Source organism: Hemiscyllium ocellatum, chromosome 7 (assembly GCF_020745735.1).
Source record: "Hemiscyllium ocellatum isolate sHemOce1 chromosome 7, sHemOce1.pat.X.cur, whole genome shotgun sequence".
NCBI classification, from domain to species: Eukaryota; Metazoa; Chordata; class Chondrichthyes; order Orectolobiformes; family Hemiscylliidae; genus Hemiscyllium; species Hemiscyllium ocellatum.
The window spans coordinates 59,935,387-60,508,052 of NC_083407.1; the positions used below are offsets into that span (position 1 = coordinate 59,935,387).

At 40.9% G+C, this 572,666-nt stretch overlaps 2 protein-coding genes across 4 annotated transcripts; one reads left to right on the top strand and one right to left on the bottom strand.

The window, feature by feature from the left end:
• Window positions 1-52,428: 52,428 nt before the first annotated feature.
• Window positions 52,429-481,790, bottom strand: LOC132817098 (myosin light chain kinase, smooth muscle-like). Of its 3 annotated transcripts, none has more exons than XM_060827248.1 (33): window positions 481,338-481,790; window positions 410,002-410,147; window positions 333,496-333,675; window positions 304,633-304,840; window positions 295,910-295,958; window positions 277,210-277,372; window positions 267,518-267,683; window positions 261,909-261,930; window positions 260,161-261,749; window positions 257,396-257,599; window positions 249,336-249,470; window positions 215,445-215,597; window positions 181,738-181,875; window positions 178,612-178,809; window positions 171,117-171,363; window positions 164,571-164,651; window positions 163,433-164,229; window positions 162,767-162,883; window positions 162,070-162,153; window positions 142,864-142,914; window positions 140,710-140,837; window positions 138,606-138,759; window positions 113,113-113,412; window positions 109,294-109,326; window positions 109,116-109,209; window positions 108,807-109,010; window positions 91,815-92,032; window positions 89,549-89,672; window positions 67,846-67,998; window positions 67,603-67,726; window positions 58,534-58,669; window positions 56,996-57,127; window positions 52,429-53,068 (listed from the first exon to the last, which is right to left on the bottom strand). In XM_060827248.1, the coding sequence occupies exons 3-33, from the start codon at window positions 333,658-333,660 to the stop codon at window positions 52,827-52,829; spliced, it is 6,609 nt and encodes a 2,202-aa protein (XP_060683231.1). In that variant the 5' UTR covers window positions 333,661-333,675; window positions 410,002-410,147; window positions 481,338-481,790; the 3' UTR covers window positions 52,429-52,826. The 3 variants fall into 3 exon arrangements, with proteins under 3 accessions (XP_060683231.1, XP_060683233.1, XP_060683230.1); XM_060827250.1 differs by lacking the exon at window positions 481,338-481,790 and adding an exon at window positions 415,050-415,122; XM_060827247.1 differs by lacking the exon at window positions 410,002-410,147.
• Window positions 481,791-520,995: 39,205 nt separating this feature from the next.
• Window positions 520,996-546,861, top strand: LOC132817459 (CD63 antigen-like). Its single transcript, XM_060827906.1, has 7 exons — window positions 520,996-521,065; window positions 521,936-522,115; window positions 535,050-535,124; window positions 535,261-535,374; window positions 543,867-544,016; window positions 544,151-544,234; window positions 546,516-546,861. Exons 1-7 carry the CDS (start codon window positions 521,015-521,017, stop codon window positions 546,582-546,584), a joined length of 723 nt encoding a protein of 240 aa, XP_060683889.1. The 5' UTR covers window positions 520,996-521,014; the 3' UTR covers window positions 546,585-546,861.
• Window positions 546,862-572,666: the final 25,805 nt, after the last annotated feature.

The window sequence follows — 572,666 nt, forward strand, 5'->3', positions numbered from 1 at the left end:
AATAGCATGGGTAGTGGTGAATAGCATGCACAGTGGTAAATAGCATGTGCAATGGTGAATAACTTGTGCAGAAGTGAATAGCATGGGTGGTAGTGAATAGCATGGGCAGCGGTGAATAGCATGGGCAGTGGAGATTAGCATGGGCAGTGGAGAATAGCATGGGTGGTGATGAATACTATGGGTAGTGGTGAATAGCATGTGCAGTGGTGAATAGCATGGGCAATGGTGAATAACATGGAAAGTGGTGAATAGCATGGGTGGTGGTGTATATCATAGGAAGTACTGAATAGCATGGGCAGTGTTGTATAGCATGGGCAGTAGTGAATAACATGGGCAATGGTGAATAGCATGGGCAGTGGTGAATACCATGGATATGGTGAATAGCATGGTTGTGGTGAATAACTTGGGCAGTGGAGAAAATCTTGGGCAGTTATGAATAACATGGGCAATGGTGAATAGCATGGGCAGTTGTGAGTAGCATGGGCAGTGATGAATAACATGGTTAGAGGTGAATAGCATGGGCAGTGGAGAATAGCATGGGAAGTGCTGAATAGCGTGGGCAGTGATGAATAACATGGGCAATGGTGAATAGCTTGGGCAGTGGTGAATAGCATGGGGAGTGGTGAATTGCATGGTTGTGGTGAATAGCTTGGGCAGGGGTGAATAGCATGGGGAGTGGTGAATAGCATGGGTGTGGTGAATAGTTTGGGCAGTGGGGAATAGCTTGGGCAATGGTGAATAGCATGGGTAGTGGGGAATAGCATGGGTAGTGGGGAATAGCATGGGTAGTGGCGAATAGCATGGGAAGTAGTGAATAGCATGGGCAATGGTGAATAGCATGGGCAGTGGTGAATAGCATGTGTGGTTATGAATCACTTGTGCAGTGGTGTATGGCATGGGTAGTGGTGAATAGCATGGGCAGTGCTGTATAGCATGGGCAGTGGTGAATAGCATGGGCAGTGGTGAATAGCATGGGTAGTGGGAAATAGCATGTGCAGTGATGAATAACATGGGCCGTGGTGAATAGCATGGGCAGTGGTGAATAGCATGGGCAGTGGTGAATAACATGGGCAGTGGTGAATAGCATGGTTACTAGTGAATAGCATGGGCAGTGGTGATTAGCATGTGCAGTGGTGAATAACATGGACAGTGGTGAACAGCATGGGCAGTGGTGTATAGCGTGGGTTGTAGTGAATAGCATGGGGAGTGTGGAATAGCATGTGCTCTGGTGAATAGCATATACAGTGGTGAATAGCTTGTGCAGTGGTGAATAGCATGGATGGTGGTGAATAGCATGGGTAGTGGTGAGTAGCTTGTGCAGTGGTGAATAGCAAGGGCAGTGGTGAATAGCATGGACAGTGGTGAATAGCAGGGCCAGTGATGAATAGCTTGGATAGTGGTGAATAGCTTGGATAGTGTTGAATAGCATGTGCATTGGTAAATTGCTTGTGTGGTGGTGAATAGCATGTGTAGTGCTAAATAGCATGAGCAGTGGTGAATAGCATGGGTAGTGGTAAATAGCATGGGAAGTGGTGAATAGCATGGGCAGTGGTGAATAGCATGGGCAGTGGTAAATAGCATGGGAAGTGGTGAATAGCATGGGCAGTGGTGAATAGCTTGGGTAGTGGTAAATAGCATGGGAAGTGGTGAATAGCATGGGCAGTGGTGAATCGCATGGGAACTGGTGAATAATATGGGCAGCAGTGAATAGCATGGGAAGTAGTGAATAGCATGGGTAGTGGGGAATAGCAGGGGCAGTGGGGAATAGCATGGGTGGTTATGAATCTCTTGTGCAGTGTTGTATGGCATGGGTAGTGGTGAATAGCATGGGTGGTGCTGAATAGCATGGGAAGTGATGAATAGCTTGGGCAGTGGTGAATAGCTTGGGCAGTGGTGAATAGCATGGGCAGTGTTGTATAGCATGGGCAGTGGCGAATAGCTTGGGCAGTGGTGAATAGCTTGGGCAGTGGTGAATAGCATGGGCAGTGGTGAATAGCATGAGATGTGGTAAATAGCATGGGTAGTGGTGAATCGCATGGGAAATGGTGAATAGCATGGGTGGTGGTGAATCGCTTGTGCAGTGGTATATGCCATGGGTAGTTGTGAATAGCGTGGGCAGTGGTGAATAGCATGGGTATTAGGGAATAACGTGTGCAGTGGTGAATAGCATGGGTAGTGGTGAATAGCATGCACAGTGGTAAATAGCATGTGCAATGGTGAATAACTTGTGCAGAAGTGAATAGCATGGGTGGTAGTGAATAGCATGGGCAGCGGTGAATAGCATGGGCAGTGGAGATTAGCATGGGCAGTGGAGAATAGCATGGGTGGTGATGAATACTATGGGTAGTGGTGAATAGCATGTGCAGTGGTGAATAGCATGGGCAATGGTGAATAACATGGAAAGTGGTGAATAGCATGGGTGGTGGTGTATATCATAGGAAGTACTGAATAGCATGGGCAGTGTTGTATAGCATGGGCAGTAGTGAATAACATGGGCAATGGTGAATAGCATGGGCAGTGGTGAATACCATGGATATGGTGAATAGCATGGTTGTGGTGAATAACTTGGGCAGTGGAGAAAATCTTGGGCAGTTATGAATAACATGGGCAATGGTGAATAGCATGCGCAGTTGTGAGTAGCATGGGCAGTGATGAATAACATGGTTAGAGGTGAATAGCATGGGCAGTGGAGAATAGCATGGGAAGTGCTGAATAGCGTGGGCAGTGATGAATAGCATGTATGGTGGTGAATAGCTGGGGCAGTGGTGAAAAGCTTGGGCAGTGGTGAATAGCTTGGGTAGTGGTGAATAGCATGGGCAGTGGGGAATAACATGGGCAGTGGTGAGTAGCTTGTGCAGTGGCGAATAGAATGGGCAATGGTGGATAGCATGGGTAGTGGTGAATAGCTTGTGCGGTGGTGAACAGAATGGGCAGTGGTGAATAGCATGGGCAGTGGTGAATAGCTTGTGGGGTGGTGAATAGCATGGGCAGTGGTGAATAGCATGGGTAGTGGTGAATAGCTTGTGCAGTGGTGAATAGAATGGGTAGTGGTGAATAACATGGGCAGCGATGAATAGCATGGATAGTGGTGAATAGCATGGACAGCGGCGAATAACATGGGCAGTGGTGACTACCTTGTGCAGTGGTGAATAGCTTGGGCAGCGGTGAATTGCTTGGGCAGTGGTGAATAGCTTGGGCAGTGGTGGCTACATGCAGAAATCATTGTAATTAGCGTGCAGCAAGAAGTTGGCCTGCATGCACCTGAAAGAGAGTGAGATAATCATACTTTGTGATTTGTCACTATTCAGATCTAATCAATTTAATCCCCTCTTCTCTGTTTGCTTTATAGATTCATTGCACATCCTGCCCACAGGCCACTAGAAACAGCTTATGAAGGGCACACTGTATTACAAAATGACAGGATTCCTGAAATTGTAAAAGTATATAGATTATACCAATGAACCACCAAATATTCCATTGGTATTCCGTACAAATTCAAAAAGGAGTCCGCTCTGATCCTTCAGCTTATTTGCAGCATCATTAGTGGGGTAGACAGGTCAATGAACCCTTTCCAGCTGTCATAAAGCCTTCACTTTAATATCCTTATTACTCTCTATTACTTTATTGTTATTTAATCCACAAAGACAAGGCTGAATATAGCTTCCACACAGTCAGACAATGTGAATTCAGTGATAAAAAGGCACTGGCATCCATCAGAGTAGTCCCTCAATTTACCATTTATGTTGAAGCCTTATTCTAAATATCTGGATAACTCTCAGAGCATTCTGTAAATATTTCATGGTAATATCTTTCCTAAGAGGAATGTGAATGGTATCTAGTTGTTTGTTGGTATGTAAAATTGTCTTGGGATTGAGGAGGTCCTGTTGTCTGACAGTTAAAGCTGTCAACTATGCAGTTTCTTCAAATGAATGGACAGCATGGATTATACACTTTCTACTGCTGCACAATAATTTGAGGACAGGTATGTCAAACAGAACCACCATCCACACATACATCTAACATCTATTACTTTATCGAGACTTGTTTCATAATGACATGCAAATTCTTTGTGCTTAAATTTGATTATGTTCTCTTCCTGCACCATGTCATTTCCAAATGGGCTTATATCCAATCAGAAGATTCATTTTACAGGTACAGAATTTATTTTTATGAATATGAAAGGGAATTGGTAACAAGTGATTTAAATGTCCTTATAACACTCTGGATACAGGAAGATACACTATTAAAAGGTTTTGCTCATTAGATAGTATTGGTATGTAAGATGTTCAGAATGTCAAATATAGGGTTTAACCATAACTTCCAAGATCGTGGCCTTGGGTTTGTGATTACAATTACAGTGAAACCATCAGCATTCACCATCAGTTCAAATGTGAAACTGACAGCAACTTCTTTTGTTCACACATGTGCCATTAAACATAGAAATCTTGTGTTGTCAGTGAAACATTTTTCCTTCACTGTTAAAATAAATTGCAAAATACATTGGTAGAACTCTTCACTCAACCATTTACATTGACATGTACTTCATCTTTTACCCTAGTCTCACTGTAAAAATCCTTGAAAATGTTAAACTTTGTTGAATGAGGTACGATCGGTCTTTAATGGCCTGTTAAGTTTATAATTGTCACTAAACTTCTCCTGAATAAAATCATTTTATATTGGTAGTGTGATTAAAGACAACAGATGTTTTGTGCAATGAAGGCTTCTCCATGATATTTCAGCTTCCATCTTAATTCCCTATGCTTGTCCTTTTCTTTAAATTTGCCCTTGTTAAAATTATTAAAATGTGATGGATAATTGCTGTTTTTACTTCCTGGGTTTTTGCTTGACATTTCTGGAAAGTCTTTTAGGCACCTTGGTAACAACTTTATCGATGGATGTTGGAGAGGCATTTGATCTGTCACAGGAATAAGAAAACATTTTGAGAAAGCAGAAATGCACATCACAAAGATGCTTCGTAAGAGCTCAATGGTAAGTGTCATCACTTCACTGCTGTACAAAATCCAGATCATTGTAAAAATAGGCAAAAAATTACATAAAAGAGTGTGAAAAGCAAAGGCCAACATACTTGTGTGGCATTAACTGACTGACACATAAAGTGCTTTTGGAATTCTTTATGCATATGGTTTCTATGGTGTTGTTATGAAATTCAATTAATAGCAAACTAGAGACTTTAAACTTTAATGTATTTTTGAACTTACTGTGACTAAAGCAAGAGTTAAGACACTCATACTGCTCCACTTTCATCATTTGTTAGCTGGACAGTGAAGTGCACCCGAACTGGGGAGGACTGGACTTCAGTGAATTTGATTATTTTCATAGACCCTTCTGGAAAGCCAAGCAAATCCCAAAGCAATACTAAAAGGGTGTGCAAGGTGAGGCAGAAACCAGGCAGATGGGAGCACCACTTGCCCTACATGGTGGGTAGAAACCTGGTCATCAGGTGTGACGTACTCTCAGTGTTTTTGTACATGGTTCAGGTTTGGCCTATTCCCTGAGCCTACACCACTGCAGTCATCCAGGTCATCTTTCATTTCATGTGGAGATCAAAGATGGACCATGTCCAAAGGGACACCAGATACAAAGATATGGACAAAGGGGGAAAAAACACACCCAATGTTACCTTCATCCTGATGGCCACTTTCATGTGTGGCTGCATCAAGCTGTGTGTGGATCCCTAGTACGCAAACACCTAGTGTCACTATGTACTGAGACTCTACCTGTCCCTGGTATTGGGAAGGGTGGACCTGGCCTTCCTGCCACGGAATGCTCCAAGTAGTTGGACCATTCTGTATCACCCGTCCTTCGCAGAGAAATTTGTGAAGGAAAACACATTTGACTACAAGTCCATCAAGAAGTGGTCAGCATTTAGCGTCCTTGACATCCTTCGGGAAAAGGAGAGGGTGGATCCTGTTAAGCTGTTCCCTGTGCAGACTGTCAAAGTCATTTATCAAAATGGCTCATCATTAGAACTTTCAAACAAGCACCAGGACATGGCTTGGCTGATGGTGCTCTGCCTGTGAAATCTTTTATGCTTGCCTGGATTCTCTATGTCATTGCACACTGCCCTTGAAGCAGCTCTGGAGGGGATGGGACAGTCACACACCTCCTTCTGGTGTATACCTATGCAAAGGAAGTCTGGAGAGGAGCTCAGAGGTGTTTGTTGAGGTTTGTCCCGAGCAGCTCTGTGATGTGGGACTCCGTGCTGTTTGTTCTGTTCCCTGGAATGCACACCGAGACGACCATCACCTGTGCCTGGAGGGCTATCAACTTGGTGAGAGATGCCCTTTGGTCTGCTTGAAACCTGCTGGTCTTCCAACTGAAGGAGTTGACCCCAACTGGGTGTTGCAAACTGGCACATTCCAAGGTCTTGGACCACATGCTGAGTGACATGCTGAAGCTTGGGGTAACTGCCGCCATGGCGGAGTGGGGAAAACCCATAATGTAAAGTCCTTTTGCCAAAGGATAACAGGGGTCCATTCAGTAACCGATTAGATTAGATTGGAAACAGGTTCTACGGCCCAACAATTCCTTACTGACCCTTTGAAGAGTAACCCATTTCCCTCTGACTAATGCACCTCACACTGTGGGCAATTTAGCGTGGCCAATTCACCCAAGCTGCACATCTTTGGACTGTGGGAGGAAACCGGAGTACCTGGAGGAAACCCACATAGACATGGAGAAAATGTGCAAACTTCACACAGACAGTTGCCCAAGGTTGGAATTGAACCCAGGTCCCTGATACGGTGGGGCAGCAGTGCTAACCACTGAGCCACCATGCCGCCAGGGCCCTGAAGTTGCCTCAGCAAAGTGCCAAGAAGTTGACTGTAAATATAGAGAATAGTGACCTTCAAGGTTTAATTTGTTCTCTGTAAGTAAAGAGATATAGATTTGAACAGCTTTATTAATAATGCATGTAGCAAAGATTTCCTTCAATGAGTAAAGGATATTTTTGCAATAAAAAATACTAAGAGAATTCAGATAGGTCTCTGCCCTCCTTTCTTCTCTTCCCAGGTCAATCGGACAGTCTGCATACATTAGTAAGAGCAATATTGGGGTTTGGTTGTAGTAAACTGATCCTAGTTACCAACTGTGGAAATATTTCCAGCTCAGATGATGTTTCAGTTAGCTTCTTACACGGAACTATGGGCACAAAAGTATCACTCATTCCTTCTAAATGCAGTCCCACTCTCAGCTATTATGTCTGACTATATATTACTCATTTACTGTTTTTCTTTATTAAGTAAATGTTGCCCTTTACCTTTTGTTTTTATTCATTCATGGAATATAAGCATTGCTGGCTAGTCTGGTGTTTATTGCCTATCCCTAATTGCCCAGAGAGCAGTTAGGAATCAACTACGTTGCTGTGGGTCTGGAGTCACATGAAGGCCAGACCAAGTAAGGACACAGATTTTCTTCCCTGAAGAGTGGTAGTGAAAAGATAGGGCCAACCAACCTGTTGGCTGAACTGTGCCAATGTTCCTTTCTATAAGACTATCAAACTATAAAGTTCTTTTCTTGTAGAATGCCTGTAAAGCTTTTCCTTTATGTCACTCGCATCCCTCAGTTTCTGCAGCTGGTTTGCTATTGGATAGAGTGTCTTGGTTCATCTTCTAAATTGTCTTTGAACTAGTGAGTTGTTCAGGACTTCACTTGGTGTTTTGTAAATCAGTCAAGCCATTTGACTGTGAATGTCTTGTCAAATTGGTGATATGCTTGAAATCATATCATGATGCAGATTGTAGGACTTGCCTTGAGTTAACTGGCAATGCCACATAATAACCTCATTCGTAACACCATGATGGACAAAATCAGGTTATGATTTCCTGTATTTTCTGTTTTTATTGTACTCTGTGTATTTTCAAAAAGTCAGAGTAATAGCTGGACTATATGAGCTAATTGATTTTGTTTGCTTAAACCAGATCACATTTTAGTTTCCTCCTGTGGGCTTGCTAGTATTTCATGGTACGAAGGTGAAGAAATGATCTTGAAGTTATTTAACCAATGTCAGGTTCAAAAGTGCCATGTGTTTCATCTGTCTGAAACATTAGTCAGGATATAGAAATGTATGGACTAATTAGAACTGTCAGCATGGATTCCTTAAAGATATGCTAACTTTGGCATTTTCACACTTCTTGAAGAGGTTACTCATTTTCAAATGAGCTTGTTATAATGAGCTCAATTTGGTGCAGGTGGCAGAAGCCTCGCCTCCAAAGTGCAGTGGGCATTGACCTCACTTTGGCCAGTGGCAATTATTTCTCTGCCACCAGGGCCACCATCCAATTGAGTCCCACTGTTGGTAGCCAATACCAAGGCAGCTGAATGGAGGGTTCACCTCAAAGATAGAGCTCCTTGAAAAGTAGTAAGAGTATGGTTCAGCCAGGCACTCAGGTTATCTAGCAGGCTGGCAGTTCCTGGTGGACAGCTGTTGCCGTGGTCATGCTGCCAAGTGTTTGAGTGGTGGGTGGTTCTTTCGTAGACCAAGGAGTCCTCAACAAGGAGACTACTTGAAGGCTGACAGAATTTATTAGATGGTCTTCAGTTCTCTCCTACAACTTAGGCAAAATACGTGCAGGCGCAAGAAATGGTTCTAGTGGACCACTTCAGGAGCTTAGATAGTTGCTGATTGGACATTGATATGCCCACTTACTCACCAGTGGCAAAATAGCATCAAAGGAAGAGGACATCAGTCAGTTCTCCTCCACCCATCTCTGTTCTTTTTAAAATTTATTCATGGTATGTAGGTTTCTCTGGGTAGGCCAGCACTTTTTACTCAAACCAAATTTAGCTAAGGAAAGAGAAGACCCACTCAAGGATAAAGGAGGAAGCTTATGTATGGAGCCAGAGGAAATGCATGAGATCCTTAATGAGCACTTTACATCAATATTCACCAAGGAATGTCGAGATTAGGGAAAAATGTGTGAATACACATTTTGGAATGGAGTTCAGGAACTAGTAGTGTTCTGCAGGGATTAGTGCTGGGACCTTAATTGTAATATATGTAAATGATCTGGAGGAAAATGTAGGTGGTCTGATTAGTAAATTTGTGGATGACATCAAAGTTGGTGGAGTTGCAGATGGTGAAAAGGTTGTCAAAGGTTACAGTGGGATATAGATAGATTGCAGATTTGGGCAGAGAAATGGCAGGTGGAACTTAACCCAGACAAATGTGAGATGATGCACTTTAGAAAAGCGAATTTAGGTTTGAATTGTCCAATAAATGGCAGAACCCTTCAAGAGCACTGACACACAGAGGGATCTGGGCATTCAGGTCCACAGATCCCTGAAAGTGGCAACACAGGTGAATAAGGTGGTCAAGGTGGCATACAGCACGCTTACCTTCACCAGTTGGGACATCAAATATAAAAGTTGGCAAATTATGTTACAGTTGTCTGGTCTGGAATGTTTGTTATGAGGAAAAGGTTGGATAACTCAGCTTGTTTTCACTTTAAATACGGCAGCTGAGGGGTGATCTGATAGAGGTCTACTAAATTATGAGATGCATAGATGGTGAGGATAGTCAGAGGCTTTTTCCCATGAAAGGTTAACTACAAGAGCACACAGATTCATGGTGAAAGGGGATTTTTGGAGAAGTGCGGGGTAAGTTTTTCACTCAGAGGGTGCTGAGTGCCTGGAAAGCCCAGCCAGAGAAGTTGGTGGAAGCAAGCATATTAGTAACATTTAAAGAGTATCTACATGAACACATGAATGGGAGACGTACAAAGGATTGAAACCACGTCTAGCAATAAGTAGTAGGTCTAAGTAAGGGTTAAGAATTGGCACAGGCTTGATAGGCCAAAGGTCCTTTTCCTGTGCTGTATTGAATTGTATAAATGTATTGAATTGCTCCTGAAAAGTTGGTTGGAAGCTGTCTTCTTGAAACATTCTAGTTTTTAGAGTCTACATACATCCAACTTGCTACAGTGAAGGGAATTCCAAGAGTTTGAACCAGGTAAATTAAAGGAAAGGCAATATATTTATCATTAGGATAGTGAATGGTTTGGAGGAGAACTTGCAGGTGATGATGCTTTCATGTATTTGCTGCACTTGCCTTTCTAAGTGGTAGAGGTCATGAAGTTGGAAAGTGGTGTTGACCAAGCCAAGGTGAGTTGTTGTAATTCATCTTATAGACTGAGTTAAAAATCACACAACACCAAGTTATAGTCCAACAGGTTTAACTGGAAGCACACTAACTTTCGGAGCGCCACTCATTCATCAGGTGCATAACAGTATGGTGTTGAGTGATTTTTACTTCGGCATCTCCAAATCATCTTATCAATAGTACACACTGCTGTTTTTGTGTCAATGGTGAGGGGAGTACTTCTGTGTCAATCTTATCTTCATCAATCTCACACTGAAGATCTGGAAACATCTTTAAGTACTTCTCTGCCCATAGAAATAGTTAATGTAATACTGATTGTTTGGTGAACAATCTCTTAATTTTATTATATTTTGCTACTGGAGTATTTTCCATAACTAGCTAATGGACAATGGTAGATTTTGTCAGGTTTCACAATTTAATAATAGCTGAATCTCGAGCACATAACATTTTAATTTGCTAAGATGATCTTTGGTTGTTATATCCATATATGCTACGTACTGTACTGTTACGCAAAAAAGTATAATCTCTAGATTTTATTCACTGAAGACATATTTAAACTGCTTAGCTGAAAAAGCTTGAATCTGTAGGATCTTACATGCCCAGTTTCAGGTACTATCATTTTTTTTATATCTCTTAAGACATTTATTGGGGCACATCTGGTGACAATGTTGTTTAAAGCAGATTCTTTCTTTAACTCTAACTAAGAACTCAAACCACTAATCATAAACTTAACTTCTAGTCCTACCTCTAATCATTAATTCTAACACCCTGTGGCTACTCTGGTAAATTCAGTTTTTTTTCATTCTGGAACCATGTAGTGTTTGTTATTAAATTCAGTGAGTAACATACTCAAAATCTGAAAAACATGTGGTATGTATTCATTAGGCATTTCAGTGGAAATGTCAATCACACAAATAAATCCCAATCAGAGAGAAAATCTGCGAATTTCGAGTACCTAGATCAGATACAAAATTATGTCAGTATTGAGGTTCAATCCTCAAATTTGTGCATAACCCTTCTAAAAACCTTGCGGGAGGAAAAGAAATAGGACGTGTGATCTCTATTCTCCTCCAATCTCTTCACTACGTTACATAATTAAGTTTATTTATCACAGTCTGTTCTTTCCTACATTGCTCCATAATGAAACAGTCTGGATATTGTGGTGAATAGATGGCACGTGGCCTGCCCAGCAAAATTGGTTTTGGATGATCATGACCTCAATGTTGGTGCTACCAGCTGCTTCAAGGACATTAACATTAGTACTATGTCTCTCAGCTGATGTGGAGAAGCTGTCTTCAATAGTATTGATGGTACTTCTCAGTAGTCTTAAGGTGGCGTCTAAATATAGTCCAAGTTTTGGAGTCGTAAAGAAGAGTCTGAAGGAGGACTGCCTTATACACAGCACAGATAACATGGACATTAAAGACTGTCATCCTTAGGTGCCCAGTGGTGGTGCTCACAGATTGGATGTGATGTTGAGTCTCTGCATTAATGTCAGCCTTAGATAAGGGGTAGTTTCCTAGTTATGCTTCTATTCAGATTCTGTGTGAATGACCTTTCAACCAGAGATACATTCACACACATATTTTGTTCTAAAATATTTTGTCTGTGGCTTGACATATGATAGTTAAGCACATTTCTTGATACAGTGGTACATGGAGGAGCCCCTATTGAAGCTTCTACATTGATCTTTGATATAAGGAACTTATTCTGATTAATGCCACATCATGCAAATACAATAGAAGATTCTAAGTGTGGTAGCATTACTTAGACATCACTTCCTCCAGTGTACCTCCACCCGATATCACTCAAAAAGGCAGCAATGCGTATAAAAGCATGTTGGGAGATCAGTCCTTGTGCAGCTTATGCAACTTAGATTGTCTTTATGGACTGGCCTGCAAGTTACCTGCGATTACCTCTGCTTCACAGTTATAACTGTATTTAATCTGTAAGAACCAGCGACATAGGCAAGACTACTTATATCCCGCTTTTGTAACCTACATAGTTAACATGGTTGGTCACTGTATGCATTTCACATTCCAGATATTTTAAACCTGTACCATGAAAGTGCCTGATTAATGTAATTTCTCCTTGAAAGTCATCACATTTCTCATAAGCAAAGCCCAGATCCACTGACTGAAAAAAATACACCTTCACCATCCTCACTTGGTGTGGTGGCAGCCATTTCTCATTTCCACCACGCACTTATGATTCAGATGAAGTTGGAATGCAGCAGACGTCAGGTTTCGCAGAGCGAGTCACAGCCTCAGCGTGTTAGTCCAGTTGACACTAAATCTTCATTATCCTTTCATCACTGTTGACCCCATCAGTTCTGAACTTCCCCATGGACTCATCCAACAATTGTCTCTCAACCTTACATATTGAGTTGCACTACAACCCACACATCACAATTATTATCTTCTCTGTACTCCAGTGTTCTGCCTCCAATCTCCTCAATTTGCCCAGCACAACACTGGATCCTAATAACCTTTCTTGACTTTCAGTGAATGGAAACCTTGAACTTTGTGACTGACTTGGGAGGACAGTTGTGAATGACCAGACTTAGGTCCCAACTGAGCTACCATTAATCTCCTGCCTGGGTGCAGCAGACCTGCAGAACTGGTCAGGGCCCACTTCCTGGACTGTATTGATGTGGAACCTTTGGCTGTGAATGCCTCAAGTGACTGACTGGTCATATCCAAGGCTCTGATGTGAGATTGGACACTGTCCTCTGACTGTGTTGGGACCCCCGACTAAGAACAATCCGTCTTGACTTGACTGAGGATTATTCCCAATAAACATTGAATCATGATCATTTTACTGAAAATATGCAGTACATTTGCTATTTGAGCTTCTGACACATGCTATAGTTGTGAGATTGACTTAGCATAATGCACTAAAGCAAATGTCCACCCACTTGACAGATCAATGTTGACAATCATGACAAGCTGTTGAGCTATGGTGTGACAAGATTGAAGTACTGTGAGGCTATAAATTCTGAACGTTATGACAATATGCAAAAAGTCAAAGCAAGGCCGACATGAAGTGAGCATCCAAGTAAATACAAAGCAAATGAACACAAAGGGAGCGTACTTTGAGCCCTGAAATGCATCTTGTTCCAATGCATGAGCTGTGTGAATGGTGGTGATGGTGCACTCCAAAGTGCAGTATTAAAATGGTGAACTTATTCTAAGTGAGTCAGGGATGTACCATGATAAAGTGGTGAGACTGGGACATGACTGATGTCAACCTCTGTGGACAGGGGTGTGTCCTTGGAGTGTGTCCTGAGGTGTCAGTCACTGCTGGTCAAAAATGGAGGTCCAGAGGAGGAAGTGGTGAGGTGGAGTTGCTAGATTCCTGCTATGACTTTCATGCCACAATTATTGGTGTTTCATTTTTAAATACATATAAAGAAAGTGAAAATAGGTAATAATGAGATGGAAAAGCATGTAAATTAGACACTCGCTGCTCGCTAGCGAGATTCCTGTTTCACTGTTGAAATCTTGAGTGGAAATTGGAGTATGTTTTGAAGAATCTCGTCATATTTTCCCAACTGACTCATCATTAGCCATTTTCATCAGTGGCTGGAAACATTGCACCTCAGCTTTTTATATTTATTGAGAAAGTTAAGAAGTATCATGAGGACCTCTAGTGGATTTTAACTGCACAGACAAGCTTAATCCAGACAGATTATCTGTCTGGATAATTTGTAATTATTTACCAGTGTGCACTATGAACAGAAGAAAGTTCAATGATTTTATGACTTTCCATTTGTCTTTCATTCTTTCTTCTAGCACTGATCTCTTTAACTAGGTAATATTCATGGATAGTCAGCCAAAAGTGTTATCATGTAACATACTAACTCTGGAAGACATGAACAATATCCCACCTTGGAAGCTGCCTGACTGGCTGTGCTTTTCCAGCTCCACACTTTTTGACTCTGATCTCCAGCATCTGCAGTCTTCACTTTCTCCTCCATGAGTAACATCCCAAAAATTTAAGAGAGTGAGGGGCAGAACTGAGTATGGTGGCCATCACCGAGGAGAAAGTGCTAGAAAAACTGCAAGCTCTGCAAGTCGATAAATCACCTGGACAAGATGGACTACATCCTAGAGTTCTGAAGGAGATATTTGAATAGATCATGGAGGCTTTAGCATTGATTTCTTAGGTACCATGGGAGTCAGGGATGTCCGAGAAGACTGGAAAATTGCTCATGTAACCCCCCTGGTTAAAAAGGGAGTGAGACAAAAGATGGGAAATTACAGGCCAATTAGCCTTACCTCATTTGTTTGTAAGATTTTGGACTCCATTGTGAAGGATGAGATTTTTGAATATTTTGAAGTGTATGTTAGGGCAAGGTCAGCATGGTTTCATCAAGGGAATGTCATGCCTGTCAAATCTGTTAGAATTATTTGAGGAGTTAACAAACAGATTAGACCAAGGAGAGCCAATGCATGTTATCTATCTGGACCTCCAGAAGGCCATTGATATGGTGCCGCAAACGAGGCTGTTGAGTAAGATAAGGGCCCATGGTGTTAGAAGCATGGATAGATGTTTGGCTGTCTGGCAGAAAGCCGAGAGTGGGGATAAAAGAGTCCTTCTCAAGATGGCAGCCGGTGACAAAGTAGTGTTCTACAATGGTCGGTATTGGGACCACAACATTTCACTTTATACATCAAAGATCTGGATGAATGAACTGAGGGCATTCTGGCTAAGTTTTCATATGATACAAAAATAGGTGGAGGGACAGATAATATTAAGAAAGCAGGGAGGCTGCAGAAGGATTTGCACAGGTTAAGAGAGAGGACAGAGAAGTGACAGATGAAATACAGTGTGGGAAAGTGTGAGGTCATACACTTTGGTAGGAAGAATTGAGGCATGGACTATTTTCTAAATCGGGAAAAAATTCAGAAATCTGAAGTGCAAAGGGACTTGGGAGTTCTAGTCAGGTTTCTCTTAAGGTAAACCTACAGGTTGAGTTGGTAGTTAGGAAGGCAAATACAATGTCATTCATCGCGAGAGGACTAGAATATAAAAGCAGGGGATGTACTTCTGAGGCTTTTTAAGGCTCTGGTCAGACCACATTTAGAATATTGTGAGCAATTTTGGGACCCATACCTCAGGAAGGATGTACTAGCCCTGAAGTGGGTCTAGAGAAGATTCACGAGAATGAACCCAGGAATGAAAGGCTTAACATCTGAGGAGCATTTGAGGACTTTGGGACTATGTTTGATAGAGTTAAGAAGAATGAGGGGGGAACTAATTGAAACTTACAAAATACTGAATGGCCTGGCCAGAGTGGATGCTGAGAAGATGTTTCCATTGGCAGGAGGGATGAGGACCCAATGACTAAGCTTTCGAGTAAAGGGAAAACCCTTTAAGAACAGAGATAAGGAGAAATGTCTTCAGCCAGAGAAGGGTGAATCTATGGAATTTATTGCCACAGAAGGCTGCGGAGGCCAGGTCATTGAGTATATTGAAAACAGAGATAGATAAGTTCTTGATTGTCAAGGTGATCAAGGGTTATGGTGAAAAAGTGGGCACAGCAGGAGTTGTAAATCCTATCAGACATGATTGAATGGTGGAACAGACTCGATGGGCTGAATGGCCTAATTTCTGCTCCTATATCTTACTGTCTTATCGTCTTAATGCTAATTTACTGGAATTGTACCAAAGTGTAAAGAGTTAAATCACAGCAGGGGCGAAAAAAATGTTTGTTTGGCCTTGAGTTTGGAAGATGGGATGGGGGAGGGTGGGCTGATTTCATTAAAGCTTTTTGCTATGGCAAAGTGATTTTGTAAAGAACATGGGAAGAATACATTTCCTCTGATGGGAAGGTTCAGAGAATCCCAGGTGTGAAAGCAAGCCATTCAACTCATCGAGTCCACGTCAACCCTCCGAAGAGCATTTCACCCTATCCCTATAACCCTGCGTTTCCCCTTGCTAATGCACCCAAACTACACATCCATGGACACTCTGGGCAATTTAACACGTCCAGTCCACCTAGCCTGCACATCTTTGGAATTTGGGAGGAAATTGGAGTACTCCGAGGAAACGCACAAAGACACATTAGTTGAAAGTTAGTTCAAAAGGTCATAAATTTAAAATTAGGACTAGATCTGTAATTTGGAAGTGAGGTTGTAGTCTCGATTTTAATAGTCAGCCCTCATTAGTGTGTTGTTTGCTGACTTACTGACCACAGTGCAGAAGGTTGGTGGGTAACAGATGCCGACCCAATAAAATTGGCCAGCAGGAAGTTATTCTTTGGTGCTTTATGTTGACAAGGAATAAGGGATGGAGGAGATCAGTTAGAACATCCTATGCTCAACTACCCTGCTCAATCATCCAGACTCTTTTCCCAGCTCCCATTTTAAAACAAAATTCCAACATGAAACTGTGCAAAATAAATAACATTTTTGTCTTGTTGATGCTGCTGTTATTTTCTCGCATGTAGCTTGTGGCTATGCCCTAGATCTTTAATCCAAAGTGATTCCTGGTGCATCCAGGTACATGCTGCCAATCTACTAACTTACTCAGGCCTCAGGCTAAAATGGACGATTAGACTTCGATGACATCAGATGTCTGCACATTGAGAAGAACTCTGCAAGTTTAATATGAGTGTCCTTGCCACCTGTAATTTAAACCGAAAAATAATATAGGTGTAGTGAACTCTTTCAGTGAAGAAGAATGAAGCCTGATGATAGTCCCAATAATTTCTGTCTTTGCACCTTATGGTAGTCTAAATCATTTCTCAAAGCTTCCACACCACTGAGCTTAAACTAACTGGCTTGTAGTTGCTGATCTTAGAATCCCTACAGTGTGGAAGCAGGCCATTCTGCACAATTAGTCCACACAACCCTCCAAAAGCATCCCACCAGAACCACCCCCTACTCTATCCCTGAATGCTTGCATTTCCCATGGCTAATCCACCCAGCTTGGACATTATGATGGATTTTAACTTCCCCAACATTGACTGGAAATGCAATAACTCTAGGATGTCGGATAGATCAGTTTTTGTCCAATGTGTACAGAAGGGTTTCCTGACACAGTATGTCAGAGGGCTGACAAGAGGGGAGGCCACATTGGATCTGGTGCTTGGTAATGAACCAGACCAGATGTTTGATTTAGTTGTCGATGAGCACTTTGGAGAGAGTGACTATAATTCAGTTATGTTTAGTTTAGCGATGGAAAGGGATAGGTACATATCACAGGACAAGAATTATTAATGGTAAAAACAATGACTGCAGATGCTGGAAACCAGATTCTGGATTAGTGGTGCTGGAAGAGCACAGCAGTTCAGGCAGCATCCGAGGAGCAGTAAAATCGAATTTCGGGCAAAAGCCCTTCATCTCTACAAATCCTCTTGTAAAGATGCCGCCTTGAAGAAGTTTTCCTCCTCTCTCTACAAGGCCCCTATTCCTGATGAAGGGCTTTTGCCTGAAACATCGATTTTACTGTTCTTCGGATGCTGCCTGAACTGCTGTGCTCTTCCAGCACCACTAACCAAGAATTATTAACGGGGCAAGGGCAATTATAATGCAATTAGGCAAGACTTAGGATGCATAGAATGGGCTAGCAAAATGCAGGGGACAATCGAAATGTGGAGCTGGTTTAAGGAACAGATATTGCATGTCCTTGATAAGTATGTCCCTGTCAGGCAGGGAGGAAGCAATAAGGTAAGGGAACCGTGGTTTACTACAGAAATTGCATCTCTTGTTAAACAGAAGAAGATGGTGTATGTGACGATGAGACGAGATGGCTCAGATGAGGTGATGGAGGGTTACAGATTAGCTAGGAAGGATTTAAAGAGAATTAAGAAGAACAAAGAGAGGACATGAGCAATCTTCCTTAGGTATGTGAGGAATAAAAGGATGACTGGGGTAGGATTAGGACCATTCAAAGATAGAAGTACGAAGTTGTATGTGGAGATCGGAGAGATGCTAAATGAATATTTCTCATTGGTTTTCATTCAGGAAAAGGATAATATTGTAGAGGAGAAGAATGAGATATGAGATATTAGACTAGAAAAGATCAAGGTTAGTAAGGAATAGGTGTTATCAATGCGAGAAGGAGTGAAGGTAGACAAGTCCCCTGGGCCGGATGGGATTTCTCCGAGGATCCTCTGGGAAGCTAGGAAGGAGATGGTGGAGCTTTTGGCTTTGATCTTTGAATCGTCATTGTCTACAGGTTTAATACCAGAGGACTGGAGGATTGTAAACGTTGTGCCCTTGTTCAAGAAGGACAGTAGAGATGACCCAGGTAATTATAAACCAGTGACCTTCATGTGTGTCATAGGAAAAGCTTTGGAAAGGATTATAAGAGATAGGATGTATAATGATCTCGCAAGCAACAATTTGATTTCAGATACAATTTGATTTCATGGCTTTGTTAAGGACAGGTCATGTCTCACAAATCTCATTGAGTTTTTTGAGAAGGTAACCAAGCATGTGGATGAGGTAGAGCAGTTGACGTGGTGTACATGGACTTCAGTAAAGTCTTTGATAAGGTTCCACATGGTAGGCTGTTGGAGAAAATGCAGAGGCATGGGATTGAGGGTGATTTAGCAGTTTGGTTTAAAAACTGGCTTTCTGTAAGAAGGTAGCGAGTGGTGGTTGATGGAAAATATTCAGCCTGGAGTCCGGTTACTAGTGGTGTGCCACAAGGATCTATTTTGGGACCACTGATATTTGTCATTTTTATAAATGACTTAGATGCTGGATTAGTAAGTTTGCAGACGACATTAAAGTTGGTGGAGTAGTGGACAGTGTAGGAGAATGTTGCAAGTTGCGGGGGACTTGGATAAACTCCAGAATTGGGCTGAGTGGTGGCAAATGGAGTTCAATGCAGATAAATGTGAGGTGATGCACTTTGGGAAGAAAAACAGGAAGGCAGAGTACTGGGTCAATGGAAAGATTCTTGGTAGTATGGAGGTGCAGTGGGATCTTATAGTCCATGTACATAGATCCCTGAAAGTTACCACCCAGGTTGATAGTGCTGTTTAGAATACATATAATGTGTTGGTTTTTATTGTTAGAGGGATTGAGTTCCGGAGCTGTAATGTCGTGCCATCACTGTACAAAACGCTAGTGTGGCCGCAGTTGGAATATTGTATACAGTTCTGGTCGCCTTATTTCGGGAAGGATGTGGAAGCATTGGAAAAGGTGCAGAGGAGATTGATCAGGATGTTGCCTGGACTAGAGGGAAGGTCTTATGATGAAAGGCTGAGAGACTTGGGTGTGTTCTCATTGGAAAGAAGAAGGCTAGCAGGGGATTTGATAGAGACATACAAGATGATCAGAGGATTAGATAGGATAGACATTGAAAGTCTTTTTCCGAGGATGATGACGTCAGCTTGTACAAGACGGCATAACTACAAACTGAGGGGAGATAGATTTAAGCCAGATGTCAGAGGTAGGTTCTTTACTCAGAGAGTGGTAAGGGCGTGGAATGCCCTACCTGCCAATGTAGTTAACAAAGCCACATTTGAGAGATTTAGCAATCATTGGATAAGCACATGGATGATGATTGGATAGTGTAGGGGGATAAGCTTAGACTAGTTCACAGGTCGGCACAACATCAAGGGCCAAAGGGCCTGTTCTGCGCTGCATTGTTCTATGTTCTATGAGCAATTTAGTGTGGCCAATCCACCTAACTTGCACATCTTTGTTCTATGGAAGGAAATGGGAGCATCTGGAGGGAACCCACGCAGACCTAAGGAGAATGTGCAAACTCCACACAGACAGTCGCCTGAGGCTGGAATCGAACCCAGGCTCTTGGCACTGTAAGGCAGCAGTGCTAACCACTGAGCCATCATTATGCTTATACAATTTTTTGAACACGTTTGTAACATTTTCAATTCTCCAGTCTTCTGTAAAATTATGACTGTGCATCCAAAACTTTCATCTTCCACCGCTATCTTCAGATACAACTTATCTGGTCCTGGTGATTTATCACCTTAAACAGTCTCTCCAATGTCTCCTCTTCATTGAGTAATTTTATTTCTTTACTTTTTTTTCTAATTCATTCCCATATTTTGTACTTTCGTACTTAATAATGGACTTTTTATTTTTATTTTCTAATTTAAAAATCTGTACCGGGGTACCTTACTACCAAGATGGCATCGTAAGTGGCGACTTGTAAACTTTTTACTATACTCATGTGAGTAAATTTGACAATAAATTAATTCTAATTTTTAAGCCACTTACAATGTTTAAAAGACATTTACATAAGTACGTAAATAGGAAAGGTTTGGAGGGATGTGGACCAGGAGCAGGCAGGTTGGATTAGTTTAGTTTGGGATTATGTTTTGAATGGACTAGTTGGACCAAACGGTCTATTTCCTTACTGTATGACTCTATAACTCTCCAAGTGTGTCAACTATCTTTGTTTAGCCATGACCTGGTCAGCAATTTCTTCCTTGGTAAAGACAAATGCAAAATGTTTAGCGGAACATGGAAACATAGAACGTAGGAGCACCAACAAGTAATTGGGCCCTTTGAGATTACTCCACCATTCAATAAAATCATGGCTGGTCATTCTGTTTGTTCCTGTTTTTTCCTCATACCCTTTGATCCCTTTAGTCCTAAGAGCTATATCTGATTTTTCCTTGAAACCATTCAATGATTTGGCCTTAACCATTTTCTGTGGCAGAGATTTTCACAGACCCACGACTCTCTGGATGAAGAAATTTTGCCTCATCTCAGTATTAAATGGCCTACTCTATATCCTGGAACTGTAACCCCTAATGCTGGACTCTGCAGTCATTGGAAACATTCTTCCTGCATTTACCTATCCAGTGTGGTTAGAATGTTATAGGTTTCTATGACATTTCTCTCATTCTTCTAACCTCCAGTGAATAAATCCTAAGTGATCCAGTCTCCCTCCTCATTTCAGTGCTGTCATCCCAGGAATCAGTTCAGTATACTTTTGTTACACTCCTTCCATTGCCAGAAGATCCTTCCTTAGATACTGAAACCAAAACTGCACAGAGTAGAATTTATTTAATATTATAGACTAGTGGGCCTGATGTCAGTAGTGGGGAAGCTGCTGGAGAAGATACTGAGGGATAGGATCTATTTACATTTGAAAGAAAATGGGCTTATCAGTGATAGGCAGCATGGTTTTGTGCAGGGAAGGTCATGTCTTACCAACATAATAGAATTCTTTGAGAAAGTGACAAAGTTGATTGATGAGGGAAAGGTTGTAGATATCATATACATCGACATCAGTAAGGCATTTGATAATGTTTCCCATGGTAGACTAATGGAGAAAGTGAAGTTGCATGGGATCCAGGGTGTATTAACTAGATAGATAGAGAACTGGCTGGGCAACAGGAGACAGAGAGTAAGTGGTGGAAGGGAGTTTCTCAAAATGGAGACCTGTGACCAGTGGTGTTCCACAGGGATCTGTGCTGGGACCACTATTTGTTTGAGATATGTTTGTGATATACATGAATGATTTGGAGGAATGTATAGGTGGTCTGATTAGCAAGTTTGCAGATGACAGTAAGATTAATGGGATAACAGATAGTGAAAAGGACTGTCAGAGAATGCAGCAGAATATAAATAGATTGGAGATTTGGGCAGAGATATGGCAGATGGAGTTCAATTCAGGCAAATGTGAGGTGATGCATTTTGGAAGATCTATTTCTAGAGCGAACTATATGGTAAATAGTTGGTGGGTGGCACGGTGGCACAGTGGTTAGCACTGCTGCCTCACAGCGCCTGAGATTCAGGTTCAATTCCCGACTCAGGCGACTGACTGTGTGGAGTTTGCACGTTCTCCCCGTGTCTGCGTGGGTTTCCTCCGGGTGCTTCGGTTTCCTCCCACAGTCCAAAGATGTGCGGGTCAGGTGAATTGGCCATGCTAAATTGCCCATAGTGTTAGGTAAGGGGTAAATATAGGGGTATGGGTGGGTTGCGCTTCGGCGGGTTGGTGAGGACTTGTTGGGCCAAAGGGCCTGTTTCCACACCTTAAGTAATCTAATCTAATCTAAATGGAAAAGCCCTGGGAAAAATTGATGTACAGAGAGATTTGGGTGTTCAGTCCATTCTACTCTGAAGGCCAATAGAGTGGTCAAGAAGGCATACAGCATGCTTTCCTTCATCGAGCAGGGTATTGAGTACAAGAGTTGGCAGGTCATGTTACAGTTGCATAGGACTTTGGTTCAGCCACATTTGGAATACTGCGTACAGTTCTGGTCAGCACTAGAAGGATGTGGATGCTTTGGAGAGGCTGCAGAGGAGGTTCACCAGGATGTTGTCTCGTGTGGAGATCTGAAGAGAGGTTGAGTAGATTAAGATTATTTTCGTTAGTTGAGGGGGCTTTGATTTCGGTCTATAAAATCATGAGAGGTATAGACAGGATGGATAGCAAGAAGTTTTTTTGCCAGAGTGGGGGACTAAATTACTAGTGGTCAAGAGGTCAAGGTGAGAAGGGAAAAGTTTAGGGGAGATATGTGTGGAAGGTTCTTTACACAGAAGGTGTTGCGTACCTGGAACGTATTGCCAGAGGCTGTGGTAGAGGTGGGCTCAATAATGTCATTTAAAATGTATCTCGACAGATACATGAATGGGGAGGGAGCAGTGGGATTCAGATCCTTACAAAATAGTTAACAGGTTTTGATAAAGTCATAGAGTCATAGAGATGTATAGCATGGAAACAGACTCTTCGGTCCAACCCGTCCATGCGAACCACATATCCCAACCCAATCTAGTCCCACCTGCCAGCACTTGGCCCATATCCCTCCAAACCTTTCCTATTCATATACCCATCCAAATGCCCTTCAAATGTTGCAATTGTACCAGCCTCCACCACATCCTCTGGCAGCTCATTCCATATCACCCTCTGTGTGAAAAAGTTGACCCTCACATCTCTTTTATATCTTTCCCCTCTCACCCTAAACCTATGCCCTCTAGTTCTGGACTCCACGACCCCAGGGAAAAGACTTTGTCTATTTATCCAAACCATGCCCCTCATAATTTTGTAAACCTCTATAAGGTCACCCCTTAGCCTCCAACACTCCAAGGAAAACAGCCCCAGCCTGTTCAACCTCTCCCTTTAGCTCAAATCGTCCAACCCTGGCAACATCCTTGTAAGTCTTTTCTGAACCCTTTCAAGTTTCACAACATCTTTCCGATAGGAAGGAGACCAGAATTGCACGCAATATTCCCAACAGCGGCCTAACCAATTACCTGTACAGCCGCAACATGACCTCCCAACTCCTGTACTCAATACTCTGCCCAATAAAGGAAAGCATACCAAATGCCTTCTTCACTATCCTATCTACCTGCCTCTCCACTTTCAAGGAATTATGAACCTGCACTCCAAGGTCTCTCTGTTCAGCAACACTCCCTCGGACCTTACCATTAAGTGTATGAGTTCTGCTAAGATTTGCTTTCCCAAAATGCGGCTCCTCACATTTATCTGAATTAAACTCCATCTGCCACTTTTCAGCCCATTGGCCCATCTGGTCAAGTTCCTGTTGTAATCTGAGATAACCCTAGTCACTGTCCACTACACCTTCAATTTTGGTGTCATCTGCAAACTTATTAACTGTACCTCTTATGCTCACATCCAAATCATTTATGTAAATGACAAAAAGTGGATCTGGATCAGCGCAGGCTTGGAGGGCCAAAGGGCCTGTTCCTGTGCTGTAACTTACTTTGTTCTTTTTAATTTGTATCTTGGATTGATTTCATGTCTTGGCTGTGTTCTCTGCCTTAATGCATAAATTCCCTTTTAAGTCCATATTTAACTCTCCGCTTTCCTTTGCCACCCATTTACAATTTATAGCTGAGTGAAGACTTTTGGATTTCATTTTTAAGTTAGCTGCCAGTCTTTTAGATTAGATTCCTACAGTATGGAAACAGGCCCTTCGGCTATCCGAACAGTAACCCATCCAGACCGATTCCCCTATCTTACCCCTTACCCCTTACCAATGCACCTAACACTATGGGCAATTTTGTTAGGCCAATCCAACTAACCTGGACATCTTTGGATTGTGGGAGGAAACTGGAGCACCCGGAGAAAACCCATGCAGACAAGGGGAGGATGTGCAAACTCCACACAGACAGTCTCCTGAGGCAGGAATTGAACCCGGGTCCATGGTGCTGTGAGGCAGCAGTGCTAACCACTGAGCCACCGTGCCATCCCTCACATTATGTTTTTCAGCTTTAATAACCTTTTAAAAAAAATTTTAAATTGAGCCTGATTCTCAATTGTATTATCCACTCTACCCTTATCATCTGCCTGTTTCTGACTCATTTTTAATCTCTTGACACTCATGGAACTCTGGACTTGATCTCCATGTGCTAACATACATTGACTATACCCCAACCATCACTTCTTTAAAGGCAGCCCAAATGTTAATTTACCATTTTGCCTGCCAAGCCATGATCAAATTTACCTAAACCTGATCCATTCTCACCACATTGAGATTTGCCTTTCCCCAATTAATTAACTTTACTCTGGATTACTCCTTGTGCTTTTCCATTGCCAACCTAAACCTTATACAATGTCACTGCCTTAGTGGCATGACAATGTTCCCTGATACTTAATTCACTTGGCACATCTCATTCCCAAGTGCCTCCTTTCTTGTTGGACTGGAACCATCCTGATGTGAAAAATTCTCCTGAGTTCCCCCTCAGAACTTCTGCCCCCTCTGGCAATTTTTTTCCAATAACATCACAGTGTAAATTAGGATAATTAAAGTCTTTCCATTACAATTACTCCATAATTCTTACATTTCTCTAAAATTAGCTTGCAAATTTATTCTGCTTCATCGCTTCCCCTTAATTGTTAGACTGTAATGTACAGCAAGTACATGGTACCTCTGTGGTTTCTTAGCTCTAACTAAACAGATTCTGTCTTTGATCAATCTGAGAGCTGCTTCTGCTTCGGCTCTACTCTCATTTGCGTAGCTCATAGATGGCCTCCAGTGGTTAATACTTGGTACTGCAACATCACAGCATACAAGAGGCTATGGTAAATAAGCATGCAATATTTTCATAGTAATTTATTGGCAAAAGTAACTTGACAATTAATTTAGAAACGTGATGCTTTATTGTTATCAATTTTATCCTCCTTTCTGAATACTGTCTTGGAGTGAATCTGACTGTTATCAAATTCAGTGATTTCGTTGACCAGAATGAACTTTTTTCTTTATTCATTTGTTGCATGTGAGCATTGCCGGCTGAACAGCGTTTACTGCCTGCCTGTAGTTGCTCCTGAGAAGGTGGTGGTGGGCTGCCTTCTTGAACCATTGCAGTCCATGTACTGTAGGTAGACCCGCAATGCCGTTAAGGATGGAATTCCAGGATTTTAACCCACCATGCCCTCCTGAATTCTTCATTGAATTGTTGATCCCTTGGCTTGTTGGTAATGGTTGAATGGGGCATATGCTGGGCCATGAGGTAACACATTGTGCTGGAGTACAATTCTGCTGCTGTTGCTGCCCACAGCGCTTCATGGACGCCCAGTCTTGAGTTGTTAAATGTGTTCGAAGTCTGTGCAACACGGGTGAAAGTGCCACACAACACGATTGTGGTTATTCTCATTGTGAAAGTGGGACTTTGTCTCCACGAGGACTGTGTGGTGGTCGCTCTTACTGATACTGTCATGGACTGTTGCATCTGTTGCCGACAGATTGGCAAAGATGAGGTCAAGTATGTTTTTCCCTCTTGTTGGTTCCCTCACCACCTGCTGCAGACTCAGTCTAGCAGCTATGCCCTTATGGACACGACCAACTCAATCGGTAATATTGCTGCCAATCCACTCTTGGTATTGATATCCCCCAGTAAGGTACATTCTGCACCCTTGCCCCTCCTCAGAGCTTCCTCCAAGAGTTATTCATCATGGAGGAGTACTGATTCTTTAGCCGAGGGGGGCGGTAAATGGAAATTAGCAGGAGGTCGCCTTCGCCATGTTTAACCTGAAGCCCTGAGACTTCATGGAGTCCGGAGTCAATGTTGAGGACTTGCAGAGCAACTCTCTCCCGACTGTATGCCACTGTGCTGCCACCTCTGCCCAGTCCATCCTGATGGTGGGACAGAACATATCCTGGGATATGATGGGTGGTGTTTGAGACATTGTTTATAAGGTATGATTCCATGAGAATAACTATATCAAGCTGTTGTTTGACTAGTCCATAAGACAACTCTCCAAGTTTTGGCACTAGCTCCCAGAGGTCAGTAAGGAAGAATTTACATGTTGATTGGGCTGTTTTTGCCATTGTTTTTTCCAGGGGCTAGGTCACTGCCAGGTGTCTAGTTTAATTTCTTTGTTGAGACTTTGTAGCAATTGATATAAATGAGTACTTTGCCGCGGCCAATTCAACGGGCAGTTGAGAGTCAACCACATTGCTGAGGGTCTGGAGTCACATGTAGGCCAGACTAGGTGAGGATGGCAGATTTCATTCCCTGAAGGACATTTGTGAACCAGATGGATTTTCCCCCAGAATCAGTAGTGGTTTCTTGGTCATTATTAGATTCTTATTTCCAGATATCTATTGAATTCATGGCATGACAGGATTCGAACCTCTGTGACCATAACATTCACTGGGTGTTTGGATTAATAGCCCAGTGACAATGCAAGTAAGTCATCACTTCCATCCCCTCTAAATTAAATTTCTATTCACCACCAAGATGTCCTCCATAATAACACCAGTGTCTTCTCCATCTGCAGTCTGCCACAGAAAAGTGAATTTTGGAACCACAAATTGATACAATTGGTAGAGGGAATTTCCAGATTAACAAGTATTGTTTTCAGGAGAATAAAAGAGGAACCTCAAGTCACACCAGCTCCTTCATCTCCTAGACTCTTGGAAACCAAGAAATTTAAGATAAAAATGATGAGTTGTTTTATTTTCAAACAAGAATCACCATGGATTGACAACTGATGTAAATTCCTCATGAGAAGATTATGTATTTAAAAATCCTGAAAAAAATCTGCTTATTCTATCAGGTCAGCTTTACTATAATCAAAAAGGATTCTCTAAGAATAGCACTGGTCAGAAATGTGGAACATGTTCAGATGCAAAACTTCAAATCTGTCATTATATTTAAAATTCTACAATTTATAGATGCATACGTATCGCCTGATTCGTTGCCTCTAACAAGTGTTTGGGAAAATAGTCAAAAAACACATATGTCTGGTTTCCCCAGTCCTGTGGAATGCTGGGAGGCAGATTGACTAATTTCTGAAAAATATTCATTAGAAACAGCCTCACCTCATAAATATTAGCTTCTTTTAAGTTAAATGCATTCTTGCTGAAGGACTGGCCACAAGACTCAACCACCAAATAACTGATGGCTGGCTCATCAGATTATCTGTCACTTTTTGCCACTTCTCCTGCTTCTTTCTGCACCATGACCTGTAACATTAACTCTCACTGTCTGTTTTTAAAGTTGAATATATTTTGACTGAAGGACTGGCTGCAGAAGATGGTTATGATGTTCTGGGGGCAGTGATTCCATAATTACTACAGGGTAGTGTCTATGGTCCAACCAGCTCCTTCAGCCCCTTCATTAATGATCTTCCCACCATCTTAAATTCAGAAACAGATGTTCATTGAGAATTGTATGGAGTTTAGTTCCATTTGTAAAAAGACCACAGATCCTGAAGCAGTCAATGTCTGATGAAAGATGATGGATAATTTGGGCTGACTAGTGTCAAGTAACATTAGCATTGCACAAATGTCAGCAATGACCATCTCCCAAAAAAAAGAGTCCAAGTTCTTCCCACGAAACTCAATGGCCACCCGTAATACAATAGTTCCCTCAGCTTCTCCCCATCAGCTAATACATCTCTTGACAAATCCCGGGGTTCTCAGTCCCAACTTCAACTGCACACAGTCAATGAATCTCTCTTTTCTTTCAGGTGCAGCTTCAGTAATGGCCACCATTAGTGATGGCACTACTAAGGCTTGCTGAGCTGCTGGCCTTCGTATTAAAGCCTACTGCCCACTCAGATGGGATTGACCCTTGCTGATTTAAGCCATAGTGTCATAAACACCTCCCCTCACCCAATTCTTTGCATTCACAAAATACAACTAGTTCTAGTTTCCTCAACCACTGTAAATCATTTTGATTTACTCATACTGCTCCTGATTGTATCTGGGAACCTTCAATCAACTCACTAGTGAAGCTTTGGAATTCCAGGCAATGCCATTCTCATTTATGTAATTTCTCCATCTAAGTTAACCATTGAAGTCATTCTTCTTTAAATCTACACTGCACTCTCTCCAAGGTCAACAGGCTGAACAACTCACAGTGTCCCAGGTTTGGTCAACTCAGGATTTGCGTAGCTGCAGCATGACTTCTGCCCCTGAGTACTCAGCTATGAATCTCCCTTAGCTATAAAGGCAAGCATTCTATTAGCTTTTTTGATTTTGTAACTCTGTAAATGTTATGATATTTTAATGATCAATATACTGTGAAACACAAGTTTCTTAGGAAGTCCACTGTTTTGAGATTTTGACATTTTGAAGGAACAAATCTGATCAAAGCTGATGACTTCACATTTTCACAAAACTTCACTTGGCATTTGTGTAACTACCAATATGGCTTCGTACCATTACATTTCCATCTGCACTGCTTCTAATACCACCTTACTTTATGTCATGAACAAACCCAGATATGTTATTTATTTTTTCATAGAATGTGATCATCACTGACTAGACCGGCATTTATTGGCTATCCCTAATTACCCAAAGAGCAGTTTAGAGACAATTCCATTGCTGTGGGTCAGGAGTGATATGTGGGCCAGATCAAGATGACATATTTCCTACCCCTAAAGGTAATTAATAAACCAGATATCTTTTTTACAACAATTGTCAATGGTTACATGAAGCTAACATTTTTTAAATTCCGAATTTTTAATTAATTTTAAACTTCACTAATTGCCACGGTGGGATTTGAACCCATATCCCCAGAATATTATGCTAAGGGTCTGGCTTATTAGTCCAGCAACTCTACCACTGTATCACCACCACCCCATGTTTAAAGATGTGACTCTCTAATTAAGAAACAGGCCCAGAAGCAATGCAATTGCATAGATATATTCCTGATTAACCTGTTCAGAGATGTTATTACAGAAGTCCAGAAGGGGTGGGACTTGAATCCAGGCCTGTTGGCTCAGGGTTACTGGCACTACCAGCACTACCACTGCATGACAAGATCCCTAATGCAATTGCATTTTCGATGTTGCCTAAAGAGGTTGAGTTTGTGAACCAGCTGATTTGGAGTAAGAGGTGAATTATGTGATAAAACTTAAGTCTTTTGCTGCACATAGTCTTTGAGAGAATCTGCCTCTGAATCTCTCTCCATTCTTCCTTTGTTGTATGGCAGCCTGGGTTCCATTCCCAGGGATCTCCAAGGCTTTTTGGTTGTCTTCTGACTTGGAGACAAACAGAGCCCAGAGATGGGAGATCCTTCTATGGCAGTGTGCTATGGAATGACACTGTTACAAAGATTCATATAGATTTTTGAGAATAGCTGCATTTGCTTCATCGCCCAAATTTAGAAGCTTAGTGATATGTTAAGGTTCATCAGGAAATTGTCAATTCATGGACAATACGGAGGACATATTATGGGATGTTTTATTATGTCATTGGTCAGCTGCCAGAACCCATAGGTGAACTGCCTGGGATCATTTTGAGAGCTTGGCGAATGGACCCATCTTAATACAGTTTCTAGCATTTGACCTGATACAATATTAAGCTTTGATAAGTCACTGGGTGATAACCATTGGGGAATTTGCAATTCGTGATTGGAGAGGTTGCGTAGGCTAGGAGAAACAATCCTATCACTCAGCATCACAATAGTATACTGATTCATGCAGTGTGAGGTCCCTGTTTTCCTTAGTGACACATTCTATTGAGTAGAGTCTTCTCCCAGTAAGTCAGCTTTGGACCCCTATTGACATGATATTTTAAATTCATTCAGAATGCTCCTCCCTGAGCCAGGCAGGCAGCCTGCCACCTTGAAACGAACCTATCCAAGTCTGGTTACTGTCAGAGAGAGGGAGTTAAAAAGTCTCCCTTTAAATGCAATACTATACATCACAGAAAGAAATGACTGAAGCAGGAATTCACAACATATTCTGCTTCTTACCAGAGATCGAATAATTCAACTCAAGTCCAAAATAGTTTTATAACCTCCTACAGAGTGGTTACTGCCAGCAGAAGGACCTAGCCAAATTTGGCTGTGTTTAAATGGCACTAGCAAATGTGACGCCATGTCTGTGCTGTTCTGCAGCCATTTGTTCAAGAAGGATGTGGGAAATCATCTGACTCCTATGTTGGACTGGTTTGAGTGGGATCTGCGGGAGGAGATGATTCCAGTGGGAGGGGCCTTAAACCTGCTGGAAATGGTCTGGAGGGTTTCTTGTCTGCGGCCACAAGCAGGACATCTCCTTACAAAGCACAGCATGTGTGGCACAAGCAGATCAAAAGAACACAATCTCAATTGACAAATTTTAAAAGTAATTGCATGTTTCAAGTGAGAGCACTTGAGGAAGAAAAACTATCAGAGTCAATATGCAGCCTGCTGTATGTCTGATAATGTTTGATGCAAAAAATTGTCAGATGCAATTCAAAGGCCCATGTAATGTTTAGAATGAGGTCAGCCAGGTGGAGCTCTCAGAACATGAGCTTCCTGATTGGGTCAGTTAACCTGGTGCAATCAGGGAGCCCTGGCTGACAGATATAAACAGGAGTGTCAGACACCCTGTTCACTCCGAGAGCTGGCTCTGAGGGAGCTAGCTCAGTGTCAAGCACTTTCTGCATGGAAGTAAAAGGTTAATTGGTGATAGGAGACTGGCCTTTGTGGAGTTATTTCAGGGACGATGAGAGTGAGATTAATGATGTAAGCATGCAAAGATGCCTACTCACTGAAGCCCAACTGGGCTTCAAACAGGCCCTTCAATTGGCTTTATCATTGGATAATGCAGTAAATGGAGCATGAATTGCAGGGAATTCCAATGGAAATGGATACCTTTGCCAGTCCGATGGTGCTTGGGGAACACCACTTGAGTGAAGGCAATTGCAAAGCCTCATTCAGGACATATCCTGAACAGAGCGACTCTAGGCCAGCTCACAGGGCTATGAAGACATTGGTCAGGTCTTTTCTTTGTAGGTCCTCTTGGAGCATTTCAGTACCAGGTTAGGTTCCTCTAACTCTGCCTCTGACACAGGCGGTGTGTAATGCAGAATAGCTAACGTTTTGTGCCTGGAGCATCTCAAGAAATTCATTCTCCTCTCTACAAAGGCATCAAGATGACGATATCCACCGTGTCCATCTCAGATTTGGAGGTATTTTCAATGCTTGATGGAGGGAGAGAACACCTGGGTTCCAGAGCAGTCGCAAAGACAGTCGAGGAGCTAGGCACATTTTGCTCTCACACCGTTTGTGAGTTTGTAGCTTTCCTATGGTCCACGTGCTCATTCAGGACTGTCATACCTACCCGAACTTCATACATCACTGGACCTTGTATCAACCATGCCTCTTACCCATGCTGGGCTATTCCAATGGTTTCTACACCAAACTTTCATCCTCTGAAGTAGCAGAATCTTGTGTCCAACATTGCCATTCCTGATGATGTTTCATCCTCCCCTCTGGGTTCCGGAAGATCAAATTTAACCTGGTGCAGTGTCTTCTCCCCATTAGCAACTCTGGTGGGTACTGGCCTATGAGTTTTCTTAATTAGTTTGGGTATAATGGGACTATTTTGCTGTCATGAGTCCGCATGCTGGCGGCAAGTACAATGGCTTGCTAGCCCAGATTCTTAAGGCAATGGTAACACTTTGGCTGAAGCTTGGCTTTGATTTGGTATTTTGCTGTAGGCTGACCTAGAGTCTCTCTGTTCAGGATATGTCCTGAGTGAGGCAATGCAGTTGCCTTCACTCAGCTGGTGTTCCCAAGTTCAGTTGGACTGGCAAAAGTATCAATTTCCATCAGAATACCCTATGTCTTCAGACTCAGAGGTGGATGAGTGTATGATTGAAATGAGGTCAGCTAGGAGTTTCCTGATTGCGACTGTTAATCTGGTCCAATCAGAGAGCCCTGGCTGACAGGTAAGAACAGGTCCCTTCCCCCTCTAACTCTATTTTGATTGAGTCCCTGCCCTCCCCTTCACTGTTTGATCACACAGCATTTGCCCTTTGATGTGAAGGGCACTGCTTGTCACTGGCCACCCGAGTGTTTTCCTATCTTCCTAGTGGTGGAAATTGAATAAAGATTCGTGCACTTTGTGTCTCTCACTGCATCTCACACTTGCGCACACACACACACCATGGGTGCTGGGGAAAAAATAAGCACTACCGCAGTTAGGCGGTAGTGTGGGGGTTAAAAAAAAGAAAAAAAGAAGAAAAAAAATAAAAAAAAATAAACAGGAGTGTTCACACAGCATTGCCCTTTGATGTGAAGGGCACTGCTTGTCACTGGACCAAAAAAAAAAGAAAAAGAACAGGTCCCTTCCCCCTCTAACTCTATTTTGATTGTGTCCCTGCCCTCCCCTTCACTGTTTGATCACACAGCATTTGCCCTTTGATGTGAAGGACACTGCTTGTCACTGGCCACCTGGGTGTTTTCCTATCTTCCTGGTGGTGGAAATTGAATAAAGATTCGTGCACTTTGTGTCTCTCACTGTATCTCACACCTGCACACACACACCATGGGTGCTGGGGAAAAATTAAGCACTACCGCAGTTAGGCGGTAGTGTGGGGGTTAATTTATAAAGAGAGAAAAAAAGAAAAAGAGAAAAAGAAAAAGAAAAAAAGAAAAAAGAAGAAAAAACAGGTCCCTTCTCCCTCCAACTCTATTTTGATTTAATCCCTGCCCTCCCCTTCACTTTTTTTAATGTATAGCTATTTTTATTGGAAATTTAACATTTTTACAAGTTTACAAAAATAAAAAAACTCTCAAGTACAAACATTGATATACAATTAAATCTTAAATAAATAATAACAAAATTTAACAAAAGAAAAATACCGAGAGAAAAAAAAACAAAAATCAACTAACTGCTGATCTAACCTACAACTAACCAGAGTGTATAATTAAGTCTCTTACATTATTCAAATAAGAGAAAGAAATAAAACCAACTGATAACACAGAAATTGGATAGTGAGATACATGCTCTGAATGTGTTAACATCAAATGTAACAAAACCTGCATTCGTGCGGGCTTCCTCTCCCAAGGGGACCTGGACCAGCCAGGTTCGCAATCTCAATTAAATAAAGTTAAAAATCACCCAACACCAGGTTATAGTCCAACAAGATTAATTGGAAGCACACTATCTTTCGGGGTTGCTCCAAAAACTACTGTGCTTCCAATTCAACCTGTTGGACTATAACCTGGTGTTGTGTGATTTTTAACTTTGTACACCCCAGTCCAACACCGGCATCTCCAAATCAATTAAATAAAAGCCCTTGTTAGTATAGCTGAAATATCTGTATTTATATAATTCAAGAAGGGCTGCCATATTTTATGAAATAATTCGGTCTTTCAGTGCACCATATTTGTAAGGAAGTAAAAGGGAATACATTCCATAATTAATCTGTGCCAATTTGAAAGTCCAGGGGGGCCCTCAGCCACCCAATTTACCAAAATATTTTTCCTTGCACAGAAAGAGAGAATAGAAAATAATCCCTTCCCATGCATATCCAGGGAGGGTAAGTTCGAAAAGCCCAAAAGGAGAGATACAGGGTTCACTTTAATTTCCTTTCCTAAAATTTCTGTCAGGGTACTTGCTGCTTTAGTCCAGTATCTATGGATCTTATGACAGGTCCATAGGCAATGTACAAGAGTGCCCATCTCTATTTTACATTTGGGACACATTGGAGATGCTCCTGCCTTAAATTTTGCCAATCGATCTGAGGAATAGGGTAATTTTATGTTTACCTGTACCAATCCTCAGGGCTGTTATATTAGGATCAGCCCATATAGCTTCTGCTAGTGGTTCAATTATTAGCATAAATAACAATGGCGAGCGAGGACATCCCTAACGGCAGCCCCTATCCACACTGAAGCTATCCGAGCCTAATCCATTGGTAACCACAACTGCTATGGGATCACTATACAATGTTGAGACCCATTTGGTAAACACCTTTCCAACGCGAAACCTTTCCAATGTGTAAAACAAATATGACCATTCAACCCTATTGAATGCCTTTTCCACGTCTAATGCGACTACTACTCCTGGTATCTTTCCCTGATGACAGGCTTGAATCATATTCAAAACCCTTCTAATATTATTGGATGATCTACGGCCCTTAATAAACCCCGTTTGATCCTCCTTTATATTATGAGGCAATACCCTTTTTAGTCTCAATGCTAACATTTTAGAAAGGATTTTAAAATCTACATTTAGCAAGGATATTGGTCTGTATGACACGCAATCTTCTGGGTCCTTTCCTTTTTTAAGGATAAGAGAGATATTTGCCTCTTTCAATGAAGGCGGGAGACAGCCCTGACTGTATGAATAGTTATACATGTCCATAAGTGGACCAGCCAATATTCCTGTAAATTCTTTATAGAAATTAGCTTGAAAACTATCTGGGCCCAGTGCCTTACCGCTCTGAAGTTGCCTGATTGCATCAAGTATTTCTTGGACTGTTAGGGGAGCATTTAAGACCGATACCTGTTCCGGAGTTAGGTCCGGAAAGGTCCAATTTTTAAAAAATAACTGCATCCTTCTAGTCCTGTCTTCACAATCCTGCGATTTATATAAATCAGAATAAAATGTTCTAAAGATTGCGTTAATCCTTTTATGATCATGAGTCAAAATACCCGTACTTTCCTTGATAGACATGATAGTTTGAGGGGCCTTTTCTTTCTTTGCAAGAAATGCTAAGTATCTACCAGGTTTATCGCCAAATTCATATAATCTTTGTTTTACAAATAATATTTCCCTCTTAGCTGTTTGGGTAAGCGTGGTGTTTAGAGCTGTCCTAAGGGCCGTAATCCTTTGCAATTTGATAATAGAAGATCTGTCAGCATATGCTGCTTCAGCCTCTTTTAAGCAAGCTTCGAGCAGACGCTGTTGTTCTCCCTTTAATTTTTTCTGGGTCATTGAGTATGAGATGATCAAACTTCGCGTGTAAGCTTTGATGGTCTCCCACATCATTGATGGGTTGTTAACCGTACCTAAATTAATTTCTAAAAAAGTTTTAAATTCTTGAGAGAAGGACTTTACAAATTTGCTATCTTTCATCAGGAAGGGGTCCACATGCCAATGCCGAGGGGATGTCCCATTGTTCCTCGCCTTGATTTCCATATATACAGCAGCATGATCAGAAATTGTTATACTACCTATTTTACAGGATGATATGGAATTTAAAAAAATCGAGGGGGCAAAAAACATATCAATTCTGGTATGACATTTATGTGGATTGGAGTAAAAAGAAAAATCTCTAACCTATGGATGAAGACAGCTCCATACATCTACTAATCCTAATTCTTTGTTCAAATCCATCAATTGTCTAGATCTGGGAGATACTCCTGCAATGCTCTTGGGAATCCGATCTATTTCTGGATCCATAATACAATAATTTTATGACGAGCACCGATAGCCATCAATTTTGAGAAGGCTTCCGTTATAAACTTAAAAGGATATGCTGGGGAGCAATACAAATTTAAAATCCCATATTCCTCTCCATTTATAAGGGCTTTAATCAGAATATATCGTCCAGATTCGTCTTTTATCTGACTAGGATTTTGAAAGGGAAATTCTTCTGAGTAAGAATAACAACTCCCTGCTTTTTGAGCTAAAAGAAGAAAAAAAGGCCTGATCAAATCCACCCTGTTGTAATTTCAAGTGTTCTTTATTGAACAGATGTGTCTCCTATAGGAGAGCTATATCAACCCTTTCTTCCTTGAGATTTGATAATATTTTCTTCCTTTTGACTGGCAAAATACTCCCCTTGACATTCCAGGTGCACCACTTATCTGACTGATCAACCATAATTGTCCGGGCAAATCCGAGACCCCTCAGGAGGGGAAACCCTATCCAGAACATCCCAAGCATAGAGCATATAAAATTCACAAAAATAAAGGCTCTCTAATACACTCACAACAGTATAATAAAAAACTATTTCTAAATAAAAAAAATATAAAACGTATTTAAATGGAGATTTTGTCCCTTGTTCCCAGGGGGTATCACTTCCTTTCCAAAGGTCCATCGTATCCTCTCCCAACCAATGCCCCACCCTTGACCCAGGCGCTCTTCAATATGATGAGGAAAATTCAAATATACTACAGAGCTTGAGTTAACAGTGGGCACCCTACCCCCACCCCCACCCCCACCCCCACCCCCACCCCCACCCCCACCCCCACCAACACCTGGATATATTTGGTAATGTTAATACCATGTGTAAACATATATAACTATAAAATTACAACCTCAACAAGTAATAATTAAATATAATAATACAAAATAACAAGGGAAAACAACCCCGCTCCTAGAGACAGAGGTAAAATAGAATAAGGTAACCACCTCCCCCCCACCAACATTAATTAGACCCCCCGGCCCATATATATATAGAATAACAAAAAAAAACCAAGGTGGGGGAGAAAATCGTTAATTAGAGAACAAATAAATAAATCCCTCTCCCCACCCCCCAAGATAATATTAAACAGTAAGATAAAAAATAGAGGGGATATAAACTGGAGTGGGGGGAAGGCAAGCCAACATCAATTATCTCTTACAATTTACCTAAGAGAGTCCAAAAATTCCTTGGCCTTTTCCAGAGATCCGAAGTTATACACGGATCCTTCATGGTTAAAGCGTAGTGTCGCTGGGTAGCGTAAGGAGTACTGAATATTTAAGTCCCTTAAACACTTCTTTGTCTCAGCGAATGCCTTCGTCTTTCAGACCAGAGCTGGGGAAAATAGAATAACATGATCTTGGATCCTTTATAGATCATGGCTTGGGGATCTTTTCCAAGATTACTAGAGGCTTCTAGGAGTATCTGCCTCTCCCTATAGCTCTTCCGCCGGAACAGGACCGGATGGGGGCTCTGGTTCGAGTCGAGCCCACATATTGCAACCCGGTAGGCCCATTCCACCCTTACCTGACCTGATCCAGCCTCCAGATTTAAAAGCTGTGGAAGCCACTGTTCAAGGAACACTGTAAGCTGGCCTTCCTCTTCCCGTTCAGGAAGACGCAGCAAACGAATATTTTTTCAACGACCTCGATTCTTTGAGGTTGTCAGTGTGGTTCTCTAAAGTCCGGACTCGTTGTTCAAGAGTCCGGACCCGATCCACGGCCGATTGTGCTGTAGTTTCAGAGGTCATGGCCTTTAGCTCTGCCCTCCGACTCGGTGCTCAATTTCCTTAATGTCTCGGTCGTGCTTTTGCAGCACGGCCGAGAGTGAGTCCCATTGACTTCGGGATTCTTCAATAAAAGCGTTGATCTTCGCATCCAGTTTGGAGATAATTTCCACAAGGCTTGCCACCATACTTAAGTCCCCCGGGGTGGCTGTGTTCACCTCTGCTGCAGCTGGAGAGGGTGGGGGAGGGGTTCCTGCTTGCTGAGAGATGTGGGCTCCCTCCCCTTTAGTCATTTTAACTGAAGATTAAATTGTTTAAATTCAATACTAAACAACTAATTAAATTAAACAGCTATTTTAAATGATTTGGTGAGTGTGGTGGGGGTGGGTGACCCACATTGCCCAAGTCTTGGGAGGAGCACTGTAGATTCAGACTTGCTGGGTCGCCGCCATCTTGGATCCCCCCCGCCATCACTGTTTGATCACACAGATTGCCTTTTGTGTAGGGCACTGCTTGTCACTGGTCACGCGGGTGTTTCCTTTCTTCCTGGTGGTGGAAATTGAATAAAGATTCATACCTTGTGTCTCTCACTGTGTCTCACACCTGCACACACACAACATGGGTGCTGGGGAAAAAACTAAATGCTACCACAGTTAGGTGGTAGTGTGGGGGTAAGAAAAGAATAAAAAACAGGAGTGTTAGAGGTTCTGTTGACTCTGAGAGCTGGCTCTTAAGGGAGCTGGATCAGTGTGTGCCAAAAAAAAGAGAACAGGTCCCTGAGGCCTAGACCTGGGACTGGGCCTCTGAAGATTGAATGTCTGTGTGTGTGCTGGGAGGTGAGCACTTGCTGCATCCTGGAGTTTGGGTGAAGACCTCTCTTTCAGCAGTGGACCAAACCCCTGTGAGTTAACAGCACCTGTACAATATACTATATTCCTGTGAGTGGACCTGGTTTTCCAAGGCTGGGCCAGGACTCCATGGAGACTGAATACCCGTGTGCTGTGGGGTGTGCATTTGCTGCCTTCAGAAGTGGACTCTGAGGTTCGGAGTTGACTCCATTTTGGACAATGCACCTCAAAAACTGGAGTGGACTCCATTTCAAGGAATGGACTCTGTATTCTGAAGACTCTATATCTGGACTCTGTGCACCAGAAAGGACTTTTTTTGTGTGGCAGTTAACTGTATTGTGGTGTTTGTTGGGTTATCACCTGCACTGTCTTGTTTGTCCCTGGGTCTGGCAGTCCTTACTGTGAGCTGAGAGGCTCATGGGTCGTCCTGAAAGCTGTCACCCTGAGAGTCAGAGGTTGGATAGGCCATCCTCTGAACCTGAAGGTTGGTTGGCTGTCCTGAAAGCTGGAGGGTGGGTAGGCCACCCTGATGCCAGTTGCCCCAAGAGCCAGATGGTGGGTAGGCCGATTTGAGCGCTGTTGTCCTGAGAAGGGGTGATCGGGACGGGCTGTCCTAGAGGTGGTCGAAAGGTGTGTCAGAGCAGCCGAGAGCCAGAAGGCGCGTAGGGCAGGCTGAGATCTGGAAGGCTTGTGGGCTACCCTACACGCTGTCGTCCCAAGGAAGGGGACGGGCTGTCCTAGAGGTGGCCGGAAGGTGTGCCAGGATAGCCCACTGGCCGGACGGTGCATCGGTGTGGGTGAGAGCCCAATGGTACGTAGCGGCAGACCGAGAGTCAGAAGGTGGGTACCTGTCCTCAGCGCTGTCACCCCGGGCAGGTACCGGGGCGGGCTGCCCCAGAGGTGGCCGAAAGGTGCTGAGGGTGGTTAGTGAAGCCGGAAGATGGGTAGGCCGTCCTGACCATTGTGGGTATCGGGGCAGGCTGCCCTGGATGTGGTTGAAAGGTGTGTCAGGGCGGACCGAGAACTGGAAGAGGCATGGGGTGGACCGAGAGCCGGAAGGTGTGTAGGGGCGGGCTGTCTTAGAATGGCTGGAAGGTGGGAGGGGCAGGGACTTGCTGGGTTTGTATTGTATGCACTTTTTTATGTAACTGGATTGTCCTTTTATGTACAAATGTCATTGTCACTGTCTTTTATATGTGAAACTGGGATTTGAGGTTTGTCCTCATCTCCCTGTAAAATAGTTGAACGGTAGGGGTTGGGGCCTGGCTTTGCTGCTCCTCTCCCTTGTAAAATTGTGTTGTATACAGCTGTAAATGTTAACTGTTTTATGTAAACTGATTTGTAATTTGTTTAATAAAATAAAAAAAAGAACAGGTACCTGATGTGAAGGGCACCGTTTGTCACTGGCCACTCGGGTGTTTCCTGGTGGTGGAAACTGAATAAAGATTTGTGCACCTTGTGTCTCTCACTGTGTCTCACACCTGATTTAATCCCTGCCCTCCCCTTCACTGTTTGATCACTCAGCATTGCCCTTTAATGTGAAGGGCACTGCTTGTCACTGGCCACTTGGGTGTCTCCTTTCTTCCTGGTATGGAAACTGCATATAGATTTGTGCACCTTGTTCTTTCACTGTGTCCCACAGCTGCACACACACAACATGGGTGCTGTGGGAGTTGGGGGGTGGGGGGGGGGGGGGGGTGGAAGGCGGTGGGAAATAAGCAAAAAAATACAAAAAGAAAAAGAACAAGTGAGTCAGAGGTTCTGTTCACTCTGTGAGCTGGCTCTGATGAAGCTGGACCAGTGTCAAGGATTCTCCATGTGGAAATAACGGGTGACTTGGTGATGGGATACCAGCCTCTGTGGAGCTATTTCAGTCCAAATCCCTTCTTTAATTGAGAAATGCCAGAAGGCATTAAATTCTTCCCTCAAAAAATGTTGTTTTCCATAAGCAAGAGCAAGAAAATTGGTGGATAAACACACTTGAGACTATGGGGTAAAAACAATGACGGCAGATGCTGGAAACCAGATTCTGGACTAGTGGTGCTGGAAGAGCACAGCAGTTCAGGCAGCATCCAAAGTGCAGCGAAATCAACGTTTCGGGCAAAAGCCCTTCATCAGGAATAAAGGCAGTGAGCCTGAAGCGTGGAGAGAAAAGCTAGAGGATGGTTGGGGTGGGGAGAAAGTAGCATAGAATACAACGGGTGAGTGGGGGATGGGATGAAGGTGATAGGTCATGGAGGAGTGGGTGGAGTGGATAGGTGGAAAAGGAGATAAGCAGGTAGGACAAGTCGTGGGGATAGTGCTGAGCTGGAACTTTGGAACTCGGTGAGGTGGGGGAAGGGGAAATGAGGAAACTGTTGAAGTCCACATTGATGCCCTGGGGTTGAAGTGTTCCAAGGCAGAAGATGAGGCGTTCTTCCTCCAGGCGTGTGGTGGTGAGGGAGCGGTGGTGAAGGCGGCCCAGGACCTCCAGGTCCTCGGCAGAGTGGGAGGGGAAGTTAAAATGTTGGGCCATGGGGCGGTGTGGTTGATTGGTGCAGGTGTCCCAGAGATGTTCCCTAAAGCTCTCTGCTAGGAGGCGCCTAGTCTCCCCAATGTAGAGGAGACCGCATCGGGAGCAACGGATACAATAAATGATATTAGTGGATGTGCAGGTAAAACTTTGATGGATGTGGAAGGCTCCTTTAGGGCCTTGGATAGAGGTGAGGGAGGAGGTGTGGGCACAGATTTTACAGTTTCTGTGGTTCCTCAGTGCCAGGATGGGAGGGTGGGTTGTAGGGGGGCATGGACCTGACCAGGTATTCACGGAAGGAACGTTCTTTGCAGAAGGCGGAAAGGGGTGGGGAGGGAAATATATCCCTGCTGTTGGGGTCTTTTTGGAGGTGGTGGAAATGTCGGCGGATGATTTGGTTTATGCAAAGGTTTGTAGGGTGGAAGGTGAGCACCAGGGGCTTTATGTCCTTGTTATGGTTGGAGGGGTGGGGTCTGAGGGCGGAGGTGCGGGATATGGATGAGATGTGTTGGAGGGCATCTTTAACCACGTGGGAAGGGAAATTGCGGTCTCTAAAGAAGGAAGCCACCTGGTGTGTTCTATGGTGGAACTGGTCCTCCTGGGAGCAGATACGGTGGAGGCGGAGGAATTGGGAATACGGGATGGCATTTTTGCAAGAGGTAGGGTGGGAAGAGGTGTAATCCAGGCAGCTGTGAGAGTCGTTGGGTTTGTAAAAAATCTCAGTGTCAAGTCGGTCGTCATTAATGGAGATGGAGAGGTCCAGGAAGCGGACGGAGGTGTCAGAGATGGTCCAGGTAAATTTAGGGTCAGGGTGGAATGTGTTGGTGAAGTTGATGAATTGCTCAACCTCCTCGCGGGAGCATTCTATGTTTACACAAGCCTGGTGAATACATCATTAGTAGCACTGGCGTATGATTAGCAATAGCCACTTTTCTATCTCCGTGACCAGATAATGCAATGCAATTGTTGAGAAGAAAATCAAACCATGAAAATGGAATGTCTTGGTGACTGGGTAAGTGTGTATACCTCATTGTGCAGTTTTGCAAAATTCGAGTCAATCCTTAGAAGAGTATAAAGGAAGTAGATGTATACTTAAGAGGGAAATCAGAAGGGCAAAAAAGGGACATGCGATAGCGTTGGCAAATAGAATGACAGAGAATCCAAAGGGTTTTACAAATATATTAAGGACAAAAGGGTAACTAGGGAGTGAATAGGGCCCCTCGAAGATCAGCAAGGCTGCCTTTGTGTGGGGCCACAGAAAATGGGGGAGACACTAAATGAATATTTTGCATCAGTGTTTACTGTGAAAAAGGATATGGAAGATATAGACTGAATGGAAATAGATGGTGATTTCTTGCAAAATGACCAGATTACAGAGGAGGAAGTGCTGGATGTCTTGAAATGGTTAAAGGTGGATAAATCCCCAGGACCTGATCAGGTGTACCCGAGAACTCTGTGGGAAGCTAGAGAAGTCATTGCTGGGCCTTTTGCTGAGATATTTGTATCATCGATAGTCACAAGGGAGATGCCTGAAGACTGGAGGTTGGCAAACATGGTGCCACTGTTTAAGAATGGCAGTAAAGACAAGCCAGGGAACTATAGACCAGTGAGCCTGACCTCAGTGGTGGGCAAGTTGTTGGAGGGAATCCTGAGGGACAAGATGAACATATATTTGGAAAAGCAAGGACTGATTAGGAATAGTCAACATGGCTTTGTGCGTGGGAAATCATGTCTCACAAACTTGATTGAGTTTTTTGAAGCAGTAACAAAGAAGATTGATGAGGGCAGAGTAGTAGATGTGATCTATATAGACTTCAGTAAGGCATTTGACAAGGTTTCCCATGGGAGACTGATTAGCAAGGTCAGATCTCATGGAATAAAGGGAGAACTAGCCATTTGGATACAGAACTGGCTCAAAGGTAGAAGACAGAGGGTGGTGGTGAAGGGTTGTTTTTCAGACTGGAGGCCTGTGACCAATGGAGTGCCACAAGGATCGGTGCTGGGCCCTCTACTTTTTGTCATTTACATAAATGATTTGGATGCAAGCATAAGAGGTACAGTTAGTAAGTTTACAGATGACATCAAAATTGGAGGTGTAGTGGAAGTGAAGAGGGTTACCTCAGATTACAACAGGATCTGGACCAGATGGGCCAATGGGCTGAGAAGTGGCAGATGGAGTTTAACTCAGATAAATGCGAGGTGCTGCATTTTGGGAAAGCAAATCTTAGCAGGACTTATACACTTAATGGTAAAGTCCTAGGGAGTGTTGCTGAACAAAGTGACCTTGGAGTGCAGGTTCATAGTTCCTTGAAAGTGGAGTCGCAGGTAGATAGGATAGTGAAGAAGGTGTTTGGTATGCTTTCCTTTATTGGGCAGAGTACTGAGTACAGGAGTTGGGAGGTCATGTTGCGGCTGCACAGGACATTGGTTCAGCCACTGTTGGAATATTGCGTGCAATTCTGGTCTCCTTTCTATTGGAAAGATGTTGTGAAATTTGAAAGAGTTCAGAAAAGATTTACAAGGATGTTGCAAGGGTTGGAGGATTTGAGCTATAAGGAGAGGCTGAACAGGCTAGGGCTGTTTTCCCCGGAGGCTGAGGGGTGACCTTTTGGAGGTTTACAAAATTATGAGGGGCATGGATAGGATAAATAGACAAAGTCTTTTCCCTGGGATCGGGGAGTCCAGAACTTAAGGGCATAGGTTTAAGGTGAGAGAGGAAAGATATAAAAGAGACCTAAGGGGCAAGTTTTTCACGCAGAGGGTGGTATGTTTATGGAATGAGCTGCCAGAGGATGTGGTGGAGGCTGGTACAATTGCAACACTTAGAGGCATTTGAAAGGGTATATGAATAGGAAGGGTTTGGAGGGATATGGGCCTGGTGCTGGCAGTTGGGACTAGATTGGGTTGGGATATCTGGTCGGCATGGACAGGTTGGACCAAAGGGTCTGTTTCCGTGCTGTACATCTCTATGACTCTATTGAATCTGGTGATCCCAGAATTGACCACTGGCATATGCTGAGTTAGCTGACCTCAGATGGCACAGTAGTGTAGATTGGGAGCCCTGAGGGCAGGAAGGGATTAGTCAAGATCCTGGCAAGGATTGAAAACCAGCGGCAAGTGTGTAGACATTGGTAAAGTGTTGGATCAAGGTTTTCTCTGACAGCTTTTTACTTCAAATAACTCACTGATGCCCACTGTCTACATTTGCACCTGAAGAAAGGTCATACATGAATGAGATATCAAGGACTTCACACTTGATTGTAAACTGTAGCCTATTCTGAGGTGACACCTTCAGGAGGAGACAAAATGGTATAAAAAGTTTTTTTAAAAAAAAGAATGAAGTGTTATCCATTTCTTTAATTACTGCTTTCCAAAATACAAAGATTTGGTAGTTGCTAACATCATAAATGTTATAAAAATTGTCTATACCTGTTTCACCAGCTATTATTACGGAAAAGCTATTACCAAATCAAAAATGTGGTTCTTTCTTGCTTATAGTTGAAATAATTTGTTGGCATTTGGCTGAATTGAATTTATTTTGATAGAATAGCATGTATGTTTTAAAATCCATAATTGCATTCATTTATCAATATGACAGCAGTGGGAATTTAAAGTTGCTATTAAATTGATCATTTGTTGAAACCTAAAACCTGGTATATTTTATGATGGCTTGGAGAATGTTCTGGCCTCATGAACCACAGTACACTTCAGTTAAATCTGAAACAAAGGCCTTTTAACTCACATCTCCAAATGGCTCAAATTAACCTATAATATTTAAGATAATGCCACACTACGGTGCAGTATTGTTGGATTAGAGTGCATGAGATCTATTAAAACCTAACCAATTCTTAAACAAAAAAAAATTCACTATAAAAACTGGCTAAAGTTGAAAGAGACACACACACTAACGTCACAGAATTGGTGCGTTACTGAATATAGTGGAGGTAATATTGGATCATAAAATATTTGCACACATAAAAGCCCGTGTTTAATAACAGCCATCCCTGTCTCTCCAACTGTCACAACCATTCATGCTTCTTATGGAGGTCTTCAAATTCTGCATTCACTTTCAATTTCAGTACAAAAATATCAACACTTTGTGACTTAATTAATATAAATTGTGTGCACATACATTGACATACTCATGGATGTATGCATAGGAGCGTGCATTTAGTTTAAGCCAGATGCCTGCTATATGTGGAACCTACTACTTTGATAGAGTATTACAATTCTTTTACACTTATTCAGCAGAAGCATTGCTTTTAAGGTTACCATTTTTTGCCCATCCCTTATTGCTCTTAAGAAAATGGTGGTGAATTGCCTTTGTGAAGCTGGAGTCCATATGGTGTATAGGTATATGCACAGTATTGTTTGACAGGGAGTTCCAGATGTTTAACTCAGCAACAACGAAGGAACAGTGATACATTTTCATGTCAGGATAATGTGTGACTTGGAGGGAACTTGCAAGTGGGAGTGTTTACATGTGTCTGTTGCCCTTGTCCTTCTAAGTGTTAGAGTTTATGGGTGTGGATGGTTGTGTTGAAGGAACCTTTTGAGTTTCTGCAGTGCATGGTACACACCAATATTTTTGTGTGCTTGTGGTGAGGGGAGTGCAAGTTTGAGATGGGTAATATGGGATGATCAGCCGGCTGCTTGTCCTAGATGGTCTCCTGAATAATGCTAGAGCTGTTCTCATTCATACAAGTGCAAAATATTCTTTCATACTTCTAGCTCGTGGACAGATTTTGTGGAATCATGTGGTGAATTACATGCTGCAGATTTCTCTGTTGATGACCTACTTTTGTAGCCACAGTATTTAGGTCCAGTTCAGTTTCTGGTCGATGGAAACCCTCAGAATGTTGATGGTATGATGTTCAGCAATAGTAATTTCATTGATCATCTGTGGAGATTTGTTAATGTTCTTTTGCTGGAGATGGTCACTTACATGGCATGAGTATTGCTTGCCACTTATCAGCTCAATCCTGAGCATTGTCTAGACCCTACTGCATATCGACACAGACTGCTATGCTATTTGAGGAATTGTGAATGGCAATGAATGCTGTGCAGTCATTTTTGAAACTTCTCTACTTCCTAGTTTGGAAAGAGAGATCATTGACAAAGCAGCTAAAAATGGTTGGTCATTGGTGAGCAGGTTATTTCAAGAATACCAAATTTCAACAGGAAAAACGATTCATATTGCATGAGAAATATACCAGAGTGCAGTTATCCCAAAGCCTTTGTTTAAATTTAAGAAAAGCTAAGTTTGAGATTCTGGTTGAGATATTGCCATGAGATCTGCAACAGAGGATGGTCATAACCCAAGCTTTTGTTTTGTTGAAAAGGTGCAATGCCTGAACAAATTCCTTTTGCCTGAGGAGAACTGGGTTCCTCTGTAGTTTACAAGTGCAAGTGAATCAGATTTCGAGCCTGACTGAATATATTGGATAAACAGAAATCAGATGAAGCGTGCATACTTTTTCATAGGGATGCAGTATATTTATTCAGATGCAGAAAGCTTAATCACAAATTGGAAAAAATTTAGAACCAACTGTGCACACAAGTGTTCCTGAAACTTAGCCAATGAAAACATTTCATACTAGTATACAGCACTGGTAAGACTCCCATATTTGGTGTGCTAGAATCACTAGACCCATTACAGCATTAGAACAATAGACTTGGTGTCTTTTCAAACTACAGAGGAACCTTGATTATCCAAAGGACACAGATGGGGAGTATTTCATTCCGTTAATTGAATGCCAGATAACATAGTTTAGCCAAGCGTCTTGCGATCTTGCCAGATAATCCAAAATTCCAATAATTAAATTCCAGATAATCGTGGTTCCTCTGTATATTACTGAACTATGTTGGCTAGTCAATCATTTAGATGCCATGAAGTATTCTGGATGGCTCAGGTATTCTATTATGGGTTTACTTGGTTCATCAGGCCTCATATCATGGAGCCAGTTCAAACACAATGAGATCGCACTTACCTCTCCCTGTCTTTCAATTTGGATAGCAACTAGTCAGTTACACTCACAGAAATGCAATTGACAATGTTAGGGTAAGGATGTTCAAAATTGGAAACAATCAAAGCTTCTTGATTTTGTAGAAGTTGCTACTTGAGGCCGCAAGGGTCAACATTATTATCATTTCAATGTGTATCGCTAAATAATTGCTTTGAATCACCTTAAAAAATGAAACTGGTAAGGATACAAATATACAGTTCCAGCTTCAAAGTGAAAATTTCAGTGGAGGTTAGTGTTTTTTTTAGCAAAACAAGAAAAAAAATTATGATTCTTGAAGATATCTGAATAAATATATATTACAGGGTGAAATAAGTCAGTTGAATAATTCAGCCATTTTCTGAAAAAAAAATAACTTAGTGAAGTCAGGATAACTTATGGTGTGCAGGGTTTCAAGATTAGTTTAGGCATCTGAAACAGGGACCCAACCGTATTCATACAATAGAAGATGTTTTAAAAAATGCTGTTCTTTGGAATATAGCAAGGATAATCTGCAAATATATCAACGAAAGATGTAACTGAATTATGATTTCATAAGCACAGTGAAATTTGTAATAATTAGTATAGATATTAATTATATCAATTTTCATGCTACAATTTGGAACAGGTTCTTAATTTTACAATACATTATTGGAAATTAGGATGATTACCAAATTAAAATTTGGTTGCCAATCCAACTCACTTAAAATTTAAAAATGTTCAACTATTTCTCTATAGAGGGAAGCAGTGAGATGTGACTGAGGAGAATTCTGGGAGAAATCGGCTGGTCAACCACAATTGAGATGGGGATCGTGGAGGACCCGGTGTCAAAGATCAATGAAGGCCCAAACATTGCATTAATGTTTCTCTCCCTCATTGAAGCAAAAAAGAGGGGGTGGGGCTGTTAGAAAATTTAGTTGCTGCTTAGAAACAGCAAATCCTCAGCAGTAAGGTCAAAGTATTGCTGCTGATGTCAATGTACAGGCTTTGGTGAGTGTCAGATGTCACTGAGGAGCTGAGTGACATTAAGGGACTGCAAGATAAGGTTTTTACTTTTCTTTTAATCCAGTAGTTCCTAGAGGGGCAGTAAGGGCAGTTAATGGAGCAGTATACTCCTCCTGTGTGATGTGGGAAGTCAGGGAGAAATCAAATGTTCCTGACAACTATATCCACCTACAGCTCCTCTCAGACTACATGAATCAGTTGGAGTGGCAGGTGACTCACCGAGGAGCATACTGGAGGCACCGATTTTATAGATAAGAGTTTCAGGGATGTGGTCAGATCAAAGGTTCAGCCAGACAGATGGGTGACCACCAGGAACGGCAGGCAGTACAGGAGTTCCCTGTGGCTATTCCACTCTCCAACAGATATATGGTTTTGGGAGGTGAGGATGATGACCTCTCAGGGGAAAGTAGCAGCAGCATCCAGGTCAGCAGCACAAGACTAGTGTGGTTGTGTAGCAGGGAAGGTCGAGGTGTAGGTGAATGGTAGTGATGGGGAATTCTATAATCAAGGGCATAGATGGGCATTTCTGTTGCTGCAAGCATGACTGCAGAATCATGTGCCTCCCTGGTGCCAGGCTCAATGATATCTCTGAGTGGCACAGAAGGGGAGGAGTAGCAGCCAAGAGGTCCTGGTCCATATTTGGTGTGAATGACATGGGTAGAAAGAGAGATGAAGTCATGCAAAAGGAAATTACAGAGTTAGGTAGAAACTTGAAAAGCATGACCTTTAGGATTGTAATCTGTTGCCATGCACTAATGGGACCAGAAATAGGAAGGTAGTACAGTAGAATGTATGGCTAAAGAGTTGATGTAGGAAGGAGGGCTTCAGATATCTAGAATATCTTCCAGGGCAGGAGGGACTTGTACAAGAAAGATGGATTATACCTAACTGTAGGGGCACCAATATCCTTGCAGAGAAGCTTTCTAGTTTAAACTCTCCCAAGTGGCACTAGATTTTGTCAGCATGGGAGGATTCAGAGCAGTAGGTCAGCATGTAGAGTAATTGAAGATAAGACAAGTCAAGTAAGTCTAAAAAGAAGAACAAGTAGGGTCAGATTAATGAACAAGGCAGGTCTGGGGTCTGAAATGTATTTATTTTAAAACACAGTGTGTAACAGGAAAGACAAATGAGATTAGAGCCTAAATTAGTACATGGGACCATGATATTGTAGTTATTACAGAAACTTAGTTCAGAGGAAGGCAGGACTAGCTGGTCAACATTTTAGGCATGTTCAATGTTTCAGGACTGATTGAGAGAGATGCAAAAGGGATGGGGAGTTGCATTACCAATTAAGGAGAATGTCATAGCTGCATTAAGGGAGGACATTATGGAGGGCTCATCTAGTGAGGCCTTATGGGTAGAATTTAGGAATAAGAAAGATGCAATCACTATAGGCCTCTCAATAGGCAGCAGGAGATAAAGGACCAGATACGTAAGCAGACATGGAAAGATCTAAAAACACCAACATTCTGAAAGGGAGGGTGAGCCAAAGGTTGTGGTCCAGGTTTGTTGTAGTGGGTTATTTTAACTTGCCCAATGTTGACTGGGACTCCCTTAGTGCCAAGGGCTTAGATGGGGCAGAATTTGTTAGATGCATCCAGGAGGGTTTCTTTAAACAATACATAGATAGCCCAACGAGGGAAGGGGATTTACTAAGATTGGAGAATGAGCCTGGTCAAGTAATCAAAGATTCAGTGAGGAGCATTTTAGGAACAGTGATCATTAGTCTATACATTTTAAGATAGTTACAGATAAGGTTAAGATTGGTCCTTGATTGATGCTAGTCACAGCACAGAAACAGGCCCTTTGGGCCAACTTGCTTATTTTGAAATCTTGCTGACAAGGTTTCCTAAACTGAACTAATCCCATGGCTAATTACAAATACATTAGGCAGGAACTGGAGAAATTAGATTGGAGGCATAGGTCTGAGGCTAAATCCACATCTGCCGCGTGGGAAGCTTTTAAAGGCCAGTTGATCAGAGCTCAGGATCAGCATGTTCTCAGAAGGATGAAACATAAGGATGGCAAAATTCAGGAACCCTGGAGGACAGGAACTAATGAAAGTTAATAAAAAAGAAAATGGAAGCATATGAAATGTTTTGGAAACTGAAAGTAAAGGAAACAGGATACTTAAGCAAGAAGTTAACCAAAAAATTATGAAGACTAAAAGGCACCATGCAAAGTCCTTGGCACATGGTATTAAGGAGAAACCCAAGGCACATATGTCTATTAGGAGCAGGAGTGTACCTAGGAAAATGGTATGTCCACTAAAGGACAAAGGAGGGAATTTATGACTAAAGCCAGCGAAAGTGTGTGAGGTTTTTAATGAGTACTCACATCGGTATTAATTAGGATATGAATGATGATAAAATTAGGGAGGGTTATATTGATATTCAAAAGGAGGTGGCATTGAATATGATGATAAACATTAAGGTAAGTAAATCCCAGGGCCTGTTGAGATCTATCGTAAGATATTGAGGGAGACAAAGGACGAGACTGTCACTATAACAACTCAAGGAGATTCTGTCATTCAGTAAAGAGTATATCTCTTTTCCACTGAAAAAGTGATTCATTGTCCTTGTTCTGATGCAGGAGAAGCTCACTGGGATAGATTAGAAACCTGAAAACAATAACACAAAATTTAACTGAAAATACAAAAAAGAAATTGAAATAAATAATTTGGATGTGAGCATAAGATGTATAGTTAATAAGTTTGCAGATGACACTAAGATTGGAGGTATAGTGGACAGCAAAGGAGGTTACCTCATATTACAGTGGGATTTTGATCAGATGAACCAATGGGCTTAAGAGTGGCAGGTGGAGTTTAATTTAGATAAATGCGAGGTGCTGCATTTTGGGAAAGCAAATCTTAGCAGGACTTATACACTTAATGGGAAGGTCCTAGGTAGTGTTGCTGAACAAAGAGACCTTGGAGTGCGGATTCATAGCTCCATGAAAGTAGAGTCACAAATCGATAGGATAGTGAAGAAAGCATTTGGTATGCTTTCCTTTATTGGTCAGAGTGTTGAGTATAGGTGTTGGGAGGTCATTTTGCAGCTGTACAAGATATTGGTTAGGCCACTGTTGGGAGATTGCGTGCAATTCTGGTCTCCTTCCTATCAGAAGGATGTTGTGAAACTTGAAAGGGTTCAGAAAAGATTTACAAGCATGTTGCCAGGGTTGGAAGATTTGAGCTATGGGGAGAAGCTGAACAGGCTGAGGCTGTTTTCCCTGGAGCGTTGGAGGCTGAGGGGTGACCTTATAGAGGTTTACAAAATTATGAGGGGCACGGATAGGATAAATAGATAAAGTATTAACTAGAGGGCATAGATTTAGGGTGAGGGGGCAAGATATAAAAGAAATCTATAGAGCAACATTTTCACACAGAGGGCGGTATGTGTATGGAATGAACTGCCAGAGGAAGTGGTGGAGGCTGGTACAATTGCAACATTTAAAAGGCATCTGGATGGGTATAAGAATAGGAAGGGTTTGGAGGGAAATGGGCTGGGTGCTGGCAAGTGTGACTAGATTGGGTTGAGATAGTTGTTTGGCATGTATGAGTTGGACCGAAGGGTCTGTTTCCATGCTACACATCTCTATGACTCTAAATGAGACCCAAATTGCTCATTGAAATGTTCAGCACAATTAGCATAAAGCGATAAGGCAAGGGCTGGTATTTCCAATCTTGCTCATTGTCAGTTAACATTCATGCCATGAGGTTACTCAGAGGTTCTGGGCTTTTGAGTTAAGTGCAGGATCTTTCTAATGTATCATAAACAAATAGACAATTCATATGTCTATGAATTTGTTGTGTAGTTAAATTTTTAAAAAAGTTCACCAATGTATTTTCTCAACTTGAATTTTTAGTTTAGTACTATGTAACAATCCACTTTGCAATGTCCACATGTCATATATCATATTATCCTTACTTTCAGATTGTATGAAGTGAATTATTTTTGAGTTCCAATCTCAATCTTGGGTTTAGATTCAAAGCGCACATTGTAATGTGAGACAGCACATTAAAAATAATTTTAATTCTCAAACAGCAGGATTTGGTAACCAATATTACTTTTCTGTGATGTTTATATTCTTAGAGTTTTATTTTAAATCAGAAATCAAGCTGTATTTTTGTGTAAGTAATAACAATTAATAGATATTTGGTGAGAAGAGGTTGGGTGCTGAACTCCTGTCTGAGATCACATAACAAAACAAGGAAAAGCATCAACTGTATTATTGACAACACCATAAACTTAAGTGACACATGAAAAGCACTGTGAAAACATTTTTAAAAAGGTGCAGTGTAATGTAAACAAAATATGTGTTTAAAATATTTTAGATCACAGAAGGTTCCATACAGCTGCAAATGAGACAGGCAGATGAGATCCATAAACAAAGATTCATCAGCCTCTCATACATGCAAACAGAGATGCACAAAGGACTGGGTCAATGAACCAATGGTTAAATGGCAGGTTTCAAAATAACTGGTTTAGAAGCATTGAGCTGAAAATGTGTTACTGGAAAAGCGCAGCAGGTCAGGCAGCATCCAAGGAGCAGGAGAATCGACGTTTCGGGCATGAACCCTTCTTCAGGAAGCCATTCCTGAAGAAGGGCTCATGCCCGAAACGTCAATTCTCCTGCTCCTTGGATACTACTTGACCTGCTGCGCTTTTCCAGCAACTCACTTTCAGCACTGATCTCCAGCATCTGCAGTCCTCACTTTCTCTTAGAAGCACTGAGTCCAAGGAATTTGAAAATCCTCTGAGAAAGGAAGTGATTATTGCTCTAAATTGGTAAATGTGGGTGAAGTTGAACCATTAAAATATAGTACATATGCTGTGGTGTTCACATGGAAATATATCATCGTTAGGTAAGTGTGTGGATTCTAATCTTAAATTTCTGCACACAACTGCAATATTCTACGGTGATTTCATAGGTATAGAATACATATATCCATAAACACCTTCCATTCCTTGGAAATTAACAAAGAACTTTGAGTAGTCAACTCATTTCACATGAGTTCTAGCAGTATAGAATCTAACAACAGACAAATGCACCTCCTAACAAGTAACACTTTTAATTTGATTCAGTGTTACTCATCCCGCCTTCTTCCATTGTTTCCACAATGAGCTCGGATGTCCAGGTTGCCTCTCCTAGGCTGTTGATGGCCTTGCAAGTATATTTGCCATCATCATGTGCAGATACATCAGAAATAATCAATGAACAGTTTCCGTCTTCATCATATTCAATTTGATAGTGGCGAGACTCCTTGATGGGCTGTTCACCCTTGAACCACATAACTTCAGGATCTGGGTAGCCTATGAAAAATACACAATTATGCTGTTAGAAATATTCATAGATATTAAATAATTACCTGTTGTGAGTGATGGATTGATACTCCAATTTACAATAATTCTTATCTGAAAATGATTGAACTTTTGGCTATAATGTTCTATTTTAGCATCTCTGTTCTGTGATGAAAATGCATTCCAGAATCCAGCACCCTCACCCTTGAGGCTTGGAGCAATACTTCTATTGGTCAGAAATTTGGCCTGCTGTCTTAATGAAATGAATTAATCTTTTTTTAAATTCACGGTTACCCTAAGAGATTTTATATACTCTAATCAAGTATTTACAGATATGAACGGCAAGATTAAGCATTTAATGCTCCAGTCACTTTTGCTCAGAGTTCAACACTTTCACCTGCTGGTTGTTCATTTTGGTTGAAATACAAATTGGAAAAGAATAATATTTGTCAGAAGAATACTTGTTTGAATATAGGTAGACAGATCATGGAATGATGTAAAAACATTAGGGTTGTTGCTTTGAGCAATTTCAACTTCACCAATGTTGACTAGGACTCCCTTAGTACCAGGAGCAGAATATGTTAGGTGTATCCAGGAGGGATTCTTGAAACAGTACGTAGGTTGTCCAATGAGATAATAGACTTTGTATTGAAGAAAAAGCTTGGCAAGGTGATTGAAGATTCGGGGGGGCTCAATTTAAGAACAGTGATCAAAATTCCGCTAGTTTTAAGATAGTTACGGATAAGAATTAGACTGGTCCACAGATGAAAGTGCTAGATTAGGGGAAGGCTAATTACGGCAGTATTAGGCAGGAACTGGAGAAGTTAAATGGGGATGGTACATCAACATACACCATTTGGAATCTTTTAAAGGCCAATTGTTTATACTTCAGAACCAGCATGTTCCTTTGAAAATGAAAGATTAGGATGGGCAAGTTCAGGAATCCCCTGAATGATATGATTGTAAGATTAGTCAAATAGGAGAAAAGGAAGCAGATGTAAGGTTTAAAAAAATGATATCAGACAAGGTCCTTGAGGAACACAAAGGAAGAAGGTAAGAATTTAAACAAGGAATTAGGAGGGCTAAAAGGGGTCATTAAAGTCCTTGGTGAGTAGGATTAAGGTGAATCCCAAAGCATTTTATGGATATTAGGTGCAGAAATGTAGCTAGGAAAAAGGTAGGTCCATTTAAAGACAACAAGTGAATTTATGCATGGAACCAGCAAATGTGAGTGGGGTCCTTAATGAGTAGTTTGCATTGGCATTCACCAAGGAAAAGGATGTGGATGATGGTAAGATTAGGGAGGGGTATGTTGATATTCCAGGGCATGCTGATATTAAGGAGGAGGAAATTTTGGTTGTTGTGAAAAATGTTAGGGTAGATAACTACCCAGGACCTGATGGGACCTATCCCAGGATACTGAGGTAGGCAAGGGAGCAAATTGCTGGGGCCTTGACCGAGATCTTTGTATCCTCTTTAGCCACATGCAAAGACCCGAGAGATTGGAGAATAGCCAATGTACCTTTGTTTAAGAAAGGCAACGGAATGATTCAAGAAATTATAGACCGGTAGGCCTTACATCAGGGGTGGCAAATTAGTGGATAAGATTCTGAGGAACAGGGTTTATTTACATTTGGAAAATAATAGACTTATTAAAGGTAGTCAGCATGACTTTGTGGGGGCAGGTCGTGTCTCACAAATTTGATTCAGTTTTTTGAGGAAATAACAAAGATGATTGATGATAGTAGGACAGTGGTTGTTGTTTACATGGACTTTACTAAAGATTTGACAAGGTCCTTCACGATAGGCTGGCCAGAAGATTAAATCACATAGGATTCAGAGTGAGTTGGATTTGTCATAGAAGACAGAGGGTAGTTGTGGAGGCTATTTTTCTGTCTGGCTATTCCCCAAAGATCAGAGCTAGGACCTCTGTTGCTTGAAATATGTATATAAATGATTTGGGTGAAAATGTAGGTGGTCTGATCAGTAAGATTCCAGACAACACGAAAATTGATAGAGTTTTGGATAGGAAGATGGATTGTCAAAGGATACAGCAGCATACAGATCAATTGAAAACTTGGATGGAGAAATGGCAGATGGAGTTTAATTTGGACAAATGTGAGCTGATGCATTTTGGGAGATCAGATGCTAAAGGAAAGTATACAGGAAATGGCAGGACCCTTCGGAGCACTGATGTACAGAGGGGAATTGGGGTGCAAATCCATAGCTTACTGAAGGTGTTAACACAAATGGATAAAGTAGTAAAGATGGCATAAACCATGCTTACCTTCGTCAGTTGGTGACCTGAGTATAAAAGTTAACAAGTTATGTTGAAGTTGTATAAACTTCAGTTATGCCACAATTAGAGAATTGTGCGCAGGTCCTGTCACTACATTATAGAAAGGATGTGGAGACTTGGGAGAAGATGCAACAGAGATTTACTAGGATGTTGCCTGGATTGGAATGTATTAGCTCCAAAGAGAAGCTTGGATTGTTCTTGCTAAAGGTGAAGGGTGACCTGATAGAACTACATAAAATTATGAGAGGCATGGATAGGGTGGATAGTTGGATTCTTTTTCCCAGGGCAGAAATGCCAAATACTAGTGGAGCATAGGCTTTAGGTGAGAAAGGGCAAGTTTAAAGGAGATGTACGAGGCATTTTTTTTGTCACAGAGTAGTAGGTATTTGAAACATCCTGCTGGAGAGGTGGTAGAAGTGGATAAAACAGCCACATTTACGAGGCATTTAGACAGACACATGAACAGGCAGAGAGTAGAGGAGTACAGACCATGTACAGTCAGATGAGATTAGTTTAGATGGCATCTTGGTTGGCGCAGATAAGGTGGGCTGAAGGGCAAGCTGTTGTGCTATACCGTTCTATGTTCTATCAGGAAATATAGCAAGTTAGCAGAAGTGGCACATCAACATTGCAATAGAGAGTTAGATCCAGACTAGAAATGGTTAGTTTTCATGATGTAATTGCAAGGGAGGAGTTCCCGAATATTAACTTCCTCAAAGTTCATAAAGTAGATAGTTAAGTGGGACATTCAGCACTACTGAGCAGCATAACAGGCACGAGGCACCAAATGATCTACTCCTGTGCCTCGTTCTTACATACAATAAACTAAGAGAGCAAACAAACATTTTTCAGATTGAAGAAATTATTTTCTATTCAGCAGGCTGACACAAGGGATGGAAAACTGTAGTTCTAAAGTAAGGCAAGAGCGAGTGCAACCATTTTCACTCAAGCAGTGTTTAAAATTACAGATGTTTTATTTAGTATGAATAAGAGAACTATTTCCTCTGTTTAGCCTTCTGTGCCAATGGTATAAAGGTAAAATTGTCACTAAGAGATGGGGGATGAAGTTGAGAAGTTTCTTTTTACAATTGTCTGTGAGATTACTGAACACATTGCTGCAGAGAGTGACTATGGAAGAGATTGCAAAACCTTTTCAGAGGAAACTGAATAAAAATGTAAACCGTGGATGATGTATTGTTATGGGGTGTCAGTAGGGTGTAGGGATTAGTTTTGGCTTGCTTGGGTAATGGATCATATGGTCTCTTCTGCATAAGCTTCTCAGGTTAAATTGCATTATATTATTCATCAATTAAAAAAAACACAAGTAGAGCTTTATAACAGGAATGGTAATTTAACATTTTTATATGACAATGTACTTTGCATTGTGTATTTCAAATTTGTCGCCAACAAAATTCATTGCATTCACTAATCTGGATAAAGGTTCCATGATACAGAACGGCTTTGATCTCAGTGTATGGATTTGAGAATGCAATTGTTCCTCTTAAAAAGTTTCACTTATTCACCAAAGTTGATCCAAATAGAGTAGTTTTACATTAACAATGTACTCTTCTGCTTCTTAATGTAAGATAATACAAACTTCTACTGATGTATTCTGAATCTCAATCAGAAACTGAATTTACCCTCAATCTTGCAGTCAAAGCGAGCAGCACTCCCTTCAACAACTTCAGTGTCTTCAAAAGTCTTGGAGAAATAAGGCTTAAAACTTTGCCGTTCTTCGGAAACTGCCTCAAGAAGCATCTTGGCTTCATCAGCTGAGATAAGGAAAGACAAAACATTGAAATAGAATGTCCATTTTAGGTCACTATGTGAAACCATAATACCCGCACATACTGGGCAAATGCCAATGTTGAAGTAGCTGAGATATGTGTTACACTTTATACTAGTTGTCAAGAGACTGACCTAAAAACAAAGATTGTCACTGTTAATGCATGCTTATTGAAACACAATGTCCTTACACTAATTTGTATTGAGGCTTGTTTGGTAAGTTCTCCCATTTTCCACTGGTTGAAGATTAAATATCAGCTAAATGGTAACATTAAATGTACAGTAGTCCCAAGCCTTTGAAAATTACAAACTGAATCTCCAAACGGTGCTATCTCCGAACCTGTTGATACAATTATGTTGCGCATAAAACTGTTTAAACTGTTGGCAATTGAGCAAAAGGGGGATTACAGGGATTAACACTCATCCCAGTTTAATGTGTCACTGCTAACAAGGAAATCTATGCATGTATCATTTATGCCATTTATTGATGGAAGTACAAATGTCCATACATACACTTGTCACATTCTTCACGAACAAGAAGTTGTAAAGAACATGTAACAACATAATAGTCTTCATTAATACTGCAGATTGATCAGAAGTAGGGTTGCTTGTATGATTTAAGTAGTGACATGATCATTATTCTGTTATTTGTATAACCATATGAAAATAAAAGTGCAGAAGATATGTTTTATGATACTGCAATACAATGTCAGGAGTAAGGTGTATTTCAGGGGCAAGGTGTATTTCAGCATCACAGTTGACAAAACTGTTTTATCAAACTGACAGACAGTAGAAATCCTGTAGCATTTTCTGTTCTGGATCAACATCTGTAGCTATGTCCCCATTTAGCCTTGTGCTGTGCTCCAAATGAATTCTGGTATTTCTATTCAGACTAATTTTCAGAAATTTTCCTCAGTATTTAAATATGAAGTGCAAATGCCATTATACTTCATTCTGAAACACTGTCACTGGAAATTAGGGGAAGGCATGTCAAGGTAGGCTTCCCGTCCATATCCTGCCACTGGGGAATTTTATTGACAGCAAACTTAAATCTTGAAAAACCCTTTTAAGGGTCATTTTCTCAGGCTGCCAGCAAAATGTTGGATTATGAATCAAATTCTTCACTGGGTTGGGAGGCCACAGCTGTATGCAGGAATTCTGTGTTTTAAGAACAGGCAAGATTCTTGGATCATCATGCCAGATTTATTATTTTACAGCAACATTTTAGTTCTAATGAGCTTATTGCTCAAACTACATTGTGTATTTTTGGGAGGTATGTAATAATTGAAACATAAAGAAGTAACAAATGTGTTAATTGCCTGGCTGCAGTACTGATTTATATTCTTCATGTAAACATGACTGAAAAATGTCAAAAAGCCCTAATTTTTATTACCTTCGGCTTCTGGCTTTTCAGCAGAATCTGGAGGACTGGTGGGCGCATTTCCCAGTGAAGTCTTCCTCCCACTCAGACCAGCTAACATTGCCATAGAAGACAGCCGTCCTATTGCTCTGACTGCATGTCCTGTTTTCTATAAATCACAAAAGAACTTAATGATTTGAAATTTTGTCTGACAAAGTGTGATATAGACTATGAGATACATGTATATTTTTAATATGTTATGTGTTAAGTTTGGAATTTTGTAATTTGAACTGGTGGCAAGAAAGGAAAGCTAGATTTGTTAACACTAGATTATCTTCAAGTAAGGAGTTAGTGATAGTCCCAGACGAGAAGTGTTTGGATAACATCCTGAAGAGGTTGTTTGAACCAAGAACATCTACGGTCAGGAGTATGATAGCTCTTGGGATAGGCAATCAGAATTTCCAGACTGGGAGTTAAAGCAAAATTAAATTCATGGATGTGCTGGAGAGTGATTTTCTGGTGTGGGTCCTGTACAAGGGCTGCTTTTGGATACTGTACAGGAGTGTTTTTTGGTAATGATTAGGTTATATTGTGTGTTTCAACATCTTTATATTTTGTTACAAGTAAATAGTCTGGTTTATTCTATTTTTTTCATTACTTTTACTTAATAAACTTCTGTTTTATTGCGAAAAGCAAACCTGCAATATTGTCTGCTTATGTTTCAGTAAGGCACCACCTCATTAAAAACAAACCAAAACAAAATATGATCTATCAAGCTAGATTTCAGTCTGCGATCTGACATGACTCCTTCACTAACTTGATAGAAATTTCAGGCAGATCTGTAAATGGGAAATCTGCCTGCAACAGGCAGGAGGAAGCTTAGCTATGCAAATCAGAGAAATACACTAGTTGTAGAACTAAAGCCAAAGATGATTTTGGCCGTAAAATATCAATTGGTTTTATTGAAACTCTAGTGATTCTGTATCGATTACAGGCAGAAGCTAGAGAGCAATCTCATGAGTATCTTTAAAAAATAAATATGTTTTAAAATCTGTGGGGAGAGAAACAGAGTTATGGACTGGGATTTAAATTCCTGCTGGGACTGGTGTTGAAGAAATGGAAAATAAAAATAAGAGTTCCCTTCACAGAGTGCAAGCAGCAAGAGAGTGCAATCACTGGGAGTTGAGCTAAGTGTGGGAGTTTCAGCAAGTGAGGGAGGGAGGCATTGCTGTGTTTTGTTCCGGCCACTTTTGGAAGGCGCTGCTGGTTAGATCTAAGGTGAATACCAGGCTTTGTTGAAGAGAATGAGCATCAACAAGGTAAGGCTAAGACCTTCCTCCCCCAACAAAGTCCACTAGCTGTGAAAGAGGCAGAGATGGCACTCAGTGCAGTGATATGCTCCTGCTGTGAGATATGGGAAGTCAGGGAGCAGTTGAGTGTCCCCCAGACTATGTCTACAAAAGTGTGTCTGGCTGCAGCTCCTCTCAGATCACATGGATCAGTCGGAATTGCCGTTGGAAGCACTGAGGAACATACAGGAGGCAGAGAGTGTGTTAGCAGGTGGTCACACTGCAGGTACAGTCAGCTAAATGGGTGACCGCCAGGCAGGTAGTGCAGGAGTCTCCTGTGGCTAATGCTCTCTCATATGAGTTTACTGTTTGAATATTATTGGGGGTAACCTTTCATGTGAAACTAGCAGCAGCAACTAGGCCTTTGGCACCATAAAGGAGAGTATGGCAAAGTCCAAATGAGCAATTGTGATAGGGACTATCTAGTCAGGGCACAGGCAAGCATTCCTGCGGCCACAGGCAAAACTCCAGAATGGTGTGTTGTCCCCCAATTTTGGGACCAATCACCATCATTCTATTATTCTTTTAAATTAAAAGAAAGAGGCTATGTTATATATAGACATAGACAGCTGGGATCAAGTGAATTCCTTGAGGAATATTGGTGTCAGAGTATAATTATAAGGAAAATCAGGAGGGCAAAAAAGGGAAATGAGATAGCTTTGGTAGATAAGATTAAGAAAAATTAAAAGAGATTCTACAAGTATATTATGGCCAAAATGAAGCAGAGAATAGGGCCCCTTAAGAGCAATGGGGCTGTCTATGTTTGGAAACACAGGAGATGGTGAGGTTCTAAACAACTATTTCGCTTCAGTATTTACTGTGGAGAAAGATATGGAAGGTAGGGGACTCAGAGAAATAAATGGTGATTACTTGAAAAGAGTTCACATTACAAAAGAGGGAGTAGTGGAGGTTTTAATATACATAAAGATAGAGAAATACCCAAGACCTGAGCAAGTCAATCCAAGGTCATTGTGGGAAGCTAGGGAAGAACTTGTGGGTTCCTAACAGAGCTATGTGTATCACTGACCCCCATGGGTGACTGGAGGGTAGCTAATGTTGTGCCTTTGTTTAGGAAAGCTGCAAGGAAAAGCTAGGGAACTACATATCAGTGAGCTTAATGTCAGTAATGGTGAAGTTGTTGGAGGGGATTCTGAGAGACAGGATCTACATACATTTAGAAAGGGGAGAGGACTCATTAGGGATTGTCAGCATGGTTTTGTGCATGGGAGATCATGTCTCACAGACTTGATTAAGGTTTTTAAAGAGGTGACCATTCAGACTGATGATGCAGAGAGGTAGACATGGACTTTAGCAAGGCTTTCAAAAATGGTAAACTGGTTAGTAAGGTTAGATCACATTGGATCAGGGAGAGCAAACAACTTGACGGTAGGAGTCAGAGGCTAGTAGTAGAGCCTTGTTGTTCAGACCGGAGGCCTGTGACCAGTGATGTACTCCAAGGATTAGTGCTGGGTCCATTTTTGTTCATCATTTATGTAAGTGATTTGGATGAGAATATTGGAAGCATGGTTCATAACTTTGCAGATGACACCAACATTGATGGTACATGGACAGTGAAGTAGGGTATCTAGTGTACAATGGGATCTTGATCAACTTGGCCAGTGGGCTGAGGAATGGAAGATGGAGCTTAATTTGGTAAATGTGAACTGTTGCATTTTGGCAAGACAGACAATGGCAGAACTTATATTGTTAATCATAGCATCATAGAATCCTGACAATTTTCCACGGCTTCTCCACCTGGCCTGACATTTCTGGACACTGTGACAAAGCTGCTCCTTTAACAAGGTTGTAAACAATACAGACTCTGAAAAGTCTGGAGGTTGAAGAGTTTTAGGGCCAATTTGATAGTACACAACTCAGACTGCCTCCGGCAGAAGGCTTTTAAGTTTTAAAAAACTGGTACAATGAATGGGGTGTGGTCAGTTCTCCCAGCTCAGATTTTCTCTGGTTTGGTTTTTTTTAAAGCAATAGTGAAAAGAAAGGCTGCTGGACCCAGAAGCAGGTCCAGGCTGGTACCCTCTCTCTGACTTCTATCCAGGCTGGTACCCAACCACTATCCTGTGGTTGAAAAGCCAGTGGAAACTCAGGCAACTAAACTGTTGCAGGACACATATTCTGATATTTTTCTTGACTATGTGGTAATGAGTTCACAAAGTCACCAATTGGAACAGGAGAGATCAAAGAGTACAGATAAGAAATTCAAAGTGAAATTAGCAGAGACCCTGTTTGATTAGATGGTTGAGACAAACCAGGAACAGATAGGTGTCATTGTAGACACCTTTAGCTCAGATAAGTTAACTGATTTACAGCAGAAAGATGAAAACCTAAAGCAATTGTACCAAAAGGCATACATAGAAAACAAATCCAAATGTGTCCCTGAATGCTATTTCTTAAAAATGATGTCTTAATGAAGAAATGGAGACCATCATACATTCAGGCAAATGAGAAATGGGCAGAAGTTCATCATATTATATTGCCAATAGGGTATAGGAAGGAAATGTTGCAAGTGGTGCATGAACTAACACTTGGGGGTCATTTAGGAGTGAGGAAAACACAAGCTAAAATACAAAAACACTTTTACTGGCCTGGACTACATATAGCTGAATTTTGCCAGACATAGCTGAATTTTGTCATACATGTCAGGTAATTGGTAATTGGCAGTAATAAATCCTGAACCTTTAGTACCAATTCCTGCATTTGAGAAACCTTTTACAAGGGTCTTAATTGATTGTGTAGATCCCCTACTTCAAACAAAATTTGGGAATCAATATTTGTTCACAATAATGGATGTGTTGACTAGATTTTCAGAGCTGTCCCATTATGCAATGTCACAGCTAAAAGGATTGTCAAGGAATACTCAAATTTTTCACTAGATATGGCTACCGACAGAGACATAATCAGATCAAGGTTCAAACTTCACATCAACATTATTCAAGTAAGTTATGGACATCTTAGGAATAAAACAATTCAAATCAACTGCATCTGATCCAGAATCACAGGGAGCGCGAGAAAGGTGGCATCAGACATTAAAGACCCTGTTGAGGACTTCTAGTCAGGACCATCCAGATGACCGGGATAAGGGGATTCCATTTGTGCTTCTTGCGATCAGAGATGGATCAAATGAATCAACCAAATTCAGTCCATTTGAATTAGTTTTTGGGCATGAAGTAAGAGGACCATTAAAATTGATTAAAGAGAAATTGGTAAGTCAGTATTCACAGACCACATTATTGGACTATGTGATCAAATTTTAAGGAATGATTAAATAGGGCTGGGGATTTGGCTGGACAGCATTTAGAAGTATCACAGCATAGAATGAAATAGGAAGCAGGCAAGAAATCAAAAATTGCCAATTTTGCTGTTGGGGATAAGGTATTAGTGTTACTTCCAGTGATAGGTGAACCTTTAAAAGCAAGACGAAAGGAAATTGAGTGAGGTGGACTACTTGATAGGACTACTCCAGACAGAAAGAAATCTCACAGAGTATGTTGTGTGAATACGCTCAAAAAGTATTTTGATAGGGAAGGAAAGCAAGAGGAGAAGGTGTTAATGATTCCAACACAGAGGGAAGAACCAGATTCAGAGGCATCTGAATTGGACATTCCTTAAATTAAATTGGACAATGAGGAAGTTGTCAAAAATTGGGATAAATTATTGGGATAAATTATTGAGTTACCTTCCAAAGAAAAATCAAAATGACCTGACAGAGTTATTACTCTCATATGGGGAGATAAGTGTAAATAAGCTGGGAAATATTAACCTAATTATGCAGGACGTAGATATAGGAGATGCTGTTCTGATCAAGCAACATCCTTATAAGCATGGCCCTCTAAAGTTGGCACAGGTTCAGATGGAGATTAAACGCATGCTCCAAGACAATGTAATCAAAGTGAGTAACAATGACTGGAGTTCACCCATCGTAATGGTGCCAAAACTAAACTGTACCCAATGGTTATGTGTGGACTATTGCAAAGTCAGTGAGTTACAAGGACTGATGCATATCCAATTCTGCATCTGGAAGACTGTATTGAGAAGGTGGGACAAGCAACTTATATTTCTAAATTGAAGTTGCTCAGAGGATATTGGCAGGTATCTTTGTCAAAAGACTATTTTGGTTTTTGTAATGCTGATTGGACTGTATCAGTTTAAAGTCACGCCATTTGGCATGAAAGATGTTTCAGCCACATTTCAGAGACTAATCAATGATGTTATTGCCCAATTACCCAACCGTGTCATGTATATAGATAACCTGGTGATTTTTAGTCAGACATGGAAGGAACATTTACAGCATTTATCAGATTTGTTTAATCGATTTTGGAAGGCAGGCTTGGTGATAAACCTGGCTAAAAGTGAATTTGCCAAAGCCCAAGTCACCTTCCTGGACTATGTTACTGGACACGGACAAATGGCCCCATGGTTTGCAAAAACAAAGTTAATTGGGGAGTTTCCCATACCATTATCAAAAAGAGCAGTTCTTGGGATTGAGTGGATTTTATTGAAAATTTGTACCAAATTTCAGCAGAATGGCTACTCCACTCACTGAATTGCTAAAGAAAGGCAAGAGGTTTCAGTGGACAGCGGACTGTCTGAAGGCATTTGACAGCCTGAAATCTGTGTTAACCAGTGCCCCAGGATTGGCCAGATCTAATTACGCAAAACCATTCAAGGTGGCTATCAATGCAAGTGAAGTGGGTGTTGGTACTGTGCTCTTGCAAGAAAATTATAAGAAGTTAGAAAGACCTATTGAGTATTTCTCCAGGAAGTTGAACATTCATCAGCAGAAATATTTGACCGTTGAGGAGGAGACTTTGAGCTTGGTGTTGGCATTACAACATTTCAGTGCTTATGTGACCAGTAATGCATCTGAATCAATCATATATACTGATCATAACCTATTGAAGTTTGTGCAGAAATTTAAGGACAAAATTTCCAGCCTGTTTAGATGTAGCTTGTTGTTACAGCCATTCAATTTGAAAATTGTGCATGTGGCAGGACGCATTGTCGAGACTCGAAAGAGAAATGGAGGCATTGGCGAACAGGAGTACACCAGACTGAAGCAGAATGTAGTTGTGCATGTTTGCACGTTTATAGTCAATGTAATGTATATATGTGTTTTAGAGTATTAACAAAATTTCAAGGATTTTAAAATTAAGGCACCTTTGAAAATTGATGGTTCATTTGTTTTTAAGTGGGGGCGGGGGGGGGGGGGGGGGGGGGGGGGCAGGTGTGACAAAGCTGCTCCTTTAACAAGGTTATGTGAATCCTTGCTTTTTTCAGAGAGGTTGTAAATGACACAGACTCTGAAAAGCCTGGAGGTTGAAGGGTTTTAGGGCCAATTTGATAACAGCTAACACAGATTGCCTCAGGCAGAAGGCTTTTAAGTTTTTATAAAAAGACACTCATACAATGAAAGGGGTGTGGTCAGTTCTCCCAGCTCAGCTTTTCTCTTTTTTTTTAGCAGAGTGGTGTAAAAGCTGTTGGACCCAGAAGCAGGTCCAGGCTGGTACTCTCTCTCTCTCTGTCTTCTACCCCGTAAGAACCTGTGTTTGATAATACCTTTTGTGCCAAGGGGTGTTTGCGGGGCTTGTTGTAAGTATTTGGACCAGCATCATTATGTTGGAATGATCTGTTGGGCTTTCGGATAGGTTAAAGTTATTCAGTATTCAGTATTCTGTTGTTTGTGTTTCATTTAGTACCTCTTGTAAATAAATTCTGTTTTGTTTAAAGCTAAGTGGTTTGACTAGTTGATTCTCTCCTGAAATATCTACTTTACGCCTGCTTAAAATAACCTGCAAAGTTGGGGTCTGAGCTACTTTCTTGCAATGTTTTGAGGGGTTCTGGCCTGGTCCATAACAACACTACAGGGCAAATTAGCATGGCCAATCCATCTAATGGAAGGGTCCTGGGCAGTGTTATCTAACAGAGAGACCTTGGCTTGCAGGTATATAGCTCTTTGAAAGTGGCATCACAGATAGACACAGTGGTGAAGAAGGTCTTTGGTATGCTTGCCTCATTAGTCAGAGCACTTAGTACAGGAATAGGGACGTCATGTTCCTTCTGTACCAGACATTGGTCAAGCCACATTTTGAGTATTGCGTACAACTCTGCTCGCCCTACTGTAGGATGGATGTTATTAACCTGGATAGGATGCAAAAAAGATTAACAAGGATGTTCCGAGACCGCAGGGTCTGAGTTATAAGGAGAGGCAATGACTTGTTTCCACTGGATCACAGGAGGTTGAGGGCTCACCTTATAGATATCTATAAAATCATGAGGGGAATAGATAAGGTGACCAGCCAAGGTCTTTTCCCCAGGGTAGAGGAGTCCAAAACTAGAGAGCGAGAGGATAGGTTTAAAAGGGTTCTGGGGGGCAACTTTCTCATACAGAAGGTGGTGTGTTTATGAAATGAGCTGCCAGTGCAAGTGGTAGAGGTGAGTACAATTACAACATTTAAAAGACATTTGGACAGGTACATGGATAGGAAAGATTTAGAGGGATATAGGCCAAATGCAGGCAAATGGAACTCGTTTAGGAAACCTGGCCAGCATGGACGAGTTGGGCGGAAGGGTCTGTTTTCGTGCTGTATGACCTTGTGACTCTCTTCATTCAATTCAGAAGGCAATACTGAAAGAAATAGGGAAATCTTTGCAAAAAAATCAGCAGACGATGGACAAATCATGAGAAAATAATCCAACTTATGATGGATAGCAATGTCTTTCCACTGTGCATAACATAGGACACATGACTTTCAAAAGGGAAATGGTGGATTAATGGGGAAGAAGAGCAATTTGTTGCTGATGACTGGAAAAGAAAAATAATTGTATTCTAAGTGTGGTGTACATTGAAATAAGTTTTCAATCTCAGCCACTATATAGTAAAATGAATGGTACTTTGTTGTTTCATTGTTAGGATCGGGCATTGTATCATCTCTATTATAATTATTTGAAAAAAGACTATTCTAAATGCATTTCAGCAGTTTCGACACCACTTGTAGTACAGTCCATCTCCTAAAATATGAAATTACAAAGAAAGTACCCATTGTAAACACCACAGTGATGTGCTATGGTGGTTAAGAAATACATTCCTGATGAAGGGCTTATGCCCGAAACGTCGATTCTCCTGCTCCTTGGATGCTGCCTGACCTGTTGTGTTTTTCCAGTGCCACACCTTTTGATTGGGTAAGAAACATTCCATGGATAGACTGAAATCAACCTTTTCATGCACCTCACTAGCTAATGCTTGAGTTGACTGCTAACACTGCATGCTAACATGGATGTTAAAAAATGGAAGTGCTTTGTTCAGCAACAGTAACGTTTCTTGCCATAAAGGTCAATACGTTCTCTGCTTCAAATTTTTGGTTTGATTTGGCAACAAATGCTGATCCAAGGTAGGGAGGGGGAAAACATAAACAAACCCAAGTGAGTGTATCTAGTGAAAATATCAGGTGAGGGTAGTTCTTATGCCAACCCTATGTACAAAAACAGTTCAGGGGCCTCTGTGAATACTGGTCACAAGAGTGATGGCTGCAATACTCCACTGCATTACTTTGTTTAGATGAACACCTGGAAGCAGCATCTTACGGAAGGAAGGAGAAAAGAAGGATTCAAATAAAAAGAATAAAAATGCTACTTTACTGAATTTTATTTAATACTTTGTGAGATATTTCAGATGGGTAGGTATGTCTCAGTGTCATTGTAATTACAGTTATCTCTGTCTGTGTTTGGTTAATTGTACCTGCCATTTCCTCCTGGCCATGTACTTCTTCATTCTTTCCTTTGAAAGTTTTTTCACTGCCATGTTGTTAACATCTTTTTTCAGCCACTTATGCTCAAGGCACTGATCACAGTTCATACGATGTCTGGTGATGTAGGAACATAATATTAAGACATGATTACCTTTTGCAATGTGATATTGATATCTCAATTGGCATTTGATCAGCAATGTAGTAACGAAAAGAAAATATTGTAAAATCTTTACTTCATGTCTTTTTTCAGAAGGTGATTGATGAAGTCTTTGGCATCATCAGAAATTTCATCAAAAGCATCATCATCAAAGTCCCAGGTAGCAGATGTTACATTGGCAAGAGTTTCATTGTCATTATCACCCATGAATGGAGACAGTCCACTGACCCTAATGTACAAAATGAATATCAGACTATGTAGCATGTTTAAAATAGAAACTTAGCAAGATTAGTCCTTTATAAAGACTTGTTACCTTGCTGGCAGCTTTGCAAAACTTCTCATTATTTCTAGAAAATGACATAATCAAATGAAATTCCAAATGCTGTTCTGAGATGATTAGCACAATATATATACGTTGCTACACAAACTATAGTATTTATGTTCCAATAATTTACACTGTTTCACTTACAAACAGAATCATCATTACAAACATTTTTTTAACAAGAAACAAATTGCTGTATGAGAAAATGTGTTGTTGACGATTTTTTAGGCAAGTCAATATTTTCACCACAGAATTGGAGACTGAGCAGCATTAAAATTGATAGAATATCATTATTTTGTTTTACTAAATAAATGATTAATACTTTCTTATTTTGCCATAGGTCTTTTCAAAGCATATTATTGCAGTGAGAAATGATAATCATGAGCAGACATAGAGTACTTCTTCATAAGGTTCCTGCCTATTTTTCACCAAAAAAAGCCTTGGATGTTGACTGATACAAATGTGGCCAAAGCTCAGATTATTAGTCAGAATTGTTCATCCCATATTTACCTGGGTAGGTTTCCTTTGTGCATACTGTCAATATCTACCAAATATTGAGGAGGATAAGATTTCAAATTAATGAGGAAAAATTAAAATTCTAAATGTGGAATCTATACTTTTCTGCCTATATTTTCTTGTCCTTTGTCCACCATGTTTTGCTTGGGGTCATTGTCCATGATGGATCTCCCAGAGAATAGGCAAAGTTTCAAAAGTGATTCAATGATGATAGTGGAGGCAAATAGAATGATACAGACATTTAAAGAGCTTTCTATTTAAGAGCAAACCATAAGAAAATTGAGACTGAGAAACAGTGTAAAACTGTGCATCGTTTGATTCAGATGTCAGCATTGTGTCTTGGAATTTTAGCATGCTTGAAGACACATTGGCTCAGTGGTTAGCACTACTACCTCACAGCGTCAGGGACCTGTGTACGATGCCAACCTTGGCTGACTGTCTGCTTGGAGTTTGCATGTTTTCCTCCTGTCTGTGTGGATTTTTTCCAAGTGTTCTGCTTTCCTCCCAAAGTTCAAAGATTTGCAGATTAGATGGATTGGTCATTCTAAATTGTCTGTTGTGTCAGGGATGTGTAGGTTAATTGAATTAGCCATGGTAAATGTGAGGTTATGGGATGGATCTGTGTGAGATGCTCTTCAGAGACTCAACGGGCCGAATGGCTTTTTCCAGTACTGTAGGGATTCTCTGACTTCCATAACAATAATAAAGAAATTGACAATAGTCTTAACCAATACTGCCCTGAGAAAAACCTCTGGTCTAATCCCACTTTTAATAATTCCATAATTTTGTAACTACATTTTTACAGTAGCAAATTTGACATTCTAACCATACTTTTCATAAAGGTCTTTTTTGTGAACTTCCTGTTAGTTGATTTTATGAAATTCTGAAATTTGTTTTAATTTATTTCTGTCCCATTGATCAATCTGAGTGATCTATCACCATTTATCCCATCTCAGATCTACATTAGCTTGAAAATCTCTGTCATATCAACCCTTAGTCTTTTTGGTTCTGATGAAAAAGTACCAATATGAAATTTGGGAGCTATACAGCAAACACAATGGCTGTCACAATATGTTATGCCACTTCTAAACCTGGAAAGTACATTAAATCTGTGACCATGTCAATGTTTGGTGTTATATTATTTAATCACAACCACCAAGTTATATTTGTGCAACTTAAATCAGGTTCTTTTAAAACAAAACCATCAACTGAAAGTATAATATGTGTGCGTAATCACAGAACATAGATTTATAAAATGCTCCTTGCATAACTAATTTATTAGGTGGACTTATTCTGATATAAAAAGTATTATTTTACTTATAAATCATTCAATATATAGATTTATACCATTAGTTGCATGTACATTTTTCAGTTGCTTTATTTTTCTTTTTGCAGTCTGAAAAATGACCTAAAACACATTGAGAGAAGATTTGACATTAAGTTATTTAACATGTAAAAGACCACTCTAATGATTATTTGCAGCTTGCTACCTAATCAGATCTTGGAAACCCTTTGTAATTGGAAGTGGTTCAAAAAGGGATAGATTTTAGGAAATAGCTTGATGACAACTCAGTTTATTACAATTCAGGATTCTATGCTGTCTTCCTGGATTCAGCTTAAAACAAAATTGATAAAACACTATTAACTGGAAACTTTTCTAACAATGTCACATTGCCTTATCAAGGCTGTAAGTGTCCCTTTACTCCAAAGACTGCAGCAATTCAGGAAGGCAGGTCACCACCATCACCCTAACCACAATCTGGGATGAATAGTGAACGTTGGCAGCCTTGTCATCCTGTGATTTTAAAAAGTTGTTATCACAAGCTGGAGAAACAAGTCAAATTAGGATGATTTTATAACTCAAACATCCAGAAAGAGCCCATGGTTCTTTCATCATGGCACTTAATTCCTTGCTGAATGTTTCTATGGATTGGCGTTTTCCAACCCCGCAATGATGACTCAATTGGGACAACATGGTGAGATTCAGAAAATGAAATTCTTAATGTCAAGAATTTTCCACACACAAAGTTTGAATGGCAAGATGAGAATATCACCAGTGAGAGGCCTATTTCCATGCACTCACATCTCATTATTACCTATTCTTACCACATTTATATGTAATTTACTATTCGTCCGTGTGGTAGACAGAAATTAGATAGAGACAATTCCCAACATTAAACTATAAGCAGGTATTCAACAGCTAAAGCTTGCCCTCTATTCCTCCAGGCCTCCATCTTGGCCAGCAGTGCTGAATATTTCAGGCAGAAGCCACAGAATCCTTCTTTCACAGAGGTTAGCATCAGCCACTCACCAACCTCACTACACCAACTATGGCAAGACATCGACTCACTTATACAGTTATCCACTTCAATACTGCACCTTGGAATGTAATGACACCTTATATTGCAATGTTGCTTTCGCGCCACTTTGTGTATAAGGAAAGCACCTATCTCACGTATTGAGGCAGTTCAGCTCTCAGCTCGCTCTTTTTGTGTTCACTTTCTTTGTGCCTACATGGATGAGCACAGCATTTCTGCCTTGCCTCACCATCGCATTCAGAACGTATAGTCTCACAGTAATTCTGCCTTGCCTGCTAATGCAAACACAAATCCAGGCAGCCTGTGATAGACATCGACGTACAGTATCAAGTTATGTCTATATCACAATTGCCAGCATGCATTAACAGATTACATGGCAAATGTACTACATGTTCTTCAACCAAATAGACATGTCTCAAAAGGCAATGGGAAGTAGACCTCAGTCAATTTACTGTGGGGAGAGGGGTGGAGGTGGTTGTCGTTAGCATAGAGATACCTAGTGCATTATGTCAAGGTTACCACTCAATCTCAGTCTAGGGACATGGACACAGTCAATCAGTTTGGGCTCAGAATCAGACAGTCCACATCATTACTGTCCTAGGATTGAGCCATGACCAATCCTGCAGGTGCAGTACAAGCAATCCAGGGATTAGTGCTAATCAGTTCGGGAGCTGAACAAAGATCAGCCAGGGGTTGGATTACTCATCAGTTAGTGCTTTCTTTCAAGTCAGTCAGGGGAGTGGGCCATGTCAATCCAGGGGCTCGTTTATTGAAAGTCAAGGGGTGTTATCATGGACCAGTGCAGTGGTGGGGAAACTGGGGAAGTTAGTGCTGGAGAAACTCAGCATGTTAGGCAGCATTTACTGAGATTCGTATTTCCAGTATTAACAGTATTTTATTTTTATTATGTTGGCGACGTGGATTGAAGGCATCGTACTGATATGCAGAGGAGGACAATAATTGTGAATCGGGCAAGTTCAACATACAAGGCTATGAGATGGGACAGTACGCAAGGATAAGGGGTACTGAAGAAGGGGCTTACTGACAATCACCACCATCCCAACTTCAATAAGGGTGTGGAGTCATTGAATAACTATATATGGCAGACAATGCTATATACCTGAGGTTTGGTTGAAGTATGAAGAAGCATCAAACGATTAATATGGAAGAGAAGAGGCTGGTTGGCCTATCATGCCTGCACTGATACTATTACCTTGTGTCAAAGTCCTGCCTTTTCCTCATATCCCTGCACACCATTTCTATCTAAATAATTATCCAATTCCCTCTTGAATGCCTCTACTGAACCTGCCTCCAAAACATTTCCAGGCATTGCATTCCACACCCTATTTTCTCACATCACCCTTGCTTCATTTGCATGTCACTTGAAATCCATGCCCTCTCACTGCTTTTTCCTTTTATGAATAGGAACAGTTTCTCCATATCTACATTATCCAGCTATGCTAATGATTTGTAAATCTTTATCAGATTCCCTCAGCCTTGATACTCTCCAAAGCGAATAGTGTTGACTTCTTCAATCTATTCTTGCAACTGATATCTCTCATCCTGGAACCATTTTATAAATCGCTTCTGCACTCTCGCCAATGCATTCATGAATTTTCTGTGACGTGGAGCCACAGCTGAATACAACACCCCAGCTAAGGTCTAACAAGTGTTTTATACAATTTCAAAATCACCACCTAGCTCTTGAATTCCGCGCCCTTATTCATAAAGCTAAGGATACTGTCTGCTTTACTTACTGCTCTCTCTGATTCTAGAGTTGAGGACGTTGGCTAATGAGGTGAGACTGAGTAGACTGGAATTATGTTCATTGGAATTTAGAAGAATGAGGGGGGATCTTATGGAAACATATAAAATTATTAAGGGAATAGATAAGATAGAAGTACAGAGGATGTTTCTACTGGGAGATGAAACCAGGACAAGACGGCATAGCCTCAAAATTAGGGGAATCAGATTTAAGACTGAACTGAGAAGGAACTTATCCACCCAGAGGATTGTGAATCTCTGGAATCCCTTTCCCAGTGAAGTAATTGACGCTTCCTCAGTAAATGTTTTTAAAGCTAAGATAGATTTTTTTTTGAACAGTAAAAGAAATAAGGGTTACAGTGAGAGGATGGGTAAGTGGAGCTGAGGCCACGAAAAGATCAGCCATGATATTATTGAATGGCGGAGCAGGCTCGAAGGGCCAGATGGCCTACTCCGGCTCCTGGTTTTCATGTTGTTATGTACTTGTCCTGCCACTTTCAATGATCTGTGTACATATACTCTGCTCTCTGCTCCTGCACACCCTACTTTTAATTGTCTTTCAATGTCCTTTTCATAAAAATGCTCTGCCTCACACTTCACTGCATTGAACCTCATCTGCTAACTATCCATCTGCTCCACCGATTTGTCCATGTCCTTTTGGAGTTGCGCACAATTCGCCTCACAGTTCACAATTTTTCCAAGTTTTGTGTCATACCTCCTGCACACGAAAGCTGGATCATTAATGTAGATCAGGAAAAGTAAGGGTTCAACACCGACCCCTGGAAAACTCCAATATAATGCTTTCTCTAATGAGAAAAGTATCAATTGAACATTGCCCCATTTCCTATCACTCAACTAATTTTGTATTCTTGCTGCTATGGTCTCTTTGAAATCATGACCAACAACTTACTTCACAGGTCTGCTGTGTGCCACTGTATCAAACCCCTTCTGGAAATCCATGTACGCCGCAGCAATAGTGTTCCTTTGTTGTTTGATTAGTGGTCCCTGCTGGCCTTGGGGTTTTGGGGCAGGCATCACCGGGGGGTGGGGGTGAGAAGGAGGGGTAGAGGCCCCAGACATGCTGCGTGTGTCCTGGCCAGATGAATTTTCACCTAGGCTTGAACTTGAACTTTGGTTTGCAGGTGGGGGTGGAGGGGTGTCCTGAGAGGAGACTCTGGGAGAAGGGGGAGAGGACGCGGGAGGGGTTTTCTCTTCTGGCTATCTTTTTAGTGGTACCACCCTGCCTCCATGCTCGAAAGAGGCAGCTGGAGTATGAACATGCCTGGAATAAAGTGCATGCCACCATCAGGATGTTCTGGGAATCATGCTGCTGATGTCATGTTAAAATCCAAGCAGTGCATCAGCTCAAACACTGCCAGCCAGGAACTGTGCTGTTCTAAAGGACACATCTGCCAAAGGGAAATCGGCACCCGCTTTGACAACAAGGACCTGGAAATCAGAGTGGTGGAGACTGGGGCCATTCTTTCATCTTAGGACTGCCAGACGAGAGATCAGCAACTACCTCGTCCATAGCTGTCATGAGTCAGTGCAATGTCCATGGTCTGGAGGAACACCCAACATGAAGGAGGTTAATGACTCTCTGTGCTCCACAAGTGTAAGTGCGACCCTCTTCATTCTGTTACTTCATAATTATGCTAACTCTGCCATTGCACCCCCCTCCAATCAAAGCTCATGGTCCTCCATTGTTATAATTTCAAACAACATCTACCTTCAGTCACTCTCACCCCTAACCCAATCCCCTTGACTATTAATGCTGCATGCCCTCTGCAGTGCTTCGTTACTTAGTGGAGACACTTCACTATCTTTCAACTCTTGCACCAACATTAACAGCTGTGCAGAGCACATTCATGTTTTTCTGTGTCTCATTCCAGCAGAAAATAGCCCAACAACAGGACACAGAAAGGCAACACAGGTGTCCACCATCCAGCTCCAAACCCGCACAAACAAAAAGGAGACCCTTACTCGAGCAGGAGAGGACAAAGGCCACTCAATATGGTGACATCGAGACCTCCAAGACACAGTTATTATCATATGCGATACAGTTTTCCTATCACTGCCACCGTGAACATGTATGTGACATTCTCAAATGTCAACCGCTAATTTACAACTCATTCCTGCTCTTGTCTCCTACAATCTCCAGCTGTCTCAGTCCTGTAGAGAACAGTCCCTCAGGACACCATCTCCACCTCCACCTCTGAACAAGAACTCACAAGTCTCAGGGAAAGCACCCTCCTGTCTCCAGCACCCGCCAACAGCCCAGATCCTGCCAGATCAATAGTTACATTAGTTAGATTAGAGGTGAGAACATGTTCTGGTGAGCACAGCACTGTCATGTCTCTTCAGCTGCCAAAGGAGAAACATTTCAGGTCATTGGCATTCAGATCAGGCAACTGGCTAGCTCCAGACAGGAGAGAACTCCCATGGTTTTGACCATTAATAACTTTATTCAAATTCACAATCAATACAGCAGCAGCATGCAGGATTATCAGAAGTACTGTACTCGATAAACTGATTCAGGTCAGAGGAGTCTACCAACACAACTGTACTTGGCTGCCTCCATTGACAGGTTGGCAGTTGCCATGCTGACCCAGGTCAATACTTACTGGATGTGTGTACAGATCTGCAGACAGCTGCATTAGCCATTGGTACTCAGCGTGAACAGGTGACAGAGGGACTAGGTATCTTGGCATCATTCTGGGTGCCTCCTCCTCACAGGGAGGCAGGATGGTGCCAGTAGACTTCCATCTGGGACCTGTTCCAGAGGTACCAGGTCCTCCAGCTCTACACTGACTGTGACCCTCAATCCTCTGGAAGAGTGAATCTGGCCAGCACACTCAGCGTGTCTGAGTCCTGTAGCTACTAAGACTCAGGGATTGCTCATCCAAAACTCCAAGGCTAACAGTTTACGGCAAGGTCCACACCCCAGGACTGAACCTAAAGCTTGTAGGAGGGAAAAGAGAAAGAAAAGAGTATGATGGCACATAGATTGTATGGGTTAAATCTGATTGTAAATACATCGTCACATTTGTAAATTGATGTTCACTTTTTATCATCAGCTGTGTGAGTGAATGCCACTTTAGCTGCAACTACAAGAGTAGAGAGTAGAGAAGCAGTCATTCTTTGTGCAAAATTCATACTTTCACTTGGTATTGTGTCCTCCAGTTGTCAGGAGATGACAATCTAAGAATTAAGCAGTATCCTCTACCTGTACCGTATTACAACAAAATCCTAGAAATGGAATCTGATTAGATTAGATTAGACTTACAGTGTGGAAACAGGCCCTTCGGCCCAACAAGTCCACACCGACCCGCCGAACCGCAACCCACCCATACCCCTACATTTACCCCTTACCTAACACTACGGGCAATTTAGCTTGGCCAATTCACCTGACCCGCACATCTTTGGATTGTGGGAGGAAACCGGAGCACCCGGAGGAAACCCACGCAGACACGGGGAGAACGTGCAAACTCCACACAGTCAGTCGCCTGAGTCGGGAATTGAACCCGGGTCTACAGGCGCTGTGAGGCAGCAGTGCTAACCACTGTGCCACCGTGCCACCCTAAACATTTTCATTTTCCCCACATTGACAGGAGACATCTTATGGCCCTTGTTGACTTCACACTGGGTACGTCTAATAATGAATGGACACCACTTCCAGGCAGTGTAGTGTCACGGACCTTCTCTCAATCCTTCACGAGGCCAGCTTTGGCAGGAACCTCTGCAATAGGAGGCTGCTCCTCATCCACTGGAGGTCGATGCTGATCTTGGGCTTCCATATGCATCTGCTTCTCATTTATACTTGAGGACACGCTTACAGCAGCGGCTGCAACTGCTTCTGTATTTGGATCCACTAGGGATGGTTCCAAAGAGCCTACGTGGGCATTATCAGAAACAGAGAGTGGCTCCTTGGCAATGGGATTATTTAGCAGTTGCAGCATTCATGAGTAACTTGTGTCCTCACAACATTGTGATATAGAGTTCTCCAACAAGGAAGATTAATGGGTTCCCCTACAAGGACCTTGCGCATTGATGATCTGACTCAGACCTAAGTTCCTTTAAACCATTTGGCACAGATACATTGTACATGCAGAAATTTTAGGAACTTTTCCCTTCACCCCAACTCCTACATTATCCAAAGGCAGAATTGCATATAGAATAATGATACTTAGGGAAGGAAATCTGTCATCCTTATCTGGTCTGATCTACACGAGACTCCACACTCACAGCAATGTGGATGACTGTTAACTGCCATCTGGACAATAAATGCTGGTCTAACCAGTGACACCACATCTCAAGAAGATACATTTTTTAAAAAGTTGGATTTTTGTATGCCAGGTATGAAGTGGACAGTACTTGTATCTGATACAAGCTAGGAAAGTTTGGAAGGTGATTGCAAATAAGATAAATCTTTACAGCTTGCCTGACATTACTCGTGTTTTAGAGACATTACTGAGACCAATTTGCAGTGTTAAATAATACAAACAAGATTGCTTGTGACCAGGTGTTTCAGTTGACAAAGTTGGTCAATGCATAAAGTCCACATACAGGATTATGTGATAACACGTATCCATAACCCGTACTGTGTAAGTGTCAGTAAGTGTTAATGTCATTCCCCTTGAAAGGTCTCACTTTACTCACATTTAGAGCCTGTGCTCTCAAAGGGGAGCAGAAATAAACACTTTCTGTATTCACTCTGCCTGTGGTGGTGGCCATTTCTCATCCTGACTGCACATTTATGCTTTGGATGAGGCTGGAAGGCAACACAGATACATGCTTCATCGAGTGTTTCTCAGGCTCATTCTACCTAAGTAACCCTCTCCACCCTAGAAAAATGTTCCTTTCTGCCTTACTCTTCCATTGGATTGGTCTTATCCATGTTCCTACCCAACTACTTTATTTAATTGCTCATCACTCCACTTTACTCCTTGAGCCCCAGGCAAACAGCTGAGTCATTTAAACATGGTTATGCGCTGACCCTCATTGGTGTCAGATTAGTGATGATTGTTGATGATCCCGTCTTTTCTACTGTACCGCTTATCCTCCCATGCTCTACCATCTCCCAGGCAAAAACAATGACTGCAGATGCTAGAAACCAGATTCTAGATTAGAGTGGTGCTAGAAAAGCACAGCAGTTCAGGCAGCATCTGAGGAGCAGGAAACTTGACGTTTCAGGCAAAAACCCTTCATCAGTAATAGAGGAATATTCCTGATGAAGGGCTTTTGCCCGAAACGTCGATTTTCCTGCTCCTCGGATGCTGCCTGAACTGCTGTGCTTTTCCAGCAACACTCTAATCTAGAATCTACCATCTCCCACCCTTATATGCTGAGCTTCCCCGATTCACGACCTGTGTATTCCACTGTACAGCCTTTGATCTCCACAACTGACTTCCCCAGAGTCCCCATCATAATACAACATCCTAATAATCCACCTTGACTGACTTGGAAAGACAACCCTGACTAATGTGTGACCAGACCCTTGGTTGACTTCTGTGCACCACTCAGACTCATGTCTTCTGAATCCCCAGATTGACTGCATTGGCTCTGCAGGACTGGCTGTTGCCCACTGCCCGGATTGTACGGGCATGGACCCCCTTAGCTGTTTGGTCCAAATGATGAACTTACTGCAGCAAGTTCCTGGACTGAGATTGGATGATGACCTTGACTTACTGTGATGGTAGCCCCTGGCTGATGACTGTGACCCTGGACTTGACAAATGACTACTGTCCTTAGATTTTGAGATATCATCCACTCCTCAACAGCTCTCATGGAAGAATGATCTGCATTTTATGTACACGTAACCTGAGTCAAGAGATTCTACAATGGAATTACCAACCATGATTGCAAGGTAGTCCCATGTCATCTAGTAACCACCCTTGGAAGGTAGCCGGCTCTTGAAAAGAAGGAACATGGGAGTTCTCAAGGATATAGGCAATAGGAAAGCTCCCACGTTCCTTGGCTTAGGCTCCTAAAACTGATGATTACAGATGATTTGTACTTGTTCACTGATGCAATAGAACTTTTCTCTATTAAAGACATCTGCTGCAATTATGATACGGCTCACTCAAGGTGTGTGCGTGTGCATGTGTGTGCGTGTGCGTGTGTGGACTAAACAGTGTCCTGCACATGGTGGAAGCTGGCTACATTGAAAAATCTGACAAGCCAGCGCTGCAGCACTGACCTCATCATAGGGAAAAAAGATGAAGCACAGCTGTGACTGACACAAACTGCATCAGTAACTTCCTTGGTACACTTGTGGGTTATGCGATTGCATACAGGTCTACACTGGGTCCTTGGAAGCAATCCCCAGTGGATTCATGGATTCAGCCATTTGCATATAAATTTAAATGTCTTGTTAAATGGGATAGGTTGCAGGTCCCAGTCCAGTAGGTGGTACAGTTCTGTGATGGCATCCTGGGACATCTGCAGTCTGTGGTATCAATGCACCTTACCCATCTGGAGGAAATGGCATCAAAATGGTAGACTCTGGGTCTCCAGTAGGTCCTCCTCCTGACTGTCCTTCATCGGTGACTTCTTTATGCAAAGGCTGTTTAGCAGCTGCTGGAGATTGCTGAGGGTCCTGGGAAAGGTTGGCTCATTTGTTCCTCCTCAATTTTTCTGCACCTTTGTTACACTGCACCCAAACTGACAACAACTTCTGCTGTCACTGTATCTATTAGTTATGCTTCCAATGAACCTGTGTGGGGAGTTATCAGGAATAAGATGCATTCTTCGTAATTTGAGCAATCAGCATTTTGACAAATGATGGTTTATCAATGTTGTCCATAATACAGTGGGATATGGAATACCCTGACAATGACAGCCAAGGAATTATGCAACATGAACCTTTGACATAGTGCAACTTATTCTGATGTATAAAGCAAAAACCATGTCATGCAAATATAGGAGAAGAGTGTAAGTGTGATAGGTTTATTGAAACCTTGCCTCTCATTTTCACCCAACCAAGGAAGGCAGCACTGCATCTCAGTACATATTGATGAGTTCAAGGTGAGAGGAAACCAGCTCCATGCCCTTTTGCAGCCTATGAGATCTTGGATTATCTTTGCACATTGTGGACTGCAGAAGACACTTTCAAGGGCATCCATGATTTCTTCTGGTTAACAGCTATATATAATCCATTTATTATGATCAATAACATGGTAAAGATTGTTTGTGCCCAGGATTTGTATTCCACACAGTATCTCATGCACCTCATTTGCAAGTTGTTGTGGTCACAGATATCTTCAACCTGTACTGTGAAATTGTCTGATTAACACAGTTGCCCCTTGAGGGTCCCCACATCACTCATAAGCAGAATGCTCAGGTAAAATAAAACACTGACTCTGCTCATTCTGATTTGGAGGAGCCGATGCTGGACTGGGGTGGATAAAGTTAAAAATCAAACAACACCAAGTTATACTCTAACAGGTTTATTTGGAAGCACTAGCTTTCGAAACGCTGGTTCTTTATCAGGTGGTGAAGAACCACCTGATGAAGAGGCAGTGCCTCAAAAGCTAGTATTTCCAAATAAACCTGTTGAAGTATAACCTGGTGTGTGCGATGTTTAACTCTGCTCACTCTGGATGTGGTTGCAATGATTTTTGATTGGAAAGCAACGCAGGTCATAATTGCCTCGTTTCTGTCTGGCACATAGGATGTTAAGTAAGTGCATGTTAATGAGGTGCAATTAGGCAGTAATGAAATGCAAATGCATGCAATAAACCTCTCGCTGCTCTCTAGCAAGATTAACATCTTACTGTTCAAAACTTAGTTACAAAATTGGACTTCTTTCTTCTTTGGCGTCTGATTTTTCAAGCATGCTATATGTTTTCAATTGACACACCATTGCTCATAATGTTCAAAGTTGGAAAAACGTATCCACTAATTTTACTTTTGCTTCACATTAGTCATTTTGTGCTGCATTGTTGCAGAGTTGCCTTGCATATATAGAAATTGTAAAGTTGTCCCGAAAATGATTGCAATAGTTTGCTTTCAGTTACATACTATATACACATGAAAATTTAATATAATTCTTTTTCAAATTTATAAGGGTGGATCCAAATTTAGATTCCACAGGAAGTCTCTCTGGAGGGGGCGTTCATGTGTGCAACACTGAATGAAAAAGCTACCATGCAACAGACTTTCCCATCTAATTCAAGAATTCAGTTGACTCGAAAACACTTGAAATATAGTATTCAGGCGGCACGGTGGCACAGTGGTTAGCACTGCTGCCTCACAGCGCCAGACACCCGGGTTCAATTCCTGACTCGGGCGACTGACTGTGTGGAGTTTGCACATTCTCCCCGTGTCTGCGTGGGTTTCCTCCGGGTGCTCCGGTTTCCTCCCACAGTCCAAAGATGTGCGGGTCAGGTGAATTGGCCATGCTAAATTGACTGTATGTTAGGTAAAGGGGTAAATGTAGGGGTATGGGTAGGTTGTGCTTCGGCGGGTCGGTGTGGACTTGTTGGGCCGAAGGGCCTGTTTCCACACTGTAAGTAATCTAATCTAATTAAAACAGGGGAAAAGCTGCAAAATATTTATGGCATTAAAATTGATTTTCCATTTAACAAGTAGAGTTAACCTTCATTTACTTTATCAGGTTCGTTAAATTTGCTTCAGCATGGAGTGTATAAATTTGGAATGGGTACTATGCTCCTTTTTATATCCTTTTAAAGTTAATAACTGGTAAGAGTGGATACTTACTATGGAAACAATTTTCCATCCGGAATGCAAAAATAAACTGATTTATCTTCAGACAGTCAAAGGAGCAGCTGGCACTGGGTGCAAGCCAATGGCTCCTTACTAAAACACTCTGAATTCTTTATGGTTTCAGCTTGTTTTAGAATAATCTTAAGTTTATTATCATCTTCAGTTGTATTTACATGATTTCCCTTTATCTGAGCTCTTACACCCACTTAATTAAGTTTGGATCTTTTTCAGACACAAAATCGTAAACACTGTTTTTTGGGGGATTAAAAATATATCAGATGCACTCATAAACATCATTTCCTTTTGGATAAAGTGTGCCAAGATTTTTAAACTCATCTGTCAAAGCCAAAAAAAATGTTTTATATGTAAACTACTTTTTGCTTAATATTTGAGGCACACAGTATAACATTCATTCCCCATATTTTAACATTCTTTGTCTTGCACTAACATTAATTTTATTATATTATTCATATCCAATAATTTTCATATCATTCATATTATTACATAATAATATTCATATTCATATACCTGATGATAAATAAAAGGCTGGTTTTCTTCTACCTAATTCTTCCAAAAATAATATTGGACACAATGTTCAAGTTATGACTGAAATAGTTAAAAAAAATCATTGATATTTCAAAATCTAATCGTTGTAAAATAGTGGCTACTACTGAGCTGTTATGAGCCCAACTGATGTTATTACTGGACAAGTCAGATTTCAGGTTTTAACAAGGTGGTCTCTTACTGAAACAAAAGCGTGCAATGTTGGAGACTTGCTTTTAACAACAAAATATAAGCTTATTGTGCACAAGATAAATATGATAAAATAGCATGAAACAAACAACTTGCACATAAAACACAAACATTGCAACAAACATAATCACACCAATCTTAATAGCATCCCATTACAGTACTCAAACAGTAGATAGAAATCCCTCGTTTATCTTACATAAACTTTGACTTAGCTGTGGCTTCAATTATTGGCCATGAGAAACCGATTGTCTCTTCCTTGATTTATCAGAAATGGAATTAAAATTTTCTTAGCTTTAAATATCTCCTTCATGTTTTAAACCAAACACTTTTGGTCTGGAACTTCAACTTACACGAAGGTAACCTATTCTTAACAATTCTAAACTATCTTTTCTCTTCCTCAGAGATACTGCTTAAACATTTGGTTCCAGCCATAACTTCTGTAGAACAGCAGTTAAATGAAACCAAAAAAAGCTTCTTATTCTAAGCTATGGGTATTTTTCCAAGCCCTGCAAAAAGTCTCAACTCTGAAAATTTAAAGCTCTACCCTGTTTGTTCACTCAAATTCTCCTAAAGGAAATCAATTCTTATTAACCCCTAAAACTACTTTTCTCAAACCTTTTTTGGAAGAAAAACATAATGGCTATAAAAATGCTTACAAGTTAATCATTAAACCCCTTTAGGGATACAGAAAACACAAATGTTTTGAGTTCAAATTTAAAAAGCCAAACACAAAAATAAACAAAATGAAAATATTAAGAAATCTCACACTTTACATCACTATGTTTACTTTTCCACACAATATGCTTCGTAGCATGAATAAAGTTAATAACATCTAGTTGTATGAACTAACTGCTACTTACTAAATTATTTTGCTCAAAATAAATGGAGGAAGAATTTATTCTCTCTTCAGTTCAACAAACAGATCAAAGATGCATGGATAATCAATTCAAAAGCTATGAAGGTATTGCATTCAATCGAACCAGCTGGGTTTGAGCTTTCCTAATTGAAAATCACTGCCTGCCTCCGTTCCTTTAACAGAAAAGTAAGAGTCATAGAGATGCACAGCATGGAACAAACCCTTGAATCCAACTCATTCATGCTGATCTAATATTTTAAGTTGATCTAGTCCCATTTGCCAGCATTTAGCCATTATGCATCTAAACCCTTCCTGTTCACAAACCCATCCAGATGCCTTTTAAATGTTGTAGTTGTACCATCCTCCACCATTTCCTCTAGCAGCTCATTTCACACATGCACCATCCCCTGTGTTAAAAAGTTATCCCTTAGGTTCCTCTTATTTCTTTCCTCTCTCACCCTCAACCTTTGCCCTCTAGTTTTGGACTCCCCCAACCATGGGGAAAAGATTTCAACTATTCATTCTATCCATGCCCTCCATAAGGTCACCCCTCAGCCTCCGACGGTGGAGGGAAATAGCCCCAGCCTATTCAGCCTCTATAACTCAAAACCTCCAGTCGCAGCAGCATCCTTGTAAAATCTTTTTTGAACACTTTAATGTTTCACAACATCTTTCCTTTAGTGAGGAGACCAGAATTGAACTCAGTATTCCAAAAGTGGTTTAACCAATGTCCTATACAACTGCAACACGACCTCCTACCCCTGTATTTAAAGCACTGACCAATAAAGGCAAGTGCACCAAATACATTCTTTACTATCATGTCTAACTGTGTCTGCAAAAATCTAGGTCGTTGTCACTCAACTGAGATACTCCATTGCATGTAAATCAGAGGATGATAACTCAGAGACATGAATTGCTGAGAGACTAGGCACCAGAGGGGTGGAAGAATAATTTAGGTGTCAGCTTCCTGGATAGTGAAGTCAAACTCAAATCCGAGTGCAAAAGACTCATACGAGCACTTTGATGAGCAGTCTTCAGAGGAAAATGAATGCACATATACTCCAGAAAATGAATGCAATGAAAATGGGAGCTGGCATTTGAAGTAAGGCAGCTTCAGCTCTGGACATTGAAGCTTGAGCGGTAACTAGAGTAACTGAGGAGCATCTGCAATGCTGAGACCTTAGCAGCTGGGAAAAAAGTCACTATTTAAGGCCTTTTAGCCTAACACACTCAGGAGCTGAAACTGTAGAACCCCTCAGGAAGTGTACCTTTCAAAGAATGTACATGGGAAATTACAAGTATTAAAAATGCATCAAGGCACCTCAGGCACGTTATATAATTTCCAACTTGAAATGTTTTGCTAATCAGCTGTATACCTGACATTAAAAGTATTTTGAAAATATTAAGACTATCACAATCACATTGCAAAGGACATGGTGTGTGGAGACAGGTTAAAATTTATTGCAATTTCTGTAATATTCAACTTGAAATGTTTTCTGATTTTTAAAAAAATTGTGAAGAAAGTATACTTTTGGCAAAAAAAATAGTATTTTTCTGAATGTGGTTACCCTGCAAGTTAAGACTGTTGTTTCCTGAACAAGTACGAGGCTACCAAAAAGAGTGGGATTTACAAATCTAGTAACTACTCAACATCTCTCTAGCACTCTGAGATGCCAAGTAACATACCATATAAAGTAAGGCAAAAAAAAAGCTCATGTTAGATGCCAAGAATTCAAAATTGCAGGAAGATTAGAGTAGTATAGAAATTGCAGGATGAAATTAATAAGGAAATTAGTAAAACAAAGAGGTCATGAAAAGATATTGGGAAGCAATTCAGTAAAGGCTTCAAATATAAAGATTGATAAGAAAAGGTTGGGACAATAAGAGTCCAAAGGTATTGTGTGATTCTTGATGAATGTTATCCACCCATTTTCATTAAAAAAAAGGGATGAAGCTATCTTTGCAGTTCAGGAGTGAACCATTGGTTGGGATATTAATAGTGAAAGCAAAATATTAAGATGTCTAGCATCATTAAATAAAAGTCAGGTCTGGATGAAATGTATCCTGGGTTGCTAAGGGAAAGAAGAGGAGAAATAATGAAGGCTTTGACTATTGTTTTGCAATTCTCTCTATCTATGGATTTGGAGTGGGAAGACCACTACAGTCATACTGTTGTGTAAAAACAGAAGATGGCATAGACTTAGTAATTTCAGACCACTCAATATAACCTCAATGGTTGCCAAATTTATTAAAGTATTCTGAAGCACAATATCATTTAGAAAGGAATACAAGGCAAAGTTCTATCTGATGAACCTGAAATGATTTTTTTGACAAAGTATAGAGGAGAGTCAATGAGCATAGAAACTTGTAAATACTTTATGGGAATTTTAACAAAAGTCCTGACAAGGTTTTGTATGGCAAATTTATGGTAAACTAAATGCCCATGGGATCCAAGTGAAGTTGGCAAGTTGGAGATAAAATGTCAGGAAGTAAAGGGTCATGACCGACAAGCTAGAAGGCATTCAGTGTGGTTTCACAGAACTCAATTCGATTCATCTTGTGTGATATCAAAAAACAGCTGAAGGCACAGGATACTGAAAAGACCATGGGATCTGATAATGTTCTGCTTGAGGTCTTGGGATCCAGAACTAGCTGTAGTCCTAGCCAATCTGCTCCAATCCAGCTACAACATGGCAGCTTCCTGACAATATAAAAATTACACAGGTATGGCCTGGACATAAGCAAACAAACTCAACCACGTCAATTACTGTCCCATCAGTTTACCCTCATCAAAGTGATGGAAGGAGTCATCAATAGTGCTATGGCAGAGGCTGCAAAGAAGGAGGTGCCATCTTTTAATGAAAAGCATAGCAGTTACTCATTGTTTCTTAGTGAGTTTCAGGTAGGAAATTTTCTCCTTGGAAATTGTGCACAGAAATTACTTTCTCCTGAGAACCCATTTCTACCACTGCATCTTCCCTTGTCAAACAACTTGCTCATTCTCCAAGTTTTGACATATCACAAAGGAATACCTCTTTCAATTCATGGCACAGAATTCCATGTAGATTTTTACACCTTTAAACTCGTACAGACAGCACCAAGCACTTCAGATTTATACCATCAGCCAAGAGAATCAACTAGTAACTAATGTGAAAGTAGTTGACAAGTTCTTTAAATATTGCTGATGTGGATCTTTAGGTTGCTCAGTTGTGTGAGGCTAAGAATAAGGATCTAGCTTCAGGGTTGAGCTTCATATGACACTGCTGATCTCAAATCAGCATTGCATACTAATCTGCTTGCTGTGTGTAACTACAAAAGTTGTACAATGTGCATTGATTAATGCTGAAAATGTGTTGCTGGAAAAGCGCAGCAGGTCAGGCAGCATCCAAGGAACAGGAAATTCGATGTTTCGGGCATAAGCCCTTCATCAGGAATGCTTGATGAAGGGCTTATGCCCGAAACGTCGAATTTCCTGTTCCATGGATGCTGCCTGACCTGCTGCGCTTTTCCAGCAACACATTTTCAGCACTGATACTCCAGCATCTGCAGACCTCACTTTCTCCTCGCATGCATTAATGCACTGACCGATATGGCATCTCACGCAGTTTATACCAAAATGTACGTGCACATTGAGAACACTGTTTTGGAGGACTGAAGGACCATAAATTAACAAATGCAAAAAATTCCAATTTCTTGTCCCATAATTTCTAAAACTAATTCACCCAGCTAACATGAACAGTTCAAGACAGGTTAACAACATTAGTTTTCTTTGTGATGGATTCCACATCAGAATTAATCTTAAAATGGCCAAACACGGTGATTTTAAATTAGCTGGGAAAGTGATAGTGAATTTTATGTACTCAGTGTCATTAGTTTGTAAATAGCTAGGAACTTCTGCTGAGAGAAAAAAAGGCCCATGAGTTGTAAGTCACCACAAGTTGGTGGATGATTTCCACCAATTTGCCTTTAGCATCCCATTTATGGGAGCTGACGATTAATGCCCAAAACGACTTCAAACAAAATTACGACATTTGATCTATTAAAATTAATTAAACATAAAAAAAAGTTCTGGTAACTGTATAAGTCAAGATCTCTTTACGATAAGATTTATATACCTTCTGTGCTGAGTAACCTCTCTGCCTCAAAAAATGAATAACTGAAGTTATAGAGATATATTCCTGACAGCAGCACGTCATTCCTAAAGATATTAAAAAATAAGCAATGAAAACTTTAACTTTAAAACAAAATTTTTCTGTATTTTCTGACTCTATTAATTAATTATTTATTTCCTTCTTCTTAGTTTCCCTTTCTGCTTCCAATATTACCCAGATTCACTGAGTTTGTTTCTCTACCATGCCTTTATTTCTCTATTCTTATATCTCATAGGTCAGGGAGAAGAATTTTTGACTTTACCATTCATCAAGACTTCAGGGACACTGTTGATCTCACCATGCCATTTTTAGTAACATCTCCAGCAATATACAGTCCAAATTGGTTATGAGCTGAAGATAAGGAAAATAATCTAACAAGTAGAGCATGCCAGATAATGTCCTACTCTTATAAATTCTTGGCCATTAAGGTCTTATACATACATGTAGTTAACTAGAAATAATGCATTGACAGCTGGAATGTGAACTTCAACAACAGAAAAAATATATCCTAAGCTCTAATTAAATTTATAAAATGCAACTTATTTACACCATTAGTACAGCAAGCACTTTATCCAAAAGTGAGACAAATACAGGTATTTTTAGACAGTTTTCTTCTCAAACTGATGCAACAGAAGTTCTTGTAGCTAATTAGCTAATGGAGAGAAAGAGGAAGAGAGGAGACCTGATCGAGTTGTACAAAATAATGAAGGGAATAGATAGAGTGAATAGCCAGAGACTTTTCCCAAGGGCAGGATTGACTGGTATGAGAAGTCATAGTTTGAAGATATTAGGAGGAAGGTATAAAAGAGACATCAGAGGTAGGTTCTTTACACAGAGAGTTGTGAATGTATGGAATGCGTTGCCAGCTGTGGTGGTGGAAGCAGAGTCATTGGAGACATTTGAGCGACTGCTAGACATGCACATGGATAGCTGTGAGTTGAGGGGTGTGTAGGTTAAGTTACTATGTTTTACATTAGGATTAAATCTCAGCACAACATAGTGGGCTAAAGGACCTGTTCTGTGCTGTATTTTTCTATGTTCTATATTAGCTACATCTTCTCAGAAAGGTATAATTGTAATTTTGTATGATGCAATATCAAACAATTTTGCCTCTTAAGTGAATTTTCTTTTGCTCGAAACCAAAGTTTTGCAGTAAACATGTCCTATGCAATTGCAGATATTTAACTTTGATGAGATTGCACAGGCCACAGAACTAATTTTACTTACAATAAAAGAAAGCATGACACAAAATATTCACAGATATTAATAGTATAAACTATACATCAATATGTTCAAGAAAAGTTCATCATTGTTTAATATCCTTAAAAATATTTCCTGAAGATGTTGTTTGGTACTGAAAGCTATTCAACGATAAAGCTCTGATAACTTTAAAGGACTTCAAAATAAGACTTCTTTCCAATAAAGTTGCACATTTTTGGATTAACTGAGAAGAATATACTTAAATCTTTTGCAGTCATATTCTCTAATTAGATTTACAGTAAAAAGTGAGGTCTGCAGATGCTGGAGATCAGAGCTGAAAATGTGTTGCTGGTTAAAACGCAGCAGGTCAGGCAGCATCCAAGGAACAGGAGATTCGACGTTTCGGGCACAAGCCTGATGAAGGGCTTTCTCAGGCAGTTCATTCCACACATGAACAATGTTCTGCGTGAAAACATTGTCCCTCAGGTCCCTTTTAAATCTTTCTCCTTTCACCTTAAAATATGCACTCCAGTTTTGAACTTTCTAACCCTAGGGAAAAGACTTTTGCTCTTCACCTCATCTGTGCTCCTCATGATTTTAGAAACCTTTGTAAGGTCACCCCTCAGACTCCAATGCTCCAGTGAAGAGGTGCCAGCCTATCCAGCCTCTTCCTGTGTTTATAAGGTTCAGCAAGTTCCCAGAAAAATGTGCCTATTAATATACAACCAGAAATCAAATATAGATCCCGAATTGGGTTGTTAGTATTAAGGTATCTACTCCTATTTTCATCAATGCATTAATTAGTAATTTAAATAAACCTACTAATCTACTCTAAATTCAAAAACACCAGAAAAATTTCCACTTTTATCATCTGCCTCTTGTAAAACACATCAGGTTTTCATTCCACTTATTTTGATATAATAAAGATTACATGTGGTTTCTGCAAAGATATGGGATCTGTTGGATTATTGCTCAGCACTATTTCCTTTGGTTACAAAATATAAAGAAATGTATCTGCATTAGTGATAAACATTTAATTAAAGATATGTGAGACGATCCATTGAAAAATGGATATTTACTTTGGCAAAAATATAAGTGTTATATCTCTGCGAGTTTTCACATATTCATGATATAATTAAGTTCACGTCACAGTTGCAATTGACTTTACTTACAAGATATAGCAGATGACTCCTATGCTCCACATATCTGTTGCATACCCAATTGGTTCATAGTTGATAACTTCAGGAGCCACAAATTCAGGTGTACCAAATAGAACCTTTAATGATGTTGCACTTTCTGGAAGAAACAGCATAAAAAACCCAAGTTATGCTCCAATCCTACTTCTGCTGAAACAATTGAGCTCAGCAAATTAGTACCTCATTGCAAAAGCAAGCTAGTTAATTTTCAGCCTTAACAGAAGATTACAGCTAGCTATCTAGATTGGGCATTTGCCAAAGAGTTGTTCCATTTCGTGAGGATGGGCTGAGATCAAAGGAAGGGGAAAAGTACTCACAGAACAATGAGAGAAATGAGATCTCAGTTTGGAGCATAAATGGGAAGGTGAAGCACTCATGAAGCAATTTATCAATTCATAAGTGAAGTCAAAAGAAAATGTGTTAGAAAGCCTAACAAATATCAATGAAATTACATTGGCAGCAATTTACAACTGCTGCCTGCCTACTTGATTAATGCACATGAATATTAATATGGGGAGCACCTTAGCTCTTCCTTGACTCCCCAAATCCCATTTGACATTTTTCTCAGGTGGGTTTTTAAGTAAGCACACAGAAATTCCACCCCAAAATAAATAGACTCGCATTTATATCATACCTCTTATGACCTCAGAACTTCACTAATCACTTGGTGCAGTGAAGTACTTTTGAGACAGTGTTGTAAAGTAGGAAATGTAGTACAGCAAAATCCTGGAAACAGCTATGTGACAATGAACTGTTCACTTGTTGCGGAGTAATTTATTTGTTCATGAGATGCGGGCATCACTGCAAATGCAAACATCTGCTGACCATACTGAATTGCCCTTTAAAGGCAGTTGAGAGTCAACAGCATTGCCGTGGATCTGGAGTTGCATGCACACCAGACTGAGAAAGCCTTGCATATTTTCTTCCCTAAAGGACATAACTGATTAGTTGGGTTTTTTGAACAATGCTTGTTTCAAAGTTACTATTTATGGGACCAACTGTCATTTCAAGATTTTATAAATTTAACTTAAATGCCACTAGAGACATTGGTTCAGAGATAAATATAGACTGGGACACCAAAGGTACCTCTCTTGCTCTTCTTTTTAATCGTGTGTTGGGATTAAATGCATTTGTTTGGGAGATAAGATGGAAGCCTGCCATTATTTGTGCTGCAAACATACTTGACATCAGTAGGAGTTACACTGTAGACTGAAGCTCAGCTTAATCAGTCATTCTTTGAATATGCTAATGAGGCCTTGAGGACCCACTTGACAAACATTAAATGCTGTCATTAAAAGAGCCATTCCTGCCCATTGCCTGTAGCTGCAAGTCCCTTCTAACTGTCAGTTGCAAACATGCACAATTCTGCTGTTCCCTTTCCCAGTTACCCTGAGGTGCTGGTATGGAGCAAGCCTGAACCTCATGGCAGTGATAATGAAGATCAACATCATCTGCCATTCTGCGTATTAGCTGGAAAGTGACCCAGTCTTCTTCTGGTGAGCGCTCACCTTGAGCAGATGCTGCTATAGATAGGAATAAGCAGGAGGCTACTTACAGACACAAGTTGGGGTATCACCTGGTCAGAGAAGCCAAGTTACAATTTTTAAATACAAATGGGCATGATGTGTACTGTGCATGCTCTATCCATTTCTACAAAGCAACAAGTAGCAATAATCAACAGTTTTTAAAGACATGTCAATCTAACCTTGTTTTGACAGAACTCTTGTGATGGCAGGAGTGCAGGTCCTTGTGGACCATCAAAAACAATACAGGTCCATACCAGCCATTGGTTCAATATTTTCCTTCCTTTTTTATTTTCATTTAATGGCTCAAATTTCCCCAGGAGCCATAGATTTGTCATTTTAATTTATATAAATGCAAGTGTTTTGTTTGTTTTACTACTAAAAGTCAAGGAAAAGTTTGTGAATAACTTATTCACGCATGTAGAATGTCTGTTTATGTTAATTGTGAGGGACTAGGAGAAGGATGGGCAGTGGGAACGGGGAAGATCCTGAACAGATGAGAAGGGGAAGCCTAAGACTTTTGCATCATGGCACATTCTTTCTAGTTACCTGAAAACTGAATTGGCAGTCCCTGGAAGCCTATTGTGTAAAAGAGCTATCATAAATCACTTTGACTAACAAGGATTTAAAAAAAACTGTTTCAGCCATATGGATCCAGTGGGGTGACTAATTCATACAAAACAAAATATGACAAAGTGGTATTCTCGTAAAGTCATTACCTAATCTTCTTGCAAGTCCAAAATCAATAAGTTTTATCCTTGCTCCTGTTTTGTTGACACACATGATGTTTTCTGGCTTTAAGTCCAGATGTACAATCCCCTGTTTGTGGATGAACTGCACACCTTCATTAATTTGTAGCATATATTTGATGCATTCTCTCTCAGTCAACTCAAAGTCCTCATCGATTATTCTCTCAAATAACTCCCCACCTGAAACTCTGAGAGACACAAAGTTACGTTGGATAAAACAATGAGAAAAAGCACAGACATTTAACAGCATACTAATAAATAGATGCATATTTAACGTGTGGGTTTAGACTTTAGCTCCTGTCTTTCTGATCAAGCAGACTCTTGTTATATACATCCCCATTAGGGTTCTCATGTAACTTCTGCTGTTCCTATATCCTGTGTTGGGGGATAAGATTTTCTATCGTCCTTTTTGACATCTTACTTTCCTTTACTCCATCCAAGTTGTTGCTTCTTCTTCCCATTATGATCATAGACACACAAGGATATCCCCATATGACATACCTACTGTTGAGAGGCCTTCAATGAATGGACCTGCGTTGAAAATTTCCTATTGGCATCACACTGTCAGAAGAAGTAAGAATATGTCTGGGTAGGGAAAATGCCTTCCAAAGCCATTGAAAGAAAGTCAAGCAAACTGCAGAAACAGCTACTGAAACTCTTCAGACCGACCAGCACCTCCCCGGAACAGTTGTGGATGACCTTGCTCCTATTCATTCTCAATCTAATTTAACCTTAATGTACTGTTGAACTGCATGATACTCAGAAGTATAATGCTACAAGCCATAACTTGTTATGTATAATTAGGTTACTTGGAACTGTGCACGTTGATCACAAGAAAGGTGATGTGAAAGTGAATAAATCATCAAGCTTAGATGAAATGTATCTCAGGCAGCTAAGGGAACTAATACTGGAGTTTCTGACTATTGTTTTCCAATCCTCTTAATCTACAAACCTGGTACTAGAAGATGGCTAATACTGGGCTATTATTTAAAAAGGGAGAACACAAGAACAAAGTAATTGCTAGTCAGTCAATTTAACCTTGGGTGGGCATGTAATTAAAAAAAACCTTGAGAGGCAGAACATTATCATCTAAAGAGCATTTGTTTATTAAAGACAGCATGGATTGATTAAAGGAAGGTCATATACAAAAAACTTGATTGAATATTTTGTGGAGGTTACAGGGAAGATCAATGAAGGTAGTATGTTTGACATAGTTTAAATTGACTTTAGCAAAGTACTTACAAGGTCCTATTTACAACAAGGAGAAAGTGAGGACTGCAGATGCTGGAGACCAGAGTTGAAACGTGTGGTGCTGGAAAAACACAGCAGGCCAGGCAGCATCCGAGGAGCAGGAGAATCGATGTTTCGGGCAAAGGTCCTTCCTGAAGAAGGGCTTATGCCTGAAACGTCGATTCTCCTGCTCCTCGGAAGCTGCCTCGCCTGCTGTGTTTTGCCAGTACCTCTCTATTTACAACAAGTCAGCAAGTGAAAAGCTCATATGATCTAAGACAAAGCTATAGGAAGAATGTTGTGAAACCTGAGAGGGTTCAGAAAAGACTTGCAAGGATGTTGCCAGGGTTGGATGGTTTGAGCTATAGGCAGAGGCTGAACTGACTGGGGCTAGTTTCCCTGGAGCATCAGAGGCCGAGGGGTGACCATACAGAAGTTTATAAAATCATGTGGGGCATGGGTACAGTAAATAGAAAAGGTCTTTTCTCTGGAGTGGGGGAATCCAAATCTGAAGGGCATAGGTTTAAGGTGAAAGGGGAAAGATTTAAGGGGACCTTAAGGGACAGCTTTGTCACACAAAGGGTGAAACGTGTATGGAATAAGCTGCCAGGTGGAGGCTGGTACAATTATAGCATTTAAAAGACATCTGGATGGGTATATGAATAGGAAGGGTTTAGAGGGAAATGAGTTTAATGCTGACAAATGGGACTTGATTTATTTAGGATATCCGGTCGGCACGGGCAAGTTGGACCAAAGGACCTGTTTCCGTGCTGAACCACTCTGACTACAATTATATGACAAAGTGGCAAATTGAAATGAAATGTTGCTTGGGGGGGGAGAAGCAAAGGGTTATGGCTGCAGGATGTTATGATAACAGGAATGATATAATTGCAAATTGAAAGAATGGGTAAATATACCCTGACAAAACTTGACCAGTATGAAGTAACCCTTTTTAACCCAGGTGCACTACATGATGAGATAGACAAAGGGGACAAGAGTCAGGTAAAGGCCCAACACAACTTTATTGAATACTTTATCAAGGGAAAAGAATATTTATCAAATTCTACTATTACATTTTAATTAAACTCTATCAATCTCTTTACAGGAGACTTCAGTAAACAATCTCAAATCTACACTAGCTTCTGAGGATTTGCTCTACCCTATTTACAGGTCCCTACTGATTTTTTTGAACAGGTTGTCTTTAAAGATTGGTAATACCTGTCCAATAAGGCTAGGTTTGGCCATTCCTCAGTCTTTGAGGGTTGGCTGATGTTTCAGGATCTACAGTGATTGATTTGGGTGTCCCCTCTCATCTAGTGTGTGATTCTGGTCTTTGGGTCATCTCAACAAGATGGTCTTCTGGGCCTGGTCAGTCTGATGATCCTCACCACGAGATGCAAGAAGCTGGAGATACTGTGTTGTTCAGTTGCCAATATAAGATGCTCTCTGGGGATACCATTAAAGTGCAAAAAGCAAAATAGCTGGGGCTCTAGAATGCCCCTTTTATCCCTTTCTTTGTGCCCTTCTCAAAGATTCTGTGGTTTGTGTCCAATACTAGCATTGGACGACAGCAGGAAGACCCAATGTGGTGGTGACTTTCAATAACTGGAGGTCACAGAATGTAGTTTTTAAACCTTTGGCTGTTAAGTGTTGTCCTTTTCATTCTCTGGCTCTGGCCTCCAATTGAGTTGGGTACCACAAGTCTATGTAGCATTCTTCTAACAAAGCAGATTCACTGGAGGTAGAAACAATGGTTCATTCTGAAACAATGTGGTTGTTAGCACCTGACCAGGCCTGTCTGGTTTCTACAGGAAGTTGATTGTTTAAGGAGAAAGTGAGGTCTGCAGATGCTGGAGTATCAGAGCTGAAAATGCGTTGCTGGAAAAGCGCAGCAGGTCAGGCAGCATCCAAGGAACAGGAAATTCAATGTTTCAGGCATAAGCCTGATGAAGGGCTTATGCCCGAAACGTCGAATTTCCTGTTCCTTGGATGCTGCCTGACCTGCTGCGCTTTTCCAGCAACACATTTTCAGTTGATTGTTTAAGGCCTGGCTGCGTGAATACTGTGTGTTCCAGCTCTGCAGTTTGCAAAGTTCAGAATCTGGAAAGATTTTATCCATGCTCATGTAAAAATGTCAATATTTCTGTTACAACCCTGGAGGTCATGGGTCATCTGAACGCATTGTTTGCATTATGAGACATTCATGTACAGGTGCATGATGAAGCAGTTTGCAGATGATACGAAAAAAGTCTTTGAGATTGATGGTAAGATCGAAAAATGTAGCATTGGATAAGTCATATAGACATAAACATAGCAGAAGCCATTCTCTCCAGAGAAGTGTGAGCCAATGGGATTTGTGAAGGGCAAACAAAGCACAGGAATGTCATCATACCAAATGATGGCAGATTGCTCACCACTATTGTCTCAAGGCCAATCAAGGATTAAGAATAAATCTGGTCTCTCTAGCAAAGCTTACATCCCATGGAACAGTGGGAAAAAATAAACAGTAGGATGCTGACGAGTGTTGATGAACAAAGGGACTTTGGACTTTGTGCTGCATATCCCTGAAGATAACTCAAAAGATAGATAATGTATCAAGAAGGCAGACAGCATACTTTAGTTTGTTTGGTGGGGCCTAGAGTATAAGAGAAGGGAAGCTCTGTTGGAATTGTATAAACATATAAAACATATAGTCAGCTGTTTCAGTACTGTGCCCTGTTCCAGTCCCTGCATCACAGGATGTGATTTCACTCGACAGGGTGCAACAAAAGATTTACAATGGCATTGCTAGGAATGGAGACTTTTAGCCATGAGGAAATACTTCACGGGCTGGAGCTGTTTTCTTTGAAACAGAGAAAATTGAAGGAAGATTGAATTCAGCTGTATAAATAGTCAATATGAAGGACCGATTTCCCTTCAGAGATATCAATAAGCATGAAGCATAGATTTAAAGTAAATTTTAGAAGGATTAGAGAGGAGGTGAGGGTTAATTGTTTTCATCCAGTGGATGGTGATCATCAGGAACTCACCGCCTGAAAAGGTGTCAGGGACAGCAACTTTACTGCATTTGGATATGCATGTGCGATTTGTCACCGACAGGGCTCTGGACCAAGAGATAAACAGACTTTTTTGGCTGGTTATGCTTCTGTCATTAATCTTTCTACATTTCACAGGGGAGGATGTGGCATAGTAGTGTCATTGCTGAACTAGTAATCCAGAGACCCAGGCAATGTTCTAGAGGTCTGAGTTTGAATCCCACCACAATAGGGGATGGAATATTAATTCAAAGAATTTGAAAGGATGACCATGAAGCCATTGTTGATAATTAAAGAAACACACGACAGAAGGAAATCTGCTGTCCTTGCCTGGTCTGCCCTCTATGTGCCATTATGCCCAACACTGCTGGAATTTTTTCGCTAGAAATTTACTCTGATCTCACAATTGGAAGAAGTGAAGTTCCACGAAGAGGTGAAAGAGATTATAAAAATGGACAAACCACATGTACTTGTTCTTCTATATGTACATTGGAAATCAACTGACAATGCACATAAGAGAATGTGATTGCACTTGTAAAGCGTTGGTACATTGATGCACTCAGCATGGTCAGGTGCAAGAGCAGGTTTCTCATAGTCTAATTGAAATTTAACAGTTCAGTAATGTAAACTTTGATTACTAAGAGGAAATAACTCACAAGAATTTCAGTGTAGAGTTCTGGCAGTGTCATTTAAAGGGATGAAACATCTAAGAATTATACCTTCTCTACTAAATAAACCGTTTTCTGCTTCTGAAGAAAATAAGAATGAACATTTTTGTATCAATGATATTACGAAAGCATTGCAGATCAAAAGCAGTTTTTTTAAAAAAATTGTTCAGATGATATGGGTATTGGTGGCTAGGACAATATTTATTGTGGGCGGCACGGTGGCACAGTGGTTAGCACTGCTGACTCACAGCGCCTGAGACCCAGGTTCAATTCCCGACTCAGGCGACTGACTGTGTGGAGTTTGCACATTCTCCCCGTGTCTGCGTGGGTTTCCTCCGGGTGCTCCGGTTTCCTCCCACAGTCCAAAGCTGTGCAGGCTAGGTGAATTGGCCATGCTAAATTGCCCATAGTGTTAGGTAAAGGGGTAAATGTAGGGGAATGGGTCTGGGTGGGTTGCGCTTCGGCGGGTCAGTGTGGACTTGTTGGGCCGAAGGGCCTGTTTCCACACTGTAAGCAATCTAATCTAATTGCTTGGAGAGTCATTGAGATCCAACCACATTAATGAAGACTGAAATTGAATTTGGCTGACTCATACCAACAATACAAATCAGCACAAGGTAAAGTAAGAAAGAAGGAATTTGGTTGGATCACTTGTCAACTAGTTTAACATTTACAAATCAACATTGATACTGTATATTCCAAAAGATGTTGCATCTAAGGAAAGGTAATTTAACTGCAACTCAACAAGTGAAGCTTCGTGCACTTTTTGTTGTATTGTGGATATTGTAGACTTATAGATAATAGCATTAGGAAATGGAACAAATTGCTTGCAGTCAATGCTGGTACTACATCAAACATTCCTCTATTTGATATTGAATAACCCAGATACTTCGCAGAGCCAATCTTCCATTATCCTGACAGAATGCATAAATACCATCCCCCGAAGATCATTCCACTTTCAAACTGTGTGACTTCATCAGCTTACAGCATGGCTGCCAAATTAGTGCCAAAATTGGGATGGCCTCATGGATTCTGGGTAATCCAAGATGGAGGACGGGAAAAATTTCTGGCTGTAAGAGCTGCTCCTTTGTTTGAGGTATTTTAGGTGTTGGAGGTGATTTCCTCAAAATCCAGGAGCCGCAATTACTGTTTTATATGCTGTCGCATTGTTTTGGAACTTTGGAAAAATAAAGTCAAAACAACAGTAGTTTAAAACGGAGAAGAGCAGACAAAGGAAGCACATGGTGTGGACAGTGCAGGAGGGAGAGAGAGAGAGAGAGAGAGAGAGAGAACCTGCACAGTTACCACCTTTGCTGTTTGAATTCATGTATCGCTCGACATCGGAGTGCATCTGGGAAAATTAACAAACAGTGAAATTCACAATTAATCTTAGAGGAACTGTTGGGCGAAGTTCACAGCACAGAATCAGATAAGTTAATTGTTGTTTTAAGTCTGTCCAAGAGAAAGGCTGTAGTGAGTATAGTGGATTCTTTCTTGATTATATGTTTTTGAAGATAAGTCTCTTGATTAGACTGAAAATATAAGCCATAGCTATTAACTTAACCTGGGGCAGTGTATGTAGAGGAATAAGATGGTGTTATTTTCTGGGTTTATAGATTGTGAAGGAGCAAAAATGGCCTTTTCAGTGATATGTACTTCTTGTCAGATATGGGAGTTTAAAGAGAGTTTAAGGGTTACTGCAGATTATATCTGCCATAAATGCTGTCGGATGCGAATCTTGTCAGATCGAGTGGATCAATTGGAGAGGCAGATAGAAGCGATGAGGAGCTTGCAACAGCAACAGTATGTGATGGATGGCAGTTATAGGAAGGGGGGAGGTCTCAGATATAGTCACATGGATGAGTTAACTCCAGGAAGAGTAATAGAGGTAGGTACCTAGGGCAGGAGTCTTTTGTGGATATACCCATTTCAAACAGGTATGCTGTTTTGGAAAATGTAGGGGGTGATGGATTCTCAGGGGAACGTAGCACGAACAGCCAAGTTTCTGGTATTGAGACTGGCTCTAATGCAACAAGGGGTACGTTGGTTTCCAAGAGATCAATTGTGTTCGGTGATTCTGTAGTCTGAGGTACAGACGGACGTTTCTGTGGCCAGCAGAGAAAAAGCAGAATGGTGTGTTGTTTCCTTGGTGCCAGGATCAAGGATGTCTCAGAGAGGGTGCAGAATGTTCTCACGGGGAAAATGGGACAGCAGGAAGTCATGCCCACATTGGAACCAACGACATTGGAAGGGAAAAGGTTGAGACTCTGAAGGGAGATTACAGAGAATTAGGCAGAAATTTAAAAAGGAGGTCCTCAAGGGTAGTAATATCTGGATTACTCCCAGTGCTATGAGCTAGTGAGGGCAGGAATAGGAGGATAGAGCAGATGAATGCATGGCTGAGGAGCTGATGTATGGGAGAAGGATTCACATTTTTGGATCACTGGAATCTCTTTTGGGGTAGAAGTGACCTGTACAAGAAGGACGGATTGCACCTAAATTGGAAGGGGTCTAATATACTGGCAGGGAAATTTGCTAAAACTGCTTGGGAGGATTTAAACCAGTAAGGTGGGGGTGGGACTCAAGGAGATAGTGAGGAAAGAGATTGATCTGAGACAGCTGAAAACAGAAGTGAGTCAAACAGTCAGGGCAGGCAGGGACAAGGTAGGGCTAATAAATTAAACTGCATTTATTTCAATGCAAGGGGCCTAACAGGGAAGGCAGATAAACTCAGGGCATGGTTAAGAACATGGGACTGGGATATCATAACAAATACAGAAACATGGTTCAGGGATGGGCAGGACTGGCAGCTTAATGTTCCAGGATACAAATGACACAGGAAGGATAAAAAGGGAGGCAAGAGAGGAGGGGGAGTGGCATTTTTGATAAGGGATAGTATTACAGCTGTGCTGAGGGAAGATATTCCCGGATATACATCCAGGGAAGTTATTTGGGTGGAATTGAGAAATAAGAAAGGGATGATCACCTTATTGGGACTGTATTATAGACCTCCCAATAGTCAGAGGGAAATTGAGAAACAAACTTGTAAGGAGATCTCAGCTATCTGTAAGAATAATAGGGTAGTTATGGTAGGGGATTTTAACTTTCCAAACATCGACTGGGACTGCCATAGTGTTAAAGGTTTAGATGGAGAGGAATGAGAGAAGTGATTGCTGGGCCTCTTGCTGAGATATTTGTATCATCGATAGTCCCAGGTGAGGTGGCGGAAGACCGGAGGTTGGCAAACATGGTGCCATTGTTTAAGAAGGGCGGTAAAGACAAGCCAGGGAACTATAGACCAATGAGCCTGACCTTGGTGGTGGGCAAGTTGTTGAAGAGAATCCTGAGGGACAGGATGTATATATATTTGGAAAGGCAAGGACTGATTCAGGATAGCCAACAAGGCTTTGTGCGTGGGAAATCATGTCTCACAAATTTGATTGAGTTTTTTGAAGCAACAAAGAAAATTGATGAGGGCAGATCAGTAGATGTGATCTATTTGGACTTCAGTAAGGCGTTCGACAAGGTTTCCTATGGGAGACTGATTAGCAAGGTTAAATCTTATGGAATACAGGGAGAACTAGCCATTTGTATACAGAACTGGCTCAAAGGTAGAAGACAGAGGGTGGTGGTGGAGGGTTGTTTTTCAGACTGGAGGCCTGTGACCAGTGAAGTGCCACAAGGATCGGTGCTGGGTCCTTTACTTTTTATCATTTACATAAATGATTTGGATACGAGCATAAGAGGTACAGTTAGTAAGTTTGCAGATGACACCAAAATTGGAGGTGTAGTGGACAGTGAAGAGGGTTTCCTCAGATTACAACAGGATCTGGATCAGATGAGCCAATGGGCTGAGCAGTGGCAGATGGAGCTTAATTCAGATAAATGCGAGGTGCTGTATTTTGGGAAAGCAAATCTTAGCAGGACTTATACACTTAATGGTAAGGTCCTTAGGGAGTGTTGCTGAACAAAGAGACCTTGGAGTGCAGGTTCATAACTCATTGGAAGTGGAGTCGCAAGTAGATAGGATAATGAAGAAGGCGTTTGGTATGCTTTCCTTTATTGTCAGAGTATTGAGTACAAGAGTTGGGAGGTCATGTTGGGGCTGCACAGGACATTGGTTAGGCCACTGTTGGAATACTGTGTGCAATTCTGGTCTCCTTCCTATTGGAAAGATGTTGTGAAACTTGAAAGGGTTCAGAAAAGATTGACAAGGATGTTGCCAGGGTTGGAGGATTTGAGCTATAGGGAGAGGCTGAACAGGCTGGGGCTGTTTTCCCTGGAGTGTCGAAGGCTGAGTGGTGACCTTATAGAGGTTTACAAAATTATGAGGGGCATGGATAGGATAAATAGACAAAGTCTTTTCCCTGGGGTCGGGGAGTCCAGAATTGGAGGTTAAGGGTGAGAGGGGAAAGATATAAAAGAGACCTAAGGGGCAACTTTTTCACGCAGAGCGTGGTACGTGTATGGAATGAGCTGCCAGAGGATGTGGTGGAGGCTGGTACAATTGCAACATTTAAGAGGCATTTGGATGGATATATGAATAGGAAGGGTTTGGAGGGATATGGGCCGGGTGCTGGCAGGTGGGACTAGATTGGATTGGGATATCTGGTCGGCATGGACGTGTTGGACTGAAGTGTCTATTTCCATGCTGTACATCTCTATGACTCTATGACTCTAAGATGCTTTCTGCTGTAGACCAGACTAGGAGCAGCCAAATATATTTTGTTCATGACCCTTGCCTTGTCATAAAACGTTCACCTTGATTCAAATTTGTACTTAACTCCCAATGATGAAAACTACTATTTTTTTACTGCAAGCAATCCATCTCTGCTGCCCCCACATTTAAATGAGTGTTGTTTTTACGTTCAGCTCTTTCAAAAATGTACATTTTTTTGGAGGCTTGTTTTGGACTTGCATTTGCTTAGAAATTAAACATTTCTCCACTTTGTTCACCCTATGTTGACATCGACCATTCTCAATTCTGATATTGTGCAATGAGGTACAGAGCTGCATCTTAAACTCTAAACTCTGATTTTAAACCACTTCACAGAAAAGGGAAGGTGAGGGGCTAAGCTGTTAAAATGGTTGTGGAATTGCATTGCGTTCCCAATAATTCCCTGCCATCAATGATTATAATAAGGTAGGATGAGTTGGGAGACCCTCCTTTCAAGGAAATGCTGAACAACAGGACCAAATGACAATTGTATCACTCCTTTAACACAGTAACAAAAAACCCAAAGTGTTTAACTTTCGAAAGCTGTGGCCTGCTGATGCTCTAGGCAAATCAGAGATATTTTAAGTTCAGGAACTAAGAGGCTTAAATGAAGCCAAGATCTCTAGTAAAAGTGCCAGGAAGCAGCAGGGTGACCCGAAGAGGCTAGTGTAGGTTCCTATTTGCTTTATGTCATATTTCTTGAAGATTGAGATCAGCATGAGTGCTTCTCAAGGACCCTCAGGAGATCTTTGGGCTGCCTGAGCTCTAGCTGTCGCCATTCCTCCTAGCACTGTCGTTAAGGCTGTCCTCTCATGTTGATGCCACTTTACCCAGTCTCAGGTAGGAGAAACACAGCACAATTTAACTGTGACTGATGCCTGAGTTTTTGTAAAGTCATAATAGCTGAACCAAACTGGCACTGGAATCCTGATTCCAGATGCCCTGACACTTAAACCCTGCACACACTATTTTCACAACAGGTGCGTGGTACTTCACACATCCATGGTCTTTACCCACTCCAATTTACACATGCACCTGCATTCCAAGAGTAGCAATTCAGATTGCTGGGATTGCTGAAACATAAATGTTAGGCTTTAGACAAAGGTAAAGAAAAGATCCGAAGCTGCTGGAATTATTTGGAGGGTAAGATGACCTTTGGGAGAAGTCAGATGCCAGTTTGGGTTGTTAAGAGTAGACGTAAATGTGCATAAAATTGGTGAGCTCTATTGAACTGTCAAGTCATTAAAATCCTTAGGCTCTTTAAAAATAAATATGTCGAGCCTTCAGTTGAAAAAAAAAAAGGATGGTTTCTGTTTAACTGTTTCTCAACAGAAAAATTGACATTTTCATAATCTATCACAATCTCTTTTAAGGACATAAGACCATAAGAAATAGGACTGGAAGTAAGGCCATTCGGCCCATTGAGTCCACTCTGCCATTCAACCATGGCTGATGGGCATTTCAATGCCACTTACCCTCACTCTCCCCTTAGCCCTTAATTCTTGCAAGCTTAAGAATTTATCAATCTCTTCCTTGAAGATGTTTAACGCCCTGGCCTCCACTGCGCTCTGTGGCAATGAATTCCACAGGTCCACCACTCTCTGGCTGAAGAAATGTCTCCTCATTTCCATTCTAAATTGACCCCCTCTAATTCTAAGGCTGTGCCCACGAGTCTTAGTATCCTCACCTGACAGAACCAATTTCCCAGCGTCCACCATTTCTAAGCCATGCATTATCTTGCAAGTTTCTATTAGGTCTCCCCTCAACCTGCTGAACTCTAATGAATACAGTTCCAGGATCCTCAGCTGTTAAGCCTACCATTCCAGGGAACATCCGTGTGAATCTCCGCTGGACACGCTCCAGTACAAGTATGTCCTTCCTGAGGTGTGGGGCCCAAAACTGGACACAGTATTCTAAATGGGGCCTAACCAGAGCTTTATTAAGTCTAAGTAGAACCTCACTGCTTTTACATTCCAACCCTCTTGAAATAAATGACAACATTACATTTGCTTTCTTAACCCTAAACTCAACCTGCAAGTCAACCTTTAGATAATCCTCTAGTACCACTCCCAGATCCCTTTGGTTTAAGAATTTTGTCACCATTTATAAAATAGTCCATGCCTGTGTTCTTTTTTCCAAAGTGCAAGACCTCGCATTTGCTCACATTGAATTTCATCGGCTTTTTCTTGGACCATTCTCCTAAACTGTCTAAATCTTTCTGTAGCCTTCCACCTCCTCAGAACTACCTGTCTGTCGGCCTAACTTTGTATCATTGGTGAACTTCGCCAGAATGCCCCCAGTCTCTTCATCCACATTTCTATATAAAGTGAACAGCTGGGGTCCCCGATACTGAACCCTGTGGAACACCACTTGTCACTAGTTGCCATTCTGAAAAAGAATCTTTTATCCCAATTCTCTGCCTCCTGTCTGACAACCAATCCTCAATCTATACCAGTAGCTCACCTTGAACACCATGGGCCCTCATCTTACTCAGCAGCCTCCCATGAGTCACCTTATCAAAGGCCTTTTGGAAGCCTAGGTAGGTAACATCCATTGGGTTTCCCTGGTCTAACCTACCTGTTACTACTTCAAAGAACTCTAACAAGTTTGTCAGGCATGACCTCCTCTTACTAAATCCATGCTGACTTGTTCTAATTAAACTCTGCACTTCCAAGAATTTAGAAATCTCATCCTTAACAATGGATTCTAGAATTTTACCTACACCTGAGGTTAGGCTAATTGGCCTATAATTTTCCATCTTTTGTCTTGGTCCTTTCTTGAACAAGGGGGTTACTTCAGCGATTTTCCAAGCATCAGGGACTTTCCCTGAACCCAGTGATTTTTGAAAGATTACAACCAATGCCTCTGCTATTTCTTCAGCCACCTCCCTCAGAACTCTGGGATGTAGCCCATCCAGGCCAGGAGATTTATCAGTTTTTACACCAACTAGCTTATCAAGTACTTTTTCCTTTGTAATGGCCACCATGCTCAACTCTGCCCCTTGACTCTCCTTAATTTTTGGGATATCACTCACGTCTTCCACTGTGAAGACTGACACAAAGTATTTATTAAATTCTTCAGCTATTTCCTTATGTCCAATCACTAGCCTTCCAGCATCAATTTGGAGCAGCTCAATCTCTATTTTTGCCTCTTGTTTGTTTCTTCTGTAATGAAACAAACTTTTACGATCATTTCTAATATTACTGGCTAGCTTACCTTCATATTTGACCCTCTCCTTGCTTATTTCTCTCTTTGTTATCCTCTGTTTGTTTTTGTAGCCTTCCCAATCTTCTGATCGATCGCCATTAATGACGACCGACTTGACACTGACATTTTTTACAAACCCACCAACTCCACAGCTACCTGGATTACACCTCTTCCCACCCTATCTCTTGCAAAAATGCCATCCCGTATTCCCAATTCCTCCACTTCCGCCATATCTGCTCCCAGGAGGACCAGTTCCACCATAGAACACACCAGATGACCTCCTTCTTTAGAGACCACAATTTCCCTTCCCACATGGCTAAAGATGCCCTCCAACGCATCTCGTCCACATCCCGCACCTCCGCCCTCAGACCCCACCCCTCCAACCGTAACAAGGACAGAACGCCCCTGGTGCTCACCTTCCACCCTACAAACCTTCGCATAAACCAAATCATCCGCCGACATTTCTGCCACCTCCAAAAAGACTCCACCACAGGGATATATTTCCCTCCCCACCACTTTCCGCCTTCCGCAAAGACCATTCCCTCCGTGACTAACTGGTCAGGTCCACGTCCCCCTACGACACACCCTCCCATCCTGGCACTTTCCCCTGCCACCGCAGGAACTGTAAAACTTGTGCCCACACCTCCTCCCTCACCTCTATCCAAGGCCCTAAAGGAGCCTTCCACATCCATCAAAGTTTTACCTGCACATCCACTAATATCATTTATTGTATCTGTTGCTCCCAATGCAGTCTCCTCTACATTTGGGAGACTGGACGCCTCCTAGCAGACCGCTTTAGGGAACATCTCCGAGACACCCGCACCAATCAACCACACCGCGCCGTGGCTCAATATTTCAACTCCCCCTCCCACTCTGCCAAGGACATGGAGGTCCTGGGCCTCCTTCACCGCCGCTCCCTCACCAACAGACACCTGGAGGAAGAACACCTCATCTTCCGCCTCGGAACACTTCAACCCCAGGACTTCAACAGTTTCCTCATTTCCCCTTCCCCCACCTTATCCTAGTTTCAAACTTCCAGCTCAGCACTGTCACCATGACTTGTCCGGACTTGTCCGACCTGCCTGTCTCTTTTTCCACCTATCCACTCCACCCTTTCCTCACTGACCTATCAACTTCATCTCCTCCCCACTCACCCATTGTACTCTATGCTACTCTCTCCCCACCCACAACCTCCCCAAGCTTATCTCTCCACGCTTCAGTCTCTCTGCTTTTATTCCTGATGAAGGGCTTTTGCCCAAAACGTTGATTTCGCTGCTCGTTGGATGCTGCCTGAACTGCTGTGCTCTTCCAGCACCACTGATCCAGAGTCTGGTTTCCAGCATCTGCAGTCATTGTTTTTACCTTGATTTCCCAGTGCTCTTGGCCACTTTATAGGCTCTCTCTTTTTACATTTCCTGAGTTCCTTCGTCAGCTATGGTTGTCTAACCCCACACTGCCACCATCCCCCACCCCACCCTGGTAATCTTTGTTTTCTTGGGGATGTACCTCTATACTGTGTCCTCAATTATACCCAGAAACTCCTGCTAGTGTTCTCTACTGTCTCCCCCATTAGGATCTGCTTCCAGTCAATTTTCGTCAGTTCCTCTCTCATGCCCCTGTAATTACCTTTATTTATTTAACTGCAATACCATTACATCCAATTTTGCCTTCTCTCTTTCAAACTCCAGACTGAACACATTATAATCGCTGCCTCCTAAGTGTTCCCTGACTTTAAGATCTTTTATAAAGTCTGGTTTGTTACATAGCACCAAGTCCAGAATAGCCTAGTTCCTTGTGGGCTCCATCACAAGCTGTTCCAAAAAGCCATCCTGTAAGCATTCTATGAATTCCCTTTCTTTGGATCCACCAGCAACATACTTGATTACTATGATCTGCCTGTACTGCTCAAAAACAAAGCTTTACACTGTACTTCAGTACACGTGGAAATCAATCAATCAATTTGTCAACAATCATAGTTGGAGGCTTGTAAATTCACAGTTAATTGGCAGCTTCAAATGGTTATAAAGGGGAGATGACAGTTGAGATGTAGTATTGCTAGGTATTATTCCAGAGACCCAGTTAGTGTTCTGGGGATCAAGAGTCGAATCCCACCATGGCAAACGGTGCAATTTGAATTCAACAAAATTCTGGAATTAGGAACTTAATGATGACCATGAATTGTCATTTGTCAGGAAAAACCCATCTGGTAAACTGATGTTTTTAAGGAAGGAAACTGTCATTCTAACCTGTCTGTCCTACTTGTGACTCCAGACCCACGGCAATATGGTTGACTCTTGACTGTGCTCTGAGCAATTAGGAATGGGCAATAAATGCTGGTCTAGCCAGCGACACCTTCATCTTGTGAATGAATAAAGATGTAATCTGTTGTCTTCGACACAGGGCTATGAAGACAGATTATTGTTTTAATAAGGGATGAGTTGGAAGAAAATATTTGTTTTCATAAGGGATTAAGTAATTTCAAACATACAAATTAGGAGCACGAGTTGGCTAATCAGCCCCTCCAGCATGCCCCATCATTTAATAAGATAATAATTGATTTATTTATTCCATATTCTCACTTAGACCAATAACCGTTTCATGCCTTGCTTATCAAGAATCTATCCACCTCTGCTTTAAAAGTCGTCAAGGGCACTGCTTTTACCACCTGCTGAGTAAGAGGGATCGAAAAACTCATAACCTTCAGTGAGAAAAACATTCTCCTCCTCTCTCTTAAATGGCTGACTTCTTATTTTTAGATAGTGAACCTTAGTTTTAGACTATTGGCTAATAGAAAATATCCTTTCCAAATACACCCTGTCAAGATCCTTCAGAATCTTATAAGTTTTAGTCAGGCTGCTTTTTACTCTTCATAACACCAATAGGTAAAAATCCAGGCCTATTCAACATTTCCTCGTTATGACAACTCATCCATTCCATGTAATTAGATCGAGTAAATTTTCTCTGAACTGCTACCAATGCATTTATTTGTCAAATGAGGGGAACAATACAGTGCACTGTGCTCTAGAAATGATCTCAGCAATACAGTATATAATTGAAGCACAACCTCCCTAACGTTTGTATTCAATTTCCCTTGCAACAGACAAAAACATTCTACAAGCTTTCCTATCTACTTTCTGTGATTACAAACTAACCTTTGCAATTCACACGCAAGTATACTCAGATTCTTCTGCGTCTTGAAACTTAACATTCTCTCACCATTTCGATAATATGCTTTTTCAAAATCCTTGCCAAAAGGGACAATTGCACATTTTCTCACATTATGGCCCATTTATACTCAATTCTTTTGCCTTTTTTCTAACATGTTCACATTCCTTTGAAGCGTCCTTAAGTCTTCATCACAACTTAGTTTCTTTATGTCATGAGCAAATTTAGAAACCTTACTTTCAATCCCTCCAAACAAGTCATGCATGCAATATATAAAAAAAATTGATGCCCCAGCACTAATAAATATAGTACACCACTGTTACCCGATTATACCTATTCTCCGTTTCACTGGTACTTGAAGGGGTTTAAATGTTATCAGTGTTTTGTTTTGCTGATATAGTTGTCTGTGATATAAACTTAAAGCTTTATTTTATTTCATCCCACCATGCCTTCAGAGATCTGTCTCAGGGGGCAATAGACGGTGAAAGAGCAAAGGGTAATGATTGGGAAGTCATGTGTTGATATATATATATATATAGAAATTTTACTGGCATTGATTGGCTCAACTCTTGTGTGCTTGGCCCACCCTCAGGACAACAAAATGGGAAGATTGGGGGCTGGAGTTAAAATAATGTAGATCTTGCACTTTGGCAAGCTCTATGAATGGCTGCTTATATTCAGAATTGTCACCCTAGGGTACATGCAGGGCACAATAATCTCTATTACCCCCATCTCAAAATACAAGCACGGCTCTATTAGTGTCAACATATTCAGTTACAAACAATGTTTGGCCTTGTCTTACATTCCAAACAAGCTAGTTATCTGAGAGACTGTTCACTGTCAATCCCTCAACTTTTTAAAATCAAACAATCACTTATTGATCATTCATAACAACATGCACAGAAATAAAAATCAAATGAAAGAATTAGTTATTACTCACATTTCCAGGACCATAACTATGTCTGACTTGGATTCAAAGGCATCAACACATTGAACAAGCTTTGGGTGGTGCAGACAATTCATAATACTGATTTCTTGCCTTACATTTTCTTTATCTTTCGCGGAAAAGGCCTTGAAAAACTTTCCTGCCCAAACTTTTCTAGTTTTCTTTTCAACAAGTTTAAAAACTTGTCCAAATTTTCCCCTGTAGAGAATATCACAACACATTTCGTATAAGTTTGTGCTGTTTAATGGAATCTATTATTGATTTGTAATCGGTTACTATTGTCATATTATCAGGGGCACTCACGTTCCTATTTTTTCCAATATATCATAATATTCTGCAACCTTCTCACTTGTGTTGATGTTAACATCACGATAATCTGGTTCACCTTCTTTTTCATCTGAAAAGTAAGTTTTTTGGTTTTAAATAATAATACTGACTTTATTCTAATTAGTAAATGAGCAAAATATAAAATAATATTTACCATCGTCAGACAGATCAGCTTCATCTTTGCGATCTTAAAATTAAACAAAACTAAGTTAGACCAAAATATGAGATGACAATTTTTATTCTAAAAGAACATATTTCAAAGTATGAAAGGTTGACAGCTAATACATTTTTTCAAGCATTTTATTTAAAACACATGTAAATGTTGACAGAAATTCCATAAAATTTGTATGAACTTCCTTAGTTTTAGTCCACAGTTTGAACATCAAATGGTTTTTTGGCCACTTTTATAGCTGTCAACATCTCTGTAACATCATGACCATGAATGAAGCATCTGCTTCACATTAACAACTTACATTTTTATGAAATAAGAAACACGATTTTCTTTCGTTGTGAGGTGAGGGGTCAAATTTGAGACGATATAGTAAATCAAAAAATAGAGACAAGAGAAAAAAACATCAACATGAGAAATGAAGAATAGTTCAGGACAGGAATGTTAGAGAGTACAAATCTAAGAATCAACAAATCAACAAATAAGATTACAGGTTACAAAAACAATAAAAGGACTAAACTAAAGGTTTCGTATCTGAATACATTTGAATGAAAACAAATGAACTGACAGTACAATTAGAAATATAAAAAAGTATGATCTGATAATCATTCCAGAACATAACTGCAGATGATATAAATTGAAATCTGAATATTGAAGGATCCAAGATATTGAGGAAAGATTGAAAGCTAGGAAAAGATGGAGGGATGGCTCTGTTAGTTAATGATGGTATTAGCACAATAAAGAGGGATGACATAAATTCAGAAAACCAGGATGTAGAAGCAGTTTGAGAAGAGATGAGAAATAATAAATTGAGAAGTCACTTATGAGAATGATGTACAGGCTTACTAACAGTAACCCATACAGTAGGATGGAATATCAAGAAAGAAAGAATAGAATCCCTATAATGTAGAGGCAGACCATTTGGACCATCAAGTCCACACCGACCCTCCAAACAGCATGCTACCCACATTTTTGGACTGTGGGAGGAAACCGGAGCACCTGTAGGAAACCTATGCAGACATGGGGAGAATATGTAACTCCAGGCAGACAGTCATCTGAGGCTGTAAGCAAACCAAGGTCCCTGGTACTGTAGAGCAGCAATGCTAATCACTGAGCCACTGCGCCCCCTAAAGTTGTGCAGGTTAGGGGGATTGGCCATGCTAAATTGCCCATAGTATCCAGGATGTGCAGGGTAAGTGGATTAACCATGGGATATCAGCATTACACGGATACAGTAGTGCATGCATCTGGGTGGGATGTTCTTTGGAGTGTGAGCCTAATGGCCTGCTTCCATATTGTAGGAATTCTATGATCTTATAATGGAAACTTGTTAGAAAGGCATGGTGATAATCACGGAAGAATTTAATTTTACAAACTTGAACAATCACATGAACAATTTTGTCCAGGTGAGTATTAAGGAAATTGTGCAATGGGATAGGATTAATTAATGATTTAATTGTGAAGGCACCCAAGGGTAGCAGCAACCATAATAAGATTGAATTTTACATTCAGTTTGAGTGAGATAAGAGGGGACCCACAATGAATATTTTAACCTTAAATAAACGCAATCATGAGGTCTCACTTAAGTCCTGTGTAACTGAGGTGTAACATCTGCACTTTGTATTCAATTTCTTGTGCAATAAATAGTTAGTTGCTGTCATACCTGCTTACTAAGTGTTTGCAATTCACGCACCAGTACATTCAGATCCTTCTACATCTCAAAGTCCTGCAATCTCTCAGCATTTAGATAATACATTTTAAAAAATTATTCCTGCCAAAATGGATATTTTTCCAAATCTTTCATTTCACATTTTCTCACATCCCTTTGTAGCCTCCTTATGTTCTCTTCACCACTTCTTTTCCCACTATCTTTATGTGATGAGAAAAAAGTAGCAACTCTACCTTTGGTATCGTCATCCACTTCTTTTATATAAATTGCAAAATGTTGAGACCCCAACACTGATCCCTTTGGCACATCACGCATTCCATCTTGCCAACCTGAGAATGACCCCATTATATATTCTATAAATGCTGATACGTTACCCCCTACACCATGAGGTTTTATTTTCCCTTGTAACCTTTGATATAGCACCTTATTTAATAACTTTTGGAAAGTATAGTACATTCACCAGTTTCCTCTTTATCCACAGCACATGTTACTGCCTCAAAGAATGCCAATAAATTGATTCAACCTGATTTCCCTTGGACAAAACCATATAGACCTTGCCTGATTATCTTGAACCTATTCAAGTACCTTGCTGGAATATCATTAATAATAGCTTCTAACATGTTACCGATAAGAGATGTTAAGCAAAAAGCTCGTACTTTCTTGCTTTGAGTCTCCATCCCTTTTTGAATACACGAGATACATTTGCATTTGCTGTTTAGAAATTTCTTCTCCAAATCTAGGAAATTTTGGAAAATTAAAACCAATGCATTAACAACTCACTATCCATTCCCTATTAGGACTCTATTTAGTCGTGACTCAGGACAAGTCAAATTGCAGTTTCAATAATTTGCTCAGTACTATTTCCCTGATTATTCAAATTGTCTTGAGTTCCTCCATTTCCTGATTAATCACTATTTCTGGGATGACATTTGTATCCTCAGTAATGAAGGCCAATGCAAAATATCTATTGAGTTAATCTGCCATTCTTAATTTTCCATTATTAATTCCCCCAAACTCACTTTCTATAGGACCAATGCTCCTTTTGTTTTAGGTGCTTTCAATTTTAAAATGTCCAAAATAAACTTTTGTTTATTTGTTCTTAAATTCCCAGTTAACTCTCCTTTGGACTCTAAGTATTTCTCTGTATTAATCTTGTAGTCATCCTGTGCAGTTTTTTCTGCCAAATCTTCAGACCTGTGACCTGACATATTTATATGCTTTCTCTAAGTTTGATACCACCTCCAGTGTTCTTAGATGGCAGGACTTTCCTTGGGAATTTTCTTTCCTATTAGAATGCATCTATTTCATTTGTTCTGAAATATCCCCTTAAATGTCTGCCACTGCATTTCTATCTAAATATTAAAAGGTTGCAGATGTCTAAGATGCAAGAGACTTGGGTGTTCTATAACATAAAATTGCAACAGATTTGTAAGCAGGTACAATAAGTATATGTTTGTACACAGGGAACTGAATACGAAAGTAGAAACTTTTAACTTCAGTCACATGGTGCACTGGTGAGACCATATAAATGCAATTGAAGTAGTTAAGAAAAGATTTACTGGACTAATACTTGGAACTGGCAAGTTGTCTTACAAGGAAATGTTGGACTGACAACTTTAGAAGATTAAGACATGAATTGATTGAAATATATGGAAAGGATGTTTTCTGCAGAATCTAGAACTAGGTGTCACTGTTGTGCATTTAAGGAGATAAGAAGAATTTCTTTCTCAGAGAGATTTGAGTCTTTGGATTTCTCTTCCCCAAAGGGACACAGAATCCTTAAATACTTTCAAGATGGTGGCGTGCAGACAAGTTCTTGACGTGCCAGAAGTGAAATACTATGTACAGTAATCAGATCAACCATGATATCACTGAAGGGTTGAGTGGCCCGGCCTGCACGTTCCTGTAGCATTAACCTCAGATTTTGTGCACAATCGTTCTTACCACAGCGCAGCATTTAGAGACCAACATAATATAAAAAAAGTCCAACTTGAAACAATATTATTTAACAGGGTTAAACAAAAGATGATAATGAAAAATCTTTAAAACATTTAATGTGCACATCTGCCAGCTATGTTCCAGTGAAAGGTGAAAGCTTTGTGTAGGTTAGTTTACTTCCTTCAGGTAGAGCTAACCTTCTTTGACCCCCAATCTGACCAAATCAGATTCTTGACTTGGTTCGCTAGTTCCATAAACATTTACAGCTCGAACACGGAATTTGTATTCTTTGTCAGGATTTAGATCACACACTGTGCAGGATGTGCTGCGACAGGTAGTTAGATTTGTCCATTGTGTCTCCACGGAATTCCAAGTTTCCACATTGTAGGATTGAACAATACTCCCACCATCGTATGTGGGACCATACCACGACAGGGTCAGGGTAGAATTACGAATATCAGAAGAGCATGGTTTTCCAGCTGGTGGTTCAGGTCTGTCTATGTATAGAAAAAGAAAATTTTAACAGAAACATTTTTACAAATCTAAATGGAAGAAGATCAGTTTTCGGTGTACTTTAACGACAATATTCAAATTTAACATTTTGCCTTATGTACCTCATCATAGTTTTAATTTTGTAAATTACAGAAGTATGAGAGTGCAGAATTGACATGGATAGAAGATTTGTGGCTTGAAAATAATGTTGAGCGACTTACTGTCCTTTCAATGCTGGATCTCTGACAGCTGCCTTACTGAAAATGGTTTTCAGGACTTTCAAACTTTGTGGCTTCAGGTAGGAAACTAATTGAACCTTCCAAGTTTGATTCACATAATACAAACAGGATCAGATGGCAATTATTTTGTACATATAACTGGAGTGTATAGTGCACATGCTTCACCCCATGTGCAGCTAGAGAGCAATCCAACAGATGAATCTTGTAGGGACTCCTGGGAAGTCCTTAGAAAATGGCTCAATCAGAAATCTATAATACTATTCAGTCCATATGCTGAATAGACCTCTTCCCCACAGCCTGACTGGCAGTTGACTCCGCATGGAGTCACATCAATTTCCTGCTTTCCCAAAACAAGGAGATATAGCAGGGTACTCATTTGATGCCAGCAGCTTGCTCAATTTGCTGCATTTACAGGAGAAGCGTGTGTAAACATAGATAAAGCTTTACAGTAGAAAAGGTTGGCGTGGGGCACTTCAGGTTAAATCACACTTATTATTCTATTATCATTAGAAGTGAAAGCAAAGTTGTGAGTGCTAGACAGATCTGTCATTCTGGGAATCATCACATAAAATACTTTAATGGCTTCATTTCTTATTTCTGATTGCATTTCGTTCTTTCAAAGGGTTTTTGTATCTTCAAGTAAAACAATATAACAGTAAGACATCGAAGTCTAAACAGGTTTCTTTATGATTTTTGAGGTGCACTATGTAAACATAGGCTGACAAGAAAACAAGCCAAAATCTGATATATTGTCCTCTACTTGAAACTTTAGTCTGACTAATAAAAGAAATTCAAAATTTCTGTAAATCAACCTAACTGGAAATTGTGTTTGACAGATGTGCAATGTATGTCTCACATTTTTTGATTGACTACTGTTAACTTCCAAAATTCCTAAGACAATCTGTAGAAAGAAATTCATGAGCTCCTAATGAAAGAAGTTTAAAAGGGAAGGACTGACAAAAAACAAACAACTTAGATAATTAATTGATAACTATTCTTGCAGCCAAAATCTGAATGGATTTTCTCCTTATGTTAAAGTTAATATAGTAGATTAATTCTGAGCATCTGTCAAGAAACTAGCTCATATCCTGAGGAAAGGATAATTAACTTCAAAGCCCTTGGAATGGAATTATCTGATGGTTGATTAATTGTTGAAGACAAGTTCAAATAGCTTCAGTTTACTTTGTCCCAGTTAAGAGGAATAATTGGCAACTGTTAAGTAAGTGCAAACAGGTTTGAAAGTCGAATCCTCGGGCACAATAGCTTGTTCTCCAAAGATCCTGAAATCAGGTCACATTTCAGCCTCCTTAGAGAGGCTTCCTAATATGAGGTTGCTTCCAAATGCTTGTTTAAATACCCATTTTGGAAAGTAGGTTCAGATCTGTTTTGTTAAACTTTTCTGATTATAGATGCAGGCGAGCAGTGGCAGCCATTCAACAAACATATACGTTTTGGTTCTGGTTAATGGAGTGCTTTAATGGGCCGCATGACTTTTTTTGGCTCCGCAGTACACTTGACAGCTATGATCAATCCATTTAGCACTATCTCCTATCCTGAGTCATAGCTGAGCTTGACAAATAACAAGGCAAGTCACCCAAAGATTCCCTTGGGTAATGTGTTTGTGAGCTCTGGCAGCTTGTTCTGAACATCTGAGTGATGGTTGAGGATGACTTGTGCGAATTTCTCTTAGATTTCCCAATACCTCTTCGGTAGAGTGAAAATGAATCCAACTAATTTTTAAAAATTAATTACTTGGAATATATAGCTCAGAAACAGGCCATATTAAACTTTTGGTGTTGAGCTGTGAAGTAGGAAACCAGGGACCTATCTTTTACTTAATATTATATTTATTCACAAAATGCAACCTGCCATCTCTCTAAGTTACGCCCAGCAAGTCTCTCTTCATAGTTAATAGCCAATTACAAATGAGCAGGGTACTTTCTTGGTGGTATGAAGTTAAATACAGTCGGTGTCCAAAAAGATTTGGGGGTTCAGCTGCAGAGATCTTTATAATGCCACAGAGAAGTGCAGAACATAATCAAGGTGGCTAATGGAATGCTGGGCATTTGATCTAGAGGACTTTGAGTGCAAGGACATAGATGTTATGCTGTAGCTATACAAACCCTGGTTAAATCCCATTTAGATGCAGAAAGCAGATGCAGGCACCACACCGTTGGAAGGATATATTAGCCTTGGAGACAGTACAATGTAGGTTTACAAGAATGATACCTGGAATTCAATTATGAAGAGAGATTATATAAATTAGGCTGTTTTTTCTAGAATTTACAAGGTTAAGGGTGATTTGACCGAAGTCTTCACAATGTTAACAGGAAAAAGGATTACACAGGGTAGACAAACTAGTTCCATTGGTTGGAGATTCTAGAACCAGAGGGCATAGTCTGAGATTTAGGCCAGACTGCTCAGGAGAGGTATTAGGAAGCACCCTGCCACACAAAGGGTGATGAATGTTTGGAACTCTCTTCCACAAAGGGCAGTTGATGTTAGATCAATTGTTAATTTTAAATTTGAGAAAGAAGAATTTTTCTAAGCAAAAGTATTAAGGGATATGGGCCAAAGACAGGTATGTGAAATTAGGCTACAGGTCAACCATGACCTCCCTGAATGGTGAAACAGACATGAGGGGCTGAATAGCCTTCTCTTGTTCCTATGTTCCTACAAATTATAGAATTTCTTCTTTATAATAAGATATGCAACTCTTATAATGAACCATATAGCATTAAAATGTAAAGTGAATGCGACAACCATTATCTTAATTGAGCTTGATGCCTTCCAGCTCTTACTCCCTTCAAACTGCAGCCTTGTGGAAGGTTCCTTGCATGCCATGTGTGTGGATGGATGCATTGATTTTCAGTTCTGGAAATAACTGTCATGCATGGCCCTCAGAAGTCCAATAGCAGCAGGAAACATAAGAGGAACACTGCCTCCATTTATATCCCTAATCTCAATAATATAATTAACATGTCCCTAAACGGCCAATCTATTCAATCATTGTGAGGTTTATGTTTCATATAAGCTTTGTCTCATTTAACTTCCCAGCATATCACTGTTCCTTTCGCTCTCACGTGCTTATTTAACTTCCACTTAGATGCTTTTATACTATTCACACCATTTATGCACCATGACCTAGATTTTTGCAATGACAGAGAGTAACTTTTTTGATCCCAAAATGTTAGAGGCATTTCACACAGCCAACTACCCTTAGAAACAGCAACTGCCTCCACTTAGGTATTATTTTGGTGACTTTTTAAAATTCATTCACGGGATGTGGATGCTGCTGGCCAGGCCAGTACTTATTTGCCATCCCTAATTTCCCCAGCGAGCAGTTGAGAAGTAATCAAATTACTGTGGGTCTGGAGTTTTGAGTAGGCCAGACCGCAAAAGGGTGGCAGATCACCTTCCCTAAAGGACATTAGCGAACCAGGTGGCAATTAGCAATGGTTTCATGGCCATCATTAGACCCTTATGACACATATTGAATTCAAATAGCGCTCTCTGCCATGGCAGGACCTGAACCTTGGTCCCCAAGACATTATATCTTTGGATTAATAGTTTAGTGATAATACCACTAGGCTATCACCTCCCCAAACAACTAGGTATGGAGTCCATAATGACAGATTAGAACTGGTACAGCAGGTCTAGCAATGGCTCATTTGTTTTGATAGCCGGGGTATTTTTTCGGAGATGCAAGACACCTTTTTGGATCTGGTCCCAGGACATATTATGGAGAAGTAAGTTTGGCTTTGGAAGAAGTAAGTTGTCCTTTGGAATTGTTAAAAAGCAGGCATAAAAGTGTGTTAAAAAGTAGATGAACTCATTGCAACTGTCAACAGATCTATTAAAACTAAAAGTCAGAAATATGAAAAACAACAATCAAAAGGACCTGCCAAAGGGAATAGTTTGAATTTTCAACAAGACTACATTCAGATGGCCTGCCATACATGGGTCCTCCTGTCATTGTATTCGGGTGGATTCATTTACTTAGCAGGGTTCCCATTTGCCTGATTAAAAGATCCTCCCACCAAGCTTGCTGTAGAGAGAGTACAACATTCTGCCTATTATGTGCAATGTATAGTTGATTGCATAACAGAAGAAATAGAGTGGGAATATTGCCACATGACCTTAACGTCAATTTCACCAATCCAAAAGATCACGGTTGATTTTAACCATAATTCCATTTTCATGTGTGATCCCCAATGCCTTGATTCTCCAGAATCCAAAAATCTGAAATCTATCTATCTCAGCCTTGAGTGTCCTCAACAACTGAGCAACCACTGTCCTAGGAGTTAGAGAATTCGAAAGATTGTCAACCCTCTGGGTGCGGAAATTCCTCACCAACTCAATCCATAATGATCAATGACTCTCTCTGAGGATAAACCTCTCTAAAGAAAAGGCTTTCTACATTCCAAACTCTTTGTATCAGTGTGTGGATGTAAATGGATACTGAAATAGATCAGATATTCACAGAGATACAACCTTTTCTACTCCCTATCTGAACCTGCATTGGACAATTTTGTTCCTTTAAAGATTAAACACAAGAACATAACAACACAACAACTAGGAGCATGGATAGGCAATTCATCCTCTTGAGCTTGCACAGTCATTCAATACAATCATGACTAATCTCATCTCCGCCTCAACTCCACTTTCCTGTTTGCTCTCCATAACCCTTCGACCCATTACTAATTAAAAATCTGACTATCTCCTCCTTAAATTTACTCGGTGCCCTAGCATCTATCTCACTCTGGGGTAATGAAGCCATCGAACAACATTTTGAAGATTACATAGTTTTCCCAAAAGCAATTAATGTGGTTTTTTTTGGCAACTGCCCAGATGGAGAATTTGAAAACTCTCAGAAGAAAATAGCACAGTATTATTTTTCATTGGAAAATAACTTTCCACATGAACGTATTAATAAGTCTACAAATAGAAATTTCTTTTGATGTTTATAAAATACAGCCTGAAAAAGACATTCCTAATGGATTAAGCATTTTTAACCTGATTTGGCAAACACGTTGCCTAAATCATATTGTATTTCTACACGATGGTAACAAATTTTAAAAACAGACAACATAATTTGTTGAACAAGGATATAAACAGCATTGCTCATGAACAACCCAAATTACTACTTATCACATATCAGCTTAGAATAGATTAGATTACTTACAGTGTGGAAACAGGCCCTTCGGCCCAACAAGTCCACCCACCCATACCCATACATTTACTCCTGACCTAACACTACGGGCAATTTTGCATGGCCAATTCACCTGACCCGCACATCTTTGGACTGTGGGAGGAAACCGGAGCACCCGGAGGAAACCCACACAGTCAGTTGCCTGAGGCAGGAATTGAACCCGGGTCTCTGGCGCTGTGAGGCAGCAGTGCTAACCACTGTGCCACTGTGCTGCCCACACTCCAATACATTCCATTTAGTTTGGTTCCTTCTCACTTCCCTATATGCTATTTCCATGTGGACATACAAAATATTAATTGAGGCTTTTACAACTTTGGAGTTCCTTTTCAATTAGATTTCTGGACAACAAGATATTGTACTACTCTGAAGGCACATTAAAAATGCTGAAGAATTAGATACAAAAATAATGGGGTCTTAGATGCTGTTTCATCAATGACCTTCCTTCCATCACAAGGTCAGAAATAGGGATATTCACCAATGATTGCACAATATTCAGCACCATTTGCGACTCCTCAGATCGTGAAGCAATTCATGTTCAAATGCAACAAGATCTGGAAAATATCCAGGGTTGGGCTGAAAATTGGCAAGTAACATTTGCGACTCACAAATGCCAGGCAATGGCCATTTCCAATAAGAGACAATCTAATTACTGCCACTTGACATTCAATGGTGTTACTATCACTGAATTTCCCATTATGAATGGGGTAACCAGACCAAAAAGTCATGTAAATACAGTGACTACAAGAGCAGAGTCTAGAATACTGCAGAGAGTAACTCATCTCTTGACTCTCCAAAGCCTGTCCACCATCTCCAAGACAAAAGCTAGGAGCATGATGGAATACCCCTCACTTGCCTGGATGAGTGCAGCTCCAACAACTCTCAAGAAGCTTGACACCATTCAGGATAAAGCATCCCTCTTGACTGGCACCACATCCACAAGCATCCACTCCCTTCACCACTGACACTCAGTAACAGCAGTGTGTGCTATCTACCGAAAGACACTGCAGAAATTCACCAAAGATCTTTAGACAGCACCTTTCAGACCCACAACAACGTCCAGGAAATTTATGCGAACACTACCACCCATAGGTTGCCCTCCAAGCCACTCATCATCCTGACCTGGAAGTATATCGCTGTTCCTTCATTGTTTCTGGGTCAAAATCCTGAAATTCCTCCCTAATACATTGTTTGTCTACTTATGGTTCAAGAAGGCATTTACCATCACTTTCTCAAGGGCAGCTAGGGATAGGCAGTAAAATTCTGGCCAGCTGGCAACACCCACATGCTGCAAGTGAACTTTAAAAATGAATAAGATAAAATAACAAATTAAAACAAGAAAAGGAATTTTCCATGGTTGTGAAAAATGATGCTAATCTACTCATATGAAATCAACAGAGTACTGCAATCAAAAAGAGAAAACAGTAAAAATACTTCTTAAATAGATACTATTATTCTGGTAAATTTATCAGTATCCATTGTCTCCAAGTCATCAAAATACTGTGTATCACTGATTATATCTTCTTTGATATAATCACTTTAAAATTTGTTAATAAAAACATATAAATCAAGTGAATTTCCATGGCATTGCACATCATGGACAAATGTTGACTAAATGTGATAGCGCAAAATAGATCTGGAGGGCTGCTAACTTGTTATATGCCTGTCATTTTAAAGATTATTGTTTCTGTCTTGTATGCCTTGATTTTGCTTTTCTCTCTGTCTTTTCTTTCCGTGGCTCTTTTCTTTTTACATTTTTCCAACTTACTGTGCAATTTGCTTCTCTTGCTGTCCTTCCCTGCTTTTGCTTAGCTGATTTCTTCTTTTCTGATTGATGGGAATTATTGATTTGTGGGATATTTTGTGTAAGGAGCCATTTTCTGGTGAGGATTGCCAGAAAACAATGGCCTGTCGTTCCAGTCAGGATCCTGTCCATCCTATTCCCCAATATGTGCACTTGCTGTGTACTACACTTCTCAAATTACTTAATCAACAATTTAACAACACATATATGTGGTGCCTTTAATGTAATAAAACTCAAACTTTATAAAACAAAGTCTGACATCTCATGAGAGATTAGAATACATGATCAAAACCTTGGGCACACACGACCACTTCAGATTAAAAGATGTAAAGAAGGAAAAACTAGAGAGGTTTCGGGAATTGGGAAAGCAACAAAGGCAATGAAGACGTGAAGACGTCAAAACTTGGAGAAGCAAGTGGTGATATCTTGGGGACAGTCCAAATCACAGTAGCGGAGGTGTTGGATGTATTAGAATGTATGAAGGTGGATAAATCTCCTGGTACTGACCAGATATATTCAAGAACACTACAAGAGGCTAGAGAAGAAATTGCAGGGGCCCTGGCTGGTATTTTTGTATCTTCGTTAGCCACGGGTGAGTTCCTAGAAGGCTAGAGAGTAGCGAATGTTGTGCCCTTATCAAGAAGGGCTGCAAAGAAAAATCTGGGAACTACAGACCAGTAAGCCGAACATCTATGGTGGGTAAGTTACTTGAGAAGATTCTGAGATAAGATATACACGCATTAGGAAAGACAGGAATTGTTTAGGAGTACTCAGCACGGCTTTGTGCATGGGAGATTATGCCTCACAAATTTGTTAGAATTCTATGATGAAGTAACTAGGAAGGTTGATGAGGGCAGGGCAGCAGACATAGTGGATACAGATTTTAGCAAGACCTTTGATAAGGCTCCACATGGTAGGCTGCTCTGGAAGGTTGGATTGCATGGATTCCAGGGGGAGCTGGCAGATTGGATACACAATTGGCTTGATGGTAGGAAACCCCTGGTGCTCACCTTCCACCCGACAAACCTTTGCATAAACCAAATCATCCGCCGGCATTTCCACCACCTCCAAAAAGACTCCACCACCCTCCCCACCCCTTTCCACCTTCCGCAAAGACCGTTGCCTCCGTGACTACCTGGTCAGATCCACGCCCCCCTACAACCCACCCTCCCATCCTGGCACTTTCCCCTGCCACCACAGGAACTGTAAAACCTGTGGCCACACCTCATCATTTATTGTATCCATTGCTCCTGATGCGGTCTCCTCTACATTGGGGAGACTGGGCACCTCCTAGCAGAGCACTTTAGGGAACCTCTCTGAGACCCCGCACCAATCAACCACACCGCCCCGTGGCCCAACATTTTAACTCCCCCTCCCACTCTGCCGAGGACATGGAGGTCCTGGGCCTCCTTCACCGCCGCTCCCTCACCACCAGATGCCTGGAGGAAGAATGCCTCATCTTCCGCCTCGGAACACTTCAATCCCAGGGCATCAATGTGGACTTCAACAGCTTTCTCATTTCCCCTTCCCCCACCTCACCCGAGTTCCAAACTTCTAGCTCAGCACTGTCCCCATGACTTGTCCGGACTTGTCCTACCTGCCGGTCTCCTTTTCCACCTATCCACTCCACCCTCTCCTCCCTGACCTATCACCTTCATCCCCTCCCCCACTCACCCATTGTACTCTATGTTACTCTCTCCCCACCCCACCCTCCCCTAGCTTAACTCTCCACACTTCAGGCTCACTGCCTTTATTCTTGATGAAGGGCTTTTGCCCGAAACGTCGATTTCGGTGCTTGTTGGATGCTGCCTGAACTGCTGTGCTCTTCCAGCCCCACTGATCCAGAATCTGGTTTCCAGCATCTGCAGTCATTGTTTTTACGTATGAAACTACATGGCCAGCTATCCTTAGTAGCCACACAGTCAGATGACAAGCAACATGAGTTCGACTGGGACAATACTACGATTATAGGATAAGCCAAACAGAGAACAGCCAGGGAATTCCTAGAGGCATGGCATTCATCCACAGATTCAATCAATAAGCACATCGACCTGGACTCAATATACCGGCCACTGCAGCGGACAGCTGGAACTGACAACTGGAAGTGGCAGGTACAAATCACTATAAATGCTGGAGGAAACATCACAGAAGCGTTTCACAGGAGGCTCCCAAGCACTGAGGATGTCACCTAGATAGGGGATGAAACGTCTGCAACACAAATTCTAGTGAGTATAGGTCTAAACTGTTCACTTTCTCTTCATAAGAAAAAAACTTTCATCTTTGGAATTAATGAATGCTCGGGCTTGACTATTGCAAGGAAGCCAGGAGCATTCTTTCTATTGGTCAAGAGGTACAAATATTTGGTTAGAATCTGTTATCTACATTGACTTAGTTGCACGTGCTTAGGTAAAGGTTGTAAAGGCTACCTGCAAAATGAATATAAAATAGATAAACTTACTGAGGACTTTTGCACTTGTCAAATGATAGCCTTTGCAGGGAGAAATTTATTGGGAGGGAGAGTTTGGAGACAGTTATAAAAGTTTTCTAGAAAGTTGGCATTTGTGTGGTACATTATCAGTCAACATGTGTTTGTCATTGGTTGAGGGCTTGTAAAAGAACTCAGTCATAACAAAGGCAACTGTCACATGTTGAGGATTACTGTAAAATCGATGGTAGAGATCAGAATGAAAATCCAGTATTATCAGCTAACAGTTTGAGAAAACAGTCTGAACCAGAGAGACAACCAGTACAGTACACAGCAGCAATCAACTGTGTCACATGTAGGTCAATTGGGAAGTTGTGGGTCAAGAAAGGATCCACTAAAGTTGTAGTCTTAAAACTGCAAATGAGATGTGCATCAAAGTGGCTAAACTAGAAGCTTGAAGGATGGCATGAGCCAATGACTGAAAGAACCAAGAAGACTGCAGAAATCCTGTTGGCAAAGACAATCTGATACAGTTCTACGTTTGACTATTGAAATGTTAAGTATTAATCTTTATTGGCTAATAAACCTTGTTTGTTTGCATTTTAAGTTAACAATTGTCTGTTTTTCTGGTAATGTTACATCCTGAGAAGAATTTTCTTATTCTAGATTTTAGAATAGCATTCAAATCCAAGAACTGGTTGCTCAGACCTTGCATTCTCTCCTCCTGCCTATTGCCTCAGAGTCACTTCTCCCTTATCCCTGATACTTTGTGACATCACTGAAGAATAGTTGACAAAATGCCCAAACCCACAATCTGTTTCTTTTCTCCCCTCTTCTTAATTCCTCCAATGAGGGTTTCATAGAGTAGAAACCACAGGCTGTTTGTCTCATTTTCTTGTGCTGAATTTTATTTCTACATAAAAATAACAAACTTGAATGAAGAAAGACTGTTTGGCTATCTTTACTGCATCCCTATCTCAAAGACTAGCATCTATAATTATACCATTTTGTAACAGATAAAAATCCAAGGAACGAATATTTGTAAGAAGATATTTACACTGATAAAGAGAGAAAAATACTTAGTGGTCATATTTTTCACACCACCAAAAACAGCAAAATTTTGTTTTCATTCCTGTTCAAATGATGATGCCTAAAAGGCAGATTTGGTCTGGAAATCTGAAGGAAATTGATTCCCTATGACTCATGAACTTACGATGAAGGCAATGAAGCACTTTCTTCTGTGTCTTTGGCAGATTCTAATTTCCACTCCAATTGCTCCATCATGGCATTCTAACTAAGATGTGTAATTGGTGTCAGTTACATCTAGCTTGTTATGTGTCATGGAATTTAAGAATAAATTCTAATCCATCACATGCGAGTTGAAATTGTGTATCTTTTTTAAAGTATTCAACATATCTGCAGTTGCGGGAACTGTAATTCTTTTGGATGGCATTTGCTGAGATTCAAGCAAAATCTCAAGATTGGGAAAGATCAGATTTAACCACGCTGCTTTATTAAGTGGTTGAATTGAATGAATGATTTAATTTCAAGGTGTTTGTCCAATCCTAATTTTAGGATTCTGAGGCAAAATGTTTTGCTTTCTCTGCCACTCGGGTGGGCACATTGGTAGCTTTTGGATTTAAGCCTTGATACCTCTTTTTAAAGAGGATTAGTCTAGCATTGTTGGCTATGAAAGCCTCAAATGAATCAGTGTTTAATTTTAATACAAATTTGGTTGTATGTCAAAGTTTGCATGCCATTGTTCTAATGTACAGGACTACTGACATGAAAAACACCAAATGCAGATGGATGTTCGCAATTTATAAGTGGCCATAAACAATCAGGTCACAGAAAGGACGCAGTATAAACAGAAGCATACTCTCCGCATTTCTGTTTCCTACCAGCCTGCAAGATTAGATCCATTTCACCACTTCACTGCCAATATAGTGTCTGCTTATTTTCTGAAGTGAGTTCACAATTTCTGAATGTCCAAGTGGATCCAAAGTGGATTTTTAATTCTCGCCCTTGTACATGGGATAATAAGGTGGCTATAGAACATAGAACATAGAACAGTATAGCACAGAACAAGCCCTTCAGACCACGATGTTGTGCTGACCATTGATCCTCATGTATGCACCCTCAAATTTCTGTGACCATATGTATGTCCAGCAGTCTCTTAAATGTCCCCAATGACCTTGCTTCCACAACTGCTGGTGGCAATGCATTCCATGCTCTCACAACTCTCTGTGTAAAGAACCCGCCTCTGACATCCCCTCTATACTTTCCTCCAACCAGCTTAAAACTATGACCCCTCATGTTAGCCACTTCTGCTCTGGGAAATAGTCTCTGGCTATCGACACTATCTATGCCTCTCATTATCTTGTATACCTCAAATAGGTCCCCATACCTCCTCCTTTTCGCCAATGAAAAAAGTCCGAGCTCAGTCAACCTCTCCTCATAAGATAAGCCCTCCAGTCCAGGCAGCATCCTGGTAAACATCCTCTGAACCCTCTCCAAAGCATCCACATCTTTCCTATAATAGGGCGACCAGAACTGGATGCAATATTCCAAGTGCAGTCTAACTAAAGTTTTATAAAGCTGCAACAAGATCTCATGACTCTTAAACTCAACCCCCCTGTTAGTGAAAGCCAAAACACCATATGCTTTCTTAACAACCTTGTCCACTTGGGTGGCCATTTTAAGAGATAAGGCTATGTTTTAATCTATCTCCTGTAATTCAAAATAAAATAGAATAACGGAGAAGGGCATATAATTTCTTACCAGTTCTATTTGACATAAAGCCTATGTGGCCTGGTTATCATGGGCATCAGGGATATGGCACAATTCCTATTGTATCCCAATTGCCAGCCTTCACATCGGACAGAAAGAAAAGAACATCTGGCTTTGGTGCAGAGAAATGTTCTGACAGGGAAACCCTGGACAGACAGTGAGATAGAGAAAGAGTCAAAGAGAAAGACTCAAGGAAACAGCAGTAAAAAGACTTTCTCTGATGGCTACCAGCAGAGTGTGGGTGGAACCTTGTTCTCTGGTTGAAAAAACAGAAACTAGATTTTTAAGGACACTGGAAAATTTTCCCTGGTGTAGTTAGGAGCCAGGAATTCTGCAAATGATCTGTTTGAGGATTCTCAGAAGATTAGGGGAATTCCTTTCTAAGAAAACTAGATTTTGTGAATTAGTGAAATAAAAATAAGCAAGCCTGTTAGAGGCTGGGAGTAACTTTGGACTGGAACCTGTAAACACTACAATGCTTCAGAGTGTGGTGTAATGTATATACACATGGTGGGGTTTCCAGTTCTGTGAAGTTAAAAGGTGCTTAAATTTTCTGTAGTTTACTGTATTAGTTGCTAAGTAAGCAACGTTTAGTGAATGTTGCTTTTTTGAAAAATGTTAGAATCTATTAATAAGGAAGCCCTAACAAGGCACTAAAAGTGTGGTTGGTTAGAATAAGTAGCTCAGAGTAGCGGGATATGGATGTTAGGGCAGTTACATGTTCCTCCTGCAGAATATGGCAGGTGAGAGACACTTCACATGTCTCTGCTGACTACATCTGCGGGAAGTGCACCCAACTCCAAAATCAAGTTAGGGAACTGGAGCTGCAGCTGGATGAACTACAGATCGTGCGGGAGGCTGAGGGAGAAATTGAGAGGATGTACAGGAAGGTGGTCACTCCCCAGACACAGGATAAGGACAGCTGGGTTACTGTCAGGGGGAGGAAGGGGAACCAATGATCAGAGTAGGGATCCCTTGTGGCTGTTCCCCTCAGCAATAAGTATACCATTTTGGATACTGCTGGTGGGGACAGCCTACCAGGGGAAAGCCATAGTTGTCAGGTCTCTGGCACTGAGCCTGGCACTGTGGCTCAGAAGGGAAGGGAGGAGAATAGCGCTGAAAATGTGTTGCTGGTTAAAGCGCAGCAGGTCAGGCAGCATCCAAGGAACAGGAAATTTGACGTTTCGGGCAAAAGCCCTTCATCAGGGCTTTTGCCCGAAACGTCGAATTTCCTGTTCCTTGGATGCTACCCGACCTGCTGCGCTTTAACCAGCAACACATTTTCAGCTCTGATCTCCAGCATTTGCAGACCTCAATTTTTACCACAAGGAGGGAGAATAGAAAAGCACTGGTGGTAGGGGACTCAATAATTAGATGGATTGACAGGAGATTTTGTGGTCAGGAACAGGACTCCCGGAAGGTATGTTGCCTCCCTGGTGCCAGGGTCTGGGATGTCGCCGATTGGGTTTGCAGGATTCTGAAGGAGGAGGGTAAGCAGCCAGAAATCGTGGTACATATTGGCACCAATGATATAGCCAGGAAAGGGATTGCGGATCTGAAAAGTGACTACAGAGAGTCAGGTTGGAAGCTGAAGAGCAGCACAACTGCAGCTTAACATGTGGTTGGGAGGCTGGTGCAGGAAGGAGGGCTTCACATACCTTGACCATTGGGATACATCTGGGGAAAGTGTACATGAAGGATGGGTTGCACCTGAACTGGAGGGGCACAAATGTCCTGGGTGGGAGATTTGCTCGTGTGATTCAGGAGGGTTTAAACTAGTTTGGCAGGGGGGTGGGAATCAGAGCCACATGTCTGAGAGGGGGTCTGTTGCAGATGGTACAGTGACAGGATATATTAAATCTATTAGGAAGGTTTCTCACATGATGAAACAAAGGGATCGGTTTAAGTGTATCTGCTTTAATGCAAGGAGGGTCCAGAATAAGACTGTCGAACTTAGAGCATGGATTTGTACTTGGGGCTAAGATGTTGTGGTCATAACAGAGATGTGGGTTTCACAGGGGCAGGAGTGGTTGCTTGATGTTCCAGGGTTTAGAATGTTTAGAAAGAACAGGGAGGGTGGAAAAAGAGGAGGGGGTATAGCATTGCTAATCAGACAGTGCATCACAGCAACAGATATGAAATTTGAGGAAGTTTTGTCTACTGAGTCAATATGGGTGGAAGTTCGGAACAACAAGAGAACAGCCACCGCAATGGGGGTTTTGTACAGACCACCTAATAGCAGTAGAGAGATTGAAGATCTCATATGCGAGCAGATTCTGGAAAAATGCAAAAGAAGCAGGGTTGTTGTTGTGGGTGATTTCAACTTTCTCAATATCAACTGAAACCTCCTTAGTGCAGATGGTTTGGATGGAGCCATTTTTGTCAGGTGTGTTCAGGAGGGTTTCCTTACTCACAATGTAGACAGACAAACGAGGGGAGAGGCCATTTTGGATTTGGTGCTCTGCAATGAGCCAGGACAGGTGTCAGATCTCGTGGTGGGAGAGCACTTTGGTGAAAGTGATCACAACTGCCTCACATTTAGCATAGCCTTAGAGAGGGAAAGGAGCAATTACCAAGGGAAGATATTTAATTGGGGAAAAGGAAATTATGAAGCTATCAGACAGGAGTTGAGAGGTACAGACTGCGAGCAATTGTTCCACAGAAAGGGCACATCAGATATGTGGAGACTATTTAAGGAGCAGTTGTTGCAAGTGAAGCACAAATTTGTTCCTCTGAGACAGGTAAGAAGGGGTAAGGTTAAGGAAGTTTGGATTACAAGAAAGAGGAACTTCTCGTCAAAAGGAAGAAGGCAGCTTATGTAAGGTGAAGGAAGCAAGGATCTAGTACAGCTTCAGAGGATCACAGGCTTGTGAGAAAGGAGCTCAGAATTGGACTGAGGAGAGCCAGGAGAGGGAATGAAAAAGGCTTTGCAAGAAGGATTAAGGGGAACCTAAAGGCATTTTACTCATTCATGAGGAATAAGAGAATGATCAGGGAGAAGGTAGAGCTGATCAGGGATAGTGTAGGGAACTTATGTGTGGAGCCTGAGCAGATAGGGGAAGCCCTAAATGAGTTTTTTGCTTCGGTTTTCACCAAGGAAAGGGAACTTGTTATAAATGAAAGCTTAGAGGAGCTGGGGTACAGTCTTGACCAGATCAAGACTGATGAAGCTGATGTGCTGGAAATTTTGGCAAACATTAAGATTGATAAGTCTCCAGAGCCAGACCCAGATTTATCCTAGACTGCTCTGGGAAATGAGAAAGGAGGTTGCTAAGCTGCTAGCGAGGATATTTGCCTCCTCACTCTCCACAGGAGTCGTACTGAAGGATTGGAAGGAGGCGAATGTTGTTCCTCTTTTCAAGAAGGGTAACAGGGAAATCCCTGGCAATTACAGACCAGTCAGTCTTATGTCTGTGGTCAGCAAAGTTTTGAAAAGAATTCTGAGGGATAGGATTTATGACTATTTGGCAAAGCACAGCGTGATTAAAGGCAGTCAGCATGGCTTTGTGAGGGGCAGGTCATGCCTCACAAATCTTACTGAGTTCTTTGAGGAGGTGTCAAGACAGGTCGACGACGGTCGAGCAGTGGGTGTGATTTATATGGACTTCAGCAAGGCATTTGATAGGGTTCCCCATGGTAGGCTCATTCATAAAGTCAGGAAGTATGGGATACAGGAAGATTTGGCTATCTGGATTCAGAATTGGCTGGCTGACAGAAGGCAGAGAGTGGTTGTAGATGGAAAGTATTCTGCCTGGAGGTCTGTGTTGAGTGGGTTCGCACAGGGCTCTGTTCTTGAGCCTCAGCTCTTTGTAGTTTTTATAAATGACTTGGATGAGGAGGTTGAGGGGTGGGTTAGTAAGTCAGCAGATGACACAAAGGTTGGAGGTATCGTCAATAGTATCGAGGGCTACTGCAGGTTGCAGTGCGACATAGACAAAATGCAGAGCTGGGCTGAGTAATGGCAGATGGAGTTCAACCTGGATAAATGCGAAGTGATGCATTTTGGGAGGTCGAACTCGAATGCTGAATATAGGATTAAAGACAGGATTCTTGACAGTGTGTAGGAACAACACAGTGGGCCAAAGGGCCTGTTCTGTGCTGTACTTTTCAATGTTCTATGTTCTAAGTAAACCTAGTTTTACAAAAGGAGAATGAAACAAAGATTTGCTGACGCTGTGAATCTGAAACAAAAACAGAAAGTGGTGGAGAAACTCAACAGGTCTGGCAGCATCTGGAGAGAGAAAAACAGAGTTAACATTTGAGTCCAGTGACCCTTCATCAGAGCTACAAGTGGCTGGGAAATATGATATTTATGCTGATAATGGGGGTGAAAGGAGTGAGCCAAGTAGATAGAGATGGTGCCCAGAGCGAACGAAGGAAACAGAGAAAGGGATTGCTAATAGTAAACTAGGAGATGGCCAAGCTGGAGGAATGAGAGAGAGAAAGAGAGAGAGAGAGAGTTTATATATATATATATATATATATATATATATAATATATATATATATATAAAAGCTTGGAGGAAAGTATTCACACTCTGATACAGTGAAACTCAATGTTGAGTGTTAAGTATTGTAAAGTGCCTAAGTGGAAGATAAGATGTTACAACAACTCCAGCTTGCGTTGAGCTTTACTGGACTACTGAGGCTGGTCTGAGACAGAAATGTTGGCATTGGAGCATGGTGGTATATTGAAGTGATCGGCAACTGGAAGCTCAGGAACATTTTTATGGATAGAGTGGAGGTGCTTCACAAAGCAGTCACCCAGTATGTGTTTTGTCTCACCAAGGTAGCAGGAGACCACATTGCGAGTAGCGAATCGAATGGATTAGATTGAATGAAGAGCAGGTAAATTCCACTTCACCTGGAAGGTGTGTCTGGCGTCTTGGATAGTGAGGAAGGAGGAAGTAAACAGGCAAGTGTTGTACCTTCTGCAGCACCTTCTGAAGGTACCACAGTGTGAAGTGGCACTGGGAGTGGACTAGGTTTCCTGGAAAGAATGGTCCCTGTGGAATACTGATGGAGGAGGGGAGGGAAAGAAATGGCAGTTTATGATCCTTTGGATGTGGAAGCTGGTGGGGTGGTAAGTGGGACTAGTTTAGTTTGCGAACATGGTTGGCATGGATTAGTTGGAACAAAGGGTCTGTTTCAGTGCTGTATGATTCTAAGACTCTATTAGACTGATGGGTGTTGTTAGGTTGGATACTGTGTGGTTGTTTCCACTGGTCAGGAAAACTGAAACAAGGGGGCACAGCCTCAGGATACGAGTCCAATCATTAGGACTGAGATGAGCAAAGATTGTCTTGCTTAAAGGGTTGCAAATCTTTGGAACTTCCTAATGCACAAAATTGTGAATTCTTGCTCATTAAATACATTGAAAACTGAGGCAGATGTGTTTATTGGTCTCTCCATAAAACAAGGGATATTGGCAGTGGGTGGGAAAGTGAAATTGAATCCAAAGGTCAGCAGTAAACATACTGAATTGAACAGCAGGATAGATAGACCATATAGTTGACTGCAGCATCTGTTTCTTGCTTGTTCATTAAGTGAAAATCTTAAAACCTATAGTCTTGTCAAGTGTGCTTTTGAATCCATCACTGGGAATTCAAATCTCTTTTTAAGTATTGTCAGTCATAATGTCATACAGTCGTACAGCATGGAAATAGACCCTTCAGTCCTCCTTGTCCATGTCGACCTGATTTTCCAAACTAAACTAGTCCCCTGTGTTTGGCCCATATCCCTTCAAACTTTCCAATTCAAGTACTTCTCCAAATGTCTTTTAAATGTTACATCAATACCTACATCTATCATTTCCTCGGGCAGTTCATTCCACCCACTATCTGCTCTCTGTGTAAAATATTCTTCTGAAAATATTTTGCTCCCACCTTCAAAACATGCCTCTTAATTTTCAACCCCCTCACCCTAGGGAAAAGATCTTTACTATTCACCTTATCCATGCCCCTCATGATTTTATAAATGTCCATAAGGTCACCCCTTAATCTCCTATGCTCCAGTGAAAAAGTCCCAGCCTATTTTTATAATGCAAACCGACCGGTTCCAATAACACCCTGGTAAATCTTTTCTAAACTTGTCCAATTTAATAATATCCTCCCAATGACAGGGCGACCAGATCCGTACACCATACTCCAAACGTGGACTCACAATGTCCTGTACAACCTCAGCATAATGTCCCAACTCCTATACTCAATGATCCGAGCAATAAAGGCAAGCGTGCTAAATACCTTCTTAACCACGCTGTCTCCTATGATGCAAGCATTCAAAACATTCTGTACCTGAGCCCCTAAGTCTCTCTGCTGGACAACACCACTCAGAGCCCTACCATTCCATATAATATATTGTTAGAATAGATAACAGAATCCCTATTGTGTGGAAACAGGCCTTTCAGCCTTAACAAGTCCACACTGACCCTCTAAAGAGTATCCCACCCAAACCCCTTCCCCTAACTAATACATTATTGAGCACTATGGGTAATTCACCTAACCTGCACATCTCTGGACTGCAGGAGGAAATTGGAGCATCCAGAGGAATCCCACGCAGACAGGGGGAGAATGTGCAAACTCCACGCAGACAGTCGCCCGAGGTTGGAATCAAACCCAGGTCCGTCATGCTGTGAAGCAGCAGTGCTGACCACTGAGCCACTGTACTGCCCAGACTTCTGCTCATTAAAAATAAGGCTACTATATTACATGATTTCCATTTTGTAACTCTGTGTCCTTACTACATACTCCTCCAAATTTCTCAGTGTCATTGTTTCCTTTGTTAACCACCACCATTCTTTCTAACTGGAGGGCTCATCATTTATTTCACGATTCTGTGGATTATTAAAACAGAACAGTAATTTGGCCCATCGTGTCTGAATTTTCAGTTTTCACTCAATTACACTTTGACTAGATCTTGCATTTCTTTCTCTTTCTCTATTAGCCCAATTGCCTTTCAAAGGCTACTATTGAATCCTATCAGATAGTGCATTCCATCTCTGAACAACTGATTGATGAACATCTTTCCTGATGCCACCTCTGGTTCCTTTGCCAATCTGACTCCAAGTTATTAGGGAGAGTTGTGCTTTTCTCTCATTCTTTCATATTGTGTTTCATTGTCCAAGGGTTACTAATGATGATATGACCCTGGGACAAGGAAAGGAGACAGTAATAACCTGAATTACCTCAATTCACAAAAATTATTTCAGCTGGTACCCAGACTGCTGGACTTATTCAGCATCACACTACGTTAAGGTTAACTGGCCCCAATCTAATTTTTTTACAAGATCAGAATCCTTTGTGATTTTAAACACATGAATCAACTCTCCCCTTCACCTCTCAGAAGAACAACCTAAACTTCTCAACTTTATGTATGTAATTACAATCCCTCATCTTTGGAACTATTCTATTAAATGTATATTGTCCTCTTCCAAAAGCAATCAAATTATATTAAATTATTCACATATTAACAGTACAACTCATTCTATACAGATGCCATCCATGCTTCTATCACGTTCATTTGATTTTACAATAAACTATGGGGTCAAAATAATAAGAAAGCCATATGAATGCAGCAGAATAATTGGCTGCCTATAGGATTTCATACAAATTGTGGAAGGGGGTCTTGAATATGGCTGGATAAACTGGAGTCAGTGTCAGCCCACAGCCGGATTGGAATGTGAGGTGCTCCATGCTGCTCTAATGCTTCATGGGAACAAAGTTGACCCAAATAAGATATAGATCCATCTCTGCAAGACTATCAGTCCCTTCTAGAACTGAAAAACCCTTACTTTAGCAGATTGGATCCTCTATATGCCAATGTTCGAATGAATATCTGTTTTCAGCAGGCAAAGGTTTCACTGGGCCTATAGTATTGAATCTCCATGGAGATTTTTCTGTCAGCCACACCTCTTTGACTCTGGTGAATGTTTTCGAGAAGAAAGTGAGGACTGCAGATACTGGAGATCAGAGCTGAAAATGTAACTTGTGGAACGTTTCAGAGAGCACCTCTGGGACACCCGAACCAACCAAACCAACCACCCCGTGGCTCAACACTTCAACTCCTCCTCCCACTCCACCAAGCACATGCAGGTCCTTGGACTCCTCCATCGCTCTTCCATAGCAACACGACGGTTGGAGGAAGAGCACCTCATCTTCCACCTAGGAACCCTCCAACCACAAGGGATGAACTCAGATTTCTCCAGTTTCCTCATTTCCCCTCCCCTCACCTTGTCTCAGTCCCAACCCTCGAACTCAGCACCGCCCTCCTAACCTGCAATCTTCTTCCTGACCTCTCTGCCCCCACCCCACTCCGGTCTATCACCCTCACCTTGACCTCCTTCCACCTATCACATCTCCAACACCCCTCCCCCAAGTCCCTCCTCCCTACCTTTTACCTTAGCCTGCTGGACACACTTTCCTATTCCTGAAGAAGGGCTTATGCCTGAAACGTCGATTCTCCTGTTCCTTGGATGCTGCCTGACCTGCTGCGTTGTTCCAGCAACACATTTTCAGCTCTGGTGAACATTTGCCAATCTGTCTCGACTGAAACTTCTCAAAATCCTCCCCAAGGTCTGTCTCCTTTACTGCACCCATTTCTCTTCTTGACAGCAACTAAAATCTAAAGCATGCACATGATAAAGACAGAATTTCAGTCTCCAACTAATATCATCTCAGGCTTATTCCTCGCAACCATAAAGTAATATCTCATTTTGCTAAGAAAGCAATCTAATTGAGGTCACGGACCTTATAAGAGTCACTAGCAATACTGCACTATCTGACCAACTGAAACCAGTTTTCTCCAGGGTGAAATTATTTCCTCGCTTCCTTACTTCACAAGACTCCTGTTATTGGACCATTTGAAAATCAACTAAATTCAATCAATGAGAGTAGATAGATTCTAATGTTATTTGAAACTTTGGATGTAACTTGTGATCATCTGTTTGGGAATCCAATCGTCAACTGTATCATGTCAGCTAATAATTTGTTGGGAAAATAATAGCTCACTTTCTTCCTTTATTCAACTTTCTTTCCATCTCTTCATTTCTCTATTAACTATAATAACCCTATTTCCTTCTCCATTATTCCTTTGTTCTTTTATTCTTGAATTTTGTTGGTTAAAATGGTAAGGTTGTTGCTACAATTATCCACCGATGGTGCCAGATGCCTCTTTGACCTCCCTGTGCAGTTATTAGCCCATGGAGCTAAAGGGTGTGGCAAAATATTTAGCACACCGTGCTTGCTGTGGGATTCCTCATTCCTGCAATTTTGTGGGCAATTTTTACTTTGGTGCTGTAAAACAATGCCAAAAATATATAAATCCATACTTTGATGGCAAAAGTTGTTGCTAAACTATTATAGATTTTATTTAGAGAACTGCATTTCCTGCATTTTTATAAGAAATATACAATTAGATGTTTAGATGCCTGAGTGACAGATGAAGAACAGACACCCACTAATTCAACTCTCCTCCTCGGTTTCACAGCCACCAAAGCACTTAGCAATCAACAAGCCAACTTGGATAAAATCCATGTTGAGACTATTGACAGCACCATTCTTTTTAAATAAATCATTTGAAGAAACTGAAACCATAAAAGGCTATAATTGAAGTTTCCCTCCAACAGGAAAAGCCATACAGCTACTAATTTTCAATGTTTCTGTAAGAGTGTTTTAAGCATTTTACTTTTTATAGGACAATCACTTTGTGGAAGCATCTCTGTTATTTGAACAGCAAACGAGGGCTTTAGAAATGTTTTAACAATCTTACAATAAAACATAATCAGTTATATTTATAAAGAATAAAGTTGAACAAACTAGTTAACCAGATACATCAAATACATATCACACTAGAAAGTGCTGAGCATGTTACTAAATGTTCTAGGTACAGACTCCATCAAAAGGATTAATGGAAGCAGACTATGCAAACAGAGATTTTTTCAAATTTACTTTCTGAGCCTTTTTTGTTTCTTTTCAAATTAAATTAAATTAAAAAGTGGTCATGACTGAGATGGAATCTGTTTCATATTATACTATCGCCCTGGATAGACTCCATTATCTGTCTGTATTGTGTAACCCTATCAACTCGTGGCATTGTATGAACCCCTTTTACTATTCAGATCAAAAGGTAATAGTCATGGTGACATTTGCTCTGCTATTCACAATCTCTAAACCATGGCCTTGGCTGCATTGCCTCCATTCTCCTATGATTTTGAAAAGGAAGAGAAACAGAAAGAAAACTAAATCAAAAAAAAAAGGGACAAGGAATGTGTGAGACATATGGAAAGAAAGAGAGAAAGACTAAAGCTAAAAGAGTGAAAGTGAATTATACATGGGGAGATAGATATGAATGTGTGCCCATGGCAAAGAAAATGGCAGCAACTGTGAGAGAAACTGTGACAGGAAAAGAGAGAAGGATAGAAAAATTGCATGACCCAGAGGATGGGACAAGTGTACTAGCTGTGACCCTGTCCCACATGTCAACCCTGACCTCCCCACAACCCCCCCCCCCGCCCCCACAACCCCCAATATTCTTGCCATGCTGCTTGACCTGTACCTGACCATGTACTCCTAGCCCACCTGCTTCTGCCCATCATCAACCTTACTCCACTCCTGGCCATGAAAGAACATGTCTTTCTTCATCATGAAAATCCAGAAATAGCTTTGTGAAGTAGTACCAGGAAACATTAAAAAGTTCTGAAAAGCCCTCCTGACTCTTTTTGTCATTTCCTTATTTTGATGCCCTTCTTCCTTCACTTTTATACTTCTCTTCACTGCTGTTCCTCTGCACAGTCATGATCTGAAACCAATTCTATGAATGAAAGATAAACTAAGATGAGTTTTTACTCTCTGGTGGAAAACTTGGGGAAACTGGAAGCCACCTAGCCTGAGAGAGTTTAGTCTGGGAGGAAGAATTGAGTTCCCAGAAGTCCTTCAGAATTTAACTAGCAGGTTCTTTTAAATATTTTTCAGTGGGGCTCTTTTCCAGAGGTCTTTTCGGTGGGGAGCCTGCTTTATCAGGACAAAGCCAATTAGAATAGATTGGTTTACTGGGAAGTGAGAAGGAAATTGTAAATGTGCCTGTCTAGTGTAGAGGCTCTCTGGGTGGCCAGGGGTCTGGAAACTGCTGCACATCAGCCATCTTCAGATCCTGACTATCACAGAGACACATAGCACAATGTCCCCTGGGGAATTTCACTTGAATTAAGTAGATCAGGAGGTTATGTTTTCTCCTTCCAGCACTAACTGTATTTAAAGGTTCACTATTTCCATTAATATGAGTGAATGGCTGAATGGTGAACCGGGCAAGAGGGTGTGATGGGTAGGTGGATGAGGTGAGTGGGTATATTGGGTAAGGTGGATGAGGTGAGAGGGTAAGATAGGTAGGTGAGTGAGGTGAGTGGGTATGTTGGGTAAGGTGATGAGATGAGAGGATAAGTCGGGTAGGTGGGTGAGGTGAGTGGATATGCTGGGAAAGGTGGCTTGGTGAGAGGGTAAGATGGGCAGGTGGGTGTGCTGGGTAAAGTGGTGAGGTGCATTGATTAGTGAGATGAGGGTGTGTGTAGTCATTTGGGTGGGGATTAGGTTTGATGGGGAGTAGAGCAGGCAGGCGGAACTAGTTTAGTTTGGGATTATATTCGGCATGGACTGGTTGGACTGAAGGATCTGTTTCTGTGCTGTATGACTCTATGTTCAGTTAAAGGTAGCTGGGTCCACTTGGGGGAGTAGTCAAGTGGGTGGAGTGGGGTGTAGTTGGATAGGAGTGGAGGGTAGATGCATGGTAATTGAGCCAGTGTGTAGTTGAGTGGTAGCTGGTTAAGTCTGATGGAGTGGAGGAGGTTAGTTGTTCAGACATGTTGTCAAGTCTGGTGGGGAGGATGTTCAGGTTTTCAGGTAGGGAAAGTCCAGCTGGGTTATGGGGGTGGTCATCCCAGGTCAGGACAGGAGCTTCAAGGTATGGCTGGAGGACATTGTTAGGGATTAACTCGGATGTTAGACTAGGACCTACTCTGTCCAAAGTTTCCTGGATAATTATCCACGAAGGGACCTTGGAACTGTCAGAAGTCTTCAACAGTAACATAGAGTCAGAGACATTTGTGGAGGGCATGGACAGAGAGGAACGATCTAATAGAAGTTTAAACTTCCCAGTCAATACCCATGAAAAGATCTAAGTACTGACTTCCTCAAATGTATCTTCCAACATATCTCAGTTCTCCAATGATTCAAAGACCAGAAGACTTGAAGCATTGTCACCAAGGGTTAATAAAGAGTGACTAAGACACCCAAACCTTGTTCCATCTCCATAACATTGGAAGTGGGCAGGTTTGAGATGGAGTGAGTCTTGTTCCAGACTTTGCCATTTTAACCTCATTGTAACACCAAACCATCCAGTTTTGAGTGATAAGATTAAATCCAATATTGTCTTTTGGTTAGTTAGATTGCTTTGTTTAACAAGATTTTTTAGAACAATGAATACAGATGATTCTACAAATCTTGCTTGATACAAGTACTTAGCATCTAACTGTAAAACAGTGCAAAGATTGCTCTGTCATAGCAATAATTTGGAAGAAGGATGCCTTTTCTTAAAATAAGGGTTGAAGCAAATCACTCTTACATATATATCCCAACAGTTTTCTGAGTAAATGAGTATTAATTAATTCAAAAACATCTTAACAAGCAATGATTTTGCTCAAATTACACATTGAGCAAAGTATCAACGATGACTTAAACAACTTACCGACAACTGTGAGGTTAACTTGAACTTGTTTGCTTCCGAACTTATTTTCTACAAGTAAATTGTAACAGCCACAGTCTTCATGCTTAGCTGAAGAGATGATTAGCTTACTGCTGATGTCTGTATTCTCTATTTTTATGTGATCACTTTCCTTAATCTAATAAGAGAACAAAATGAAGGATGGATTTAGAAAACTTTTATTTTGATGTGTAAAAAAATATTGGCAAGTAAACTGACATGACTGGTTTAATCTCTATTTTGGAGATGATTTCAGAAAACATCAGAGGCTTCCCAAACCTTGAGGACAATTGCTTGAGCATGTTGGTAATAGGGTGTTTCAGCTTTTGCTAATGCATGTCAGTCAACACAGTCACGATTGTTTGAAATGTGTTGCGGCAATGCAAAGCTCATGATCAGCAATGTACCCTCAGAAAATGGCTATTCATACATAGATTTACTACATCACTATATTAATCATTTAATTTAAAGGCCAGGGTAATGCAGAGAGTTAAGCTGCTTTCTTTATCACTTCTGGTGTCTGGGTTTCTGATTCTACTCAAACTGATTACACAAAAAATTATTTTCTTTGCTAGCTATAAGGTAATAGCCTGAAACAAATTTATGTTTTCTTAACCATAATGAGTATTAAACATTTGATAAAAGAACTAATCTTTACAAGTTCAACTATATAAGGAAAAATAGTTCAATACAGATTACCAACTATATTTCAAAGCAAAACTTAAATTTATATTTATTTTAAATAGTACAATGACTTGGCACAAACATATTATTGTGAAAACTATTATTTGTCCTGAAATTTTGTATCGAAAGAAATCATTAGTCTTTGGATACTTCACTTAATACACTATCTAGAACTCTGGAGAATAAAGGCGATTTCAGACTCCATTTCTTGAAGACAAATCATCTCAGCTGACATTTTCCCGTTGTCCTGTTGCCTGCCGGCTCTCTCTATTTCAGTCCCAACCCTATATTACTTTACTTTACAAATTATTTCTGTAGTCCGCAGTTCTTACAAGGTCTCCCAATTCCTCATCCTTGCCCCATTTAACATATGAGCCCAGTATTTGCTGATAACACAAGGGTTCACTTGTGCATTATAATGCTTTGGGAAATTTCAGAACACAACTGTTTTCTGATATAAGTTATTGTTGCAATTAGATAAATTCTGGAGTTGACTATTATATGGATGTTTGTTGATCAGTTACAGATCATTAAACTTCAGAAACTTTCAAAAGCGCACTGTCTATAGAACAGCTTTGCAAACAATACAACCTGTGCATTTTTAACAATGCTCAAGAAAACTGAATGGCATAACAGTTGAGAAAAGGAAAGTACACAAGAGAAATATTAATGTTTACATGTAGACAAAGTAAAGTAATGGGATTAAAGGAGGTATCTCTGATATGGAATAATAACTCACACAGGGTTGATAGTATTCTTTCTGGGTTAAAACTATTCCATCTTTACATTTTTAAAATATATTATGGAGGAAAGCTGTAGCATAATGGTAATTTCATTTGATTTCATGAGTCCAGAAACCCATGCTAATATCTTACGAAGGCAGGTTGAGTAGGTTCAGCCTGTACTCACTGGAATTTAGAAGAATGAGCGATTAACTTATTGAAACATATAAGGTGTTTACGGCCTTCTTAGGGTAGATAGGAAGCGGTTGATTCTCTAGGTGGTAGAGTCTTGGATCTGAGGGCAATTAGGACAAAGATGAGGAGGAATTTCTTCTCTCAAAAGGAATCTGTGAAATTCTTTACCCCAAAGAGTTATCAAGGTTAGGTCATTAAGTTTAATAAGTCTGAAAATGGCAAATTTTCAGTCAGTAAAGGAATTAAGAGTAACAGGAAAAGCCAATGAAGTGAAATTGAGGATAATCAGATCGGTCATGCTCTCACTGAATGGCAGAAAATACTCAATGGGCTGAATGGCCTATTTATGTTCCTCCACCTTGTGGTCTAATGGCCTTGTTGGAATAGATATCCATGTGGGCTAATATATTTTCCTTCTAAAGTGAACTCAGCAGCTAAGCTGTTTCTGACTTAAAATGTAAATACAAAATAAATGGATAAAACATTACCTGTTTTCTAAACTTTAGCCATGTATAGCTGAGTGGTTGTGTTCCGGTGAGCTTGCAAAGCAGTTCCACAGATTCTCCTGCACGGACTTTCATGCTTCCTGGACATTGAAGTATCTGTGGTGGAATAGCTGTTGGAAATGAACATCACATTGGAAGATAAAGAAAAGTTGTTTGCTTTTTATCACCAGGTCAATTTTCATAAATTTGGAAAGATACTTTTTGCATTAATAAAACTGGAGAAGGTTATGAAAGAATGAAAATGTTTTGATTTTTAATTCATGCTTTAAAAACTGACAATTATGCTGTAGCTCAATCTTCCAGTTGGACAATTTACTCACCAAAACATTGTGTTCTCAGAAGAAGTATTCACAATGATTATGAAACGATTTCATGGAAGTTTTATTTAAAATATTAAACAACAGAATGAGAAAATGCTTGATGATTTTGTCTGACAGTTTTGTTCAAAATAGAGAATTTGGTCCGTTAATGAATCAATATAGTCTCATGCTACTTAAATGGAGAAGCCTAAATCAGTATCTGTACAGGCTTATTAACCTGAAGATGTGTAAATTGCCTTTGAATATTTTACTGACACCATAACTGGTATAATTTTTGTTTAATAAAACAAAATTCACCACGTGCTTTCCTTGTCAAAATATAACAAAAATCTGACATTTTGTGACATTATATTGATAACATAAACAATCCAATTTGGCACTGCTTTGCATACTTGCCAAGACTGTATTATATATCAACTTTATTATGGAAAACCATATACCTTGTATGAAAATATATGACTGAGCAAACATGTGTTTGTAACAAAATAAATTATAATTATATTTAGCAGCTCCCTCTTAATAAATAATTTACTATACTTAAGTTATGACATTACACTATTCATACTGATGGGTTCTTCAGGCTTTGCTCAGTAGAGATATAAGTTTCTGATTTTTGGTAGGTCAGTATTTATTGCCCTAATTGTTCTGGAACTGAGTAGCTTGGCTGGACCATTTCAGAGAGTGGTCAGGAATCAACAACATTGCTGTGGACCTGAAGTCATACGTAGGCCAGACTGGGTAAGGATTTAATTGGCTAGAGGTCTGAATGGTTCACTAATTACTGCACCTAATATGGCCTACATGAAACTTCAGTCCCACACAAATGTGGTTACATACCCCCTGAACTGGCTGATCAAGTCGGTAAAAACAATGACTGCAGATGCTGGAAACCAGATTTTGGATTAGTGGTGCTGGAAGAGCATCAAGTCATCTTGTCATATCAACTTGCCTTCAAATGAAAGGACCACCAACTCAGACTAACACAGACTGGTAATAAATACCAGGCTTGCCAGTGTTGCCTATATTCAATGAATTAAAAAAAAATTGAAATTGTTTGCCAAAAACAAAATGATCCTCAAGAGTTAGGTTGTGCATTTTTAAAAATTCTCTTACAATTTTTGAGTTACAACTGAAAAATATTAATTCAATTGAACTTCATTAGCTCTGACAAAGATAATATTCCCGAACTTTGAACTTGTCTTTTCTCTTTCAGATACTAACATGCTGTGCAGTTCTATATTCACATCAAATTTTCAGTTGATGCAGTTTTCTGTTTTTTTTTATTTCAATAAGCTATTCATTTTGCTCCACTGTTCATTAAATTCATCAACTATAAAACAGTTGCATGACTGATCCACATACCTGTGCTGAAGTGTTTTAATTTAGTCTCAATAGACTTACGTTTGAACTTGCTGGCTTCATTCCCTTAAGTTCAAAAGCTCATAGTGGATTGAATAAACAAATACCCCAGAGAGTCCCAGCTGACTGTCTGAGGATATTTTAGTTGATCTGATAACGAAGACGAGGAAATAGTTGGTGAAATTTAAGTTTCTTGTTTAATCAATTGTAAATTATTCACCAGCTGGGATATGTTAGAGTCAATTTTCCACAACAAGTACAAATGTGGAAAGTAAGAAACAAGTTCTTCACTAGGGGTCAGGTTATTGGAGTTCTTTTACTTAGACGGTTGCAGACTGTAGCAAAGGGAGGGAAATGTTACCAAAAATTTGTAATAACACAAGTTGTTACATGTTAGTTTAGCAAAGAAGAAAAGGAAACAAAGTTAAACTTACCTTCTTACTAAGGAACATCTTACCTGGTTTGGGAGGAGTTTTTGGAGTTGGTTTCTTTTTTATGGTGGCCTGAACTAAAAGAAAGGACAAAGGATAAACTGAGGACACCAAGACAATCATTTTAGCATCGATTGAGTGACTGTTTCAATGATTGCGCAGCATTTAAAAGTTAATTCACTTGAAAATATTTGAGCAAACAAATATCATTCCTCACTGTGATGGAACATATAATTCTGAACAATTGATCTCTTGTTTTTGGGTTCTACTATTTATTACATTTATACAAAACAGAAGATTATTAGGACAGACTCGCCATCCACAAGATGAGTGTCAAAAGGTCACGTTGAACTAAATTTGTAGCATGGTTCAGACTTCTCAATTACCATTTTTTCTTTATGTGATGTGAACTGATTCCATCCAATTCACTTATTATTTAAAAACATCAAACACAGGACACAGGGAGGATATAATGACCTTCATAAAGTTGTCACTATCTGACTTAAAACCGTGATGCAAACACTGCCACCAATGACCTCTCCCTTCAAGTGAGTAGGTGCGTTAGCACATATATTCTCTTATCATCCTATTACTGTATCCTTTGTTAAAAAAAAGTGTTAGGAGAAATGGAACAATGGTGGGCATAAGGATCTAAGTTAAGCATCAGCCATGATCTGATTGAAAGGTGGGACAGACTCAAGGGCTAAATGGCCTAATTGTGTTCTCATCTTCTCTTTAATTAGTAATATTTTAATCATTAATTTATCTCAAAATATTACAGAAAGCATAACGGATTTTAAAATCCAACGCTTTTAGACTGATTATCCCTTACTGTTCCTACTAAATGAACTAATGTTATCTCATGACATTCCCTGCAAAAAAGTAAATTAGTAAACAAAAAGTACTCTATTTTTAGTGTACTTTTGATATTAAAACAAGGAATTAAAGTTACTACATAAATACTGAATACAGAATATTCAGCTCCAAATGTTTATATTTCTAGTCATGGCAGAATCAGTATTTTATGAAGATTTGGCATTACTTCCTTACATTTGTACTCTAAAGCCCTTTCCTGAGTTAACAGCCCAGAGGAAAAGGAATTCCTGAACACTTGGATCTGACTTTCAAAAATAGCTGCCCGCACTCCCCATTTTTCGTTTGCGTTGGGGAGGCAATGGGCTAACTTGAAAGTTGGGTCAGGTGACTCATAAAGAACTGAGAAGGCTGCCAGTTGCTGAGGTAGGCTGATTGGAATACCTGCCTTGGGGCTCCAGCACTTTTTCCAAAAATTAAAATAAAACCATAAAGTGTAAAAGGCCCCCCTAGCCCTCACCCTACCATTTCCTCACCCAACCAGTAAACTCCCCATGTCAATCTATGCTACCTAATGCCCTCTATCTGTCCCTATAACCCCATATATCTCCTTTGCCATCTGATGCTTCTCTAGACAAAGACCATGGCCCCTCATACCCTCTTGCCAACATACTGCTTACCACTTCCTTCACCTACGAGGCCAACTTACCTCGTATCCAAGAGGATCCATGTGCACAGCCTCAATTTAAGAAACTCAGGATCCCATATTGTTTTTCCTTAACCGCTTTCTCTACTTGTCATGCTACCTGCAATATGTAATCCCCGACTCCCTCTGTTCCTGCACCCTTTTTAGATCTGAACCCTTTTGTTTATATTGGCTCTCCTCATTCTTTCTCCAAAATCCTACTATCTCAAACTTTACTGCATTATCCTTTCTTTGATCATTCTGTCAACCATCCTTTGTCTATCACTACCATTCCGAATGTTTACTAATTCCAAAATTTGTTTTACCTGCAAGCATCAAAATTGCTCTCTGTACACCATGTCCAAGTCTTTAATGTATAGTGTGGAAAGCAGTGGAGCTTGCATTGATTCTTGGGGAATACCACTGCATACCTTCCTTCAGTATAACAAACAATCATCCATCACTAATGTTTATTTTCAGTCCTACTTAACTAATTTCATATCCATGCTGATACTACACTATGGTCCATGGTCATCAATTTTCCTTCAAAGCTTAGTAAGTAGCACTTTATCAAACACCATTTGGAAGTCCATTTATTCCACACCAACTGGATTGTCCTCATTAAATCTCTGATACCTTATCAAAAACCTTGGTCAAGTTAGTTAAACTCATTTGCCTTTAAAACATTTATGCTGGCTTTGCTTGATTTACCTATAATTGTCCAGGTGCCTTATATTTTTTTCTGGGATTACTGTTTCTAAACGTTTTCCCACTACAGAGGTTAAACTGACTGACCTGTAGTTGCTGATTGATTATTAAAGGCAAATTGAAGAAGGTGTTTGAAGAAGGCTCCACTCCTCCATATCCAAGGAGGATTTGTAGATTAAGTTCAGTACCTTTATAATTTTCATCCTTACTTGCCTCACTAAGGGATGATGCAATCCTTCAAATCTGTTGACTTACTTGTACTGTAGTATCAAACTGACATCAGTCATATGCTCTCCTTTTTTTTTGTGTTTTATCTTACTCTCTAATTTTTTTTGTCATCCAGGAAGCTCTGAATTTGAAAAACTACCAATGCATCAGTTCCAAAAGCCTTTTTCTTGGTCTCTTGCTGTAGCATTATGTATCTACATCTCTGTCATCTCCATTTTCAAATACTTCAATTTTCTTACTGATTTCCCAAGTACCACATGGATTATTCAAATTCTACAGATTAATTGAACAAACTGCTGCTCAAAGCCTATCCTGCAGTAGGTGCTACCACCCTCTCATTCTTGTCTTTCTCATACTTTAGTGGTTATCCATTTATAAATTTATATTTCAAGATCTATAACTTCAACTATTAGCTGAAGAGGCTTTGTCTCTCTTAAAAGAAATGAGGGGACCTACAGACTCAAGAGTTAGAGTAGACTCTCGGATTCAGTCCAGATAAGCTGGACAAGTAAATCCTTTCAGGTAAATTCTGCAGTGTGGCAGAAAGCTGAGGTGGGTGAAAAGACCATGCTGGTGGCAAAAAAAAAGTCATTGGGATAAGGTAGCTCAGGGTAAGGTCTGAAGCATTGAAGCTCTGCTACTGAGGCTAACACAGGGCGTTGAAGCACACAGAGCTCAGTCAACCAGTGAGTGTCTACCACAGGGTGGAGCTATTTGAGTGTAACCAGGAGGGATCAGGTGAGAAAGAGGGTCTGGAACAGTTCCCAATTGAAACAGCAGCTGTCTGGCTGGTATACCATGCAATTGTAAATGCCAGGTTGGCACGCCTGACCCAAGAGCAGTGGGAGAATGTGGACACTGTCCTGAGGAAATTTATAATATTTTTCAGAGGGGGGGGGGGGTCAACTGGACAGTAACCCACAAACAGTCCAAGATGTAGGTGGACAGAAGAGCCCATGTTGGCAGATCAAAAGGTATAACAACTGATCTCTGACAAGCTAATATGGAGCAGGGAAGAAATCCAACCCAAGTGGGGAACCTCAAAATACTGGAGCTAAAAGTTCCCCAATGTATTGAGCCTGGAGCCTGCAAAACAACATGGCTCCACTTTAGTGACTGTATAGTAAAGTTATGACCAGGACAGACTCCATTCTCAATCCACAGACTGAAGAGTGTAACAACAGGGTAGGCCATTCAGCCTACCCAGGCAAACACTGGTCAGCACACCTAAACCTACCTTGTTAGCTGAACCCTATCTCTTAGTCACATGTTTGAATCTGCTGATCTATTTAAATTATGCCCTTTAATTATACACCTATGGCTTTTGTTCAACCATCTGCTTGCAACATCAGAAGACAGCACGGTTTGGCAACCAGCTCCAGGTTTAACTAAACTCCTGGCTCTGATCTCAATATCTCATAACAGTATGAAAGAAACCCATATTTTGCCTGTGAAATGGACCAACTCCAGCTTACACCTCCACCAACAATTTGACTGCATCTGACCCCCTGCAAAAGGGAGCCTTCTATGCTAGCCACCTGAAAGAACCTGAATTGGCTGCCAATTTATTAGATTTTCTAATTCACGTGAACTCATTCTGATAGCTTAAGTTGTGGATTTTCTCTGCAGAATCAGAATGCTCTCCCAGTGGACTCGATGGAATATGAAAAAGAACTTCAAACCCCATGGATATAGTGCTGTAAATTAAAACCATCCCTCAGCACAAATACATACAAGAGCTCAGCATGAGGGTTTCAACTTTCTCTGATGACTATTGCAGTGCAATTCTGCCATTGTCTCATGCAATTAAGAGACTGATCTCCTCATACAATAGTTTTTGAATCTAGCCACTGTTACTTTAATGAATCTTCCCATTGAGAAGAGTCGTGGATATTTCAAACCTTTGCCCATTTGAGGGCTAGGTGCTGTTGTCATTTCATCTCCAAACCAAGAGTAGAAACATAAAACTGATCAGGTTGTTAGGATTGCATGGAAAAGGATCGCATTGTTTCATTTATCATACCTGGCTAGACTGTCTGAAACACACAAAGGAGAATTTACTCTTAGCCATCGTGATCATTGGGAAAACGTTTGACGTGGTTGTGATATGTTTGATATGAAACACTATAAAAAGGGGCAAAATTGAAGCAACTTTTACTAGAAGAAGGGACAGAACTGGGTAATTTCACACAGGCCAACAATCAACGCCAGACCGACCTGCCAAAATGAGAACTGTAAGTGTTCCACTAAATCATTGTAATCTTGGTCTGGTGGGGACAGGGTTCTGCAGGCACCAAGGAGGGTCAGTAATGCTTGGCCTGGCTTGTGGAGCTTCAGTTATCATCAGAAGGACCAACCATACGGAGGATTGTAAGTTATTGGTCAAAGTTGAGGGGTTTTGGAGCTGAGAGGGTTACGGTGACCTTAGCTTAACAATCAAATCCAGCTTTGAGTAGAAACATGAGGTTCTGCCTTTGGTTTATCTATTAAGTTTTCTTTCCTACGACACGTGGTAGGTGGGAGCTGAGGTTAAACAGCAGAAGGATTTAAATCAGACAAACTCAGCAATGTGGCAACTAGGCAAAAGTGACGATTGCAGATGCTGGAAGTCAGAGTCTAGATTAGAGTGGTGCTGGAAAAGCACAGCCGGTCAAGCAGCATCCGAAATGCAGGAAAATCAATGTCCTGATGAAGGGCTTTTGCCTGAAACATCGATTTTCCTGCTCCTCAGATGCTGCCTGACTGGCTGTGCTTTTCCAGCACCACTCTAATCTAAACTCAGCAAGGTGTGTCATTGAGACAAGTTAAGAGGCTTTGTAACATGACATGACAAGGTTTATTTTATTAAATATGTTTGAGGTTGAGCTAAGATCTGTGTTTGTGTGATCTAGTTCTGTATACAATCCTAAATCCAAGAACTATTGTGAAAGCTTGGGGAAATACACGACAGCCTATACTAAAAGGGAAAGAAAACAATATAAAGATTATAAAAATCAGCCCTTTTTATGGACTGGAGAGGGGGACAGTAAGAATAATTCAGTTCACCTCTCCCTCCTATCCACAAAACTAATCGGAATCAATAATTAGATCAGTTGCCTATTATACATTTCAATAATTTGGTATCCTTTTTGCAAAGCATAGCCAAACCTTTTAGTTTTACAGCTATCCACAGACACATCCCATTGGTTATTTCATTGGCAGAGCATTTGGATTCATTAACAATATAATAAGAAGACATCAGTAAGATTAAGTCATGCACACTCTTAAAGTGATAACCAAGTTTCATCGCCACATTGTAGCAATGTTCCCTAATGTAGGGTGGCACAACCATCAATCCAAGTGGTACAAATTAGAAACAGGCCTAAAATACTAAAAGCAGGCATCCCTGAACTGCAGCAAAATTGTCCATTGCTCTGACTTGTAACATAGGCCCTAAACAGAAGATTGAAGGTGCAAACAAGAATAGAGGTGGTGAAAAATTCTCTGGATTACCTTAATATGTGGGACCACCGTAGGTGTAGCAATTCAAGGATAAAGCCCACCAGCACATCTGAATGTTGCCCACATTCAGAAACCAAAAGAATGATAGAGAGGGCCAGCTGACGTTCCATGAGGTTGAGAGGGAGATTTCTGGCCAAGTTTCATCCATTTGATTAGGTCTTCAGCTGGCCTATTCCTTTTAGAGATTATTGTCAAATGCCAAGTATTTGGTTTCTTGGTAAGCTGAATTGGCTCAGTCTCCAGTACTTCTTGTTTGAAGAATATAGTATCAAATGAGGCTATACTGCCTGATTTGTGTTAGTTGGTTCTATGAGCAGTCATGCTTAGCTCCACAATCCCTTTATTAGCGTAATCCTGAAAATGCTCAAGTGCCTGCTGAACTACTCTTAAATGGAATCAGTTTCTACCACCATTTCACATGCAACAGTCTAGATCCTGACAACTTGACAAATGAAAACTTTTATGCTCATCTAGATGTTTTTGCCCATGATTATAAATCTATTATTGATAATTTAGATCTACTAGTTAGAGGTAATAGTTCTTCTTCATCTACTCATCACCTTGAAAACCTATATATTGAAAATCTAATTGATAAATTAAGGAAAAGATAATTACAAAAAGTCAAATATGACATCCAAACTTTGGGTATTTAATCAGCTGCAAAAAGTGGTTTTCCGTTTGTTTAAAATCCCCTCAAAGGCAAACCAATCCATTAGGATCCACAGTCTGTATGACTGATGCTGCCCATTCCATGAACTGGGCTGGTTTGATGATTCCTTCACAGCCCAATGGCACTGGGTGGGCCTTGCAGAATCGTGAAATTGCTTCCTGGTCAACAGGCAAGTTGGCCTTGGCTCCTTTGTCACGAGGAGAAAGTGAGGATTGCAGATACTGGAGATCAGAGTTGAGAGTGTGGTGCTGGAAAAGCACAGCAGGTCAGGCAGCATTTGAGGAGGAGGAGAATTGATGTTTCAGGCAAAAGCCCTTCATTAGGATTCCAGCACCACACTCTTGACTTCTTTGTCTCTAGGCCTTCCTGATAAATGCCCCAGTATTTAATTAATAGAAGATCATAGAATTCATTCAGGCAGCCATTTGCTAATCAAAAAATGTTGAGCCAATCTTGATGAATTTTTCTCAACCAATTTCTCCTATCAAGCTTGGGCCCGAGCCTTTTATTACAGTCAACGGTATCTGAACCAGTTGCTTCTCATAAGAGACTGGAACTGCAGTTGTACCCTTAATCTGTAAAGGTTCCCCAGTATAGGTTCTCAGTGTAGCCAAGGTCTTGCACAAACCTAAAGGTTGAGTCCAGAGTAAACTTTCTTAAGAACTGATTTTGTGATCACTGAAACGGCTGCCTTGATATTGACGTCCGTTAGAACCAGGTGACCATTTATCCAGATGTTTATTTTGATTGATTCTTATTTGGATGTTGCTATGCAATTTAACTGTTCCAAACCAAATGTAGGTGGACTTTCCAGAGCACGTATTCTCCTGGATATTGGCCGATTAGGTCTCTTACTCAATTTAGGTCTAGTAGAACTCTTTTGCTGCCTTGAGTCTGCATAATGGCAACCCCTGCAAAGGCTTGCTGGAATGGATCCTGAAGAAAATTTTAAGCATTTGGTTGAGGCTTGGCTTTGATTTGGGGTTTTGCTGTGGGCTGACCTAGAGTCCCTCTATTCAGAATATGTCCTGAGCGGGGCTATGCAATTGCCTTCACCCAAGTGGTGTGCCCCAAGTTCAGTCAGACTGGTGAGGGTGTCCTCTTCCATTGGGATACCCTGCAATGTGTGCTCTGCTTGCCAAACTTTCCAATGATAAAGCCAGCTAGTAGGTGCTTTTATATGTTTCCATCATTAATGCTACTCTCATCCCCACTAACTCTGCAGAGGCTGGTATCCCGTTACCAAATTACTTTCAATTTACACATGGAGTGTCTGTGATACTGATCCAACTCCCTCAGAGCCAGATCTCAGAAAGAACAGAATACTAGCCTTTGACACTCCTGTTCTTAACCGTCAGACAGAGATTCCTGATCGGCCCAGATTAACAGTCCCAATCAGGAAACCCATATTCTATGACGAACAACTGGCGGACCTTGTTACACTCACTATTACACTGTCAAAGTAGAAACAGTTAATTATTAAGTTATTCATGTCCGGATACTAGGCACGCATCCACATAAATTCAGAATATATTTTTCACGAGGCTGTATTGGGTATTAAATTGAAAGCTTATGAGTCTTGATGAAAATAATTTCATTCCAAGCCTCACTCTATAATTTAAAGCTGTACAAGAATAAAATCTGCCATGTTATTTTTTGATTATTCCAAGTGTCTTAGTTCGTGTGGTGATGATGTGCCAACTGAAAGAACATCTGAAGAGCCACTGCTATTAATTACATCTTTTAACCATCTGACTAACATAGTTAGAATATGCTTTCCTCAAAGGGAATCCTTCTCATCAGCCCATAAGGGCAGATATAAGGTACGGTTGTGGGTGCAAATGTTGTTGACTGTAACCATTTCTGTTCTCTTACGTTTGCTCAGCCTGTTTTAGAAATTCAACAGGAATATTGATCATCTTTATTTGACAAGACAAAACCACAATGTGGATTGCAATTGCTTTTGGCAAATTGGTTAGTTAAGGCCTTCTTTCCACATGGCACATGTTACCAGTACTTCCAGGGTTCATGCAGGTGAGTCAGATGTTCAGTGTGATGTTCACATCAGATCTCAAAAATGTCATCTAATGATTGTGACTAATCCTCATATAACCTGCTTATATAAATTTTCTCAGACAAATCTAAAAGCCTGATGAATCAACTTTGGCTTTTTTTTGAATAACAATTGGCCTTTGGAACGAGGTAACAAGATCTCCTAACGCTATATGATTAGCAGTCATAAACTAGAATGTTTATAAAAATAGTGACATTGCCAAGAGCAAAGTGATCCAAAGATTAACTTCTGGTTTCACTTCATCAAACTTCCTCTTCTCAAGTTCAGTAAAATATTGCTGCATTTTTCTACGTATCTTTTTTCAGCAGAAACTCTATAATTTGTCATTTTGAAATTAGGAAAATCTTTGTGAACTCGGCTGAATTGTGACATCATGCAGTGCCCAAATAAAAACAGATATAAAACATCTGACAGTAGGTTAAACCTGAACACTTGTTTCTGAAGTTAATGATGAAGTTAGGCACACTTTGTGTTTTGCTTGCAATACATTGTTTGTCTCAATTAAAATATTTAACTGAATACTCATTTTCCATCTCAAGTGTTCATGTCTTCAGGCTGTACAGTTTCTTTGGAATATTTTACTGAACAAAAGTCTGCTGCTTGTTCATATTTTGTGGGGGCATGTAAAGGTTAAAGCTACAATTTGAGAGATGCCCTTTTTTGGTAATATTGAAAATGGCTATAAATATCTGTCAAGGAAGTGGCTGAATACATAGGTTGTTAAACTGTCATCATAAATGATTACTGTCCAAAAAGTCACTGACACTTCATAGCAATTGTTTTATGGCCAACTGCTATCAATTGATTAAGTAGCCAGGTAGACTGGACATCCAAGCGTTACCTATTCCAATTTAATAACATTGACTTTTGAACTACCTAGTATTAAGATGGATAAACTCATTTGTTTACAAGCAGACATCTGGAAAAAGTACTACACTATGTGGGAGTAAACATGAAGTGAAGCTACACCAATGTTTTAAGCAGACAACACAAAATGTTTTTCATCAAGGTTAACCATAAGTCAACAGTTTTAACAAAAGAAACAGAGAGACAAACATACAAAAGCATCCCTTTACAACATTTAGCAATCACACATATTTATGAGCTATAGTCCCTTTTAACAAAATAATGTTGTCTTGAAATTGAACATTCTGTTCAGAGCGGTGATATTGCTATTAGTGGTCTCAGATTGTTTTAAATCATTTCTGTCTATTCTTGGAAGTTGCTTCATACAAATTATGCAAATGGTATGAATACATTTAAGAGACAGCTAGCTAAGTACATGAAGGAGAAAGAAATAGAAGGAGATGCTGATAAGAGCAGATGTAGTTAGATGGAGGAGGCTCACACATTACATTAATATTAACGTAGGGTTCTGGGGTCAAATAAACACAGGCTGTGTGCTGTAAAATCCTTTATAATTTGGTGAATTGAAATCATGTAAGAATTTTTTTTAAAGTGTCTGTGTTAAAACTGCTAGATAATTGGAATTGGAATTAACTAGATTTGAATTGTATAACATTAATTTGACTAATTAGTTCACCTCCTCCATGCTGTGTCTGGCTCCTTGTCTGGTCGGAGAACTGTCCTAGGTTTTTTACTTTTGTAGGTAATTACTGAAGAGACAGCAGCTGGAGATCAGCAAGACAGCTAGGAATTCTCTGGGTAAAGGCATAATGCTCATGAATGAAGTTGTCAATCTCTTTCCAAAAGTGGACCCATGTAAAGGAGAGATGAGATGGAACAGTTTCTCTTAGTTGTTGGTATTTGGAATTCTCTTCATCAGTGAGCAGTGGACACTAGATCACTGGACATACTCAAGAGCACAAGAGTACAGAAGTCTTACTGCAACTGATACAAGTGCTGATGAGATCACATCTGGAGTACTGAAAGCAGATTTGGTCTCCTTATTTAGGGAAAGATATTAATGCATTGCAGGCAGACCAGACAAGGCTTGCTAGGATGATCCCTGGTATGTCAGGACTGTCCTATGAGCAAGGATCGAATCGGCTGGAATTCTATTCATTGGCATTTAGAAGAATGAGAGGTGATTGAAACAATTAGGATTCTTAAGAGTCTAGATCAAGGAGGGATTTCTTCCCTCAGAGGGTCATGAGTCTTTGGAATTCCTTGTTGTGGGGGAAGACTACTTGTGTATATTTAAGGCTGAGATAGATGGATTCTTGATCAGAAGGGGAATCAAGGGTTATGGGGAAAACACAGCAAAGTGGAAAGGAGGAATGGGGGATCAGCCATGATCCTACTGAATGGTGCAGCAAGTTGAAGGGGTCAAATGATCTACTCCTATTCTTAGTTCTTATGGTCTTATTCCTAAATCACTTATTCAGGTTATACCTGAAACCTAACTTGCAAGTTTGAAATATAGGAAAATTCTATGTATTATAATTATAAAATCGTTTCCATTAACACAATGCAACTAAATTATACCACAAAATTGCAATCTTGCAAAGTTTTGGAAAGTATATTCAATATGAAAAAAATTGCTGAATTAACACTGTATAATAAACAGCTCTTTAAACATGAAAGGATTTGGAATAGATTCTGGCCTGGGCTCCTTCTAACATCTCACAACTAACGTGCACAAATTGAGAGGAGGTTGCTCTGCAGGCTTTATCAAATGTAATAATATGAAGGCTTGTGACTGAACACCAAATGTTTTATTGTACATAACCATAATGATAAATCAGAGAAGATGCTCTCTAGAGTTATGCCGACCTAGACACCAATTTCCTGTGATCTGACTGTGACGTAGCTTTCTTCCCAAATATTCAGCAACTAACTTAAAGTTAAAGGTATTATTCCTTGCTCTCAACATCACCCCAAAGATCTTTTATGGTACTCCTTCCAATCACCAACATTTGATAACGAACACCCAAGGTCAGGAAGAACCAGTAATCCAACAATAATACCTTGAAATGTATTTACAGGCTGTACTGGAGATCCATTTTGAGGTCTACAAACCATTTGGGGTGAATCTAATGGACACAAGGAAGATTGAAGGGCATTCTGAGGGTGAGAGAACAAAGACACCCCCATAGCCTCCAAACTTGGAATTTCTCATTTCGTAGATAGTAGTATCACTGACACTTGCATTGGAGTTCTTTCATGGTATGAACTGCACTCTGCTTCTTCATACATTTTCCATTGGTGAATTTTCAGAAAGCACATTTCTTCCCAAACCCTGCAAGTGCCTTTGATTTTTTGTAATACTTTCCTGAACTGCGGTCGATTAATTTCCTGTGTATTCTGCCCTGGGAATTCTCCCATACTGTTGCAGCTTCTGTGCGGGCTTTCTTTTTTAGTAGTTCCAAGGAAGTGTCATATCAGACTCAAAATGTTAACTTTGATTCCCTGTTCACTGATGCTGCCAGATCTGCTGAATTTCTCCAGCACTTTCTATTTTTGTTTTGTTACAACTACAACCTCTTTTTTTTATAAAACCCTTGAATGTGTTGTCTCTTTCCAAGTTTGTTCCCATGTGTGTCCTAAAATTTTATGTTTGAATCCCTCCAATTAGGTTCCCTACCCTGTCACAGTACTAAGATAGCACTTAGCTGAAAAATGTGTTGCTGGAAAAGCACAGCAGGTCAGGCAGCATCCAAGGAGCAGGAGAATCGACGTTACGGGCATAAGAAGGGCTTTGCCCAAAACCCCGATTCTCCTGCTCCTTGGATGCTGCCTGACCTGCTGTGCGTTTCTAGCAACACATTTTCAGCTCTGATCTCCAGCATTTGCAGTCCTCACTTTCTCCTCAGATGGCACTTAGCCAGGATACAAATGCAAAGACAAATAATTCCCTTCTCATCTTTCTCAACGTATCTTTAGTTCTTGACACAGTTAATTACACCATTCTCCTCCAAACCCTCTCTATTGCCATTCGGCTGAGTGGGATTACACATGCACTGTTCTGACCTTACCTACCCAACAGGAGCAAAACAATCATCATAAATAGCTTTCTTCCCAGTCCCACACAATTACCCCAATGCTTCCCAAGGTTCTATTTAAAACCCCTCTGATTTAGGATGACATGGTGCTGCAGTGGTTAGCACAGCTGCCTCAAAGCATCAGGGACCCGGTTCAATTCCAGCCCTGGGTAACTGGCTGTGTGGAGTTTGCACGTTCTCTCTGTGTCTGTGTAGGTTTCTGCAGTGTGCTCCAGTTTCCTCCCACGATCCAAAGATGTGTCGGTTCGGTGGATTGGCCATGCTAATGTGTCCCATGGTGTCCAGGGACATGCAGGTTAAGGGGACTATCCATGGTAAAACATTGATATGTAGGGTTTGGATGGTCAGTACGGGTGGGATGCTCTTTGTGAGGGTGGAGGGGATGGTGTCAGTGCAGCTATGATGTGTCAAATGGCCTTTTTCTGCAATGCAGGGATTTTATGATTCTCATCTCCATGCTGTACCTTGGCAACACCATTCAAAAACATAACAGCTTCCACATTTTACCCAGCCCTGTGTCACCGCCACCTCACTTGGCCTGACCGCCATCAGTATATTATCAAACTGCTTATCTGATATCTTGTATTGGATGCGTAGAAATTTCTCCAGTTATGTACTGGAAAGAATAAAGATATTATCTTTGGTTCTCACTCAAAGCTCTTGTCCTGCAGTTACCAACTCTCTGGAAGTTATCTAAAGATGAACCAGTTTATTTGCAATCTCGATATATCACTTGACAATGGATGGGATTTCAAACACATATCTATGCTATCACTTACCCCACCCATTTCCACCTTTGTAGTACTGCCCAACCCTGCCACCAATTTAGTGTACCCACTGCTGAAGCTCTTATCCATGCTCTTGTGACCCCCAGAACTGACTGCTCTAATGCACATCTGATCTGCTTCCCAGTTCTTACCCTTCATAAACCAAAATTCTGCTTTGTCCATGCTCTACTAATTCCTACCAAATCCAGTTCCCCCAACATCCTGGTGCTCATTGACAGAAATGTCCTCGTTAAACAATACTTTGGATTTAACATTTTCATCCTTGTTTTCAAGTCATCGCACAGCTTCTCCCCTTCCTAAATTACCCACTTCACTCCTAATTGCGTTCAGGTATATGTGCTCCTCTAATGCCTGCCTCGGAATCACCACTATTTTAATTACTCTACCATTGGCCCTTAATTACTCTACCTGGGCCCTTAATTCTGGAATTGTCACCTTGAAGGGTTCTGCCTCGATCTCTTGGCTTTCTATCTTTAAGCTGAAAATGTGTTGCTGGTCAAAGCACAGCAGGCCAGGCAGCATCTCAGGAATAGGGAATTCGATGTTTCGAGCATAAGCCCTTCATCAGGAATGAGAGAGAGTAGCCAAGCAGGCTAAGATAAAAGGTAGGGAGGAGGGACTTGGGGGAGGGGCGATGGAGGTGGATAGGTGGAAGGAGGTCAAGGTGAGGGTGATAGGCCGGAGTGGGGTGGGGGCGGAGAGGTCAGGAAGGAGATTGCAGGTTAGGAGGGCGGTGCTGAGTTGAGGGAACCGACTGAGACAAGGTGGGGGGAGGGGAAATGAGGAAACTGGAGAAATCTGAATTCATACCTTGTGGCACCACCCCCCACCTTTTCCTCCACTACATCGATGACTGTATCGGCGCTGCCTCGTGCTCCCACGAGGAGGTTGAACAGTTCATCAACTTTACTAACACCTTCCATCCCGACCTCAAATTCACCTGGACTGTCTCAGACTCCTCCCTCCCCTTCCTAGACCTTTCCATCTCTATCTCGGGCAACCGACTCAACACAGACATCTACTATAAACCGACTGACTCCCACAGCTACCTGGACTACATCTCCTCCCACCCTGCCCCCTGCAAAAACTCCATCCCATATTCCCAATTCCTTCGTCTCCGCCGCATCTGCTCCCAGGAGGACCAGTTCCAACACTGCACAGCCCAGATGGCCTCCTTCTTCAAGGACCGCAGATTCCCCCCAGACGTGATCGACGATGCCCTCCACCGCATCTCCTCTACTTCCCGCTCCTCCGCCCTTGAGCCCCGCTCCTCCAACCGCCACCAAGACAGAACCCCACTGGTTCTCACCTACCACCCCACCAACCTCTGCATACAACGTATCATCCGCCGTCATTTCCGCCACCTCCAAACGGACCCCACCACCAAGGATATATTTCCCTCCCCTCCCCTATCAGCGTTCCGCAAGGACCACTCCCTTCGTGACTCCCTCGTCAGATCCACACCCCCCACCAACCCAACCTCCACCCCCGGCACTTTCCCCTGCAACCGCAGGAAACGTAAAACTTGCGCCCACACCTCCACACTCACTTCCCTCCAAGGCCCCAAGGGATCCTTCCCTATCCGCCACAAGTTCACCTGCACCTCCACACACATCATCTATTGCATCCGCTGCACCCGATGTGGCCTCCTCTATATTGGGGAGACAGGCCGCTTACTTGCGGAACGCTTCAGAGAACACCTCTGGGCCGCCCGGACCAACCAACCAACCACCCCGTGGCTCAACACTTTAACTCTCCCTCCCACTCCACCGAGGACATGCAGGTCCTTGGACTCCTCCACCGGCAGAACATAACAACACGACGGCTGGAGGAGGAGCGCCTCATCTTCCGCCTGGGAACCCTCCAACCACAAGGTATGAATTCAGATTTCTCCAGTTTCCTCATTTCCCCTCCCCCCACCTTGTCTCAGTCGGTTCCCTCAACTCAGCACCGCCCTCCTAACCTGCAATCTCCTCACTGACCTCTCCGCCCCCACCCCACTCCGGCCTATCACCCTCACCTTGACCTCCTTCCACCTATCCCACCTCCATCGCCCCTCCCCCAAGTCCCTCCTCCCTACCTTTTATCTTAGCCTGCTTGGCTACTCTCTCTCATTCCTGATGAAGGGCTTATGCTCGAAACGTCGAATTCCCTATTCCTGAGATACTGCCTGGCCTGCTGTGCTTTGACCAGCAACACATTTTCAGCTGTGATCTCCAGCATCTGCAGACCTCATTTTTTACTTTCTATCTTTAAGACAATGCTTAAAATTAACCAGGTTGTTTTGGTCACCTTCCCTCAAATTTCCTGTGAGAATCAGTGTCTTATTTTGTTAGGTAATGTCTCTAAAGCACTTTTATTATATTGAAGGCACTACTTAAACTATAAGCTGTTGCTCTAGTGGTGGTGATCACACATCCTGCATATAGTGATGGAGTGGAACCCTACCTTCTTCACACGAGTAATAATATTGATATTTAACTGTTAAAGGTTCTGAAGGTAAGTTACAAAAATGTGAATTGCTGCAGTGTTCAATGGTTTATTCTTGTTTTGTGCATACTGTGTATTTCATTGTGAATAGAAACATTTTTTTAAAGATCTTATTTAAAACTTGCAGGGTTGTGGCTTAATTCTGCAACCCCTGGCATTCAGCAAATCAAAATGTGCACTAGGGGAGCTTTGGTTGAAGATTAAGCTGCAAAGTAGAAAAGTCACCAGATAGTATGTAACCTAGATTGCTGAGGGAAGTAAGAGTGGAAGTTATTGAGTATGTGGCCAATTTTTCTAATTCTCCTTTGTAATGATGGTAACAAGGTCAGCCAAGTGGAGGTCATAGTGGGAGGGTTTCTTCCCACAGTCCAAGGATGTGCGGGTCAGGTGAATTGGCCATACTAAATTGCCCGTAGTGTTAGGTAAGGGGTAAATGTATGGGTGGGTTGCGCTTCGGCGGGTGGGTGTGGACTTGTTGGGCCAAAGGCCCTGTTTCCACATTGTAAGTAATCTAATCTAATCTAATCTAAAGAACATGAGTTCCCTGATTGGGGCTGTTAATTGGTCATATCAGGGAGCTCTGGCTGACAGATAAAATCAGGAGTGTCAGAAGCACTGTTCACTCTGAGAGCTGGCTCTGAGTGAGTTGGATCAGTGCTAAGGGGTGATGAAGGGATACTGGCATCTGTGGAGTTGTATCATCCTTATCAATGGCAGTGGTTCAAAAGGGCCAGTGGATTGGGAATGTCAAATGCTATTCATAAACAAGGACAGAGGAATAAACCTGGCAATTACAGCCATCCTGACATTGGTAATAGTAAACTTTTAAAGGCAACAATCTGCGCAAAAATTCATTGTCAGCTGAAGAGATATGGTCGAATTTCTGCAAATCTGTTAGGATTTGTTAAAGGCATATCAGTTATGCAGAAGTTGACTGAGTTATTTGCTGAAGTATGGTTTATGAGGATAGTGCTTCTGTTAAAATATTCAAAAGAAATTTTACAAAGTACCACAAAATTAACCAATTTGAACAGTTAAAGCCTATGGAAGCAGAGGGAGAAGGACAGTGCAGATGAAAAATTGGCTAAAAGACAAATAGCAAACTGTTATTTTCTTGGGGCTCCACAAGGATTGACCATTGAACTCATTCGCATTTTAGCTGTTCCCATGTCACATGTGATTGCCTTGATATTGGTTTATCACCTTTCATCATATCATGCCATTCATATCAACCATTACTGTGTAATTTGCCCATTGTTTTTTTCCAGACAGATGACCTTCCTACTTATAACCCTTCCCTATTTCTCTGGTCTGGGAACTGGTATCGATACATGCAGGCTAGCCTGCAACATTGGCTGAGTGCTCCTGCAGTCAACAAGTTCCAGACTTGTTAGTGCCTGACTGACAGACAGATCCCCAGTGTAAGTACCACTGTTTTAATAAGTATGTACGAATAATCTGAACCTGGGTGTACAATGCAAATTAACAAAGTTTGCAGATGCCTCAAAACTGAGAAGTGTAATAAGCAATGAGGAGGATAGGAACAGACTTCAGAAGGACACATACAGAGTGGTTAAAACAGCAGACACTTGTCAGTTGCTATTAACATCAAGAAAGGAGTGAGAAATGATACATTTGCTAGGAAAAATAAGGAGGCAATACAACTGAGTGTGAGATTTGAGAGGAAGTGTAGGAACAGAGTCCTGAGAATGTCCATAAATCTTTGAAGGTGGTAGGATGAGTTGAGAAGGCTCTAAAGGAAATAAAATCAGAAATTGCTGGGAAAACTCAGTAGATCTGGCAGCATCTGAGGAGAGAAAGCAGAGTTAACATTTCAGGTCTAATGACCTTTCTTCAGAACTCTTTGAGTTCTGAACCATTCTGCAGTTCTGAAGTCACTGGATCCAAAATGTTAACTCTGCTTTCTCTTCACAGATGCTGCAAGACCTGCTGAGTTTTCCCAGCAATTTCTGGCATCATTTTGATTTCCAGCATTTGCCATTTTTTTTTGTTTTCTGTTGAAGAGGTAAATATGATCCGTGGCTTTCTTAGTAGCAGCAAAAAAAAACATTGTGCTAATAGTTCATTTGGATTATTGTGTTTACTTCTGCACATCACATTTTAAAAAGGACATCAAAGCCTGACAGGGAGCACAGAAAGGATTCATGAGGATGGCTCCAGGAATGAGTGACTTCAGTTGTGTAGATGAACTGGAGATGCAAGGGCTGTTCTTACAGCTGATGGTTAAGCTGATAATGTTTAGCCATCTGGAAGAATTTTGATTCACAAAATGGAAGAAACTATTTCCATGGAAGAAAGATAGACAATTGGAGGTTGTGGATTTAAAATGATTGACAAAAGACCTGAAGTGAGATAGGGCATTTGCTATAGGCAGAAAGCTGTTATTGAATACACTTGTATGCATGCTGGTGAAAGCAGATTTAATAATAATTTTCAGGATGGAAATAAATAGGTACTTGAAAGGCAAAAAGTAAACAGGACTATGTGGAAAGATCAGAGGACTGGAAATAACTGATTGTTCTGTGAAATACAGGATTAAGAGGCTGAGTGGCCTCTTTTTATGATGTATCATTCCATACATAGATTAATAGGTTTAATTCTTAGACTCATATTCCATTCAAACAAGACTATCTGGTGGGAGTAATTGACCTTATCAGTGACCTTCATTTATCAGAAAGATACAAGAAGGTAGAGATTATTGTGACTGTGATATCAATTTTATTTAAGTTTCAATGACAATATTGCATTTACTACTGCAGAGAGGCAAATTATACTATCATTCTCTTTCTTTATAAAAGTTCTGTTTTGGATTATTCATCATTTTTGATTTAAAATGTTCTGAATTAAAGTTCTTTGAAAGAAACTAAGTTTGCACATTTCAAAAGTCTGTCAAATTTATCACTTGTTTAAAAAATTCTTAATTCATCATGAAGAAAAAAATTGCATGAATTAAGTTTTTTTAAACAAGTGATAAATTTGACAGACTTTTGAAATGTGCAAACTTAGTTTCTTTTAAAGAACTTTAATTCAGAACATTTTAAATCAAAAATGATGAATAATTTTAACTTCAAACTCCTTTACATTAGCTTTTAATATTTAACATTCATAGCATATTTTGTTTTATAAAGGAGAAAATCATATATCCTGTTCCAAAGGTTAAAACAGCATCATATATCAACATTGAAGATAACAACTTCTTCAGTGAATAGCCTCTAACTAATGGGAAAAGAGCTGAAAGCATAATCCATTCCTTATTTGGAAACTGGCTGGATAAATGGTTGTGACTTACCACCGTCTGAAGTGGGACTAAGGGTGGACATCGCCTTCTTTGATGTTTTCTCAGCAGTTTGGGGAGTCTTCAGGGCAGCTGCATCTGAAAAAGAATAATTTTAAAATAACTTGATTAATAAATATTTATCTTCTGTTGCAGGTCAGAGAATTATATAAGAGTAGTAAAATTGTATCTTTTTTAAGATATCAAAAACTTTTCTGTACATCCAATGCTGCTTAATGGTTTTAGTTTTAACTGGCTCTTTGGTGAATACATTAAGTTTTTATAATGATAAGAAATTGCTTTGGTCTCTGTTAATTTACAATCTTATTATGATATTATCATAAAATGAAATTATTCTGATAAATATGTATAGACTAATCGACAGCCTCGTTCATTTAGAACACAAAGGGTGAGATTTTAACTTATACGAAAACCTACTGGTTCTATATTGTTAACATCATACCTGAACATTTTTCAGGCTTCTTTATTCAACTCTTGGAGATTATTTTCATTTTGCTTTGTGCTATTAGACATTTGTTTATCTGAGAGAAACCGTGCTTTAACCTTGTGTAATAAGTTGTTTTTGCCACAGGCTGGTGGAAGGAATTTTGTTTTTCATTTTGCAGTTTAATGACAGGAAGAAAAGACAAACAGCGTTGCATGTAGAGGAATGTTTTCCATTGTGAGGTCTCAGGCTGCTGAATACACTTACCAGCCACAGTGACTGAGCAAGAACATTCCATTTTCCCTGCAGAATTCTCAGCTATGCACTTGTAAAGGCCTTCATCTTCAGGCAGGACCTCCTCAATTGCAAGGGTACAAAGTGATCCTGACATAAATAAAAGCTTTTGAGAGTTCACAATCCATATGGAAGTTTCAAATACACTTAACCCTTTATACACAACTTTTTAGAACCAATATTCATCAACTTCAACTTAATAAAAATGTTATAAACTTTTCTTAGATCTTTATTATTCAAATGTCACATATTACAAAATAAAAGTTGGTTGAAGGAACATTTTGACATTTGTAATACTGATGTGCAGTTACATCAAAGATAATTACTGAACAATAAATATGACTTGGAGGTGTCAGTATTGGACTGGGGTGGACAAAATTAAAAATCACACAATGCCAGGTTACAGTCCAACAAGTTTATTTGGAAACACTAGGATGATAACCTGGTGTTGAACAATAAATATCTATAGTCTTCAGGGTTCTAAAAACTTGAATAGAGATGAAAGTTTCTCAAGTTCAACAAGTAACTGAAATGCTATTAATAAATTTTAGTGAACAATTTTTCATATTAAGTATAACATACTGTGAATGTTTATTAAGATCTAAATTAAATCTCCATTCATCCTTGGAAATCAGTTACCTTCTTGTGATATATTAATGAACTTGGATGACTTGATGGCCTTTCCATTTATAGTCCAGGTGACGATTGGAGCTGGTTCAGCAGTAACTCGACACTGCAACAATAAACGTTCACCATCTACTACCTGAGTATCTTTTAATGTTTCCTTAAAAACAGGTGCATTTCCTGTGCTTTCGGATTTCTGATCAATTACTCCACCATCGATACATGAACATCCATTTTTACAATCGCCATTATCATTTAAGTCCACTTTTACAGGTTGAAGGCTTCCAGCGTCATTATTAGCATCTTTGCCAGTTGAATCTTGTTTCTCTGCGCTTAGAGCACTCCTGATGTCAGGCTGCATTTGCTTTAGTGTGATCATGTCTTGTGATATTTTAGGACAGTTCTTCTTACCGAGTACTGCCCGAAAATCCACCTGCTGGGGACTAGAAATCTTTTTCTCTTCTTCAAATGCATTAGTTGTTTTAACATGTCTGGAAAGTGAGTCTCGGAAGTTCATTTGTTCTGCTGATTGTTCCTTCAATTCTTCCTCAGAAAAGCTTTTGGTGATCACTTTTTTCCCCAGCACGCAACGGAAGTCTTTTTGCTCAGCCTCTTGCTGTTTGAGTTGCTCTGCTGACTGTTCTTTGGTTTCAACTTTTCTCCTAAGCACCCCCCGGAATGTTTTCTCCTCCTCTGTGTTTCCTTTTGTTTCAGCTATGCTCTTTTTGGCACTGTTTGGTCTCACAAAACTCTCTATGCCATCACCACTGGACTCCTTCGCTTCAACGATGCTGGCATTCAATTGCTCCTTACTGTTACCAGCAAAAAAGGGAGAGAATTAACAAGAGGTTAATTTAAAAGCTAGAGAACGGCCCCGGGCTGAAGAATGTTTATAAAAGGGAAAGGCTTATGAAACGAACACGATCTATTACTGTACTGCATCACTGATGACTTCAGTGACCATGTATGGGCATGAGAAAAAGTGAAACAGACTCTGCCTGGCCCATGTATTATGGTACAGCTGTGTGATGTAAACAATTTGTTTGGTCACTTCTGGGGATTAATTTTGAATCTTTTCCAGATAAAACTGGCTGACCTTAGTACAGTCATGCAAAAATAGAACACTCCCAAGTAATGTGGGAAACATACTTACTCTTCCTTGGCTTCTTCTCTGGAAAGGGAGCATTCTTTGACCAGTAGAGACACGTGGCAGCTACACTTGCCAACTTGGTTTCTGATATTTGTGAAAGAAAGAGATTGAGGGTTTAGGGGTTAAGCAAAATAATACAAGGATAGTTTTTAAACAAGTAAAATGACAATTCTGAATAACTATATTAGTAAATACATTTAAAAATGTAGCAAATGCTAGCAATTTTAAAAAAGCCAAATTGTTTACTCATTTTGGTTATAAATAATTGCTATCTGTCCATCACAATCCGAGCAACATCCGTGCACAGCGGTTCACATATCAAGAGTGAACTATTTATCAAAGCATAACAAGCCTACTACAATTAGCTGGGTTAGATTGTAGGATGAGATACAATCTGGCTGCTAACGCTTCCTCTGCAAAAGAAATAACTCTTTGTACTTATTAATGCAGCGTCCAAAAGATTTGAGGATTGAGGTTGTCAGTAACAAAGTAAAGACCATTAACAACCTGCAGGAATTGATCAACTCTTCCTCAAATTTCCGACAAAGCCATAGTGAGTGACAGAGCAGCATAGTCAAGGAGAGCCAACTGGTGAAGGAAGAATTCAAAACCAGTCTTTACTTGAATAGATTTATTCACAGAATGAAACATTAGTGGTAAATATCTCCTGACTCAACTCCTGAGTTTCCAAGGGATAAATTTTATTAAAAATTGGCCAAGAGTCAGGTTTAGGAAGTTTTCTGCAGTGTTTCACTCTGTGACGTCTGGTGTGTTTTATCATTATCTCATCTGATTGGTTCTGCCCCATGCCTCTATGACAACCAGCTTGCACTATCGTGCAATTGCCACAGGCAGAATTACTCACCATTGCCATGATCTCCCAGGGTTCCTGGCACAATGTTTAAACTGCAGCTGTGCACCAGGGTAGCCAGGAACTGCCCTACATGATTCCTTCTGGGAAGAATTGTTCCTGAGATGGTTGAGAAAGGAAAGTTAGTTCCCTGCTTCACCAACAGGGACCTGGAGGTCATCCTCTTTCCTCAGGACCAGTAGAAGAGACCATGAAACCAGACATTGCTCGCCTGGTCTGAAGATGCCACCTGAGTCAATGAAGTGTTCACAGTCCAGAGAAATGGTCAGCAATGTAGAAAGAAGTCATTCCTAATGATATCATCATTCCATCAGCCCGTAACATCAATTCTCCTGCTCCTCGGATACTGCCTGATCTGCTGTGCTTTTCCATCAACACACTCTCAACTCTGATCTCCAGCATCTGTAGGCCTTACTTTCTCCTAGTTGGTTTCAACCTGACTCCGAAGCCTCTTCCAAGGATGGCTCATTCCTGATGAAGGGCTCTGGCCCAAAATGTCGATTTTCCTGCTCCTCGAATGCTGCCTGACCTGCTGTGCTTTTCCAGCACCACACTCTCGACTCTGATCTCTAGCATTTGCTTTCTCCTAATGTAGAAACAAGGTTAATGACGTTTTACTTTCTGAAAAGTTAAGTGCCATCATTTTCCTCCTGGTCTCTTACACTCATTCTACCTCTGCTTTTGCCCCACTTTCCATGATGGATCATGGTCGACCGCATTCAATGTTGCCTGCAGCATCTTGCACTGGTCATTCTCACCCAGCCCAAATTCTCCACACTACTAACCCTGCAGTCTCCCTGCACTAGCTAACTCTCACAGGGAAAACCTCGCCATCTTTTTCCCACTTGCACCAACAGCTGTGCCAGCCTCTTTCAACTCACTAAATTACTCTCTTTGTTTCCTTCCAGGAACAAATCACCCACATTAGGATAGAGAGAAATTGGAGATAGGGAGCCAGACATCTGTCCTCTCACCTCTACATGGTGTGAATCCTTGCCTTAGCGGGAGAGGATAGATCCCACTCATGCTGTGATGCCGAGAACTCCATGTCCTTGCAACCAAATAAAATTCATTGTCAAGTGTTGTGCTGTGCTGTGTCACTGTGCATGTATTTTTAACATGCCCAAACATCTATCACTGCTTCACAACTCATTCTCTCTTTTGCCTTCTCATGGCACCAGTGGGTTTTGCACAGTCTCCATCTTCAAGAAAATGGCCTCACAAGTCATTGTCTCCTTTTTCACCTCAGTGGGTACATTGGCTAGATTGGAGTTGGAAGCACATTCTGGTGAGTACATTACTGGCACACCTCCAGGTCACTGACACTACTTAGAAGAGTGCGGCAGGCCAGTCAATTTCTCGACTCTATTCAGGAGATGGTACCAGAATGTTGATCATCAAAAATTGCAGCCAAATGCACAGGAGCAGTAGACAGGGCTGTCAGAGGCACTGGGCAAACTGACGCAAAGTTTGGAGGACACCACGTTTGTACCGTGCTCCCTCTGAGCATGGCAGTGTCTCGCTGCCTCCATGGACAGGTTGATGGCTGCAATGCAGAGCCAGGTCCAAAATACACACCGTTTGCTAGATACGCTCATAAGTCTGCACTCCATCATTCTAGCCATTGGTACTCAGCATCCATGTAAGGCATAAGGGGAATGAGGGACCTTGACCCCAGTCCACGTGCCCCTTTTTCACAACGAAACAGAATGATATCATTGGTTGTGGAATCTTTATCTATCACCTGCTTTTTAAATTGTCAGCATGCAAGGTGTCCTTTGTTGTAGCTCACCAGATTGACACTTCATGTTTAGTTATACCTGGTGCTGCTTCTGGCATGCCCTCGAATAATGGTATCACTATAGTGAGGAGGAATATGTCCTGCTGTGAGATTCCAGATTGTGTGTGTGTACGATTCTGCTCTTGCTAGGGCCCATGGATGATCAATCTCGAGTTGTTAGATCTGTTTGAAGTCACTTCACACGGTCAGAGAATCACACAACACAATAGTGAAGCAGATGGGGTCTTCTGACAATGGTTTCATGGTCATCATTCCAGATTTTATCGAATTCAATTCCATCATCTGCCATGGTCCTTAGAACCTTACCAGGGTCACTGGATTGCTAGTCTAGTGACAAAACCAATATATAATTGCCTCCCCATTGGTGAAGGCACTGAAGGTCTGGTACAATTAACTAGAGTCGACCCAGAGAGATCCACTGGCAGTGCCATCTTAGTGAAGCTAACTGTCTGTGGAGGAGCTGGCATTTTGCCCATTAGTAGGTACCAAAGAACAGAATCCAGTGGAACATAGTTCCATGAAAAGAAACCAGGACATAAGCAATCACCAAGACAGTCCAGGATGGAATGGTTCTTAAAGAAAATCAATTTATGAGGGTAAGTAATAAATTCAGTAGGTCAGTTGTCTTTATATAATAATAAAGATAACTGCAAAAGAGATTAAAGACAAGTAAAGATGTATTGCAGTTGTAATAGAACACCCGATATAATGAGCCTTGCCTTTACTGGACCCTCTAGAGAATGCAGGGGGTACTGGCCAGGCAATGTGTGGGTAAGCTAGGTGTTTACCAGTTACCAAATTGCTTCAGGAATTGACAAAAAGCCAGTCAAAGACCAGGTCAGTGCATTGTTGTCTAAGAGACGAAACCATTCTCACCAACCAAGACACAGCAGAAGAATCTGGAAATGATGCAAATAATGCTTTTGACTTCAGTTTACAACAAAATCCCATGATAGACTGGGCAAAGTTTAACCGGTGCAACCAGGAGCCAGGAAAAACATCAGTTCTTTTAAAAATGATTTTTAATTATCTTGCAGATATTTGCCGATAGGGAACCTTGAAAGACGACACCATATAGAACTACATTGTAATAGAGGCGCAGGATGAAACCTATCAGAGGCTTTGCCATCTAAAGATGATGTTACATTATCACAAGCAGGGCACAGCACCAGAAATTTCATTATCTCAGGATGCAGAGAACTTTCCGAGGATCAGTCTGCTGAATCTGAATCAATCCTCATTATTAATCAGTGGGCAGGGAAGACAAGAGCCACAAAGTGAAGAGAGTGCCACTCCTGTGGCATGAAAGCTTCATATCGATGCCAACCCTGCCTAGCCAGCAAAGCTGAATGTTACTCTTGCCACAGAATATATCATCTTTACATGGTTTTGCAGAACAGTAACAGGACCTGTTAACCTAAAGCAAGGAAAAATCGCAACAAACCACTGGAATCTGCAACTCTCCAAGGAGATGGCCAAGATTTTGGGATAATGTTAGTTTAACAATGACAAGCAGCTAATAAAATGTTATCCAAATATTCAACATTCATAAATTGCTGATCTGCGGAGATCCAATAATCCTATGTGGAAAATGAAATGTTCTCATACAATTCACACGACAAAGAGATAGACAGATGGAGGAAATATTCCGAATACCAAGAGTATCATAAAGCAGTAACTCAGGAAACCTTCTGCTGTAATTGCTGAGTGATCTCATGTATGAAAGACAACATGTTGAGAGAGAATAACAACCTTTGTTTAAGTTTGTAGAAGATTATCAGACAAAAGCAAACCCTTGTTAATTATGAAGATCATCTGCAGAAGAAGGATAATCTTTTGTTTAAAAAGAGGGCTTCGAAACACACGGGGAAATAATGCCAATTGTCATCCAGCCTGCAGACCACAGTGCTACCCTGAAACTTCATAAAATATCTTCTGATGGAGTTGTTCTGAAAAAAGGTGGAGCTCTGAAAAGATGGAGTTCAGAAAATAAACCTGCCTGCAGAGGAGCTGCCATCACACTGCACCTCCGCCTTCACATTGTGGATTTGGAATAAAGGATAACTACACCTTTACTTTGATATGGAGATGCGGAGTTGGACAGGGGTGGTCAAGGCCAAAAATCAAACAACATCAGGTTATAGTCCAACAGGTTTATTTGAAATTGGAAGCTTTCAGAGCTTTGCTCATTCTTCAGGCACGGTATGATAGAGAGGCATAAGACACAGTATTTATAAGTAAAAAGTTAATAACTTTGAAACTAGCTGACCTTGTTGAATCCTTTAATCGGTTAGGAGGTAGACTGCTGATTAAAATGCAAAATCCAGATTCCTTTTAAATCTTTGTCCTGAGATAATTAAAGGCTTTATCAATGTACATTGATTAAAGTGCATTGTCTAACCTGAGATATCACCTCTTAGGCATTGATAAAACCTTTAATTATCGAGAGACAAAGATTTAAAAGGAATCTGGATTTTGCATTTTAATCAGCAGTCTACCTCCTAACCGATTAAAGGATTCAACAAGGTCAGCTAGTTTCAAAGTTATTAACTTTTTACTTATAAAAACTGTGTCTTATGCCTCTCTATCATACCGTGCCTGAGGAATGAGCAAAGCTCTGAAAGCTTTCAATTTCAAATAAACCTGTTGGACTATAACCTGGTGTTGTTTGATTTTTTAGCTCCTGAACATGCATAAGGAGCTTTGGCAAAATAATATTAGTTCACATAGAACTGAATATTTAGTTTGTAGTCTGTACCTTAGTCTGTATCCAGAGTATATGTGGATTTATTAAGCCTTGTATATAGTTATGTTTAATAAAGTTTTAATGTTCACTTACATAAATGTAGACCGGATCTGATTATAAGTTCCTTGAAGGAATTTTCTTGGGAAGCATGAGAATTCCCACTGACTTGCCCTTTTGAATTACTAAAAATGTACGAGACCAAACTTCTACAATAATTACACTGACCTTGGGAGACCTTGTACCGAGAATTGTGAGATTGAATGGAAACTCCAGGCCACTGCGCTAGTATAAATAAATCATAGAAAGCACTATGGAACCCATAGTATACATCATGGTTTGGTACGGCAACTGTTTTGTCCAGGGCCATAAGAAACTACAGAGAGTTGTGAACACAACCCAGTCCATTACGTAGCCAACCTTCTATCCATTGACTCCACGTACACTTCTTGTTGCCTCAGGAAGGCAGCCAACATAATTAAAGATCCCTCTCATCCTGGTTTTAAGCTCTTCCAACCTCTTCCATCAGGCAGAAGATAGAAAATCATAAATACACAAACCAACAGATTCAAAGACAGCTTCTTTCCTGCTCCTATTAGACTTTTGAATGGACCTGTCAAATTTAAAATCTACTGTTGATTTTGCTCTATGTGCACCTTCTCTGCAGTTGTAATATTGTATTCTTTGCTCTGTTCTATTACCCTAATAAACTACATATGCTATGATCTGCCTGTACTGTATGCAAAACAGAATTTTTTACTGTACCTAGGTATATGTGACAATGGTAAATCAAATTTTTAAAAAATTGTTCAAGATTTAGACAAATTTTGCTAAAGGCAATATTCTGTGGTCAAATAATTGAGTCAGATCAAATGAATAAAATGGACTGCAATTCATGAAGATAACACATTACAATTATAAATAAAACTTGATGAACATATATATGGTAAGTACAAAATGAATTATGTAGATAGAACTTATCTGCAATTTACAATTTATAGCGAACTCATAAATATTTTCTTTAAGTACATTTATGATCAATCTATAACGTGAACGCCAAAACACATTGAGATTGTTGCATATGTTGTATGAATAACAGAATAAATACTTAAAGAGAATGCAAGTTAAACATACTTCAGCCTTATTTCATATTGCCCAGCATGATGAAGCTGGACATTCTTGATGAACAGTGTAAACACATCCTCATTTTGGAGGACTTTGCAGCCTTCATCAATGATAACCTCCTTCCCATCTTTCAACCACTGCACAGTTGGGAATGGATCTCCAGCGATGGCACATGAAATGAGGGCATGTCCCCCTAAAGTCGAAGTCACAGCCTTCGGCTTGCTGATGAACCAGGGTTGTATCCCATCCTGGGGCTCTACAGAATCATAAGAGACTTCTATATGATTTTTGTCTGATAAAAACACTTCGGACAGTGCACAACATTAAATTGATTCCTGTTTCACAATATACTTCCAAGTATGGCTGCCAACCTTCCAGCATTGTCCTGTAGTCACAGGAACTAAAACTTCATAAGCAACTCCAGGAGAAAAATCATTAGGAATATGAACATGTTGTGCTTACTTTTTTTTTCCTTTTAATTTTTCATTTTATTAATTATAAAAGTGTTAGTGATTGGGTAAAAAGGCCAGTTGACTAACAATTAAGCATTGACTAGTTGGATAATTAAGACACATTCGGCTTTCCAATAGCCTGGAGTGAGAACAACAGGAAGTTATTACCCAGTGAGGGTGGTGGTAGGAGTGACCTTTTGTACGTTTTGAAGGGAGGAAGCAATTTGATACAATCGCCAGAAATATATACAACCAGAGCTGGCAACCCTATTTCCAAATTCTTCATTATAGATAAACCTCTGTGACTCATCAATGTAAGAGTTATGTTACAATTGCGAAGACTATTTAGAACAATGAAATTTTACCTCCATTGGAGTGTGGCACCATCAAATCTGAAATAGTTTTCTGAAAATCAATTGCCACTGTGATACTCACATGGAAGCATCAATGGAGCATAGATGTCACCACTCAGCAAATTGACTTAACTCGACACTGCCCTCCTGACCTGTCCATCACCTTTCTCATCTACCCACTTCACCCTCCTCTCCGATCTATCACCTTCTCCCCCACTTCCATCTACCTATTGCATTCTCAGCTACCTTCCCCCAAGCCTGACACCCCTCCCATTTATCTCTCAGTGACCCCCAGTCCACAAGCCTCATTCCTGATGAAGGGCTTACGCCCGAAATGGCGATTCCCCTGCTCCTCGGATGCTGTTCGACCTGCTGTGCTTTTCCAGCACCACACTCTTGACACATGGTTCATGTGTTTTGGTGTTTATAAAACAATAATTTCTAACATTAAAATGAACAGTGGACAATAAGAGAAATGTAGGGAGAAAGTGAGGACTGCAGATGCTGGAGGTCAAAGTCAAAAAGTGTGGCACTGGAAAAGCACAGCAGGTCAGGCAGCATCCGAGGAGCAGAAGAGTCGATGTTTCGAGCATTCCTGATGAAGGGCTTTTGCCTGAAACGTCGATTTTCCTGCTCCTTGGATGCTGCCTGACCTGCTGTGCTTTTCCAGCACCACACTTTTTGACTCTGAATAAGAGAAATGCAATTGATGCACTTTGAAGTCTGATACATGTCAAGGTTCAGGGGCTTTGTTTCTTGAGGATCGAGAAAGGCAAAGTAATTAAATTGTTGTGCTTTATTGATAGCCAGAACATGTAAAAATTAGCAGTTCAGAGGGTTCATGTTTGATGAATAGAGACGAAGGACAAAAGATGAAACCATAAAACATAAATAGTTTGCTTCGAGGTGGAGATGTGGCATCTGCACTAACTTAGGGTTAAGTGCATTCAGTAAACCCTGAAGTTCAGATTAAGGACAATCCAGGTCAGGTTATGTTAGTCTAGGTATGGCTGGAGCTTAAGAAGGTTTGCTGGTTTTAATTTAGTTACATGCTTTCTGTGAGAAATTAGTTACATTCTGGGAGAGAGCAACAAGCGGCTCTAGACAGAATCTAGTTAGCAGTTCTGCTGATGAGGAGATGTCCTTGAGAGCACTGGCTCTGTGCTATGGAAAAACGTCAGGGCTAAAAAAACTGCTGGTAATTCAATGCAGCGGAGAGATGGGAGAAGAAAGCCCAGAAGCAGTATTTGCTTGTTGTAGCTGGGAAAAGTTGTAGCTTAAGAGAGATTTTGTGATAAAAACTGAATTTGTGCTTGTGATTAGACACTTGGGAGTCTTAGGATTTCTTGGTCTCTGGAGAAGAGATCATGCTACTAAAACATGAGTAGTTGTTGAGACAGTTCAAGTCAGAGAGGTTTTGATGACGTTCCAAAGCAAAATCTTCAAAAGTGGAAAACTGGAACTCTTTGCAAAGGAGACAAAATTTTAAAGAGATTTAGTGATCCACAAAACCAAATTTAACTCTGAGCCAAACAGAAGAGGGTCAGGAAAATGATCTAAAATTTGGTCAAAGAGGTAGGTTTTAATGAAATGACTCAAAGAGGAAAATGAAGTTGAAAAGTGGTGAGGTTTAGGGACTGAATCCCAGTGCTCATGGCTGAACAATTAAAACCACGAAGCTGAAGAGGCCAGAATTTGAGTAGCTCAGTGGGATTTAAGATTATAGAAACAGGAAGATACAGGCCATGAAAGGACTGGACCACAAAATGAGAATTATGAATGAACTGAAAAAGTTAGGTTGTTGCTTAAGCAGGAGCCAGTATAGTTCACTGAGAATGGGGGGTGAATGGGATTTAGCTGAGTTAGGTCACAGGCAACAGAATTTTGGAAGACCTCGAGTTTATGGAAGATCAACCTTGTCAGTGCCCCATGATCTGTGCTGAAATAGTCAAATTTAGAGGTAATAAGGATACGGATTAGAAGAGCACCAACTATAATGTTATTTATATATCATCTTTAGTGGAATAAAATCTCCCAAGGTGTTTCACAAGAACATTATAAAACAAAGTATGAGACCAAACCAGATCAGACATGTTAAGTAGGTGATCACTAGCTTGGTCAAAAAGAAGTCTTAAACAGTGTGTTGAAGGAGGAGAGTGAAGTAAAGTGGCAGAAAAGTTAAGGGAGTGTCTTGTAGAGTTTGTGGCCTATGCAACTGGCCATCAATGATGAAGCAAATTTAATTGGGAATGCACAAAAGGCAATAAAAGAGAACAGCAATTTCAAATAGCTATAGGACTAGAGAATATTACAGAGACAGGGAATGGCAAGGATATGGTGGGATTTGAAAACAAGGACAAAAATTTTAATGAGGAGAGATTACTTCTTCAGGAGCCAATGTGAGTCAGGAAGCATAGTACAAAAAGGGAACAGGAATTGTTGTGAGTTAGAAAAAACAGGAAACAATGTTTTGGAATATCTAATGTTTATGAAGGGATGAGGTAACAAGTAAACTGAACCATGGTCAGTAATTAACTTGCTAAATAGCAATTAACTTTAAATATAAATAATTCTGGTGGTCCACTTTGATAAGAAGAATAAGGAGTCCACACATTATTTGGATAATAAATCTGAAAGGGTAAAAGAGCAAAGGTATAGAGTGATAGAGTCATACAGCAGGTAAACGACATTGCAGTCCAACTTTGTGGGTGGCACGGTGGCACAGTGGTTAGCACTGCTGCCTCACAGCACCAGAGACCCGGGTCAATTCCCATCTCAGGCAACTGACTGTGTGGAGTTTGCACATTCTCCCGTGTCTGCGTGGGTTTCCTCTGGGTGCTCCAGTTTCCTCCCACAGTCCAAAAAATGTGCAGGATAGGTGAACATGCTAAATTGCATAGTGTTAGGTGTAGGTGTAGGGGAATGGGTCTGGGTGGGTTGCGCTTCGGTGGGTCGGTGTGGACTTGTTGGGCCAAAGAGCCTGTTTCCACACTGTAAGTAATCTAAAAAAAACTTATCCATGCCAACCAAGTTTCCCAAGCTAAACTTGTCCCATTTGCCTGTTCCTGGCTCATTTCCTTCCAAACCTTTCCTACTCATGTATCTGTCCAAATGTCTTTTAAATGTTGTAACTGTACCTTCATCTACCACTTCCTCTGGCAGTTCATTCTACATACAAACCACCATCTGTGTGAAAACGTTGCCCCTCAAGTCCCTTTTAAATCTTTCTCCTCTCACCTTAAATTTATGCCTTCTAGTTTTGAACTCCTCAAATCTAGAGAAAAGACCTTTGCTATTCATCTTATTTATGCCCTTCATGATTTTATAAACCTCTATAAGGTCATCCCTCAACCTCCTACATTCCAGTGAAAATCACTATAAGTTGCAACACAGGTTTATAAAGCCATAAAAAAGATCAAATTGAAAAGCTGGGAAATCATGTTAAACTTATGTGGTAGGTTAGTGAGGCCACATTTGTCAATTATGTGTGTAGTTCTAGATCTCCATTTACAAAAATAACATAGTGGCACTGGTGAAAGCACAGAAATTAATAATAGTTATCACGCCTAAAGAAGAGGTTAGAACTAGCCCAAAAGACCTATCAGGCTAGATTTCTTTTCTGTTGTAGAGAAGGCTGACAGCTGACAAGTGACCTGGTAAAGATATTTAAATTAATGAAATAGTTGGCTAGGGTAGATATGGAAAAAATACTTTAACAATTTCATTTACTCATGTCATGTGAGTGTCATTTACTGATAATCCCCAATTGTTCTTGAGAAGATGGTATTTAATTGCCTTCTTGAACCGTTGCAGTTTCTGTGATGTAGATAAAGCCCAATTTGTAGGAACATGGGGGAAAGACCAAAAGTAGGGACCAAAACATAGAAATAGTTACTCATAAATCTAACAGGGAATTCATGAGAAAACCCTTGACCATGGAGTAGAAAAAATATGGAATGTGCTATAGGAAGTAGTAGGTGAGGCAAATGCCACAGGTGTATTTAAAGGTAAGCAAAGTACATAAATAAAGGAGAAATGAAGGAGGAGGTTAATTTGAATGTAAATGCAGGTCTGAATCAGTTAAGCCAAATGACTTATTTTTATGATACAGATTGGATATAAAAATCTAATTCATCCAAGACCTCAACTGTTTAAAATGTAATCAAAATTACGAGTCACTGCTTATATATGCTCTTTTTATCTGTTTTCCGTTTCCTTGTGCTTTTATAATGACATTATCCATGAATGCAATATACCAGGTGCAAGTAACTCAGCTTCAACTGAGGGTATGTGAGATGGCCAAGATAGGTCATCCTGAGAATTTTGTACCTTTAGGATTTGGCTGCAGAGTGTAACTTTATATTGTAGATGGGAACAGTCTGATCCAACTGCCTCCATAGCAATAAAGTAAAAAGTAAGCCTGCTGTAGACCCAGAGGAACACAGGACTTCTCTATCTTTAGAGAAGGTCATCACACCTCAGGCTAGGGGAGAGTTTAGGGAACATCTCTGGGACACCCGCACCAATCAACCATACCGCCCTGTGGCCCAACATTTCAACTCCCCTTCCCACTCTGCCGAGGACATGGAGGTCCTGGGCCTCCTTCACCGCTGCTCCCTCACCACCAGAAGCCTGGAGGAAGAATGCCTCATCTTCCGCCATGGAACACTTCAACCCCAGGGCATCAATGTGGGCTTCAAAAGTTTCCTCATTTCCCCTTCCCCCACCTCACCCCAGTTCCAAACTTCCAGCTCAGCACTGTCCCCTTGACTTGTCCTACCTGCCTATCTTCTCCACCTATCCACTCCACCCTCCCCCCAACCTATCACCTTCATCCCTTCCCCCATCCACCTATTGTACTCTTTGCTACTTTCTCTTCACCCCCACCCTCCTCTCACTTTCTCTCCACCCTTCAGGCTCTCTGCTTGTATTCCTGATGAAGGGTTTTTGCCCGAAATGTCAATTTTACTGCTCCTCAGATGCTGCCTGAACTGCTGTGCTCTTCCAGCACCACTAATCCAGAATCTGGTTTCCAGCATCTGCAGTCATCGTTTTTACCTGTTTTTACCTTTGTATCTGAGCCCATACAGGAATTGAATCCACTGTTTACAAATAGGACAAAGAGGCAGAAAACATTGTGTTTAAGTTTGCTGAAGAAATAAAGTTAAGTGGAAATGAAGAATGTGTAAAAGAAAGCTGGAAAGATATATAGGACGTCAATTGTGTAGGAAACAAAATACAATGTAATGTGGGGAAATGTGAGATTAATTTGAGGTTGGAAGAATAGAAGAGTGGCATTCTTTTTTTAAAAAGGTATGAAACTTGTTACATTTTGCACAAATTTAGGTGTACTTGTACAAGGAACACAAAGAGTTCGCATGCAGGTACATCAGCAACTCAGAAAGCAAATGGCATGTTGGCCTTTATTTCAAAGGGATTGGACTGGAAGAATAAAGAAGACTGGCTACAATTGCACAGGGCTTCTTTGAGATCATGCCTGAAATACTTTGTGCAATTTTGAATTCCATATTTAAGGAAGGATATACTTGCATTCGAGACAGTATGATGAAGGCTCACTAGGTTGGCACAATGGAGGTGAAGCCAAGAATAGCCATGACCACATTGGTGGTGGAGCCAGCTTAACAGGCTGTATAGTTTTCTTCTACTTCTAACATTCCAAACATATTTTGTAATAAAGTTAATGTACTGTTATTAAGAATTACAGTCAAAAAGTATAGCGTTGGAAAAAGCACAGCCAGTCTGGCAGCATCTGAGGAGCAGGAGAGTTGATGTTTCAGACGTAAGCCCTTCATCAGGAATTTATAAAGGGCCTATGCCTGTGATGTAGATTCTCCTGCTCCTCGATGCTGCCTGACCTGCTGTACTTTTCCAACACCACACACTTGACTCTGGTCTCCAGCATCTGCAGTCCTCACTTTCTCCTATTACTAAGAATTAGTTGAGAAAACTTTTGTCTTTACAACCTGGACACAAAAATCTATTTGCAGAGAGTGTTCAAAGAATGATCTTGTAGGTGGAATGTCATCTCATCAATATTAATTTGGTTTTTCTGCTATTTAAATTAATTTTTGACAATTCAGGCAGGCTCTGTAGTCTGTGTGGGCTCCTTCTTATGCAACGTTGCCCCTGACTAGGATGTGGTTAATGTCTAGATTGTAAAAATAATGAGAGCGAATATATTTTCCAGTTGTTTACAATAGCTGTCTTAGGTCAGTTCTTGTGTTAAATGAACTAACAAAAGGAATCCCTCAAAACCCCAAAACGTATGTACTTCTGTGACATGAATATGATATGGTGAGTGCATTGTTAAAAGTTTCCTATGCTTCTAAAATATTGTATCACTGAAAGCAATTTATTCTGTGCTGGCTGAACATAATTATATTGTATTTTGAGGTGACCTTACAAGACAATGGAGTGGTTCATATTGTTTTCAAATCCAATTATATAGACTTCCAACTTAAAGCAGCTTTAAACATTGCCTCTTTAAAACAAAGTTGCAAAATCATTTAAAGCTAATAAGTAGCACAATAAATCATTTTCTCCACATTTTCAAATGCATACCTTTAAGGCTATCATCCTCTTTAAATGCAAAGGGCAATGCATGCAGTATAGCCTCCACATGTAAGCATGCTCAGTTAGTACTTCTACAATTGGAATACAAATCAGGAAGAATAGTACCTTGCACAGTGAGTATTGCCTGTGACTGCGCTTCCCCATAGTCATTCCAAGCTTCACATGTATACTTTCCTGTATCTTCAGGAAAAACCTCCTGAATAAAAAGACTGAATTCGTTTCCATTCTTCTCAAACTGAAAGTCTTCTGATTCCTGAATTTCTTTCCCATTATGGAGCCAGATAATTTCTGGAGGTGGATTACCTGATGGATTGAATACACCTATTAGTATGAACAAAGAGCAGACAGAAAATCTTGCAACTAAGAAATGATTTGTATATTTGAACTTTCCAGCTGCCGAAATTCTTAGTGGTGACAAAGCTATTAAATCACAAATAAGTATGAGTTAAAATATTTGTTACAAATACATTAATTTTACAGCCAATGATAGAAATTTAACACAATTTTGCCAAAGGAGCAGAATATAGTTTTTTTTTGGCTTTTCTTGTGACTTGGCTCTTGCCTCGACAGGAATCAAAAAGTAGTGGATTCAAGTTTCACTCAAATTTCCAGGCTGCCATTCCAGTGCAGCACTGAGTTTAAACCTTTTTTTTTTAACCTTCTCAGGTGGAAAAGAAAATCCCATGCCACAATTCTGAAGAAAAGCAAGGGAGTTATCAATAATGCCTTTGTCAGTTTTAATCCCTCTTTTAATGTCATATAATTATATTATCAGGTCACAATCATTTTGTTCTTTGTTGAAGCTTGCTGCATGCAAATCAGCTGTCATTTCAAAAGCACTTCTTTGGCTGTGGTAGCTACTGAGGCTGTAAAAGGTGCTATACAAATGTAATTTACTATTTCTTTCCCTTAACTCTACAAAATAAAGGCTGCTTTTCTTGTGAAACTGGTGCAGACCACAAAAGTATTTGTATAGGAATTACACACTCAATTTTAAACATCATTTTAATAATTGATGAGCAATAGTTGTGATATACTGACTAATCAATGATCTTTCACATTAACATTTTCTTGTATTTTTAAAAATTTAAGTGCCATTTCAGGCTAGTCACAATTTGCATGTATTATTTCTTTCTCTGCATAGTGTTATATCATAAGGCAATAAGATATAGGAACAAAATTTAGGCCATTCAGCCCACTGAGTATGCTCTGACATTTGATCACGGCTGATTTGTTTCTCAACCCAATTCGCCAAACTTCTCGCCCTAATCCTTGATTCTTTACTATTCAATAACCTATCTACCACTGTCTTAACTACACCCAATGACTTGGTCTCCACAGCCCTGTGCAGCACTGGGTTTCACAGAGTGACCACCTTCTGGCTAAAGAAACTCCTCCTCATCTCAGTTGTAAAGGTTTGTCCCTTCACTCTGGGGCTGTGTTGTTAGATCTTAGTCTCTCCTACTAGTGGAAGTATCTTCTCCATGTGCACTCTATCCTCGCCTCTCAGTTATTCTGTTAGTGTCAATTACATCCACAGTAGAGGGATTCTATGATTCCCCTCATTCTTCTAAACTCCATTGAGTACAGACCCAGAGTCCTCAACTGTCCTCATATGACAAGCCCTGCATCCCAGGGATTATTCTCATTAATCTCTTCTGGACCCCCTCCACTGCCAGTATTTCATTTCTTAAAATTGCTCACAATATTCCAAATGTGGTCTGACCAGAGCCTTATCTAGACTCAGCAGTACATCCCTAATCTTGAAATCTACTCTTGTTGAAATTAATGATAACATTGCATTTGCCTTCCTAAATGCCAACCGAACTTGCAAGCTAACCTAAAGAGAATCCTGAACTAGGACTCTCAAGTGCCTTTGTGCTTCAGATTACTGAAGCCTTTCCCCATTTAGAAAATATCTACACCTCTATTCTTCCTACCAAAATGCATAATTGCACACTTTACCACATCGTACTCCATCTGTCACTTCTTTGCCTACTCACCTAGCATATTCAAGTCTTTCTGCAGCATCCTTACTTCCACAACACTACCTATCCCACTACCTATCTTTGTGTCATCTGCAAATTTAGCAACCATGCCCTCAGATCCTTCTTCCAGATTACTATTGTAGAATGTAAATAGCTGTGGTCCCAACATAGAACTCTGTGGAACTCGGCTAGTCATCAGCTGTCATCCTGAAAAAGACCTATTATCTCTCCTCTCTGCCAGTCAGCCAATCCTCTATCCATGGCAGTACCTTGCTGCTAACACTATCTAAGTTAGCAGCCCTCTGTGCAGCACATTGTCAAAGGCTATCTGGAAATCAAAAAAGATCACATAAACTGGCTCTTCCTTGTCTAATTTATTTATTACCTCCTCAAAAAATTCTAACCGATTTGTCAGGCATGACCTCCTCTTGATGAAGCTGTCTATTTAACCATGCAGTAACAAATTCTCAGCAATCTCATCTTTAATAATGGAGTCTAAAATCTTACCAACTACCAAAGTCAGGCCAACACCCTATAGTTCTGTCTTCTGCCTCCCTCGCTTCTTAAACAGGGTGTTACATTAGTCATTTCCCAAACCTCTGGGACCTTCCTTGACTCAGTCATTCATGAAAAATCACCACTAATTCCTTTACAATTTCCTTGGCTATCTCAGTCAGAACCCTGGGGTGTAGTCCATCCATTCAAGGTGATTTATCCACCTTCAGACCTTTCAGCTTCTCTCAGTGATGGCCACTACACTCACCTCTGCCCCCTTGACTCTCAAAGTTCAGGTATGCTGTTGGCACCTTCCAGTGGGAAAACAGATACAAAGTACATGTTCAGTTCCTTCCCCATTTCTTTTTTCCCGATTACTACTTCTCCAGCCTCGTGTTCCAGCGGTCCAATGTCTGCTGTTGCCTCTCTTACCTTTTAGATACTTAAAATACTCCTTTTTGTTTTATATTACTAGCTAGCTTACCTTCATATTTCATCTTTGCCCATCTTATTACTTTTTTTAGCATTGTGGTACAGGGAGCCGTCCAAGAGAGGGGAGAAAAGAGAAAGGTAGTTGTAATTGGGTCATTGCCAGGTATTTGTGTGGCTCACATGTTGCGTACGGGATTAGCAATGGAGTTCTGTCGCAGATGCATTGCCAGTAGACTTTGTAGGGTGTGCTCTCTTACATCATGTGGTCCTGTGGGACAGTTGGGTCAGTACTATCTGCTCACAATGCTTGCCTCACCTGCCACTTCCACTGTCATTCTTACTTGGCTACCATCCATAACCTGCAGGTCAGTCAACTCCTTCAGGATGATCGGGGCAAATGTCCTTTTGGATTCTTCAACACTCGTATTCTCAGTCTTCTTGGCAGTCTTCTTTTCTGTTTACAAAACAAAATATGTGTATAAAACAACTTTTAAACATTTACATTAATTTACTTTATGATGCTGTAACAGAGATTTTTTCAATGGGTGAAATCTTGAGGAAAATAAGCTATGCCCTCCCTGTGTGAAGTGGACTGACCCTGCTATAATTTTGATGTCAGTCTAATTTCAATATTTGGAGCAACTCATTGGGAGTTTGTCTATTTAGGGCTAATCTAACATGCTGCAGCAGGATACAAAGGCCTGCAGTTTCTCAAAGAGGAACCATTTATCAAAACATACTTAGCACAGAATATAGTCTTGAAAAGATGTGTAGGTATGTTGGAGCCTCTACTATCACCATCCAGGCTACAACATGCTTATAAAAATGTATGCTGCCACAGTAACTTGGATCTAGACAGTAATGTAACTACACAAATGCAACCCTTCTAAGCACAAAAGTGCCAACTGATCAGTGTTTTGCCGAAATAACAGAGTCTAATAAAATTATCTTTAATGTGCAAATTGACCAGCAATTCGTACCAAGATTTGCACAGCTCTGTCATTAACATTGTAAAAGTGCCAGCTTACTACACACCTCTCCATGCGTTTCAGGAAATTGTTGCACTTCAGCTTTAAAAATTAATCAAAATAACTACAGAATGTGAGTAATGCTGTTGAACAGCACAGAACAAGTTTAAAGATTTTATGGATTAGATCTATTTCTTCAATATCACTCGGCCTGAGCAGGAACAATTGGATCTATGCAGTCTTATTTCTGCAAGCAGTAAAATGTTCTTCAGGATTTTGATCAGTTTTTTTGTTAACTTTTCCTTTCTGTGTCTTTGTGTTTAGGAGTTGGGACATTATATTGAGGTTGGACAGGGCATTGGTGAGGCCTCAGCTGGAGTATAGTGTGCAGTCCTAATTGCTTTGCTACACGAAGGATATTATTAAATTGGAGAGGGTTCAGAAAGATTTACCAGAATATTACCAGGATGGAGAGTTTGATTTATAAAAATAGGATGGCTAGGCTAGAACTTTTTTCTCTGAAGTGTAGGAGGTTGAGGGAGGTTAAGGCAAGTGGGATATGGTTAGTTTGGGAATATGGTCGGCATGGATTAGTTGGACCTAAGGGTCTGTTTCTGTGCTGTATGTCTCCATGACATTCTGTATCTATGTTTGACTTTAATTCAACCTATATCCTTGTTCATTGTACATTCCTTTGTTACCCTTAAGTCTAATTCTAATCACGTGCCATTAGGCACGTCCTTTGTCAAGACCCAGATGCCCTGATCCTGGTATCAGTTTGCACTTTCAGTAAATTATTTTGAGCTGAAGTATGAGGAATAAAATCTAATGAAATATTCACTGGGAAATACCTTGCTCATGTTAAATGTGGGCTATTGCAACAAAATGTCATGCACAAGACACTGATAGACACCTCATGATAGATGAGGTGGAAATTTTTGGACATGATTGGAAAGTTTTGGGCATGAGCCCTTCTTCAGGAAAAGGACTTATGCCCGAAACATCGATTCTCCTGCTCCTTGGATGCTGCCTGACCTGCTGCGCTTTTCCAGCACCACATTTTCAGCTCTGATCTCCAGCATCTGCAGTCCTCACTTTCTCCTAGTTGATTGGAAAGTACCATTCTCTGTAACAAACTATTATTTAATCACAATTCATAAATAATGTGCGAATAGGAGGAATATGAAAAGTAAGCTGGTGAATAGGCTAGGACTAGATGATTTGATTAGAGAATACCTTAAATAGTCTTGAAGGGATAAAAACTTGCTTCTCGATTGCAAAATTCTATAAGCCAAATTTACATCTTATAAGCCAAAAACAAAAAAAACTGTAGATGCTTGAAATCTGAAACAAAAAAAAAGTAATATTTGGAGAAATTCAACAGGTCTGACAGCATCTGTAGAGAGAAAGCTACTCAGTTCTGAAGAAGGCTCATTGGACCCAAAACATTAACTCTGGTTTCTCTTGACAGATGCTGTCAGACCTGGTGGGTTTCTCCAGCTATTTCGGTTTCCAATACATGTTGTAGGCTTTATTAAGTTCAGAGATTAAATCAGACTAATGTTCATCTGAAGAACTGATTTATGGACTTCATTTTTGTGCAGGTATATCTAGATCCAGTTCAGAGGTTGATTTCAAAAAAGAATCATCCCTTCTTTAATCATAATTGTCAACATCAAAATTTAAACTCAAAATTGAAATAATGTTTGAATATGCAGCCATAACAAAATTAATGATCAAAGTGCACTTGGACAGTTTCATGATACATTAAGCCACCTACCAGTGTTTTACGTGTTAAATGGCATTCATCAGGGAAAGGATATTTCAGGCTAAAAAGATTGACTTTCGTTTATTATTCTATAACATGATGTCTTTTCTCAGTATGGGAGTATTTTAATCTTATTTTTAGACTATACTAGTTTGTTTTTGTTTATTGTTTGAATATTTATACAATATTTGAAGAGTAGACTATTTTTCCAGTGTGTGGATGAGAATAGATATTTAAGGCATATCTCACAGATGACTGTATAGAATTGACCTTCACTACAGGAAATGGTGTTCCCCCTCCCTATCTAAATTTTAACCATGATGAGCCACAAATTGTGAAGAATTAAAGGTGAATTAAAGCTGAAGAATTAAAGCTGAATCAAAAAATGAAATACTTTCCCTTCCAACTAGAATTTGCAAATCCTATCTTCCCCAATCAAAACCTGCGCAATCTACTTACTCCCCAAACCTGGATAAATGTTCACTCATCAATTGCCCTTACCAAAGGTCAGGCAGTTGGCCTGATTGAATTGACCGAGGAAGGTTTGTGTGGCTCCAGTCAATGATGTATAAGTGATAATCTCTGGGAGGAACTTGTCAGTCTGCAGTTAGATTCTAGTTTATGAGCAGCTGGACCCAGCTACTATCGTGAAGGAGATAACAATATCTCTCATCTAGTCTTCATATGGTTTTCTGTTCTTTCGCTGTTGTAAATTGCAATCTTATTGATGATAATATACCCACCCAAAGGAGATCCAAACAGAACCAGGAAGAAGCTGCAGATATCCCTTACAACATGCTGGCAATGTGGTGTGAGCTACTTCTAAAGATAAGAAATCATCAGCAATGCAACAGTCCATAGCCATGCAAAGTAAAAATTGAAGAAAAATAAAATTAAAAATGTAATTGCCTCTTGAAGAACTCAGAAGCTTTTTACAAAGGAGCACAGATCCAGCCAACAGTTGGTCAGCCTGGACTGGAAGGGCTACAGCAGCAAGAACTGAATTGCAAAACACACAGAAGGAAACTCAGAAAAAAAAGTGTAAGGACCGGAAGCAGAATCACTAAAGATAGAAGGTGGAAAATCTGAGTTCCGAACCAAAGAAAAAACATCAGACTCATTCCAGAAGTATGCTCCGTTCTTGAGAGGAAGGATGAAAATAGTTATAGTTATTGCAAAAATTCTGGACTGGGAAGCTGAAATGAGGTTTAAATTGTTCTATTTATCTTAAGAATAGTCTTAACACTGATCAAAATTGTTATGATAAACTGGAGTAAAATTTCTTCAAAATTGGGATTGCTCCTTAATTTTAAGAAATTCTTCAAACCAAATAGATGATTTGAGAGATTAGAATGTAGAAGTCAAAGATATAAAAATATTTTTTATTTAAAACAGCCAATTTCATTGCTTAACCAAAAAATATTTAAAGATATGAAAATTTGCAATTCAATTTTCTTCATCTAAAATGGGTGTGACCCAGTTGGAATTTGGTATTTGCAATTTAATGATTATAAAATCAGTAACAATCTAAAATCCAGAAAATTTTCCAAAGAAGAATATTGAAAATAGAAGTTTTTTTTTTCATTCACAGGACTTGGCCATTCCTGGCTAGGCCATCTGCAATTACCCACAAGGAAGATGAGAGTCAACCATATAGCTGTGGGTTCGGAGGCCAGATGAGGTAAGAACAGTAGTTTCCTTCCCTGAAGGATCACATTGAATCAGATGGATTTTTCCTGACAATTGATTCATGGTCATCATTAGATCCTTAATTTCAGATTTTTTAAAAATTCAAATACCACAAACTGCCATGGAGGGATTCAACTAGGCGAAAGTAAAGACTGCAAATGCTGGAGATTAGAGTCGAGAGTGTGGTACTGGAAAAGCACAGCAGGTCAGGTGTCACAAAGCTAGTTCCTTCTTTTTCTAACTGCTGTTTCTTGGCTCAATGAGACTCTGTCCTTGATTTTTTTCAGAGGGGTAATAAACCAGGCCGGGCTCCGATCAGTCTGGTTTGGTACTGAGGTGAAAAGGATTTTCAGAGGCCTTTAGTTTATATGTAAATAGATGAGACTTCAGGCCAAAGTGGTTATGTTTTAGAAGTGACCTGAATAAAGAAAGGGGAGTGGTCAGCTCTCTAGCTGAGCTGAGCAGTTTAGTTCAGTCTGACCTAGTGAGGAGTTCAACATGAAACCATATGGAAACTCACTCTCTCTCTTTCTGCCCTTCAACTTCAACCTGTAAGCATGTGTTCTATTTATAATGGCTTTTAAAGGGAGTTTGTATATATTTGAACAGCATAATTAAGTCTAGTTGGATAGGCTAGGTTCTGTAGGGGTTCTTTATTCTGTTTTTTTTGTGTTTCCTTGTGTAATTTTGTGAATAAATGTCTGTTTTAAAATCTAGTAGTCAACCTAGCTAACTTACTCCAGGTAATTTTCACTGTACACTTACCGGAACAAATTGCAAAGTTGAGCTGCCTGCTTAAGAATGTTTTGAGTAGTCTGGCTTAGTCCGGAACACAGGCAACATCTGAGGAGCAGGAGAATCGACATTTTGGACAAAAGCCCTTTATTAGGAATGGCGGGATTCTAACCCAGGTCCCTAGAACATTACCTGGCTCTCTGAAATTATAGTCTAATGATAATACTATTTGGCCACTGTCTCCCTAATACTCTTAATATTGCAACAGCTTCTTAAAACCTTAACAGTTTATAAGATGATTCATCTTGCTTTATGAGTAATTGAAATCTTAATTTCCATGACAAAGGCTTAAAGCTGGAAATTCTCCAACAAGCTTTATTGCAATTGAATTGAAACTACAATTCAAACTTAGAGAAACACTGAAGATGCAGCTGAATTATACATGACTTTTTGAAAATTTTCAAAACTTAAAGTGAACAATTTAATTTAAGCAATGAGGTAGATACCATTTTTACACTTGCAGGCAGAATCAAGGTTACATCAGATGAATAACTAAATTGGTCAGCATGAGAGAAACAAATTCTGTATGATGAAGGTTTATAATGTAGTTTTGTTTTATGGGGAATTGGTTTTAAAGTGAAGGAAATGGATTTTGGTTTGCAGTGCTGAGAAGATCTAAACTGTTCTTTGCTTCAAAAAGTTTGAAAATTCATTTTGAAAAATTAGATCAAAAATCATTTACTGAAAGCCAGCTGAGTTTGATTAATTAACCAGCAACATCCTTAGGGGTAACTGCTAATATGTTTGCTGACTAGAGCTTTACAACGTCCAGCGAGATGTGGTGTTGATGGTGGTGGTGGTGTTGGTGATGAAGAGAAGGAATTCTACAAGGTTGTTGAAGACATGTGTTGGCGAATCCATGTTCAATAATAAGTGAGCTCAGTTATTTTGTTTAAAGAATCTCGATGAAAGACATTTAGCTAAAGGTGATAGTTTCAAGTGAATGTACTGCAGAAATCTGCCAAAAGAAACCAATTACACCAATGCAGTTGAGAAAGAAACTTTAGCATAGAGAGATGGGTGACTCTTCAGGAGATTTGAATACCTGTAATTGTACTACTGAGAAAAAACTGCACGAATCTTTCTTTCTGATGTTTGCAATGAGATTATTCCCAAAGTTTTAATGCAATATATTTTGTGGTTTACTTTTGTATAATAAACTTTTATGTTGCTTTGCTAAAAATACATTAGCAGCTTCTTGTGATTCTGTTCAACAAATGATCATGGTAAACAAAACTCACAGTCTACCCAGGCAAGTTCCACCCTAGGATCTGACTTGTCCGGTATTACTATCAGCTGAGAGCATAGCATGAAATACAGAATTGTTTCAGGCATAAATGCCAAATCACAAGCAGAACAAGTTAGTACACTTCATTGTTCTGTGAGAGCATTTGCAGACCATGTTATTTATGACTGAAAAGTAAAAGAAGTATTGGTACGTTCAATGATATCTTAAAAGCATTTGACATTTACTTTCAGAACCAATTGTATCATGGAAAGAGCAAGATTAAAAAGAAATACTGCCTGCAGGAGAACCTGTTTCCAAGGTCACCAATGATCTTTATCCAGTGTGTGAATCTTGCATTACAACCAGAAATAATTAGAGACAGATTGTTCATTGGCATTTCTGATTAAATCATTTTTAGACCTTTCACAATAGAAGGAAGTACTCATACTGGAAATGTGTATCCTAGAAGTTGCAATTCCGAAAAGAACAGATAGAAAATCTGGTGAATAGAAGACATTTATTCCACAGGATGATTAGAGCCTATCAACTTCATAAGGCACTCTAATTACATGACAAACAAGTGCAAGTTGTGCAAATCTTTTGACATTAGGCATCACTATACATCAGGAATGCTCATTCCTGATGAAGGGTTTTTGCCCGAAAAGTCGATTTTCCTGCTCCTCGGATGCTGCCTGACCTGCTGTGCTTTTCCAGCTCCATTCTAATCTAGATTCTGATCTCCAGCATCTGCAGTCCTCAGGTTCGCCATCACTGTACATCAATGTATAAGTTGTGAAACTCGAAAGGGTTCAGAAAAGATCTCCAAGGATGTTGCCAGGGTTGGAGGGTTTGAGCTATAGGGAGAGGCTGAATAGGCTGCGGCTGTTTTCCCTGGACCATCAGAGACTGAGGGGTGACCTTATAGAGGTTTATAAAATCCTGAGGGGCATGGATAGGATAAATTGATAAGGTCTTTTCCCTGGGTTGGGGAAATCCAGAACTGGACTTAAAAAGGGACTTAAAGGGTGACTTTTTCATGCAGAGGGTGTTGTGTGCATGAGCTGCCAGAGGAAGTGGTAGAGGCTGGTACAATTACAACATTTAAAAAGCATCTGGATGGAGTATATGAATAGGAAGCGTTTAGAGGAATATGGGTCAAGTGTTGGCAAATGGGACTAGATTAGTTTAGGATATTTAGTCAGTGTGGATAAGTTGGACTGAAGGGTCTGTTTCCCCACTGTACATTCTGTGACTCTATGATGATGTGAAACAAAAATTCACACAGAATCAAATGACAAGCTCTATTGCAAGAATGTTAGTTTGGAAGCAATTGGGATATTTACAGAATAATTTTAAAAAAAAGAACCAACACTGGTTACATTCATAAATAAGTCAATGCTTTATACCAAAACACCACGAAAGAAAATTGTGATTCCTAAGATATACTTCCAGTAGAACATATATCCTTAGATGATGACATTCCTCTTTCAGAAAATAAGCCACAACTGCTCCTAGGGGAAATAGGCAGTTCATCTGAATCAACTAGGCAAAAGTGAGGACTGCAGATGCTGGAGTTCAGAGTCTAGATTAGAACTCTAATCTAGTTCATCTGAGTCAAACATGACATAACTCAGCTATACCATAGGAAAGGAGGTGGCCATTCAACACCTCAATGCTGCCCTGCTATTCAACATGATCATAGATGATCAAATACAGCAATGTATTTTACCCATTCATTCTCATAACCTTGTAAACAATTAGCAATTGTAACCTATTAACCTCTTCCTTAAATATACCGAAGGAACATACTGAACTTCCAGCCCTCAGTAATAAGGAATTCCAAAGGTTCACAATCCCCTGAGTAATAGAAATTCTCCTTATCTCAGACCTACATGTTTTAATTTTTTAATGCTGCTTCCTCTGGGGGCCTTTAATCAACAGCCTTCTGAAAATCTAAGTATACTACACCCATCGGCTTTCCTTTATCAGTTCTATAAGCAATATCTTAAAAAAAACTCTAAATTTATCAAAAACAATTTCCCATTCACAAATCCATGCTGATTAAACTCAATTAGATCATCATCAATGAGGTTCACAGTCCGGGTCACCATGAGTCTGTAATAGCAGTTACACCACCTCCGGGTATCTCTATTTGTGCCTTTGATTAATTTATCTTGTTGTGGAATGCTGTGTGCATTCAGGTAGTGTTCTTTGCTTTGTATTTTTGACATCATCGCTCTTTCAATGTTTTTCTTGAATTCTAGTTTTCCTGGTATATTTTTAACAGCTGTCTACCAACTTCACTTACTTCACCCACCACCCCCACCACCCCCTGCCAGGATGGTTTAAATTGACCTCAACAGCACTCGCAAATACTGTGAGGATATCAGTACTATTAAGTTGTAACCTGTCCAGTCTGTACAGATCATACCTACCCCAGATTTTTTTTAATTGATCAGAAATCTGATGCCCTCCCTTTCATGCCAGTTCTTCAGCCACTCATTGAAATTGATCTATCATCCTGTTCTTCTGCTCACTAGTTCATGGCACTGGGAGAAATTCTGAGATTACTACTCTTGAGGTCCTATTTTTTAATTTCCTCACTAATTCCATGAAAACTGCCTTCAGGACCATATCTTCTTTTACCTTTGCCATTGGCCCCAATCTCCTCAACTTCTCTTTCAAGAATAACATCCTTCAGTAGCTCTGATGCGTAACTCTGACAACAGGGAGTCATGTTTACTCTCACAGGAATGACTATGTGATTCATGACTTTAGAATTCGCTACAACTATTGCTTTTCCAATCTTCTTCCTCCTCCCCTGAGTCACTTGTTATGCCATAGACTTGCATCTGGTTCCACTCCCCTGAGAAACCACTGACCTCACTTGTCACCAAAACGCAATACCAATTAGCAAGCAAGGTAGACCCAGCTATTGTCCAACACTATCTGTCTGGTTTTCTTAGACTGCCTGGTAGTCAGTCGTTCCCTCACTGCTTGTACACTTCTCATCCATTGTGTGACTCCCTTCCTATACATGCTATCCATATAGAGTTCTGATTCATGGATACACAACAAAGACTCTAGCCACTGCTCTAGTTCTAAAGTTTTAAAGCCGACGCTTAATCATACGCAGATGGTGACATGTCCTGTAAGTGTGCTTGTCTGGGTGACACAACATGTCCAAGACCTCACACATACTACAGTATATACACTCAACTTGGCCCTTCTGACCTGCTATCCTGTTACTCTAAATAACTATCGAGTTACTCTAAATAACTAATGAAAACTTAACAAGCTAGTTCTCAGGAAAAGAGAGACTTAACATCTAGGGACTTACCACAAACTAAATAAACAAATTTCACTCGAAACATTGGAAACACTGGCCAAATCTAATCCCCAATTAGCTACTTTTCCTGCAATCATGATGTCACAGTGCCACTGTCTCAGTACAGGTAGGTTTCTCAATCCAAACCTTATTTCCTCCCCTACTCACCTCTTGCTTTGGAGACATGATTTCTCAGACTTTAATTAAAGTAAATCTTTCCCCCACCCCAAATTCCCATTTTGACATGAATTCCTTGTTACGCACTCTGTCTCAGTCTCACTCTGGTGCAATCTCCCTCTCTCTGACCATGTGGTTCACTCTGGGCCAGATCATTTCAAGCTTAATACAGGACTGAATGTCATTGAATAGATGAAAAGAATAAAGATACAACCTACTGACCAACTTATTTGTTGTTAAATGAGACAGATGAAATAATTTCTATGATTCAAGGAATGTTTAAAAACTTTTCTATTGAAATGACCATCTTGCAGACCACACTCTTGTCATCCAGCATCAAAGCACTTCAGCCCGAAAAAAGAAAACACGTTTCATTCATAAATCTCTTCATGGATTGAAGAGCAACATAACAGAGAGAAAAGTGCTTTTGAAAAAGGCACAGTCAAAGTTGTTCACAGGACAGGGAAAACTCAGTACAAAATATAGCATCACACCAAGAAAATAAAATCAAACCATTATATTTCTACATACCCGGAAAAAATCCTCACTCTCTGAAAATCAAGTTCAAAACAATGATCAGAAATGCCCAAGATGGGCATCAATTCACTAATGACAAAGCCAAGAATGATACTTGAGCATTGTTGCTGTACCAAAAAAACACAGAATCTATTAGGATATATTTTACAATATATCCAAATTGTCAAAAGGTAGGAAATATAACCAAAACTTGAAGGCTTCAGTGGGTTTTGGCAGCTCATAGTGGATAATGATTGAGAATGCTCACCACAACCATTATCTCATTTGGTAGATATTATTTTAAGAGGCCATCATTTGGGATTTCCTCTGCCTCAGAAATCATCCAACATACTACATCCTATATTATAAAGATTGAATTGCACCATCTACCACATGGACGACATAATAACATATGGTGAATGTACAAGAATATGCAACCAGAGTATGAAAACACTTATCAGCTAGAGGGCTATTCTTCATGAGAATCGTCAGTTTTCCAAAGGAACTATTTGCGTCCTGAGACATTCTATTGACAAAAGAGTGTTGGACAAGGCTAAATCCACAGAAGATGAGAGCTTTTGAAGAGGTTCCTACCCAAAAGCAGAACATAATTTGCAAAGATCTTTAGATAGGCTAAATTAGATGGTCAAATTCTTGCCTCAAACTACAACCATGATTGAACTCTTGCCGCAGTTAAAAAAAAAGATAACTGACTGGTTTTGGGAACTCAGTTCAAGAAAATGCTTTTTAAAGAATCAAAGTCATGTTGATTTCCACAGATATCCTGTAGACATTCATTCATTCCCAACTATTGTTACATTTGTTTCAGCCATGGGTACAGACCAAACAGAGGGTTACAGGAGACCAGCGTCCAGAGCATTGTCTGACTTTAAAACAAGTTTTGCAATCATTGAGAAAGAGGCTCTCTCAGTCAAAAGAAAATGTGAGCAATTTTCACATTACATAACTAGTCTCAAAGTTTTTTATACAGACTGATCACAAACCATTCGCTTCCTTCTTAGATAAGAAAGAGTTGGCAAAGGTGAATCCATGGAAACATCTTAGTCTTTTGAGATTTGCCTATGAGACCAATTACATGCAAATGAAGCTGTAAATGTTAGCAGTTGTCTTCTCCAGAGTAACCATGGACAGCTTTACAATGACAGATGAAATTTGCTGTTGAACTTAGTTCACACACACAAGCCACAGAAGCACAGAGACCAGCAAAAATACTGATTCAGTCAAATCATAGTACAAGAAAGCTCAAAATGCAAGGCTGTCCATCAATGCTGTGCTGAATGTAGTGAGTTAATAAACTGAATGGCTTGACTATGATGACTTAGTACAAACATTCACAACATTTCACTACTATACATGAGTTATTCATGTCTGATGGCTGATTAGTCATTTTGTCTTCACTCAGAGCTGACACCCTTGACAAATTCTGCAAGAGACATTTAGATACTACCAAATGCCGAGTCAGAGCTCAAGCTTCTGTATGGTGGCCAGGGATCTCAAAACAAATCGAAGGTCTCAGAGCTAATTCTGCAATACACAGAAAGCCATTAGTTTTACTACCTTCTGTACTGAAACATGGGAACAAGTGGGAGCTGATGATCTTATCCCATTGCATGGTGCCTCATAGTAAATTGAGGTAAAAATAATTATATATTGCCAGCGTTGATGCAGATATCCAAGGCCTGACTTGAATTATTCCCAATGACAGGATCCTTGATGTGGTCACATAGGACAATGGATCATATATTATTAATGAGTGCTTTGACACATTTTCAGCCATTTCGGGAAATGCAACAACTTGCCAAGTATGCCACATTCAATAAGAACACATATTTAGGGTATAAATTGTTAAATTTCTTTCGAAAAGCAACACTGTCTTGTGTAAGGCTTTGCTGAACTACCTGTTCACTCCCCTCCAATGTGGCTTATCACCATCAGAAATATTGTATGGGAAAAAGCTGAAAGCTCAGTCCCTTATCCTTGCAAAATGGTTGACTCCAAAGACTGTAAACAAAGAACAAAGTACACCACTGGACCAGGCCCTTCAGCGTACCATGCCTCTGCCAACCATGATGCCATTCTAAAATATTCCCATCTGCCAGAACATGGTCCATATCCCTCTATTGCCTGTTCATGTACCTGCCTAAGTGCCTTTTAAATGATTCCACTGTATCTGCTTCTACCACCTCTCTGGCATCTATGACTCGCTAAAAAAATTTTCCTTGCACATTCTCAACTTTAAACCTACTGGCATTTGAGATTTCCAGCTTAGAAAAAAGACTCCTACTCTCCACCCTACCCAGGCCTCTCATAGTTGTATGTACATCTATCAGGTCACTCTTCAGCTTTCAGCACTTTAGTGAAAACAAACCAAGTTTGTCCAACCTTTCCTTATAGCTACTACCCTCCAATCCAGACAACATCCTGGTAAACCCCTTCTTCACCCTCTCCAAAGCCATCACGTTTTTTCTATAGTGTGGTGACAACTGCACACAATTTAGAATGTGGCTTGCAGTTGTAAAAGTCATGTTGCAGTTTTATACAACTTTATGCAGTTTTATACAACAAAATATACAGCTATATGCTTTCTTTACTACCTTATCTACCTGTGCCATTTTCAGGGACCTATGGACTTGGACGCCAAAATCCCTCTGCTTCTGTGTTGTAATGAAAACTGAAACAGCAGCCAGAAGACTCACCATCATTGTTCAGTCCAGCAGTGTTACCATGGATGTTCTCACCACTTTCATTGTGCAAAGAAGGTTCTATAAGCTCTGTGTTATAGCCTCTGACATGGAGGCTATTAGGCAGACTTGTTGATGTACCAAACATCTGTGTGCATTCCTTCAAGAAATACTCCAATGAGGTTTTGCATGACAGCTCAGTGGTTAGCACTGCTGTCCCACATCAGCAGGGACCAGAATTTGATTCCAGCTTTGGATGACTGTCCTTGTGGAGTTTGCTATGCTTGTATCTGCACTGGCTTCCTCCGGGTGCTCCAGTTTCCACCCACAGTCCAAAGATGTGCAAGTTGGGTGGTTTGGCCATGATAAATTACCCCACAGTGTCCAAGAAATGTGCAGGCTAGGTAGGTTAGCTATGGTAAATGAGGGGTTACAGAGATAGGGCTGGGGTATAGGTCTGGGTGAGATGCTTTTTGGAGGATTGGTGAGAACCCAAAGGGTAAAATAGCCTCTTTCTGCACTGTACAGTTTGTCATGATTTTATATCAATGCTCTTAAGGGTCTGTATACTATACTGTTTCATTTGGCATCCCAAAATACATTATCCCACACTTGTCCAAAGTAGACTCCATCTGTCATTTCAGCACCCACCTGTCCAACTGATCTATATTCTGCTGTATCCTTTGATATCCTCCTCACTATCTCCAAGTCCACCAATTTTCGTATTGTTTGCTAACTTACTAATCAGACCACCTACATTTTCATCCACATCATTTATATATATTACAAACAACAGTGGTTCCTGCACTTATCCTAGCAGAATACCACTGGTCAGAGATCTCCAGTCAGAAAATACCCCTCCACAACTCCCTCTGTCTTCAGTGATCAAGCTAATTTTGGTATCCAACTGACAAACTCACTGTGGATCCCATGTGACTTGACCTTCTGGACAAGTCTACATGAGGGACCTTGTCAAATGCTTTACTAAGTCTACACAAGCAACATCCACTGCCCTGCTCTCCTCAATCACCTTCGTCACGTACTCAAAAAACTCAATAAAATTTGTGAGACAAGACCTCCCCAATACAAAGCCATGCTGGCTATCTTTAATAAGTCAATTATTTTCCAAATGCAACCAACTCTTGTCCCCAAGAATCTTCTCTAATAATTTCTCTCCCTTTAATATAAACCTCATGGGTTTATAATTTCCTGGATTATTCTATTGCTCTTCTTAAACAAAGGAATGGCATTGGCTATTCTCCAGTCTCCTGGTGAATACTGTTGCGAAATACTTAGTAAAGGCCTCACTCACTTTCACTAACTCCATGCATAAATTCTCTTCTTTGTCCTGTGTGGACCTATACTTTCCTGAGCTACCTCTTGCTCCTTATACATGTACAAAATACCTCGCAATTCTCCTTAATTCTACTTGCCAGAGACATTTTATGGCCCTTTTTAGTCTGACTAATTCCTTGTTTAGTTCTACCCTGCTTGCTTTATGTTCCTCAAGGATCTTTTCTGATTTCAAATGCCTAAGCCTTCTATACGCTTCCTTTCACTTTTTGACTAAACTTTCAATATCACTTGTCAATCAGGGTTCCTGAATCTTGCCATCATTATCTTTCACCCTCACAGGAACATGATGGTCCTTAACTCCAATCAATTGGCCTTCAACAACCCCCCACATGACAGATGTGTATTCACCCTCAAAACGCTACTCCCAAAACAACACCGATCCAAACTAGAGACCCAGACAGATACCCAGCCACTATGGCAAGCACTGAATGACATCACAGGTTCTAAAAAGAGACAGTACAAGATAGCAGATGATGACATTTGCCTCCCAGATCATCTCAATGCCTTCTATGCTTGCTTTGAGCAGAATTATGGTGGAGAGGTAACACCTATTCCAACAAGTCCTGACCAATCTATCCCAACAGTCACTGTATCAGAGGTCAGATCAGTTTTCCTTCACGTGAATCCAAGGAAAGCGATGTGACCAGATGGAGTGCCAGGCCGTGCACTCAGAGCAAGCACAGATCAACTGGCAGAGGTCTTCTTAGACATCTTCAACCCCTCCCTGCCACAGGTCACTGTCCCTGCCTGTTTCAAGAGGGGCAACATCATCCTGTACCTAAGAAGGCTCATGCAGCATGTTTCAATGGCTGCCACCCAGTGGCCCTAACTTCAGTGGTAATGCAATGCTTTGAAAGGCTGGTCATGGCATTAATCAACTCCAACCTCCCAACTATTCTTGACCCACTCCAATTTTCCTATCGGATCAACAGATTCACGTCAAATTCCATATCACTTGCCCTTGACTCTTCCCTAGAACATCTTGACACCAAGAACAGCTATGTAAGAATCCTACTCATTTACTACATTTCAGCCTTCAACTCTATTATCCCTTTGAGACTGATTACTAAACTTAGTGATCTCAGATTAAGCCCCAGTCTCTGCAACTGGATCCTCGTTTCCTGACCCACAGTGAAGATTGGGGTCAAAAACACTCAACACTGGAGCCCCCCAGGGGTGCATACTCAGCCCCCTACTGTAATTACTGCATACCCATGACTGCATCACCAAATACCCGGCTACTGCCATTTACAAGTTCACTGATGACACCACCATAGTCAATCAAATCTCAGATGACAAAACAGATTACAGACGGGAGGTGGAAGACCTGGAAAAATGGTGCACTGAGAACAACCTAGCTCTCAGTGCCAGTAAAACCAAGGAACTCATTATTGACTTTCGGCAGGATGTTACTCATGCCTCCCTACACATTAACAGCTCAGAGGAGGAACGAGTTGAGAGTGTCAAGCTCCTGAGAGTGGTCATCCGCAACAAGCTTTCTTGGACTCTTCATGTGGATGCACTGGTTACAAAGGCCCAACAACATCTCTTCTTCCTCAGGCAGCTCAGGAAATTTGGCATGATGGCAAATACTTTTGCCCACTTTTATCGGTGCGCCATTGAGAGCATTCTGTCTGGATGTATCACTACCTGGTATGGCAACTGTACCATTCAAGATCGGAGACGGTTACAGAGAGTGATGAACTCGGCCCAGACAATCACAAAGGCCAATCTCCTATCTATAGAATCCATTTACCAGGCCCATTGTCAAGGAAAGGCTGCCAGCATTCTCAAAGATCCATTCTACCTGGCAATGTTTTTCAACAACCTCTACCATTGAGGAGAAGGTACAGAAGCCTGAACACACGCACCAGCCAGTTTCTACCCTACTGTTAGAATACTGAATGGACTCACAAACTCTTAACATTTGTCTGTACCTGTGTTTTTGTTTTTGCCACTGTTTACCTACTATTTACTTATATATGTGTTACTTTACGATGTGATCTGCCCATATTGCTCACAAGACAAAGCTTTTCACTGTGTCTTGGTACACATGACAATAAATTCAATTCAATTCAACTCAATTCTCCATTTCAGCCTGTTGTATTTAGTCTTCCCCAGTTTAGCACTTTTATCTGAGGTCCAGCCTTATCCTTATCCATAACTATCTTAAAGCTTATGGAATTATGGTCACTGTTTCCAAAATGTGCCCCCACTGAAACTTTGACCACCTGGCCAGGGTTATTCCACAGTATTGGGTCTAGTACAACCCCATGCCTGGTTGGATAATCTACATATTGTTTCAAGAAACTCTCCTGGATGCACCCAACAAATTCTTCCCCATCCAAGCCCCTGGCAGTAAGGGAGTCCCAATCAATGAGTTAAAATCACCCACAAGACCTCCCCTATATAAAGCCATGTTGACAATCTTTAATAAATCAATTATTTTCCAAATGCAACCAACTCCTGTCCCAACAACAACCATGTTGATTTGCATCTTTCCATGATCTGCTTACAGACCTGTTTCCCTATCTCCCATTGAATACTGAGAGTCCTATAAAATGATCCCACTATAGTGACTCTGTCTTTCTAATTCCTGAGTTCTACCCAATTAGAGTCATAGAGATGTACAGCATGGAAACTGGCCCTTCGGTCCAACCCATCCATGCCAACCAGATATTCCAACCCAATCTAGTCCCACCTGCCAGCACCTGGCCCATATCCCTCCAAACCCTTCCCATTCATATACCCATCCAAATGCCTCTTAAATGTTGCAATTGTACCAGCCTCCACCACTTTCTCTGGCAGCTCATTCCATACACGTACCACCGTCTGTGTGAAAAGGTTGCCCCTTAGGTCTCTTCTATATCTATCTCCTCTCACCCTAAACCTACGCCCTCTAATTCTGGACTCTCCGACCCCAGGGAAAAGACCTTGTCTATTTATCCTATCCACACCCCTCCTAATTTTGTAAACCTCTACAAGGTCACCCCTCAGCCTCCGACGCTCCAGGGAAAACAGCCCCAGCCTGTTCAGCCTCTCCCTATAGCTCAAACCCTCCAACTCTGGCAACATTCTTGTAAATCTTTTCTGAACCCTTTCAAGTTTCACAACATCTTTTCGAAAGGAAGAAGACCAGAATTGCACGCAATATTCCAACAGTGGCCTAACCAATATCCTGTACAGCCACAACATGACCTCCCAACTCCTGTACTCAATACTCTGACCAATAAAGGAAAGCATACCAAATGCCTTCTGCACTATCCTATCTACCTGCGACTCCACTTTCAAGGAGCTATGAACCTGCACTCCAAGGTCTCTTTGTTCAGCAACACTCCCTCGAACCTTACCATTTAGTGTATAAGTCCTGCTAAGATTTGTTTTCCCAAAATGCAGCACCTCGCATTTATCTGAATTAATCTCCATCTGCCACTTCTCAGCCCATTGGCCCATCTGGTCAAGATTCTGTTGTAATGTGAGGTAACCTTCTCCGCTGCCAAGACACCTCAAATTTTGGTGTAATCTACAAACTCACTAACTGTACCTCTTATGCTCGCATCCAAATCATTTATGTAAATGACAAAAAGTAGAGGACCCAGCACCGATCCTTGTGGTACTCCACTGGTCACAGACCTCCAGTCTGGAAAACAACCCTCCACCATCACCCTCCGTCTTCTACCTTTGAGACAGTTCTGTATCCAAATGGCTAGCTCTCCTTTTACTCCATGAGATCTGACCTTGCTAACCAGTCTCCCATGGGTAACCTTTTCGAAAGCCTTACTGAAGTCCATATAGATCACATCTACAGCTCTGCCCTCATCAATCCTCTTTGTTACTTCTTCAAAAAAACTCAATCAAGTTTGTGAGACGTGATTTTTCACACACAAAACCAGGTTGACTATCCCGAATCAGTCCTTGCCTTTCCAAATACATGTACATCCTGTCCCTCAGGATTCCCTCCAACAACCCGCCCACCACTGAGGTCAGGCTCACTGGTCTATAGTTCCCTGGCTTGTCCTTACCACCCTTCTTAAACAGTGGCACCATGTTAGCCAACCTTCAGTCTTCCAGCACCTCTCCTGTGACTATCGATTATACAAATATAGTCTCACTGGATGAGCCGTCTAAGATGTCCTCTCTAAGTGCAGCTGTGGCACTCTCCTTAATAATTAATACAGCTCCTTCACCCCTTTTGTATCCTTCTCTATCTTGCCTGGAACACTGAAACTCTGGAATGTTGAGCTGCTGGTTCTGCTCTTCTCGAATCTGAATCTCCATAAGGCGATAACATTGTAGTTCCATGTACTAATCCAACCTCTGAGCTCATGTGCTACTGTAACATATAGCATTATCTACTGCTATAACAAGCTGCTATCTCAAAGCAAAATCACTACACTTGATAGTTATCAAGTCTGGACCCAGGACAAGACATTTGCATAAAAGGTAACAACACAAATGGTACAGTGTCTAACAGCTGCTGGACCAGTAATGTTCATACCTTGTCAAGTGAAAGTGCACACATAAATTACAGAAATCTTTTATCACTGCACAACCAAAGCCCATTACTGCAGCACAGGATGAACATCACAAGAGCAAAAATTCACATTCAAATCAACTATCCTCAAGGCAGCGACAGATGAATCCTTTGAGTCCACATAAATGTGATCTGGAAGAACTGTCAAGCCTCCTGATCAATTACATTTATAAAGTTAGAGATTTGAGAGGAGAAGGGTTAATACTAAACATGGCAATGATTCTCACCTTTCATTCATGCATTGCCTAGTCTTACTCTACTGTAACTTGCTATCTTACCACTATGTAATAAACTACTTCTTCTTAGTGAAGAATGTGTTTGCTCTTCAGGGACTTCCACATGATCATTTTCACCACTTAGTATTAGACTTGTGTTAGAACAGGGATTGGTGGCAGTATATCTACCTCAAATAGAACAGGCATCTCTACAGACTCGTATCCTACATAATGCTCAATCTACTTCCTTCGGCTAGTGATTATTTCTTTTGGCCCAATACCTGATTTTGCGTCGCTCCTCGTTACCGGAGAGTTGCAATAGCACTGGCAGCAGGCTGACCTTCAATATACTGGTCACACCATAGAGATACCCACTTCATTGAATTGGGACTTGAGACTTCCAGATACCTAGGCTAACTAGTGTCTACTTAACCAAATTATTTCTTTACTTCAAAGGCTTTCCTGGTCATTTATTCCACTTCCTGAATCCTTTTCTTCAAACTTCGTAAACCCGCATCCCTTTATAAATGGATCTCTGACCAGAGAAACCAATTATCTTGAATAAATCATATGAAATGCATTTTCTTTGTTTTCCATGACTAAAATGCAAAGATATTAACCTTAAGTATTACTAAGTGAGGTAAAGTCACCACTGTCTTAGAGACCATAGTTTCTCTCTCATGAGAGAGGACAAGTGGTGGTGGTTTAACCTGATGAGGCCACACCTCAAGCAAGAGGAGAGGTTGAGAAGGAATGTACTTCAAGAAAACTTCAGCTGGTGCAGGAATTGAATCACATTGTTGGTGTCCCTCTGTACCACAAACCAGCCATCCACTAACCGACCTCCCTCACTACGTATGGGACAAATCAAAATAATAAACAAAATGGCTAGATTTTACTCATACATGCCCTCAATTACTAGCCCAAGCCAAACTTCCAATCATTAATCTAAAGCAATGGACTATGGAAAAAAAGTATGTTAACCATTTTCCAGCAATATGAAGCTTTAAGAAAATATGGCCATGTGGTTGTAAGTTCACTGCTTGACTCCATGCTGGGTTTTGCTGTGCTGTCATTCACAAGGGGATCTGGCGCTTTGGAAAATAAAAATCACATAAAAGATGATATCACATGGGAAAGTCAACAACAACATATGGGACTACAGTAACTTAATCTCTCGATGTCAAATTTGACCCTTCATAAAAGCAATCTGAAGTAACTCAACCACCTCATGCTGTCTCACTGACCAATGTATTCCACAGCACAATTGGTAACCCTGATCAGTGAGAAACATTATGATCCTTGAGAATGTCTCAACTCAGTGAAGACAGGATGGGAAGATTAATATTTTACTTAGAGTAATAAACCAAAGTCCACCCAATTTAAACAATTCCAAGTCCAACTTTCATTTGCATTACATATAACAGAAAGCAAAGAAAATTACATTTCAACAAAAGAATTAAAATCAATTAAAGCTCAAGAAGCAGAAGATTCACTCCCTGACATGAACAGCCTAAATAAAACCTCTTCATTAAATAACAGTCACCACTATACACAAATATTGACTGTTACTTCAAATTAGTTTTCAATACATCATCTTTCTTCTAAGCTAAAAAAAATTATTAAAGTCAAAATTGAAGAGAGGAAGGGCAATAATAACAGAAATTTGTATTTACATAGCACCTTTAACAGTAAAAGTTTGAACATCGCTTCATTAGAGTATTAAGAACGAAGTTTAAACCAAGTAACATAATAAACTATTGGGGCAGAAGACCAAAGGTTTGGTCAAAGATGTAGGCTTTAAGGAGCATCTTACTGAGTAGGGAGGGAGAGATAGAGACTGAGAGAGGGGGCGAAGAGAGACCTAGGGAGGGAATTTCACAAATAATTTTCCTCTGCACAAGTATTGTATGCAAATTTGTGGTGTGTTCCATATTGTTTTGTTAAGATGGCCTTGTGTCCCAATGACAAATGTCCCTATTTCTGAATGACTAAAGTGTCGTAACTTGCTTGAAATGGTTGATTAGAAATTATTTAAGTACTTTAACTATCACGGACAATACTGCACTGTGACATTTGACATATTTATACTTGGTAGCAAGGAGCTTAATTATCATGGACAGGATGCATATTTACTATTCCCAAACTCCAACACATCAACATGTGTCGATAAAAGTTGCCAGTCTTACACTCACCTCTCTCTGCCTCCGCATATGTTCAGCTATTCAACAATGGCATGAACATCATCTAAGCATGGGGTCGTACAATGCCTGACACTGCCCTTTCTCTTGTAAGAGAGGTTTACTCCAACGCCAAGGAGAGGCAAAAGACCAGAGGAGAGGCTCTTTGGATGCACTTGTGGAGAGACACCTGCAATGTACGTCCCAAGAAGTGCCCCCTTTACAGACCAAGTGATAGACTAATTATCTAAAACTTAGCAATAAGGAGGGTATGTCACGTTTTAGACATATTTGGTCCCAAATCCTGGGTAAGTTCTCTTCTTCTTGGCTGGAATGCTAAACCAGCAGAAAATACCTCGTGGAACCAAGCACATAGCTCTCACTAACTCGGTCAAAAGGAGAAGATACTGAAAACCACTATTTGTGGACTGACCATTTATTTAGCACAGGTTCAGGTCTTCCCCCACAGCTACCATCTGATATTTAATGTGTAAATTTGTGGGCTATATTTTGATCACATGTAGTAAGTGATGTAAGGTTGCTGTAGCACCACTTATACAAACCAATTGCCAGTTCTAAGAATTTTCAGCAGAGGAAAGGGAAGGTTAGATCTCTAATTACACTATGCCTGAAACAGAGCTGCACATTACCTACAGTAGCTATAAGATTCTGAACATATTTAAATCACTACCACTTCTCAAGACGTTTCTTCATTTGGTAAGTGAAAGAGGCATTAAAAATGTAGATGTTTGAAAAACAAAAACAAGCGTTAAATTGATAATGCATGATGATGCAGCTTATCCACTGACAATAGCATTTTCAAATTCAACACACACTGTCACATTAAAAATAGAGCTACTAAAAAGCCTAAAGCAAACTCCTACAACACAGCAAACATATTGTCTAGAGATCCTGTTACTTGCAGTTGTTGATGTCTGAGGAAACAAAATCTTATTTGGGTTAACTTCAAGCACTTATTATACATTAATTCAGTATTTGAAATCAAAACATATTCTCAATTTAAAGTATTCATCTACTGAACAATGGCAATAGCTGAAAATTCAAGGGGAATGTTATTTTATTACTGGAGAGGCCATGTTAAAAAGATCTAAGGACACCCTTCCTCAGTAGTTGAAATTTACCATTTATGGTATTTGAATGCAGTCTTGGCAGCTAGGATAATAAGTGTTATGTAGTGAGCATAAGGATTTAACTCCTAAGGAATTCTTTTCAGAACAGGTCAGTCAGTAGAAGCTGGAATATCCAAACTGCTTCTAATCTTTAAAGTAAAGTAAATAATCATAATACTTTTTCAAATTAATTTTTAGTTTTAAATGGAGTATTTGTTTAAAGTACTTCTTCAAAATCTGTATAAATGTAGACAAAGACAAATGCATGTAATTGTAAATACACAATTCCAGCAGTATTTGTTATGGGCTTTTTAAGAAGTCATTTTTGTTGGCAGGGTATGTGGTTAACTTTCCGAAGGGCATCTTCTACTGGAGCCAGATCGGTTCCAAGACCAGTGCAAAGTTGCTATCTGTACAATGTCTTCTTAAAGCTCTCCTCCATGGCCTTCCATCCTCACCTCCACCAATAGGTGTGAGGAGCTTGTGGGCTTCTTTGTTACTAGGTTCAAAACCACCTGAAAGCTGCCCATGCAGCTTTCCTTCCATCAACCAAACTTCCTCTGAAGTTAGTACCTTCACCATGCAGTAAGCTCGCATAACCTCTCTGATCTCAACTTGTCCATGAGAACCATCACCTGTTTATCCCACTTCCACTAATCAGCTAACCCAATTTCTCTTCTTGGCTCTCACATTAGCCAATAAACAGTTCTTTCTTTTTAGGTGTTTCCCTTCTCCTTTAAATCTGCCATCATCAGCTCTCTCCTCAAAGAAACAACCTACCACCCCATTGTTTCTTCTACATACTCCACCCAACCCAATCTGCAAACTCCCTTTCCTCTCCAAAGCCTTGAATATTACCTTCCTTCCTAAACTGTAGTTCATCTTTCTTGGAAGTCCATTTTGTCTCCTTTCAATTAGGTTTCTGTCTGGCTACAGTTCCAAAACACCTCTTATAAAGTCACAAATGACATCTCATAATGAAACAGTAAAAAGGATAAACTTTTCCTCCTCATCCTTGCCTGCAGCCTTTCACTCAGCTAAACAATCATTCCCCTATGCTTCTCTACTGTCATTTACGTGAATGGAACTACACTCACGTGCTCCATATTTATCTATCACATTACATCTTGAGATTTTTATTTATTCATTTTGAGGGATGTAGACATCGTTAGCTGGACTGTATTTATTGTCCATTCTGAGCTGCCCTTGAGAAGGTGGTGGTGAGCTGCCTCCATGAATCTCTGCAGTCTACCTGCTGTGGGTTGACCCACAATGCCATTAGGGGTGGGATTCCAGGATTTTGATCCAGCGACAATGAAGGAACACCAAGTCAGGATGGTGAGTGACTTGGAGGGGAACTTAAAGGTGATGGTGTTCCCATATATCTGCTATCCTTGTGGGACTCGCAACAGATTATTTCTCTTTCCCTGTACCATTACCTCTTGTGTTTCCCAAGGATTTATTTCTTATTTCCCAGCTACATGCTTGACCCTCATCAACATAATGCAAAAATTGAAGCTTAGTCTTACATGTGTGCTGGCAAAACCCAGCTCAACAACTCATCAGTGCCTCATTTGATTCCTTCACTGATGCTAAATGATCATGCAGTTTATTTGATTGTCATTACTGGATTAGCAGAAATTTCCTTCACATGAATACTGGGAATACTAATGCCAACAGTTTGAATTCCTGTTCCAAACTCCATTCCTTAGTTACTGGCTCCATGCTTCTTCCTGGCAATAGTGTGGGGTCAAACCAGCTTCTTCACAATTCTGATGTCATTTTTGACCCTGTGCTAAACTTCTGACCAGATATCACACCAATACTAGAAATTTTGCCTTTTGCTACACCTGGAATATCATCTAAACTTATTCTGTCTCAGCTCATCTATTGTCACACCCAATGCATCTGTGATCATTTAACTCTGCGTTCTTAAGCTAACCTGATTTTTGCTCCACCATTAGACGCTGTAATGTTTAGTTGTCTGGGCTCCAAGCTCTGGAGTTCCTTTTGCACAATGCTCAACCTCACTTTATTCCTATAAGACACCTGTTGTGATTGGAATGAGGTTGGCCACGTGAATTTCATTGAGTGTGTTTCCCCGATTGAGGATATTAACCTGGGCAAATCAGGGAGCCCTGGCTGACAGATATAACCAAGAGTCTCGGAGATTCTCCTCATTTAAGGGACTGACTCTGAGCTAGCTGATCAGAGCCCACACCATCTGCATATGTAGATAAAGGGCGACGTGGTGACAGGATGTTAGCTTCCATGGGGTTATTTCAACACCGTTTGACTTAAGCTTTTGGCCATTTGCCTCTAATATCTGGTGTGACTTGGTGTCTTAATTTATTTCATAACGTTACTGTGAAAGACCTTGGGAGGCTTCATTATGTCAACAGTGCTATATGAATATAAGTTGTTGTAAAATAAAAATCAGTCCCTCTGGATGGCAGGCTATTGGTCATTTAGTGGCTTGGAGGGAAGCAGACTTGATTTTGTGGGTCCCTGGTGAGGACAGGAAATATTAATATGTGTAATAAATTACAATCATAAAAATGAGTGTTTTCATAATCTTGGCACAGATATTTGCAAAGTACCATGATCAATAAGCTGCTATCTGTAGACTTTTCCCTGTAGTTAAACAGTAGAACCAAGGCATGATCAAAAATCAATGTAAAGCCATACCTTCCACTAAATACTTTCACTAAAATATTCAATAAGAAAAAAAAATTCTTAATACTTGAAACCTAACCTGAAACACTACAACTCTTCTTTCTTGCAGTTTACTAAACTAAATCTTCAGTGATGACATTAAAATAAACATATTGAAAGTCTCCAATACTTCTGTTATTCTTAAGCTCAACTATTAACACTATCCCGGTAATAACAAGTGTGGGTGGCTGAACTAAATCTTCATAATGTGTTTCTGGGTTAAATTTATATCCTCATTTCTTAGTGCAACTGATGATATTTAATATTATGCACAAAATGTAATGCATTTCTTGATGAAAATAATTCAGCTCATTTCAAAACCAATGTAACTGAAGCCTTTTTATCTGTTAAATTCAAGCAATAACTTGTAACAAGCAATAGCAGAGAACTGCAAAATATCAGCTCCAATCATTGATTTTAACACTCCTTATGATAAATTAGTACCAATCTCCTACATCAGCGTTCTCTCGATTTTAGATATTTCATGATAGATTCATGTTTTTCCCTCTTGCAATATATGTCTATACCTCCTTACCATAAGTGCAGAGTGACAAGAGAAAGACAGCTAAAAAATACACTAAAGTCACAATAACTATGCTGTTCAGGAGAAAACTGTAGCTTGTTGATATGTAGGAATTAATAGGGGTTATTGCCATCTACAGGCCAGAAGAAGGAATAGCCAGTTAGATAGTCGGGGAAGAGGTACTGGTTTCTTCTGGTAGGGTCTGAGACAATGTTCCTCCTCAGCAGTGTGACAACCAAGACGTCTCCACACGGGATACTCACAAGTTGGATGCTCCAAGATATCACACACATGAGGCTGTGCAACAGAAATGGGACAGAGGCTCATAACCAAATCAACTGACATGTCTAAAAATAATCAGACAATAGGTTGATCTGAGGCTAAGTTTCTATGAGTTTGAGCCTTATTTTTGTGTTCTGATTTATCAGGACAATATTGAACAGGAACTGCACCTGAACTGAAGTGGCCTATTCAATTTTCATTGGCTATCACTTGGGAATGAGGATTAAGGGTGAAAGTGTGGTAGACAAGTTGGTTTCAAATGACCATTGCACAGGTAACATTTTGGAAAGCGTGAGGAGTACTGGATGCTTCGGTCAAGGCTTTCTTAATATTTTTTAGTCCCAAGTTTTAAAAACAATTTAGGGAACGAAAGAAAAAAAATGTAAAACATTTTGTACATAAATTTTTGGTTGTGACTTATAAAAATCTGGAATGCCCTATAATTGCTGAGTGGTTCTAATTTCACAGACAGGCTGAAAACAAAATTAAATTAGGTACACAGTGTTCCCACATACATTGTCTTGGACTTTGCAATAATAAAGACAGTGAAAATGTGAGCATTTACATCACTGTTCCTTCGAAATTTAATGCAACTTCTGGGGCAAGACTTTTGTCTCTATGAGGAGATGGAAACAAGTTTCCAAATACAGGAGAGAGGCTCAGATTGTTATTCTGGGTCCGGGTTTTGGAGATGGAAGAAATCTCAGATCCGCAAACTCGATCTTTCAAAATAGCTGCCTGCGCTTCCCACTTTTGGATTGGGTTGTGGGTTGGGAGTGGCTGCATTGGACAGACTGCGCAAGGCTGCCAGTTCCCAAGTTGGATTGAATGGACAGCCTGCCTGGGAACTCTAATGTTGTCGCTGAAGTTTCAAAAGAAAGACTACGATCACATGAATTGTAGCAGATGTGAGCCATTTAGCTCCTTGAGCCTGTCCTACCATTCAATAAAATCATGGTTGACTCACATTTCCATCTACCATGCTAATTTTGATTCTTTTGTCTGACAAGAATCTCTTCATTTTAAAAAATATTCAATTTCCTCACCTTCTGAGAGAGAGTTTCAAATTTACACAACTCTCTGAGAGAAAATAAAACTTATTGAGTGACGTCCATTTCTTAAACAGTGAAGCATAACGCTTTTAATCTTGAAATAAAAGACAGCAGTCAATTTGCTTTCTTAATTATTTGCTCAGCCTGTGTACTAACATTTTATTACTCATGCATTAGAACACCTTGATCCCTCCACACCTCAGGGTTCTGCAGTCACTTAAATCATGTGCATTTTCTTGTTAAAACTTCACATTTATCACCTTATACTCCATCAGCCAGATTCACTCACTAAACCTATTGATATCATGTACAACCTCTTTTGTCTTCTTCACAAAATACTTTCCTACCCCTCTTGGTGTCATCTGCAAATTTAGCTACCATGACTTTGCTCCCTTCATTGAAGCCATTGATACAAATTGAAAAGATTTTAGACCCCAGTACAGACCCTTCATTATTAAAACATTAACATATACCTCCTGATCTCACCCCATCACTCTTTGTGCCCCATCAATGTCAACCAATGCCATCTATCTGTATACATCTTAAATTCGCTGTGCCCAACTACTCATTCCCCATCGCCATATCACCTATGCCAGTCTAGACCCATTTACCCATCTCCCATGGCTACTGATACACCCTTTGCCAACTGAGTGTCAACTTGTACCCCTCCACCCCAACACTTTTTTTCCTTCCCTCTCTATGCCAACTCACCTGGTATCTAACATGGGTATACCTCAGGAGTCCTTCTGGCATATTGATGATTTCATTATTGGGAGAAAACCACTCAGTGACAGAAAATAAACAGTTGATACATTAAAATTGTTCCCACTAGTCTCGAAATGTAAACAAACATTTCAGTTCCATGTTGAATAACGTCTATGCTTCACCCTTTACATAAATGAACATTTCCATCCCATAAGTAGTTGTCCATCAAAATGTTTACTTAATAGACACCACTTTGTGAAAAAACATGCATCAGGAAATCAGTCATGGAGATTGTATTCCATCATAGATTTTTGTCAATAGGAGCAATGAAAGAATGAGTACTATTTTTTGAAAAAAAATAGACATTTTTTCGGCAATTCCTGAACAGCTGTTTGGCAATTATACAATCATCATCCCAGTCAGCAAAGCAATGGAAGGAGTCACCAACAGTGCAATCAAGCAATATCCACTCAGCAATAACATACTCACTGACGCTCAGTTTGACATCCACCAGGACCACTCAGTTCTTGATCTCAATACAACTTTGACCCAAACGTGGACAAAAGAGCTGAACTCTAGTGATGAGTTAAGGGTGACCACCCTTGACATCAGGCTGCATCTGATTAATTAATGACATCATGAAGCCTAGCAAACTGGAGTCAATGAGAATCAGGATGAAACATTCTGATGGTTGGAATCAGACCCGATCACAGAAGAAAATAGTTATGGTGGTTGGTCATCAGTCATGTCAGCCACAGAATACCTCATCCACCACCATCAGCATTCATACACTTCACCACTGATACACAGTGGCAGCAGGACTAGATGCAAAGAAGGATCCAATGGGAACGCTGGCTATCCAAAAAAAGTGTATTGAGAACACAGCTGCTCAAACCTGGTCAAATGTCCAGACTCCAGATTCCATACTCTCGGATTTCAGAGTTCAATTTGACAAGATGTAGCTGATTACTTAAGTAGTCAGCTGCCTCTGTGAATCACGTATACATGAACTATGGATTATCACCAAACCTGTTCCCTGCGAAAATGAGAGATGCTGGGTTTGGGAGTGGGACTTGAAATTTCCAATATCTTCCAGCATTTTCATATGGAAGGAAACCCTCTCTGTAATGGTGAAAATCTGAACAATAGCTTTTGTTAAGAGAAAGCTATTTTCCTGTGCCTTTTTTGACTCCAAGATATTTTTGAGAGCCCTTTTGCAGCCAAGTAGATCTTATGTGCAAAATGTACTTGCTGCCCCATCATATGAGGGCCACCATCAAAAACAATAAAGGGAAATTGCTTGTCCTAATGCTCACCACTTTCCTTTCCTGTGACATTTCTTACAAACATGGCTCCTCACTCAAGACAAATGCCTCTCTGCCAAGTTGGGAAGAGGACAGAATTGGAGGGTAGCAACTTTTCTCAAGGGGTTTTCTCATTTTTGCAATTGCAAAACTGAGGCATTCCCTGCCAGGGAAGGGGATGTACAAGGAGGAGTTTCAACACGTAACAGCCAGCACAGCTACATATCTGCCATCAATAGATCTCTACTTCAGCCTCCAAGGCTTCAGCAATTAAGTAGCCCCCTTACAAATCTCCCTCCTGTCATGGGTGTCCATTGCCTTCAGTACACAGAGGCACAGGTGCAGCAATAGCGGCAGCAGCCTGAAATCCCTCAATCTCCATATGCACAGGTCCAAGTACAGGAGGAACCATGACACCAAGTATCTGGAAGGCAGAGGTATTGAAGAATAAGGCAAACCCCACCCAAAGGTGGTATTGTGGGTGGCATGATGGCTCAGGGATTCGGGTTCAATTCCAACCTCGGGTGACTGTCTGTGCGGAGTTTGCACATACTCCCCGTGTCTGTGTGGGTTTCTTCCGGGTGCTCCGGTTTCCTCCCACAGTCCAAAGATGCGCAGGTCAGGTGAATTGGCTATGCCAAATTGCCCACAGTGTTAGGTGCATTAGTCGGGGTAAATATAAGGTGAAGGAATAGGTCTGGGTGGGTTGCTTTTCAGACGGTCAGTGCAGGCTTGTTGGGCTGAAGGACCTGTTTCCATACTATAGGGTATCTAATCTATCTAATATAATCTAAGGTGAACAGGATAAATGCCTGAATATGATTGACAGGTAACATCAGAGTGTCTTACCTGAGAGATGGTTGCTGAATTTTACATTCTTCTGCAACTATGGGCAAGAGACACTATACTCCCTCAATGGCTTCAAAGGTGAAAGTGCTCTTTGCCGGTGAGTCACTTCAAGGTTTCAGATTGGTTTCACAGGTTGGCATAACATCGAAGGCCAAAGGGCCTGTACTGCGCTGTAATGTTCTATGTTTTGCAGCTGACAGAATCTACAGTCACCATTGTCATCGATATTCTTTTGCCACGGTGGCACAGTTTAAGTTGTTCAAGACATGCAATGCACCACAGTCACAGTAACAGGTTACAGCTCTCCTCCATATTTAGGTGCAGTTGAGGCGGATGCACTGGCAATATGGGTACACATGCAGAATTCAGAGAGGGACATTCATTGTAAGGGGTACCACTCTTTAAATGTCAATCTACTACAACTTTACAATATAGACATGCCATTATTTTCTCAACAATAACTAATTACAATTGTGAATTTAGCAACCCATGCTGTCATGTTCAGTATTAAGGACACGATGTATGCCTAAATAGATGACGTAGGCAGGAGATCCCCTCTTGTTTCAGTGCTTGCTAACATTTTCTACAATTTCCACGTTCAATATATTTTTGTTAGAATGGGCTCCACCCTTGAACCTTCTGCATATTTCTAGGGCATAGATGATACATTCATGATCATCGAATCTGAAACAAAAATATATTCCTTCCCTTGCTCGAAGTCACTTTTAAATAAAGCAAACTAATGAGCTCCCTTTCTTCGATGAGCTCATGGAGAAATCCAGTAATGGGTCTGCTATAGCTGACCTTCACCTGAAAATATGCCATTTGGGATTTGTGCTGATTGGCATGTAAACTGAGCCCTAACCCCTTGTTCACTGTGCAAGTCTCATATACAAAAAAAAATTGTGAGTATTAACACTATCGCGCAGGACAATGTCATGCAAACTTGCAAATAGGCCAAAGTCCTGAAAAGTACCTGGTCAACTTCAGATTACTCCAGAAAGGCAAAGCACCTCAAAACAGCTTGAACAACAGATTGAGGAAACTATTTAATATTGCTACTCGTGTGGTTCTTTCCACTAACAGAATGTTGCCATCAGTCCATAAGGGCCTGCATATCACACAATCAAGCAATGGCATATATGAATTCCAGTGCTTATACAATGACAGGTACGTAAGCCATATGTCCCAACTGATGCAATCAAATAGCATATTGGTTCAGTTGCTTGTAATAGGCTGTGTCCAGAACGTGCACAGCCAACCAGCACTTGCAAAACTGCATTCCGCAACTTCTACTGTTGGATGTGAATTTGTGATTGGGCAGCACATACTAAACAGAGTCAAAAAGTGTGGCGCTGGAAAAGCACAGCTGGTCAAACAGCATCCGAGGAGCAGGAGAGTTGACGTTTCTAGTATAACTTTTTCATCAGGAATGTGGGGGGCTTGGGGACTGACAGATATTTGGGAGGGGTTGGGCTGGATGGAGGGCAAGGGGCCTGACAAATAATTGGGAGGGGGTAGGGCTGGGGGTTAGGCAGCTGGGAATGCGATAGTTTGATGAAGGTAGGGGTAATGGTGATAGGTCAGAGTTGAAGGTGGAGCTGGTGGGAAGGAAGATGGACAGGTAGGACAGTTCAAGATCTGGGATAAGGTGGGGGAAGGGAAGGTCAGGAAACTGGTGAAATTGACATTGATCCCGTATGGTTGGAGGGTCCCAAGGCAAAAGATGAGGTGTTCTTCACCCAGGTGTCGGGTGGCTACAATTTGTTCCAACGGTCCAACTCGGCACAGCCATCTTGAACTGTCCTATCTGTCCATCGTTTTTTACCACCTATCCACTCCTCCCTCCACTCCAATCTATCAACATCACCCCCACCTTCATCTACCTATTGCATTCCCAGCTATCCCCCTCCCAGCCCTCTCCCCTTCCATTTATCTCTCAGCCCACTTGGGACCACCGAAGATCCTGATGAAGACCTTATGCTTGAAACATAGACTCTCCTGCTCCTCAGATGCTGCCTGACTGGCTGTGCTTTTTTCCTGCACTGCACCACACTTTTTAACTCTGATCTCTAGCATACTGAACAATCTTGAGCTCACTTAAAGGTACGTTAAGAACCAATAAGCAGTCAAGCTTGTAACATTAATCATTTATACTTGTTAGAAATGACATACAATCAAATGCGGTAAAACTTTTCTGTAAACAAAACAATATGTTTAGCCTTGTGCATATTTGAATTATCCAGGAACTTCAGCAGCCTTTTCTTTATGGCAATATCTCATCCAATCAACATTTTTTACTTGAGTATAAATTGTTGTGATTGTTTGGTATTCTTGCATTTATCCTGATGAATGCAGAACAAAATGATTTGGCAGCATGTCTCTACCTGCAGAAAAATCTACTAATATGCAGAACTTTAATATGTGATATTATTTTGATTTCAAAAGTTTGTAGTGAACTTAAATTTCAATATTGAAGTTATCTCCTCTGGTCATAAAAATAAAGAAGTGTGGAATAGTTTTCCAAAGGGTGCAGAGGCGGAACATTCTCTCATTCCAGGATTAGGAGTGAAGGCCATGGCACTAAAACATGCCAGTCTAGTCTGAAGATGCCAGCCTGTTCCAAGGTTGCCAGCCTGGTCTGAGATTTTTGGCACAGTGCAATCTCAGTTGTCTGAAGGAAAAGGAAGACTGGGTTGGGATAGGTAGTAAATGCGACAAGTTTGGAAAGGTATGGCAAGTAAACTCACGAGACCTTGCAGTGAAAACTTCTCCAAAAAACTCAATCCAACTGGCACTTGGTTAGAAAACAAGTAACATTCAGCCTATTGTGTGGGAAAGTGCTGGAATTCTGAGAATCTTCGGTAGACATTTGAAGCAGAAGCAGGCTGCCAGAAAACTGTAACTATAAATAAGTATAAAAAAGAATTTCAAATGATAAACAAGGTGACTTTTTTTTATCTACACTCAAAAGGTTTGCTGCTTTGACCTCAGTCTGTGGGATGCATTTTTGAAAGTTTATATAAAGGTACATGTTAAGTTACTGAGCCATCCAACCAAGATAAAACATATAAAACCTCTAAATATGGTCTTTGGTAATTTTGGGAGTAAGCTTAGTGCTTAGGTTCTATAAGCTGCTGCTACAATGCAAAAACTTAAAAATGTTTACATGTTTAAATTGATGCATAAATGAGGAAGACCAAGAGGAAGGGTGTAGCCAGTGTAAAAGGAAGGGTCAGTCAATGGTGTCTGTCAGTTGGCTGCATTACATTGTATCTTGCAAGAGCAGAATTCTTTTTTTCCCCTTGTGATTTCTTTTTAATGAAGTTTCTGATCTTTCCTCTTTACAACTTGCAGGAATATTAACTAAAATTAGACATTTCCCCAAATGGAAAATCAAATCAATTATATACTAACATGCCGATGCAATACACACAATGAATGGTGACTAATGTAGAACTTGGCAATGAGTTACCTATCTCCACTCTCAATGCAAGCAACTGAGGAATCCAAGACTATGAGTGACGTAGTTTTTTTGAAAATTTGATGGCAATTGCAAAACCAAACTATACAAAATACTCAATGCCTAACTTCATTGACAATTTAAGCAGCTTAAATGCACATAACATTTTTAATGCAAAATTGGTTCAGCACATTGCATTGAGACAATGCTCACAATGATTTGTGATTTGACCAAATTTGCTGCTTCCATTGTTTCCTGAGGTTGGTTTTGCCACTCTGGTCATGTTAATACCTAGCACTTCTAGAACTTTACAAGCCAGATGCTTTTCGAGCTGAAGGATTAAGAATAAAATCGAACCTATGGACCGAGTTGTCACACTTTAGGAAATTCTAGACCAATGCTTGCGCAGAATTGAACCATTAAAAGAAATTGAATAACAGGGTGATGGTACAACTACTATTACATGGAAAGCTCAAGTGAAATAGTTCATGAGTTTACCATATTAATTACATATTTTAGTTTAGATTTTTAATGGTTGTCTTACCTTTAACTGTCACTTTAGCACAGCAAGATGTCCTTCCAAATTTGTTTTCTGCTACACAGGTATAAATAGCATCATCTTCTGGCAAAGCATCTTGTATATAGAGTTTTGCAATATCATTTTCAAATGAGCTGTGAGCATACTGAATGGGTGTATCTGTAGATTAAACAGAGAAATAGAAACCGTAAAACACCATCCTTGAACAATATCATGTAGCCATTTCGTTAAATTACCATCACACCCCACTGGGATGTCTTCACAAAGCTCATTCTCCTCCATGAACAATTAAGCACATTATCTACTTCCCAAACATCCATGATCTGAGTGTCTGAACACACTGCTTCAAAGTATGAATCTATAAAATTGTTGACAAGGTTAGACGGTAAGCTTCTTCCTACCTCTCTCTGTAGCCTGCAGCTTTGTTCTGGAAGATGATCAGCCCGCAAACCCGTCAAAATCTATTACTTGAAGCTGTCTGCAGTAGACCCAAGAGGAAAGTCTGTACTGAACTGCTTTGACCTCCTCTTTCTTGAGCAAACTATCTGTAATCCCCTCTGTTTCTAAGAAATTCCTATTAAAATACTGAAGAACTCAGGAGAATGAAGTTCCTCATCGCTGAACCCCGCAAATTTAAAATAGTCCAAACTGTAGTCACAGATAGCAGAACAGGAACAAGAATTGCCATTCAATCCCTCAAACCTGTTTGATTATTCCAACTGATGTGCACATTAATTCCACATTCACACCGTAGTTCTATAAATCTTAATATCTTTGCTGAATAAAAACAAAATGTTAACATTCAGTTTTAAATTCACAATTTACTCAACTTCAGCAGGAGAGAGTTGCAGATTTCCAAGACACTTAATCACTTCCTGACATCACTTCTGAACATTCATAATAATGTGATGTGTCTTTGTTCTGGATTCCCCCAACAGAGGAATCATTATCTTGCGATCTCCACATTATTGTACCTGCCTATCCCATCAAATCCTTTCATCGTTTTAAACATCTTGATTAGATCGCTCTTTAATCTTCTATACTCTACGGAATATAAGCCTAGTCTGCGCGTCCTGTTTTTGTAACATATCACATCTATTGTGTTGCCTAACTTATTACTGGCAGTAAATTTGATTGCATGGCTTTCTATTCCTTCATCCAAATTGTTTAAAAATCTAATGAAAAACTGAAGGCTAAGGACAGGTACTTGGGTTCCTGTCAACTGGAGTACATACTTAGTATCCATACTCTACTAAACATATATCCTAACCAATAGCCAATTCATGCTAATATATTGTTTCCAATTTTATGGGTTCCCTTTGTACAAGCCCTTTATGTGCAATACTATGAAATGTTTTTGGAAATATACATTAGCACCATCCATCAGCACTCCCATTTTTATCATATTAGTTAGTTCTTTTGTGTCCCAGTCCTCTTGAGATAAAGCCCCATGTTCCACTAGCCTTTTGCATTATTTTTATATTTTTCTTGTATATGGATCTCTGCATACGAACATTTACATACTTCTGTGTGATTAGCTGTGTAACCACAGAATGTGGACAACTTTGTTCTTCACAGGATCCTCACCAGTTGCCATTATTACCTGTGACTTGGAAGCCAGTTTGTTGTGTGTGCATGTGTTTGGTAGCTCCTGGGAATGAAGATGACCTTTGCTCATGGTGAGAACCTGTACATCGAGTCTGTTGATCTGGAGCTACCGCATGGTTGTGGCTGATGAGAAAACTCACCCACTCATACTGTCTGCCATTGGTGTAGCTGAATTTACAGGTTTATAATCAACTAGCTTGGCCATGGTATGAAGTAGGATTTGAACTGGCAGTTGTCGAACCAAAGGTAGTGATAGTGCCACTGAGTCACAAGATGTCCTGTACCCATGTGTCCATGCTGCTTGAGTGATCGGAAGGAGTCAATTTGCCTACATGAGCTGTCATAACATAGCTGAACATCTCATACCTAAATGAGCTTGTGTGGTCGTTTAATTTGTATCTTGGATCCCAATAAGATGATTATGGTTCATCTCATGTTGTCACGCATCACATTTAAAGCCAAACCATGGTGCTTTTCCCTCTACAGATGCTGCCACATCTGCTGAGTTTCTCCAACATGTTCTGGTTTTTGTTTCATATTTAAAACTCTTGGCTCCACCGTCATTAAATCTCTGATTTCTATTTTGCTGCTGTTCTCCAGCCTCACCCTGTCCGTGTTAAGAATGTGATTCATTAAAGGGTTTATATGTGAGCACAGAATGAGGTTTTGTTATTGTGATCCTCAGCTTACAACCTTGGAAAACAATCAGAGTTTATGCAGCTGCTCAATATTTAAACTAGTCATGTAATTTTCTTAAATCATTTGGAATACCTCCAGAAATCTGCGCCTTAACATTAAATAGCAAAGTCTTTCATTTCTGTTATGTCCTGATTTTTAAAAATGAATGTCTATCATATGTCTTTGAATTGGGAAACCATTTTTCTGAGAGTACTGTCTTGATTTCATCTTTCTTTTTCCATTTTGCTATTGGTTGGCCTCTGCTACCGTCCATTTTGCATCTTTGCTACAATTCAGGTTTAACCCTTCTATCTTTAAAATGATCGTTCATAGTCCAGGCTCACAACACTTGCTTTGCATGATTGTAATTTGTTTTATATTCTTGTTTGCATCTAAAAACACAGCCATCTGCTATTTGTAATGTCCCTGTGATACTGCATGTGTTCAACTAAACCATTTAAGTGAACTGCTGTAAACTACTAAAATATTCTTGCACTGAATAGCGGAACTATCCAATTTACTTCTGGCAAGCACTATTGTTCTGAATAAACTGTTTCAGTGACCAGAACATTGAGAAAAAGTTTCCTATTGGTGCCTAAAGCAAAGGAATTTAGGGGGGGAATCAAAGTCAAACAAATTTAAAACTATTTTCGAAAAACAAAATGCCAGTTCAGAACTTTGAGAGAGGGAAACTTGAATTTGTGGAGGAGGATCAGTCTGTAAGTTATGTAAACTGCTGAATTTGTTTTATGCGTGGCTTGCACATTGTTACGAAAATTAAGAAAAATAAGACTGCTCCATAACATATACAGATATTAGATTAACTTCAGGCTTCTTAGAGTTAAGAGTGAATTTAAAAACTACAGAAGGCGTGTTGCACTAAAAGTACAACCAAACCATAAGAAGGAAGTTTTATAAAAATAGAATAAATGTATTTATAAAACTTAATGCCCAGATTTTGCTGTACACAAGAAAGATCAAGGTGATTAGCTGTTATATTTATATCCAATAAAACTGACAGCAAACTTTGCCACTCCACATATGTACAGTCAAATGTGAATGCTGGAACAGGAATAAGCAACTAATTGGTCTTTTCCTGCTGCTATGTGCTTACATAATAAGCTTCCAACCACAAATCCATTTCATCACCAAGCCCACTTACCTTTACTTCCATGACATTGTCCAACTCTCAGTTTATGTACTGCAAAAACCCACATGTATGCCTTTGTTACCTTTAGCTTTGACAAATCTAATGTTCATCTGGCTGGTTTACCCATGTTTCGCAATTCATACACTAGAACTCATTCTAAACTCTGTTGGCCATGTCCCAATTTGTAAAGTCTCAATGATACATTACCCTTGTGCTTGCTGACCTTCGGTGACTCTGTGTTCAGCAATGCTTCAACTTTAGAATTCACATTCTCATTTTCAAATGCCTCCATCACCTTATCCCTCTCTATCTCCTCCAGCCCTCCAAATCTCTCAGGTACATACAGATGTCTCCAATTCTGACATGTTGAGCAACCCCAGGTTTAATTATTCTGATCACTGGTGGTGCATGCCTTCAGCTGCCTTGATTCCCTATCTCTGCCTTCCTACTTATTTCTTATCCTTTAGAGCTGCCTGGAGAAAGTGAGGTCTGCAGATGCTGGAGATCAGAGCTGAAAATGTGTTGCTGGAAAAAGCACAGCAGGTCAGGCAGCATCCAAGGAACAGGAAATTTGATGTTTCGGGCATAAGCCCTTCATCAGGAAGCTGCCTGACCTGCTGCGCTTTTCCAGCAACACATTTTCAGCTTTAAAGCTGTCTATCAACATGTACCTTCATTAGTCCAAGGTTTTGTCATCTGAACTAATACTTTATTACATGTCAAATTTTTGCCTATAAAGCTCCTGCAAATATACTTGAAATGATTTATTACATTAAAGGTGTTCAATGAATGCAGGTTAGTATTTGTTTATCCTATGTTTTTATGTGAAAATGTAGTCAGGTCAAGAGATTGGGGTGGGTGGCTAGGGGAGCTGGGGTCAGGAGGAAGGAAGATCATGAATCATTAAGCTTGGGTACAGGAGGTTAGGGACCAAGGCTCTGAGAGGCTGATTGTCTGAGATCTCAGAATTGAGGAGTAAGGTGAAGCCATTCTTTAAGTCAATTTACTTCTGGCAAGCACTATTGTTTTGAATAAACTGCTTCATGTGACCAGAACATTGAGAAAAAGCTTCCTATTGGTGCCTAAAGCAAAGGAATTGGGAGGGGGGGGGGGGGGAAATCAAAGTCAAACAAATTTAAAACTATTTTTGAAAAAAAAATGCCGGTTCAGAACTTATATAGAGGAAAACTTGAATTTGTGGAGGAGGATCAGTCTGTAAGTTATGTAAACTGCTGAATTTGTTTTATGTGTGGCTTGCACATTGTTACGAAAATTAAGAGTGTGTGGTAACTTGTGGGAGAGATGGTCAAAAGTTTAGCATTCTCTATATGTAAGATCAGGTTGGAGTGCCAATGTAAGACTGGGGAAGTTACAGTGGGATGATTGACAGAGTGTCAGTTCTAGGAATTCAGTTTGTTCTTGGGAATGATTTGGCAGGATCCAAGGTGGGAGTGACACCCATTGTTGTGGAGAAACCCAAGGAAGACCAAGAAACTGAGGAGTTAAAACCAAAATATCCTGGCATTTTCCTAGTCTGTGTGGTAACCTGATCCCACTATCATAAGTCACAACATGAAGTGAAAAGTAAAGAGAAAGATGAAGGTGTTGAGTTCAGTTAGCGGACACCCTGTTTGATGTAATGGTGCAGGAAAAACCTAAACAAGCAGAGGGTCGGACAGAAGTGTTTACTCCTGAAAGACTAAGAGACTTGCAACAGCAAGACAAGACGATAAAAGATATATATTTGGATGCATACTCTGAAAAGGAGGCAGACAATATTCCGGAGGGTCATTATCTAAAAGATAGTATCCTTAGGCGGAAATGGAGACCACAGCAGGTTAGTGCAGAGAAGAAATGGGCCGAAGTGCTTCAGATTGTGTTGCCGGTAGCATACAGACAGGAAGTGTTATGGGTAGCACTTGAACTAACTGTAGGAGGACACCTATAGCTACAAAAGACTCAGGCTAAGGTACAAAATAATTTTTATTGGCCTGGAATGCACAAGATTGTGGTGAACATTTGCCATACGTGTCATACATGCCAAGCGGTAGGTAAGTCACAGGCAGTAATAAAACCAGCCCCTTTGTTGCCAATTCCCACATTTGAAGAACCTTTCGTGCAGGTTATAATTGATTGTATAGGTCCCTCCCAAGAACTAAAAGTGGGAACCAGTATTTGTTAACCATAATGGATGTGCCTACCAGATTCCCAGAGATAATTCCATTGCGGAGTATCAAAGCAAAAGGGGTAATAGAGGAGTTAATAGTTTTCTTCTTATGGTATGGGCTATCTAGAAAGATTCAGTCAGACCAAGAGTCAAATTTTACTGCTAAGCTGTTTAAGACAATTATGGATAGCTTAACTACACAGCACTTTAAATCCAGTGTGTATTATCTTGTATCCCAGGGAACTTTAGAAAGGTGGCATCAGACCTTGAAGACCATGTTGACAGCAAACTGTCAGGATTACCTGCATGATTGGGATAAAGGCATCCCATTCATATTGTTTTCCATTAGCGATGGCCCAAACAAATCTATTCAGTTTACTCCCTTTAAGTTAATATTCGGACATGAAGTGAGAGGCCCTTTGAAATTAACTAAAGGGATATTGACAGGACCAAAGTCAGAGGTTTTACACTTAGATTGTGAATTGGAAGTGAGGGAGAGACTAAATTGAGTAGGTGAGTTAGCTAAACAGCACCTGAAGAGGGCACAGTATAGAATGAAACAGATGGCAGATAAAAGCTCTGGTACGTGGATGTTTACCTGAGGGGATAATGTGTTTGTACTGTTACAGTGACAGGAGATCCCTTCAAAGCCAGGTTTAGTGGTCTCTATCAAAAAAAAGTTGAGTCAGTTGAACTATCCAATAAAGATGCCAGATAGAAAACAAAGGTATCAGGCATGTCATGTGAACGTGTTGAAACCATATTATACTGGAGAGAATGAACTGGAGAAACAGGTATTACTGCCCCGCAAAGTGAGGAATCAAATCCAGATGATTTGGATTTTGATGTGCCTCAAAGTAGATTAAGAAATGAAGAAGTCCTTGAGGAGTGGGATAGGTTAGTAAGCTCTCTGTCTCAGGTGCAATTGAAAGATTTGTTATTGCAGTACAAGGCTATATGTAAGAATCAGATGGGGAGGACTAATGCTATTGTACATAAAGTAGAGGTAGGGAATACTACTCCAATAAAACAACACCCCTATTGGCTTAATCCTTTCAAAGCCAGTCAGGTCCAGAAGGAGGTGGAGGCCATGCTCAACGAGGGCACCATCAAACCAAGCCAGAGCGAGTGGAGTTTGCCGATCGTCTTAGTTCCCAAACCGGAAGGGACTCAATGATTTTGCGTGGATTATCAGGAGGTCAACGCCGTCACAAATTCGGGCTGATATCCAATTCCTAGCTTAGAGAACTGTATTGAAAAAGTTGGACAAGCCAGTTACATCATCAAGTTGGACTTCATGTGTGATTACTGGCAGGTATCTTTGTCAGAGTCGGTGAAAAGAATTTCCAGGTTTGTAACCCCAAATGGCCAAATCAGTTTAAAGTGATGCCCTTTGGAATGAAGACTGCACCGGCCACATTCCAAAGACTCATCTACAGAACTGTGACTGGGTTAACAAACTGTGCAGTTTATCGATAATGTAGTGATCTTTAAGAAGTCCTGGAAAGATCACATGGTACAGTTGGCAGATCTCTTTGAATGACTATGAGAAGCAAATCTAGTGATAAACTTAAATAAAACAGAATTTGCGAAAGCAGAGGTGACATTCTTGGGACAGACCATCGGTCTTGGAAGGTTAATCCCACTGAACGAAAAGATGAAGACCAATAAGGAATTTCCATGACCAACATCAAAGAAAGAGGTACTTCAATTCTTAGGACTCAGCAGATTCAATTGGAAGTTTGTTCCAAACTTCAGCAGTGTGGTGGCACTGTTCATCGATTTGCTGAAGAAGTACACAAAGTTTCGGTCAACAGAACAATGCCAGGAGGTATTCAACCATTTGAAATCAATACTAACCACCAAACCAGTTTTAGCTACACCAAACTTTTCAAAACCCTTTAAAGTCGCCTTCGAGCTAGTGACATTGGGGTTGGAGCTGTACTCTTACTGGAAGATGAGGATGGGATTGAACTGCCAGTTGGTTACTTTTCGAAGGTCGACATCCACGAAAGGCGATACTCCATGATCGAAAAAGAACTATTGAGTTTGGAACTGACCTTACAACATTTTAATGTGTATGTCACGAACAATATGTCAGAGATGGTTGTGTACAAGGATCACAATCCATCTATATTCTTAGAACACTTTAAACACAAGAATATGAGACTATTTCATTGGAGTCTTATGTTACAGACTTTTAAGTTAAAATGATACATGTTGCGTGTTGAAAGAATGTAATCACAGCTGCATTTTCGCAGATTTAAATGATAGAGGTTAAATAAGAATTGTCTTTGTTTAATGTTTTATATATATATGGTACATGGTATATAGAGGTATATGGTATATACAGGTACATGATGTCCCAACTCCTATACTCAAAGGTAAGAGCAATGAAGGCAAACGTGCTAAACGTTTTCCTAACAAGTCAAAAGTGAGGCAGCCTCCAAGGAGCAGGAAAATTGATGTTTCGGGCAAAAGCCCTTCATCAAGAAAGAGGCTGTGAGCCGAGGGGGTGGTGAGATAAATAGGAGGCGGGGCTAGGGGGAACGGACCAGCCCCACCCCTCTCCCATTTATCTCACCACCCCCTTGGCTCGCAGCCTCTGATGGTCTGTCACAGTCTCCAGGTTAAAAATCAGTTGGAATCTGACAGAATTTCTTGATGAGGTCTTCTTTACCTCTTGTTAGTAATTGCTAAAACGCCTGAGATTTAATACAACCTACATAAATATTTTAAACAACTCGTTCAGAGATATTATGACACATCTCTAGAGCAGCTGAGACTTGAAGTAAGGTATACCTGGCTCAGAGTAAAAAATGAGGTCTGCAGATGCTGGAGATCACAGTTGAAAATGTGTTGCTGGTCAAAGCACAGCAGGCCAGGCAGCATCTCAGGAATAGAGAATTCGACGTTTCGAGCATCTCGAAACGTCGAATTCTCTATTCCTGAGATGCTGCCTGGCCTGCTGTGCTTTGACCAGCAACACATTTATACCTGGCTCAGAGTTAGGGTCAAAACCACTGTGCCACAAGAGCTGACATGGAAACCATTGTGCAGACTGAACCCATGATATTAGTTTTATTGGCATCACATTCTAACTATTTGAGTTAAGTGACCACAATGTAACCTGTATATAGTTACTGAGATGTGGTAAACGACATCTTATCATGAGAGAAAGAAGCTAATTCTGCTGAGACCTTTTTGGGGTTGAATCTTTCCCACTGATTACTCAACAGCCCCAGGGACCAACATATGGAGGAGGACGGGTGGCAACTTTCTAGTCCAAAGACAAGTCACCGGCAGTTGGCCCTCAGACATCATCGCAAAGTACCACATACAGTGCAACTTTGAAGATGCTACTACTAAGGTATGAGGGAAATCACACACTAAATTCCTCGATTGTTGCCAGATTTGAAATGACCACAGATGCAGGAAAAATCAATAGTTTTATCATGTTTCTTCGAGACTGAGGAAAATTTTAGCTAATCTGGAAAACCAGATTAAAAAACATTCTATAACAACATCAGAGCAAAGTATACATTGTTAATGAGGGTAACTAACATAAATGTTGGGTGAGAACAGCCCTAAGCTGGCCAAATCCTCATGGAAATGGATGGAGCTTAGGGAGCCTCCCCAATTTCAGTTCATCTCGCTGGGACCAAATCACAGTTTGGACCACATGAGATGTGCAGATCACTGACAAAAGTTAGCCAAAGTGAAAGACCTGCACCAGAAACAGAATAAGCCCCTAATGGCACCATTGACCAGAGAGGAGCGGATAAGACTTAATTTTATTTTGAATCTTGTGATGGACAGAAGCTGGAAGATTGCTTAGTTCAGCACTTCATACACTCAGCTCAGCTCACGACCCAACTTGGAGTCCTGCTCCACACGTTTGAGAAGGCCTGAACTAGTTTAAAGCCAGTGGGACAATCTCCACAGGGCCTCACAGTGTCTGACTGCAAAAAGTTACCCAGAAAATATTGGGAAGGTAAGCAGAACAATAAATCCATGAAGATGGTAGCCATGATGTGGAGGTGCCGGTGTTGGACTGGGGTGGACAAAGTCAAAAGTCACATAGCACCAGGTTATAGTCCAACAGGTTTATTTGAAATCACAAGCTTTCATCGTACTGCCCACTTCACCTGACAAAGGAGCAGTGCTCTGAAAGCTTGTGATTTCAAACAAACCTGTTGGACTACAGCCTGGTTTCATGTGACTTCTGACCTTGTCCATAAAGATGAGCTGCAGTTCAGGAAATTGAATATGAAGAACAATAAAGAATGGGATAAAAGATTAATTTTAAGGGAAACAGCAGAGTGAGGGAAAGCTAGCTCAAACACAAAAATAGATAGTAAGAATTTTTATAGGTTTATAAATATAACAAAAAATAAAGACAGTCAGTGTTGGTTCTCTCTCTCGAGACAGAGAGTCTGGGAATTAATAATAGAAAATAAGGGAATGACAAGTGAATAGAACAGATGTTTTTTGCACCATATAGGATATAAATAAAATCCCCCGAAAATGTGAGAGCGACGAGCTTAAAACAATTACAATAACAGAGAAAGCGCACTGGCAATACTATTAGGACTAAAATCTGACAAGTCCCTGATTCTCAGGTGTGCTGATATAGTAGATGCATTACTTTTAAGAATCATAGAATCCCCACAGAGTGGAAGCAGGCCATTTAGCCCATACCAACCCTCCAACAGCATTCCACCCAGACCCACCCCTCTGCTCTTTTACTATACCCCTGCATTTCCCATGACAAACCCACTGAGCCTGTACATCTTTGTACTGGGGGAAGAAACTGGAGCACCTGGAGGAAACCCACGCAGACATGGGGAAAACGTGCAAACTCCACATAGACTGTTGCCTGAGGGTGGAATGGAATCTGGGTGTGTGGCACTGTGAGGCAGCAGTGCTAAACATTGAACCACTGTGCTGCCCCAAACTCTAGAGAATTTTGGAAAATGTCCCATCAGATTGGAAAATAATGAATGTGATTCCTGTACTTGAGAAAGGAGGGAGACATAAAGAAACCTAAATGTCATTAACATCTGTCAGAGGCAAAATGTTAGAACATGTTGTTGAAGAGCTTAAAATAGGGCACTTAGAAAATATTAATGCGATCAGACAGACCTCCTGTGGTTTTGTGAAAGGGAAATTATTTAGACTGATTAGTTAGAATTCTTTGAGGAAATAATAAGCCATATAGATAACCAGTGGCAGAGCTGTACTTCAATTTTCAGAATGTATTTGACAAAGTGCCACATCAAAACTTAAGATACAACAGAAGAGCTCATCATATGGGAATAGCATTTTAGCCTGGACAGAGGACTTATTGGCAATTAGGAAGCAGAAGGTGGAGATAAATGGATCATTTTCAGGTTGGCAAAGGTGTGGTGGTGGTATGCATAGTGATCAGTGTTGGGGCCTCAATTATTTATGATGTTTAGGAATGACTTTGATGAAAGGGCTGAATATACGCCCGACAAATTTGCTGATGATACAAAGTTAGGTAGGAAAGTAGGCTGGAAGTAAGAATCTACAAAGGGATACATAGGTTATGTCAGTGGGCAAAAATGGTATATAGAATTTATGTGGTATAATGTGGGAGAATGAGAATTTATCCACTTTGTCAGGGTGAATGGAAAAACAACATATCATTTAAATGGAGAGAGATCGCAGAAATCCGAGGTACAGAAGGATCTGATTGTACATGAATCACAAACATTTAGTATGCAAGGAACAAGCAATGATTAGAAAGAAAAATGGAATGTTGTCATTTATTGCAAGGGGAATGGAAAATAAAAAGAGATGTGTTTTGCTACAGTATTTAGAGCATTGGCAAGTCCACATCTGATGTACTGTGTACAGTTTTAGTCTCATTTACAAAAGTATGTAAATATGTTGGAAGTAGTTCAGAGGCTGTTTCTCGGCTGACACTCAGGTGGAAGAGTTGTGTTACGAGGAGAGATTGGACAGGCTGGTCTAATAACCACTAGAGTTCAGAATAATGAGAGGTGACCTCATTAAAATTGATATGATTCTGACAGTGCTTGACAGGTCATGTGCAAGGATATTTGACCTTGTGGATGAGACCAGAGATGACACAGTTTAAATATAAGGGACAACAACAGAAATTGCTGGAGAAACTTAGCAGGTCTGGTCACGCTTATAGAGAGAAAACAGAGTTAATGGGTCGGGTCTGACGACCCTATTTCAGACCTTTTATCCATTCTGACATGATCTCACTGGAGATTAACTCTCTTTACAGATGCTGCCAGACCTGCTGAAATTCTCCAGCAATTTCTGTTTTTGTTTCAGATTTCTAGCATCTGCAGTTCTTTGTTTTATTAAAAATGAGAGGTTTCCCAATAAAGATTGGGATGGGGATTTTGTTTGCTCTCCCGTTATGTGTCTTTCAACTTTTCCCAAGAAAGTGGGTAACTGAATCCTTTGAGGATAACTGAATCTTTTTGAGACAGAAGTAGATAGATTCTTGATTAACACCACAGGTAAAGGTTAATTGTGGCAGTCAGGAATGTGGCGTTGAGGTCACAACCAGGTCAGCTATGAGTTGATTGATTGGTGGAATGGACTGGAAAGGCCAAATGGCCGACTGCTGCTTTTACTTTGGATGCTCGTATAACCAATGATTTTCTTTTGACTATCAAAAATTCTTACTAACTCAGCCATGAATAAATTCAATGACCCAACCTCCATTGCTTTCTAGAGAACAGAATTCCACAGAATAACAACCCCCAGATAAAAAGAAAAAGTTTCATCATTGCCTTAAAAGTGAGGCATTTTTTTGTTTAAAAAAGTCCCCCATAGTTTGAGACCCATATGGAAACATCCATCTGTTATTCACCCTATTAAGTGCCACTAGGGTCATATATGTTTCAATAAGATCATCTCTCATTCTCTTAAGGTTGGTACTTTATTGGGTAATGATTTTAACCCTTTAAGATTGATTCCTAACATCTTCTGCCCAAAGAATTTTCCAATTATTAATGCATGGTTGAGTGTAGAATTATTTTTACCAATACCCCATACTCCCCACAGCATCCCCGACTCCCTGTCACCCCAACCCACCCACTACCTACCCAGTCCTGGCTGTAAAATATAGGACATCTAGGAGAATCTACTATTCTCTTGGAAGATGTTCCCTCCAGACCTGAAAAATTGGTACTTTAAAGGGACGGCGAAGAGAAGGTCATTGATTTTAATCCTTTCTCTTGATAGTCTGAGGTCCGTACACCTCTTTCATTATCAAAGCCCTCATTGGGTTCATCTCAATCAATAATTGATAGACAATTAACATACAATTAAGTAAAGTTCTTGCAGTCCCTTAGATTGACTTCTTTGTTAGTACGAACAATACACAATCCCCAGCCTGCAACTATTCGGATGAGTGTACTTTTTCAGTTCAGATCCCTGATCAGTGCCTAAGACCAGAAGAAATAGGAACAGGAATAGGCCATTTGGCCCCTTGAGCCTGTTTTGCCATTCAGTGGGATCATGGCTGATCTGACATTCCACATATCCATTTTCCTGCCCATTCCCTTTAACGACTAATTTTCACAATGATCAAGAACCTATCCACCTCAACATTCCCTGGAGTGTCGAAGGCTGAGGAGTGACCCTATAGAAATGTATAAAATCATGAAGGGCATGGAAAGGGTGAACAGCCAAGGCTTTTTTTTCCCCCCAGGATAACTGAGTCCAGAATTAGAGGGCATAGGTTTAAGATGAGAGGGAAAAGATTTAAAAGGTTCCTAAGGAGTCAACTTTTTCCACACAGAGGGTGGTACATGTATGGACTGAGCTGCTAGAGGAAGTGTTGGAGGCTGGTACAATTACAGCATTTAAAAGGCATCTGGATGGGTATATTAATAGGAAAGGTTTAGAGGAATATGGGCCAAATGCTGGCAAATGGAATTAGATTAATTTAGGATATCTAGTCAGCATGGACAAATTGGACCAAAGGGTCAGATTCCAAACTGTACAGCTCTGTGACTCTATTAAATATACGCAAAGCCTCTGCCTCACAGCTCTCTCTGGTAAGGAGTTCCAAAGACTCACAACCCTAAGAGAATAAATTCCTCCTCGTCTCAGTCCTAAACTGATGCCCTTTTATTCTGAGACAGCACCCTCTGATGCTAGATTATCCCATGAGTCGAAACATCCTCTCAGTATTAACTCTGTCAAGCCCTTTAAGAATCCTTGTGGTTTTACTGAGATCACCTTTCATTTGTCTAAATTTCAGTGGGTTGAGTGCCAACTTGTTTAGCTTTTTCTCATAAAATAATCCATCTATACTGGGGATTATCCTAATGAATCTTCTCTGAACTGCCTCCAATGAAATGATATCTTCCCGTAAATAAGAGTAACAAAACTGCAGCACAGTACTCCAGATGTGGTCTCACCAGCATCTTGTACAGTTCAAGTCCCTACTCTATACTCCTATCGGTTCTATCCTAATTGTGACAACCATCGTGCAAGGTAGAAACAACTATGAGTCGAAAAATGAGGCGCTGTAAAAGCACAGCAGGTCAGGCAGCATCCAAGGAGCAGGAGAGTCGATGTTTCAGGCATAAGTCCTTCATCAGGAATGTGATCGAAATGTTGAATCTCCTGCTCCTTGATGCTGCCTGACCTGCTGTACTTTTTCAGCACCACACTTTTCAACTCTGATCTCCAGCATCTGCTCCTCACTTTCTCCCAAGTATGTATGTCCTATTGTGTACAATAACACTGATCCTTATTAGATGTCCAGATGGTCTTGTAAATGTAAATATGAAAGCAACTTCCTTAGTAGAATGAGGAGATAATTGTCAGTTTCCTGCCCAACACCAACCTGATGATGCCAAATCACAATGGAATGGTTTAGATCCATTATTTAGCAGCACCCCCAGACAGAAATAAATATTCTTCAAGAGTGAATTCACTGTCCAGATGCTATGCTCAGCTTTCCCATTCACTTGTGGGCACATTCAAATCTAGAACTAGTGGCTCATTGCCTGAAGTAAATACATCATAGTTACTATGCTCTTACTCAGGTAGGTCTTAGACAACCACTTCTGTATTCATGGTGTGCCATTCTTAACTTCCAACCATTGGGAGAAATAATCAATGACAATGAGACCAATAATATTAATAGATCTGTGGACACACGTTCCAATGGTCTGGTGAGGAATGTGCTGGGTATCAACAGCTCTCAATGTTCTGTGCATGGCGCGGGCCTTGCAATTGGTGAAGAGATTCTCAACACCCTCAGGGACCACTACACTAACTGAGCTCTAGCTCCGCACTTTGGTGATTTCTGGTGCAGCTTCCCTGGGGCATCATTCCAAAGTGGAGATAAAGTGACCAGGCATTCGTCATATGTTAGAGTAAAAAATGAGGTCTGCAGATGCTAGAGATCACAGCTGCAAATGTGTTGCTGGTCAAAGCACAGCAGGTTAGGCAGCATCTCAGGAATAGAGAATTCGACGTTTCGAGCATAAGCCCTTCATCAGCCCTTCATTCGTCATATGTTAGCATGACATACACATTTGTAAAGTGCTGTTGGTTTAATGATGTGTTTTCCTGGCCAACCAGCTAGTCTTTTGGTCTGGGCAATATTCAACATAAGACCAAGAGATGTGGAGAAATGTCTGGTCCCTCAACTGCTCCTATTGGATCTGGCTAAGTCAATTGCAGCTTGCTGGTCCCCAGTGGCACTTTGTGCTTAATGTATGAGTCAGTTTTGTGAATAAAATTCAATCTCATGCTTGTTGACCATTGCTAATTTGCTGTCATGTATTCTGATCAACACATTGTGTTATCTAAAGAAAGATTTATGAATTCTATTCAAATAAGGTGCTTGATCTGAAATAGCCTCAGCAGATGATAGAAAGCTACTGTTCCTGAACTGGTGGGAGAAAGGATAGTGAATCTATTGATATATTTAATGATTGTCCTCCTTTAGGGTATTTCTGCAACAGCCTCTTTTTGCTGACAAGGTCCCAAAAGAAAAAAAAGCCAAGAGTGAGAACAGCAGATAGAAGCTGGTCAAATACAGATGATAGTTTTGATAATCCAGATTGAAAATGTCAAGCTTGCCTGAAATTTGCTGAGGTGAGTTATGGATCGCAAGTAATATATTGATACCTGGTTCTGGTATTCTTTCATTTGTACTTTCCAGTCTTCATATTTCTGAATGGTCACTAGTTTGCAGAGCTTCTTGCTTTACATGGGTGAGAGTAGTAATGATGTTAGTAATTCCTTCCTGCAATCGTGGTCATTTTCCTTGTGTTTTGTGTTGTTTCCCCCAGGAAGAGAGGGCAAGAGTTAATGAATTACTGTTTATAAAGGGAAGTGGAAATGTGTAAGGCTTATGCATATAATGCACATATTGGGAGGTGCAGAAGAAGCAAGGTGGAATCTGGATGGGGAGGTCATGAAACTGAAAGGCAAGTGCACAGAATATGAAGAATGAGCATTACGAGGAACTAATCTTGGATGAAGTTGTATTTAAGAAAAAGATAGTGTTGTACCTGATATGCAGAAAGGAAAGTAAGGAAAGTTTGTTTGGAACTGAAGTAGAGATGTGGCAGCGTTCCCTTGTAACCTTAAGCTGAACGATGTGAAGGAGGTGAGAGAATGGTGGAGCGTGGTACTGGAGGTCTGAGAGATGTGTTGCCAGCTGCAATTTAGAGAGGTGCAGGGGTGAAGGCATGTACTTGCTGGTCTTGGCATCAATGCACCTTGTACATTGAGCCCAGATCTTGGGTGTGAAGCTAGTGGTACAAATTCCTCAGGCATTGTTTTGGGCCTGCTTCATGCTGATCATGAATATACTTTTGCTGCTGCTCAGGAACAACAGCTCCCCTCCTTGTGCACATTCCTCCAGTGCAGTCTACAGGGCAACATCAAAAACCTGGGAATGGCCCTCAACTCATAGCTGCATAAATGTGTTCTACAGTTTGGAAAGGAAAAATCCAAGTTAGCAAATTTAACCTTATATGCAGAAGTGTATTGTCACTTTAAGGAGGAGTTGCTTCAGACACTCCATGCATCCTGCTGGTAATCTGCCTGATTTCTGACCTAAATGGGAGGCAGGTCCATTTGCTGAATGGAAATGAGTTGTGGGAGATAACATTTCCTGTATGTTCCCCACGTTGCCTCAGATTGAACATTAGGCTTTCTTATCTTTCCAAATTTTCTTCCAGATTTCTTCCCCTGTCTCCCTAAGGTGCTAGGGAAATGAAGCAAGACATTTGTATCTAGACATTTTTTCTTGAACCCCATAATGTATACATTAAGAATTGAAATGTGAACTAAATGCTGAGAGAAAAGTAAATATCAACATGCAATATTTAGTTCATTAATGCCAATGAAACTGAGGGGTGAAAGTCAGCTGTTAATAGTTCAAGTCACAAAATTGCAAGATAGGCTTTTGATCTCATCTTTTGAGGATATTAACTGTGTGAGTTCCCTGTTACAGCGTCTGTATATTAAATGACTTCAATGTGTTGGCTTAAAAAATCTTTTTTGGCAACGAATCGCAGCTTCTGATCACACTCTCCCAATGTAGAAATGCTTCCTAACATCTGTATTGAATTAGCCTTTCGCAACCTTTGTCCTGTGCCCTTTTGTCCTGTTGTTCCACTATTTATGGAATGCCAACTCCTTTATAATGTCTTCTGGAATACCATTTTGAACAGCAAAACAAATAAAATGCTAAGCAACATAACCAGAACATGTAGGGAGGCAACAACCTAGTGGTATTGTTGCTGGCCTTGTAATCCAAAGACCCATGTCATGTTCTGGGGAACTGGGTTCGAATCCCACCATTGCAGATGGTGGAATTTTAATATAATTTTTTAAAAATCTGAAATTAAGAGTCTAATGAATTCAATGTTGATTGTCAGGGGGAAAATCTATCTGGTTCATTAATGCCATTTAGGGAGGGAAACTGCTATCCTTACCTGCTCTAGACAACATGAGATTTCAGACCCACCATGTAGTTGACACTTAACTCCCTACTGGGCAATTAGGGATGGTCATTAAATGCTGTCCTAGCATTTCATCCCGTGAATGAATGAAAAAAAAATTAGACCAAATGGTTGAGAAAATCAATCTCAAACTAAAAGTGACCAGTAATAGTAGACAAGTCTTGTTCATGGTGACACAAAAATATATTTGAATGCTGTAAAGATGATTATTCGATCTCCAATCTTAGTTCTAGAGTCATTGAGTTATACAGCATGGAAACAGACCCTTAGGTCCAACTAGTCTGTGCCAAACAGATATCCTAAACAGATCGAGTCCCATTTGGCAGCATTTGGCCCATACCTCTCTAAATGCTTCCTATTCATATATCTCTCCAAATGCCTTTTAAATATTGTAATTGTACCATATTCCACACCATCTCTTCTGGTAGCTCTTTCCATGCATGAACCACACTGCTTACTGAGAAAAAGTTGCCCTCAGGTCCCTTTTAAATTTTTCCCCTCACCTTAAACCTATGCCTTTTGATTCTGGACTTCCCTACTCTGGAGAAAAGACTTTCATAATTCACCCTATTCATGCCCCTCATGATTTTACAAGCTTCTATGAGGTCACCCTTCAGCCTTTGACACTCCAGGGAAAGATATTCCCAGTGTATTCAACCTCTCCCTAAAGCTCAAACCCTGCAATCTTGGCAACATCCTTGTAAATCTTAACTAAACCCATTCAAGTTTAACATCTTTCCTATAGCAGGTAGATCTGAACTGAACACTGTATTCTAAAAATGAACTCACCAATGTCCATACAGCTGCTAGATGATGTCCCAGTTCCTACACACATTGCACTGGCCAATGAAGGTAAGCATGCCAACGCTTTCTTCAGCACTCTGCCTACTTGCAACTCCACTTTCAAGAAACTGTGCAAAGGATTTTTTCAGAAACTATGTGGATCTTATAATCATTACAGAGAAATGTGACATTTGTTATGGCCCTCAGCCAGATTACCAAATTTATGTTATAACCTGACTAGGGACCAGTAACGTTTTTGTTAAGGTAGACAAAACGTTGCCTACCAGGCACATACTTAAACAATAACATCATGCAAATCCATGCTTTTTTAACAAACAAAAATAAACATTATTGTACAAATTTAGAACAATGCGATCAAATGTAAAAATAAGATTTATATTCTAATACCCAATACGAACATAAGGTAAACATGGATAATAGACATAATGTAATCAGATTCAAAAGGAATGCATCAAACTTCAAAAGTGGTCAAAACAAATCTCATGGATTTCAAAGAAACCCCCAGAGGTTGACGAAATTGTAGGTTTTATTAAAACTTTAGATGGAATTTCTTCACTTTTGAAATCCTAATTTTGGAGCTCTCACATAAACCACTCCAGCAAGGATAATCTCGATGATTGCTCACATCCATATCTTTTCCTGGGACTGCACTTCCTTAGATTTCCTGCATTCCCCTACCAAACTAGCCATTGAGTAACTCATACCATTCTGAATTATGAAACGCTAGAGAAAGTTAGACTTTTAGATTTGAGTGATGTTACTGAGGTATTTAAGAAAGTAAATGGCATGAAGAAGGTAAACCCTAAATATTATCTCAGCCTACACAGGTCCCCAGAGGGAAAATGAAATTTAAAAATAAGAATAGGACATGATCCCTTTGGATGTACTATCCTGAAGCATATTAAATGAGTCAGACTGTATGTGTTATTCACAAGATTTATTGGTTTTTCCTTCTTGTTGATAAGAAGGCATACTTAGGATGAAAATTTCAAGGAACTCTTCCTAACACATAAATTGATACATAGAATAGATGCTGAAATAAAATCATGAAGTCTGCTTCACTCCTACGTCACAGTAGCCAGATCCATCTGCATTTTCCCATGTGTCACCTGACCAACTATTATTACAAACTACTTTTATCTGTTCTCCCAGTAATTGGAGTCAACTTATTCGACCAGACAAGTCACCCCAAACATTTTTTCTTGCTACCTGATATGATTTGGACATCATGATGAAAATATTCAATTCGAGCAATGGAAGAGTGATGGTGCATAATGATTACCTGTCCTAAGGATATATTGATTGCTAGCCTTTTCCACAAATATTCCTGTATGATAAAATGCTTAAATACACACAGTGTATGTATGATAATAAATGATATAATTTTGACAATATCCCAATTTAAACTCCCAAGTTTTCATTTAACACATTAACTGTCTCCCGTTTGCTTGCGTGGCAAATAAATAAGAATTTTAGATTTTAACTTGCTCTTTTTGTTGTTATAAATTTGGAAAAGATGTACCCTCATATGATCTATGCCCTCCTTCTACTTTCCTCTTGACCTCCTTTATCTTTGGACTTGCCTTGGTTCAATCTGATTCTTCAACTAAACTTCTCTCCTTTCTTGACAAAATTTGTGAATTGAATTTTAACACCCCCAACTGTTTTCAGTAGAAACCCAAAAGGGTTAGTTAAAATGGCAGGGAGGTATTCCTTATCTATTGATTTCCCACCATAAAGTAGCCATGCTGAAGCTTTTAAATTTCAAGCTGTGAGAGGACCAATCCAAAATTGTCTGACTTCTTCTCATGAACATGTAGCTCAAGACCTGATCATCTCTGTACATGAGAAAGTTTTAGGGTTTTGGATATAACAACAATAACTTGTATTTATGTGATACTTTTAAGGCAATAAAATATCCCAAGGCACTTTGCAGGAGCCATATCACACAAAATTTGACAACAAGGCAATTACTGAAGTATTAGGTTGGGTGGTCAAAAAGTTAGGTTTTAAGGAGAGACAACAAGGGAAAAAGGTAAAGGAGCCAAGAGGTTCAGGACTGGAACACCAGAGGTGGTTCAAGGGCTAACCACTAATACTGGCATTATTATAATTCAAGAGAAAAGAGTTGAAGGAGCACTGATATTTCAGACGCTTGTAGGGTCAAAAAGGGGTTATGGAGATAGCAACTAGTGAGGCCATGGAGGGATTTGAAAATAGTAGGAGATTTTTAAAATTGACCCATTGACATACTGTGAGCAAATGAAGATCATCGAGCACTGGGGTGATGAGTGAACAGGGCATGGTATAAGGTAAATCCACAAAAACAAGTTAAAAAAAATCTTTTGTTATACAATATTAGGAGCAGGTATATTCCAATGGACTCCTTGAATCTGCCTTCATTTTCCCTCACTGTGGGCAGCACGGTGGCACAGCAGTTAGCACTGCTGCCTCACAGCGCCAGAGAACCGGGTTCAATTCCTGCCTCAGGTGACTGAATGCGTGGAGTTTGCACATCCTCCCCGTGTCTACTTGGGTTTCCTCCGGGTGCTCCGGTTTCCTCCCATAGTCCAAAAATGTGCAGGTTAGGTGAATTGGCCGTGCCAAATTGCCTGTAGTGTTAGGTGAAGGGTACATATAGGGGAATGGATCTGGGTGGTTTGCGCTTCAGTGGGTCGGTGTGGACTTGTTGGGCTGAAGGGCCTGTTTCCACACTGCAAGTAATCCAAGTCTAAAAAAAAAGTAATCCTCGTGACCACCATCACCCCTGCCCCCTCTCCCTTTAAAACCTGCCGCCTTTAAAACTATCTGGGCCCTGTGCTCCTGCTTTCAGATGTCTTTGCCACTTATCAGATCACATTCCTACCAGGTGCTTAAACTGTTACTTTAGTATTTCTGATCTCTGTTTTAATTTCTGTTTGTTTCTGTTGTCTTTGCAAGTAGCTATGTTCTTTTGAAGCATCTCCCATATAATGTTTTTCAAGAACTTCCCTTTATTATTGAAAGGTTCATTTTTCAATGGTAGATTCCAGTATACATTACCAAACGTAGCCCGTATAATGAGTCATAATCCTTGTGTTTGCTTCAATTAATACCGATAAGGGTTTTAACTTTATGGACACAATTCCAGTCACAGCTGACCATATCAGACTTTGGATGCCCTGAAAAACTGAAACATCTGGTGGTGGTGGGCGAAACTAAAAGGCCGTAACAAATAGATTTGAAATCTTTTTGGACCCAGAGAGACCACACCACAGTAGAGGATGGCATATTATTATGGGGAGTAAAACTGATTGTCCTGAGTAAAGGTCAACATCAGATACTGGCTGAACTCCACCAGCACCATCCAGAGATTTCCGAAATGAAGATGTTGGCGAGATGTTATGTCTGTTGGCCATGATTGGGTGCAGACATAGCCAAGTCAGTGGGGCAGTGCTCAGAGTGGCAACAAAGACAAAAATTACTGGCAGTAGAAAAACTGCATGCATCTTTTGCAATACACAGACACTGGAAGCGGATAACAGGCCATTGTTTACCAGCAGGGAATTTGCATATTTCCTAAAGTCAAATGGCATTCGACATATAGGGTCAGTTCCATACCATCCATCATCCAATTGTCTGGCAGAAAGCACAGGCCAAAATTTGAAGGCAGGCCAATCTTTGAAAAAAGGTTTAAAGAAACAGTCGACAGCTTCACTAGATACCAAACTGTCCTAGTTCCTATTTGATGATAGGACAACCTCTCATGCAATGACAGGGATAGCTCCAGCAGAATTGCAACTGTGGAGAAGACCCTGCATCAGGTTAAACCTGATCTTCCTGGTCCTGGTGAGGGAGGTTGAGGTGGTATCAGGAACACCAATGTCGGATACAAGACTGCTAAGCGAGAGAGACAGTTTACTTTGGGGATGAGGTTGGGAATGGTCCTGCATGGGTAACAGGTATGGTCAGTGCAAGGTCAGGTCCAGTGATGTATACAGTTCAGGTAGGTGTGACAGTCCTGAACAAGCACGTGGACTATACGAAAACTGCCCACTCACAAACGGTGTGGGAGCAAATTATGCCTGGCTCCTCGACAGCCTTTCTAACTGTTCTGGAACCCATGATTTGCAGATGCCGGTGTTGGACTGGGGTGTACAAAGTTAAAAATCGCACAACACAAGATTACAGTCCAACAGGTTTATTTGGAAGCACTAGCTTTCAAAGTGCTGCTCCTTCTTCAGGTGGTTGTGGAGAATAAGACCATAAGACACAGAATTTATAGGAAAAGTTTACAATATGATGTAATTTAAATTATGCATTAAAAAACACCTGGATTGTTTGTTAAGTCTCTCACCGTTTAGAATGAACATGTTGGTTTCAGTTCTTTCATATGTAAATCACAGAACTTTTTTAGAAGTTACATTTTCAAGTGAACTTTAACAATTGGAGTCATGACAGCCCAGATAATGCATTGAAGGTGTGACCTGTCCTGTGTGAGACTGTGTGTCACAATCATCAGACTGATTCTAATCTAAAAAACGAATTTACAGAATCTTACATGGATTCATGCAATTTTTAAGCAAAATAAAATGTAATGTGATGACTGTTCCGCTTCCTCGGTAGGCTCACTGGGATCACTGCTGTCATTTTGAAAGAATTTCCGGACTCTCATTCGTCTGATGAATTCCTCTGGGTCTGCTGCAAAAACCATGAGCTCCTACAGACCCATACACTCATGCAGACCCTCTGTCATACACTCCCACAGACACACATGCACCCGCACCCTCTTACAGACTTATACCCCTTTTCACTCACACTCACACATGCACACACTCTCTCACAGACACTCATAGCCCCCACGCACCCCACCCCCACCCTCATCTCATACGTGCACATGCACATATACACATATTAGTTTGTGGGATGAATTTGTATTTGCAGAATTATATTTTATTTTGCTAAAAAAACTGCATGAATCCATGTGAGATTCTATAAATCCATTTTTTAGATTAGAATCAGCCTGACCATTGTGGCACAGACAGCCTCACACAGGGCAGCTCACACCTTCAATGCATTATCTGGGCTGTCATGACTCCAACTGTTAAAGTTCACGTGAGAATGTAACTTTTAAAAAAGTTCTGGGATTTACATATGAAAGAACTGAAACCAACATGCTCATTCTAAAAGATGAGAGACTTAACAAACAATCCAGATCTTTTTCAATATATAATTTCAGTTACATCACACTGTAAACTTTTCCTATAAATTCTGTGTCTTATGATCTTATACTCCACAACCACCTGATGAAGAAGCAGCCCTCCGAAAGCTAGTGCTTTTAAATAAACCTGTTGGACTATAACCTGGTTTTGTGTGATTTTTAACGTTCTGGAACCCGTGAGTTCTCTCTCTGTCAAGTGTTGAAGATACCTCAGAATCTGAGATGGACATACTAGATGTTGCCACCTTGATGCCTTTGCCACTTGAAGAGGAGAATGAATTTCCTCCCAAATGCTCCGGAAGCAAGAGGTGAGCTACAGTGTGTTACACGCTGCTTGTATCAGAGGCAGAGTTGGATGAACCTGACCCGGTCCTAAAATGCCTCAGGAAGATTGACAATAAAAAAGAAATGGTTTATGCCCTCGGACTCAGAAGAGGAGCACTGTAGTGATTGCAATGAGGTCAGCCAGGTGGACCTCATAGAATATATACTATAAAAAGTATCCTTAAATAATTCTGAATAGCTCTATTAAATCTACCCTCTGGTGCACAATCCCAGTTTCTCTCAGACTCGAAATATTAACACTGTTTCTCTCTCCACAGATGTTGCCAGACTTGCTGAGTTTCTCCAGCACTTTTTGTTTAAATCCCAGTTTGATAAACCAAGACTCCCTGGTACATGTTCAGATTCCAGTAAATCTCTTCTGCATCCCTGCCAAGGCACTGATAACTGTTCTAAAGTGGGGTGCCTGGAATTGGAAAAAATACTCTAGCTGCAGCCAAATCAATTATTTATACAGTTTTTGCATAACTTCTTTGCTTTTGTGCTCTATGTCTCTAACGATAAAGCCAGGATTTCATTTTTGTTCATCCACTTTGTCCGACCAATTTCCAGAATTTAAGATTTGTTGACACCCATCCTTCACTGTTCCTTTATGGTTGTGCCATTTTTTTTACATTGACTATAGTTGCAATCAATTATTCAGTAGCTGGAGACGAGTTAAGACAACTGAATTAACATCAAAAGTTTTATATCACTTGTATCAAATTCCAAACACAACATTTTCAAGCTGTGTGCACTGAGCCAGAAAAGAAAAGTGCTGGAACCTGCCTTTCCCTTTTTCAGAATTTACAAGAATTTGACTCCAGGGTATAGCTTATGGAAATCTTCAGTTCAAGTCTCACAAATCAGTGCTTCATGAAACAACAACTTGTTTTTATACTGCTGTTAACATGTGAAGTGCCAGAGGGCATTTTACTATGGTACTGGCAAACAAAATTTGATACAGAGCCACAAAAGAAGATATTACTGCAGATGATGTAAAGACAGGTTTTTTTTAAGGAGTACCCTAAAGAAATAAAGGGAGGGAGTGATGGTTAGTGGAAAATGTGGTGCTATTCCACTTAATAACTTTACAGCTTTCTCTATTCCACACTAAGTTCAACAATTTAAGAGCATGAATTCTGTCCTCCATTCTGATTACCACCTTTCTCCCCAATTCCCCATGTCTCATTTGCTGTCAGCAGAGCTGACCTATTTTCTGCTTCATGGCATTGACATAAACTCTTCATTTCTATCATTTCTCTATGAGATATTTTTAATCAAAATGTTTAAGTTTGCTATGATAAGGTAAAGCGGGTGGCAACTGAACCTAGAACTTCTGGCTTTGAGGTAAGGGCACTACCATTGAACCATAAGAACCCTCTTCTCTCCTACCATTAGTGTGCCCATTGCCTTTTGCTCTGTCACACTTTTACAATTACATCTTGCCCCTCCTCAGCCCTTTTCTACACCATAATACCCATTACTTTTCCAGACCTCTTTAGTTCTGAAGAGGCCATATTGAACTCCAAACATTAAGTGTTTGTCTTTCCATGGATACTGCCAAATCTGTGGAGAATCTTTTGCATTTTTGGTTCTTCCAAGAGCTACTGAATGGATGTTGCAAACCAGTCTATTACGCTTCACGGCATGATCAGATATATAAAGACAGCGCGCATTGAATACAAAGAAGGTGCTCTCAGTTATATGGGTTTGCGAGAGATTTTCAAAACACATCCTTCATCTAAAGGTAGTCATAGAATGAATTGCAAGCTTTTAGCATCTCTACTAAACGAGAAGAAACTAGCAAGGATGCCTCCAACAAAACAAAGATATCAACTTCACCTCATGAGGTTTGATCACAAATCAGTAAGTATGCAGGGAAAACAGCATGGGACTTACCACAGAGCAATGGTCTACAGCCCTTACTCACCATGATATTGGGTTTTACACTCAAAATCCACATCATACACTCAATCCATTGAGGCCCAGTGGCCAGCAAATCACAACTAGCAGAGCCAGATGTGACAGAAGCAGATAAAAGACAAGGGGTATCTCAATATCTGTCAGTTGAAGACTTATATTGAAGACTGACCAGACCAAAGTGCCACCAGGTTGGGCATGAAAACATACTTGGAGCAACAACAATACTTTATCATTGTGGATGACACACAAGTACATTTCAGTTTCACTTAGAGTCATAGAGTTATTCAGCATAGAAACAGACCCTTCTGTCCAACTCATCCATGCTGACCAGATATCTTAAATTAATTTAGTCCCATTTGCCAGTATATCCATCTAAACTCTTTCTATTCATATACCCATTCTAATGCCTTTTAAATTTTGTAATTGCATCAGCCTCTACTTTTTCCTATGGCAACTCGTTCCATACATGTATCAGCCTCTACATGAAAATGGTGCCCCTCAAGTCCCTTTTAAATCTTTCCCCTCTCACTACAAACCTATGCCCTCTAGCTTTGAATTCTTCCACCATGGGAAAAAGACCTTTACGATTCATTCTAACCATGCTCTGCATGATTTTATAAACCTCCATAAGGTCACCAGGTAAAAAGGCCCCAACCCATCCAGCCTCTCCCCACAGCTCAAACCCTCCAATCTTAGCAGCATCCCTGTAAATGTTTTCTGAACTCAAGTTGAACAACATCCTTCCTGTGGAAGGGCAATCAGAGCTGGAAGTTTTTGTTGCAAACGTTTCGTCCCCTGGCTAGGAGACATCATCAGTGCTTTGGAGCCTCCTGCGAAGCGCTTTGCAGGAGGCTCCAGAGCACTGATGATGTCTCCTAGCCAGGGGACGAAACGTTTGCAACAAAAACTTCCAGCTCGGCGAACAGAACCACTACAACAAGCACCCGAGCTACAAATCTTTGCACAAACTTTGGGCAATCAGAATTGAATGCAGTGTTCTAAATGTGGCCTCACCAATGTCCTGTGCAGTCGCAACATGATATCCCAACTCCTATACTCAGTGCACTGTTGAATTAAGGCAAACATGCCAAATGCCTTCTTCACCACCCTGCCGACCTGCAACTCTACATTCAAGGAACAATACATCTGCACCTCTCAGTGTCTTTATTCGGCAACACTCCCCAGGCCCTACCTTTAATTGTATAAGCTCTGCCTTGAATTGCCTTATTGAAATACCAGATCTCACATTTATCTAAATTAAACTCCATCTGCCACTCCATTGCCCACTGCCCCATCTGATCCAGCTCCCATTGTCCGCTGAGATAACTTTCTTTGCTGTCCACTACACCACCAATTTTAGTGTTATCTGCAAACTAATGAACTATATCTCCTGTATTCACATCCAAATCATTTAAACAAGTGATGAAAAGCAGCGGACACAGCACCAATCCTTGCAGCACATCAGTGGTCACAGGCCTCCAGTACAAGAAATAACCCTCCACCACCTCTCTTGGTTTCCTACCTTCAAGCCAATTTTGTGTCCAATTGGATAGCTCCCCCTGGATTAAATGTGATCTAACCTTGCTAACCAATTTACCATGCAGACCCTTGTCGAATGTCTTACTGAAATCTACAGATATGAAGTCTACTGCTATGCCTTCATCCATCTTCGTTGTCACTTCTTCAAAAACACAATCCAGTTAGTGAGAGATGACTTCCCATGCAATAAGCAATGCTGACTATCCCTAATGAGTCCCTCCCTTTCCAAATGCATGCAAATCTTGTCCCTCAGAATCCTTTCCAACAATTTATCCACCACTGACATCAGGCTCACTAGTTTATAGTTGCCTGGCTTTTCCTTACCACCTTTCCTAAATAATTTCTTTATTCTGGTAATGATTCATCACAATAATGAACTGCAGCACCAACAATAATGTACAGTGGAAACTGAATCATTACATGAACAAGATTACTTCAGTATTAGGTGGCACTGAGAGATGGAATGAAACGTGTGCAAAGCAAGGTGATTGGCAGGAATGACTGTCTACCAAACCTATCTTGATACTCATGATGCCTGGAATATGATAACTACACGCTCTCCACTCCGCCTATAAAGAGAAATACACATGTGCAGACCTGTACGTGTGCTTTTCCCAATTAATTCGTCTCCCAGGACAGGCAGAAGAGTTTCCCTGCAACAATACAGGGAAAAAAAAACTCGGAAACATTTGTCTCTGACTACTCCAGGTAATTAGAATGTTGCAGTGATCACATGGATGTTGTCAACAATTACCTGTTGATCCACTTGCCTTCCTATGCTGTGATCACTATCCAGCCTGTTGTGAGTGCCCTCTTATGGCCTGACAGTTAGCACTCTCCACACCAGAGTGAAAACATATTCCTTTGGCTGGGACTTTCTTGTTCTCTCAACCTCCCAAGAAGACATCTGTCAGGTTAAATCTTAAGTTTGCGCAATGCTTACAATGGCTGGGGGACAAGATTGCAAGCTGCTTCAGGTCATACCACTTTCTTTGGCTGAATACAACTTCCATAACTGATTGTGACGTTACAGCAGTCTGGAATCTCTGGACTGAATACAGCATTGGGCTCTCCCGGCCAACACTGCTTAGACACAATGTCAGAATCAACTAACCCCATTGTGATAAGAGAAATATTTACCTCATCCTCAGCTCTTATTTTATTCACTTTCAGCCAAAAGTGAAGCCTTCACTAGTCATTACCCTGTTTCTTTGTTCAGTTTAAAGACCCCTGTCCCCAAACATACCCTTTGTGCCTTCTATTTCATTGAGGTACTGTGTGGTCTCACTAAGCTGCACCAAAGTGAACATAACATGCAAACTGTTCAAATATTCTCACCTTCAACTGCAACACTTCCAAAACAAACATTCTTCACTTTTTAATTTGTCTCCTCACTTCAGGTTCCTCTCCATCCCTGAGGATGATGATGCTTTTTAGCCTGGCACTGGACAGGCAACACTTCTGCTCTTGACTGCAGAGAGTAATGCAATCATAGAAGATAGGAGTAGGAGTAGGCCATTCAACCCCTTGTGCCTGCTCCACCATTCATTGTGATCATGGCTGATCATCCAATTCAATACCGTAACTCCCTGCACCCCCAAACCCCATCATATCTTTTGATTCCTTTAGCCACAAGAGCTATATTTAACTCCTTCTTGAAAATACACAATGTTTCGGCCTTAGCCACTTTCTATAGTAGCACATCCCACAGGATAACCACTCTCTGGGTGAAGAAATATTTTTTCATCTCAGTCCTAAAAGGTTTACCCCTTAGCTTTAAACTATGAACCTTAATTCTGGACTCCAACACTATCAGAAACATTCTTCCTCAAGTAACCTGTCTAGTCCTGTTAGAATTTTATTCTCTAAACTCCATTGAATATAACCCAAACTCATACAATCGCTCCTCATACGTCAGTCCTGCATTCCCAGGAATCAATCTGGTAAGCCTTCGCTGCCCTCCGTCTATAGCAAAACATCCTTCCTTAAAGGAGGAGACCAAAACAATGCACAATAGTTCAGGTGTAGCCTCTCCACGGCCCTGTATAATGCAGCAAGACATCCTTGTTCAATACCTTTGTTTCCAACTGCACTGTCCCAAACTACTACAACAACCCTTGATACAACTTGCACTTGAAGGTCCCCTTATACTCCAGTGCTATGGTCACTTTGTTCATTCATCTTGCATTTCTTGGCTATACAAGCTGCAAGAACCTCAAAGCATTGGACAAAAGCTGAAGGTTCCAAACTCCAATCCTACATTTTGCTCTTTGTCCTTAGTACATCCTTATGGCTCAGTACCAAATTTTGTTTCATAATGCCCAATGCTCAGTCGGACATTTTATGCATGAAAGGTGCTATAAAATGTCAACTTGTTTAATAGTCAGACGGATGGCTAAAGTGATTGGACATATTGTTGATTTGTGCTCAGATTACAGTTTAGAACATGGAAAAAGCAAAGGCTGCTGTCCATTACCCCTTCACCAACCTTGAACACGTATAAGAAAGATATGTTTGCACCAGAGAGGGCGCAGCAGGGATTTACCAGGATGTAGTCTGGGCCAGAGTATTTCATCCATGAAGAGAGACTGGGCAGGCTGGGACAGTTCTTCCTGGAGCAGAGAAAGCCAATGGGGCAGCTGATTGAAGTGTACAAAGTTCTGAGGGGTACAGAGGGAGGGAGAAACTATTCCCCTCCATGGAAGGGTCAATTTACAGAGTAATTAGGGGATATGTTATGGCCAGAAACCTCAAGACATTTAAGAACTATTCAGCTGAACACTTGAAACACGAAAGAATATCAGGATCTGAGCCAAATGCTGGAAAATGGGATGAGAATAGACGGATGATTCACGGCCAGCACAAAGACAATGAACCAAAGGATCACTAAGTGTACTGTACAAACTTTATAATTAAATAACCCATCTCTTCAAAATGACAGCTTGTTTCCTTAAAATAGTGACCTGTTCCTTTGGGACTCAGCCTGTCTCTTTAGGACCGTGGCCTATCCATTTTGAACATAAGATCAAGGAGCAGAAGTAAACCATTTAGCTCCTTGAGCCTGCTTCACCATTTAATATGATCATGGGTGATCTCAACTCGACCTCAACACTCCATAATTCTTCAACCCCTTACTAATTAAAATTCTTTTTATCTCCGCCTTAAATTTATTCAATGTCCCAGCATCCACAACACTCTGGAGGAGTGAATTCTACAGATTCATGACCCTTTGAGAGAAATGATTTCTCCACATCTCTGTTTAAAATTTGCTAGCCCTTACCCTAAGACTATAACCTCTCATTGTAGATTGTTCAACATGTGGAAACACCTTTTCTACATCTACTTTGTCAATTTCCTTTAGCATCTTTTATACTCCAATTCTTCTAAACTCGAGTGAGTACAGGCCTGAACTGTCAATCTTTCTTCATAAGACAAACCCCTCATCTTTGGAATTAATCTAGTGTACTTCCACTGAAGTGTCTCCAATTTCTCCAACTACATCCCTCTTCAAAGAAGGGGAGCAAACTTGTATACAATACTCCAGATTTGGTCTCACTAATACCTTGCACAGTTGCAGTAAGACTTCTACACTTTTATACTCTATTTATTTTGCAAAAGATGCTAAATTTCCATTTGTCTTTCTTATTACCTGTTGCACTAGCATTCTAGTTTTCTGCAATTCATGCACAAGGACACCCAGATCCCTTTGCACTGAAGCAATCTGAGGTTTCTCTCTATTTTGGTGATAAATTGCCTTTCTATTCCCCTGACCAAACGGATAACCTCATATATGGACGCACCATCAAACTTCATTTCTATTTCTTCATTGTAACATACTTTCCCATTTATTTTATTGTCATCTGTAAATTTGGCTACAGTCAATTTTTAACACTGCATCCAAGTCATTAATATAGTGTGTGAATAGTTGGGACCCAAGGATCAAACCCTGTGACCCACCACTTACTACTTGCCAACCAGTAAAGGTCCCATGTATCCTGACGTTTTGCTTTCATGAAGATGTCATAGGACTGCTACACAGGAACACTTTGTCAGCAGGTGGCGGCCTGAAATCTCCAATGACTTTAAGGATCTCATCACCAACTGCAAGAGCTGCACTATCTGCAGACCACAGCAATAAGAATTATTAATACCCACCACCTTCCTCCCTGTATCATGGGAATATATGGCCACAGTTCTACTTATATTCGATGGAAGGTCTGAGATCATCACACTGATTATTAAGCCCAATGGATAGAGGTTAAGCAGCTTCATAGCACAGCTACAGATGCAGTTATCAGAGTCGTGTATGAAATATTTGCAACACATGGTATCCCTGATGAGCTGGTTCGGATAATGTGCCATGGTTTGCTGATGGGCGCTTCTGCTAATTTGCTGCCAGTTCTGTACTGAAATATCACAAGCTCTACAACATGGCCACAATCAAATAGGGAAGTCAAGCACAGGGTCAGGACTATTAACTCACTCAGAGATAATGCTTCACCCAAAATAATGAGACCAAACATCTGGTCATCTCAAAGTTTATATAACATTGTAAATCACATAAGCTGTGACTAGTTGCTAACATGTAATGGACTGTATCTTGTTAACATCAAGAGACTCTTTAGTTAGCCTAGGAAATGAGTTTTCTCTACCACACTTTAACAGGATAGTAATTGCAACTTTCATCATATGATGTAGTGAGCTGGCATGACCACATAACTTGCATGAATTTTAAAAATCCAAACATATAAAAGTTCTGAAATACGTATGTTGTATTCAACAACGCACAAAAATTTTGGTTTAGAAAGGAATTCCAATCATTTCTAATGTACAATACTTCCTGAGGAAAAGAGTTCAATTGAATTCAAGAATCGTAGCATCATTTTCAGCTCCCTTCTTCTGATCTTTAATTGATTCTATGATTTGCTCAAAATAATTAACCTCTAATTGTCCTCAAGAAGACACAGCAAGAGAGACCTGGTAGCCTTAGGGAAATACAACTAAACATACTTGCACTTCAATAATAGAATAATAACTTCTGTGTAACATGGGATAATATTCCTGCCCTAATTAAAGCGTTAATCCCTTGACTACCTATAAATAACACCAAGTAAGATTAATTTGAAATGGTCATACACTTGAATACATGGTATAGGGAATTTAGGAAGAATACATCCTACTCAATTTGAGGTTTATTATCATAAGCCAGAAAAGAACAACAATGTTTTATAAATATAAATATTGCTAAACATTGGGTATGGCTATATTAATGGTGTTACAGGTTACATTTAATTCTGAATTTAAAAAGGCCGATTTTTGACTTGTGTGCTGGAAGAGCAGAAGTATCGAATAATAGTCTGGAGACTCCTTCTGGCATTGTTTTAGAACTGCACCTGAACAACAGATGAAATTCTACACTAACTTCAAACCTTATGAAAATCCATTGATACTGCTATTGTAGGTAAGGATTTAAAAATCAGAGGATATTACTTTTAATAAAATAAAGTGGAATAAGTCATTTAACTATCCACTTGAACTTCCTGAATGGAAATCTCAGTCTATGGAACATTGAAAAGCTTCAGGGCAAAGCTAAAGAATGTGATGTTAAGATTGTAGCTAGATTTAAAAGGAACAATTATGACAATTACTTCTGAGTTGGTGTATGGAAGGAAAAAGAATGGCTCATCAGTGTAAGGCTATGAATTTGGTGAAAAACTATCAATGTGTAATATGAATGGTTCTTATACAAAATAACTATGACTTGGTACCTAGGAATACACATGATAGAAATCATTTTATTTGTATATCTTAATTTTCTAAATGTAATAAATTTTCCAAGGTTAACCATTAATGCCCCAATTACAGATTTTGAGAAATAAGTTTCTTCTTCACCAGAACAAGTATCTCCACAGCAATCAAAGAAGGTAGAAAAATGGTATGTAACACCCATATTATGAATTAGTATTTTTGACACGCAACTTACAGATTTCATGAGAACACTCCCATATATTAAATCACCTGGAATTATTTTTGGCAGCTTCATTGATACTAATTTTGGAGCAATTTTGTGTTGCAAATATTGGCACAGTGTTGCAGTTATCCAACCATTACAAGTATGACTTTAGAAAATCAGCTGGCAACTACTTGCCAGTTTGTTATGATAATGTTTGGGAGAAGATTTGTAGCTCGGGTGCTCGTTGTTGTGGATCTGTTCGCCGAGCTGGGAATTTGTGTTGCAGACATTTCGTCCCCTGTTATGATAATGTCTGACACAAGTAAAATTATTTTAGTACAATAAATACCCATATGCATACATTTCAATGACTTAATTGATTCACAGAAATATATTAGCAGCTTTATACAAAGAACCTTACAAATCATAAGCTACCTAAGTACATATTAATTTTGAACATTGCAGATTGGCTATTATTAATTGACTAATGCTTGAACTATATACTCCTTATGAATCCCCATCAGGAGATGCTTTTCTCACCATTCACAAGCCAGGTAATCCGAGGCTGAGGTTTGCCGTCCACTGAGCACTGCAGAACAAAATCCTCACCCTCGCTCACTCTGCATTCCTTCAATACGTTAGTGAAAAATGGTGGTACCTCCTCTTCCTTGGAGCCTTAAATCGATTAATCAAAAACAGCCCATCATAATTTGTACATAGATTATTTACATTTGCTTGCTTTGGATGTATAATTTAGCATTCCTACAATTATTCCAGAAATAATTTACTTGGTTAACACTTCTCACTTTAATAAAGTATTGGGATAGGAATCATTGTAATACTGCAGGAAGTAATGTCCAAGTTGCCTCATTTCAGCTAGTTGACAGCTTCCTGAATTCAAACAATACAATTAAAATCTTGAACTTAAAGTGGAATACAAATATACTAAGTTTAATTAATTTGTCAGATACAACGTTTTTTTTCTCAAAGCAGAAGCATTAACTAACTTATTTTAAACAGCCTGTCTCAGCTGAAGCAAGCATTCATGTAGATATATCTCACAGCATTAATTTAAAGGACCAAACAAGTTGTCTGCCAGTCAAGTTAATTTGGGAAATATGAAATCATATAACTATGCTGTAAAATCAGGAAACCTTGTCTATAGCTGATAAATTATTGTTGTCAACATTATTGCATGAACAGATTTGCCCAGATGTTATTTTAATGCAGGGTTTAACTGAATTATCACCAAAACATCTACAAATATAGTAAACATGGTAGAGTCATGTGATCACATCAATATTCATCAAGAAATGTGACCAACAGGGATTTCTTTGTTTATATTTTTGTCTGTCTGAACTGTAATTGTTCCACTAATGAGTAACTTTGTTCAAAACTTACGCATCAAAATTAGTAGACTAATGCAGTTCTGGTGCGGCTGAAGTTATGAAAGCATTTGGAAAAACAGCCAACAAACAATGAACTGAATGCTTGTTTCCACTAATATTGCCATACAATTTAACAATCATCACAATAAATAATTTATCCTGAAAGGCACACATTTTAACTGAAGTGAGAGCATGAGATAACCAGTAATATAAGTATTTATTAACACATATTTGCTGTAGTAATAGCCTTTATTCCTCAGAGCTACTAGTAGGCTGAAAGATCTATGAAACCAAAACAATAATTTGAAGGGAAAATACTCAGAATTAGTATGCACATGAAATTACCTCATTTTACCTCAAAGATGAATATGCAGCTCAGCTTTAACAGGCTGCTGCTCTACTAATTGCTATCTATAAAATCCACAATTAACCACCAAGCATTGACCATTCTATATTAATTACTGCATTGTAAATTATAAGGGAGGAAATGAGGACTGCAGATGCTGGAGATCAGAGTTGAGAGTGTGTGGCTGTGAAAACACAGCAGGTCAGGCAGCATCCGAGGAGCAGGAGAATCGACATTTCGGGCATAAGCCCTTCATTATTCCTGATGAAGGGCTTATGCCCAAAATGTCGATTCTCCTGTTCCTTGGATGCTGCCTGATTTGTTGTCCTTTCCCAGAAACACATTCTCGACTTATAATTTACAATAATTGTTCATGACAGGTCAACATTGTAAAATATAGCATTGCTGTAAAGGCAAAGTTTCATGAAAATGTTTTAGCTGCCGTTAGGGTAATGGGATGATGACTCTTAAAGAGTACACAGAATATTTATTTAAACAGTCCTTTTAGTATTGAATAGCAAGGACAGAATGTGATCAGGTTGTCCAGGTAGCACTTTACTGAAGAGACAATTTGTATGTAAATCTACTGCAAAGTGCACAAGGGAAGACATTAAGGACCAACCTTGTCAGGGTCAGGAGAAGGACCAGCAGTCTCACAGACACCAGAAGGAAAATGTAGGTCTCCCCTGTCAATTCTCTTCCCCAATTATGACACCTTGCGAGACAGTCCTGACTACAGTACTCTCCAGTCATCTGGGTCTTGGCAGGCTGTTTCTGTGCCTCGTGGTTTTTCATCACTTCCTAGCAGGTGAAAATTGACTGGAAATGTTTAATTGAGGCTAATCAGCTAAATAGTCTGAGCCTCAATCCTGGAGAAACAGACTGAAATTCTACCTCCACAACCAAGGTACAACCAAAACTAAAGTTTGGACGAAAGTGTTACTCACAAGGATTTTGCAGGTTTGCCTGAACTGAGTTGGTAATAGGAGCTGAAGACTGACCCCTGAATCGGAAGCGCGGAGTTATTGCTGGAGCAGCTGCTGACTGGAGGCAGGCCTGTCACTGCCAGAAACAGTCTGGAGGCTACCTCATCAGATGCCTGATGCTAGATAGTCTGTTTGAAAGCCCTACCTTTGTGCCCTGGATATAGTTTCAATAACAGCAACAAAACTATAAATAGCTCCGTAGCCCTCATCCTTACACACCGTCAAACTCCTAATGCCCCATTAATGCTAACACATGCCTTCGCATGTCCCACTAACCCCAGATGGTCCCTCACACCCTGTATGTCAACTGATGCTCTTCCAACACACTCATGGGTCCTCAAACCCTCCATATCAACCTATATTCCTCTATCCACCTCATGTGCGCTTATACCTCTATGCCTACCTACACCCCTCTATCAAGCATTCTTAACCCTTACATCTTATAAATGAATTTGTCCAATATCTACAACGGGCAGGCCCAGGAACCATGATGAGATGAAATAAAGTATCGGCCCAAATATCCGTTGCAGACTACAGTTTTAAAAAACACGCAATGTCAAAACTTTAATTCCTTTAAGTACTTCATTCTTTATATCAACATGCCTTTGTCTTAACAGTTCCACATGAAAGATAGTTGATCACCTTAAGACACTTGGAGGAGGTAATAAAACTGAACTTACAGAAGCAACCTCTGCCCCTCACTCTGTGGAAGCAGTCAAGCAGCACTAATTTTCACGAGAAAAAACAGTGAAAGAGAAAGCAACTGCAGGTTGGATGTTTATGTTCTAAAACTTTAAAAGGCAGAAACGTAAATGATGACAGCTTTAAGACTGAATACAGCTTATCCACTTTACCTGAATATTCATACCTACTCTGAATAAATCCAAATATTTACCTGACCTATTCCAAAGGGCCCCTGCCCTCTCTCTGAAAGTAGTGTTTTACCTCTCCAAAAGCAACATTACTTTTCCAAATAACTTCTGGCAGCTTTGCTTCGAATGTCAAATACCCGCAAATTGTGCTTTGGAAACCTCAATAATAAAAGTTTTTCTGTTTGAAAACATATGAAGCTGCCTCCATGAATCATGGCTATACATATTACAAGTCACTCCTGATTTCTCCCCTACTCCACTCCTTCGCCACCCCCCCCCCATCCTAACTCAATGACAAAATGGTGGTTCAGTGGCAGAACCTTTGGAATTGGGGTTCGAATGCTATTCTGGCTAAGGCACAGCACCATTCCATCTCTGTGAAAATTCAGGCCATTGAAAATTGAAGTGCAGAAGAAGGGCCATTCATCAAATGGAGTTGTGTTGGCAGAAATGGAATTGTGCAGCTTAATCCCAATTTCCAGCTTCTGTTGCATAGCCGTGTAGGATGTAACACTACATGTGCATATCTATGGGTAGTGATTGTAGTGAGGTCAGCCAGGCAGACATAATTGAATATGGGTTCCCTGATTGGGGCTGTTAAACCAGTCCAATTTGGGAGCTCTGGCTGACAGATAAAATAGGACAGTTAGAGGTTCTATTCACTTTGAGAGCTGGCTCTGAGGAAACTGGACCAATGTCAAGCTCTCTCCGCATGTAAATAAGGGTGACTTGGTGACAGGATATCAGACTCTGTGGAGTTATTTCACTATGTATTTATTAATAAGATGAGATTGCCTATATTGCTACATTGATATGAATTTGGGGTCAAAGTTATTTGCATCTGTCCAATTTTACACGTTAGTTTTGCACTTTGAACCAAACTGCTTTTTTAATATTTTCACACGCATTATCAGTTAAGATCATAAGATATAAGAGCAGTTAGGCCATTTGGCCTATCAGGTCAGCTCTGTCATTCGATCATGGCTGATATGTTTCTCAACTCCACTCTGCTGCCTTCTCCCCCTTGTTCTCCTTCCTAATCATAATCTATCCATCTCCATCTTAAATACACTCAATAACTTGGCCTTCACAGCCATCTGTGGCAATGAGTTATACAGATTCACCATCATCTGGCTGAAGAAATTTCTCCTAATCTCAGTTTTCTAGGGTTATCCTTTCACTCTGAGGCTGTGCCCTTGGGTCCTAATCTCTACTCCTTGTGGAAACATCTTCTCCATGTCCATTCTATCCAGACCTCTCAGTATTCTGCAAGTTTCAATCTGATCCCCCCATATCCTTCTAATCTTCTGTGAATTCAGACCCAGAATCCTCAACTGCTCCTTTATCTGCGGAATCATTCTTGTAAACATCCCCTCCAAGACCAGCACATCCTTGACGTCCAAAACTGCTCACAATATTCCAAATGCAATCTGACCAGAGTCTTATACAATCTCAGCAGGACATACCTACTCTTGTATTCTAGCCTTCTTGAAATGAATGTAAACAGTGCATTTGCCTTCTTCACTGCCAATGAACATGCATCTTAACCTTAAGAAAATCCTGAATTAGGTCTCCTATGTCCTTTCGTGCTTCAGAATCTTAAGCCTTTCCCTATTTAGAAAACAATTTACATCTCTATTCTTCCCCAAAATGCATAGCCTCACACTTTTCCACATTGTATTCCATCAGGCCAGTGCAGGCCATTCACAATCCCCTTGTTTACATACGCTGCCAATGAGCTGCCAAAGGAAGTGATGGAGGCAGGCACAATTACCACATTTATAAGGCACCTATGGATATATGCATAGGAAGTGTTTAGAAGGATATGGGCCAAATGCTGGCAAATGGGACTAGGTCTGATTGAGACATCTGTTTGGCATGGATGAGTTGGACCGAAAGGTCAGTTTCTGTACTGTCTCACCCTATGACTCTCTCTCTTTCTCTGGGCTCCACCTACCCATCCTCATACCTTTTCCCCTTTCTCTCAACTTTGACTTCAACATAAATACCACTTTTCCCTAGCTGCTAACAGTTCTGGTTAAGAATCACCGGACTCAAAAAGTTAACAGTGATTTTCCCCCACATGCTGAAGACCTGCTGAGTTTCACCAGCGATTTTGGCTTTTGCTTCTGATCTCCAGCATCCACAATTCTTTGTTTTATTTCCCTTCTTCTTAGTGACAGACATTACACTCACCTCTACCCCCTACTCTCTGTTCCACTGTAAAGACTGATGCAAAATACCTATTCAGTTTCTTCATTTCTTTATTCCCTATTACTTCCCCTCCAGCCTCATTTTCCAGTAGTGCAGTATTCACTCTGGCCTCTCTCTCTTATTTTAAAAAAAACCTCTTGCAACCTTCTTTTATATTACTAGTTACCTTATCTCCACCTTCCTTGGGATGAATTTCTGCTGTGCCTCCCAAATGATCCTCAGAAACACCGAACCTTGCTCCTTCACTGTCTTCCCTGCTAGGCTCCCTTTCAAATCAATTCTGGCCAGCTCTTCCCTCATGTCGTTGTAGTTACCTTTACTCAATTGTAATACAATTACATCTGAGGGAGAGCTTACCAATTAGATACAAAATTGGCTTGATGGTAGGAGACAGAGTGGTGGTGGAGAGTTGTTTTGCAGACTGGAGGTCTGTGCCCAGCAATGTCCCTCAGGGATCAGTGCTGAGTCTACTGTTACTTGTAATTTATAGAAGTGATTTGAATGAGAATTTAAAAGCATGGTTAGTAAGGTTGCAGATGGTTCTAAAATTGTGGTATAGTAGATGGTGAAGAAGATTTTCTACAATTACAAAGGGATCTTGATTAATCAGGCCAATTGATTGAGGAGTGACAGATGGAGTTTAATTGTGCTAAATGTGAGGTGTTGCATTTTGGTAATGTGAACAAGGGCAGTTGGGGAGTATTGTGAATAAAGATGCCTCGGAGTTCAGTTACATAGTTGCTTTAAATTTCCATTACAGGTAGGCAGAGTGGCAATGAAAGCATTTGGCATGCTTGCCTTCTTTGCTCAGACCATTGAAGAAAGGAATTAGGACATCATGTTGCAGTTGTACAGGATGTTGGTGAGGCCACTTTTGTCATACTGTGCACAGTTCGGGTAGGTGTGCCATGGGAAGGATATTATTAAATTGAAGAGAGTGCAGAAAAGACTTACAAGGATGTAGCCGAGACTAGAGGATTTGAATTATAAGGAGAAGCTGGATAGGCTAAGACTTTTTCATTCAAAGTTTGTGCGAAGATTTGTAGCTCGGGTGCTTGTTGTAGGGGTTCTGTTCGCCGAGCTGGAAGTTTTAGTTGCAAACGTTTCGTCCCCTGGCTAGGAGACATCATCAGTGCTGTGGAGCCTCCTGCAAAGCGCTTCTTTGATGTTTCTTCCGGTATTTATAGTGGTCTGTCCTTGCCGCTTCCGGGTGTCAGTTTCAGCTGTCCGCTGTAGTGGTTGGTATATTGGGTCCAGGTCGATGTGTTTGTTGATGGAGTTTGTGGATGAATGCCATGCCTCTAGGAATTCCCTGGCTGTTCTCTGTCTGGCTTGCCCTATGATAGTAGTGTTTTCCCAGTTGAATTCATACTATCATAGGGCAAGCCAGACAGAGAACAGCCAGGGAATTCCTAGAGGCATGGCATTCATCCACAAACTCCATCAACAAACACATCGACCTGGACCCAATATACCAACCACTACAGCGGACAGCTGAAACTGACACCCGGAAGCGGCAAGGACAGACCACTATAAATACCGGAAGAAACATCAAAGAAGCGCTTCGCAGGAGGCTCCACAGCACTGATGATGTCTCCTAGCCAGGGGACGAAACGTTTGCAACTAAAGCTTCCAGCTCGGCGAACAGAACCACTACAACTTTTTTCATTGGAACATGTGAGGTTGAGGAGTAACCTTTTAAGATTTATAAAATCATAAGGAGCATAGATAAGTGAATAGCAAAAGTATTTTTTTCTAGGGTAGGAGAGTTCAAAACTGGAAGGCATAAAGTTAAGGTGAGAGAAGAAAGATTTAAAAGGGACCTGAGGGAAAATGATGACATGGTAGATGCAGGTACAGTTGGAGCATTTAAAAGACACTTGGGCAAATACATGAACAAGAAAGGTTTAGAGGGACATTAGCCAAACACAGGAAAATGGGACCAGTTTAGATTGGGAAACTTGGCTTGGACAAGTTGGACCGAAGGGTCTGTTTCAATGTTGTACAATTCTATGACTCTATGATTCAAGCCTCTCCCTCTCAAACTGCAGGGTGATTCTGTCATATTATGGCCACTGCCCCCTATGGGTTCCTTCACCTTAAGCTCCCCAATCAGGATTGTCTCATTGAACATCATTAAATCCATAACTGCCTGTTCCCTCACGGGCTCTACCACAAGCTGCTCTAAAAAAAACTCAAAGACGTTTCACAAATTCCTTTTCTTAGCATCTGCTACCAACCTGATTTTCCCAATCCACCCGTACACTGAAGTCTCCCATGAATATTATAGGTGAGTCTTTCTTACATTCCTTTTTGATCTCCTGATTTGTTTCCTGCCCACATCCTGACTAATGCTAAGGGACCTACACACAACTCTCATGAGGAGCACTTTTCCTTTGCAGTTCCTCAACACTATCCACACGGATTCTATGCCTTCCACCCAACATCGCTTCTTGCCATCAATTTAATTTAATTTCTTCCTGTCAAGCCAAGTAAGGTGGGATCAAGTAAAATGTAGGCAAGACTAAGTAAAGATGGCATGCCTCTTTCTGAACTGAGCATACATTAGTAAAATAGTTGGATTTTTTACGACAATCTAAAAGTAGTTGGGGTAATTTTCTGGTACAAGGTACAAAAATCCTCTCAATAGATTTTGCAATCTAACATGATGGGATCTGATTACATGACCTAATATATGAATGTAAGAATACTATTCCAATATCACACAAACCTATTTCTAATTCTTCCTGTAATAACATTACAGGAAATTACTTAATGGAACAAGACTACTTGCCTGTAACACTTAATGTCCAATTCCTGGAAAGCTGGCCTCTGCGGTTTGTGACTGTGCAGCTGTATGAGCCACTGTCTGCCATATTTACGCTGCTAATGCAAAGAAATTGAATCCCATCCTTTTCATACATTTCAAGACCACCTGTTTGATTCAGTAAAACTCCATTTTTTGTCCACTTCACTTCTGGTTTTGGATTTCCTGTAACTGTACAATACAAACTTAAATCAAATATCGTAATCCAGTATGTGAAATCGGAAGGAACTTTGAGAAAAACAAATAATAAATCTGTAATTATAATCCTGCTGGATGATCATTTAAATCATTTTGGAGATGGTGTAGCAAGGAAACCAAGGTATAACAAGGAAAACAAGGGAAGGGATTGTATTGCTACTTGCATTTGCCACTTTAAAAGCGTCGATGACCTGCAGTTATCAAAAAAAAGCCACTCACAGTGAATCTCACAGTCAGCTGTTCTTGAACAACTTTATAAATAATCTAAAGAGATAAGATTGCACTTTGCTCTTAAAAGGTACCCAAACATTGGCATCTAATTCATTTGAAACAAACCAGCTCTTTTTAACTTGTCACTGAATGATGTAACAATCCAATATCATAGCACTCTCAAACTGCGAGATGTATTTATCCAAGCGGTCTAGAATGAGATGCCCACAGCAATTCTATTTTGGAATGAGCTAATAGCCTTCTGTACATGTTTCACTAACTGAAATACCATTTCCTCTCGAGCAACACTCTCGTCACTATTTTCACATTTTATTCGTTCGATATTGTACATGGGACTCCTGTTCCCAATCACAGAACAGCAATACAAAGTAATTGAAAATGTTCAGAAAGGGCTTGCAAAGTCACTCTTGGCCCTAGTTAATGTAATTACTCAGACATTGCACATGATTGTGGCCTAGAGACACTCTCAAACTGATGTAATAAATTCTGCCACTCTTTTGCAAGCTTGCGGTCAAGCTACAAAATTCATTATTTGTTACCTGCAAATAGATCCCACAGTGGCTGCAGAATTCACACGAACTGAGTTAAGGTATAGCATTATTAAATTTGTGAAAAAGCTAATTCTATATCTCCTCTGCACAATAAAAGCTATAATAGTTGTTAAACTTTGAACACTTGATAGTGAGGAGTCCCTAGTCTGATAGTTAGTACATTATTCTACTCGGTTCTTTCTAACAATCTTTGAATTTTATACATTACTTGGTCTGATTGACTGTAAAATTTATGTCAATTTGGCTATTTACTGAAGTTCATTTCCAAATAAATAAACCTCTGATGATTACTAATCTACACACATTGATTGTGACGCAAGTATCATGAGAACTTCACAGAACATGTTCACTTGAATTATCTCTAGATCCAATTAGTGCTAATCACATTGCTCATTGGCAGTATGCATCCCTCAGGGATGTGTATCTTGAGTCACTGGCATCACTCAAAATTATCCTGTACCTCTTAAAAGAGCATTGTAGCATGAGCAGGTGCTGAGAGCAGTGGTTGAAGACAATATGAACTGGAGAAAAAGAGTGAAGATGGCACAACATAGGGAATGGGTTTGCACTAAAATCTTCAGATGCTGCACAGGAAGCCTTGCTGGAGGAGATGCAAAGGAAAAAAGATGTCCTGTGTCCATAGAATGAAGGAGACCTTCCAGATTGAGGGTCAAAAGGCAGTGGGAGGGGGGCAGACTGACTTAGAGTTGAATATTGGAGCTCAAACCCCAAGGACCTGTCTGCAGAAAGCTCCAGGACTTCAAAGAAGCGATCAAGGTCAGTGATATTTTAAAAATTGTAACCTTTTTTCTAATTAACCTGTTTAGAGATGTCATTGTACATCTCTGGAGCAGGTGGGACTTGAGCCTGGGCCTCCCATCCCAGCGACAGGACATCACTGCTGTGTCACAAGAGGGCCCTTCAAGGTCAGTGAATCTACCCTTAAATATCATATCCCATTGACTGCACTAACAACATCAGGCACAAATAAATACATCACCTGGCTACCAAAAATCCTTATCAATCAGGACTCACTTGCAATGCTGACTTGTTTCACATTATCCTCACTCACAGGGTACTGCAGTAAACCTCACACACATACCTCACAGGTTGCACAAACGACCAGCTATTCAACTTTGACAGTCGCATTAGCAAAACAGATTGCAGAACACTTACTGTCACAATTCCCTGTCTCCTGCAAGGCAAGATGGTGAACAACCAGAGGCAGCAGGAGCTAATCTGAAGGAAATGCAGATGCTGTTGTATCTGCATATTCTGATCTTTACAGAGAAGGTTGTGTTTGTCTATACTAGGATACCCACTGATCAAGTTGTATCAATGGGCTGTAATTATTAAAGGTGACGATATGCTTAAAACTAATTCTGCTTGTCATTTCTCACTTTGTCCTCATCCTGTAATCTTACCTGATTTAAACTGCAGAAACAGCCTCGCCTCTCTTACTACAACTTTATCCTTGTGCCTTCCTCCTTTCAGATTGCCAAAGAGTGCACCCCTGGTTAGGCAGTGGAGAAAATCCAGGAAGCCAATGATGATAAAGGCACAGCTACATAACTTAGTTTCTCACCATCAGTCTTTGTTCAGATACTGACAGCGTGTGTGTTTTTAAAGGATAGCTTCAGAACAGAATCTAGACACCAGAACATCTGTGGTCAATGTTAAAGAGCACAGGGAAATTTACAGCTGTGCTGATACAGGAATGAAACAAATTCATAATTTCCTTTGTTCACTTACTTTTACATCTGAATATAACCTCTTTGCCCACCAGCACTGTCTGACTTTGAGGATAAATAAGAAAATCAGGAGGTGATCCTCTGGTTATTGATTTTTGTTCTGCAATCTTTCTGCTTTCTGCTTGCAGTTTCCCAGCTCCTGTTTGTGAATGCTGCATAGTTCTGCAACCTTCAACATTCAACTGTGGGATAACCGTCGGACATTCTTCCATCTGCCCTGCCGGCTCCTCTTTTCTTTCAATAATTGCTGGTTCCTCCACCTTGTGTGATTGGAGTATGAGAGTACGCTTAGATTTCTGGTTTGTTATCAAACTTGGTGCTTTCTGTTCGGTAGGGCCTGTTGGAATTTTTTGGGTATTCTGTTGGGTGGAAGTTCTTGTAAAGATTTGAGCTTTCTCTTGGATGGAGGATGTAGCAGTTTGGGTTTTCAGTACGGTGGGAGCTGGAGGAGTAGTTTGGGATTTCTGTAGGGTGGGGTCAGTTTTGGTGTTTGGGGATTTCTGTAGGATGGAGGATGTTGTGGTAATTTGGGATTTCTGTAGGGTGGGGGCTGTTGTGGTGATTTGTGATTTCTGTAGGGTGGGGGCTGCTGTGGTGATTTGGGATTTCTGTAGGATGGAGGATGTTGTGGTAATTTGGGATTTCTGTTGGGTGGGGACTGTTGTGGTGATTTGGGATTTCTGTAGGATGGGGGCTGTTGTGGTGATTTGGGATTTCTGTTGGGTAGAGGGTGTTGTGGTGATTTGGGATTTCTGTAGGGTAGGGGCTGTTATGGTGATTTGGGATTTCTGTTGGGTAGGGGGTGTTGTGGTGATTTGGGATTTCTGTAGGGTAGGGGCTGTTGTGGTGATTTGGGATTTCTGTTGGGTAGAGGGTGTTGTGGTGATTTGGGATTTCTGTAGAGTAGGGGCTGTTGTGGTGATTTGGGATTTCTGTAGGGTAGAGGCTGTTGTGGTAATTTGGGATTTCTGTAGAGTAGGGGCTGTTGTGGTGATTTGGGATTTCTGTAGGGTAGAGGCTGTTGTGGTGATTTGGGATTTCTGTAGGGTAGAGGGTGTTGTGGTGATTTGGGATTTCTGTAGAGATGGGGCTGTTGTGGTGATTTGGGATTTCTGTAGGGTAGAGGCTGTTGAGGTGATTTGGGATTTCTGTTGGGTAGGGGCTGTTGTGGTGATTTGGGATTTCTGTTGGGTAGGGGCTGTTGTGGTGATTTGGGATTTCTGTTGGGTAGGGGCTGTTGTGGTGATTTGGGATTTCTGTTGTATTGGAGTTTTCTTTATTTCTACTTTTGATTCTTGATGTGTTGCAGCATTTAAAAGTTTTTGTTGGAGTGTCACATTTTTTACTTCTGACTTCAGTTCTGGATGAGACTTGTTTTCTTCAGTTCTTTTTTCCAGTCGTTCTTCATTCTCAGGCTTCTGTTTCTCAGGGGCTGCTAGAATGCATTTCACCGCTTTCAGATTCTCCTTGGATTGAACAGTGACTGCACTAGCCTCTTGTTTTTCCATTTGAATGCCATTTGCAGTTGTCTGTTTAGTTTCCAGAGGTTCAACAGTTTTAGCAGCATTGCTTCTTTGTTGCACCGAAGAACTATTAATTAAAAATAAAACTCATTACCTAATTGATCTTTTCACACACAGATGAATTTACATTGTACAGTATGAAATATCAGCATCCTGACAGACTTAATACATATAGGACACTTATTTTATAACTGGATTAACAATGTTGTTTAAAGCATATACTTACATTTCAGATGTTGAACATATATCTGAAAAGAAAACCAAAAAAAATTTGAATAATGATTTATAATAAAACATTATGATTAATAATAGTAATAAATTAATAATAATGACAAACCTATATGGCTTATCTCACAGAATCATACCGTACAGAAGAGGCCCTTCAGTCCATCACTGAAAATATACTATTCCTGACATTACTCCCATACTGGGCCCATAGCCTGGAATGTTATGACACTTCATGTGCTCATCCACATACTTTTAAAGGTTCTGCAGTCTCGTGCCTCAACTACTCTGCCAGGCAGTGCATACCAGACTCCAACTACCCTCTGGGTGAAATCCCTCTGGGATTTTCTTTAAATCCGCCCTACTCCTCCTGCCTTTCACTTTCAAATTATGTTCCCCTGTTATTGACCCTTCAACCAAGGAGAACAGTTGCTTTCTATTTACCATGCCCATGCCACCCATAATCTTATTCACCTCTGTCAGGTGAATTGATAAATAGAGTCATAGAGATTACAGCACAGAAACAGACCGTTCGGTCCAACTTGTATGTGCCGACCAGATATCCCAACCAATCTAGACCCACCTGCCAGCACCCGGCCCATATCCCTCCAAACCCTTCCTGTTCATATACCCATCCAGATGCCTTTTAAATATTGTAATTATACCAGCTTCCAATACTTCCTCTGGCAGCTCATTCCATACACATGCCATCCTCTGCATGAAAAGCTGCCCTTTAGGTCCCTTTTATATCTTTCCCCTTTCACCCTAAACCTATGCCCTCTAGTTCTGGACTGCCCCATCCCAGAGAAAAGACCTTGTCTATTTATCCTATCCATGCCCTTCATGATTTTATAAACTTCTATAAGGTCACCCTTCACCCTCCAATGCTCCAGGGAAATAGCCCCAGCCTATTCAGCCTCTACCTGTAGCTCAAATCCCCCAACCCTGGCAACATCCTTGTAAATCATTTCTGAATCCTTTCACGTTTCACAACATCCTTCCGATAGGAAGGAGACCAGAGTTGTATGCAATATTCCAAAGGTGGCCTAACCAATGTCCTGTCCAGCTGCAACATGACCTCCCAACTCCTGTACTCAATACTCTAAAGCATACCAAATGCCTTCTTCACTATCCTATCTACCTGCGACTCCATTTTCAAGGAGCTATGAACCTGCACTCCAAGATCACTTGAGGACCTTACTATTAAGTGTGTAAGTCCTGCTAAAACTTGCTTTCCCAAAATGCAGCACCTCGCATTTATCTAAATTAAACTCCATCTGCCACATCTCAGCCCATTGGCCCATCTGATCAAGATCCTGTTGTAATCTGAGGTAACCTTCTTCACTGTGTACTATACCTCCAATTTTGGTGTCATCTGCAAACTTAGTAACTATAACCTTTATGCTCATTTTAAAAAAATGCTAATATGATTAGATAGTTTCCCAAAAATACAAATATCTGTGAGATGCAGTTCTATCTTTCTGATAAACTCCTGTAGGGGATGAGCAATTTCTCTTTCCATAACAGGAGCCATTCAGAAGTGAGTGTAGAAAAGGAGAAGATGCAAAAGTAAAGCACACTGTAAATGAAGTTGGCCGACCACTTCAAGAAATTTAGATTAACAAAGAGTAGGTTTATAATTTAACTTCTAATTCTAGTAGGAAATTCTCAGTAGGGAAGATTTCTCCAAAATTACCAACACTACCTATTGTGAGTAAGAACATAAGGTAATTCAAAATACCAATAAGACCAATTTTCAATTTAGATTAAAGAGGGAAGCTATGTCTGTTACAGTAATGTGTACCTGCTAGTGTTGTGGAAGATAACACACAAAATTATTTTAAACAACTGTGAGAAAGAGTGGGAGTTTGGATATTCATGTCTACAAAACCTGGGTTTGAAGTCATTACAGTGGTGATAGTCCAGAAGGAGGTCATTCGGCCCATCATGTCTACACCAGTTTTCTGTGATATCTACTGACTAGTACCATTCCTTCACAATTTTCCTGTAGCTCTGCAATTTTTCTATTTGATAATTACCCAAACCTGCTTTGAGCGCACACTCAGGCATTGCATTCCAAATCCTAACCACTCATTACACCAAAAGCTTTTTTCCTCATGTCGCCTCTGGTTCCTTTTTCGACTGGTTCCACTTTAAATATTTGCCTCTTTTTTGTTTAAAAAGGCTGAACATGAATTTTAGAACATTGTATCCCCTAGTTTTGGACTCACCCATGAGAGGAAACATAAATTCTACATCCACCTTGTCAAGACAATACATAGTCTTCAATAATGTCTCACCTCACTCTTTGAAACTCCAGACAAACCAAGCCAGCTGGTTCAAATCATCCTTCACAAGACAATCCGCTCAATCCAAGTGAACTTCCTCTGAACTGCCTCCACGCATTTACACCCTTCTTTAAATAAGGACACTGAAACTGCACACAGTATTCAAGAGGTGGTCTTGCCAATGAATAACTGAATATGACATTCTGGTTTTTATGTTTACATCTCAGAATAAAGGAGAGCATTCCATTCGTCTTGCTTACTTACTGTACCTGCATGCTAGCATCTGGCGACTCATAGAGTCACAGAGATGTACAGCACGGAAACAGACACTTCGGTCCAACCCGTCCATGCCGACCAGATATCCCAACCCAATCTAGTCCCACCTGCCAGCACCAGCCGATATTCCCTCCAAACCCTTCCTATTCATATACCCATCCAAATGCCTCTTAAATGCTGCAATTGTACCAGTCTCCACCACTTCCTCTGGCAGTTCATTCCATACCCGTACCACCCTCTGTGTAAAAAAGTTGCCCCTTAGGTCTCTTTTATATCTTTCCCCTCGCACCCTAAACCTATGCCCTCTAGTTATGGACTCCCTGACCCCAGAGCAAATACTTTGTCTATTTATCCTATCCATGCCCCTTATAATTTTGTAAACCTCTATAAGGCCACCCCTCAGCCTCTAAGGCTCCAGGGAAAACATATTCCTTGCAAAATGTTAACACAAATGCAAGATAAAAAGCTTCAACAAATGTGTCTATTTTCAGTAATGCATATATTTCATTGTTCTCTATATCCACACTTCTAATGCACTAGAGAACCTGGATTCCTTTGCAGTTTGGGATTTTGCAGTCACGTTCTGTTTAGGTAATACTTTTTTTCTGTTCTTCTGACCAAAATTTAAACTCCACATTTTCACACATTATACTTCACAGGCAGATTTTTGCCCTCTCAATTTATATTTATCAGTCTGCAATCTCGTTATAAAAACCAAAAGAACTGTGGATGCTATAAATCACAAATAGAAACAAAAGTTGCTGGAAAAGCTCAGCAGGTCTGGTAACATCTGTGAAGGGAAATCTGAGTTAACATTAGGGGTCCAGTGACCCTTTTCAAACATACTTTCCTACTATCTTTCATACATCTGCAAATTTAGCCACCACTCCCCTTATCTAAGTCATTGATGTAAATTGTAAAAAGCTGGGGTCCCAGCAAAGATCCCTCCAGCACCCCCTCGGTACACTCTACCAATTACAAAAACATCCCATTTCTGCATACTCTCTGTGTCTGCCAACTAACGTTCTATCCAACTGATATGTTATCCATAACACAATGTCCTTCTACTTTGTGAAATAACCTTCTATGTAGAATGCTGTCAAATATTTTCCAGAAATCAAAGTAATTTATGTCAACGAGCTCACCATAATTCACAGCAAATGCTATTTCTTCAAAAGAACTCTAATAAATGTTGCCAGCGTTGGAGGATTTGAACGATAGGCTGGGGTTGTTTACCCTGGAACGTTGGAGGGTGAGGGATAATCTTATAGGGGTTTATAAAATTATGAGGGACATGGTTAGGGTAAATAGACAAGGTCTTTTCCCTGGAGTGGGGGAGTCCAAAAAGAACTAAAGGGCAAAGGTTTAGGGTGAGAGAGGAAAGATATAACAGGGGCCTAAGGGGCAACTGTTTCATGTAGAGGGGGGTGCGTGTATGGAATGAGCTACCAGAGGAAGTGATGGAGGCTGGTACAATTACAGCATTTAAAAGGCATCTGGATGGGTATATGAATAGGAAGAGTTTAGAGGGATATGGGCTAAGTGATGGCAAATGGGAGTAGATTAGGTTGGGATATCTGGTCGACATGGATGAGTTGGACCGAAGAGTCTGTTTCTCTTGCTGTACGTCTCCATGAGTCTAAATTGTTAAAATATGATTTCTCTTTAACAAAAATTGCTGACGCTTCTTTATTACCTTGATTTTTTTTTTCTGACAGCTCAGCTATAATGTACTTATGGGTTGATTTTAACACCTTTCCCATAGCAGTTTCCTGTTTCCTCCTCACCTCCCTCCCTTCTGGATTAGAAAGGTCATATTTGCTAATTTTCACTTTGATGGTCATGGGAATGGGTGTGAGGGTAAAAGAGTGTGGATCAGTGGCAGTTTTCTCACCAGTGCATCTTAACACTTACCAACCTTTGTGACCGTGTCTAAGATCCGTTTCAGACTGTACACCTGACTCCCCAGTGTGAAGACTGAGTCTCACAGTAGCCTTTAGAAATATAAGAAATAGGAACAGAACTATGCCATTTGGCCCTTCAAGCCTGCTCTGCCATTCAATAAAATCATGGCTGATCATCCTATTCAGTACCATGTTCCAACCTTCTCCGCCTTTCTCCTCATACCCTTTGATCTCTTTAGCCACAAGTATGACACCTAACTCCTTCTCGCAAACATTCAAAGATTTGGCCTCCACCACTCTGTGTAGCAGAGAATTACACAGACTTACCTCTAATTCTCTAACTGAAAAGGTTTCTCCTTATTTCATTCCTAACTAGCCTACCCCATATCCATAAATTGTGACCAATGACTCTGGGCTCCCCAATCATCATGAAAATCCTCCTGCATTTACAATAATTAGTCCTGTTAGAATTTTATAGATTTCTATGAGATATCTCCTCATCCTTGCTATTTTAATGGCACACTTGTGCATTGGAGAGCACACAAACATAGTTATTCAACCTTGATCAAAAACAGAAATGGCTGGAGATATTCTGTGGGTCCGGCATCATCGCTGTGGAGAGAAAGCATTAGCAATCCAGTGACTCTTCATCAGAAAGTAAGAGGTTGCCAGATCTGCTGAGTTTGTCCAGCAATTTCTGTTTTTGTTTCAGATTGCCAGCATCTGCAGTTCTTTGCTTTATTTTATTCAATCATGATGTTCACGTGATCCATCTTACGTCAATACAAAACAAGCTTTCTGAAGTTTATGATTATAAGCCCAAAATTAAAAGAAAGAAAATAATGTTCTGTATTGGCTGAATGTGGTTGTGGATCAGGCTCAAAACACTTACTTAAATGAAATTGTTCAGTGACAATATAATGTCTGATAAAGATATAGAATTATTTAAACTTTTACAATTGGAAACCATTTTATACTACTCAGTAGTTTATCAGTGCATATTGTAATCTCAATGTTTACAATGATGACCAAGTGGTCTTATTTTACCCTGAATTAAAAAAAAAATTAGTTGCAAAATGGTAAATAGATGAGGATTTGCAAAGTCAAAATTTCTGAAAAGTAGACCAAAATAGCATTCATACTTTGAAGTATGAGCTCCACAGATGCCATTGCTTTTCCAGAATTATTCATTACTAAACACACATAGTTTCCAGCATCCTCTGCCCGTGCAGCTCGGATTTCCAAGAAGTGAATCCCAGACTTCTCAAACATGTTGAAATGATCACTTTGCTGCAACTCTGCCTCACCCTAGGGGGGGAAATAAAAGAGTATTATTTAATCAACTAAATTGTTACTTTCTAAAAGCATTTTTTAATTTTCCAAAAAAAATCTCAGTGAACGACATTTCAATTGCCTTGCTACAATAATTCTCAATTCAGCCAGTCTTCATTCTTACTATTGTTAGTCTCAGTTGTCAGCCTATTCTTCAGTTGGATTGCTCAATAAGGAGAACTACTCGTCAAGAGATTGATTTATTTGCTGCACAATACACCAGTCACCTGTTCTGTTGATTGGAGTTTTCTGCTTTATGGCCCACTGGGTTCTATTATTTATTTTGTGGACATCAAATTTCTACTGCCCTCAATCTTAATTTCAGATAATCACTGATGTGCTAGATAGTTTCATTAGCACTATAACTTGCAACCAACTGTAGACAAGGTTTTCATTCCAATCAATAATGTCTTTGTTGCACAAGGAGCATTTGATTAGTTGAATGTACTGATAAATAACAAATTTGTGCGTGACCTTACTTTATACTGATGTGCTATTTGTACTCCATCTTCTTTGAGACAAGCTTCCTTATTCATTAAGGTTTGCTGCATAAATTTGAATGTTCAACATATTTGAAACAAATTGAGCAATGTCAACTTTCCTCAACTTGCTGGTCAAATTGTGCGCACAGCACTCTCCTAAGGATGAGAAATACTTGCACAATAATGTTCCCTCTGAAAGTCTGCATTCTGCCAATGCAACATGGCTGTGGGGTCATTGGCAGAATGGAAGCAAGAGTTAATAAGGTATTTAAAGCAATAAAATACAAAGTAAAAGATAAAATGAAACTTATACTCGGATGTATTTTTTCCAACACAAAAGACATAACAGACAATTTAACTTGCAATAAAAAGGCAAAATTGAATCCTGATATATTGCTGATTTAAGAGGTATGTTTTGCTTAGATTAGAATTTCTATCTTGCAGAAATGAAGAAGAGAGAGATGCTTTGATAGCTAATGTGAGTCTCTTTGATGAGTTGATGAGTTAACTGTTAAATGAGAAGGATATGTTCAACAAAGCGAAAAAAGTCTACATTGAATTTGTTGACTTTGAAGGAAATAATGTAAATTTTTCAAGTTTTAAAGAGACATGCAAAGTCCCTGCTATGCTATTGCATGACAACACCAACTTGGAAAGTCCTTATTTGTGATAACCATGGTTCCATTGTAAACAAATTGTAAACCTCAGACTGATGTAAGAATCATATGGTACTTTTTGGTAAGGGATACAGAGAGTGTCTATAGACACTGCTGTGACAATTTAGATTAAGCTCTTGGGTGATTTAAAGATGCTGTCCTGGAATGGAACCATTATTGACAATAATTCTTGCTCTTTCCCAGCTTTTCCCCAGCTCAAAGGATATTGAGGTTACAGTAACTTTTGGCTCATTTTTCTGCTGGATGAGTGCAAGAAGTAAAATCCAAAAATAAGTTGCACTTCAACCCTGCAGTTACCATAGAAGAACAATGGGTGGAAGAAAAGTTCTGTTTCTATCTAACGATAGAAGTATCCATAAATATGATAGTAGCAGGCCTGAAACAAGAGTGCTGAGATTATTGGACGCAGGAATATTACCCTAACATGCTGACCTGCTAACTTTAATAATAGTATGCATCTGCATTTGTTCTTAATAGTTTTTTCCCCCATCCCAACCCTTTCAATAAATTCCTTCCCAAAATCATGTTCTTCACTACCAATCGTAAAATAACAATGCTCTCTGAGTTCAAACAGAGTCATGTCTTCCTTCGTCCTTTCACAAGAAATGCTAATATTGTCTTCTTACGTGGTAGCCTTCTCAGAATCAACAACTTCTTTCATGGCTCACTTCTGACTCCCTATACCCAAACATGTGCCTTTCATTTAATTGTTGGTCACCCTGTTCTCATTTTGCAGTTTCTCTTTGTCAGCACATACAAATTCACACTTGCAATCTCCAACTCCCACACTTTCATAATGGAGGTCAAAATAATGCACACTGTAAGGAGGTTGTGTGAGAGGAGTTGCCAACGTCATAGAGATGTCCAGCATGGAAACAAACCCTTCATCCAATTCGTCCATGCCAACCAGATATCTGAACCTAATCTAGTTCCATTTGCCAGCATTTGGCCCATATCCCTCTAAATGCTTCCTATTCATATAACCATCCAGATGCCTTCTAAACGTTGCAATTGTACCAGCCTCTATTATTTCCCCAGGCAGATTATTTCATACATGTACCACCCTCTGTGTAAAAAAGTTGCCCTTTCGGGTCCCTGTTATATCTTACGCCTCTCACCCTAAACCTATGCCCTCTAGTTCTGAACTCTGCCACCCCAGAGAAAAGACTTTGTCTATTTATCCTATCCATGCCCTTCATGATTTTATAAACCTATAAGGTCACCCCTCAGCCTCTGACGCTCCAAGGAAAACATCCCCAGCCTATTCAGCTTCTCCCTACAGATCAAATCCTCCAATCCTGGCAAAATCCATATATATCATTTCTGAACCCTTTCAAGTTTCACAACATCCTTTTTCTCTGAACTGCCATCATAGCAAGCACTGAAAAGTGCTCATCCAAAGCAGTCAGAATAGCAGACCTTTAGACCAGCGGCTTAGTTGGAAAGGGTTTTAGTGTATTATGATATGACCCTCGGTGAAACACACTATCATATATCTTGACAACATCAAGCTGCATTGTGACATCAAGGGAAAGATTTTCCATGTTTACTTCAGAATGTTACCATGACACTCATATGGAAGTCAGAGCCCACATTCCATGGATAACAGTTACCTGGCTGTGATCTTCTCTCCCACATTAGCCAATTAATGGCCAGAGGGAGAGCTTGCCGTCTGATTAGAGATAGAGGGCCACAGAAAGCCAATATGAGAAGTCTTAAATACTATGCAATAATCTCTTGTGCCACTAAAAATTAACAATTATCAATGTGAAGTCTCATTACTTCAGATTATTAAAGATTTAAAAATGCTTCTTGAACTAGAGTCATAGAGTCATAGAGATGTACAGCACAGAATCAGACCCTTTGGTCCAATCTGTCCATGTCGACCAGATATCCCAACCCAATCTAGTCCCACCTGCCAGTACCTGGCCCATATCCTTCCAAACCCTTCCTATTCATATACCCATTCAGATGCCTTTTAAATGTTGCAATTGTAACAGCCTCCACCACTTACTCTGGCAGCTCATTCTATACACGTACCACCCTCTGTGTGAAAAAGTTGCCCCTTAGGTCTCTTTTATATCTTTCCCCTCTCACCCTAAATATATGCCCTCTAGTTCTGGACTCCCCCACCCAGGGAAGAGATTTTGTCTACTTACCCTATCCATGCCCCTCATGACTTTATCCACCTCTATAAGGTTACCCCTCAGCCCCAACGCTCCAGGGAAAATAGCCACAGCCTATTCAACCTTTCCCTATAGCTCAAATCCTCCAACCCTGGCAACAACCTTGTAAATCTTTTCTGAACCCTTTCAAGTTTCACAACATCCTTCCAATAGGAAGGACACCAACCCCGTCCAACACCGCTTACCACCGCTCACCCAACCCCAACTCTGCTCCCCCTCTTCCAACCGCATCCAACACCACACACCCGACCCCAACTCTGCTCACGCTCCCCCAAACCCCGTCCAACACAGCCCACCCGACCCCAACTCTGCTCCCGCTCCCCCAACCCCATCCAACACCACCCACCCAACCCCAACTCTGCTCCCCCTCCCCCCAACCCCGTACAACACCACCCAGTCGACCCCAACTCTGCTCCCGCTCCTCCCAACCCCGTACAACAATGCCCACCCACCACTAACCACGCCAACACCACCCACCCAACCCCAACTCTGCTCCCGCTCCCCCAACCCGGTCCAACACCACCCACCCGACCTCAACTCAGCTCCCGCTCCGCCAACCCCATCCAACACCGCTCACCCACCACCAACCCCATCCAACCACCACCAACCACGTCCAATACCACCCACCCGACCCCAACTCTGCTCCTGCTCCCCCCAACCCCATCCAACACCACCCAGTCGACCCCAACTCTGCTCCCGCTCCCCTAACCCCATCCAACACTGCCCACCCGACCCCAACCCTTCTCCCGCTCCCCTAACCCTGTTCAACACCGCTCATCCGACCCCAACTCTGCTCTCGTTCCCCCAACCCCGTCCAACACCACTCACTCGACCCCAACTCTGCTCCCGCTCCCCCAACCCTGTACAACACCGCTCACCCGACCCCAACTCTGCTCTCGTTCCCTCAACTCCGTCCAACACCACCCACCTGACCCCAACTCTGCTCCCACTCCCCCAACCCCGTCCAACATCACCCACCCGACCCCAACTCTGCTCCCACTCCACAACCCCGTCCAACAATGCCCACCCACCACCAGCCCCGTCCAACACCGCTCACCTGACCCGAACTCTGCTCCCGCTCCCCCAACCCCATCCAACACCACTCACCCAACCCGAACTCTGCTCCCACTCCCCCAACCCCGTCCAACATTGCCCACCCACCACCAACCCCATCCAAACATTACGCACATGACCCCAACTCTGCTCCTGCTCCTCCAATCCTGTCCAACACCATTCACCCACCACCAACCACATCCAACACCACCCATCTGATCCCAACTCTGCTCTCGCTATCCCAACCCCGTCCAACACCACCCACCAGATCCCAACCTTGCTCCCGCTCCCCCAACCCCGTCCAACACTGCCTACACGAGCCCAACTCTACTCTCGCTCCCCCAAACCCACCCAACACTGCTCACCCGACTCTAACTCTGCTCCCACTCCCCCAACCCAGACCCACCACCACCCACCTGACCCCAACTCTGCTCCCGTTCCCCCCAACCCCATCCAACACCACCCACATGACCCCATCTCTGCTCCCGCTCCCCCAAACCCGTCCAACACCACCCACCCGACCCCAACTCTGTATCCGCTCCTCCAACCCCGTCCAACACTGCCCACCTGACCCCAATTCTTCTCCCACTTCCCCAACCCTGTCCAACTCCGCCCACCAGACCCTAACTCTGCTCACATTCCCCCAATCCCGTCCAACACTGCCCACTTGTCTCCAACTCTGCTCCCACTTCCTCAACCCTGTCCAACTCTGCCCACCAGACCCCAACTCTGCTCCTACTCCCCCAACCTCGTCCAACACTGCCCACCCAACCCCAAATCTGCTCCCGCTCCCCCAACCCCATCCAATACCACCCACCAATCCCCAACTCTACTCCCACTCCCCCAAACCCATTCTACACTGCTCACGCGACCCCAACTCTGCTCCCGCTCCCCCAACCCCATCCAACATTGCCCACCTAACACCAACTCTGCTCTCGTTCCCCCAACCCCATGAAACACTGCTCACCCACCACCAACCCCGTCCAACACCACACGCCCGACCCCAATTCTGCTCCCGCTCCCCCAACCCCATCCAACACTGCTCACCCACCACCAACCCCATCCAACACTGCCCACCCGACCCCAACTCTGCTCCCACTCCCCCCAACCCCGCCCAACACTGCCCACCCGACCCCAACTCTGCTCCAATTCCCCCAACCCTGTCCTATACTGCCCACCCGCCCCCAACCCTGCTCCTTGCCCCCACCCCCAGCCCCGCCCAGCTGCCCCCCCAAACTAACCCCTGCCCCCAAACCTGCCCACTTGCCTTAACCCCACCATGCCCCCTGGCCCCAAAGCCATCCTCTGCTTCACCACCCCCAAACATGTGCCCCACCCCCAACCCTATCCAACCCCACCCCCTGCCCCAAACCCATCCAATACCACTCTCCCTGCCCCCAACCCGCAACTCCGTCCAACACCGCCCTGCCCCCAAACCCATCCGCCACCCCCAACCCCATCCCCCACCTCCTAACCCTGTCCAAAACCGCCCCTCACCCCAACCCCATCATCCCAAACCCGTCCAACACCACCGCCTGCACAGGACAATGTTGGAGAGATTATCTGGGCAAGTGGGTGGGGTAATTCAGGTACACCCCTGTGTAGAACTCCAGGGAGGTGTGGGGAGAGAGAGGTGGCAGGAGGTCAGTCATCTGGAAACAGCGCCTGTTTAATCACTGTAAATAAAAGATGCAATCAGTGTTAGAAACACGTCTTTGATGTAGTTTTTCTATGGGGACCTCGAACTCTCCTTCGGATAATCCGATTTTCGGATAATTGATGTTCGGATAATCGAGATTCCTCTCTACATCCTGTCCCTCAGGATTCCCTCCAACAACTTGCCCACCAACGCCATCAGGCTCATTGGTCTATAGTTCCCTTGCTTGTCTTTAACACCCTTCTTAAACAGTGGCACCACGTTAGCCAATCTCTAGTCTTCCGGCACCTCACCTGTGGCTATTGATGATACCAATATCTCAGCAAGGGGCCCAGCAATCACTTCTCTAGCTTCCCACAGAGTTAATGGTACACCTGATTAGGTTCTGGGGATTTATCCCCTTTTATGCGTTTTGAGACATCCAGCGTTTCCTCCTCTGTAGTACGGACATTTTTCAAGATGTCACCATCTATTTCCCTACATTCTATATTTTCCATGTCCTTTTCCACAGTAAACACTGATGCAAAATACTCGTTTAATATCTCCCCATCTCCTGTGGCTCCACACAAAAACCGCCTGATTTCCCTCTCAAGTATACTCCTACTGCCTTTATACTCTTCTAAGGATTTATTTGATCTATCTTGTCTATACCTGACATATGCTTCCTTCGTTTTTTTAACCAAACGCTCAATTTCTCTGGTCATCCAGCATTTCTTGCACCTACCAGCCTTTCCTTTCACCCTAACAGGAATATACTGTCTCTGGACTCTTGTTATCTCAGTTCTGAAGGCTTCCCATTTTCCAGCCATCCCCTTACCTACGAACATCTGCCCCCAATCAGCTTTTAAAAGTTCTTGCCTAATCCCGTCAAAATTAGCCTTCGTCCAAATTAGAGCTTCAACTTTTAGATCTGGTTTATCCTTTAAGTTTAAACTTTTTTTTTTACCATTTTTGTTCTGTCTCTTATTTTTTAATCCAAACTTCCTTTTGCTCTCTTTTTTCATTCTCTGTATCTGATTTGACTCTGAATTCGATATTCAAACGGACACTCGCTCATTTTAATCAATCAAAATGAAGATGTGTGAGAGATACATTGTTAATTGCCCTGTTCATCGAGGTCCTGGATGCCCCATAGAGACAACAAACATTTTTTGAACAGGTGGATGGCAAGGGCCTCAAGTACAAATACCACAGGAGGTCAATGGGAAAGTGCAAATGGAACAAACTGTTTACGCATACTCTTGCTTCTCAGTGCAACATCTGATCTGAATACCCACCAGAGTGAGTCACCATGCTAGTTTAAGTGATACCTCCCCTCTTCATTATTCCATTGCAGGGCTTCATGCCTGTTGGCTTCCCACTTTCCACAATTTGTTTTTAAACAGTCTGACTCATGTCTGTTCTTTAATCAACTAAAGCTCCCCCTGTCCTCCTCCCTCCAATCCACCAACCCAACGTATCAACACAATTTGGCAGTGACCCCTGCTGAGTTCAAATGAACAGCTTTGTCAAAGGAAGAATACGTGTGATCGGGGGATGTCAAACTATTTTTTATTGCTTCTAGGAAATGGGTCAGAGACACAGCTTGAAATCTCATCCATTTCAGAGAACTCTGAAGTCCTGTAGTGTTAACTCTCTGTGGGTCAGCTATATTGGACTCAAACAGGACTATGGACATGCATTACACTCATGTCTCCCCATGGCAACATAGACTGAAATTGTGAATGGCAATAATAACTCAAATGAATATTACACATAGTGAAAGCACACAAGTGCAACTTGCAGTAAGCTGCAAAATTAACTAAAACACCTAATTTCACTATGTTTGTGACTGAAGGACATATGTTTGTGATATAATGAGGAGAACTCAGGGATATATGTTAGAGAATCAATAAACGATAAATTCCTTCTCCCAAATTTTTTCAAAGGAACAGCTGTCATTATTTTCACATTTTGTTACTGCAGATCAGAGATCATTAACATTTGTGGATATGAAAATAAATGAGATGCTCTTTTTCCATTGAGCTATGGAATATTGTGTTAGATATCTTCAAATATTTTTAAAATTCTGAATAGATGGAAGATTGGAAAGTTAGAATGGAACTTTAGGCCATGTCACCTACTAGAGGAGATTTTAAAGACATGCAGCTTTGGGTCACACAATCATCCAAGAAGTGATGCAAATTCCCACCTCTTCCTGACACCATTCTACCTGCAGCCACGAGGCTATCACAGTGTGGGCACTGCCAAGGAAAACGCATTGAATTTGCCTGTCCTCTTCATGAGGGATACCCTTGTAACCAGGCACTCTGTGCCCAATGAAGGGATTTGGATTCAGCAAGGGAGGGAACTCAACCCACTTTTCTTATTGTCAATCTCCCTGCTTCACTCACCTCTCTATAAAATCCATTGTCAATCCCTGGTGAAGCTTTCATTGCAGTCTCAGCGGTGATCATTGTTCTGTTAACTCTGCTGTTACTGCAGCACAGCTGGAATCTGATTGGACATCAGCTTGTTGCAGGGTTGGGGGGGGTGGAGGTTGGATTTCTGCCCTACCACAGCTTCAAATATAATGAAAGAACCACACTATGGCTGATTGCAATAAATTATGTCAGGCCTCCCAAAAATGATCAATTCAGCAATCCCATCTCCCTTCCAGTTGGTATGCGGGAACCCCATTTCATACATTGAGGCACATACTTTTACAGAGGCAGAAAGACTCTGTGGACATGGAACAGTGGCAAGAAAGATGCAGCTTTTGAAAACCTGTCTTCATTTGGGGTGGGAGGGAATGGAGATGAAGTAACACTCATATAAAGGAGAAAGTAGTTCATAGAGTCATAGAATCCCTACAGTGTGGAATCAGGCACTTTGGCCCAACAAGTTCACATCTACTCTCTGAAGAGTAACCCACCCAGAACCATTCACATACTCTATTATCCTATATTGACCCCCAACTAATGCGCTTAACTGACACATCCCTGAAAACAAGGGGAAATTTAGCGTGGCCAATTCACCTAACCTGTAAATATTTGAACTGTGGGAGGAAACCAGAGCATCCGGAGGAAACCCACACAGACACAAGGAGAACATGCAAACTCCACACAGACAGTTGCCCAAGGCTGGAATCGAACGCAGGTCCCTGGCACTATAAGGCAGCAGTGCTAACCACTGAGCCACTGTGCCGCCCCACCATTGAGCCACTGTGCCACCCTGTATGTTATGCAGTAGGTTAGCAGGCAATGATTTTCAAGGCAGTTTAATCAGATATATGTACGGAAGTATCTAATCGACTGTAAGCAACTTCTGGAATATACAAACAGGTTAACAGATTTGGCAAAGATCTCAGAACTTTAAATCAGTACTCAGTTTAAATCATTTATATATTTAAAAAGTTCAGTTTGTTTAAAGCAGTGCTGTACAATATCAGAGTCAAACTTGATTTACCTTCAGCCAGATTACTTGAGGATGAGGTCTGCCTGTTATCTTGCAGGAGAATTTACCGCTCTGTCCTTCTTTGACAATCAGCCGTGTTGGTTTAGTGATAAATTTTGGTGGGCTTTCACCCCAAATACTCGGCCTGTTTTCCACTGATGGAGTAGAATATCGACTGCAATTAAAGAAATAAAGCCCTTTTCAAAAATACTTCCTTTAACTATTTTGCACTTTCTAAAGAAAATGATCACAGTAAAATTATGATACCATGCCACCATAGCCAAGACTCAAATGACAAAACGTTTTCGACGATATAAACGTCTTTTGCAGCATTGCAATCATATTTACGATATGGGTATTCCACATTTAATGCCACCTATTTAGTATTGTTTTGCTTTAATTTTCAGCATGTTCTTATGACCTGAAATCTTGTTGAGCACTGAAAGATTCTTTATGACATGTTTACAGGTGAATTTGAGATCCATACAGTATTGGCATCACCTTGTGCTCCCAGGAGGAGGTTGAACAGTTCATCAACTTCATTAACACCTTTCACCCTGACTTCAAATTCACCTGGACCATCTCGGACACCTCCCTCATTTTCCTGGACCTCTCCATCTCCATCTCTGACAACCGACTAACCACACAGACCTACTACAAACCCACTGACATCCACAGCTACCTGGACTACACCTCCTCTCACCCTGCCTCCTGTAAAAACGCCATCCCTTATTCCCAATTCCTCCGCCTCTGCCACATCAGTTCTCAGGATGACTAATTCCCCCTCAGAAAATCCCAGATGGCCTCCATGTTTAAAAATCGCAATTTCCCCTCCACATGATCGACGATGCCCTCCAGTGCATCTCCTCCACTTCCTGCACCTCTGCCATTGAACCCCATCACTCACAATGCAGCAAGGACAGAAACCTCTTTGGTCCTCACCTTCCACCCCACCAACCTCCGCATACATTGCATCATCTTTCGCCACTTCTGACCCCTACAACAGACCCACCACTAAGGATATATTTCCTTCCTCACCCCTATCAGCGTTCCGGACGGACCATTCCCTCCTTGGCTCCCTTGTCAGATCCACGCCCACCATCAAACCACACCCCACTCCTGAGACCTTCCCCGCCACCACAGGAAGTTCAAATCCTGTGCCCACACCTCCCCCTTGACCTCCATACATGGCCTCAAAGGATCTTTCCACATTCAACAGAAATTTACCTGCGCCTCTGCCAATGTCACCTACTGTATCCATTGCACTGATGTGGTCTCCTCTACATTGGGGACAGGATACTACTTGCAGATAGTTTCAGAGAACATCTCTGGGACACCCACACCAACCAACCCCACCGCCCCGTTGCTGAACACTTCAACTTCCCCTCCCACTCCAGCAAGGACATGCAGCTTCTGGGCCCCCTGCCTCGACAAACCTTACCAGCTGACACCTGGAGAAAGAATGCCTCATATTCCACCTTGGGAACGTGTAACCACATGGATCAATGTGGATTTCACTAGTTTCCTCATTTCACCTCCCCCCACATTATCCCAATCCCCAGCCTCCAACTCGGCACCGCCCTCTTGACCTGTTGATCACCTTTCCCATCTATCCGCTCCACACCCACCCCCAGACCCATCACCTTCCCCCTCACCTTCATCTACCTGTTGCATTCTCAGCAACCTTCCCCCAACCCCAACACCCTCCCAGTTATCTCTCAGCACCCCCAGCCCACAAGCCTCATTCCTGATGAAGGGCTTATGTCCGAAAAGTCAATTCTCCTGCTCCTTGGATGCTGTCTCCTTTTCCAACACCATACACATAGAGTCATAGAGATGTACAGCATGGAAACAGACCCTTCGGTCCAACCCGTCCATGCTGACCACATATCCCAACGCAATCTAGTCCCACCTGCCAGCATTTAGCCCATATTCTTCTAAACCCTTCCTATTCATATACCCATCCAAATGTATTTTAAATGTTGCAATTGTACCAACCTCCACCACTTCTTCTGGCAGCTCATTCCATACCACCCTCTGCTTGGAAAAGTTGGCCGTTAGGTCTCTTTTATATTTTTCCCCCTCTCATCCTAAACCTATGCCCTCTAGTTCTGGACTCCCCGACCCCAGGAAAAGATTTTGTCTATTTATCCTATCCATGCCCCTCATCATTTTGTAAACCTTCATAAGGTCACCCCTCAGTCTCCGACGCTCCAGGGAAAACAACCCCAGCCTGTTCAGCCTCTCTCTATAGCTCAAATCCTCCAAACCTGGCAACATCCTTGTAAATCTTTTCTGAACCCTTTCAAGTTTCACAACATCTTTCAAATAGGAAGGAGACCAGAATCACACGCAATATTCCAACAGTGGCCGAACCAATATCCTGTACAGCCGCAGCATGACCTCCCAACTCCTGTACTCAATCATCTGACTGATAAAGCAAAGCATACCAAACGCCCTATTCACTACCCTATCTGCCTGTGACTCCACCTTCAAGGAGTTATGAACCTGCACTCTAAGCTCTCTTTGTTCAGCAACACTCCCTAGGACCTTACCATTAAGTCTATAAGTCCTGCTAAGATTTGCTTTCCCAAAATGCAGCACCTCGCATTTATCTGAATAAAACTCCATCTGCCACTTCTCAGCCCATTGGCCCATCTGATCTGAGGCAACCTTCTTCGCTGTCCACTACACCTCCAATTTTGGTGTCATCTGCAAACTTATTAACTATACCTCTTATGTTCACATCCAAATCATTTATATGATTGACAAAATGTAGAGGACCCAGCACTGATACTTGTGGCACTCCACTGGTCACAGGCTTCCAGTCTGAAAAACAACCCTCCACCACCACCCTCCGTCTTCTACCTTTGAGCCAGTTCTGTGCCAAAATAGCTAGTTCTCCCTTTATTCCATGAGATCTAACCTTGCTAATCAGTCTCCCATGGGGAACCTTGTCGAAAGCCTTACTGAAGTCCATATAGATCACATCTACCGCTCTATGTGGACTTCAGTAAGGCATTCAACAAGGTTCTAGAAGAAAGTGAGGACTACAGATGCTGGAGATCAGAGCTAAAAATGAGTTGCTAGAAAAGCGCAGCAGGTCAGGCAGCATCCAAGGAGAAGGATAATCGATGTTTCGGGCATGAGTCCCGAAGAAGAGCTCGTGCCCGAAACGCGATTCTCCTGCTCCTTGGATGCTGCCTGACATTCAACAAAGTTTCCCATGGGAGACAGGTTAGCAAGGTTTGACTGCATAATGCACATTGTAGGAGTAAATTACTGCAGATGCTGGAATACTGCAGGTACTGAAAATAAAAAAAAGCTGGAAATCACATTGGGTCACACAGCATCCAAGACTCATCTAGACTCGAAATGTTAGCTTCCTTTCACTCCACAATTACTGTCTGACCCACTGTGATCTACAGCATTTGTTGTTTTCTGTACGTAATATGGAGTACCTGGCCCATCTAGTACAACCTCACCATTTCTTACACTTGAGGCTGCTCACTGCCTTGACCTGTGCCATATTGTTGCGAGAGATTTGCAGCAGGGATGCCCCCTTCCTAGACACTGAGCCACTTGCCAAAACGGTACCCTAACCACCCAGTGTCCACCCAGACACTGTCATTGCCCCCAGCACTTGTCTCGTCCTGACAACAGGGCCATCCCCTGCTTCATAGGGTGCCAGTCAGCTTGGAGCTCAGTAGCTTCTTTCCTACTCAGAGGATGGGGCACTTCCAGGACTGAGCTCAGCAGCAACTCCCAGCGCACAAGTCAGGGCTGAATTCAACAGCTGACCTGCTCTGACCTGTGAAGGGACTGCTGCAACTAACCTCAGACTCCTTCCCCACAAGTCTGCCAGGTACCCAGTGAACTCTGTTCCCCAACATTTATCCCCCTCAACCCTGAACAGATAGTGAAACAGAGAACCCCTGCAGCCACAAGGAGTATCCCCAATGACCAGGTGCCTCAAGTGGACCCTGCAGGTGGCGACAGCAAGTAAGAAGGGGCATAGTGCTCCTCCAAACAGACACTATCAAACAGCGTTCACAATGCCACAAAGAATGAGCAAGGGCTCCAGCAATTCTGGTCTCCATCCTACAGAAAGGTTTTTGTGAAACTTAAAAGTGTACAGAAAAGATTTACAAGGATGTTGCCTGGGTTGGAGGGATGCGGCTATCGGGAGAGGCTGATTGGCTGGGGCTGTTTTCCCTGGAGAGTCAAAGGCTGAGGGGTGGCATTACAGAGGTTCATAAAATAATGCAGGGCATGGATAGGGTAAATAGACAAGGTCTTTTCCTTGGGGTGGAGGTGTCCAGAACGAGAAGGCATAGGTTTCAGCTGAGAGGGGAAAGATTTAAAAGGGACCTAATAGCCTGCTTTTGCATGCAGAGGGTGGTTGGTGTATGGAATAGCTGCCAGAGGAAGTGATGCAGGCTGGTACAATTACAACATTTAAAAGGCATCTGGATGGGTATATGAACAGGAAGGGTTCTGAAAGATATGGACTATGTGCTGGCAAATGGGACCAGATTAATTTAGGATATCTGGTCAGCATGGGCAAGTTGTACCAAAGGGTCTGTTTCTGTACTGTACAGCTCTATGACTCTAAGAGGCTCACAGTCTGATGAGCATTGGCTCCTTAGCAATATTCACCCAGCTCCACAATTGAAGCTCTGCTGGAGGAGGTGCAATCAGTAACGTCTTACATTTTCCTCATATATCAGTATGTTCCAACTCACTTCCACAGTGATTCAATTTATCAATTGCAGGAAGTTATTCATTTAAAGTACTCTATTTTGAACTGCAGGGCACCAATATAATGTCTTGATTTTGTTCCTGCTAAGAAAAGCCTGATGGAACACACTCTGGTTTTAACACAGATTCTATGTCTCATTTAAAGAATTTTCATATAAAGTCAGATTTCCAGGAACACATGTAGATTTTTGAAGTCAGAATTTTTTGCTGGAGGTATTTTTATTCACTCAGGGAATGTGGAATTCACTGGCTGCATCAGCATTTAATGTCCAACTCTAATTGCCTTTGGGAAGGTGCTGTTGAGATGCATTCTTGAATTGCTGCAGTCCATTTGCAAAAGGTTTGCAAAAGGATATTCTGTGAAGATATCTATATGGAGGAAGTGAGGACTGCAGATGCTGGAGATCAGAGTCGAGATTGTGGTCCTGAAAAGCACAGCAGGTCAGGCAGCATCTGAGGAGCAGGAGAATCAACGTTTCGGACCTAAACCCATCATCAGGAATGAGGCTTGTGGGCCGGGGGACTGAGAGTTAAGGGGGGTGGGGGTGGGGGAGGGTTTGGGGATAAGGTAGCTGAGAATACGATGTAGACGAAGGTGAGGGAGAAGGTGATAGGTCGGAGAGGAGGGTGGAGTGGATAGATGGGTAAGGTGATAGATAGGTCAGGAGGGTGGTGCCGAGTTGGAGGCTTGGGACTAGGATAATGTGGGGGGAAGGGAAATGAGGTAACTGGTAAAATCCACATTAATCCTGAGTGGTTGCAGGGTCCCAAGGCGGAATATGAGGCATTCTTTCTCTAGGCATCGGTTGGTGAGGGTTTGCTGATCGAGGAGTCCCAGGAGCTGCATGCCCTTGGTGGAGTGGGAGGAGGAGTTGAAGTATTCACCATTGGGCGGTGGGGTTGGTTGGTGTGGGTGTTCCAGAGATGTTCTCTGAAATGAATTACAAGTAAGCTTCCTGTATCTCCGACGTAGAGGAGACCACATTGGGTGTCATGAATACAGTAGTTGACATTGGTGCAAGTACAGGTAAATTTCTGTTGGATGTGGAAGGATCCTTTGAGGCCTTGGACGGAGGTGAAGGGGGTGGTGTGGGAGCAGGTTTTATATTTCTTGCGGTGGCAGGGAAAGGTGCTGGTTGTGAGGTGTGGGCTGATGAGGGTGTGTAGACCTAATGCGGGAGTTGTGGAGGGAATGGTCTCTCTGGATTGCTGATAGGGATGGAGAGGGAAAAATGTATCTGGTGGTGGGGTCCGTTTGTAGGTGACAGGTGGTGCGGAGGATGATGAGATGTATGTGGAGGTTGGTGGGGTGGAAGGTGAGGACTGGTGAGGGTTCTATGCTTGGTGCAATTAGAAGGGTGGAGTTTGAGGGCAGAGATGTAGGAAATGGAGGAGATGAGCTGGAGGGCATCATCGACCACATGGGAAGGGATATTGTGATCTTGGAAGGAGGAAGCCAGCTGGGATTTCCTCAGGGGTAATTGGTCATTCTGGGAACAGATAAGGTGTAGGCGGAGGAATTGGGAACATGGAATGGCATTTTTACAGGAGGTAGGGTGGGAAGAGATGAAGAAGTATATGGTCTTGGATTTGGAAAGCTCTTCAAACAGCTGTGTTAAACATCCAAGACCAAGTGAGTATTTTGCTTTTCTCAGGAAATACCACACTGCATCCTAAAATGTCTGCAAGATATTGAGGGTGAATTCTGGTACAGAGTTCCATACACCTGATGATGCTGGCCACAGGGTGAATAAATTTGTTAGTTTGGTCTTGCGAAAGAGAGAGCCAAAATTGGAAGGCTCTTCAGTCATGACTCAAAAACATTCCAGAATGTTGATCCTGTTACTGGACCATTTATAGCATAACTGAGCAACAAGGCAAGGGTTGAGAGCTGAATACTTAAACTTATAAATTAATCTGAAAAACATATTTGAAAAGGTTTAGACAAAGCAAGGCTGAAAGTGGTTAAAATGTTTGCCAAGGATCTGCAAATTGTGTTTTGCTTCTAATATCCCAAGCTGCTGAAAAAGAAGCACTGAAATGTACCTTTACCCCAATGTGGGCCTCCAATGTACTTGGTCGCCAATTTAATAGTCTGTGCAGCCCCTGTGAAAATGCTATCATTGAATGCCTGTGCAAATACCACGGGGAGATGTTCCATCCCAAGGGATGATGGGCTTGGAAGATGGTTGGCAGCGAATTTCAGTTACCAGCTGACATGCCAGTCTGCCTACAGGTTCCTAACTCCAGCTTATTTTCAGGAGGTAGCTTATGAGGAGAGTGGGCAAGGTTAGCAGCTACCGTCTTGCATTGGTGGGTAGACAATTGAAGTGTTAATAGAGGGACCCATCATATGCTATTTGGGTTTTCCAGATCACCCTCTCTGCAGCATGCCAGTGAAAGGTGGGTGGGGGGGTGATTGGTTGGTGGTGGTGGTGGGGGACACTCATGGTAGCTGATTTACATTCTTGATTGGTTGATTTATTGTTGTCACGCATACTGAGATACAGTGAAATGTGTTGTTTTGCATCCTATACAGGCAGATGGTACCATACAAAGTGCATCAGGGTAGCAGAACAGAGCGCAGAATACAGCATTACAGCCACAGAGAAGGTGCAGAGAGAGAGAGAGAGAGATCAGAATTAATATTTGAGAGGTACCTGCAAAAGTCTTATAACAATGTGAAAGAAGCCGTTCTTGAACTCTCTCATATTCAAACTCTTATATCTTCTAGCCAAAGGCAGAAGCTTATATAAACAAATTTTTATATCTTCGATATACCTTTTTCTTTTATATTTTCATTTCCAACTTTAATGCATGGATAGATCCACCATGGTTCAGGCACAACCATGATTGCAGGCTATCCCATGGACAGAATCCCTCTCTGGAACTATGACTTTATCCCATTAACAAGTTTTCAGAGGCCACTTCCATCTTGAGGTGTCCTTATGTTCGCCAACCTATAGAGGCATGCCCATTGCTCCCATTGGTCCAACATGGTCACTTTACAAGGTCACTATTCCTAATTAGATTGTGGTGGGATGAATTGTTTTGAGAGGAAATGTTTTGAATTCGCCATGTCCTCAAAAATCTCTTCTGGGGTCCGCTATGGTTACCTCTAGTTTTCTGACAGAGAATCGAGCCCAGGGAGGTCAGGCTGATTACTGAAACTAAAATACAGCTCCATATAACGTGAAAATAAATTTTATTGACAGTTATCACCTTTAACGAATGCTTCGTCTTTAACATGTCAATATAACAATCCCTGATTTACTTTATGAGATATAACAAACTATCTCAATCATTAGGAGTTAAGTCATTTCCTAAATAGTTGATACATGAGTTAAAATTTACACAGCTCCTTGGAATTATTATTTGAAAAGTTTGAAATGTTTTGAAAAATTATATGGAATACTTGCATTTTGGCCTCTAGTACTTCTCTTGAAAAGCCCTGTTTCAGAAATAGAGCTGATCAACATGGGATCAACTGGTAGACTGGATTTCCCTTAAATAGATTGTGCATGATTTCTGTCAGCTGACCTGAACCCAGTGTGACCACTGAACCCATCTTATCCCACCGACAAAAATTTCAAGGTCTAAGCCTCCTTCACTGTAAGGTGCAAGGTCACCAACTAAAAGGAAAACTTACCTCTGCAAGGGCAAGAAACAGAACACTCACTGAAGCAAATAAAGAAATGAAAGGACATTTAGAAGAACCAAAAGAGACCTGAAAAAAAATCTCAAAAGGGCTTAGGTAGAAAATCAGTTCAGGATTTGAAGGCTGAGAAGTGCTCATCATTGCGCATTTCTCTGTGAAAAAGGAGCACATGCCTTCTGCCATTGTCCCAGAAACTATGTATTGTTCTATATTCTATGTTCTATGTAACCTCTTTCCTGGCCATCTCTTGGATCGCTGGTGGTATGAATAGAAGTAGAAATGACCTGTGGGTTTTTTCTCCCACTGTCACTTGATTGTGCAAGACAGTAAAAGGCTTGCTGAGGGAATAAATGCAGGTTGAGAGCAATGAGCATTCTTAATGGATTTTTCCATTCTTTCCAATTAATTTGTACATGGGAGGTCCTGAAATGTTTTTCATAACATGAGCCGAAACTTCAAATACAACATTAGAGCCTATCATTTCAAATACTAAAAACTTTGTGCTGTGCACTTCTGATTCATAGCAAGATACAGTTAATATTCTTCTATGATATTACAAATATACAGTTTGAATGATGTGCCCAATTGGTACATAAAATGTGAGTATTTCTCTCAAATCTGGGCCATCTTCACACCACATGCTGGTTGGAAACCATATTTTTAACCACAAATCACAGGTATCAGATAAAATCAGTTCTTCCATGTAATAAAGCTGTCAGAAATGTAAATGAAGAACAGGTCAGAAATTTATAATGTTTCTAGATCATAATGTTCCACTTCTGCAAATAAAAGATTACAACTTAACCCTCTCTTCTGTATTTTTTTTTTAAATCCAGCAAGTTATCATAGTGATGTTTGATTTAGCAAATGAATGCACACTGTCTTAGAATCCTGTCACTTTGTACATTTGAGAATATTAATAAAAATATTGGATAAGTATGAAATAATGATCCTAAACTATTAAGGACCTTTTAGTGTAGTGGCACTTTAATGAAAACATAAGATCTAATATAACTAAATAGCCTAATACTCCCTCAAACACATCTCTACTTGTGAATGCATATAAAAATCAGTTGTAATAAATGTCATACAGTCACAGAGATCTGCGGCAAAGAAAGGCATTTTTCTCCTCATTACACTTTGCTGGATTTATTATTTCTGTCCACCCAAATTGAGCACTTCTGTTCATTGCAAATGGGAAGGATAATTCTTTTCTCCTTAAGTTCAGACCATCTCTCTTATTTCCTGATGTTGAGGCAACTTCACTGTAGGCTTCCATGCATTTGAACAGCGGGTATTAAACATATTAGCATCAGCATAGCCATCCACATTTAGATAAGACTGTATTTTATGTTATCAATTCAATGCTGGATTTGCTAACATCAAGCAAAGTTTTGCAAACACACTGTAATTTCCTTAAATCATTAACATACCTTCAGCCATAGAAACATTGTTGCCTCTCATAATTCTTGAGACGGTTTAGTTTCTCAAAGCAACTTGTACTAAGGCCAACAGAGAAAATGATTTCAAGTTTGATTCACCAGCCATGGTGTTAACTGATCTGAGCTGTGATGGAAGCAAGTGTGCCACATAGCTTTGAAAGGAACATAGTCAACCTATTTGGACATGTTATGACACACCCCTGTGGTAATCACATCCCTTGGTGGGTCTTGAATTCAGACTAATTGTATCAGAGATAGGGACACTACTACCATCCCACAAGATTCTTTGGATTGCTTTGTGCCAATCTCACATATCTCTTCAATTCAGTGCGACATGAAACACAAGAGATTAATTACATTCTTTCTCATTACAATCATAATGTAAAATTTTCGCTGAAGCAGTAAAGTCGAGTTGGAAAATTTCCCAACTCAACAGGCCTATCTTAACTTAGAAGGGCCTAGTTGGACTCAATCTTTGCTCCAGGGATGTTGGAGCAGGATAGAATCAGGCCTGATGAATCTGGAAGCAAATCCAAGGCAACTACTGGGATGGCAAGTGCAGAAACAAGTTAGCCTTGTTTCTCTGGGACTTCATACCACTTATTTTAGATGCTGTATTGTCCTCAAAGACTTATACTCCACACCAAACATCCACCTTATACTCTCTAAACCAGTTACATGCCAGTTATTGCTCCAAACCCACCCTCATGCCCATATTGTGTTATGTCTCATGGTCAATACTCCAACATGCCTTTAAGATCCATGCTCATGATATGATCAATCCATTACAGCATGTGACCTGGGGGTCACCATCTTAACTGGGACTATTTGAAGTATGGAACACTACTGAAAACCCAAAATCTGATATAACTGAAAGGCTTAATACAAGCCCAGACACGTCTCAGCTTGTGAATGCAGGTAAAAGCCCACTGTACTAAATGTCATAGTCATAGAAAACTCCAGCAGAGAAAAAGGCCTTCAACTCATCGAGTCTGCACCAGTCAAAACCAATCACCAAACTATTCGAATCCCATCTTCCAGCACTTGGCCCATATCCCTGTGTGCCTTGGCATTGCTTGTGTACATCTAAATACTTCTTTAATGTTACAAAGGTTTCTGCCTCCACCACCCTTACAGGCAGTGAGTTCTGGATTCCTACCTATCTAAATGAATAAGATTATTTTCATATCCCCTCTGAATCTCCTGCCCCTTACCTGAAATCTATTCCCCTGATCATTGATCCCTCCACCAAGAAAAATAGTTCATTCTCTCTCACCTGTTTGTGCCCCTCATAACTTTCATGCATCTCAATCATGTCCCCCCTCAGTCTCCTCCGCTCCATGGAAAACAACACCAGTCTGTCCAATCTCCTTTCATAACTAAAACTCTCCAGTGCAGGCAACATCTTGGTAAATTTTCCTGCACCCTCTCCAGTGCTCTCAGATCTCTCCAAAAATGTCTGTTGAATCCTTCAATATCATGTTATCCGCATCTGGTTTCTTATGTTATGAGGAACAATGTAAACATTGTCGAATCTGGTAAAATACCTGGTCAAAATCCACATTAACCACCCCTGCCATTTTGACACTCACCCACACTGTGCCCCCCTCACCCCATGCCTCCATGGGAAGGCAGGAGCCCACAGGTCTCCCCAAATGAGAGTTAATGCAGGGATGCTTTTGATGTAAGAAAGCTGGACATTCTGGATAATAGATAGGATTAAATACCTAGGAATAGGGTACATTTATTCCAAAGTGCTAAAGGAAATTTAGAAGAAGTGAAGTTTTGACAATAATCATGAAGGAGCTCTTAGACATTGTAGAAGAGCTATAAGATTAGAAATAGGTCAATATGATGCTTGTATTCAAAATGGGATGAGACTGTAATTTGAAACCTATGTGAAATAACAGAATTGGTTATAGGCATAAAATTGAAGATTATCTGTACAGAATAATGTAAGTAGTACTGGTGGACTCCAGAGAAGAAAATCTTGCCTGACCTACTTTCTGGATTTCTTAAAAAATACAATGTCCCATGTAGATTATGGTAAACATGGCCTTCATTGGACTTCAAGGACGCACTTGACAAAGTTGCACACAAACGTTAATAATGCTCTGAATAGTGAACACTTGTGATACTTGCTGATTGCAAAATCTCAGAGGGTGGTGCATATATGGAAAGAGCTGTGAGAGGAAGTAGTGGAGGCTAGTACAATTACAGCATTTAAAGGCATCTGGATGGTTATATGAATAGGAAGGGTTTGGAGGGATATAGGCCAGGTGCTGGCAAGTGGGACTACATTAGGTTGGGATATCTGGTCAGCATGGACGAGTTGGACCGAAGGGTCTGTTTCCATGCTGTACACCTCTATGACTCTATGACTTGACTGAAACATGTAAAACATTGGTCAGAATAGTTCTTTCTCGTTGCAAGAATATACTCAGTTGGATTATATAAAGATGTGTGTTGATACTATCACTAATTTATATCAATAATTTGAACTCAGATACTCAATTTTCTATGTTTCCAGGAGATAGTAAACAAATTGAGAGTCGAACTCTGGTTGACAACTCAGAAATCATAGAATGAGTTGCAGAAAATTTGTAATCTGCAAGAAAATGAGAATAAATTGTATACAAAGAAATAGAATGTGTTACACATTGAAGGAAAAATGAGTGATAGGGATATAAATGATGATGAACAAGCTGCAAGCAACAAAGTCTACAGAATTTTGACCTCCACAATAAGAACTGTGGAATATAAATCAGACAAAATTAGACCATGCAATGGTTTGCTCAGACAATATGCTGAGCACAATGTGCTCTCTTAGTCTTGAGACACCAGGGGACATTCACTTCAAAGCCACGTCACAGGGCTGGTTTTCAGAACAAAGAACAAAGAACATTTAGAACCCAGGAACAGGCCCTTCGGCCCTCCAAGCTTGTGCCGATCCAAATCCACAGCAGGGCAGTACGGTGGCTCAGTGGTTAGCACTGCAGCCTCACAGCACCAGGGACACGGGTTCAATTCCTGCCTCGGGCACTGCCTGTGTGGAGTTTGCACATTCTCTGTGTGTCTGCATAGGTTTTCTCCCGCAATCCAAAGGTGTGCAGGTTAGGTGAATTGGCCGTACTAAATCACCCATAGTGTTCAGGGACATGTCAGCTGGGTGCTTTAGGCAGGGGTAAATGTAGAGGAATGGGTTTGGGTGGGTTACTCTTCGAGGGTTGGTATGGCCACGTTGGGCCAAAGGTCTTGTTTCCACACTGTAGGGATTCTAATTCTAAACCTCTCGCCCAATTCCTAAGGATCTGTATCCCTCTGCTTCCCACCTACTCATGCATCTGTCCAGATGCACCTTAAGTGAATCTACCATACCTCCCTCTACTATCTCTGCTGGCAACACATTCCAACACCTACCACCCTCTGTGTAAAGTATTTTCCACGTGTATCGTTTTTCCTCTCACCATGAATGTTATTGAATCCCTCGCCCTGATAAAAAGCTTATCTCTATCCACCCTTTCTATACCCTTCATGATTTTGTAGACCTCAATCAGGTCCCCCCCCCCCCAATCTCCTTTTTTCTAATGGTTACATTCCCACAGTGTGGAAACAGGCCCTTCAACCCAAGAATCCACACCAACCTAGACCCATTCCCCTAACCTATATTTACCCCTGACTAATGCACCGAACACTATGGACAATTTAGTATGACCAATTCACCTGACCTGCACATCATTGGATTGTGGGGGGAATCCCAAACAGACACGGGGAGAACATGCAAACTCCACACAGACAGTCACCTGAGGCAGGAATTGGGAAGCTTTTAAAGAACAACAGATGATAACTAAAAAGAAAATACACAAAGAAAAAATAAGGTATGAAGGTAAACTGGCCAAAAATGTAAAGGAGGATAGTAAAGGCTTTTTTAGGTATGTGAAAAGAAAAAAATTGGTTAAGACTAAAATTGGTCACTTGAAGTCAAAAACGGGTGAATTTATTATGGAGAACAAAGAACTGGCAGAAGAGTCGAATTGGTACTTTAGATCTGTCTTCACTGGGGAAGACACAAGCAATCTCCCAGATTTAATAGTGGCTGAAGGACATGAACTGAAGAGAATTTACATTAGGCAGGAAATGGTATTGGAGAGACTGTTTGGTCTGAAGGCTGTTAAGTCCCCGGGACCTGATGGTCTGCATGCCAGGGTACTGAGGAGGTGGCTCTAGAAATCATGGACGCATTGGTAATCATTTTCCAATATTCTATAGATTCAGGATCAGTTCCTGCAGATTGGAGGGTGGCTAATGTTGTCCCACTCTTTAAAAAAGGAGGGAGAGAGAAAACAGAGAATTATTGACCAGTTAGTCTGACCTCAGTGGTGGGAAAAATGCTGGAGTCAATTATAAAGGACGAAATTATGACACATCTGGATAGCAGTAACAGGATAGGTCAGAGTCAGCATGGGTTTATGAAGGGGAAATCATGCTTGACTAATCTTCTGGAATTTTTTGAGGATGTAACTCTGAAGATGGACAAGGGAGATCCAGTGGATGTAGTGTACCTGGACTTTCAAAAAGCCTTTGATAAATTCCCACATAGGAGGTTAGTGAGCAAAATTAGGGCACATGGTATGAGGGGCAAAATAGTGACATGGATTGAAAATTGGTTGGCTGACAGGAAACAAAGAATAGTGATAAATGGCTCCCTTTCGGAATGGCAGGCAGTGAGCAGTAGGGTACCGCAGGGATCAGTGCTGGAACCGCAGCTTTTTACAATATACATTAATGATATAGATGAAGGTATTAAAAGTAATATTAGCAAATTTGCTGATGACACAAAGCTGGGTGGCAGGGTGAAATGTGAGGAGGATGTTAGGACAGGCGAGGTGAGTGGACGGATGCATGGCAGATGCAGTTTAATGTGGATAAATGTGTGGTTATCCACTTTGGTGACAAGAACAGGAATGCAGATTACTATCTAAATGGAGTCGTTAGGTAAAGGGGCAGTACAATGAGATCTAGGTGTTCTTGTACATCAATCAATGAAAGCAAGCATGCAGGTACAGCAGGTAGTGAAGAAAGCTAATAGCATGCTGGCCTTAATAACAAGTGGAATTGAGTATAAAAGCAAAGAGGTCCTTCTGCAGCTGTACAGGGCCCTGGTGAGACCGCATCTGGAATATTATGCTGCTAGGAAGTCTGCTGTCTTGGTGTCCCTGTGGTTATTGTTGAGTCCCTTGGCCAGTATTGTTCCTTCCGAGTCTGTGAGCTGTCTGTGGGAGAGGTTTTTAAGCCAGGTATGTGTTGTGGTGTCCTCTCTGTTGTCTGTTAGTTTTGGCCATTTTTTCTTGCACAGTTCCTGCACGAATGCCGAAAGAATCGATATAGGCCACCAGTCAACAAAGCACAAGCCAGGGACACAGCCAGACAGAACGTATTCAGGATGATCCAGGTAATGATTACAGACACACACAACAGACTTCACAAATACAGACAAGAAATTGTGTGCCAAAAATCGTCAATTTCAAAAACCACCAATCAGAAATAGATCCGGACGATAGAACAGGCCGTCACCATAGGACAGAACAGGACCACACACCGCAAAAAAACGCACTAAAAGAAAAAAATGGACAAACTAACACACAACAGAGAGGACACCATAACACATACCTGCTGGACATACAGAACAGACAACAAGACGGGGAACCTATCAACAAAGACTGCATACTCAAACTACTGGACCTGTGCCTCACAACACACTTCATAACAGAAGCGGTAATGCAAAGGTTAGAAGAAATAGTCTTACCGCAAATTCAACCCAGACTCTGGGTCAGATATATAGATGACACCTTTGTAGTCATTAAAAACACAGAAATAGAAAACACACACCGGATCATCAACGATACACTCACAGAAATCAGATTCACTAGAGAGGAAGAAAGAACAACCAACTCCCATTCCGAGACGTGATGGTACAGAGAACCCCGAACAGAGAATTCACCACAAAGGAATACAGGAAAGCCACACACACAGACCAAGTTCGGAACTATGAAAGCAACCACCCCAACACACACAAAAGAAGTTGCATCAGGACATTGTTCAAAAGGGCCACAACACACTGCAGCACACCAGAACTGCAAAAAGAGGAAGAAGAACACCTTTACAATGTATTAGCCAAAAACAGATATCCCTGCAATTTCATCAACAGGTGCCTAAGGGAAAGACAATGCAATGAGAACATGCCACAACCCAAAGGACTAGCCACGTTACCATACATCAAGAACATTGCTGAACTGACAGCCAGACTACTACGACCTTTTTCGCATCAGAGAGCGGCGGGAGCTGGGCGGAAGTGAAGGCAGAGCGCAAAGCCGGTTGGGAAGGTAAGTGATTGTTATTTGAGTGGGTATGTTCTAGACCCCAGGTCCTACAAAGCAGGGCCTCGTCCTCTAACCTAAATTAAAAGTCCACAGATTTGCCCAAAAAATAGGGTCAAAGGAAGTTCCTGTGGATTGAAGAGTGAGGCTTTAGCTCAGGAGTCTTTGACAAGGAGGTTGAGTGAAGTGATTACGCCACAGTTGAAGAGGGTGAAGACATGACTGCCCAGCTGGTTCAGTGTGCTAAGTGCTTGATGTGGGAGGTCAACGACTTTGGTGTGTCTGGCTCATATAAGTGTGGAAAGTGTGTGCATGTTCAGCTACTGACAGAGCATATTGCAGCGCTGATGAAAGAACTCGAGGATCTTAGGCTCATCCGAGAGAATGAGATCTTTCTGGACAAGACCTTCAGCGAGGTTATTACACCAATCGTACCAGAAGAGAGCTGAAGAGAGTAGACGATGAGGAAGGCAGAGAGGAGACAGGTGCAAGAGACCCTGGGGGAAGTACCTGTCAGGAACAAATTGAATCTTTTGTAAACAGTAGAGACAGATGACACTGCCAGTCCGCGAGGTGGCCAGGTCTGTCAATCAAAAGTTGGCATGGAGGCAGAGTGGAAGAGTCGGACATCGCACAGAGCCGCGGTAATAGCGGACTCCATAGTGAGAGGAACTGACCGGGGTTTTTGTGGCAGCAGACGGGATTTAAGGGTGGTGTGTTGCTTTCCTGGTGACAGGGTTAAAGACATCACAGACAGAGTGCAGGAAATCCTCAAGGACAGAGGTGAAGAGCCAGAGGTGGTGATACATGTCGGAACAAATGATGTCGGGAAGAAGAGGAGGAACATACTACAGTGGGACTTCGGAGAACTAGGAAGAAGGCTGAAAAGTAGGACGTCTAGGTGCTTATCTCCGGTTTACTTCCAGTTCCTCAGGCTGGTGAGGCCATAAACAGGGAGATAATGGACTTGAATGTGTAGCTGGGGAACTGGGACAGGAAGCAAGGATTTAAATTCTTGGCTCACTGGGATATGTTTTGTGGTAAGCATAAATTCTACAAGAGAGATGGTTTGCACCTTAATAGGTTAGGGACCAGCATTCTGGCAGGCAGGTTTGCTACTGCAACACAGCTATGTTTAAACTAAGTAGCGGGGGGAGGGGATAAACTGGATGCTTAAGAAGGAAATTGGAGGGAAAGTTAGAACAAGAGAAGTCAAGAAAGACAACTGTATCAATGAGGCAGAAAACTCAGAAAGGGATCATGCTGTAAGGTTGAGTGAAATAGGAGTTGATGGGAAGGGTGAGGGCAGGAACAAATTAAAAATACTATACATGAATGCACGAAGCATTAGAAATAAGATGGATGAGCTTGAGGCTCTTTTGGAAATTGGCAGATACGATATTGTGGGGATAACTGAGACGTGGCTTCAAGTGGACAGGGTCTGGGAAATGAATATCCAAGGCTACACGTGCTATCGTAAGGACAGACTGACGGGCAGAGGGGGTGGGGTGGCCATGTTGGTAAGGGATGATATTCAATCCGTTGCATGAGGGGACATGGAATCAGGGGATGTAGAGTCAGTGTGGATAGAGCTGAGAAATACTAAGAGTAAAAAAGACCCTCTTGGGAGCTATCTACAGGCCTCCAAACAGTCATCTGGATGTTAGATGTAAGTTAAATCAGGGGCTGAATTGGCCTGTTGCAAAAATGTTCCTACAGTTGTTATGGGGGATTTCAACATGCAGGTAGACTGGGAGAATCAGGATGGTATTGAACCTCAAGAAAGAGACTTTGTGGAGTGCCTCAGAGATGGATTCTTAGAACAGCTGGTGCTGGAGCCGACCAAGGAGAAGGCAATTCTGGATCTGGTATTGTGAAACGAACCAGAATTGGTCAGGGACCTCGAAGTGAAGGACCCATTGGGAAGTAGTGACCATAATACAATAAGCTTGAATCTGCAATTTGAGAGGGAGAGGGTACAATCAGAAGTGACAATATTTCTGATGAATAAAGGGAACTATGGAGCTATGAGGGAGAAGCTGGCCAAAGTTCAATGGTGCAATACCTTAATAGGGATCTTTCGACTCATTCTCAATAGATGAGATACTGAATTGCTGCCTTCATCAAGACGAATCTTGGAAATTGTAACTATAGCTGTGACATTGAAAGGATTAAATGATTGGGAAAAAAATAAGAGATAACATAAACATAAAGAGTTGACTGGTGTACTGCAAAAGAGTACTTTGTCAAACTATAGCACCTGGTAACAGAGGTAAACTCATAATATCCACACCACTTGCTCAGTAATATAGGTTGCATTTCTAGCTTGTCAGCTTTTGGTGATAAATGCCCTGCGGATTTGAGCATCCACCCACACAATTCTTACTGAGAATATAGGTTCAAGATCAATTTCCAAACTTTGATTTCCATCCTTACTGCAAACAATTAATTGACATTGTTAAATAAGTATATACCTGGAAGCATTGGTGTTGGAAGGCCATCCATATTTCTTTTCAGTATCCTCTGTAATTTAAAAAAAAAACACAATTCAGAAAAGTCATATTTGCTTTAGTCAAGTTTCTGGAGCACTTATCTGTTCAGTGTAACACACAATGAACTGCCGATTCTAACTCATGTTATAACAAGTTAAGTATACTGAGGCATGGCTAATATACAATTGTTCAACTCTACAATTCTGCTCTCAGTTGATGGGAGAATTGAAGAATAATTGTTTCATTTAAATATTAATTTTGGATTGCCCAGTACACCGTGACCTGTTGCAAAGGATCAGGTGTAAATCATTGCAGCACCACACTCTTGACTAAATCATTCCCATGTCAAATAAGCATTGAAGACTTTTAGGCAGTGATAAGGAAAACAAGAAGAATATAAAGAATCTAATGTAACTATTATTACATCTCAGAAATTTAGTTTTTCTTCACTATTATTGTTGTTAAGTTAGCTTGTCTGAAGCATTTTTAAGAACAAGACCAAAGGGACAGGATATCTGGTAGTTCAAGCTGCATGAAATGTGTTCTGCTTTGACTCACCCATTAGCATAGACAGAGGTGAACAGATTAATTTGACAAAATATTAATAGAGGCAGAGATCTGTGTTTCCAATTGAAACATGGAGGATGGATCCAATGACACTACCAAGATATGTGAATGCCTGACTAGCCATAAAAGATGGATGTTTCCTCAGAAACAGACCAATCACATCTGCGACATGGAAAAAGAAATAATCGAAGCAATCAATGTACAGGGGACCCTGATGACATCTTGTCAGGCACAGTCATTAACAGCTTTTTCAGTATCTAATTCAGCTATCTGAAATGAATGTGGGGAATCATAATCACAGAATCTGGGTCAGCAGACAGCCTGATTCAGAATTGTGCCAATCAATCTAAAGCAATCATATGAAGAAAGGACAGATATAAAAGCTATACTTATACAATTTCACTTCAATATTTTAAAAATATCAGTTCCCAGCTAAGACAATAGTTAAGTTCAATATATACCTCTTACACTTCCAAGCAAAATAAGAACAATCATTTTGCACATCGATAGTACAAACAGAAATACAGTGTAAAATAGAAATATTACAATATCCTCAAAATGTAACATGGACATCATTAACTCAATTAAAGTAGATTAAGTGAAAATGAAACACTTAAAAACATAAACAGACAGGGCAAGAAACTAAAAGCAGAAAAATGATGAAAAATCTGAAATTAACGAAAAAGTTAACCATAACCATGAGGAAGCTAAAGATTAACAACAAGATCCAAGAAAAACAGAAGGCAGAAAGTGAATTAAAGAGAAAAAAAGAGAAATTGCAGAATTGAACTAAGCTAGGCAAAGCAGATGTTTTGGCTTGAAATGGGGTAAGTCAATTTATCAGGGGCATCCCATTTTAATGGCTACCTGGTGATTCCTGCAAAATGTTAGATGAGGACTGTTAAAGTCACAGCTTCAGTCAGGCTTACAGATACTGATACTGTTCTTCCCACCAAGCTCTCTGCATCTGTCTTCCTGTTTCCAAATTTTTAGTAACTGATTCAATGTTATTAATCCAGCAGAGGGCACTACTAAAGCAGATAGAAAGCCAGAGCACGGACCTTGTGAGGTGATTGCCTGAAGAGGAGAACAGCACAAAGGTTAAGTGCGTGATAACACAAGTACAGTGACACTTGTAAATGTTATAACGATAGTTAAAATTTTTTGAAGACATAATTAGTATTAATAGAAAGCTATGTCAAGTTATGTTAATTAATACACTTCAAATGTATTTATAGGATTCATTTTTTCTATTTATGTCATGCATTGTGATGGAATGGAGGATATAATGCTTAATGCATTTATGGAAAGCAAAAGCATCATCCTATTCAGTTTCAATCTATCCATTCTTTGCAGTGTTCACCCACACTGAGTTTCTAATTTTTTCCCAGTCAGAATGCACGCACTCCACAAAACTGATGATATTAACAACAGACATTTTGAAAATTATGTCCATGACATCACTGAGGTGCTGTTGTGATCAAAGCTCCAATCTGCCAATGGTGTCTTCTTCAATGTTTAAGAGGGTGTTGTAGTATTTATAAAATAGTAATTGACTTTTCAAATCATTCATTTAAAATACATAATATATTTTACAATGCATTTATGAATGTTAAATGTATTTTTATATTTTAAAAAATTGATTAGACATGTTTCCGTAAGTATAACTGATCAGTTCAAAGACTTGGATTCATTAGTTTATCAATTAAGCTAGTCATTGTACCTATTGTTAAATTCATTATACTTCACTGTCAACAGAAAGCCCTGCATGTAATTACTCTGCATTTTAAATTGCTGCTCACATCACACAGTTTTTTTTGGATTAGATTAGATTAGATTCGATTCCCTACAGTGTGGAAACAGGCCCTTCGGCCCAACCAGTCCACACCAACCCTCCGAAGAGTAACCCACCCAGAGCCATTTCCCTCTGACTAATGCACCTGGGCAATTTAGCATGGCCAATTCACCCAACCTGCACATCTTTGTGACTGTGGGAGGAAACCCATGCAAACACGGGGAGAATGTGCAAACTCAACACAGATAGTTACCCGGGACTCTGGTGCTGTGAGGCAGCAGTGCTAACCACTGAGTCACTGTGCCACCCTATAATGAGAAGTCCTACTGTGTGGAAACAGGCCCTTTGGCCTTTTAACATCAGCTGAAAGTACACTTATTTAGATTACTTCCAGTGTGGAAACAGGCCTTTAGGCCCAACAAGTCCACACCGACCTTCCAAGGAGTAACCCACCCAGTCCCATTCCCCTACATTTACCCCTTCACCTAACACTACGGGCAATTTAGCATGGCCAATTCATCTAACCTGCACATTTTTGTGTTTGTGGGAAGAAACCGGAGCATAGAACATAGAACATAGAACATAGAAAGATACAGCGCAGTACAGGCCCTTCGGCCCTCGATGTTGCGCCGACCGAATCCTACCTAACCTACACTAGCCCAATAACTTCCAAATGCCTATCCAATGCCCGCTTAAATGACCATAAAGAAGGAGAGTTCACCACTGCTACTGGCAGGGCATTCCATGAACTCACAACCCGCTGTGTAAAGAATCTACCCCTAACATCTGTCCTATACCTACCACCCTTTAATTTAAAGCTGTGTCCCCTAGTAATACCTGACTCCATTAGCGGTAAAAGGTTCTCAGTGTCGACCCTATCTAAACCCCTAATCATCTTATACACCTCTATCAAATCTCCCCTAAACCTTCTCTTCTCCAATGAGAACAGCCCCAAGTGCCTCAGCCTTTCCTCATAAGATTTTCCTACCATTCCAGGCAACATCCTGGTAAACCTCCTCTGCACTCGTTCCAATGCCTCCACATCCTTCCTATAGTATGGCGACCAAAACTGCACACAATACTCCAGATGAGGCCGCACCAGAGTCTTATACAGTTGCAACATGGAAACCCACACAGACACAGGGAGAATGTGCAAACTCCAGACACACAGTTGCCTGAGGAAGGAATTGAACCCAGATCTCTGGCGCTCTGAGGCAGCAGTGCTAACTACTGTGCCGCCCACTTATGAGCAGCTTCAACCTACTGCCACAGTCCCCCTGAATCTGAAACATCATTTTCCATGTTACTTACTTTTTTGCCCATTTTGAAACATCCTACATCATTTGCCATGTCTAACACCAAGGATTGAATTTTCCTAATGATGGTGATGTAATACGAGCAAGGATGGTTTCTGATTAGAAACTCATCTCCAGTAAGAAACTAACTGAAGTTCACACTTTTGGTAATCTAAGCCCATAACCTAAATGATGAATGGTTTGTTGTTCACTTAGAGTCAGTGAATGTAGGAACAGGGGTGGATCTAATGAAGTGTCAGATTCAGTTAGATACTGCATGGCAGCCACCATTGTGATTGGTGTCCTAGAGATCTGTGGTTGGCAGCAAAGCCTTCCACTACACCAATATGAAGTGAAATAAAGTATAAGAACTGCATATAGGGCAACATAGACATAATTTTGATGCTGTGTCAGAATGCCGGTGGTAATATCAGACAGGAGGGAAGTTCTCTTTCCAGAGGATGACAGGAGATGACCAGCTCATCAAGCAACAGAGACAACTCTATGTTCCCCTGATCCTTCCTTGCTAAGCTGCCCCTTTCCACAAGGACCATACCTCTCCAGGCAACCGTGTTATAGAGTGCACAGACATTCATCATAATTACAGAGGTCCTTGTAGGAGGACACTTAAAGGTACCACTTGGCCGGTCCAAAAACCAAATCACATCTTCAGAAAACTGAAGTCCCCTCAATAGTTACCCTGCCAAGTGGATGGCATTGAGTGTACTGCCTTTGAGTCTCTGTCTGGGGGCCATATAGAGGGATTAGCTGATTTGTCTTTGAGGGCCTTCGCTTTTCCTTTAGGAACCACCCATGCTCTGAGGGAGCTGGAGTGAAGGTCTGAGGCAGCTTCTGCAAGGAACATGGCAGGTCCCATGAGGAAGGCCCCTTTGCATATGGAGAAAAGTCTTGTTGTAGGTTGCAGACCAGCTGTACACTGAGGCAGTGCAAGTCCTTTCTGTTGATGGATCTCACTGGCCAGTCACTGTGCGCGCTGATGGCCACATGGGTGCAGCCAATAAAGTCCTGCTGTTGGGACAACCCAGCAATTTGTGGTAAAACCCAATAGCCTCTTTCAGCCTGTGATGTCCAACTAATTATAAATCTGTCACCTTGTTCAACCTTGGCACAGATGACACTTGTCATCTGGATAATGAACTAGTTTGGACTCAATGAAAGCTTGAAATCCTGGACTTAATAGTTGATTCAGGGGAACTGGACTCATACTTTCCAAAGAGTATTTAAGGATAGGTAATAATTGCTGACCTAGCCAGAGACTTATACATTCTGTGAAAGAATTTGCCTCAATATTGCATCTAATTAATCAATGATAAAAGATTGAAGAATAAACAGTGGAAGCATAAAAATGTAGGGAACAAGAGTCAATTCAAGTACAATAGAAAGGAGGGCAGGAAATGAACAATAATGAAATTACGAGGGATAGAGAAAACAGGTAGGCAGCAAGGAAAAGTATATGGCATTCATTAAAATCTCCAATAATTTATTTTTGAAGCAATGAAACTGCATTAAATTATTCACCATCTGAGGCAGACAGGTTGGATAGCGGCCATTAACAATTAACAATTTTGTTGTGTAAGGGATAATTACAATTGTAATTGTTAGACCTAACTTTTGGTTGGGATTTTAACAAGAAATAATGATCAAATACAGCAACACTGTGAAACTGACAGAAGAATTAAATGTGAAGTGCTGTTTTTGTGATGCTAATGAATGAGCAGACAAATTGTCAGGGAAATTATGCTGATTTGCAATTCAGAGAATATGTCTGCCTCACTACAAACTGCTTGATTTCCAAATACGCGATGGCACATTGTTCATATGCTTTTTTACAGGCAAGTTCTGGGCATTCAGCATTCATTCCATGAAGTGATAATACCTGAAAATTTTCCAATGTTCAGTGATCCTGGTCACATATTCCTAATGGGAGACACCCTGGACTACTATGCACTATCATGTCTGCTCATTATCTAGAGGAAATTGCTGTAAGTGTGGGTCTGAAATTCATCTTTATCACGAACCTACTAATGCTATCTATCAATTCAGCCTCTATGTAATAGAACAGTAATTAGTGTAAGGCTTGAAGACTGGCTGAATGCTAGACATATGGTTTTAATAGCAATTCATATGTTTCCAAATGAAACGATATATGCCAACCTACAAAACTCACAAACACTGACAAATAGATACAACAAAGAAAATCTCAAATGAAAGGATATTACCTGAATAACAGTTGTGAGGAATGGCCTTTGACTCAGTCAATTACCTCATGGGGTTGAATATTTATTTCCATTACATTGGATTTCAGGATTTTGGACTCATTTTTTGAATGCTGCAATTTAGTATGTTTGACTGAAAACTGAAAGCCTCACAATCATTAATAGCAGTTTCACACCTTCTGAAACAAAAGGCTTTTGATATTGAACAATGCCCATTCAGCAATAAGATTTATTCGATTGCCTGCTTAGTCACCCAGAGGTAGACAATACTTTCTGAAAGTACTACATCAACTGGAGACAACGTGTTACCTATGTTGTTGGAGAAGCACTACTTCAAGTAAGCCAAACTTGAATTGTTTGAATGTACATTGAAATTATTTTGAATACTTTGTGTGAATTATGCACTTTCTAGGTACAAATCTTTGTATAGTGTAGCAGCTACTGTGTGTTGCAGAGTATCGCCTTTAACATTAAAAAGATCCATAAAAGTGCTAGTTACAAGAGGAACACATACTGAAGGTCATAACAATGAATTTTCATTGAAGTAGGTGCTATCATTACAATTCTAAACATCACGGTATCATCTGCAAATAGACTGAAACAACAAATGTTACTGATGTCATAATTGTGCATCCACATTGGAAAGGACCTCAGCGTTGCTGATGTCATTGTTGTGCGCCAATTGTCCTCTTCATTCACTGCCTCCTGTTGTACCCCTCACCCTCCTATTCCTTGCTTCACTTATTGCACCCCTCAGTGAGGACACAAGCAGCGAATGGGAGGTGAATGGGCTGGCAAGCTCAACTTCAAGTGAGGCAGCAATCGACAAGCATCCAAATCAGATCAAAATCCCAAGCTGAGGGATTCGATGGAAATAGACAACACTTGCTGCTTAAAAACTTGAGATGGTAATGAATTGTAGAAGATGAGGACAATCAAAGCAGCATTTTATTAAAGTGATTATGCAGGCACTGTAATTGTGCAGAGTGGGAGCACCTTGCAAATGCAGTGACAGCAAACACAGCCATTTAATATATTAACTATGCTATGGAAATTACGGCCCATCACACAGACGGTCATTTGAATTTTTCCAAATGAAGCAAGCTGAGTGGAGTGGATTGGAGGAGGGGTTGAAGAGCAATATTGTTTGAGAGGCAACACTTTGATTAACTGAGCATGTTAATATATGGAACCCCTGTGCATTCAGATACCTTGGCTGAGTTTCAAAAGATCCAAAACCACTTACCTTAGCAACAATGCTGAGTTCACATTTTGAATGACAGATTTAAGAGGTTTTTTTAAAAGATCTGTCTGTCTTTTACATGATTGATGATGAGAAGTTTGTCTGCTTTTGTAACAATTCATCCAATTCATGGGATTTCAAATCTTTGACTGTGTTTCATGAATAAGAGGTTTATTCAGTAACAAGTGTACATGAGTATACCCCTGTTGATTGTTGGAAGCTAATTATTTAATCAGCACATGGCTTCGAAGATCCAGCCTGTAAGAGATAGTATGCAAATGTCCATGGAGATGACATGGGATCACATGGGGTGCCATGGAAATGGCTGAAGGATGACCGACAAGGATTAAAGTGCTTGACAGCAATTTATAAAACTGTGCCAGAGTCTTATTGAACCCAGGCGAGCCTTTGGACCGGTCCACCTTGGTACTCACCCACTTCTGAACTGTATCCGGAGGAAGCAGATCTGACTCAATCATGCTCCTCAATTCCCAACACTTCCCTTGAGCAAAAGTCATGCACTTTCATGGAGACAGGCCCCCACTCAAGATTCCTGCCCCAATGGTGAAAATGCAACACTTTGCCTGCGCTCAGTCTGGTAGCATTGCAGTTGTACTTGTAAATGCACAAACTTCCCGTAGAACTTTCTGGAAGTTTAGGAAACTACGTAGTTTCTAAGAAAGGAGTAATAAGTGAATCAACTTCTCAGCCAACATGTTTATGATGTGATCACTTTATCTTTTGGATTTATGTAGTCAACTCAGATACTCAAATAGGTTTTGGAAAAAAGTTTGAAGAACTTGATTACTTTGTAAGTTGTTGATTAATACATTTTTCCCATTGTGTCTAAATTAATCTATGCATTTTAAAAAAGTGATTTATTTTCCCTTATAGATTGAGGTTTTTGATAGATGCACATTTTTTTAAAAAGGCACATGAGAAAACTCTTTTCACTGAACAGATTTATTCTTTTTCAGATAGTAACATGAGCGAATCACAATTTTCCTGTCTTTCATATATTTTCTCTTTGCCATTGGAGTTCTCTCATTCCCTATGACAACTTTGACAACTTTCACAGTGCTTGTTTGATACTAAGTTTTTAATGCTACAGATATTAAAATTGAAAATGTTCCTATCAGGATGATAGAATCCCTACAATGTAGATAGAGGCCGTTTGGCCCATTGAGTCTGCACCAACCCTCCAAAGACAACCTCGCATTTCCCATGGCCAATCCACCTAACCTGTACATCTTTAGACTATAGGAGGAAACCAGAGTACCCGGAAGAAATCCACATCAACACCGGGAGAATACGTAAACTCCACACAAACAGTCACTCAAGGGTGGAATCAAACCGGGTCCCTGGCGCTGTGAGGCAGCAATGCCACTGTGCGACCACAGTATAAAGTAAACTAAAATGGAAATTAAGGTATGTCTTACAAGGGAATCTGTTTAGCAGTAATATATGTAAAAGGCAACAGCTTGCAAACGATTAATCTTCCAATTCATTTCAATTGTTATGTAATGAGTCAAAATCATTATTCCACCTGATTAGTCATATGGACATACCTTGTACCGTTAACTCCACAGTGACTTGGCGAACTCCAGCAACATTGGCAGTTTCACATGTGTATTTTCCAGCATCATCTTTTTGCACTTGTTTTATGACTAGGCTGAAGGTTCCACGTGTATTTTGCTCAGTAATGTACCGATCATTCTTTGGGACAAGCTGTCCATTCTTGTACCATGTAACATGAGGTTCTGGACGTCCCCTCACCTGAAAGAGAAAGAATTACTACTAATTGTGCTGAAGAGTGGCAAAAGCTTTTACTTTAAGTATGGGGAGAAACAGGGGATGACTTCTTCTGTTCATTTAGTGTTCTACAATCATAAATGTAAAGTGTTAACTGTACAAATAAAAAGGTAAAGTCACTTCCTGACTTTATGAATGAGCCTACCATGGGGAACCTTATCAAATGCCTTGCTGAAGTCTATATACACCACATCCACTGCTCGACCTTCATAGGCCTGTCTTGACACCCCCCCAAAGAACTCAATAAGATTAGTGAGGCATGATCTGCCCCTCACAAAGCCATGCTGACTGCCTTTAATCACGCTATGCTTTGCCAAATAGTCATAAATCCTATCCCTCAGAATTCTTTCCAAAACATTGCTGACCACAGATGTAAGACTGACAGGTCTGTAATTGCCAGGGTTTTCCCTATTCCCCTTCTTGAAAAGAAGAACAACATTCGCCTCCTTCCAATCCTCTGGTACAACCCCCGTGGAGAGTGAGGAGGCAAAGATCTTCGTCAGTGGCTTAGCAAACCTCCTTTCTCGCTTCCCGGAGCAGCCTAGGATAAATCTGGTCTGGCCCTGGGGACTTATCAATGGTAATGTTTGCCAAAATTTCCAGCACATCAACTTCATCAATCTGATCTGGTCAAGACTGTATCCCAGCTCCTTAAAGTTCTCATTCACAACAAGGTCCATTTCCTAAGTGAAAACCGAAGCAAAAAACTCATTTAGTGCTTTCCCTTATCTGCTCAGACACCACACACAAGTTCCCTACACTATATCTTTTTGGCCCTACCTTTGCCCTGATCATTCTCTTATTCCTCACGTATGAGTAAAATGCCAAGGGGTTCTCCCTAATCCTTCTTGTCAAGCCTTTATCGTGCCCCCTCCTGGCTCTCCTCAGTCCATTTCTGAGCTCCTTTCTAGCAAGCCTGTAATCCTCTAAAGCTGTGCTAGGTCCTTACTTCCTCCACCTTACGTAAGCTGCCTTCTTCCCTTTGGCGAGAAGCTCCTTTGTTCTCGTCATCCAAGGTTCCTTAATCTTACCCCTTCTTACCTGTCTCAGAGGAACAAATGTGTGTATCACTCGCAACAACTGCTCCTTAAATAGTCTCCACATATCTGCTGTACCCTTTCTATGGAACAATTGCTCCCAGTCTGTACTTCACTTCCCAACTCCTGTCTGATAGCTTCATAATTTCCTGTTTCCCAATTAAATATCTTCCCTTGGCAAGTGCTCCTTTCCCTCTCCAAGGCTATGGTAAATGTGAAGCAGCTGTGATCACTGTTACCAAAATGTTCTCTCACTGAGAGATCTGACACCTGTCCTGGTTCATTGCCGAGCACCCAACCCAAAATGGCCTCTCCCCTCATCAGTCTGTCTACATACTGAGTAAGGAAACCCTCCTGAACATACCTGACAAAAATGACTCCATCCAAACTATCTGCACTAAGGGGGTTCCAGTCGACATTGGGAAAGTTGAAATCACCCATAACAACAACTCGGCTACATGTGCATTTTTCCAAAATTTGCCCATCTTTGAGTTCTTCAATTTCTCTACTGCTATTAGGGGGTCTGTTGAAAACCTCCAATGAGGTGGCTGCTCCCTTGCTGTTCCTAACTTCCACCCATACTGACTCAGTAGACAAACCTACCTCAACAACTTTTGTTTCTGTAGCTGTGATGCACTCTCTGATTAGCAATGCTACACCCCCTCCTCTTTTTCCACCCTCCCTGTTCTTTTTAAACATTCTAAACCCTGGAACATCAAGCAACCACTCCTGCCCCTGTGAAACCCACGTCTCTGTTATGGCCACAACATTGTAGCCCCAACTACTGATCCATGTTCTAAGTTCATCACTCTTATTTCTGATACTCTTTGCGTTAAAACAGACACACTTTAACCCTTTGTTTCATCGCGTGTGAAACTTTCCCAATAGATTCACTACATCCTGTCACTGCCCCATCTGCAACTGCCCCCCTCTCAGATATCTGGCTCTGATTCTCACCCCCATGCCATGTGTAGATGGGCATCACTAAACATCGGCATTTGTCTCTAAGATCTTGTTAAAGACAGCCTCCCAAAGGAAATCCACAATCAAAGATTGTTCATGATGTTTTTCTGAAAGATAATCAAATTTTACATTGGATTCACAACAAGGATTTTTCCAAAACTGGAGAACTCGGAAAGTTCCTTTCCTTCATCAGACTGAACAAAATGACTTCAAATAGTACCCAACACAAATGCTAAATCCTGAAAACTGTAAACCCATACATAGGATCTTCAGTAAACAAACAGTTATTGTAAGATTTGAGACTAAAATAAATTATTTGTTTTTTAAAAAAAAAGTTCCACGAGGGTGATCCTTCACTAAGGTTTGAGTATCAGCCAGGTTGTTCCTGCAATAAAAGTATTCAGTCTTTTTTTCTAATAGTTATAATTAGATCGTCCAAATAATTTTTGCATAGTATAATGTAGCCCATGTTTTGCTTCTGTGTTAATAAACTTTTATGTTCTTATTAAAAAGTACATTGACAGTCTCTTGTACTTAACAATATTCAGTGACTGAAAACCGTGGTAAACAAAAATAAAACTTGTAATCTATCAAGTTAAGCTTCACTCTGGGCTCTGACTTATTCAGTTTTACCATAAGTTGAGATCATGGTGGCTCAGTGGTTAGCAGTGCTGCCTCACAGCACCAGGGTCCCAGGTTCAATTCCAGCCTCGGGTGACCATGTGGAGTTTGTTCATTCTCCCAGTGTCTGCATGGGTTTCTTCCCACAGTCCAAAGATGAGCAGGTTAGCTGAATTGGCCATGCTAAATTGCCCTTTGTGTTAGGTGCATTAGTCAAAGGGAAATGGATCTGGGTGGGTTACTCTTCAGAGGGTTAGTGTGGACTTGTTGGGCTGCAGGAACTGTTTTCACACTGTAGCGAATCTAATCTAATAACTTTACATACCATTTTGTACTATGAGCAGTCATCCAATAATAAAACTCATCAAACATAGAATCTGTACAATCATCAGAAACTAAGCTTTTTATCCCAAATTTCCCAGAGGAGAATGAAAATCCCAAAGATAATATCTTGAACCATTTACATTTAAGCATTATTAAGGCATTCCATCACTCTAGCACACCCCACATGAAACATCAGTTTTAACAGCAGACACTAATAACCTAACAGTGAAACACATTCCAACATCCCAAAGCCCGAATTAATCCTAGTTTGCTTTACTGGATTTGCTGGGGAGGACAGACAGTCAAAAATATTCCAATTCTAACTGTTGTACAATATCAGAAATAAGTGACAATCTGATGCAATTGTGTAAAGGAAGGTGAAGACCTCTTGGTATTATTGCCAGGCTATTAATCTAAAGACCCAGGCAATGTTCTGAGGCTTTGGTTCAAATCCTACTGTGGCAAGTGGTGGAATTTGAATTTAACAGACATCTGGAATTGACAGTTGTCCAATTATAGCCATGAAACTGTTGCTGATTGTTGGTAAAAACCTATCTGGTTCACTTATGTCCTTTTAGGGAAGGAAATAGCCATTCTTTACTGGTCTGGCCTACAAATGACTCCAGATGCACAGCAATGTGGCTGTCTCTTAACAGCCCTGTGGGTGATAAAGGGTGAGCACTAAATGCTGGCCTAGACAGTCACACCCACGTTCTGTGCATGAATGAAGAAAAAGTCTTAACAATGTAGTAAATATCAGCGCTTGTCTCTGGTATTCTGATTTCTGCTGTTGTAACCAACTTTGCTCTTGATCCAAATAAAAACAGAAATTAATGGCAAAACTCAGCAAGTCTGGCGGCATCTTGCAGGTGGGTAAGCAGATAGGTAGAGATGGAGCCCAGTGAGAAATATGAAAGCGTTAAGTGGGTAGGTAATCCAGGGTATTATGTATGGCAGGCCAGGACAGAAGGGAAGCTGAATAAGTGATCATGAGAGCTGATAGTAACAGAAAATGGGTAGTCTCTGCTGAATGCAAATTCTGTAATGTGCTAATAGGTCTGAGAGTGGATGAAAATGGGCTTGCTATGCTATAAACAACTCATGTCAGAACAGGACTGAATATTGGGGTGAATGAAAAACATAAAAGGTTGGCAGCTGGTTCTAAAGTGATTGAACTCGATATTGAGTCTCAGATGCTGGAGGATCCCCAAAAGGAAGGTGAGATGCTGTTCTTCGAGCGTGTGCGAAAGTTCGTGCTGAGGTTTTTGATCCAGTTAGGCAGCATGTAACTTTTACTGAAGGTTTTATATATCAGTTAAGGTCGGCTTGGAGATTATTACTATGCGTCTACAATTTTCCAATGATGAGCACAATTGTGCAGTTACAAGAACGGGTTTCTGTGGACTTTCCAGTAGACCAGATGACAAAGATTCACAGTTTACCAAAGAAGTCAGTAGAACAGGTTGCAGGCTTGTTCACTGAGCTGGAAGGTTTGTTTTCAGACATTTTGTCACCATGCTAGGTAACATCATCAGTGAGCCCCTGCTAAAGCGCTCGTTTTCTGTCCCGCTTTCTATTTATGTGTCTTGGTCTGTTTACAGTGGGTGATATCATTTCTGGTTCTTTTTCTCAGAGGTTGGTAAATGGAGTCCAAATCGATGCGTTTATTGATGGAGTTCTGGTTTGAATGCCTGTTTGTCTCAGGCATCTTAGCAGATGCAATAATGCAGAGACTCAAACAAACAGCCACCATCCAACCCAAGCTTTGGGTCCGCTATGACCTTTGTCATCATGAAACAGAACAAATTGGAGGAAACCTACAATATCACCAACAACATCCTTACTGGCATAAACTTCACAAAAGAGGAAGAGAACAACAACAGACTCCCTTTCTTAGATGTCACAGTGGAACAATCAGTTAATGGAGAACTACACACCAATGTCGACAGGAAAGCAACACACACAGACCATATACTTAACTACAGGAGCAATCATTCCAAAACCCACAAACAGAGATGCATCAGGACATTATTTAAACATGCAGGCCACAACACACTGCAGCACCCAGGAACTACGAGCAGCAGAAGAAAAATACCTGTACAGCGTATTCAAGAAGAACGGGTACCCGATAAACACAGTCCACCGATTCTTAAACAACAAACACAAACAAGAAGACACAACATGCCCAGAGCTAAACTACCACACATCAAAGACACTTCGGAGATGACTACCAGATTACTCCAACCCCTTGGCATCATGGTGCCCACAAACCTAACACACTGAAACAGTTACTGATAAACCTACTGGACCCTATACCAGCAACCATCAAAACAAATTTCATTTACAAAATACACTGCAAAGACTGTAATAATCACTACATCAGACAGGCAGGCAGGAAACTAGCCACCAGGCTACACAAACACCAACTAGCCACCAAAAGACATGACCCACTATCACTAGTATCCTTACACACAGATGAAGAAAGACACAACTTTGACTGGGACAACACATCTATCCTAGGTCAGGCTAAATAGAGACATGCACGGGGATTCCTAGAGGCCTGGCATTCAAACTGGAAATCATAAATAAACACATCAATTTGGACCCCATTTACCAACCTCTGAGAAAAGGAAACGGAAATGATATCACACACCACAACACATAAATAGAAAGTGGAACAGAATACCTGTGCTTCACCAGAGGCTCACTGATGATGTTACCTAGGATGGTGATGAAACGTCGGAGAACAAACCTTCCAGCTCAGTGAGCAAACTTACAACCTGAACCTCAACTGAAGCTACAAATCTTCTCAAAAATTACAAGTTGATGAAAGTTTATTTTTAGCTATTTCACAGATTTTAGAAATTCTTTCGAGGGATATGGGGATCACTGACTCTGCCAGCATTTCCTGTCCATACTAATTGTGTTGGAGAAGATATCATGAGCTGCCTCTTTGAACTGCTACAATTCATGGGTGATATGTTATTCTATTGTGCTGTTAAGTGTGAAGTTCCAGGATAGTGACTCAGTGACAGTGAAGGAATGCAGATATAGTTCCAAGTGGGGTTGGTGGAGAACTTACATGTCATTTGATTTAAGCTCTGTTGTCTCATTGACAATGCTGGCGTGATGATGTTGCTATTCTTCCGCTGCTGTTGTCCCTTTAGACAGTAGAGGTCATGAGTTTAGATTATGCTCTTGAAGAAGCTTTGGGAATTTACAGCAGTGCATTCTGTACATGATACTCACTGCTGTAAATGCACATCAGTGGCATTAGAAGTGAATGTTGAAGTTAGTGGATGCAATGCCAATCAAATAAGTTGCTTTGTTCTGGAGATGTATTCGTTCCTGGAATGTGGGGAGTGTTTCATCACAATCCAGACTTGTGCCGCTCTAGATAGTGCTGTGTTTGAGGAGGCAGGGCATTAGTTACAACCTCTGACCTGCTCTTTTAACAATATTTATCTAGCTCGTCCAGTTCAGTTTCTGGTTAATGATAACTCCAAGGGTGCTGAGAGAGGGAACTCAGCAATGGTCATGCCATTGGGAAATTGTTGGATTGTCTCTTCTTAAAGATGGTAACTTAAGCAGCTGTGTAGTATGAAGGTTATTTGCCACTTGTCAATCCAAGCCTGAATGTTGTCCAGATTTTGCTCCGAATGGCCATGGACTGTTTCAATACCTTAGGAATTGTGAATGGCACTGAACGTTGACCTTCCCTCTATCATAAGGTCATCGATGAAATGGCTGAAGATAGTTGGGGATAGGAACCCCTGTAGTGATGTCCATGGACTGAGATAATTGATCATTGATAATCATAACTATCTTCCTATGTGCTAGGTATGATTCCAAGCTGCAGAAAATGTTCCTCCTGATTCTCATTGACTTAAGCTTTACAAGGATCTTTCTTAACATACTCTGCCTTGATGTCAATGGCAGTCACTCTCATTTCATCTCTAGAATTCAGCATCATGATGCATGTTTGTTTCTAAACTGTAATAAGGTTCAGAGCTGACTGGCCTGGTGGATCCCAAACTTAGTGTCAGTCAGTAAGTTATCACTGAGCAAGTGTCATTTGACAGAAATAGCACTGATTCTTTCCCTCACAATGATCGAGAGTAGACTAATGGGGTAGTAACTGACCGTATTTGATTGATCCTTTTTTTTGCGGAAAGGACATACCTGCACAATTTTCCACATTGCTGGAAAGATAAACTTTAGTAACAATTCATGAAAACAAAAATGCAAATAAACAGTCAGATCTGCTCATTCTGGCTTGGCAAAATTTCCCATCAAATAAAGGAAATTGTTGTAGCAGATTTTCTTATATCAATTGATATGATTATATGGTCATTATTGGATAAGTTTTTATTCCAGATTTTAAAGTTCCTTGTTCAGTGTGTAATGGCTCTAATTAGCAAATTTATGTGTTCATTTGATGCTATTTCTTTAGTTCTGTGTCTTCCTGAGACACTTTAAAACTGATAACACAGCTCACTAATTTCTTTATATAAATTCTTTAAACTCCTGTTTCTGGGGCTTTTCCCTCACTGCTTTAAATTCACTCGATTACTGCCTTCTGCTCTGACTATTTTGGAGATCGCAAAGTTGTACTGCTACTATTACATATGTTTTCTCTCTGAATGGCCTGCTTCTCTCTGAAAGGAACCTGCACACTTTGCCTGACCATCTGGATGGATCTGGCATTCTGTCTTCCTGTGTCAGGAAGACAAGGCAACAGCAGTTTGCTTTCTACTCTATCCTTTTTACTAATGTGCTGAATTATTCACCACAAAGGTTTTAAAGACCTTATTTAGATGCACATAAGCAAAACTTCAAACAATCTAGCATCACTTATAAAACTCATAAAATTGACATAGAAATGCAGAAATATAAAACATAGGAGCGGGAGAAGGCCATTCGGCCCTTCGAGCCTGCTCCACCATTCATCACGGTCACAGCCGATCAATAGCTTAATCCTGCTTTCTCCCTATAATCTTTGATCCCACTGGCCTCAAATATAGAAACAAATGCCCTTCCTTCTTAACACATGCAATCTGGAAATACAAATTTAACTTAAAGCTATACATGTTTTGGTTCACTTTAGATCCCGAGTTTCCAAATATCATGACCCTTCATCACAAATAAATAAAGGACCATGTTGCAAAGCATCCCTTTAACCATCAAGGAAATAAATGCTGTCCCTTTGCTCCTTCTATTCTCTATAACTGATAGAGGGTTTATGCTATGTTACAAGCCGTCTTGAATGTTATCTATTTTCCTGGAATAGCTAGTGGAGGAAAGAATCATGAAAAATTGGATGTTAATTCATACTCCAAAAAGACATGGGGTTCGTCAGGAGTATGATAGATAAAGGTCCAAACAGTCATTGTGAACTGAGGCTCATCAATTCACAAACAGAAAACAAGTCACAGAAATGGTCCTTGCACTAATTTGCAGGCCTGAAATTGCCATATCACTATGACCACCAAATAAGCCATTTAAAAAATTGGCATTTTAGGATCAAATAATTCATAATTCAATAAAATGGAATGGATTACAATTAAAACAAGTCAAAAGATTGCCCAGATTACAAATTGCCTTGCAAAGACATCAGGATACTCAAGCAGTGCCCGATCCACATCAAATGGAGTGCTTGTAAAAACATCCAGTAGAATGTTTTGAGGATAAAAGCCATTAATTGTTGTTCAATGAAAAATCTGAGGCAACTTGAGCTTAAAGAGAATATACAATCTAGTCTCTTGAAATAAAACATGTCAAGGCCTGCTTTATAGAGTTTCAAGATTTACAGCTACCTTTTGAACAATGACTTTCATTATATACAACTTGTCCAGCTACACTACTGGGTAATGTTAAGACTTTTATATAACCATTCATCTTTTCAGAGAAGATTGAATTTCAAATTAAAATCTTAACCTTGCTACCAAGAATGGATCCAAGATTTATTTAATCAAAGAAATAACAAGTTTTGTGATTAATGATCATTATAAAATCAAATGCCCTGATTTTTGATCCCAGGTCCAATTTGCAGAGGTGGATGATTCCCAGCTCGGTACATCCCACCTTTAAAACTGGAAGCCCACTCCATCTATTTTTGGTTGCGGGGATTGGGCTGGTTTAAGTCGGGCTGTGTGACCCGGGAAGAGCTGAAGAGGCAGCCTATTCCCAAGATAGCTGGGTGGAAAGCCTGCCTTGAAGTCAAGCACTGACCGAACATCAAAATAAAAGAGTAACAAGTGTAAAGTAACTGCAGAGAGGCCAGTATCCTGTCACCAAGTCACCCTTTATTGACTTGTGCACAGTACATTGACTGTAGGCAGCTAGCACAGAGTCAGTCGCCTGAACTGAGGAGATTGTAAATCTCCTGGTTATATCAGTCAACCAGGGCTTTCCTGATTGATCCAGGTTAACAACCCCAACCAAGGAGTTGGTAATCAACAAGATCCACCTGGTTCCAATCACAACATGAAACTTCTTTCCAGCTCATCTCTCACAATCCCCTAACTTGACCTCATTCCCACATACTTCCCATGCCTCATCCATGCCTGCTAATACCATCTACCCATCTCCTATAGCATCTCATAAAACCTCTGCCCCTCATAAACCCATAACCAGGGCTGTGGACAGGGTTTTAAACTAAATGGTCGGGGCGGTGGGGGAGTTGGGTTCAGCTGCATAGAAAGATTATAGGAAAAGTCAAAGTAGAGGTCAGCAGAGATTATTTTTGTTTCCAGAACAAGTAATAGGACAGTGAGCATGGAAACGGTCTTAGAACAATATAGAACATAGAACATAGAAAAGTACAGCACAGAACAGGCCCTTTGGCCCATGATGTTGTGCCCAGGATTAATCCTAATATAAAATAAAATAACTTAACCATCGCACCCTTCAATTCACTGCTATCCATGTGCATGTCCAGCAGTCACTTAAATGTCCCTAATACTTCCACCACCAACACTGGCAATGCATTCCATGCATTCACAACTCTCTGCGTAAAGAACCTTCCTCTGATATCCCCTCTGTACCTTTCTCCTCATATCTTAAAACTATGACCCCTCATGCCAGCCAATCCTACCATGGGAAAAAGTCTCTGGCTATTGACTCTATCTATTCCTCTCATTATCTTGTACACCTCGATCAGGTCTCCTCTCTTCCTCCAACTCTTCAGAGAGAAAAGTCGGAGCTTAGTCAACCTCTCTTCGTAAGACAAGCCCTCCAGTCCAGGCAGCATCCTAGTAAACCTTCTTTGCACCCTCTCCAAAGCCTCTGTATCTTTCCTATAATAGGTCAACCAGAACTGGACACAATATTCCAAATGTGGTCTCCCCAGGGAATTGCAGAGCTGTAGCAAAACCTCGCGGCTCTTAAACTCGATTCCGCTGTTAATGAAAGCCAAACCACCATATGCTTTCTTAACAACCCTACTCACTTTGAGTAATCTATGTACTTAAACACCAAGATTCCTCCGTTCCTCCACATTGCCAAGAATCCTGTCTTTAATCCTATATTCAGCATTCGTGATCGAACTTCCAAAATGCATCACTTTGTATTTATCCAGGTTGAACTCCATTTGCCATTACTCAGCCCAGCTCTGCAACCTGTCTATGTCACGCTGCAGCCTGCAGTAGAACCTTGATACTATGAACGACACCTCCAACCTTTGTGTCATCTGCAAATTTACTAACCCACCCCTCAACCTCCTCATCCAAGTCATTTATAAAAACTACAAAGAGCAGCGCCCCATGATCAGAGCCCTGCGTGACCCCACTCAACACAGACCTCCAGCAGAATACTTTCCATCTACAACCACACTCTCTGCCTTCTGTCAGCTAACCAATTCTGAATCCAGATAGCCAAATCTCCTTGTCTCCCATACTTCCTGACTTTATGAATGAGCCTGCCATGGGGAACCTTATCAAATGCTTTGCTGAAGTCTATGTACACTACATCCACTGCTCAACCTTCGTCGACCTGTCTTGTCACCACTTCAAAGAATTCACTAAGATTAGTGAGGCAAGACCTGCCCCTCACAAAGCCATGCTGACTGCCTTTATTCACGCTATGCTTTGCAAAATAGTCATAAATCCTATCACTTAGAACTCTTTCCAAAACTTTGCTGACCACAGATGTAAGACTAACAGGTCTGTAATTGCCAGGGATTTCCCTATTCCCCTTCTTGAAAAGAAGAACAACATTCACCTCCTTCCAATCCTCTGGTACAAGTTCCATAGAGAGTGAGGAGGCAAAGATCTTCGCCAGTGGCTTAGCAACCTCCTTTCTCACTTCCCAGAGCAGTCTAGGTTAAATCTGGATCTGTCTCTGGGGACTTATCAATCTTAATGTTTGCCAAAATTTCCAGCACATCAACTTCATCAATCTTGATCTGGTCAAGACTGTATCCCAGCTCCTTAAAGTTCTCATTCACAACAAGGTCCATTCCCTTAGTAAAAACCAAAGCAAAAAACTCATTTAGGGCTTCCCCTATCTGCTCAGACTCCACACACAAGTTCCCTACACTATCTCTTTTTGGCCCTACCTTTGCTCTGATTACTCTCTTATTCCTCACGTATGAGTAAAATACCTTTGGGTTCTCCCTAATCCTTCTTGCCAAGCCTTTATCGTGCCCCCTCCTGGCTCTCCTCAGTCCATTTTTGAGCTTCTTTCTAGCAAGCCTGTAATCCTCTAAAGCTTTGCTAGATCCTTGTTACCTCCACCTTACATGAGCTGCCTTCTTCCTTTTGACGAGAAGCTCCTTTGTTCTCATCATCCAAGGTTCCTTAATCTTACCCCTTCTTACCTGTCTCAGAGGAACAAATTCATAAATCACTCGCAACAACTGCTCCTTAAACAGTCTCCACATGTCTGCTGTACCCTTTCTGTGGAACAATCACTCCCAGTCTGTACTTTTGTAGAACATAAAACAGTACAGCACAGAACAGGCCCTTCGGCCCTCTATGTTGCGCTGACCTGTGAACTAATCTTAGTCCATCTCCTCCATTATCCCATCATCATCCATGTGCTTATCCAAGTATTGTTGAAATGCCCCAAATTTGGCTGAGTTAACTACATCGGCAGGCAGAAATTCTTCGCCCTTACCACTCTCTGAGTAAAGAACATGCCTCTGACATCTGTCTTAAATCTGTCACCCCTCAATTTGCAGCTATGCCCCCTCGTAAAAGCTGACATCATCATCCTAGGAAAAAGACTTTCACTGCCTATCTTATCTAATCCTCTGATCATCTTGTATGTCTCTATCAAATCCCCTCTTAGCCTTCTTCTCTCCAATGAGAACAGACCCAAGTCTCTCAGCCTTTCCTCATAAGACCTTCCCTCCAGACTAGGCAACATCCTGGTAAATCTCTTATGCACCTTTTCCAATGCTTCCAAATCCTTCCTGTAATGAGGTGACCAGAACTGTACACAATATTCCATGTGAAGCTGCACTAGTGTTTTGTATAGTTGCAGCATGACATTATGGCTCTGGAACTTAATCCCTCTACCAATAAAACCTAACACACCATATGCCTTCTTAACAGCACTATCAACTTGTGTGGCAACTTTCAGGGATCTATGTACATGGACTCCAAGATCCCCCTGCACATCCATACTACCAAGAATTGTTCCATTGACCCAGTATTCTGCCTTCCTATTATTCTTCCCAAAGTGAATCACCTCGCATTTAGCTGCATTGAACTCCATTTGCCACTTCTCAGCCCAATTCAGCAGATTATCCAAGTCCCGCTGCAACCTGCAACATTCTGGGATCAAAATATCCAAAGATATCCATCCTATCAAAAGAAGAGGTAGATGGGGGGAAGAGGCAGGATTAGTAAGAAATGAAATTAAGATCAATAGCAAGTACTAATATAGAGTCAGAAGGTGTATAATCTGTAGAGCTAGAATTGAGGAACTGCAAAGGATAAAAGTCTCAGATGGCAGTTGTGTACACACCTCCTAGCAGTAGTCAGGATGTGGTTATAGTGACTGTAGCCATAGAACATGAATTCCCTGACTGGGGTTGTTAACTTGGTCCAATCAGGGAGCCGTAGCTAATAGATATAAACAGGAGTGAGCATTGCCCTTTGACGTGAAGGGCACTGCTTGTCACTGGCCACCCGAGTGTTTTCCTATCTTCCTGGTGGTGGAAATTGAATAAAGATTCATGCACTTTGTGTCTCTCACTGTGTCTCACACCTACACAAAAAGAAAACAAAAGAGAAAAAAATAAACAGGAGATTGATCACACAGCATTGCCTTTTTTGAAGGGCACTGCTTGTCACTGGCCACTCAGGTGTTTTCCTTTCTTCCTGGTGGTAGAAATTAAATAAAGATTCGTGCACTTTGTGTCTCTCACTGTGTCTTACACACACACACACACACACACACACACACACCATGGGTGCTGGGGTAAAATATGCACGACCGCAGTTAGGTGGTAGTGTGGGGGTTAATTTTAAAAAAAAAGAAGAAAAAAAGAAAAAAGTAAACAAACGATGATGAAGGGCACTGCTTGGCACCCGAGTGGCCAGTGACAAGAAGAAAGGAAAAAATAAATAAATAAACAGGAATGTCACCGCAGTTAGGCGGTAGTGTGGGGGTTAATAAAAAGATAAACAGGAGTGAGCATTGCCCTTTAATGTGAAGGGCACTGCTTGTCACTGGCCACTCGGGTGTTTTCCTATCTTCCTGGTGGTGGAAATTGAATAAAGATTCATGCACTTTGTGTCTCACACCTGCACACACACACCATGGGTGCTGGGGAAGAATAAGCACTACTGCAGTTAGGTGGTAGTGTGGGAGTCAATTATTTTTAAAAAAACCAGGAGGTCACATTGTAAAGATTATATTTTAAATTACAAACATTGTGTCTACATTTGCAAAAAAAAATAAACAGGAGTGTCACCGCAGTTAGGCGGTAGTGTGGGGGTTAATAAAAAGATAAACAGGAGTGAGCATTGCCCTTTGATGTGAAGGGCACTGCTTGTCACTGGCCACTCGGGTGTTTCCTTTCTAAAAAAAAGAGAAAAAAAAGAAAAAATAAATAAACAGGAGTGTCAGACACCCTGTCCACTTTGAGAGATTGCTCTGAGGGAGGTGGATCAATGTCAAGGACTCTCTACATGTAAATAAAGGATGACTTGGTGATGGGACACTGGCCTCTGTGGCACTCTATTACAGTGGCAATGAGAGTAAAGCATGCTCGTGAAGAAATTTGGTCACAACAGTTGGCTTTCAGTTAGGGAAAACATTGTTTGCATCCTGCTGTTATTTGGGAAACTTGACTAGTTCAAAACCTCTGTAGAAGAGTGGCCCCAGTATGTGGAAAGAATGCATTAATTTTTCCAGGCAAATGTCACTGGGGCAGATGAAAAACAATGGGTAAATCCCCTGACAGTGTGTGAACCCATAGCTTTTTCAGTTATTGGGAGCCTAACATTCCCCAAGGTACCAGAAACTAAAACTTTCAAGAGCTGATGGATTTACTTAAGCAATATTATGATCCAAAGCCTCCTCTAATTCTAAGACATTATTGTTTTTACTTGGCAATTCAAGATACAGGAGAATCTGTATCAGGATTTTTGACAAGGTTAAGATGACTGGCAGAGGCGTGTGACTTTGGTTTAACTGTTAATTAGATGCTGAGAGACCCTTTGGACTTGAGAGAACAAAGGAGTCCCACCAGACCTAAATTGAGTTATCCCTCTACCAATAAAACCTAACACACCGTATGCCTTGCTTTGGATTTCTTCCTCTGAATTGAGAACTCTTGAGGCTGGTATCCAGGAGAGTGTGCACCCTGGAGGTCCACCTACATTTGGTTTGGAAGAGTTAAGTTGATTAGCAACATCTAGATCAGAACCAATCACATAAATGTCTGGTTGAATGATCACCCGGGTCAAATGGAGGTTGATACCAGTACAGTCATTGCAAAGATCAAAGAACCAGTCTTTAACAAAATTCGCCAAAGACTCTAACCCTTAAGTGCACACAAGACCTTGGCTATATACTGAGAAGCTATACTGGGGAACCATTACAGATTAATTTTGGTTCCAGTTTCTTATGAAAAGCAGCTGGTACAGTTCCCACTGATTCTGATAAAAAGCTCAGGCCCAAGCTCGATGACGTGAAATTGGTTTTGAAAGATTACCTAGATTGACTTCACATTTTTTGATTAGAAAATGGTTGTCTGAGTAAAGTCCTAATTAAATACCCATTTCCTCGCATACAGTGTTCATACGCAAAGCTGGCAGGGGGCTGTCCGTCATTAAGCTGTACATGAGCCGTGTGTACTTGCAATTGCGGTTAGATGAGGATTACCAGAAGTATGCTACAATTAATGTCCATAATGGATGTACCAATATACAAGACTACCATTTGGGGTCTTGTCAGCCTGTACAACGTTACACCGGATGATGGAGAACAAGGGCGCAGTTTATTAAGATGACATGCTTATAACAGAGAAGACCAATTAGGAACACTTAGAGAACGTGAAACACAGTCCTTAACTGTTTCTCCAAGGAAGGCATATGCCTTAGAAGGGAAAAATGTATGTTCCAGCCATCCTAAATGGCTTACATAACTGGGTTATACCTGTTGGAAGATAAAGTGAAGGCAATCAAAGGTACCCCAGCTTCCACGTCTGTACTGGAGCTTGATTATTTTTTTGGTCAGCTGAACTAGTGTGGAAAGTTTATACATAACTTCATCTGGGCACTTTGCATCAACTCCTAAAAAAGGGCCTGCCTAAGAACTGGTTGTGTAGCCAAACCAAAGCATTCAGGGAAGTGAAGGAACAACTATGATCCCAAGCGAGATCTGATATTGACATGCAATGCCTCCCTGTATGGCAGTGTGGTAGTATTAGCTCAATGGAGAGGAATGTCTCATAGCATTGGCACCCAGGACTTTGGCTAATGTAGAGTGTAAATACGCCCAGACAGAGAAGGAAAGTTTAGTGGTTATATCTGATGAGAGAAAATTCCACCAACACCTTTACAGATGTAAATTGTAATAGTAATAGATCAAAAAACCCCACTAGGCCTAATTAAAGAGGACAAGACAGTGACACCCATAGGCTTAGGCCAAATTCAGCTATGGGCTTTAATACTAAGTGCATATAATCACAAGTTGGAACACCGTCTGGGAGGCCAAGTAGCAAATGAAGGTGAATTGAGCTGCCTCCTGCTGGCAGATACACACTAGTGGTACCATAACCAAAAGAGTAACATCATGATTTAAAATTTTCTGGACACACTTCCAGTCACAGCTGACCATATCAGACTTTGGATGCAGAAAGATCCAATTGTGGTAAAACTGAAACAGCTGGTGGTGAAGGGGGAAACCAAAGGGCCATTCCAATCAGAACTGAAACCATTCAAGATCCCATGAGACCAGATCACGGCAGAAGTTGGCATATCATTACGTGAAACAGAAGTGATTGTCCCAAGAATAGGTCACTGCCAGATACTGGCTGAACTCCACCAGGAACATCCAGGGGTTTCTACAATGAAAATGCTGGCGAGAAGTTATGTCTGTTGGCCAGAATTGGATGCCAAAACAAAAACCATATCGGTGGGCAGTGCATCAAGGACAAAAATTACTGCCTGTAGAAAAAGTGTGTGCATCTTTTGTAAATCACGGATACCAGAAGTGTTGCTCACAGAAAATGGGCCATCATTTACCAGCAGGAATTTGAGTACAGTAGCGCCTTGACATACGAACAACAACATTCACGAACAAATCGGTTTACCAACAGGATTGTACATAAAATTTTGCTTCAACGTACGTATGAAATTCAAGGTACGAACGAAGGTATGAACGCAAAAAGCCTGTGTGCAACCACGTGGTTTCATTATTCTGCTTTGCTACGTGCTTGTTGAACACAAAAGCTCTCGGGCCCCATGTGATCTCATTCAGTTCGTCTTTGGCGCACGCTGTGACAGCCGTCCAAGCATTTTTACACTATCCGAACAATGGGAAATTGTTGATTCAATTCGCGAACTTTTCAGTTCACGAACCGTGTATCAGAAAGGAGTAAGTTCATAATTCGAGGCGCTACTGTATTACATATGTCAAATGCCATTTGATAGAAAGGGACAGCTCTATACCATCCATCATCCAGTTGTCTGGCAGAGAGAGCAGTCCAAATTTTGAAGGCAGGCTTAAAGAAACAGCCTATAGCTTCACTAGATACCAAACAGTTATGTTTCCTATTCAATTATAGGACCATCCTTCATGCCACTACAGGGATAGCTCCAGCAGAGTTGCGAATGGGAAGGAGACTCCACACCAGGTTAAGTCTGATTTTCAGACACAAGACTTCGCTAAGCAAGAGAGACAGTTTACTTCAGGGGATGAAGTTAGGAACTACGGGAATGGCCCAACATGGGTAAGAGGCATGGTGGAAGTGAGATCAGGCCCAGTGACATATACCGTTCAAATAGCAGTGATGGTCCTAAACAAGCACGTGGATTATATGAAAGCTGCAAACTTGCAAATAGTGTGGGAGCAAAAGGTGGAGAAAGTGAGGACTGCAGATGCTGGAGATCAGAGTCGAGTGTGGTGCTGGAAAAGCACAGCAGGTCAGGCAGCATCCGAGGAACAGGAGAATCGATGTTACAAGTATAAGCCCTTCATTAGGAATGAGGCTTGAGGGCCGGGGGTGCTGAGAGATAAATGGGAGAAATGTGTGCCCAGTTCCTTGAAACAGTCAGAAATACTGGCGGGATCCATGGGTTCTCCCTCTCCATCAAGTGTTGAAGAGGCCTCAGAATCTGAGATGGACACATTGAATCTTGCCGCCTCAATGTCTTTGCCACTTGAAGAATTATAATGAATTATTCCAAGACACTCTGGAGGTGCAAGAGGCAAGCTACTGTGTGTCATACTCTGTCTGTATCTAAAGCAGAATTGGAGGAACCTGACCCATTGCTAAAATACTCCAGGAGGAGTTATAAGAAAAAGAACTGTCTTTTGTCCTCGAGGGATATAATGATTATAACCAGGTCAACTAGGTGGACCTCACAGAATATGAGTTTCCTGACTGGGGCTGTTAACCAGGTCCAACCTGGCTGACACCAAAGAACAGGAGGGTCAGACATCCTGTTCACTCTGAGAGCTGTAAGGAAGGCATGTCAGAAAGGCACTGTTATAATAATCATTAGGGACTTTAATATGCAAGTGGTCTGGGAAAATCAGATTGGTAGCAGAGCTCAAGAAAACGAATATATGGAATGTCTACAAAATGTTTTCTTCTCTGGAGCAACTTTTGGTGGAATCCTGTAGGGGACAGGTAATTCTGGATTTAGTGGTATGTAATGAGGCAGACTTGACTAGGCAGCTAAAGATGAAAGAATCTTCTATGGCATTTTATAACCCCTGGGGGCAAATGACTGTAATAGAGAAACTGGAATCAGATGTAATATTATTATAATGAGTAAAGGTAGCTACAAAGACATGAAGGAGGAGCTGGCCAGAGTTGAACGGAAGGGGAGCCTAGTAGCAAAGATGATGGAGCAGCAATAGAAGTTCCTCAGTAAAATATGAGGGTAAGCTAGCTAGTAACATGAAAGATATATCTATACATTAGAAAAATGCCTTCTGGAAATCCAAACAGATCATGCCCATTTTTGTCTAACTTGCTCATTACCTCCCCAAAAAATTCCAACGGATTTATCAGGCATGGCCACCCCCTTGATAAAGCCCTGTTGACTCAACTCAATTTTACCAGGCTTCACAATCTCATCTTTAATAATGGACTCTAAAATCTTACCAATGATCAAAATCAGGCTAACAGGCCTATAGTCTTTTGTCTTCTGCCTCCTTCTGTTCCTAAACAGGGTGTTACATTAGCTATTTTCTTGTCCTCTGGAGGTCACCCTGACTCCAGTTTTTCCTGAGAGACCACCACCAATGTCTCTACAATGTCCTTAGCTGTTTTCTTCTGAGCTTTAGGATGTAGTCTATCTGGTCCAGGTAATTTATCCATTTTCAGATCTTCCAGCTTTCCCAGCACTTTCTCCTTATTGATGGCCACTGCACTCACCTCTGACCTCTGACTCTTTGAAGTTTTGTTATGCTGCTCATGTCTTTCAATGTAAACCTAGTCAGTTCCTTCACCATTTCTTTGTTCCACATTATTAATCCTCCAGCTTCATTTTCCAGTGGTACAAAGCACTCAAGTTTCTCTCAGTTTCAATTATAAATTTCCTTTCTATTCTTCTGACCAAAATCGGTGACCTCACACATATCCATATTAAATTCCTACTGCCAAATTTTAGCCCATTCACATATCCATATCTATTTGTAACTTTCTTATTTCTTTATTACAACTTACATTCCCATTTATTTTAGGGCCATCTGCAAATGTGGCTTTTTAAAAATGCTTTCACAGTTTGAGGGCATTCCTGGCTCGGCCAGCATTTATTGCCCATCCAAGAGGGCAATTAGAAGTCAATTACATTTACAGGGGAGGGAATGGCCTCCATGTATTATTAGTGGAATATTAACCCAGACACGCAGGTGATATTCTGGGCACCCAGGTTCAAATTCTGCCATGACAAATGGAATTCCAATTCAATAAAAGTCTGGAATTATGAATCTAATGATGACTATATTCTATTACCAATTGCTGGAAAAACCCATCTGGTTCACAATGTCTTTAGGGAAACAAATCTGCCATTCTTACCTGGTCTGGCCTACATCTGACTCCACACCCAAAGCAATGCAGTTGAATCTTAACTACCCTCTGGGCACTTAAGGATGGGCAATAAATGCTGGCCTAGCCAGTGATGCCCTCATCTAGTGAATGAATAAAAAAATTGTTTGGTGCCACTCAAGAGCATTAGTGATCCAGATGGAGTTTTGCCGACAACAGTCTTATAGTCATCATTAGACTCTTACCTCCAGATTCCTATTGGATTCAAAGTCAACTAGCTGCCATGACAGGATTTGAACCCCTGTCCCAAGATTAACAGCCCACTGATAATACCACAAGGCCATCACCTCCTTGGTGGCTATAGTATATTCTAAATAATGTATCGTGTCAACAAACACTACAGACCTGGTTTTCCAATCTCTGACCCCTGACTCTCAAAGTTCTGGTATGATGCTAGTCTCTGCCACTGTAAGAAGTTTATTAAGAAATGCTGCTCACTCAAAGTCACTTCTTGACACAGAGGCATAATGAATCAAACAGTAATTCAGCAGAGAAACAGGCCCTTTGGCTCACCAACAAACACCAACTCCACTCATCCTATTCACTGCACTTAGTTTCCTCTGCTCCAGGAATGCAAACCCAAACAGTTAATCCCAGGCAAAATCCTGGTGAATCTCATCCGTACCCTCTCAACTGCAATCATGTTCTTCTAACAGTATGGTGACCAGAACTGCACACTGTATTCCACTGTGACCTGACAATGTTTTATAAAATTGTAATAAAATTTCCAGGCTCTTAGGTTCTATCTCTGGCTAATGAAGTCCAGTATCCCACATGCCTTCTTCACCACCCTGTCTAGCTGTGCTGACACCCTCAGGGATCTATGGACATGTATACCAAGGTCCCTTTATTCCTCAGTATTCCCTGGAGACTCACCACTCATTGTGTATATCCTTCCTTCATTAGATGTCTCAAAGCGTATCTCCTGACAATTATCAGAATTAAAATTGTTCTGCCATTCCTCAGCCCAGTTTACCAGCCAAGCAATATTAGACTATTGTGTGAGACCATTCTCCTCACTACCAACAACACCACCAATTTTAGTGTCAGTTGCAAGCTTACTAATACAATCTTCTACATTCACAACCAAACTGTAAATATAGATAACAAACAACAAGGATTCTAGCATTGATCCTTTTGGTGCACTGTTGTTCATAAGCTTCCAATTACAACAACAACCTTGTGCTTCCTATTTGTAAGCTAATTTTGGACATTGTCAAATGCCTTACAGAAGTTGATGTAAACCAAACCAACTGATTTTCAATATATTTTGTCACCTTTTCAGAAACCTTGATTTAATTAGATAGACAGGATCTCCCTCTAACAAATCCATGCTGACTATCCGAATCAATCCTTGCCTTTCCAAGTGGTAGAAGTCACACAACACCAAGTTATTCAGCCTGGCAACACTCCATTTACACTATATGTACAATCCTTTGATCTCTCTGTCTATAATTCTGTGCCTGCGGCTTCACTTCACCTGGCAAAGGAGCAGCCCTCTGAAAGCTTGGAATTTCAAATAAACCTGTTGGACTACAACCTAGTGTTGTGTGACTTCTGACCTTGTTCACCCCAGTCCAACACCTCCACACCGTGGCCCACATTTCTAAGTGTTGATTAATGCTGTCCCTCAGAATAGTTTCCAATAATTTCCCTCGTACTGACAGCAAACTATCTGGTTTGTAACTACTTGACCTATCCCTGCTACCGTCTTGAACAAGGGAACCACATTAGCTAAACTCCACTCATCTAGCACTTCACCTGTGGCTGGCACAGCACTAAATATTTCCACCAGGGACCCAGCAATCTCCTCTCTTGCCTCCCATAGCAGCCTGGAATACATCTCATCAGGCCTTGGAGATTCATGCACCCAAATGCCCGCTATAACATTTAATACTTGCCTTTATCCATCTTAAACTGTTAGAGAATCATAGAATCATACAGCACAGTAACAGACCATTTGGTCCAACTAGTCTGTACCGAGCATAATCCCAAACCAAACTAGTTCCATCTGCCTGTTCCTGGCTCATATCCCGCCAAACTTTGCCTATTCATGTACTTATCCAAATGTCTTTTAAATGTTGTTATTGCCCCCGCATCCATCACTTCCTCAGGAAGTTCATTCCAAATGCAAACCACCCTCTAAGAAAAAAGTTTGCCCCTTATGTTTTTTTTAAATTTCTCTCCTCTCACCTTAAAAATATGCCCCCTAGTCTTGAAATCCCCGATTCTAGGGAAAAGATAATTACCGTTAACTCTATCTATACCTCTCATTAATTTATAAAGCTCCATAAGGTCATCTCTCAATCTCCACGCTCCAGTGAAAATAGTCCCAGACTATCCAGCCTTTATTTATCACTCAAACTTTCCATACCCGGCAACATCCTGATAAATTTCTTCTGAATCCTCTCCAGCTTAATAATATCCTTTCGATAACTGGATGATCAGAACTGGATACAGTATTCCAGAAGAGGCCTCAACAATGTCCTGTACAACTTCAACATGACTTCCCAATTCTGAAACTCAAAAGAATGAACAAAGAAGGCCAGTATGCTAACTGCCTTTTTAATTACCCTGTCCATATGTGATGCAAACTTCAAAGAACCACTCGATCTCTCTGTTCCACCCAAGACCCTGCCATTAATTTTATCGGTCCTACCCCTGTTTGTTGATCAAAATGCAATGCCTTGCACTTATCCAAATTGAACTCAATCTGTCATTTTTCAGCCCATTGACAGTTGATCAAAATCCCTTTGTAATCTTAGAAAACCTTCTTCACTGTCTACTATGCCACCAATTTTGATGTTGTCTGCAAACTTACTAACCATGCCTTCTACGTTCTTCTCCAAATTATTTGAATGATGACAACCAAAAGCGGACCCAGAATCGATCCCTGTGGAACCCCACTGGTCACAGGCCTCCAGTCCGACAAAACAACCCTCCACTACCACACACTGTCTCCTACTGTTAAGCCAATTATGTATCCAATTTACAAGCTCACTCTCAATCCCATGTGACCTAACCTTTCTGATTAGGTCAGGCAGCATCCAAGGAGCAGGAGAATCGACGTTTCGGGCATGAACCCTTCTTCAGGAATGAGGAGAGTTTGCCAAGCAGGCTAAGATAAAAGGTAGGGAGGAGGGACTGGGGGAGGGGACGTTGGAAATGCGATAGGTGGAAGGAGGTTAAGGTGAGCGTGATAGGCCAGAGTGGGGGTGGGGGCGGAGAGGTCAGGAAGAAGATTGCAGGTTAGGAAGGTGGTGCTGAGTTCGAGGGTTGGGACTGAGACAAGGTGGGGGGAGGGGAAATGAGGAAACTGGAGAAATCTGAGTTCATCCCTTGTGGTTGAAGGGTTCCTAGGCGGAAGATGAGGTGCTCTTCCTCCAGCCGTCGTGTTGCTATGGTCTGGCGATGGAGGAGTCCAAGGACCTGCATGTCCTTGGTGGAGTGGGAGGGGCAGTTGAAGTGTTGAGCCACGGGGTGGTTGGGTTGGTTGGTCCGGGTGTCCCAGAGGTGTTCTCTGAAACGTTCTGCAAGTAGGCAGCCTGTCTCCCCAATATAGAGGAGGCCACATCGGGTGCATCGGGTGCAGCGGATGCAATAAATGATGTGTGTGGAGGTGCACGTGAATTTGTGGTGGATATGGAAGGATCCCTTAGGGCCTTGGAGGGAAGTAAGGGGGGAGGTGTGGGCGCAAGTTTTGCATTTCTTGCAGTTGCAGCGGAAGGTGCCGGGAGTGGAGGTTGGGTTGGTGGGGGGTGTGGACCTGACAAGGGAGTCACGGAGGGAGTGGCCTTTTTCAAAACGCTGATGGGGAGGGGAGGAAAATATATCCCTGGTGGTGGGGTCCGTTTGGAGGTGGCGGAAATGATGACCGATGATATGATGTATATGGAGGTTGGTGGGGTGGTAGGTGAGAACCAGTGGGGTTCTGTCCTGGTGGCGATTGGAGGGGTGGGGCTCAAAGGCAGAGGAGCGGGAAGTGGAAGAGATGCAGTGGAGAGCATCGTTGATCATGTCTGGGGGGATATTGTGGTCTTTGAAGAAGGAGGCCATTTGGGTTGTTCGATATTGCAACTGGTCCTCCTGGGAGCAGGTGCAGCGGAGATGAAGGAATTGGGAATATGGGATGGCGTTTTTACAGGGGGCAGGGTGGGAGGAGGTGTAGTCTAGGTAGCTGTGGGAGTCGGTCGGTTTATAGTAAATGTCCGTGTTGATTCGGTCGTCCAAGATAGAAATGGAGAGGTCTAGGAAGGGGAACCTAGTTGAAGGCTTTACTAAAGTCCAAGTAAACAATATCTACTGCTCTACCCTCATCAACCTTTTTGATACCTTCCTCAAAAACTTCAATCAAGTTTGAGAGACACAATATTTCTCACACAAAACCATGCTGACTGTCTGGCAGCATCTGTGGAGAGAAATCAGAGTTAACATTTCAGATCGAGAGACCCTTCCTTAAACCCTTGAGTAAATGAGGAAGGGTCACTCGATTGGAAACTTTAACTCTGATTTCTGTCCACAGATGATGCTAGACTTGCTGAATTTTTCCAGCACTCTTTGTTTTTGTTTTTAAATTAGTATCCAGTTAAATCTGCATCGTGTGAAGCAAGTCACAACAGTTTGATTTTTTTTGTCTTATTTCAACTAAAACTGATGTTCCTGGACATGTATTTTCTACAGCTTCAATTTAATGGAAATTAATTTGCAACAATACACCCCAAAATAAACTAACTGCAGTTTTATCATGAATCATATTGCATTTTCCAGATTAAACATGTAGATTTTGATCCAGTATGCAACAGACTAGAAACAAACCAGAAATTCATGTTTGGTACTGTATGGACCAAAGTTAACTCTGGTAAATTAATAGTTTTTTTGAGCTGCATGCCTATTTGTTCTTCTTGGACAGGCTGACATTTAACAGCAATGTGAACTTTGATGCTGCCACTATCCTGAGGAACTCTTGCATTGATGTTTTTGTTCTGAGATGATAAGCCAGTAACTAACAATATCAGTACACAAACTCCAGAAATTTCCCTAAGGCAATCAGCCACTTCAAACTGGAATGTTTGTTGGGTTCGAGGTGGGGGTAGGGGGGAGTGGTTTCTATACCATCTTGGAAGAAATTAGGCTGATAAGCTCTGGCTCATCATCCTCTTCAGTTCTTGCTAAAGCAAGATTGTTCAGAATGAGAAGAAACTTAAGGATGCCTGTTCAGTTAGGCATTCCAGATGCTATTACAAACCTGAAGAAAATGAATCAAAGCAATGCCACTTTACCTTATTTGTTCATGGGATGTGGACATCACTGGCTATGGACTAACATTTATTGCCCTTTCCTAGTTACCTTGGACAAGGTAGTGGTGAGCGGTCTTCTTTAATCATTGCAGTACATGGATTGTAGGGTCATTCAGCATTGTTAGAAAGGGGGTTCCAAAATTTAAACTCAGTGTCAGTGAAGGAATATCTAAGTCATATTGGAGTGTGGCTTGGAGAGGAGCTTGCAGGTTGTGGTGTTGTCATATATTTGCTAAATATATGACAAGCTTGTCTTCCCATATGGTGGAGCTCAAGTGGAATACTTTTGAAGTAATCTTGGGGAATTATTGCATTGCAACTTGTACATGGTGCACACTTGTCACTGCACATTTGTGATGAAGGGAGTGAATGTTGAAAGTGGTAGATGGGGTGATAGTGGAGGTGAAACACAAAACTGCTCACCACAAAACTGCTAGCTTTTGACTTGCTCTTGTAGCCACAGCATTTAAGCAGTTTCTGTTTCTGGTCAATGGTAACCCTCATGATGTTGATAATGAGGGATTCAGCAATTGTAATGCCATTGAATGTCATGTGGTCATGGTTAGATCATTAGATGACCATTACCTGGCACTCATGTAGCACAAATATTATTTCTGACTCATTAGCCAAAGCCTGAATGTTGTCCGGATCTTGTCGCACTGGGGCACAGACTGTTCTAGTATCTGAAGTGATGCTGAATAATGAAGCATCACTTGTGCAATCATCAGCAAACATAGCCACTTCTGACATTAAGATGGAGGGAAGGTCAGTGATGAAGAAATTGAAGATTGTTGGACCTTGGACACTATCCTGAGGAACTCTTGCATTGATGTTTTTGTTCTGAGATAATTGACCTCTAACAATCACAACCATCTTCCTTTGTGCTAGATATGATTCCAACCTGCAGAGAGTTTCCTATAATTCCCATTGCACATTCCCATTGCTAAGTTTCCTTAGGATACCACACTCTGCAACATACTGCCGTTCCCCCCTTCCCCTCTGAATTTCAGCTCTTTTGTTAATGCTTGGAGTAAAGTTACAATAAGGCCAGGAGCAGGGTAGCCTCAGTGGAACCCAAAATGAGTGTCAATAAGGACATTACCCATTTGCAAGTAATAGCACTGTCGCCAATCCCTTCCACCCTTGCTGATGATCAAGAGTAAGTCAATAGGGTGGTCTAGAGTGTGGTGCTGGAAAAGCACAGCAGGTCAGGCAGCATCCGAAGAGCAGGCAAATCGACGTTTCAAGGAAGAGCCCTTCATCACGGTGGTAACTGTCGAGTTGAATTTGTTTCGCTTTTTGTTAATAGGACTTACCTGGGCAGTTTCCACAATGCCAAGTAGATACCAAGGTGTTAGCTGTATTGCAATGGCTTGGCTAATGTTGTTTCAGTTCTGAAGATGAGTCAGACTAGACTCAAAATGATAACTCTTTTTCTCTCTCCACATATGCTGCAAGACTTGGTGAGTTCGTCCAGCAGTGTCTTTGTTTTATTTTGGCTCGTGTTTTGGGTAGTGCTGAAGTACAAGTCTTCAGTACTATTGCCAGAATTTTGTCAGGGCCCAAAGTCTTCACATAATTCAGCACCTTGACTTATTTCTTGATATCACATGGACCGACTTAAAATGGTTGCGGACTGGTACTTCTGACAGAAGACAATTAGGATGAGGCTGAGGTGGACCGTCCACTTGGCACTTCTGTCTGGTGATAGGTACAAATGCTGCACCCTTGTCTTCTGTACTGATATGCTGTGCTCCCTGTCTATGAGGATAAGGATACTTGTGGTGCCTTCTCTTCTGATTATAGTTCATTTTTCTACCACAATTCACAACTAGATATGACAGGACTGAAAAGTTCATATCTAATCCATTTGTTCTGGAATCACTTAACCCTTTCTATCACATGCTGCTTATTCTGGCTGGCATGAAAATAGAGTTGGGCTAGTTCAATTGGCTGGAGAGCTAGCTTGTAATACAGAGAATTATCAACAATCATGTGTTCAATTCCTCCACTAGCTGAGGCTACTATGAAGGATTCTCCTTCTTGACAGCTCCCCTCACCTGAGGCATAGTGATCCTCAGGTTAAATCATCACCAGTTGTCTCTCTCTAACGACAGTGTAGCCCTATGGTCAGGTAGGACTATGGTGACTTCACCTTTTAGTACTGTGTTGTAGCTTCACCAGGTTGACACCTCTCTTTTTAATATGCCTGTTGCCACACCGGAAAATTGCACTCTCCAAGGAATTATTAAGGGACTACATGGAGACTTGGTAGTATTGATAGAATGTGTTATTTCAGTAATCTATTATACCCATCAAACAGAGCTGGAGAGAACACTGCTAAAAAGCATATTGATAGTTATGCAGTTCAATACTGGTATAAGTTGATATATTTAAAAACTTCATTTGCAGTTTTAGCCTGTTAAGTCTCTAATTCATGCTGATTATTTTTCAATAAGGCATAGTAAAAAAGGTGGCCCTATTGATCCCAAGAAATATTTTAATGGAAGTCCAGTCTGTGCCTGGGTAGGCCAGTGAAAGCTCTGAGTAGAGTCTCGGGAGCTGACATTGAATTTAAGAACAGGATAGTAAAAACAACACTATTATTAAATTACCAACATCCCATTCCTGCTAGGGAGTGTGAAGAAAATCAGGCCATGCATTTCTGAATACTTTTGAAAAGTATTTGTCTTTTTATTCTGTTGTACAGCATACAGAATCCATTAATTAATTGGTAGCTTTATAACGATACTCTCCCTTTACCATTAATCAATTTACATGAGGCAGGATGAAAAGTTGGAATGTACTTTTACTGATCATATACTCAGTGTAGCACAGTTTCCCAGCAAACAATTACATTGCTAACCTTTGTTAAGTTAATTTCCTTACAGTTAGAGATAAGGAATCAGCAAGAAATAACATGCCTGCTATTTACATTTTTCAAATGCTATACTTTATCATAACCACACTGTCAATTGTCATCAAATATAAACAAGTGAAAATATAGTATATCTGTTTTACTTATCAATAGCACTGCATTCCTGATGCCAGATGTCAAGTCATTGATGCATTTTTTAATTCTTCTGTACAAAGATATACTTTCATGAGAAAATGGCTTGTTAATTTGTTTTCCACATTTGAGTGGACCGGCATCAACAGTCTTTCAGTTGGCAGCATTCTCACCTCTGAGTCAGAGGCCTATGGGTCCAAGTCTCACTCTAAATTTTGAGCATAACCTCTAGGTTAACAGTATCGCGCAGGATTGTGGTACTCAGGGGAAGAAGATATGTTGCATTGTCACAGGTGACACATTAAGCCGAGATCTGTCTCCAAATGTATGTAAAGGATCCCATGGCACTACTTTGAAAAACAGCAGGGAAATTCTTCCAATGTGCTGGCCAATGTTTATCCCTTAACACTAAAACAGACCAAGTATTCAATGGCATATTGTTGTTTGTGGTAGCTTGTGTGGTGAAAATGGTTGCTGTGTTTCTGGCATTGTACAGTGGTTTGTGACACAAGGTGAAATGCAAATGCAGAAAGGTGCTCCATTCATCCCAAAAGTTATTTTATTAGCACATGTAACAGTGCACTGCAAGATAATAGGGTTTCAGATGAGCTTTCACACAACACTCTTACCTTTCCTTCAAACTTGGCTGTTCCACCAATGGGAATCCGCAGATTTCTTGGAGGCAGTGTGAACGCTGGTACTTCAGGAGGGTAGGTGTCAGCCTGGGGTCTTTCCAAAGTTAACGTTGTTTTGGAAATACGAGTGGCATTTTGAGCAATCTTAACATCGCCCATGGTTAATTATCCAATCTGATGGGAAGGAAAAGTTTGGTTACTATTTAGCATGAACACTTTGAAAAACATACAATTCACATTGGCAAACCACCAGAAATGATAATCATTTAAAAATTAGATGACAGTAAGCCCTCACTTAAAGTTGTGGTGGTTTTCTTGGAAATCACAACTTTTACTGAAACATGGAATCCCATAGGAATGAATATTAAATCCAGAGAGAGGTTCATACTGTTATTTCTTGCCCACAATAATTCAGGTGATATATAACTATTATATAAATGTATAGTGCAGTACAAGTATGAATATATTTAAGGACAGCAACAATCTTCAGTTTCAAAAGTGGCAAGAAATTGCTCAATATCTGCCTGCTTCATGATTTATTTCTAGAAGGAAGTGGCTTGTAATTTATTTTCAGCATTTGAGTGGAATGATGAATTATTATCTAATTAATTCCTCCACACGTTGTTTTGGATGGCAGCGGGTAACCGGTTATTTACATGCTGAAAGTATAACAATTTTCCAATGTTTAGCAATTGGCTCCTGAGGGGTAAGCACATTCTGTTGTGCAGTGATTACAGGCACTAGCTTATTTCAGCAAGTTAATTTTACACTGAAAAACATTGAGAATGTTTAATGACTGTTTTCTTCCTGTTCTCTTTCCAGAATCTTTATTCCAAGAGCCAACTCCGGTTGTTTATGCTATTAAATCTCTTTCATATAGTGACTGGGCAGACTTTTAGAGCTCCAAAATTTGTAATTATAGAAAATGAGGTCAAATTTTCATAATACTCTGGTCTTCCTTTGCACAAATGGAAAAAGCACAGATGCTGCTGAGATTTGGGTATGACACCTTGTTTGGTGGATTTTCAATGGCCATTTTTTAATAATGCAGAGTCTCCTCCCTTCCAAAACAAGTTCAGAAGCATATGACTGGGTTCCAGGATCGCTATAGATGTTGAGCTAACCGGCCTGTATTTTCCCATTTTCTCTCTTCCTCCTTTCGTACACAGTGAGGTTATGCAATGCATCCACTCATTTGACGTATAGACGTTTTTAAAACAGAGATACAGATTGTCAAGTCCAGGGAATTGGACACTATTTTAAGTTCAGTACTATTTCTTTACTTATATTGATTGCTGTCAGCTCGCCATTCTCACTAAAACACAAAAACATAAGAACCATTTAGACATTAACCTGACTCTACCAATCAACAGGATTCTTGATAGCAAAGAGGATGAATCATTACTGGGGTTAAGCAAGAATTTAGAGTTGAGGTTGCAACCAGATCAGCCATCAACTTGTTGAATGACAGAGCTGGTTCAAAGGGGATAAGTAGTCTATCCTGCTCATAATTTATAAATTAGTAGAATGGTTATACAGTCTTAAGAGTCTTACAGCATGGAAACAGACCCTTTGGTTGAACCGGTCCATGCTGACCAGGTTTCCCAAACTAAACAAGTCTCATTTGCCTGTGTTTGGCCCATATCCCTCTAAGCCTTTCCTATTCATGTCCCTGTCCAAATGTCTTTCAAATGTTACAAGTGTACCTGCATCACTACTTCCTCTCGCAGTTCATTTCACATACGAACTACCCTCTCTGTGAAAACGTTGCCCCTCAGGTCCCTTCCAAATCTTTCTCTTCTCACCTTACAAACATGTCCTCCAGTTTTTAATTTCCTTACTCCAGGAAAAATACTTTTGCAATTCACCTTATCCGTGCCCCTCATGATTTTAGAAACCTTTATAAACCTCAGTCTCCTACACTCCAGTAAAAAATGTTATCTAGCCTCTCCTTACAACTTACACCCTCCAGTTCTTATAAAACTTGTTTTCACCTTTTTAAGTTTAATAACATCGTTCCTGTAGTAGGGCAACCAGAATTGCATGCATGTTATAAATATGTGGGTGTACTGTACCTTTAAGAGAGTTAAAAGCACAGAACTACCTGACAGAACCAAGTTTCTGAAAAAAAAACATAAAATTTGGTGGAACAACTTGATTAGCTGATTGCCTGGAAATGGCAAAACAGATTTGAATTAGACCAATCAGTTCAAATTATACCTCCAAAACACCAGAATCCGATCCAGTTTGAATTTAGTATATTGACAATCTTAAAAGCCAATGACATGATCTGATGTTTTGGGGGTATAAGTCTGAGGGAAATTGAACAATTGAGAGGAGAACTACCAAATCAATGACATCTGCACAGTGCCCAGAAAAAAGCCATCTTAAAAGATACCTTTATCGATCAGTAGTCTGTGAAGCAGAATCCCCAAGAAGAAGAAAAGAAGACCGAAATACAGAGACGAACGAAAGCTACCTCGATCTGAGGTAAGACGTTTTGTCTTATAAATTGTAATTGGAAGTTTTATTGGACTAGTATTATAGAAGAGAAGGTAACAGATAGCTTAGAGTAAGGACTTGTAAATAGTTGTTAGTTAATTTTCTCTGTTATACTTTAAGAAATAAAGTTGTTAATTTTTAACTGAAATAGTTCTTGGCCACTCAATTTTTTGCAGATTACTGCATGGGATAAATCTTTTCTGTGTTGCTGATTTTAAATTAAGCAGGAGGGAGTATCCCATGTAGAAACAGTTTGGGATACACTGTCAGGATTTGAACTGGTTCAGATAGACTTGAATAGATTTGGGGATACAAAAACTCCTAGCAGATTTAAACACTTGAAGGTTAGTGTCTTAGATCTTTAAAACAAACATAGATGAAACAATTTGTTTCAGTTTGGTGACTTGTGGTTGATTAAATTAAAAGTGAGAGAAATGCCTCCTAAAATTGCGAAAGAGGTTCTGGGATTTGAAGGTGATTCTCAAATTTGCCAAGAAATGTTAGAAGAAAAGTAAAAAAGGCCATACTTTTAGAATTCGCAAATAAGTTAGATTTGGATTTAACTAAAGACAAAGGTAAAGCTGAAATTGTAAGGGAATTGCTCAAACACTAGGTGTATCAGAGAAACAGACAAACACAGTAAAGGTAGAAAAACTTAAAGTACAATTGAGGAAAATGGAGTTAGAAGATAAACAAAGGGAGAAAGAAAGAGGAAGAGAGGGAGAAGAGAGAGACGAAAGAGAAAGAGAAGACAGAGGACAAAGAGAGAGAGAGAGAAGGTTTTTAGCTGAGCAAAGAGCGTGAGAAGAAGAGGAGAGACAAAAAGAGAGAGAATTTGAACTTGAGAAGTTGCGACTTCATCACCAAAGTCAAGTTAACAGGATGGAGATTAAAAGAGCAGGTAGTAATATATATAAATGTGTCAAAACTCTGCCAAATTTTGATGAGAAAAATGTTGAAGCCTTCTTTTATTTCATTTTAAACATTTGCTCAGCAGATGGAGTGGGCCAAGCATTTATGGGTAATGCTAGTTCAGACTAAACTGGTGAACAGATGTAGTGAGGCATTTGCCACACTGTCCAATGACGTGTCAAGGGATTATGAAGAGGTCAAACAGGCTATTTTAAATGCTTATGAATTGTTAGCAGAAGCATATAGACAACAATTCAGAAACACAAAGAAGGAAACAGGTCAGACTTATGTTGAGTTCAAAAGAATGAAACATAGTCATTTTGACGATGGGGTAAGTGCTTTGAAAATAGATAAGAGTTTTGAGGCTTTAAGAGAGATTATTCTGCTGGAGGAGTTTAAGAACTCACTTCCAGAATTCACCTGGAGGAACAGAAAGTTCAGGAAGTGAGAAGGGCAGCAGAATTAGCAGATGAGTACATGTTGGGGCATAAGACATGCTTTTGGCTAGAATTTCACCCTGTGATGGATAGAAGTTGGGAGAAAGGGATATCCTACACTGCAAAACCAGAGTACAGAGCACTGGTAAGAATTTACCACAGAATAAAAAAGAAGCCCAAGAGGATGGAAAGAAGGTGAAAAGCCTCAGGTGTTTCCATTGTGGTAAAGTGGGACACGTAAAGTCACAGTGCTGGTCGTTAAAGAAAAGGCACTTTGGGAAAAGATGTGGTAAAAGAAGTGAAGGTAGTAAAGAAGACCCCAAGAAGAGCTGAGGAGCTTCAGGAGAGTGCACAGCCTAGGCAGGGGCTGGGTATGGGGTTAGTTCCTGATCTCGACAAAGAATTTGCCTCTATGGGTAACGTTTGCTCAGAAAGAACTGAGGGAGAAGGACAAGAAATTATAATTTTGAGAGGTACAGGATCTACCCAGTCGCTGATAGTAAGGGATGAGCAAATATACACTGTTTCTAATCTGTTGTCCGAGAGTGTGGTAATTTGTGGGATAGATGGACAGAAATCTCGCGTTCTCCTATGTAAGATCACCTTGGAGTGCCAACTCAAGAGTGGGGAAGTTACAGTGGGAGTGATTGACAGACTTTCAGTTCTAGGAATTCAGTTTGCTCTTGGGAATGATTTGGCAGGATCCAAGATGGGAGTGATACCCATTGATGTGGAGAAGCCCAAGGAAGACCAAGAAACTGAGGAGTTAAAACAGAAATATCCTGGTATTTTCCCAGACTGTATGGCAACTAGACCCCACTATCATAAGTCACAACATGAAGTGAAAATTAAAGAGAAAAATGAAAGAGTTGAGATTCAGTTAGCGGACACCCTGTTTGACATGATGGTGCAGGAAAAACCTGAACAGGCAGAGGGTCAGACAGAAGTGTTTACTCCTGAAAGACTATGAGACTTGCAACAGAAAGCCAAGATGATAAAAGATGTGGATGTGTACTCTGAAAAGGAGGCAGAGAATATTCTGGAGGTTTATAATCTGAAAAATAAAATCCTAAAACAGAAATGGAGACCACAGCAGGTTTGTGTAGAGGAGAAATGGGCCAAAATGCACCAGATTGTGTTCCTGGTAGCATACAGACAGGAGGTGTTATGGGTAGCATATGTACTAACTGTAGGAGGTCACCTCAGGTTACAAAAGGTTCAGGCTAAGGTACAAAAACATTTTTATTGGCTTGGAATGCACAAGGATGTGGTTAACTTTTGCTGAAATGTATCATACATACCAAATGGTAGGTAAGCCACAGGCAGTAATAAAACCAGCACCTTTGTTGCCAATTCCCACATTTGAAGAACCTTTCATGTGGGTTATAATTGATTGTGTAGACACCCTCCCAAGAATGAAAAGTGGGAACCAGTATTTGTTAACCATAATGGATGTGTCTACCAGATTTGCAGAGGCAATTCCATTACAGAGTATCAAGGCAAAAAGGGTAATAGAGAAGTTGGTAGCTTTCTTCACACGGTATGGGCTACCCAGAGAGATTCAGTTGGACCGACGTTCACATTTTACTGCTAGGCTGTTTAAGAAGATTATGGATAACTTAGGTATATCGCACTTCAAATCCAGTGCATATTATCCAGAAGTAAAAAGTGAAGTCTGCAGATGCTGGAGATCAGAGCTGAAAATGTGTTGCTGGTTAAAGCACAGCAGGTCAGGCAGCATCCAAGGAACAGGAAATTTGACGTTTCGGGCCTGAGCCCTTCATCAGGAATGAGGAGAGTGTGCCAGGCAGGCTAAGATAAAAGGTAGGGAGGAGGGACTTGGGGGAGGGACGATGGAGATGTGATAGGTGGGAGGTGGTCAAGGTGAGGGTGATAGGCTGGAGTGGGGTGGGGGCGGAGAGGTCAGGAAGAAGATTGCAGGTTAGGAGGGCGGTGCTGAGTTTGAGGGAATTGACTGAGACAAGGTGGGGGGAGGGGAAATGAGGAAACTGGAGAAATCTGAGTTCATCCCTTGTGGTTGGAGGGTTCCCAGGCAGAAGATGAGGCGCTCTTCCTCCAACCGTCGTGTTGTTATGTTCTGGCGATGGAGCAGTCCAAGGACCTGCATGTCCTTGGTGGAGTGGGAGGAAGAGTTAAAGTGTTGAGCCACGGGGTGGTTGGGTTGGTTGGTCCGGGCATCCCAGAGGTGTTCCCTGAAGCGTTCCGCAAGTAGGCGGCCCGTCTCCCCAATATAGAGGAGGCCACATCGGGTGCAGCGGATGCAATAGATGATGTGTGTGGAGGTGCAGGTGAATTTGTGGCGGATATGGAAGGATCCCTTGGGGCCTTGGAGAGAAGTAAGGGAGGAGGTGTGGGCGCAAGTTTTGCATTTCCTGCGGTTGCATTTCCTGCAGTTTTGCATTTCCGCCGTCATTTCCGCCACCTCCAAACGGAACCCACCACCAGGGATATATTTCCCTCCCCTCCCCTATCAGTGTTCCGCAAAGACCACTCCCTTCGTGACTCCCTCGTCAGGTCCACACCCCCCACCAACCCAACCTCCACTCCTGGTACCTTCCCCTGCAACCGCAGGAAATGCAAAACTTGTGCCCGGACCAACCAACCCAACCACCCCGTGGCTCAACACTTTAGCTCTCCCTCCCACTCCACCAAGGACATGCAGGTCCTTGGACTCCTCCATCGCCAGAACATAACAACACGACGGTTGGAGGAAGAGCGCCTCATCTTCCACCTGGGAACCCTCCAACCACAAGGGATGAACTCAGATTTCTCCAGTTTCCTCATTTCCCCTCCCCCCACCTTGTCTCAGTCGATTCCCTCAAACTCAGCACCGCCCTCCTAACCTGCAATCTTCTTCCTGAGCTCTCCGTCCCCACCCCACTCCATCACCTTAACCTCCTTCCACCTAACACATCTCCATCGCCCCTCCCCCAAGTCCCTCCTCCCTACCTTTTATCTTAGCCTGCCTGGCACACTCTCCTCATTCCTAATGAAGGGCTCTGGCCCGAAACGTCGAATTTCCTGTTCCTTGGATGCTGCCTGACCTGCTGTGCTTTAACCAGCAACACATTTTCAGCATATTATCCTGAATCCCAGGGAGCTGTAGAAAGGTGGCATCAGACCTTGACAACCATGTTGAGAGCAAACTGTCAGGATTACCCGAATGATTGGGATAAAGGTATCCCATTCATATTGTTTGCATTAGACATGCCCCAAATGAATCTACTCAGTTCACTCCCTTCAAGTTAATATTCGGTCATGAAGTGAGAGGCCCTTTGAAATTAATTAAATAAAAATTGACAGGACCAAAGTCAGAGATTTCACACTTAGATTATGTATCAGAGGTGAGGGAGGGACTAAATTGAGTAGGTGAGTTAGCTAAACAGCACCTAAAGAGGGCACAGTGTAGAATGAAACAGGTAGCAGATAAAAGTGATAAGAGATCCCTTCAAAGCCAGGTTTAGTGGCCCCTATCAAATTGAAAAACCATCTAGGAAAGATGCCAGCTCAAAAAAAAGGTGTCGGGTATGTCATGTGAACATGTTGAAACAGTATTATACTAGAGAGAAAGAACTGGAGAAGCAGGAGCGAGTAATCAAATCCAGATGATGCGAATTTTGATGCGCCGCAAAATAGATTAAAAATTGAAGAAGTCCTTGAGGAGTGAGATAGGTTAGTAAGCTATCTGTCTCAGGAGCATAGAATACAGTTGATGGATTTGTTACTGCAGTATAAGGACAGATGTAAAAATCTGAAGAGGAGGACCAATGTTATTGTACATGAAGTAGATATAGGAAATACTGCTCCAATAAAATAGCACCCCTATCAGCTTATTCCTTTCAAAGCCAGACAGGTCCAGATGGTGGAGGCCATGCTTGATGAGGACATCATCAAACTAAGCCAGAGCGAGTGGAGTTAGCCGATCATCTTAGTTCCCAAACTGGACGGGACTCAACGATTCTGCCTGGATTATTGGAAGGTCAATGTCGTCACAAAATTGGACTAGTATCCAATTCCTAGATTGGTGGACTGTATCAAGCAAGTCAGACAAGCCAGTCCCATCACCAAGTTAGACATGATGCGTGGTTACTGGAAGGTACCTCTACAGTTTAAAGTGCTGCCCTTTGGAATCAAGAACGCATCCGTCACATTCCAAAGACACATGAACAGAGTTGTGGCTGGGTTAACAAACTGTGCAGTCTATTTGGATGATGTAGTGATCTTTAGTAAGTCCTGGAAAGATCACATGGTACAGTTAGCAGAGCTCTTTGGACTACTACGAGAAGCAAAACTGGTGATAAACTTAAATAAAATGGAATTCACTAAAGCAGAGGTGTTGTTCCTGCAACATAACATCAGTCATGGAAGGTTGAACGCAAAGATGAAGGCTATTGAGGAATTTCCATGACCAATCTTGAAGAAAGAAGTGCTTTGATTCTAAGCACATTTCCTATGGTGTCAATACGCTTGTAAACAGCAGACAGTAGCTTTCCCAGGTTTGTTGAGTGAATTCCGTATGCAGGATTGAAATTAGACTTTACTGGATGTTGGTCTTACTCTTCAGTCATTCCAGATTAAAATGTGACAGAACTGCACAAAGTCATTCAAAAATCAAGGGGATAGAAAATGAATAATATTGATAAATGTCACATTTGGCATACCTCACAGTGAGTCAGGCAGCATCCGAGGAACAGGGGGAATCGACATTTCGGGCAAAAGCCCTTCCTGATAAAAGGGATGCTGCCTGGCCTGCTGTGCTTTTCCAGCACCACACTCTCAACTCCAAGCTCCAGCATCTGCAGTCCTCAATTTCTCCAGGAGTACTTTAGAAATGGTGGATAAGACTTGATTCTAGGATGCCACCCTCATTCTCATTGCTGGCCATTTTCACCAACGCATTGGTGATCAGCACTCCCAACTGGTACATTGCAAATGCTGGGAAGACTAAAACACTCTGCAATTTTAGTGGAGTACATAAGAAAAGACATGAGCCCTGGAGGAATCCTAATCCCAAGTGAGGAATCACAAAAGAATGGTCAGCTGCTTCTGAAATTGTTTCACCTTCAGGTTTTGTGGAGTTGGAGCAGCTTTCACTTAAAGAAAATGCTCCCACCTACTTCTGGACTGCATTGTTTGAGAGGGACATCTGGTGGATCTCAGGGAAAAAAAGCAATTTGTTTTGTTTCAGTATTAATAAATGCCACTGATTACATTTCTCAGGGTTTGTTACTATACTGTGCCCATTTTTAATGCTTAGTTATGTTAATCCTACCTAATTTACCATAGCAGTGAACTGTGTTTTGATTGGCAGTTTTAGTAAGTTTTTAAAGATTATCTCCTTGTGGCTAGTGAAATAAATTTTTCAACAAAAGATTGACAACTTGAAAGAATTTACATTTGTGAATGGGTCTTACAAATTAAAGTTTGTCAGCAGTGAGAGTGAGTGAGATCTCTATTAGACAGACAATTTTTTATTAAGCAAGGGTGTCAAAGGATATTTGTCCAAGGCGGGCAGATGGAGTTAGGCCAAAGATCACCATTATCCTATTCAATAGCAGAGCAGTCAAGGAGCTGAATGCCCTACTCCTAATGTCAGAAAATTTGCAAATGTATTTACTAAAGAGGACGATGCTACCTAGGCCATGGTGCTTGGGGAGGAAACTGCCACCAGAAGGAAGTGTTGAATAGTTATCAATGCATAAAAGCTGACGAGGCACCATGACTGGATGAGACACATCTAAGGATTTCGAAGGAAGTGAAAATGGAGATTGCAGGGTACTGACCGTAATCTTTCACTCTTCCGTAGACTTAGAAGAGCCTCCTGAAGACTGGAAAATTACAAACATTTATGGCCTTGTTCAAATAAGGTTGCATTGATAAGCCTAATGATGAGTCCTATCAGTTTAACTTCAGGGGAGCAGTAGCTTCTAAGGGCAATTATTCAGAACAGGATTAGTTTCACTTAGAGAAATGTGAGTTGATTAGGAAGATTAAGCATGGAGTTCTAAAGAGGAAATTGAGTTTACCCAGCTTTCTGGAGATTTTCAAAGAGGTAATAGAAAGCTCACTAAGGGTGATACCGTTGATAGTAGTGGACTTCCAGAAAGCATTTGATACAATACAAAACAGACTTATGAGGGAAGTTATAGATCAGGGAATAAAAGGGTAAGTAGCAACATGGATACAAAATTAACTGAGCAATAGCAAACACAAATGGTCAATGGATATTTTTCAGGTTGAAGAAAGGTTTGTAGTGGAGTTCTCCAGGGGTTGGTATTGAGAAACTTGCTTTTCATTTCATATACAAATGATCTGGAGTTTGCAAAGGGGACAATTTCAAAGTTTGCAGATGTCTCAAAACTTGTCAGAATTTTAAATTGTGAAGTGGGCAGTGTAGAACTCAAAAAGGACTTAGACAAGTTGGTGGAATGGGCAGATGGGGTTCAATGCTGAATGGTGTGAAGTGATGGATTTTGGTAGAAAGAACATTGAAAGACAATATAAAACAGAGGATACAATTCTAAAGAGCAGCAGAGGGATCTGGCTGTATATGTGCACAGATCACTAAAGGGGGCAGGCCATGCTAAGAGAATAATCAATAAAGTAAGAGAGTAAGATTAGGGCCAATCAAGGATAGTAATGGGAAGTTGTGTGTGGAGTCAGAGGAAATAGGGGAAGCACTAAATTAATATTTTTAGACAGTATTCATTCTAGAAAATGACAACGTCGTCAAGGAGGATACTGAAATACAGGCTACTAGATTAGGTGGGACTGAGGTTCACAAAGAAGAGGTATTAGAAATCCTATTCTGGATTAGTGGTGCTTGAAGAGCACAGCAGTTCAGGCAGCATCCAAAGTGCAGCGAAATCGACGTTTCAGGCAAAAGCCCTCTCGTATTAGAAATCCTGCAGAGTGTGAAAATAGATAAGTCCCCTGGGCCGGATGGGATTTATCCTAGGATCCTCTGGGAAGCCAGGGAGAAGATTGCTGAGCCTTTGGCATTGATCTTTAAATTGTCATCATCTACAGGAATAATGCCAGAAGACTGGAGGATAGCAAATATGGTTCCCCTGTTCAAGAAGGGGAGTAGAGGCAACCCTGGTAATTATAGACCAGTGAACCTTACTTCAGTTGTTGGTAATGTGTTGGAAAAGGTTATAAGAGATAGGATTTATAATAATATAGAAATGAATAATTTGGTTAGGGATAGTCAGCACGGTTTTGTGAAGAGTATGTGACCAAACAGGTAGGTGAGATAAATGGCGTATATGGATTTCAGCAAGGCATTTGATAAGGTTCCCCACAGTAGGTTATTGTACAAAATGCAGAGGAATGGGATTGTGGGAGATATAGCAGTTTGGATCAGTAATTGGCTTGCTGAAAGAAGACAGAGGGTGGTGGTTGATGGGAAATGTTCATCCTGGAGTCCAGTTACTAGTGATGTACTGCAAGGGTCAGTGTTGGGTCCACTGCTGTTCGTCATTTTTATAAATGACCTAGATTAGGACGTAGAAGGGTGGGTTAGTAAATTTGCAGACGACACTAAGGTCGGTGGAGTTGTGGATAGTGATGAAGGATGTTGTAGGTTACAGAGAGACATAGATAAGCTGCAGAGCTGGGCTGAGAGGTGGCAAATGGAGTTTAATGCGGACAAGTGTGAGGTGTTCGACTTTGGTCGGAGTAACCGGAATGCAAAGTACTGGGCTAATGTTAAGATTCTTTGTAGTGTAGATGAGCAGAGAGCTCTCGGTGTCCATGTACACAGATCCTTGAAAGTTGCCTCCCAGGTTGACAGGATTGTTAAGAAGGTATACAGTGTTTTAGCTTTTATTAATCGAGGAATTGAGTTCCGGAACCATGAGGTTATGCTGCAGCTGTACAAAACTCTGGTGTGGCCGCACTTGGAGTATTGTGTACAGTTCTGGTCACCGCATTATAAGAAGAATGTGGAAGCTTTGGATAGGGTGCAGAGGAGATTTACTAGGATGTTGCCTGGTATGGAGGGAAGGTTTTATGAGGAAAGGCTGAGGGACTTGAGGTTGTTTTCGTTGAAGAGAAGAAGGTTGAGAGGTGACTTAATAGAGACATATAAGATAATCAGAGTGTTAGATAGGGTGGACAGGGAGAGCCTTTTTCCAAGTATGGTGACGGCGAGCACGAGGAGGCATAGCTTTAAATTGAAGGATGATAGATATAGGACAGATGTCAGAGGTAGTTCCTTTACTCAGAGAGTAGTAAGGGTATGGAATGCTTTGCTTGCAATGGTAGTAGATTCGCCAACTTTAAGTACATTTAAGTCATCATTGGACAAGCATATGGGGTGTACATGGAATAGTGTAGGTTAGATGGGCTTTAGATTGGTATGACAGGTTGGCGCAACATCGAGGGCTGAAGGGCCTGTACTGAGCTGTAATGTTCTATGTTCTATGTTCTAAAGTATACAGTATCCTTGGCTTTATCAGAAGAAGTACAGAGTACAAGAGCCATGAGATGATGCTCAATAGGTATGACATTTGTTAGACCTCAGCTGGAGTACTGTGCACTGAGTGCCACATTATAGCAAGAATATGAATGCCTTGGACAGAGTGCAGAAAGTGATTCACGAAAATAGTTCCAGGAATGAGAAATGTCAGTTATAAGAACAGATTGAAGAAACTGCAACTGTACTAGTTGAAGTAAAGAAGGTTAAATGGAGATCTGATAGAAGTGTTAAAAATCATGAGGGGGATGGATAAACTAGATGGAGAGAGACTGTTGACCAAACTGTTAGGAGCAGATTCAACCCATTGAGTCTGTGCTTCCATTCAATCTTGGTTGATATGTTTTTTTTTTGATTAGATTAGATTAGACTTACAGTGTGGAAACAGGCCCTTCGGCCCAACAAGTCCACACCGACCCGCCGAAGCGAAACCCACCCATACCCCTACATTTACCCCTTACCTAACACTACGGGCAATTTAGCATGGCCAATTCACCTGACCCGCACATCTTTGGACTGTGGGAGGAAACCGGAGCACCCGGAGGAAACCCACGCAGACACGGGGAGAACGTGCAAACTCCACACAGTCAGTCACCTGAGTCGGGAATTGAACCCGGGTCTCAGGTGCTGTGAGGCAGCAGTGCTAACCACTGTGCCACCGTGCCGCCCACTAAACCCTATTCTCCTGCCTTCTCCTTGTAATTCTTGACCCCCTCACTAAATAAGAACTTATCTATTTCTGCCTTAAACACACTCAATGGCTCAGCCTCCACAGCCTTCTGCCGCAATGAGTTCCACAGATTCACCAACCTCTGCACACATTCCTCCTCATCTCAATTCTAAAGGGCCTTTCCTTCAGATTGAGGCTGTGCCCCTAGGTCCTAGTCTCTCCTACTAGTGGAAATGTTTTCTCCACATCCACTCTATCCAGAATCTCATTATTCTATTGGCATCAATCAGAGCTTCCTTGATCCTTCTAAACTCACGGCCTGGTGGCACAGTGGTTAGCACTGCTGCCTCACAGCGCCAGAGACCCGGGTTCAATTCCCACCTCAGGCAACTGACTATGTGGAGTTTGCACATTCTCCCCGTGGGTTTGCTCCGGTTTCCTCCCACAGTCAAAGATGTGCAGGTCAGGTGAATTGGCCATGCTAAATTGCCCATAGTGTTAGGTGAAGGGATAAATGTAGGGGTATGGGTGGGTAGCGCTTCGGCGGGTCGGTGTGGACTTGTTGGGCCAAAAGGCCTGTTTCCACACTGTAAGTAATCTAATCCATAGACCCAGAGTGCTCAACTGCTCCTCTTATGACAAGCCCTTTATTCATTTCATCATTCATGCAAACCTCTTCTGAAACCCCTCCTTCCTTAGGTGGGGGGCCAAAAACTGCTTACACTATTCTAGGCGTGTTCTGACCACAGCCTTATACAGCCTCAGCAGTACATCTCTGCTCTTGTATTCTAGCCCTCTTGAAATGAATACTTTGGATTTGCTTTCTTGGCTGCCAACTAAACCTGCATGTTAACCTTAAGAGAATCCTAAACAAGGACACCTAAGTCACTTTGTGCTTCAGATTTCTGAACCCTTTCCTCATTTAGAAAATAGTCTATGCCCATATTCTTCCTACCAAAGTTCATAACCTCATACTTCACCACATCGTATGCCATCTGCCACTTCTTTGCCCATTCTCCTAGTGTGTGTAAGTGTTTCTGTAGCCTGCCCACTTTGTCAACACTATCCATCCCCCCAAGTATCTTAGGATCATATGAAAACTGAGCAATAATGGCCTCAGTTCCTTTGTTCATATCGCTAATGTATAATGTGGATAATTGTGGACCCAATATTGACCCCTGCGGAACTCCATTAGTCACTGCTGTCATCCTAAAAAAGAATCCTTTGTCCCTATTCTCTGCCTTCTGCTAGTCTGTCAATCCTCTATCCATGCCAATACCTTTCCCCTGACACCATTGGCTCTTATTCAGCAACTTCCTCTGTGGTACCTTGTCGAAGGCCTTCTGGAAATCCAAATACATTATGTCCATTGGCTCTCCTTTGTTTAAGTTGCTCATTACCTTCTCAAAGAATTCCAAAAGACTTGTCAGGCATGACCTCACCTTGATGAAGCTGTTCTGACTCAGCCCTATTTTACCATCTCCTTCCAAGTACTCCACAATCTCATCCTTAATAACAGACTCTAAAACCTTACCAATGACTGAGGTCAGGCTAACCAGCTTATAGTTTCCCTTCTTCTGCCTCTCTCTCTTCTTAAACAGGAGTGTTACATTAGCCATTTTCCAGTCCTCTGGAACACTCTTTGACTCCAGTGTTTCCTGAACGATCAATGCCAACAATCTCTTCAGCTATTTCCTTCTGACCCTGACACTTTCAAAGTTCTGGTATGCTACTGGAGTTTTCTACAGTGTAGAATTATGCAAAGTATCTGTTCAGATCCTCTGCCATTTCTTTGTTCTCCTTTATACTTCCCCAGCCTCATTTTCCAGTAGTCCAATATCCACTCTTACCTCTCTCTTACCTTATAGATAGCTAAAATAACTCTTGAAGTCTTCTCTTTTATTATTAGCTAGCTTACCTTCATATTCCATCTTCTCTCTCCTTATTACCTTTTTCATTGCTTTCTGTTGATTTTGAAGGGCTTCCCTATCCTCTGGCTTCCGACTAATCATCACCACCTTGTTTCATTTTGCTTTTGCTTTTATGCTGTCCCTGACTTCCCTTGTTGCCTCATCCTCCCTTTAGTATGTTTCTTCTTTGTTGGAATGAGTTTCTGCCGTGCCTCTTGAATTACCCCCAGAGACTCCTGTCATTGCTCCACCATCTTGCCTGCTAGGTTCCCCTTCCAATCAACTCTGATCAGCACCTCCTCATGTCATTGTGCTCACCTTCACTCAATTGTAATACCGTTGCCTCTGATTTAAGTTTCTCCTTCTCAAATTGCATTCTATCATCTTATGTCTCTGGCCCTGGGGGTTCATTTACCTTCAGTTCCCTAATCAAATCTACATCATTACACATCACCAAATTCAGAATTGCCTGTTCAATAGTGGACTCTATCACAATCTACTCCAAAAAATCATTTTGCAGACATTCCTCAAATTCCTTTTTTTGGATATGCCACACCTGATTTTTCCGGTCCACCTGCATATTGAAGTCTAGCATCATTACAGTACCTTTCTTACATGCCTTTTCTATCTCAACATAGAGCTAGATCGATATTTTTTCCCCACATCCTGACTGCAACTAGGACACCTGTACATAACTTGCATCAGAGTCTTTTTTCTTTTGTGGTTTCCAATCTCTACCGACATAGTTGGAAGACGTAGAAGCTATCAGTTGTTGCTATTGAATTAATTTAGTTACTTACAACTCTGTTCCCTCTGCCCATCTGCCTGTCCTTTCAGTAGGACATGTATCATTGGATATTCAGTTCCCAGCCCTAATCCTGTTGCAACCATGCATCTGTAATGCCCGCAACATTGTACCTGCCAATTACAAACTGCATATACTGCATACGTTTAAGTACAAACCCCTCAGTCCTGCATTGACTGCCCCCTTCTCATAGTTGTCCCTTTATGTGCTGTACCTAAAGTTAGATATCTGACTTTTTCCATACTTTCTATTCTGTTACTTGTTCTGGACAATTTAAAAATCTCTCCTGAACCCTCCTCCCCTTTAATTTTTTCCATAACTTTCCATGCAACTGAACCCAACCCACCAATATTCAATTCAAATATGGTTCAGATGCCCATCACAGCAGTACTGGTGCCAATTTCTCATGAATTCAAACCCATTTCTCCCACATCAATCTTTGAGCTATGCGTTTACCTCTTTAATCTTGTTGACCCTGTGCCAATTAACTCATTTAGATTGTAATCAAAATATTATTACCTTGTTGATTCTGCATTTAATTTAGCCTTTAGCTTCTCATATATCCTCAGCAGAACCTCTTTCCTCTTTCTACCTGTATCATTGGTAGCGATGCGGAACACAACAACTGGATCTTTGCCCTTCCACTACAAGTTCCTCTACAGCCCTGATGAGATATCCTGAATTCAGGCATGAGGCAGGCAACACAACCAGTGCACTCTCGATCCTGCCCGCAGACAACAGTGTCTATTCCTCTAACTATAATCTCCCCAATTGCTACATTTCTCTTTTGTCCCCTATCTTGAATGGTTTCCTGTACCAGGGCACTATCATCAGTTTGGTCTTCCTCCCTATGGCCCCAGCTCTCACCTCCACAGGAAGCAAGAATCTCAAACCGGTTAGACAAGTTCAAGAGCTGACTCACCTTCAGCACTACCTCCTGGATCTCTGTGCCTATACCATAGTCACACCCTCCTGTCCCTGACACTGATCGAATACAAGGTAGTTAATCGAAGGGGTGTGACTGTCTCCTGAAATGTAGAATCCAGGTCACTCTCCCTCTCCATCCCTGGTGTATCAGGGAAGAGTTGGAAGCCAAAGTACCTAAAGCAACCGACACTTGCTATAGATGTGGTCATTATGAACCACAATAGGATCCATAAAAGGACGAAGAACAATAAGGCATAGCTTAAAGTGATGTGGAAAGAAGCCAATGTGAGATGAACATACAACATAGAACTATACAGCACTGAATAGACCTTTTGGCCCATGATGTTGTGCAGAACATGATACCAAATTAAACTAATCCCTCCTGCCTGTCCGTGGTCCATATCCCTGCATTCCATACATATACATGTGCTTATCTAAATGTCCCTTAAATGCCCCTATCGCATCTGCCTCCACCAGCACCCCTGGCAGTGGTTCCAGACACTTACCACTCTGTGTAAAAAACTGTCCTTTGCAATGTTCTTTGAACTTGCCCCCTCTCATCTTGAATGTATGACCCCTAGTATTAGATATTTCTATTCTGGAAAAAAGATCCTGACTGTCAATTCTATCTAGTCATCTCATAATTTGAGTATTTAAAAAAAGCTTGTTAACAGAGCAAGCACTTGGAGAAGGCAGGTTCATTTGAGGTGACACTGACCCAGATAGCTCAGAGCCTGCTCCGAGAATGAGCACAAACCCCTGACACGCCAGTTTGTATCTGTCAGCCAGGACTCCCTGATTAGACCATAGTAACAGCTCCAATCAGCGAACTCATATTCTATGCGATACACTTGACCTCATTACAATTACTGCTTTAGGTATTACAAAGATGATGTGAGCCAGAACACTGGAAGATAGCTTGGTTGGCCTGAACCAATTTAAGAATTTAAATCCTAGGCAAGAGAATATAATGTATGATGCAGTGATATAGGTCTGTTCTGAAGATGAGTCACTGTACCCAAAACATTAACTCTGCTTTCTCTCCATAGATGGTGCCAGAGCTTTGTGTTTCTCCAGTAATTTCAGTTTTGTTTTAGATTTCCTGCATCCACAATTTTTTGTGTTCATTTCTCTAACAGGGAGAGTCAGTAGGAGGTAGCTACATTTTATGGCGTGTATGGTTAATTGAAATAAAATTCTAACAGGAAAGTGTGTGCTTGGATTTTATTGAAAGGTCTGGTGCCATGACTCTAGCTATGATAGTACTGAGGAAGGCAGATCCTGGATTGAAATCTGGCTTGATAGATTGTATTTTGTTTTTTTGAATTATTATTTATAACAAACTCAGAGACTGTATTAGTTCCTTGATTTGCTTCAGTGTTCCCCTAGGACAGCATGTAACCTGTGTGATGCAGTACTTCGTGTTCTTCCTACTGACTGTATGCTCTTAACAACATTGGATATGTGAGATACCCATTGGGCTTCTCACTGTACTTCACTGAAAACTCCATATTTGGGAATAACTGATTTGCATGAAATCACCAAATCTGTACTCTCATCCTCATCTCTTACATGCCAGTGATTTAACCAAGTCCTAAAATGGAAATAATTTGACAGCAGTCATTGTAAAAATGCAACTGAGGAGTAATTGACAAAAGCAGTGACGTATGTACAATGATGTAGCATCTGTGCTTCCTATGTGCCCTCAGGATGATGTCTTCATCCTCTCCCTCCCACTATGTGGGGTGCAGTTCTGATTTCTGCAACTAAGATGGAGGGAGCTTAGTCTGTAATTGGTCTTGCTGACATGAAAGACTTGGCTCATCATGGCCTGAGGCTTTTTGGTTGAGAGATCCAATGATTACTGGGAATGTCCCACCCAAAGGCAGGCTCATTATCAGGGAAAAGCCCCTCTGAGTGACCTGAGAAGAGATGGAGTGCCTGTTTGTCATTCCTGCTTTCTGTAGGTGCTTGCTGGCATGATCCTGACTTCCTAAGAGCAAAGTTGTCTAGAGTTTCTGGTCTCCCCATCACCATGCCACTGGTTCTGAGCACCAATGACTAAAGCCATCTGAGCACATATCTGGCAGTCACTGAGTATTCTGTTGGACCTGGGTCTCCAAGGTAGTCACCACCCCTTCAATGGAGATGGTAAAGCATTGAAGACAGTCCAGAGAAAATTCATTTGGTTGATCCCGGACATGGTAAGATCTTCTTATGAGGAGAAATTGACCTTATTGAAATATATAAATTCCTTAGAGGCTTGAGAGGTTTCTCCTAGTGGGAGAGTCTTGAACCAGAGGTGGTAATCTCTGATTAAGGGAGGACCAATATAAGACAGGGATGAAGAGGAATTGCTTATCTCAGAAGATAGTGAACCTTTGGAATTTGTTAGTGTATTGGGCTTTTGAGACTATGCTGTTAAGAATATTCAAGGCTCAGATAGACAAATGTTTAATCAGTAAGGGAATCAAGGATTATGGGGAAAAGCCAGGACCATAGAGTTGAAAATTATCAGATCAGTCATGATCTCATTGATTGATGAAGCAGACTGGATGGGCCAAATGGCCTACTTCCGTTCTTGTGTTTTCTGGTTTGATAGATGTTTGTATGCCAGAGGCACAACAGTAGTGAGAACTTTGAAGGACTCCTTACCCTTCACTCCAACTTATCTAGTGCCTTTAGCCTACCTGCATAGTTTTCCCCTGCCAATCTCTGCAGGTTGAGTATGACTAAACAGCAGGCGAGTAAGGAGCACCTTCTGCCCATGGCTGAGCAAGTATGTGGTCTCCAGCAGTCCTCTGACTGTCAGAGTCCTCAGGCATTCCTCCAATGGCTGGAGACTCATGTCAGTGATGTGCTCACCAGATAGTGCACCAAGTCTAATCGACTCAGAGCATCTGTAATGAGACAAAGTGAAGGATTGAGTCAGATAGAAGTAGATTAGACAGCAGTTAGTCATCATGCCTGAGCAGGAAAGGTGATTCTGATGAATAAGTAAGAGGCAGAGGGTTGGAAGGGTTTGTAGCTATTGAGGATGTGGGGGGTGCAAGCCCTTGAGTGGACATGATGAATGTGTGTGCATCTTTAGTGAGATGAGTGAGCACTGGCGGATTTGGAATGAGTGACAGTCTTGTGCGTGTGAGAGACAGCAGAGAGAGAGTACTCTTGTGAAGCACAAGAGAACCTTTAAATTTTCAGGGCCATCTCTTTCAGCAGTCAAGACTGGAGTTACCCATGCTGCTATATCTGCTCAGGCTGCTAGGGTCTGGGAGGTGTCCTCCCAGTCACCCCATCTACAAGCAACTCCAAATCTTTCTTCATAAAGCAGGCAGACAAGCTTATTTTTCTTCTTCACATTGTGTTGAGAGTTTAGAGGCAAGCACAGAGTATGAGGGGTAGCTTCCTTACCGCATCTGAAGTGACGCCCAGCTGCACTTTAGATATAGCACCACATCATTAGAAGTTGGAAGGTCCCAGCAAGGGAGGGCACTTCCATATCACTCACCTTGCAATTTGCTGAGTGACAAGCCCACCATCTCACTTGGATAGTTAAATAAAAAGAAAAGACAATGAAATGACAGGTTGTGAGATAACTCAACCTGGGCCATGGTGGAAATGGCACTATGGAACTTACTCACCTCTAAACTTTCAAGTCAATGGGAAAATACCAGGCAAGATTATTTTGGTACGAAAATAATAAAAATATTAGCATACTATAAGCAGAACACCCACAATAAGCATGGAACTCAAATGAAAGTTGTGAATTCATGCCAGTAGCATGAACATCAGAGAGTAAGAAAATAATGGATTGGAAAATATTTTCTATTAACATTCACAAATTGAAATGGAAATGGTTTCAAGAAGACATTGGAAATTCAGTGAATATCATCTTCATGTCTCAAAATATAAGTGCATGTATTTTCCACTGTTCACTCACCTTAATGAAAATAACTGTAAAAACAAGAAGATGGTTTCCCTGTTGCTCATGTCACAAATGTTTACAAGTGGAGGAAAATAGATCCTTTTGAAACTAGATTTCATCATCCTCTTGAAATCTCTGCCTCAAGGTAAGTTCAACCCACCACACCACAATCTCCACCTCATGTCGGGCAGGGAGGCAAGTCAGAACCAGTCAGAACAGGGACCTAACCTATGGAGATTCTGAGAAAGGGTCACTGGACCCAAAACATTAATGCTGATTTCTATCCACTAACACTGCAAGACTTGCTGAGCTTTTCCCTGAGCAATTGTACCCTGTTTGCACCATCTGATCTGCATCAGCTGTCTAGCCAAATGAGCTAACTAGCCCATCCAAGGTGTCTTGAGTTGCAGTGGCAACAGTTTTACATGTGCATTGTAGTCTGGAGCTCTGAATAGTGATGGTAGGCATGGCTGACCAGGAAACTCTCCCACTCTTACTGCTTGCCATTGTTGTATGTTGGAATGAACCCATTTAGCCAAAATATGAGCATACCTTCCTTGACCATCAAGTCCTGTGATGGGCCTTGAACCTGGAGCTTGACTCCAAGGCAGGGATACCATCACTGCGCCACAAGTCTTCAACGTGGTTATCCATAAAAGATAATTAATGAAAAGAAATATTTGACTGTAGCTTTGGCCATAACACTAAAAAAACAAAAATGCTTGGAAAAGACAGAATGTTCTGATGTATTTGATATGGTTAGATTACAAGATAGTTGTGGTACAAAATATGTCCAAACTAATGTAATAGTGGAACAAAATGTCATGCCAAATATGAGACTGATGGTCATTTCTAGAAAGTATACAAATATTTTACTGTATTATATTATCACAACACAAACCCTTGTATGGTCTTGCTTTCCCTATCTTTGTAAACTCCTCCAGTGCAGTAATTTCAATTATCTTCAGCTGCTTCATCAATGACCTTCCTTTCATCAATAAATCTGAAGGGAGGATATTCTGTTCCATTCACAATCTCTTAGATACAAAGTAGTCCATGCTTGCATTACACAAGATTTGGCAGCATCTCAGGAATAGAGAATTCGACGTTTCGAGCATAAGCCCTTCATCAGGAAACAGGGCTTATGCTCAAAACGTCAAATTCTCTATTCCTGAGATGCTGCCTGGCCTGCTGTGCTTTGACCAGCAACACATTTGCAGCTGTGATCTCCAGCATCTGCAGACCTCATTTTTTACACAAGATTTGGACAACATTCAGCCTTGGGCTGATAAGTGGCAAGTAACATTCAATCAATAAAAGTGTGACCATCTTCAACAAGGGAGAATCAAACCTTCTTCCTTTAATTTTCCACTATATCACTAATGTTGAAACCTCCAACAGCGACATCGTGGGATCACCATTCATCAGAAATGTAACTGGACATAATGTACAAGTCAGCAATGTGATGGAATGCTGTCTTTTGTTTGGATCAGCGTAGCTCCAACAACACTCAAAAAATATCAGTGTCATCCATGACAAAGCAGCCTGCTTGATTAGCACACAATCAACCATTTTAAACATGTACTCCCTCCACCATTAATAAGATATGGCTGCAGCATGTGTTAGTTGTAACTATTGTTGAGCATTTATCAGATTCAGTTGACGGGATCAAATGAGAACTCACTTGTGGCCCACACGGGAAAAGCAAGGACTGACTCGGGATAGTCAACATGGCTTTGTGCGAGGGAAATCGTGGTCTCACAAACTTGATTGAGTTTTTTGAAGAAGTAACAAAGAAGATTGATGAGGGTAGAGCTTTTGTTGTGATCTATATGGACTTCAGTAAGGCATTCGACAAGGTTCCTCATGGGAGACTGGTTAGCAAGGTCAGATCTCATGGAATACAGGGAGAACTAGCCATTTGGATACAGAACTAGCTCAAAGGTAGAAGACAGAGAGTGGTGGTGGAGGGTTGTTTTTCAGACTGGAGGCCTGTGACCAGTGGAGTGCCACAATGATCGGTGCTGGGTCCTCTACTTTTTGCCATTTACATAAATGCGAGCATAAGAGGTACAGTTATTAAGTTTGCAGATGACACCAAAACTGGAGATGTTACCTTAGATTACAACAGGATCTGGACCAGATTGGCCAATGGGCTGAGAAGTGGCAGATGGAGTTTAATTCAGATAAATGCAAGGTGCTGCATTTTGAGAAAACAAATCTTAGCAGGACTTGTACACTTAATGGTAAGGTCCTAGGGAGTGTTGTTGAACAAAGAGACCTTGGAGTGCAGGTTCAAAGCTCCTTGAAAGTGGAGTCACAGGTAGATAGGATAGTGAAGAAGGCGTTTGGTATGCTTTCCTTTATTGGTCAGAGTATTGAGTACAGGAGTTGGGAGGTCATGTTGCGGCTGTACAGGACATTGGTTAGGCCACTGTTGAAATATTGCGTGCAATTTTGGTGTCCTTCCTATCGGAAAAATGTTGTGAAACTTGAAAGGGTTCAGAAAAGATTCACAAGGATGTTGCCAGGGTTGGAGGATCTGAGCTACAGAGAGAGGTTGAACAGGCTGGGGCTGTTTTCCCTGGAGCGTCGGAGGCTGAGGGGTGACCTTATAGAGGTTTACAAAATTATGAGGGGCATGGATAGGATAAATAGACAAAGTCTTTTGTCTGGCGTGGGGGAGTCCAGAACTAGAGGGCATAGGTTTAGGGTGAGAGGGGAAAGATATAACAGAGACCTAAGGGGCAACCTTTTCACACAAAGGGTGGTACGTGTATGGAATGAGCTGCCAGAGGATGTGGTTGAGGCTGATACAATTGCAACATTTAAGAGGTATTTGGATGGGTATATGAATATAGGCCGGGTGCTGGCAGGTGGGACTAGATTGGGTTGGGGATATCTGGTCGGCATGGAAGGGTTGGATCGAAGGGTCTGTTTCCATGCTGTACATCTCTATGACTCTATATAAGAAAATGAAACTATAGCTATTGGGTTAAAAAGTTCATGTTTGCAATATATGTCTTTGTAAATGAAAACTTGTGTATAGGCTACAGTCCCACCTGTTATTACCCTGGCTATCTGGATTAGAACACTCTGTCCCATCTATAATATTCATTGCAACAACTCTTGAAGTCTCCGCTGAAAGTACCTGTGAAACCCTCATGCCAGCACATGAGATTGCACACCACCAGCAACTTCATTTTGATTTGAACAGTGTACACCACCCTGACTCAAAAGTTTATGCTTTACTATCATTGAGGCAAAATTTTAGAAATTTCTCTCTCTGTTAGGTACACACTCACCACAGGATTTCAGCAAGTTTCGAAGGCAGTTTACCATTGCCTCCTCAAGGATAATTAGGGATAAGGAATAAATACTGACTTCTTCAATAACCCAGAGACAAAAAGCATAAAGGATTCAAACTCTGGATTCTTCTTCCCCTACATTATTATTAATCATCTTTCCTACTTTGGCCAAACATGAGCAGCTACTCCATCAGTAAGTTAGGTGCCAACATTTAGCGTCCCTCTCTCTCTTCACTTTCCTCATCCTGTTAAGACTCTGTGAAAAGTCCACAGATTTAAACACATTTTGGGTCAGTACCCCCTACTTGTCTCAGTAACTACGTTGTTCTGACATACCTGTGATCTCTTTTGGGTGTTTGTGTGTACTGAATAGACTGTATAAATTGTGGTAGTTATTAGTTATGAACTTACTTAGGTAGGTAGATACTTGTGCCAATATCAAGCTAACTTCCATCCCTCATCAAGGAGGGAGATTAACTGGTTCACTTACTGTTTGTGGAATGTTTCTATGGGCATGTTGGCTTCTGTATCTGCCTACGTAACAGTGAATGCACTTAAAAGCTAAGCCATTAACTGTGAAGTGTTTTTGGACATCCTGAGGATGTATTAAGTTTTTATGTAAATACATGTTTATTTGCCAGTCTTTCTTTTCATCTTCAAATGAACATAGGGCTGATCAGATCAAGTATTGCTGATAGTAGAAGTGATAAAGAAAGTGGGAGATGCACACAGAAATGCAAATGTCCACCAGCAGAAGTCTGGAAAGGAGAAAGACGTTTTAAGATACTCAAGGGAGAAAACTTATCTGATAACAAGCATTTTCTTCCTCAACAGAATGAGAGGCTTGAAAAGATTATTTAAGCTAAGTGAATTGTAGTCAAGCCTGGGATTAATATTGGCCTTATTGAGAGTGAATAGTTGTGAGGGGAAAACATGTCTGGCACATAAAAGGAAACCAATCATCTTAAAAATGCGATAGTTCATCTAAGGTAAATGCTGGGCAGATATTTCTAAACTTTCTGTGTGACTGGGGGCTGATTTTACAGCGTTCAATGGGGTAGGGGATGTAGACTGGAAATTAAGTGTCACTCACCCCCTGCCATCATGGCATAGTGGGTTAGTAATTAAATCGCCAATTAACAGCTTCGTGCAAAGAAGCTAATCAATTAGCAGTGTGAAGGGGGATGCCACATCAATTGGACATCTAGTGTAAGACATCAGGCAGGAGAGAGGCTGTGTTGTGACTAGAGTGACAAACAGATCACAGGATTTTCAGGGTGTAACCTAGTCCTGCTTACCTACAACTGCACCATCAATGACCTTCTCTCATCATAAGGTCAGAAGTGAGGATGGTCAATGATGTTTGCATAATGTTTGGCACTATTTGCAATTCATCAGAAACTGAGCTGTTGAATGTGGTGGCTATGGAATTAGGGATCTGTTAGAATGGGAATACTGCTGTCATAACTCAGAGTTGCATGGTGCCCATTGCTGCTTCAGCAATCACGACCCAAAGTTTCAACTTCAGTCCCATTTGGGTCTTGTTCTACACAGCATAAATCAGGAATACTCTCCACTTGCTTGGAGTGTAGCTTCAACAATACTGAAAAAGCTCCACACTATCCAGGACAAGGCAACTTACTTGACTGCCACCCCATCCACCACCATAAACACTTAATTCTGTCATCAGTAATGTATGGAGGCAGCAGTGTGCATGATCTACAAGATGCACTGCAGTAACTCAACAAGGCTGCTTTGACAGCACTTTCCAAATCTGCAACTTTTATCAATTAGAAGGATAAGGATAACAATTGCATGAAACACCACCAGTTTCAAGTACCTCCCTAAACCACACGCCTTCTTACTTGGAACTATATTGTCATTCCTTCATTGTCACAGGATCAAAATCCGGGAACTCCCTTGCCAACAGCACTGTGGGATTCTGTACACCCCATAAAATGCAGCAGGAGAACAATTAGGAATAGGTAATTTATGCTGACCTAGCCAGTGATAATCCTATTCATGAATGAATGAATAATAAAACAAAATTTCAAGTGATAGTTGCATGAAAGATTGATGTTGGCTTTCCTAACTTTGGGAAGTTGAATGGGTCAATTACTTAACTTGATATCAAAGATGATCAAAGACTGAGGTATGTTATAACAAACTAGTTTCATAGGTAATTTAAATAAATTCCTTAAGTTACAAACAACTTCTTCAGTAAACAATTAAAATGTAGCTTTATTTGTTTGAACATTTGTATTTTGTATATATTTTGTACTGTAACAAGCTGCCAAGTAAACAATTACCCCCATTAGCATCAGATTAAGGGACTGAACAATGAAGTTGCTTCAATCTCAGCTAAGAACTAAGTACAATATAGATCCACGTAAATCTCCCAGGCAATCAGTCATAATGAATACTGAGATTTCAAAAGAAGAAATGATGAAAACATGAATGTACAAGTCAAAATATTGAGAAAAATGTGTTCTCAATATCCATTTCAACGGAACTTGTCTTAATCAATTTATTTCTCTGAGCCAAGTGTAATAAACATAGGCTATGGACTTATTTAAGGAAAATGTGTCTTTGGAGGTGGTATGACCAAGTGGGCAAGGGGAAGAACAAGTGTGGCATAGGCAAATGATTATAAGATTTCTGGGGAGTTATCCCGGTGTCCTGGTCAAGATTTACCCCTCAATCAAGGTAACAAATATAGTCCTTTATTAACTTATTGCTATTTGTGGGAGTTTGCCACATGTAAGTAGGCTGCCACATGTTCTATATTGTCAGCCTTCAGATAGCATTTCATGGCTGTAAAGTGCTTTGAAATATTCGGTGGCTGTAAATACCATTATACAAATGTAAGTCATATTTTAGGAACAAAGGCGAGTATACTTCCTTGCAGTTATTGTTAAAGGCAAGGAGAACATCAGTTGGGTCCAAAAGAAATCAAGAGTTATCTTTGTTTTCCAGGCTGAAGACTGAATAAACAGACATCATTAATAGTAATTGACAGGGGAAGGCAATTGTGTCTTCAGGGATAATAAAACCATAAGACCATTAGAAATAGGAACATGAGTAGGCCATTTTGCCCCTCAAGCCAGCTCTGCCATTCAATGGGATCATGGATAATCCGCCATTCCTCATATCCACTTGCCTGTCTTTTCCCCAAAACCATTAATTCCCTGACTGATCAAGAATTTACCTACTTCAGTCTTAAATATACACAGAGATTCTGCTTCCACAGCTCTCAAGGAATTCCAAAAGCTCATAACCCTCAGACAGAAGAAACTCCCCTCAGCTCAGTCTGAAGTGGATATGGCAAAAAATGTCAAAAGAAGGTGTGCACCAAATACACTTAAATCTAAAGTTTAAAAAATGTTTTTAAAAATTACTGTAGCAAGTATATAAAATGATCAGGCATATTTTATTGGACTGTAAAACTCTGTTTTTGATTTTTGTACAGTTTTGACATGTTTATGTTCTATCTCTGATGAAAAACACCTGGAACATGAAGTCCCTGGGCAAATGGCTGGGAAGCAATCTGTTTCTGATACAGTGGAGGAATTTGTTCATATGTTTTTCATTCCTACTCTATCTGTAGGAAATGTATAACTTCTGTTAAGTATCTCGTCTTTGATAGTCCAAGCAGGGTCACAAACATTGTCTCCTAGTTATAAAGATCCGTGTAGAAAGGCTACAAGTTATTGTAATGTCAACAGAACAAATCAATGCTGTACCCTAATCCAGTAGATCACAAAGTGTGGCAGGGATCCTATAAGTGGTGTGTGAGGGTCCTCCATTTTGGTCTGGTCCAAAGTGCAAGTGGACTGATACACAATGACACAGCTGAAGCCCTTCAAGAGAACAAGCCAGAGCCCTCATCCACACCAGCTGTCTGACATCACACAGCAAGAGCCTTCTACAACGTGTGTGGCATGACTCATCATCAGCATGGGCAACAGCACTGGCTTTTATCAGCAGGGTTATTGCTGATCTTGTTTGAGTTAACAAAAGTGCTATGCATTAGTTTCTCAGAAGAATATTTTTAATGACATGTCAAAATGTTTCAAATAAACATAATCCCTTGTATTTGTGCTTATAGTTTAAAACAAACTACATTTTAGTTTCTGGAATTAATTCATAATTTTAGTTAGGATATTTAAGAAAACTTGTTTACATAAAGTTGCTACATTTTGGAGAAAAATATGGTACAATATTTAGAATTTCCATTAGTGTACATGCTATAGCCATTATTCCAAATAAGTTTGTTGATCTTTTTTGCAGGGCCAAATGAAAATGAATGGAGCAGGACCAGTAGAGAATCAATGAGAACTTTGTTCCTGTTTAAATGACTTGCAGAATTTTTTGCCATATCTGGAAGAAAAGCTTATGAACAAATGCCCTACTCCAAAAATGTCATTCTTGTATAAGGTTACCATAATTTCATGCATTAGTGGCATTTATTAACTGTCCAGGAAAAACTGTTGCAATGTTGAAGAACTATATTGAGCTCAACTCAACAAAATAATGACTATAGTACACTCCCATTGAGTGATGCATGGTGTGTGATTTATATATATATAATAGGTATATATTATCATTTATTTTAAAGTTTGGAGTTTGAACTAATGCCATGTGATTTTAGTCTTTGTGTACCAGGGTTTTAATGGTTAACTTATTAATATTGCTGGAGGCATTTTGTTTCACAAACCAGTATGGGAGAGAGTTCCCGAAGTGATAATGAAAATTTATTTGCATTGTGAGAGTAAACATTGAAAGTCACTAGGTTGCGTTCTGCTACACACAAAGAACATTAGCTTAGAACGCTTTTTTGTTTCCGTTTGCAGAAGTCTTGGTTGAAGTTTCTGCAAGACAGTTGCAAAAACACAGTTTCTCCTGGAGAAAGGAATTAATTCAGAATATTTAGGAAATTGCTTACCTCTATGTGAAGGACTTAGCTAAAAGTTCCATACCAGAAGTGTTTGGTTAAAACCCTGAATGCATTATTTGAAGTTGATAAAGTTCAGTCGCATGACCAATAAAGATAAAGGTTACCAAAAACTATCAAGACAGAGAGTTGAAAATAAAATACAGAAATCAAACTTAGAGATGCTATCGAGAAAGGAACTCTTCTAGTGTTTGTGTACTATAAAGTGATGTTGTTGGAATAGGTAGGATTATATTTCTGCTATGTGTTTCAAATGTTTCTAAAGTTGTGTTATATGTAAATAACTTGGTTTATAGTATTTTATCTTCACTACTATGCTTAATAAATTTGTTTGATTCTTGAAACCAAAGCTAAAGCATCGCATGATTGTGTTTAAGTGAAAGACGATCTCATCGGTTAAAAGCAAAGATCTATCAAGCCAGAATTCAATCTGGTATCTGACTTGCCCAGTAATGACATCAGCTGGGATGATACAAAATGGAGCTGTTGTGGGATTTGAATTTACTAGATTTAAGAAACATCAATGCCATTCTTTTTAAACTAATGGGTGCGTGCTGTTCTAGACATCAAAAGATGATGTTGGTATGAAGTTTATTGCACAGAATTTGAAGATGGCTTTGAATGCTGCTCAGGAATTTCTGAAAGTGAAAGATATGGCAGTAGATTAAATAAAATCTTTGATCAAATCTAAACAGAGATAAGTGAAGCTAGAACTCACAAAGTTGATTGAATTGTTTAAAGAAGTAACAAAGAGGATTGACGAGGGCAGAATGGTAGATGTGATCTTTATGGACTTCAGTAAGGCATTCAACAAGGTTCCCCATGGGAGACTGGTTAGCAAGGTTAGATCTCACGGAATACAGGGAGAACCAGCCATTTCGATACAGAACTGGCCCAAAGGTAGAAGACAGAGGGTGATGATGGAGGGTTGTTTTTCAGACTGGAGGCCTGTGACCAGTGGAGTGCCATAAGGATCGGTTCTTGGTCCTCTACTTTTTGTCATTTACATAAATGATTTGGATGTGAGCATAAAAGGTACAGTTAGTAAGTTTGCAGAAGACACCAAAATTGGAGGTGTAGTGGACAGCGAAGAGGGTTACCTCAGATTACAACAGGATCTGGACCAGATGGGCCAATGGGCTGAGAAGTGGCAGATGGAGTGTAATTCAGATAAATGCGAGGTGCTGCATTTTGGGAAAGCAAATGTTAGCAGAACTCATACACTTAATGGTAAGGTCCTAGGGAGTGTTGCTGAACAAAGAGACCTTGGAGTGCAGGTTCATAATCCTTGAAAGTGGAGTCACAGGTAGCTAGGTCATTGGTCAGAGTATTGAGTACAGGAGTTAGGGGGTCATGTTGCGGCTGTACAGGACATTGGTTAGGCGACTGTTGGAATACTGCATGCAATTCTGGTCTCCTTCTTATCGGAAAAATGTTGTGAAATTTTAAAGAGTTCAGAAAAGATTTACAAGGATGTTGCCAGGCTTGGAGGATTTGAGCTATAGGAACAGGCTAAATAGGCTAGGGCTGTTTTCCTTGGAGCGGCGGAGGTTGAAGGGTGACCTTATAGAGGTTTACAAAATTATGAGGGGTATGGATAGGGTAAAAAGGCAAAGTCTTTTCCCTGGGGTCAGGGAGTCCAGAACTAGAGGGCATAGGTTTAGGGTGAGAGGGGGAAGATATAAAAGAGACCTAAGGGGCAATGTTTTCACACAGAGGGTGGTATGTGTATGGAATGAGCTGCAGGAGGAAGTGGTGGAGGCTGGTACAATTGCAACATTTAAGAAGCATTTGGATGGGTATATAAATAGGAAGGGTTTGGCAGGATATGGGCCAGGTACTGACAGTTGGAACTAGATTGGGTTGGGATATCTGGTCGGCATGGACGGGTTGGACTGAAGAGTCTATTTCCATGTTATTCACCTCTATGACGCTATGACTCTAAGTAAAAGCAGAATCTCATTCGGGTGAGATGTTACAGGTGATTACCTCACACTTAGAACTTGAAGAAGGGAAACCTGGAATTATGATGTCACAACTGGCTCAAGTATAGTTAGAAACAATTTTTTAAAAAGCTTTACTTATCAAGAATAAAAGAAATAAAAATACTTGAATTATCGGAGAGAAAAACAGGGACACAAAGTTAAACAAACTTAAAATGGAAAGGGAGGAAGAAATGGAAAATGAGCAGACGAAGTTAGATTTTTCTAAAAAAAAATTGAACTCCAAATAAATAGGGAACTTACAGAGAAAAAGAACTGGCCAAAGAAAAGCTCAGATAAGATTTAATAGCTCACAGGATGATTCTGACTCCAAGGAGGAATTTGATTAAATCAAAAATCTAGGTTACATTGTCTACATGTACTCGAGATGAATTTGTAAGGTATCTTGCCTCATTTGAAAAGGTAGTTGGACAGATGAAGTGACCAAAATATGTGTTGACTGTAATGTTACAGAGTGTTTTGACAATTACAGCTATGACTATGCATGCCAACTTATCAAAAGAACAATATGTAGAATACAAAGCTATAAAGAAGGTAACAGTCAATGCCTAACTGCTTGTTCCTGCAGCTTATCAATTAACATTTAGGAAACACACATGTAAGAAGCCTAATCAGACAGGTGTAGAATTTGTAAGGGAGTAGAAATGCAGTGGGAACAATGGTTTAGACCACTAAAGCTGGAGAAATATTTTGAGAACGTAATGGAAATTATGATCATGGAAGAACTCAGAAATAGCATTCTTTACTTAAAAATTTATTTAGATAAGTGCCATGCACTAAAGATCAGACAATCAGCATTTCTGGCACATATCAATGATATCTTGCTCAGACAATTGCAGGTGGGGTGATGGTCAAATGGAAATCCATAAGGAACTTGGAGGAAAAGAAGATCTGCAGATGGAAGAGATACAATGGCTAGAGAACAGATAGAAGATTTAGAAAGCAATAAATAAGAAAGGCCGAAACCAAAAAGAAGAATCAACATGCTTTCATTGTAATAAGATTGGACATACCAAAGCCAATTGCTGGGTTAAATGGGAGAAAGTTTATGTAGTAGCGGCATCAGGAAAGGAAATAGGCACTAAAATGGTAGTGGTGGTACGAAGAGATGTTGTTTTAGAATGTACAAAGAAAGGAGAGACATTCATCAAGATCTTTTTTCAAACATTGACAAGGAGGACTAGATTGTCAGAGATTCTGAATATTTTATCTCAAAGGGGGAATATTTCCTTATGCTTCAAATCAAGGGAGAAAATCAATGAAGTTATTCAGAGACATTGGAACAAGTTAGTCCCTATGGTGGCTGACGATGCTACTACTTGACTTTCAGAGTGTTAAAAAAAAGAAAATTATAATTACTAATCTGCATGAAGGTTACAAATCAGTTTCATTACACAGTTTTGACATAAAGAGTGGCTTGATAACTGTAGATGTTTTGATAGGAGTAGTGAAACGAACTGCTATAGACGAAATTGACTTTAGTATGAGAAATGATGTGCCAGATTACAGAATATTGATCTCACCAAGGATAATGAAACAACAAATCCAGGTAAAAGGAATAGAGATTTGACAGGAGGAATAATCTGGCTTGTTTCTGGACTGTATTGTGATTAGATCTCAGACTCATAGAATTAGACAGGAAGAAAAGGAGTCTATGAAACAGTGAGATGTTCTAGAAATTCAAATATCAGATACAATTTTGAAAACTTAACTAAAAGCAAAGTGGTAAGGCTGACATGTTTGCCCCACGTCTTTAAAAGAAATGTAACAAACTGATTCAGAATTGAATGAGTTATACCAAATCACCTACTCATAAATTTTATCAGAAACAATACCTGAGTATTATTTGAAAGACAAAATACTAAAGAGGAATTGGAGACTATTTCAAATACCAGAGCTTAATAATGTGTTGCTGGAAAAGCGTAGCAGGTCAAGCAGCATCAAAGGAACAGGAGAATCGATGTTCCGGGCATAAGCCCTTCTTCAGGATTGAGGAGGGTGTGCCGAGCAGGCTAAGATAAAAGATAGGGAGGAGGGACTTGGGGGAGGGACATTGGGAATACAATAGGTGGAAGGAGGTTAAGGTGAGAGTGATAGGCCGGAGAGGGGGTGGGGACGGAGAGGATCCTTGTAGAGGGAGGAGGAGAGCTTCTTCAAGGAATGATTTGGAGAAGCCGGTGTTGGACTGGGGTGTACAAAGTTAAAAATCACACAACACCAGGTTATAGTCCAATAGGTTTAATTGGAAGCACACTAGCTTTCGGAGCGACGCTCCTTCATCAGGTGATAGTGGAGGGCTTGATCATAACACAGAATTTATAGCAAAAATTTGCTGTGGGATGTAACTGAAATTATACATTGAAAAATTGATTGTCTGTTAAGCCTTTCATCTGTTAGAATACAGTGATAGTTTCACTTCTTTTATGTGTAAATCACAAAACCTTTAAAAGTTTTGTGATTTAAACATGAAAGAAGTGCAACTATCACTGTATTCTAACAGATGAAAGGCTTAACAGACAATCAATTTTTCAATGTATAATTTCAGTTACATCCCACAGCAAATTTTTGCTATAAATTCTGTGTTATGATCAAGCCCTCCACTATCACCTGATGAAGGAGCGTCGCTCCGAAAGCTAGTGTGCTTCCAATTAAACCTATTGGACTATAACCTGGTGTTGTGTGATTTTTAACCTTCTTCAAGGAAGGCATCCTTGCAAGAGGATTCGCAGTAGGTTAAATTCCCAACACCCCTCCCCCAAGTCCCTCCTCCCTACCTTTTATCCTAGCCTGCTTGGCATACCCTCCTCATTCCTGAAGAAGGGCTTATGTCCAAAACGTTGATTCTCCTGTTCCTTTGATGCTGCCTGACCTGCTGCGCTTTTCCAGCAACACATTTTTAAGCTCTGATCTCCAGCATCTGTCGTCCTCACTTTCTCCTAGTTCAAGTATCAGCAAATGAAGAATGGGACGTGGCCATCAGGTGATAGCCCATTTTAGTGTTGCAGTGAAATGTTAGGAGAGGCTCAGAAAATTCCAATAGCAGGTCAGTTAGACATTAGGAAAACACATGTCACTACGTTTGATTGGCCAGGGTTACATAAAGTTGCAGTCAAACTTTGCAAGGCATGCTATACATATCTAGTGTTGGAGCAATCCCAAACCCTCAATTAAAATTGCACCGTAAATTCTGAGAAGAGCTTTCGATTAACAATGTTCCTAATAGATTGTATAGGACCTTCATCTAAAGGCAGGATTGGGAATCGGTATTTTTAAAGACTGTAGATGTTTCCAAAAGATTTTCTGAAGCAGTGTCTTCAGGAAAAAAATGACAGCAGAAATTGTAATGGAAATATAAGTTCTTTTTTTTCGAAATGAAATATAAATTACACAAAGAGTTAACATCAGATCAAGGTGCAAATTCTACATTGCAAATACTCAATGAAATGATGACCAATTTGTGAATAAAGCAATTTCCATCTTCTGCCTATCATCACAGTGTCAAGGTGTATTAGGAACAAACTTTGTTTTGAAATTCAGACAGAAACTGAGCAAAGCATACGGATGAGATAAAAAGCATTTAAAGGGTGCTCAATATAAAATGAAAGCTGGAGCAAATGAAGAGGCTAAAACTATGCTGCTCTGGACAAGATATTAATGTTGTTATCTAACGCTTGGAATGAGTAAAGGAACGTTTCAAGGGACCTTACCAAATCAAAAGAAACTCAATTATAAACAAAATCAGATGCCAGAGGAACTCAACAGGGCTGTCAGCATCTATGGAGAGAAAGCAACAGTTAACAGTTCGAGTCCTGTGTTTGTTTTTCAGAAGTGCAGATTCTTCTAAATAAGGGTCACTGAATTTGAAACATTAACTCTTGCTTTTCTCTACAAATGCTGCTGGATCTGCTGAGTTCCTCTATCAATTTCTGTTTTGGTTTCAGATTTCCAGCATCTGCAGCTCTTTGCTTTAGTTCAATAATACAATTTCTGTCGTGTTTAGTCCAGGCGGGAGAAAGAATCATTGATTGTGTCATTATGGCAGAGACTTATGGTAATGAAATAAGTTTGGAGAAAACAGAAATACCAAAAGGAGAGGTGAATGGATGAGAAACTAAAAATTCAAATGTTGACTCTTCAGCAATCAGACTGAATAGTACAGAAGTCCTTGAAACGTTAGATTACATCATGTTTACTTCAACAAAACTACGATGTACATATGGTTATTGCAGAATCGTATATTGTTTTGGCTGGAAAGATGGTTTTGGAAGTTGCTAATGTTTATGCAGGGGATGTGTTACCAACAAAATAACATCCTTACAGACTCATGCAGAGCAATTAGCTCAAGTGAGGGAAGAGATTAAGGTTCATGATGGGCAATGACAGTATTGAGAGGAGTCTTAGCACCTTGCCTACTATGATCACACCAAAACCAAAGATTCTGTAGTGATATCATAAAGACAACATGGTAATAAAAGTGGACTCACATCCCATTCTATGATTGGAGGACTGCATTGAACAAATTTGGCATGCACAGTTTGTCAGAAAAATCGAATTGCTAACATGATATCGGCAAGTTCCACTGATTGATAAAACCGAAGAAATATAGGTGGTTGCAACAGCGGGTGGACTTTATCAAAGCAAAGGCATGCCATTTGGCATGAAAATGTACCAGAAACATTTCAACAATTAACCATTAAAGGCACTGAAGAACTACTTTACTGGTATTTACCTCAAACATTTGGTTGTTTTTAGCTAAACCTGGCAAGAACCTCTATACCACTTTACTGAAGTGTTTGATCAACTACAAAAAGCCAATTTGATAATATATTTGTCAAGGAATGAATTTGCCCATGCAAAAATAACTTATTCGGGCCACAGTCTAGGACAAGGTCTAGACGCTCCTAAGAAGTGAAAGTAAGGGTTATTTTGGATTTTGTGCCAAGTTAAATTTAAACCGTTATGTTACATTAGCATGTGTCGTATTGTAATATTGATCCAAACTTCAGTACTACATTGTAGTACTACATTGCAGTACTAATAGTGCCAGAAGACTGGAGGATAGTAAATGTGGTTCCCTTCTTCAAGAAGGGGAGTAGGGATAACCCTAGTAACTATAGGCTGGTGAGTCTCACTTCTGTTGTGGGCAAGGTCTTAGAGAGAATTGTAAGGGATAGGACTTATGAACATCTGGATAGGAATAATGTGATCAAGTATAGTCAGCATGGTTTTGTGAAGGGCAGGTCGTGCCTCACAAACCTTACTGAATTCTTTGAGAAGGTGACTAAGGAGGTGGATGAGGGTAAAGCGGTAGATGTGGTGTATATGGAGTTAGTAAGGCGTTTGATAAGGTTCCCCATGGTAGGCTACTGCAAAAAGTACGGAGATAGGGCATTGAGGGTGAATTGGAGGTTTGGATTAGGTTTTGGCTGGCTGGAAGAAGACAGAGGGTAGTAGTTGATGGTAAAGGTTCATCTTGGAGTGCAGTTACCAGTGGTGTTCTGCAAGGATCGGTTCTGGGACCATTGCTGTTTGTCATTTTTATAAATGGCCTGGAGGAGGGGCTAAAAGGTTGGGTGAGCAAGTTTGTGGATGATACAAAAGCCGGTGGAGTTGTTGACAGTGAGGAAGGATGTGGCAGGTTACAACGGGATATAGATAAGCTGCAGAGCTGGGCAGAAAGGTGGCAAATGGAGTTCAATGTAGCTAAGTGTGAAGGGATTCATTTTGGTAAGAGTAACAAGAAGATGGGGTACTGGGCTAATGGTCGGATACTTGGTAGTGTGGATGAGCAGAGGGATCTTGGTGGCCATGTACACAGATCTCTGAAAGTTGACACCCAGGTAAATAGTGCTGTGAAGAAGGCATATGGTGTACTGGCTTTTATTGGAAGAGGAATTGAGTTCCGGAGTCCTGAGGTCATGTTGCAGTTGTATAAGACTCTGGTGCGGCCGCATCTGGAGTATTGTGTGCAGTTTTGGTCGCCATACTGTGAAAGGATGTGGAGGCACTGGAACGGGTACAGAGGAGGTTTACCAGGATGTTGCCTGGTATGGTAGGAAGATTGTATGAGGAAAGGCTGAGGCACTTGGGACTGTTCTCATTCGAGAAAAGAAGGTTTAGGGATGACTTGATAGAGGTGTACAACATGATTAGGGGTTTATATAGGGTTGATCATGAGAACCTTTTCCCACGTCTGGAGTCAACTATTACGAGGGGGCATAGCTTTAAATTAAGGGGTGGTAGGTATACGACAGATATTAGGGGTAGATTCTTTACTGAGCGAGTCGTGAGTTCATGGAATGCCCTGCCAGTAGCAGTGGTGGACTCTCCCTCTTTATGGGCATTTAAACGGGCATTGGATAGACATTTGGAGGATAGTGGGCTAGTGTAGGTTAGGTGGGCTTGGTTTGGCACAACATCGAGGACCGAAGGGCCTGTACTGCGCTGTATTTTTCTATGTTCTATTTTAGACCTAACAAATTTGTTAATAAAAGGCAGTAACATTAAATAGATGCAGGAAAGTCAGAGTGTCTTTGAAGAGTTGAAAACCGTGCTGACACTCATTCTGGTTTTAATCATGCTGAATACCTTTTCTCCAGATGTCATTTAATTGTGAGATCTTTATAGTATTTATGAGGTATTTAGTCTAACGTCGATAAAAGAAAATGATCCTTCAGGTGGTATATTAATTGATTCCTTTCAAGTCATAGAGTCATGTAGAACAGAAACAGACCCTTCAGTCCAACCAACCAGTGCCAACCATAATCCCAACTAGTCCCACCTGCCTGCTCCTGGTCCATATCCCTCCACACCTTTCATTAGATTAGATTAGATTAGACTTACAGTGTGGAAACAGGCCCTTCGGCCCAACAAGTCCACACCGACCCGCCGAAGCGCAACCCACCCATACCCCTACATTTACCCCTTACCTAACACTATGGGCAATTTAGCTTGGCCAATTCACCTGACCCGCACATCTTTGTGACTGTGGGAGGAAACCGGAGCACCCGGAGGAAACCCACGCAGACACGGGGAGAACGTGCAAACTCCACCCAGTCAGTCGCCTGAGTCGGGAATTGAACCCGGGTCTACAGGCGCTGTGAGGCAGCAGTGCTAACCACTGTGCCACCGTGCCGCCCACTATCCATGTACTCATGCAAATACCTTTTAAACACTGTAATTGTATCCATATCCACCACTTGCTCAGGAAGTTCATTCCACTTGCAAACCATCCTTTGTGTAAAAAATTTGCCCTCATTTTTTTCTAAATCTCTCTCCTCTCACCTTATAAATAGACTTGAAATCCCCTAACCTGGAGAAAAGATAACTATTGTTAACCCTATCTATGATCCTCATGATTCCATAAGGTCACCTCTCAACCTCCTATGCTCCAGTGACAATAGTCCCAGCCTATCCGACCTTTCTTTATAACTCCAACCTTCCATACCCTCCAAAATCCTGGTAAATTTCTTCTGAACCTTCTTCAGCTGAATAATATCCATTCTACAACTGGGTAACCAGAACTTCCAGAAGAAGCCTCACCAATGTCCTGTACAACCTCATCATGACTTCTCAACTCATATACTTAAAGAACTGAGCAATGAAGGAAGCGTGCCAAATGCCTTTTGCCGGAGAATGTAATTAAAACTGAGTCCCAATGGACCGCGTCTTCCCTCCTGGTACTCACTGACTACAATGGTGGTGAAGACAGAGGTGATGAATGTCTTCAAAAGAAAACTGGATGGGCATTTGAGAGAAATAAATTTTGACCATAATACCATATGACATAGGAACAGAAATTATGCCATTCAGCCCATCGAGTCTGCTCTGACATTCAATCATGGCTGATAGGTTTCTCAACTGCTGAAAATGTGTTGCTGGTTAAAGCACAGCAGGTTAGGCAGCATCCAAAGAACAGGAAATTCGACGTTTCAGGCCAGATCCCTTCATCAGGAATCCTGGTCCATATTCCTCCACACCTTTCCTATTCATGTACTCATGCAAATACCTTTTAAATACTGTAATTGTATCCATAGCTGGCCCGAAACGTCGAATTTCCTGTTCTTTGGATGCTGCCTGACCTGCTGTGCTTTAACCAGCAACACATTTTCAGCTCTGATCTCCAGCATCTGCAGACCTCACTTTTTACTCTGATAGGTTTCTCAAACCCATTCTCCCGCTTTCTCCCTATAACCCTTGATCCCTTCACAATCAAGAAACTATCTATCTCTATCTTAAATATACTCAATAACCTGGCCTCCACAGCCTTCTGTGTCAATGTATTCCACAGATTCACCACTCTCTTGCTGAAGAAGTTTCTCCTTACCTGCATTCTAAACAGTCTTCCCTTTACTCTAAGGCTGTGCCCTCAGGTCCGAGTCTCTCCTCCCAATGAAAACATGTTTCCAATATCCACTCCTCCAGACCATTCAATATTCTGCAAACTTCGATTAGATCCTCACTCATCCTTCTGAAATCCATCGAGTATCGTCCCAGAGTCCTCAAATGTTCCTCATATGTTAAGCTTTTCATTCCTGGGACCATTCTCATGAATCTTCTCTAAACACGTTCCAGGGCCAGTACATCCTTCCTGAGATATGGGACCCAAAATGCACATAATACTCCAAATGTGGTCTGATCAGAGTCTTTATACAGCCTCAGAAGTACACCCCTGCTTTATTATTCACTAAGCGCCATCACAACATAAATGCCACCATTGCATTTGTCTTCGTAACTACGGACTCAACTTGCAAGTTTACCTTGAGAGAATCATGGACTAGAACCCCAAGTCCCTTTGCACTTCAGACTCCATGCTTCTATTCTTCCTATCAGAGTGCATGACCTCACACTTTCCCACATTGTACTCCATATGTCACTTCTGCGCCCACTCTCCTAATCTGTCCAAACCCTTCTGCAGCCTCCCTGCCTCCTCAACACTACCTGTCCCTCTACCTATTTTGTGTTGTCTGCTAATTTAGCCAGAATGCCCTCAGTTCCTTCATCTAGATCATTAATGTATAAAGTGAAAAGTTGTGGTCCCAACACTGACCCTTGCAAAACACCACTTGTGGCTGCCACTCTGAGAAGGACCACTTTCTGCCAGACAGTCAATCTTCTATCCATGCTATCCTTGCCTCCAACATGATGGGCCTCCAATGTTGCACCTTTTCAAAGGCCTGATGTTACTTCCTCAAAGAATTCTAGCAGATTTGTCAGGCCTGCCCTCCCCTTGAAGAAACAGTGCTGGCTTTGCTCTATGTTATCATACACTTTCAAGTATTCAGAAATCTCATTCACAATCAAGGTTAGGCAAATCAGCCTGTAATTTTCTGTCTTTTGTCATACTTCATTTTTGAACAGTGTTGTCACGTTAGTGATTTTCCAGTCTTCTGGGACCCTCCCTGATTCTACCGATTCCTGAAAGATAACTACTAATGCCTCTACTATCTCTTCAGCTATCTCCTTTAGAACTCTGGGGTGTAGTCCATCTAGACCAGGTTATTTATCCACATTCAGGACATTCAGGTTTTCTAGCACCTTCTCATTGGTATGACCATCATACTCAGCTCTGTCCCCTCACTCTCTTGAATTTTTGGGATATTACTTGTGTCTTCCACTATGAAGACTGATGCAAAGTAATTATTCAGTTCCTCCGCCATTTCCTTGTTCCCCGCTACTATCTCTCCAGGGTCATTTTCTAATGGTCCAATGTTCATTTTTGCCTCTCTTTTGCCCTTTATATATTTAAAGAAACTCCTATAGTCTTCCTTTATATTCCTGGCTTGCTTACCTTCATATTTAATGTTCTCCCTCCTTATTCGTTCTTTGGTCTTTGTAAGCATCCCAATTTTCTGGTTTCCCATTGTCCTTCACCACATTATACACTTGCTCTTTTACTTTTATGCTATCCCTGATTTCCCTAGTCAGCCATGGTTGCCTCATCCTCCCAGTATCATGCTTCTTTTTCCTTAGGATAAATCCTTGCTGTGTCACCTGAATTACTCGCAGAAACTCCTGCCATTGCTGTTCCACTGTCATTCCTGTTAGGCTCCTCTCACAATCAAGTCTGCCCAGAAATCCCCTTCACAATCAAGAAATTATCTCCATCTTAAATATACTCGATAACCTGGCCTTTATAGCCTTCTGTGGCAGTAAATTCCACAGATTACTCTCTGGGTGAAGAAGTTTCTCCTTATCTCCATTCTAAAAGATCTTCCCTTTACTCTAAGGTTGTGCCCTTGGGTCCTAGTCTCTCCTTCCATGCCTCTGTGGTTGCCTTTATTCAGCTGTAATACCGTTAGCTCTGATTCTACCCTCTCCCTCTCAAATTGCAAAGCAAATTAAATCATATTATGATCACTACCTCCTCAGGGTTCCTTCAACTTTAACTCCCTTATCAAATCTGCCTCATTGCACAATACTAAATTCAGTATTGCCTATTCCCTAGTGGGCTCCAAAAAGCCATCTCATAGACATTCTACAAATTCCTTTTCTTGCAATCCACTGCCAGCATACAATATACATCCTTAATTTCCCATTAGAAGATCGTGATAAGCTGCCTTCTTCAGCCTCTGCAGTTCGCATGGTGTAACAGGTAAAGGTAATGTCTCAAAGGACCTCATGAGAGAGAGATGGCTTGTAGTGTGTTTAACCTGAGGGTCACTGCCTCAGGTGAGGGACAAAGTGGAGAAGGCAGGATCTTCACATTGACCTTAGCAAGTATAGAAACTGAACTCACACTGTCAGCGTTACTCTTCATTGTAAATATGCCATCCAGTCAATTGAGCTAACCAATCTCTCAGTCAGTCCACAGTATGTAGGTAGATCCAGAGTTTGTCATAAGGATTCCTACATGGTAAGATAGTAGTGATACACTTCCAATACTTGAAAATCATTTTATTCTGTTGCTGCTTTCAAATAAAACTACTAATTTGGTGTAAAGTTTTGAAGTAAACTTACTTTGCCATGTTTATCTATATCAACCTTGTGTTGAAGTATTCAATTAGAAACATTTCAAGTGACCAAACAAAATAGTTTTTCCTTTCAGCTAATGTTTAGTCACAAGTAAATGGAGTGATTTACCAACATGTGTTACTCATCGTTCAATAAATTGCTTGCATCTGTAGCAGCGGCACATTTATTCAAATAAGTCATGTGCAAGTCTGCTGTAACCCACTGATAAAACAACCCAACTATCAAATCACAACAAATACAAAACCACATTGCATGATGACTCAAAAGGTGGACTCTGCAGTAAATGTTCACCGTTTCCCCTTTGTCAAATGTGAGCATCGTTCAGTAGTTGTTAAAACCAGCCAAGGCCACTTGCCATCACTTTATCAGACAGTCTCTGTGTGGTGACATTTATCTTCACTGACTTTGAATTCAGTTAAGGCTCCAAATGCAGACCATGAAAGACCTAACTGAGTTCTAAATGTCACCACCCAAAGCTGAGATCAGCATCACAAAAGCATTTTTCCTCATGGAGTCTGGAGACCCATAGCGGAATAACACTGAAAGGTCTATTATGACAGATGTCCACATACCCTTAGAAACTAAGGTAAATTAACAAAATTTCCTTCATGTAGAATCTTTATAAGCCTCTCCGTCTCTTGGCTGGCTTTGATTCTCTATTACTATCTGAGCTGGCAGCTATTTCTTTGAGTCCCTGACAATGCCCAGTCGCCACCCACTGGCCGCGTTGTCACTGTTGCCAGCTTAAAGGAGACAGATTTGAAAGTTGAAGTGAAGCTTTGCAAGTAAAACCACCTGCTTCTGGCAATTTTCGAACTTTCAATGTACTACTCGCTTAAGTCTTCCTATGTAAACATCCAGGCCCAAGTTAAAAATCATTCCCTGGTTTGCAGATTTCAAAGAAGCAAGACAGTAATGCCTGAGATTCTGTCAGAGAGATTTTTAATCAGTCACAGAATGTAGGCCAGCATTTATTACCCATCCCCAATTGTCCAGAGGGCAGATAAGTGTCAACCACATTGCTGTGGGTCTGGAGTCACGTATAAGCTAGAACAGGTAAGGACAGCTGTTTCCTTCCCTAAAAGAGATTAGTGAGCCAGAAAGAGATTAGTGAGCCAGATAGGTTCTTCCTGGCAATCAACAATGGTTTTATGGTCATCATAGACATCTAATTCCAGATACTTATTGAATTCAAATTCCACCATTTACAAGGATATGAATCCACATCCCCAGAACATTATCAGAGTCTCTGGACTAACACTAGGCTATCACCTTCCCAAGGTTATTTTCCATATGAGGGTTCTCAGATCTGGCAGCAAGTTGTGCCTGAAAATGTGTATCTTCCTTAGAGCTCAGGAGCATAGCTGTTGGTTATAATGTCACAACCTCAGTTTCATAAAATGTCATGGTTTCTGTTTTGAATGAAAACTTGTAGCTATAGCCCTTAGCGAGTGCAATCATTTGATGGGCATTTTTTGCAATCCACCTAATCTACACATCTTTGGACTGTGGGAGGAAACCCACACAGACATGGGGAGAATATGCAAATTCCACACAGACAGTTACTCAAGGGTAGAATTGAACTCAGGTCCTTGACGCATTTCTAACCACTGAGCCACCATACATAATATCATACTTAACTCATTCTCCTTTGAATTCTAAGATACATATACATTGCAGTTTGTTAAAACACGATTATAATGGCATTGCATGCGCACTTTGAGATGATCTCTTACTTGACTATCTGACTTACATATTAGATTGAAAAGGTGAATTAGAACTATACCTTTGATGTTCAATTGCTTACAATTAATTAATTAGACAAGCAGTCCATAGACTACATAGAACATAGAAAAATACAGTGCAGTACAGGCCCTTCGGCCCTCAATGTTGCGCCGATCCAAGCCCACCTAACCTACACTAGCCCACTATCCTCCATATGCCTATCCAATGCCCGTTTAAATGCCCATAAAGAGGGAGAGTCCACCACTGTTACTGGCAGGGCATTCCATGAACTCACGACTCGCTGAGTAAAGAAATACCCAGAGACTGAAGATGAGCTTCATTAACAGCAGCTGATGGGACAGAGCTGTTGCTTTTCAACCTCAAGAAAATTGTAGAACATAGAACAGCACAGGAACAGCCTCTTCAGCCCATGATATTGTGCTGAACATGATGCTAAATTAAACCAATCCCTTCTGCCGGCCCATGGCCCAGATCCTCCATTCCTCGCATATTCATGTGCTTACCTAAAAGCCCTTAAATTCCACTATTGTACGTGTCTCCACCATCACCCCACATAGTGCATTCCAGGCACCTACCACTCTCAGTGTAAAAACGTGCCCCTCACATCTCCTTTGAACTTTCCCCTTACCTTAAATGCATGCCCTCTAGTATTAGATATTTCAACTCTAGGAAAATGATTCTGACTGTCAACCCTATCTGTGCCTCTAATAATTTATAAACATCTACTAGATCTCTCCTCAGCCTCCACCGCTCCAGAGAGAACAACTCTCGCTTGTCCAGCCTCTCCTTCTAGCTCATACCCTTCAATCCAGACAGCATCCTGGTAAACCTCTTTGGCACCCTCTCCAAAGCTTCCACATCCTTCCTGTAATGTGATGACCAGAAATGAAAGCAACACTCTGAATGCGGCTTTTAAATTTTAGATTTTTAGAATATATTTCTACTACCAGTTCAAAATAAAAGTTCAGCATTCAATATATTTAAAAATAATCAAACAAACAATACATAGAGTGAGCAGATAGTTTAAGAGTTTTTAATCATGCTTTTTATATTGGGCTGAATTGGCGTCAAGAAAAGTTTTCCTGATTTTTTCTAAAAGCCTTGGGTACTTCACTACCTTATTACCACACATTTGTGTTAGCGAGTTTTGAGAAGGTTTGTAGCTCAAGTTGAGGTTCTGGAGAAACCCTAGTCAAAGACATCTCAGAAATGACTGCCAGACTACTCAGACCCCTTGGCATCATGGTAACCCACAAACCCACCAACACACCAAAACAGCTGCTCATGAACTTGAAACACCCTATACAGACAAGCAAAACTAACATCATTTACAAAATACCGTGCAAGAACTGTAACAAACACTACATTGGACAAACAGGCAGAAAACTAGCCACCAGGATACATGAACATCAACTAGCCACAAAAAGACATGACCCGCTCTCACTAATATCCTCACATACAGATGAGGAAGATCACCACTTTGACTGGGACAATACATCCATCCTACGACAAGCCAAACAGAGACGCACACAAAAATTCCTAGAAGCATGGCATTCCAACTGGAACTCTATCAACAAACACTGACTTGGACCCCATTTACCATCCCTTGAGAAAAAGAACAGGAAATGACATCAAGATAGGAAATGACATCACCACAGGAAATGACATCACCAACCCAAAGAAACCCAAACATATAAATAGAAAGCAGGAATCATCAGCAGTGCTTCGTCCGGAGGCTCACTGAAGATGTTACCTAGTATAGTGATAAACATCTGAAAATGAACCTTCCAGCTCAGCGAGCAAACCTACATCCACACATTTGTATCTCAGTAAAGCTATAACTAGCCTTATTTATATACTACTTCTAATTCTGCTCTCCTCCATCAAAAAAGCAAATACCCGATAGGCAAGTCATAACAGGTACCTAGTAGCTGCAGCTGGCTGAATGTTTGTCCCAACTGTCATTCAGCTGCTTCTTCATAAGAAGCTTTCCAGGGTCAGCAACCTCCTTAACCTTTCATCCATACAAACCAGCATTGGCAAACCATCAGCCTTACTAGATCAGCATGTTGCCCTTGAGCCAACTCATATACCCCTTCAGCCCTTGAACACTTTACTTTGGACATCAGAGAAACCTACACCCTACTTTATTCTGCCAGCTGTTTCTGCAAGGACGTACAGATTTAATTCATCTATAAAACTATAAGGTGTAGGAGTAGAATTAGACTGATGAGCTCATTAAGTTGGTGCCACCAATCAATCATGGCTGAGGTGTTTCTCAACCCCATTTTCTTGCCTTTTTTCCTATAACCCTTGATCCACTTACTAATCAAGAAACTATCTGTCTCTGACTTAAATGCACTCAGTGACTTAGCCTCAACAGCTCTCTGCGACTAAAGGTCCAGAGTACCACACTCTCTAGCTGAAGAAATTTCTCCACACCTCAGTTCCCCTTCAGTCTGAGGCTATGCCCTCGGCTCCTAGCCTCTCCTACTCGTGGAAATATCTTCTCCACATCCACTCAATCCAGGCCTTTCAGTATCTGAATAAAAACTGAAAGAATTGCTGATGCTGTAAATGTTTTGGGTTGAGTAACCCTTTGTCAAAAGGAAGGAAGGAAGGGTCACTCAACCTGAAACATTAACTTGATTCCTTTCCACAGATGCTGCCAGACCTGCTGAGCTTTTCCAGCAATTTCTATTTTTGCTTCTCAGTATCTTGTAAGTTTCAATTAGATTCCCTCTCATCCTTCTAAACTCCATCGAGTACACACACAGAGTCCTCAACCGTTCCTTATTCCACAAGTCCTTCATTCCCAGTATCATTCTTGTAAACCTCCTCTGCACACCCTCTATCACCAACATAGTCTTCCTTAGATACAGGGCTCAAAACTGGTCACAATATTGCAAGTGCAGTCTGACCAGAGCTTTATATAGCCTCGGCAGTACATCTCTGATATTTTTTTTCTAATCTTTCTTAAATTAATGCTAACATTGCATTTGCCTTCCGAACTGCCAACTAAACCTATCAGTTAACCTTAAGAAAATCCTGAACTCGGACTCCCAAATTGTTTTGCACTTCAGATTTGCTGCATTTAAAAAATAGTGTATACCTCTATTCTTCCTACCACAGTGCACAACTTTATTGTTGCCCACGTTGTATTCTACCAGCTACTTCTTTGGCCAGTTGAAGTCCCTCTGCAGTATATACTCTTTCTTGTCACTACTTGTCCCTCCACCTATCTTTGTGCCATCTGCAAACTTAGCAACTATGCCCTCAGTTCCTTCAGCCAGATCATTAATGTAAAACATGAATAGTTGTGGTCCCAATATTGACCCCTGCAAAGCTCTCTCCTTTACCTACCTTGGTCATTACCTCCTCAAAGAATTCTAACAAAATTGATGAAGCCATGCTGACTCCAACCTATTTTACCATGCACTCCCGAGTACTCTACAATCTCATCCTTAATAATGGACTGTAAAATCTTACCAACCATAGGCTAACCTATAGTTCCTTCCCTTCTTAAACATTTTCCAGTCGTCTGAGATTCTTCCTGACTCCAGTGATTCCTGACAAATCACCACCAATGCCTCTACAATGTCCTGAGCTCAACCTGCAACATAGAGAGACAAAGAGCTAAATCTTACTTTTTTTGGCTATGCAAGTTGTTTTGACTTTTTGGGATGGACTCTTGCCATGAAAGCCCAGCAAGATTTCTCACTGCATCTGACCAAATGCATTTTATCAACTACCTACCTTGCCCCATAGTACCCCTATGTTACTAGCCCCATCTTATCACGCACAACTCCCAAAACAACTCACCATTCCATGGATATTTGCCAAAAGACTGTCATCCGTTGCAAGGACACCATTTTGAGAGGAAACTATGCACCAGAAAAGAATTGGTAATCTGAGATGTTGCCCCTCACCGGTAGTGTAATGGCACAGATGCCACAAAGCCATGCTGCCCACAACATACAGCTGGTATGGCTGGTACCTCCTCGTATTTACAACCCAATTCTCATACCTTAGTTGCTGTTCAACCACCAAGCCATACACTTTACCTGTCCTAAGATACATCCCGTATACCCTAAGAAAACCCTCTCTGAGTCCCCACTAAACTTTCCTCAGTGCCTCGTAGTCATGCACATCTTGCATTGCCCACTAGAGGAACATCATATACAGGCAAGCAAGAACTTTTATTGACACTAGCAAAAGAGAACACAAAAGAAACAAATGCAGACTGTCATTCACAAACTGCTTTGACAGTTCATGATGGCGTTCTGCACTCAGCTGGCATCTACTGCAATGCAGTGGCAATTAGGTCCTCTTGCAGCTGCCTGAAGCAGCCTCTGGACAATGTGCCAAGTGTGCCTCTGAGTGATAGTGTCAGGACCCTCCTTAGTGCACAGTGTGTGCAGAAGCTCCTGTGATGCTACTATGGCATTAAGAGGTTTATTTTGTCCTTATTTTTAATAAATGAAGGTTGAGACAGAGGTAGTGAGCAGTCTGTTCAAAGCTAATAAAGGAAACAGCTTGTGGTGTGTTGGGGATTCTTAAAAAGTTAAAACTGTAGATGCAGCCGGATTGGTTGGGGCCCATCTCCCCCAGAACAAGGATTTTTAGTTTTAGCTTTCAGCTGTTGCTGAGGTCTTGAAGCTGGATGTAGAAGCTTTTATTCTTCCCTGTTACAGTTAAAAGCTGGGATTCTCTTCCTGCTGCTAGAATTGCATGTGAGATAACCTATATTGGAAGTTAATTAGTAACAATTTATATATACCTATCTATATATATAATTTTGTTAAGCATTTTGATAGAGTTACAGTTCAGTCAATTATTTTCTCTTCTTTTTGTTTTATCAGTATTCTAACTGTAGTGTAAAATAAAGTGTGTTTTGCTTAAAGTAAAGCAATTTGACCAATTGAATTGAATTTGGAATGCAACATCCTTACCCTTACCTTTACAAAAAAAATATTAGGGTCTAGGCTACTTTCCTAATATATTTTGAGGGGATTTGGTCTGGTCCATAACACTCCAAAAAGTTTCCCAGTTTAGATGGAACATTGCATGAATGCTGTGAGGAATGCAGGTGGACACAAAATGAGCAAGCTGTAAGGGAGCAAGTGAACATGCCCACGATGCAGTCTGGGCCAATCTGTGAGTTGTGCCTCTGACTCTGCGTGCAAAATGTCCTGCCAGCAGCCTTTCAACTTTAGTTGCTGGTGAAACCTGCAAAACAAATCTGTGCTTCCTGAGAAGCTGGACAAGTGCCATGAGGGTCATAAAGGGTTGGTAAGTGTCAGGTGCCAATGCCCATGGATGAGTAGTGCATATTGCTGGTGCCCATGGTTTGAATCTCTTCAGAATTAGCAGTAAACTGTACTTGTACACCTCCATCCCCCATCACAAAGGACTCAAAGCCCTCCACTTCTTCCTTTCCCGCTGTACCAACCAGTACCCTTGCACTGACACCCTCCTTCGACTGACTGAACTGGTCCTCACTCTGAACAACTTCTCTTTCCAATCGTCCCACTTCCTCCAAACCAAAGGAGTGGCCATGGGCACCCACATGGGCCCCAGCTATGCCTGCCTCTTTGTAGGATATGTGGAACAGTCCATCTTTTGCAGCTACACTGGCACCACTCTCCATCTTTCCCTCCTCTACATCGATGACTGTATCGGCGCTGCCTCGTGCTCCCACGAGGAGGTTGAACAGTTCATCCACTTTACCAACATCTTCCACCCCGTCCTCAAATTTACCTGGACCATCTCAGACTCCTCCTTCCCCTTCCAAGACCTCTCCATTTCTATCTCGGGCGATTTACTATAAACCGACCGACTCCCACAGCTACTTAGACTACACCTCCTCACACCCTGCCCCCTGTAAAAACGCCATCCCATATTCCCAATTCCTTCGTCTCTGCCGCATCTGCTCCCAGGAGAACCAATTCCAATACTGAACAACCCAGACGGCCTCCTTCTTCAAAGACCACAATTTCCCCCCAGATGTGATCGACGATGCTCTCCACCGCAACTCCTCCACTTCCCGCTCCTCCGCCCTTGAGCCCCGCCCCTCTAATCGCCACCAGGACAGAACCCCACTGGTCCTCACCTACCACCCCACCAACCTCCATATACATCACATCACCCGTTGTCATTTCTGCCACCTCCAAACGGACCCCACCACCAGGGATATATTCCACTCCCGTCCCCTATCAGCATTCCGAAAAGGCCACTCCCTCCGTGACTCCCTCATCAGGTCCACACTCCCCACCAACCCAACCTCCACTCCCGGCACCTTCCACTGCAACCGCAAGAAATGCAAAACTTGCGCCCATACCTCCCCCCTTACTTCCCTCCTAGGCCCCAAGGGATCCTTCCATATCCACCACAAATTCACCTGCACCTCCACACACATCATTTACTGCATCCGCTGCACCCAATGTGGCCTCCTCTATACTGGGGAGACAGGCCGCCTACTTGCGGAACGTTTCAGAGAACACCTCTGGGACACCCAGACCAACCAACCCAACCACCCCGTGGCTCAACACTTCAACTCCCCCTCCCACTCCACCAAGGACATGCAGGTCCTTGGACTCCTCCATCGCCAGACCATAGCAACACGACGGCTGGAGGAAGAGCGCCTCATCTTCTGCCTAGGAACCCTCCAACCACAAGGGATGAACTCAGATTTCTCCAGTTTCCTCATTTCCCCTCCCCCCACCTTGTCTCAGTCCCAACCCTCGAACTCAGCACCATCTTCCTAACCTGCAATCTTCTTCCTGAACTCTCCGCCCCCATCCCCACTCTGGCCTATCACCCTCACCTTAACCTCCTTCCACCTGTTGCATTTCCAACGCCCGTCCCCCAAGTCCCTCCTCCATACCTTTTATCTTAGCCTGCTTGGCACACTTTCCTCATTCCTGAAGAAGGGCTCATGCCTGAAATGTCGATTCTTCTGCTCCTTGGATGCTCCCTGACCTGCTGCGTCTTTCTAGCAACACGTTTTCAGCTCTGATCTCCAACATCTGCAGTCCTCACTTTCTCCTAGTAAACTGTAGTTGCTAGGTACCCGCTCTGATTTCCATGCCGAGATTTCTTGACATCTAGCTCATTTGGAGTATATGGTAAGATAGGGAGTTGAATACTAATGAGGAGATTTGTGGTACTAATAAGGCATTAAACAAGTTATACTCTTCCTTAATTGACAACTCACTGTTGTCTCGCAAGAATTTTGTCTCAGCCTTCAGCAAAAGCATAAACGATATCGCAAGATGCCCCAATGTTGAGATAGGTCTCATCTGACTTCTTATCTGACTCTACCAAACCAAAACTTGCCAGAGGTCACGTTTCTCAGACTCCTTTAAGATTACATCCATCATTGCAAGATTGTAGCTTGAACATAACAAATAGTACAATCAGAATTTTCCTCAACTCATGTTCATCAAACTAAAGTGCTGCCTTAGTACAAACATCTGAATTGGCTGTTATTTGCTGTTAGAATCAACATAGTTAATCAATATTGAAAAGAGGTAGAATAAATATATAAAATGAAAAAACCTCTAGGAAGAAAGATGTCAGCAACTGTCTCTGACATTATTATGAAGCTAAACTGATGAACTTCGCAAAGAATCGAATGTGGTTCCTAGAGACTACACCACATAGATTATCATTGAAACTTTAAAAAAAGGAGATTGGAAGGGAGAGTTAATCACAAATGCTTGGTTGCTGTGTTTACTTCTTCTTGTTCTTTCCTGTTACCTGGGAACATGGATTTCTCTAACTGTGACCAACTGTACTGATTGCCACAGAGGTTATCAGGCCTAAAATTTCTGCAGTAAAATCTAGCGCAGAATTAGCAATCTAATTTCACCCCATTGAAAACTATAAAAATGTTGGGGTGTAAGAGAGTGACTTGTGTGAGTTTTTAATTATCCTTTCTCCAGCTCACCCCACTTCAAATGCGAAGTGACACCACCTGCAGAGAACACAACAGTTTGACTTCTAATTGAAAGCATACTCAGATTGGTTTGTTTGCAAAGCCACACCCATTTGAGGTAGAAAATGACAAATCCAAGCATCCTCCAGGATTAACCACATTTTATGGAATTAAGCTTAGGAAGTATTCATTGTCCAAAGTCCACATTTTGGATGAGATAACAAACTAAAGCTCCTTCCAACTGTTCAATAGATAAAAGGATTACACGTATTTAACATAGCTTTCTAACCAATGCTCCAAACCAACCAAAAATAAAACTTTACAGATGATGCATCTAATTTGCTGGTATCTTGTTTGTGTAAAAATTGACTGCTCTGTTTTCACACAGAAAAATAGTCCTGCAATTGAGAAGCATTTCATAAATTGTGAAGTATGTTGAGGTATACCAAAGATGTGTTAAGTAACATTATAACTGAAAGCTCTGCCTTCTTTCTGATCTGAGTAATGCAGCAAATAAGAAAAACTAATTTCACACAATGCTTACAAGATTAATTGTTAACATTCAAAATGAAAACATAAAATAAAAATCCAATCCAGTAACATTTGCACAACCTCAATTCTTGCGTACTTCTATATGGAAGTTAATCAAATGCTGGATATCACATCACCAATATGTCTGGAAATGAATGATGGCAACACAAATCTGAAACAGCTTTGCAAAAACTGGAAATGTTAAAGGGCAAAGTGTGAAATGGACCAGTAAACTGCAATAGAGGCACCACAGTGCAAACACTATCAGCAAGGACACAACCTGTACACGTATTACTTTGATAACCATAGCTGAATCATCCTCATTATACAATTAAACGAACTTTTGAAAGCTTACAATACAGGGCACAGAAATAAGTATCTGGAACTGCTTTACAGACCTCTAAAGTCGACCATGTCAAAATACAGAGGATCTGGTGGAGCCTGATTTTAATAGTGTTAAAATTTCAAACTGATCCATTAGCTCTTTTTATGAAGTGGCTGATCAAGGCCACAGATCTGGATGAGAAAATTCATCTCCTGAATTCCCTTCTGGTCAATCTCATCACACTGCCATCCTCTGCATCAACAGTTATACCTATGTCCGGACCAATTTGCTCTCTCACACTCCAACAGAAATGTCTCTAAAAGGCCGAAGATTTTGGCTCCATTGTATTTAGCTGCATGTGCTTTTTTATTAAATTGGTCTATTAGTCATGGATTCTCTGCGTTCCTCCTCAACTGTTTTACCTTTTACTCATTAGTAATTTGTTTTCTTCGGCAAGAGTATTTTTTCATATCCTTAAAACAGCACAAAAAGCTATTAGAGTTCCAGTAAACCTTGCAGGAATACAAGGACCTGCAGTTCCTCTGAAGCTATTATTGGATATGTCTTCAACTGCATTGAAAACATTAGAGCCCATGACAGTCTTTATGAATAAGAAAACAGATGGATCGACTAACTAGTAATTTATGCAAAGAATAGATACATATAAAAATAAAAGGTGACGTTATCTTTTTCAAAATAAATACATTAATTAATTCATATAGTTTATGACTACTTTATTAGCGGCAATGCAATAAATATTTTGGTTCTGGAGCAGACATGTAAAACCAGTATTCTATTAATAATAATGAATGAAAACAAGCCACATTTTATACATACACATTGTACTTTAGAGAATTTGTATGCAGGCTTATATTCAGCAATACTCGGCTTCAATTTTCATTCAAGTCTTGCATTCTGATGTTCTAATCATACATACAGAATCTCAGAAAACACCTACTTGGCCCAATTGTATTTTCTCATCAGCACTGTTGGTGCCCTGCTGAACATAAAGTGAAGCCAGAGATGGAAGGAAATTTGATTCCATTAGTAGCTATTTACTGAAATTGCAGTGATAAACTACTGGTTAAATGCTAATACTGAGATCTCCCCTTTTACCAGGAATAATACCATAGCTCACTGATGTGTGTTATATATCACTCAGGGAGTCTGGGTTGCTGTGACAACACAAACTTTTGCATGGGCTTTTGTACTCTGGAGCTATGGATAGTGATGAAATTTAGTTGTGATGACTAATCTCTGACAAAGACAATACCTTCCTTCATATCTGGTATCCAGGCACTGGATGCTTACTTTATTAGGCCTCCTTGACATCTTAATGTTGAAAGCAGTTACTCTCACCTTTCCTCCAGTATTAAATTCCACTGTCCATATCTGCATTAAGGCTGTGATGTGTCAAAACTATTACTGAATGCAGACCCGATTCAAGCTATTGGATGAAGAAAATTAAAGCCTGCTGCAAAAGGGTGTCACTACATGCTATGACAAAATGCTTAACAGGTCTTCATTGCTTCTAAAACAAAAACCGAAATTGCTGCAAAAGCTCAGCAGATCTGGCAGAATCTGTGGACAGAAATCAGAGTTAATGTTTTAGGTCAAGCAAGGGTCTCTTTACCTGAAACATTAACTGTGATTTCTCTCCACAGATGCTACCAGGCATACTGAGCTTTTGCAGCAATTTAAGTTTTTTTGTTTCTGAGGTACAGTAACTGCAGTTTTTCTGGTTTTATTTCACTGCTTCTATATCATATTAATCTAGCTGGAGTACATATTTGTTTTGTAATATATAACACTTGAGATTTTGATTCTTCCTCCAAGTAAATATGTTCTGTACTTATTTTGGCATTTTTAACATTATAGACACAGTCAAATGTATCCCATCATTCAAAATAATTTCTGAATGATCAGAAGTAGTGGAGCAATTAACAATTTACCGTTATTTTGGAAATAAATTAATTCGCAATGGTTCTGCAAAATAAACACATGGGTCAGAACTTCACTACATGTTCTCTACCCCAGCTGTACAGGCCAATTTACTGGTCAGGGTGGTCTGTAAAATCTTGTGTGATTGATCTATGGAGTGGAAATAATGCTTGAAAAAATCCACTGGAATTCTTTGATTATGTAACCAGTAGAGTTGATCAGGGGAGCCAGTGGATACGGTTTATTTGGACTTTTCGAAGGCTTTTAACAAAGTCCCACATAAAAGATTAATATGTAAAAGTAAAGCACATGTGATTGCTGGTAGTGTATAAATAGGTCTTTTTCTGAAATAGCAGGCAGTGACTTTTTGTTATTCATTCACAGGATGAGGGCGTCACTGGCTAGGCCAGCATTTATAGCCCATCCCTAATTGCTCAAAGGGCTTTTAAGAGTCAACCACATTGCCGTGAGTCTGGAGTCACATGTAGGCCAGACCAGGTGAGGTGGCAGTTTCCTCCCTTAAAGAACATTGGTGAACCAGATGGAGTTTTCCTGAAAATTGGCAATGATCTACATTCTACATTCCAGAATTTTGTTTAATTCAAATTCCTCCATCTGCCTTGGCAGGATTCAAACTCTGGTCCCCAGAATGCTACCTGGGTCTCTGGATTAACAGTCCAGCTATAATATCACTAAGTCATCACCTCCCTATAAGAATGGACTAGTGGGGTACCACAGGCATTCGTACTAGGACCGCAGCTATTCACAATATATGCTAATGATTTAGATGAGGGAACTAAATGGGAACCAAATCTTAAAATCTGCAGATAACAGAACTGGGTGGAAGGCTGAGCTTTGAGAAGGACACAGAGATGTTGTAATGTGATTTGGCCAAGCTGAGTGAGTGGGCAGATGCAGTATAATTTGGTGAAAGTGAGGTGATCTGACCTTTACCTAGCCTCTTCACCCCATTCTCTACTCTCTTCACTGACCCTCACACCCCAAAATTGGCTATTCCCAAGTGTACCCTTGTACACAACTCTTGGCTCTTCTTTGGGATTGGCTGCAGCCCCACAAGTGGCCATTCTTCCTGGTGGAGTTACTGAGACCATAAACTCCAGCCAATAAGTTGACCGCTAGCTCTCATCGGGGCATTTCCTCCCCAGATGAGCTGCTAAATTGTTAACTAGCTGTGGGACTGCCATACAGTGTGAAGGGGAGTTCTCCTCTGACTTGTTCTGTGGCGTGATGTGAAATCCCGCCACCTATTAAATACTTAACGAGAAAGAAAATTGTACAAGCTGCCTGGACTTCTGCCACATCAAGATTCGTAAGATCTGCAACAGTATATTGTATAATTTGCATAAAATGATTCAACATGTTGATCCCATCAACAATTCTTAAGCTTCAGCCTAACCAAATAGTTGTAACCTGATTTTCTATACACAGGCACTATGCCATAATGGCATTTCAATTATAGCCTTCTAAACATCACCCGAAGTTTCATATACAACTATGCATGGTTTAGAGTTTTAAGAATGTTGGAAGTCCTTAACATTTGCTGCAGATACTGCTTCAGAGGATAATTGACTCATCTGGGTTGCAATTTATAACCAGAATGATAACAGAACTACTTTGCTGTAGGGTGATTGATCCAGAGCTGAGAGTTCAAATCCTTCAAGAGTAGCTAATAAATTTAAATTCAGTTAATTAAATCAATTTTTGGAAGATTTTTAAAAAAAAACCTTATGCCAGTCATGATGACCATAAAACTAACTGGGATTGTGTAATAAAGCCTTCTAGTTCACTTGTGTCTACATTTGGACCAGAAAGGGTCAGGAAAAAAGTTGTAATTTCTTTCAAAGGACTGGCGTAATTACAATTTTTTATATATATGACTGTCTGATAACAGTTTGCTTCAACTGTATTGTGACCAATTAAGATTCTCTTGGATATTTGGACTTACTTGTCCATGTGACCTGATGACATTAGACCTGGAGGTAGTACCAACAGGAAGGAAGCTAAGGTACAGATGGTATGTGGCTCAACACAAAGGAAAGCTGCAGGCAAAAAGAAGAGCTGCAAGGAAAGGTGCTGTATGGCTGTGGTGATCAATGCAGTCACAAAGATAAAGCAGTTGGAAACAGAAAGAGGCACACAGAGATTTCTGGTGATGAAGGAAAAAATCAGCCTGAGGAAGCATTGTATTTCTGTAGCAGAAAAGGAGACTTAAACTATTGGATGTACTGTATGAACTAGCTAGAAAGCTCAAAAACCTGGAACATTGTATGAATAGCACAGAGACTCGAAAGAGCTGAATGTTTTCCAAACAATGATCTGTGAGGTTATTGATACCACTTTGATAATGAGCAGAGACGGCCTCCCTGGTGGCCTGGCCAATATTTATCCCTCTGATTATTTGATCATTATCAGTTTACTTGTGTGAGCTTTATGTCATAGTCACAGAGTTTTATAGTCCAGAAAGAGACCTTTTAGCCCACCATGTCTACACCAAACATCAAGCACAAATCTACTCTCGTCCCATTTGTCAGAAATTGTCACATAGCCTTTAATACCATGGCTTTCAAGTGACCATATAAACACATATGAAGTGTTATGACGCTTCCCACCTCTTCCAACCTTTCAGGTAATGAGTTCCAGATACCCACCATCAAATGAGTGAAAAGAATTCTTTCCTAAATTCCCTCTTGCCTGATATCAATGGTCCTTGGTTATTCATTCCTCTACTAAGGGGAAAAGTTTCTTCTCATCTACACTATAGGAATGTGGACCTTATAATTTTGTGCATTGACTCTGTAATTCTGTACAACAATCAGGTTATCCTTCAACCTTCTCCACTCTAAGGAGAACAACTCCAGCTTTTCTAGTCTGTCTTCATGGCTGAAATGCTCCATCTGTGGCCTAACTAACATTAGGCTAACTAACTAACTAACTAATACTCCACCATAGCTTCCTTGCTCTTATATACTAATAAAAGGAAGTATTGCATATATTTTCTTCATCATTTTATCTTCCTATCCTGCTTGCTTCAAGGAGCTGTGGACATGCACACGATGTTCCTTTTGATCCTCAGTACTTCCTAGGATCCTGCCAGTTATCATGAATTCCTTTGACTTGTGAGACCTCCTAAAAATTTCATGTAATCTGTGAAGTTACTGATCAAATCTTTTACATTCATGCCTGAATCATTAGTGCACACTACAAACAGCAACAGACTGAACATCATCCCTGTGCTAGACAGTGACTTAGTGGTTAGCACATTGGGAGAAAGTGAGGACTATCATTTATTGCATCTGTTGCTCCCGTTATAAGGAGGAACTGCAAAACCTGTGCCCACACCTCCTCCCTCACCTCCATCCAAGGCCCTAAAGGAGCCTTCCACATCCATCAAAGTTTTACCTGCACATCCACTAATATCATTTATTGCATCCGTTGCTCCCGATATAGAACACCCGCACCAATCAACCACACCACCCTGTGGCCCAACATTTCAACTCCCCCTCCCACCTTGCCAAGGATATGGAGGTCCTGGGCTTCCTTCATCGCCGCTCCCTCACCACCACACGCCTGGAGGAAGAACGCCTCATCTTCCGCCTCGGAACAGGGCATCAATGTGGACTTCAACAATTTCCTAATTTTCCCTTCCCCCACTTCACCCTAGTTCCAAACTTGCAGCTCAGCACTGTCCCCATAACTTGTCCTACCTGCCTATCTTCTTTTCCACCTATCCACTCCACCCTCCTCCCTGACCTATCACCTACATCCCCTCCCCCACTTGCCTATTGTACTCTATGTTACTTTCTCCCCATCCCCACCCTCCTCTAGCTTATCTCTCCACGCTTCAGGCTCTCTGCCTTTATTCCTGATGAAGGGCTTTTGCCCGAAACATCGATTTCACTGCTCCTTGAATGCTGCCTGAACTGCTGTGCTCTTCCAGCACCACTGATCCAGCATCTGGTTTCCAGCATCTGCAGTCATTGTTTTTACCTTGCAAGTAAGGACTGCAGATGCTGGAGATCAGAGCTGAAAATGTGTTGCTGGAAAAGCGCAGCATGTCAGGCAGCATCCAAGGAGCAGGAGAATCGACATTTCGGGCATGAGCCCTTCTTCAGGAATAGCACATTGTTTAGCACATTGGTCAACCAGGTGGAGTTTTCCTGATAATTGGCAATGGTCATCATTAGATTCTAAATTCCAGATTTTTGGTTAGTTCAAATTCCACCTCCTGCCTCATAGCATGGGGACCTGGGTTAAATTCCAGCCTTAGGTGACTGTGGAGTTTGCACATTCTCCCTGCGTCTTGTGGATTTCTGCTGGGTGCTCTGGTTTCCTCCAACAGTCCAATAGTGTACAGGTTAGGTGAATTGGCCATGCTAAATTATCCCATGAGGTGAAAGTTAGGTGCATTAGTCATGGTTAATGTGGGGTTACAGGGAACAGGTAAGGGGCTGGCTCTGGGTGCTCTTCAGAGGCTCAGTGAGACTTGATGGATTTCTATACCTATCATTCTTATTTATCGTGAATTCATATAGAGTCATGTAACATGGGAAACAGATCATCCAGTCCATGCTGAATATAATTCCAAACTAAACTAGTCTCACCTGCCTGCCCTTGGCTGAAATCTTTCCAAACCTTTCCTATTCATGTACTTATCCAAATGTCTTTTTAACGTTCTTACTGTACCTACATCCACCACTTCCTCAGGAAGTTCATTCCACATGTGAACCAACCTCTGTGTAAAAAAATTGTCCCTCATGTCTTTTTTAAATCTCTCTCCTCTCACCTTAAAAATATGCCCCTGGTGTTGAAATCCTCCATCTAGGGAAAAGACAACTCCCGTTAACCCTATCAATACTCCTCATGATTTTATAAACTTCGATCAGGTCACCTCTCAACCTCCTTCGTTCCAGTGGAAAAAGGTCCCAGCCTATCCAGTCTTTCTTTATAATAACACAATCCGTCCATACCCAACAACATTGTGGTAAATCTCTTCTGAACACTCTCCAGCCCAATAATATCCTTTCTATAACTGGACACAGTATTCCAGATGTAAAGTATTCATTTAAAAACTCACCTCCCTCTTCCTATTCCACCCCTACATTGCCACTTAAGACCCTAAAAGGCCCCACTCTTTCCCTGGTTATTCTGTTGCCCCTTTTACATGGATGAAATGCGTTTGAATTTTACTTTATTTTACCCACCAGCCTTTTCTCATGCCCCCACTCACTTTCACAAATTTTCTTTTGATACACATCTAGTACTTCCAGCCTTGTAACAACTACAAGCTTCCCGCTTCATTCTTATCCAAACCTGCACATTCCTTAATTTCCAGGATTCCAGAGCCCTCTTCACCTTTATTGGAATATGTTGAACTTTGTAGTTTCATTATTTCCCTTTTGAAAGATTCTCACTACTCCAATGTAGATTTTCAAACCAGTGGCTGTTTGCAGTCATTTTTGCCCAGATCCTTCTGATCATATTGAAATCAGCCTTCTCTCAATTCAAAACCTTTATTTCTCCTCACCTTTGTCCCATTCCATGACTACCTTAACACTTAATGAATTATGGTCACTATCACCAAAATACTCTCCTAATGATACCACTTGTCTGGCTACATTCCCTAAAATTAAGTTCAGCATTCCCAAATTACTCATCGGACATTCTGAGTATAAGAATGTAAGAAAGTAAGAACATGAAAACTAGGAGCAGAAATAGGTATTTCAGCCCCTCAAGCCTCTCTGTTGCTTGATACAATCATAACAGGTCTCTACCTCATTCTCAACTCAACTTTCCAGTCTACTCTCTGTAACTCTTCAACTTGTTACTAATTAAAATCAATCTCCTTACATAGAGAACATAAAACATTACAGCGCAGTACAGGCCCTTTGGCCCTCGATGTTGCACCAAATTATGGAACCAATCCGAAGCCCATCTAACCTACATTATTCCATTTTCATCCATATATCTATTCAATGACCATTTAAATGCCCTTAAAGTTGTTGAGTCTATTACCATTGCAGGCAGGGCGTTCCATGCCCCTATTACTCTGAATAAAGAAACTACCACTGATATCTTTCCTATATCTATCACCCCTCAATTTAAAGCTATGTCCTCTCATGATAGCCATCACCATCTGAGGAAAAAGACTCTCACAGTCCACCCTATCTGACCCTCTGATTATCTTATATGTCTCAATCACCTCTCAACCTTCTTCACTTGAATGAAAACAGCCTCAAGTCCCTCAGCCTTTCCTCATAAGACCTTCCCTCCATAGCAGGCAACATCCTAGTAAATCTCCTCTGAACCCTTTCCAAAGCTTCCACGTTCTTCCTACAAGGTGGTCACCAGAACTGTACACAATACTCCAACTGCACCTGCACCAGAGTTTTGCACAGCTGCAACATGACCTCAGGGCACAGGAACTCAATTCCTCTACCAATAAAAGCGAACACACCGTATGCCTTCTTAACAACCCTATCAATCTGGGTGGCAACTTTCAGGGATCTATGCACATGGACACTGAGATCTGTCTATTCATTTACATGACCAAGAATCTTACCATTAGCCCAATACTCTTTATTCCTGTCGTTCCTTCCAAAGTAAATCACATCACATTTTTCTGCATTAAACTCCATTTGCCACCTCTCAGTCCAGCTCTGCAGCTTATCTATGTCCCTCTGTAACCTGCCACATCCTTCAGCACTATCCACAACTCCACCAACCTTAGTGTCATCTGCAAATTTTCTAACCCATTCTTCTACACCCTCATCCACAAAAGGCAGTGGCCCCAAAACAGATCCTTGTGGTACACCACTCGTAACTAAGCTCCAGGATGAACATTTCCCATCAAACACCACCCTCTGTCTTTCAGCTAGCCAATTTCTGATCCAAACCGCTAAATCACCATCAATCCCATAGCTCCATATTTTCTGTAATGGCCTACCATAGGGTACCTTATCAAACACCTTACTGAAATCCATATACACCACATCAACCACTTTATCCTCATCCACGTGTTTGGTCACCTTCTCAATGAATTCTATAAGATTTGTGAGGCTCAATCTATCCTTCACAAAACCATGTTCAATATCCCTAATCAACTTATTCCTTTCTGGATGATGATATATCTTATCTCTTATAACCTTTTCCAACACTTTACCCACAACCAAAGTAAGGCTCACTGGTCTATAATTACCAGGTTGTCTCTACTCCCCTTCTTGAACCAGAGGACAACATTTGCTATCCTCCAGTCTTCTGGCACTATTCCTATAGACAATGATAACATAAAGATCAAAGCCAAAGACTCCGCATTCTCCTCCTTGGCTTCACAGTGAATCCTCTGATAAAATCCCATCCAGCCCAGAGGACTTACCTATTTTCACACTTGCCAGAATTGTTTACACCTCCTCTCTGTGCACCTCAATCCCATCTATTCTAGGAACCTATATCTCAGTATTCTCCTCGACAACATTGTCTTTTTCCAATGTGAATACTGACGAAAAATATTCATTTAGCGCTTCTCCTCTCTCCTCTGACTCCACACATAACTTCCCCCTATTACCCTTGACTGGCCATAATCTCACTCGAGTCACTCTTTTATTCCTGATATATCAATAGAAAGGCTTGGGGTTTTAGAACATAGAGCATAGAAAAGTACAGCACAGAACAGGCCATTCAGCCCATGATGTGGTGCTGAGGAATATTCCTAATCTAAAATATAATAACCTAACCTATGCACCCCTCAATTCACTGCTATCCATGTGCATGTCCAGCAGTCGCTTAAATGTCCCTAATGACTCTGCTTCCATCACCACCGCTGGCAATACATTCCATGCATTCACAACTCTCTGCATAAAGAACTTAACTCTGACATCTCCTCTATACCTTCTTCCTAATATCTTAAAACTATGACTCCTCATGCCAGTCAATTCTGCCCTGGAGAAAGGTCTCTGGCTATTGACTTTATCCATGCCTCTCATTAACTTGTATACCTTAATCAGGTCACCTCTCTTCCTCCTTCTCTCCAGCAAGAAAGGTCTGACCTTAGTCAACCTCTTCGTAAGACAAGCTCTCCAGTCCAGGCAGCATCCTGGTAAACCTTCTTTTCACCCTCTCCAAAGCCTCTGTATCTTTCCTATAGTAGGGCGACCAGAACTGGACACAATATTCCAAGTGTGGTCTCCCAACAGGGTGACCTCTCCCATCCTGTTTCTAACCTCAGCCCACACTACCTCAGTAGAATCCTCAGACATCTTTTCTACCACCATAATACTGTCTTAGATTAACAATGCAACATTTAGTCAAAGTCCGAGCATCCACCACATTGTGAGGCAGTAAATTCCATGGATTCATAACAACTTGACAGAAGTAATTTCTTGCAATCTCTGTTTTAAATCTGCTACTCCTTTTACTAAACCTATGCCCTATCTGCTACATCCTGGCATAAAAGAATTCTCCTGGATACATTTTAAGAATTTCATTCACACTAAGCCTTTCGCATTTTATCTCTCCCAGTAAATCTGGATAGGTTGACTCCTCTAGCTGGAGAAGCTAGGAGCAGAGGAATAATAACATGAATAAGAACATTTTAGATGAAAATGGAAAAGATTTCTTTCTCTCAGAGAGCAGTGAATCTCTGGAAGTCTTTACTGCTTAGGGCTGTTGAGGCTGAGTCAGTAAATATGTTCAAGTCTGAGATAGACATATTTTCAATCAGTAAGTGAATCAAGGGTTAGAAAGAAAAGGCAAGAAAATGGAGTTGAGGATTATCAGATCAACCATGATCTCACTGAATAGCAGAACAGCTTTGATGGGATGAATTATGCTACAAATTATGGTCTCATATAGGAGAAATTAGAAACCCCTGCTATTATGACCTACTTATTGTTGTTGAAATCTAAATATCTGCCCTTATATCACTTCCTGACAATGTGGGGGACAATTAGTATGATTACATCTTTGCGTTTTTGTGTTTTTAAGTTCTATCCATATGAGACCAAGTGAAGTGCCTTTTAAGATATCATCCCTCCTTAATGCAAAAATTGATTCCTTGACCAAACATGGTGGCTCAGTGGGTAGCACTGCTACTTCACAGCACCAGGGACCTGGGTTCGATTCCAACCTCACTGTGGAATTTGCAAGGGCTTGTTCTGGGTGCTCTGGTTTCCTTCCACAGTCCAAAGATGTACAGGTTAGGTGGATTGGTCATGCGAAATTGCCCATGGTGTCCAAGGACGTACAGCCTAGATGGATCAGCCATGGGAAACATAGAATAGAGAGGTGGGTCTGGGTGGGATGCTCTTTGGATGGTTGGTGTGAACTTGATAAGCCAAATGGCCTGCTTCCACACTGTAGAAATTCCATGGTGATTGACCAATATTGTGACACAATGTACTGTTTTACACTTTCCCTCTCTCACCTGAAGATCCTATACCCTGGAATATTGAGCTGCCAGTCTTGCCCCTCCCTCAATGACATTTCTGTGATATCAATGAGGTAATGCTTTCAAGTGGTAATTAGAATCTGTCTCACTCACAATACTCCTGTATTAAAATAAATACCAACCAACCTTGCCAAGCTCCCTTGTGTCTGAACTATATACGCTTTGCCTGACTTTGCAAATATTGGCTTTTCCTCAATATTTGTCTGTGCACCATCCACTATTATACCTCCTCTCTGCATCCCATGGCCCTGCCAAATTAGTTTAACCCCCACCAATAGAACTAGCACATCTCCCAATCACCCTCACACAAGGATGCTGATTCTGTTGAGGTTCATGTGCATCCCATACAGGTCCCACCTTCCCTAGAAACTGACCCAGTGATCCAAGAATCTAGCGCTCTCCCTCCTGCACCAATTCTTCAACCACACATGCACCTGTTCTGCCCACTTACTCCTGTATTCACTGGCATGTAGCACCAGGAGTAAATTAGTGATTACAATCTTTAAAACCTTACATTTCAATCTGCTATCTAGCTCTCTAAAATGTGTAGGACCACATACCTCTTCCTACTTACGTTATTCAACCTCTTAATGTTTGTCCACCCCAGTTCGACTATCGTGCAGCGACTCAGTGATGTCCTTGTTCCTGGTCTCAGAGAGACATCACATCATTCTGGACTCATGTCTGTGCTGCAGGGATACTTCTCTGTTACCCTCACTATGGAGCCTCTTACCAATATAGTTCTTTCTCTCTATCTGCTCCCCACTTGTGCAGCTGGGCTCCAACTGTACACGTCCACAGGAATGGTCACACTCTTGCGGTTTCCTAACACAGAAAATCTGTTCTGGAGTGAGATGCACTCTTTTCTAACTGTTTGCCAGAATCTTCTTCCATCTGCTGGTCACCCATTCCTTCCCTGACTGCAGTTCCATAAGTTGTGGGATAACCACATTTAAAGATGTGATCCCTACAAACTCTCAGCTTCACTGATGTACTGCAGTGTCTCCAGCTGATACTCAAGTTCCAAATCGCAGTGCTCAAGCTGATCAATCCAGTGTCACTTCCTGCAGATGTGGTTCACCCAGGCTGTTGGGAGATCTAGGACTTCCCCATGTGGCTGCCCTGTTTTACCAATGTTATAACAGTGACTACAATTCAAAATTAACTTGATGGCTGTAAAGCACTTCGGCAGATCAGGAGGTCATAACAAGTGCAATTAAGTGTATCTTTCTTTCTTTCCATAAAGTGCAATTTTCGTAACAATTTTCAGTTATTTATACTTCCAGACATTGACTAGAACCATATATGTCTTACTGCCAGTGACCCCACACATACTGCTGAGTCAGAGGACACTGAGTTTATGTGCCACAGGCAGTCATGAACATGATCTGGTCCGACAGATCTGCACAATACTAAGGAGATGCTTCACTATCTGAAATGCTCTTTACTGAAAGAGACATTGACCCAGATTTATTAATGGTCATAGCCATTGTTCCAATCTAGATTGTTGCTGCACACAGGGACCCAACAGACAGTGCATTCTCACATGCTCTGAAGGTGAATAACTCCACAGAGGCTGGTATCCCATCACCAAGTCATCCTTTATTTACATATGAACAGTCCTTGACTTTAGTACTGCCTCATTCCCAAGCAGATACCAGAGTGTCAGCAGCTCTGTGTGTCAGTAACTCTGACACACACCCTCTGGGCATTCAGTCAATGTGACATTTTATAAATTCCTACTTTGGATGTAGAACTAGCCTGACTCCAGATTGGGACACAGTCAGACTCTAACCTCACACCTTTAATTCATTGTCTAAACTGAAACATCATCTTTTTTTTCACTGATAAAACCTTACCTTATCTCGGGGCTGGGACTTAAAAGAAATTCAGGGATTTATATATTAATCAATCGAAACCTGCATCCCCATTCTAAGTGATTAAAGACTTAACAGCAATCTTGGTTTGTTCAATACATCACATAAGTTGTATGACTATAAATGCTGTGTCTCTGTATCCTATGATCCTGCCCCACTAACTACTGGTGAAGGAGCAGTGCTCTGAAAGCTTGAACTTTCAAATAAACCTATTGGATTATAACCTGGTGTCATATGATTTTTAACTTGGTCTACTCCAGTCCAAAACAGGCATTGCCACATCTTTTTCATCCATCAGCCAGGTCTGCCTGATTGGACCAGAATATCAGCCCCAATCTGGGAACTCATATTCTATGAGGTCCACCTGACTGACCTCATTACAATCATTACAGAAGAAATTGCCCAGGAAACTGAATTTTCTACTCAGCAATTCCTCTACATCTGAAACCCTGTGAGGGTCTCCATTTAAATCAAAGCATTTGGAAGTTTCTGATGAAATTAAGTAGATAATTACTCAGTTAGATAATTAATTACATAGTCAACACCTGAGTAACTACTCAACTGACCTATTTTGCTAAAATTCACACAACACCAGGTTATAGTCCAACAGGTTTAATTGGAAGCACACTAGCTTTCGGAACATCGCTCCTTCATCACTACCACCTGATGTAGGAGCGACGCTCCGAAAGCTAATGTGTTTCCAATTAAACCTGTTGGACTATAACCTGGTGTTGTGTGATTTTTAACTTTGTACACCCCAATCCAACACCGGCATCTCCAAATCATGACCTATTTTGCGCACCCCAAACTACATCGCCCCAGATCACATGGATCCCAGCTACTGATTTGACACACTTTTATCTGCCCCTGCACCCAACATCCCTTTCCCCTGCTCTGAACCTATTTCCCTTTTTCCTGAAGCCAGACCTGCTCTGCTTCACCCCGGAACCCGGTAACGCCCCATTCCTCTAAACTTAACCTGCCGCACTCTCTGTACCCTGTTCCAAACTTGATCAGTCTTTGCCACCCTGGGACTTGCCCCACCCTCATACCCCCATTCCAGATCTGATATGCTTCTACCCTTCACCCCTCCCCGCCCCACCCATTATGGGCATCTACCCATCTCTCCCTGAGCCTATTATCTTCTACCCAACCTGACCTTCATTCTGCATTATTTACCTGGCCTCCTTGCCACCTTGCATCCTGGCACTCTACCCACTTGGCACCTTGCCCTTTACTTACTTGATATCCTAGCATCAGGTTATATACCCCAGGTACCCCAACTCCACCTACTTGGCATCCGATCACCTAGCACCCTACCCTGTACCCATTTGGTATTGTACCCACCTGGCACCCTATCCTACCTGGCACAATGCTAACCTGGCATCCTGTCCCCTTACTCATCCAGCCCCCTAACCTTACATTTAGCTTAGGTAATAACCATTTGACAGCAGTTACCAAAGTGACTGCCTGTGATTCCAGACTGTTGTGAAAAAAAGGTATGGGCTGCCTTCCCCCAACAGTTTTGTACTTTGAGATAGCTGTTAAAATGAAAGTTCAGCTCCATATGTCTGAAGGAACCCTGATCGGAATCTCTTGTCAGAAATGTGGGCTTATAGACATAGGAACGCAGAAACATAGGAGATAGGACCAGGAGGTGGCCATTTGGCCTTTTGACCCTGCTCTGCTATTCCTCCCCCTCAATAGCCTAATCCTGCTTTCTCCCCTTAACTTTTGATCCCATTCAACCAAAGTGCTAGATCTAGTAGCCTCTTGAATACATTCAACGTTTTGCCACCAACTACTTCCTGTGGTAATGATGTCCACAGACTCACCACTCTTTGGGTGAAGAAATGTCTCCTCATGTCTGTCCTAAATGGTCCACTCTGAATCCTCAGACTGTGACCTCTGGTTCTGGATGCTTCCACCATTGGGAACATCCGCTCTGCACCTATCCTGTCTAGTCCTGTTAGAATTTTATAAGTTTCTATGAGATTCCCCCTCATTCATCTGAACTCCACCAAAAACAATACTAATCTAGTCAATCTCTCCTCATATGTCAGTTCTGCCATTCCCGGAATCAACCTGGTAAACCTTCACTGCACTCCCTCGAGAGCAAGAGCATCCTTCCTCAGAAAAGGAGACCAAAACCGCACACAATATTCAGGTTCTGGCCTCACCAAGGCCCTGTATAACTGCATTAACACATCCCTGCTCCTGTACGCGAAACTTCTCGCTATGAAGGTCAACATACCATTTGCCCTTTTTACCACCTGCTGCACCTGCATGCTCACCCTCAGCGACTCATGCACAAAGACACCTTAGTTCTGCTGCACACTCCGCTCTCCCACTTTACAGCCATTCAAGTAGTATTCTGACATCTTGTTTTTTGCTTCCAAAGTGAATAACCTCACGTTTATCCAAATTATACTGCACCTGCCATTAATTCGCCCACTCACCCAACCTGTCCAGATCAAGCTGAAGGATTTCTGCATCCACGTCACAGTTCACCCTCCCATCCAACTTGGTATCATTGGCAAACTTTGAGATGTTACATTTTGTTCCCTCATCCAAATCATGAACATGTACTCTGAATAGCTGGGGTCCAAATACCAATCCCTGTGACACCCCACAGGTTACTTCCTGCCAATTTGCAAAGGACCCATTCATTTCCTACTCTCTGTTTCCTATCTGCTGACCAGTCTTCTTTCCATCTCAATACACTTGACTCCTCTTGAGCAAAGAGAAGGGAGGAGTGACAATCTGCATCAGATTGCTACTCCTCACAAAACCTGGCCCTTTAACTAACACTCAATTTGTGCGTTCAGGTGGATGAAAAAGATTCCATTCAACTGTTCAAAAAAAAGAGAGAATAAATGCTCTTGTATTCTGGTCATATTTATTCTTCAAAGATCATTTCGAGATAATCTCCTTGTTGTTTTTGGGGTCTTAGCGCATGTAAACTGGCTGCCTTATTTCCCACATTTAACAGTGATTAAATTTAAAATGTACTCAATTGCACATAAAGGAATTTGAGTCATATTAGCATCATTTAACCAACTTAAAAACTGTAAGACTCTGCCCCTCCTTTATACAACAATTTGCTCATTGTAAACAATACAAACCAGTTGATATTTTCTTGGTCAAATAAAAGTAAAATACTGTGGATGCTAAAAATCTGAAATAAATAGAGAATGCTGGAGAAACTCAGCAAGTCTCACAACATTATCTACAGAGAGAAGCAGGGTTAACATTTCAAGTCCAGTATGACTCTTCATCTTGAATTCTGAAGAAGAGTAATTCCAAAATTGAAGTGTTAACTCTGTTTTCCTCTCCACACACGCTGCTACTGGACCTTTTGAGTTTCTACAGTATTCTCTGGGATATTTTCTTGGTATTAACTTATCTCAGCTGGTAATGTTGAAGCTATTGAGAAATTTATGAACTCTTGGCAGGTTTCAATTGGCCGAACAGAGTGCACAGGTACTCACTTCAAGGACACATTCCTGTTTACTTTAGTCCTAAAAGCCATAATGAAAAATTGACAGAGAAAAGACTCAGGAACTCTCAACTGGTAACTGAACAGGGACAAGCTGTTTAGCAGAACAGATCACTGGTAAACTTATCATTGTCTGTCTGGCTAGGATCACCCTAGCTATTAATGGTGTGTTAAGAAAAATCCAAATTCTATGACAGAGGACAATTGAGTTAATATTCTGGTCGGATCAAATCAAAGAAAGTGAAATATCTTCTTTATACAAGCCTGCCTAATATCTGATAACATACATAAATGATCTTTAGAGCTGAAAATGCATTTGCTGGAAAAACGCAGCAGGTCAGGCAGCATCAAAAGAGCAGGAGAATTGACGTTTCGGGCATGAGCCCTTCTTCAGGATCTTTAGCCTAGTGACAACAATAGCAATTTTCTTTCTGCTGCTCTCATTGCAGTGAATCAATAAAACTCAGTTGGAAACAATTTCCTTAGAAACTCAGTGGGATGCTACAGCTCTGGGTTTGCATGGTTAAAGTGTAGACAAGAAATGGGCTTAAATTATTTACCAGGTAAAACAATTACTGCAGATGCTCCACTCCACCCTCCCCCGACCTAGCACCTTCATCCCCTCCCCCACTCACCTATTGTACTCTATGCTACTTTCTCCCCACCCCTACCCTCCTCTCATTTATCGCTCCACTCTTCAGGCTCTCTGCCTTTATTCCTGATGAAGGGCTTTTCCTGAAACGTCAATTTTACTGCTCCTCAGATGCTGCCTCAACTGTTGTGCTCTTCCAGCACCACTGATCCAGACTAAAATTAGTTACCTGTCGACAACAGTGAATTATAGACAAGTCCATGTCGAAACACAGAATCCCTACAGTTTGGAAGCAGATCATGCAGCCCATTGAGTGCACACTGACCCTCAAAAGAACATCCCACCCACCCTGTAACCCTTACCTCAACTTCACCTCCTCCCACCACATCCTGCCCCCAGCCCTCCCACTCCCCAAAAATGCAATTCCAGATTCCCAATTCCTCAGCCTCCACCGTATCTGCTCAAAGGATGAGCGATCCCGCTCCAGGACATTCCAAACAGCCTCCCACTTCAAGGTCCATAATTTCCCCTCCCCTGTGATCAACGATGCCCATCTCCTCCAGTTCCCACACCTCTGCCTCAACACCCCCCAGCCACCAGATCACCCACAATAAGGACAAAGTTCCTCTGGTCCCTCACACTCCACACCACTGATCTCCAAATCCAAAGCATCATCCTATGTCATTTCTGCCATCTGCAATCTGACCTCACCACCTAAAGATATTTCCTTCCCTACCCCTATCTGCTTTCCATAGGGACTGTTTTCTCCACGACTCCCTCATGAGGTCCACACTCCCCACCAACCTCGCTTCCACACCTGTCTTCTTTCCCTGCAGCTGCAGGAGGTGCAACGCCTGCCTCACACCTCCCCTCTTACATCTGTCAAGATCCCAAAGAATCATTCCAAGTCCAGCAGAGATTCACCTGCATTTCCTCTGACCTGGTTTACTGCATCTGTTGCTCCTGATGTGGTCTCCTGTAAATTGGAGAGACTGAACGCAAACTCGAGAACCGGTTCAGGGAACATCCATGGTCCGCACGCTCCAATCAACCACACCTCCCCGTTGCCAGTCATTTCAATTCCTCCTCCCACTCCCCCAATGACATGCCCATCCTGGGCCTCTTCCACCATCAAAATTAGGCCACATGCAAACTGGAGGAGGAATATCTCGTCATCTGCCTCAAGGGCTTACAAACCTATGGCCTCAACAAGAAGTCATTCAATTCCAAATCTCCCCCTTCCCACCTCATCCCAGGTCCAACCCTCCATCTCTACCCCACCCTCTTAACCTGACAATCTTCCTGACACTCACATCCACTTCACCCACACCCCACACACTGACCAATCTCACTCAATAACTGCATCCAACTATCTCTCCCCCAACCCCATTCTCCTCCCTCTATTTATTTCTCAACCCCTTCCCATCACCCCAGTCCTAATGAAATGTTGATTGTCCTGCTCCTCTGCTGCTGCTTGGCCTGCTGTGCTTTTTCTAGCTCCACATTTAACGACTCTACCCCACCTAGCCTGCACACCCCTAGACAAGATGGGCAATTTAGCATGACCAATCCACCTAACCGACAGGACTGTGGGAGAAAACTGGAGCACCTGGAGGTAACCCATGCAGACACTAGGAGAATGTGCAAACTCCATATAGACAGTTGCCTGAGGCTGGAATTGAAACTAGGTCTCTGACACTACGAGGGCAACAGTGCTGACCACTAAGCTACAGTGCCACACTAATAATAGCAAATTATTATCTGTGAACAGATGGGAACAGTGGAAAAACTCTTTGTGATATGGACTAAGACTATATTTTGCACATATACCTCTTCAATCTCTCCAATGTGGAACATTTGGGGAGATGGCACTTAAAACAGTCAATATGCTCAAAATAAAGTTATTTGATTCATTTAATTCAGTTTGTTAGACTTGTCTTTGACAAAATGCCTCACTTCCCCACATCAGTATATTGTCTGATTTGACTACCTTCCCTTGTCTTCTGCCTTTTTCTGTTCTCTTTCTGCTTCATTACGTGTGCCTGTCTCTGTGTTTTATCTCTTTCCGTTCATGGCTAGAAAAGTAAAGCCTGCCAGATCCCCTGCTGAACACCCAGGACCAATGATTCTCCAACACAATGGCTAGAAGTCATTTATCAAGCATTAAGACAAGCCAGTGAAGAACCCGTCACCAACAGTACATAGGGAAACTACATCAAAGCTAGCTGATTAGCATAACTGCCTATCATTTCAAAGCGCAGTGGATTAAGCTCGTGTGAATACAATGCTTTAAAACAGTACTTTTAACATTAATGTTTTTCTTACCAAATGGATTTAAATGGTCAAAAGATCACTTTGGCACAATTTAGTTAAACCAGAAAGAGAAATCAAATGTGGTGTGGCACAAGAGGTTAATTGAAACTAACAGAACACCATTTTTAAGTCTGTAACTGAGATTCTGTTTTAATTGGAAAAGTCTTGCTGTAATTGAATTCAGTGGACTTCTTTTCATACTGTTACAATTAGAAGGCTTATAAGATTAGTACTTGTAGGAATTGTATTTTTAAATTTAGAGTAAATGAAGAGCATCAAAAAAAACTAGCCCACAGTCTGCTGACAATAAACTTAGGTGCTTTGATTGTTAAAGATCAAAGGAAGGTTTGGATTGTTTTACTGAGAAAAAGATGAAAAATATTGGTGCTTTGAGACAGACATACTCATTCCTGAGAATACCATGAGTAGCCAGTAAGACACCCAAAGTCACAGTAAATGTTCTTAGTATCAGGCTATAAACAGTTGTGCTATAAATTAGTCATTGACTTCCAAGAGGAAAAGGAGTTGACATCAAAGATAGTTAATTAGCTTTTCTACACAGATCTTGGATTAATTTATTTCATGTTGCCACGGGGAAGGGGGCAGAGGAAATTTTTTTGAGATTAGGCTACAGGTTTCCCTACAAATCCATGAAGATCACTAAAAGACAGCAGCTTTCATTTGGGTACAGTCTTCAGCCATCTAGGGAGCAGAGAACAAGCAGTAGATGCAGCAAGTCCTGCACTGAACCAAATAAAATGTTGACCTGATTATTCATAATGTAGAACCTGGGTAAGAGTTTGCATTCACACTGAGGAAACTGAGTTAAAGAGGCTAAAAATGGATTGAACCCAGCTTGGCTGGAGTGAAAAAGTCTCCAGTGACAGCCCTCAGAGTGTAAGTCAGTTCTGGAGTCAGAGGTTACTCAGTTGACAAAGTGAAAAAGAAGCAATTGGGAGCAGAGAATCATTTTGAATAGGCACCTGGAGGATCATTAGTTCACTTAAGAAACCATGTAAAATATAAACATAGCAGAAAATTTTAGTCATGTTAAAAGTTAAATGGGAACCTCTCTGGAGTTTAAAAAAGAGTTGCCTACAAAAATAAATTGTGCTTAGTTATCATATATACTCGAGTAATAGTCAAATATTTTTTGACTACTTTTTAAGGTTATATTTATGGTGTCAACTATTACATGGATACTACTTTGCTGTCATACTGTATCATTAGCAGAAGCCCAACTGATCACTCAACAAATAAAAAGAGGAAAGAAAATATGGTAATTTTGAAATCCCGGAGCAGAACACTACAGCCAGCGGACTGCAAGACCAGGAACAGAGTGAAACAACCAGCAGACTGGAAACCTGGAGCGGGATGTGACAGCCGGCACATTGACTCATAAACATTGATCTGTTATCTGTGAAGAATTGGTGTCGACTTTTACACCAGATGTATGGTAAATTCCAGATTAGTTGGTCAAAAATAGGGGGTTGACTTTTACATGAGATCGACTATTAGTTGAGTATATATGGTAATAGCGTTTTGTTAGGCATTTATCTCAGCAAAAGTGTTAAAATATCCTTCATTCAGCTATTAACTGGACGTTTGACTTTCTGTCAGTAGAGAGTGTAACAAGACGAAAGATGAATATTAACCCACCTTGCCAAGCCAAGAATGCATAACATGATAAGTTGAATGCTTAGATACCCATTAGACTATTGAAAAAGCTCAACTGTGGGGAAAATACTGCTTGATTGACAGTTCTGACAAATGCACAACATGTATTTACATAAGATTTGAAGTGCTTGTAGTATTTCCTGTGGATACTTGAAAGTGTCTGGATTATTGATACTTGTATTGATTTGTGGAAAATTGCATTACTTTTAAAGGTACATTGTGAACTACAGTTTGCACAGAAGTTAAGAAAGTTGGAAATAACTAAATAGTGACTACTTTTATTAAAGCATTTTTATACATCCAATTGACACTACAGTGTTCTTTGCTGCTATACAGTATATAGGGGGTGAATGGGCATTGAAGCGCCATACCTTTTATGGGTGAGCATAAGGGTCTATCAGGGAGGTGGATGGCAGTCATAGTTTGACATTGGGAGGAGGACCATTTCAATTCATCTTTCAAACATTTCCCTTATGCAGACTATTGGTCACAATATGTAGATAGGAAGAAAGGAAAGTGGGTACTATCTGGTTTGGGGGACTGCCTCCAGTAGGCAAAGAACATGCTCCAAAGACAGTACTTCTTCCTGGTAGAACTCGTAAACACGTTTTTAACAGGGTGCTGTAAAGATTATGCTGTTTTATTTTTTGTGTTTTTTTAATAGACTGAAATTAGAAAGGAAATGTTTTAACCAGCGATTGCAAGGATTGCTGCATGGGTTGAAAGTAAACAATTTAGTTTGCATTGTGAACATAGTTTGTACAGCTGTTCACTCAAATTTGTGGTTGCAGACAAACAGAAGCCAAAGAATGTTGTACAAATGGAGCTTTTGTTGGCAACAAGTTATGATTGTTTATGGACTAGTGACCAGTTATCAATGACAAAGGTCTTCTGGCTGTCAACAATGACGTGAATTGTTATCAAGTAGCTGAACAGCCTCAGGCTGTGAACAAGATACACGGAAGCTGTTCAGATGAGGACCAGCCCAGGACTCTCTCTCTCTCTCTGTTCCTTGCAAAAAAGCCACTTTAAGCCTGAAGAAAACTGGTTTATCTTTCCTTTAGCACTTGCTGTAAACTGTGACATTTCGTCAAAAGTCAGAGAACTTTAATAAAAGGACCAGCCACCCAGTGCCTCTTGTGAATCAGTGCAAACATCTGCAGAAAGGATGATCAGTATAAGAACCAACTCACAAGATCCTGTGAACAAAGACTGAAGGTATAGTCCCAGAGGACTGTAGGGCTACTTTCTCATTAAAAGGACTCAACTGGTGGTAGTTTAACCAAAGAGTGACCACACACCAGGCAAGGTCGATTAAGTAGGGCCTTTCATGGTAACTTCAGCTAGTACAGTCAATACATTCAACAGAACCCATTCTGTTGGTCTCACCCAGCACTGCAAACAAGCAATCCAGACAACTGAGCTAACTGACCAGTTGAACCAGCTTTTAGCAAGTTCAATTGACCCAGAGCTATTTATTTACTTGTGGTGGGTAAGCTGCCTGCATCACATCTGTAAAATGGAAGCTCGCAGGTAGGTAAGAAGGTGGCATACTGGACACCCAAGGCATTTTACATACCATAACCCCCACCCATCCCTGCCAATAAAACACCTACCACGGACGTGTAATATCCACCCCATAGTTTTATTAAGTATTAAGTCATCAAAGGTAAAAGTGAGGGCACAGTTTTGCGAATGAATAGCTGCACAATTGTTGTGACAAATGGAATACCAAAGGACAAAGGTTTGGTTGTTTAAAAATGCAGTTATAAGTAAATTGAGGGGTTTTTTTTGTTCATGGGGTGAGGGCATCACTGGCTAGGTTTGCTCGGCGAGCATTTATTACCCATCCCTAATTGCCCAGAGGGCAGTTAAAAATCTGTCAAACATCATTGCTGTGGGTCTGGAGTCACGTGCAGGCCAGGCAAGTTAAGGATGACAGTTTCCTTCCTTTAAAGACACGAGTGAACCAGATGGGATTTTTTTCTGACAATCAGCAATAGACTTATGGACACCATTAGACTCCAAATTTGTATTGAACTCAAATTCTACCACTTGCTGTGGCAGGATTCAAATCCAGATCCCCAAAATATTACCTGGGTTGCTCAATTTACAGTGCACTGGTAATACCATGAGGCCATTACCTCCACAAGACTGTACCACAATATATTTACAAGTTGAGCTTTGGGTCAATAGTGACATGATCGAGAGTGCATTGCTGGGAAAGCACAGCAGGTCAGGCAGCATCTGAGGAGCAGGAGAGTCGACATTTTGGGCATAAGCCCTTCATCAGAAATTAGGCTTATGGGCCGGGGCTGAGAGATAAATGGGGGAGGGGGTGATGGGGATGGGGGGAAGGTAACTGAGAAAGCGATAGGTGGATGAAGGTGAGGGGGAAGGTAATAGGTCAGAGGGTGGAGTAATGGACAGGTCCGGCGGGTGGTGTCATGTTGGAGACTTGGGACAGGGATAATGTGGGAGCCTCCAACTCTGCAGTCCTCACTTTTGCCAAGTTAATAGTGACACCCACAAGATTACAGATGCTGAAAGTGTTGAAGCCATAGAGAAATTTAAAACGAAGGATGAGAATTTTTACATCAAATTATTGTTTGACCAGGATCTGATGAACATGAGCAAGCACAAGAGGATAGGGGATGAGGATGTTGATGGTAGGAATCAACTAAGTCTTTTCTCAAGACCAATGTTGTCGATCAGCAATTATGTAAACAAACATCTTTGTAACTATAATATATAAAGTTGAGGATCTTACCTAAATCATAAACAATATGCCTGCCCTCTTCTGCTTTGAATGCTGATATTTACCCTGAAGTAACTGGTGATTCTCCAAAATTGTAGCAGGGAGAAAGATCAAGACTTTTGTTACTCCAAAGCAGCACTTTGGATCAATGTATATACCTGGTGCAGAAAATACAGCGAGTAAGGTTCCAAAAGCATTTTTCAGCAGTAAATTAAATCCAAAATACATGATTACAAAAATAAATGCCTGTTTCCCAAACAAAATACAAAATACATCGAGAAATTTGTAGAACAAATCATGTTTGTACTGTTTGATTATCTAACTTCCTATTATAAAAATTACAGGAAGCGTGTTTTGGTAACAGTCTTTAGTATTGCCCCTTGCGATTCAATCTTTAAATCTTATCATGTGAGCAGTGAAAACATGATGGAATGTTCTCAACTTGTGAAGTACATTTAGCCATTAATCAGGTGACTAAAAGCTTAAGATTAGTTTGAAGCCTGACAATGTCTGAAGATAGAGCAGGGATTTAATTGTGGATTTTATTGAAGACTCAGTTTAACTATGTAAATGACTGCATTTAGTTATGGGTGGCATACTTCCCTATTATCGTCTACGACCCCAAATAACTATTTTACTATAAGATTATATCACACTGGGTTTGAATTATCAGACCATATGTTTCTCACCAATTGTTCAAAGTGTTTGCTTTTTTATCATATTTTCTCAGTAATTTAGTGAAGTACACTTCTGCAAGAAAATAAGAAAATTAAAATATTTTTTGAATGGTAAATGGAAACATTTGCGTTCAAAGAGACTTGCGTTCCTTGTTCGTCTGTCACAGAGAGATAATATGCAGGTAGAGCAAATAATTAGGAAGGTGAATGCTTTGTTAGCTTTTTCCGCAAGAGCTTCTAGTATTAGACTAGCGTTACTACAGTTAGACACAACATTAGTGAGGCCAAGGAGTGAGTGGTCTGTGCAGTTTTGAATTCCTTGGAAGGTCTTAATTGCCCTTGAGAGTGCACAGTGTGTTCATGAGACTAATTCTTGAGTATTGTCCTATACAGAGAGATTGATTAAGTTAGGTCTTTTCTTCAAATGATGTGTGCCATAAACTGCAAACTATGGCACTTACTCATTCAACACCAGGTTAGAGTCCAACAGATTTATTTGAAAACACAAGCTTTTGGAGCCTCGCTCCTTCTGAAGAAGGTGAGAGACTCGGAAAGCTTGTGTTTCCAAATAAACCTGTTTAGACCATAAGCTTGTGTGATTTTTGACTTTGTTCACTCCAGTACAACACTGGCAACTCCACATCAAAGGCACATATGGCAGAGGTAGAGGTCACATGACTACAGCAAGCCAGCCATTGCAAGGAATATAATTGCATTTTTCAAACATTCTATTTCTCATAAAAAGAGAAAATTTCATGTGCTATCATTTTCAGTTACCAGTTACCCAAAATATAGGGTCAACAATGAAAATGATCATTTGTTAACAAAACTGCATGATAATTCAAGTCAGCTTCACTTCGATTAGTTGATACACATACACAGAGTTTCCTCATGGTCATGTGTGTGTATAGGTGTGTTGTCATTGGTTGGTCACCTGGTATCAGCTCATTCCTAGGGTGATTAATTTGCAATTCTGGAAACTGCCATTCCCATGGCAAATGCTGTTGTCATTGTAATTTGTTGGTGATCTATTTCTATTGCTGTATGACCATGATCCTCTGGGTTTGGTCATTCTGTACTCTGTACTGGCAATGAAATCACATCCTAATGATCAGCTGGCTGCAGTGAAGGCAGCTGGATGTCTGCAGTCATAGAGTCATAGTTTAACAGTACCAGCCTCCACCACTTCCTCTGGCAACTTATTCCATACATGCACCACCCTTTGTATAAAGGAGTTGCTCCTTAGGTCCCTTTTATATCTTTCTCCTCTCACCCTAAACCTATGCCCTCTAGACTTACCCACCCCAGGAAAAAGACCTTGTCTATTTATCCTATCCATGCCCCTGATGATTTTATAAGTCTCTCTAAGGTCACCCCTCAGCCTCCAATGCTCCAGGGGAAACAGCCCTAGCCTATTCAGCCTCTCCCTAAAGCTCAAACCCCAATCTTGGCATTATCCTTGTAAGTCTTTTCTGAACCCTTTCAAGTTCCACAGTCATGATGATATATCTCATCATTCATATTCACTATACAAGTCAAAGTGACAACTGCTCAACACAAGTTCTAACTTCCACATGGTCTGAATTGTTGAGCATGTCGAATGTTTGTGCATTGACTGGATCTCCATTGTTCAGCTGTGGCAATGGCTCATCAGTTTCATCAAGGTAAAATGTGGCTTTATGTCTAAAATCAAAATACTGCGGATGCTGGAAATCTGAAACAAACATTAAAAATTGCTGCAGAATCTGAGCAGGTCTGGCAGCTTCTGTGGAGACAGTAAAAGAGTTAGTATTTTAGTTTGACATCAATCGAAGACCAACTCAGTTTCTTCAGTGTTCTCTGTGTTTGTTTCTGTCATTGCATCTTGACTTTGTCACACATGCCTGCTCATATTTGTGGCTTCAGCAGTCTTTTCACTTTCAGAAGAGTAGTTTGGATGTGGCATGGCATTCATCTTTGGACTGGACTATTTTCCAAACCTTTCAGGACACATATTTCTCCATTTAAAGACTGGGTTTTACAAGTCTGTACTGGATTAGTTTAATTGCTTTGTAATCCCTTCACTGTTGCCTCAGCCTTTCTGTTTGATTAGGGATGGTGTGGAGATGATGTATGGTATTGAATTTCCAAACCTTTTATGAAATACCTGAATTCTTCATTCACAAATTGTGGGCCATTGTTACTCATCACAATATCTGGAATGCTGTAACAAGAGAAGTGTGGTTTCAGGCATTCAGAAATCTCACTGATAGTCTTTGACATCAGATGGTCTAACTCCAGGTAGCCACAATACTACAGTTCTGAGACACAGATACCTGTGATGGCAAAGAAGTCCACAGTCTGACTGGGATGTCATATGTTATTAGGAGCTCTTCAGCTTACTGAGTTGGTATTTATTACTGTGTGGTCGATCTAGTCTTTCATCCCATTGTCAGTATCAGCTTCCTTAAACTAGATTTAACTCCTTGATGACATGCATGCTGCAATTACTTCAACAGCTCTTTCTTATCTTGCTAGGGATAATGTCTCTACATCCTTTACACTAGGTGACAATTGTGTTAGCTGCACCACCTGGACAGCTGTATTTTATTGGATAGTATACTTGATTTGCACAAGATGTTTGTCTTTCAGAATAATGTCTCTGATATGTTGATGTCTTCCGGAGATTATTTATCTTTTACTTGTTGGATTGAAGATTTCACAGTATCTTAGCATCCTCAACTTCATTCGTATGGAATATTGCTCTCAACAGCATGTTGATAATGTATGACTGTTCCCTTTGCTTGGATTTCACACCCAGATGATATCTTTGCAGCCATAGGAACAAGCTTGTAGATGTTTTTGAACAGATAGAAGCAGTTTGAGGAGCATGCTTTGAAGTGGGCTGCGGTGAGACTCCATTTTGACTTTGTCTCTCTTTAACCAGGCACTGTTTTGCAACTAAGGATAATAGTTGGGCTCTTTTCTCAACACAGGTGTACAATCATTCAGTTTGCTTGATGTAACTGCACAAGAGTTTCTCTAAGCCCCGCCTCACTGACATTATATTATACAATGACTTCATCACTGAACCTGTACTGGCATTGTCATCACTAACTGTTTGATCTGTGGAAAAGATGCTTCTTGTACCACTGCACATACTTAGCAGTGAGTTTTCAGAGTTTACACCCAGATGATGAACTAAGAACTTTTCTAAATATCATATTGATTGATTGATTTATTGTCATGTGTAACTAAGTACATTGAAAAGTTTTGTTTACACACTCCAGTGTTGAGTGTGATCATGAAGGAAGTGCTGTTATCCATCTTCACTGTTTGCAGTCTTTGGGTCAGGAAGCTGAGGATCCAGTTGCAGAGGGTGGAGCTGAGACCTCGGTCTCAGAGTTTTGAAATCAGTCTGAAGGTGGAATGGTATTGAAGGCAGAGCTATTGTTGATGTGCAGGAGCTTGATGTAGGTGTCACTGTTTTTCAGATGTTCCAGGGATGAGTGTAGAGGTAAGGAAATGACTTCTGCTGTGAACCTGAAACATCAGTAGGCAAACTGCAGGTGATCGAGGCAAGCTGGGATACGATAGTTGATGTAGGCCATGACCAACCTCTCGAAGCACTTCATAACTATGGGGGTCAAAGTCACTGGGGGCTAGTCATTAAGGCACGTTAATGTGCTTTCTTAGGTACAGGGATGATGGAGGCCCTCTTGAAGCAGATGGGGGCTTTGGCTTATAGGAAAGAGAGGTTGAAGATGTCAGTGAATACATATCCAAAACTAATTGCCTTGCTTTCACATTTGTCAGGACAAAGGTGAGGTCCTTTTGCTATCGGTATATGACCTACATACTTGACTTCAGGATTTTCCAATTGCCTCATTTTCTTTCTCATCTTCGGGCTCATCTATTAGCTTTCTCTAGTAAATGCACTCAATTCTGAGTGAGGTCTGTGATGGTTTCTTTTGTTGTGTCCCTGTATCCATCGACTAGTTTCTCTTTCACACTGTCTACATTGAGACTGTTCTGGAATCATAGAAATAGGCATGTACCACAATCTGTAACTGCTAAATGTAATCTAGAACATCGCTAAAAGAACTGCTTTCATCCATCTTTATTGCCAGTGACCATCAACTGGATCAATAAAAGGAAAAAGTATTTACTTTGATGAGTCATGGTAAAATTTATTTAATGGTTGGCATAAAGTAGTAATATCTCTTCAAAGCTTCATTAAAATATTTTCATTTGCGTTTCTCAGGAGGTATTGAAGAATAGTCATAACAGACTCGAAACACTAACTCTGCTTCTCTTTCCATAGATGCTGCCAGAACTGCTGAGTCCCTCCAGTATTCTCTGTGCTTTTTCCCCTTAGTGTTCTAGTTTTATTTCATCACTAACCTGATCTAATCTGAAGGATTTGTCAGTTTCTTGGCTACTCCCTTCTTTTCCAGCTCTTCCATCTTGTCTTTCTGGCTGGATTTGAGGTAGATGAAACCCTCCTTGGCTGTACTGGTCTCACATTCTTATCCAATTCAAGATAATATTCAGCAGAAAGGCATCCAAGACCTGCAAATGTTCTTTATTTTAAAAAAAACTCTTTCTAAACTTTTAAAAGCAAGCTACCAGCAATTATTCTAAGTGCATTAATAAATGAGAAAGGAATAATTAGTAATGTTGTTGTGGGAGACCTCTTGGGGATGAGGCACCATAATATGATAGAATTCTCATTAAGATGGTATTTGATTCCGAGACGAGCTTCCTGGATCTTAATAAAGGTAACTACAATAGTAAGAGGCATGAGTTAGCTATGACAGATCGGGAAATGCTACTGAAAGGAATAGCAGTGGATAGATAATTGCAAACATTTGAAGAGTGAATCGGTGAATTACAAAAATTGTTTATTTCTGTCTGACATAAGAGTACAAAGAGAACAGAGGCTAATCTAGGGCTTACAAGGGAACTATTGACTATTGGATGCAAAAATGAGGCATACAAATTGGCAAGAAAACACAATAAATCTGAGGATTATGAACAGTTTAGAAGTCAGCAAAGGATGATTAAGGGACTGATTAAGAAGGGGAAAATAAATTATAAACTTATGTTAAACACAAGAACTGACCATAAAAACTATCAGTTTGTGAAGAGAAAATGTTTGGTGAAAAATAATGTAAGTCCTTTACAGTTAGAAAAAGAGGAATTTGTAATGGGGTAAAAATGGCTAATGAACTAAATTCACACTTTGCTTCTGTATTGCAAAGAAGGACATGAATAACATACCAGAAATGATGGGGAATGCAGGATTTAGTGAGAGGAATGAACTGAATAAATTTGTATAAGTAAATAAAAGGTATTGGAAATATTGATGGGATTGAAGGCTGATAAATCCCCAGTCCCAGAGTACTTAAGGAAGGGGCCCGAGAAATACTGGAGGCATAGCTGGTCACCTTCCAAGATTCTTTAGACTCTACAGATTGGAAGGGAGCTAATGTAACCCACTATTTAAAATTGGAGAGAGAAAGAAAACAGGGAATTACAGATATTATTTCAGTAATGACGATTATGCTAGAGTCCATTAACAAGGATTTCATAGCACAGCATTAGAAACCAGCGATAGAATCAGATACAGTCAGCATGGATTTACAAAAGGGAAATCATGCTTGACAAATCTTCTGGAATTCTGTGAGAATGTACTGGGGTTGATCAGGGAGAGCCAGTGGATGTGATCTATTTGGTCTTTCAGACTTTCGACGAAGTCCCACCTTAATGTGTAAAAGTAAAGTGCACAGGATTAGGGATGATGTACTGAGATGGATATAAAATTGCCTAACTGACAAGAAAAAAAGTATGAATAAATGGGTTGTTTTCCGAATGGCTAGCAGTGGCCAGTGGAGTACCTCAGGGATTGGTACTAGGAATCCAGCTATTCACAATAAATGTTAATGATTTAGATGAGGGAATGAAATGTAATATCGCAAAACTTGCAAATGACACAAAATCAGGTGCAAGGATGAACAATGGGGAAGGTGCAGAGATGTTATAGTGTGATTTGAACAGGCAGAGTGAGCAGCCAAATGCATGGCAGATGCAGTATAATGTGGATTATTGTGAAGTTATCGAGTTTAGTAGCAAAAATAGGAGGGCAGATTATTATTTGAATACTGTAAATTGAGAGTGTGACCTGGGTGTCCTCATGCACCACTCACTGAATGTAAGTGCACAGGTGTAGTAAAGAAGACAAAATGTATGTTGCCCTTCACAGTAAAAGGATTTGCGTACAGGAACAAGAATGTCTTGCTGCAATTTTGTAGGGCATTGCTGAGGTCACACCTGGGATATTGTGTACAGTTCAGATCTCCTTATCTTAGGAAAGATGTTCTTGCTATCGAGAGAACGTAGCAAAAGTTTACAAAATTGATTCCAGGGATGGCAGGACTGACGAATGTGGAGAGATTAGGTTAGAATTGTATTCACAGGAGTTTAGAAGAATGAAGGAGATCTCATAAAAATCTATAAAATTCTAACAGGACCAGACAGATTAGATACAGGACAAGTGGTCCTGCTAGTGGGGGAAGTCCAAAATCAGGGATCATTGTTTAAGGATAAGGGGTTAACCTTTTAGCACTGAGATGAAGAGGAATTTCTTCATACAGTGAAGAGCATGAATTCACTTCCAGAGAAAGTGGTTGAGGACAAAACAGTATGCATTTTCAAGAAGAAGGCAGATATAGCTCTTGTTGCTAAAGGGATCAAGGGAAATGGGAGAGGTGGGATTAGGATATTGAGCTTGATGACCAGCCATTATCATACTGAATGATGGAGCAGGCTTCGAAAGATAAATGGCTTATGCCTGCTCCTATTTTTGTTTCTATGTAAGTGCTGTTTACTCTGTGGTTTGTGGAGTGGGGGAGGTTTAATTGCAGATAGACTAGCACCAGGAAATGTGCATAAAAAGAGATTTAGTTGGCAAAAAGTAACTGATTGATCTGTGGAGTGGTGACTAGTTATCAATAGAAGAGGCCTCCTGCCTGCCAACAGCTATATGCTTGGTTCTCAGGCAGCTGCACAGCTTGTGGGTGTGAAGGTTTGATCTGAAGCCATCTGACCTCTGAAAAAAGGATTCAACGCATTTTTGAATACCTTATATGTGAAATGATCTGGAGTTGTTCTGACTCTGTGAAATTCTGTGTCCAATATAAGAGTTTAAGCAAAATGAAAATGTTTGTAAAATACATTTTTACAATTTCATGATTAAATGTCTTCATTGATACTTGTTGTGCATTTTTTAATGCGTTCTGCAAAGCTGCTATTTCAAGTGTGTCCAAGAACCTGAATTATATTTCATTTCTTTGTCTATTGCTAGGAGTTTGTGAACTAAATGTGGATTGTGCACTGTGTGTATGCAGCACATCTATTTTCCCAGGTGTATCAGATGACACAGTTTTCTCAGATTCTGATAGTTTCTTTTCAGAGATGCATGGGGCTCTCCACAATTAATATTTATATATCAACAAACACCAGTTAAACTGATTACCCGGTTATTATCACATTGAGATTTGTGGAATCCCGACTACAATTCAAAGATATTTAGTTGGCTGTAAACTCCTTCTTCAGAACTGTGAGATGTGATATATAAATATAAGTTTTTTTTCTTTATTCTCAAACACTACAGGACAAATTTCAATATCCTTATTCAGTTGAAGTTTTGTGTTGAGAATTCATTTAAGTAGTTGCCTGAAAGTGAGTCAAAAGTAACTCTGAATTACAGGATGTGCGTAATGTATCTTTGTGTTGTCTTTCAAGAAAGGAGCAAAGGAATTGACTCTGATGTGATTCCCAAACATGTGCAAACCATGTTTCTTTCCTCCTTTAAGTCCATCCTTAAAACATTGGGAATTTAGTACGCTTCTCCCCTAGTGTTGCCTAATGTGACTCAATGTCCAGCTACCTTTGCAAACTCCCCTACAAAGGGTAGAAATTGCTAGATAAACTCAGCAAGTGGGGCAGCATCTGTGGTCAGAAAGCAGAGTTAACATTTAAGTATGGTAACCTTTCTTCAGAACTCTTCAAGGTTACGTGATTTAAAACACTAACTCTGTTTTCTCTCCACAGATGCTGCCAGACCTGTTGAGTTTCTCCAGAAATTTCTCTTTTTATTTCAGATTTTCAGCATTCACATTCTTTTTTTATTCTTCTGTGAAAGACCTTTGGTGCTTTCACTGTGTTAAAGATAGTAAATACATATGTGTTATTGATATTAATATTGTTGTTCTGTCTCTTACTGAATGGAAACAATATTAATGGCCAATTTTGATTTCTTTCAATCAGCTGTTCGTGCATTCTCAGCAGTTCGTGCATTCTCAGCAGTTCATTGATCGGATGGAGTGAGAAGTGTAATGCTAGTGAAATAAAGAGGAGGGCAGAGGAGAAGAAATCTTGAAACAAGCCACATAGGGCTACCCACTAGAGGAAGCATGGCTGATCTTCTTCTTAAGGTGAAAAGGAAGATTCATTATTTTAAAAAGATTTTTGGCAAGATCTTCATCCTTACTATTCCATTGCTGTTACAGTTACAGAGGATAGTGAGTAGTACAAGTAATGGCCATAAGTACTTCAACATTACAGTGGAACTTAGTAACTTCGTAGCATCTCAAATTGCATGAGATGTTGAAGTTCTCACCCTTTTGTGGTGAGAGCCAGCACTAGGTAATTCAAGGTCTTGTCCAAATTGATGGTAGTCTGATCATCCTGCAAAGCCAACAATCTCAAAGATAACTGCTGTACTATCAACATTGCCCTACCTACTCTTCACAAACAACCTACAGAGACTGATCCATATCAGTCTTCATGGAGGAAGATACAGAAAACCTCCAATGAAGACAAAGCAACCAAGAAACTAAGGCATTGAAAAAGATCAGTATTAGTAAGTAGTCAGCACTTGAATAGCTTCAGAGTGGTGATTGAGATGGCTAGAGAAATAATGGATGCATTGGTGATGATCTTTTAAAGTTCTACTGATTCTAGAAAGATTACTGCAGACTGAAAATGTAACCCACTATTCCAAGGTGGTGTTGGCATAGGATGCTTCAAACGGAGCCCGTCCACTCTGTCCATTTCTTTCTTTTTTTGCTCTCTTTGTGTTTCTTTTCTTCACTCCAGGGGTCCGATTGACCCAATGAGGCATCCCCACCGGCCCATGGCGGTGTCTTGACTCAGTCTCTCGCTGGCACATGGCAGTGTCTCGGCAGCCCAAGGCGGTCTCTCGGCCCGGTGAGGCGGTGTCTTGGCCTGGTCTCTTGGCTTAGCATGGCAGTATCTCAGCCCAATCTCTTGGTGGCCCATGGTAATCACTCGGTCTGGAATGGCAGTGCCTCGGCCTGGTTTCATTGCCCGGCGTGGTTATTTCGTGATGTGTGAGTTGGTCTTGCCTGAGCATGTTCTGCAGATACCAGGAGGAGAACAGGAAGACGGCAGCTTTAGCAGCAGCAGCAATAGCATTGCAGCCCAACGTGGGTAGAGACAGCAGTGAGGGAGCTCCCCCCGGTATCTGCGGCAGCGGCATTGAGAACTGCAGCTGAGGTCTCCCAGAGTCATAGAGATGTACACCATGGAAACAGACCCTTCGGGGCAACCCGTCCATGCCAAACAGATAATCCAACCCAATCTAGTCCCACCTGCCAGCAACCAGTCCATATTCCCTCCAAACCTTTCATATTCATATACCCATCCAAATGCCTCTTAAATGTTGCAATTGTACCAGTCTCCACCACATCTTCTGGCAGCTCATTCCACCCTCTGCATGAAAAAACTGTCCCTTAGGTCTCTTTTTTATCTTTCCCTTCTCACCCTAAACCTATGACCTCTAGTTCTGAACTCCCCAACCCCAGGGAAAAGGCTTTGTCTATTTATCCAAATCATGCCCCTCATAATTTTGTAAATCTCTATAAGGTCACCCCTCAGCCTCTGGCACTCCAGGGAAAACAGCCCCAGCCTGTTCAGCCTCTCCCTGTAGCTCAAATCCTCCAACCCTGGCACCATCCATGTAAATCGTTTCTGAACCCTTTCAAGTTTCACAACATCTTTCCGATAGGAAGGAGACCAGAATTGCATGCAATATTCCAACAGTGGCCTAACCAATGTCCTGTACAGTCACAACATGACCTCCCAACACCTGTACTCAATACTCTGACCAATAAAGGAAAGGATACCTAACGCCTTCTTCATTATCCTATCTACCTGTGACTCCACTTTCAGGGAGCTATGAACCTGCGCTCCAAGGTCTCTTTTCAAAGACTGCGCTCTTTAACTTTATTCCTTTATTTTTCTAGGTTACATTAAGAAGGATTTCAATGTTAACTATCACCTTATTTCTTTATTTTGATATTTATTATACAAAAGTAATGCTTAACATTTTAAACTTTGCTTCTTTTACTACTTTGTACCTCAGTTTTTTGCACCTAAATACCTTTGTATCTAAGATTGCTTCGTGTGTGTCAACATTATACACTTTTCCCCGTACTCCTATACTTCTGTACTTGAGTCCACGTGACAATAAAATCTAAACTACTTTTGAAGCAAGGCAGAGGGAAAGTGGAGAACTACAGACCTATTGGTCTGATGTCAGTAGCAGTAGAGTCTATTATAAAGGATGTGACAACTTCACCTTGAGAAAACAATGGCAAATTGGGCAGTCAACTTGAATTTATGAAAGGGAAGTCAAGTTTGACAAACCTGTGGAGTTATTAATAAGGCCCCACACAGAGGGTTCCTGAACAGAATTAGAGAATAGCATCTGGGGTAATATATCAAAATGGGTTGAGAATTGGATTGCAATCAAAAAGCAGAAAGTAGGAATAGTAATTCAATCTCAGGATAGCAGGCCAGTGGAATACCAGAAGGGATAATACCAAGATCACTCTATATCAATGATTTAGATCTGGACATCATGTGTAACATTTATAATTTATTGATGACCCAAAACTATATGGGAATGTAAGTTTAGGAGTTTTAGAAGGGACTTGAATGGACAACAACATGGCACAAAAATACAAAGTGAGTAATTGTGATTTGGGACCGCTTTGGTAAATGAAAACAAAAAAGTAGAACGGGCCATATAACCCAATGAGCAGACAGTCTTTGCAGAAGCACTAACTGGAGTCAGGAATTCAGATATGTGGAATCCCTGATGCAGATGAAATAGGAATTCCTGGGAAAATCTGACAGAAAATTCCCTTGCATGTGGATCCCTGCAAAAAAGCACCTAAAGTCAGAAATTTCAGAGGGTTCTGACTCATTTAAACCTCAAAGTTACCCAGGGAAGTTGGAGGATTAAAAACCTAGTCTAACTCCTGGATATCTGGGCGGCACGGTGGCACAGTGGTTAGCACTGTTGCCTCACAGCGCCTGAGACCAGGGTTCAATTCCCGACTCAGGTGACTGACTGTGTGGAGTTTGCACGTTCTCCCCGTGTCTGCGTGGGTTTCCTCCGGGTGCTCCAGTTTCCTCCCACAGTCCAAAGATGTGCGGGTCAGGTGAATTGGCCATGCTAAATTGCCCGTAGTGTTAGGTAAGGGGTAAATGTAGGGGTATGGGTGGGTTTCGCTTCAGCGGGTTGGTGTGGACTTGTTGGGCCGAAGGGCCTGTTTCCACACTGTAAGTCTAATCTAATCTAATCTATGAACCTACTCCCTTTGTTCATCACTAAGCCCTTCACCTACACTTCCCCTAACTCCTTACAGTCTCAGATCCTTGACATGACCCAATTCTACTTACTACTCCATCCACACTGAACATGACACACCCTCCCCACCACCCCATGCTTGCCTGACCTCTCTCCTGACCAACCCAAGCAAACCAGCACATGACCAGAGCCAGAACTCCTGCCAATTGGCATGACCCCACCCCAGAACTGTCACTATCTTTTCACTGATCTGATACCCAGGCCTAATGACCAAATCCCTCACCCTCAGTCTGAATTACCCCTAATAACCTGACCTCTCTGGACAGGGCACCAACCCTATTCCACATTGCCAGTCTAATGCCACCCCAAGCCAGGCCAGAAACCTCTAATCTGGCAATACCCCCCTCCCCCCCCCCCCCCCCCCCAAACGATTCATCCCTGGCTAAATCCATTCAATCTATCATCCTACCTGGCAAACACCACATCGAGCATGCTACCCAAGTCACCCACTTGGCATCATACCCAATTGGCACCCTTACTCCTCCCTCACGTGTGAACTTACCACCACAATTACTTTACATTGTTACCCTTTGTCAGGTGCTACCAGAATAGTTGACTATGATGTTGCCGATTTAAATCAAAACTTGTTGCTGCAAAAGATGATGTGATTTTTGAAAGATCTGTTGCACTTCTGGATTCCTGGACAGGTTCATAACAGGAGGGCTGCGGCCTAGAAATTTCCGGGGCAGAAGATATTTAAAAGTAAGTGGATAATTTTAATCAGATCAGGGTCAGAGATACCTAATTCCTTAATTGGAGTATCTGAGCCAATATTTCTCAAATGGTGAGAGTTTGAGAAGTGTTAAGTCCAAAGGAATCTGTGGGTCCTTGTTTATGAGTCATTAAAGGTTAGTATGCAAGTGCTGCAAGCCATAGGAGACTAAATAGTGAGGTGGCTTTTATTGATAATACAGAAGTAAAGATTGTTCCTGCAATTATATGAAGCTCAGACCTGGAGTGTTATGTACTCCTTGTCCAAGTAAGGGAGTGTAATGGAGATTCACCAGATTAATTCCATGAACAGCGTGATTGATTTATGAAAAGAGATTAAGAAAGTGGGCCTGTATTCTTTCAAAAAAAATGCAAGAACTGTGAATGCTGTAAATCAGAAACAAAAATAGAGATTGCTGTAAAAGCTCAGCAGGTCTGGCAGCATTTGTGGAGAGAAATCAGAGCTAATGTGTCAGGTGAGAAAAGGTCACTGGACCTGAAATGTTAATTCTAATTTCTCTCCACAGATGCTGCCAGACCCGCTGAACTTTTCCAGCTATTTCTGTTTTTGTTGCTGTATTCTTTAAAGAATGAGTAGTAATCTCATTGAAATCACCCCCCTACAAAACTTCTGACAGCATGTGAAAGGGTAGATGTAAATAGAATGTTTGCTCTGCCTGGTGAGTCTACTACCAGAGGACAGGCCCTCAGAATAAGGGACAGGTTATTTAAAAAAAGAGCTGAGGAACCTCTTCAGTCAGACAGTATCTTTAGAATTTAATTCCACAAAAGGTTCTGGAAGCTCAATCATTGAACATGTTCAAGAAAGAAATCTGTAGATTTCTGGTGACTAATGACATCAGTGAAACAGCAGGAAAGTGGCACTGCAGTAGATGATCAGCTATCATCTAAATGATTGACAGCAGAGACTCATGGGCTAAATGCCTACTCCTGTTCCTATGATCCTAAAATGACCATGAAGCTGTTGGAATCAAGTGCTGCTGAAATGACAAATAGTATAATCTAAGTTCTGCTGGTCTTTTAAAATATTCCACTAGAACCTGATGTTAGATGTACAACTGGATAGTACAGAAACAGCCTTATCGTCAATGATGGGGTAAGAAAATCACTATATTGACGTCAGTGTTATATTCTAGATGATGACATTGGATCAGGGACTAGATGTAAGTGACAGCAACTACGGATAGAGAATATGGATCAGTGTCAGATCCCTGATGAAAAACTAAAGCTTGAGGTAGTCATCGCAGAGGTGCAATAAAGAGAGGTTGCTGTCTAAGATTTTTCAGCCATAGGACACCTCTTGGGCTGTGAGCCTTAAAAAGAATGTACAGTATACAGTATATCAAGAGTATTAAAAATGAGGTACTTCAGCATGGAACATAGTGTACAGAGGATATAGAATGTCTATTGCACTGTCTGTAATTTCCAATTTGAAACATTTTGTTCTTGGGTTGTACAAGCTGACATACATTGTATTTGGTAAATACTAAGACAATTACTGCAGTGCGACATGCTATTATAGGACAAGATAAATCTTTCTGCAAGTTCAGTAATATTCAAGTCAAATGACTTTAAATTGTATTTGTTTACGGATTTTATGACTAAAGAATATTTTTGAAAATAAAAACAATGCTGGACCATTTCTGAGCATGAGAGGAGAAAACTGAGGACTTGCTGGAATTGGGTATGGAAAGCTGAAGGAGAGTCACCATACAGCATAAGCACTTAAATGATTCAAATGATCATGATGGTTTGTGTTTGGTGGTTTACTGATGCTAAATGATGATAAAAAGACATGCAAGCATTTTAGCTACATCATGCCTAATTTAAATACATGCTGCTTTGAAGGGTTAAAGCAGCACACACTCCTGCAGATCCATACACTCACACAGACTCTCTCTCATACGCTCACATATACACTCCCACACTTGCACGCACCCTCACAGAGACTTATACCTCTTTACACTCACACACATAAACACACTCTCTCACAGACACTCATGCTCCCCCCCCCCCCCAAACAGACACACACACACACATATAGGTTTGTGGGGTGAAATTGTACTTGCAAAATTACATGTTATTTTGCTCAAAAACTGCAAGAATCAAGGTAAGATTCTGTAAATCCTTTTTTTTAGAAATAGAATCAGTCTGAACATTGGGGCACAGACAGTCTCACACAGGGCACCTCACACCTTCAATGCATTATCTGGGCCAACATGGCACCTACTGTTAAAGTTCACTTGAGAATGTAACTTTAAGAAAGTTCTGGGATTTACATGTGAAAGAACTGAAACCAACATGGTCATTCTAAAAGATGAGAGGCTTCTCAAACAAATCAGGACTTTTTCCATATATAATTTCAGTTACATCACACTTTAAACTTTTACTATAAATTATCTGTCCCACAAGCTTATACTCCACAATCACTTGATGAAGGAGAAGCGCTCCAAAAGCTAATGCTACCAAATAAACCTGTTGGACAATAACTTAGTGTTGTGTGATTTTTAACTTTGTCCACCCAGTCCAACACCAGCACCTCCAAATCATGCTTTCAAGGGGGTATTGCTTCAGAGCTATTTTAGTGGTTCACTGAGTTAAAGAAATCACTCCAGTAGTCATTTTCAATGGGATTGTGTCATAGGTTATTTCTTTTTGAATTGTAGCACTATCTATAGCATCTGACTGCTTAAGAGTCAAGTCATGCTTCTTTGAAATGCATCTCAATTTGCTTTTCAGATGTGACCTCAAAACTATTGAGTAGAGACAAATGTTGTAGGAAGACAATAGAGTATCGAAAGAAAGGAAACCCCAAACATGCACTTTCTTTTGAAGTTGTGATACAGACCAGTAACAGCGATGTGAAGTGGGAATACCAAGAGCTACAGCATATTACTCTGAACAGTGTTTGTCGATCACTTCCTTTCCAGCGTCAATGTCAATCAAGCTACAAAAACTAATCTCATCACCAAAAGGTGTCTTTTTAAAGCAATCTAAAGACATAGGATTAATGCACTGCTTTCCCATTAAGCCAACTGGATAAAAGAGAAATCACTATGGAGATGTTTTCAGAACTCTGCACCTTATTATAGGTTTCAATTATTTCAACTCCCTTTCAATGTTGAAGGAGCAACACTTCTTTTCACAAATGCAAGCTATTTGAAGCTGGTTCCTAAGGATACAGGAACATACGTGGAAGATGCTTTTACTCTCAGTAGGTTTAAATTGTAAATAGAACTAGTCAAGTTTTGCCCACATGAATTGAATACTCCTCTTTGTGTGAGTAGCAAAAGTTTATACAGGTTGAATTTAGAACGAGTGCATCTGTCGGAATACTGGAGTGAGTGAAAACAGTTGATGTGGTGCAGATTTTGTAATAATCATCCTTAGTTGTAATTCGCTAAACTTGGAGGATGGAAAATAGGTACATGCAATACTACACAACTGTCTGAACCCATGACCCTTAACATAAATAGTTATAACAAAATCATCTTTAAGTTCCAGTTCTCTTCTGCAACATTCCTACTGATGTTTGACAGAAAATCCACAAGCTTTGGAAAGCAGATAAAACAATTGAACAAAGCATCCCTGCACTCATTCCACTTGAAGAATAATTGCTCGTGGAATGTTTGTGGCTGCTTACAGCTGGAAACCATTAAGCATCATCACAACAATTTGTAGCCGTACAAAATAATTAAACAGATATTTTTCAAGTCCTACTACTGTGTATGCCCACATTGTTATGCTAAATAATGCATTCCTAAATTAAGAAAATGATTCTTTTTTAAACAGATCAATATACTCCATGAATCTTCTCTTCTTCAGCAGTTCTTTAACATTGAGAATGACTTTCTTCCACTCTATTCTTGTGGGTCCTGAGGTGGCTAAACAGTTCAATGCTGGATTAGAACACCCTACCGCAGTTGGTGATGCATGAATTGGTGGACCAGTGTGATGCTCCAGTTTTCACACACTCTTTCTACTGTTGACCCTGGCCTTTGCTTAGGCCTGTACCGCTCTTGTCTTACATTCAGTAAATTTAAACACTCGCTGATCAGAAATAAGGCATTTGGTAACTGAGTCAGCTTATCTCACTTGGCAAAATGCAACCACTGGCTTAAATTTGTAGCCTGGAATATTTTAATCCTGAACCTTATTAACTATCACTCATTAACTTGCAATGATGGCAGAAAGTTACAGACATCAGGCTAGGCCTCGCTGCCTACCACCTTATAGTAAAGTAGCAGGGAGATGATGTCAGTAAAATCTTATGAGAGGGGAAGGAGGAAACAGCAGGGGAGACCATGAGCTTCATTATGAGAGTTGAGCAGGATGCCTGCTCCTCTTGAAACCACAAGCGGAAACACTTTTCCTTTCATGGAGGGCAATCTTCTCGCCTCCTGCTGACTTCCTCCAACAAGGCAGGAAATGCATGATTGATTCATGCCTCAAGTCTTTAAACTGATGAGGTCCTAAAATGATTCATGCAAATTCACAGACTCTTGCTTCTTTAATGCAGCTAATAGTCACATGAAAAGTACTGCATGTTAAGCAAATACAGGGAAGTCAGAACAACGAGAGAAATCATTGACCCAGATTTTCTTTGTGTATCAACATCTTGTATTTTATGTAACTCCTATAACGTAATAAAAGGATCCCAATTCACTTAAAATTCAAAGTATGACACCAAGGAAAATAGGGAGATATTAGCTCAGCAGGTCTGGGAGCATCCATGAAAAATCTGAGTTGACATTTTGGGTCTGGTAACCCTTCCTCAGAAGCGAAACGCTAACTCTGGTTTTTCTTCACGGATGTTGTCAGAACTGCTTAGCTGTTCCAGCAAATTCTGTTTTTGTTACTGATTTAAAGCATCCACTGTTCTTTTGGTTTTTAAGGAGATATTAGGTTAAAAGACCAAATGCTTGAGCAAAGAGATAGGTTTTAAAATGTCTTAAAGAAAGAAACTGAGGCAGCGAAATGAAGAGGGGTAAAGAGGGAATCCACAGTTTAAGACCTAGACAACTGACAGACTGGACAGCATTGGTGAAGCTATCAAAATTAAGGATGCACAACAGACTAGAATTAAAAGGAACAGAGACATCTTGCAGGGTTGTGGAGTTGGAGGAAATTACAGAGATATGGGGGAAGGCTAGACCATGGAGGATTTGAATACAAGGATGTTCCTGGGAACCAACATGGTTAATAAACAGAGGTGATCAGACTTGTTGCAAGTTAAAGCATGGACAGCAGAGTTTCTGATAGCCTCAAGTTCACAGAAAATAAAATGTGACAGACCAGCTGTGTTTAATTAAAATAGTCAAATCTCGAGGCAACAAAGTCGAGAACAGAGATAAAGGTAGGTGCTCTCACATAATAGGAATAAGTAATCGTATTGATTACACAAAGATAAGGTCAGAGTTCAAATATGATGCTAAGGTTACAAACAGACTTCCCTAATCCCAGTCTGTTACCAGTGAGAGAGATGGAGTTGGCAGTAGGAGAACAGCGTTTAGAGTAGGGAGAGAAAACAGTGGCATAAGTCTGTGATGTTTTCTAAGATCAGCAAAAGGTCACCTTAGCAAACACTGTGTATACAGATCATGGATCACTTTTCTATCTGCCCATAACATCCATGCTTTCTGTGTCTGTGTTTGTCTTTGTGTGTTAGAGAGGGACATGTTATAAGGAGGTCAGAATTTTAATTGTTACGATGGTTCAGAATTTTTCATCTGTATTTAGAAACTATTTGCAATAAAAAGTCATTCTTGTTAAGTACAGAAACCTGTACCATGGTTTGTTTTCACTGTGGGTATAAATAAGTAGATCATTTGTGGAATTTTGTTATTCTTTAGTTTGTCATTTCTGTAAACGATTTGGATGAGAATTTAGGATGCAAGTTTGCAGATGGTGCCAAAATTGATAGCATAGTGGACAGTGAAGAAGGTTATCTAAGATTACAAAGGAATTTTGATCAATTCAGCAAATGGGATGAGGAATGGCAGATCGAGTTTAATTTGGATAAATGCAAGGTATCGCATTTTGGTAAGACTTGTACAGTTAATGGTAGGGCCTGGGTAGTGTTGTCGAACAGAGACCTAGGGGTTCAGGTACATAGTTCTTTGGAAGTTGCATCATAGGGAGACAGGCTGATGAAGAAATCTTTTAGCATGCTTATCGTCATTGGTCAGACCATTGATTTTAGGTGGTGGGACATCGTGTTGAGGTTGTACCGGACCTTGATGACATACTTTTGAAGTGCTGTGTACAGTTTTGGTCACCCTGCTATAGAAAGGATATTATTAAATGGGAGAGAGGTCAGAAAATTTTATCAGGATATTGTTGGGACTGGAGGGTTTCTGTTATAAGGATAGGCTGGAGCACAGGAGGTTGAAGGGTGACCTTATAGACATTTATTAAATTATGAGGGATATAGATCAGGCGAATAGCAAAGGCCTTTCCTTAGGGTGGGTGAGTTCAAAACTAGGGGGCATATCTTTAAGGTGAGAGGAGAAAGATTTAAAATGTACTTGAGGGCAACTTTTTCACACACAGGTGATTTGTATGTGGAATAAACTGCCAGATTAAGTAGTAGATGCAAGTACAGTTACAACACTTAAAAGATATTTGGAAAGATGAATAGGAAAGATTTAAAGAGATATTGGCCAAATGCAGGAAAGTGGGTCAAGTTTAGTTGGAGAAACTAGGTAAGCATGGACATGTTGGAGTAAAGGGTCTGTTCCTGTGCTGTATGACTCTAATTTAACTTCTGTGATGAATTTGGAAATAGTGGAGCTTGATTTTCACCTAAACGATCCACTTACCTTTGCATTCAAGCCAGATGTCTACTTTGTTCTTTATTTTTAAAAAAGTGCTTCTCAATAAGAGGGACCATGATAATACAAACGGTTCTTATGTACTGAATACTCTCAAACATGTTTTTGATTTTTTTTAGGCTTTCTTTCACTTTTTGATGGAGTGCATACAGACTGTTTCCATTTGTGGGAAAGCATAGAACCAAAGGCACTCAAAATAACAAAGTTACCAATAAATCAAATAGGTATTTCTGACAAATCTTTACCCAGAGCAAGTAAGAACTTGCTACCATGGGGAATGGTATAATCAAATGTGTTTAAAAGAAGCTAGATATGTGACAGAATGGAATGGTGAATTGCACTGATGAAAGATAGATGTGAAAATATGGGCAGAAGCTTGAATTAGGAATAATCTTTGATATGGCCTATTTCTAGAACATATATTCAATGTAGTCCTTTGTATTTAGAACAGCAAGTTATAAAATTGAGCAAATTATTCACATTACTTACACAGTGTAGGCAACATTTTCTGCTAACAATTAGATGATGTCACAATATTGTTAGATGGTTTCTGCTTGGCAATTGAAACACCATCAAAGCTCCCACTGAATCAATGATCAATTCAATACAGTACGGAAAGATTAATAAACTGGCCCCAATTTAGCTCAAGATATCTGAACATTTAAGCTGTAAATCTTTATACATTCCCTACTTCTAACAAAAAGGCTTACTAAGTGCAAAGTAGAATAGTAAAATGTACAACATTAATTTCACAGAATGTTAAAATCTCTCACTTAACATAAAGTTAAGGAAAGTACCCCATTTTATTAGCTGATCTAGGAATGAATTCTTTCATTCTACAACACTCATATTGCACCTTTGGCTCAGGGAAACATCCCTAAACACCTTACGTGAGCATTATCGCAAAGAATTTAACATCAAGCGACATAAAGATAGTGGATTACAAGTTTAGTCAAAGAGCTAGGTTTTAAACTAGGAGGAAAGAGAAAAGGATTAAAAGAGAAGAGGAAGAGACAGGCAGAAGGGGTAGAGTGATTTCAGGAGGGATTTCCAGAATCAAGGACCAATGTAGATAGCGCAGCTTTCTGCCAAAGTTGTTTTAAGCTCCTTGATGATATATTAAAAATAGCTAAAAACAACCAATTCAGATCTCTTGAATCCCAAGGCTTTTGCAAAGGAAAAATTCAATGGTAAATTTCCTCCAAAAACATACAGAGAAACTTCTCCCATTATGGTGAAAGTATTTCGTTGAGTGAGATTTATAGTGACCAGTCTGTCACTGGCTCAGAACAACTCTTCTCACACAAAATTGCCCTCTTCACATCATTATTTATACAACTGGGCTCTTGGGCACCTTCCCCAGAGAATCACTTGGCTGGAGAGGGAGAAGTGCTTACCACTGCAGGAACCTTTAGGCTTCCATGCTGTTGACACCATGCCCAGCTGCACACCATTTCAGAAGCTGCAAGTCAGGAACTGGCCCTTCCACTGGGAACCTTGATGGTTAACACTGAGGATATGACCCTCTGACAAGAACACTTGACTCCACTTCAAAGATAGAAGTCTGGAAGTCTCAGAGAACAGAGTGGTGCAATCGCCACAGGAGGCCACACCACAAAACCAAGTCAGTCTGCACCAAATTTGCATCCTGGCTCGGTGCGGTATCCTGAATGAAGCACAATGTCCAGCACTGCAGGCAAGTCAATGATCTTTCGTGCTCCACAAGGTTAAGAGCCACCATCTTCTCTCGACTATCTCACACTCACAAAGCCAACACTTAGTCCAACTCTACACACATATCCTGTCATGGATCATAAACCAAAACTCTAAATATTTCATGCCTTATATCCACACAGATACAGGCAGCTCATAGGTCTGTGCATGAAATATCAAAGGGCTGAAGCAGGATGTGAGTTTGACCAAAAATAGGCATGAAATGTGGTAAGGCTGGAGGTTTGCTAATGCCAGCTTTGCTGGATAAGGCATCAAAGAGGATGATGGCCATGGAACATACAACAATGTCATTGCGAAGAAGCAATTGCATGATGGTTGGGGACAAACATTCAGTGAGCTGCAGTTAGCAGGCACCAATTTTGACTTACATTTTGGGATGTTTTCCTGTCAAGTTACTCAGGGAAGGAGTGAATTCTCAGCAGTGTATAAATAGGGCAAGTTGTGGCTTTAGCAAGATGCGAATGCATAGAAATAAGATAGTTGCCTTTCGCGGTGAAATTCTGAAGTCACTATCTAAGAATTGGGAAAAATATCACAAACGTTTTTCTCAATGTCAATATTGAGCTTTTTTATTCTCTCTATAGTTTCCCAACTTTCTTGACATTGCTCATGCCACGCTAGAGATGGAAATGTTTTGCCCACAAACTTAAAATTCTGTCTGCAGTTTATAACATGCACATTGGAAGCAGGCCACATGCCTCTGACCAACCTTCCCAATCTTTCTCTTACCAGGGATTCAACAAATCTGAACAGGAGTTAATTAAAGGAAGATCAAGAAAATCTATTGTGACCCCTGATATCCATTACTGTGATGATTTTTCCAAGTTACCTTAAGTGTTGTAACATGACTTGTAATCTTGATAGAGGTATGATGGTTACAAGACATGGTTATTGGAAGTGTATCAATGGGAGCCATTCTCAGCTCGAAGCTGGAAACTTCCAGGTTGACTCATTTCCATTCCAGGGTTTGAATGCAAAAATCAAAGAAATGCTGTATTTTTTGAGGTACCATCTTTCAAATAATATGTTGGCCCAAGGCCTTGTATGGTCTTTTAGGTGGACGTACAAATCCTATTGTCCTATGTCAAAGAAGAGCAAGGGTGTTATCTCTGTTGTCCTTGTGAATACTTATTCCTCAATTAACGTTATAAATAAAAGATATTGTGGTTATTATCACAATACTGTTTACAGGAATTGGCTGTGCCCAAATTGGTAGTCAGATATCCTATATTACAAAAAAAACAAAGAACTATACGTACTGAAAATCAGAACCAAATCAGAAATTGCTGAAAAAAAATCCAGCAGGTCTGGCAGCATCTGTGGAAAGAAGGAGAGATAACCTTTTCGGTCCGGTGAGATCACTGACCCAAAATGTTAACCCTGCTTTATCACCACAGATGCTGCCAGACCTGCTGGGTTTTTCCATCAATTTTTGATTTTGTATCCTATATTACACTTCAGAAGCTCTTAATTGCTTTGGAAGGTCCTGGGCTTGTGAAGAATGACGTATTTCTTTAATTCTACTAATGAGGAGTTTCAAATAAAAATAAGGAATAAAATACCGATGTAAGGAAGCAATTCAGCAATTGCATAGCACTTTGGCCAGATACCTGCTTGACAACTGCGTTCAGGTTTTGGCACTATTTTGTTTTTGGATCTTTAGCTTCGAAACATGTACCATTCTCTGATGGATTATCTGTAAAAGTTATTTTTGGCCACTCAGTACTAATTAACAGGAATATTCAAAAGATTTGAAATGTAACCATTGTTTTACAAGTAAAAAATGCTCCTTCAACTCTTGGTGAATTAAAATGTTTAAATGCAATAAAAATGGAAAGAAGATGGGCCAATTGGCTGAGGAATGGCAGATGGAGTTTAATTTAGAAAAATGTGAGGTGCTGCATTTTGGGAAAGCAAATCTTAGCAGCACTTATACACTTAATGGTAAGGTCCTAGGGAGTGTTGCTGAACACAGAGACCTTGGAGTGCAGGTTCATAGCTCCTTGAAAGTGGAGTCACAGGTAGATAGGATAGAGAAGAAGGTGTTTGGTATACTTTCCTTTATTGGTCAGAGTATTGAGTATAGGAATTGGAGGTCATATTGCAACTATGTAGGACATTAGTTAGGACACTTTTGGAATATTGCCTGCAATTCTGGTCTCCTTTCCTATCGGAAAGATGTTGTGAAACTTGAAAGGGTTCAGAAATGATTTACAAGGGTTTTGCCAGGGTTGGAGGGTTTGATCTATGGGGAGAGGCTGAACAGGTTGGACTGTTTTCCCTGGAGCACTGGAGGCTGAGGGGTGACCTTATAGAGGATTATAAAATCATGAGGGGCATGGATAGGATAAAGGACAAGGTCTTTTCCCTGGGATGGGGGGAGTCCAGAACTAGAGGGCATAGGTTTAGGGTGAAAGGGGAAAGATGTAAATGGGATCTAAGGGGCAGCTTTTTCATGCAGAGGGCGGTGCATGTATGGAATGAGCTGCCAGAGAAAGTATTGGAAGCTGGTACAATTACAACATTTAAAAGACATCTGGATGGGCATATGAATAGAAAGGGTTTAGAAGAATGTGGGCCAAGTGCTGGCAAATGGGACTAAATTAGGTTAGGGTATCTGTTTGGCATGGACGAGTTGGACCCAAGGTTCTGTTTTCATGCTGTACATATCTATGACTCTAAGTAACTTTATTTGTTCCGGCTGAATGGAGAATGGGTGATTACAGCCATTTTCAATTAAAACTGCCTGCAGGAATTGTACACAAAGGCCATGCTATCTGCCCTCCAATATTAGCCTGCTCTCCACAGCAATCATCAGGGTCAGCTTGATAGGCTCATTATTAAATATGCAGATCAGTCTTCAATTATATTGCTATTTCAACCTATTGGGAAAGGTACTCAGAGCCTGAAGGGTATCAAAAATATTAAGAGTTCCACTTTCTTATGGAATCAAGAGGAGCAGATGTGCTCCTACAATCCCAAGGAAACGGTTAGGTTTCTATTGCAGACCTCCATCCTTTCTGTGATCCCACAAAGCATTCCCAAACATCTGCTGGCCTCAGTAATGGAGACAGTTCCTTTGATCATCTATTTATAGAACCAAGGAATTAAAATAATGCTTGTGACAATACAGATGCCACACACAATGAAGTTCAAAGGCTAAACCCCACCAAAAATAAAATGAAAAATTATCATTTTTCCAGAATCAATGCACTGATAATAACACCAATAATAAAAAAAACTCATGATCTGCACTCATTTTTTTATAATGAAAAAGTCTTAACATTTTAAGGCCATCTTGAATCCTTATGAATCGGTTTATAAATTTGCAGAACATTTTAACTAATCAACGTTGAGATTGCTTAAGTAACTATCCAAATGATGAACATGAAAACTATCTGCACTCTCTTACTTTACCTGGACCTTCACATTAGTCCTCGTGACAAGTAGGATAAAGTCAAAGAAAGAACTTGCACTTAAATATCACCTTTCAAAGTCTGAGAATGTCTCTTTGCAGTCAAGGACTTTGAAATGTGGTCACTATTGTTTTGTACAGAGATATTTTTCACATTATTTTTAATAGGTTCCAATTAGGGAAGAAATATTTGCCATGGACACCAGAATTGTCTTTATTTTGAGAAATTATTTTGCTCCTGAGGAAGCCTACAAAACCCCTGTTAATACCTCATATGAAAAGCTATCCTCTCACAACACAATGATCCCTAGCACAGGATTAAGCTATCGGTTTGGGTCATGCCCTTACATCATCTACCTTCTGACTTGGAGGCAACAATGCTAATGTGGAGCTGGAAATGCATGGTTAGCAAGTTATACATTGAACATTAACCTCACAGACTAGATGCAGGACTAGCAAAACTAGTATTGAGACCATGCATATCTACTTTTTTTTAATTAAAAAAAGGATCATTCGCTCCAAGATAAACCAAACTTGCAATAAATATCTGTAAAGGACTTTCAGATGTTGGGAGTGTTGCCAAAATTCTTTGAACTTTGTTTAGATATTCAGGATTCCAGAACAGTGAAGCTTCTTAATTGGAACAGGTCAAACTGCAGATTTGAAATAAAGTAATGGATAAATGTTTTAATTTAGAGCCAATTGAAAAATAATGTTGTTTCTTTCTTTTAAAGGAGCTTGTCCATTACCATCTCTTGCCTTAAATTCCTTCTTTGTAATGAAACAGTTACACTGCAAATTTCTCTCGTGTGTCCAACAGGATTGCTTTGCTATATTAATGAACAAAAACAAAAGTAAAGCAACATTTTTGGGCAAAAAATTTTATCCATGCAAACTGTGACAGAATGAGAGTCTTAAGTTCGTGCATGTAAGTATGGGGAATAAGGGAAGGAAGAATTAACCGCTATCTAATGCAGCATCAATGGAAGGCAGATAGATATAAATCAATTACTGCTGAACTTTCTTGCTTTTTAGATAGAACAGCATTTAGAAGTGATTCATGCGTTATAATGTATACGCATTTATATCTATACTCACTATCCAAAATAATCTGCTAATATTTCACAGGACAGATGTGATGTTTTACATCATGGAACACTGCTTTCATCTCAAAGCAGACTCCAGCAGCATCAAAGAAATCAGGCAATGCCAATGGAAAATAAACAGCAAATCTATTTTATGTGAAAATTAACTATCCACTATATATCTGTTAAATAATACCAGATGTTTCTCAGTGAATTAAAACAATAGTCCAGTCTCTGGAATCAGATGAAGAATATAAACTATTCAACCTTCGATTCACAATCTGCAGTGTCACTTGAACCTTGAGATTGAATTACTTTTATGTAAATCACTGAAATAAATCCAGCATATGCATCATCTTTCAAATAGTTTTACCACTCCATAAGTAATACTTTTTTTCCAAACACATGATTGCCTTGCGATATTTCATGCATTTACAATATTTAGTACTAAATTTTGTACAGTAAGAGTAATATCAGCATTCTACTCAGTAATTACCAGCGAAACTGACCAACCCAGAACTTTTGAAAAGATACAAGAAAAGTAGTAAAATACATAGAAAATGACATGGAATAAGATTACCTTTACTTAAACCATTCTAATAGTTTTACAATGGCATTACAAAGATTCTCAATGGTCCATTCCAATAGTTTTGAGCCTTTCTAACATTCCGTTACCAAACAGGCAGTCTTGTTAATATTCACACAACAGGCATTCGGTGCATGCATTTGAAACATCCATGAAGTATTGTCTGAAATCACAGGCAGTGAACAAACAAAAACAGTGACTGGAAAAGCATCCAGCTCACTTTCCTCCTTGCAGTTAGACATGGGCTCACCTCCCCCCATCAACTTCACCAGATGCAGCAGCAATACTGCAGGGATGCCAGGAAAGTTGGTGTGAATGGTTTTAAGTAAAGGTAACCCTATTCCATCTTATTTGCTATATTATAAATCATGTGCATATTAGTAGAAAAGCGATTTCATGTGTGAAGGGGAACTTTGGTAATAAACCATATGTGAAATGTTTAAATATTAGGATCTTTATTTTGTTGAGCCAATGTCATCTTTTTAGCTCTCTGCAGATGCATGTGTATAATAATTTCTGTAAGACAATTTTTATACTTGCTATATCCCCAACATTAAACAGACAGGACTCACAGGGATGTACTAACTTTTTTGTTGAGTGTCAGACATCAAGCTTTCCCAGGTCAAAGGACTTGGAAACTGGGTCTGAAGCCACTTATCACCTGGATTTTCTGCCACCTAATAGTACATCTGAAGCAAAGAAGCATATACAATCCAGCTGTAGGCCTAGCGACCATTCACCCACCCAGCCCTGGTACCAGTGTACCAGTATAAATGTACCAGTGGCAGGAGGTGGCATTGTGTAGTCTGCTCACCATTAGGCAGATTAAAGCCCTTAAATGAATGATTAATTCTTAGTTAAGGGCCCCAGTCCATCAGTGGCAGTTTGTCAGTGTCAGGAGTGCCCCTTTTCTCCTCTCTATTAATTCATGAGACATGGGTATCACTATCACGGCCTGTCCCTAACTGCCCTTGAACTGAGTGGTTTATAGGGCCATTTAAGAGGCAGTTAATAGTCAACTCATGGATGTGGATCTGGGGTCACATTTAGGCCAGACCAGGTATGGACCACAGACTTCCCTCGACCCCATAGGACATTTGTGAACCAGATAGGTTTAAAACAGTATCGTTGCACATTTTTAAGGCCATGGTTCAAAATAAAAGCATTGTTTGCACAATTCTGAACAGAATCCCAGACTGTCAAGACAACAGTCAACCACCATTCTTCACCAGTGGACTGCCACAAGGATCGGTGCTGGGCCCTCTACTTTTTGTCACTTACATAAATGATTTGGATGCGAGCATAAGAGGTACAGTTAATAAGTTTGAAGATGACACCAAAATTGGAGATATAGTGGACAGCGAAGACGGTTACCTCACATTACAACAGGATCTGGACCAGATGGACCAATGGGCTGAGAAGTGGCAGATGGAGTTCAATTCAGATAAATGCGATGTGTTGTATTTTGGGAAAGCAAATCTTAGCACTTAATGGTAAGGTCCTAACGGAGTGTTGCTGAACAAAGAGACCTTGGAGTGCAGGTTCATAGCTCCTTGAAATAGATAGATAGATAGGATAGTGAAGGAGGCATTTAGTATGCTTTTCTTTATTGGTCAGAGTATTGAGTACAGGAGTTGGGAGGTCATGTTGCGGCTGTACAGGACATTGGTTAGGCCACTGTGGGAATATTGTGTGCAATTCTGATCTCCATCGGAAAGATGTTGTGAAACTTGAAAGGGTTCAGAAATGATTTACAAGGATGTTGCCAGAGTTGGAGGATTTGAGCTATAGGGAGAGGCTGAACAGGCTGGGGCTGTTTTTCCTGGAGCATCGGAGGCTGAGGGGTGACCTTTTAGAGGTTTACAAAATTATGAGGGATATGGATAGGGTATATAGGCCAAGTCTTTTCTCTGGGGTTGGCGAGTCCAGAACTAGAGGGCATAGGTTTAGGATGAGAGGGGCAAGATACAAGAGAGACCTAAGGGGTAACTTTTTCATGCAGAGGGTGATACATGTATGGAATGAGCTGCCAGTGGAAGTGGTGGAGGCTGGTACAATTGTAACATTTAAGAGGCATTTGGATGGGTATATGAATAGGAAGGGTTTGGAGGGATATTGGCTGGGTGCTGACAGGTGGGACTAGATTGGGTTGCGATATCTGGTCGGCATGGACAGGTTGGACCGAAGGGTCTGTTTCCATGCTGTATATCTCTATGACTTTACGACTCTATAAATCATATTTGGGAAGAATAGTGAATTTTTGAACTCAAAGACATGAGTCAAGAAATGGGAATGGTAAAAGCAAATATGTAACAACAACAATTATGAGGAAAAGGCTTGGGGAAGTAGTTTTTTTTGTGTCTGAAGTATTTCATTGAATGCAATAAATACCACTCATTGTGGTATGGCATGGCAGAGGACTCAGTACAAACGCAGGATCTCAGCAGGTATTTACCTAACGCTAAGCCCTCCTTACAATCTTCACAATACCCGGCCTATCACCCTCACCTTGACCTCCTTCCACCTATCCCACCTCCATCGCCCCTCCCCCTAGTCCCTCCTCCCTACCTTTTATCTCAGCCTGCTTGGCTCTCTCTCTCTTATTCCTGATGAAGGGCTTATGCTCGAAACGTCGAATTCTCTATTCCTGAGATGCTGCCTAACCTGCTGTGCTTTGACCAGCAACACATTTGCAGCTGTGATCTCCAGCATCTGCAGACCTCATTTTTTACTCGAATATCTTCACAATAGTGTAAGGGTTATTCTTATAACCTATAAACAATTGCAGAGAGGCAATAAACTTCATTATGCTTACACTCCAAGATTTTTCACGTTAGATAGAAGGACCCTTGCAAAGACTAAAACATGCAGGCCTGCTAAACCACGCACACACTTAAGATTTGGATGGCAGCACACATAACACAGCTCATTTCTGATCACTGGTAGCAAATCAAGCACATGAATGCCCTATTATCCAGGGAGCTGCCAGTTTGCATTTAAAATCAGATAGGCATCTAGCTCACAGATTTTCCTGAGTCCTAACTCAATGTGCATGGCTAGCTATGAGGAGACAAAGGCTAACCTCTATAACCATCACTGATGAACCCTCAGAGGAATCCAGAAATTCGCTGAACACTTTTACGAGATGCAGCCAGCCACTACAAAAATCATTGCGAAAACCACCGGGGCCTGCAGGCTGAGGTTTAGATGCTGAAGAATGTTTAAGAGCTGTCCTGCGTTACTTGGCTGAGAAAGATATCGAGAGACAAGATGAGTTGTTGTGTTCTCCACAAATGGTTGAATGTGAAATGCTAGCCATAACCTAATCATAACATAATGTGTCAGTCACACTCAGGAGCCACAAAAGGAGGAGAGAGAGCACAGGGACTCTGGGAAAACTTCACAGACTTTCAGGCCGATAACCCATTTCTGGGACGAATGCACACACCATTCAACTAAAGCACCAGCTTCACCATCAGACTCAGGAGCCATGTCATCACATGATGTAGCTTCCAGGAATTATAATCCTTTTGATCCCCTCCCCATAAAGGATCACAATGAGGAAGACAGCTTTCTCACCACCAGACAACTATGGCATTATTGTTTATGTACTTGAAAACCAACTGTGAAACAAAACAGAACCAAATGTCTGAGAAATACTCAAGTATTCCTCTTGAGTATTAGTGGTAACTATAAATGCAGTTGCATAACCTTGTGCTTCTTTGAGGTGCAATTTTAGGGACAGTTACAAACGTGGTTAGTGCAGGAAAATTATGGGGTCATAGTTTTGGTGTCACCTCAGACTGCTCCCATCTCATTAGTCTAGGCCACCTGACTAATAAGGAACTGCAGGAACAAGACAAACCGTCAAGGGAGAGGGTAGCATTACTGCCATCCAAAGACAGGCAAATAGGCTCCAGCTTCATAAATTCCACCATGAGCTTGGGGACTTTGCTCAGCTCACTCAGTGATCTTTGCGTAGTTGAGATCCTCTGCAAACTCTTTTTAACTGAGATGCCTAGAGATACAAGAGCAGCTAACTGAGTTTGCCATTTCACAAAAGCTGCAAGGACTGCTATTCAAATTCTTGCCTCACACACTCTTGACCATATCATGCAACATTACAAATCAATCTGACCAATGCCTTGGATGCAAGATCAGTGTTTTCCAACCTGGAATAATCAAGTTTAATTGCCAAAACAACAAAAATTCACAATCTACTCACTGCCCGCACAGGTGGCTGGAATTGTTTACTTCGCACCTTGGATCATTAAACACCTCATTGAGCCAAGTATGGGTGGGTTTTATACCTTCAATAGTATAGCTGCAACTAGAGAGAGACTCACAGCCACCTGGTAATAGTGAAAAGTGAACATGAATTTACAAATGCCAGAGGTACTCACAGTGACATGTCACCCGTGAGGCTTTCTTCTTCCTTTTCCACCCGCTATATCTCAGTGCAGTCCTAGGATCAGCATAGAGTCATAGAGATGTACAGCAGGGAAACAGACCCTTCAGTCCATCCTGTTCATACTGACCAGATATCCCAACCCAATTAGTTCCACCTGCCAGCACCCAGCCCATATCCCTCCAAACGCTTCCTATTCATATACCCATCCAAATGCCTTTTAAATGTTGCAATTGAACCAGCCTCCACCACTTCCTCTGGCAGCTCATTCCATACATGTACCACCCTCTGTGTGAAAACGTTGCCCTTTAGGTCTCTTTTATATCTTTCCCCTCTCACCCTAAACCTATGCTCTGTAGTTCTGGACTCCCCCACCACAGGGAAAAGACTTTGTCTATTTACTCTATCCATGTCCCTCATAATTTTGTAAACCTCTAAAAGGTCACCCCTCAGCCTCCGACGTTCCAGGGAAAACAGCCCCAGCCTGTTTAGCCTCTCCCTCTACCTCAAATCCTCCAACCCTGGAAACATCCTTATAAATCTTTTCTGAACTCTTTCAAGTTTCACAACATCTATGGAGGAGGTAGCTCTACAGTGAAGCCCATTGGCCTTGGAGATTTGTTTGGGTCCCTCCAACAACCTTTTGTCTCAAGGTCCCAGACCCGCTGAGTGTGTCCTAACCAGAGGCAGCTGTTACCTCCGTGAGTCAAGCTCCCACAAGGCTAAGGATGGAGGTGAACAGACCAGCCATTTCCGGGCTTTCCTGAGGGGAGAGTTCAAGGGAGGCCTATGTGAGCCTCCTTCTCCTTCTCCTCCAGGTAGGTGCAGGCTGTCATTGCCCTGTCTGTTTGTGAGGAAGGAGCATCTGGTGTGACTTGAGGATTCCTCATCCTGGTCACCTTGCTGTTGGTGCTGAACATTAATAGCGATGGAGTGCAGGTCTCAGACTCTGAGACTGCTGCAGTAGGAATTCCATGGCAGCCATCAACCCATCGACGGAGGCAGCCAGACACTCGCAAGTCTGAGATGGCAGGGTCCCAACCAAGGATGCCTGGATTCCAGCAGTTTACTGAGGGTCAGTGAGCAGGGGCCTTTCTCCCTGGGCTGCCTGTAGAGGCACAGCAGTGTTGTGTCCACCAGCAGCTACTCCTGACTCAAATCTATATAACATACACAGCACCAAGGCGTCAACATCGGAGTTAGTGCAGACGGAGCAGGGGCAGCCTTGCCAGTGCTTCCTCTGAGGGACCAGTGCTCCCTTCTTCAGAGGTGGAGCAGAGAATATCTTGCGGGGCGGTCCTCTTGATGGCAAATACTGGTGAAATGCCCCTGGTGCCTGTACAAGACAAAAGAGAGAATGTTGTGAGCAAGGGACAAGGTTTGTGGCAGGTTAACATGAAATGCACAATAGGGATAATTGTAGAGTAGCACAATGACCAAACTTCCTACTTGTTTACTGAGATATGGAGATTACCGAATCCTCCCAGGAGCAGTTCCAGTCTTCACCAACCAGCACCAAGAACCACTCCTCATAGGGGGTGATGAGAAGAACATCCAGCACCGACTCACAGGGCCTGGTTCTTTTAGTTCCGTTATGGACCATATTCCCCAGGCATGAGAGGAAAGGCAGCAATTGAGTGAGATGGAAGTAAATGGCACAGCCCTTTGTGCTGGTACAGGAATGGTAGTGAGAGAGAATGCACAAGACAGAGGGCACATGAGCGAGAGATTGCAAGATAGAGCAAGAGTACGAGACAGTGCGAGACAAAGACAGAAAGAGAGAGAGACAGAGCACGAGAGGGAGCAAGGAGGCGAGAGAGAGAGAACACCAAATAGTGAGAGCACAAGAGAGAGAGCATGACAGAAAGAGAGACCAGTCCTGAGGGTTAGCATAATTGTAGTTGGAGGGGGAAGAGGGAGGTGGGGTGGGGTTGTGGAGGGTCAGTGTAAACGTGGAAAGGTGCTGCAGCAATAGTGAAAGCGGTAGAACATCAGCCTTGGTGGAAGGTGGGTGCAGTAGCAGAGGTAGAGTGAATGTGAGGTAGCAGGGATGACACTTACCCTGGCAAAGCAGAGAAGGCTACTGACCCTCTTCTGATGTTGATGAGCATTCCTTCACACCATGGAAACTCCACTGGCCCAGCTGGCAACTTCAGACCAGACTGGCAAGGTCTGGGCTTGTATCCTCCTCTGACAGTCCTGTGGCAAGATGATGATCTTCTTCTGTACCACTCCATCCACCAGAATCTCCAGCTGCCTGGCCACAAAGCAGGGCTCCAACTTCTCCTTCTTAGCTATACCCAGGGAGATGTGCAGGGCAGCTCCAGACCTCTGACACTTGACTGGGTATGCAACAGCTTTTTAAATATAGTGTTAGTATATGCCAGAGATGTCTGTATGTCCCAGAATATCCTAGCAGTTGTGACTACTTCCAACTATGGCAAATGGGAGACTCGAGCTCACATCAGATGAGAGGAACACCATCAGGGTGAGGTACCAAGTCAATGAGGTGTGTTTCAGACAGGAACATAAAAAATTTACTAGGTTGCACAGAGAGAAACCCTCCATGAAGCTTGGTGAAACATTTAGCCAAACTTTGCAAGATTCAGCCCAATAGTTTCTATGGATGCTATACCATTTAGCAATGGCCATAATATAGTCAAGATCCTAAAGATTTTGCAGATTCACCTGAAGTTGCTAAATTTGCATTTTTGGAAAATGTAACTTTAAAATGCAAACTTACAAACTTAAGGATTCTTTCCACATTTGAGACAACCACCGTGTAGTTTGCAGGTTAAGTCAAAGCTAACAATTCTTTTTATTGGTTGAATTTGTCATGTTAAACAATCTTTTTCATTTCCTCCATATGATTTTGAAATTAGAGTTGGAACTCATTTTTTGTTGCCAAATTGGCCAAGCTCAATCCCTTTTTCAGCAATTGTTCAGACGATGGACGCGTCTCCTGCTGCCACATGAATCTGGCCAACCCCATCATGATGCCTGTGTGCCAGACAAAATTTCTCTTATAATCCTCTGCCACCATCAATAGTCTCACTCAGGTCTAATAAATCTCCTGGAACTGTAAACTCCTGAGTATCCAATGGACAGGTAGGAAATAGTCAAGAATATCAAGAGGTTCTTCATTCTCAAAGATGTTCAGAAGGTGAGAGAGAGATGGGGAAAACTGTCAAAACTCCAGAAAAGCATGGAGAACCTACTCCTACTGTGGACGATGGGGGGTGATGTCAAGGAGGATCTCCAGGTGGTCAAGAGACAGCAAGCCTTGCTCTTTGTTTCCAAGATAATCTTCCAGTCCAGGGCCCGCACCATGGAGCTAGAGGAAACATGTTCATGTTTCTTCTTCCAGAAGGTGCACAGGGAGAGCTCTGTGCTCAGCAGCCTGAAGGAAGAAAATGGCTCGGTTATGTCATCTCAGTCAGACATTCTGAGGATCAGCCAACCCTTTTAGGCCAGACTGTATGAGATGAAGCCCACAGACAGCACAACCTCTCAGTCATTCCCATCCAGAGGTCTTAGATAACAGAACCCTGGAGAGGCTAGAACTGCTGTTATCTCTGGATGAGCTGACCAAGGACCTCAGAAAACAATGAAACTCCAGGAAACGATGGCTTACCGGCCGAGTTGTATTCAGCTCTGTGAGACTTGTTTGACCAGGAGCTACTGGAACTGCACAACAATATGTTTCTGGCAGGTACCATGCGTGAATCCAATCCATGAGGAAAGATGTCATCACACTCACCCACATGTGGAAGGGAGGGAGGGAGGAAATTAGAAATTGGCAACTAATCTCACTGCTGAATGCAAGTTACAGATTCCTGTCTATGGTCATCCCCAACCAGGTCAGGTCTGTTCTGGGGTCAGTGATTCACTCTGATCAAAGCTGTGCCACACCAAGGCAGAACAATCTCTGAGAGCCTCATGCTCCTCAGCGATAGATTGCCTAGGTGTAGGGCAGGAGGTTGGATGCCTGCCTCGTCAGCCTGGGCCAGGTGAAGGCCTTTGACAGGATATCGCACACATATATGGGGGCCATGCTGTTCAACATGGGTCATGGGGAGAGAATCCACAATTGGATCTGACTGCTCTACACCAACACGATTAGTGAAGTCTCAGTCAATAAAGGTTTCCCGATCAGATCCGGAGTTAGGCAGGGCTGGCCATTCTCTCCTGCCTTGTTTGTGCATTGTTCGCACCTTTTGCCAAGTCCATTACGAAGGTTGCAAGCCAGAGTGAAGTGACTATTCCAGGCAGCAGACACCTGCAGGTCAAAGTCTCCCTGTACATGGATAAAGTCGCTGTTTTCTGCTTGATCCGCTGTCAATAATAGTTGGAACTGGCCTTGGGTGCAAAGATAAATCAAGACAATAGCGAGGCCATGTTCTTTGGGAACTGGGCCAATTGATCCTTTATCCCCTTCCCCATCAGGACAGATGACCCGAAGGTGCTGAGAATATAGTTCAGAGAGGCCAGAGTATGGATCAAAACTTGGGAGTAGCGTATTGCCAAGGTGAGGTAGAAACTGGGCTGATGGGAGCACTTTCTAATGTTTGAAAAACTCTGGCCATCAGCTGTGAGATACTCTTGATGTTGTGTGTGATGCAGGTCTGGCCTATTTCCCCAAGCCAGTGATACTGTTGTCACCCAAAAGTAAGATGGACTGTGTCTGCAGGGACACCATGTACGGGGCAGCACGGTGGCACAGTGGTTAGCACTGCTGCCTCACAGCGACAGGGAGCTGGGTTTGATTCCACCCTTGAGCCACTGTCTGTGTTAAGTATACACAGTTTCCTGTGTCCACGTGGGTTTTCACTGGGTACTCCGAATTCTTCCCACCATGCATGTTAGGTGGATTGGCCATACTAAATTGCTTACAGTGTCCAGGATGTGTGGGTTTGGTGGATTAGACTTGGGAAATGCAGGGATAGGGTGGGTGGGGTCAATTTGGAGGAGATGCTCTTTGGAGGGTCAGTGCCGACTCAATAGGCTGAATGGCCTGCTTCCACACTGTAGAGATTCTATGATTCTGAGACCACTTGGTGTCCTCAAGACCCTGCAGGAAAAGGAGAGTGTTGATCCTGTCATGTGATTCCCTGAGCAGACTGTCAATGTCATTTGGCAGAATGTCTCATCACCAATAGTTTCCAACATGCATCAAGACTTAGAGAAGACCTGTGAGATTCATGTTTGCCAAGACTCTGTGTGCCATCACACGCTGCCCTCGGAGTGACTGTGCTGGTGAAAGTAGTATCCTTCTGGAATGTATCTTTGCAAAGAAGGTCTGGAGAGAGAGTCAGTGGTTTTCATCAAGATTGATCCCAACAGCTCCATGAGGCAGGACTATATGCTCTACGGTCTGTTCCCCAGGATGTACACCAAGACAAACATCAACTGTGCCTGGAGAACCATCAACTTGGTGAAAGAGACCTTTGATCGTCCAGAAGAAGGAGTTGACCTGGACTGAGTATTGAAGACTGGCACATTCTAAGGTCCAGGACTACATGCTAAGGGATACACTAAAGCTTGGAGCAGCTGCTGCTCAGGTGTAGTGGGGAAAGACCAGCACCTACGGTCTTTCTGGCAAAGTACAATGAGGGCTTGTTTAGTTATCAGGCCCTCTCACTGCCTCAGATGTATGTAAATAGTGTCCTGCATGAGTAGAAAACACATTTGGTTTTTGCAGCTGTAGGGAATATCAAATTCCAAAGCTTGTTTTTTTCTTTCGAGACAAAGACCACACAAACTGCTCGAGTACCTGTGTATGTACATAAAGATTTTGTTTTTTTTTTGAACAAAGTTTATTTTTGCAATAAAACAAAGTTCCTTGTTCAAGAGCCTGTTTTCATCTCAACCCACTGTTTCCAAGGGAGAGAGAGAAAGGCAAAAAAGGTAAAAGAGAATAGTAAAGGGAAACAAGGCAGAGTGCCCAAGGAAGCCAAAAAAGGGACTGGAAGTGAAACCATATCAGAAAATCAATGCAAAAGAGGGAAAACTAGAAGAAAAGAAACATAAATGTAAAATGGGGGAGAAAATGAACCATAAAAATCAACAAGGATTAAAGAGACTGAAAGAAAATCAGAATAGGTGAGTGAGAGGAAAACAAACACACACTCTCTCCTCAGTTCTGAAGTCTGATAATAAAGTTGCAGTCCATAATGGGCTCAGTGCAGTGGCTAGGCCTGGCACAGCACTTCACATACTAATATACATCATAATGTCAAGTCAGGAACACTGAAAGCAGTCAACCTACTGTACCTGAGCTGCTCCATTCCATGCTCTGCACTGCCAGATCAGGGGGCTCAGCTGGGAAATTTTCAAAATATATGAGAAAGGATGAAATAATCAACACATTCTATGTAATCTAAAATTGCATTACCAGAAGCACTTTACATTTTATTGTTACAGTTAATACCATTTCGAGTTATGAACAGTGAGGGCAGTGAGGAAGGTGATCAGAAATTGAAGCAGGACATTGATAGCTGGGAAAATGGGCAGAGAAATAGCAAATGGAGCTTAACATAGATAAGTGTGAGGGCTTGCATTTTGTAAAGTCAAATCAAGGTCGGAGTTTCATGGTGAATGGTATTCCTTAAGGAGTACCATTAATACACTCCTTAAGGAGTGTATTGGAACAGAGAGACTTTGGAGTTCAGGTTCACAGTTCTCTGAAAGTGGAGTCACAGGCAGACAGGGCAGTGAAGGCGGCTTTTGGCACACTGGCCTTCATCAGACACGGCACTGAGTATAGAAGTTGGGAAGTTATGTTGCAGTTAATCAGGACATTGGTGAGGCAGCACTTGGGAGTACTGTGTTCAGTTTTGATTTGGAGATGCTGATGTTGGACTGGGGTGTACAAAGTTAAAAATCACCTAACACCAGGTTATAGTCCAACAGGTTTAACTGGAAGCACTAGCTTTCGGAGCAACGCTCCTTCGTCAGGTGGTTGTGATGACCACCTGATGAAGGAGCAGCACTCCGAAAGCTAGTGCTTCCAGTTAAACCTGTTGGACTGTAACCTGATGTCGTGTGATTTTTAACTGTGTTCAGTTTTGGTCACTTTGTTATAGGAAGGAGGTTATTCAGCTGGAAAGAGTGCAGAGGAAATTTACAAAGGTGTTGCCTGGACTCAATGGTCTGAGTTATGAAGAGGGTGGACACGCTCGGACATTTTTCTTTAGAGCATAGGAGATTGGGCGTGGGGGGATCCTTTTAGAGGTATATAAAATCATGAGAGGCAAGGATAGAGTGAATGCGCTTAGTCTTTTTCCAGAGCTTGGGGAATTGAGGACTAAAGGGCATCAGTTTAAAGTTAGAGTGGTAAGAATAAAAGGGAACCTTAGGGGCAATTTTTTTTAGACAGAGGGTGGTACTATATGGAATGAGCTGTCAGCGGAAGTATTTGAGGTGAATACATCAACGACATATAAAAGGCATTTGGACAACTACATGGACAGGAAAGGATTTGAAAGATATCGACCAAGGGCAGGGAAATGGGGTTAGTGTGGATGGAATTTGGGTCAGCTTGGAACCAGTTGAGCTTAAGAGCCTGTGTCTGTACTGTAGGACTTGATGATTCTAACTTTATATTAATCTATATCTCTAAAAACCTTAGGTAAATGTCTTACAAACATTATTATAAATAAGTAAAAACAATGACTGCAGATGCTGGATCCCATATTATGGATTAGTGGTGCTGGAAGAGCACAGCAGTTCAGGCAGCATCCGAGGAGCAGTAAAATCAGCTATGATCAGTTTTATGATTGAAACTGCCTATATAAACTTGTCATGCTATAATTCCCGGGAAAGATGTGCAGTTGGAGGGTTTAATTACTGCTTCACCTAAAATCTACACTTTTAGCTGATGTACCTGAAGGAGCTCACTCAGTTCGCTAAGTGTCACAATTGTCAGGATCGGCTGTTGAAGGCAGAAGTGAAGAGTTCCTCACAAGACAACAGGCTGAAGGACTATTAAAAACAGATTTTTGCAGGAAGTAACTAATTGTGAAGCATGCTTATTTCCTCCTTTCTGCTTACAGATAATTCCACTCGCTTTGACTACTTCTCAGAGGAAGTGTGTCCTGGCAGATATTTGAACCTCCATACAAAGAGCTCAGGGGTACTCAGAAGTAATTGTGGCATTCCCTTTGAGCACCTACTCCTCTTCTGGATAGCACGTTATGTTTCATGTAGCAGAATGTAGTTAATTTCTCATGGTACACAGAAGTATCATGAGACGGATGTAGCCCGACTCCCTAGCAGAGGATCTTTGCATTGATCCATTGCTAGTTGCATTTCTGCAGGGCTGTATTCTGCTGGCAAGGTGCACAGAGCAGGATGGTCATCTAGGCCTGCCTTTGAAAAATCTGAGGGATTTAAGGGAATTATACAGCAGGAGAGGCAGGGCTCAAAACAGGAAAAGCAAAGATAAACAAAAAGGAAAGTGCTGTCTTAAAATATGTGGCTATGATCTGAAATGAACAAACTTGTTGAGTCTGAAAGCTATAAAGTACCCTATTGAATGATGAAGTACTTTTCCATCAGCTTCTGTTGAGTTCTGTTGGAACAAGATCACACTTGCTGAGAAAAAGTATTCTTCCCAGTCTGATATATCTGATGTTGTTGATTTGTATACATTATGGCCTGTGGTCACAACTAAATTAATTGGCTTGCCTTTAGATGCATTGTTTAAACTGTGAAGATTGACCCAAGTGCTAGAGAACTGCATCTTTAACCTTTTACCACAAACTCCCAATATAGAATTAACTATATGGGGCTCAGCATATCCCATAGTAACTAGTAACAATAACTTAACACAGCAATTGCACATCCCCTCTGCTTTTCTGTTCCCCGCCTCCCCCACCTTGATAAAATGTTTGGAATGTTATTGGAAATAGGTAACTATCTTGCCTTTTTCCATGAAGGTGTGAGGAGCCCACTGAGCACTCCTTCAGGATTGTTGTCAGGATTGTTACAATAAATTACAAACATTTTGAACAGTCGTATGTTTTCTGGATAATCACATTTAACCACATAAATGTCTGCTCATGATTCCCTTTACCAAATCTAAAATCGAAGAATCAATGGGTCCAAAATTCAGCTTCATGCTGCCTAATTTTTCAACCCTACTGGTGTTGTTTCAGCTCCAAAATGATATTATTTCTGGTGTTAACCATTCCAAACACCATTTTGGTGTGGGCATCTGCATGTATAGTTGGAGGCACAAATGGAAATGTACGCAGTAGGCAAATTATGGCATTAATCAAGGCACAATAAAGATTTGATGTCAGTGTTATCATTTTGGATTTCAATGCTCCAGCTAACGCAATCTCTTAAACCATGTCCCACATCAGGAAGGACCCCAACCTGCATTACTTAAAGAGATCATCAACTCACTGATTTCTACTAACACCTGTGCAATTGTAGAATTGTTTGGTCATTTACAGAGTTGTTTAGAGTTGCTGAACAGGTCAGGATTAGCACATGCTTTAGGAATATGCTCTGCCTTTGAGGATTCTGCACAAACCACTTCCTCTCAGACATGGGTATTTGTACATTACACCTCACTTGCCCTAACACATGAAGGGAGAATGAGCAGAGACCACAAGACAGGAGTAGGAAAGAAGGGCTCCCTGTTCAAGGCTATTTTCACCAAAAGGTATTATTAAAATGATTTTCCTACTTCAAACTCAATGAGAAGTGCTCGGCAGGAGTCTTTGTGTCTGCCTGAAGGCAAGTTAAACTTAACTCGTTAGGCAGCAAAAATTCAGTTTCCCGATGACTGATTAAGGATTTGCTAATAAGGTCTCACAACCTTTTAGGTGGATCAGCTGTTCTGACCAAACCTATTTTGCATTTATTAGCATGTGACGAACACTCAGTAATATCTCAGCCTGCTGGAATTGCTTTCATGGGCACATGACATCATAAGTACATGAGCCAAAAATGGGAAAACCACATGGTCCCATACCTGACTATAAATGCATCATGTCACTGGTAAAGTAGACTTCTTCCTCCGCTGAGATCAAACTTCTTTACTAATATGGCACTTACACAACTTAGGCGTTTATGCCATCACTTACAGTCTTAGGAATGAAGCTTCTCACTACATTGACTCATTAAAACTCATGAAGAGTCTCAGTCATCTGCAATCAGACTTGTTGGTAAAGGGGTACAGTGTTGGAGATGAATCCTGACCAATTTGATAAACTTGCCCAAGGTGAGGCAGCCACACTGGTCGACACTAGCAAACATGACCAGGGTTGGTAGGTGGGGCTGAACCCAAAAGGTGCCCCATGCAAGCCTTTGTTGAAAATCTCAGATGTGTACATTTTATTACTTTTGATGAAAGAGCAGTCAGCTGTTAAGTTTGTTCCTTTTATGTTTTAAGTGAACCTTGGCAGATGGGACAGAGGCAGGTCGCTGTGATACCAGTATTTTGTATCCACTTTGGAAGCTACAAGAAAACTGCAGACATTTATCATACATGCCCCTCATTACTACAAGACCCTGGGCAAAGTTCCCCAATATGTTACTGCTCCCAATGGAGTATCCAATGTTACTTTACCAGTGGCCATCATTCATTGCTCATATCTAAGTATCCTGGAGAAAGTGACAGTGAGCTACGTCTTGAACAGCAGCAATCCTTGTATCACAGTGACACCCATCGTGCTGTTTGGAACAAAAGTAAAGTGCTGAATGGGTGTTTCCTAACTGAGGTGTTCTCCCTAAACCTACTCCCCTTTTTTTTAATCTGCATTGGCAATGTGCAGATTTTTCAGTGCCGGATTACCCCTCGTTGGCTCTCTGGTATCACAAGTCCACCCTACCATCCTTAATTGGATGATGAACATAGCCTGTACCTCCCAATTCGCCTTTCCTAAAAAAAGTGTGCATCTGAGACATGCCATGTGGGAGGTGATGCCTAGTGGTATTATCGCTCGACTATTAACCCAGACACCCAGATAATGTTCTGGAGTCCTGACTTCGAATCAGGTCCAACAGTGAAATTTGAACTCAATAAATGCCTGGAATTAAGAGTCTAATGATGACCATGGAATCATGTCGAAAGTCTGGAAAATCCTATCCGATTCACTAATGTCCTTTAGGGAAGGAACTGCCATCCTCATCTGGTCTGGCCCACATGTAACTACAGACCCACAGCAATGTAGTTGACACTTGACTGCCGTCAGGGCAATTAAGGATGGATAATAAATACTAGCTTGGGTGTAATGCCCACACGCTGTGAATTATTTTTTTTTAAATGGAGTTATGACCTGAGATTCTCACAGGAGAATCTCAACATGAGTGAAAATCTGGCCGATCCCCTCAATGTTCATGAGTCCTGGTGAGAATTTGGTAGTTCCGTGAGTTTAACTTGAAGATCCCCTAGGAGCAGGTTGAAGCTTGACAGAGGGGCATAAAATTATCATGGATGCCATTCCTGACACTTACTTGCTCACCCCTGTCCTCATTACAATTTTACTGGCAGCAGGCGGAGGCATTGGCTGCCATGCCCAACAGTGGACTAATGGAGACCAGTACATTGTGAAGTCTGCCTGACAGTTGTCACCACTTGGCTTGTACCAGAAAAGCCTGAGATTACCACCAATATATTTCCCCTCCTCAAATCGCCCCTCAACATCTTTAAATATTAAATGATTTAATTGAATTATTAGGTCAATGACACTGATTTGTCTTAATTAAAGACTCTGACTCACTGTGATCTAATAGTAGATGCTGTAATATGAGCAACTTCCAGTTCATTTTTGACTTTCACTTTGAGCTGGAGGAGAAATTTTTAATAATGTGAGGTTCTCCCTGCATTCTCTCTCAAAGAGTTGTAGCACGGAAAGGATACATAAGTTGAGCAGGTGTTCAAAAGGAAAAACATGGGGCACTAACAGGAGTATGTTGAAATGTGTTGGAGAACAGCAAATAGATTATTAGAAAGAAAAATGGCAGAGGACAATAAATATCATGAGAGTGCTGCTGATTGATACAGGTTGTATTTTCCCTCCAACTATCTCCAACCTACTGCCCTGGACTGTTCATATCTACTACTAGGCCATCACACTCATCACTGTTTTTTATCCAGAGAGAAAGAAAGATGCAAATAAGGACAGCTACAGAGAAGAATTAGGAGGACGTAATGTGGAAAAGAGAGGCTAACCAAAATAGATGAAGTTGGACTGATAGGGAACAGTCAAATGACAAACAGTCAGTTAATATGGCTCAAGAAATAACAGATATAATATGTAGTTCTTCCACTTACCAGTAAGACATACGGCTTTAATCTTTACCAAAAAATTTAAAATGCAGCCAAGTACTGATACAACTATTTCCTCTCAATTAATAAAATAAACAAAATAAAGCTCAATTAGAGTAAAAATCTTGCTCACACTTATATTGTGAAAGATTGCTGGAGTAGTTTACGAACTATCAGGATTAAGTTGTCATTGTGCCACAGGATCACAAGGCTGCTCGCTCATTAATGAGTCACCACACCTCAGGTAGGGTGAGAGGTTGAGAACGAGAGTCATTCATGGTAACCTTGGCTGTGCAGGAATTGAACTGACACTGCTGGCATCATTCTGCATTGCAAACCAACCATTCAGCCAATCAGTTAAGGAAGGAATAATAACTTGTACTTACACATTGTAAAACATTTTGGGAACTCCTGAGTACAATCAATTACTTTTGAAACATGATCACTGTTATAGAGCAATAGAAATGTACAGCATAGAAACAGACCCTTCAGTCCAACTTGTCCATGCCAACCAGATATCCTAAATTAATCCAATCTCACTTGCCAGCATTTGGCCCATATCCCTCTAAATCCTTCCTATTCATATACCAATCCAGATGTCTTTTAAAATATTGTAATTGTACTAGTCTCCACCACTTCCTCTGGCAGTTCATCATATAGGTACACCACCATCTGCATGAAAACGTTGCCCCTTAGATCCCTTTTAAATTTTGCCCTTCTCACCTTAAACCTATACCCTCTAGTTCTGGATTCCCTCACCCCGGGGAAAAGACCTTATCTATTTACCCCAAGTATGCCCCTCATGATTTCATCAACATATGTAAGGTCACTCCTTGTAGAAGAAACTGGCAGCTGATTAGAGTACAACAGTGTCCCCCTCCCCAAAACAAATATGAAATAAGTGACCAATTAAACTGTTTAAAGCTGTTGTTTGAGAGTTAAATGTATATTTATGTATATACTGGCCAGTATATAATTCCTTCATAACTTAAAGGCCTAGACTGGAGCTTCACTCTGTACAATTGTCACCACATCCTTATCATGAAAATCTGTAAGCAATGACAGTTCACACTGCTTTGATTGGATTTTAGAAAATAAATTTTCTACTTTTAAAAGTTTTTAAAGGATTGATTTCAACCGATACCCAAACAAGAATTTAAGAGTATTGTTTTCACCAGATAACAAAGTAAATATTCACCATGTGTGATTCAGTGGATTTATTTATGATGCTATAATTCCTTTGCATGCTGTGAAGTAAAACATTTGTTGCTAATGTTATTAATTGCTTGCAAGGACAACCTCTTAACATATTTTACTGTGTTCCTGGCTCAAACAAATGGAGTAGAAGGTGCTATTTCTCAATTTCTTTAGAAAGTTATGCATAGTTTTATTATTGTTACAACAAAACAAGAATAGATATGACAATGGCATACAATGATGCATAATGTAACAAAGATGAGAATTCTGTTCCCAGTAAGACAGGTTGTAAAAGAAATGGATTTTTTGATTTCTGCTTCTGGTTTTGGTTGCTATTGCAAAAGAACTTAATGTTTTGTGATTTTTTTTTAGTTTCTCTCAAAAGTCTTCAGCCACTTCATTTTCATTGTATCCTACTGGTGTTATTTGGCACAGTGCCATTAGTACAATTACAGTTGAGAAATATTCACAAAGTTATTACTGTAAATCAGTCCTGTGATTTAATATCTTCTGTGTTTAAACACTTTTATCCCTACAGTTTTCTGAAGGGAGTGACTTCATTATAACAAAAAAAGCACAGAAAAGCTGACAAACAACTGCATAAAAGCCAACACAAACTCAAAACAACATTTCTTTTAAAAAACCCTTAATAAAAACTCTGTAATCAAGGCCATGGTTTCAAGCTGATGACGGAAGTTAAATTAATTGTTAATACATCAGATTTCTGGATCTTCATTAGCATTTTAGGATTAAGCTCCTTAATTGAGCATGTTCTTTTCTATGAAAAAATGAAATCAAATACGTAGATGTATGTTTACAACAGAACTTTGCTAACAGACTTGTTATAGCATCAACTCCAGCTGTAATTCTAAACAAAGAAAAATCAAAGTGCAGATGTTGGGAATCAACAAAATCAGACATTGCTGGAAAAACTCAGCAGGTCTGGCAGCATCTGTGGAGAGAAAGCAGAATTAACCTTTTGGGTCCAGTGGCCCGTCTTCAGGGCCAATTAACTTTGCTTTCTCTCTACAGATGCTGCCAGACCTGCTGAGTTTTTCCAGCAACTTCTGATTTTGTTCCAACTATAATTTCATCAGTTGCATTACAGAAGGAAGGATAGCAGTACACACAAGTGATGTGTTTGCATGCTGGAATTAAACATTTCAGAGTGGACAAATGAACTGTGTAGTACAATATTCATCTCCAGGAGTGTCTAAGGGCAACCCCACAGGAGATTTTAACTTTAAGTGTATTGAATTTTAAAGACAAAAAGAGAGGGAAAGATCCAAAGAAATGTTCCTTGCACAAAGATAAAATTGAAGATCCCTGCTATCAGTAAACATTTTGTTTTAAAGAATAACACAAAGCTACAATGCATGAAGAGGGCAGTGGGATTCACAGATCCATTCTAGCATTCACATTAACTTCAATGTCTTGTTTAATTTGATGTTGGAAGATTGAACATATTCTGATTGGTAACAGGTGAAATTCAGCAAGCAAAATGCTGCTCCAAACATTTGTAAGAATTGTACACCACATAATACAAGAGGGTTTTTATTATTTTAATCATCAGCTTCTACAAAAGTTCAATTCTCTGCAGACCACTTTATTAGCAATGACAGTCACTGTGTCATATATCACAGTTACCGTCTATGGTGGATTGATAGGAACACAATTTTGAAGTACATTATAGGTAATAGGAACAATCTCAAACTTTCACTTTGCCATTTCCTGGCAGGAGAAGTGTCACTAATATCAAGCCAGCATATGTTCAATCTTACTCATACTCAAACTAAAATGAACAATACTCTCCACAACTGTGTAGCCACTTCCCACATTAAGCTTATTCCAATAATGTCCATATCCAGCATTTGCCAAGGACAAACAGAAGGCTCCTGGTCTTAACCATTGATCCAAATTTAACAGGCAGTTGGCAGATAGCCTGGGAGCCGTCAATGGCAATATGTGGAACCAATTGTGCTTGGTGACATTTTCTCACTGAAACAGCATTGCCTGGCCCTCAAAGGGCAAAAACTCAGAGAGTAAAAGTGGATTGATAACAACTGAATTAAAAAGCCCAGTAGGATACTGAAGTGAGGTGATGTAAGTTTTTAGCAAACACTGGGTTGCTTTGTATTAGGACAGGCTAATTTCACGTACATTCACTCTGCTACCCAAGAGATCTATGAGTGTACATAAAATATATTTGACACATATCTTGCACAATGGACGACAGTTGTGGTTGCTGAAGGCCAATCATTTCAGGCTGACATTGCCGTTGGAATTGCTAAGGATGATGCTCAACAATGGTTAGCTCTTTCACTCATGATCTCCCTGCATCAGAAGATCAGAAGTAGGCATGTTCACTGATAATTGCACAGATTTTAATTCCATTTGTAACCCCTGACCCTGAAGCAGGATCCAACAACATTCAGACTAAGGTTGATCAGTTGCAAGGTTTATTCATGATTGGAGATGCCTGTGTTGGATTGGGGTGCACAAAGTTAAAAATCACACAACACCAGGTTATAGTCCAACAGGTTTAATTGGAAGCACACTAGCTTTCGGAGCAACGCTCCTTCATCAGGTGGTAGCAACACCGAAAGCTAGTGTTTTTCCGATTAAATCCGTTGGACTATAACCTGTGTTGTGTGATTTTAAACTTTAAAGGTTTATTCAGATCATATTAATGTCAGGCAAACATTATCTCCTGTCAGAAAGAATCTAATCATCCACAATTGATATTTCATGACATTACAATAATTAAGTCACAATTCCAGGGTCATTACTGATCAGAAATTTAACTGATACAGAAACTTTGATACATTTTTATCAGCAATTCAGAATGACTGATCAGATTTAAACTATCTGCAAGGAATAAATTAGGAGTGGAAGAGAAAAAGGTCCACTTCCCTACCAAAAGCATAGATTTCTTCTCCCATTGACACACAGTGTACACCATTTACAAGTTGCAATACAGTAACTTGCTAAGGTTCCTTCAATAGCACCTCAGAAAACCTACAATCTCTGCCATTTAGAAAAACTTGGGTAGTGGATGTACAACAACACCACTACCTCACACGTCACAGAGTACAGTGTTCCAAGCAGCAGTTCGGAATGGGGAGTAAATATTTGCCTTGTCAGCGATGCACTTATTAAGGATAACTGAATAAAAGTTATGACAAAATAAACATTTTTGTTGCAGTTAAAATAATAACATTGCGCATATATTTATGCTGGAGTCTGTAAAAGGGATTTCTTCAATGGGATTGCATTCAATTCTGGTTGCCACATTACAAGAAGAATGGGGAAACTTTGGAAGGGTGCAGAAGAGGTTTACTGTGATGGTGTCTGGATTAGAAACTATGAGTTATAAGAAAAGGCTAGAAAAACACGCACTGTTTTCTCTGGAGCGGCAGAGGCTGAGGGGAGACTTGATAGAAGTCTATAAAATTATAAGCTGCACAGATGGGGTTGACGGTCTGAATCTTTTTTCCCAGGGGTGAAATGTTTAATACCAGGGGGCATGCATTTAAGGTGAGAGGGGGAAAGTTTAAAAGGAGACTTGATGGACAAGGTATCTTACACCGAGAGTGATCAGAGTCTGGAATGTAAGGTGGTGGAGGCAAATACTATAAGGGCATTTAAGGGACTTTTAGATAATCACAAGAATATGCAAAGAATGGGGGTTATGGTCCATGAGCAGGGAGAAGGGTTTAATTTCATTTGGCACCATTTTTGATACAATGTTGTGGGCTGAAGGACCTGTTCCTAAACTATTCTACACTCTGCTGGAAGAGCAATCGAACTAAGAACAGGACACAGGTCAAGGGAAACAAGCAGGTGGAAACATTTTGAATCCTAAACTGCACTTAGGATGACCCTCATTGCAAAACGTTTTGCCTGAAGAAATCTGTTCTATCCGCACTCAGGAAAACTAAGCTAACCCGCGATTGGAAACAAAAACAAAAGTGCTAGAGAAACTCAACTGGTCTGGCAGGACCTGTAGAGAGAGAAACAGTTAATGTTTCGAGTCCAGCAATGTCAGAACTTTCATACATGCTTTCATTTGCAATAGCCAACCACTAAGTATCTTGCAATAAGAGTTTTGGAGAATTTGATGTCTTGGGCACCTAGTCTCAGATTAGAAGCTAATCTGAGACTACTAATGAAATCAAATAAGTCACTTCAAATGATATTAAGAGACAACTACATATTCTAAGTTTAGAGACATAACACATAAAAAACACAACCCTGGTGAAAACTAACAAACAAATCATTGGCTATTTGGATGTAACTAGTTAGTGATGCACTAAAGTTGCAGTGGCTCAATTTACTACACTAGGTTTTAAACTCAATTTCTAGGCAACCAATTTTGAACTAGGGCCTTTGTACATCATAGCTACATATAAATTACTAAGTTAAAGATCACACAACACCAGGTTATAGTCCAACAGGTTTATTTGGAAGCACTAGCTTTCGGAACGCCGCTCCTTCATCAGGTGGTTGCGGAGGACACAATTGTAAGACACAGAATTCATAGCAAAAGTTTACAGTGTGATGTAACTGAAATTATACATTGAAAAATACCTTGATTGTTTGTTAAGTCTGGTATCTGTTAGAAAATATGATAGTTTCACTTCTTTCATATGTATATCACAAAGCTGTTTTTTCAACAGTTACATTCTCAGGTTAACTTTAATAATTGGTGTCAGCCCAGATAATGTGTTGAAGGTGTTAGCCCCCTGTGTGCTGCTGTCTTTGCCATAACATTTAGACTGATTCTAATCGAAAAAATGAGTTAACAGAGTCTTGCATGGATTCATGCAGTTTTTGAGCAAAGTACAATGTAACTCTGCAAGTACAAATTCACCCCACAAACATATGTGTGTATGTGGGTTTGTGTGCGTAGGAGTGTGTGTGTGTCTGTGTGCATCTGTGTGTGGGTATAATGCAATGGTGGTCACATGTAGTGTGACATGAATCCAAGGTCCTGGTTGAGGCCCTCCCTATTGATACCAAGCTTAGCTATCAGCCTCTGCTCAGCCACTTTTCGCTGCTGCCTGTCCCGAAGTCCGCCTTGGAGGATGGTCACCCAAAGGTCCGAGGTCGAAAGTCCTGGACCGCTGAAGTGTTCGTCAACTGGGAGGGAATACTCCTATCTGTTGATTGTTGTGCCCATTCATCCGTTGCCGAAGCCTCTGCTCAATTTCCCCAGTATACCATGCCTCAGGGCATCCTTGCCTGCAGTATATGGGACAGACAATGTTGGCTGAGTCACATGAGTAGCTGCAACGTACATGTGGGAGGTGTCCCCATGCGTAATGGTGGTATCCATGTCCACACTGACACGTCTTGCAGCGTCTACCTTCAACACATCATCTGGGGTGACACCAATTGTCAAGTTAATCTGAGAATGTAACTGTTAAAAAAAAGCTTTGTGATTTACATATGAAAGAAGTGAAACTAACATGGTCATTCGAACAGATGAGAGACTGAACAAACAATCGAGGTATTTTTCAATGTATAATTTCAGTTACATCACACTGTAAACGTTTGCTATGAATTCTGTGTCTTACAATTGTGTCCTCCACAACCACCTGATGAAGGAGCAGCGCTCCGAAAGATAGTGTGCTTCCAATTAAACCTGTTGGACTATAACCCGGTGTTGACCCAATAATTTGAGTGGATGTGTGAGCTGTGGGGGAGGGATCTTTAATTTTGAGGGTGGTTCTAGGAGTGAGGGGCGGTGAAGGAGGGTTGGGGGATAAGTAGTCTGATCTGCTTTGCTTTATTTATTCTTTGATGTTTAACATAGATATGGGCCTTGAAATCAGAGTGCATTAGAATTTGTCCAACTCCAATGTTGGGTGTGTTTCTGTCCTCAGATGGAGGTATGATCATGGAGACAAGAAGATAACCCACCTCAGCCATGAAAACCAACGCTCAAGAGATTCACCTACAGAATTAACTAAAGGTTAATAGATGATACAAAAATTAAATCATAAATCTCATGGAATATTGGCCTTTACATCAAGATGGCAGATTTGGTTAGATTCCATTAGGAGCACTGCAATCAATTCTGGGCATCATTCCTCTGGCACGGTACCTCAGGAAGAAAATTTTGTTACTACGAAGACGTTGGTTTATATGTAGAAGGTAGGGTTGGGAAGGAGGTAAGGAGTAAACGATAGGTAGGGATAGAGCCCTATGAGAGAGAAGAACGGCTGGACAGATGAAGGAGTCGATAACACAGTTCTTTCAGTTTTTGTTAAATTCGGAGGATTGGTTTTGTGGACAAGGTCAGCATTCTACTGAATATATAACAATAGAGCCTGATCTAATTGAATTGCTTAAGATGGGAGGGTAAACACAGAGAACCTGACTTGTTAAGAGTGGCATGGTGGATCAGTGGTTAGCACTGCTACTTCACAGTGCCAGGGACCTGGGCTCAATTCCCACTTTGAGCAACTGTCTATGTGGAGTTTGCACATTCTTCCCATGTCTGCGTGTGTTTCCTCCCATGTTAATTGGCCATGCTAAATTACCCATAGTGTTAGGTGCATTAGTTAGGGAAATGGGTCTGGGTGGGTTACTCTTCAGAGGGTTGGTATGGACTTGTTGGGCTGAAGGGCCTGTTTCCATATGGTAGGTAATCTAATCTATTTTCTTCAAATAGGGTCCAGGACAGGAGGATTTAGCTTAAAATTAGATGTACATTAGGGGCAGTATGGTGGCTCAGTGGTTAGCACTGCTGCCTCACAGCGCCAGGAACCCGGGTTCAATTCCAGCCTCGGAAGACTGTGTGAAGTTTGCATTCTCCCAGTGTCTGTGTGGGTTTCCTCCCTCAATCCAAAGATGTGCAGGTCAGGTGAATTGGCTATGCTAAATTGCCCATAATGTCAGGGGTGAATAAACGGTAAGAGAAGGTGTCTGGGTGGGTTACTTTTTGGAGGGTCGGTGTGGACTTGTTGGGCCAAAGGGCCTATTTCCATACAGTAGGCAATATAATCTATGTAATATTGTGGATGATGTCAGAAAGCATTCCTTCACACAAAGGGTAATAGGAATCTGGAAGGCTATCCCTCAAAGTGTTATTTAGGCTAAATCAATTGAAAATTTTAAAACTAAGAAGGATAGTTCTAAAATATTGTACATGCTTTAAATGTGAAGTAAAACAGAAAATGCTGGAAGTAGCCTGACAGCATTTGTGGAGAGAAAAGCAACATTAACGAGTCAGGTCTATGAACTTTCATCAGAACAGCTAGATTTTGGTTAGACATGGGTATTAAAATGTTTCAAAACCAAAGGCCGTAGATTGAATTAAGCTATTGGATAGCAGGGAACAGGCCTGACAGGCTAAATGGACTGCTCCTGTTCATTTGTGTCCTGTTTAGGAGGCTCCAATCAAAGGCATTCTTGTTAAATCAAAGCTTTTTGCTTTCAAATGGACTTTTGGTTCAATTTATTTAAAATGTTGTTAGACAAAAGAATGAGCAGGGAGCTCAGTTTTGATTCCAGATATACCTACACATTCAACAATCACAGCAGCCAAATACTTCACAGATTCTGTCAGCCCCAGGATTTGAGACTATAGCCATCTGTAATCCAGGTCTCATCTGGTGCTCTGGCAGCATTCGGCTCCTCAAGATATTATTTTTCCAGCTCTTAATTTTAACCCTTTTTTGTGTTAATTCAAACCATTAAATCACTCAACTAATTCTGCCACAGGTACTGTAATACGCATTTCATTCAGAACATACAGAAAATGCTCAGTTCTGTACACAACAAATAGCTTAAATCCCTAATGCAGGAAAACAACTACTTGTCAGTTGAGATAATGAATATTCATCAAAGATAAAAAGCAACCTTTTCCTTTTTTCTTAAAAAACTTACACAACCTTTAGTGGAAAAATTCAGTATAATCCACCAACAAACTTCAATAGTTGGGTGAAAAACCACGACAGTTTCTAGATGCTCTTGACAGATTAGGAAAGGAAACTATACAAATGAAAATGAGTAAACACTTATTCACAATTTACAGAGACATGGTTCAGCAGGACTCTGCCACAATCTTCTTCCATCAGTTCCCATTTCCATATGATGTGAGATAATTGACAGTGTACCCTAACTTTTAACATGACAGTCATATCACTTTTGACTTCACCTCACCCCAAATATGTAACTCCATCCCTTAACTACTTCTTATTTTTCTTCTATGTCACCTTACGCCCACCTCCACCCCCAAAAAGATAATATCACTGTTGATTTAAGGAAATGTCCATGGCAGTTTTGAGAAGATTTGTAGCTCAGGTTGAGAAAATTTGTAGCTGAGGTTGAGAAGATTTGTAGCTCAGGTTGAGATTCTGGATGTCACCACAGGAAATGACATCACCAATCCAAGGAAACCTAAACACATAAATAGAAAGTGGGCCATGCCACCAGTGCTTCATCCGGTAGCTCACTGATGATATTACCTAGTATGGTGATGAAACATCTGAAAACAAACCTTCCAGCTCAGCGAACAAACTACATCCAGTTTTACACAATGATACCAGCTTCCTTAAATTCAAGGTTTTGCTGCCAGATGTGCTTTTTAAATTATTGCTAATGCTGAAATATTTGGCATTATTTAATATTCTACATTTCTGGCCTTCTGCTATATTGTGAGGCTGCAGGTCAATATTAGTGTTTGTTCTGTCAGATTTTCTGTTCTTACAAAAAAATCAGTTTTTTTTTTGTAAATAATAGACCGTAACATAAAGGAGCAGAACCAAGTCATTCTGCCTATCCCATCCATTCCAACATTCAATTATGGCTGATATGTTTCTCAACCTCCTTCTCCTGCCTTATCTCCATAACCCTTGCTCCCCTTATTAATCAAGACTCTATCACTGTCTTAAATGCACTTAATAACTTAGTCCCCACAGCCTTCTGCAATATTGAGTTCCATAGATTCATCACCCACTGGCTGAAGAAATTCTTCTTTATCTCAGTTCTAGAGTGTTATCCTTCACTCTGAAGCTGTGTCCTCGGATCAGAGTCCCTCTTACTAATGGAAACATCTTCACCAAGCCCACTATCTAGACTTCTCAGCTATCTGTAAGTTTCAATGAGATCCCTCTCCCAGTTTTCCAAACTCCATTAAGTACAGACCCAGACTCCTCAACTGCTCCTCATTTGACAAGCCCTTCCTTCCCGGGATCATTCTTGTGAACCTTCTCTGGACATGTTCCAAGGTCAGGACATCATTCCTTAGATACCGAGCCCAAAACAGCTCACAATATTCCATGTTACAGGAGTAATAATGCAGAGGCTTGAGCTATTTTGTTTCCTTTTTTAATTCATAGGATCTGGCATCTCTAGCTAAGCTAGCATTTGTTACCTATCTTTCATTTCGCAATCAAGAATCAACCATTTTCTGTGGGTCTGAAGTCACATATAGGCCAGACCAGGTAAGAGATAGCAGTTTTCCCTTTCCTAACGAATCTTAGCAAATCACATTTTTTAAACAATGGCTATATGGTCACCATTAGGTCAGCTTTCAATGCCAGCTTTTTATTGAATTCCAATTCCACCATCTGCTTTGGCAGGATTCAAATCCACACCCGCAGAAGAACAGCCTGGGTTTCAGGATTACTAGCCCAGACACATTACCACTATGGCACATGCTTTCTTTAAACACAGTCAATTGCGGTTCAAATCCCACAATAGCAGTTTGGAATTTTTAATTCAGTTGGGAATAAAAAGCTGTGATCAGTAAAAGTGAGCATAAAGATGTCAGGTTTTTATGACAATCTGACTAGTTCATCACCATCCTCCAGGCAAGGAAACCTGCCCTTACCCAGTCCAGATTTTTTTTGGGACTCTTGTTTCATTTAATGTAGGTAATTGGCTCTGGACATGGAGCATGATCAATATTGGCAGTTCATCTGCTCTACATAAAGAAGGTTCAATCACTGAAATCCATCTGAGATCTCCCTTGTATTAAAGTGACAGAAAGGAATAAGGCTCTCTACCATTCATCTTCTCTGTGCACCCAACATGACAATCTAGCCCATTATATCCAAATTTTGATTTTTTTTTGGTGAAAATGTCAGAATTCAAATTGTTTTTTTTCTAAAATGATCCTTAAACTTTGGGGACTAAAAACATCAACTGGAATTATATTTAAACGTGGCCTTCTTTAAAACTTATTTCACAGCTGTCACTACCATCGATACAAGTTTCTAGTCTCACAGTTTCACAAACAAATAATAGAGCTAATCCAGATTTCCATAATAGTTCAGTGACTTTATAAGGTGGGTATTCACAGCATACAAGCTGAGGGAGTTCAGCTTTGATGTAGAGCTGGGTGATCGAATTAGTTTTGTCATTCCTAATTGAACAATGGGAGGGGAGCAGAAACCGGAAATACCTTGGATTTTAATCTTTATTGTTATCCAGCCATCCTTGCTGGAAGTTGACATGAGTAGATTCCAAGACAGAATAGGTTTAGGCTCAACTATTAAATACACCAAGCCATGTTCGAATAACCTGTTAATCAAAAAGGCAAGCCTTGAGGTGAGTAATTAGATATTGAAATGCCCAGTGGTTATTGAAATAATGGATGTTGAAATGACTGCTTTTCAGGAACGGAGGGAAATGTATATGAGAACAACAATTCAGAATGTGTACATATGACAGAGTTTCTGTTTTAAAAATTAGCCATGGTGTACATAAGCTGATCAGAATTGTCAGTGGATAAAATGGTTAATTTAAATTCAGGGTTTCACTGTTGAGTTGTTGAAATAGAGCAATGCTCAGGGGCACTACTTGGTCTGTCTAAATTTCCTCTTCCAAGAGGACATTTCCCAGCAGCCGGGTCAATTATTAGTGGTCTCTGTCCATGCAATGTAAACAATCCACTATATTAAAGCACAACATTCTATTACATGCAAAATGTTCTCCATCACAAATACTGTATTCAAGTAGGAAATTTGAAATAGTGACAACAGTAGTTACTTTGACACATCAATTTTTGGTAGCTCTCCAATTTCAGCTGTTGCATACACAATTTGTTCCTAAAATCCACCATTAAGGATCTGTGTTGAATACTGAAACACCCTATTTGGTTTGTTAAATGTCAACAGAGTGATTTATCAGCAACTTATCTCTAAAGGGAACAGTGGAGCAGAAGCAATGTAGACAGACATTACACACTTCAGTGAAATTCAGGAACACCAAGGGTCATTTTTCTTCCAGACATACCAACAAAGCTGTTCCCTGCCAACAAGGAACTCAAATAATGGGATTAAGAGGTATATTCTGAATACAAAGTGCCCTTCTCCAATCGTTAAATCAAGTATATTTAAATATGTTTGGCCTGATTACCAATCAGGGATTAAAGAGTCACTACCATCCTGGTTGCTTCGAAGGCAGAACAGTAGGACAGCTGCATGTCATTTCGCTATAAAGACATCAAATTAAGGCAGTACAATGACATATTTTATGCCATTACATCAGATTGTTTGGAAAAAATAAAAGGTATGTTACAATTGTTGTACAACATGTAATTGTGACAAATTATTAAAAATGAATCAAAACAAAGTACATACAGCATGAAAATACAAAATAAAATAAAGATGAATCCCATTAATACCAACTTTGTAGATGGTATACTCCATATGTAACTCTTTGCATTTGCTTCAATCAAAGCTACTTTGCGAACAAGCATGTGTTTTCTCATTTAACATTCATGAACTGCAATTACAAGAATTGTGCGTCAAGTGCTTTTATCCAAGCAAAAAGTTGTCTTTTAATATCCGAGCTTTTCTGTTAAATGAATGAGTTAAATTCCAAGAACTATCACAGAAGCAAACATCACAAATCTTACAGGGAACACAATTTTAAATGGCCAATTAATCAGTTCTCTATTTAGCAAAATTGGCCAAGGAAGAGATTGGTTAGAATTTTCTCCTCTTCTTTCAATAACATCTTGAAATTATCAATGACCACATGTAAGTGCCATTAGGACTCGAACTCTCACCTGAAGGACATGAACAATACAGCAATCCCAAGGATAACGGTTATCAATGATACCATCTCAAAACCAGTTTAGCTTATTCTGCCAACTTGACACATCTTCCTGATGCATAAAGATGATACTCACACCCAAGTCTAAGAGCCAGGGCATTTTGCAGCATTGCTAAATCTGTCAAACATCCTTGTTTAAGAAATTATGTTACACAATGTCAATTTCAAATTGTAAAAAAACTACCTCAGGACAAGGCATTTCAAGATATGACAAATTTTGAAAATTGCACAATTCATCAAAGTAACATGTGTGGGTTTGTCTGACAGAATTTAATGGTGGTGCCAGGATCTACCCCACCAGATGGAGACCTCTGGGTGGGAGCCTCTGTTGTTCGCCTGCTGGAAAAAAACAGTATTCTGGTAGACACTTGACAGACGAATGCCAGACCTTCCCAGGACTTAGGACCCTGAGGGTAGAAATAACACTAATGGGAGGCTAGGAGCTCTCCAATGTACATCACTGAAAGCAGAAGTTACTGCACATTCACTAGAGCCATAAGATCAAAAAGGGATCCAGATCACAGGCAAGTGATGGTGGGGTGGGGGGGGGGGGGGGGGGGGGGGGGGGGGGGGGGGGGGGGGTCGCAGGAAGGGGTTTCACTGGCTGGGGAGGGAAGGATAGGTGGGTGGCTTCAGTTGGTTCAGTTTCCCGATATCAGGGCTCTCTTTCAAGCTCGGAGCATGTTTGAACAAGGAACCACCCTGTCCCTGGAATCCCACAAGTAAACCCAAATGAGTTGGAATTTCAGGATCCCTGCCCACCTAACCCTGCTTCTCACAATCGCTCAGTACCAGCAGCAGTGAGGTCAGCCCCTAAAGTGGCATGCAGGTTGAAATTAATATTCAAACTGCTAGGCCATCCAAGGGCCTTCTTGCCATGGATTGAAATGGGTGCAGGAAGGAAGGAGTGGAGTCTGCGCCCTCCAGCCTGATTAAATGACCCCACCTCAGACAACAATTCTTATTATCGACTGCTATAAAGTCATTCTCATGGATTTATAATTTTGAGTTTCACTCTACTTTGAGCATAGTTACTAAAAATCATACTTTTCACTTTGAGAAATCTGATGCCATTATTGAAAAAGCTATTGAATTACAGCATTTGGAAAGGTGCAGACTTTACTTGTACAAGTATCGGCAGGCCAATTGGAAATGGAATGGATATCTTCTTCTTAGGAAATATTAGACAAATGCACTTGAATGGATAGATAAGAGTGATGATTTATAAGAATATTGGAGAAATTGTACATCGTCCAATTTGTTGATTGGCTGGAAATCAGAACTACAGAGGTTAATTTCATCTTCTCTTAAAGTGGGGAAATCAGCTAGAAATCTAGCACCAAGAATTAATGAACCAGTGAAAAGCCTAATCCTTTAAGGATCAGCAAGGACAATGTAGCAATAAAGGTAAAGGTAAGCAATTCTCTCAAAAACTATTTTGAAAATAAATTTCATTCACTACTTAACTTAAATTTTTTAACTTTGTAGTATGAAATAAACATTAAAACCACTGATTTTGCAGTAAAATTTGATCTATCCTGGACTTCTCACATAGATGCACTGGTCAAGAAGGCACAACAACGCCTGTTTGATAGGTGGTTTAGAAAATTTGTCATGTACATAAGACCTTCACCAACTTTTATAGATGTACCATAGGAAGCATTCTATCCTGGTGCATAATGGTCTGGTATGGCAACTGCTTTGCCCAGGACAATGAGAAACTTCACAAGGTTGTATGCACAGCCTGGACCATCATGGAAGCCAATCTCCCATCCATGGACTACATTTCCATTTCTCGTTGCCATGAAACGGTTGCCAACATCATGAAAGGCCCTTTCCACCCTGGTAATGCTCTCTTCCAATCTCTTCCTCAGGAAGAAGATACAGAAGCTTGAACATACACACGAACAGGTTCAAGAACAGCTTTTTCCCTGCTATTATTAGACTGGTGAATGGACCTCTCTAACTTCAAGTAATGTCGATCTTGCTTTGCGTACCTCCTGTGCAATTGTAGTCTGTCTAAGCACCCTTTGATTTGTATGTCATTGTTTGCTATGATCTGCCTCTACTGCTAGCACAAAGCTTTTCACTGTACTTAAGTACGTGTGACTATAATAACTCAAATCAAATCAAAGAAATGGTAGAATAGTTTTTCTCATCTGATACTTGGTTGTTTGTGACAGATGATTCTATAGAATTTGCCTGTCAATTTAGTATTTCACTTTTAAGGCTTTGTACTTTTAAACAACATACTAACAGATTTCTTTAAGTTTTAGAAGTAAAGCAAACGTGATGCATATACATAGTTTTAATTTTTGAAAAACAGGGACTCCAGCATACATGTCACATGATAAGGAGATCTCTAAATAGTTTGTGTCCAAACCACAATCATACGGTGTAGAGGAGGTAATGGCTCAGTGGTATTATTGCTTGACTATTAATCCTGAGACCCAGTAATTTTCTGAACACCTGGGCTCAAATTCTGCCTTGGCAGATATTGGAATTTGAATTCAATTTTAAAAATAAAAATCTGGAATTAAGAGTTAAACGGTGTTCATTACACCACTGTTGATTGTCAGGAAAAACCCGTCTGGTTTACTAATGTCCTTTAAGGAAGGAAATCAGTGATTGACTCTTAGCAATTAGCGATGCTCACATCCTGCGAGTGAATAAAGAAAAATCCTGTATGCTGAAGGATTAGAGGATTTTATGCCATGTACAGAGATTTTTTTCCAGTTTCTGCACAAAAATGATCGTATGTCTCAATGTATGATCTGTCAGTTCCCTTGAAGTCAGTAGTTTGGCTTCCTGTGGTGTTCAGCTGGTCAGACAGATGCAGTACATACAACTGCAGAATGGTTGGAGCAAGGGAGATCACAAGTTCTCTTCTGTCCTACCAACAAATAGAGCTGAATTTTGTGGGTGGGTGGGTGTGGAGACGATAGAATGGAGGAAGGTATATTGCTTATCCACTAGAAAGAAGCTTGGTGTCAACCTCAACTGACACTCAATGAGGCCATATCAGAACAATAATGTCCCGCAAATGGCCTTAAGCAGATGAAGATCAGACTTCTGCCTCATTATACATCCATTAGAGAGTGTTGAAATAGCCCAACTCAAGGGAAAACATTGCTTGATTGGCCATCTGAACTACTGTCATTTCACACAATGGTTATTTGCAGAAAATAGAGGCATCAAATATTTACATTTCTGTTGTAGTTCTGTTCGCCGAGCTGGGAGTTTTTCTTGCAAACGTTTCGTCCCCTTTCTAGGTGACATCTTCAGTGCTTGGGAGCCTCCTGTGAAGCGCTTCTGTGCTGATTCCTCCAGCATTTATACTGGTTTGAATCTGCCGCTTCCGGTTGTCAGTAGCTGTCCGCTGCAGTGGCCGGTATATAGGGTCTAGGTCAATGTGTCTGTTGATCAAATTCGTGGATGAGTGCCATGATTCTAGGAATTCCCTGGCTGTTCTCTGTTTGGCCTGTCCTATAATGGACATAGGATAAACAGGAAGACAGCTAACAACCCACATCCATGAACACCAACTGGCCATGAAACGACACGACCAGCTATCCCTAGTAGCCATACACTCAGATGACAAACAACATGAATTCGATTGGGACAACACCACCATTATAGGACAGGCCAAACAGAGAACAGCCAGGGAATTCCTAGAAGCATGGCACTCATCCATGAATTCGATCAACAGACATATCGACCTAGACCCTATATACCGGCTACTGCAGCGGACAGCTACTGACAACCGGAAGTGGCAGATTCAAACCAGTATAAATGCCGGAGGAATCAGCACAGAAGTGCTTCACAGGAGGCTCCCAAGCACTGAAGGGGACAAATCGTTTGCAAGAAAAACTCCCAGCTCGGTGAACAGAACTACAACAACAAGCACCCGAGCTACAAATCTTCTCTCAAACTTTGAATTTACATTTCTGCTACTGATGCTTTAAAATATCTGGACGATTGACACAGTTATTGGCATGAAGTTAAAGGAACTTTTTAAAATGAAAAATTATGAATGAATGACTGTTTTAAATCTTATTTTGCAACCATCTCTTGTTGTCACAATAGAGTTAATTGATTCCACAGAGAGTCCACTGTGGATGAATGGGCATGTGCAATACCTTGGCATGAAGGGTATGAATGGCAACGGTGGTGGATGGGAACACACCTTCGCATGGAGGGAAGGTCACGATCTCTCAGATTTAAGTTCAAAAGGTTTGCTTGTGCAGGCAAAGGTTCATTATGAACTCCTTTTAAAAGCTCGCTGACTAACAACAATTGAGAAGTTGTGGACATGTCTATCCCCGTGATGGAGCTGGTCAAATCAGGATTGCAGGGTGCCAGTTCACAAGCGGAATGGGTTTATACCCCAATCTCTGTACTGGTGGAAACTGGGATGTTGGGAATCCCAGAATTGATCCTGCTGACGTTTACATATCTCCACAAACTCCATAAAAATCCAGCTACTGAGCCTGAATGTCTGTGAGGATATCATGGAATGTGTCATTCACACTCACCTAATGTGACTGGTCTGGTGGGCTATGGCTAAATCACAGGAATCCTTGATATTTCCATAACTTGCAAAGTCATGTTAAACTTTTGCCATCATGACACTCCGCATTATTGAGTTTTTAAAAATTTGCTCATGGGATTTGGACATCACTGGCGAGGCTGACATTAGAGCCCATTCCTGATTGTCCTTGAATAGCTCACTAGAACATTTCAGACAGCAGTTAAGAGTCAAACACATTGGTGTGCATTTGGAGTCACATTTAGGTCGGACAGGTTGATGTTAGCAGGGTTGCTTCCCTCAAGGCCATTGGTGAATCAGATGGTTTATTTTCACAACAATTGATAGCTGTTATATGGTTGCCATTAGACCATTTTACAATTCCAGCTTTATTACCCACCATGGTGGAATTTGAACCCATGTCCCTAGACAATTAGCCTCTGTAATATATCATGGCAGAATGACATCACCAATATGGAACCAGCCCCTCAATCGTTTTTAAGTAATATCCTGTGGTTACAGCCGACTCAACAAATAGTCGGCTTTTAAATTTACCTTTTTAGCCTTTGAATGTCTTCATTTATGGGCGGCACGGTGGTTAGCACTGCTGCCTCACAGCGCTTGAGACCCGGGTTCAATTCCCGGCTCAGGCGACTGACTATGTGGAGTTTGCACGTTCTCCCCGTGTCTGCGTGGGTTTCCTCTGGGTGCTCCGTTTTCCTCCCACAGTCCAAAGATGTGCGGGTCAGGTGAATTGGCCATGCTAAATTGCCCGTAGTGTTAGGTAAGGGGTAAATGTAGGGGTATGGGTGGGTTGCGCTTCGGCGGGTCGGTGTGGACTTGTTGGGCCGAAGGGCCTGTTTCCACACTGTAAGTAATCTAATCTAATTCCAGTTTTCTGCTCTTTTCAAACGCCCAACTCATATTTAATGACCTATTAAATCCTTTGGCTGATTAATGAACAGCATCGCCATTTAGATTAGATTAGATTAGATTACTTACAGTGTGGAAACAGGCCCTTCGGCCCAACAAGTCCACACCGACCCGCCGAAGCGCAACCCACCCATACCCCTACATTTACCCCCTACCTAACACTACGGGCAATTTAGCATGGCCAATTCACCTGATTCGCACATCTTTGGACTGTGGGAGGAAACCGGAGCACCCGGAGGAAACCCACGCAGACACGGGGAGAACGTGCAAACTCCACACAGTCAGTCGCCTGAGTCGGGAATTGAACCCGGGTCTCAGGTGCTGTGAGGCAGCAGTGCTATGCTTAACTATGCAAATGTAGGTTTTAAATGTTTTTCGAGGCAGGTTGCTGAAAATATGAACTGATAAAATTGCAGCCAAGGAAATAGTGAACAGGGCAGGTAATAATGCTCCTATCTGATTAGATCAGAGAGATACATTGCAAAATGAACAGTGCAAGGTTTGAATAAGGAAATGTAAATTTGATGTGTGATTTCAGTGTCAAATCAGATACTGTAAAGAGCTTCTCTTTTTACTTTTACCGTATACAGATAGTTCTCATATAAAGTGTACTTCGGCAGCACAATTTGGCTAAAATGTCGCTGAAGAATTAGGGAAAGGTATTTTCGAGAACGCTTACCTCTGTTCGCAATAGAGGACTGTGGACTGATATGGGAAAAAGACAATTTTAATATTAAGGATTGAGAAAGGCATTGCTGAGCTTTTAAAAACCCGGATGACTGAAACTCATTGTAAGTTCTGTTTATGTTAACACTACTGGTTGCAACAGGGAAGCTGATTGTAGGTGGTTCAGCATCAGTTGGTGTGTACAAAAGTGAGATTTGGCTGTCAAAAGCCTAACAAAAACTATCTGATTGGTTCCTATGTAAGTGAACAGCTTGAGAACATGCACAATACTGTCAGATCCCTTTGAACTGCTGCAAGGGGCAGGTGGAGTATCTTTCTCTCCTGTAAATTATCTAAAGCATAAAGAAGCCAGTTTATTAACTGTCACTAGTTACTGTAAGCTGTGGCATTTAACCAAGAAAGAAGACATTTTGCTGTTAGTGTGCCTCCTACAATGAAGTGAAAAGGATATAGAGAAGCGATTGAAGAACAGAAACTCCTAGCAAGTGACAGCAAACCATGTGAACTGGGGCTCGAGAACTGTTTTCCCAGTTTTAATATTGCTAACACTCAAAGCAATTTTCGTGGTCTATTTACACATATGGGGTTGAGAAGGACATTACAGTTTTTAAAGTTATATGTTGACAGTTCGTAGTTGATTATCTGTGGCTAGAATCTATTCATTTGTTAAAATAGCAGATCTTATTAAGTACAGAAACTTGGTTCATGTCTTATGTTAACCAGAGCTGAATATGTGTTGTTGGTTAAAGCACAGCAGGTTAGGCAGCATCCAAGGAATGCCCGAAACGTCGAATGTCCTATTCCTTGGATGCTGCCTAACCTGCTGTGCTTTAACCAGCAACAAATTTTCAGCTGTGATCTCCAGCATCTGCAGACCTCATTTTTTTACCTGATGTTAACCAGAGTCTGACAGACAAACTGGGGATTCTAAATAATTTGATAACATTTATATAAACTTTGTGATGACTCTAGGTGCAGTAGGACTTGATTTCCAGCGTGTTACCCCAGTGAGGCATGACAGTAGAGATAACGAAATGGAGAAAGGACAAGAGATTGGAATAAATGACAGAACAATGTTAGAATTTTTCTTAAAGTCAGCAATTAAAGCATGACAATTAAACTTCATTGAGCTGTGAAAGGGGTAATTATACTTAAAAGTGACAATTTAAGTTCCAGAGTTGATACTTTGCATTTTGGCTCGCACTACGTTTGAACAAGAACCTAGACGTCAAGATGCCATTTTTAAAAGATTTACAGCAGACCGGCCCATTTCTGATATACCCTCTTGAATTCTGCAGTTAGTATCCAGCAGGTCTCATCTGAAGTGTCCATGGAGTTTTGCACTAGGTATGCCAAGCACTTTTAACCTCATCTTAATCTTCACAGCAATTTCTGGTGTGATAGTTCTGTCCTGAACTGTGACTCCTGGTCGAAGGTCTAAGCTTACACTGTATATCTAATTTCCTGGAATGTAACACTTTGTCAATTCAACAAGAAGGATGTTTCATTATCTCATGTAACAAGTCTGTTGAGTTGTTTTTTTTCCCAATTCAGGAAAAGTTTGTGACACATTTTAAAAGCTTTACTCTGATAAGCTGATATTGAAGATTTTATGTATTTTAATAGATAATTTGAGAAAAAGAGGTAAGCAAACAGAGACCTCTTAACCAAAACAAAAATTGTTGGAAAAGCTCACCAGGTCTGGCAGCATCTGTGGAGAGAAATTAGCGCTAACATTTCGGGTCAGGTAACCCTTCCTGCACAAGTTCCGAGAAAGGATCACTTCACCTGAAAAGTTATTTTGGATTTCTCTCCACAGATACTACCAGACCTGCTGAACTTGTCCAACAATTTCGGTTTTTGTTTCTGATTTAAAGCATCCGCAATCCTTTCCGTTTTTAACCACTTAACCAAAACTGGCCAACGTAAATATATTCAGACAGTACTGATTGTGAAGCTGTGTTTCTGTTGACATCGCTTTACAATAGGATAAATGATGGTGACATGCAAAATTATTTTGATTTGTGTTTTCAGGTCCATTTGAAGGCAAACTGTATGATGAATTACAGCATTAAATAAAAGCTATCAATTTACTTATTAAGAAATTGTGACAGGTTATTGGAATATAATTGCCCATTTGTTTGCATTTTTGCTTTTAAAACATATCACTGTTTAGAAGAAAATTGTTTATATATCTGTGGATTGTTATTGAAATTCTAATTATGGAGTGGAAAATCGTGACAAACAATGAGAATTCAGTTTTTATATCAGGATGTGGTAAGAATAGAAAATATTTTGTCAACACATTGTTATCCAAAGTATATTTCAGACTCTTAAAAGTGCTTAATATTTTCTGAGATAAATTCTAGTTTATGTCCGACTGCAAGATTAACCTTATGGAAAGTGATGGTAACAAACCAGGCACCTTTGCTCCACATTCCAAAACATACAAAACTTCCTGACTTAATTCTGTTAGTTGAATTTAATATTAAATTAATGAAATAGCCAGTACAATAACTCTGCTAGTGAGGCACAGGAAATATTTGGGATAAACTTTCATGACATTTTTTCAATGTCCCAGTATAACCACAGATGCTGGAGAAAAGCATGATTATCCCTTAATTAAGCATCCACTTCATGGTGTTTTTCCGACCAATGGAGATGGACTATATTGTCACTTATTGCAGTCCGGCATATGTGTGTATTTTTTACATGTTCCCCAATGCTGACACACTCCAAGGATCCACCAGGGACCAATTCCAACATTCCACCATAGTTCAGAAAATCCCAAAGTTCCCCTGCACAGAATTGCCAAACCGCACCGTGCAAGTCCAATCCTGCTGCACTCATCATTATCTGCCAAGGCTCCAAAACCCTATGGGTATGCTGTGGTGTAGCGAAATCCCCTTACTTTTCTCGTCAATGAGGCAAAGCACAGGTACCTTCAGGGGATCCTCACAAAGTCAGAAATTTGCATTCCTGAAAATCCTGACTTTAATTGAAAAGACTTTAAATGAGGCATGGATTCCCAAAGGAATCAATGCTAAAACTGGAGTTAACTTCCATATAGCTTCTCTTCGAGGAAAAAAAATTAATACATTATATTTATATTCTATGTTGAAATACTTTACATGGCTGAAGTCCTACAGTGGTGAATATAAATTTTAATTGCAAAAAAAGCCATAACAAACAGGTACAGGCATTGGCCATTTGGCCACTCAATACTGCTCTAACATTCAGTAGCACCATGGCTGATTCAACATTCCTTATGTACACTGTCCTGCTGTGTTTCCCTATAACCTTTATTTCCCCTACTGATCAAGACTCTAGCGCAGTCTTAAATACATATAAGAGCTCTGCCCCCACAGTTTCTGGCAAGGAGTTCCAAAGGCTCATGACCGTCAAAGAGAAGAAATTCCTCCTCATCTCAGTCTTAAATTGGCACCCCTTTATCCGGAAAACATGCCCTCTGATTCGAGACTCTCCCATGAAGGGAAGCATCCTTTCAACATTTACCCTCTTAAGAATGTGATATGTTTCAATTCGGTCACCTTCCAAATCTTCTAAACTCCAATGAGTTGAGTCCCAATCTGTTTAGTGCTTGCTCATAAGACAATTCCTCCATACTAGGGATCATTCTTGTGAACATTCTCAGAACTGTCTCCAACGAAATTACATCTTTTCCTTAAATAAAAACAACAAGCTGCTCTCAATCCTCTAGATGTGGTCTCACCAACATCTTGTACAACTTCAGGAAAACTTTGGGGGCTGCAGGTTGGCACAGTGGTTAGCACTCCTGCCTCACAGAGTCAAGGACCCGGATTAAATTCCACTCTTGGATTACTGTTTGTGTGGCATTTGCACATTCTCTCCATGTCTTTGTGGGTTTCCTTCCACAGTCCAGAGATGTGCAGGTTAGGTGGATTGGCCATGGGAAATGCAGGTTTATCGGGAGACGGTAGTGGGGTAGGTCTGGGTGGGATGCTCTTTGGAGGGTCATTGTGGACTTGATGGGTCAAATGGCCTGCTTCCATTTTGCAGGGATTCTATGAAAAAAAAACTTTCCTACTCTTCTACTCTAACCTCTTGAAATAAAGATCAATGATCCATTTGCACTCCTAATGACCTGCTAAACTGTATGCAAGAAAAATGTAAAATCCTAATGACACTACTCGGTGTATTGAATGCTGAGAGTTCAGCCAAGAGGCTGCTGCACAGGCTTTGTGCTGAAGGGCCTTGTTAAGTCTTGCAGCAGACATGCTCATGATATCATGGCACAGGACCAAATGGTATAGGTCTCTCAGTTCAGTCTATTTAATTGAGTTACTTGAAAGTGGAAAAACAAAATACTGATATTCCAACAGAATAATATTTGGATCATTGGAACAATATGTACAAGCCAAATCAAAGTTACTGAAAAGGCTGATAATGTGAAAGCAGTATCTGATGTACACTGGGAAATATATTTGTCTATTTTTGGGCATGGAGACCTGTGGTTAATGGACACTCCTGCATGGTGCATCCAACAGCAACCCTCAGCGCAAACAGATTGTCGATAAAGATGACATATAGCTTCGATAATTCAAGGTCACAAAGGATCTTCTCCAGTATATGATCTGGAAACCTAAGCAATGCATGATGGGGTAAGTTCCTGTGTAGAACAGACTGCTCCTGATTAGTTAAGGTACATTGTTGTTTTCATTACATTTCTTGGTAACTGGTTATCTTTGCATTGTTTTGGATCGATTTGGATAAAAGGCATTATTGAAGATTGCTGGAGTCCTCTTGCTTGCTATTTAAAGTTACATTAATATTTTATTAGTCACTTTAAGTTTTTAGAGAATGTATTAATGTCCAGTAATAGGTACTTCCATCTCTATTTATTTATGCTGAGAAAGATTGGAGAATTCGAAGTGACACATCAAGCAGGTGAGGTTGCATTCAGGCATGTCATGATGTGAAATAAATCTATAAATAAAAGGTCAGGGTGTGGTATCCAAGACAAAATTTGATAAGTTGGACCCTGTACTGTAATTGCTATATGACAGTCAAAGTATTAGAAACTTTTACATGACATGTTTCTTCCAGGCATGTGGGGGCGAGATATAAGACACATCTTCTAACCTTCAGTTCATAATTGTATCAAGGAGGTAAACGATACATTGTTTGCCAGGAACAAAAGTTTCATCATGTTTTCTGTGGAAAGCAGCCAGCAACAAAAAAGATGCCTGCATTCCTACAATTCCTGCAAGTGCAGGCAATAACTGATTGCATTCACATGGCCATACATGATCTTGCCTGAACACAACACGATTATGAATAGAAAGGCTACCACTTCATCAACAATCAGGTGGTGTGCAATCACAAATACAGAATTATACATTTAAATGCACATAAAGCTGATGCTCCCATTATTCATTCATTTTCTGAAAGTCAATAATGAAGGATTAAAAACTATAGTGATGTCTTGTCTGTGTTCAACGATATACAATTTCATTTGGCTCATGCACCAATGCTTTAGCCAAGGATATGAGCACACAAAAAGCTATAATACAGCTCTGGTATCCATCAGAGTCACTGCGGAACATACCTCTACAATCCTGAATGAATGATTCTGTTACTTTGATTGTTCACAGGAAGCTCTGAAGAGCCCCAGTGAGATGAAATGACTCTCATTGATAACCAGTTATCAATGTTCGTTTCTAGAAATGGAAGCTTTGCAGTTGCTTCTGCTGCTGGATTTGAAGATCGTCAGCAAGTGAACGTGCAATGACTAGCAATAAATAAGTTACCCTGCTGTACAACGGGTAATGTGTCCACATTCATTTTTGTGGGGTGACAGAAATGTTGGAATGTGATAGTTCCCTAAGACGCATCCTCATTCATACAAAGTGCTGCTGGCTAATTAAACTCTTTTACCTCTTATGGCCACTGCTTTATTAAGTGCTGTCACTTGCAACTTGATAATACACTTCTCTATCCCCATCCCTTGAACCCAGAGTTATCTACTCCCCAGAGTAACCCTTTGTTGTAAGATTTCCAGAATCCAGCTGTTTAATTGGATAACTCTGCTCCCAGCTTAGAAAGCTGTCTCCCTGTTTGGAAGACAGCAGCCTTTGAAGCAAACCCTGCATTTAACCTCAATCATTGTGCCCTGCACCATGCACTGGGAGCACCCGAGAATTATGCCAATGAGCTTAACTTTGGAAAGGACAATTTATTGGAACGCACATTGTATGCCAATCAGGTGCATGTTAAATGTGTATTGAAAAAAGATGGTATTAAAACCAGTGAATATATCACGTTTGAGATCTCCAGTGATATCAATCAATATTAAACCAGAGGAAAAGGCAGTTGGAAAGCATGATCACCAAGTACATTTTAGTGTACTCTGAACTTCATGAGTGTAGTGTACTTTCCAAATGTTGTTACATGACTGACTTCTGGGCACTTGATCTGAAGGAAGGCCTTGAGTAACTGTGACTTAACTGTAGTGAACAGCTGGGTGCAGTATAGAATCAACTAGCAACTGAATGGATAAAGAAAAGTATCTCTCACGCATGGTTATATCTAGACAAACAATACACTAATGCAGTCAATTACAGCTGGCCCTCATCTGCCAACTTTGTTTGCCATTTTGAAAGTTCACTCAACAAGAATGAGCAGCTCAGGTGCTCTAAATAGACAGCAATGACACTTTAATGCTCCAAGTAAACAGAATCACTGAGGGACACATTTTCCCTGTGACATTGCACTAAGGTCTGACTGGGGGGGGTGGCAGGTAGGATGCAGTTCACACCAGGCGAATGAAGATGCTGCTTTCTCGGCGGGTGCTGGGCATTTCAGTTGTACTGTCTCTTAGACACACCGTAGGCTCAGACAGGTGTCTGCTCCAGTACGGGGGAGGGGGGGGGGGGGAAGAGTTATGAGGGAGAAAAATATTTTTTAAAAGGCACAAAACTAAATCTAAAATCTAAGCTCCCTATCACTCTAATAAGCGACGCAATTGCTTCTTGTAAAGAAACATCTGATGTCCGTGTGATTCCAATTCAGTGTTCAGCAGGTTATCGGATTACACGCTCAAATTATTTCTCAGAAATGCTCCGTGAAATTCTTCTTATCCTCAATTGGTCAGTCTTCAAGATGACACGCAACGTTTGAAATAAGGGATGAAAGGAAGTTTGCACGACCCGCTTTAGAAATACTGGCGCGCCCTTCTGGCTTTGCGGGGGGGAAGCTGATGGAAATGCCAGCGCCAGCGGCGTGCTCTGGCCGGGTAGGAAACAGCGCTGTTCCGGCTCCACACTCTGCCCTCTCTCGCTGCACCTGACTCCTCCAGCCCCCAGCACTGCCACCGTCTTCGGCTCAAATCGACATTTCACCACATCGTTCCGTTGCCCTAATCATTTTAAAGAGGGGCGAGGCTTCCCAGGTCCACCTCTTCAGGTGATAAGTCTGTCAGCTTCATTGAAAACACGCCACACAATAATGTCAACACGGGGAAGTATTATATTCCCGTAATTTAGACAAATAAAAATACACGCGGCTTTTCCAACCGATTGACAAATTTCTGCCTTCATGAAGATAATGTAAGTGTGATCTAAACACGACAGAGAAATAAACAGAGAGATCTGAACGATTAAAACAAATATTGCTGGTCGATAGGTTTATGGCTGGGTCAATTAATCCCCAAGTTGTACTCCCGGTACCAGTGCAACCTTTCCTTAAAGTTGTTTCACTGAAGGGTTATTGGAGCTAACGCCCGGATATTGTGTAGCGCGGTTTGCACTCGGAACCTTCAGGGAGCTCTTCAAGCAGCCGGTCTCCGGCCCAGGAGCTAGTCATCTCTGTCAGAGAAAACCGAGCTCCCCTTCCACACGCTCTAGTTTACAAGGCACGACATGAAACGTTCCAGCATCCAGGCTGTACCGTCCTGCTCCCGCTCCCGCTCCTCCCGCCCCAGGACAGCATGCCGCTTGGTTTAACAGGTTCGGAAATCCTGGCGTCCCCTTGACACGGCCGGAAAGGTGACAGAACATGAACTGTACACAACACACACACACACACACACACCTTCCCCCTTCCCGCCTGGCAGCGCTGGGACCTCGGATCACAAGGTAGACCCAGTCTTACTTTAATCTTTACCATGACCCTCACGGAACTTAAAACCACTGAATGACCGAATGCTTGCCCGCATTCCCAGCTGGGACTGCCTCAGGGGCATTGGGAAGTGTTTCAAATATTAAACCGGGTCCATTCATTCACAACTCGTCCATTCAACAGGTATGGGACTGGCTTTCTTTCAGAAGGCTGACGCGAAAACAGACCGCAAACTACTTCATTTCAGCATGCCTGAGCTGTTTCATATGAAAAATAAAACAAGAAGTTTCACTCGTTAATTATTTATTCCTCTCCCTCCCGCCGAAGTCGCTAAGGATGAGAAAGGTACTTACAGAGAGAGCAGATGGACGCCGCTGCTGCTCCCAGTGCACGGCTCTCCCAGTTTCCCGGTTTCTTGGAGTTACTCTCGATCCACTAACCTTGTGATTTGCTGCAGTCCAATTGCGACACGAAAAAGAATCACATTGTTGTGATATCTGGCACCCTGGACCACATTTTCACTGGTTTTGATGCATTAGCTACCGTCAGCCTTATTAGGTAATGTGGTCAACTTTTGGGGAGGGGAGGGGAGGGGTGCTTCACAACGGGTGGACGAATACTGTGTGAACTCCAGAGTCCAGGAATAACTGTGAATGCTGAATATCAGAAACAGAAACAGAAATGAATAAGCGTTCAAAAGAACCGTCACTACATTCGAAACGTTAACGCTTGTTTCTCCCCACAGGTGCTGTCAGACCTGTTCAGCTTTTCCAGCAATTTCTGTTTTTGTGAACAAAAGAGTAATTACTTCGGAGAAGCAAACCATGCAGCAAATAGGAGGCCGGAGTTTTACTCAGAAAACAAAACAACACAGTTCAGGGCATGGGAGAGTGTGTCACACCACAGCACAGAGAGAGAGGAGCCAGTGTGTCACACCACAGCACAGGGAGAGAGGAGTGTGTCACACCACAGCACAGGGAGAGAGGAGCCAGTGTGTCACACCACAGCACAGGGAGAGAGGAACTAGTGTCTCACACCATAGCACAGGAAGAGAGGAGGAGTGTGTCACACCACAGCACAGAGAGAGAGGAGTCAGTGTGTCACACCACAACACAGGGAGAGAGGAGCCAGTGTGTCACACCACAGCACAGGAAGAGAGGAGGAGTGTGTCACACCACAGCACAGAGAGAGAGGAGTCAGTGTGTCACACCACAGCACAGGGAGAGAGGAATTAGTGTCTCACACCACAGCACAGGGAGAGCGGAGGAGTGTGTCACACCACAGCACAGGGAGAGAGGAGGAGTGTGCCACACCACAGCACAGAGAGAGGGAAACTAGTGTCTCACACCACAGCACACGAAGAGAGGGGCCAGTGTCTCACACCACAGCACAGGGGAGAGGAGTGAGTGTCTCACACCACAGCACAGGGAGAGAGGGGCTAGTGTGTCACACCACAGCACAGGGAGAGAGAGGCCAGTGTCTCACACCACAGCACAGGGGGAGAGGAGCGAGTGTCTCACACCACAGCACAGGGAGAGTGGGGCTAGTGTGTCACACCACAGCACAGGGAGAGAGGGGCTAGTGTCTCTCACCACAGCACAGGGAGAGAGGAGTGAGTGTGTCACACCACAGCACAGGGAGAGAGGAGCCAGTGTGTCGCACCACAACACAGGGAGAGAGGAGCACATGTGTCGCACCACAGCGCATGAGAGAGGTGCGAGTGTGTCACACCACAGCGCATGAGAGAGGACCGAGTGTTTCACACCATAACACAGGGAGAGAGTAGTGAGTGTGTCAGACCACAACACAGGGAGAGAGAAGTGAGTGTGTCAGACCACAACACAGGGAGAGAGAAGTGAGTGTGTCAGACCACAACACAGGGAGAGATGAGCCAGTGTGTCACACACCACAACACAGGGAGAGAGGTGTGAGAGAGTCACACCACAGCACAGGGAGAGAGGAGCAGTGTGTCAGACCACAGAACAGGGCGGGAGGAACCAGTGTGTCACACCACAGCACAGGGAGAGAGGAGCCTATGTCTCACACCACAGCACAGGAAGAGAGGCCTGAGTATGTCACACCACAGCACAGGGAGAGAGGAAGCTCTCTGTCAAACAATAGCACAGTGAGAGGCAAGTTTATCAGGGAATAGAAGACAGTATTAAACCATAGTGCTGGGAATATGAAAGAAAATCCTCAAACTTCTCTTTACATTGCAACCACTTCCAGATTTACACTTTAGAAGTCTCAACACCTTTTCCTCAGTATTTAAGGCTGGGCACTAAACTCTGGTCCTATGTTCCTTCATAGAATGGGAAATAATCTGAATGGAAATTTAGCTATAACCTAAAAAAGATGAGAAGATATATCAACTGGGTCATTTTCAGTGTCATGTAGAAGAAACTACAATTAGTAATAATCAATCAACATGAATTGGTAGCCCGTACACTAATTCATACCTAGGATTGTCCATTGTGCTGCTTCAACCAGGAGCTACACAAAAGATTCTTACTTGAATGTTCTGTTGGTTCGCTCATTATTTATGATGCCAAGTACAATGTATTAAATCTTTTGCATATGTGCCTCCAATACAGTATGAGAAAATGATGCAGAAAGCAGGTCGTTTGCCCTAAATGGATAGCTTTTCAAAAGAATTATTGAACTAATTTCACTCACAGCCATTTTTTTTCTCCAAATGTTGCCCTTAAAATTATTTCGCAATTTTCTTTTAAACTACCAGTTTTGAAGTAAGTATTGAATCTAATCAACCTCCCTTTCAGGCAATGCATCCCAAATCACAGAAGCTTGCTGTGGGGAAAAAATATCTTTTCCCCTGGACTTTTTGTCTTCTGTGAATAAGACGGCATATTAATCATGGCACGTTGATCACAGTGTTGGTCAGGTTACATGGCAGAGATTCCTGAGTGAGAATGTATAACATGGACCACACAATAGATCACTAGTAACATTACAAAATGGTGGAACACCAACCAAATATCTACTTCTGAGATGAACATTTGACATCAGTAGTGAGCAAGGTTTTCGAAACACCACAGGAAGTTCAACATGTACTTGGAAGGCCAATGTGGATTCACAAAAAGCAGATCATCCTTATCTAATCCAATTCAATTTTTGATGAAGTAACAGAGAAGGCTGAGAAATGGACTGTAATGGATATTTTCTTGTGAATTTTAACTACACTTCTGATAACTTGGGTAATAATATTTACTCGGAGAAAGTGAGGACTGCAGATGCTGGAGATCAGAGCTGAAAATGTGTTGCTGGAAAAGCGCAGCAGGTCAGGCAGCATCCAAGGAGCAGGAGAATCGATGTTTTGGGCATGAGCCCTTCTTCAAGAGGAATTCTTCAGGAGAATTCCTGATGAAGGGCTCAAGTCATGCCCGAAACGTCGATTCTCCTGCTCCTTGGATGCTGCCTGACCTGCTGTGCTTTTCCAGCAACACATTTTCAGCTAATAATATTTACTTCAGAACAGAAAACAGCAAGTTATGTGGTGCATCAGGTTATTTTTCCTTTTCACATAGAGTATGGTACATAGTGGTGTGTCCAAGTGTCAGTGTTTTTTTTTGACATGTATAAGTCATTTGACTGTTGGAATTGAGAAAAATGTAAGTATTGCCGATGGTACCAAATGTAGTGGTGCAGCAGTCTGTGACAATGAAACCAATTGACTGCAACAGGAAATTAACAGATGAAAACAATTTACAGTCAAGTGGCCCATGGAATTTAATACAAGAAGTGTGAAGTGATGCATTTTAGCATCAGGGATAAGAGGCAATATTGTCTTAATAGCCCTATAATGTATAGAGACAGGAGAACCTAAGATCTGTCATGCCCACTTCAGGCATGAAGATATTACTTTCAAAAATGTGCACTATTGCTTTTCAGATGACTGACAGTATGTCATGTGACTTTGGCAGTCCCAACTACACACAGACATTCAACTCCAGCAATTACCTAATTAAAAGAATGGATAGTCACAGCCACTTGAAATTTACAAATCACTTGGTTAAGGATAGATTATTAATAGCACAAGGCCAAAGTGAGAACGGCTGATGCTGGAGATCAGAGTCTAGACTAGGGCAAAAGCCCTTCATCAGGTTTTCCTGCTCCTCGGATGCTGCCTGACCTGCTGTGCTTTTCCAGCACCAGTAATCTAGACTCTTAACAGTCCAGGAGTGTCACCCACTGACCAGTTTTCCTATTTCATCATGAGTCATGGGGAGATTAAAATTCAATGTATTTACTTGAAAGGCATTTGATAGGATAACTTTAATTGAATAAGTCATTTAATTACAAAGACACCCCTGTCTCAAACTCTCAAAACATGAAAAGCTACAACACAGGATAAGTACAAGTCGGAGACACTGCTTTATTTGGAAAAGGAATTTGGAATTCTCACAGGTCACATGAGTAATACAGATTCAATTCTGAAGAAGTGTCATCTAGACTCAAAATATTAGCTTGCTGTCTTTCCGAGGATGCTGCCTGACCCGCTGCGATCTCCAGAATTAGTTATTTTCAGAGTTTTCAGCAAAAGCTAATATGATCAGACACAGCATGGTAAACACCATGAGAAATATCACCTGAAAAGCCATCAAACTATTCCTAAAGACTAAGAACTGCTGTGCTTTTCCAGCACCACTCTAATCTAGACTCTGCAAAAGACTATGCCAAGGAAAAACAGTTGGACCTTGAAAGAGAGAATTCTGCTCCCTGGCCTACTCAAACTTCATTTTCACCTGAGAGCTGACTTCCTTTGCCTCACAACATAGTGGGGATTGTCTGCTTTTCCAGGAGCTTTACTCCAACTCAAACTCCGATTCATCTAAAAAATTACAGGCCTGATATCAAGAAGACGCAAATAATTCCTTGTGATCATAAGGCCTTTTTTTTTGTGATGAAGTGTGTGAGCTTTCACCTTTGAAAGCTCCAGCAAATGTGTGATACTAAATCTTCTTTATTCGTAAATTTGTAAAAACCTGTTACTGGATTCAGTTAAACAGAAATAAACCACGGGGTACACATAAATACAGACATCTCATCGGACAATGTTGATCATTGACATTAATAAATCATAAATTCAGCCTGTAACCGGGTAAATGTGCATTGATTTTTGTAGGTTGCAGGACATATTGAGAGAATTGTTGGCAAAGCAATTAAGATTCATAAATAGAGCCGTGGTGTACTAAAGCAGGAAAGTTCTGGTGAACCTTAATAAACTTTTGATTTGGCTGTTGTCATCAGTTCTAGTCACCATACCATAGGATGAATGGGAGGATTTTTGAGAGAGTGCAAAGGAGATTTACCAGAATAATTTCAAGAGATTAGGAATTCTGGCTACTAGGCTAAGTCGGGCTTGTTCTTTATGGATCAACGGAGATTGAGCACAGATTTAATAGAAGTAGACAAGATTATGACAAGTTTAGAGTAGGTAGACAATGAAAAGCTATTCCCATCAACTGATCATACAAACGGAACACAGATGTAATGTTCTGGATACAGGAGTAATTGGAAAGACAACTTGCTAATGCTGCAAATGATAATAACCATGAACTCATTGTACATGATGGTCATGGAGGCAGAGACTATTCATGATTTGAATAGGAAATTGGATGAAAGTTCAGGAAATAAGCTTCCAGAGCTCTGGATGAAAATAGTATAATGGGGCTGACTAGGTTGCTCCAAGCGTAGTCAGCATGAGCCAATAGACCAAATGGTCTCCTTTGGAGCTCTAGTTGTTACTATGATTCCACACACAATATCTCAGGTCAACTGCAAGACAATACAAAATGAAATTAAACAATATTCCTGTACCTTAATTCCCTACTCAAAAATAAAATCAATATATGATTAAAGAAATTAGAGTTCTGAAAAATATCAGATAAAAACTAATGAAAGGATTTCTTCCTGGAGCTATGTGGAAAGGAACGGGAGGAGATACATGTGAAACATTAACACCGTTTATCAGACTAGCTTGTATCTGTCCCATACATTCTAATAAAACAAAATTGTCAAATTATTTCTGTTGTAAACTGTAGATATTTGAACGTCTGGTGAAATCTGAAACACCAATCAATTGGGTCAATGGGCTAAGGAATGGTTGGTCGAGTTTAATTTGGATAAATGTGAGGTTTAACCTCAGGAAACCAAAGGGTTCCAGTACATAATTCTTTGAAACTTGTGTTACAGGTAGACAGGGTAATTAACAAGGCTTTTAACATGCTTGCTTTCATTGCTTAGACCTTTGAGTATAAAAGTTGGGATGTCATATTGAGGTTGTACAGGATGTTGGTGAGGCCTCTTGTGGAGTACTGTGTACAGTTCTGGTTGCTCTGCTGTAGGAAGAATATTATTAAACTGTAAAGCAATCAGAAAAGCGTTACCAGGATGTTGCCAGGAGTTGAGTTATAAAAATAGGCTGGATTGGGTGGGATATTTTTCACAAGAGTGTAGGGGGCTGAAGGGTGAAGTTATGAAGGTTATAAAATCATGAGGGGCATAGATAAGGGGAATAGCAATAAATATTTTTTCCTTAGGAGGGGAAGTTCAAAACTGGAGGGCATATTTTTAAGTTGAGAGGAGAAAGATTTTAAAAAGTATTCTAGACAAGGCCAAACCCCCTGAAAACATTTGATGAAAGTAGCCCAGACTCTAACTTTATTGATTGTTCTGAGCAGGTGTAATGTGGATATTCCAGGAGTGATGCAGCTGGCTCAACCACTTTGTTTTAAACAAAACAGAATTTATTTGCAAGATTACAGAATGAAACACAATCAAAAGAGAACAGAATATAGAATAACAACCTATCCAAAAACCCAATACATTATCCCAACTTATCGATGTTCCAAATACTTGCAAAAATTCCCATAAACACCCTTTGGCAACAAAGGAAAAATCAAACACAAGTCTTATAGGAGAGATGTCAGAGAGGAAGAGAGAAAGAGATGGCAGGGAGTTTCAGCATGGAACACCTTCTTCCATGTGGCTGTGTTTCTTTGACCAGCAGCCTCAAAACTGACTGACTGTTTACTCTGAACAACCAGATTCTAAAACCCAAACCAAACCAAACCAGAGAAAAGCTGAGCTGGGAGAACTGGACACTCCCCTTTCATTGTACACGTGTTTTTAAAAACTTAAAGGCTTTCTCATATAGATCAACCCAGACATTTCAGAACCTCTATCTTTACGACCTCCTGAAAGTTTAACCAAGAACAGCATAACCTTGTTAAAGGAGCAGCATCATCACAAAAGGATATGAGGGGCAACATTTTCACAGAGAGTGGCTTATGTGTGGTATGAACTGGCAGAGGAAGTGATGGATGCAGCAACATTTATAAAGTTTAAAAGATATTTGGATAAGTAGCTGAATAGGAAAGGTTTGGAGGGATATGGGCCAACCACAGGCGAATAGGAGTAGTTTAGTTTGGGAACATGGTCAGCATGGACTAGTTGGACTGAAAAGTCTGTTTCCATGCAGTATAAGTCTACTACTAACTGTTATTCCCACCAGGACAAATCATTTGACAATATTTATTAACTAAGGTCAAAGATTTAAAAAAATGAATAAAGGAACAAATAAAATGCCACGAATGTGTATGCCAGGATAAATGAGTATTTTCAGAAGATCTTCCATGTTGAAGTACCTTTTGAGTTACATACCCCTTATTGCAGCCAACCAATCTTCTCAAACTGTAAGGCTTCTAATTGGCCCCTCCAGAGTTGATGGTCTGCCTGTTTCTACATTAGAGTGGTGCTGGAAAAGCACAGGTCAAAAGTCGACGTTTCGGGCAAAAGCCCTTCATCAGGACTGAGTTGATTTTCCTACTCCTCGGATGCTGACCTGCAGTGCTTTTCCAGCACCACTCTAATCTAGACTCTGATTTCCAGCATCTGCAGTCCTCACCTTTGCCCAGTCTGCCTGTTACCCTTAATTGCAGAGGGTGCAAAAGCCAATTATCTTCTTGCCAATTAAAATCACAGGTTACCAACTTATTTGAAACAGTCTTAACTTATCTTCTGTGTCATTGTCAAAATCAATCACATGCAGTTGCCATAAAGTAAACTACACAATGCACAACAGCATTGACCACAAAATTTGGACCACATGCTATGGTCAGAACACTGACTGGAGAACAAAAATGTGTGTAACCCCACAGAATATCAACTCTCAAATCAAGATCAAAACCTTTGACATCAGCACACTGAGTTGACAACACAGATCTCATTGATACATAAATAATGTGACCAGCAATTTTTTTAAAGTTAACATTCCAAAACAAACTGACCTGTCACCTACGTTTTGATAATATTTAGTCAGTTTAAGTAACTCTTTTGTGGGATTTTATTTGTTCCTTCCTTTGTACAAACAATTTCTTAAATTCCAACTTGTTTATCTTCTCTCACAAAACAAAGACTGATTTAAAAAGCCAAGAGATTATATTAGAATGAATCAAGTAATTTGCAGGAAAGACACAAACATTTTTACAATGGACTGCTCATCATATTCTGCATTTTTAGAAATGATCAAATCCAGGAACAACTGTGCTACATTGATATCATGGTCTTTCACCAAAAATAAGTTAATAGATGCTCCATGTGCAACACAAACTATTTTCAAGTTTGCCTTTACTGAAAATTGGAATATTGTTGCTGAGGATTTTATTCATTTAAAATACTGGGCTATTGATTACACATACTCTCTTCTTCAGCTGCCACTGCCCTGCCTAATAGCTTTCCTTTCTGTGCACACTCCTCATGCAATGGGCTGGAGATTTCTCTATCTTACATTCAACATCATTATAATCTTCAGCTTACAACAGCAATAAATCACTATTCATTATGCTATTCAGCAGAATGCAACAATCAACAGTGTATCTTGAATCTCACAGTGCTTGGTGACATACTCAGACATCAGAAAGAGGATTGAAGAATTCTTATTGTAATGACACATTGTAATGCCTTGCATACCTCTATCTATAGAAGCCTTCAAGAAATCATCAAGCATTGTTATTAGAAATATAGTTGAGATCACCAACTGATGTCAAATCGATGTTTGTCATGGATTTTTATAATTTCCTAGCATCTGCAAAAAATATACTATTTGGCATAACACTGAGAAGATTTATCTCCAGTGACACATGAAGGAAAATATGTGCTTCTGTCCTTTCCATTGCTAGTATTTTTCTAGAACTGGTCATTAACCTGTCACCAGAGGCTTACTGCCTGTCAGAGACATGTTGGACAGATTTGGCAATCTATTTTTACACTTTATAAAGGCACTTTTCATTGGTCATCAAGTAAGCCTCAAACCAGAAGTTTCTGCCTCAGAGGTAGCGATGTTACCCACTGCACTATAAAACCTCACTAGTACCTTGGCTGCACAGTTTCAGAACAAAGCTAGCTCATAAGTAGATCCTAAATCCAGTTGAGTTACTCTGGGCACTTAGGAAAGAGATTTCGGAAAGTACAATCAGCAATAACCTACTCACTGATATTCAGTTTGGCTTCTGCCAAGACCACTCAGTTCATTACAGCTCTGGTCTAAACATGCACAAAGGAGCCAAATTCCAGAAGAAATGAGAGAGTGACTGCCTTGACGTAAAGGCTGCATTTGACTGAGTGTGACACCAAGAAGCTCTGGCAAAACTGGAATCAATGGGAATTGGAGAAAAATTCTTTACTGGTTTGAATAATTACAAGGGAAGTCAGTGGCAGTTGTTGGAGGTCAGCCATGTCAGCTCGAGGATGTCTCGGCAGAAGTTCGTTGGAGTGATGCCTAAGACCCAACCATTTCAGTTGCTTCATCAAAGATCTTTCCTTCATCATCAGGTCAGAAGTGAGGATGCTTGATGATGATTATTCAGTGTTCAGCACCATTCGTGACTCCACAGATACTGATGCAGTCCATGTCCAAATTCAAGAAGACCTGGATAATATTCAACTCTTTCTTACACGAATCCAAAGGCCCAATCTCTGGATTTGTTTAAGAAAGAGTTGGATAGAGCTCTCAAGGATAGTGGAATCAAGGGTTATGGAGATAAGGCAGGAACAGGATACAGATTGAGAATGATCAGCCATGATCATAATGAATGGTGGTGCAGGCTCGAAGGGCAGAATGGCCTACTCCTGCACCTATTGTCTATTGTCTATTCATATTTGGGCTGATAAGTGGTAAGTAACATTTGCACCAGATAATTTGCAGTCAATGACTATCTGCAATAAGAAAGGGAATGGGACCATATTCCTTTGACATTAGTGACAATGCCATCACTGAATTCCTCGCTATCAACATCCTGGGGATGTTGGTGGAGGTGACTATTGGCCAGATACTGAACTGGATTAACCACATAAATACCACATCTATAACAATAGGTCAGATGCTAGGAATTCTGTTCTGAATAAATTATCATGCTGACTCTTCAAACTCTGCCTATCATTTACAACGCAGAAGCCAGGAATGGGATGGAATACCCCCACTTGCCTGGCTAAGTTTTAGGAAGGATTGCATTGAATTGCTGGAGCAATTTGAGGTATATGTAATGAGAGCAGCATTTTTTTGCAACAATCCCACTTGTTCTGCAACATGACAGAGGAAGAGATGGGGAAGGGAAGCTCTGCAAGGAGGGAGTTGACGAAAAGTCTAGCCAATAGGCAACCTACCCGAACATGGTCAGGAGCAATGTTCAGAGAAGGTTAAGATTCACAATAGAGACCAATGGGATTTTTTGCCACTACCTTCAAACCAACTTGAAACTTCAAAGCAGGGTGATTACCTTTTCACTGGATCTAACATTCGAAGCAAGTAGATGCTTTCAGGTATGTGACATCAATAACATCTCATAGTTCACCTTTCCTGGTGAACTTCTCTCCTCGCGTACAGTGTGACTGTAACGTCCCAGATACACTTAGGAATGGTGAACTATGAGATGTTATTGATGTCACGTACCATTGTCTTCTCCCTGAGGAGGGAGCACCTAGATGGAAGGACAGGTGAATTTAGCAGACCAGTGGATTCCCCACGATACTGAATTTCATTCAGCTTCTTTTCATTGAAGGTATGGACTCAGATTGCACCACCATGAGTGGCAGCAGTCAGGCTTTGGTGGGTGGATGAATACTGTTATCCTGAAAGAGCACAGCAGGTTTGTGATGCATAGAGACATTGTGATCTCCACAGAGCAGCACCTCAGCACTCCCTCGGAATCTGTTTGAAGTGCTGATTTCTGGGTGGATATCCAACTCTAAAAGCCCCTTTGAGCACTGAGATCTGCAGCTATGACGGCAGCAGTCTGTGCTGCACATCAGCAGATATGACCGCTGTCTCAGTTTCCACAGCAACACTAAGACATCAGGAGGCCTCCAACTTTGCCATGATGGAAGCTCAGACAATTTTCAGCAGATGCTTTGCCAAGGATCAGCTAGGCAGTGCAGCCATGAAGTTGCTTCTTACTTCCAAATTGATTTGGAAAGGATAGATTCTAGTTTCAGTATGATGTCTGCTGAAAATTTGGAACTGGACTTGTCCATTTGCCTAGCCAGTGAGTCAAGGCTGGCTGGCAGATCTGTAAAGCAACATCAGCGTTTTCCCATCACTACTCCAATTTATGGCCTCATCTGAGTCGTTTGCAACCTCAACCTCCAGTAACTTCACATACAAACTGACCAAAAATCCATCCTGGCTGCAATCTATTGACTCACCATTTGCTGATCCTAATTCAATATTAACCTCATTTTCATGATGCAGGTTTCTCAACTGATGGTAGTGAACATAAGGTAAAATCATGCTACCTTCTCTTCAAACTCATGGGTATGCTCTTCCACTTTTTGATGACGCTTTGAAGACTGATCAAATATTAAGTTTTGTCTATCAGAAAGCACAAAAACCACAGCAGAGTATTAGGGTGAAGGGAGGACATGGTGAGAAATGCAGAAATTTTAAAGTCACAACATTTCACACCATTCACAATCCATTTATGGCATACTTCAAGATGAGAAGCAAATGGAGAAAGTGCATCAGACAGAAAGCTGCCATCATGCTGGCTGGTCTCAGCAAGACTGGGAGCCACCTGCTCTGTGGCAATTATCCCAATACTCTGGTCCTCATCCAATCCTCTGGCCTCCTTGCCAGTTGTGCAAGAGAAAGGGCAGAGATGCAGTGATCCTGTGTCCATGTGTTTAAGTGAAGTCTCTCCAATGAGATGTGAGAAAGATCCTACACAAGTCTGTGCACAGTGTTGAATCTAACTAACTTGTTGGGTTGAAGGGCCTGATTCCACACTGTAGGGTAATCTAATCTAATCTAATCTAAACATCAAAGCCATGTCTGTGTGTGAAATTAATTTTGATAATTATCTTAAATATGAAAGATGATATGTGTGACTGGGATGATTGCATGGCTTGTTTGGGTGAGATGTGGTAGCAAATGTTAGGGATGAATCCGGAGTGTCATAGAGTGTTGCTGGGTAAGTGATGAGGGTGCAGTGAATTGAGCAGTGTGAGAGGTGCTTTGGGTCTGAGCTCTGATGTGCAAATGCATTTACTCAAATTGACTATCAAGTAAGGTTATCACCATTACCTCCACCTCCACCCACCTATTGTACCCTCAGCTACCTTCACCCCACCCCCATCCTCCTCCCAGCTATTTCTCCACTCCAACGCTCCCAGCCTCATTCCTGATGAAGGGCTTTTGCTTGAAACCTCAATTCTCCTGCTCCTCGAATGCTGCCTGACCTGCTGGGCTTTTCCAACACCACCTTTCACACTTGACTCGAATCTCCAGCATCTGCAGTCCTCACTTTTACCTAAGGTTATTAAAATGTTTACTGCATTATGGCCATATCCTCAGAGGAACACTCTGAGCATTAATTGCCCCTGCTACTCACTCCTCTTCCTCTCTGAAGCTATACCTGTTCATTCTGCATTGGAGAGACATGGCCTCTTTCCCTACCCTCACTTGCCTGCCAGTGTTTCCAAGTTGGCATCAATGAAGCATGGAGTCCATTCTTTGTCATGGGTAGACATCACACAACTGCAGTTGAAAATGTGTTGCTGGTTAAAGCACAGCAGGTCAGGCAGCATCCAAGGAATAGGAAATTCGACATTTTGGGCATAAGCCCTTCATCAGGAATGAGGAGAGGGTGCCAGGCAGGCTAAGATAAAAGGTAGGGAGGAGGGACTTGGGGGAGGGGCAATGGAGATGTGATAGGTGGAAGGAGGTCAAGGTGAGGGTGATAGGCCAGAGTGGGGTGGGGGCGGAGAGGTTAGGAAGAAGATTGCAGGTTAGGAGGGCGGTGCTGAGTTGAGGGAACCGACTGAGACAAGGTGGGGGGAGGGGAAATGAGGAAACTGGAGAAATCTGAGTTCATCCCTTGTGGTTGGAGGGTTCCCAGGTGGAAGATGAGGCGCTCTTCCTGCAACCGTCGTGTTGTTATGTTTTGCCGGTGGAGGAGTCCAAGGACCTGCATGTCCTTGGTGGAGTGGGAGGGAGAGTTAAAGTGTTGAGCCACAGGGTGGTTGGGTTGGTTGGTCCGGGCGTCCCTGAGGTGTTCTCTGAAGCGTTCCGCAAGTAAGCGGCCCGTCTCCCCAATATAGAGGAGGCCACATCGGGTGCAGCGGATGCAATAGATGATGTGTGTGGAGGTGCAGGTGAACTTGTGGCGGATATGGAAGGATCCCTTGGGGCCTTGGAGGGAAGTGAGGGAGGAGGTGTGGGCGCAAGTTTTACATTTCCTGCGGTTGCAGGGGAAGGTGCCGGGAGTGGAGGTTGGGTTGGTGGGGGGTGTGGACCTGACGAGGGAGTCACGAAGTGAGTGGTCTTTGCGGAACGCTGATAGGGGAGGGGAGGGAAATATATCCCTGGTGGTGGGGTCCGTTTGGAGGTGGTGGAAATGACGGAGGATGATACGTTGTATACGGAGGTTGGTGGGGTGGTAGGTGAGAACCAGTGGGGTTCTGTCTTGGTGGCGGTTGGAGGAGCGGGGCTCAAGGGCGGAGGAGCGGGAAGTGGAGGAGATGCGGTGGAGGGCATCGTCGATCACGTTTGGGGGGAATCTGCGGCCCTTGAAGAAGGAGGCCATCTGGGCTGTGCGGTGTTGGAACTGCAGCTTGTTATTGATAGGATGACCTGATTGCATTTTGGTGCATTCAATTGCAATCACTGCCTGATTCCCTGCATCCAAGGTGAAGAGAACAAATTCCTGCATTTTAGCAAAGCCACCATCAGTGACCTCAGAGATACATTTATGAGTAGATGCCTGTGAAATTCCAAGAGGTCCCAATTGACATTCTGAAATGGTCCACTTGTATACAAGTTCAGGGGCAGTGTTTTCCAAAGCAACCATTGTGGGATTTCCCCTCCAGTCTTTGTAGCACCATGGGCTCATTCGGCAGCAAATACAGGAGACAATGTTCTGCATGTGTCTTCTACATTGTCCCTCTGTTAGTTGCTTATATATCTATTGATGCAGTTTCTGGCTAATGCTCATTGTTCGTTTAGTTCCTGTTGTCCCCAGTGTGCATCTGTCAGGCTGGACAACAGCTTGCAGCTGCTGAGATAAGAACAAAGAACAGAGAAAATTTATAGCCCAGGAACAGGCCCTTTGGCCCTTCAAGCCTGAGCCGATCCAAATGTACTGTCTAAACCTGTCAGTCAATTCCTAAGCATCTGTATCCCTCTACTTCCCACCTACTCATGCATCTGTCCAGACGCATCTTAAATGAACCTACCGTGCCTGCCTCTATCACCTCTGCTGGTAACGCATTCCAAACGCCCACCACCCTCTGTGTGAAGTACTTGCTGCGTGTATCCCCCTTAAACTTTCCACCTCTCACCTTGAAAGCATGACCTCTTGTTATTGAATCCTTCACCCTGAGAAAAAGCTTGTCTCTATCCACTCTGTCTATACCCTTCATGATTTTGTAAACCTCAATCAGGTCCCCCCTCAATCTCCTTTTTTCTAGTGAAAATAAACCTAACCTACTCAACCTCTCTTCATAGCTAGGATATTAGGTATTAGAAGATGCTGGTTCATTCTTAACTGCTGACAGATGGACAGTGGAAGAGCAGGGTTCATCTATGCCATTGTGTTGTCAATATCAGAATCATAGTATCAGAGATGTACAGCATGGAAATAGACCTTTCAGTCCAACTCATCCATGCTGACCAAATCAATTTAGTCCCATTTGCCAGTATTTGGTCCATGTCCCTCTAAACCCTCCCTATTCATATACCCATCCAGATACCTTTTAATGCTATAATTGTACCAATCTCCACTACCTCCTCTGGCAGCTGATTCCATATATGCACCACCTTCTACATGAAGAAGTTACCCTTTAGATCCCTCAAATATTTCCTCTCTCTTCTTAAACCTATGCCCCTTCGTTTTGGGACTTCCCTACCCAAGGGAAAAGACCTTGTCTATTTACCCTATCCATGCCACTTATGATTTTATAAACATCTAAGAGGTCATCCTTTAACCTCCAATGCTTGAGGGAAATTAGCCTTAGCCTATTCAGCCTCTTGCTAAAACTCAAATCCTCCAACCCTGGCAACATCCTTGTAAATCTTTGCTGAGCCCTGTCAAGTTTCACAATATCTTTCCGATAAAAGGCTGACCAGAATTGAACACAGTATTCCAAAAGTAGTCTAACCAATGTCCTGTACAGCCACAACATGACTTCCCAACTCCTATACTCAATGCACTGACCAATAAAGGCAAGCATACCAAATGCCTTCTTCACTATCTTATCCACCTGCGACTCCATTTTCAAGGAAATATGAACCTGCATACCAAGGTCTCTTGGAGTTGAAACGGAATGAACCAAGTGCGAGCAAATGGGACTTGATTAATTTAGGATGTCTGGTCTGTGTGGATGAGTTGGACTGAAGTGTCTATTTCGTGCTGTACATCTCTATGATTCTATGTATAAATCCTACCCTAATTTGCCTTTCCAAAATGCAGCACCTTACATTTATCTAAATTAAACTCCAAGTGCCTCTCCTTGGCCCACTTGCCCACCTGATCAAGGTACCATTGTATTCTGAGGTAACCTATCCAGTACACTACCAATTTTGGTGTCATTTGCCAACTTACTAACCATACTTCATACAGTCACATTGAAATCATTTATATAAATTACAAAAAATAGGGGATTCAGCATTGATCCTTGTGGCACATTGCTAATCATAAGCCTGCAGTGCAAAAAGCAAGCCTCCACCACCACCCTCTGTCTCCTACCTTTGAGCCAAATTTGTATCCAAATGGCTCCCTCTCCCTGTATTCCATGTGTGATCTAACTTTGCTAACCAGAGATCAATGAAGGCAATAATTTGATGCTTACAGTTATCTTCTCTGAGAGTTAGTCTGCTCTATGATGCCCTTGACTACTCCTTCACTAAGCAATGTTCCTCACTTGGTCTCCTTCTCAATCAAAAGATTATCATGGAAAGTTTCACAGGACAGCTCCTTCCAACCAAACCTTCTGGTGAACATAGACAGGGAGCACTGGCTAAGGCATTTCTGCAAATTTTGTTTGGACATATCACCAGCTTTTAATATTTCAATCCATTACTATCCAGAACTATACAGTAGAAAATATTTTTCTGCTGAAGGGTGTGGGTAAATAGCATGTAATAACATCTCTGAACAAGTTGATTAGAAAATACCTAGATATATATGGACATGCCATTACATGCTCTTCTTCTGTAGTATCGAGACCCAGGAATCCAACTGAAGATACTTGTGTTTCCATGCAGTCTAATAGCTTTCCTATGATTAGGTGTCCACAGTTGTATGTAGTGTTTCAGATAAAGTTTCACAACGCCTACATAAAAAATGTGACCTTTTTTGTTTTGTACTATGCCCACTGGCAACATAAACCAATACCTATTTAATACACAAGTCACAGCACATTAAGAGACAACTTAGCAATCTCTGTTTGTGCTGCTGTTTTTATAGATGTGGCAAGAGTTGGAAAAGTAACTATTTTAGGCTAAAGAGAATCTCTTAAATAAATTACAGGAATTGTTGGGTCTTCCCCTGAATTACTGAACTGACCATGAACTGTTGTATTCTATTTGAAGAAAGGTTGTTTTTTGACGGTGTGTATTGGATTTCAATGTATGAATTTTGGGCGGCACGGTGGCACAGTGGTTAGCACTGCTGCCTCACAGCGCCTGAGACCCAGGTTCAATTCCCGACTCAGGCGACTGACTGTGTGGAGTTTGCACGTTCTCCCCATGTCTGCGTGGGTTTCCTCCGGGTGCTCCGGTTTCCTCCTACAGTCCAAAGATGTGCGGGTCAGGTGAATTGGCCATGCTAAATTGCCCGTAGTATTAGGTAAGGGGTAAATGTAGGGGTGTGGGTGGGTTGCGCTTCAGCGGGTCGGTGTGGACTTGTTGGGCCGAAGGGCCTGTTTCCACACTGTAAGTAATCTAATCTAATCTAAAAAAAAAGCTTTTCAGAGAAAAGTAATCAGTATTTCCAATCTTCAAAAACTAAATTGTTGACAATAAAGCAAAGATCAAACATCCAGCCATTTTTCTTGAGGAGTGGCAGAGAAGCACAAAGCAAGATCAAAACAAAATCAAAATGAAAAGTGGAATTTGAGCATTTTTCTTCTGATAGTTTTGTCCCACATGTTTGCTAACCATGAACTCTAGGGATTGGCGATTGATCATGCTTTTACTGTAATTCTTATTTTCTCACCAGCCACTAAGGAGAAGTTTAAAAAGGTAAAGAAAGATCAAATAATTCTTAATATAGTCAAAAAGGTTTTGGATATAATAAGTAAGCAATTAACTTTCATATATTTATAGATGGGTTGTTTGAAAAGTGTAGCTCTTTTGCATGATGGGACAGCCAAGAATAAGCACAGAAATAAATTGTACGAGAAAAGTACTTAAAAATTTTAGGTCATTAACTTAAAACACATGACAGATTATTCAATAGATATTTCACAAATTAAAGAATTAAAATGAAAATGTTTTTAGAATGCAGCCTGCCTTAATGTACACCAAAAACATCTGCAAAGCAAAATTAAAACTATTAGTTACATATGAATAGAAAGTGTACAACATTCTAGTCACACAGATGTAACTTAAGAGAGATGTAATAAGATGAAAGCAACTGGTGAAAAGAACATTCACACCAGTTACATTGAATGGAATAAATAATATTGGAAGATATTCATCTATGTTAATACATTCTGATATTGTGCTAATAACTTAAAATATCACATATACATGTCATTAGTATTAGGGAAGTGGATATAACCAGCCCAATGAGGATGCCTGGGAAATGGAAAATGTCAAGCGGTATATTCATGCCAGTAGCAGAAAAGGTGGTAGATGGTCTGCCCACCTGGAAAGTGACCAGGTTAAGAGCATCTTTCTGGCTTTCTGGTTGTGGGGGCAAGCCACCAGATGGAGAGGCTGTTCAGTGAAAACTAGCAGCCTCCCAGCATTTCTCTGCAGACAGTCCACTTTTTTGGATAAACTTTAGCCCACTGGGAATGGGAGAGCTCTTTTGGGAACAATGACCTCCCCTGTGACAATGATTCCAACTATCTTTATCAATCCCTCCTCAGATCCCACTCCTCACTAATATTTCTCACTGGCAGCCAGATCTCTGTCCCAACAATTAAATCCCAACAATACTCTGTAGAGAATGAGAGATTTTGGGAGGATCGTGTGGATAATCAACAAAGCACAAGAATTTACTGAATATCGTAGTATGGTGATGTTGCTTCTGGACTCAAGCACATAATTCTTTGAAATTGTGTCACACACAGACAGGGTGGTTAAGAAGGCATTTAGCAGGCTTGCCTTCATTGCTCAGACCTTTGAGTACAGGAGTTGGGATGACACATTGAGGTTGTACAGGATGTTGGTGAGTACTGTGGAGTACTGTGTGCAATTCTGCTCGCCCTGTTATAGGAAGGATATTATTAAACTAGAGAGAGTTCGGAAAAGATTTATTATAATGTTGCCAGAGATGGAGGATTTGAAATATAAAAATAGAATGGAAAGGCTGGGACTTTCTTCGTGGGAACATAAGAGGTTGAGAGGTGACCTTATTGAGGTTTCTCAGTCATGAGGGGCATAGATAAGTGAATGGCAAGGACCTTTCCCTTAACATGGAAGAGTACAAAACAAAGGGTGCAAATGTGTTGCTGGTCAAAGCACAGCAGGCCAGGCAGCATCTCAGGAATAGAGAGTTCGACGTTTCGAGCATAAGCCCTCCTGATGAAGGGCTTATGCTCGAAATGTCGAACTCTCTATTCCTGAGATGCTGCCTGGCCTGCTGTGCTTTGACCAGCAACACATTTGCAGCTGTGATCTCCAGCATCTGCAGACCTCATTTTTTACAAAATAAAGGGGCATATTTTTAAGGTGAGAGGAGAAAGAATTTAAAAAGGACACGAAGGACAAGTTTTCTTTTACACAGAGAGAAATTCATGTGTGAAATGAACTGTTAGAGTAAGTGGTGTATGCAGGTACAGTGATAACATTTAAATGACATTTGGATCAGTTCATGAATAGAAAAGGTTTGGAGACATATGGGCCAAGTGCAGGCAAATGGGACTAGTATAGTTTGAGAATGTGATCAGAGTGGATTGATTGGACTAAAGTGCTTGTTTCCATGCTGTATAACTATGACTCATATTCCAAAGGACTGAATGAATATGCAGAAGTTGTTGTCATTCCATCATGGCATTTTGTGAATTACCTTTTTTTAATATTTATTGTCAGGTATAAGAAACCGGTATCATTAAATAATTGAGCACATATCTGTCAAAAAATTGGACTAGACCATTCATCTGCTCAAGCTTGTTCGGCCATTAAATTATACAGTGGTAGGTCTGGATTGTCTTAAAGCCCAAATGGTTCTCTGACCTCCTTCAGGGAAATAAATCTACCAACCCCATCTGTGACTTCAAGTTCACACCAATATAATTGATGCTGAAGGAACTTAATAAAACTCTTAAATTTGTTCAAACAGTTTAGTGCAACTGCAGATGAGCAAAAAGAAATGATAGCTTAGCAAGTGACACTCCCATTTCAGTGTCAAAATGTAAAAGGATTTGGATCAAATCAACTACTGACAGCAAGCTGTGTGAGATGAAATTAAAATTGGGCATCAGTTGACTGTCTGAGAATGTAGTGTTGAAACAGATACTGCAGGTTACCTTTGATTAAAGACAGTGTAGGATAGTGCTTGACCAAGCTAATTGAATTTTTTGAAGTAATAGCAAAAGATGAAATTTGGTTTATATAAACTCCATGGATTTAAAGAAAGTGTTTGACAAAGTACCATATGGATGGTTAGTAAAATTGTGACTCATTTAATAGGATGGTCATTATTCAATTGATTAAAAAATATGACTTAAGGAAGGAAAGAAAATCATAGTTAACAATTATTTTTCAGACAGGAGGATAATAGACGTTTGGAGCACAATCTTCAAAAGGCCTGAATAACAAGTGAGAGTTAGGCAGAATTGGGCAAGAAGTCCAGCAAACATCTATCTCAATGTCAGGAGCAACCTGAAGCAAATTTTATGCATCTGCTGTTTGTTGAGTCAAGTTTCTCACTCAGCAACAGTGAGTTGTTTATGAAAGAGGCTTATTGCTCATTAATAACCTTAGTAACTGCACATTTAAGCTCATTATTATGCAGTTTTCTATTGTACCAGATGCACCAGACAAGCTAGGCACTGAGAATTCTTGTGATAGAATACAGAATGGTTTCTTGGCAAATTCAGCTCACAGCTTGCTCTTATCTCCACATTGGACACCAGGCAACAACATTTCTGAGCATGGCACATGGCACTGGCCACACACATTCCATGTCCATGGATGTTGGCATTAGATATGTGCCAGAATCTACCAACCCTCATGCCACATTTTTGATCGACCGACAAGATGATCCTGCGATTTACTGCTGCATGTCGGGCTAAACCTGCAATTATCATTACAATGCTGCTGCAAGGACATTTAGCACTCAAGTTCATGGACTAGACCAGGCTGCAGATTGGGCCTGTTCACTTGCTGTCATTACATTCACTCTGAAGCTACATGGATGCTCACAAAATCATTGTCTTGCATTGCCTTTTCTTTTTTTACTATACCCCCTCAGCCAGAGATATTAGGCTGATGGTATTGCTATATTGTTTTGCTAATTAGTGCAGGCACAATGTCAGAAAGCTTGTGGCCAATCATGTCCATTCAAATCAAAAGCCTTGATTTCCTTCTGTCAGGGGGCTCTCAACACAATAAGTCAAAGGCAACCTCCAATTCCAGTCCCGGGATTTGGAAACAATCAGCCACTCAGGCAGAGCCAACAGAATTTTGTCAAAGGGAAATCATATTTAATTAATTTATTGGAGATGTTTGAAGAGGTAATTTGCACTATTCATAAACCAATGGATGTACTATAATTAGATTTCCAGAAGACATTGATACAGTACCATATCAAAGGTTATTGTGGAAAAAAGAAGCTCATAATGTTGGGATAAAAATTTGGTATTGATTGAAGATTGGCTGGCTAACAAGAATCAGAGAGTAGGAATAAATTGGACACTTTCAGGCTGGCAGGATGTCATGACTGATGTGCTATGAAGGTCAGTGCTGGGGCCTGAACTCCTTCCAATCAATGATTTGCATGAAAGGTATGGTAGCTAAATTATCTGACGACACAAAGATAGGTAGGAAAGTGAGCTGTAAAAAGGATATAAGGACTTCCAAAGATTTATAGATAGGTTAAGCAAGTGGGTAGAGATCTGGCAAATAGAGTATAATGTGGGAAAGTGTAAAATTGACAAAGAAGAAAAGAGAAGCACATTATTTGAATGGTGAGAGGTTGCAGAATTCTGAGATGCAGAGAGATTTGAATAGCCTTGGGCATCAATTACAGAAGTTGGTATGCAGGTACAACAAGTAATCAGGAAAGCTAATAGAATGTTATGCATTATTGTGAGGGAAATTGAATGCAAGAGTAGGGAGGTTATGCTTAGGTTATATAGGGCATTAGTGAGACCACACCTGGAGTACTGTGTAATGATGTTAATACATTGGAAGCAGTTCAGAGATGTTTTTCTCAACCAATACCTGGAATGAGCAGAATGTCTTCTGTAGTAAAGCTAAATAGGTTTGACCATTTATCCTCTGAAATTCAGAGGAGTTAAAGGTGATTGATTTAATTGAAACACATAACTGCCTGAGGGAACTTGACATGGGTAGATTTGGAAAGAATATTTCCTCTTGTGGGAAAATTTAACATGAGGGGTCATGGTTTTAAAATAAGTGATCACCTATTTAAGGCAGAGATCAGGATATTTTTCAATCAGGGTGTTGCGAATCTTTGAAATCCCCAACTCAAAATGCAGTGAATGCAGAATCTTCAAATATTTTTAAGGCAGAGATAGACAGATTATTGATTACCAAGGTGCGGGTGGAGGGGAGAGGTGGTTGATGAAAGACTCAAGGATATGCAGGAATGTAGAGTTGAGGTTAAGGTCAGATCAACCCTGATCTTATTGAATGGTGGAGCAGACACAAAAGGCTGAGTGGTCTACTCTTCTTCCTTGTTCATATGTCTACAAGTGAACAAAATTATGACCAGCTTAGAAAAGGTAGGCTAGGAAAAACTGTTCCTGTTAGTTGATGAAACAAGGACTAGAGGAAACAGATTTAAGGTCTTGGGTAAAAGATGCTGGGGCAATGTGAGGAAGAAAGTTTTTACAGTGTGTAACAATGACCTAGAACTCGACATCCACAAGGGCAATGGAATGAGAAATTATCAGTAATTTCAAAGAAATTGTATGGGCACTTGAACGAAATGTGTTTGCTGTCCCACAGAGATTGTGCATGGTCATGGGATCCACGGGATTGCGAGTCGGCAGAGACTCGATGGCTGAATAGCATCTTATGCAACAGGTGACTAGCATTTTAATGTAAGCATCAACATATATTTGTCTTAAATAAACACCACCAATGATAGTGACATAACATTAATTCATTTAGCACCCAACTGCTCATATCACTAAGCTCTCTAAGTTTTAGCTGCTGTAGAGAAACTGGAGTATATATTTTGTTGTAAGTTACACCAAACAGGTTTTTTTTCCTGGAAGTTGATACAAATGTTTAAAATAATTGGAAGCACTATGCACCAGTGCACCACTGTATTGGCACAGAATCATGGAATTCAGCCTTAAATCCAAACTAGCTCATCTACGATACTTACTGGGGAGAGACCAGGTGGTGCAAAGTTGGAGTGAACACCTGAAAGACAATATTATGTGGCTCTAGTGGGCTAGTTCAAAACAGTTAGAAGTAGGCTGCCTATATGTTCCAGTGAATCCAAAATACTGTGAACAGAAACTTCCCACCCAGACACAGGAAGAGAACATAATTAGGCAGGGTTGTGGTTTACAGAACCCCACCTATGTCTGTTTAAATAAAATTCTAGGTGGAAGGTCCAATTCCATCTTCCCACCTTGCTGTTAATTAAGTCCCTTAAATAGTCAGTTAGTGACCACTTAAGGGTGTATTCCTGCTTTGGCTGAAATTACTTGAACTTTATAGGCAGGATCAGAAAGAGTCTGCCTGCCAAATTGGCTCACCAGCGAGTGCAGGCAGTCAATGGGTTCGGGGTGTTTGTGGCTCTCTTGGTCTTCGTTAACTAATGCACAAATGAGGGAATGGACATCAGACTGGTGGGTGGGCGTTGGGGGTGCAGGGAGTTGTGGCCACTGAGAATCACTTCTCTCCCCTGGTGTCTGATCCATGGTTTCCTCTTCATTTAAAATCCCACCATTTTTCCTGTGAGCAACCCTTCAGCCCATGTACTCAACAGCAGCAACCGCCTCCTCCTTGGTGCTACCAAGTTAAGCTCTTGGAAGCCCAGGACTCCCTTGTTCCAAGTCCCAGTACTGGTAGAAAGTTTACTAGCAACTAATCATCTGTCTGGTTTCTAGAAGGTCCACTGACCTTTCATATCCTGACAACCCAGTGGTTTCCTCCAATCTCTCCAACATTTGGAATTATTGAATTGAATTGAACTGAATTTATTGGCACGTGTACCGAAGTACAGTGAAGAACTTTGTCTTGGAGCAATACAGGCAGATCATAAAGTTAAGTAGCATAGATAGGTAAATAATAGGTAAACAGCAGCAAAAGCCAACACACAGGTACAGGCAAATGCTAAAAGTCTGTGAGCCCATTCAGCATTCTAACAACAGTAGGGTAGAATGGGAAGTTGGCCTTTGTGTTTGTCCGGACCGAGTTCACCACTCTCTGTAACTGTCTCCATTCTCGAATGGTACAGTTACCATACCAGGTAGTGATACATCCAGACAGAATGGTCTCGATGGCGCACCTATAAAAGTTGGCAAGGGTATTCGTCGTCATGCCATACTTTCTCAGCTGGCTGAGGAAGAAGAGACTTTGTTGGGCCTTTGTAACCAGTGCATCCACTTGAAGAGTCCAAGAAAGCTTGTTGTGGATGACCACTCCCAGGAGCTTGACACTCTCAACTCGTTCCATCTCTGTGCTGTTAATGTGTAGGGGGGCATAGACAGAGAACACAGGGAGCTAACACCTTCAACGTACTGTCTAGCTAACATCAATTGTTATAGTTAAGCTGAGAATGCAACTTTTTAAAAAAAGTATTGTGACTTACACATGAAAGAACTGAAACTATCATGGTATTCGAACAAATGAAAGACTCAATAGACAATCAAGGTATTTTTCAATGTATAATTTCTGTTACATCACACTGTAAACTTTTGCTATAAATTCTGTGCCTTACAATTTTGTCCTCCACAACCGCCTGATGAAGGAGCAGTGCTCCGAAAGCTAGTGCTTCCAATTAAACCTGTTGGACTATAACCTGGTGTTGTGTGATTTTTAAATCAGTAATTGGTGCATTCTCCATGGTAACACCTCTACAAATTAGAATCCACTGGCCAGCCACTCCGAATTCTCCTCTCATGCAGATTACTTGTTGGTTTTCCTTTTGAATTGGTATTCTTGTGAATTGTCATGATGAATACGAGATGAAAAGCTTTGACAAAATGTTTTCTTTTACTTGCATTAGCCTGAAATTACTAGGTCTGACTGCTTTCATTGAGTCAGTGAATGCTTGCCATATCGTGTGAGAGCAGTAGAGGTGAGTAAAAAATTAAATGATATACATTTCTCAAAATTTTTATCATAAATGTTTCCAAATATAGCAATATAATAGAATCATAATATACACTTTACTGATGCAGAGACAAATTGAAAATGGGGAAGAATTTAATTTTTGTGAAGTTAGTTAGTATTAAGTGTGATAAAATCAGAAAATGCAGAGGCAGTTTCTTGTCTCCATGGAATAACATTGCCTGAATATATTGAAAGTGATTATAATTTTAACTTCCATGACAGTAGCGATAGTATGGCTCAGCATTATATAGTGAAGATTTGGATTTTATTATCAGATTTTTCTACAGGAACAGGGTAATAGCAAGGCCATAATTCCAATGTTTAACTTTTCTCTTATGCATGTCCAAATGAGCTACCACTTACATTGTCAAATTTATAAAAAGAATAATTTTAATGCCCTGGAGAAAATACAAAGGAGATTTCTTAGAATGATACCAGGAATGAGCGACTTTAGATACAAGGAAAAATGAGAGAAATTAGGCTTATTCTCTTTGGAACTGAGAAGATTAAGAGGTGTTTTTATTGAGGTGCTCAAAGTTATAAAGAATTTTGACAGCGTAAAGAAGGAAATTATGTTACCACTGGCTGGCATATCAGTAATTAGGGTCATTATTACAATACTGTCAGCAAGAGAGCGATGAGTGAAATGAGGAGAAATTCTTTACTCAGAGGGCTATTAAAATTTGCAATGTACTGCCTGGGAAAGTGGTGGAGGCGAAATCTATATGAGATTTCAAAAGTGAGTGGAATAGGCTGGGCAGCTGTTTTGGGAGCAGCTACGGACATGTATGTTATCCCTCTGTAAAATTCTATGATTCTAGAAGCAGGCAAAAGCGTCATTATGCCACATAAAATAAAAGGTCTTATGATATAGTCAGAATTACACTGCCTTACAATAAAGGATAGAACAATACTGACAAAGTACTGGATCTGAAAATAGAAAATCATATTGAGCAAGAAATGATCAGAATCAATGGCATTCTTTGGTTTTCAGGTTATCATAATTGCTCTCCATACTCCTCACTGGCAACGATACACCTTTCAATGACTCTCTTCATCAATTCCAGCCTCAGCTTCAAAAATACTGGTTTTGTCCCGAACACAAAGTCATTCATGTAATTTATACTATACTTTGTTTTTGATCAACATGTCTGTAATAACATGCCAAAAACCATCAAGTGGTCAGAGGGGATTAATAGATAAATACAATGGGGGAGTCATGTTCAACTTCAGCATCTGACTGAAAAATGGTGGGATGTCTCAACGTCCTTTTGTAGAACTGACCCCAACATTGTGAATTGTCTCCAAAATTCACCTGCTGGTGAGGTAAGGAGAAAGTGTGGTCTGAGGCTGAAGATACAGACTTAGATGAGGTAGAAGATAAAAACAGACATTCAAGGGAATTTTTAAAAAGTGATAATATATTATTAAGGTTTGAGATACAAAAGTGCCAAGCAGAGGTTAGCAAACAGTACAAGGCAGAACAATAAAAGGCAAGTGACAATTTTCTAAAAATTTGCTGAATTCAAAAATGGAGCCAAAGGAAATTTGAAACAATAGGTCTGGAAAGTCTCTGAAAAAGGAGACGATGATAAGAGAACAGCAAATCCTAAAATAAAACTTCCTCATAACTTTAGGTGGATCGTACTATTAGATACTAGCAATGCAATCTTTCAATAAAGTCCTGGAGAAGAACTTCAAGGTGCCCTGGCCTTGGACTTCAAAAGCCAGTTTTTGGTGAAGACCAGTAACAGGCTGCTTAAGTCAGTCTTGGGCAGGCAAGAGTATAGGAGGCTGCTGCAGCTCTTGAAACAGAAAGAATGTGATAGTTTCTAGAATGAAAACAGGATATAAGATCTGGCAAATTAAGAAAGAATCAGTGTTAAGATGGAGCTCAACAGGGCACAGACATATGCAACCACAGGTTAAAGAAAGATACAGGACCTCAGAGCAGGTCCAATGGGACAAAACAGGAGGGCCCAACTGGGTTTTCAGGAAAATAATTGAAAATATTTTGCAGAACATTTGTCAGGGTAGCGGCAAGATGGTGAAAAAGCAATTCAAAAATAAAGAAAAGAAATGGATTGAATTGAAAAAAAACATTCATTTCAACTTAAACTGAAATGGCTACTGGAGTTGGCTGTGTACATTGAAACTCATGTCCCAATGTCTCATAGTGAGTGCAGTGTGACAGGCAACTCTTACATATGAATATTGTGATTCCACTTACACATGTTTACACTGCATTTTTTGGCAGCTTGGTGCAAATTGGCTGTCACATTTTCTCCAGCATAACAGTGATTAGACTTTTAAAAAATAAAGCACTTTTTGGGTGCTATCAAAGCCTGAAATGTTATAAAACATGATATTGAAATAAAATACTTTCTCATTTATGATCATCTTATAGTTCAAGTTATGAGCAATAATTTTAATAACATATAGACATTAACATTTGCTTTGAAAGCATTAATCCCCATTCACAATTAAAACCTATATGCATATACTCAAAGAGGGTGGCTTTATTTCTTATGTTTTGCCAGTCAAGACTCAGAAATTTAACACAATTTCTAATGAGAATTTCTGACATTAAGTCAAATTGTAATCAATCAAAATTTGTGTCTTGCTTGCTGCAATGCTGCAGCAGTGAGACTTTGTGGCCTTAAAGGAATTGGGAAAATACTTCAAACACAGCTCCACCTTAGTAGTAGAATCTCCATTCCAATTGAAATTACCAGTCCTCTTGTCATTATAAAATTGCACACCATTCAACTTGTATCTGCATCCAATATTAATCCAAGCTGTTGAGCTGGGAAAGTTTCTATTTGAGCCACTCTCTCTTCCCTTTTGTTCAATGGCTGTTTATACTTGGTGATCTTTTCCAGAGTTTGACTTAATCTCCAGTATAGAAACTCTTCCAACTTATTCTGAAAATCTAAAGTTTTTGATATTTATTCATGCATCTCCATTACCCATTGATAATATAAACAATTGCAACAAGTTAGTTAAGAGTGTCATCCTTTTCCTGAATAAATACTCATTACCATTAACCTTCTGAACTTTATCAAGTATTTATCCATCTGGTCCAATACAACAATTTAAATGTAGTTTGTTCTATGACTGATATTAAACTTACAAGTCTATGGTTACCAATTGCACCTTTTTGTTATTTTCTAAATAAGATTGAGTTAGTGCAGGTTATGCTCCAATAGTTGGATTTCTCTTCCTTAATCCATAAAAGCTATACAAATTTATTCTCTGTTACCTTATCTTCTAACTTTTAAAACTCATGAGGAACAAATTAATGTTTTGCAAAATTAGCAACGTATGTCTCAAGATTTCTATCTGAAATTCCTTTGCTTTTGAATAAATATATCAAAATAAATAAATTAATTTTTCCAGTAAACTTGCAAAAGGAAATCCAGAAAAACCTGTTTGTCATTAACATTGCAAGACTTTAATGACACTATTAAAGATAATCTTAGCCAGGTATTTTGCTTTTAAGATATGCAACCTTTCTTGCTGTTTCATGCATATTACCTTATTCCAGTTCATACTGCCAGGATATCTGATCTTGAGAATAAAAACAAGAAACATTGGAAACACACTGAATTTTTAATACGCGTGGAGAGTATTCAACTTCAATTATTTGTACTCATTTATTACTGATAACTTGATTCTACTTCTTTTACGTTTGTTATTCATCCTGCAAGATGAAGATGATCATGTTCAACATTTGCTATGTATGGTTCTAGTAGGGTGTAGCTGTCGGTTGGTCTGTGCTAAGAAGATTTTGCTGCAAACAATACAGGGTACCTCAGATGAGTGAATTTTCGGTGTACATTTCTGGCTCAGGGTGCCTTTGAAATACGATTGCTTTCAAAGAAGGCCATAACTCTTTAAAAATTTTATTGTACCTCCTAAAATTCAAAGTCAATATCAAAACTTCTAAATGAAACCTTCTGCGTGTTCATGTAACATTTGCTTTGAGTGCCATGAGAGCACATGCCAGACTTAAGCTCTCCATGGAAGGTTCATTTTTGGTTAAGTGAGTGACAGGACATAAGCAGTCCAATTCAGATATGAGCATCTTAATATGGTGTGGATGCTTTGCAAACCAACTCAGGTAAATCCTCCAGTGCCACCTGATCTTGTGAAGCTTCTGAGCGCAGCTCTAGAGAAAGTGTTTAAGCTTCATGACATGCGACTGATGCAGAGTCCAGTTCTTGCTTAGAGAAGAATTGGCAGAACTATTGCTCTATAGACATTCATTTTGCAAAACAGATTTACTCCTTTTAATTCTCGATGGATATTTGAAGTCTGCCAAAGGTTCTCGTGCTTTGGCAATTCTTGTAGATGTCTTGTTACAGACAACTCAGCTGTGATATATGTGGTACAGACAAGTTCCCATTGTGATTGAAATCTTCACCTTGTTTTAGGGCTGGAGTAGGCTACATTATCGGGTTTTCTTTGTGTCGGTTGTTACGTGCACTGCAGAACAAGTCCGTGCAATGCTGCATGTTCATCTCTGAACAGGCATTTGATTTGACCAGCATTTCAAAGTGGTTTACCAGGAATGATGCCACTGTCATATGCTAACAACTACTTAGAGCATACAAGTCAGAGGTGAATGATTCTTTTCAGACAGAATTGTAGTTCCGAAGTGATCTAGGCAACTGAAAAGGTTATTCAATGGAAACCAAACAAATACATCTTTGGCATGAATGCTTCTTCCAGGGTGTAGTATTTTTTTCAGTGATTGCTGCTTTAATGAAACCAGGCTGCATTCACCTAATGTGGATATTACAATACTTTATTTATTTAACCTATAATGTCTGGATTATTCCCTGTGCTACAGGGTGGTGAGGCAAGGAATAGAATCCCTACAGTGTGGAAATAGGCCCTTCAGCCCAACAAGTCCACACCAACCCTCCGAATAGTATCCCACCCAAACCTGTTCCCCTACCCTATTATTCTACATTTATTCCTGACTAATTACCTAACCAACACATCCCTGAACACTATGGACAATTTAGCATGGCCAATTCACCTAACCTGCACATCTTTAGATTGTAGGAGGAAACCGGAGCACCCGGAGGAGACACATGCAGACGCGGGGAGAATGTACAAACTCCACACAGAGTGTCACCCGAGGCTGGAAATGAACCCAAGTCCCTGAACTGTGAGGCAGCAATGCTAACCACTGAGCTACAGAGCCACCCCAATAGGTAGATAGCACAGAGCTGGTGCTAGGGGAGGGTTTCAGATTTCTGGACTATTGGGATCTCTTGAAAAGGTGGGACCAGTACAAAAAGGATGAGTTGCATTTTAACTGAAGGAGCACCAGAATTTCCATAGGCTCTGAGATTTGGTGTCGTCCCAGTTGACCCATCCAAGATAAGCCTGTTACTCCAAATATCAGTCAGAGTGAGCTAACCTTTTATACTGTTTTCAGTTTATATAAAGCCACCTGCTAACTGGAGGAAAAATGCCTCATCTTCTTCCTCAGGACCATACAAACACAATGCATCAACACAGACTTCATCAGTTTCTAAATCTCCCCACACTCCCATCTCATCCCAGACCCAAACTTACAACTTGGCAACACCCTCTTGATCTGTCCTACCTGTCTGCTCCACCCTCCCCACTGACCTATCACCATCACCTTCCACCTGCATCTACTATCACCATCCCACTTACCTTCCCCCGGCCCCACCACCACTCCCCTATTTATCTCTCAGCCCCCTTCCTCCTCCACATCCCTGATAAAGGGTTATGCCCGAAATATCAACTCTACTGCTCCTAAGTACTGCCTGACCTGCTGTGCTTTTTCTAGCGTCACACTTTTTGACTATGTAGGAGATTACAGCAGACTTGCTCTGTCCCTCCATCTGTGAGCAACACTAATATGTTACATGTATTGATTAGTGTGTATGAGAAATCTTTATCACAGTTTATCATGTTACATGAGATATCCATGCGAATGCTCACTATAAGGCAGATTTGGAACTACAATCTTCTTTCAGGCTGAGGTCTTCAGTGTAGAAGAGGGAAATCATTTGGCAATCAATTGAAAAAAGGTTTTTTGTCTTAAACAGTATGTCCCTTTTTGCATTACAGCAACTATATACAAGTTAAGTTAATAAAACAGAGGCTTTGAGGAAGACCCAGATGGTAAGTCCTTCTCCTTTGAAATTCTAAGCTGTTTCCCCTTCTGACATCATCATAGTGGATGATGCTTGAGGTGTACCTCTACAATAACTCCTTCAGACTCTGACATCCTTACATAGCAGTTTGAATTGACTAGTTTGCTATCTCTGCACAGCTAATACATATGGAATCAATATAGGTGATATGAAAATAATGGTCCTAATCTTTTTATTCTGCTTTGGGAGCATGGAGACTGGTCATGTCCCAGCTCCATAAATACAACCTAAGGGAAAAAATGTGCCCTGGAACATGAGCTTCTATTTCCAGGGTGGAGCGGTCCCTTGGAGGGCCAGGTGATCCTGGAATGAGAGCAGAGGCTGCAAGCTGTGGATATGGCCTGGCACAAGGACTGCCTCCCTGCATTATCGTGCAGTTTAACTTTGAACAAAATAAAACGAAAAACATCCCAACAGCCCTTCCCCATGTGCTGTCCATGCCAACCCCATGCCTCTTCATGCCCATCAACTCTTCCTTGCTCCTCTTCCTACCCGCATACCCCCATTGCCCCTTAAACTGCCTATGTCAACTGACAGCCCCATATCCACCATCCTGACCCTTCATAGTTCTTGTATTCAGTAACCCAGCCCTTCTGGCCCCCATGCCAATTTAGTGCCAATTCAGACCATTCCCCAAGCCCCTGCTCTCTCTGTCCTCTGCCTTCCATTCCAACTCAATTAACATCCACCATGCGTAAACCTCAGAGACCATGTCAACATCTATTGATGGCGTCGCTTGATTAAAAAAAAACAAACTCTGAAAATGTATTCAATAAACAAAGCTATTTGATCACTTTGATGGTCCTAATGAATTTATGTACTTCTTAGCCATATTCTTGTATATCTTTCACAATCCTGAAATTAGTGAACTCACTTCACCCCAATCCCAACCCAAGGGTCCTGAGATCAGATCCATTGGGGTACATACCTCACTGTTCCAAACATGAGAGTGCCTGATAACCAAAATAAATTCACTGAAACAGACCTGCTCTGCTCTATGCACTCCAGGTTCCAGACAGCAGCATTACCAAAACAAGGTTTGAGTAGAGACAGATGACCAGCCATCACTGTGAACATCATATGCATGAATCCTGGGCCACTGCAAAAATTGAAATAAACGCATTTGGAAATTCTTAATTTTTGATTTGAATTATTTATTTGATTTTATTTATTTATTGTCATGTGCATCATATTATAAGATACAGTGAAAACTGATGCATAGTGTTGCCAATCGTCAGTGCCATCTTAAAACACAGGAAAATAAATCCAAAACATAGAACATAAAGTATGAAAAATGGAGAAATAAAGAAAGTGCCTAGCTTAATAGTCATTCTTGTTAAATGCTCCAGCATGGGCTATGGGCCTGGTGGTCAGTACCGACGTTGGAATGAAAGTCACTAACTTTCAGCACCATTTATGGGTGGCACAGTGGCTCAGTGGTTAGCACTGCTGCCTCACAGCACCAGGGTCCCAGGTTTAATTCCAGCCTTGGGTGACTGCCTGTGCAGAGTTTGCACATTCTCCCCATGTCTGTGTGGGTTTCCTTCAGGTGCTCTGGTTTCCTCCCACAGTCCAAAGATTAGATTAGATTAGATTCCCTACAGTGTGGAAATAGGCCCTTCAGCCCAACCAGAGCTGAAAATGTGTGGCTGGAAAAGCGCAGCAGGTCAGGCAGCATCCAAGGAACAGGAGATTCGATGTTTCGGGCATAAGCCCTTCTTCAGGAACCCAAGGATGCCTTCTTTGAAGCAGCTCTCTTCCTCCCTCTACACTTTCTCCTCTTCAGCCCAACCAGTCCACACTGACCCTCCGAAGAGTAACCCATCCAGACCCAGACTAATGCGCCTTACACTATGGACAATTTAGCATGGCCAATTCACCTGACCTGCACATCTTTGGATTGTGGGAGGAAACCGGAGCAAACCCACACAGACATGAGGACAATGTGCAAACTGCATACAGTCAGTCAGAATCGAACCTGGGACCCTAGTGCTGTGAGGCAGCAGTGCTAACCACTGAGCCACCGTGCCATCCCTCAGGTCTGGTGAATTGGCCATGTTAAATTGCCCATAGTGATAGGTGCATTAGTCAGAGGGAGGGTGAATTACTCTTCAGAGGGTCGGTGTGGACTGGTTGGGCTGAAGGATCTGTTTCCACACTGTAGGGAATCTAATCTAATCTTGCTTCCACCAACCCCCTCGTCTCTATGAGTTCTCGCTGGACCTTGCCAATGCAGAAACCACCGATGCCGTCAGCTACCACATTAGCTCAAACTTGACTCCGCCACCTCCATGAGTCTACTTTGGGCCCACCTGGCTGATATAGCTGCTGCTGATATCAGCTGGTCTCCTACTGAGCCCAATCTCACCTCCACAACCGTTTTCATTAATCTGTGCTGGAAGCAGACAGTTCCAGGAACCCAAACTCACCTCTGTAGCAACAGCAGCAACAACAGCCATGAATCAGCACTAGAGTTGCCTTGACGATGCAGAAGCCGCCAGGAGCCCAAACTTACCTCTGCCGCCGCCACCACCAACACCTCCACCACAAGTCCATGCTGATGGGCTCACTTGCCGCCGATATTGTCGTTGTGATGACTTTTTCACCAAAAGGTAGGTAAAATAAAACAGAAGAGGGAAAAAAATTGAGAAGAGAGAAATAAAAAAAAAGAAATGAAAAGAAAAGTGGATGGTGCAAATGTGGAATAGGAGCCTACTCTATTCTACTGCCATTTTTGGGGATTTCTGCCAGTTTTGCCACAATGTCACCGTTGAAACAAAATTCTGGGTCAATGATTACTAAGGAAATGTGTTAAAAGTTACTTTAAAAACATGTATGTAAAGATAGCAACATTTACAGTTATTGCAAACAGAGCTGAATTGACATCATACTAACAGTGTAACGTCTCCAGAATGAATGTTCATTTTCAAACATGAGCCTTCATTTGGAAGTCTGCTGCAATGTTGACATTGTCAGATGCTTTCAAAATGCATTGATGATGTGGTATTTAAATATTTGCTCTTATCCAACAATAAAGGCAATACATTTAGAGTGGGAGATGGTGGTGTAGTAGTGATGTCACTGGACTAGTAATCTATAAATCCAGAATAAGGCTTTCTCTATGACTCCAGCATTTATAATGTAATGTAAGAGTTAGTAAGCAGTACCATGGAATCTAAGTATAATCAGTGGCATTGAAGCATTTGAGCTGAATGTATATTTCCATGTTGTGAAGTCAAACTCCAAACAGCTAGAACCACCGAGCTGCTGCCTATCCATATGGCTTGCTCCCTCAGACAGTTACAACCTTGCTGAATGATTTAAACTGTTACAGGACAGCTGGTACCAGTGGGATAAGTTCCCTAATGACTCTTTGCAGGCAGGGAGGGAAATCATCCCAACTGAAAAATCCTGTCCCACATTTCATGAACAGAATCTGTACAGCAAACCCATTTGTTTTCGGCTGTTGATCCCAATTTTGACTGCTTTATTGCCTTCTTAGTAAATCCTTTGATTGTTATTTGTCAGATGGTTGCCAGTAGTTCTGCAAGGGACGTACTATCATAACATGTTTCTTAATTTACCTTCAATGTAGTGGATGTGATACTAGTCAAGTGGGCAGCTTTGTTTAGCATCAAACAAATGTTGGAGCTGCAGCCATCCGAACAAGTGGGGAATATTCCATCAGACTCCTGACTTGTGCTTTTGGATGGCAGACAGGCTCTGGAGAGCCTCTGACTTCTTTTGTATTCATACGGCAATATTGAGTTAAGTTTTTGGTTAATGGTAATCTCCAGGATGCAGATAGTAGGGATTCAGTGATGGTGATGCCATTGAATGTCAAGAAGCGGTGGTTAGATTGTCTCTTATTGCAGATGGTCATTGCCTGTCAATTGTGTGGTACAAATGTTGCTTCAGCCTAAGCCTGGATATTTTGCAGATCTTGTTGCATTTGAACATGGACTGCTTCAGTACCTGAAGAGGCGCAAGTGATGATGAACATTGTGCAATCATCAGCAAACATCCTCACTTCTGACCTTACAATGGAGGGGAGGTCATTGATGGAACAACTGAAGATTGCTGAGCCTTGGTCATTATCATGAGAAACTCCGGAAGGGAAGTCCGGAGTTGAGATGATGTCTGCTGGTCTCCTACTGAGCCCATTCTCACCTCCACAACCATTTCCAATAATCAGTGTTGAGTCTCCAACAACAACCATCTTCCTAATATCAGTATGACTCCAAGAAGGTTTACCCTCGATTCCCATTGATTCCAGTTTTGCTAGGGCTCCTTGATACCACACTCAGTCAAATGCAGCCTTAATAGTAAGGGCTGTCATTCTAACCTCACCTCTGAAATTCAGCTCTTTTTTCCATGTTTGAACCAAGGCTGTAATGAAGTCAGGAGCTGAGTGGTCCTGGTGGAACCCAAACTGGGCATCACTGAGCAGGTTATTGCTGAGCAGATGCTATTTTATAGCACTGTTGATGACACCTTCTATCACTTTACTGATGGAACAATAATTGGCCGGGTTGGATATGTCCTGTTTTTATCCACAGGGCATGCATGGGCAATTTATCATATTATTGTAGATTTTAGTGTTTGGCTAAGGATGCAGCAAGTTCTGGCAAGTCTCCTTACTATTGCTGGAATGTTGTCAGGACCCATAGTCTTTACATTATCCAGTGCTTCGAGCTTTTTCTTGATATCACATAGAATGACTCTAATTGACTGACCTTCCTCACCTTCCACCCCACCAACTTTGGTATACATTGCATCATTCTCTGTCATCTCTGCCATCTACAAATGGAGCCTACCACCAGAAATGTATTTATCTCTCCACTCCATCTGCGTTCTGTAAAGACCATTCCATCCGTGACGCTCTTGTTAGGTCCATGCCTCTCCAACCCACCCTCCCCAACAGGCACCTTTCCCTGCTACTGCAGGAATTGCAAAACCTGCACCCCTCTCACCTCTGTCCAAGGCCCTAAAGGAGCCTTCCACATCCATCAGAATTTCACACTTATCGTTTACTTTATGCATTGCTCCCGATATGGTCTCCTCTACACTAGAAAGACAGGATGCCTACTTGCAGAACGCTTCAGAAAACATCTGCGGGACACGTGCACCAACCAACCCCACTCCCCCTCCCACTCCACCAAGGACATGCTGGTCCTGGGCCTCCTCCATTGGCAAACCCTAACATCCTGGTGCCTGGAGGAAGAACGCCTCATGTTCCGCCTTGGGACACTCCAACCACATGGGATCAATGTGGATTTCATCAGTATTCTCATTTCCCCTCCCGCCATCTTACCCCAGATCCAACCTTCCAACTTGGCACTGCCCTCATGACCTGTCCTACCTGTCCATCTTCCTTCCCACCGATCTACTCCGCTCTCCTCTTCGATCTATCACTATTACCCCCACTTCCATCCACCTATTGTACACTCAGCTACCTTCCCCCTAGCCCCACCTCCCTCCAGTTTATCTCTCCACCCCATTGGCTCACAAGCCTCATTCCTGAAGAATTGCTAATGACTGAAACAACGATTCTCCTGTACCTCAATGCTGTGCTTTTCCAGCACCACACTCTCGACTCTGATCTCCAGTATCTGCAGTCCTCACTTTCTTCCCGTTGTGAATTCTCTCCCCAAAGGCCATTTCGGACACCGCATCCCACATGTACGTGTGCAATCTCCTGTCAAAGGCCCTGGTCCAGGCTGAGGGGGCAGATGCACACCCCCTCCTCCCCCATCCTACATGTAGACAATCATATCCCTGAGGAGCACAAGGCTTAGTACAGTACAGGTTTGGTCAGGATGAATCACTCATCCCAGAGCAGATCTAACCCAGGTGGTGATGACCTTCGTGATGTGGTTGTCCTTCGGTTAAACCGCCACCTATTGTGGCTCATTAGTGAGAAAATTAGACTATGATGACTTCAGGTAAAAAATGAGGTCTGCAGATGCTGGAGATCACAGCTGAAAATGTGTTGCTGGTTAAAGCACAGCAGGTTAGGCAGCATCCAAGGAATAGGAAATTCCTTGGATGCTGCCTAACCTGCTGTGCTTTAACCAGCAACACATTTTCAGCTATGATGACTTCACCTTTTCCTCAGGTGGACATAAAATACCTCAGTGTTTTGAAGAAGAGCAGGGTCATTATATGTAACGTCTTGGCCAATATTTACTGCTCAATCAACATCACAAAAAGTAGATCATGATGCCATTGCTACTTTGATGTTCATTGGAGATTGCTGACTTTTCAACATTTTAATAGTGGCTACATTTCAAAAGTATATCATTGGCTGTAAAACAAGTTTGAATATAGCAGGATCTGAAAGGTGTTATTTAAATGCAAGTCTTTACATACGGTTAGAATCTCGAACGATACAGCACAGAACAGGCCCTTTGGCCCTCGATGTTACGCTGACCCATGATCTATTCTCAGCTTGTCCCCCCTACACTAACCCATCATCATCCATGTGCTTATCCAAGTATAGTTTAAATCTCCCCAATGTGGCTGAGTTAACTACTTTGGTAGGCAGGGCATTCCATGCCCTTACCACTCTCTGAGTAAAGAACCTACCTATGACACCTGTCTTAAATGTATCACTCCTCAATTTGTAGTTATGTCCCCTCAAACAAGCTGATGTCATCATCCTAGGAAAAAGACTTTCACTGTCTTCCCTATCTAATCCTCTGATCATCTTGTATGTCTCTGTCAAATCCCCTCTGAGCCTTCTTCTTTCAATGACAGCAGACCCAAGTCTCTCAGCTTTTCCTCATAAGACCTTCCCTCCAGACTATGCAATATCCTCTGCACCTTTTCCAATGCTTCCACATCCTTCCAGAACTGTACGCAATATTCCAAGTGCGGCCACACTAGCGTTTTGTATAGTTGCAGCATGATATTGTGGCTCCAGAACTCAATCTCTCTACCAATGTAACCTAACACTTCGTATGCCTTCTTAACAGCACTATCAACCTGGGTGGCAACTTTCAGGGATCTATATACGTGGACTCCAAGATCCCTCTGCACATCCACTCTACCAAGAATCTTTCCATTGACCCAGTACTCTGCCTTCCTGTTATTCTTCCCAAAGTGCATCACTTCACATTTAGCTGCATCAAATTCCATTTCCCAACTCTCAGCCCAATTCTGCAGTTTATCCAAGTCCCCTTGCAACCTGTAACATTCTTCCAAACTATCCACTACTCCACCGACTTTAATGTCATCTGCAAATTTACTAAGCCATCCATCTTTGCCTAGTCTAAGTCATTTATAAAAATGACAAATAGCAGAGGTCCCAAAACAGATCCTTGTGGCACACCAGACTCCAGGCTGAATATTTTCCATACAGTTCACTCTTCATTTTCAGGAGAGATCATTTGAAAATATAAAAGATAAACATTGCAAAAGCTGAAAATCTGTAATAAAAACAGAAAATGTTGGAAACACTCAGGTCAGACAGAATCTAGTTAAAGTCTGAGTTCAATGATATTTCATGAGAATGATTTAAACATCATTTCGTAAACTGCATGAAAGCGGAAGCATTATTAAATAAAGCTCAGGTTAGTTAGAAACTGTCAGAGTATTGCGTTTAAAACAGTTTATACTTGACACAGTTGTATCATTTGTAATGATATGGCCCTGGTTTATTAACCGCGTTTTCATTGGTGAAGAGGGATTTTGACGCTGAGGGAATGTAACCAATATAATCTTGAGGCTGGGTACGTTTGGAGTGCAATTGTATGGTTTACCATGAAGTCGGGAGGTGGGGTAGTGATGTTTAAAATCATCCTGTGTGCTCTTAATCTGCTCTTTTTGGTAATTTTTGTTAATTGCATTTTCGTTACGCTGGAACTTAAAGATTCGAAAGACACTTTTTAAGTGATTCGTTAGTTAGAAAAACAGGTTTAAATAAAAAGTGCTAATTAGATCTGTTCTCTGGCATTAATGATTGACTAGAAATGATCACATCAATCAGTTTTATTTTACTAGTTTAGACGTCTTCCTCTCCTTCCATAAGTCCGTCTGTTGAAACGTGCGCTAGTGACTTTTTCATGGTATTTTTTTAAGCATGTTAATGTAACTACCGTTACCGTTCTTTAATTAAGGCAAACTGACCCAAAAGTTCTCCATAGTAATTCTTGAATTTTTCTTTTTGTCAACGAAAACTTTTATTCACTGAATACTCTACCTCAGAATAGATCACTAGTCAAACAGTACTTTCAACACCTCGCTTACTTCATTGGAACTTGTTAATAGTTAGGTGTGGTTGTTTTTTAAAAAAGTGACTTTTTTATTTTGAATCGCTTCTTTTCAGCTTGCCTATTTTACAAGGGACGCAACTTTTATTAGCGTTATTGCATTTTAGAACAGGCTGTCACTAGCCTACTTTTTCAGCTATAGAATGAGATTTCTCTTTCACACTTTTTTTAAAATCAAAAACTTGGCCTTGGTCGGCAGGGAAAGAGTCAAATTCCACCTCCCTGGGATGTGGAATGCTTGCTCAGTCCCTGCCTGCCTTCCTTGCAAATCAGGCCTAAACAGACTGCCGTACTTGAAGATCGTAGACACTGAAGGTGTTGCCTCTGAAATGCAATTTAGATCCACGTTCTTGATTTTTTTTTGGACTCCTTTTAGTAAGGTGATGAGCTCATTGTCAACTTACTTATTGGTAATTCCTACTCTACATTTATAATCAATTAAAACCACAATTTTCTTTGTATTTAAGAGTCAGCCTACCAACTATTACAAATGTGGAACATAGTAAGGCTAACTCGTTCTACTGGTGAACCGATGCTTTTCTGCATGTAACCTGGTTAATGGTGGGATTTGAGGCATGGTGGTAGTAGGCTTGCCTCTCGGCCAAAACAGTCTGGTTAAAGCTCTACATGCTGCTGATGTTTCTTAACATGTTCTCTGCAGATTAATTGGAGAAACAAAAACAGATCAGTTGCTTAATCTGTAAAGTCTGCACTTTCCTGAATCCTGAGATTTTTGTTTATGTAAGCCTTTTGTGCCAGCAGAGTTAGAAATGTTTTTGTAGCTAGGAGGGGTATTGCATTCTTTTTCTTCAGTTGGGTATTGTGGCTTTTTATTGGAGAAAGGGTTAGGGTCAAACATGCCTGCTCTGTTGTCATCCTCCCATTCCTATTCAGTATGGGCCACTGGTTGAATAAGCAAAATAATCTCTTGAAGATTCAAAGAATTCCTGTAAAATCCTTTTCCTCTGGGCCAATAGTTTGACGTGAAGAATCAATTTTATTCTAATTATTGACTTGCCTAAAATAGATTAAGGTTACAATTCTTGATGACACTCTGGCAGTATATATAATTTTTTAAACATCCCCCAGCTTATCTTCCGCTATCGTCTAATTTAAAATGGAGGACCAGTTGAAGTATTTGTAATAAAGAGCATTTATCTTGCCACCTCTTCTGTGTATAAACTTGTTCAATTACAAGTTTTCAAATGCATAACCTTGGAAGCGTTTCTTTAAAATGTTTCCTTTTCTAGGTGTTTGGCATTGAGCTTATGTGGCTGGGTGCTTCCATCCATTTGAACCTATACCCCATTTCTTTACTGGCTAGTAAATTGGTTCCTGCTGTACTCACAATTGCTGGTGTCCTCATTTTTTTCATGGCTGTCTTTGGGTTTGCTGCTGTTTGGAAGGAGAGCAGTACTATGATGAAAGTGGTAAGTTTTTAATTTTTCAGATGAGTTGTTTTTATTCATAACTGTATCTTCATCTTTAAATGTTTATGACAAGCAGCTGAAAGGATTGCACCAAAAATAAATCTTGATATTATTAATTATGGAAATAGTTAAACACAGGATAGAAAGAAATTGTGGTGGGAGGGGAATCTCATAGCTGTGGGGTATGTAAGAACAAACAGCATAAATGGAACTGGGAAAGAGGTTATATAGAGAGAGATCATGAGAAGCTAGCTCATAAATTTAAATGAAACAGAACTTTGAGGCAGAAGGCAAATAAAGTTAAAGGAAGAATGAATCAATTTGAGGCAAAGATATTAAATTTGAAAAAGAGAAATGAAAGCTTGAAGCAAAAATTAGCTGAAGTGCATAAGGAAAATACATTAAAAGACAAGACTGCGTACAAGGAATGTGTAGTTCTTTAAGAGATATCCATATTTCTTTAAGGTATAAAACGCAGGTACTCGGTCATGGTTAATAATAAAGAAAAGTTTAGGACTGCACAAATTTAAAAGAAAAGAACTTGTAAATTTGCCCAAAGTTACAGTAATTCTGAGGATTGGGAAGTTTAGAGAATATAATTAAAGGATTACCAGGAAAGGGAGAATACAAAATGAATGTCATCTAGCAAAAATATAAATACATAAAAATGGAGTGTAAAAGCTTCTAATAGTTATACAAAGAAAATGTTTGGCTAAAGTGAATGAGGTGAGGGGGAGGAGATTTGTCCATGGTGAATATGCATTGGGGGCCAGGGAAATGAAAGTTATGAAGGAGGTGGAGGGTGTGGATGGTGTCCCAAATGTATGTGGGGAGTTCCAAGACCATGGTGGGGGAAGGCGGCGGCTGCCAGTGCCAAGATATGAGGAGATAAGTTTGGTGGGGCAGGAACGGGTGGAGACAATAGATCAATTGCAGGAGTCAGGTTTGAGGATTTGGGTAAGAGTTGGAACCGGGTGGTGTGGGGTTGCAAAACAATGAAATTGGAGGCTGTGGATGGGAGATCCCCTTTGTCCATGGTGAAGGTAAGGCGTTGGGGACCGGGGAATCATGGAGGAGATGGAGGGCATGCGTGTGTCCCGAACTTGTGTGGGGAATTCCTGGATCAAGGAGAACTGGATGGTGTCGAGATGTGAGGACTTGTTTGGTGGGGTAGGAGCATGTAGGGAAAGTGAATGAGAGTCCACTGTCAGCCGAGTCACAGAAATTTATAATGAGGAATAGAGAAATGGCAGAGAAGCTAAATAATTGCCTTGTTTGTTTTGACTGGGGAAGATACTTAAAAAAAAATTGAAGCTAGTATCCCAAAAGGCTAAGGGGAATGAAGGGCTGAAGGAAATTAGCATTTGCAAGAAGATTGAATTGGAGAAATTAATGGGACTGAAAGTTGATAAATCCACAGGACCTGATGAATTACATCCCAGAATGTTGAAGGAAGTGGATATAAAGATAGTCAATGCACTGGTAATTATCTTTCAAGATTGTATAGTTTCTGGAATGATTCCTGTGAAGTGGAAGGTAGCAAATTTCACCACCCCTTTAAGGAGGAAGCGAGGGAGAAAGTTAGAATCTATTACAAAAGGTTGGGATCAATAGACATCTGGTTGATAATGATCTGCATAATTAGAATGGATTTGTGAATAGGAATAATGTTTGACAAACACACTGGAGATTTTTGCTGCAGATGTTACGAACAAAATAGATGTAGTACACTTTTGAGCATCTGAAGGTTTTGCTAAGTTTCCCCAAAGAAGGTTGCTTCAAAAAATTTAAAGCACAAAAGGCAGAAACTAATGTCCTGGTGTGGAGTAACCGTTGCTTTCTGACTGTTAACCAAAGTCATTTGTGCATTGATAGGGTGTGACTAGTAGGGCACCACAAGGATCAATGTTTGACCCAAGGGGTTAACAATGTTTTATTTGAGATTGGGAACAAAATGTATTATTAAACTGCCAGAGCAATTGGTGGATGTAGATATAGATACAATGTTTCAAAGATATTTGGATAGGTAGATGAATAGGAAAAGTTTGAAGGGATATTGGCCAAATGCAGACAAGTGGGACTTGGTTCAGTTTATGAAACTTGATCGGTATGAATGGATTGTACTGAAAGGTCTGTTTCTGTCCTAACTCTGTTAAATAGTTAATGACTTCACAGTTGCAATGCCACTAGGCAGCTATATCTACTGATTTAAATTTTACATCCAGTTTGAAAGAGTGAAGGGCAAGTGTAATACTCTTCTTTTTAAATTTAAAGATACTGTGGATATGAAAGCTGAGCTGGCTGAAGTGATCCTGAACAGACAACTAGCAAATCAATAGAGAAGTAGTGAGAGTGTTTCGGGGAATATTTCAAAATACTTTTTGAGAAATTCCAAGGGGAGAGCTCATCCGTGGTTAACTAAAGACTTTAAGGGAAGTACCAAATTAAGGAAAAAGCACATATTGCACCAAGATGAGCCCAGGTTAGAATGTAGAGCATTGCAGAGAATAACTTGAAGGTCAATCAGGAGAAAGGGTTTAGAGTATGTAAGGAAGCTAGCTAGGAATGTAAAAGCAGATAACTAGGCTCTACTTACCTACATAAAAAAAGAGAGATAAGTAAACTGTCTGTCCTATTTAGAGTGAGAATAGGACGTTAATTGCAGATGATGAAATGGGTTAAAACAAATGTTTTGCTTCTGTGTTCCTTATAGAGGATACTAAAATCAATCAGAAGGTGAATGGAAGAGACAAGACTTCGTGAAATTGCAATCACAGGATACAATACTGAGTAAATTCATAGAATCCTTACAGTATGGAAACAGGACCTTAGGTCCAACAAGTCCACACCGACCCTCCAAAGAGTATCCCACCCAAATCCATTCCCCTACATTTACCACTAACTTATGCATCCCTGAACACTGGGCAATTTAGCACAGCCAATTCACCTAACCTGCATGAGTTTGGATTGTGGGAGGAAACCGGATCACCCAGGGAAAGCCCATGCAGACACTGGGAGAATCCACACAGTCGCCAAAGCTGGAATTGAACCTGGGTCCCTGGCGCTGTGAGGCAGCAGTGCTAACCACTGAGCCACTGTGGAAATTGATGGGACTCTGGGGTGATAACTCTCTAACTCCTAAAACCCTTATCATAAGGCTTATAAAAAATGACCAATGAGTAAATGAATTCATGTTCATTTTCCATAATTCCCTAGATTCAGGAAAGTAGCAAACTTAACCCCTCTCTTCAAAACAAAAATAAAGGTAGAAAACTGGAAATTATAGGCTGGTTAGATGATGTGTGTTGTGGGAAAGGTATTTAAAATTGTTCATTTGAGGAGGCTAAAACTAGGCATAAAAGTCCAAGGTAATAGAGAAGAGTCAGCATGCACTTGTGAAAGTGAAATAATGTTTACCCAATTTATTGGAGTCCTTTTGAAGGAATAATATGGATAAGACTAAGCCCATTGTGTTGTGCTTGAATTTTCAGCAGGCCTTTGACAAAGTGTCACATATAAATTTGTTTGTGCTTCTGCTTTGTAGAATGTGTTACAGATAACATTAACCACATGGAAGATTGGCAGAAAACAGTTAAGCATAATTGTTTTATTTTGATTGACATAATGTGACAAGGTGGAGTCAGGCCTCTATGCTGATGTCTGAACTTCACACAACTCGGATTAATGACTTGGATGAGGGGGAAAAAGGCACGACCGCTATATCTGTAGAAGACACAAAGCAATGTAGAAAAGTGTGTTGTGAAGAAGACCTGAGGTAGTTGCATACAGACATCGAGGGGTTGAGTGAGAGGTCAAAAAATCTCGCTGAGGTATAATGTGAGAAAATGAAAAATTGTTCTCACAGGCAGAATAGAAAAGCAACGCATTATTGAACCCGGAAGAAAATTGTAGGTGCAGAGGGATCTACGTTTTCTCATGTATGCACCATGGAAATTAGTATGCAGGTGCAGTAAGCAATGAAGAAGGCTAACGGAATGCTGTCTTTTATTTCACAAGAAATTGAAGAGAAAAGTGTAGATGTTAGGCCTTTGTTCAGTGCGCAGTTCTGGTCTCCTTATTTAGAGAAGAATGTAAACATGCTGGAAATTATTTCTAACAAGGTTACCTGACTGATACCTGGAATGAGTGGATTGTCTTGTGAGAATAGGCTGATCAGATTGCATGTGTTTCCACTAGAATTTAGGAGAGCAGATGACTATGTATAAGATCCAGAATTATCATGACAAGATGGATATAGAAGGGATGCTTTGTCTTATGGGTCCAGTAGGAACTTGAGCACTTTTTAAAATTACTTCTTTTATTTGAAAGATCAGAAACGTTTGAGGATTGTGACTTAGTCACCACTTTGAGGCAGAAAGTTCCAGTGGGGTCTCTGTAAGTATTTTTAAGGAATAGTTAGATCCATATTTGGCAAGGGAATCGAAGGATGGATGTCGATGTGGAATTTATTGACCTTATTGAATGGCAGAGCTGGTGCAAGGAGCTGAATGACTTTCTTTTGCTCCTAACTTGTATATTTCTGTTCTTGACTCTAATTTTCCTGCTTAAAAATCTGGAAGTCTTGCAATAAATGGTATTCTAGGGCATCATTTAATTACTTTTTCAAGCCTGTATGCTTTGAGATAAAAGAGCATTCTGTATTTCCTTTCTCAGATTTTGCAAAATATGTATTGTTGGAAGAGTCGTCCAGACGTTTATGTCCTCCGATGTCATTTGACTGCCATGGATCTCCACCTCTTGTTTGTCATATGTTGCCCAAATGTGTTCAGTCAATCAATTCCAGTTCATGATATCATCCATCTTTTTCCTCTTTGTATTTGCTATGAATCTCCTGCTCCAGTAATTGTCTGTTTACCATCTGCTCTAATGATGTGTCTGAGATTCTTGTTCTCTCCTTGAAGTTATATAAACAAATATGCTCTTCTCCAGACGTTTCCAGCATCTCCTCATTAATCTTTCTAGGGTATGCAGAAAAGCCTCCATAACTCAAATGCATACAGCTCTTTGAACTTAATGTATTTTTAAACAGGGAATTTCTACGTGAGATTTGAGGCTTTTGGTATTGGAATGTGCGTCCCCAGACAAATGCAGTAAACAAGTTTGTATAGTTTGTATGTTACAGTTTACTGGAAGCAGCTGGAAGCTTCTTTTAAATGAAAAACGAGTATTGGCAGTTAACTTTCTACTTGGCTACAGTTTGTTAATATTAAAGAGTTTTAAAACCTTTCTTCTCATTAACCCTATGACTGTTGAACAAACTTTTGCAACTAAGGAATGTACTGTATACAGCATGAAAACAGGAATGACAGTCCAACTTGTCCATTCAGACCCATTATCTTAAATTAATCTAGTCTCATTAATGAAAGTTCAGATTGTATGTTCCTGAAGGCAAGGCTGGTAGATATAGGGAATGCTGTATGATGAGACAAATTGAGGTTTGGGTTAAGAGTAACAAAGAAGAATATGTCAGAGATAGAGTGAATCCCTAGAAGAGTTAAAGGCTGTAGGAGTATTCTTAAGAGGGAAATCAGGAGGGCGAAAAGGGGACATGAGAGCGTTTTGGCGAATAGGGTTAGAGAAGGCAAAGGGATTCTATGAATACATTAAGGACAAAAGGGCAACTAGAGAGAAAATAGGGCTCCTTAAAGATCAGCAAGGCTGCCTATGTGTGGAACGGCTGGAAATGGGTGGGATATGAAACAAGTATTTTGCATCAGTATTTACTGATGCAAGTGGAGAAGGAAGTGGAAGATATAGAATGTAGGGGAAATAAATAGCGACACCTTGAAAAATGTCATATTCCAGAGGTGGTGGTGCTGGGCGTCTTAACATGTATAAATCTCTGGAACCTGATCAGGTGTACCCTAAACTCTGGGAAACTAGGGAAATAATTGCTGGGCCCCTAGCTGAGATATTTGTATCATCAATAGCCACAGGTGAGGTGCCAGAAGACTGGAGGTTGGCTAATGTTGTGCTAGTGTTTAAAAATGGTATGGGAAAGCCAGACAACTTATAAACCAGTGAACTTGACATTGATGGTAGGCAAGTTGTTGGAGGGAATCCTAAGGGACAGGATTTACATGTATTTAGAAAGGCCAGGGCTGATTAGGGATAAGATTAAAGTGGTACTGGAAATGCACAGCAGGTCAGACAGCATCCGAGGAGCAGGAACATCGATGTTTCGGGCAGGAGCCCTTCATTTTGAATGAGGCTGGAAGCCCCTGGGGTGGAGAGATAAATGGGAGGGGGTGGGGCTGGGGAGAAGGCAGTTAAGAGCGCATTAGGTGGATGGAGGAAGGGGTAAAGGTGATAGGATGGAGTGGCTAGGTGGGAAGAAAGATTGACAGGTCATGAGGATGGTGCTGAGCTGCAAGTTTGGAGTAAGGTGGGGAGAGGGGAAATAAGGAAACTGGTAAAGTCTACATTGATGTCCTGGGGTTGAAGGGTTCCGAGGTGGAAGATTAGATCTTCTTCCTCCAGGCGTCCGGTGGTGAGGGAGTGGCGGTGGAGGAGGCCCAGGATCTGCATGTCCTCAGCAGAATGGAGGGGGAGTTGAAATGTTCGGCCGTGGGACAATGGGGATGATTGGTGCAAGTGTTCCAGAGATGTTACCTGAAGCGCTCTGCGAGAAGGGGTCCAGTCTCCCCAATGTAAGGGAGACTGCTTCTGGAGCAATGGATGCAATAAATGACATTTGTGGAAGTGTAGGTGAAACTTTTGATGTGGAAGGCTTCTTTGGGGCCTTGGATGTGAGGGGGGAGGTGTGGGCACATGTTTTGCAATTGCAGGGGAAGGTGCTAGGAGGGCGGGGGCGGTGCTTGGACCTAACCAGGTAGTTACGAAGGCAACAATCTTTGCAGAAAGTGGAAATGGGTGGGGTGGGAAATATATCCCTAGTGGTGAGGTCCGTTTGTAGGTGGCAGAAGTGTCCACGGCTGATGCGGTTTATGCAGAGATTGGTGGGGTGGAAGGTGAGGAACAGGGAGGGTTCTGTCCTTGTTGCGGTTAGAGGGGTGGAGTTTGAGGGCGGAGGTGTGGGATGTGGATGAGATGCTTTGGAGGACATCTTCAACCACGTGGGAAGGGAAATTATAGTCTTTAAAGAAAGAGGCCAGCTGGTATGTTCTGTGGTGGAACAGATTCTCCTGGGAGTAGATACCGTGGAGGTGGAGGAATTGGGAATACGGGGATAGTGTTTTTGCAGGAGGTAGGGTAGAAGGAGGTGTAATCCAGGTAGCTGTGGGAGTTGGTGGGTTTAGAACATAGAAGGATACAGCGCAGTACAGGCCCTTCGGCCCTCGATTTTGCGCCGACCGAGTCCTACCTAACCTATACTAGCCCAATAACTTCCAAATGCCCATCCAATGCCCGCTTAAATGAACATAAAGAAGGAGAGTTCACCACTGATACGGGCAGGGCATTCCATGAACTCTCAACCCGCTGTGTGAAGAATCTACCCCTAACATCTGTCCTATACCTACCACCCCTTAATTTAAAGCTATGTCCCCTAGTAACACCTGACTCCATTAGCGGTAAAAGGTTCTTAGTATCTACCCTATCTAAACCCCTAATCATCTTATACACTTCTATCAGATCTCCCCTAAACCTTCTCTTCTCCAATGAGAACAGCCCCAAGTGCCTCAGCCTTTCCTCATAAGATTTTCCTACCATTCCAGGCAACATCCTGGTAAACCTCCTCTGCACTCGTTCTAAAGCTTCCACATCCTTCCTATAGTATGGCGACCAAACCTGCACACAATACTCCAGATGAGGCCTCACCAGAGTCTTATACAACTGCAACATGACCTCAGGACTCCGGAACTCAATTCCTCTGCCAATAAAGCCCAGTACACCATATGCCTTCCTCACAGCACTATTTACCTGGGTGGCAACTTTCAGAGATCTGTGTACATGGACACCAAGATCCCTCTGCTCATCCACACTAGAATGTGGATGTTTGTAGAAAAAAAAATGACGGTGTTGAGTCGGTCATCGTTGGTGGAGATGGAGAGGTCCAGGAAGGGGAGGGAGGTGTCAGAGATGCTTCATGTGAATTTAAGGTCGGGGTGGAATGTGTTGGTGAAATTGATGAACTGTTCAGCCTCCTCATGGGAGCATCAGGTGGCACCAATGCAGTCATCAGTGAGCAGAGGAAAAGGTGGGGAGTAGTGCCAGTGTAACTGCGGAAGATGGACTGTCCTACATAGCTGACAGAGAGACAGGCATACCTGGGGCCCATGCGGCTGCATGGGAAATTGTCTTGCTTGATTGATGTTTTTGAAGAGGATTGATGAAGGCAAATTGATAGATTGATCTGTATGGACTTCAGTAAGGTGTTGGACAAGATTATCATGATAGACTGGTTAGCAAGGTTTGATCACCCTAAATATAGAGAAAACTAGCTGCTTGGATACAGAAGTTGCTTGAATGTAGAGGAGAGAGTGGTAGTAGAGGATTGCTTTTCAGACTGGAGACCTGTAACCAGCAGTGCGGCACAAGGATCCATGCTGTGTCCATTGCTTTTTGACATTTATATAAACGATTTGGATGTCAACATATATGGTTAGTAAGTTTGCAGGTAACACCAAAATTGGAAGTGTAGTTCACAACGAAGATTGCCTCTGAGTACAAGGGGCTCTTGTTCAGATGGGCTGAGGAATGGCAGATGGACTTTAATTTAGATAAATATGAGGTGTTCATTTTGGAAAGGCAAATCAGGACAGGACTCTTACATTAATGTTAAGATCCTGGAGACTGTTACCAAGCAAAGACTCCTTGGAGTGCAGGTTTATAGTTCCTTGAAAGTAGAATTACAGGTAGCTGGGATAGTGAAAAAGATATTTGGTATGCTTTCCTTTCTTGGTTCACGCATTGAATACAGAGGTTGGGAGGTCAAGTTGCAGCCATACAGAACTTGGTTAGGGCATTTTGGAATATTGCATGCAAACCTGGTGTCTCAGCTATAGGAAGGATGTTTGAAACTTGAAAGTATTCAGAAAGAAATTAGGAGGATGGTGCCATGATTGGAGGGTTTGAGCTATAGGGAGAGGCTGAAAAAGCTAGAGCTGTTTTCCTCAGAGCATCAAAGGCTGAGCAATGACCTTTTATATAGGTTTATAAAATCATGAGGGGTATGGATAGGATAAATAGACAACATCTTTTCCCTGGGGTGGGGGAGTCCAAAACTAGAGGCCATAAGTTTAAGGTGAGAATGGAAAGATATAAAAGGGATCTAAGGGTCACCTTTTTCATGAGCAGATGGTATGTGTATGAAATGAGCTGCCAGAGGAAGTGGTGGAGGCTGGTTCAATAACAACATTTTAAAAGGCATCTGGATGCATTTATGAATAGGAATGGTTTTGAGGGATGTACGCTAAATGCTGGCAAATGGGACTAGATTAATTTAGGATATCTGGTCGGCATGGATGAGTTGGGCCAAAGGGTCTGGTTCCATGCTGTATATCTCTAGACTCCATGACTGTGAAGAAATAGTAGTGTTTCCAAGGCAGATTATGCAGTTTCGAAGGGCATTTGCAGATGGTAGTGTTCCCATTACCGGAGGTGCTTGTTTTTCCAGATAAAAAAGTATGGGTTTGGAAGGAGTCTTACAGAGTTTGTTGCATTGTATTTTGTAGCTGATGCACTATTTCTCCTCCATCATTTGTGTAGGGAGTGAATGTTGACAAGGTTGGTAGTGCTAGCGAAGAATCTTGGATAAAAGTCTTCTATGTGTTGTTGGAGCTGTATTCCTCTAGGCAAATGGGGAATATTTCATCATACTCCTGACAGTGCTGTGTAGATGGTGGATAGACTTTGGGGAGTCAGGAAGATTCTTGAGCTCTGACTTTGTGCAACTGTAGTACTTTGATGGCCGGTCCAGTTGAGTTTCTGGTCAGTAATAACCATGACATTGATAGTGGGGTGGGGATGTAGTTCAGTCATTAGTAATGCCAGGCCTCTTATTGGAGATAGTTATTCCCTGGCATTTGTGTGATGAAAATATTATTTGCCACTTTTCGCTTCAAGCGGGATGTTGTTCAGGACATGATGCATTTGGGCATGAACTGCTTCAGTGTCTGAGGAGTTGTGAATGGTGCTGACCATTGTGATCATTGGTGAATCCCACTTACCATGTGATGGAGTGAAGGTCATTGATAAAACAGCTGAAGATGGTTGGGCCTAGGACAGTACTGTGCAGCGATGACTAACCACCAACAACCATAACCATTTTCCCATGTGCCTGGCAAGGCTCTAGCCAGCAGGGTTTTTCCTGAGTCCCATTGATGCTAGTTTTGCTAGGTCTCCTTGATGTTGCACTTGGTCAAGTGCAGTCTTGATGTCAAAGGCTGTCACTATCCACTCCTCTTTGCAATTCAATCCTTTTGTTCATGTATAGACCAAAGGCCATCATAAGATCAGGAGCTGAGTGGCCCTGGTGAAACCCATACTGAATTGTGAATGGGTGCTGCTTGTTAGCAGTGTTGATGACATCTTCCATCACGTTACTACTGATTGAGTGAGTAGGCTGGGACTGTAATTGTCTTGTTTGGATATGTCCTGTTTTGTGTGTTCGAGACACACCTTGACGATTTACCACATTGTTTGTCAATGCCAGTGTTGTAACAGTGCTGGAGAAGCTTGATTAAGGGTGTGTTAAGGTCTGGAGCACAAAGTAATATTGCTGGAATGTTGTCAGGGCCAACAGCCTCTGCAGTAACCATTGTCTCCAAACATTTGCTTAATATCACATGGAGTGAATCAAATTGGCTGAAGACTATTAGTGGTGCTGTAGACCTCTGGAGGAGGCTGAGATAGACCATCCACATGATATTTCTGGTTGAAGATTATTGCAAATGCTTCAGCCTATTCTTTTGCATTAATGTGCTGGGTTCTTTTTTTTTGTAGGATGATGATGCTTGTGGAACAAAAACAAGTTGCTGAAGAAACTATACTCATTGTTAACTCTGTTTTCGCTCTAAAAATACAAAAAACCTGCTGAATTTCTCCAGTAATTTGTGTTTTCATTTCAGATTTTCAGCATCTGTTACTTTTTGCTTTATTTTAGTGATACTTGTGGAGTTTCCTCCAAGTAAGTGTTTAATTATCCATCACCATTCACAATTGGATGAGGTAGGATTGCAGAGCTTGCATCAGAACAATTAGCTATACTATCACTTGGCTGTATCAGTCACTTCATGCCTACGTTATTTGGTGCTTTTTTTTCCTGTAGCTTCACCAAATTTTTGGTTATGTCTGGTGCTGCTCTAATGAGTCTTCCTGGACACACTCTCATTGAAAAGTATTTCACTCTATGACAGCAATACCATTGGATATCTGGGAGTGATGGTTTGATTCTGTTATTGAAGGTGGTCACTACCTGGCATTTGCGGTATGACTATTACTTGCTACGTCAGCCTAAGTCTGAATTTTGTTTATCCTTTTCATAAGATGTGAACATTGCTAGCAATGCTGACTTTTGTTGCTTATCTTTGATTGCTTTCAACTGAAATGGCCTAGCAAGCCAAGACTGAATGACATTTCTGTCTGCCTGAAGTCACATGTAAACCAACTCAACTAAGTATGGCAAATTTCCCTCCCCAGGTGTACCTGTTATTGCTCCTGGCAAACTCTCTTGCGCTCTTCCTTTTGAATCCATGTTGAATTCGTGACATGGAGGCACCGAGTGGATGATGAGGTTTCTGGTTACGGTTGAATACAATTCTAAGGATCCACAGTGCCTCCTAGAGAGCCTAATGTTGAGTTGTGAGATTTATTCCAAGTCTCTTATTTAGCACTAGTCATACCATTCAACTCGATGGAAGAGATCCTCAATGTACATACAGTCTTTGTCTCCAAAGGCTGTGCACTGGTCACTTCTGATACTGTCGAGCACAGATACATCTATAATAGGTAACTTGGTGAGAATGTGATTTTCCTTTCTATAGGTCATAACAATAATCTAGTAACTCGTGAATTTTGGGATTGTTAAATATCAGCATTTTTTTTTGTCTGCAACAAGTTGTTTGCAATATCAGTAAATGTGGGGATCTGGAGGGCTGAACAGATATTTGGTGACAATAAGTTTCAGATAATAAGAGGTGTCTTGTGGACTAGATAAGCTCAGAGGACGTGAAAAACTAGGCAAGATATTAGGACATTGAGGAGGATTAAAGGAAGTTTCAACCTGTAACCCTTTGGAACTGAAGGACGTAGCAGAAGTATCTGAAAGGATGGTCCTGATCTTGCTGTTAAAGAAATCCAAGAGGTCCTTGTGCTTGTTTTCAGGGCAGGAGAATGTTTATGAAAGCAACTTGCAGTAAAGAAAAGAAGCCAGGGGTTATCTTTGCATTTCAGAGTGATCTCTACCCAGCTGTTTTGCATTAATTACACTGAGATTGTTTTATTTTTGTTTTCTTCATCTGGCATAATACACACACTGTGTACTGGTGTATGGAATGTGAAACAGAGCTTCTCTTTGTTCTACCTTGAAAGGTTGATGCATGAGTTCCTCCATAAATGGCTGAATTTGTAATGGGTAAAGTCCTGATCAATATTCATCCCCAATATTCCAAGATACATCAAATTCTTGTAAAATAATGACGAGTTCAAGATCTACATGAGTGTTTTCCACTACACCTTTTAAAGTCCAGAAGAATTCTCTCCTGGTATCATTTTGATGTAAATTTCATGATCCAGACACCTATTACCATTGAGATCACTACATAGGCCAAATGCAGGGAAATGGGGTTAGTGTGAGTGGACACTTTGGTCAGCGTGGACCAGTTTGGGCCAAAGGGCCTCCTTGTGTGCTGTAGGACTGACTCTGACTCTATACAAAAATAAACTGCTAACCTAAAACAAAACTGGTTTACTCAGATGAACTGATTACCTTGCAACATATTTTCTTCCGCAGTTTCTAATTCTGATGATTCTGGTCTGTCTTGTGGAAGTGGCTATTGAGGTGTTTACATATGTCTTCAGGAGCCAGGTGAGTTTTTTTTATTGAAGCAGTACAATCAGATTGAATCTATCCTATGTTGTAGCATAGTTTTACTTTTCTTTTCCTGAACATACATTTCCTAAAAAGTTACAACTCTGCTTTCTTTACTTCCTCTATTTTGTAGGTGTACAATAACATAACAGGTGGCTTTGAGAAGTCCATCCATGGATATGCAAGATCTGTTCATGGATATGAAAAGTCCAAACTGGAAGTTTTGATAGACCAACTGCAAATCAAGGTTTAAAATATATTTTCCCATATTTTACAATGCTACATCCATCTCTGAATAGTAGGAAACCTTTGGCTTTCTGATTTGTTTTCAGTTGTTTTCTCTGTTCAAGTACTTTTGTCTGCATTCCATTTGAGAACATTTTTTTTTTCTTTTGGAATTTAAACTGCTCCAGGCAAGTGGAATTTGATGGCATTTGTGATTTTTCTTTTTCCTTAAAAAAGAACTGGAGTTTTCTGAATAACTAGTTTGTCTTCTATAGCTAAAGTAAACTTTTTAAAAATTATAACACTGATATTGTAACTTGAAGCTAACCAGTCATTGATAGTGTAGCAAGTAGTATTATTTGTCCAGTTGGAACAAAATGAGAAATGGGTTCCTTTTGAATGCACATTTATAATGCTGTGATTTGAGAAGCTGTTGGTGTTTCCCACATGTTAGAGGAGTTGAGTTATAAGGAGATAGTACGCACATTAGACTTGTTTCCTCTAAATTAAAGGGTGATGTAATTGAAGTCTTAAAGACATTAACAGAAATCATAGGTTAGACAAAGAAACAATTTCCATTGGTTGGGGGTTCAAGAACAAGGGGACATTAGTCTGAGAATTTGGTCCGAATTATTCAGAATAGTTGTTCGGAAGCATTTCTATACATAAAGGATGGTAACAGTTTGGAACTCGCTTCCTCAAATGGCAGTAGATGCAGGATCAGTTGTTTAGATTCTTGGATAGATTCTTGTTAAGCAAAGGTATTAAAGGATATCGGCCAAAAGTAGGCCTATGGAGTTAGGCCACAGATCAGCCATGATCTCATTAAAAGCTGGAACAGGCATGAGGTATGACCTACTCCTGTTGCTATGTTCCCTATGTGCTGCACTCTGAAAGTGTGCAGCCAAAAGTTCCCACTTTGAGAGGGGATATCCTTTTTATTGAAAGACTGTAAGTTTTCAGTTCATAGATGTAATGTTGATACTTCTGTGACAACTGGTAATAATTTGTGATTATGAATTAATTTTTAGGAGAATGGTTCCCTGGTGCAAAATTCACCACTGCCATCAGAATTTTCGGTGCTTTGCTAATTGTGTCTGAGAATTCAAACAGTGGCGGTGTAGTATTTTGCAAAAGACTATCTTTGTGCTTAATAAGTGAAGAATGCCCCTTGAAATGGATTTTTTTTTCTAAAAAGTGATTGTTCAAATGTAAATATTAATAGACAATGATCTAACTTAAAAGCCATTATACAAATGCAAGTCATAATTTTGTGGAGTAAAATGCCTGAAGGTGCTTCAGATCTGATTCTGGAGTTTACCTTGAAAACAAGAATAGCTACTAAGGATTGACTAAACCAAAGAAACAAAGGAAATACTAAAGTCTCTGCAGGGGGAAAAAAAAAATTATTGCGAGTAATCTTCTGGAAGAGTGATACCAAAGCCATTATGTAAAATTACAGCTGGTGACGGAGGAAATCAAAAGTGATCCTGTCAGTATCGGTGTTGATGGATTACTCAGACAATTTTAAAGTAATAACCTAAGTGACAATTTAATGATACAGTGGTTGGGCAGAAAAGCAATAACCGAATAAAAGAACCTGTAAATGTGCAAGGTGATATACAGCATGGGAGATCTCTTCAGAACTGGATGATTGATTGAGTAGTGTTTAAAATGAAAATAAGGAATGCTGTAAAATGCAAAGACAGGAATGCTGAAATAGTTCAAGCTATTGTCAAAATAGTATAACAACCTAGGTGCAGAATTTCAATGACTTGTATTTGTTTAATGCCTTTTTAATGACACTGTCTGTAGGAGTTTCACAGGAGTATTATAAAACGTAATTTCAAGATTGAACCATATCAAGAGATTTGCTTGGTGAAAGAGCTGGTTTTAATGAAATGCCTTAACAGTAAGGGAAAGCAAGAAGTGTAGAAAGGGAATTTCAGGGTCTAGAAATGGCCACTAATGCTGATTTTTAAAAAAAAAATATTCTATTTGTTCATGCATGTACAAATGCTGGACCAGCATTTCTTGCCAATCGTCATAACCCTTGACCTGCCTTGATCAGCTGCAGTCCATTTGCTGTAGATAAAGCCATGATGCCACAAGGGAGGGAGTTCCAGGTTTTTGATCGAGCAACATTGAAGGAATGACTTGTCTTTTCACCAAGTCAGTGGCTTGGAGGGATATGTGATGGTGTTTCCCACGTATCTGCCCTTGTCCATTTGGATGGTCGGTTGTGGGTTTAGAAGGTGCTCTTTAAGGAGAGTTGGTGAATTCTGCAGTGCGTATTATAAATGGTATACACTGCTACTGAGCTTTGAAAGTGGAGGGATTGGTGTTTGTGGATGTGGTGCCAATCCTGAATACTGTCCAGGTCTTATTGCATTTGGGCATAGACTGCTTCAGTATCTGAGGAATTGTAAATGGTGCTTAACATTGTGCTGTCAGTGAACATTCCCACTTCTGACCTGACCTTATGATGCATAGGTCATTGGAGTAGCTGAAAGTTAGGACACTACACTGAGGAACTGAGGGTCATATGGTATAGAGGTAGTTTCCAATCTCTGAGCCAGGAGGAATCTGTTCAAGTACCACATGCTCCAGAAGAGTGCAATAACATCCTGTACCATATTGAATAGAAAATATTCTACTCTGAGGAACTCTAGATCCTGTGGTGCAGAGAGAATGTTATACTTCTGGGCCAGTTGACCTACGTTCAAGTCCCACACTTGGAGTTGTGTCCAAACCAGTAGATTTCAAAGATCCATACCCTGAGGAACTGGCAAGGTCTAGTGATGTAGTGGTAGTGCCCCTGTCATGCACTAAGGGACCTAGGTTAAAGTCCCACCTACTCCAGAGAATGTATAATAGCATCTCTCTGGACAGGCTGACTAGAAAGTATCTGCATTGAGGCTCTTGAGTCAGTGTCTCTACCTCTGAGCTAGGAGGCCTAGGTTCAAGTCACCTTTGTACAGATATGTACCAAAACATGTCTGAAGAGTTTGGTTTGAAGTATATACCTTGAAGAATTGTAGAGATTCAGTCACCTCCACCCTGACCTCCAACGACTACAAGCTTTGTGCTAGTAGTAGTTGTAACAAAGTCAGCCATAAATGAGTTCACTGATTGGTCTAGATTAACAGCTCAATTGGGGGCCCTGGCTGATGGATGTAAACAAGGGTCCGACATCCTGTACACTCTGAAATTTGGCTCTCAGGGAGCTTGATCAGTGTGAAGGATTTTCCACGTGCAACTGGAGGATGAAGAGATGTTGGCCTCCAGTTATTTTAGTGGCAGTGAGAGTGGGATCTGTGCCAGTAAGCCATCGTAATTGCTGCTGGAATGTAGACTTTAGACAACAAAAGAGTCCCACTCTACCTAAATTGGGTAGAGAACTTGTATGATCGTATCCAGGAGAGAGCACACTCTGGAAAGCCCACTTATAGCAGGTTTGAAACAGTAAAATTGGTTGGAATTTGTTGCTGAACAATCAAAATAAACATCTGGTTAAATGGTCACCCATTTCTAATGGAGGTTGATACCAGTGTGGCTATATCAGTAAGCACAGAATCAGATTTTTAAATTTACTCTTGACTCCAACCCTTAAGTTTTTGCAACTTCAGCTAGACTGAGAATCTATACCGCAGAACCTTTACAGTTAAATGATACAACTTTGGTTCTGATCTTTTGTGAGAAGCAGCTGGATCAGTTACCACTGATTAAAGTAAAAGATCCAAACCCAAGTTTGATGAGATGAAATTAGTTAAGAATGATTCATCCACAGTGACTCCATATATTTTTGTTTTTAGAAAATGGCTACCTGAGTGAATTAGATTAGATTACTTAGTGTGGAAACAGGCCCTTCGGTCCAACAAGTCCACACTGACCCGCCGAAGCACAACCCACCCATACCCCTACATTTACCCCTTACCTAACACTACGGGCAATTTAGCATGGCAAGTTCATCTGACCTGCACATTTTTGGACTGTGGGAGGAAACCCATGCAGACACAGGTAGAACGAGCAAACTCCACACAGTCAGTTGCCTGAGGCGGGAAATGAACCCCGGTCTCTGGCGCTGTGAGGCAGCAATGCTAACTACTGTGCCACCGTGCCGCCCATTAATTCAGAGTTTAAATACCTGGATGTTTTCCAGGAATGTCAAGGGACTATCAAAGGAGCCAAGGCCACCTTGAATGTTGACCAGGAAGCATTTCCACGATTCTACAAGACCCATCCAGTGCCATTTGCCTTATGGGGAAAAGTAGAGACAGAAATCAGAAGGCTGGAGAGTGAAGAAACCATCAAAACAGAATGGGTAGCACTAGTTGTGAAGCTCAATGGGTCAGTTCACCATTGTGGGGATCTTAAATAAACAGTAAACCACTTTTCACAACATGATGAATACTCAATCCCTTGCATAGAAACTGTCCTTCACGAAGCTGAAAGTGATCCATGCATATTTGCATTTGTGGTTAGATGAGTATTTCTGGAAGTATAAAATAATTAATAACCATAAGAGTTTGTACCAATATACAAGACTGCCATTTGGGGTATTGTCAGCCTGTGCAATTTTTTCAGATGATGGAAAACATTTTACAATGTCTACCCTCGGCTGCTACTTATCGAGATGGCACACTAATAACAGGGAAGACTTGAAATACATAGTCCTGTTTCGATGTTTTTCCCATTGGGCATATGCCTTTTTTAGAAGGGAAAAGTGGGAGGCCTGGAACACAGAAGTGACCTACTCGGTCTGCAGAATCATCCAGTCCCGGCTACACCTGTCGGAAGATAAAGTGAGGGCGATTAAAAGTGCCCCAACTCCCACATCTGTAATGAAGCTTAGGTCTTTCTTTGGGCCAGTGAATTGTTACGGAAAGTTCATACGTAACCATGCTTCAACTCCTTTTTTTTTAAAAAAAGCATGTCAGTTTTGGGAATGGTCATGTAGCCACACCATTGGTTTCAGGGAAGTGAAGAGATGGCTATTATCCTCTAAGGTGTTGGCACATTATGATCCGAAATGACATGCGATGCCTCACTGTATGGCACTGGAATAGTATTAGCACGTAAGTGGAGAGGAATGCCCAATAGCATATGCATCCAGGATTTTGGCTAATGCAGAGTATAACTAGGCCCGGATAGAGCAGGAAGGCTTGGCAGTCATATTTTATAGTTAGGCAGTTCCATCAATATGTACAGACACAAACTTATAATAATAACAGACCATAAATTTCTGTTGGGCTACTTCAAGGACAAGGCAGTGCCATATCTTCAAGCTGAATTCAGCAGTGGGCTTTAGTACAAAATGCATTATAATTACAAGTTGGGTCCACTGTCAAGGAGGCCAAGTAGCAAATGCAAATGCATTGAGCCACCTCCTGATGGCAGAATCGGCACTGGTGAACCAGCTGGATTTTTCCAACAATCAGCAATAGATTTTTGGTCATCATAAGATCATTAATCCTACATTTTTGGTATTGAATTCAAATTCCACCATCTGCCATGATGGGATTCCAACCTGGGCCCCCAGAATATTACCTAGAGCTCTGGATCAATAGTCTGGTCTATATCATTGTCATCTCGATGTGGAGTGAATGGATTTGGTGGACAACTGGCATATGTGATCTATGACATGACATTGTTGAGAGATAGGAATGAAATAAGAGGATATGATGTTCAAATAACATTAAACAGTCCTGTATACTGGCCAGTTACCAAAAGGTGTCAGAATAATGGGCGGTTTTTCAGGTTGGCAGGCTGTTATAAATGGGGTGCGACAGGGGTCTGCATGGTGCATCAATTGCTTCACAATCTATATTAATGATGTGGATGTAGGACCCAAATGAACAGTAGCTAAATCTGCCAAAGACACCAAGATGGTAAGGAAAGAAGTTGTCAAGAAAAATTAGTGGCGCATGGTGGCTCGGTGATTAGCACTGCTGCCTCACAGCACCCAGATTCGATTCCAGCCTTGGGTGACTATCTGTGTGGAGTTTGCACATTCTCCCCATGTCTGTGTGGGTTTCCTCTGGGTGCTCCGGTTTCCTCCCGTAGTCCAAAGATGTGCAGGTCAGGTGAATTGGCCATGCTAAATTGCCGATAGTGATAGGTGCATTGGTAAGAGGGAAATGGGACTGGGTGGTTAACTCTTCGAAGGGTCGGTGTGGACTTGTTGGGCCAAAGGGCCTGTTTCCACACTCTAGGGAATCCAATCTAATCTAGTGTCTACAAATGATGTACGCAGGTTGTGAGTTCGTAAAAATAAACTTGGCAGATGGGATCTGGGTGTCCTGGTATACAAATCTAATTTAGTAGTCAACTACAGCTGCTTTTTTGTTTTAAGGGAGAATGAAGTATGAAAGTAGGCTAGAAATTTCAGCAGCAGCTGTACAGGGCCTTTAAGATCTTATCCAAAGAACCATATAACTGTCATGGTCTCCTTCTATTAAAAAGAATATAATTACATTCGAAGCAGTTCAGAAAAGGTTCACTTGACTCCATCCTAAGATGAAAGTGTCCTCCTATGAGAAGTAATTGAATAGGCTTGGTCTATTCATTTAAAGGCTTTAGAAGAATGTGGGGTAATCTTATGGGAGCAAGATCCTGAGGCAACTTGACAGAATTGATACCAGGAGAATGTCTCATTGGGAAGATTGGAATGAGGGGGCACAGTTTAAGTGAAAGGTTTCCGATTCTCTACCTTTGACTTTTCAAAAGAAAAGTCATTATCCTGTGGAATTCCTTTTGGAGGTAATGGAGGCTGGGATCATTCAATTCATTAAAAGCAGTGTTAGATGTTTTAGATAAGCAATATAGTGAAAGGATGGGGAATGAGGGCAAACTGAAAAGTGGAGTTGAGTTGACAAAGTCACCATGATCTTACTGAGTGAGATTACAAACACCTGCTCCAAGTCCAATGTTGATATAAAAACAGGGGCACTAGTTCTGGAAGGACAACACATTAGAGACTGTTTTGGTCTGAACAGAAATACTTTTTATAAATAATTAGTTTCTTGTGGTTTGCTGCTTTATCATTTCCTTTTGCACTCTAACCTCTAATGTCCAACTGCATTAACCATGTTTAGTATAATCTTCAGGAATAGCACTTTTATCTTGGCTTCTCTGCAACTCCTGGGTCTGCACTTTGATTTGAAAAGAAGTTTACAAAGAAAAAAGGAAAAATGTTAAGGATGGAGAGTGGATCTGTTCCAGAGGCTCTGCTGTCTGTTTTCAACATTATTTTTCTGAGCCTTTTCTTTGTTTTCTCCAAGTGAATCGATAGTTGTCACATATGGCGGAGGCAACATTGTGAAAAGTATATACTCCAATATTGTGCTAAATATATCATCTTTTTGCTTTGGTGAATTTCATGCTTGTAATAAAATTTAATTTATTTCCAATCATTTGGAGTGACTAAAGAATATGATGGGAAACACAAACACTTGCCAGAGAGCAGCTTTGTGATCAGAATTAATTCTCAAATGCTTATAAATATCAACTTCATTCAAATTAAAAAGAAAATGAAGCACTTTTTTTACTGCAAGACCAGTATAGTATTTGAGGTTAGACTTGGTAAGTGCTGGGCAATGATTGTGTCCAGCAAGAGAGAATCTGTCTTTGTAGATTCATTTGAAAGGGTTACTACCTGATTTTGAGAGCAAGAATCATCATGCGTGATGACATGAGGACTGGGAAGTATAGTACAACCTTCCAAATACATGACTTCTACCTCTTAGCCTGAGTGCAGCAGTTTCATGGGAACACCACTCAAACTGTCCTCCAAACCCATGATAACCTTTCTAACTTGGAATCAAATAATATTTTCTCGTTGAATCCAGATGCTAGTGGTACTATGAGTTTGCCTGCACCAAATGGACTTGCAATAAGAAACAATTTCTAGCCTTGTCACCTATGTCTACCTTTCATTTTACGTATCAGGTATTAAGGACTGTGCTTGAAAATTTTATAAACAACTTAACTTTTGCACACATTGGTAATGCTCAAGTTAGGTGCTATACATGTGTAATGTTGATATGAATGCTATCAAAGGTGCTGTGCCCTGCAGTTATCATTTCGTGAATATATGGAATTCAACCAGACATGCAAAAATAATGTTTCCCTTTGAAATATTAGTTCGAAGTTATGCTGGGTAGAGATGCATTTCTAACCTACTAGAGCACATAAAATTCTAACTCTGTCAATTAATTCCCAAGTCTTCAGATGTGAACACCTCTGCTTTTACTATATAATATATATAATATATATCTCAATGTATTGTTCATTTTTTATCAAATGCAAATTATTGGAATATCATGTGCAGAAATTTTGATTTATGGCTCCAGTCTAAGAGTGGCAGCGAAATGTTTCTTTGATTGGCAGCAATACTCCAACCTATGTGTGCCTCAAACCACATATATAAAGTTTGTGCATGCACTTTTCATTGTATGTTTGATCCTTCTATTTCTGGTGCTAGATTTGTGAAGGTTCCTTCTGCCTCCACAGTTTCTTTGTTGTGGTTCTAACAATTACACGGACTGGTTTAAGACCACCTTTGGGCAGGCTACTTTGTCAGTTCCAGTGAGCTGCTGTATCAATATGACTGATTCTTGTGGAAGAGATGTTTCCTATCAAACAGCAAATATTCATACAATGGTAAGAATGTGACAAATTAATGTACTGATGAAACAAGCTTTTAGAATCCACTTGCAGTATTTACTCTCAATCATGCAAGCTAAGACATGATATTGCTTTTGCTTTTAAATCATAATTGTTTCGGATATACATAGGGTTGTACTGGAATGCTGACAGCATGGATGGAAGAATGTTTTTCAATTATTAGAGGAACTGGTGTTGGCTTTACGTTTGCACAGGTAAGGACATATTGAAACCAAAATTGGTTTCTCTTAGATAAAAGCAAATTAGTACGGATGCCGGAATCTGAAACCAAAAGTGAAAATGCTGGAAAATCTCAGCTGGTCTGGCAGCATCTGTAAGGAGAGAAAAGAACTGACATTTTAAGTCTAACTGACCCTTTGTCAAAGCTTTGACAAAGGGTCAGTTAGACTCGAAACATCAGCTCTTTTCTCTCCTTACAGATGCTGCCAGACCGGCTGAGATTTTCCAGCATTTTTCCTTTTGGTTTTGTTTAGATCCTGCATATGGGGATTGGTTCTGCTAGCCTTGCCAGTTTGAGATATGATCCAGTGTTGAAGGATAACAGGAAAGATGTTTAGACATACAGAATTCCCTTTAATTGCTTATAAGCCAATAAAGGTGGCATGAAGTCATCAATTTTTTTCAAAATTCCTTTATCTATCTTGTTTCTATCCCAATAACTCTACACTTCATCTGCACGCAAGCTTTGTCATTACAAATGCTGGCTTAAGATTGCCTGTATTTGCATGAAGCCAGAACTGCTCAAAGTATTTATTCTAGTTATTACATCTCCTACTACTTTGCAATTCTTAAATTCACTACAGATTAAATTGGCTTTGAAAGCTAAGCCAGAGTTTAGAAGATGGATCCCTAATAATGCAAGTGGGAGAGGAAAGAAAAACCTAAACGGACATAAATTGACCAGTCTCTGCCTTAAGTGACTTTTGACATTTTTGAGGAGAACCGAGCTAAGCAGGCATGATGTAAAGCCAATGTCTCCATCTTTCTCTTCAACCTTGAGTTTAATGCACATTTTTACAATTGGTCATTCAAATTATACAAGATCTAATAGTTGTCAAAACAAAAACAACCTAGACTGTAAAACTTTATTTTTGATCATTCCTTCGTCAAAGTGCTAGGAGAATCCATCATGTTTTTTTTTATCATAACAGATTGTGGAAGTTTGCAAAACTGAGCATTGACCTTGAGGATTGTAAGAACGGAGTGGCTGAGAATGGCGATTCCTTTGTGAAAAGTCGGAAGTGGGGAACAAGATTGCAAGTAGAAGGATGCTCCCATTAACTAAAATGATTTGTGTCCAAAAAAACAATACGTACAGTTGTGTGGAATACTCCATATGCAGAATGGTTTTTTTTCAGGGAGGTAATGGTAGCCAATTGCCAGAATGAGTATAAGGTCACTGCAACCCTGAATGTTTTTGGACGCTTGGCTTCCTTCAGGCTACTTATCAATATGATAAGCTAATTTGCAGTGGTTAAACAGTTGAATTTGAGGTCTTGGCCAAGATTTTACCAGTGGTAAGGTGTGCAGTGGAGATATTGCTTGCAATCAATTACCATCATCAGAGGTCCAGTTAGGAACACTTTTTTGTTTTGCAGAAGATAGAGTGACCATTCCCACAGCCCTCCATATGGGGAGGTCGCCAGCTAAGTGGTGATGGTCTTCTGGCAGATCCTTGGGGCTTCAAGAAGACATACTTGAAGTCTCTTCCCCTGGCAATCCTCAGGATGTTGATAGTGGGAGATTCAGTGACAGTAATGCTCTTGAATGTCAAGGAGAGGTTGTTAGATTCTCTCATTGGAGATGGTCGTTGCCTGGTATTTGTATAGCCTGAATTGTAACATTTTATTGAGTGCTCCCTTGTTCCTTCTTCCAAAGTGCATCATCCCACTTATTAAAGTCAAATTTCAACCACTACTGTTCTGCACATCTGACCAATTTATTTAATATCCTGCAACCTAAGACTTAATCCTTCCATCAGCAAACTTACTTGTCCTCTCCACCAACTCCCCAGTGCTGCCACCTACCATATTCTCATCTATATCATTTATGTATAATCAATAAATAAGGGATCCAGCATTGATTCTGTGGTAAGCTATTGCAAATGAGGCTCCAGTCACACACAACAGCTTTCTTCCACTACCCTCCATCACCATTAAGCCAATTTAGGATCTGACTTCCCAAATTACCTGGATCCATGAGCTTCTACCTTCTGTGTCCATTTCCCATGTGGGACCTTGCTAATAATAAACGAATTCTTATTGCTATGTTGAGAAAAATATTTGAACTGTTGGAATCACAGGTTAGTGTGTGGATGGGAAAGTGAAGTTAAAATTAAAGATATTGAATAATGGAGCAGGTTTGAGGGGATACATGGCCTACTCCTATTTGTTGTTTTCTTAGCATACAATAGTTAATACGCATACAGTGTTAAAGAATTATTTAAATGACTTAAATTATTTTTTCCCTGTTTAGGTCATTGGGATTTTTACATCGTACCTGTATATCAAGAAGCTTCAAGATAACTATGTACCAGGCTACTGATGCAAGCTTTACAGATAATTATCACTGAATAATTTGGATTTAAATTTTTCTCTCTACCCACTTCAGACTTAATTTAAATTTATCAGTTGAGCATTCCTGTAATTTGGAATTGTATCTGTGTGCCAAATGTAGTGTGTGCTATGTGGACAGTGTATACAGGAAGTGGTGAAACAGTATAATTAACAGTAATGACTAATGTGCTAATATTTTGAACATTTTGGTGTATTTTCTTTAACATTTTGTATGGGGGATCGGGGGGATTCTTCTAAGTAAAAGCTTCACCTCAAATGTTTAGGATGAATGCAAATAGCAAACTGACATTTGAACAAATTGAATCCAAACTATTTTCAGCCATCATTTAAATTAACATAATGCCTTGAAGCTTGACCAAGGCATGGGAGAGTCTGGCAGTTGGCAAACCTATGAAGGAATTATGTTTTGAACTAAGATTGCAAGCCAATGAGGATAGGAGGTGAGTGAATGAATGGGACTGGATGTGGAAAAGGTTAAAGAGCAGAGCTTTGGGATAAGCTGTAGACTCCTGGTTATGATTAGATGCGTAGCAAGGTTACTCAGTTCATTGTTTCCAGGCTGGCTACCTCACACTATTCTGGGTGCAGGTGGATGGAACTGGCTTCTTTATTCAGCCAGCCTTTTGCTTGATCACATCAAAATTAATTTAGGAAAACTCCCTTCCCTTGTGGATACCTTTCTTTGTTATTTGGATTGGGGAGAAAAACATTGTGCTTTCAAAAGGAATCAATTTAACTAGGCTTTCTGGAATTAACATATTAGTTGACTAGTATTTTACCACGAGTAAAAAATGAGGTCTGCAGATGCTGGAGATCACAGCTGCAAATGTGTTGCTGGTCAAAGCACAGCAGGCCAGGCAGCATCTCAGGAATAGGGAATTCGACGTTTCGAGCATAAGCCCTTCATCAGGAATAAGAGAGAGAGCGCCAAGCAGGCTAAGATAAAAGGTAGGGAGGAGGGACTAGGGGGAGGGGCGATGGAGGTGGGATAGGTGGAAGGAGGTCAAGGTGAGGGTGATAGGCCGGAGTGGGGTGGGGGCGGAGAGGTCAGGAAGAGGATTGCAGGTTAGGAGGGCGGTGCTGAGTTGAGGGAACCGACTGAGACAAGGTGGGGGGAGGGGAAATGAGGAAACTGGAGAAATCTGAATTCATACCTTGTGGTTGGAGGGTTCCCAGGCGGAAGATGACGCGCTCCTCCTCCAGCCGTCATGTTGTTGTGTTCTGCCGGTGGAGGAGTCCAAGGACCTGCATGTCCTCGGTGGAGTGGGAGGGAGAGTTAGTGTTGAGCCACGGGGTGATTGGGTTGGTTGGTTCGGGCGGCCCGGAGGTGTTCTCTGAAGCGTTCCGCAAGTAAGCGGCCTGTCTCACCAATATAGAGGAGGCCACATCGGGTGCAGCGGATGCAATAGATGATGTGTGTGGAGGTACAGGTGAACTTGTGGCGGATATGGAAGGATCCCTTGGGGCCTTGGAGGGAAGTGAGTGTGGAGGTGTGGGTGCAAGTTTTACATTTCCTGCAGTTGCAGGGGAAGGTGCCGGGGGTGGAGGTTGGGTTGGTGGGGGGTGTGGATCTGACGAGGGAGTCACGAAGGGAGTGGTCCTTGCGGAACGCTGATAGGGGAGGGGAGGGAAAAATATCCTTGGTGGTGGGGTCCGTTTGGAGGTGGCGGAAATGGCGGTGGATGATACGTTGTATGCGGAGGTTGGTGGGGTGGTAGGTGAGAACCAGTGGGGTTCTGTCTTGGTGGCGGTTGGAGGAGCGGGGCTCAAGGGCGGAGGAGCGGGAAGTGGAGGAGATGCGGTGGAGGGCAGTGTCGATCACGTCTGGGGGGAATCTGCGGTCCTTGAAGAAGGAGGCCATCTGGGCTGTGCGGTGTTGGAATTGGTCCTCCTGGGAGCAGATGCGGCGGAGACGAAGGAATTGGGAATATGGGATGGCGTTTTTACAGGGGGCAGGGTGGGAGGAGGTGTAGTCCAGGTAGCTGTGGGAGTCAGTCGGAGGGCTTGCCTTATGAAGAAAGGTTGAATAAGCTTGGACCTTTCTCTCTGGAGAGAAGAAAGAAGAGAGGTGACCTGATCGAGGTATACAAAATAATGAGGAATGAGGGTCAATAGCCAGAGACTTTTCCCAGGGCAGGATTGACTGGCATGAGGGGTCATAGTTTTAAGATATTAGGAGAAAGGTACAGAGGGGACATCAGAGGAAGGTTCTTTACACAGAGGGTTGTGAATGCATGGAATGTGTTGCCAGCTGTGGTGGTGGAAGCAGTGTCATTGAGGACATTTAAGTGACTCCTGGACATGCACATGGATAACAGTGAGTTGAGCGGTGCGCATGTTGTTATTTTATTTTACGTTAGGATTAACCCTTGGCACAACATCATGGGCAAAAGGGCCTGTTCTGTGCCATAATTTTCTATGTTCTACTTCAAATGTTACATTTCATTGGTTTCATATGTGCTGTTGCCAGCCACAGTTTACATCCATGGCAGTTCTTGGCTATATGAACAGTCTCCAGTGCACTTGTTTTACAAGTTAAAAATGTCCACAATGCTCTTGGGTTCTAACCTGTCATTATAACACTCCAAAGAGTGAAGAATGGGTAGCTAACCAGGAGACAGTTGGAGCATTTTGGAAATTGAGGAAAGTGGGGTGTCAGCAGCAGAATGGCAGAGATTGGCTACACTCATACATTTACAACAGAGGAGCAAGTTCTTTTAGAGTCCCTGAAATTTAGCAGAAGTCTCTTCAATCAAATATGATGCTCTTCTAAATGCAATGGGTGAGATTATGGCATATGCTAAAGTGGCCCATATCTTCCAATGTAGGATCAGAAACCTTGAACAGAATCTTGTTTTATGAGACTAAATGTGAAGGTAGGTTTAAAAGTCAGAGGTAAAACTACTTAGGGATAAGTGGGTCATGATTTTTTCCTTGTTCAGTATCTCAATATATCTCTGCATGGGTAAAATACCAAATTTTATGGGCTGATATATGGGATATTCTGCCCCATGACAGGATCTTCATATCTTCATCTTGTAGACAGCATGCTGATCACCCCACACACACACACGTCTGCAAATGACAGTAATCAGACAAGTGTTCGCATTACACTTTAGCAATGTTTCCCTAAGAGGTTCGGAACACTCCTGGAAAAATAGAGCTGGAAACAGGTGACAAAGGCACCCAGGCCAGAGGAGGCTGACAATGTAGCTCTGGCATGTGATTGTATGTTTGCCTTATGTGGATAATAGCAATGTTGGAGTCCTAGGTCGAGCAGAGCAATCAGTATTTGAGGGGAGCCAATGCTTGGTGGCATTCTCATTGGAATTATAACAAGAGACTCAGGCTAATGCTGTTGGGGTATGGGTTTGAATCCCACCATGGTCGATAGCAAAATTTGAATTCACGTAATACATCTGGGATTAAAATCTAATTGTGACCATTATGCCGTTGGTGTAAAAGTCCATTTGGTTCACGTACGTATTTTAGGGAAGGAATATCTGCCATCCTTACCTGACCTACTTGTGACTCCAGTCTGACGACAATGTGATTGGTTCTTACTCTTAATTGTCCCATGAAATGAACCAAAGATCATAGTTGCTAGACTCCCTGCTGTAGCTGTTAAGGGAATCCGAAGGAAAACTATATATGATCTCATTCTCACCTATCTATGTAGTAGATCAATCTGTCTGTGACTATATCAGTAGGAATAACCATGGCATTGTCCTTGGAGGTAAAGTCCCTCCTTTTACATTGCAGGTATCCCATGCTGAATTGAATAGATACATTTTATATTGAGCAACTTAAGATTGGGAATCCATCAGGGATATGAGACTTGTTGGCCATCAGTACAATTACATTCAAACACAGTCTGCAACTTCGTGCCTTGGAATAGCCTCCCTCTTTTATTACCATCAAGTCAGGAGATCAATGTTGACTAAATGAAGTGTTCAAGAGGTCGTACCTGGAGTAACACCAGGCCTAAAAATGAAGTAGCAACTTGAAGAGACTACAACAGATGACAACTTGAATGCTAAGCAGTGGTGATAAACAGCACATGCTCAACAACTAATGAATCCCACATCCCAAAGACAGAGTCAGTTCTGTGGTGCTGTTGCTTCCAGTGCAAAGTAATGGGCTCTTAAACATTTCAACAGAGAAGGAAGCTACACCAATATCCCCAAATCAATGATGGGGGAGTCTAGCACATCAGTGCAAAAAAAAAAAGAGGCTCAAGTATTTAAGTGTTGATGTGCTCACTGATGCTTAGTTCAAGTTCTGCCTGGATCACTCTGGTCCTGACCTCATTATGTCCCTAGTGCAAACATGGAGAAAAATGCTGACCTGGTGATGTAAGAGTGACTGCCTTTCACATCAGGGAAGCATTTGACCAATTCTGGTATCAATGAGCCCTAGCAAAACTCAACTCAGTGGGAATGTGAGGAGAGGAGACTGACTGACTGACTGTCTATTACAACCATTATGATTGTTTTTACATGTGAGGTCCATCATCTCCATCAAAGAATATCACTACGAGTTCCTCAGGATCATGGCCCAGGCTGAAGTATCTTTAGCTGCTTCCCTAAAGACGTTCCCTTCTTCATAAAGTCCAAAATGGGTACATTTGCAATGTTCTGAGGAGCCAAGTTACTTAAGAAGTTTGTATTCACCAGAGCTCGGAGGAAGCTGTCCACTCCAATGCTGTAGGAGGGGAGAAAGGACTTATTGGAAGTTTTCGAACAAGATATGGTGGGAGAATCGAGCATAGATTTGGGAAGTGACAACATACTCCAACATTGTGAAGAGAGGGAGATGAGTTGATAATTTGCAAGAGAAATTAAGTGTGAAGCTTTTTTTCAGGACAGTTTATTTTCGAATGAAAAGGGAATATCAAAGAATAGGCACAATTTTATAATGTGATTTTCAGAATATTCAAGAAGGAATAGAATGTAATAGTTTGATAACATTTACATATGTTACATATGTTGTCTTCTTTCTTTCTTGAAGACCTCAACCCCTGTATTGAAAGAGACCAGTGATTCCTCTTTTGTCAGTTTTTGAAAACTGTTATGAACTGGCCCTTTTGTCCATGGGAACCAAATCAGATGGGGCTGATTTGTCATTTCTGCCCCTGTGATTTCTGCCATCTATCCACTTCTGCCCCCACTGACATCACTCACCAGAACACTGACCATACCGTCCCCAAACATACCGCCAAAAGCACTGCTTCCGCCATCGTAGACGCCGCTTCCATTCCCATGATTGACATCAAATATGCCATGTCAGCCTCCACTAATATTATTCACCAAATCTCCGCCGACCATGTCACCTCTGCAGCCGGCGCTGAGAATACTGCCACCGAAGACACCACTGCCACAAACACCATCCAGAATACCACTTTCGCCCCTGCAGGTGCCATTCCCTGACTGTAGCCGTTTATGTCACTTCCTTTTTGAGATCACCAATAATCACATGACCACCCCACTGCCAACTCACACTTGACACCAGGTCCTAGTCACCAACCTTGTTGTGTTTTTAACTATCGCTATCACCCTCACTGAGGATAAACAGTCCTCAGTAAAGTCTCATCTTCATCCCACTACGCTCCTCAGTCAACCGATTCCATAGGTGTTGTGACATCGAAATTTTCTTCCTCCATTTCCGTGCTTACTTTCTCAATTGTGACTCCCATTCACTCTCTCAGGACCCCTTCTCCTGCCTCAAACATACTTCATCCTCTTGGACACCCTGGCTTATTCTCTTACCTGCCCTCGACCTCTTCATCTCCAAATGTCACTGTAACATTGATCGTCTCAACCTGTTCGTCCCCCTCTCACCCACTCCAACCTCTCACCCCTGCAAAACTCAGCCCTCCACTCCCTCGCCTCCCCAGTAAACTAGTGGACAAGGAAGGGCAGGATGCAGTGGTAGTTTGGCGCACTGACCTCCACACTGCTGAAGCCAGGTGCCAACGTCAACCTGTCCCACCTGTCCATCTTCCTTCCCACCTATCACAATTGCCCCCCCCACCTGCATCTACCTCTTGCCTTCCCAGCTAACTCCTCCCCCAAGCCCCAACACACTGACCCTCCTCTTTATCTCTCAATCCCCTTCCCCATCCCCCTCATCCCTGATAAAGGGCTTATGCCCGAAATGTTGACTGTCCTGCTCCTCATATGCTGCCTGACCTGCTGGGTTTTTCCCGCATCACACCTTTCTACTCTTGGAAGAGTTCAGCATGATTTCGCTACCTCTTCATTTTGTGGTATTTTGTTTTACATTAAATTTCAGGCAATTTTTAAAATAAAAGCAACATTTTACTCCTGTTAATGATTATTGGAAACCAAAAATTGGAGCCCAATCCATTGTTTCAGACGTATTCTGGAAGCTTTCCTTGGTCCAACTATCTTCATCTGTTTCCCTGCCACTATGAAGCACTGGCACCTTTATTACGTTCAGTTCTGTTCACTATTTCTCTGAAGGGTACATATCACAGAAAGACTTGAACAGCCCCCAGTTCTGCATCTGATGAACTGTACAGACTGATCTCCAGCTAGCAAACACACATGTGCTTCTGCTTAACTTTCAATGCCACTGCTGTCAATATTTTTGGGGTCCCTCATAACCAGAAACCCATCTGTATCATTCTTACAATGGTTTTTCAAGTGGGACAGATAAGTAACTGAAAATGTTTGGTTCCCTAAAAAGCCCCAATCTCGACTGCGAAATGTTGTCTTGGTATTCAAATATCTCAGCTGCTGTAAATCCGGTTCCACTGGATTTAGTACACAAAATAATTTGTGATCACACTGAGAAAAGAATAGTTAAGTGCTGGGTATGAAATGGTGGTGTTAGGTCCATCTATTAATTGGGTGTTAGCTCAGGCGATGGCTGGCTTGTGATGAACAGTGTAGCATGTGAATTAAAAGGAAATCCAATGGGTACTGGGTCAACACAACTGTGGTTTATGTGTGTTGAAGGAGTTGTAATAACAAAAATCCTCATTTAAAGTGTAAAAAAAGTGTGAAGGCATGAGTACAGTCAATGAAAAATCAAATATTTTTGCAGAGACCAAACCAATATTTCAGATCATAGAATCCTACAGCGTGGAATCCATGTAGATCTGCATTTCCCATGGCTAATCCACCTGGTCTGCACACCATAGCATAGTCAATCTACCTAAACTGCACATCTTTGGACTGTGGAAAGAAATCTGAGCACCCAGAAAAAAACCCACACAGACACAGTGAGAATGTGCAAACTCCACTCAAACAGTTGCCTAAGGCTAGAATTGAACTCCAGTACCCCCAGAGCTGTGCGGTTGCTGTGCTAACCACCCCATAATACTAGTTTTAGAAGCATACTAGCAGATCTCCAAGAACGGAGAACTGAATGCATAAGCAATTTGTCAAGAAGCCATTTTGGTTGATTTTGCATTAAATTTGGTAAACTACCACAATGTTTCAGATCAGAAAGTTGGGACCGTAATATTACTGGCACTGTTTGTATGTAAGTAGAATACTTGGGTGTACGGCAAGGGGAGGGTGGTGGTGAAGAGAAGCAGCTCAATTTCAATAATTACCTATTTTATGTGAAATGGACTACAATAAAAAAAGTTTTATTGCAAAAAGAACACAAGATCTCAATTTTAAAGTTACAAAATGCACCACCAGTCTAATGCCTTAATAGCATTACTTATAACAGTCAGCTGGAATGTCTTGAGTGAAATGAGCAGATCCAAATACCATCATGATTTATACATGCAGTTCACAGTGGCTGGAAACTTGCAAACATTAAAGCATTCCAATAATATTTTCCCTCTTTCCACTGACACGAGAATGAAGAGAATAAGTAGAAGTGATTTTTTTTCTATGAATTGTACTTTTTTTGCCATTTTTAGACATCTCTTCCCTTTAGCAAGCTAAAATTACTTTTACCAACTTCCATATGCATTCCAGACACATTTCTGTGGCTTAGATTGTCCTGTGCTCAGTCAGCCAAATTAGGCAGAAACAGCTTATCTGAAATGATCAGCCTAACAAAGACACTAATTCCTCTTGACTTTGGGATATAACATGCATTTTACGAAAAACTTTTTAAAAAGCTGCAACATAGTGGTATCACACCATATAAATGTGCAATGACTGATAATTACTGCTTGGTTTTGGATTTGGGCAGAAAGAAAAAGTGGAAACTTGTGTTTGGATCTGGTGCAAGTTTTCTTTTCTCTGATTTTAAATGTTATGCAGCTGTGGTCAGCCTTCTTGGTGCTTTCCTGAATTTGAAGGTTCTGAAGTAATTCTGCCAAATGATAGATCCCAATTAAATAAATGAATAGATGTGACACAACACATAGGCATTGTCCAGAGTACACTAGGATATGATAACATAGTGATTATTTTATTAGTCTAGAAAGCCAGAGAATAATAAAAATACTTACAAAATATACTCAGACAGTTAGGGCATTTCAACTCAGTTAACCCAATAAATCTTAAAAGAAAGCTAATATCCATAATGGTGACCATGAAATGACTAGATTGTTGTCATCAGGGGTCATTAATGTCCTTTAGAGAAGAAAGGCTGCCTTTTTTGTGTGAGAGAGTCGAAATGCGACTCCTGACCCACGACAGCAACACTTACTCTGAAAACTGCCAGAGAAAATTCTAATAAAAATAAAAACCAGGCAGGCATCAATCCAGGCACTTGACACAAAGGCATGCACAGCACAAAGTACCTTGTAAAGTCCTCCTCATCAACATCTGAACAGTTTGTGGGCCAGCAGTAATGCTTTTGGCAGACAAATTGAGCAACAGTCCAGCATAAATCATATTCCCAGGATAAAATCATACCTTTCAGCCAATACCCCAGACCATGCCAATCCTTGCCATATCTGGGCATATCCTGTTCCAACAAGAATGACCATCTGTGCCAGCACAGTACTATGCAGTTGGATGTGTTGCCCTACTAGTCCTCAACATTGAATATGGTCCTTGTGGTGGGTCAGGAATTACCATTTATGTCCTCCTTCAGCAATATCCCTTTATATTGATCACAATACAGTCAGGTCTGCTATAATGCATGTTTCTGCAACACAAATTAGCTTTAACACAATTGAAGAATTTAGACCTTTTTTTGTAGAACAATCCTTACCTGTATTTGCCATAATGTGATTCCAGAACCATTAATTTAAATGGTGCAGCTCTTGCACCGTTGTTCTTATAATGCAAGATCAAATGAGAACAGAATTATTGAGTTATATCAGAGCTGACTGTATGGAAGAAGCATTGATAGTAGCAATGGCTGAGAATGTTCTCTGGTGGACTTCAGTGCTCGTCACCAACAATGAGTTAGTATTATCAATTCTGAAGGACAGAGCTGTTAGACTGGCAAAGGGAGGAAACAATGAAAATTATGCAGGCACTGGCCATTATGTTACAATTTTGTTAAATTCAGGGGGTGGTGCCAGAAGATTGGAGAATTTGCCATGTTGCACCTTTTTCAAAAAGACCTACAAAAACAAGCCCAACATCTGTAGGCCAGTCAGATTAACCTCAGTTCTGAAGAAAAATCACATCACATGTGAATCATTAACTCTGTTTCTCTTTCTATAGGTGTCTACCAGGCCTGCTGAGTTTCTCCTGCATTTTTTATTTTTATTTCAAATTTCCAACATTCGCAGTATTTTGCATTTATTTTAGAGGCTAATTTCTGATGGGGAAGCTTCTAGAAATAATCATTTTAGGGAAAAAGAGCAGATACTTAGTGCTTGTCATTAATGAAGGAAAGTCAGTATAGATTTATGAACAAATCATGTTTGACTAATTTGGTTGATTTTTTTTGGAAGAATGACAATGGTTGATTAGGGTAATACTGCTGATGTGATGTATGGGGAATTCCAATAAGCACTTGATAAAATGCTGCACAATAGACTTGCAAGCAAAGTTAACTCATGGGAAAAAAGGGCAGTAGCGAGGCGGTTTCGGCTTGACTGACAGGAAACAGTAATAATGAAAAATTGCTTTTCAAACGGGAGAAAGGGTTATAGTGAATTTCCCTAAGGATTGACATTAGGTCTCTTGCTCTACCTGATATATACCAATGACCTAGAACTTGGTGGAAAGCGTACAATTTTAAAATTTGAGGATAATAAAAAAAACCTAAATATTGTAAATACTAAGAAGAATCAGTTAAAACTTCAAAAAAGCATAGACAGGTTGACAGGATAGGTGGACAAGTGGCAGGGATGTTTATTGTAGAGAAGTGTGAAGTGATTCATTTTAGTAGGAAGAACATGGAGATACAATGTAAAATAAAGGTGTAATGCTGGTTTAGATGCAGATAAATTTATTCCAAACAGATTTCTAGTCATTGACAAAAGAAGCTAGAAGATTTATATTCATGCAGAGTGGTCAGAATCTTAGTGGTACTGAGAATGTAGATTCAATCAGGGCATTCAAGAGGGACTTGGAGTGTTATCTGAAAAAGGAATGATTGTGATAAAGAACAGGGAGAAGATAGGGAAATTACATTAGATAAACCACCCACTTTTTAAGAATCAGAACAGACAATGGTATGAATGGCCTCCTCTGTGCTGTAATCATCCTGTGATTCTAAGTGACTGTCACATAGTCCTCGTGGAGACAAAGTACCACCTTGATAGTGAGAATACTCTCCATTATATTGTGTAGTATTAGCCCCTTGCTAGATGGAATAGATTCATAACAGACCTGGCATTGTAAAACTGGGCACCCATCAGGTCCAGTAAAATTCTACTCCATTACCATCTGTATCTGCATGCTCAATCCACAGTCAGCATCCAACAAGGGAAACAAACGGGTTCAATAAGAAGTATAAAAGAGGAAGTCAGAACCAACCTTTGTGTAGTTACAAATTAAATGTCAATTAAGTGAATCTACCACTTTGGTTGACATGCATGTTAAACAGTGGACATAGTGTGAGCTAAGCATTCACACAGCCACTAGTTCAGGCTAAACCTCTGCAGTCCTGCCACATCCTGTCATTAACAGTGGGGGACCATTAAGTTCCAGGAAGAGGGTGAGACTTCATGAAAATTAACCACAAATATTTTCATTGGTATAACAAATTGCCAATAAGTTTTAATTTTGGATAAAATCTCACAAATATTTTCCTGGAAATACTGCACAAAATGGTGATTCACTGATTAGCACTGCTACCTCACAGTATTGGTGACCTGGGTTTGATACTAGTCTTGGGTGACCGTGTGGAATGTATATGTTTTCCCTGTGTCTGCATGAGTTTCCATTGGATGCTCCAGTATCCTCCTGCTCTCCAAATGCAGCATGGATTGTCCATGCTAAATGGCCCCGTATTGTCTAGGGATGTGCAGGTGAGCTGGATTGGCCATGGTAAATGTGTGAGTTGATAAAGTGTGGTGCTGGAAAAAGCACAGCAGGTCAGGCAGCATCTGAGGAGCAAGAGAGTCAATGTTTTGGGCTTAACCCTTCATCAGGACTGGGGGGGGGGGGAAACGGGGCTGGGAAATAAATGGGAGGTGTTGGGGGAAAAGGTAGTTGGGATGGCAGTAGGTGGGCAAAGTTAGGAGGGGATTGTGATAGGCTGGTGGAAAGTGTGGAGCATGAATAGGTGGGAAGGTAGATGGACAGGCAGATCAGGTCAAGCTGAGTCAGAGGGTTGGATCTGGGATGGGGTGGCCGGAGGGGAGACTTGGAAACTGGCAAATTCAATGTTGAGGCCATGTGGTTGTAGGCTCCTCAGACAGAAGGTGAAGTGTTTCTCCTCCAGTTTGTGGGTGGCCTTGTTTAGGCGGTGGAGGAGGCCCAGAATGCACATGTCAATGGGGGGTGAGGGCATGGAAAGGGGAGTTGAAATGGATGGCTACAGGAAGGTGTGGTTGGTTGATGCGTACAGACCAGAGATGCAGCCTGAACTGTTCCATGAGTTGGGGTTAAAGGAATAGGGGAGGAGGGCTGGGTCTGGGTGGGATGCTCTTTGAAGGGGTAGTGCAGAATCAGTGGGCCAGATAGAATCTCCGTAGTATGGAAAGAGAGACTACGAAAAGAATTGAAAGGATTCGTAAATTAATGATTAAAAACAGAAATTGCTGGAGAAAATGAGCGGGTTTCGCAGCATCTGTGGAGAGGAAACACAGTTAATATTCTGCGTTCTGTAAACCTTCTTTAGAACAGTCTGAAGAAGTCTTACTTTGACTCAAAATATTAACTCTGTTCTCTGTGCACAGATGCTGGCAACTTTGCTGAATTTCTCCAGCAATGTTTTTATTTGTTTCAGATCTCCAGCATCCTTGGGTTATCAAAGATTAACAAAGTCAGTTTCTTGACAGATAAATTGTCATCTAGACCAATGGAACTATGTTCTCCAAATCACTCTTCTGAACAATAAGATTTAATGTTTTTAAAATCTCAATTTCAATTGAGTTAATTTTGCCAACTGCAAGCCATATAAGTTTAAACTCACTCATGAATTTAAAGTTTTCAATTTCATAACAACATAGTATATTCCTTTGCAGTGCATTCAATTTTTATTTCTAACACTGGGTTATATTCATTTTTCTTCTTCCAGATCCTTCCAGAAAAAGATGTATCTAATGCTTGGTTTCTGCAGTTGGCCTTCTGCATCTGATTTCTATGAGTGGCAATTTCAATGTTAGGACATTGGGTTAAATAGCTAGATGGCACTCTGCCCTTGAGTATGCCAATCCTTTATCACCTTCTCCAAACAATATGAATATCTAGTCTCCTTATCCCCAAAAATCTCTCCTGCTCCCAGTGATGTCAAACTCTTGAGCATACCCTTCCCACAATGCTGCCAAACTGTAAGTTCATACCCTACATTTCTCCTCTCTACTTTTATCAGATCCAAATCACCACTCAGGCCACCTTTCCAGACTTCAGATCCCTTTATCATTCACCAACCACAGTGTTCACTATTCCCATCTTTTTCTTACTCTAGTGTTTATTCCTGGCCATAGCAATATATGTACCTGCATGTAATCATACTCTGAACATGCATATGTCTCACAGCAGAGCCTGGTCAGCAATTATCTTGCAATGGCCTTATCCTGGACTAAGACCCTGCACTGCTGTGACTGTATGGTCGACAGCAATCATACCACTTTAATACTAATCACACAGAGGCAAATTCCAGTCAACAAAGTGAAATTTGGGTGCTGGAGCATCAGGACCCTCAAGGACCATCCCCATTAGCAGCATACCTGAGCACCATACCATCACCATTGCATGGGGACTCAAATGCCCGAACGTTGAAATCGCCACCCAGAGAAATTAGATGCGGAAGCCCAACTGCAGAAACTTGGCCTTGAGTACTTGTTTTTCTGGAAGTACTTTTCAGAAGAGGAATGATGTCTCTCCATTGGGTGAAATTCTAATCAAAAAGTACCTTGTCTGCTGCCCCAGTAAATCACCCGGTGGGGTAAGTGAGCACCTAGTTATAGCTCAACTCAACCCTAAAGCAGGTAGCTTAAAGCACTGGAGAAGTAGCAATGGGGTGTGGAGAATTTGCAAAATCCTCTAAATGCAGTAAGAAAACAAAAAGATGGCCCAATAGCCTTATCTTCTCCCAAGTCAGTGAAGCACTAATTACTCAAATCCATTTCCAATTGTCAGGACATGTTGCTGATATATCTGACACCAGACTCTCAGTTCAGCTGCTCTACTTCGAACACATTTTCAGCAGGAGACTCCTAAGACACAGGAACTATTTCAGGAATGTTTCAGAATATCTCTAAAATGATCAAGCATATCCATTAGCTCATGGTTGATCCTGGCTTGAGACCAACCAAAATGCAGTAAGGTGATTTAGGAAGGCACTAAACAAAGAGATTTTGTCAGGAATGTATAGAGGCAATGTTGCTGCAGTAGGATGTCTACACAAACCTGCCAGCCAACTACCGACTCATCTCTTCAAACATCACCTGCTCTGCACGTGGCAGAATTTGAATAGAATAGAAATAGAAAAAATCCCTATAGTTTGGAAACAGGCCCTTCAACCCAGCAAGTCCACACCAACCCTCTGAAGAGTATCCCACCCAGACCCATTCTCCTATTACTTTACATTTACCCCTGTCTAACGCACCTAACCTACACATCCTTGAACACTATTGGCAATTTAGCATGGCCAACTCACCTAACTTGCACATCTTTGGATTGTGGGGAGGAAACTGGAGCACCTGGAGGAAATTCATGCAGACACGGGGAGAATGTGCAAACTCCACATAGGCAGTCGTCCGAGGCTGGAATCGAACCCGGGTCCCTGGCGCTGTGAGGCAGCAGTGTGAACCACTGAACTACCGTGCCATGAAATTGCAGGTTACAGTCATCTTATCAATTATTTGCAATTTGGCGGCACAAACCCATTGAAGCACAGTGGAAGCCAGTCATCCTTAGTCCCAAAGGAGCTGTTCAAGAGGAGGTCATCTCCATTCTATTCGTGAGAGTCAAATGTATGGATTTTCACCATCATATGAACTTGATATAATCAATTTGTTTTACAGTTTGAAGTGTTTAAGAAACAATAATTTTATTGGAACAAAATATCCTTTGAATAGACATTTAATGTTTCAAATTATATTTCATTTCCAAGTATCTACTTGGTTCTTAAGATTTTTTCCAGCTGTTTCCTTTGCAGTCTAGACATTGCTCAATGCATCTCATTTTCCATATCTTTGTAAAAAGTCATCCTGGATATTATTTCCCCTGCCTTTCTGATCCTTTTTGTTTGCTGCTTTAAGTCTTACTTAGATTAGATTAGATTAGATTACTTACCATGTGGAAACAGGCCCTTCAGCCCAACAAGTCCACACTAACCCTCTGAAGAGCAACCCACCCAGACCCATTCCTCTAAATTTACCCCTTCACCTAACACTATGGGCAATTTAGCATGGCCAATTCACCGAACCTGCACATCTTTGGACTGTGGGAGGAAACCGGAGAACCCGAAGGAAACCCACACAGACACGGAGAGAATGTGCAAACTCCACACAGACAGGTGTCCGAGGTAGGAATTGAAGTAAACAATTTCTAGATTTTAGGTTACCAAGACCAGGTGACATGATTTCATATAATTCTGAGAGGTACTTTTCTTGATTAACTGCAGTACCTACAATCTTCTGTAAATCATGTGCATGATCCATTATTGTTTTCATCTGAAAGTAAATGTGAGTTTCTCTGTAAAGCTTCACTAATATAGTTTTTAACACAATGCAAATACAAATAATTCTCTATTGTTCAAGAACTAAAATTCCTCAATTAGAAAACCACCATTTCATCAGGATAACTTTAATTTAGTTGGGTTTGGATATAATTTTTTTAAACGTTAAAAACAAATACAGAATGCTGCAGAAACTCAGCAGATATGGCAGCATCTGTGACTGGAGAAATGGACACAACATTTTGAGGCTGATATGACTGTTCTTCAGAACAGGTTCTGAATCAAAATGATTCAAATGGTGCCAGGTCTGTTGAGTTTCTACAGCATTCTTTGTGTTTGTTTCAGATTTCCAGCATCTGCGGTATTTTGCTTTTGTTTATATTCAACTTGTTTCCTGAAAGTGTTCTCAATTAGTTGAAAACATTTTGGAAACATTAAGTATCACAAGTCTTATATGCTTCACTGAGCATTCAACCTTAAGTAAAATAATCATTTTAATGAAAGAAATGTGAAACAAGATCAAAGAGAAACAATAGAGTAGCGAGAAGACTCTAGTAAAACTTTCTTCTTTTATTATTGTAGACTACAACTGAAATGGAATTTGAAGATAGATGAACAGGCTTTCATTCTTAATGTTACCTACATTATGTGAGTTCATTTGTGTCTACAGCCATGGTTGGAGTTCACAAATTTACATTTTCATAGTTTGAAGTATCTGGTGTTTTATGTTAAGGTGCTGATTGAGTAGTGAATGCTGGAAATCAAAAACAAAAACAGAATATCTTGGAAATATCCTGCACAATGTGATTACCTTTGAAGGGAATAACTTGGTTGTTGTGTACAGGCAGGCCAGACTTGCAAATGGGTTCTGTTCTGGTGTCCGTTTGCAAGTCAATTTGCACGCAAACCAAATACAATGCAGGACAATGTAAGCAGCAGTTTGTAAGGTTGGTGAATATTTATATGTCAAGGGCTCTGGCCCGAAACGTCGAATTTCCTGTTCCTTGGATGCTGCCTAACCTGCTGTGCTTTAACCAGCAACACATTTTCAGCTTTAAAATTATATGCCTATATGAGATCACAATCCTAAATATGAGCATTTATAATTCAGACATTCGCACATCAGGGACCACCTGTATATACATGACTGCCTCTGGATGGAGCTAGTCAGTTTTTCCAATCTCCAGTTAGTCTCCAGACTGTAATCATGTCGGTTAAACCTAGGTACAATCTTGTAGGAAATAATAATAGGTAGTATTTTTCCAGGCCTTGAGTAGCTTGGGCAATGGCAGGAAATGTGCAAAACACAGGAAGAATTAAGCTGATGCTCAAATGTTATGAAAAATAAATCCAACTTGCCCCTTAAATTTAAAGTGAGATCAAATCTAGCTAGTAAGTAACAATTACCTTGTTGTGTCAGATTATTAGCTAATCTCACCCATTTATATGTGATTCATGACTCTCCCATGCACTTGTAAGAAACTACATGGCACCAATTAGATAGATATACCTCACCAGTTGTTTTGTTGGGCCTCAGTCTTAAAGGCCATTCACCATCTTACTGCATGCTTCCTGGGCAGCTATTGCCTCATCTTTTATTCACAGAAGTATGCACTGAGAAAACACCTGTTTCTCCAATTTTCATGACCACCTCAGCCTACAAAACCACTAACTTGAAACCCCTAACCTCCACTGCAACAGATACAACATTAACTATTTGTTCCTCATGAACAATTCAGAGGCTGATCTGTGTAATGTTTTTCTCTTCGTTTAATCTTTTTAGAGTCCTTATTTCTAATATATGCACATAGTTTGTTCTCATGTAGTAATTAATATACTCAAATTAATTAAAACCTAGTTAAATTGACTCCTCTGAAAACAAATCATTTGTAATTTGGTGATGCTGGTGTTGGACTGGGGCGTACAAAGTTAAAAATCACACAACACCAGGTTAGAGTCTAACAGGTTTCTTTGGAAGCACTAGCTTTTGTAGCGCTGCTCCTGCATCAGTTGGTTATGCAACCACCTGATGAAGGAGTAGTGCTCCAAAAGCTCGTGCTTCCAAATAAACCTGTTGGACTATAACCTGGTGTTATGTGATTTTTAACAAAATCATTTGGGTCAGGTACCAAGATATTACAAGGGAAGGGATCTTCTTTAAATTAACCTGGTACAACCAGCCAAGGTGGTGAGTCAATAAGAAGTGGGAGCCAGTTCACACCTCCTCACCCAAGACTATAAATGTTTGCAATATCCTGTTTGGAACCGCAATGAATTAAGAACCTCACCCATGGTCCAGTCTTATATACATATAAAACTATATAAGAAATATATTCAATCTATAATCATTTGCCGTTTGTTTTACAGAAATGAGGATTTAGTTAGTTCTGTGAAGATATTTTTTTAAAATGGTCAGAAAGTCATTTGGAACAGTGCTCTAAAACACCATTTCCAAGAAGACAAAAGACTTCAGTGAAGTGCCTGGCCACACACCTGTGATGCTAATGGATGAAACATTTATACTATTGAATTTATGAAAGGCAGGGGAAAAAAAGATCAGGACCATTGGTTTATTTTTGATTTCAGAACATTACTTTCATGGTTTTAGTTTACCAGTCACCCTAGCTTTAATTTGTAAAGCTTCTAAGCTGGAACAGTTTGTGTAGAAGGCTTTAAGTTGAGAGAGCGAAAAAGTTTGGGATGTCAGGATTATGAAAAAGTTCATGCCAGTAGATTTGGAAAGAAGTCATAAAACTGTTTTAGCAGTCAAGAAGGATAACTGAGAAGAGTCAGTTAAGTGACAAATTAAAGAATTGTGATTGGAGTGACATTTCTATGCAATTTGAATATCTGCAACAATGTGGCTGGGAAGCAAGCTTTGTTTTGCTGTTTGTGTTAACATTTTTCTAACTTCCTTTTATAACAATATAATTGAAGTTAAAGAACATTTGAAATCTCATGTAAGCATAAACTAACTAAAATGGTATCCAACTGCAAATAATTAAGCATATCAAGGCAAGTTTCATTCTGGGATCTAACTTGCTCATCACTTGGGATCATAGCACAATGCTGAACCCCAGCAGAATTTTACTATAAACTCTCTCTTCATTCAGGAAACAACATTAACCACTAATCTCATTTTACTGTCACTCAGCCAATTTCATATCCATGTTGCAACATCCCTTTTATCCTAGGAGTTATAACTTTGCTAACAAGTCTGCTTTGCAGCACTACACCACATGTCTCTCGAAAGTGTTTTGTTATGATTCTAGCTGATTCTAGTTAATACTGAACAAGTCAGATCCCAGGATCTGAAACCTGGCTTATTAGTCTCTAACTTTGATTTTTCTTTTTTTTCTTTTTAAAACTGTGGAGGTCAGTAATAGAACACATTCACAAGAGGGTGTCAGCAAATGTTTAAACACAATAAATGTCTATTAAACAAGAAAAATATGAACAATATGACAATAGAAAGAAAAGCTTGGGAAGATTTAAATACAGACATCTGAAAGTGATTCAGCTTTACACTATTCCTTTTATTTCACAATATTCTTACAAACATCAAAAGGTCTGAAGTGCCACCCTTTTCTCCCCACCAAGGCTTCTTGCTCAGGCTGGCACTACTGCAAGTGGTTTCTTTCCAACCAATTTCTGCACATACTGTACACTAGATGCTTTTGCCTTCAGTTGGTATCTCTCACTGAAATATCGAAAACGAACAACAAACTAAACTTTGGTTTTACATCAGAGCACATGTACAAGTTGCTTGAATTCAGTTTTCAGCAGTCTTTCTCTGGCACGTTTCCACTGACTGTCTGACTTCTAGATTTTTCTGTCTGTGTGTCCCTGGACTCTTGTCGCTAGGCAACAACAGCTTTTTCTGTCCTTCTACCTTATTTTGAATGCACTGCTAACCCCATTTCTCCACTTCAAAGGTGTCAATCCTCATTTAAATATATGTAATCAAAGGTGCTTCCGTACTCTTTAGCACCATGTCAACATGAACATTCTAGAATTAAATAAAAGCAAGTCTCCCCCTTGCTAACATGTAAACTGCAAAATCTAATTCAATATTGAAGTTACCATTGTTCCTAATAGTTTCTTGAAATTTCTGCATCACCAACATTAAAACAACTGGGTGCGGACTCATCTTTACACACTGTTTTGAACATGGACATGATACTAAGTTCTCTATGCTGCTGCACCAACACTGAGACTATTGAAGACTGAGAAATTATGGCCAGTGCCATAATACTATAATTCCTACTCTCACTTCTCTAAATATTGTTGGATGTATCTCATCTTCTGATGCTTTATACTTTTCACATATAGATTGCTGATCCACAATCTCCTCTTCGCCGACTATAAATCCATCTATATCTGATTTTCCTCCTCTTTTGCCATGCCATTTGTTGCATTACAATTGTAAAGTATTATTTTAATACCTCAACTGTGCTCCTTGCTGCCACAATGAATGTCACTTCTTTATCCAAAAAGGGAGACTGAAAGCAGGAAACTACAGGCCAGTTAGGTCACATTTGTCACAGGGAAAATATTAGAAGCCATTAGTAAAGATGATACTGCAGGTCACTTAAGAAAAAACTAATTAAGGAAGTCATGCAGTTAACATGGTGTTGTCATATGGAAATCATGTTCAAATATTTTATTCTAGTTTTTTTTGAAGAAGTAATATGTGCAATCGATAAAAGGGAATTTGTAAATGTATTGTCCTTAAATTTCCAGGAGTCATTTGGTAAAGTGTAGGCTCCAATATATAGGCATGGACAGAAGATTGGCTAGCTAACAGGAAACAGAAACATAATGGGTCATTTTCTGCTCAGCAAAAATGCAATGAGAAGTGTGCCATAGGAATAAATGCTAAGGCCGCAGCTGTTTGCAACTTAGAAAAATGTCTTGAATGGCGGACTCAAAATTGTGGTTACTAAATTTCCTGATGACAGAAAGATAGGCAACAAAGTTGTAAAAAAGATATGAAGGCTACAAAAGGTTACAGAGTGAGTAGGTTAAGATTTGGCAAAAGAAGCACAATAGGGGAAAATGGGTAATTGTCCATTTTGGCACAAAAGAAACAACATTAACTATTTTCCAGTCCTCTGGGACCCTCCCTTATTCCTGAAAGATCACCACCAGTGCCTCAACAATCTCCTCAGCTGTCTCCTTCATAACTCTGGGGTGCAGTCCATCTAGTCTGGGTGATTTATAGACCTGCAGACTTCTCAGCTTCTCTAGCATCTTCTCCTTAGTGCACCTTAGTGCATTCACCTCTTCCCTGTGACTCTCTTGAAGTTCTGATATGCTGCTGGTGTCTTCCACTGTGAAAACAGATGCAAAGTACCTATTGAGTTCCTCTGCCAATTCTTTGCTCCCCATTACTACTTTTCCAGCCTCATTTTCCAGTGGTCCAATGTCCAGTTCTGCCTCTCTCTTACCTTTTATATATCTACAAAAACTCTTGCAAACTTTTTTTATATTACTAGCGAGCTTACCCTAATATTTCTTCTTTTCCCCCGTTTGCTCTTTTAGTTATCCTCTGCTCACTTTTAAAGGCTTCCCAGTCTTCTGGCTTCCCACTAATCATCACCACAGTTTGCCTTTTCTTTTGCTTTTATGCTGTCTCTGACGTACCTGCTCAGCCTTGATTACCTCTTCTTTCTTAGGATGAATTTCTGCAGTGCCTCCCCAATTACCCTCAGCAATTCCTGCCATTGCTGCTTCACCATCTTCTCTGCCTTCCTTTCTAATCAACACTGGCCAGCTATTCCCTCATGTCTTTGCAGTTACCTGAACTCAATTTGAATACTGTTGCATCTGATTCAAGCTTCTCCCCATCAAACTGTAATGTGAATTATGTCATATTACAGTCACTTCCCCCTTGGGGTTCCTCCAATTCCTTAACCAAGTCTTCCTTATTACACATCACCCAATCCAGAATTGCCTGATCTTTAGTGAACTCTACCAGAAATTGCTCCCCCCCAAAAAACTCATAGCCATTCCATGAATTTCTGTTCTTGAGATCCACTACCAACTTAATTTTTGTAGTCCACCTGCATATTGAAGACCCCAATATTATTGTAATAGAAAAGTCTTGTATTAAAGGCACTATTTTGACTACTGCTAGGTGGCCTGTACACAACTTTGTGCTTTCTTAACTCTACCCAAACAGATTTTATGCCTTCTGACTCTATATCACTTCTTGCTGTTGATTTGATTTGATTTCTTACTAACTAGGCAATCCTGCTCTTCTGCCAATCTGCCTGTCCTTTCGATATGTGTATTCTTGGATATTTAGTTTCCAGCCCTGAGGCTCTTGCAGACATGTCTTAATGATATGCACAATATCCTGGCAATTTCAATCTACACTGCTAGTTAATTTACCTTATTTCATACACTGTATGCATTTAATTACAAGAGTCTTATTTTGTGTTAACTGCCTCCTTCTCACAATTGTCCCTTTTGCGCTTTATTCGATTTTGATTTATTATTGTCACATGTACTGAGATACAGTGAAAAGTATTGTTTTGCATACTATACAAACAGATTGTATTAGTTGGTTGGACGGTCAATTTGTGAAGCAGTGTGATACCAACAACATGGGTTCAATCACCACACTGGCTGAAGTCACCATAAAGGAGTTTCCTTCTCTGTCTCTTCCCCTCGCCTGAAATATGGTGGCCCTCAGGTTAAGTCACCACCAGTTGTCTATCTCCAATGAGAGAGCAGCCCCTATGGTCTGGTAAAGACTATGGCGACTCACACCATATATAAGTGCACCAGGGTTTTAACTCAGAATACAGAATAGCGTTGCAGCTCCAGAGAAGATGCTGTAGCTTAAGTTAGATTCCTGACCCTTTCTGTACTCTCTGTCCTACTACTTGTTTCCTAACATCTGCTGAACCCTTCACCCCTTTCACTTTGTCCATGACTTTTCATGCAACTGAAGCCCTGTCCCCAAATATTTAGTTCAAAACCTTATCCAGAACCCGTGTGCGATTTGTCAGGACTCTAATCCCAACATGATTCAGGTGGAGGAGCCTGTCCCATCAGAACAACTCCCTCCTTCCCCAAATTGCAAGATATAGGACAATTTTAGACTAGAGAAGGTGGCTAAAACACAGGAATGTCTGTGCATGTGTGCATTAGAGTTAGTGGTATAAATGTGGTGATACAGGGCCTACCGGTGGTGAGTAGGTATAATTGCAGGACAAGTTAACATTTATTCTGAAAAGTATATAAGTTAAGAATTTATAATGGAAAAAGGTTCGCCTAAATGTGATAAAATGTAACTGGAAGAAACTTCTTTATAAACGAAATGCAAGCTTTTAAAATTCATTCTATTCGAGATTTTGTGAAAACATTCTTGTAGGCATATAGTGGGAAGTATGTAATAGTGAATATGAATCACATTTCTCTGATAATAGAAAATCTGGAGCTGGTAAGCTGAGTAAGCCTGATATAAAACAGATTAGGGAAATACAAATGTGGCAAATGCAGTTCAACATAAACAAGGAGTCTATTTTGACAGAATAAATATGGACATACCTTAAATGATATCAGTCTCAAGAGAATGGACAAAGTTAAAAATGGCACGACACCAGGTTATGGTCCAATAGGTTTATTTGAAAGTATAAGCTTTCGGAGTGCTGCTCCTTCATCGGGTAACTAATGGGCTACATCAATAGAACTGAGGAAAAGAAAACTACTACAGCAAATACCACATTACTTAGATGCAGAATTGCAAATAGAAAAAAGATCAATGGCTGCCTTTTCTAAGTCTTCAGCACTGAACAAAATAAATAAGAAAGTATGATAAATCCATATAAAATAATGGTTAAGCTATATTTAGAGTATACTGCAATTTTGGGAATCTTAGTTTTAATACACTTTCCATAAATATGAACATGAATTCACTACATTTTCACGAAGAAGCTTAGTGTACTTGGAGAGTTAGTTGATTGTTTGCACGAAGTTTAATGGATGGTTAAACTCAAACTTTTTAAAAAGGGTAAATTATGAAAGGTTATTTCCACAGATGGGTAAACTAACAAGAGGTGTTAATCAGGATATGTACATTACAGATGATGAACTGATAAATGTTTTTCATACAGGGTTATGGGAATATTATGTTTGCTAGTCCCTACTAATTATTCACCCCCACCCATTTGCATCTGCTCAGAAATCAGGAGAGGATGGGTAGCAGAGGTCAGCCCTGTTTATTGATCACTTTTTGCCTAATTCTGATTGGAACACTGGCTCAAATTTCCAAAGTATGTGGAAGTTTTCAATGAATCAAAATTTCTTTCAAAACAAAGATGACAAAACTGAAGCAATATCTGGCTTCCATCAAGCTCATATCATTTTTATATTTTTCAATTTATTAATGGGCATTGCTGACATTTATTATGTAACCGTAATTGTCTTTGAGAAAGTGTTCAAGAGCTCCCTTCCTGAACTGTTGCAGTCTATTTGGTGTAGATGCTTCTATGGAGGGAATTCCAGGATTTTGATTCTGTGTCACTGAAAGAATAGCAATACATTTCCAAGCTAGGATAGTGAAGGCTTGAAAGATAACCTGCAGGTGGTCTTGGCCATATACCTGTTGTCCTTGACTGTAATTCTAGTGGTCATCAGTTTGGAAGTTGCTGTCTAGGAGCCTTGGTGAATTTCTGCAATGTATCTTATAGGTGATACACACTATTGTTGTTCTGCATCAGAGGTGGAGCGAATGAGTATTTGTGGATGTGATGCTAATCAGGTAGGTGGCTTTGTCTGGACGTTTCAAGCTTCTCGAGTGCCTTTAGAATTGAACTCATCCAGACAAGTGAAGAGTATTCCAACACATTCCTGACATGTGCCTTGTAGATGGTGGACAAGCTTTGAATTACTTCAACATCTCAGATTGTATTTTAAGCAAAGTGTGGTAATTTGAAGTCTTAGTGTAGTGTATAACTTGGAATGCAATCTTCTGTTTGTTCTGACATAAAGGCTGTCTCCTCCCCAAATCAAAATATTGCCTGCATCCACTTCCACTATTCCTCCACTGCTAGGATACTATAATCCATGTATTTTTTTTGCTTCTCTGATGTTCTTTTGCCTCCTCTCATTTACAAATTCCACTACATTCACATACTGCTAATTACGTCTTTTTCAGCTTGAACCTCCGCACATTTGCCAGGATCTTTATTACTTTCACAGACTTTCCTATACTAAGCTTCAGTTGTATGTTTCTTTTCAGCTCCTCTATATTCTGACAACAGTCTGCCCTTCTGATAGCATTCTTTCAACTTCAGTTTAAAGTCAACAGTTCCGTGCCTTCTGGAACTTTTTTCTTAAATCCTATCCCTTCAATCTTCAAGTTTCATTTAAGATTAGATTACTTACAGTGTGGAAACAGGCTCTTTGGCCCAACACGTCCACACCGACCCACTGAAGTGCACCCACCAAGACCCCTACATTTACCCCTTCACCTAACACTACGGGCAATTTAGCATGGCCAATTCACCTAACCTGCACATTTTTGGACTGTGGGAGGAAACTGGAGCACCCGGAGGAAACCCATGCAGACTCAGGGAGAATGTGCAAACTCCACACAGTCTGGCGCTGTGAGGCAGCAGTGCTAACTACTGTCCCACCCATTTTCCAATAATGTTGAAAAATCTTTCACCTGTTCTTTCTGTTGGCTCGGTGTCCATTTGTTGTTCTGTCCATTAATTGCCTGAAGATAACTTTCTGGTAACAAGTGTGGTTTTGAAATGCTGCTATCTCTATTCTTTACAGAGTTAGATTATGTAAATATCTATTCAGGCTGACAGGAATGAAAAAGTGTACTCAGGCTATATATCCATTACTCTTAACACTTGCATGCTCCTTCAATGGTGGTGTGATTTATATTTATTTTAATAATTTTTACTTTTGGATTTAGATTTTTGGATTTTGAACTAGTGCACTATGGGTTCCACATTAGGGTTCAGTTTTAAAAGTCAGAAATTTGTCTTGGGATTGTGGAAAGAATATTTTTTTAGATTTTGTTTTGTATAAATCTATTGCTTATAAGAAAAGGAGAAGGCAGTTTAGAACTATTAAAAATAGGTTAACCTAGCATAATAGAAAACGGTCCAGACCAGACATACATGGTTAAAACCCTGAAGGGATTATTTGAGGCTAAGAAAGTTTAAACTTGATTGTATGAAGGTTCCAGGAAGAAATGATCAGATTCTCAAGGGAGATAGTTATAAAAGGTAGAAGACAAAGCTACCAAAAGCTTAAATTAAGTTCTATTGGGGTGATACGAAAGGGAATTCTCTCTGGTGTGAGTACTGTAAATGCATATAATTTAGGATTAAGAAGATTATATTTTTATTACATGCTTCAAAATGTTTAAATACAATGTGTTAATAGTTAGGCTTATTCTGTTTTATTTTAATTTATTTTCTGTTTTATTGTTGAACCTAAAATCTGAAGCAGTATAGGATTATATTTTGTTGAGATGCCACATCACAAAAATGACAAAATATTATCTAACAAGCTTTGTCCAGTGATAGTATCAGTTGGGATCACAAATGATTCCCCATTCCATGATTTTAACCTTCCATTACCTGAACCAGAAGTGCATTGTATAATTCTGCTTCCAACAAAATCCTTAGCACAAATTTAGGTGAACTCCCAGGCCACAGAGATCTAAAATTAGTGCTTTGTATCAGTTTTTATTCCAGAAGATAAATAAGTTGCCAGTTAATACATTTGTCACAAAGTTTGTATGAAAAATATCTGTACATAATCATCAGGTTAAAAAAAAATCAAATTGGACAAGTGCCAAATGAGATTTAAATTATATGTTGAA

What these genes read in the sequence shown, in the direction of transcription:
- LOC132817098 (XM_060827247.1), bottom strand. Translation starts at nt 333,660, where the DNA reads ATGGGCGATGTTAAGATTGCTCAAAATGCCACTCGTATTTCCAAAACA. An exon ending in GGTTATATTCAGATGTAAAA is followed by an intron (nt 257,600 to 260,160) that starts GTAAGTGAACAA and finishes TGTATTGTACAG; the next exon opens with TTACAGGAAATCCAAAACCA. An exon ending in TGGCCAGGAGGAAATGGCAG is followed by an intron (nt 58,670 to 67,602) that starts GTACAATTAACC and finishes TGTGATTTATAG; the next exon opens with AAAACAGGACATGCAGTCAG.
- LOC132817459 (XM_060827906.1), top strand. Translation starts at nt 521,015, where the DNA reads ATGCAATTTAGATCCACGTTCTTGATTTTTTTTTGGACTCCTTTTAGT. An exon ending in GCAGTACTATGATGAAAGTG is followed by an intron (nt 522,116 to 535,049) that starts GTAAGTTTTTAA and finishes TTTCTTCCGCAG; the next exon opens with TTTCTAATTCTGATGATTCT. An exon ending in TTGGCTTTACGTTTGCACAG is followed by an intron (nt 544,235 to 546,515) that starts GTAAGGACATAT and finishes TTCCCTGTTTAG; the next exon opens with GTCATTGGGATTTTTACATC.